We start from the raw sequence: 574,447 nt of genomic DNA, 5'->3' as shown, positions 1-574,447 counted from the left end.
AATCAGGTCTTCTTTTCAACTTTATTTCAAAGGCCTGTGGTGCATCATTCCCCAGTATCCCAGCCCTGGCTCATCCTCCTGTCCCCTCCCTGTGGCCTGGCTGGCCTCTTGCTTTTATCGTTTATAGAATGGCTGAGTACAAGCCTGTCCCCTGCAGTGAGCAGGCTGGAACATAAGATCATGAAGCACAGTTGCCAAGAAAACATCCACAGACTTCAGAGGTTCAGGCCAGGATTCAAATCCCTGCTCTGCCTCTGGCCTGCCATGTGGCCGTGAGGAGGCTCATCACTTCTCTGTTTCCATCTCTGTAAGATGGGCACAAAAATCCAAACCAGACTATCTCCAGAGAGTGGCTAATAGGATCAGATGAAGGAATGGGCTTGGGGCAGAGTACAGATGCTTCTATGTCCCACGCCTATGAGGTTTATGTTTTTTGGAGGAGGGAGACATTAGACAGCTTAAGTCCTGAGCTAGGCTCTGGGGATAGCCTCAGGAGACACAGACGTCTAAACCATGATGAATTAGGACAGAAGATGGAGTTGCAGGAAGCCATCATACAGAGCAGCCCCCGTCCCCGGCCTCACACAGAGGCAAAGACCAGGAGCAGCACCCCCTCCCCGACCTTCTGGGGCAAAGAACCCAGAAGGAACCCAGGCAGTGTGGTGAGGCCATGACATGAGATCTTGGAAATGAGCCATTATCGATGTTTTATTTTTATTTTTTTAAAGATTTTATTTATTTATTCATGAGAGACAGAGAGATACAGAGAGAGAGGCAGAGACACAGGCAGAGGGAGAAGCAGGCTCCATGCAGGAAGCCCAACGCGGGACTCGACCCCGGGTCTCTGGGATCAGGCCCTGGGCTGAAGATGGTGCTAAACATCTGAGCCACTCAGGCTGCCCCATTATCGATGTTTTAAAATTAGGTTTTGTTACTGTTCAGGTGTAGCAACAACAGACAGGAGATGGCTGCCCTTGAAAAGCTAGGTTGTGATTACTCATAGTTCCAAAGAGGAGGGGGTGCGCCATGCCATGCAGGGCCATCCAAGGGAGTCCAGGGCTTGTCATGCGGCAGAGAGGAACAAGGGAAAATGTGGGCAAGAGCCCTTCTGGGGGTTATGGGAGGAAGGAATGGGCAAAGCACAATAAGCAGGCTTGGGATTGCCTAGTTTGAATAAGTCCAGCAGGCCTTGGGGTGTAGGGGCCTGCCTTTGTGGCCTGGTACCTGGACCCAGGATATTAGGGCAGGGGTAGAGGCCCTGGGTGTGAGAGGTGGTGAAGCAGTGGGTGTGAGGTTGGTGAGCTTGGATATGGAAGGCATGCCAGAGGTGAGTGGTTTACTATCCTAGAAAATGCTAGTCCCTGCTGGGACAATCTCTTCATGCTCAAAATGGCAAGGCCCCAGGTATCAAAGCTTCAGAAACACCTTGTTAACACAACCAGCCTCTGGGTCCTGCTGCGTGGCCAGAAGGGACTTGCCTTGTCTTCGGCTCAGCTTCCTCTCATTTGTAATACAGGAGTGATCATACCTTTCCCCAGGGTTTTGTGAGTGACTGGAGGTGCCCACGTGCTAGTAGAGGTCTGGCACATGATCGGCTGCTTCTGCCCCCTTCTTCCCAGCGTGCCCACTGGAATGGTAAGCAGGGAGGCCAGCACCCCTTGGTGAAGGCTCTGCTGCTTGGGCCCTTAGTCCTCCACTTGTAGGCAGCATCCTTGACATCTTTCTTCTGACTGCAAGGTTTAATCCTTTCCCAGTGTCCTCCCACTTTGTGCATCGCAGAGCCCTGAGGGGTCTCAGAGAAAGCCAGCCCTAAATTCCTGAGCACCTGCCGTGGGGCTGGGCTCTGACAGCTTTTAACATCATCTCTGCAAGACTGTGTGGTCAGCTTGTTCTCCCCACCTTACAGATGAAGAAACCGTGGCTCAGGATGAAGTGGCTTGCTTATGCCCAGTCAGCAAGCAGGAGCTGTCAGGGCCACGATGTGGCCTGGACACGAGGGCGAATGGGACTGAGGTCCAGCACACACCCTTTGACCGAGCTGGGTGCTGTGGGCTGCCTGTCAGCCAGGAGGAGGGGTGCCTTTACAGCTGGTGGCCCAGAGGATGTTAGGCACAGGTCCACTGTCCCCTCTGCTTCTCCTCTACCAACAGGGGCATTCAGGTGAGTAAATCCCAGCCTCTTCAGGTGAGGCCTTTCCTAACTCACAGTGCTGGAATTGTCTGTCCTGGGTGGGTTGTAGACAGGGGTTGCCTTTGTTATTCTGGGCCTACAGGTTCACTGTGGCTTCCCCCGCCCCTGTCAGGTAAGGCCTAAAGGTGGCCTCCTATACATGCACATCTCAGCCACACACACATGGCCCAGACATACACACTCACTGGACACACACACATACACACACATCAGACATACACATGCATATACCCATCATGCATATGCACACACACACAAATGCATACCAGCCCTGTGGGCTGGGCTGGTCTCCTTGAACTTAATTTTCTAGGCATCCAGAACTGGACTTTCCCCAGCCTATTCCTATGCGGTGTCCTTGGCAGGAGGCCAGGCCTGGGTGTATGCCTGTGTGGGGGCGAAGGTAGATGATTCCCCAGGTGTGTGTGTGTCATGGATAGAGGTGTGTTTTGTGTGATGTTATTGAGAATGTAAGAGGTGTGTGTGTTGGGTGCAGGGTGTGTGATGTTTCACGTGTATGGGGTATGATATGTGCACTGTGGGGGTGGGGGTGTGTCATTTATGAGCAGGCAGGTGGGGGATGCATTGTGTGGGCAGTCTGCTCAGCCCCAGGAGCAGTTTCGTCCCCTGGAATCAAGCCTTTCAATCCAGGTTCTTTCCAATTACTAAGATCAGTCTGGTGCCGAAATTCAAGGCTGGTAGAATCCTTGGGTTCTGGAACTTTCTAGTAGCCAGCTGCTTCATGGGCAAAGTAAGAGGCAGAGAACAATAGGAACACCTACGTCTAAGCCACCAGGAGAGGCAGGTGTTGGGTGGGCAGGGCACTCTGGATACAGGGAATGGGACTGACCAACAGGGATCATTTTCTCATTCAATCCTCTTCATAACTGTGGGAGGAGAGTCACTGAATTGGTCAGGGACACAGCAGAGGGAGACTGAGGAGGAGTCACTGGGCTTGCTAGCTGTGGGGAGCTGTTACATTCACAGGCCTGGCAAGGCAAGGTGGGGAGGTGAACAGGAGCTGTGGCCTCCTTTAAATGAATGCAGCCACTATCACCCCCTGCAAGGATGGAGCTGGGGATAAATACTCCTGCGTTTCTCTCCTGCCACCCTCTGAGCTCTCCCAGAGCCTCCAGTTGGCCAACCCACCAGGAGTCAGAGGGTGCAGGGGCCTGGGCCATGCCTTGATGGAGGTCAAATTCTGGGGCTCAGAGCATGGTGCTGAGTGGGTTTGGAGGGGCAGGCAGAGATTTCCCAGAACAGTTGTCATCTGGTCTTTATGGAGGGGAACTTGAGGTTGATTCCCCATGTCTCTGGCCCAAGGTCACTTGCCCAGGAGGCTGCAGAACCAGGGCTGAGCCTGGCTCTGGCTGACCACACAGCATACCTTCTGGGTGTCCATGGGCTGGTCACTTAGCCTCTCTGAGCCTCCAATCAGACCCTAAACCAAGTTGGGTCTGTGTCTCAAGACTGCTGGGAGAGGTAAATAAGGTCATGAAATATAGCAAAGCATCTATGATAGACATGGCAAGGAAAAATGTTTTTAGTGCAGCTGCTAAGGGAATGCGGGTGATTGTGAGTAAGGAGAGGATGGATAGGAAGGCAGAGTGCCAGAGGACTTACTCCAAGCCTTGATTTTCACAGGTGGGATGAAGCAGGCCCAGAGAAGTTCTGTGACTTGCCCTAAGGTCACACAGCAGATTAGAGGCAGAGCCAGGGCTAGAACTCAGCAGGGAGCCCTCTCTACACCACTGAGAAGATATCAGCCAGGGGCTAGGAGGTCTTCTCCAAATACTTCCCCAGGGGCCAAGGCAGAACCAGCTTAGGATCCGTCCCCTGCCCTGGAGGTATTCATTGCCCCCTCAAGACAGGATATCATCCAAGTGTCATCAATAGGGGAGTAGTTAAATAAGATATATCTTGGGAGGCCTGGGTGGCTCAGTGATTGAGCATCTGCCTTCGGCTCAGGGTGTGATCCCGGGGTCCTGGGATTGAGTCCCTCATCGGCCTCCCCGCAGGGAGCCTGCTTCTCCCTCTGCCTATGATTTTGCCTCTCTCTGTGTGTCTCTTATGAATAAATAAATAAAATCTTTTAAAAAGATAAGATATGTCTTATAGGGAAATGCTGTATAGGTATTGCAAAGGTTGAAATGGGTCTGTGGCAGGGAAACACCTCCAGGATATATGAAGTGGAAAAAAAAAAAAGTCCATTGCTAATAAGAACCACAATGAGATACCACTTCATACCTAGGATGGCTGTAATCAAACAGATAACAAGTATTGATGAGGAATTCAGGAAATTAGAACCCTCATTCATTGCTTATGGAAATATAAAATGGTGCAGCTGCTGTGGAAGACAATCTGGCAGTTCTTGAAATAGTTATACAAAGAAACACCATATGACCCAGCAATTCTGCTCCAAAGTACATACCCAGAGGAAATGAAACTTGTATACGAATGCTCCTAGTGGTTTTATTCCTAATAGCCAAAGGTAGAAAAAAACCAAATGCCCACCAATTTAAGAATGGATAAATAAAATGTGGTATAGCCATATAATGGACTATTTATTCAATCACAAAAAGGAAAGAGGTATCGATCCATATTACAACATGGATGAACCTTGAAAACATTATGATAAGTCAAAGAAACCAGTCATGAAGAACCATAGACTAGTATTCCATCTACATGAAATATCTGGAATAGGCAAATCTATAGAGATGGAAAGGAGACCAGTGGTTGCACAGGGGTGGGGGCACAGAGGAACTGATGGCTAAGGGGTACAGAGTTTTTCAGAGTACTGATTAAGACAATGGTCACACAACTCTGAATATACAAAAAGCCATTGAATTATACATTTATTTTTAAAAATATTTATTTATTTATTTGAGAAAGAGAGAGAGAGCATAAGCAGACGAGGCAGAAGGAGAGGGAGAGAGAGAACTTCAAGTAGACTCTTTGCTGAGTGAGGAGCCTGGCATGGTGCTGGATCTCACAACCCTGAGATCATGACCTGAGCCAAAACCAAGAGTTGGACACTCAACTGCACCACCCAGGCACCCTGAATTATACATTTAAATGGGTAGATTTTATGATATGTGAATTCTAGTTCAATAAAACTGTTTTTAAAAAAGCAAGTTGTAGAAGTACTCTCTCTATATAAGGAAAAGGCATATATGTGTATGCCTGTCTGGGCTTTAAACTATTGTCGGAGGAAAGTCACCAACACACTGTCTGCTATGGATGCTCTGGGAGAAGCTTGCTTTTATTTCCTAGACACTGGCCTGACCCCTATGCCCCTCTCTAGTGTCTGCTTAGGATCCTTCTGAGACACCTTTGTCCCCTTAGGATCCAGTCCAAGCCTGTTGGCCAGGCATCATTATCCTTGGAACCCTACCTTCTGCCCACTGCTCCAGCCACTGTCTCCAGAAGGGAAGAATGAGTCCCTATGCTTAGATGGAAGCATCCTGCACCCTGAATGGAGCTGGCTTCCCAAACCACATGGATCCCTAAATAGAAACAGAAGTTACTAAGAGAGGGAGCCGGGAAATGGCTGCTGGGGGCCAGTGGTCAAACATCTATTCTGCATCCTCCCAAAGCTCCCTGTTTGTGTGCCCTCAGGCAAGCCTCTTCCCTTCTGAGCCTCCAATACTCCATCTGTGAGATGGGGGGTGGGGGTGGTTGAGAACTCACCTCCTGGGGCAGAATCTGCACTCACGGAACATTTTGTCCCAGAGCCACTGGCCTGCACCTCGACTTCCCTGCTTATCACCTTCGATCCTGTAGACTCACACATGTCTTTCACCCCTGCTGTCCCTCACTCATGCCCTGGCCCTCCTCAGCAGAACAGGCTGCCGCCAGCAATCAGCCTGGCCCACAGAGGCCTATTTCCTAGCCCGGGCCTCTCAAAGGGGTGGATGAGTCCTACAGGCTCCTTAGAGAAATTGGGCAAGGGGCAGCAGGCCCTCGGCATCCCTGGCCAGCAGGGTTCCCACGAGCACTTTGCCACTGTTCCTACAAATAACCACAGTGTGCATCTTGTCGGCCTGGCAATGCAGATGGGCAGGAGAAACCCTCATAAATCCAGGATAAACCCAGGGCCAGTTAGAGAAACACCGAAAACCAGAAGAAGGTGGTGATGGCCACAGACTCAGTTTCCCTCCCTGTCCCTCTTCCTGTCTCTCTCCAGGTTCTCCCTCTACCTCTGTTTCTCTCTCTCTCTGAATCTCTGTCACTCTCTGTGTTCTGTGTCTCCATTTCCCTCTGAGTGTCTCCTTATCTCACTGTCAGTCTGTCCTTCCCATTTCTTCCTGTCTCAGCTCTTTCCCCCAATTATTAAGCTGCTAGAGAGGTCCCAGCCTACCAAACGCCCACAGAGCACATATTTTAATGCGGCTTCCCAGTCTTCCAGAGAAACAGATGCAACAAATGCGACAGTCTTCCTGCTCCCTAGAACGGCAATTAAAGAGAGAGGCTTGGGTGAGGGGGGTGCAGCGGGGTGCGGGGAGGGGACGGGATGGGGGGGAGAGGCTGCGGGAGAGGAGAAGCAGAGGCTCCTCTCAGGCTAGGCGGCCGATGAGGCAGAGCCCTGCGTGATGGTCTTAGTGCTGGGATGTCCTCCTCCCCTGGACGTCAGCTTGGTGAGGGTGGCCAGGCTCACAGTGGCTCTGTGGGCAAAGCTTAGCTCTGCAGAGATAGGAGGACAGTGGGTGGTCCAGACCCTGGCCGAGTGATATTATAGGTGAGCACAGGATTCTGAGTCCTGCTTTCAAATTTGGGTTCTGCTTCTTGGGCCCATGTGAGTTCAGACAACTTGAATCTACTTGCTTGTGTATTGGTTCACCCTCCCACTCACTCATTCATGAATGTGTTCTGAGCCCCAGGTGTGTGCAGGTCAATGGGTACATGGCAGGACCACGGGTAATAATTACAGAACAACATGAGGGCACGTGAACATACCCTTCCGGAGGGGATGAGATGGTTCAAGTCTAAAGAATGGGAAAGATTTGGGTGAATGGGGTGGGGTGAGGATGGGCGTCCAAGGGGGATGAAGTTGCCACAGAGGGGACTGCAACTTACAAATGGGAAAACCAAGGGTCCCTAAGAGCATGAGGGCCCTCCAAGTTTGCACGAGATAGCAGAGGGCCTCCAGGGAGGCAAGAAAGGAGGCTTGGGTCTCAGAATCATAAATATCACCATCAGCCAGGGTTCAGCCTCAGTCACCCCCAGGGTCAGGCAGGATGAGGTAGAGCCGGCAGCAGGGAATCAGCATAACACTCCAGAATTTATGCCCATCGGAAGAGGGCACCAATGGTTGCCATGTGGGACTGGGGGCCCAGAGTTGCCCAAATGTGTAGTTTTTCATGAGAAGATATAAAATACATGATCTGCATTATGTGCATCCAAAAAGAAGAGGATGACACAGATGTTGGTGGGGGAGCCAGTGCAATCTCTCCTACTCCAGAAAATGGAGTCTGAATCCTCATGCCAGCAGCCAGTGAGGCAGCTCTCACACCACAAAGTCTCCCTCTGATCTAACACGTCTGTGGCCAAGCAGCACAGGAAATTGGCACATTGGTCACTGACCTTTAGTTTTACAGACATTTGAGAGAGCAGAGATATCTCGGGTCAGCTATTTCCTCTCCTATGGCTAAGGCAGAGAGCATATTTGAGTTCTTTGCCTTCTAACATTTCATCAACTCATCCACTCAGCTTAACTGTGGGGGGAGGGGAGTGTCAAAAAGTGCCTCGGAGACCATCCCTGCTCTTGAGGAACCCACCATCTCACTAAGGAGATGAAATAGCCACATGTGAGCAGAATCTTCTCATCCAAGATACCAGATCTCTTACTAGAAAGATAAAAGGCAACTTCGAGGACATGTAAGTTAGATCGAGCTACACACACAAATAGTAGAGCAAGAAACAAATGATAATAAATGGATCCATAAATACCACCCATTCACAAAAATCACATTTGAAATTTGCTGTGGTTGGTTCAAGACTGATGTTGAACTTCCTAGCAGCCAGTGTGAAAAGGGAAATTTGATCAGTGACATAAACCACAACAATCACGCCATTTGAACAAACCAGTTGCCCCAGAGACTTATAATAGTAGTTTGCATCAATTGGGTGTTTACTACTCCTCATACTCTTATACAAGAGAGGCACTATTATTATCTTCCCTAATGGGGAAGAAAAAGCTCACAACTTGCCCGTGGTTAAACAGAGGGTGGAAGAAGGATTGGAATACAGAACATCTAAATTCAGAGCCTTGGCTCTAATTCATCTTGTAACTGTTCTAAGATAAGAATCTCTCCCAGGGGTTCTCACAAGTATGGACGCTTTATCATAACCAACATTCTTGCAGTAGACACAGGAGAGGCTTCCCATTTTATCCCTCCTTTCTACACATTGACAGAAAAGTTTTTTGTCAATCCACATCTCAAGTCCACAACCCAAGTCCCAGTGATGAGCCTCCATTCCAACAGCTGCCATCCGGCTGCCTCCAGGGTAAATTGGAGAATATCTGGAAAGGAAGGTGGACAATCAGTTTTTTAAGGAATCCTAGCTCAATACTGCTCACTAAGTTTTGGCTAAATATTGCCTCACTCATTCCTCAAATTCATCTTGAGGATATATGCTGCTAGGCATGATTCTAAGCCCTGGCCTCACTGCCATGAACACAGCAAGTAGTGTCCTCACCCTCATGAAACTTAAAATCTTGCAGAAAAGACAAACATTAAATGAGTAAAAAACACAAACAAAACAAAATAAAACAAAACAAAAGAAAACACATCTTTACATGTTATGAAAAAACTATGAGGGAAGCATAATGAAGAAGGCATGATTTCAGTTGGGGTAAGGTAATGCAAGTCCCCTTGAAGGAAATAGCATTTAATCTGGAAATTTAACGATGAAAAGAAACAGGCTAGACAAAGAGAGATAAAAGCCCTCCATGTTGAGGTAATAGCACAGAAGGCCCTGAGTGGGAAAATAGCTTAGAGTAGGCATGAAAGTGAAATTGACTGTGTTGCTGGAACACAGTAGATAAGGGGAGAACGGTAACGTGATCAGAGATGGGCAGGGGTCAGATTGTGAAGGTCAGGGTAAGGATTTCTTGTTTTTTAAGTTTGCTTGGAATTAGAGTCCCTGGCAAGTACATGATTTCTGTGATTATTCATCATAGCTGAGAAGAGATGTAAGCAGTTTATTGAATGAATGGGATGGGTGGATGGATGGAAAAATGGATGGATGGATGGATGGATGGATGGATGGATGGATGGATGGTTGGATGGACTGGTGAAAGGCTGCGTCCTAAAAGACTCATGAGGCTATCTCAGGCAGGACAATTGGCTGGGGATGGGGGGTAGATATAGGAGGCAGGAGTCCCATTAAGACACTTTTGTCCTTACCCAAGCAAAATCAGAAAGGACCTACCTGTTGGAGGAAGCTCCTAGAGAAGACTTCCACTCCACTCTAAGAATGGTCTTGTTTGGTCAAGTGAAGGTGTTGAATCCAAAGAACCCAAAGAGGGTCCATCCCACTTCATGGAAGACTGGCTTTTGAGATGAACAGGTGAGGTCTATGGTGACCTTTTTGGTCCAGAACAGAATAGCTAGAGGAAACATGAAGGATCATAGTGTTATCACTTCACATTCATATAGAACCCCATGGTTTACAAAGCACTTTGACAATGTGATGATGAGGGTGAGGTAGAGAGGATGATTATTGTCATTTGTTGCATGCCTACTGTGTGCCAGCCCCTGTGCTAAACCCTCAAGATGCATTTGCTCCTTTCATTCTCAATGCAGGGGCACCTGGGTGGCTCAGCGATTGAGCATCTGCCTTCAGATCCTGGGGTCCGGGATCGAGTCCCACATCAGGCTCCCTGAGGGGAGCCTGATTCTCCCTCTGCTGGTATCTCTCTCTCTCTCTCTCTCTCTCTCTCTCTGAATTTCTCATGAATAAATAAATAAAATCTTTTTAAAAAGTCTCATTGTAATCTTGCATGGGCCATACTATTATGACCCCACCTCCACCCCGACTTTGCAGATAAGGGCACTGAGGCTCAGAAAGATGAAGTAACTTATCCTAGGCCACATAGCCACCTGCAGGACACCTCCCTTATGCTTTATCTGTAGAGTACTTTGGGTATTCCCTACTGCCTAACTCGACTCTTTCTAAACACAGGTCTTACCTAGCATCAATTTCCATAGCAGGGCTAAGTGAATGCTCTGGCATTTCCAGACATGTTTGCCTGAAAGGAAGGTAGGAGGGCGGTGGTGGCACAGAGAGTGGGTGATTGGGACAAGATGGGGTGGAGCAGCACAGCAAGGTGGCCTTTGGGAAAAGCTTTGATGCTGTTTGGTGAGTGAGCGTATCTCCTATTTGATCTTATCCATTAGCAAAGCAATGCACCAAAGCCATGATTCCCAAATTGTTTTCTGGATACCTCTAATCCACAGAAACTTAAGGAAATGTTCTTACAGTTGCCCAAATAAAATTTCAGTGCCCCTTAGAAAAAAATTTTTTTAAAGATTTTACTTATGAGAGACACACACACACGGAGGCAGAGACACAGGCAGAGGGAGAAGCAGGCTCCATGCAGGGAGCCCAACATGGGGCTCGATCCCAGACCCCGGGATCACGCCCTGAGCCAAAGGCAGACACTCAACTGCTGAGCCATCCAGGGATCCCAGAAATTTTTTTAAGTTATTCACCAAAAGCAATGCAAATGAGAATAGCAATGAGCTACTTGTACTCTATCTAGCAGATGGGCGAGATGAAAAGGCCTGATAAAAGCCACTGTTGGAGGGGTGGGGTGAGATAAACAGGCATCACCTAGGCCAAAGGAGACACCTAGGCCGTGTGTCTTTCTGGAGGGCAATTTGGTGTTCTCATTAAAAATGCTATGATTATGCATATGCTTTGGCAGCCATTTCATTTTGGAAAAAATTAGGGATGTGCACCATGGTACCATGGTCATCGGGTAAGGGGGTGGGGGTATGCTGGAGCCGGCTCGCACCAGCTTTCAGGGACTGTGCTCACTCAGTGATGTTCTATTTTAGCAGCTTGAAATCAACCGTGGTGGGAATATTTACACCACAGGAATGATAAATGCTGCAAATAGGAGCTATTTTCCCTCTCAGAGGACTGAACATTTATCCACGTAACAACACTGGATGGTCAAGACAATTTATAATTGGTAACAGCTGAAATGTCCAACAATTAGAAATTGGTCAGATAAATGAAGGTGGTCCATGCAACAGAACATTGTGGGGGTGGGGGGTAGTGCATTGACTGACAGGGGAACAGATCCCAGACGGTGCTAAGTGGAAAAGGTTTTTACAGAACAGTAGGTACATGCTGACCTCAAACACGCACACATGCACTCACACAAGCATGCACACACACACTTGTACAAGCATAGACTGGATGTCTCTACAAGAGGATGTGGCACTGGTTACCTCCAGGGAGTGCAAACAGGGTGACTGGGGCAGGGATGGGAGATACACTTTACTGTAGAGATTTGATTCTGAGCATGCTTTCCTGAAACCTTTGAAAACTACCTTCATTAAAATATAACTGCCCCTTCCCAACTCCTGCAGAGGGCAAAAAGACTGGATGTATACACACTGAAATGTGAGTAGGGACTGTCGAAGCCTAAGGAAGAGTTTTTAAAGTTTTCTTTCTTTCTCTATCTATCATCTATCTATCTATCATCTATCTATCATCTATCTATCTAATCTTTGTTTTTCTTTTCTTCGTGCCTTTCTGAGTTTTCTGCATATAACTATAATATTATAGTTAGAAAAATAGCAACCTGATTCACTTGCTAAGTCCTTTTTTGAGAGGAACAAGAGTGTCGCAAGAATTAGGATCATAGTTTTCATCAGTAGCGCCGATTGGAACAAAACAACATTTTATGGCGATGATGTAAAAAATGGCTTTCCGGCTCCCAGAGTCCCAAGGGGCAGCTTGTAGAACTGCTGAATTCAAACACGGGCTGGAGCCTCTTGACTCTGTGGGGCTTTCGGGACAGATCTAAAATCAGAGGCCTTACTGCCCAGCCTCCTGTGGATGGGGGTGGGGGTGAGGCTGGAAGGGGAGATACTGGGTGGGAGAAGCAGTCTTAGGGAAGCCTAGGTGCCCCCTTGGAGAAGAATTGAGATTGGCAAGCCTGGGGGAGGTGAACTGGCAGGACACAGCTTTATGATCAAATACATTTTTCATTTTTTCAACAGATAGGTCCTGGGCACCTCTTTTGGAGCAGACCCGGGTTAGACAGCTGACATAAACTGTTAGATCTAATCCTTGTAATTGTCCTGGGAATTATTCCCATTTAACATTTGAGGAAACTGATGTCCAGGGAGATGACGTCATTTGCCCAGGGGTGTCTATAGATGCAGATTCCCTAATGCCCAGAGGACATAACTTCCTTCTAGGCTTGAGGGGCTCCTACTGGGAGTCATAGCCAGGTGATGATCTTGGAAATTCACCCTTCTTCCTCTTCTCTGTTCTCTCTGCAGTGGCAAATACAGTAGCATCCGGGACGCCTGGGTAGCTCAGGGGTTGAGCATCTGCCTTTGGCTCAGGTCGTGATCTTGGGGTCCTGGGATCGAGCCCTGCATCAGGCTCCCTGCATGGAGCCTGTTTCTCCCTCTGCCTTTGTCTCTGCCTCTCTCTCTGTGTCTCTCATGAATAAATAAATAAAATCTTAAAAATATATATATGGTAGCATCTCAGGGGAAGAAGGGTAACAGCTCTGGCCTCACCCTCACCAAGACCACAGCACCTGAAATGGTCTTTTAGAAAGGTTCACTGATGCTTCAATGAGTCAGAAGAATGAGGTGGCCCAGGGCCCTTCTCCCTCATCCCACCCCCCAGTCATGCAGGGCCCAGAGGTGGGGGCCAGGGCCCCTCCCATTGCTCTTACCTCCACCTATTTCCTGCACAGGGCAGCCCCACTCCCATTGCTGAGGCCTGACAGGCCCCACTCCTGACCCTCCATATCACCAGGGTCCAGGGGATGGAGTAAGTAGGCAGGACAGCTCACTTGGGTTCCAGAACCCCCAAAGGCCTTGTGCTACCTCAGTGTGGCCTTCAGTCCCAGCCCTGCCCCACATTGGTGAGCAGGAGTCTTGGGACTTGAAGCATAAACCCTCTCCTTGCTCCCCTCTTCTCCATTACTGCTGGTTCTGGCCAGCGCCCTGCCCAAAGGCAGTAGTTTGAACAGAGAGAAGGGACTCTGGATCAGCTGAGCCCGGAACTAATCCTGGCTCCACCACCTACTAGCTATGCAACCTTAGGCAAGGCACTTTTTAGCTCTCTGTGTCTTGCCTTTCCAAAGACCTTGGGCCCTGAAAAAGGACCAGAGCATGAGGATTCATGACAGCCATTAACCATAGCTAATGCAAGGACTACTGCTTCAGGCCACAATGAAGTAATGGGATCTGGATTTACCCTCCTGCATGAAACAACCAAAAACCGGACACAACATACAAAATATCAGTTTTTAAGACACTGGACGTGAAGCAACAGACGAACGGTGATCTCCAAGTGTCAGGAAACAAATTTGGCCAAGATTTCTGTCTTGAAGGAGTCCCAGGCTATGGCACGGGGTGCCAGGAGTGAGGGAACCAGGCAAACCCCAATGGCTTCTCTGAGCTGAAGAGCCGGATAGAGAGTCCAGGGAGGTCAATGCGGCTAGAGTTTCCCCACCAGAGTATTGGCCTGGAGAGAGCTGCACACAGAGAGACCCCAGGAAAGTCAGAGGGACCCCTTGAGTACTCAGCCACATATACACCAGTACCCACATGTGAGCAAACTATCCAAGCCAGGGAAAGAACTCACTCAGAAGGATTAGATGCAGCAGTGCCTGATGCCCGTGCAGGGCCAGGAAAAGTGTCTCTTCTTACCAGCCAGACTGGAAAGCTCACGATTCGCAGAGCATCAGGTAGGCCACCCAGAAGGGTCCTACTACCTGAGTAGTGGAGAATAATGAGCCCTATTGAGTTAATTCCTAAGCTTTGCTCCCCAGTCCAGTCTAACAAACCTTAAAAGCCAGACTTAAAAGGATGCAACTATTTCTAAGTAACTTGATTTCCCCCTAGAACACAGGAATATGAAAATATCCAGTCCCCGACAAGGTAAAAGTTACAATCTCTGGCATCCAATAAAAAATTTTCAGGCATACCAAGGGGCAGGAAAATACAACCCATAATAAGGAGAAAAAGCAGTCAGTGAAAGCTGCCCTGGAACTGACACAAATGTTAGAATTAGTGACAAAGACATTAAAACCGTTATTTTAGCTGCACCCCATATGTTTAAAAAGTTAAATAGAGACTTGGATGATGAAAAACAAATTTCTAGAGATGACAACTAGGATGTAGAAGAAGCCACACGGGGAGGGATTAATGGCAGAAGATTAGTAAATGTGAAGACATAACAATAGAAACTATCTGAAGTGAAACACAAAGAGAAGAGGATTACAAAGAAAATAGAGCATCGGTGAGCTGTGGAAGAACTTCAAGCCGCTTAATATATGTGTAATTCTGTAGGACAGAAGAATATTTGAAGGAATAATGGCTCTAAATTTCCCAGCCCACAGATCTAATAATAGTGAACACTCACAGGTTGTTTGCTATGTGCCAGGTGCTACTCTGCGTGCTCACATATATTAACTCATCTACTTCTTACAACTCCTAGAAAAGCTCTAGAATTCTCGATTTATCCCCGCTTTAAAATGAAAACACAGAGACCCAGAGAGTTAACCAATTTCCCAAGGTCACCGAGCTGGTGAGTGGTTGAACTAGTACTGGAATTTGGGAGCTTCATAGACTGTTCAAATCTTGGCTCTGCCATTTGTGAACATTTTTTAAAAGATTTTATCTATTCATGAAACACACACAGAGAGAGAGAGAGGCAGAGACATAGGCAAAAGGAGAAGCAGGCTCTTTCTGGGGGAGCCCCATGTGAGGCTTGATCTCAGGACTCCAGGATCATGACCTGAGCTGAAGGCAGATGCTCAATCCCTGAGCCACCCAGGGGTCCCCATTTGTGAACATTTTAACACCTGTAAACAGCATCCAGCCATTATTTGTAACGGTTGCATAGTATTCTATTGCCAGAGTTTAACAAGTTCTGCCCCTAAAAAAAAACAAAAAAACAAAAAAACAGAACAAATCCCCACTGGTTGAACTATGGCTTCTAGTTTGTCACCATTATAGCAAATGACTTGCACATAGCTGAGCTGTTGAGACTCTTGACGATAATCCTGTTTCCAGAGTGGAGCAACTGGGTCAAACGTAGGCATATTTTGAAGCCTTTTGCTGCATCTTGTCAAATCGTCTGAAGGAGGTTTGTACAGCTCCTCCAGAGCTCCCCCCAACACTGACTTCCTGCGCTGCCTCGGGCAAGTAACTTAACCTCTCTGAGCCTCCCTGTCCTCCTCTGCGAGGAGGTACACTATTCCCTACCTCTCAGGGCTGCTGTGAGGATTAAATGAGACACTGAGTAGCCAAGTGTTTATCATGTCACATGGTGGGGCATGAAGTAGGTGCTCCCTTTCTCTGACATGAATGGTGTAGCAGGAGGGGGTCAGTGCTTCCTGCAGAACTGAATCGTGCTGGGGGCGTGGGAGGAGCACAGAGGGACACACAGCTTTGAGGCCAGGCCCCGGGAGTCTCCCTCAGACAACCAAGCGCTGCCTTGAGTGTCTCCAGCTGGAACCTTCCCCCCTCCTGATCCGCCCGCTGACTCACGGTCTCACCCAAGCTGTGGAAAAACAAACCCTCATTGTTTCCTTTGTGTGTGGGTCCCTCCCCTGCTTTTCTATCAGCTTCTTTCAGGTAGAGGAGGTTTACACTTCATACTCCAACACTCACCCCCCCAGACATGTCTCCTCCCCTCCCCTCCCTCATCCTCCGTGGGGTGCCATTATGACCAAAGAGCTATTTTTCCACAGAGACTGAGCACAGTTAATGCACAGGGGTGACGCTGACGGTGGGACGCTGGCTGTGTCCCTGTCCCCCGAGCTGCAGGAGCTGGCCGTGGTCCACTGGCCACTCCCATCATGCCTTCTTCACAGTCAGTGCTACGGGGCCCCAAACAAGGATTTGCTCCCTCACACATTGTTTCCCATGAAATCAAATTCACAAAGAAATGTCTTCCCTTCCCTTTCTTTTCTCTTCTCGCGTACACAGTTTTTCAAAATATGGTGTCAATTTGTTTTTTAAAGCCTGTTAGCCAATGTGAAGAGAGATACAAACCCTGTGAGAAGCATGTTCTCCTGATGGACTACATGTATATTTGCAACAGGAAGGAAATGAACATTTATTGAGCACAGACTGTGTGCCAGGTGCAGGGCCTGACATTCTGTCCCTAATCGCTCCCCTCAACCTCCAACAATGCAGAGGGCAGCTGTATGATACTTCCTAGATGAGGGATCTGAGGCCCAGAGAGGCTAGGGGACTTGCCCAGGTCACACAACCAAGTTGTGTGTGGGCCAAGCAAGTGGGTCCAGACGTCTCTGCCTCAGACATGGGGAAGAGTCCCCTCCTCTTGGGGTTATAGGAACCAATGTTGGCCTCTGCCCCCCCTCACTGCACCCTTCCAGATCTCCCTGCTCGACTCAGCTCTGTACACATAGTAGGTCCTTCTTTCCTAATGACTTCTGTGCTTTGCCCATCCTTTCCTTTGTCCACCCAGCCAGCCAGCACTGATTGAGCACCTACTATGTGCTAGCCCCATGCCAGGAGACAGGAACACAACAGTGAGCAGATGGCTGTGGCTGCTGCCTCTGTGAGTTCACAGACTAGGGGAAAAGGCAATAACTAAATCATCTCATGAGTAAATGCACGCTTGTATCCGTGAGAGGTACCACAAAGGAAAAACGAGAGGATCTGTGAACTCAGGGCAAGGTGCAATGGAGGAGGGGTAAAGGCCAAGCTTCCTTGAGGTCTGAGGGATGCACTTGGGGGAAAGGTCAGTGATGAAAGTCATTCCAAGCAAAGAAAACAGAACGGACAAAGAGCAGGTGCCTGGAGGGAGCAGGTCCCATGGATGGATCCAAGAGGAGAGATAAAGTCAGAGAACAGCAGAGGTCAGGCCACAAGAAGCTCCATGGACCACAGAGAGAAACCAAGGGTGGATCCCAAGAGAATAGGAAACCACTTACCTTAAAGCAGGAGTGTGACATGATCAGATTTGCATAGAAGAGAGTCTAGGTGCGATGGAAAGTGCGTATAGGGCTATCTCTGGCTGGCTGGGAAAATGGAAGACACTGGGGCAATGACCACATAGTACTGTCTTGAGGAAAATCAACCTCCTTCTCAAATGTCCCCCTGCTCCGTCTGCACCTCCTACTCATTGACAGACTTGATAGAAATGCTCCCCCCTTCTTTCTACCAGCATGCCCTCTGACATGGTCCCTATCCCTAATCCATACAGGACACTTACGTTCCAGGCATGGCCACATACCTCTTTCCTCCTTGGAAGCTTCCAATAAGACTGCGAGGCAGATTTTATTTTGATGCCCATTTTATAGAGGTAGGAATTGAAGTTTGAAGCACAGAATCAAATTGCCCAAGGTCATTGACCTCTAAGAGGGGGAGCAAGAGTGATGTTCCAGTGGGCGGATTCTTTCAGACTTGCCATCAGTTGTAAAATAAACTGGTTTTTCCTGGAAGAGCCAGAAAAACTGCATGTCTGCCCGTTCATAAGTGGCTGGGTTGTGGGCTCTTGAGGGCGAGGACCTCCTTATTCACCAGAAGGCACTCTACACATGCTGGATGAAATATTGCAACAGCCTCCTCACTGGGGCACATGTCTCCATCCCATCTGAACTCCAACCGATTTGCCATTTGTTCAAAATCCCTCCATGGCTTCCCATTAACCTCAGACTAGTGGCTTAACTTCCAGGCCTAGGGCTCTCATCAACCAGGCTCTCCACTCACGACTCTGGCCTTGTGTGCTGGCTAAGTGATACTGGAGAAGCTGTAAGAACATCCAGGAAAGCTAGGAAAGCTCAAGAGTAGGCCCAGGCCCTTTGTTTTTTCTATAAATTGTTGGTAGACCACCTCCTAAGTGGCAGCAAGTGACACAAGCCCCAGCACCTGCCACCAGTGGCCCCTGTAGTGCCTTGAGCTCTGCCACCAGAACCACTCCTCTGCACGAAAGTGTTACCTCCAGAAAGCCTTCATGAACGTGCAGTGGACACCTACGCCTACACTATCCACCTCTATGCTGATGCCCAGAGACAGCTGGGGCATCAGGGAGCCGGCTTTCAGCCAGCAACACGCAGGACTCTAAGGGATGAAGGAATAGGAGGGTTAAGTTTTAATTCAATTGGGAATAAACAGGTGGATCAGCCTGGTAGGGGCTACACAACATAGTACTAAACTTTGGGGGCGATAATAAATAATAGTACAACTGTATTATAAAATAAAACGAATAAATCATGATAAAACATTAGGTGTTTATGATAAAACATTAGGTGTTTATTGTATTGCTTTCCCATCGTATGAGCAGGAGAGCACAGATTACGCCTTTTGCAGGGCCGAGACTCCCTTGGGACCATCCTGCTGGTCAAGCTGACCTCAGATGAAAGCTTTGAGCAGTGGTTTGCAAAGTCTCCCACCACAGAATCATGGGGTGGAGCTGTAGAAACCCAGATTCTGGGGTCTTGCCCAGACCTATCTGATCAGGAATTCTAAGGGCGAGGCACAGGACTCTGCATTTCACACACACTGCCCTTTGTGATTCTTTTGCCCATTGAGGTCTGAGGGTCCCTGATGGTGATTCTATGCTGCTGCTGACAGACAGAAGGGAACAAGACTCAGTGACGGCCCACAAAGAACTGTTGACCCCCTTTCCAGGCCAAGCTGCCAACCAGAGACTGGTCCACGGAGTGCAGAGGCCAGGGAGGACCGAAGTGGGGCTCAGCGTCTGGGCTGGGCAGGGCCACAGTGGACAATGGCTCACCATGTTGAAGTGAGGCAGGTGACTGGGAAGGTCACTCCAGGCCGGAAGCCCCAGGAACGGTGGGAACGAGACAAGGCAGTTTGGAGGGCCACCATCACGGATCACCATTGCTCCTCTCTGAGCTCGAGTATCTTTGTAAGATGAAAATTCAGGTTTCATCAATTCTACAAGGCCTATCCATTCACGTTTTGGTGTGTCTGAAATCAGAATGCATTTTATGGTGGGTGGCCTCTTAGGTTTGACATAATATATAGCAATAGCCCCTGCCTCCCATGTCACTGGGGGGATTGGATGCAAGAGTGTAAGGAAAGCACCTAGTGTGCATTTGACACACCCTAGGAGCCTGGTAAGCATGAGTTCCCTTCTCTCTGAACTGGTGATCTGGGGAGTTGGCATCGAAGTTTCTAAAAAGGCTCCTCCCCTTTCACCTTCATCCCAAGGCCCTTTATGGTGACAGTAATGTTCTTTAATAACCCGACTTGATGACAAGGTCAGGACTGCTGCCTGTCAGAGCTGCTAGACTGAATGACACAATCATCTTATAGATGCAGGTCTTGTCCTGTCACCCATGGGCTGTGATCAAAGGCCTGTCCTCTGCATGACGGCCTGGCACCGGTTAATTCAAGCAAGCTTTGCCTAGCCTTTCACCACATGCCTCTGAGGAGTGAAGGAAAGCCTGGGCTCAGTGTTGGACTCCCAACCCTAGAGCCACTGGGAGGATTCTCCACATACAGGTTGTGAGACCTTGGACAAGTCACTTAACCTCTCTGGTCTCAGCTTCCTCACTTGGAAAATTGGAGAATAGCAGTAGCATTGCTGCGGGTTGATGTGAGAAATATCATTCATTCACTCATTTACCAGATGTTTACTGAGCACCTATTATGTGCACATAGACTCTGAAGATAGAGCCATGAACAAGGGAGATGAGATTCTTGCTCTCATGCCGCAGACCTTCCAGGGGGAAGGAAGACAATAAATGGGTAATCCTATCATGATAGTTTCAGAAACCCTTTGGAGAAAATAAAACAATGCTAAGCTAACCCACCCCTGAGGGAGGAGGAGCAGGAAAGTTAAGTTCAACTAGTCTAGAGGAACAGAATCTCGAGAGTCTCTTTAAAGAAATGACACTTGAGCTGAGACCTGAGTGATGACATGGAGCCACTTAGGAGACCTAAAGGAAAAAACATTCCAGGCAGGGTGAACAGAAGGTGCAAAGGCCCTGAGGCTAGATGAAGCTCAGTGCACCTAAAAAAACAGAAGAATTGGGCAGCCTGGGTGGCTCAGCGGTTTAGGGCCACCTTCGGTCCAGGGCCCGATCCTGGAGACCCGGGATCAAGTCCCACATCAGGCTCCCTGCATGGAGCCTGCTTCTCCCTCTGTCTGTGTCTCTTCCTCTCTCTCTCTCTCTCTCTCTGTCTCTCATGAATAAATAAATAAGATCTTTAAGAAAAAAAAAACAGAAGAATGTGGGACACCTGGGTGGCTCAGCGGTTGAGACTCTGCCTTTGGCTCAGGGTGTGATCCTTGGATCGAATCCCGCATCGGGCTCCTTTCGGGGAGCCTGCTTCTCCCTCTGCCTGTGTCTCTGTCTCTGTCTCTCTCTCTCTCTCTCTCTCTGGCTTTCATGAATAAATAAATAAAATGTTAAAAACAAAAACAAACAGAAGAAGGCTAGCGTGGCGGAGACCATAGTAAGCGCAGGTGACTGGTGGGAGGGTAGATGGGAATGGTCCATAAAAGCCACATCAGGGTGGCCTTGTAGGCATCAAAGAGTGGGCTTGGGGTTCCCAATTTTTTTTAAAGATTTTATTTATTCATTCATTCATAGAGATGCAGAGAGAGAGAGTAGCAGAGACACAGGCAGAGGGAGAAGCAGGCTCCATGCAGAGAGCCCGACGTGAGACTCAATCCAGGGCCTCCAGGATCATGCCCTGGGCTGCAGGCGGTGCTAAACCGCTGCACCACCGGGGCTGCCCGGGGTTCCCAATTTTGAAGGGAACACCAGGAGGGGCCATCGCTGCAGGGGTTCAACCAGGGTCGTGTCACAGAGTGAGGACCCTGGCTGCTGTGAGCAGAATGGATATGGGAAGCCAGCTCAGTGGCCGGTACACCTCACTATGATTGCTGGCTCCTGCCAGCAGGATCAGGAGAACCCAGTTCCCTCACACAGACCACCAGGATTGAGCACCAGGACCCCCCCCCCCGACTGAGCCTGCCAGTCTGTTCTTGTTATCGTGACACCCCAAACAGTGGCTCATGTAATAAGGCAGTCAACAGCTGATGCACTTGGGTTAAAATTATGCAGACTGCATGTGATATTAAAAATCCAAGGAGCATACATTTCGAGCTCAGGGGATGCCAAAATGTAGCTATTTTATTTAAGGAATTATTTGGCTAGTGTGAACGGATGTTTATCTGAGATTTTGTTCCTAGTGGGGGGGAAACAGGTACGTGCAGCTTGGTTGCTAAAAATAGGGGGATCTTCAGCCTGTTTTCATTTGATAGGTCCTAAAATATTGCCCCCCACCCCCACCCCCCGGCCCACTGCCTTTCCCACGTCAGACTGAGGATCAGAGCAGACTCTCAGAGACCTGGCCGTGGATGAGCTTTGCCTGGGAAAGGAGCCCTGTCACAGAGGCCCTGCCCCAGGGGACAAGTGCATGCCTCGGGTCTCTGGAGGCCAAATTCTGGACAGGACTCTGGTTCCAGGCCCCTGTGTAACCTTGCGCTGGGAGCCAGGTCCAAGTGGCTGCTTCTGCCTGCCCCTGGAAGCCAGAGACAGTGATACCCTCTCGGGGGCTGTTCAAAGGCTGATGAAGCAGGCCCGCGGGGCTAGGATCTATACTATAAGCAGGAACTGCTCATCTTGGGGGGCTCCCCTCTTGTGTGCAGGGGTTTGGGTGGGGGCAGCTCTCTGGGCCTGATTGCCTTTGGCCAGAAGCCAGAACTGAACCACGGGGAGGGAGGGAGACGCGTTCACTGACTGCAGAGTCCATAATGGATCCATTTTGCCGAGGACACATCAGCTGGAAGGGCAGGGGTAAGTCCAGCCCTTCACGGCATCCCCCTCTGACCTCCTTCTGGAGCCTGGTAGCCTGTGCTCTCCTGTCTGCTTGAGCATCCCTTTCATTCATTCATTCATTCATTCATTCATTCATTCATTTGCTCATTTGTACTCAGCAACTCCTCTTGGACTATTTCAGGCCCTGGTTAAGTCCTCAACTGTGGTGCCTGAGGCCAGAGAGTGGCCTGTGCTGGCAGGAGACCCAGGCCAGGGAGGGCTTCACACACACCCCCGCCCCCAGCTGTCTGAGTCCTAGGAAGGGCCAGGACCCCAGCTGGGCTGGGCAGGAACCCCACTCTCTGACGGAGTGGCCCAAGGTGGCTGGCATGTGTCAGAGGGATGCCTGGTCCTATAGCCCCTCTCGTGGGGTATAGCTCAGGGGCAGCTAGAGACTAGACAGACCAGAATCTGGAGGCAGGGAGGCTCCCTGGGTCCTACCAGGGCAGGCTGAGCAGAAAGTCCTCCTGCACCAATTTCCCCCATCCCATCCCCAGCCTTCCAGAGGGGAGAGGAGCACTTTGACCTTTTGTCACCGTGGGGAGTACCAGGCAGTGGTGTTCAGCTATGAAGACCTCAGGGTTAAGAACTTTGGGGTCAGAAAGGCAGGGGTCAAGGTCTCTCAGCTCAGCCATTTGCTTAACTAGGTAGCCTCGAATGAGTCTTTGCTTTTGTTCCTCCGGGCTCCTCTTTCTTCAGGTAAGGCCTTCGTCATGGGCAGGACACTGAACTGCCTCCCAGATCCTGCCTTGCGGTCCCTTTGCCTGGTGTGCCCTGCCCGTCCCCCTGTCCCCCTGGCCACCTTCCTGCCTCCCTTACAGACCCCTCCGCAGAGAGGCCTTCCCAGACGGCCTGGCTGGAGAGGCCACTCCCACCGCCTGCTCATTTGTTTTCCCTCACTCCACGCATCACCCTGACATTATACTAGACATCTGGTTTCCTGTCTGTCTCGCCCACCAGACTGGACTTTCCTTGGGGCAGGGACCTCAGCTCCCTCTGAGTGTGTATGTGGGTGTCAGCGGGCAATGAGGCAGGGGGACAGTACTGAGCGTGTCCCACTCTCCTCTCCAAGGTGGGGACCTACCCGCCACCTTCACTTTTGGTGGAGGAGGGACAGGGGAAGCAAATTTATTCTGTGGAGCATGCAGAGTCCTCTCATCAATCTCCTGAGTTTGGTACCATCCCTAGGCCTATTTAGCAGACAAAGAACTAAGGCTCAGAGAAGTAAAGAACTTGCCTGAGGTCGCACAGCAGTGACAGATCTAGGATGCACACACAAGCCAGCTGACTCTGAAGTCCTGGCTATATTCTCTTTTGGGGAGTATTTGACACGAGGTACCAAGATGACCAGAATATGTAGCAAGCTGCCTACAGTGGAGACTAACAGAGAGAGCGGTCTCACTCTAATCTTTCTGCCACTTTTGGCACTCTTTAAAACTTGTATCTTTATCATAGCTACCATCTTTTGTATTGACAACATTCCGAAGAGAGATGTGAAGGATAAGGTGGCCCCCAGCAGTCTCCATCCCAGGCAGAGGGCTAGGAGGCAGAGTGGCTTCCACCTCCCTCCCTGCCCCCCAGCTGGGAGGACGAGGCAACGCTGCCCCGAGACTCTGGCAATGGTGGGGGAGGGGAGCTGGTGGCAGATGGGAGGGCAAGAGACCTTTTCAAGGCAGCTGCCGGAGGAAGGGGTTCTGCCTTTCAGGAGCTGTGGCCACACACAATGGGGGGCCGGGGATGCCCCTTTTCTTTGCTTTCTTCTTTTACACCTGCTCTACCACCTGTTCCTCAGAAGGCTCCCAGCTCTTTGCCTTTTCTTCCTGCCAGACCCACTGGCCTCTATTTCCCCAGTCCCTGGGCCTCTTCCTGCTCCCTTTTCCGGCCCCTACCCCGGGGGAACTCTTCAGGGCTCCCTGGCAGGCAAGATACCCACTCTCCTCGCCACCCCTGCAACCCCCCCCACTCCACCACTCCCCCCCACCCACCCCCCACCCCGCCATCCTTCCCAGCGTAGATTGGCTTCTAGGCCTTGCCTGAGCTCTTTATCCTCCCGAGGGTCCTTCTTGCCTCTCTCTACCTGCCAGTCCACTCAGAACACCTATGAAACCAGGGGTCTTCAAATTTGGGGCTCATGTGGCTCTTTAAAAAAATTTTTTTTGAAGATTTTATTTATCTATTCATGAGAGACACAGCGAGAGGCAGAGACACAGGCAGAGGGGGAAGCGGGCTCCCTGCGGGGAGCCCGAAGCGGGACTCAATCCCAGGACTCTGGGACCATGACCTGAGCCAAAGGCAGAGACTCAACCACTGAGCCACCCAGGTGCCCCTCACGTGGCTTTTACAAGAATTCTGAAAACTACATACAAGGCACAAACATTTTTAATTGGCATCTAAATGTTTTTATTGCAAATGTAAACAGTTGCAAAGGATGTAATTTCTAGCTCGCTGTACACTGAACAAGAGCTTTAAATAAAATTTCATCAAAACCTCGGAGCTGTAGATTCTGCTGATTCATTTTCCCAAAAGCTTCATCATGCAAACCAAATGGTGAAGCCAAACTTCTTAGACAAACCGTGAGGCGGGTCAGCCTGACTTCTTGTCAGAAGATTATAGGAGTTATTTTTATTTTATTTTTCCGATTTGTAAATGTGCTAATGTACCTGTGCACCCTCTGTTTTAAATTCTATTTCTATTCTAAGATGGATAAGGCAGGTGACTCCTGGATGAATAGAGGCTTTGGTGGCTTCTGTGTTTCTGACTACCACTACCTTGCTTCCCTGCCCCAGGGCTACTCCCTTAGGAGCTAGGCTCTTTCAAATTGCCTTCAGTGCCCTGCAAGGCTTTTTTTTTTTTTTTTTCTTTCAACCCTTTTATTGTAAAATATAACACAGGGAGAGAAAGCCTTGTGTGTGGCTAAAGCTCACGTTAAAACTAAAATACGCGGTTCAATAGTATATCCAAAAGCAAACACCCACATCAAGAAATAGAACATTTCTAGCCCTTCTGAAGCCCTGGGCCCATCCTAATTGGTATCCCTCCCTGCTGTTCAAAGGTGACCACTCCCCTGAATTTTAGGATGGTCATTCCTTGCTTTTCTACACAGGTTTATCACCTACGTGTTCCTGTGTTGGAATGTCATATGAATGGAGTCATATAGTAGGTATTCTCTGGTGCCTGGCTTCTTTCACAGAACATTATGTTGGTGAGCCATCCAGGCTGGTCTGTGCAGCTCTGCTTTGTTCATTCTCATCATTCATATTCATTCCAAAAATGAGTGTATCCCAATTTTTAAAAATATTTTATCTATTTTATTTATTAGAGAGAAAAAAACATGAGCCAGGGGAGTGGCAGAGGGAGCAGTGGACTCCCTGCTGAGCAGATCCCAGGAGCCCAGGAGGATGACCTGAACCTAAGGCTTAACCAACTGAGCCACCCAGGAGCCCCAAGCATATCCCAATTTTCTGATCCATCCTACTGTTGGTAGACATTTGGGTTGTTCTCAGTTTCGGACTGTGTTGAAGAAAACTGCTCTGAACAATCGCAGTCTTGAAGTTCATGTAAATACGTATTTCTTTGGGTGTTTATCTAAGAGAGGTTTGGCTGGATCATGGGACTAGATCTATGTTTACCTGAAAAGATGCTGCCAAATACTCTTCCAATAGCACACAGTATTCCCATCAGCATTGCCTGCTCCACATCCTTGCTACTTTCCTGGTACTGTCAAAATTTTTAATGTTAGCCAATCTGGCTGTAGTGCCATGTTGTCTTATTGTGACTTTAATTTCTCATTTCTTTGATTATTGATGAGATTCAGTACCATTTTATATATGTATTAGTCATCAAAACATTCTCGTCGTGAAGTGCCTGGTCTCTCCCATTTTTATATTGAGCTATGTTAGTCTTTTTCATATCAATTTGTAGTTGTGTTTATTCTGGAAACAAGTAAGTCCTTTGCTGGTATATGTGTGTGGTATATCTTTTCCCCCTCCGTACCTTCCTTTTTTATTGTCTGCTTAGGTCTTTTAAAAAGCCTTTAATGTAATTATTTTATCAATTCTTTTTTATGGTCAGCACTTTGTGTGTCTTGTTGAAGAATCTTTCTACCACTTTGAGGTCATAAAGACGTTCTCTTATGTTACTTTCTAGAAGTTTAACATTTTGCCTTTAACATTTAGATCTACAATCTCCCCCCAAATTGATGCTGTGAATAGTGTGAAATAGGAATCAGGATTTATTTCTGTTCTTTTTTTTAACTTTTTTTTAAAGATTTTTAACTTATTTATTCATAGAGACACAGAGAGAGAGAGAGAGAGAGAGGCAGAGACACAGGCAGAGGCAGAAGCAGGCTCCATGCAGAGAGCCAGACGCAGGACTCGATCCAGGGTCTCCAGGATCACACCCTGGGCTGCAGGCAGCGCTAAACCGCTGCGCCACGGGGCTGCCCTTATTTCTGTTCTATATAAATTTCCATTTGACCCAGCATTAGCCATTGAAAGGATCATCCTTTCCCTAGTGCTTGGCAATGTCATATAAGTCTGGCATCTCTCTTCAAGTCCATTGGTCTATTCAACTATGCTTGCAAAAAAAAAAAAAAAAAATACCACATTGTCTTGCCTACCAAGCTTTATAATAGTTACTGGAAGCAAATCCTCCCACTTTGCTCTTCTTTTTCAAAAAAAAAAAAAAAATAGCTATCCTTCACCCTTTGTGTTTGCACATAGATTTTACGATCAGTTTTCCAAGTTATACTCACACACACACATGTGCATATACCTGTGAAGATTGAGATTTGGGCTGTATGCCTTGAATCTATAAATCAGTTGGCAGAGAATGGAATTCTGTAACATATTGAGTCCTGTCCATGAATATATGTCCCTTCATTTAGTTTAGCCTTCTTGGATTCCTCTCAATAATGTTTTATAGTTTTCTGAGTATTTTTAGGTGAACCCATTTTTTAAAAACTGGAAGGGAGTGGAAGTGCAGACAACATTTGGATACGGCAAACCCATGAAGACAGCAATGTTCCCAGAACATTTGCTTTGTACCCCCAGCTGGCGTGGTATCACAAGTACTCGGAGCTGTGCCTGTGTCTGGGCCCTGCCCCATACCCACACCTTGTGCACACTCCGAAGCAGACCCAATACCAAGGCCTAGTGAATATGGATGGAGTGAACGCTACCTGTCACACGCCCCTCCTGCAGCGTTCAACTCATTGCTAGAAAATTGATAATCTGATCCGTGCCAACATGCCAAGAACAGATCAAGCAGTGTTTCAGCTCCGAGATAAAACTCTATTCCTGAAACGTAATTTATTGAATCCTCTCCTGTTATAGAAGCCTTGTATGTGCTCGTTAGAGAACATTTAGAAGTTGCCAGCAGGGAGACAAAAGGAAACACCACCACCCGTATTCCTATTACCCAAAGATAATCGCTGGTCATATTTTGATGCATTTCCTTTCATATTGTTTCTATACACATTTTGTGTTTGCTTATTTTGTTTTTACAAGCTTGACATCATTCTGAGTTTACGGTTCTGTGTCCAACCTTTCTTACCTAACGTTAAAACACCAGCCTTCTCTCCTGTGACTCTATAAATTCCTTGGAAACATCACAGCCAGGAGCTCTGTAAGGTTCCATCAGTGACACCTAGTTACTAAACACTACACTACGGTGGGAGATTGTGACTTTATGCTGGTGTACATAGCGTGTAGTTAACATCTCTGGGCATTTATTGCTTAGTCCTTATCTAGCTGGAATTCTATCCTCAGGATAGATTCTCAGAAATAGATTCCAGACTTGAAGAGTGTGAAAAGAAGCTTTTGAGGAGTTTAAGGCCTAGGAGTCAGAAGCTGCGACTGTGGCTACCTGGGGCATGTATTTCTTGAGGGCTAATGATTGCCAGACCCTGGGGTAAATGCCTCAGGCCTGTGAGCTCATTTATCCTCACAACCCTCTTAGGGAGGGTTTGTATCATTTACCTGCTTTTACAGGTACAGAACCTGAGGCAGTTCTCTATGTCACGCAGCCAGGCCAAGGTCAGAGCCAGCGAGCTGGCACCCAAGCTGGGGGCTACTGTTGGCTCTTGGAGACACTCAGGCCTCCTCTCATCGGCTCCTTCCTTTTAACTGAAGGAGCCTCTTCTTTCTGCGAGTGAGGAGTCAATGAGATGGAGGGACACAGCCTTAAGGACGGGCCCTAGTCCACCACGTCCAGCTATGTGACCTCTGCAAGTCTTTTCCTCCTCTGAGCTTATGTTTCTTCATCCATGAAACAGGCCAAAAGGCCATGACAGGGAAATGGCTCTGTGAACTGGAAAGTGCTCCGGGTTTCCACAGAGGGTTCATCTGCGTGAGCTCTGGGGCTGGAGGAGAAGACTCCCTCCCAGTCACCACCCCCACTGGCGCAGGACCCCAGCTTTTTCCACCTCACCTTGACTGACCAATTCTCTGGAACTGGCTGGGGTGCAATAGGCAATCCTTACTGGTGGCTCAGCAGGAGTGGCTGCTCACCCTGGGGTCCCCGGCGTCTGACACTAGGCCTGGCACAGAACAGGTGCCCCAGCAATGCTGGTGGGATGGAGTTATAAAGAGCCAGATTTCCCCCAGTGGTGGCAGAGCAAGCAGAGACTAGAAACTGTCAGGGAGAAGGTGGGAAAGAAGGCCATTCTCTTTTAACACTTCTGTGAGCATTACTGGCCCTCATTCATACAGGGTCCTTGTTTCCTAAGGGTTTAGGCTGTCACTGAGTCCTCAGTGCTCTGAGACATAAAGGCAAGTAAGACATAAATCACAGGGCAAGTAAGAAGGAAAATCAGGATTTGAACCCAGGTCTATGAGACCAAAGTCTGGACTGCTAGCCTGGCCCGTGCATCCGACTGTGGGGTTGAGTCACCTGTAGCTTGAATGTCATGGTCCCACTAGAATCTCATCTGATCCCCACGGCAGCCCCACAACTCTTAAATTTTGTCATGGCCATTTCACAGACAAGGACACTGAGATGTACCTGAGGCCCCCACAGCCCTGAACTGACCCTTGGCTTTCCAAGTCCCAATCAGTGCCCCAGCTCCTCTAGCCACCCAGCATAGGCGTCTCCCCTCAAGCTGCACAGGCAGTGATGAAGGACAGGAATCTCGGAGCATAAGCCAGGCCACCATGAGACGGTTCCAGCACATGCAGGGGTGGTGTCTTGGATCCCTAAATAGAAGCATAGTCCCTCAGCACAGTAAGCAGACAGAGGCCCCAGCCTTTCTCCTCCTGGGACAGTCGTGGTGGTTCCTGAAGCGGAAGAGCTTGCTCGGTGCCAGGCTTCATGCCAGGCTCTGAGGCAACAGAAGGGCCACCTGGCCTCGTTTACTTTTCCTATTAACCAGGGAGATAGACCCTGCCACCCTTCTCATTTTTCAGGGGAAGAAAGAGGCTCAGGGAAGGAAGCCTCTTGCCAGAGGCCACATGGCCAAGGAAGGGCAGGGGGTGGGGGTTGAACCCTGGCCAGCTAGCCCCAGGGCCCAGACCATACCCTGCTGCACCTGCTGTGGCCCCCTAGCTTCCATCCTTCCACACATCTTGTCCCACTGAGGTCTGCCTCCATTCTCTGGCCTTGTAATGCGTCACCAAGCTCCTGGCAAGGCCCTGAGAAATGTAGCCAAATCTTGCTTAATGCTACACAAGTGTTTTGGAGGAAAGGTGTGACATTATGCTGGATCTTATTCTAAACGTGTGGCTATTCTAACCTCTTAGACGAGGAAGTCGGGAAGACAAGGAGCCTGAGGCTCTGAGTGGGCATGTGACATGCTCAGGGACCTCTAGCTGGGCAGTAGCAGGCTGGACCTGCACCCAAACCAGGGGCCCCAAGTGGGACTCTCCCATCTGCAGCATCACCTGCCAGAGCTAGAGGAAGCATCGTGTCTGCCCCCCCATCCTGGAGCCTACCTGAACCCATCAGCAGTACAAGCAGTCCTGCCCTATGAACAAGCAGGACCCGGCACATTAAGGTGTGGTCTAGGACGACACGCATGTCCCAGCTGCCCACGACCCCAGTCTGTGTCAAATCCTTACCAACCTGGGATGCTCAGCTCACTCAGCGCTGGTGCCTCCGTGACCCCCCTGATGCTTGGGGCCAGCGCAGAGCTGGCTGAGGGCAATTGAGATAGCCAGAAGGACCACAGGATAACAGGCATCCCAGCATCTGGTGTACCAGGTGTGACCCACTCCCTGTTATCAACCCCAGGCTGGCACAGATCGTCTGGTCTCCTGCTCAGTCTCCCCAAACCTGGATTCTCTCACCCGGCCTGGAGGAGATGCCCTAAGACATGGAGACACTTCAGTGTTTAGGGCCAAGGGAGGTGGCTTTCCTCACTGGGCCCACCTGAGTCCCCTACTCCATTCCCCTCCTCTAGGAAAATGTGCCTCTTTGCTGAGCTGAGCAACTGACCAGGAACAACAATAATCAATAATGAATAATAATGGTGGCTTAATTTTATCATTTACCATGTGCAAGGCATCTAAGCATTTGACACGTAAGGATTTAATCCTCAAAGCAATTTTATAAGTCCATTATTATTAGTCATTATTATAATAGTTATTATTAGTACATTTTATGCCGGAGGAAAGTGAGGCACAGAGCAGTTGAGTAAGATGCTCGAGGTCACACCCCTGGATAAGAGGGCAGCTGGACAATGAACCCAGTACCCCGATTGCAGGGCCTGAACCCTTGGCCAATACCTCATGGCCTGTGAGTGAGACCCAGTTCCTGCCCCTGGGATTCGTCCATCCATTCATCTGCTAAATATTTATTGAGCGCCTGTTTGGTGCTAAGCACGTTCCAAATCTCACTGAAAGTTTATATCATCTATTAAGTAGGTATTATTACCATCCCCACTTTAGAAATCAGGTAACTGAGGTTAGAGAGGTTCCATAACCACAAAGACACACAGCCCACAAGATGGGAGGGTCAGTGGAAGTGAAGGACGCAGATGCCCAGCGGAAGCAGGCAGCAGAGGCCAGGAGGCGGTGGGCCTGCTGTGCCTGGCCAGGGCCTGCCTGCTTACAGCTGATCTCTCCATCTTACAGAGAAGGAGGTAAAGCTTCGGAGGGGTGAGATGACCTGCCTAGAGTCACCCAGCCAGGAAGAGGCAGAGCTAGGACTTGAACCCAGCCTGCTGTGACTCCATCTGGACCCTCTCTGCAATGGAAAGGGCTTGGGCAGAAAAGGGCTGCAACCAGCTTGTGGGCCTGCAGGGGTGAGTCGAGGAACGGAGTGGGAGAGCAGGGAGAAAGACGAGCACTTCCCAAGCTCACCTATCCTGACCATTTACTATATGGCAGGCCACCTTGATGACACATCTACTCTTCCAAATAACTTACGAAATACGGACTCCTATCACCTCCATTTTATAGATGCAGAAACAGACACAGAGAGAACATGAAACCTGTCCAAGGCTGCCCAGGTAGTAGGAGCCAAGCTGGCATCCGAACCTGGACTCTTAAGCCCTTCACAATCCATTATTCCAGTTTTTGTTTGAAAGGCCATGTTGGGTTCTCCACAGCTTCAGGGAGTCAGCAGGAGCGATGGGCTGGGCACTGGACTCTGAAAATGGATCAGCACAGGCCTGCCAGCAGGTCACTCTAGGTAGAAGAGGCTGGGCTCTGCAAACTCTCAGCTACCTGAGGGGCCAAGAGGAGGGGTGCATAGACCCTTAGGTCAGAGTGGGCTGGGTCCCCATCCTGGGTGTGAGGCCTGGGCCAATCACTTCACCTCGCTGAGCTTCCCAGCAGACCCCATAGAATGGAGATGAAGATTTCAAAAAGCAGCCATGGGGCACCTGGGAAGCTCAGCGGTTGAGCGTCTGCCTTCTGCTTAGGGCATGATTCCGGGGTCCCGGGATCGAGTTTCACACCAGGCTCCCCGGAGGGAGCCTGCTTCTGCCTCTGCCTGTGTCTCTGCCTCTCTTTCTGTGTCTCTCATCAATAAATAAAGTTAAAAAAAAAAAAAAGGAAAAAAAAAGCAACCAGTACAAGGACTGGGATGCAACAGTCCCTTACCCCTTAGCTCCCTTCCCAGCTCGTAGGGTCATCGTGAGGATGACACAAGTCGGTCTCATATGTTCAATCAGACCACTCTGCCTGTATGCTGGTGGCTAAACTACCTACGCTCTATGAGCTTTGGCTTCCCCTCCATAAGATGGGCATACTAACAGTACTACTGCCTAGGGCTGTTGTGAGCTTAATACATCTAAAGGATGTGGAACAGCTTCTGGCACTCAATAAATGGTAGCTATCATGGTGTCATAATTATCGCTGTACCTGCACAGTGAGTGCAAGTTATCAGGATCATAAATTAATTTCCCTTCAGCTCCTGCCTCAGGCTCCTGGGACATACCCCAAATGATCACATGTTTCAGCGTGTCTAAGCTCTGTCCCTGTGCTATGAGAAAGCTGAGTTCCAGGCACCTACGACCCCAGCCTCGAACAGAGCTGCCTCTGTTGGATCCCAGGAAATGGTCAGCCTTGACCTTCCCTGGTGGCTAGCGTGGGATCCATCCAGCAGAATGCTGCCCGTGCGTTTTTGGGCAAACTCGGAAGGAAGGTCCTGCCCATCAGCCTTCCCGTGCGCCAAGGAAGAGCTCCCCTTGGCACCAAGCGTGGGTCTGCAAGGGAACAGGCAAGGAAAGCCCTGGGATGAGTCTCTCCTCCCTTTCTGCCGTGGCTGCTCTAACACTCAGCGGATTCTGTTCCACACAGACATGACTGGTCCGCCCAGTGGCTTCTCTGCTCTGAGCCTGTTTCCTTCTCTGTAAAAACACAGGAGGGAGAACCCTCTGAGCTCTGTGCCTCCCGGTTGTGTGGGGGGGGCAGCCCTGCCCCCTGCTTGGGCCAGTCCCTCGGTGGCAAGGTGGGAACTGTGTCAGTAACCACGCCGCCCGCCCGTTAGACTGTGAGGAGGACCGCTCCTAGGGCACAGGCTGGTGCCCACTCCCCAGTAGGCACTTTGTAAACGGGAACTTTAAAAATGTCACTTTTGTGGGTGAAGACCTGCTGGGGCCAGAAATGGAGGGTTTGATAGGCAGAGTCTACTGAGAAGTAGAGCCTTCCTGGAGCAATTAAAAAAACCCAGCTTTGTGGTTTGATTGCAAACTGGATTGTGTGTTCTTGAGTGAGTTGTGGGGAGGAGTGGAGGCAAACACCCTTCAGTTCCCTGAAAGAAGGGGTCTTTTCACCCATACGCCCCACCCCCGGCTCAGTGCGTGCCCTTTTTATGAGGTGCACCTGACTGTCGGCTATTGCAAGGGGAAGGGCCTGCCCTGGCAGGCCCTGTGGGAACACTGCCAGCAAGCCTGGCCAGGGCCTTCCCTCTACCCATTGCCCTGGGAGGCTGTGCCAACACTGCAAAGTCAAGAGAGTCAGCCCCACCCAGGGGCCCCTGCAACCCAAGCATGGGTCCTGATGCTAACTAAGGGAGGGTAGCATAGTCTGTGAGGTTCTGGGTATGGTTAAGGGAAAGGGTCAGAGTGTGTGAAATTCAAAGCTGGGAGAGGTTGTGACCAGAGGCTGCTGCACAGATCCAAGGATGCTCCCCTACCCCTGCTTCTGTTTGCACACCTCCTATGACAGGGATCTCTCTCTCTCTCTCCCAAAGCCACCTTCTCCATCTTTGTGGACCAGCTTTGCCTTGCTTCTCAAGTAGGGTGCCCAAAGCCAAAGCATCTTCTCCCCGAATGGCCTAATCAGCATGCACTGGAGCAGCAAGCCCCTCCTTTGTTCTAGAGACTATAGTTCTGTTAATGCATCCTGATTTGATTTGTTTCTCCCACACATCTCACTATTGATCACACCAGAGTCCGGGCCACAATCAACTGATTCTCATTCCTTCACAACTCTTTCCTACCCCTTCCTCCCTCCCTCCCGTCCTTCTCTTCATCTGCCCTTCCTTTTTCCAGTTCAGAGCAATGCATCTCTGCAGTCGGTTTATTCAGAGGTGTATTGTGCATCTGTGCATATGCCAGTCCTGTTCTGAGCACTGGAGATTTAGAAATGAATACTACCTGTGTCCTGCCTGCAGGAGGCTTCCCATCTGCCAGTGGAGTGGATGGAAGGGTAACAGCACCTGCCCTAAGGGTACAAGTGAGGGACAGGACAAAGTGCAGAGGTGCCTCAGAGGGGTGAGCAGCTTCCGTACATGCATAAACATAAGGCAACCCAGATAAAGGTTAAGGGCAATCTGTATTCTCCTAATGAGAAGATGCACAAGGAAGTTGAATAATATAAACTTTAAAAGATGGAGAAAAAATAGACATCGACCTGCAATATTTATTTCTTTATCAAGACATACATATTTTAAATGACTTTTACATAAAACATTAATTCAAAAAGACTGCTTTTGTCCACTCTCAAACTTCAAGAAACTATTTGGTTCAAATTCTTTATGTGTGGCTTTGATGCCATTGTCCCCATCATCTGGTGTGTGTGCGCGCACACGGGGGTGGGGTGGGGGGGTATTTGCTTTTTTAGTTTTCCGCAGATCTTATTCATGAGGACCAAGATGCTAAAACTCCCTTTTAGATCCACATGTCAATTGGCCACTGGACAGGATACTGTGTCCCCTCCACAGGTGCCATCTGCATAATAACACTGTGGCAAGAGGCTTCATTTGCTGCAGATGCGCATTTGTGCTGTGCACAACACAGCCACTTACTCGGATGCTCTGAAAGTGACCAGTTAGAAGGTCTGTTTATACCACCCTCCTTTGCAGTCACCTTTTGTGACCCTCTCGGTTACAAATTCCCATTTGCACCATATTGCCTTACGTGAGAAAAATTTCCTTGGCTCCTTTTGTAATAATGCTGACCTCTATATGCATCCCAAACTCCTATGCATCAAGGGTGTTTTGAGCCCAGGTATTTTTCCCAAACAGGACTTGAGTCTAAAAATTAAGTAACTGAGAGAGCACCTGTAATATAAGAAATTTGTAACTCAAATACAAGGCAACCTTATGTTCAGACACATATGAGTCAGGTTGGGTGGGGTATAGAGAAGGCTTCCCAGAGGCGGAGGCTTTGAGCTGATCTTGAAGAATGAGAACCCTCCGGGATGGGTCAGCAATCGTAGGCAGAAGGCACTGGAGAAACAGAGCCGGGGGTTCTGTCCTCGATACCTCTTTCATTCACATAGCTCCAGGCCAGCTTTGCCTCTTACCAGCTGGGTGATCTTGGGCACCTCTTTTCCATTTCCAGAACCTCTATCTCCCTATCTGTGAAGTGGGGGTAATAACATATATTTCATAAAGGATACAAGAGCATGGAAAGCAGAGTTGGAAAAAAAAAAACTGGTTTAAAACTGGGTCTTCTCCAGTAAGTCATTGCACCTCCTGAGCCTCAGTGTTCCAATCTGCAAAATGGAACCCAGTGAAGGCAGGAACTAGCAGGCTTCACTTCCCCCTTGAGTTTGGTCTGGGTTCCTGTGCAGGAGAGCTGCTCTGAAAATACCTGGGGTGAATGAATGGATGGATGGATGAAGATTGCTTGTTACTCCCTCTGCCAGGAAGGCTCTCCCAGCTCCTACCGTGGCTGATTCTTGCTGTGTCATCAGATGGAGCTGGTGGGCCCCCAGGTTCTCCCTGAGGCCCCCAGACAAAGCTACCACAACACAGTTATTTATTTTGCTGGCTTTGATCATTATACTGTGTGATCTAAATTGCTTGTTATTTGGGGGCACGTGGGTGGTTCAGTCAGCTGAGCTTCCCACTCTTGATTTCAGCTCAGATCATGATCTCGGGGTTCTGAGATGGAGCCCTCAATCCGAGCCCCATGCTCAGTGGGGAGTCTGCTTGAGATTCTCTCCCTCTCCCTTTGCTCCCCCCCGCCCCCCCGCGCTCCCTCTCTCTCAAAATAAATTAAAAAATAGGGGACGGGGGAATCCCTGGGTGGCTCAGCAGATTGGCGCCCGCCTTTGGCCCAGGGGGCGATCCTGGGGTCCCGGGATCGAGTCCCGCGTCGGGCTCCCGGCCTGGAGCCTGCTTCTCCCTCTGCCTGTGTCTCTGCCTCTCTCTCTATGTCTATCATAAACAAATCAATCAATCAATCAATCAATCAATCAATCTTAAAAAAAAAAATAGAGGACGCCAGGGTGGGTCAGCGGTTGAGCGTCAGCCCAGGGCGTGATCCCGGGGTCCGGGGATCGAGTCCAACATGGGGCTCCCCACAGGGATCCTGCTTTTCCCTCTGCCTATGTCTCTGCCTCTGTCTGTTTCTCATGAATAAATAAACAAACCTTAAAAAAACGAAAACACCCAGACTCTAAAAATAAATAAAAATAAAATACTCAAATAAATAAGTTGCTTGTTATTTCTGTTTTCACCCCTTGCCTGCCTCGTCTGTATCTACAGTGTCCAGTACGGTGCCTGGTATGTGCTTAATAAATACTCTAATATGCTCCCTCCTCCCTACCTTTGGATACTGCCTAGGTTTCTATTTGTAGTAGAAACCTACGTCCCTCACCGGGTAGGAGGCAGACCGCACCCCCACCGGTCGCCGACTGGATTGCCCTCAAGCCCTAGCCCTGCCGCAGGTGACCTGCCTGCGTGTACATCCCCCAGCCCACCCCTGCACCCTGCGTAGGTGCCCCGCCTGGGAGAGGGCCTGGCACCCCCTGGGCCTGGTCCCAGGGCTGGAGTAAATGAGTGCAAGGCCTGGCGGCCGAGGGCACCCCGCTGCCGGCGCGTCTTCCTGCCGCGGGCGCGGGCGCGGCGGGAGCGGCGGGCGCGGCGGGCGCGGCGAGAGCGGGAGGCTCGGCGGTCCTGCTCCCGCCGCCCGGTCCAAACTTTCAAAAGATGCGGCGGCCGCCGCCCCGCCTCTCCCTGCGCGGCCGGAGGCGGCGGGAGGCGGCGGCGGAGGCGGAGCCGGCGGGCTCGGGCCGGTTGGCTCCGCCTCGTCCTCCCGCCGCCACCGCCTCCCTGCAGGCGCCCGCCCCAGCTGCCGCCCGCCGGCTCGCCCGTGCAGCCGCGATGCCCCGGAGCCCGGCCCTGGCCCGGGTCCCCCGCCCGCCGCCCTACTAGCCTCCGTGCACCCGGAGCGCGCCGCCGCCAACGCCGCGCCCCGACGCAGGGATGGGCAACACGGTGCACAGGACCCTGCCAGGTACGCCGGGGAGCCCCGCCCGGGAGGCGGGCGCTGGGGTCCTCCGGTGCCCAGGGGACCCGCCGGGTGACTTCCGGAGGGCCGCCTCACCCCCCTGGAGCCCTCGGCGCGCAGCGGGCTGCAGCCTTCCGTCGCCTCCTGGACCCCGGCTCCGCGCGCGCCCTCGCCTGGGCTTTGCGCTCCGGGAGGACGGGTACCGCGTCCTGGTTACCTTGGGGACCCCAGTCCTCGTTCTCCCTGCTTGGCCAGATGCGCCGAGGGGCCGCTGGGGCGATGCCGCTCGCCCCCTCGCCTTTGTTTCAGCCCGAGGGTGCTGAGGAGGGAGCCCGGGGCGTCCTGGGGTGGGGGTGACTGGAGTCGGGCTCCCCAGAGCTTCCGACGGCCAGAACCACCCGTGGTGCCGAGACTGCAGCTGCTGAAGGGGGGGCGCTTGCAGGGGTACCCCAATTTCCAGCCACCAGCGCCCCCGCGGCACATGCTGCCTTGGTTTGGCCATGTTCCCACGCGCACCCTGGCTGCGCCCCCCTCTGGTGTCCGCCCAACTGGGGGCTCTCTAGTCCCTCGGAGTCATCGCTGCAGAGTGCATCGCCCCCTAGTTAACCTCACCCTAGGATTTCGGGGGCCAGAGTAAGGGGATGGGGGTGGGGTAGGAGGGTGGGAGTGGGGGGCAGAGGAGGACTTACTACAGAATTACCTGCTAATTTTGGTAACCCATCACTGCGCTGGGGCTGTGTCCGGCACTTTATATACCCAGGGCGGCGTACAAAGCAGCTTTTTATTATAAAGATGTTTATCCCGATTTTACAAATGAAGAAATTGAGGCTCAGAGGAGAGAAATGACTTGCCCAAGGTCATACTGCTAATAGGGGGTGCGTGGGGTTGGGCCCCGCGACTGCCTGACCAGCCATCCCCCACTCTCCAAGTCTTTAGAAAAAGTCTTTATTTTGGCTTCAAGCAAGGCATTGGTAGCGTCTTTTGGGCAGAAAGTGAGAGGTGTGTGTATTTTTAAAGTACAAAGGCCCAGCTCAGTGTGGAAGCAAGTCGGCTGCCCGGCTGCTGGACAAATTTAGTGTGAGGTTTCAGGAGAGAGACAGATCACTGGTCTATGCTGTAACACTCCCATATAACGCCCTGCCCCAGGCATTATATAAAAAAATAGTTGTTTCTTCCCCTGAAGGGGATTGCAATGGATGATGCCATGCCCGGGATTCCCAAGGCTGGCCTATGAAAGAGGAGCCAACTCCTACTTCATAAGCTTTGGGGCAGCTTTAGGGCCACTGCATTCAAAACCCCCATATTCTCAGACAGGTGGAGTCACGAGCACAGGGTCATCAGCTAGTCAGAGGCATAGGTGGGATTTGAACCCAGGTCCGCCTACAGGGTGGTGGCCTCCACCTCCTATGAGCAGGGATATTGGCTGGATGGGGATGGACCCACCCAGTCCAGAGGTATCCAGGGATGTTGGCAAATAGGGCAGCAAATATTCTCCCAGCCACAGACACCTGACTGCAGCATGGGCCCCTTTGAACAATTTCTTAATTAAAAATATTTATGCTGTTCTAATAAAAAAAAAAAAAGAGCCATTCTGCCACCTGTGGGTCAGCCTTAGGGTGGGTGAAGGGACAGACACAGCCAGGCAGGCTAAAAATAGCTGGAGATTTATATATTCTGCATCCCACAGGGCTCTTGCTCTGTGGACTGGGCCACCCTGGGCTAGGGGTTGGAGGTTAAGGTTGTCACCCACTGCAGTAGCTAAGTGTGAAAAATTAAAACTCTCCCCTGGGGCCGAAGCTTGCCCTGAGTTTGAGGAAGGGGACAGAGCTGGAATTCCTGAGACACATCAAGTTGCTGTGCTGAGACTATGAAGGGCCATTGATTGTTTTCCAACCTGTGTGTAATCAGTTTCTCACACACATTGTGCCTTTTTTTACAACTCTGTGATCAGTATATGATGCTCCTCACACTTGGAATATCCTTCCTTGTCTAGTCCATTTCTTAAAATTCTGCTTGTCACCTCCTCCAGGAAGCCTTCCTTGACCATCCACACCAATCCCACCCTTTGTTATGGTACCTAGAGACCTTCTTAAGTCTCTGCTTGTTCATCTGATCACATTGCATTGTCGTCATCCCTCTCCACAACCTGCCTTGGGGCTGCCTGAGGACAGAAACCATGTCTTGATTATCTTGTATCCCTGGTTGCCCAACCCAGAGCCTAGTGGCTGGCAGGGGCTCAAAAACCAGTGGTAGAGCTCACATGTTGCCCGCATCTTAGGCTGAAAGAACACTTGGCTCAGTCTTGCCCTGTAGAAATCCTTGTGCTTTCGTTCTCAGGAAAAGGACACATGCGTGGGGTTCCTTCTACGGGACTTGAAATAGAGAGCTGGCATTTGCTGAGCACCTGGATTCCATGCCAGGCTTCCTGCATATGTGGCTCCATTTACACGCCAAGCATGCTTCTCCTTAAGGCTCCTGCACTTGCTGATCCTTCTGCCTGGAGCATTCTTCCCCCAGACCTCCACATGGTTTCCCCGATTTCGCTCTCTGCTCCAACGCGGATCCTGCCATTGCCCCTGCCCCCGGCAAGGCTCTCTTGCTCTCTCCCACCAGGTGTCTCTCCTTAGCATGATCACCATGTGCCACACGGTAGGTGCGATTAGCTGTTTAATCACCTATCTCCCCAGGGAGGACTTTGTCTTTTTATTCACTGCTGTATATTCAGCACCTGGAGCACTGGCTAGTATGTAGATGTTCTGTACATATTTGTTGAATAAATGAATGAATTTAATTCCCGCAGCAGCCCTGCAAGGTAGGGATCATCTCCATTTACAGTTAAGGAAACCAAGGCTCAGAGAGATAAAATGACTCATCCCTGCTCACATGGCTCATCCAGTTGGTAGAACCAGGATTGGAGTCCAGGTTGATTTAGCTTCAGAGTTCTATATTCTTCCTCCTATATGCAGTATCCTTCCAACCCATGGTTCAGATAACATTTGTTGGGTGCCCCGAAGGAGAGATATCATGTTATTGTGTGCAGGGATAACATGTCAAAGAAAGGGAAGGTCCTTCATGATTGATACAGGAAGCCCCTCGGCAGTCTTCGCAAAGGGCATCAGCAAATTCAGATGGAAGCCCTATAAATAGAAGTGTCCAGGAGCCAGCACGGGGATGCAGATTTGCCAAGCTCCTACTGTGTGCGTTACCCATTCTCTGTCTAGTTGCAGTTCAATACTGCAATGTAAGCTGCTCTTCTCCATTGTATAGATGAGAAGAATAGGGTATAGAGAGGTTAAAACACTTGACCCAACTCACACAGGCAGTGTGGCAGGCAGTGGCAAAGCTGGGTTTAGGAGACCCTGGTCTGTCTTATCCCGAATACCACATGGTCCTTTTGTCTGGACTCCATTTCCCTTCATCTGGGGTTTGTAAGGGGAAAAGATAAAAGTATAAACAAGCAAGGCTGAGGGAGGCTAGAATTCCAGGGTGGTGGGGCTCTCCCCTCTTCTCTCACCTGCGCGTTGCAACCTTTCCCTCCATGCGCCTCCAGGGCTCACCCATAGTTCTGGTTGGAGGAGAGGCTGAGTTCAAACTGCCAGTTGGGTTTAATCATTAAGTGGGTCCGTGCTTGACCATGTCAATGGCCCTTTATAGTGTTAGTTCAATAGTCAGGCATCCTGGAGCTTGGAGTGGGGGAAATATGTTGACCTTGTTCTGTGCCAAGCTCTGAGTCAGGGGCTTTACCCACATTATCTATTTTAAATCCTTGCAACAACCCTTTACAGGAGCTATATTTGTCCCCATTTTACAGGCAGCCAGCATCTGTCCTTAGGTGCTGTGTGCCCAGGCTGGAGGGACTCCAGTGTCTGTGTGCTCCGCATTTTCCCGAGTGTGCGCCTTCATTCATTTAACAGACATCGTTTGGGCACCTGTCGTGTGCCAGGCCCTGGGGGTTCAGTTGGGAAGGGATGGAAGCCCTGGGAGGCCCCCATGGAGCTGGCCTTTAGTGGAAGAGGAATCGGATGCATGAATAGAACAGGACAAGTAGCTGGCTCTAACACTGGAGAGCACCAGGGGCCGCTGCCCTGTGCCTCAGAGAGGAGGAGTGGGTGCCCAGTGCCCTGAGCAAGGCCCAGCCACCAGACCAACTGGTCTACCTACTGTAGGTCATGCATGACCAGCTTTTTAAAAAATCTTCAATGACATAGAATTTTTAAAAAATCAAGTGCATTGATATAATAAGGAGTATTTTTGCTTCATAGACTCTGTCAGTTTTGTGTGTGTGTGTGTGTGTGTGTGTGTGTGTGTATGTGTGTGTGTGTGTATGCATTGGGCTCCATGGGCCCCAGTGATTAATAAGAGTTGTCATGAGACTATTCACTGGTCCACAGCAGTGGGAAGTCTGGTGTTTGGGGCTAGAACGCAGATCCTAGAGTCCAGTTACCGGGCTTCAAATCTCAGCTCAGTCATTGCTCAGTAGAGTGACTCTGGGCAAGGTACTTCCCTCTGAGTGCCTCAGTTTCCTCACGGTCAAGTGGGATTGACAAGGGGAGCTCCCTTATGGTTGGGGTAGCAAGAATTAAATGGAATAGGGCAGATAGTCTTAGCACAATGCCTGGAGCTTTCGCGATCATGGTTCTTGTTGCTGCTATGGAAAAGGGAGGATTTGAGTGTGCCCATGGGGTCCTTGGATGGGGATGGATGATAAGTGCCCTTCACTTCCTGGCTTGAAAGCCTGGTCCCAGGGGATCGTGAGTCTTGAACTCAGGGCTGGATTGGGAGGCATCCCTTTCGTGTGTACTGACAGCCGCAATGCGCAAGGCTTCTCCAGCTTTGTCTGACATCGGATTTCTCTTCTTGGCGGGTTCCATTTTGCCATTTCCGTTTGTTCACTAGACCTCCAGGCGGACTCTCTGCTGCACCTGGGGTCACAGCCTGGGTTAGGGATTCAAGGTCTAGTGGGAAAGGCCAACAAGGACAGGACAGTTACAGTAAGTGGGGGAGATGAGCCCTGGGGGCCGTGAGAGCCCAGAGCTGGGTGCAGGAAGGCTTCCCGGAGGAGGTGCTGTCTGGTCAGACCAGAAAGCAGATAAGTTAGCCAAGAGAAGGAAATGAGAAAAGCTGTTCAAGACAGAGGGGCTAGATGTGCAAAGGCCTGAGTGGAGGGAGAACAGGGCATATGTGGGGAGCTGTGCATTCTGGGGTCCCAGTGCAAGTAGGGGTGGTACATGGAGTTAGAGCGGTGGGCAGAGGCCATGTCAGAGGAGGGGATGGTTTCTTGCAGCCCAGCCCTCAGTCAGGAGGCTTAGATTTCTTAGCTGCTACGCTCCCTGCCGGGATGATGTGCCAAGCTTGCCAGCAGGGGCGTAGCATTTTCACTGGGCTTGGCCATAAGGACTGTTTAATCTTCCCTACGGACAAGAAGTGTCAGCTCTGCCCTCTTTTGGACCACAAGGCTTTCTGTACTTCATGGTGCTCTGTGAGGGCTTAAAATAGAAGCCCAGAAGCCAGGTGTGTGCTTCGAGCGGTGAGGGAGAAGGAAGGAGGCCTGGGTGCAGCCCTGTAGGTAGTGAGCGCTCACCTGGGCTGTAGTAGAGTGGTCAGAGCCTCAGTGTGCTGGCCCCCATCTAGTTCATCCTCTTTACACTGTCGGGATCAGCCTTCCCGAAGTAGTCTCCCATTCCGCAGATAAGGAAACAGCTCAGAGGGAAAAAGAGACACGCCCTGAGACAGGAGGTGTCACCAGGAGGTGACAGTGGGATTGGACCCCCGGCCTGCCCAGCTCCAAAGATCCTGCTCCTCCGTCACCAAGGGGCACTGTGCCCTGTGGCCTCCTGGGGCTGTTGCCCCCTGTCCTCATCCTGAGCCCTGCCCCTCTCAACCCATCTTTCCTGCAGGTGCTTCTTCCCACCCTCTGTCCTCGGAAGATGAATTACTTACATCTGCAGCAGCCAGAATGAAGCTGCCTGTGGGAAAGGTTCACCCCAGGCCTGCAGACTCTATAGCTCAAAAGGCACAGGTGGCCTTTGGGAGTCCTGCCCTGGAGGAGGGTGAGCTTGAGCTCTGTACTCCTTCCTTCTGTCCCTCTGAGGCTCAGGCTCCTGCTGTTTCGGCCTGATAAAAGCTGGCCTGCGGTTGGCCACCCCTACTGCCCGTTGGCGGGCGTCATGGTGCATCCACACCCTCTGCCCCCGAGCCCAGCTCTTCAGAGGCCCTCCCGCCCTGAGTGCCAGGCAGTCGGCAAGGGCACGGGACTAGGGTGAGAACCATCTGTGGTCCCGCACCCAGGCTTTCCTGCAGGTGAGGAGCACCCTGCCTCCCTGCTGTGCTGGCATTCTCGCCACAGTTGGTAACCTCACAGGCTGCAGCCCTGCATGCCTGGGTCTCCGTCCTGCCCCTTGGAGCTGGACAAGCAACTCGGTCTCTCTACACTTCAGCTCTCTCTTCTGCAAAAAGAGGATAATGATGTTACCTCGCAGGCATGTGGAGTGTCTGACAGTACGTGCTCATGCGGGGCGCCTGTTAGGATGATGGGGAAGCAAGCCCCTGCTCTGGGCTGAGCCCTGCACTCCTGAGAGACAGACACAGAAGAGGAACCACCAGTAACTCCTATCACGCAGCCGGTCAGTGCCAGCCACTACTCTAAGTGGGTTCCTGCATTTGACCCTCCGGACAAGCCTCAGGAGATGGCTACTGTTGTTGAGAGAACAGAGAGAGGCAGAGAGAGGCAAAATAACTTGCCCCGGGGCACACAGCCCCGAGAGTCCAGCATGGTTCCTGCTAGAAGGAGAGGCTGTTGGTCTGAGACGGATGACTGTGGGTCAGGGTGGGAAGTCAGGTGGGAGCACTGGAAGCCTTCGTGGTGTTACGCAGAAATCTCTAAGTATCCTGGTGGGTTAGTTTTTCATCGTTGACCTATTTCTTTAGTAGCCTGTCTCACATACTGCCTCTAGGTATGGCAGGGTGAGGACAGTCTCCAGGTGACCGGTGGGCTCACTGAGATGACCCCAGCTGATATCCCCTGAAGTCTGATGTGTAGATCTCCAGCCCCCTTGCAAAGCAGGTCAGGGGAGAGCTGATGTCCTGAGGGCTTTATAGATAGCAAAGCAAGGGCCCTATCATCCCCGGGGGCAGAGACTCCTTAGCAATATGGCCTGAGAGCTCTCTGCAGATCCCTGAGGTCAGAGAACAGACCTGATGGGGAAGGGCATTGTGGACCAAACACAGACATGACCAGTTGCAGGGACATCACGTGGAGGCAGATTTCAGCTCAAACGAAGAACTTTCTGTGGAAGCAGTCTACAGGTGGAACGAGGGCAGGGAGGAAGAAGTGCCCTTTGCTGGAGTGGCACTGGTGTTTTACCCACCTAGGACTTGACATGAACATTGTAGTGGCAACTGAGCATCAGATGGATCTGGGATGAATTGTTCATTAAGGTGCCTTTTGACCCTGGGGTCCTATGGGTTATGCTGTCCAGCATTCATCTGCTGAACACCCTTCACAATCTTTCACTTATAAAATCCTCCTGCCAGTTCTGCAGGTCAGGAGCTCTTCGGCCCATTTTATAGATCAGGAACTGAGGTGCAGAAAGTTGAAGCCACCTGCCCTTGTCTGGGTCCGGTTCCCCCTACCCCCACCCCTGCAGCCTCCCAGCCTCAGCATTTTTGCAGACTCAGTGTCGGATATTTCTGAGTGGGGTTTGAGATAGTTGTTCTTGGACATCAGTCCCAGCTCACCCTTGTCACTTTTTCTCTCTTCATTCTTTTTACTGAGACTCAGCTGGCCTCTTGCCTCACCTCTGGGCAGTGGGGAGAAAGTTCTTTTATGAGTAAGCCATTTGGGGAAATGGGTGGGATGGGGGTGTCTGGGGCGGTATTGGCACTCGGCAGGATGCCCGCAGCCATTAACAAGTGTATTCTGTTTATATCCTCAACATTACACACTGTTTGTATTGCAATTATATTCCTTGGGCATGTATTTTCTTTCCTTCCCCGCACCCCCTCCCACCCGCCCAAGGATGACAGATTTAAGAGATGGGTGGGCATGTGCATACCCTGTGTCTCCAAAGCCGGGTCTGCTTGGTGACTTTCCACTCCACAGAAGAGCTTCCCTTTCCCTCGAGATTCGGGGCAATTCAAGGTCAGGAGATGGGACAGTGGAATTTCCCTGACCCTGACAATGACCCAGACCTTCATCCCTGCAGTTTCCCAGGGGCTCTGTTCCTAGGACCAGAGAGTGCTTGGAACCTACCTATTTGGCAGATGGGGACATTGGGGACCAGAGCTTTGTGCAAGTTCATGGAGTAATTATAGATGGGGTCTTTGGCTGGAATCCCAAGAGAGGTGGTGGAAAGAGCACTGGTTTTGGAGGCCGTCTTGAGTTAAAATAGTTCTACTGTATCTAACCTGGGTCACCCTGGGCAAGTGGTGTCCCTCTCTGAGCCTCTACTACCTCATCCTGAAAATGAGGGTGATGGTGGTACCTCCCTTATAGGAGGCAATGAGATATAAATAGGGAACTCCATCTAGAAGTCTGAGCCCAACACAAGACAAGGACTCTGTAAGTCTCCTTGAAGGCTCCTGAAATGGATGGGCTGGGATGGGGGGTGGGGAGGAACAACAGGGCCAGTAGTCCTGTTCCTCTCCAGTCCCTGTGATAGATCACTAATGTAACCGCTGGTTGGCTAAAGAAGCAATTCCGCATACTGATCAAAAGCATGCACGGATTTTGGATTCACATCTGAGTCTAATCATGACCCAGCTGTTTACCTAAACCATGAGGGCTTCCTGCAGCATCCTCAATCCTCACTCACCTGCTCTCATGAACCCTCAGGCACTGTGTCGGGGTGATGGGGAGAGTAGAGGGAAACCAGAAAGCTAGGTCTTCAGAGAAGGAAGCAGAGTGGGAGAGGCACCCTTCAGAGTCGCTTCTTGGCAGGCGTCAGAGCCAAACGCAGCAGGGAGGGAAACATTAGGTGAGGACCTACTGTGTGCCAGGCACTGTGCTCTGATCCTCCTGTGCAGGGATGACATCAGGGATGACATGATGACATGCAGCCCCAGTCTCCCTCTCTAGCTTCTCCTCTCCCTTCTGCCCTGAAGCAGCCTCTCAAACCAGGCTGGTATGAGTTCAGAGGCTAACTCCACCATTTCCTGGCTGTGTGGCCTTCGGTGCCTCTCTCAGCCTCTCAGAGCCTCCCTGCCTCACTAGCAGCAGGTCTTGTGGCACTAGTCACCTCACCCAGGAGGAGCACAGGAGGCCTGGTGAGTGTCGGGCCAGCTGTAGTCTCTGCATTGCCCCCTGGAAGGTCTATCTCTCTGATGCAGCCCCACCCCCAACTCCTTGTCCAGGCCCAGGGACGTTAGGCATGGGGTTCCGTCCCTGCCCCACTGTAATCAGTCACCCACCCGCTTTCCTTTTTTAGATGCTACTTATTGTTCATCTCAAGTTCTGCCAAACTGTGGCCTTTGGATAGCTCAAAACAAGCTGATTGATGACATCCACACACACACACCCCCCCGCCCCCCGCCAAGACCAAGCCAGGGCATCAATCCACCTCTTCCCCAGAAGGTGGATTAGGCTTCTGGTACATAGTCTAGCTTTTCTCTTGCAGGTCAGGAGGTTAGCAAGAGTCCATGGGGTGGAGTGAGGCATGAAACAGGAAAATGCACAGCTTCTCTTTTCAGAGCTTTGACCCTGAAAAGCAGGATCAGTGGATCTAGTGTTCCCTAAGAGTCAGGATGGAGCCCCGCTGGTTAGTGGGCAGTCAGGCTTCTGTGCCCCACCCAGGCCAGGGGAGGGGCTGCCCCCAAGGCAAAGGGGGAGAAAGCTGGCAGACTGAGCCAGCTTATCACCAGACGGCTGCCAGGGGCTGCCTGGAGGAGAAGCAGGTGCCAAAGGGCAGGACCATCCCAGCAGCTGGAAGCCACATTCATAACCCAAACCAATTTTCTTACTCCCGCTATGCTGGATCATTTTGATAGGCTGAGAAGAGAGAGGGGGGCAGACAGTTTCTATGGGAAGAAACTGGGCTTAAATCTCATTCTTTGGAGAGATGGATCCTCAGGGGTTTTCTCTCTGCTCCAAACACTTAAGGGATTCCCAGAACTTGAGAACTTAACCCCCTCTGCACGGCCTTTAAGACCTTTTGTGATGCAGCCCCAGTCTCCCTCTCTAGCTTCTCCTCTCCCTTCTGCCCTACACTCCTTATAGTTCCTTGAGTGCATTCCACTCACTCTAACCTCGGGGCCTTTGTGCTGCTCCCTCTGCATCACACATACTTTTCCACCCCTATCATCCTTCCAGCCACTCCTGCCTCAGGCCTGTAATGTGGCTGCTCTGTGAAGTGTCCCCATGGCCCCAGCCCTACCCCCCCCACCCTGTGCAGTCGTGGTGTCTGCGTCCATCCCCCTGCTGGTCTCAGCTCACAGGGCAGGGACTGTGTGTGACTCCTCAGTACATGGGTTCCTGCAGCCAGTGCAGGCCCTGGCATGGAGTGCATGATCCATAAATGTCAGATGAAGGAGGAAGTGATATACTTGAGAAAGAATGAGGGCACATTTCCCCACCCCACCCCCACCCTGTCCCGCTATGGCAGTGGGGCCCTAACCATGGGAACTGGCAACCCCTCTGGGGTTGGAGTTTCTCGGGGCAGTTTATCAAGGAGAAGCCACAGTGAAGGGGCCCAGCAGAGGATCAGAACAGGCTAGGAAGTCTTGACTCCCCTGAGCACACTTCGGAAGCGTTGTTGGGATGACCTCACCCCCTGGGAACTTGGTGCATCTGAGCCCACTTGAGCCAAGAGGGCTGCCACTCAGGCCTGGTAGGAGTGGGCTCTGCTCCCAACAAGCAGTGTTGTGTGACCTCTGGCCTCCCTCCCCGGCCTCCTTGCAGCTGTTGACAGGAGTGTGGGGCCTTCCCAGCTGCACTGGGGTGACCGGGTTCTGTTTGCAAAGAAAAGGGGAGGGGAGGAGCAGGGTGGCGGTTTCCAGTGTGGGCTGGCCCCTTTCCATCATGGGTGCCAGCCTACTGGGCCTCTGAAACAGAGAACAAAGTCCCATTACGCAGGCGTCTGCCTCCTGAGTGCCTGTCACTGCCCCAGTTGGCAGAGGTGAGGGAAGGGAAGGTTGGTTAGTTTTTTTCTAGCCCACATTCAAACCCACCAATGGCAAAGGTACTTCCTGTTGCCAAAGAAGACCGATATTCTTGTCCTGCTTTGGGTGGAGGGAAGCCTTGCCAATACTAGCCTTGAGTTTTCCTCTCTAAAGCGCCCGCGCGCTCTCTCTATCTCTCTCTCTCTCTCACACACACACACACACACACACACACACAAAACCATGTTGCTTCCTACTGCCAACAGGATTGACTGAATTGTGGACCTGAGCAAATGTCACTCAAACCAGCGACTTCTCACTGGAGTTGTACCATCTGAGGTTAGAGGTTATGAGAGTCCAAGAAGCCCCTGAAAATGGGTGCCGAATTGTGTGCAGAGAGTGTGGTACTTTTCAGAGAGAGGCCTACACAGCTTTCATCGCCCTTAACGAGGGCCACGACCCCTGCTCCCAGCAGTTACGGGGGGGGGGGGGGGGGGGGGGGGGGGGCTGCCTTGGAAAAGAAGTGCGATGACGTGGGAGGAAGGGCCCAGCCCTGCAGTCTTGGTTTCCTCCCCTGGAAAACGAAGGTGGTAAAACCTACCCTGCAGGGTTGTCCCAAGAACTAAATGAAGTAATACACAGAGGCACACACTGGCACATACCAGGGGCTCAGTAAAAGGCTGCGGATGAAAGGAGGGTACAGAATAGACCGTTCTCTCGGCTGGCGATTCCCTTTCCCTGTGGAGTGGAACCTGCTGAAAATTTCAGCCAGAATGCCATCTGCTGAATGCCAGCACGCCGGAAGCTGTCATCTCGGCGGCCAAAGAAGCTGGAGTGTTGCTTCCTGCCATCCTCTTGGCTGTAAATGCCATTTGCTCAGGCTCTTTTTAGATCAATGGAGAGGCTGGGCTGGGGCAATGAGCGGGGAACGTTCTGGAGGTGGCACAGTGCACATTTGGGACACTGTTGGGATGGCTTAAAATCAGGCCTCTGTCCTTAGACACTAAGGGAAGGCGACTCCAGGGCTTTGAAGAGGCCTTTCCTGGCCAAGGTCACCAGCCCTCCATGGAGGAACATGGTAAGATAGATGTATTTCCCCAGACCTACAAGTGGACATCTCTGATGTCGAAGGACGTCAGAAACCTTTTCTTTTCAAAGGAATGAAGGTGGCTAAAGGGAGAGACCATGTGTTTAGTGAACACCTACGATGTGCCTGCCATGCATCATGTCTGATGGATTTATTTCCCAAGTTCAAGACTCCTCACAGCACTCTTGTGGGATGGTGAGGACTCCCACCAGTTTTGTAGGTCTGGGTGGGGAGACCCAAAGAAGTTAAACAGGGGCCCTAATATCACACAGCTACGAAATGACAAAACAGATTTTAAACCCAGATCTGTCTGATCCTAAGCCTGTGTTCTTTTTAACTGCTTCTCAAACCGAGATTTAGAAAATAAAACCCCAGGAGAGATGGAGGTGAAGGGCTCACCCAGGAGTTGGATCTGCTGCTCCCACGGGGAAGGAAATGAACGTTTAGTTGATCATCTACTATGTGCCAGGATTTCTGCCTGGATCTCTCTGTGCTCTCACGGCCTCTCAGCAGCCCAAGATAGGGGTCTAAGGTCACATACTATTCCATATGATAAACAGCAGCGCTGGGAAGTGACGGGACTGCCCAGGGATCCCAGGCAAATGAGTAGTAAAGCACAGGCTTGAACCCAGAGCCCATGAGGGATGTCCCAAGACACTGATGTGGGAAAGCCACATAACTACCACCTGAGCTGCTCTTATTCCACCTGTCTTACCAAAGGACTTGCCCAAGGCTGGCAGTGGAAACATTTAGACAGAATAGAGTCTTGTCCTCCCTAACTGTCCACAGCCACTCAGTACATATCCCCCGCCAAACCTCTGCTTCTACATTTAGAGTCCAAGCCTGGCTTCCTTGACAAAACGTTGGGAAGACCCTCCCCTCTGGTCTTGGCAGGGCTGAAACAGCCCTTGGTCAACTGTGAGGTTGGGCCAAGAATGTCTCTTGCTCCCTCCTATACATGGGATGGGCTACTGCAGAGGTTTCCTGGGCTCCCACCTCACAACACCCCCTCTGCCTTGCCTTGTCCTTAGAGTCCCCAGGTCCGATTCCTGGCCAGAAGGGGAAGGGGCTCACTGCCCGTGAAAGGCCTCACAAGGCCAGCGTGTGCTCCATGGAAGGAAGGGGTCATGGGGCCTCTTCCTGGCAGAAGGTTTTCTCACTGGTGACAGCATGCCCATTTGAATCTGGTGCTGGTGCCAGCAGCTAGGAACCTCTGTGGCCACAGACTTGGCCATTTGGGGGAACGATGGGGGATATTCTGGCCCTAGATGGAAGATTCTGCAACCATGAAACGTAAGCACTGTGAATGTTCTGGAGCCATGTGGGGAAAATGCTTTTTATGTAACATTGAATTAGAAAACGAAAAGGCAGGAAGGAAAACTGGATGTGGGTTCTGATGGCAATGAAGTTGTAAAAAGTACTGAGTACTTAGTACTCAGCACTTCTGCATTGCTTATGGAAGAAAGCTAGGGGATGCCTGGGTGGCTCAGTGGTTGAGTGTCTGCCTTTGGCTCAGGTCATGATCCCAGGGTCTTGGGATGGAGTCCCCCATCGGGCTCCCTGCATGGAGCCTGCTTCTCCCTCTGCCTGTGTCTCTGCCTCTCTCTATATATCTCTTATTAATAAGAAAGAAAAAAAAAAAAAGAAAGAAAGAAAGAAAGAAAGAAAGAAAGAAAGAAAGAAAGAAAGAAAAAGAAAGAAAGAAAAGAAAGAAAGAAAGAAGAGAAAAGAAAAGAAAGAAAAGAAAAAAGAAAAGAAAGAAAAGAAAAGAAAAAAGAAAAAAGAAAAAAAGAAAAGAAAAGAAAGAAAAGCAAGCTGGGACAGGAGGGAAGAACACTGTTTTGGGATGATCAGAGATTGCTGACTTTACATTTCAACACTGCTTCCTGCAGCTGAGGGGGAAGGGTCTCCGCTGCCTGGAGCTCTGGTTTTTGCCTAGAAAATCCTGCAGGTGAAAATTTTGAGAATTAGCTACAGTTCCATACAGAAGACATCTGGCCTGAGGCTCAGCACACAGTGAGGGCACAGCCAGTGGCTCTTCCGTGGCTAAGGGCTGGGCAGGGACAGTGCATAATGCCTAGGAGTTAGGCTGTGAAGGCAGGGAGGAAGGAGGGATTTTTCTATATGTGTCTGTGGTGTTTCAACTTCAGGTTTTCCGCTGACATCTCTGAACCAGGGTGTTCTACGGGCCCCCATGGCTCGCATTCACATTTTTCTTGCGGAAGCCACTTTCCCAGAGCCGAGCTACAAGCAAGTGGTGGTGTACCATTTGGAGATTATTGTTCTTTCATTTTAAGCATTTTCAGTTTGTAGAAAATAACATATCCTCTGAGGCACTTTCACTCTGGTCTTTCTACCTCCCGTCAGCCTCTGAGGCTGGTAGACACAGTGTTTATCCCTCATCCCTGAAGGAGGTTGGATCATATCATCAAGACTACACAAGTATGTAAACTTCGCAGGCCGCCTGGCTATATCGTGTCCTAACATATAGCTAGTTTTACAGGAAATTTCCCCTTGTGGTGACAAAGCAGTGTGTCTCCCCAGCCAGCGTTCTGTTCACTGCACCTGCCAGGTCACTCTGAAAGAACATCTCCCCAGGACTCCCAAGCTGTTTGGTAAAGAAATTCTCCAGTTGAGAGGGAAGGATGGGAGAACAGTGAGGTCAGGGGAGAGGAAAATAATCACGTGACCGTGATTATTGTGGGCTTTTCATCTGTGGTCATAGTGAATGTTTCCTGGAGAGTTTGCCAGCTGTGGGCACCTTGGGGAGAATTCGGCCTGTTGACACCAGAGAAGCCTGTGCGCACGCAGAACGCAGGCTCTGTGCTCCCTGGGCCACCTCTCCTGATGGTTTATATTCGGGTCATAGGCCTCCTACCTGTTTTTGTCTTCTGAAATCGCTCTCTCTGGTGAGCCTTGACTCTTATCCTTGTGGTTCTGGATGTGGCCTGCAGTCTGGCTCTGGGTCCACCCTCCTCACCGCCTTGGGGTCCCCCTCCCTAGCAGGTGCTGCTGGCCTGCTCTGCTGAAAGCCCTTTGGGGCCCCCGTCTCCCTCGTGTCCTGTGCAGGGTTACTGAGTGACTCCTATCAATCAAGGAAGTTTGGGTTGCAAATATCAGAAACCTAGCTCAACCGGCTTGGAAGCAGAAGAGTGTACTTATCCTCCTTGGGTGGAAATAACCTCTGCCATCCTGCCTCCTGCCTTAGGGTGGCCTGCCCAGACCCCTACAGACCTTGAGCTTGGCAGGCCCCCCTCCCTCTTTGGGCCCATTTACCCACCTATAAAATGGGCTCATCAGGGGAAAGGATTTCTGAGGTCTGCTCTAGCTCTAACATAATAGAGGCGGCAGCAGCTGGCGTTTATCAAGTACCCAGTGTGTGCCTGGGCTTTGCTCAGCATGTGGGAATCAAAGATGAAATGGAGGGATGCCTGAGTGGCTCAGCGGCTTACCGGTTGAGAACCTGCCTTTGGCTCAGGGTGTGGTCCCAGGTCTGGGGATCAAGTCCCACATCAGGCTTCCTGCATGGAGCCTGCTTCTTCTCCTCTGCCTGTGTCTCTGCCTCTCTCTCTCTCTCTCAGGAATAAACAAAGATGAAATGGAAAAGCCCCTGCCTTCCAGGATTGGACCCTCATACCTCTCTACCCCTCCTTACCACCTCTCTGCTTCCCCATCATTATTTTGTCATATTTAGTGACTATATTTTAAACATCCAAAACAAGTATACTGAATGTTTCTTATTAAAATCTCAAAGCCCTAGGGCAGCTGGGTGGCTTAGTGGTTGAGCGTCTGCCCTTCTCAGGTCACGATCCCAGGATCCCAGGATCCCGGGATCCCAGGATCCCTCTGCCTATGTCTCTGCCTCTCTCTGTGTGTCTCTCATGAATAAGTAAATAAAATCTGTGGGGGGAAAAAAACCTCAAAACCCCAAATCTCTACTACCTTCAAAACACACCCAGCATTTGACCCCTTCTCACCACCTTTACAGGTAGCTCCCCAGCTCCCAATCTCAGCCATCACCATCTCTGACTGGAATAATCCAGTAGCCTTGTCCTAGCTCTCAGCTTCCTTGCCCCCCCACCCCCTGGCCCCAGCCAGCAGTACCCCCACCTTCACACAAAAGCCTGAGCAGTCCTGCCACGTCTCTGCTCTAAACCTCCAATAATGTCCCTCCAGCTCAGGGTAAATTGGTTCAAGAAAAAACAAGCAGCAACCATGCCATCTCCTCCCCACCCACCGCCCCTCACTGCTCCAGCTCTGCTCTCATTCGCTTCCACCTCCCCCACTTGCTCACACCATCCCAGCTGGCTTCCTTGCTGTTTCTCAGCCACACTGGCTTATTCCCACCTCAGGGTCTTTGCGCTTGTTACCCCTGCTGGGAACGTTCCTCCCCCAGATACCCTCGTGGGTCACTCCCTTCACCTCTGCTCAGAAGGCACTGCTTAAAGAGGCTGCCTTGAGAATCCTAACACTTCTCTTCCCTACTTCCTGACTGCGGTTTTTTTTCTTTGGATTGCATCCCACCAGGTAGAGTACGTTGTACTTATTGTCTGACTTTGCCCCTCCCCCACAAATGTCCGTCCACTCCATCAGAGTGGGAACCTTATCCTTCTTGGTGATTACTGGATTTCTGGTGCCTAGCGTGGTGCCTGGCACATACTAGGTGTTTACTAAACATTTGTTGAATAGATGAATGATTCAAGTCCCTCAAGTTTTGTTTTTTTGTTTTTTTTTTTTTTTCTTATACAGGACTTTGGCTTAAGTCCTTGTATTTCCTTGGACTTCAGTCCTTGTATTCAGTCTTCTGTGGATCAGTGGCTTCTGCTTGGAGAGGGGCCTCCAGGTTCCCAGCATGGCTTTCTGCCTTCTCACTGGGGCATCCTTCCCCACAGGCTGGGGAGGGGAGCCATGGCTTGCCTGCCTCATCATCACACTTCTCTCTTCCTTTTTCTTTTTCTTTTTTTTTTTAATTTATTTTTTATTGGTGTTCAATTTACTAACATACAGAATAACCCCCAGTGCCCGTCACCCATTCACTCCCACCCCCCGCCCTCCTCCCCTTCTACCACCCCTAGTTCGTTTCCCAGAGTTAGCAGTCTTTACGTTCTGTCTCCCTTTCTGATATTTCCCACACATTTCTTCTCCCTTCCCTTATATTCCCTTTCACTATTATTTATATTCCCCAAATGAATGAGAACATATGTTTGTCCTTCTCCGACTGACTTACTTCACTCAGCATAATACCCTCCAGTTCCATCCACGTTGAAGCAAATGGTGGGTATTTGTCATTTCTAATAGCTGAGTAATATTCCATTGTATACATAAACCACATCTTCTTTATCCATTCATCTTTCGTTGGACACCGAGGCTCCTTCCACAGTTTGGCTATCGTGGCCATTGCTGCTATAAACATCGGGGTGCAGGTGTCCCGGCGTTTCATTGCATTTGTATCTTTGGGGTAAATCCCCAACAGTGCAATTGCTGGGTCGTAGGGCAGGTATATTTTTAACTGTTTGAGGAACCTCCACACAGTTTTCCAGAGTGGCTGCACCAGTTCACATTCCCACCAACAGTGTATGAGGGTTCCCTTTTCTCCGCATCCTCTCCAACATTTGTTGTTTCCTGCCTTGTTAATTTTCCCCATTCTCACTGGTGTGAGGTGGTATCTCATTGTGGTTTTGATTTGTATTTCCCTGATGGCAAGTGATGCAGAGCATTTTCTCATGTGCATGTTGGCCATGTCTATGTCTTCCTCTGTGAGATTTCTGTTCATGTCTTTTGCCCATTTCATGATTGGATTGTTTGTTTCTTTGGTGTTGAGTTTAATAAGTTCTTTATAGATCTTGGAAACTAGCCCTTTATCTGATATGTCATTTGCAAATATCTTCTCCCATTCTGTAGGTTGTCTTTTAGTTTTGTTGACTGTATCCTTTGCTGTGCAAAAGCTTCTTATCTTGATGAAGTCCCAATAGTTCATTTTTGCTTTTGTTTCTTTTGCCTTCGTGGATGTATCTTGCAAGAAGTTACTATGGCCGAGTTCAAAAAGGGTGTTGCCTGTGTTCTCCTCTAGGATTTTGATGGAATCTTGTCTCACATTTAGATCTTTCATCCACTTTGAGTTTATCTTTGTGTATGGTGAAAGAGAGTGGTCTAGTTTCATTCTTCTGCATGTGGATGTCCAATTTTCCCAGCACCATTTATTGAAGATCTCTTCCTTTTTCTGTCCTCACTCCCATTAGTCTCAGTATTCATGGAAGCCCAGCAATGTGTGCCCATGGCACAATGAACCCCACGGCTAGTGTGGGAGGAGTGGTCCCTGCAGCGGCCTCTCCTTCCCTGGGTGGCTATTCTCCTGCCACGACCACAGACCATTGTGTGCCAGAGGTTGCCTGCGATTTATAAGCACTTGCCATGAAAATTGTACTCAGCTGCTGTTGTGAATGAGCGGCAGAGACTCGTACAGTAATTATCCACCCTGCCATCTCCCAGGCTGCCAGAGCCTCCCAGGAACTGCCCTTGGAATGGAGGAGGACAAGTGGGAATGATGAAGCCCCCACCTCAATACTAAGCCCCCTGGGTTTGAGGCCAGCAGCCAGCAACTTTGAGACCATCCCAAGATTCTCCAGGTCCTTTGGGACAAAATTCCCTTAGAAGTGAATCCTGAAAGGTGCATGTTCTAGAAAAGCCAACCTTGCTTATAAAGAATGCCTTCATTTTCTATGGGTAAATGGGAGGGAAAATCACAATATGGTGACTGTGTTGTGATAGCCTTGGGCACTGGCGGTAGCTGGAACCTTCTCAAAGTTTATCGATGACGGGTCTAATTAAGATGGAATCTGAAATAGAAATGACTATTAAAAAACGAATCTGTTCGTGTTGTTCTGAGAGGCCCTAACCTTCCTGCCTGTGTCTTCCTGCAGACCCGAGCCCACCAGCTCGCCTCCTGGCCACCCGGCCGTGCTGCGGCCCCGGCCCCGAGCGGCGCCCAGTCCTGGGCGAAGCACCGCGCTTCCACGCACAGGCCAAAGGCAAGAACGTGCGGCTGGATGGCCACTCGCGCCGGGCCACTCGACGCAACAGCTTCTGCAATGGCGTCACCTTCACGCAGCGGCCCATCCGGCTGTACGAGCAGGTGCGGCTGCGGCTGGTGGCGGTGCGCCCGGGCTGGAGCGGCGCACTGCGCTTCGGCTTCACGGCACACGACCCGTCCCTCATGAGCGCCCAGGACATCCCCAAGTACGCCTGCCCCGACCTGGTCACGCGGCCTGGCTACTGGGCCAAGGCGCTGCCCGAGAACCTGGCGCTGCGCGACACTGTGCTGGCCTACTGGGCGGACCGCCACGGCCGCGTCTTCTACAGCGTCAACGACGGCGAGCCCGTGCTCTTCCACTGCGGCGTGGCCGTGGGCGGCCCGCTGTGGGCGCTCATCGACGTCTACGGCATCACGGATGAAGTGCAGCTCCTCGGTAGGTCGCGGTCCGGGCCAGGCCGTGGTTCTCTGTGCGCATGGATGTGTTATTTCTTTGAATGTCGCCAGCACGAAGGGCTTACTTTGCCAAGCCTTGCTCTAAGCAGTTTACACATTTTAACTCATTTTTATTTTTTTTTTTACCACAATCCACCATCCTCGTTTTACAAATGGGAAAACTGAGGCATGGAGAGGTTAAATAACATGGTGTTGCAAAGCCTGGACTGGAACCCACAAGGGGTGGGTTCAGAGTCCATGCCCTGGCCCAGGTTCATTCATACAGCACGTACTTGCTCATGCAACTCACTCATTCTCCTGTCCATGCCTTTGCTAAGTCCTTCACTCTCTTGTTCATTTGCTCACACATGCACTCATTTATGCATGTTTTTGCTCACACAGTCGTGTATTCAGTCATTCACACACGTGCTTATTCATCAGCTCATCCATTCAATCACACATCCACTTACTCAAGATGAAATTTATGCCCCAGTGGCCACCCGTTAAGGGGCTCAAGGTCCATTGCCCAGGCAGGCAACAAGCCTGGCTAGCTCTGGTTCTAACGGAGGAGGCAGCCACTAATGCTGAAATCCTGGTAGTGAGAATCCACAGGGGCAGAAGCCCTTATCTTGAGACCCTTTTTATTACTTTTTTAAATGATAACATCATCACCATTTTAAAGTGTACAATTCAGTGGCATTCAGTTGGCAACAATTACCTCTAGTTCCAAAATATTTTCATCACTCCCAAGGGAAACCCATACCCATTAAGCTGTCAGTCCTCATTCTCCCCTACCACCAGCCCCTGGCAACCACTGACCTGCTTTGTATTTGTGACCTTAGCTCTTGAACTCACAGGTTACATGTGAGCCAGCCCAGCCTCGATTTCTGGGGCAGGGGGAAGTAAAGGTAGATAAGGTTTCTCAGAGGATCTGAACCCAGCCCTACGTGTCATTTACCTGCAGTAAATACACAGATCTGAAGTTTGGGTTGTTTTTTGTTTTGACTGATTTCTATACCTGCCATACATAACCCAAGAGAGTTTCCCCCCCTTCTTGGAGGCAGCCTGTGTTCTGATTTTTTACCATCGATTAGTTGCACCTATTCTTGAACTTCATGTAAATGGAATCATACAGTATAAAGGCATTTCTGCCTGGCTGCTTTATCCCAGCACGGTATTTTTGAGACTCATCCATGTTGCTGCCCTGTGAATCAGTAGTTGTTCCTTTGTAATCACCAAGTAGTACCCTGTGATATAGATGTACCATAGTTGGTGTATCTGAATGTCTGGGCTGTTCCTGGTTTTTCTGTCTTGCACCTTGAAGGGAAACTCTGGCCCCGGCTCCTTACCCACCACTACCATCCACACCACCATTGGGCAAGGAGGGAAAATGCATACATCCCAGCTGTGCCCTCCTTTCCCAGAAGGCAGGCAGAACTTCTGAGTGGTTAAGAGTAGAGGGTTGGGAGTCACACAGACCTCTGTTCTATACCTGACTCCCGACTTGCCAGCTATGTGGTGTTGGCCAGGTGACTAAAAGCTCTATGTGCTTCAGTTCCTTCAACTGTAAAATGGGTCCATGGTAGCACCCCGCCCCCCTACATGGCATTGTTTGCAGGGTGACTGAGGGGGTATATGAAAGGGACACAGCACAGTGCCTCACACATAAAAGGTACTCAAGAAGTAAAAGCTTAGAAGTCAGAAATCTCATGCATATTTGCATGTGGGGGAAGCACATGTCTGAATTCCAGGCTTAGGCAGACTAGACTGTGAATAGCTACCCACCTTGCATGGTGGGCCTTACTTGGCCATTTTAACCATGTTCCCCCACACTCTTTTCCGTAGGTTTTGCATGCAGGTTTCCAAAGCCTCCTAGATCTCCTGTCACTCTTCTTTGGAGTTCTTTATTCCTACAGAGCAGGGAAACAATCACTACTCTTTCACCTGCTCCCTCATGTCCAAGAAATCATATCCATCCCATAATCTGCACAAGTGGGTTAGGGTTTTTTGAAAATACAAAGTGGAAGCAGCCTTTGATGACTTAATGAATCTGAATAAGCCTGTGAGGAGTCGTGGATTCTTCCCTCATTCATTTGTTCACTTAGCAAACTTTTACTGAGCCCCCCTGGAACACTGGTGTAATGTGGTAGATGTGATCCTCAGTTTCCTCATCTTTAGGTAGTGCCTGAGATGTGCTGGTTGACAGAAAGCACCTCTGCTACAGAACCAAGTTTATAAGTGAGATTCAAAGAATTCCATTTGAGTGATAGGATTCTAGGTGAATTTCATTTCATACCTCTAGGAGTTACTTTTAAGAAAATCTGTCTGAAGAGCTTATAGTGCTCTTATATTCAGAAAGGGCAATAAAGTTATTTTTCTTTCTGAAGGTTCTCGGAGATAATGGAGGAAGTTTCTGGCATGTGATCAAAGCATAATGTTTCCTTCCCAGGGGAAGAATAAATTGCCATTGGTGACATCTGGGTAAAGGGATTATGGGTAATTCCTACCACCACCACCACCACCAAAGTTGCCAACAACTCATGATCAGAAAAAAAAAAGTTATAATGAAAATAAGCTTCCATGATTTTTTATGGCTTGAGTTCAGGCAACAGGTACCCTAGTTGCTAGCATGAAGTGAGGCAACATGAGAACCACAGAAACCCCACCATAAATGGATCTCCCTCTTCCAATTCTTAGAATTGGGCTTTCCAATGGTGGTGTCTAAGGTGCCAAGTGGATAAATACAAGGCAACCAGTGTTTGTGTAATCCAGAGCCCTCTGATCTCCTTTTCCTCCAAGGAACAAGGAGGTGATGTAGTTCCTTTAGATTGTCAGCTGTGAAGCTCCAGAATAGAAAACTTCCTTCACCCCTCCCTCACCTCTCTCAGACCCTACTAAATAAAGACTGAAACCCAACAAGCTCAAGTGTCATCTAAGGTGGTCAAATTGAGCAAATAAAAATACAGGATACCTCATTACATGTGAATTTAAGAAAAATAACTTTTTAGTATAAGTATGTCCCGTGCAATATTTGGGACAGATGTATAAAAGCATTTGTTTTCCTGAAATTCGAATGTCATTGGGCATCCCAGATTTTATCTGGCACCCCTCATCTGGGAAGCATCCTTCCTGTCTTGTGGGACAGGGGGACCCTCTATTTGCCCTGGAACTTGAGCTAAATTTAAGTCTCAGAAATAAAAAGGTTCATACACTTCACCTATTTCTTTCACTTGATGGAATTATGTTCCTAGCCAAGCCTCCTCCTGCAAGGAGGTCAAGCTACAGATCTTGGTATCTGGTGTGCTTCTCTCGTGACCTTCTCATTTTCTCAAGATGGGGATTTAACCCCTTTTAGATAAAGAATTTTAAAACCACTATGCTTATGAGTGGCAGAGCCAGGATTTGAACCCAGGTACATCTGTCTATTGTTAGTTCAGTGGATCTCAGTTATGGCTGCACCCAGACCAATCCAATCAGAGCTTCAGGGAGTGGCCCCCAGGAATCTAGATCCCTTAAGGCTCCTTAGGTGATCCAGGGGTATAGCCAGGGTTGTGATCACAATAGTCCCCTTTGCACTGGTGCCTGACTCCTCCCTGTTGGTGCTGAGTTCTTCAGACATGTCAGTTCAAAGCATGGTGTCATCCCTAGACCATGAAAGCCCCTTCTCTTTTTTGACTTTTCTACTTCATCCCCAGCCCCTACTCTACCCAATCACACCTTCCCCTGCCCAGATAGGCACCACTCTGGTGTTGAAAAATATGTAGGTTTTACATGCATAGATAGATGGGACTGTGCTAAGACTCACTGTTTTGGGGTTTTTTTTCACTTGCCCCACTTTTAGATTTTTCTGTGCTGTTGTGTATCTCTCTGGTTCCTTGTTCCCTAGCAGCTCCCGGATGGACAGACTAGGGCACCACCAGTTCCCCCCATCCTTCCCAAGCAAACTACACTGCACTGTACCTTCTCCCACAGGGCTTTACTGTGGCTGCTGAAGTTTACCATTGATTCTTTGGGGCAAAGACCAGGATGGGCTTGCTGAATCCTGGAGAGGTCCATTTTGAGAACCTATAATTTTTCTCTAGATGCTCCTCTTGGCCAAAGAGAAGGGGCTAAACCCAGGCAAATGACTTTCTGTTCAATTTAGTAGTTCCTGGACCGAGGAAAGGAAGGTTTGGCCAGATTTCCCCCTCCTCTCCCTGGCTCCTCTAAGCTCTTTGCTAGAGCTCTGGAGTTCAGGCCCCATGTCCTCAGGCAGTTCTGTCCCTCTTATAGAGAACTCCGTAGTGGTCACTGTCATAGCCCCTTGGTCCTTCATCTGCCCAGTGGTGGAAGGCTGGTCAGACCAAATAAGCAACACCCAGTCCAAGGCCATGGCGTTACAGGCTATGTTGTCAGAAATCTTTGGTTTAAGTGGCAAAAACCGGTTCAATCGTAAGCAAGGAAAAAAAAAATCAATGTCTCATGTGACTGAAAATTCAGGGGAACACTTGCCTGTAAGCCTGGCTTGATGCAGGGGCTCATTGAACAGCACCTAAAATATTAGCCTGCCTTTATTTCTTGCCCTGACATCTTTATTAGCACCATCCTCAGCTGTACTCCCTTCTGGGGGCAGGGGGAGGCCACCAGCAGCTCCATTTCCAAGTCCCACATCCCACCAGATTAACAAATCCAGCAGGCCAGTTGCTTTCCTACAAGGTCTAGCTAAAGTTCAAGGTTTAACCTCATTGCTCTCTGTAGCCAGGAGGATGGGACAGAGTGGCCAAGTTAAGGCCTCCTCCTCAAGTAATCAGTGGAATTGGGAGGTGGGAGTGGAGCAGTTCTCTCAGAAGAAAAGCTGGGTGCTGGGACAAGAAGAGGGGTGGGATGCCATGCAACAAAAACAGCAGCTCTGTATAGGCCTTGTAGGGGAGTCATTTACCCTTCTTGAAAGCCTTGAGCCTCTTGATTAATTTAGTTACCTACTGTGTGCCAGGCACTAAATGCCAGGAGCTTTACCTGGGTGATGTTTCCCAGTCCTCACCAGAATACTATGAGGCAGGAAATAGCACCATCCCCACTTGCATACTGGGCATGGATGAATGATTTGGCCAAGGTTACCTAGCAGTTGGTGGTGCTAGAGTTGGTGTTTGTTATTTATTAGCATTATGAATAGCGTCTTGACAAAGACTTGAACTTATGGGTCCAAATGCAGGGCTCGGAGGTCAACTGCACCACTCCACGCTTCAAGTGAGGAAATTGAGGCCTAAAGAGACAGGGACTTGCCCAAGATCACTGAGCTGATAAGTGGTCATGATAGGGGAGGTTGGGCCCAGGACCCTGAGGGGTGCCTCAGCATGGGATCTGTGCGTACCCCACATCACACAGGGAGGAATGGCTGCAGGTGGCTTTATCTAGAATCTCAGTGGGAAGCAGCACAAGGCAATTGGCTTTTGCAGTTAATGTACTCTTTCCAAACAATACAGGCCAGCACCCAACTCCCTGTCCTAGTAGTAAGACATGTGCCTAGCAGGGTGGCCCAAAGGATTGTCCTTTTCCAGGCTCCTGAAAGCCTACTCTGTGTCAAACACAGTGCCAAGTACATTGTTAGTCCACAGATCTGCCATAACCTTCCCCCTGGCCTATGAGATAGGGCTGAGGAGCACCTCACATTGCAGAAGGAAACTGAGGTCACATCTGGGACCAGCCAGAGTCCAATGGAGGCCTGTCTCTCTGGGTCCAGGCTTCTTTAGTTGGAAAAGCATGGGCTCAGTGGTCCACAGACCTGGCATCCACACCTTTCCTTCTTAAACTCCAACACCCCTACCTTGCTGCTTGCCTTCCTGTGGCCAGGGCTGAAGGAGCTCTCTCCTGTACCTTCATGCCTGTTTGGGGACATTGCTCCAATCATTTGTTCCTTTCCCCAGCTTCACTTTCTCCTTCACAGAATCATTCCCATGAGCACACAAAAGAGGTCTGGTAGTTTCCATTAAAGAAAAAAATTGCCCTTCAGGCACCTGAGCCCTTGGCTCAGTTGGTTAAGCTTCCAACCCTTGATTTCAGCTCATGTCAGGATCTCAGGGTCATGCAATTGAGCCCCATGCCGGGCTCTGCATTCAGTGTAGTCTGCTTAAGATTCTCTTTCCCTCTATCCCTCTGCCTTTTACTCTTTCTCAAATAAATCTTTTAAACATGCCCTTGACAATCTTCTCCACCAGCTACTCTCTCATTTCTCTGCTCTTCTTCAGAGCAAAATTTTCTCAAAAATCTCTTTCCCACCCTCTCAACCTCCCTCTTCAGCTCATCCCAATCCTCTTTAGCTCATCCCAGTAATATATATACTTTTAAAAGTTTAACGTGAAATTTAAAATACAAATAGAAGTCCACTTTCTTTAATGTACAAAAATGAGTAGGAACAGTAGTAAACTATGTATTATGTATTTATGCCATATACTTATATATGACCATATATAATATGGTTCTCCAGGTTAACTCTACTATTCTTCAAGCAGAAAGTGGGTAGCACTTTAGGGAGTGGGAAAGAGATAAATCCCAGAAAGACTTTTCTACCATGTTTATTCTACACTGTGTATGGCTGTGTGCTCACTTCTCCATTGCACAGAATTCAGTTGTATATAAAATTGAACCTGAAGTTGGAGACAAGAAATGAAACAATGGTGTAACTAACTACCAGCTTGTTAATTTTTAGGGACTATAAACAAGGCTTTCTCTTGAAGTTGAACCAAAAACAACTCATGTTCCTTAGACTTTGTAATATGTACAGGAAAAAAATGGATACTGAGGTTCAGAATTTGGCCTCTCCCAGTTACCAATGCAATCAGCAATGACCCAGTCTGGCGGGACTTGATCTTGATGACGAGCATCTCGGTCAACATTTTATTCCTACAATTTCATCTTCTCCTGGGTTAAGTTCACCACCAGTTACTTTGAAGAAAGCTGTTCTCAGCTACAGCAGAGTGACATGCGGGGTACAGTGCTTATGTACCTCCTCACAATGATTTTTTCCTGCCTTATGCACTGAAACCCGGCTGCTACCAAGCTGTCCTGTTTCACCAGACTTCAGCCTGCAAGCTCTCCCTTCAGCCCCATGCTGCCAGATCAAGCTCAGCCTCGTGCAGATCAAGCTCAGCCTTGTCCTCTTACCTGGTCTCTCACTTTTGACACAGGTGACCTCTCCCTGCCTCTTTGCCCTGCTCATGCCTCCTGGCTTCACAAGGTTCTGGTTTTCCTCCTGCCTCCCTGCCTGCTCCTCCTTGGCTTCTTTTCTGGCTCGTTCCCTGCCTGTCTCCATACGCTGAGAGCCCCAGGGTTCTATTGTCAGCTTTCTCCTCTATCATGTAATACAACAGGCATGTAGAAAAGTATACAAAACATCTGTGGAGCTTAACAAACCATCATAAAGCAAGACCATTTCCCCATCCACTCTCTCCCCAGATGACTATCTGAGCCCGTCACTGGGCTTTGAATCCCATCTTTAGGTTGTTGGCTCCCGGATGTGAGGGCGATCTGGCTGCGACATCTGTCACCCCATTGATCGCCAGGGTTGATTCGGCTGATCTGGCTGGCTAGGCGGGTGTCCCCTTCCTCCCTCACCGCTCCATGTGCGTCCCTCCCGAAGCTGCGCGCTCGGTCGAAGAGGACGACCATCCCCGATAGAGGAGGACCGTTCTTCGGTCAAGGGTATACGAGTAGCTGCGCTCCCCTGCTAGAACCTCCAAACAAGCTCTCAAGGTTGTTGGCTCCCAAGTCCATACTCCTAGCCCTGATGCCTCCCCTGAAGTCCAGACTTCCCTCTGGCATTCCACACTGAACACATGTAGGCAGCCATCCCCACTGTCAGTGAAAGGCACCAGCCACTTGATTGGCCTAAAACCTCAGGAGTCATGCCCAATTCCTCTTGTCCTCACTCTACATCCATTCTGTCAGCATGCCCTGCCCCTTCTGCCACTAGTACATGCCTGAATCACCTTTGGAGACAATGAAGTGATAGATGGCCCTTTCTGTCTCTAATTCTTCTAAGCTTCCTGCATCTTCACACAAAGATGGTTTCTATTGAGACACAAATTCTGCTCTACTTCCAGCCCAGACATATTTGACCTGAGAAACCTAGGGAAAGGAAAGAAAGGAACGAATGCAGCTTTCTCCCAGTTCCAGAGCCAGGTCCTGGACATGGCCAAGGGAGAGTGGGAGGCTGTGGAGCCAATCCTAGCCATCCCAGTCTCCCTGTGCCTGGCCTGGGACTGCCATTCAGAAGATGCTTAGGGAGGGGACAGAACTGTTGGACTCTTCCTCTTGGGAGTCATATCAGACCTCTGGGGACTGCACCTCCAAGAGCCGCTTAGCTTGAGGCTGAGTCCACATCGCTGGCAGCTCTAAGGGTGGAACAAGGACAGCTGAACTCTTGCAGGCAATACTGCTAGTAGGGGTCTGGTTTTAGAGTCACAGCCTGAGATGGAATCCCATTTCTGTCATCCCTGGCTGTGCGACCTTAAATAACTCACTCTACCTCTCGGGGTCTGGATGTTCTCCCACTGTGAAAAGTGCCCACTTTACAGAGCTACATGAGATAGTGGTGCGGACTAATGGGGATAATGCATGAAGTTGCATCTGGGAGGTAGGGACTCAAAAAAATGGCTGTATATACTTTCCTTGGGTCTAGAGAGTCTGAAGGCAAATCACCGGTTAGAAGTTAGGAAGTCTTGGGGCAGCCTGGGTGGCTCAGCGGTTTAGTGGCTCCTTCAGCCTGGGGCCTGATCCTGGAAACCTGGGATCAAGTCCCAGGTCAGGCTCCCTGCATGGAGCCTGCTTCTCCCTCTGCCTATGTCTCTGCCTCTCTCTCTCTCTCTCTCTGTGTCTCTCATGAATAAATAAATCTTTAAAAAGTTAGGAAGTCTTGATAAGCTCTCTGGGTGGCCTCTTGGTATTGTGGGATTTCTGTTCACAGAGAATCTTTTGAGGGGTGAATTCTGAAGTGTCAGGCCTAGGCCAGAACTCTGCTATCTTGGGCCTGTCTCATTCAGGACAATGCCTGATGTGGACAAAGCTCCTTGCATAGAGATAAGTGAGGAGACCCAACCTTTTCTGAGTGGCTGCTATGTGCCAGGTACCAGGCTAAATGCTGTCACATAGGTTGTTACACCAGCCTCACAGGATAAGTCTCACTTCAGAAACACTGTTCTTTCACATAATCTATTCCTTCTGCTTGGAATGGTTACACCCCACTTCCCAGGCACACTGTATAGTCCCCTGGCCTTCAGTTCTTCACTCCATCTTCACTGACACAGAGGTCTGTTCTGGCCTCACTTCTGGCCAAGTCCCCCTTTCACATACTCTCAGAGAATTCCAGTTCTGTCACTCCTTGGTTGCCTGACATGGAGTAACTCACCCTGCCTTTCACAGCCTAAGTTCCTCCACTGAAACATGCTCATTTTACAGAACCATGCAGGACAGTGGCTCTTAGTAGCACTCATCACAGTTCGTACTTACATGGTTTTATGTCAGATGCTTCATTAAAGTCTGTCTCTCCCACTGGAATGGGAGCTCCATGGACACAGGAGCTGTGCCTGCTTGTTTACCTCTCTTCACTCAGTTCCAGCACAGCATTCGGCACATGGCAAGTGCTCTATACATTCTGTTCAGAAAATGTTGAAGGAATAATGATAATTAACATGTTTTGAGCACTTACTTTGTCCCATGTTCTGTGCTATTCATAAAAATACCTAATTTAATCTCTGTAATAACATGAGGAAGGGGGACCAGGGTTATTCCATTTTAAACTGAGGCAGCTGAGGCTCTGAGAGATTAAGTGATTTATCTAAAGCCACATGGCCAGGAAGGGCTGGAGCCAGGACCTGAACCATCTCCACAGGCCATGCTCTTAATTAGAATGCTGCGCTGAAGGATGGGCTCTTTTGTAGATCTGTTAGGGGCAAGAAGGAGGAGTGCTGGGGTGCAGGACAGAAGCAGACGCTGGCAAGGGCAGAGGCCCAGGGTGAGCCATGGCCAATGCCTTTAGGCTTGGCCTAGCAGGATGGGTGGGACAGAGAGCCATGGGAAAGTGCATCACACCAGGAGGCTCCACCAAAAACATCCACTTATCTAAAATGCCTTTTCAAAAAAAACCCCACTTGTTTTATCTTTCATGTGTGCCTTTTTTTTTTTCTGATTATAAAACCAATACATGTTCATTAGAGCAAAGTGAGAAAATCTAAAAACTGTAATAAAGCAAATTTCCAGCTGGTGATAACCACCCTCAGATTGTTATGTATATCCTTCCTGTATTTTTCCTATGCATTCTATACATACATTTCCCACACAGTTGGAATCAAATAATATATTTGGTTTTGCATCTTCTTTTGTCCACTTAATGTTATATCATCAGTGTTTTCCCACATTAACTAGTAATTGAAAAAGACATTTTAAAATATTGAGGTTTCTGATAAGACTTGTAATATAATCATTGTAGAAATGGATAATAGACCAGTAGGCCAAACAGGTCTGTGAGCCAGGGTCAAAACTTGGATGGCCAGTTTACAAAATCTGCCCTGTAGACCGCTACTGGTGGGGTAGGGAATACCATACCAGACTCTCACTAGGAGCTAGGGCATGCTTTTGGAAAAAGCATGTTCATTATTAGGACTTAGTTTTATATCTGGAAAACTAAAAAGGAGAAATACTTTTTTCCATGATATAAATTATAGGATGACAAATCTTAGCCAGAAGTGTCCAGTTAGAGAAGTTTGAAAAACACTTTTTCTTGCTTTATTTATTATGGTTAATGAGAATCTTTTTATCAATAAAAGAAACTCCACTCCTTTCCCTGACTTGTTACCCAGAGTGGCAGTCAGTGTTTTAGAAACCTCATTCATTCATTTATTCATCCGATAAAGAATGAAGGTTCTTTATTGGTGTCTTTTAGAAGCCTCATTCATCCATTTATTCATCCAATAAAGAATGAAGGTTCTTTGCCCAGCACTCTGCTGAGCCGGGAGAAGGTGGTGGTGAACAGACAAGCAAGGACTCACATTCTAGTTGGGGAGACAATTGGCAAGTAATCTACCAAAGTATGAAGATCTGTATTACCTAAATGAAATGGGTTTTTTTGAAAATTTAACTATAATATGTAGTATCAAGAACGTTTTTCCAAACCACTAAAAATTATCCAAAAATATTTTCATGATGGTGTCTTAAAACTCTTAGTTTTCTGTCTTATAAAATGAGGCCACCTCTTACAGAAAGCTAACCTATCCAATGTTTGGGCTCTGTGCTGCCTTCTTTCAGAGTCAGCGTGTGTGGAAGAGCCTGGGTTCTTCTCATGGCTTTGCCCGTTTCTGTGTGACCTTGGTCGCATTCCTTAACTCCTCTGTGCCTCACGCCTCCCTTCTTTGCTAAATGGCTGGCAATAACAGCACACACCTGAGTGAGAACTCGTCACACTTGAAGAGACCTTAAAATAATACCTGTCACATAAGGCCACAAATAATGAGCAAAAGGACTCACTTCTTGGAGCTTATCCTCTAGCTGGGGAGGCCAACAATAAAGGGTCTTCAAATGTTCCATAGCATGAAAACCTCTGGAGTGAGGGAAGGACGGAAGAAGGAAGGAGAACCAAAAAAAAAAAAGAGGGAAGAAGGGAGGGGGCAAAAAGGAAGGAGGAAGGGATGAAGGGGGTGGGGGTGGGAAACAGCCTTATCTGCCCATCCCAAAGAGGGGTCGCCAGGACTGTGCTTCCTGATTCGGTGCACCGGTGGTTCTGGAGGCGGTACACACCCCAACTAGAAAGAGAAGCGAGGGGCTGTGCGTGGGGGCTGTGCGTGGGGGCGCCGAGGCCTGCGGGTGCCCGGGCTCCCCGCCCGCGGCCCGCCCCTCACCACCACCCTTCTGCCCCGGTCCAGAGAGCGCGTTCGCCGACACGCTGACACCCGCGCGCCTCAGCCAGGCCCGCTTCAGCGCCTGCCTGCCGCCCAGCAGCCACGACGCCGCCAACTTCGACAACAACGAGCTGGAGAACAACCAGGTGGTGGCCAAGCTGGGCCACCTGGCGCTGGGCCGCGCCCCGGGCCCGCCGCCCGCCGACGCCTCGGCCGCCGCCATCCCGTGCGGGCCCCGCGAGCGCCCGCGGCCCGCGTCGTCGCCGGCGCTGCTCGAGGCGGACCTGCGCTTCCACGCGACGCGCGGACCCGACGTGAGCCTGTCCGCCGACCGCAAGGTGGCCTGCGCGCCGCGGCCCGACGGCGGCCGCACGCTCGTCTTCTCCGAGCGCCCGCTGCGCCCCGGCGAGAGTCTCTTCGTGGAGGTGGGCCGCCCGGGGCTGGCGGCGCCCGGCGCGCTGGCCTTCGGCATCACGTCGTGCGACCCCGGCGGGCTCCGGCCGGCCGAGCTCCCCGCCGACCCCGACGCCCTGCTCGACCGCAAGGAGTACTGGGTGGTGGCGCGCGCCGGGCCCGTGCCGAGCGGCGGAGACGCGCTCAGCTTCACGCTGCGGCCCGGCGGCGACGTGCTCCTGGGCGTCAACGGGCGCCCGCGCGGCCGCCTGCTGTGCGTCGACACCACGCAGGCGCTCTGGGCCTTCTTCGCCGTGCGCGGCGGCGCGGCGGGCCAGCTGCGCCTCCTGGGTGAGTTCCCGGCCGCGCGCGCGTGCGCGTGCGCGTGCGCGGCCGCCCGGGGGCGCGGGGCGCGGGGGCGCGGGGGCGCGGGGCGCGGCTGGGTAGGGCCTGCCCGCGCCTGCCAGGCTGGAGGGGTTTGAGCACCCGCCTGCCGCCGCCCAGAGTCTCTGATTCCGTAGGGGCGGCCCCGAAGTGCGGCTCTAACAAGTGTCCCAGGGATGTCCGTTTTGCTGTTCCCAAGTCCACACTTGGCCCGCACCGACCTAAGTTCCCCCTGTTTCTGTTGTTATGATTTATTATATCCCTATTAATTTTTAAATACGTGATGAATCGTAAGTGTAGGAGAAAAAGTAAATACAACTACACTTAAAAGAGGACACGAGAATAACAATGTCCACAGAAAATGGAACGGAGGCCTGAACCATCTTATTTGGACATGACTTTGCCTTCTTTCGTGCCACCAATAGACACGGAGCACCCGCCAGCTGTGGGCCAGGCCCTGGGCTCCAGGATGGGGCACAGCAGAGGACAGGACACAGGCCATGCACAGGAGGAGCTCATAGACACGCCTGAATGGAGAGCTGCGCCCTGTGATGTGTGCCACTGCAGAGAGGCTTCTCTCCCACTTGGTAGAATGGGGGTGGTGGTCAGGGAAGGTTCTCAGCACAGCCCCATTTTCATGATTCAAGAAGTAAGCCCCAATGGTAACAGAAACAATGACCGTTTCATGTTATATCATTCAATTTTATACTCCGGATGCCTCTATGAAACCAATATCATTATCCCATTGACAGATACGAAAATTGAAGCACAGAGAGATTAACTGCCTATCCCAGTCACCTAACTGGTCAGCCATGAAGATGCTGGGGGGATCACAGACCCTCTCTGAGCTCAGATTCCTTCTGTGTAGGGAGGGAGTAACTACCTGTATCCTGGCATTGTCAGGAGGATGAAATGACCAGGTGCATATAATGCTTTCAGCAGGCGCCTGCCACACACAACAAAGCAAGTTTAAATAGTAGTAACAGCAGTGACTGCTGTTTTCAGGCAGAGGAAGAACAAGGGAGTGGTGGTCATTGTTGGTTGGTTGTTTTTTTTTTTTAAAGGATGACCAGACATAATCATCATTTACCCTGAGATGAGTTGCCTAAGTTCCCACTGGGGCTTTGACAAGAACTAAGCCTAGAATCAGTCTTCCTTACCCTCCTCCTTCCCGCCCCCCTCCTTGGCACCTCCAGAGGGACCAGGATGAGTCCTTGAGTGGTCAGGAAAAGAAGGTAGAATGGAGGTGATTATTTTTGGAGACCAGTAGCTTGCCCTCTTGATTTCTACTTGACAGCAACCCCAGCACTGCATTATCTGTCCAACCTCCTCAAATAGAGTGAGGGAAGGAATGTCTCTCTCACCTAAGAAATAACCCATTATTATCTATACCAGCAGTGAACACAAGAAGAAAACTCATTCGTATTGAATACTACTAGTCAGGAATCTTGTAGTTGCAAGTGATAAAACCCCACTCGAAGTTACCTAAACTAAAAGGGAAATGTATGGATACACATACCTCAAAAGTGTGAGAGTATATTGGATGGATCCAGGTTTTGAAAGCATGTCATCAGGATCCAATCCCAAAGCTCACTTTCCCCTATGTTGGCTTCACTCTCAGGCGGGCTCTACAGGGCCAGACTTAACCTCCCAGTGGATGGGCCCCTTCTTGCCCAACAGTTGTAGTGTTCTCATGAAGGCCTCTTTGACCTGCGTTGGGTTTGTAGCCTTACCTGAACCTTCACTGAGACCAAGGGGTGGAAGTTCTTGGCCTGGCCTGGATCATGTGAGTGACAGTGAAGTAAGTGCCCCAAAACAAGATCTTTTACTGTTTCTGAAAAAAAGACAAGAATGGCAGAGAATAGATATCTACCACATGTGTACGATTCCATCAGTCCTTAGCAGAAACCTAGGAGGTAACTCTTATCCCCCCCCGCCCCGTCCCGTTAGACAGATGGGAAAGCTAAGGTGCAAAAGTGTGAAGAGCCAGGGACTAGCAGAACAGGGCCCACTTCCCATCACCCCTGATGGAGTCTCTTTGGTCTCAGGCACCCTGCAGTCCAGCCCTGCAACCGCGTCCCCATCAGGGTCCCTCAGCGGCTCACAGGATGATAGCGATTCTGATATGGCCTTCAGTGTCAACCAGTCGTCCTCAGCATCTGAGTCATCCCTGGGTAAGGAGGTATAAACCCTTGAGGGGGTAGGAGCTGGTGGCTGGCCTGGCTCCTTCAGCTTTGCCAGAGCCTTCCTGAGGCTAAGCAAGGGTGGCCACCTTTCTCCGCTGCATCTTCTCCTTCCTCGGCTATACAATCATCTGGAGGTAGGAGAAGTCTACATATGGTATCCTCAAGGGTGGTAATGGTACTTGATGCTTGGGGGAAGCAGGGTAGGGCAGGGGGCAAAGCCCAGTAGAAAAACATCAAACTGGTATCTATTGAAATTGTTTCCCACAAGTTCGGCCATGGAAGCTCTGCCTTCTTGGGGTTGCCCCAGCAGAACGCATCTGAAAACCACATTATTAAGGTCTGGCTTGTTTTCCCTTTCTGCAGTGACGGCACCCAGCTCCCCGCTGAGCCCCCCGGTGTCCCCCGCGTTCTCCCCACCGGAGCCGGCAGGCAGCAAGAATGGTGAATGCACGGTGTGCTTTGACGGTGAAGTGGACACAGTCATCTACACGTGTGGACATATGTGCCTGTGCCACAGCTGCGGCCTGCGGCTCAAGAGGCAAGCCCGGGCCTGCTGTCCCATCTGCCGGCGGCCCATCAAGGATGTCATTAAGATCTACAGGCCATAGCCTGGCCCACCAATGGGCCTGGGCCAGAGCCAGGTCACCTTTCTGAAGGCCCCCTGGGCCAGGCAACCACTATGGCCAGCAGGGAGTCCAAGGGCAGCAGCCATCCCATCTGCCACTCTTCAACAGTGGGCAAGGCGTCACAGTCATGGAGATGAGGCCCTGGGAGGTCTGAGCCCAGGCACGGGCTGCTTCTGGCTCAAAAGCGCTTTGCCCCCCAGAGGCCATCCGGACAGCAAGCTCAGGAACTGCCTAGCAGACCACCCTGTCCCTCGGTGACCTCTCAGCTGGGAAACAGCATTCTCTGTGCAATGCTTTTCTCTGGAGTTGGGTCAAGTGTGTGTGAGAGAGGGTGAGGGGAGGGAGTGGCCAGAGAAGAGAGAGGGAATGTGTGTGAGAGAATGAGTGAGAGAGAACACATAGGTATTTATCCAGGGATCCTGGCCCTAGGAGGTTATTTAACACTAACGAATGTGCAATCCCGAGCCCAGACGGTAGCGTGACTAGAAACCGTTCACTTTCTGGGGCTGTAACGTCAGATGGTTTTGAATGTATGAAGCCTGCACCTAAACAGAACTCCCTTGGATGGTATAGAACAGGGACACTCAGATTTTCTAAGGGAAGGAAAAAAATAGCTCATTGTTTACAGCTCCAAAGCAGCAATGCCTTGGGGGGAAGGTGGGTGGAGAACAGAAAAGAACAATTTGCTTTTTTAGTTTCTTCCCCGGTCCTGGAGAGGAGTTTTGATGGGTGCTGCGGCCCACTGAGAGCTCTGGGTGGTGTCATCCCCAGAAGCCTCTTCACCCCTTCACCCCAGACAGCCTAATAATAAGCATAGTGCACCTTGACTCCGTCCCACTAGATGCTTTTTGTCTGTACCATCCCTTGTTGTCCCCAAAGAGAAGACAAGCGGCAGGTTCTCTTTTCCTGGGGGAGGGAAAATCCTGGAGGCAGGTGACTCACCTGGAGTTGGAAGGGCCACTCCATCAGGCTGACAACTCTCCACATTTCCTGTTGTAACCCTGGGGCCTGGCATTCACCAGCAGCTGTGGGCATCACCAGGGCAGCCTACTGGTGAAGTAGGAGGAAAAGACTTTGCAACTGGTTCTGACACTCAGCTTCTCTTTCACTGCTGATTACTAAGATGTTAAATGATCATTAAGATGTTAACTAATAGCTGAGACATTAAAATGCTGACATGGGAACCCCCCCCCCTTCCCAGAGCCATTTGCAGGCACTTCCTGGGACCTGGCCCTGTCCCCCACTTCCTCACCCCTGCCGAAGCCCATCTCTGCAGACTCCCAGACCGCCCTTGGGCTGATAGGCTGGCCCAGGCCAGCTCCTGCCCCCAGTTCTGGGCCTAACCTCTGCCCTAGCTTGTGCTGTCCCTTTAAGGAAGCCCTTGGGCCTCTCTGATTCTCAGTTCCCAATCTGTCCAAGATGAGGCCCAGTATCTGCCCACTCCAGAACCCACGATAGGACCAGCATAACATTGAAAAAGCCTGAGACACCCTGCAAAGAGCAGATAACATTTTTATTACAATTCCTAATCTGTTCCTCTGCCGCACAGATGATGACAGGGAAAGAACATTCAGAGAGTTTATGCATTCATATAACAAATGTTTGCTGGGTTCCTGGAGGCCCAGAGCCCAGCCCAGTTGGGCCCTCATCAAATCAAATTCTTTAAGACCAATTGGTCTTTGTGATGCTCTAGGTCTTGGGCCACCTATTGCTTCTCTGTCTGGAAGTGGTCATAGTGTTCTGACCTGATCTCAACTTCAGAAACTCTACTCTTGCCCCTACAAGAACCCCTAACTGGTTATTTTCCCTAGTGAATCTGGGAAACATGCCTCCATTTAAATTTTGTGATGGAAGTTTTAGGGGAGCATCTGGAACCCCAGGTTAGGACCTGGAGAAGCTAGGTGGCACTCAGTGCTCAGCTGAATTTGGCCAGCAGGAGCCATTTCCCCTATGTGGGGTGGGGCACACAGACCGTGTGGGAGAGGACTCATGACCTTCCCCACCCACCAGGACTGGTTCTCCAGCAGTAGCCCTGGCTGGATTGAGCCGGTCACATGGTGGTCTCAGATGCCAGCAGGAGGCAGCTTGTCTCTCCTGCCCTTTGCCCTTCCTAATGGTCCCCACCTGGGTTCCAGCCACCACCAGGAAACCAGTGACAGGGCCTGGACCTGTGGTGGACCAGGCCATGCCCCTGGTGACCTGTTACCTGCAACAAAAGGAGCTGGTGGCCTGTCTAACTTGCTCCGCAGCTGCTATAAATAGCCTCCCTGTTTCTAAGAGAAATTAAGGGGGTGTTTATCTTCTAAAAACCAGAAATTTCCTGATGCTCTGATTTATTCAGTGCTATAGAGGAGCTGCTCACATGCCCTCACATGGCGGGAGAAAGAGGGAAGGGAACCCCTCTTTTTCATTTCACATCATTATGTGCCTCGGCACTGGGCTAGAGAGGCATCTTCACACATTAATCCTGTGAGGCAGGTCTTATTACCCCCACTGAGTCATATCTAAAATGCTACTGATAATAAAATGCACCATTTTATGTACTGCCAAGGGAAAAAAAAAACATGAATTTTAACTGTAAGATGCCACAGTTATACAATTCATTCTAATCAGAGACTTGAAATGTGAAAACAAACTCTGCTACTTAGAATTGGTAAAACACGGTATTATTCCCATTTGACGGGTAAGAGAGCTAAGATCCTGTGAGTAAAGTGACAGGATCACACGCAGTAGGTGGCAGGCCTGGGATCCAAACCCAGGCACGTCTGGCACTGAATCCCACTCTCTTCACTGCTTGGCCCCAAGCCCCAGGCAGCTTGAGGCTGCCTTGAGTTTTCTTTCTTGAAACTTCTATGGGCTGCCCCTGGAGAGAGCCTGGGCACCTGCACCTGCATAGAGGGTTCCAGCCCCAGGCTGTGGTCTCTCTGCCACCCATACCCTAGAAGGACAAGTGTCCTTTCTTCAGTCTCATCTTCCCACTGTCTCCCTTCTCCTGGCAGAGCTGAGCCATGTGAGATCCTGAGCCCAGCCTGGAGACTTCCTCCCATTGCACAGGGGTGCAAATATGGGGCAACATAGTGGAGGGGCTGAAGGCCTTGTCCCATTGCCTTCCTGAGCCTCAGCACCAACCCTCCTCCCACCCCCGCAGGCAGAGACTCCAGGGCTAAGAAGCAGGAGATCACAAGATACTCCCTTGCTGTGTGTGGTCCTGTGCCTGCTTCTTTCGAACCACCAGAAAAATTGGGCTGTTTGCAAGTCAAAACAAGCTCCTTTTCCTAGTCCATTCCCAGAACTAGGAGTCGTCTGGGATTTAGCTACCCAGGGCAGCTGCTCCCCTAACTGCAGGCACACTTTGCTCAACACCCACTCATCAGTGTGGCCTGTGTTCTGGACACAGTGTTAGGAATCGGGACTAAAGACAAAGTCCACAGGGAGTGGACAGTCCAGAGATGGGCAGATTTGTAAACTTGTATTTGCTGTCTTGGCATTGGGTCCCTGTGCCAGCACATAGTAGGTACTCATTCAAAGTTTATGGAAGAAATCAGAAATCAAGTTATGAGTACTCAGGGGCTTGGTAAAACACCACGTACATATGCATACAAAATCATTCAACAAACATCTGCTGCATGCCAACTAGGAGTGGGGTGCTGGAAATGAGGAGCTAGAGGACAGTGCTAGCTCTACCTTCAGAAGGAGACACATTAAGAGGATAATGAGACCCTGGGGCTTTCTTGGCCATTTGTTGCCTTTGAGGATCTATCCTGGTGAGTGCCCATGACCACTTTCCTGATCCAGAGCCTCCTGCATTCTCGAGAAGCCTCCTTTGCATTAGAAATGCCAGGCACCTTGCAGTTAGTGGGCTGCTGCCAAAATAGCCTTGGGCAGAACCCTCAAAGGCTCCACCACTTGATGATCACCCTCAAGTCCCGCCAGGGAGACATGTAGGGAGGTGGCTACCTGCTACTTTCAGGCTTCTGACTAGTTACTAGAATCAATCCCTAAGTTCCCAGAGAACCCCATCACATCCAGGTGAGAAGAATGGGCTTGTGCAAAGTCTTGGTGAATGAGAGGCAGTAACCTCCCCTGCTCAATCCCATCTCTGCCCTAGTTCTGGCAGAGGGACGCCTGCTCAGGAACACATGGCCTCCTGGCATTTCTTGGTATTTAGTTGTTTTTCCCAAGCCCCTAATGAAATGACTTGTACAACAATCTGTCTGTGCCTTATGAAAGTGTCTGTGCACTTTTTATCCTTTTTAAATGCAACTTTAAAAAGTGGGCAGGGGACTAGCATACATAGTAGTATTCTAGAAATATGTGCTAATCACTGAAACCCTTCTGCATTATGTTTTTGATGTAGGAGTGATGAAGTGTATGTCTCTTATCCCATCCCCCCACAACCTGTGTACAGACCTTTTTAAAAATGTCTCTTATTCTTATTTTTCTGATTCAATACTGTGACTTCTCCAATACAATCTAATCTTTGGGGATATGTAATACAGGTTTTAAAACTTGGGGGGAGTGGTGGGTTGGGAAGGGTTTGCACCCGTCCTGTGTGTTGTGCTTTTGTGTGTTGTGTGTTTTTGGTTATGTCTATTTTTATCTGTTTTATATTAACATGATTTTGCTGTTTAAAACAAAAATACAACTTTGGCTTGTTAAAAAAGAAACCTTCTTCAGAACTCAATTTTAAGACTCACAGTTGCACATACTGTTGGGGAGTGAAGGTGAGGGATACAAAGCATTGCCAACCTTGAGGAAACAATTAGCAAAATGTCCATGAAGTCCTAATAATGTTTGAACCTTTGGCCAAGCAATTTTGGTGAAAATATCACAAGGAAATAATTCTTATCAAGGATAAGCTCTGTATGTAAAGATGTTCATTACAGCATTATTTATGATGGTAAAAAATTGTATAAGCCACACTAACGTCCAACAATGAGGGTGGACTTGCAGAACTCTCAGTTGCAAGCGACAGAAACTGAACTCAAATTGGTTTAAGGGGATTAAAAAGCTCAGCTAACTGAAAAAGTCCTGTATCGTGAACCCAAGAGCCCTCACTTCAGGTGCAGTTGGATCCAGAATCTGAAATGCTCCAATAGGACTTGGTCTCTCCTGCTTGTTGCTCTGACCTCCTTTGCTCCGGCCCGTTCCCAGGCAGGTTCTCGACAGCTGGCCACAGCACAGCGCAGATGCAGCCTACAGCCTCCCTGTGTGGGCACACCTGGCCCACGGCCCCTCCCTGAGCCAATCACAGAGGCCAGGGAGATACGGGGCTCTGATTGGCCAGACCCCGCATTTGCACCCAACTCTGCGCTGTAGCTGCTCTCCTAGAACTGAGAGTAGGGGCTCGCAGTCTCCAGGGCAAACGGGCACGGTGAAGACCTAGTACCAGGCAGGGAAGAACAGCAGGCATCTATCTCTCTAAAGAAGGTTGAGCGAACCATGATACAGATATACCTAGGTAATAGTATGGCCCATGAAGCCAGACAGCCTGATCCTCACCATGACATCGGGCGAGACACTTAATCTCTTTGTGCCTTGGTTTGCTCATCTTCAAAGCAAGAATAGTAAGGACTCCTGATTTTAGGATGGTTGTGAACATTCTTGAGATCATGCCGGTGACGTGCTAGGCACCGCATCTGGCACTCAGCAAAGAGTTTGTAACACGGGAATATGTTTATGTCAAAACATGGTGGGAAAAATCAAGATATAAAAGATAAAGATATAAAAGATATAAGATATAAAAGATATAAAAATATAAGATATTAAAAAAGATATAAAAATCAAGATATTAAAAAAATCAAGATATAAAAGATATATCACATACACTTTGATCTCATGGATGTAAAAACAAGCAGGCAAACAAACAACAGTCCCCCAAATCAGACTGTTGGAATGACCAACAGGAAAGAAGCAAACTCTCCATGGGGGCTGTGTCAGGATACAGATATTATTGGACTTTTCCCCTTGTGTTTTCTAAAGTTTCTATAATGACAAATTAGCACTTTTAATTTAAACTTGTTACTTGGAAAAAGTATTCCCCTTGTCTGCAAAAAACGATGAAAACAGCTAGTACTTGCTGGAATTTGTCAGGAGTTCCGAGGCTGATTGTCTGATTTTGAGATCCAAATTTAGTCACAGTGTATGGTGATAAAGGCCTGCAAGCTTCCAGTGGAGACCAGACCAGGCTGACCAGTTTCCTTGGGCTTCCTCCAGGCCAGCTTTAGGGCCCAGATTTCTGGGGGTGGAGCCTTGCAGCAGCATCAGGAGTAACAAGGGAAGGGAGAAGGTGGAGCTGCTCAGGCCTGCTTTTCCCTGCATGCTAAGTCAGGGACACCTGATTTAGTGACACCAAGTTTTGGGAGCAATGGGGTAAGAGTAATGAAGTTGCATTTATGAAGCTGAAGAAGTCATGATTTTCCTACTTTTCTCAATGAATCTTCACAACAGTGCTTGTCTCCTCATTTTACAGATGAGGGAACCAGAGTCCCTTCAAGGCAGAAGTAGGATTGAGCCCTAGATATGCCTGTTCCAGAGCTAAGGCAAAATGTGCCTCGGAAATATATCATTCATTTCTACTAGGTCAGGGGATATTTTCATAGATTTTATTTGATAATCAAGACTTTTTTTTTAAATAAAGGAAGGAGAAAGACCATGCTAATCTAGACTCTTTGGGTTTTAAGAGATTGAAAGCCAACTTAAGAAACAACTCACACAACTAAAGTGGTCCACTCTTGCTTCAGGAAGGGCTGGATCCAGGGGTTCACATGATGTCATCAGGTGTCTGCTTCTGTCTCAGTTCTGCTTTCCTCTGGGTTGACATCACATCACTCTCAGGCAGGCTCTCCCTCTGTGGTAACCAAGATGTTCTCCAGTGACTCCTCATATCATACCAGCTTAGTGACCCTTTAAAAGCCTTTCAGGAGAAGTCCCAGGGTGTCTGTCTTTTGACCCCTTGGATCAAAAGCCCAATTCCTAAATCAGTTTCTGCACATACCCACACTTGACACAAAACCAAGTATGGCATGGCCCTTGCCCTCAAGGACCAACCAATCTAGAGGGGAAGGCAGACTCATAAACAGACATATTCAGAGCAGTGTGGTTCTGCAGCTGCTAGGACAGATTGAATTCAAGGCATAATGGCTATAGACCATTTAGTGATATAAAAACATCCTTCTTTTTCCTGACTGTTCAGGCTTTCACTAATGCCTGGGTCATGCTTCCTGGTATATATCATATTTCCCTTCTGAGGCTTCAATGTACAAAGCCTGTGCCCTGACCCTCACCATCCTGCTGCCCAAAGCACAGGTAGCCTCAGAGGAGTTCTATATGGAGACTTCTCTGTCCTTTATTCCCTAGGTTCCTGCAGGACAAACAAGAATAATAAAAATCATCTAATGAACACCTACTATGTGCTAAGGTTGTCCATGACATCTCTGACTCCTCACTCTAGCTCTCTGAAGTAGGTCCCATCATTACTTCCATTTTACATGAAGGAGGGGCACCTGGGTGCCTCAGTTGTTAAGCATCTGCCTTCAGTTTAGGTCATGATCCCGGGGTCCTAGGATTGAGCCCTGAGTCAGGCTCCCTGCTCAGAGGGAAGTCTACTTTTCTCTCTGTCTGCCACTTCCCCTGCTTGTGCTCTCCCTCTCTCCGTCGAATAAGTAAATAAAATCTTAAAAAAAAAAAAGTAACACCCATTTTATAAGACGGAAAACCAAGACTCAGATGAAGTAACTTTATACTTAATGTACATAAGCCCTCAAAGACAAAAGGATTTCTTGTCTTTTTTTTTTTGTATGTAATTCCCAGGATCTAGACTCAGTAGTTTTCAAGGGCAAATGGTCCCAGAACATATGCACTTGTGATTTCACTGACCCCACAAACAGCCCATCAGATAGATATTATAATCCCATTTTACAGACAAGGGAAGAGAGGCTCAGAGAGAGCAACAACCTGCCTCAAATCATACAGCTGTGAACTGTGGAGCGGTAATCTGAACCAGGTCTCTTTCCACAGCATCGCAGTTTTTCTGTGGGTAAACTGTCTGAAGGGGGCTGGGGGGGAGGAACAAGAGGAGGGGGAGGAGAAAAGAGAAGAAAGGTGGGGAGATGAGGGGAGGGAAGGAGGCTGTGCACCTAGAAGGACAAAGGGAGAAAGCCACACAGTCAGGGACATACACAACAGCCACCAGTCCAGTTCCAGGGCCAGAGAATCTTCCCCTCTCCCTCCAGGCTCAATTCTCCTGGCTCTTGGAAGCTGGTTCTGGATCCCACACAGGGATGTGGAAAACATGAATATTCCAGGCATCCACAATGGGAACAGAGCCCCGACCTTGGCTGTTAAGTACACCCAAGGGAAGCTTCTAGAAGCCCAGGGGCAGCGGCATCAACAGAGTGCCTGGGGCAGCCCGGTCTGCTTTCCTCAGCCCTCTCCCCTCCTGGCCTGGCCAGGGGTGACCTTCTTGCCCGACAGCCCTCTCCTCCTCCACCCAGCTGCCCAGGTGCAGAGGGCCTGTTTAGGAGTCTGCAGGTCACACCCATACTTTGCCCCAACAAGCAGGGGCCCCCAGGGTTGCCATTCATCCTGAAGCTGGCAGGGCTCTAGCCTCTAGAGTTGTGCAACGGGAAGCCCCCTTCTCTGTGCCTCACCCCCCTGCCTCTATCAGGTGGGGCCTGTAGGACCATCCCCTCAAGCCCGGAGCAGAAGGAAGGGAGGCTGATTGTGGCAGAAAGAAAATGTCACATGGGGACCTTTGCCCAGGGGAGGCTGCATCCTGGCAGCTCAACTTGGAGCAGCTGTTTCCCCGGTGTTGGTGCCTAGTGGGGAGGAGTAGGGGGGTAGGAGGTGAGGGGGTGATGAGAGCTCACAGGAGACCTAGAGCCTGGGGGCAGGCCTTCCTCTGCTGTGGGATTTTGGACAAGCTCAGTTTGAGGATCTTTGAGGTCTCAACCCCCTTGCAGATTGTGTCAAGATGAACCATCCGAGTCAGGAGGTGGCTGGCATGTAGGAGGTGCTCAGTCTTAATGGTTATTCTTTTTCCCAGTATCATAGGCTGTGCTCTATCACTTCGCTACTTGGTTCCACTCCTCCCCCACCCTGACCCTCTGTCCTCCAGAGCCCCCTGGGCCTCCTTCCTTCAGGCCCTATACTGCATCCGGAGTTGGCCCCTTCGTGACATCGTTAGCAGCATCTACAGGTGATCAGCACAGGATCTACCAAATAGTAGAACCTTGCTGTTTATGTCCCCCTCCTCCCGGGTTCAATTTCTGGCATCAGCACACCTCCTTCCTACAAAGAATGAAAGTAAGGGGCAATCAGATGGTGGGGGCTGGCCAGGCCTCTGAGTCTGCCCTGGCCCCTCGCCCCTTGCTTGTTTTGGCTTCCCATCAAGAATGCTGGACCAGGCCTGGGAGGCTGACTGACCTCAGACTCCAGAGGGAAAGTCACACTTCTGCTCAACTCCCAGGAGCAGCCCTTACATTCCAGGAGGGGCGTGGGAAGGGCCAGGCCTTCCTCCTGCTAAACTGAGCAGGGAGCCGCCTGCAGCCTGGCCATGCTCACAGCCTCACACGGGCCATGCCCACCTCCAGGTCCCCCGGGGAGATCTGTCCCACTATGGAGGCATGGAGGGAGGGACGTGGAGGTAGAAGATATGCATTGCCACCACAGGACAAAAATGGAAGAAATTTCCCAGTAAGATGTCTCTGGCCTTCCCCAGTCACCTTGGTCTCCCTTGCCAGCTAGTGCTTTCTCCCTTCTGGTACCACCCCCCACCTTCAAAAAAACCCAGAACCCTCTGCATTGTTCTGAGCAATTCTAGTCTCCCTTCAGCCTCTGCCCCCTCTGAGAGGTAGTTCCAGGCAGTCCTAAGGGCTGTCTAGATTTGACTTCAGGGCCATCCCTCCCAGCCCAGTCTTCCTGTCTTTCCACCCTTGAGCGGGGGTGGGGAGGTGAGGAGGGGAAGGGATAGGCAGGGTGATGGGCCAGGAAGGGGATTCAGCTGGAGTTGTTTCAGTTGGCCTTTGTTAACAGAGGCCAGAGTACTGGGTGAAGTTTCCCTGAGCAAGTCACACAAGAGCTGGGCCTTGGAGGGTGGATAGCAGACAGTGAGCAGAGACCGGCCCAAGCACACTCTGCAGAAGGGAGCTGCTCCAGTGCAGAGGATGCCAGGCAGCATGCTGGAAGAGCAGACCAGGGCCCGGAAAGAGGTCCCCAGGAGACACTTTCCTTCTGCTACAACCAGCCTCTCTTCCTCCAAGAGGATCCTGGGACTCTGCTGGCTAGTTGACTCCTAGGTGGGTTTCCTCCCACAGGCCAGGCTTCCCAAGCTCCAGATAGGGCACAGAGCAATGGAGTAGCTTGGGCAGGGGGTCAGGAAGCAGGTTGGCCCTGGCAGGGTCCCATCCCCTTGGAACAACGAGCTTTCCCCTATTCTCACCTTCCAGGCAATGAACCTACAAGTCCAGAGGTCAAGAGAAGAGGGCTTTCTGGGCTCCTCTGGAGGGTCTGGCAGTTTCTTCACAGAAGATGGAGCACTGTCGCCCTCTTGTGGTTCTGGGAGAGTGCACAAAGACGTGAGCAGAAACTGCTGGACAGGCAGTCAAGGTCTGTGTGCTGGATGAATCTACTGCCCCCACCCGACTCTTAGCAAATCCTCGAGATGTCACCAGATGACCTGGGAACCGCAGCGCCTGCGAATGGCCTTGCAGATCCAGGTAAGCTTGAGGAGGACAAGTTAGGGTGACACTGCGGGACCGAGGTTACCTCAGAGTCTGGGGTCAGGCTGAAGCTGTGGTGGGGAAGGACTGGGGCTGGAACCAGGACGGCTTCCTTCCCCTAGACCCTGCAATACCAGGAGGTTGCTACCTGGCCCCTAACTCTGGGCCCCACTCAGGCCACTGATCTGACTGGCTCGGTCTAACCACCCCCCCCAACACACACACACACACACACACACACACACAACCCTGTGTCAGGCATATTAAAATTAAACAAGTAGGGAAAAATGCAATAAAAAGAAAATGAAGACATAACACTGAGTGAGATGAGCCAGTCACAAAAAGTCAAACACTGCATGATTTTACTTACGTGCGGTCTCTAGAGTAGTCAAGTTCATAGAGATAGCAGAAGAGAGGCCACCAGGGACTGAGGGAGGGTGGTGGAAAGTTAATGGTTGATGGGCACAGTTTCTGTCTGGGAAGATGTTCTGGAGATAGAGGATAGTGACGGCTACACAATGAAGATGCACTTAATGCCACTGAAATGTATGCTTATAAATGGTTAAGATGTGGAGGGCACCAGGTAGCTCAGTCGTTAAGCAGCTGACTCTTTGCTTTCAGCTCAGGTCATGATTTTGAGATCATGGGATCGAGCCCTGCATCAGGCTCTGTGTTCAGTGTGGAATCGGCTTGAGATTCTCTCTCTCCCTCTCCCCTTCCCTCTGCTCACTCTTGCTCTCTCTCTCCAATAAACAAATAAAATATTTTTTAAATGGTTCAGATGGTAAATTTTGTTATATGTATTTTACCACAGCTTTTTATTTCTTAAAAAAACATAACATTTTATTTATTCATGAGAGACACACACACAGAGAGAGAGGGAGAGGCAGAGACACAGGCAGAGGGAGAAGCAGGCTCCATGCAGTGAGCCTGATGCGGGACTCGATCCCGGGTCCCCAGGATCACAACCTGGGCCGAAGGCAGGCACTAAACTGCTGAGCCACCCGGGCTGCCCTACCACAGCTCTTTAAATTGGAAAGAAAAAGAATCCTCAATTATAGATGAGGGTAGTGCTGCTAGAACTGCCTCTTTGGCCATTGGGAGGGGGTGCCTCCCCTATACTTGTGTCCCAATTTTCTGGGGCTGCCATAACAGAATACCACAGACTGGGCGGTTTAAACAACATAAATGTATTTTTTTCACAGTTCCAGAGGCTGGAAATCCAAGGTTAGGGTGCTGGCAGGGTGGTTGGTGTGTGGGTGACTTTCCTCCTGCCTTGTCATCACATCCTGGCATGCTTTTCCTCTGTGCACATGTAGAGCAAGAGATCTCTGGTGTCTCTTCCTCTCCCTATGAGTACACCAGTGCTACTGGACAAGCCCAGCCTTACCACCTCTTTTAACCCTTCTTACTTCCCCAAAAGTTCCATCTCCAAAAGCAGTCACACTGAGCGATCAGGGTTTCAACGTATGAGTCCTAGAAATGTCATTATCATGGTTTAATGCAAGAAGGGTCTGGACAGTGGGAAAAGAGATCTGGCAAGTCGAGGTGGCCTTCTAGAGAGAGAGTTGGCCGAGGGGAGCCCAGCCGGGGAGCAAGTTAATCTAACAGCACACATTCGGCCTCACCAAACTCGCCACTAGGGGGGCGGAACAGAACCGGATGCAGATGTTAGAGCAGAGTGGTCAGGGTAAGTCCAGGAGGATGTGGGAGCCCTGCTCTACCCTGAGAGGGTCAAGGGAGGCTTCTGGGAGGAGGCAAGTCCTGAGGAGCATCTTGAAGGGGGAACAGATGGTCTCCATGTGGAGAAGAGGAAGAAGGGTTTTCTAGTAGATGGAACAGCTTCATACCAGTGTGGGTGACTCATCAGGCCAATAACAGCAACCAAAAAAGTATAAGAAGGAGCTGGTTTGGAGAAGACGTATACTGCACCTTGAGGATAGCCTTTCAATATTTATTTTATTTTTTAAAAGATTGTATTTATTTATTCATGAGAGACAGAGAGAGAGAGAGAGAGACAGAGACAGAAGCAGGCTCCATGCAGGGAGCCCGGATCACGCCCTGGGCTGCAGGTGGCGCTAAACCACTGGGCCACTGGGGCTGCCCTCAATATTTATTTTTTAAAATAGTCCTTGTTTTTTCCCCTTCTTCCTTTGCATAAAATAGAAAACACTTAAGCCCCGATTCACCTGTTAAGCCTCTTCCCAGAGCTGTGGTTTTCCTAATAAATTGCAAAATTGCCCGGCTAATGCTAAGCAGTTAAATCAGATTAAATCAGGAGAATGAGTCTCTAAGGGCTATTTATCATTCCCCATTTGTTTGCAAGGGAAAAAGGCGTTGTGTCCTGGCTGGGGGCTGAGAAGTGGGCTCTGGTATCTCCGTGACCCCAGTAAAGTGATTGGCACTTAGCTGTTACCCTTGGTTTCTATGGTAACATAACAGGTACGCAATAGCCCCCAACTCCCTAGAAGACCTCTCACTGCAGGACCCGGGAAGAGTGAAATTGTGAGACCCCCAGATGGCCTTCAAGAGCCCACCCACTGCTGCTGGAAAGAACAGTGACTCTCTCAGGCTCAGGCTACCCCCTCTTTCATGGACGAAAGAGAAGATGTGTGGCCCACCCCAACTCTGCCCCTCTCTTGCTCCCCTACAGTTCCCACCCCTATCACCCTGACCTTGCACTTTGCCATGCCCTAGCCAGAGTAAGCCAACTTTATGAAAGTGGAAGGCTCTTACTTTTTAAATATTAACTGAGTCTCCTTGACCCCTGGCACTTCCCTCTCATACCTGGGATCTCCCCTCCCCTCGACAATCACAGGAAAGATGCCACAGGACGGAAAGCAAATCAATCGTGTGCAAGAGCTCAGCACGTAAGTGATGCTCTAGGATCCATCTGGATCACCATACGGATGGAACGGACGATTGGCTCTTGAGTTTTATGCCCACTCCCCATCAACATCCTGGCATGATACAGCCCCTGGAACTTGGCCATGGCCTTGGGGAAAAGGGAGGGAATCCCAGTGGAACGGGGTCTCAAGGTAGAAATGAAGTTGTGAGGAAAATAAGCCCATTGCATGCATGCCTGGGTTTATGGATTGAGATTCATACCCCTTGTGCACGTGCTTCCCTCTCTGCCCCCACTCCAAGTGCATGCACTCACACATTTTGCCTGGGTCACACCTACTCACTTGCTTTCCATTCAGACCTCATAGTTTCCACATGACCTCCTCCAGAAAGCCTTCCCTGGAAGACCCCACCCTTCACGCCCACACCACCAGGCTGGGTTAATCTGAACTAACTCGCTTACTTTTCTGTCTCCTTCGGTAGGTAAACCATTAGCTCTTCAGGGGCAGGGAGGAAATCTAGTTTACTCTTGTATCTCTGGTGCTCAGAGCAGTGCCCAGCTCTTAGCAGGCACCCCCAGATGTCTCTCCACTTGAACAAATGGAGAACCCGGTAGGTGAGGAAGACAGACCGTGGGAAGGTGTCCAAGAAGGAGTTCTTTCTGATAGCTGCTGAACTTGGCTTCTCTTAGCCTGGACCGTGTGGACCACAGTCTCCTAAGCTTGAACACTTTCGAGAAACCACCCTAGAACATCGCTAATTCTTCTTCCATCTTCTGAATCAGCAGCAGAGAAGAGAGATCTCCCCTTCTGGAGTGCACAGCCCTCCATATTTTACACCTGTTAGCTCTTCATTCAATAACTTTCATTGAGCCTCCACATGTCCCAGGTGTAGATGGCCCTTTCCTTCCTTGTACTCTTCACCTCCATGATATTCCCTTTGATACCTTCCACTCTGGTCCCTGACGTGGACACCCATTTTTTCCTGCCCAGGCTTCATTCCCCTCCTTTTGGAAACAGCACCTCTGTTTTCCTCAGGGGACACATCCCACCCCACCCCCGTCCCTGTGGATCCTGCCAGCTGGCGTCACTGCCCTGGCTGAGAGCTGTGCACACGGCCTGGCCGGTCAGGGCTTCCCACCTCCTCCTGACCTCACCCCACCTTGTCCATTGTCCACATAGAGGCTGCAGGGAGTTTCTCAAAACGTAAACCCAATTACGTAATTCCTCTGCTTAAAATCCTTCAAAGATTCTGCCATCAGGCCCAGAGCTCCTCACCGGGCCCGCCAAGGCCTCGTCACATCAAAGCCTCAGCTTAAATGTCACGTACTCAGAAATACCCTTCCTGACCGCACCATGCAGATATCTGTTCCAGCACCCCGTTTTCTTCCTAGCATCATCACATTTTGTTGGCTTACTTTCTCTCACCCTATCAGAAGCTGGGTGGAAGCAGAAACAAGTCTATCTTACTCATTTTACCCCCCGGCACCTGGCACACAGTAGGTGCTCAATCCAGCTCTGGGGAAGCTGTGGACAGTGACCTGTGGCTGGGGAGAGGCCAAGCACACAGACGTGCTGGGCCATCACAGTGGTCCAGGCCACAGATGGAGGTGGTCGGCACTCAGGGCGCTGGCAGGCCCGATTTGGCCCACGGGTCATAGTTTGTGGACTGTGCTGTAGGGAGATCAGCTAAAAAGGAAGGTATCAATGATTTTGAAGAAAGGGATAATCAAGTGAGCAAGGCTTCTTGAGAAAGCCAGAGGGGATCCAGAGCCCAAAAGGCTGGGTGGCTGTGGTGAGAGGACAACATCTGCTGTGTGGCAGGAGGGAGGAGGGGTCTACCACGTGGGAAGGTGGTAGGTTTGGTGGTGGGAATGTGAGCTTTGCCCCTGGAGAACCCCTATTACTCCATGAAGAATGAGCCGATTTCATCAGCTGCGAGTAAGGGAGAAGTAGGGGGCTTGAGAAAAGACAGCCGGGGGGAAGCTGTGTTCTCAGAATGGGACAGGAAACCTAGAGAACCACGGAGGATTGCAAGGCAGCAGTTTCTAATGATGACAGGGTCCCTGGAGGGCAGTGGGAGAGAAGGTCACTGGAGGTGGAAGGGGATGAAGCTCAGGACCTGGGTGGACCACTCCCGTGAGCATCCAAGTCCCCCCACATGAGCTCCAGTCTTCTGTGATTTAGGGGGTCTCCGGTGGGGTGGTGGATGGCAGCCACAAGGTGGAAGAGAGGGCAGTGTAGCCAGAAGACAGAATCTCAAGGAGAGGGAGCTGGGGGTCTGCAGATCCGTCCTCAGCCCCCAGCCCCCCAGCGTGAGTGTGGAAATGTCCTCCACCTCAAATACCTAAAGGGAGCCTGCCCTCAGGGGCAGCCCAGCTCCAGTCCATGTAGAAGAGGAGGGGACTGCTCAGAACAGCAGTATCTAATCTTGGAGAGAAGGGTACGGAGGTGCATGAGTGTGAGTGACTGTGTCAAGTGTGAGTGCAGGAACATGTGTGACAATGTGTTAGTGTGAGCATGCGCAAATATGTGGGTGAATGTGCGAATGTATGGGTGGGAGTGATGTGTGTGTATGTGTGTATGGGTGGTGTAAGGATGTGTTGAGTGTGGGTGTGAAAGTGAGTGTGCATATGAATATATGGTGGCTGAGTATATCTATGTATATGTGTGAGTGTGTTTGTGGGTGCATGGGTGTCAGTTTCTGGGAGTGATAAGTGTGTGAATGTGTCTGTGGGTACATGTCAGTGGGGATGTGTATGAGAGAGGGTGTGAGTGTGGTATCTGAGTGTGTTAGTGGATGCAGGAGTGCGTGTTGTGTAAGAAAGAGAACAGGAAGGGAAGGAGAGAGAAGGGGTATGGACAGGATTGGGCCAGCTGAGGGGTTGTACAGGTGTTACAAGCCTGAGTGAAAGTCTGGAAAAAGACAGAAGGCCCAGAGGGCTGGGAAGTGTGGCAGGATCACCCTGAGGGTCTCCCAGGGAGGAGGCCTCTCACCCTGCTTTACTCCTCTGGCCCTGAGGCTTCTTCAGCTGAGCAGTGGCTTCTAGGGCAACTGCCCCCCAGGGCTCCTACCATGTATTAGTAGTTTCTGAATTGCTACCATATATTTTTTATCATTAATTCTAAGAATTGGGGACACCTGGGTGGCTCAGAGGTTTAGCGCCTGCCTTCGGCCCAGGGCATGATCCCGGGTCCCAGGATTGAGTCCCACATCAGGCTCCCTGCATGGAGCCTGCTTCTCCCTCTGCCTGTGTCTCTGCCTCTCTCTCTGTCTCTGTCTCTCATGAATAAATAAAATCTTAAAATAATAATTCTAAGAATTGCACAGTATTCCATTGATTGGATGGTCCATAATGTATTCATCATTCCCTTATTAATAAACATTTTATTTGTATGCAAAATTTTCCAGTTATTAACAGCCCTATTATGCAGGTCCTTGAAGTTCTTTTTTGCTCATCTCACAATTTCTACAGAATTGCCATAGGAGAAATTCCTTGAAGAGGAAGTGTTAGGTCAAAAAACATGCAAAGACCTGAGACATTAGACCTCTGCTGCCAAATAGCTCTCCAAAAACACTGAAACAATTTACAGCTTCCCCAGCAACATGGGGCTATCTACTTTCCTATAACCTCACTAACTCTGGGTATCATTTATTTTTCATCCTCAACTAATTGGATACTTTACATATATGGCCTCTCCTTGATGTTGTAATCACCGTTTATTATTATTGGCAATTGCTACGTTTTATTGTTTGAGTATTGCCTATCTTATTGTGAATTGCCTTTCCTTGTTCTTGGCTGATTTTTTGGCAAAGTGTTATTGCCAAATCGTTAAGAATGCTAGTAAAAACAATAATCCTTTGTTGGCCAGATATATTGGAAATATTTCCTCCTAGTCTCTTATTTGACTTTCAATTTTGCTTAGGGGTTTTATTTGTAAAGAGAAAAATTATAATTCATGTAGCCAAAACTATTAATCTTTTCTTTTGTTTTTTTGCCTTGGGGGTGAATCTTTATTTATTTATTTTTAAGATTTTATCTATTTATTCATGAGAGACACAGAGAGAGAGAGAGGCAGAGACACAGGCAAAGGGAGAAGCAGGCTCCATACAAGGAGCCCTATGTGGGACTCAATCCCGGGTCCCCAGCATCACGCCCCGGGGCCGAAGGCAGCGCTAAACGCTAAACCACTGAGCCACTTGGGCTGCCTGGGAGTGAATCTTTAAAATAACTTTTCGGGCAGCCCGGGTGGCTCAGCGGTTTAGCACTGCCTTCAGCCCAGGGCCTGATCCTGGAGACCCAGGATCGAGTTCTGTGTTGGGCTCCCTGCATGGAGCCTGCTTCTCCCTCTGCCTGTGTCTCTGCCTCTCTCTCCATGTCTCTCACGAATAAATAAATAAAATCTTTAAAAAATAAAATAAAATAACTTTTCAACCCAAACATGATATAAATATTGACTTGCATTATCTTCTAGGACATTTATATGGTTTTAATAAACATTTAGGTAATAGAGTCCTCTAGAATTTATTTTGCTTAAACTCTTAAAGTGCAGCTCTAACTTGACCTTTCAAGGTGATTATTGGCACTCCCCCCTGCATGCTCCCTCTGCCACCTCCCACTTGCCCGGTACCCATTTCCTGAGCACCTACTGTGTGCCATCCTCATTCTTGCCTCTGCACCAGAGTTACCTAGGAACCTGTCTGGGGGCTCCAGGAGGACAGATTCTCCATTTCTGGACCTCATTCTATCTTAGTTTCTTCTCTAAAGGCTTTCTCTCCAAATACAGTCCCATGCCAAGGTACTTGGAGTTAGGACTTCAACATATGAATTTGTGAGGGAGGAACACGATTCAGCCCACAGTACATACATGAAATCTATTCTCAAAGGAGAGAATAATGAGAAAAGTGGAAGCAACATTCAAAGAGATAGTGGCTAAAATTTTATGAACGTTATGAAAGACCTCAAGCCGCCGTTATAAGAAATGCTAACATCCTCCCAGCAAAACAAATCCAAATAAAAACTCACCCGGGGAACATCATAGAAAACTAAAGACGAAGAGGAAGTCTTATAAGCAGATAATAGGATGCATAGAGAGGAGCTGAGGGTGTGGGGCATTTGGTGAGATCTTTACTATGTGGGCTGTTTGGGCCACACAGAGGAGGGGTATGGAAAGAGGAGGGAGGCAAAGGAGTAGAAAGTATTACTGAAATGACCTCCTGGTGGAGGAGAGGCAGGAAGGGAGGGGCGTCTAAAAGAAATCGGGAAATAAATAAATAAGTAAGTAAATGAAACAGGGAAGGGGCGCCTGGGCGGCTCAGTCAGTCAGCCTCAGTGTCCATCGAAAGATGAATGGATAAAGAAGCTGTGGTCTATGTATACAATGGAATATTCCTCAGCCATTAGAAATGACAAATACCCACCATTTGCTTCAACGTGGATGGAACTGGAGGGTATTATGCTGAGTGAAGTAAGTCAATCGGAGAAGGACAAACAGTGTATGTTCTCATTCATTTGGGGAATATAAATAATAGTGAAAGGGAATATAAGGGAAGGGAGAAGAAATGTGTGGGAAATATCAGAAAAGGAGACAGCACATAAAGACTCCTAACTCTGGGAAACGAACTAGGGGTGGTGGAAGGGGAGGAGGGCGGGGGGTGGGGTGACTGGGTGACGGACACTGAGGGGGGCACTTGACGGGATGAGCACTGGATGTTATTCTGTATGTTGCCAAATTGAACACCAACAAAAAATAAATTTATTATAAAAAAATAAAAGAAATAAAAGAAAAAATAAAAGAAATAGGGAAATAAATAAATAAATAAATAAACAGGGAAGGGGCGCCTGGGCGGCTCAGTCAGTTAAGTGTCTGATTCTTGATTTTGGCTCAGGTCAGGATCCTAGGGTCCTGGGATGGAGGCTGCGTTGGGTTCCCTGCTCAGCAGGGAGTCTGCTTCTCCCTCTGCCTCTGCTGCCCTCCCCCTGCTCATGCTCTCTCTCCCTTTCTCAAATAAATAAATAAAACCTTAAAAAAGAAAAAGCAAGCAAGTGGTGAATTGAGCTGAGCAGGCCCTTTGAGGAAGAAGGTTCGGGCCTGGCAGACAGAGATGCCATTTCCTAGGCTAGGTGCTGTTAGGTACAGAAACCCTAGCCCCAGGGGTCTTTTCCAGCTCACCCTTCCCTAAACAGCTGTTGCTGGTAGGCTTTCCTAGGTGCTCAGAACTAGGCCTTGCTTCCTTCCCATCTGCATCCTCTCCCTCAAGGTGGCCGCCCTTGACCCTGGCTTTAGTAACGGGCTCAATGAAGGTGATCCAGAATCCTCTCACCTGGAGCACTGTGCCTCGCAGCCATTCTCTCCCAGACACCTCTTCCAGGCCACCACCCCACAGCTACACACTAGCCCTGGACTCCCTGCATACCCCAGCACACCCCCCATCAAGCAGTTACTTAATGCCAGTCAATTGAATAACAACCCCCTGGTCCTCATCTCGTGTTCTGTCCAGTTGTGCAGTTCTGGGTCTTGGGAGTCATGTTGGACTCACGCTCTCCCTCACGCCCATGACCCCACCATATGCAATCCATCAACCAAGCCCCATTGATCTTACCTCCTCATTGCATGTGGGATGTGTCCTCTCCTCCCCATCAGCCCTTCAGTCCACAGGACTATCACTCCCCCTCAGGGGGGCTGCAGCAGCCCCTCCTTGCCCTCCCTGATTCCATGTCCCTTCAAGCCACCCTCCTCAGAGGCCAGACTCCTATCCCTGGGATTCTGACCCTGTCACCTGGCCCCAGAACACTCCAACAACCAGAACAACAGCAGTAACACCCACCAGCACTCACAGGGCACTTCCAAAGGCCCCCACTGTTGCAAGAGTGTTCCTTGTGCACACTCATTGCTCACAGGAGCCCCATGAGGGGAACTCTAGTTGGCTTAACATCCCAATTGCCCTAGTGAAGAAACAGAGACACAAAGAGCTTTAGCAACTCAGAGGTCACCCAGCTGGCATAAGACAGGGACAGAATTCAAACTCACATGGCCTGGGGCACGAAGGAGACAAGCAAACTTCCCAGTGAGGCTCAGAAGGCACAGTGAGGTTGGGCGTGACCCCCCTCCAGAGGCTTTCTTCCATCAGCGTCCCCGTCCCATCTGCCCCACCAGGCCCAGACCCCACCAGCTCACTCACAGGGTTTCTTCCCCACTCTGGGCCTTTACACCTGCTGAGCTCCCTGCCTAAAACCCTGATGGTGAAATTTCTGTTCCTGTCCTTTGCCCATTTCATAATTGGATTATTTGTTTCTTTGCTGTTGAGTTTAATAAGTTCTTTATAGATCTTGGAAACTAGCTCTTTATCTGATAGGTCATTTGCAAATATCTTCTCCCATTCTGTAGGTTGTCTTTTAGTTTTGTTGGCTGTTTCTTTTGCTGTGCAGAAGCTTTTTATCCTGATTAAGTCCCAATAGTTCATTTTTGCTTTTTTTCCCCTTGCCTTCATAGATGTATCTTGCAAGAAGACATACACATGGCCAACAAGCACAAGAGAAAATGCTCCGCAGGGCAGCCCCGGTGGCGCAGCGGTTTGGCGCCGCCTGCAGCCCAGGGATCGAGTCCCATGTTGGGCTCCCTGCATGGAGCCTGCTTCTCCCTCTGCCTGTGTCTCTGCCTCTCTCTCTCTCTCTCTGCATCTCTATGAATAAAAAAAAAAAAAAAAAAAAAATCTTAAAAAAAAAAAAAAAGAAAATGCTCCGCATCACTGGCCATCAGGGAAATACAAATCAAAACCACAATGAGATACCACCTCACACCAGTGAGAATGGGGAAAATTAACAAGGCAGGAAACAACAAATGCTGGAGAGGATGTGGAGAAAGGGGAAGCCCCTTGCCCTGTTGGTGGGAATGTGAACTGGTGCAGCCACTCTGGAAAACTGTGTGGAGGTTCCTCAAAGAGTTAAAAATAGACCTGCCCTACGACCCAGCAATTGCACTGCTGGGGATTCACCCCAAAGATACGGATGCAGTGAAACGGCAGGACACCTGCACCCCGATGTTTCTAGCAGCAATGTCCACAATAGCCAAACTGTGGAAGGAGCCTCCGTGTCCATCAAAGGATGAATGGATAAAGAAGATGTGGTCTATGTATACAATGGAATATTCCTCAGCCATTGGAAATGACAAATACCCACCATTTGCTTCGAAGTGGATGGAACTGGAAGGTATTGTGCTGAGTGAAGTAAGTCCGTCGGAGAAGAACAAACATTTTTTTTTAAGATTTATTTATTTATTCACTCAGAGAGAGCGAAGAGAGAGGCAGAGACACAGGCAGAGGGAGAAGCAGGCTCCATGCAGGGAGCCCGACGTGGGACTCGATCCTGAGTCTCCAGGGTCACACCCCGGGCTGCAGGCGGCGCTAAACCGCTGCGCCACCGGCGCTGCCTGGAGACGGACAAACATCATATGGTTTCACTCATACGGGGAATATAAGAAATAGCGAAAGAGATTATAGGGGAAAGGAGAGAAAATGAGTGGGAAATACCAGTGAGGATAACAGAACCTGAGAAACTCCTAACTCTGGGAAACGAACAAGGGATGGTGGAAGGAGAGGTGGGGGGAGGGGGGGACTGAGTGATGGGCACTGAGGGGGGCTCTTGGCGGGTTGAGCACTGGGTGTTATACTATACGTTGGCAAATCGAACTCCAATAAAAAATATACAAAAATATACAAAAAATATAAATAGATGAATAAAAATAAATAAAACCCTGAGGGACACCCACCTCCACCCCCACTCAGTTAACTCCTATTCCAGCCTCTCATCTCCAGGCGTTCCTCACTCACCACTAGAGGGCGCCGTAACCTGAAAAAATCGCCCTGCAGACCCGCGCAGGGGATGGGGCGGGACCCTGGGGTCTCCTCTTTGGGGTGAGCGCGGTGGTCTCCCCGAGAAGCACTGCGATCTGCTAGAGACTGAGACCCAGTTTGATTCCCTCCCCTGCCATCTTCCAGCTGTGTGCCCAGAGGATGCTCAGCCACCTCCAGTATCTGTCAAATAAATGGGGTGATGTTGAACCACCAGCACCTGCCCCACAGAACTAGTGCTTTAAGTTCCACAGAAATCAGAGAGATGGCAAAAATCCTCCCTGCCCCTGGGAACTGGAGCCCAAGAGCCTCAGGAAAGAAACAGATGCCTCTGTTCAGAAACACTGTGGAAGGAACCAGTTGAAAAGGACTTTTGAGTGGGAAGAAAAGGGAAAACTAGTCCCTTACTCTCATGTGCCGTTCAAACCTCAGCACGACTCTGAGACAGGGATTCTTGTTTTCCGTGTGGGTCGTTGAAGAAACTGAAGCACAGCTGTACGTGGTAGAAAATGGTGATCCCCACCCCCACCCCGCCCCACCCCACCCATCCCCTGCCTGCTGGCTGGCCTCCCGGGTATCTCACATCCTCTGCACCTGTGGTTGTCAAGGTGTGGCCCTGAAGTAGCTGCTGCATCACCGGAGACTTCCAAATCAGAGCTTCAGGGCGGCGCCAGCCATCCGTGTCTACAGCCCTCCAGGTCACCCTACAGCACAACCTAGCCCTCCTCGCGCCTGCGAAACACACCTACTCCTGGGGAAGGCTGAAGTAGTCCCTGCAGGACCCTGAGGGAGAAGGGGAGTGAGAAGTCAGACTGTTCCTGGGAGGTGGTCCCCAGCTAATAAGAGCCTTGGGTGGCTTGGCCCCCTAGCTAGAAAAACACCCCCAGATGAAGTCTTCACAGTTTCTGCGACAACTGGGAGTCCATCAGACAGCCTTGGTGGCCGCAGAGCATTGGGAAGCAGAGATGCTCAAACTCATGGGGAGAGATCACTGACAATGCAGATTCCCAGGTCCCTCCCTGCGTCTCCCAGGTTGGGCCCAGGAAGCTGCCATCTGAACAGGCCTCGTAACATTTGGGACCCTTGGACATGGAAGGCATTAGACCAGCTACACCTAAGTATGAATTCTGACTGTCCCCCATTGGTTCTATGGATTTGATACCAATCCCTGATGGCTGTCCCCTCTGACCATCAGATTCCTCCTCTGTAAAAGGTGGTCTTTATGAAAAAAATAATGGTTTCCAGGATCAGCAGTGGCTCAATACACTTAAAGCAGGAAGGCTGACTGGGGAGGTGAGGGTAACAGGAGATAGAGGACATAGAATGCCAAACTCAGGGCACAGGTTTTTGTCCCTGGGGCAAAAGGGAGCCGCAGAAGAGGGGTTAGCCCAGGAGAGACAGGCTCAGATTTGCATCCCCATCCCCCCTTCCCCGCAGCACTGCAGCGGCCGGGCCTCTGTGTGCCAGACACTCTGGGTCCAATCCCTGCCCTGCCCCTTCCCCACTGCTGTGGGATTTGGGGCAAGCAATAGAACTTGCCAGTAGCTCAGTTCCCTTATCTGGTGAAGGAAGAGAACGGGATTGTCTATGAGAACTAAAGGAGAGAACTCACAGGAGGCGCTCAGCCCTTGGTGGCCATTATCGTTAAACTGTGAGATCAATCGTAGTCAATGCAAGTGCAATCGCTAGAGGACACCCACAGGGAGGAAGTCACCGAGGGCCCTTTGTGAATGCCTTGGGAACAGTGTGTCCCCGGGGACACATTATACTGCCAGCCCCTGGCCCTCCCCAGGGGCCCCAGGCCAGGTAGGAAGTGGCTGGGCATGAAGGCTGGATGGGGCCCCACCCCCTCCTGCTGCTGCTCCACCCCAACCCACCCACATGACCCAGCTTCCTGTTTGTGATGCCCAGGCTGGAGGGAGGAAATCAGTGCCCCCGCCCTGGGACTGGAGGGCAGGAATGTGGATATGTTGACGTCAAAGCATGTCCTACTTCTGGGGAAGTCGGGATGGGAAGGGCTTCCTGCAGGTCTGCTTTTGATCCCAAGCTAGAGCTGGGGGCTTAAGCTAGCCCTGAGGGAGGCCAGCCACACGGAGCTTTCCCTGATGGATGCCTTTGGGAGGTGATTCAGGGTGCTGCTGTCAGGGTCCTACCCTAACAGAGCTGTATGACCATGGGCAAATCACCTTCCCCCTTCCAAGGCTCCCTTCCCTCATCTGTAGGGTGTGGATAAATATGTGCATTTCAGAGCATCATTCATTCATCAGATATACATTTTGAGATGAGCCTGCCCTGGCCCTGTGGGCTCTTTCAGTTAACCTAACTGGTGCGGTGGGGAGGGAGAGAAGACCCTGAAGCAGAGAGAGGCATGAAGCATTTCTGGAGGCAACTGCCAGGAGGTTCCCAGCATTAGCATTCAGGGTAGCTGGAAGATGTCCTGAGGAGGGCTCAGAGCAAGGCCTTGGGACACGGCTCAGCTCTGCTTTGGGACCAGAGAAACCTGGGTTAGAATCCAGATTTGGCCATTCACTAGCTCTGTGACTTTGATCATTCTTTCTGTTTACTCATCCCGCTGTGTAATGCGAGGATAACCCCAGCCGCATTTCAAGGTTGTTGGAGATTAAGACATCATGTCTTTAAAGCACCTGGTACAATGCCTGACGTAGAGTACTCGTGGCTGTTGCTCTTGCAGTTGTTGGCATTTATTTATAAATGACCAGATGTCCGGAGGGGTTCTTTGGGCATCTTTCCCCCAGATGCCCAGTAGGTGGCGATAGAGGCCCTTTGTTCAACAAAATCTACATTCACTGATGAGAAGCCAGATTTAGAAGTTTATGGGCTTTTTTTTTAATTTAATTTTATATTATTTAAATTCAATTAATTAACATACAGTGTATTATTAGTTTCAGAGGTAGAGTTCAGTGACTCATCAGTTGTATATAACACCCAGTGCTCATCGCCTCAGAGGATGCTTCCTGAGCACCCCAACAAAGCAACCAGGCCCAGGGGCAGTGGGAATGGCGGAAGCGGGGACTAGTGACCTCTGCCCAATAGACATCTGGAGAAGAAGAGTCCTGACCACTTCAAAAGAAAGCTTGATTTCAATTCATTTGGATACATATACCCAGAAGTGGGATTGCTAGATTATGTGATAGTGTGATTTTTAATGTCTTGAGAAACCTCCATACTTTTTCCACAGTGTTTGCACCAGTTTGCATTCCCACCAACAGTGTGCAAGGGTTCCAATTTCTTGACATCTTCACCAACACTGTCTTTTTAATTGTTTTTTAGTAATAGCCATCCTAACAGGTGTGAAGTTTTGATTTGCATTTTCCTGATGATTAGCCACATTGAGCATCTTCTCATATACCTGTTGGCCATTTTAGTGTTTTCTTTGGAGAGATGTCTATTCGAGTCATTAGTCCATTTTTTAGAGGGCTATTTATTTTTTTTGCTATTGAGTTGTAGAAGTTCCTTATATATTTTGGACATATATCCCTTATCTGACTTATGGTTCATAGATATTTTCTGCCATTCCACGGGGTGCCTTTTCACTGTTCACTGTTCCCTTTGCTGTGCAGAATTCCAGTTTGATGTTCAGTGCAGCATTAGTCACAATAACCAAGATGTGGAGACAACTGAATGTTCACGGATAGACGAATGGATCAAGAAAATGTGGTATAGGGCAGCCCAGGTGGCTCAGCAGTTTAGCGCCGCCTTCAGCCCAGGGCCTGATTCTGGAGACCCGGGATCAAGTCCCACGTCAGGCTTCCTGCATGGAGCCTGTTTCTCCCTCTGCCTAGGTCTCTGCCTCTCTCTCTCTCTCTCTCTCTCATGAATAAATAAATAAAATCTTTTTTTAAAAAAGAAAATGTGGTATAGACATACAGCAGAATATTATTTAGCCTTTAGAAGAGGAAATCCTGCCATATGGAACAACCCGGATGAACCTCAAGGACATCGTGCTGAGGGAAAATAAGTCAGTCACAGGACAGAGGGATACTGCATGATTCTAGTTACATGAGATGTGGGACTCGTAGGAGCAGACAGTAGAATGGTGGGTGCCAGGGGCAGGGGCTGGGGGAAGAGGAGTTATTCGCCAACAGGTATAAAGTTTCAGTCACACAAGACGAGTCCATTCTAGAGATCTGCTCTTCAACACTGCCTGTAGTTAACAACGCTATATTGTGTGCCTAAGAATCTGTTAAAGAGGATGGATCTCATCTCAAATACTCTTACCACAATAAAATAAAAATTAACAAGGAAGCAGGTTCAGGTGATAGGCACCATGGAAATCTGCAAAAGGATTCTGTGAGGAAACAGAGGAGGGGGTGTGGGGCTCCCCAACCTCTCCACCGCCAGCCACTCCTCCTCACCTCCAGCCACAGATCCTGCTACCCTCACCCTCCTCCTTCATCTCTTCTGCTTCCCTCCTCCTTCCCTTCCTGTCCTCCTTCCTTCTCTCAGCAAATATGCACTGTGCACCCAGGCTTGTACTATGAGCTGGGATCAGAGCAGGGAGCAAGATATATATGCCCTCTAGAACCTTCAACCTAAGGGGGACAGATCATAAACAGATAAATAAAAGAAATAAGAAAGATCCTTACAGATCCTGATGTGATAGAGTGCCCAAGGACCTGGAATAAGGAGAACAGCAGGGAGCTGGCTAGAGGGAATGGTGAGCTAGGCAGAGAGAGCTGCTTGAGCAAAGACCCTGAGGCATTAAAGTCCATGAGACCATGGGGAGGAGGCAAGAGGTGGCAGCGAGGTCAGGGACTGATGCAGTGGCCAGACTCAGAAGGGGGTCTGCAAGGTGCAGGCTAAGGGGTCATCTGGGTGCTGAGGCTATCACAGTGGCCACTAATATTGACCAAGCACCCATTCACCAGGCATTGTCATTATCCCATTTTACTGATGGGGAAACTGTAGCAGGAGCCACAGCCAAGCAGGGTCTTCAGGATTCCTGGACATCTTGATGGCCACTGGTGAGAAGAAGGAAGAGAGTATGGACTGTGAAAATTAACATTCATTTAGCATCTCCTGGGTGCCAGCACTCTGCTGAGTTATTTGATGTTATCTGATGTGAATTTATCATTTTCACTCAAGAGGACAGTACTATCATGATTCCCATTCTAGAGATAATAAAAAGAGAGTCCAAGAGGGAAGGTGATCTGTCCAAGGTCCAAGGTGTTGAACATGTCCAAGGTCTTGAGTGGCAGACCCAAGATTGGAACCCAGCTCTCCATGCTGGGGCAGAAGGTTCCCTATGCCCAGAAGTCTCAGAGCCGCCTGGAGGGCCAGCCAAGTTCTCTGGCTGCAGCTCACCAAGATTCTTGGGTCCCCCCCCCCATCAGCAAGTCCAGTCCACATGCCCCCTGGGGCTTTGCTCTTCTCCACTGCCAGCACCCCCAACAAACTCTGCCATCTTTCCTTGGAGGGCTCCATTTCCTGCCCTCCTGATACTGTGACAGCCTAAAATGATCTTGTTTACCTGGTACAGTTATCTTCCCACCTGCCTAAGCCCTGACCCTTACAGACCTCCCAGCTTCATGCTTCCCATCCCCAAATTCTGAACCCTGCACTCCCTCACCCAGATATGCTCATGTTCTCCTGAACAAACACACCGTGCATGAGAGCAGGTACAAATCCATCTCATTCATTCATCTCTCTCTCCTCAGAGCTTAGCTCTGTGACTGGCAGAGAAGGGACTCAGTGAAGGTGAATGGATGCGTGGAGGCTGAATGGAAGTGAATGGATGGATGGATGGATGGATGGATGGATGGATAGATGGATGAACTATGGACAAAAGACTATTGACCTGAGCTTCTGTTGTCCTTGTGACTCAGGAAGGAGATCAAAGTACAGATGGCAGCATGACTTATGTAAGAGGGTCCTCTAGTGTGGGGCTATCCAGGGTAGGGGCAGGTGTCAGAGCCGGGGATGGGCTGTCAGCAGGGGACTTGATGAGTGAACCCTGAGACATGACCTAGAGCATTTACTGGAAAGGACAAGAAGGGTGGAGAGCCTAGAGCTGGGAGCCAGCATGTTAAGGCCCTGACTCAGCCAGGCACTATGGGAGTTTGAGAAACTGGGAGCAAACACCCACCCCATACACAGACATGGCCCTATACAAGGCATGAAGGACTCTCACTTATAGTTCCATGACTAAGCCTCACTGTGGCCCTTGAAGCAGGTGGGATTCTGCCCATGGTGCCAATGAAGAAAGTGACTTCTGGAGGGGAAGAAACTTGTTTAAGACCACCCAGCCAGAGAATGGCAGAGCTGGGTTAGGGTACTGGATCAGGGTGACCCAGTCTTTGCTTTAACTTGCTGGATGGGGCCTCTCTCTTGAGAGCCAGGCTCACAAATGGCTCAGGAGGGAGTGGGTCCAAATTTCCCTGGAGGGGGAAGAGGCTTGGGGTATGGGGACTGTGGGGTCAGGCTTGAGAGACTCCCCAAGTGCAGACTCCAGGCCTGCCCCTCCAAGCTGACTGCCCAGCATCTGAATGACCCTCCCCAAATGCAGTGTGCCAAGTCATGCTGTACTTCGCTCTTGCAGGGGCTTCAGGGTAGTATAGGATCAAGCCCAGGATTCTGACTTGGCCTTCTGGTTCCTTCATCACTGACCCCTGCAAACTGCACCCCCCCACCCCCCACCCCCGCCTTGTGCCTTAACCTAAGCCCTGCTCCCCGCACCCCACAACCCCACAACCCCACAAGCCCGACGCACTTGCATTTTTCTGAGCAAACACACCCTGCTTGCTCTCTAAGGCCGCACAACCTTACATGGGTGGAGTTCTCCGTGGGAAACACCTTCCCAATCTTTACCCAAATAGTTCCTACTCAGTGTTCGAGATCTCGAGATCTCGTTGTGCCTCAGCAACCCTCTCTGACCCACCCGCACCTCTGCAGTGTGAGGCAATCCCACCCCTCTCTGCTCCAATTACATGCTATGCTGAGATCTACCATCAGGGCAATTACGGCACCGTCATAATTACCTCGTTACTCGTCTGCCTCTCCAACTAGACTGTGAATTCCAGGAGGACGCTTCAGGACTTATTCACCTCTGGAGCTGCAGGGCCAGGCAGAGCACCTAACTGGAGTCTTTATTTATTTACTTGTGGAAGGAGGGAGGGGGGGAGGAAGGAAGATAGAAGGGAGGGAGGAGGGAGAGGAGAGGGAAGAGAGCACTCTACGGCTTCCAGTGCTCTTTCATGCACCTTATTTTGTTGAAGGGTAGGGGCAGCAGGCCAGCTGCAGATCTGCCTGTCACCCCACAGTGCTTGGCTATTTGTGCTAAATCTGTGGACCACTGGTTTTTAAACCAAATCTTTATTTTTCATTGGCTCACGGAACTAAATATATCTTTTTAAAAAAAATTTAAAGATTTTATTTATTTATTCATGAGAGACAGAGAGAGAGAGTGAGAGGCAGAGACACAGGCAGAGGGAGAAGCAGGCTCCATGCAGGGAGCCCGACATGGTACTCGATCCCGGGTCTCCAGGATCATACTCTGGGCTGAAGGCAGGCGCTAAACCGCTGAGCCACCCAGGGATCCCTGAATATATCTTAAAAGGAAATGCTGCATCGTTGTCCCGAACAGAAAGGTAGAATCACTTCCCATCAACAGAAGGTTGTCATAAAAATGAATGTAGCTGATGCTTACCATGTACCAGGCACTCGGCTAGGCACATGACTAACATTAACCCGTCCATCCTATGGTGGGGTGCCACTGTATCTCAAGCATCTAGATGGGGAAACTGAGGTACAGAAACCTTAAGTAACTCACCCTAGGTCACAACCGGAAAGCAGCAAGGCTGCCCCTGAAACCAGGCAGTCTGGCTCTAAGAAACAAGGAGATAAATAAGCCAGGGTTGTCTTCTACCTAAATATCATTGCCTTCTGCAGGCTCTGCGTCTGAGGCCTCCATCCCTTGTGACGAAGAGAGATCAGCAAGTGCTAGAGAGGCAATAAAGCCATAGTAGCAGCACCCTGAGACTTTCCTCCAGAAGTTAGCAGAGAATGAAGGGGAATCCAAGAGAATGCATATCTCACCAGGTGATTTTTTGGTATTTAAATGTAGTCAATCGGGACACCTGGCTGGCTCAGCAGTTGAGCATCTGCCTATGGCTCAGGGCATGATCCTGCAGTCCCCAGGATGGGGATCGAGTCCACATCAGGCTCCCTGCATGGAGCCTACTCCTCCCTCTGCCTAAGTCTCTGCCTCTCTCTGTGTGTGTCTCTCATGAATGAATGAATAAATAAATCTTAAAAAAAAAAAGATAAAAATAAATGTAATCAATCTCTGCTCTTTAATGCCAAGTCTGTATAAAAGTCATCTCTGCCAGGGGCACCTGGGTGGCTCAGTCAGTTATGCATCTACCTTCAGCTCAAGTCATGATCTTCAGGGTCCTGGGATGCATCCCTGCATTAGGCTCTCTGATCAGTGGAGAGTCTGCTTCTCACTCTCCTTCTGCCCCTCCTCCTGCTTATGCATATTCTTTCTCTCTCAAATAAATAAAATATTTTTAAGAAAGAAATAAAAAATCATCTCTGCTAAAGATGTAGAGTGCAGCCCACACGTTGGTTAAACTCTGTAGCACAAGGAGCTCCCAGCAGCACCACCCGCACCACCAGCACCAGCTCAGGACATTGTCCAACATCGCAGGAAGTGGAGGCAGAGAGGAATTAAGCAAGGTGTTAAATTAAATCAGTAAGAATGGGCAAAACCTAAAATTAAATTCAAATCAAAGCAAAGTAATCTGACTATAACAAACTGAGATCATATCCCCATGATAGCATGGTACTACGGAGAGAGGACAAAGAACAAATCCAAGCAACCTCTTAACACAGCTGAGAGACTATGCTCCCCTCAGCCTAAAAGCAATCAAAATGGAAAGACAGCCTGAACTTTACTTAATAGGGTTTCCTGTTGCTCACTAGGTCTGAAGCAGTTTTGCAGTTATTGTCACACTGAGCAAATACGTTAATTACCATAGGGGTGCTAGGGTTGTCAGCAGGGGAGGTGCAAATATGGGAGGAAGATGATGAGAAAGAAGCCTGTGGTGTTGGACTGGAATTTGAAGTAAAAGTATGAGCTCACAATGTAAAAATATGAAAACACAAATGAATGTTGATTTCTAGTTCTTTCTGTTGAAGGGGTCCCAAATCAATGACAGCCCAATAACAAAGAGCCCACCCAGCACACAAACCTTGGCTTATAAATATCATTCTTCAACAAAAAGAAGCCAGGGCAATTTGGGGAAATGGATGGTTCCAAGGCTGAAACAGGAAAAATACAAGATGAGCCTGGAACATCAAGTTTTGGCAGAAGGTACAGAAATGACCAAAGAATGATGGAGATGCACCAGAAGGGTGCAGGAGCCAGACTGAAGAGGCCACTGCTGCCAACCATGGAACAATTTGAGTATTGACTTATAGGAGACAATTGAGCATTGAATAATGATGGCAAGGGATTATGACATATTGAATAAAAAAGAGTCCATGAATTCACCCTGATAAATACAAAGAAAAGAGAAAGGAAGGAAGGAGGGGGGGGGGAGGGAAAGCTCTTCCTTACAGAAGAATGCCAACTACTCAGTGAAGAGGGAATGATGGATTCATAAAATCATCAACTGACAACCACTGTGGTAAAAATGAATCCATTTATCATCAATGGATGCTGGCAAATCATTGGGTCAGAATCATCAAGGAACAATGGAGTGAGGAAATCATTTAGCTCCATAAGAGTAAAAATGGATTTAGGTAAGAATCATCACAGGGGGTAGTTTGCTGGGGGTGGGCAGGATATAGACACAGTCTCCAAACATCAGCCTCCCTAGTACTTAGTAATCCCAAAAGGTGAAAGCGAACCTTTGCAGGGGAGAAGTCTGGCAGACACCAGCTTAGCCAAGAGATCGGTTGGGACCATCAGACATCACATGCATCCCAGTGTGATTCACCGGAGGACTCAGCAACGCTGTCGGGAGTCCTTGCCAAAAATGCAGGACCTGGATCTGATTATGAGGAAACAACCTGACAGACCCACACTGAAGGACAAGGCTGTGCTACAAAACAGTGGGCGTGGATGCTGCAGAAATGTCAAGGTCATGCAAGCTGAGAACTAACTGTTCCAGATTGAAGGAGGGCAAAGGAACAGGACAACTGGATATAGACCCTACTCTGGGCTGGATTCCAGTGACAAAAAGAAATACAGTCAAGGATATTACTGGGACAGTTAGCAACGTCTGAGTATAAACCGTGTATGAGGTAATTGCCTTGCATCAAGTGTGTATTGTGGTTATGCAGGGGGCACTGAAGTATGTAGAGACAAAGAGTCCTGATGTCTACAACTTAACTCTGAAAGAGTTAAGCAAAAGGAGAGAAATGAGAAGGAGGAGGGCAAGAAGAAGAAAAAGTACAAGAAGGAGAAAGAGAAGAAAAAAATAGAGATTAAAGTAAATGAGTCAAATGTTTACCATTGGTTGATTTAGAGCAGGATTTCTCAATCTTGTCATTTTTGACATTTTGGACCATAAAATTCTTTTTCTTTCTTTCTTTCTTTTTTTATTTTAGAGTTGGACATGGCAATTCCAAATTCATCATTTTGTTGTAAGAAGTGAGCTGGCATTAATATGTCATCTCCAAGGGCTGTTAGGGGACAACTGCCCAAATACCATGAGATTTAGTACCACACTGTGTAAGAGGAAGTCCCCTAGCCTCTGCTGGGGTATACATATGTATATGTATTTATATAAAATGAAGATCCTATATTTTGATGCTAAGATAATCTAGATCCTCTCTCCTTTGATTGACAGAAATGGAGTAAAAATATCCCCAGTTAATTATGGATTTGTAAATTTCTCCTTTTACATATGTAGAAGCTTTGCTTTTAGGTGCCTACACATTTATGATTGTTGTGCCTTTTTAAAGAATTTTCTCTTTAATTCTATGTATTTTCCCTCCTGTCCTGGCCTTAGTTGTTTCATAGCAATTATCATCTCTCTTATGCACTTACTTATTCTCTGTCTCTTGCTAGACTATAAACTTTGGAAGGTATGGACTTCATGCTATTCACAGCTAAATGCCCTGCACTAGAACAAATGCCTGGTACATAGGAGGTGCTCACAAAGTATTTGAATGAATGAAATACTTTAACTGATTTTCCCTCTCTTCTTTGATAAGATTATTCCCACCTCCAAAGGAGACAGTGACTCTACCTCTCTGCCTCTTGAATCCTTGCTTAACCAGACCCTTTTTCCCTATATCAAGGTGGAAAAGGTGATAAACATTGTCTTTTTTTTTTTTTTTTTAAGATTTTACTTATTTATTCATGAGAGACACACAGAGAGAGACGCAGAGACACAGGCAAAGGGAGAAGCAGGCTCCATGCAAGGAGCTGACATGGGACTCGATCTCGGGTCTCCAGGATCATGCCCTGGGCTGAAGGCAGGCACTAAACTGCTGAGCCACCCAGGGATCCCTAAAACATTGTTTTTTGAAAGGTACAGGAGACCACAGTGAGCATAACATTGGGCATCACTTATTACAATTTTGCTGCTAAAAGTGGATTCCCCAAATGCAGATTCTGACCAGCCCTGGAAAACCCAACATCATCTTGAATATCAGTAGACTGGAAGTGGCCAGTCCTTCCCTCTTCCTCTCACTCTCTGCACGAAGACAGTCTGCTAACCCTGCAGATATTGGCTCAAATGGCATCTTCTCCGAGAGGCCTTCTCCTTAGCCTCCAAGCCACATTGATCTCTTCTGCAAAAGGCAAATTCCCTTCAGAGCAGGTCTCACATTTGCAACTCAGTATCATGGGTCTGCTCCTCATGGATTTCCTGCCTCCTGCGCTAGACTGTTAGCCCCTAAGGGGCAGGGGCCTGGTTTATACTTTGTCCTCTGCACGTCCAGTCCCCGACATGGTCCTGCCCTATAGTAGGTGCTCACTGAGCTCATATTGGAGGAACTGGTGAAGAAGCTCTCTGCCCAGAGGCCTCCAGCACATACAGCCACCTCACTGCCCCTCACTGGGAACCTGTCTGTGCCCCTCCTGCAGGTCAGGGAGCCACATAGTCCAGCCACTCTCCCTTTCTCCCTAGCATGCTGGGAATTTTGCTGGGAGACTGCCAGAGATGGGCTCCTTGCTTCCTCTCTAATGCTGGGCTAGCACAGGGCAGAGTCACTGGAGGAGCTCTCTTGCTCTGCGTAAAGGCCCCCTCACCATCGGGGCCAGAAAGGAGACTGTCCTTTTAGAGAGGGCTCAGGTGCTTGGTAGCCCCCCCTGCTGCTGCAACAGAGCTTCTGATTCAAGGTCATGACCTTCACCTTTAAGACCTCGAAGGGCACAGGTCTTGGTTTTCCGAGTCTTCACACCCTTTCCCCACCCAGCCCCACCCCCACTCAAAGCCTTCCTGACACAGCTCCGTTTCCTTGGCCTGGCATTCCAGGTGCTTCATGACACAGAGCTGCAGACAGCCTGGCCTCATTTGGGCTCCTCCGCCACCCCACACCTGCTCACCTGGCTGCTCAGTTTTTCCAGGGCACCCAGGGGCCCTTTCACAGTCCTGGAGTCAGCATGTGGTGTTGAGCCTTCTTCGGGACATCCTTCTGGCAGGGGTGGAACTGGCCTCTCCTTCCACTGCACTCTGAGCTCTCTGGAGCTGAGCTCTATCTGCAGCCCCAACAGCAGAAAACCCATATTGAGTGCTTCCCTCAAACTACTTTGCATTAAACACGTTTAATCCTCACAACAAACCCATGGTTTGCATTATTCTTTCTTTCGACAACATTAGTTAGATATTTACCGTGGGCCTCATGCCATTCTAGGTTCAGGAGATAAAGCTAAGAACAAAAGACACAAAATTCCCTGCCCTCTGCAGTTTACATTCTAGTAGAAGGAGTTACCAGCAATTAAAGTAAAATAGAAAATGCATTAGTGATTAGGGCCACGAGGAAAAATAAAGCAGGAGGGGTATACAGAGGATCAGGGGGAAGGGTGGGCTGCCCTTTAAATATTGGAGTCAGGTAAGACGACATTTAGGCAAAGACCCAAAGAAGGTGAGAAAGCAAGCCAGGCCTGTATCTGGAGAAGAGCATTCCAGACAGAGAGAAGGGCCAGGGCAAGTCATCAGGGCAGGAGTGTGCCCAGCATGTTCAAGGGATCCCAGTGTGGCCAGCAGAGTGAGCAAGGGGCAGGCAGGAGGCAGAGCAGACAGGGGAGATGAGGCCACTTGCTGTGGACCTGTGGGCCACTGGAAGGACCTCGGTTTTCCCTTTGGTTGCAGGGCAACCAGCGTGAGAAGCAGAAAGAACAGGGGGTTGTGAGATACCATGGCTCTGAGCAGTGAGGTAGAGCTGGAGAGGGAAACAGGTCTTTGGATTCTGGATATCTGGGTATATCTGCAGGTAGAGCCTACTGGACTTCCTGACAGATCAGATGTGGGCATGAGAGAGCAGAATCCAAGATGTTTCTGAGGCTTTGATCTAAGCACCTAAAAGGACAAGCCTCTAGAAGGTCAGTTCCTTTACAGATTAGGAAATGAAGGTGCCCAAGTCAAGTAACATGCCTGAGATCACACTGCTGGTCATCTGCCGAGCTGGGATTTGAACCCCGGCCTCTGGCTTTGGAACTTTGAGTTCCCCAACCTGCTGTGGTGCTTGGCAAATGTCAAACCTTGAGAGTTTTCAAGAGAAAGAAAAGAGATAGTGCCTGGATTGGAAATGCAACTACTTTCAAGGAAGGCTGGCCGGACAGCGAAGTGTTAGAGCATACAGACTTGGGCTTAATGAGCACCCATTTGCTGGATCCTGGGAAGGCGTGAGTGCTGAGGCCTTGCTGCTCCTGTAGGGTCGCTTAGATGGGATTGGCCCACGCCAGCCAGTGGGAGCCAGCCTGTTTCCTGCAGTGTCCCAGGGATGGGACAGCACCTGTGGGTGCCTGAGCACAGCCCACTTGGGGTGCCGTCACCATGGAGAGGCACCAACAGGCCTCCACAATATTTGGGCAACCCAGGCTGGAAGGGCTCCTCCTTGTTCAGGGCCCAGGCCCAGGCACGTTGTGGTGTGGGCTGGGGGTGGGGCCTGGGGAATTCTGGGACTCAGCCTGACACCCCAGAGGAGAGCAGAGCCAGCCCTGGTGCTGCAGTGCCAAGCACACTTCATGCCAGCCCTTCCTCCCTCAACCCTGCCAAAGAACAAGTACAAATGTCAATCTACAGTTGGGGAGACTGAGGCTCAGCAAGGCAAGATCACTTGGCTGAGATGAAACAACTAGGAAATTGTGGAACCAGTTTGAATCCTGAAGCCTATGTTCTTCCACTCTGTCATAGGCTTCTTATTGAAGCTGGCACAAGGGCAGTTCATCCTTGAAAACCAAAAGGCACCTGGATGGCTCAGTGGTTGGGCCTCTGCCTTTGGCTCAGGTTGTGATCCTGGGGTCCTGGGATTGAGTCCCACATCGAGCTCCCTGCATGGAGCCTGCTTCTCCCTCTGCCTGTGTCTCTGCCTCTCTCTCTCTGTGTCTCTCATGAATAAAGAAAGAATTAATTAAAAAAAAAAAAAAGAAAACCAAATTATTTTTGTAAATTTGACCCCGAAACTCATTTGGCAAGTCCCAATCCCCTTCCCCCACCCCTGCCACTTAGCTGAGGGGCCCCAGGCAAGGAATTTCATCTCCCTGAGCCTCAGTGTTCTGTAAAATGACCACACCTTCCTGACTGGCTGCCAGAAGGTCCAAATGACTGTCTATGGAGTTCAGCGCTGGGGTTACCAAGCCCTACGGGAGATTCTGATGAACACCCATGCTTGGGCACTGCTGTTTTAGGCCATCAACCTGACCGTATTGCTCCTGTGCTCTAAGCCTTTCGATGGCTCCCTTCTGGAAAAGTCCAAGAGCCTCATCATGACTTGAACTGATGAGAAGGTATTTATTGATAGTCTTTATCATCTGCAGTTACTTTGCATATTTATACATTTTGGTACAGAAACATCAGTGCTGTTGGTTTTTTAAATAGAAATACTACTACCACCACCAATTGGCTGTGTTGTGTTGTATATGGTACATTTCCCTTTCTAAAATCTGAAAAACTCAGAATTCTAAAACCTCTGGCCGAAATTTTGGGATAAAGGATTGCAAAGCCTTGATTCTCTAAGGCATCTGCCAGGCACCAGGCTGAGCACTTTGCACAGGCAATCATACTTAATCCTCACAGTAACCTAAGCAGACACTATTATTATGCCCATTTGGTAGATGAGGGCACTGAGGCTCCATCTGGGGAAGCAATGTGCCCGGTTCACCCAGCAATAGAGTAAAGGCCAGCATCTGAACCTCAGACCGCCAAAAGGAGCCACACATGCAGTCAGCACAGCCATCATTCTCTCCCGCCTTCTGTGAAGTCCGCCAGCCCAGCTGGGGGCCAGGCACACAGGACTGATGCATGAGTCACCGTCACTGCCCTCCAGCAGCCTGCCATCGGATTGGGGAAATAGGCCACGTCACATCAGTCAGGCCCATCAAGGCAAGGGCTTCAACCACTGGTTAGATTCATTGGACTTTATCCAGAAGGCCATGGGGAGCCATGGAAGGGTCTGGAGCAAGAACATGACACAGTCAGGTTGATGCCCTGAGAAAGTGATTCCCAGACACAGGCAGGCACCAGAATCCTCCAGAGGGCTTGTTAAACTAAACCAGGCCGCTGGGTCCCACCCCGGAGTTCCTAATTCAGTAGGTCTGGGGTGGGGCCGGGGAATTTTCATTTCCAACAGGTTCCCAGGTGACACTGCTGCTGGCAGTGTCGAGAACCCCGCTTTGAAAAAAAGCTGCTTTAGAACACACAGAGGGGGGCAGAAGCACCCACATATTTACTGGAACAGACGGTCATGTATGTGGTACTGGGAATCTGCCACATTGATCACTTCTCACAGCTCACAGATGATGAAGCACTGAGACAGAGCGGGGGAAATTGGTTGGGGGGAGGTGACTACCCACACAAGGCCACATGGCTAGTCGCTGCTGGGGCAAGGACTCTATCCTTGAGACTTGGGGCTCCAGAGGGGCCCCCTAGCACTGCCTCACCTTTGAGATGGAGGCCTAAGGTGAGGTCCTCGGAGGACCAGACTGGATCCTAATCCTTAATAAGTTGCACAGCCACTAAAGTCAGAGCCCATGAGTCAGGTACATAGGTGTGGGGGTTGTTGCATTCCTAGGTTCTGGATCTTCTCACTCACATCACCTGGGGACCCTCAGCTGCAGAGTCTGCTCTAAACACCCCACCACTGCAGCAAGGTCATGAGCAGATTCAACCAGGGCAGGGGTGCCTGGGTGGCTCAGTGATTGAGCGTCCACCTTCAGCTCAGGTTGTGATCCTGGGGTCCTGGAATTGAGTCCTGCAGGGAGCTTGCTTCTCTCTCTCCCTCTGCCTATATCTCTGCCTCTCTCTCTGTACCCCTCATGAATAAATAAAATCTTAAAAAAAAAATCAACCAGGACAGGTTGCAGGAGGGAAAGGGATCACCAGGCTGAGCCTGGAGACCCCCACCCCTGGAGGAGCCCCTGCCCCTGCCTCGAGTTTCCCAAATGATTGCATCAGGGAACTCAAGGCAACTTCCCTGCAGTCACTGTTCTCCAGTGGGTTCTTACCTTCAGCACCTTTTTGGAGGACTGTACCCTGGACACAGCCCTCTTCCCTGCACCCCCAGGAAGGGAGGGCCCTGGGGTCAGGGGAACCAGTGGCTGTCCTCTCTCTGCTCCCAATAAGGCTTATAGTGCTAGTCCCATTCCTAGATGAGTGACCCCAAGCCTGGTTCTTGGCATCTCTCTCCCCCTTTGCAAACTGCCTGCCTCACAGGCTGCATGAGAGGGGATGGGATGCAACAGTATCAGGGAAACCACTACTTCCTGAGCACCTACTATGTACCAGATCCATTGTCCAGAATCTGCTAGGAACCCTCTTGTCAGCAGGACAGACATGATGGGCTTCAATATGGCAGTATTCTCCCTTTCAGAGCCCTCTCTCCAGCTCTGTGGGTCTGCTGTCTCCCTAGCCAGGCCGGGAGATCCCCGCCACTGCCATCTACCATGGCTGGCCTCACAAGGGCGTCCTACATTTAATATCTTCTCTTTTTAGAGGGGAGGAGAAAGATGGAAGCAAATAAAGTGAGTCATTGAGTTAAACAGGAGTGAGGGGGCACCTGGGAGGTCAGGCGGCTAAGTGTCTGCCTTCAGCTCAGGTCATGATCCCAGGGCTAAGCCCTGCACCCTAACCCTGCTCAGTGGGGAGTCTGCTTCTCCTTCTGCCCCTCCCTCCACTTGTGCTCTCTCTCTCTCTGTCTCTCAAATAAAGAAATATAATCTTTAAAAAATAATTAGTTAATAAAAATAATAGGAATTTTGTCTGCAATATGATTTTATGACCTTTTCCATATGCCTGAGATATTTTATGATACAGTCCTGCCGGCCCCGTGAGTATGCAGCTGGCCCGTTGGAGGCAGGAGGAACTGAGAAACTGGGTTAGGAGCCGGCCAAGTTCCTTGCTGGACAGATGTGATGGTGAAGACGCGAGGCCGTGACTCACCGAGGAATGCTGGGATGATTGGATGTTTCTGAATCTCTGAAGTCCCCATGCTCTTGTCAGCTCCTGGCAAACGCATGGACCTGGGGAGCCCACCAACCAGCAGAGGGAACCAGGGGGCCCGATGTGGCCAAGGCTGGGGACAGCCAGCAGCATTCCCTTCTCAGGCTCCCCCAAGGGACTGTAAGCCATTTCTGGGAGTCCTTGTGGTTCCAGCACAAGGCCCAGCTCCACCACCCCGACAGTCAGTAGGGTGGACCTTGGGGCCCTATGAGCCAGCCAGGAGCAATAGAGCCGGCTCGGAGTTCCCAAGTGCTGGGCCTGGTGGAAAGCCCCTCGCTGCACAAGTGGGCTGGCTATAGCTTGTTGTGCTGTTGCTAAGTTCTGTGCTGATCAATCTGGGCCTCATGGGTTTTTTCCTCTGGTTTCATGTTCTGACGGGAACTGTGCAAATCTGGAGCAAGTTAATCGCAGCCACAGCATTCCAGAGGGTGTGACGCTGCGAGTTCCTCCTTGGCCTCAGATCCTGAGTCCACACCCTCCTGGCTCAGAGGATGGTCAGGAGAGCAGCTCAGGCCAAGGCTGGAATATGATCTATAGGATTTGACCCTCACTGTCCTCTCCAGAAGGTATAATTGCCTTCCAGCAAGAAGGAAGAGGCTTTAGAGCCAATACTGAATTCTGCTTCTGGGTTCCACAGCTCCCCTTTCTGGTATTTAAATCTCCAAGTATTTGTTCCAAGAGTCAACCCCAGCCTCATTCCACAGTATTTCCAGGTGGAAATAAGCACTCTGAAGGAAAACTAAGGCAGGAGAGGGGTGAGGATGGGATTAGGGTGTCCCTGTGAGAGTTTAGGGTATTGCAGATGGAAGTCCTGGGAAGCTCTAAGGAGGTGATATTTGGGCAGAGATCTGGAAGGGAAAGTACCCACCACTGGAGCATCTGGAGGAAGACATGTCGGGGGCGGGGGAGGGGGAGGGGGGGAGTGGCAGGTGCACAGGCTCTGAGGGGGACAGCAATGAGGCCTGTGTGGTTAAAGCAGGTGAGCAAACAGGCAAGGGGAGAGGAGGCTGAGGGGAGCTGGACTCTGAGGTCTGAGCTTGGTGAGCTACAAGGATTTGGGGTTTTCCTGCAAGTATGATGGAGGTTATCAGGTTGTTGAGTGCAGAGAGGTGGCATTATCAGAGTTGGGTTTTGAAAGGATCTTTCTAGCTGCCTGTGGCCCAACTAGAAGCAGGGACTCCAGATAGGAAGCTCCTGCTGCAGAGACTGGCCAGGCCTCGGGGGCAAGGGCAGTGGCTCCTGTGAAAGGTGGTTAGCTGAAGGATACATTTTAGAGGGGTAGCCACCTGGTTACAGGCTGTAGGGTAGGAGAGAGAGAAGGAGCCACAGACCGCTCTGGGTTTGGGGCTGAGCCGCTGTTGGGAGGGGGAGGTGGGTCATGAGGTCGTGGTGGGGAAGACGTGAGCAGGGCAAGTCTGTGGGGGTGAAACTAAGAGGTTAGTATGGGTCCAGACTGCGTGGAGCCTTGCGAGCCATGGAAACAACAAACAAACCTTGTCTGGGTTGGTTCTGTGGAAAGCAGAGAAGTCATTGGTGGGTTTGAGGCAGAAGCATTCCATAACAGTTCAGATGTTACCCCCTCTGAGAATCCTCCTGGTGCAAGTGGTCTCTTCCTCGTCAGAAAGTGACTTCACCTTGGAATCTTGACTCGGTTTCCCTAATATTTTGTTTTGCTCTGAAAGTTTTTTTTTTTTTTTTAAGATTTTATGTATTTATTCATGAGAGACACAGAAAGAGAGGCAGAGACAGAGGCAAAGGGAGAAGCAGGCTCCATGCAGGGAGCCTAATGCAGGACTCAGTCCCAGGACCCCGGGATCATCCCCTGAGCCAAAGGCAGACGCTCAACCACTGAGCCACCCAGGTGTCCCTGCTCTGAAAGCTTTTGCTACATTCTGGGCACTGTGCTGACTCCCGTACCAGTGCTGCATTCATCAGGAGGTACGGACTCCATACAGAGGAGACAGGCACAGGGAGGTATAGTAACTTGCTTCAGGTCACACAGCTGAGAAGCTGGGATTCAGTCCCAGGCGGCCTAGCTCCAGAGTCTGTGTATCAAGTCACTGCACTCCAGCATCTCTTCTACCACCACTGCCCCTCCCTGCCCCCCCCCCGCACCCCCCCCCCCGCCAGCTGCCCCCCACCCCCGCCACACACTCACAGTGCTGTGCAGCTGTGCAGCTGTGCACGCTAGAGATACCTGTGGTAGGGGACTTGGCTCCAGCCTGGCTTTCTCTGCAGGCCTCCTCCTCCCTGTGTTTATTAATTTGCTAGACAAATATTTATATGTGAAGGCCAGGGCTAGGGGCCCATGCTTCCTGCCTGGGAGGGGATGGAGGAAGGAGGTGCAGGGGAGGGGGAGGGTGGAGGGTGGAAGGGAATGAAATGCTTAGTGCCTGGAGAGAGGGAAGCCACATACAGGGCCCTGATGGCCCCAGGGCTGGGGCAGGAGAGCCTAGGGGTGGACAGTGCCCATCTTAGAGTCACCTCAACCCTGTGTGACCATGGACAAGTCACCCCACCTCTCCCAGACTCAGTATCTGCCTGGCTGGAAAGGGGGCAGTGACAGCCACCTCCTAGGCCTATCACGAAGGTTCTGCAAGACTACTCATAGCACCAAACCTCTCACAATTGTTCTTTCTTTTCTAGTTTGGTGAAAAACTGGCCACTGCCACTCAATAAGGAGAACCTGGACTTCTATTTCTCAGGCTGGGTTTCATGTTTCATATATTTCACACACTGTTCTCTCTCAGAGAGGTTAGAGGGTGGCAAAATGCTGTGTGATGGGTTTTGGCTTTCCAGTGCCCCCACCCCACACAAACCAGTCTTGGGCCAGGTGCAGAGGACACTGGGCCACATGGATTCTCAGCTGTCTCTTGACACAGCAGATTCCAGGGCCTTATTTAGGACCTTTGCTGGGGAAGGGGAAGTATGACCCTGTCCTCCCCTCCCCCCAAGTAATTCACCTGCTCTCTCCCAGCTCTCCCATCAGGTGAGCAAGGGCTCTGGTTCTGGAGCCATGTGGATTCCCCAACCTTGGACACAGCCTCAGAACCCTAGTCTAGGGCCTGCCTGGAAACCTTCACTGCCATGGGGTTGGAGGGTTATGCCCCCAGGCTCCTGAATTTAGTAGCCAGGATGGGGTGAGGTGGTGACCCAGAAAGGAAGGAAAAAATCGAGGCCTTCCTCTGGGAAGGCAGGTGTAGATGCTTCATCCTCAGACCCCTGTGCCTCTATAGCATCGTTAGGATTAAACACCATGTGAAACTAGCTACGTCTTCATGAGAAGAAACATGACATTACATACAGCCTAGAAAAACACTAGAAGACTGCAACAGGTAGACAAGTCCTGTCTTTGGGTGGTGTGGAAGTATGCACAATTTTTATTTATGCATTTCTTTTTTCTGTATTTTCCAATTTTTTCCCTTGAAGATGCACTGTCATTAAAATCATGAAAAAATCCTTTTTTATTTTTTATTTTTTAAAAGATTTTATTTATTTATTCATGAAAGACACAGAGAGAGAGGCAAAGACATAAGCAGAGAGAGAAGCAGGCTCCATGCAGGGAGCCCAATGTGGGACTCGATCCAGGGACTCCAGGATCACGCACTGGGCCAAAGGCAGATGCTCAACTTCTGAGCCACCCAGGCATCCCAATTAAAAGATAAAATATATTGCTAAAAACTCAAAGATACAGTAGAAAGCTATAAAATATTTTTATAAGAGAAGTAAAAATATAACAAATAAGACAAAAATAACATGCAAAATTATATATAACTCAATGAGAACAAAATCTATAGGTGACTAATATATATATACATGTGTTTATATACTCTAAATTAGACAATTATATGCAAGGTAAATGGCAACAATATTGTCTCCTGTGAGGTCCCCCACTACAGCACATACTCGGGGCTCTCTGGAATTTACTTGGCTTTGTCTCTTGCTAGACCAAGAGACACTCAGGGGCTAAGGGAAAAAGTCCTACCTGTACCTGTGAAGACCTGGCACACAGTAGGTACTCAATGAATATTTATGAATGAACAAGTGAATATCTTCTCTAAAAATAAAAATACACATGAAAACACTTAAGAACAAAAAGTATACCAGCAACGGATATAAGAATGTGTCTGACAAGCTAACCAAACAGAGGGTGTGCATTCTCTGACAGGAGCCCCAAGGGGGCTTGCACTACCAGGGTCTCCCTCTGGGCTCTCTTATCCCTCTGGGTTGCTTGTGGATCCTGTGCCTGGCCAGGCTGGAAGCCCAGGTTAGTGGAAACTGTCTTTGTTCATTTCTGAACCAAGCTCCCCACAACAGCTTACTGTTCTCAGGAGTACAGCAGGAACAGGTCAAAGTAAGAACAAGGCAATAGGCAACATGCTCTCTAGGCCATGAAAGAAGAAGATAGGTCCTCGATATCAGACAAAAGGACAGGACCATGGGCACCCCAGAGACGAGTCCTTCAAGGCAAACCAGGTCCTCCTGAAGACAGAGCCTTCTTGTCGCACTGCTGCTTCTGCCGTGGGAACAAGGAGCATCCCACGCCAGGAACTCGGGGTAGGGGAAGTGTCTTGGGCAGACAAGAGATCTGTTTGCCTTCCTATGTCGTGGTTCTGGGATTACTTGTCTGTTTTCCCTTCTAGACTGAGTGCCTCACACAGAGACTGGGGCTTCTTCATCTTTGTCCAAGAAACCAAAGAGCTGATGAAATTCAAATGGCATTTAATGGACTACTATGTGCTACTATATTTATTGAATAAATGAATGGATAAAGACCCACTTCTGTTACATTTCCACATCCAGGCCTTTTCACTGAGAATATCAGAATGAGTAATATTTTGGGCATTCTTTCAAAAATATTCATTGATCTTCTAGCATGTGCAAGGCCCCCATGTTCACTTGTTCCATCATAGCTGCAAGTGACATTTTATTTTTTTAAGAATTTTATTTATAAAAAAAAAAAAAAAAGAATTTTATTTATTCATGAGAGACAGAGAGAGAGAGAGAGAGAGAGGCAGAGACACAGGCAGAGGGAGAAGCAGGTTCCATGCAGGGAGCTTGATGTGGGATTTGATCCCAGGACTCCAGAATCACACCTTGGGCGGAAGGCAGGCGCTAAATCGCTGAGCCACCCAGGGATCCCATGCAAGTGACATTTTAAACCTACTCCATGCTATACATATTTTGACTTCAGGGAATTTTTTTTTTAATTTTAGAAGAAAATAGATTCCACTCCTGGATATATACCAAGGGAAATAAAAACATATGTCCACATGAAACTTGTTGATTGTTCATGGCAGCATTGTTTGTAATACTCCAAAAATGGAAACAACCCATGTGTCCATAAACAATGAATGAATACATATAATGAATATACCATGGCATATCCATACACTGGAACATTATTTGGCCATAAAAAGGAATGAAGTACCGATATATCCTACAGCATAGATGAACTCGGAAAATATACTACAGTGCTTGCTTCGGCAGCACATATACTAAAATTGGAAAATATACTACATGAAAGAAGCTCAGTCACAAAAGATGATTCAATGGGACACCTGGGTGGCTCAGTGGTTGAGCATCTGTCTTGGGCTCAGGTCATGATCCCGGGGTCCTGGGATCGAGTCTCGCATTGGGCTCCCCACAGGGAGCCTGCTTCTCCCTCTGCCTGTGTCTCTGCCTCTCTCTGTGTGTCTCTCATGAATAAATAAATACAATCTTTAAAAAAAATGATTCCATTTATGTTATGAAGAGAGAGATCTATAGAACCAGAAAGTATATTTGTGTATTTGTGGTTGGCTAGTGTTGGTGGGAAGGGAAGCATGGGGAATAACTGCTAATGGGGAGGAGGTTTATTTTTAGGGAGATGGAAATGTTCTCAAGCTGATTGTGATGGTGGCTACAAAGCTGTGGACGGACTGAAGACCACTGAACTGTACATTTTAAATGGGCAAAGTATATGGTATGTGAGTTATATTTCAAAAAAGCTGTTCTAAAACAAAAAAGGGGAAAATTTCTCCTTTCAAGCACGCAAAATGTCATGGAAATAGATTTCACAACCAAGTGGTCTGTTTCAGTTTATGAGCAGATTTTTTCTTTTTCAATAGCCTTGAACTCGTTTTTCAAGGCAACTTCTCCCAAGGTTTGTGCTCAGAGGCTCCCCTGGCCACTGCCTGTCCGCAGGCCAAGGCACCCTACTAGTGGCCCTCAGCCTACCTCGTTCCAAACACCCAGCTCCCACCACCATGCCCATACTGTTCAGCTGCTGCCAGCTCCCAAATGCCAGAGCTGCCACCTGGGGCCCTGGCGACGTAAGAGCCCACAATGTTGTGATGTGTTTGGATAGGGAATACATTTGGTGCCAGCGTTACCAGGCTCCAAGGGTGACTAATTCCATCTGCATTTTCGGTTTCAGCTGCCTGGACTGTTCCGCTGGAGAACCTCAAACCTCTCAGCTGTTTTTGGAGAAGCTCGCTTCCCAGTTGTGGATCCATGAGATTGATTAAACCCATTCCACTGCCCTTTCAGCCGCCACTCTACTTGCATGTGTCCAATAAATCCTTATTAAGCACCTATTATGTGCCAGCCACTATTCTGGGGACACAGCAGTGGCAAGACAGGATTTTTGCTCTAATGGAACAAAAATGACACAATTTTTTTTTTTTTAAAGGAAAGGAAAAAAATGTAGGTAGTAGTAGAGGTGCTGTTTATCAATGAACCAGTGTGAAGTGATTGCAAGCCCTTCTTTTAGTTGTAGAGGGTAGGGGAAAGTGGGCTTCTCTGGGGAGGTAGCTGAGAAAGAGACATCTATATGAAGATCTAAAAAAAGAACGGCCTAAGCAGCAGAAATAGCATGTGCAAAGACCCTGAGGCAGGATTAGCAATGACAGCCACATAATATCCACCTAACGGCCAGTGAATGAAGAGAGAAAATAGGTTGGAACAGGCTGGGTTATATAGGGCCATCTCAGCCCTGGAGAAGAGTTTTCTTTCCCTTAAATGCAATTGGAAGCCATTGGAGGGGTTCACAAGAGAGGAAAAGAATGTGGCTTACATTTTTCAAAGGGCACTCTGGCTGTTGGGGAGGATAAAGGGAATGGACAGGTGGTAGGTATGGAGAAAGCTGGGACCAGGACAGCCTTCAATGTCCTTAAGGTCTGGCTGCCTCTGTCCTCCACCTTTTCCGTTGTCTCCAGGAGACCACATGGTCATGGGCAAGAGATCTGCTCCCATTCTAGATCACTGGAGTGGCCTTTTCTTTTCCTTTTTTTTTTTTTAAATAAAGATTTTATTTGTTTATTCATGAGAGACACAGAGAGAGAGAGGCAGAGACATAGAGGGAGAAGCAGGCTCCCTACGAGGAGCCTGATGCGGGACTCGATCCCAGAACCCTGGGATCACAACCTGAGTCAAAGACAGACACTCAACCACTGAGCCACCCAGGTGCGCCTGGAGTGGACTTTTCAATACCTTTACTATTTTTATTTGAAATTTTCATTTAAATCAATTGCTATTTTTACTTAAAGAACATTTTTTAAAGGAAATAATATCGGATCCCTGGGTGGCGCAGCGGTTTAGCGCCTGCCTTTGGCCCGGGGCGTGATCCTGGAGACCCAGCATCGAATCCCACATCCGGCTCCCGGTGCATGGAGCCTGCTTCTCCCTCTGCCTATGTCTCTGCCTCTCTCTCTCTCTGTGTGTGTGACTATCATAAATAAATAAAAATTAAAAAAAAAAAGGAAATAATATCAAAGCCAAAGGTCATGAGTTTGATATATGATCTACTTTATTTTACTTCTACTTTAATAAGACACATTAACATAAACACACAACTATTAAAGGTTTCTAAATGAACAAGTGAATATAGTCTTAAGACTAAAGGTGAATAGTGAAATTATAAGAATAAAAGTTTACTGGAAACACATGAATTTGATACACTTTTTTTCCTAATACACACTCAGAAAAATAGTCATAAAAAAAAAAAAGCTAATATAAGTACCAGTTCAAATCATCTCATGCTGGTTTGAGGAACAGCAACATGTAAGTTAGGACTAGGGACTTTGGCATTAAACAGGACCTGGCTATGCTATTTCCCAGCTCTGTGGCCTTCAGCTGGTTACATTACCTCTCTGGGCCTCAGTTTCCTCTTCAGTGAAGTCAGGATAATAACCCATCGTCATGAAGCTGCTGCGAGAAGTATTCAGAACAGTGTCACACACAGTACAGGCCCAACAAACGCTACCTAGTTTCACAAATCAAACAGACCTCAATTAAATTCAGGCTTTCCTGAGCACCTCCTGTGTACTGGGGCCTGTAGTAAGGGCTGAGAGTCCAAAGAGAAATATGAAAGGTCTCTGCCTTTACCTATTAATCATTTAGACAGCCAAACCTACAGGTCAGCATAACCATCTGTAATGGGGGTACATGAGAAGGAGGTTATAGGGGGCACAGGTGGGCCAGAGGGAGGAGGGACTGGTTCTGTCTAGGGCAATCATGGACAGCCTCCAGGAGAAGGTGCTGGCTAACGTAGGTTTTGATGAATAAAAAGGACTTTGCCAGGCATACAAAGAGAAATCACAACATTCCAGGCAGTAGGAACAGCATAAGCAAAGGTACGAAGGCCTAAAATAGGCAATGCTAGAGCATCAAGCACAAGAGGTTGATTAGGAGGAAATACCCTAGGTACTACCTTTACCTCGAGCTTAGCAGTCACCTAAACCATGAAGGGCAGTGAATGCTGACCCCTGCCTCACTTTATCATGAGCCCGAAGTGGAGCTAAAGAAACCAGTGAAGAATAGGTGAAGAACAGAGAGAGCTCAGTCTCTGGCTGTGGGCTTGAAGCTTCTTTTATCTGTGCAAACTGGGGTCATGGTTTCCTTCATCTGTGAAATGGGAATAAGGCCCATTCCACAAGGGACTTTATTTGTGCATGGGACCTTGGTGAGAGTGAAGGAGATAGTATGAATGGATGTCTGGGCACAAGACTGGCTCACAGTAGGTACTCAATACCTGGCTTCCTTATTCTGGCTCCCACTGCCCTGGTCCCACCCTCACAGCAGTGTGTGGTGGGCTGAGCCACCCCATGGATGATGGGAAGGAGTCTCTCAGCTGTCCGAACACGCGGCCCATCCAGTTCCCAGACTGGCTCAACCAGCCCCGTCCTTCCCCTGCCCCACCGTGCCTCTATCCACACCCTAGGAGTTCCCAGGTTGACTGGCTGGCCCAGGCCGCAGGAGGGAGGGTCATGGCAAGTGAGGTACACATACATTGCTAAAGACAGCCAAGTGACCTGTGTGCTCAGGGCTCAGCACACACAATCCCAACCAAGGACCCCCACAGTGAACATTACAAGGACTCTTTCCCTCCCTCAACATGCAGACAAGAGGCCTAGAGTGGGGGAGGGCTTGCCCAAGGTCTTAGAGTGAAGACCAGGATTTAAACCCAAGTCCGGGGGATGCCTGGGAGTGTCTGCCTTCAGCTCACGATCCTGAGGTCCTGGGATCGAGTCTTGTATCAGGTTCCCCGCAGGGAGCCTGCTTCTCCCTCTGCCTGTGTCTTTGCCTCTCTCTGTGTCTCTCATGAATAAATGAATAAAATCTTAAAAACAAAAATAAAATAAATAAACCCAAGTCCAGGACTTCAGTGTTCCTTTCTTTGCCCATGTGTACATGTGTGTGTTTTCACCCCCTCCAAGGGCCCTCCACCTTCTCCCACTTTCTCCCATACTCCCTGCACCCAAGTCATAGGGAACCACTTGCAGTTCCAGATGGGCCTGCTTATTTCATGGCTTGTGCCTTCAGCTGGCCATTCTCTCTGCTTCTCCCCACTCACTTCCCCTTCAGCCCTCTTCCACCTGGCAAACTCCTGCTCATCCTTCAGGACCCAGGCAACTGCCTCCTGCTCTAAGAAGCTTTCCCAATCCTCAGCCCAGCAGGGTCAGTCCAGTCCTCCTCGTCAACCACAAAGCATCTCTAAATTATGGTAACTGAAAGCGCCTGGAGAGTAGAAAACAGCCTCTTTCTCAACTTTGATATGATTAGTATCTACTAATGATTTCTTAATGAACACAGAGAAAAACAATTCATGAATTAGGTGATTGGCTGTTGCGTGGTCTTAAAGGCGGCGATTGTGTTTAGTGATTTTGCTGCTGCTGAGAGCAGAGCATGGGCATCTCAGCACGTCGCCGTGTGCATGCACTGTGCAGTGCTGGGGACACCGAGCGCACAGACTACAATGTGAATGACACATTGCCCTCTGGAGGTGGGCAACAGGCCAGCCTGACCCTTGGCCATTCTAAAAACACTTGCAGCCCCATCAGACGGTAGAGCAGAAAAGGCACAAGCTCTGAATTCAGAATTACTGGGGGTCAAATTCCAGTTTTGCTACTCACCCACTATGTGCTCCCAGAGCAAGCGATTTAACCTCTCTGAGTTTCTGCAGTAAAATGGGAACCCTCCTCACAGGGCTTTGGTGAGAATTAAAGAAGCCAACATGGAAATGCCTAACATGTAGTAGGTCCAGAATAACTGTTCACTTTCTTCCTTGAATTTCTGGAATTCTTGTTCCCCTCCTTTAACTCACAGATGGCACAACCAAGTCAGGTTCCCAGACTGGGCTGCAAAATCTTTTTATCCTGGCCCCAGAAGCCTGGGCAGTAGGACCAGGTCTGACATCAATCAATAAGGTCCTGTTCCTCTAGGGGTTCATCTCACAGATGCCCTTGCCCATGTGTCTGAGAGTATACACAAAGCATCGTGGATAGAAGCAAAAGGCTGGCAATGACCTACATGCCCACCAGAGGAGGCAGATGAATGAATCACCTACATCTCCATGGTGGGGTACCCCACAGCCATAACAAAGAGGCAGCTCTCCATGTGGGAACAATATGCCATCTCCAAGATAAAGTAAGGGGAAAAGAAAAGTATGGAACAGTTTGTTTAATTGACCAGCTGGGGGTCAAGATCTGACCCCAAACATGGAAAATGACATGAGAAAATTCTCAGTTCACTAAAGGGCGGTTCATGACTGGAACCATATGGGATGCAGAGGAGAAAGGCTAACACACAATGATTCCATGGGGCTTTCAGACCTAGTTCTCTCATGAAACCCTAATGGGAAAGGCTAGCCAGACCATCTCTGGAAGGACACATGAGAAACTGCTATCAGTTTCTCAAAAGGAGAATTAGGAGACTAGGGTTAGGTATGGAAAGGAGTCACTTATCACAGATCAGATTCCTGGGTACTTTTGCATCTTTTTTTTTTAATTTTTAAAGATTTTATTTATTCATGAGAGACACACAGAGAGAGGCAGAGACATAGGCAGAGGGAGAAGCAGGTTCCCCATGGGGAGCCTGATGTGGGACTCGATCCCAGGACCCTGGGATCATGCCCTGAGCTGAAGACAGACACTCAACCACTGAGCCACCCAGGTGTCCCACTTTTGAATCTTTTGCCATGGACATGGCCTAACCCATTAAAATGAAAGCCAACCATTTTAAATAGGAATTTTTCAAAAGCCAATATGTATGAATTAATACACATGATAAAAATATTGTTTTATTCATTTATTATATAATATTTTCTATATGATAATATTGACTATATTAAAAATAAGTTATAAAAATAATAATAAAAAAGCCTTGCTGTTTGACTTTGGGCAAGGCTCCCGGCAACACCATTTCTCCAACTTTAAAATGGAAAGACCATCCAGAAAAGACAACACAAGGCTCACATCCCAGCCCCCACCACTAAGATCCTGGCTCGAGGGCTCCTGCTGGACTTCAGCTGGCTGTCCTTAAAGGGGTGGGGACATCAATCCCCATCCAGGGCCGCCCCGGATTTGGACACATGTGCTATGTCCCAGCAACTGGAGCTCGTTGTTTACACTGTTTCCCAGGGAGCAGGATCACAGCAGCCCCTGGCTCAAGGGGTCTAATTTTAAACACTGAATTCTGAGCAGACAAAAAGAACAGATCCTGGCTACCTACAAGATGCATGTGCTAAAAAAAGATGACCCTGAGTGGAGAGGACAGAATAGAGAAAGCCATCTCTCCCTCCTCCCACAAATGCCAGTGAATGCCTGTCTGCTGGAGTATGCAGGGGGAGGAGGCAGGCAGGTATCTATGCCCTGGGGCAGTTTCCATTTTACCCAAAGAAGTTAGGAGTTTTTGTTTTTTTTTTTTAAAGATTTTATTTATTTATTCATGAGAGACATGGAGAGAGAGAGAGAGAGAGAGAGGCAGAGGGAGAAGCAGGCTCCATGCAGGGAGCCTGATGTGGGACTTGATCCTGGGACTCTGGGATCATGACCTAATCTGAAGGCAGATGCTCAATCGCTGAGCCACCCAGGCATCCCAGAAGTTAGGAGTCTTAAAGCTGATCCCAAGAATTCCATCTAGGAGCATTGTTTAAAGTAGATCCCTAGGCCCCAGCCAGGCTATTCTTAGGGATCTATTCAAATTCTTATTTCATAAGTGGTTTTCATCTATTGGAGTTTCTTTGGTTGTTTGACAATCTGTTTAGATCAGAATTCTAAATAAGGTCTACAACTGGTGGTTGTTGGATGTGTCTCCAAATCTCCCCTTACTCTTTCGATTCCCCCTCTGTTTGTTTACTTAATTACTGTTTCTCTCTCATTTGCAATTTATCTGTAGAAGAAAGCAGCTGTCAATCTACATTTTTCAGCATCTGAAGGTGACTGCATCCCTGGGGTGCCATTTAACATGTTCCTCTGTCCCCTGTAGTTCCTATAATTTGTACAAATCTAGGGACTCAATGAGATTCGGGTTTAAGTTTGAGGCAAGACCACATCACGGGTGGTGCATGTTCTTCCATCAGGAGGCTCATCCTGTCTTTTTGTGCTGCCCAAATCATCCATTAGAGGTTCACGATGTTGTGTCTCTAATTCTATCATTCCTTCTACACTTTTAAGCAGGTTTAAATCTATAAATAGAAACTTCCCAGCATCCATTTGATTGTGGTGTGTGTGTGTAACCATTTGATTACCCTGAGGTACCAATTATATAGGAAAGGTAAGATTAATTGTAATTTTTTTCTTTTCTTTAGGAGCTTAAGTCCTTCTTGGGGGCAGCCTGGGGGGGCTCAACAGTTTAGCTCTGCCTTCAGCCCAGGGCATGATCCTGGAGACCCAGGATCAAGTCCCACGTTGGGCTCCCTGCATGGGGCCTGCTTCTCCCTCTGCCTGTGTCTCTGCTTCTCTCTCTCTTTCTCTCTCTCTCTCTCTCTCTGTGTGTCTCTCATGAATAAATAAATAAAACCTTTTTTAAAAAAAGTCCTTCTTGGTACACTAAATATGTATTTGCAGTATAAGTAGACACATTATTCTGAGCCTCTGTTGGCCACCTGTAAAATGCGGCTGCTGGTGAACTCACAGCCTTATTCCGGTATGTGCAGAGAGCTCAGTTCTCTTATCAGAGGCTGTGTCCATGCATGCTTTCTATGAACTGCAGAACCAGGGCACACAACAAGGGTTTTGAGCCTCTCCCCTGCCCCAATCTCAGTCCAAAAGCACTGCTGGAAGGTGGCGGAAGACAGCAGGGCCAAGCAGCACACACACCCACCTTGTAGCCACCTCTGCACCAGTTTCCTGTGCAGTGAGGGTGCTAGTGCCTCCCTCCCAGGGTGTCTCTGGATACAAGATGAGAAAATGTGGTCGTGACTGACTACCCTACTAAACCCAGTAAGGGGGTCTCTCTTTGTTCTTCCTCACACACACACACACACACACACACACACACACCCCACACACATACCACACCCACCCACACATACCCTCCCACAGCACATACTCACACCATACACACCCACATATATATATATATAACCACACCTCCTTGCTCCCCCCCCACCCCCTGCCACACACACACCACACTCCATGTACACACATCCCACCAAACAGACACATCCCACATGCCATCCCCCTGCACACCATACACACACCTCCCACATATACCCCACCCTCTCACACACACCCATCACACCCACACCACACACACATCCCACTACATACATACACCATACCCCTCCACACCCCCACCACATACACACACTATACACTACCCTCCCACACACACCTACCACACCCACACCTCACACACCACACACACGTCCCACCACACACCACCACACACACCTTACTTCCCCTGCTACATACACCTCCTCACACACATCCCACACAACACTCTCCCACATCCCTCTCCTCACCTCACATACACCACACACACACACCACACACACACCCCACCACATAGACACACCACACATACCATACACACACACACACACACACACACACACACACACACACACACAGGCATGGTCCCTCGGGTGGCTCTATTGTTCAGCCACTTCCCCAGCCAGGAGGGCGGCTGGGAACGCAAGGCTGCCTGGCCCTTCCTGCTGGGCGCTGACGTGGGGCCTGCGGAAGGAACAGCAAGTCTCAGCGGGGCCAGCACATTCCATTCATGCCAGGCTGTGCACGCACGTCCGCACCTCCCGTGCCCCCATCCATAGCCCCAGCCCTACCGCCCTCACAGGGTCACTCATGCTCTGGAACTGTCTGGAGAAGGGTGACCTTGGGGAGGGGGGGACAGCAGGTCCCACAGCAGGACCTCCCTGAACCCCACCCCACTCCATTATGGGCTTACTCCCCCATTCTACAGCTGAGGAAAGTGGAGGCCAGGGAACAGGGAGGCCAAGGCCAATAGGGTGGAAGCGGGGTGGGGGCTAGCCAGCCCTGGTTCTCTCTCACTGCAGTCTTGCTTCCCTCCCTCACTGCCTGGCATGGGAGCCCAAGAGGGCGGCAAGTCGGAGGCCTCTGGTGTCCAGGAGCCACTCTGTGCAGACTGTAAGGGGTTGGCCTCAGAACAATGTAGACCAGCAGATCCACACAGCCAGGTCTTACCATCGCAAAAGGGACAGCAGAGGAGAACAAAGCCAGTACTTCCCGAGCACCTACTAATGCCAGGCCTCGTGCGATGACACTTTCCCATTTAATCCTCATGACAACCTGGCCAAATAGGTATTATTTATTCCAAGTTAAGTGTCTAGCTAGAAAGTGAATGAACCCAGATTTTCCTGGATCTAAAAGCATGCTATTTCTGAGCAGCATAACTGAGGGGGCTCTGGCCCCAGAACAGCAGAATTGAAATCCTGGCCAACCACTCAGCTAGTTAGTTGTTCTGCAATAGGCAGGTTGCTTTGCCTCCCCGCGCCTCAGCTTCCTAGAGTGATAGTGCTAACTGTATAGGTTAATTATAAACTGGCTGGAAGATGATGCAGGTAATTCAATTCTTATTCTTATTAATTCACTTCTTGAACCAAAAGAGGTTGAAATGGCACTTAATTGACTGGGACCAACTGTCCCAGTTTACCTGGGTCTGAAAGATGTCCTGGATGCCCTTTTGGTACTAAAACTAGGACAGCCCAGGCGAACCAGGACAGATGGTTACCCACAATGACTCTGGTGTTTTTAAAAGTCCATGCCACTGTCCAGAGGGCAGTAATATAGCCATTTCATGCTCTAAGTGCTGGTGAATTTTCCCAGAAGGCCTCAGGCCTCAAGCCCTTTGTCCTGGTCTCCCAGCTCTGACCTTGCACAGCCAAAGGGAAACCAGACATTCTTAACATGAAAATTTTCCACATCCTTCAGGGCAGTCTTCTGCTGCCAGAAATAGTCAGCAGGATTTGGGAGTTAGCCCAGGCCACTAAAAATAGCTCCCAGGCCCCCCCGGAAGCCCTGCACCATCTTGGCCCCCAGTGGCCTGCCACCCAATGAGCTGCCTGCACCAACCACCACCTTAAATGACCATGAGCTCTGCTGGCCTGGGTGACCAAGTTCAGCCAACACAGAAGAGGCTGGCTCCCACTTAGGCAGGACCACCCTGGCCGTCCACTCAGAGATGTCCCCTCCTCCATCCCATAACATGGCCTTCCCCTCCATCCAGAAAAGATGGTACATCGCATGTGTTCACACCTGAGCAATCACACAAGGGCCTCAGCGGGGCTCATGCAGACAGAAACACACAGCTGCTCCCTCTGTGCCTACCTGCACCTGTGCACCCACTAAACAGCCACACACACACACACACACACACACACACACACTCATGACAGGCATCTCATTTTTACTATGCAAATGTGTCTCCATTCTTAAGGCAATGTTTCCAAATCTTTAATACCTTTGCTTCGATTTCTCCACAACCCCTACCCCACCCCCAAGAAGATTTTGGTCAAACTTGCTTTTTGCTGGTGGTACACAGGGTTTAAAAAAAAAAAAAAAGTTGAATATGCATTTTCAAACTATCTTCAAACTACCTTCAATTCCCAAGATTTGATATCTGCCCCCTACCTGCTTTCCATCGAGCCGGTGAGAACCCAAAGCCAACAGAGAAGGAGGATGCTTGGGAGCATCTGTGGGGGCTCCAGCTTCCTGCCCAGCCTCCTGGCCTGAGCCTCACAGCTCTGATCTAAGGGGGAGAAAGGCAGAAAGGTGTTGCACCCAGCAGGAGGGGCCAGGGCTGAGAGGCCGGTATGCCTGGGGCCACTGCCACATGCTGGAGCAGAAACATGGCCTGTGCTCCCTGTTCTGCTGCCTGAATCCCACCCTAGCCTGCCTGCCTATGTTCTGTGAGGGAAACAGAAGCGGAAGAAGGAGTATGTTCTGCAACCAGTCCCCCAAGGACCAGAGGCCACCTCCCTGTCGCTGTTGGAAAAGCAGAGAAAGGAGAACTGCCCACCAGGGTCTGACAAAACCTGAGCATCCAGGAAGGGCATCAATTCACAGCCAGACACCCTCATTCATTCATTATCCAAAATATTTCTTTAGCACCTACTATGTGCCAGGCCTGTACTAGGCCTGGGACTGCAACCGTAAAACAAGATGACATAGGACATAGCCCCTGCCCCACAGGCACTTACAGCGCAGACAGGGAGCAAAAATACATGCATGGAAGCCACTGGAACCTTTAACTTCATGTATAAGTTAAAATTCATTTCCAGTGCAAGACATGCCCAGCATAACAATGGTTTAAACAACATGGGAATACAGAAATATAATTTTCTCTCACACATAAAAGCTCACCAGATTCAAGAGAAAGAAGAGACAAGCCACAGCTTGGGAGAAAATACTTGCAAAAGACACATCTTATAAAGGACTGTTAACCAAAATTTACAAAAAAACTTGTTCAATAATAAAAAAAAACAAGCTACTGGATTTTTTTAAATTGCCAAAGATGTGAAAAGACACCTTACCAAAGAAGATATAAGGATGGCAAATATGTCATTAGAGAATCACAAGGTAAAGCCAGATACCACTACATGTCTATTAGAATGGCCAAAATCCAAAACACAGCACAAAATGCTGGTGAGGATGAAAGCGACAAGAACTCTCATTCATTGCGGGGGAATATGAGATGGCACCGCCACCTTGGAGGACAGTTCATCATTTCTCACAAAAACAAACATGCTCTTACAATACCACCCGGTAATCGGGCTTGCTGATACTTACCCAATGAAGCTAAAAACTTATGTCCACAAAAACCTACACACGGATGTTTATAGCAGCTTTATTCATAATTATTTTTAACAGTATTTATGAATTACATATGTAATTATTTATTCATAATTGCCAAAATGTGGGAGCAATGAAGATGTCCTTGTGTGGGTGAATGGATAGATTGACTATGGTACATCCAGGCAAGGGAGTATTATTCAACACTAAAAAGGATGGGCTACGAAGCCACAAAAAGACAGAGAGGAAACTAAAATGCAGGCTACTAAATGAAAGAAACCAGTCTGAAAAGGCTACATACTGTAGCCATCATGACACTATGATGATGGATACATGTCATCATACATTCATTCAAACCCATAGAATGCACCACACCAAGAATGACCCCTAGTGAAAACTATGGATTTAGGGTGATCAATTGTAACAAATGTCCCACATTGGTGTGATATGTTGATAGGGCAGGAGGTTGTTCCTGTGTGGGGACAGGCGGTGTTGGAAACTCGCTGTGCTTTCTGTTCAATTTTTCTGTGAACTTAAAACTGCTCTAAAAAATAAAGCCTATTAAATAATTTTTCTCAAACTGCTGATACATGTGGAGGGTGGATGGATGAAATAGATAAAGGGGATTAAGAGTACACTTAGCATGATAAGCACTGAATAATGTATAGGACTACTGAATCATTATATTGTTCACCTGAAATGAATATAGCACTGAGTGTTACTTCAAAAAGAAAAGAAAAAAAAAGCCACAATAATAAATACAGGCATCTGTGGGTTGGGAAAAGATATGGGTACCAAGGAAAGGAAGAAAAAAACCTACTGATGTATAAAGCAAGATAGACTGATAGACTAATCTTTTAAAATTATGCTAAATGGAAGAACCCAGACACAACAAGAGAAAGAATACTATATGATTCCATTTATGTGAAACTCTAGAAACCACAAATTTAATCTATGGTGACAAAAAGCATATGCCTGGCTGGCTGAGTTAGGGAGTAGGGATTGACTGGGAAGAGGTATGAGGGAATTTTTTGGATGGATATGCTCTATATCTTGGATGTGTTGGCAGGCATATATATGAAACTGCATGAATATGTCAAAGTTCATTAACTTTAAACTTAAAATAGATGCATTTTTTGAGGTAAATTTTATCACAATAAAGTTAGGAAAAGGCAGGGAAGAAAAGCTCACTAGAGCCAAAGATTGTGCCCTGTTCCTTGAAGTCCTTGTTAGAAACACAAAAGGTCCAAGATGTCCTTCCTACTTGCAAACTACCAAGTGAACCCACCATAGTCTCCAGATGCTTGCAGAAGACACAGGCCTCCTGGGTCAGAGAAAAGGATTTCATTAGAGTACAGCAGGCAGCATGAGGTTCATGTTTACACTGGTCCTCCCTGGTCCCTAAATTCCATGGGGCCAATACAGGAGACCCAGGCAGATGCTGTGCACACTGTGAATTTGTGTCAGAACTGAAACACACTGAATTTAGAAAACTCTTAATCTTCTAAAAAAAAACTACTAGGAAATCTCACCAACATTTGTTCTGGAGAATAATATTCTTTATTATCCTGGTTAGGAAACAAATCTATTCTCTTATCTCTGTTTTCCTTGACTATTTGCCATACAAACATTCTTGAAAAAAATGTCTTCGGACAAAAGTTATCACAAGAAGTATAAAAATTCCATGGAGACTTATCCCCCAACAGTCAGTCCTCAGGGACTCAGACTCCTTTATTTTCCTGTTCTGCCATCATGCCCAACATTGCCTCATGGTTTAAAATGGCTGTTTTAGCACCAGCCATCACATCTGTGTTTCAGGCAACAAGATGAAGGAAAGGGGGAAGAAAAACATTTCCCCTCTCTTTAAGAACACTCTCTGGAAATTACACACCTACGCCTATATTCAAATGTCCACACCTGGCTGCAAGGGAAACTGGGAAATGTAAGACATACACCTTGGCTAAAAATCTATTACTAAGGAAGAAGAACAGATACTGGGGGCAACCAGCCATCTATGCCTTACATAGTTTAATCATGGTCTATGAATTTATTGAGGGTGCCGAGGACACAGGATTACATAAACCCCCTTCCCAGGAGCCCTAGTGGAAAAGTCTCGTCCAGTTCTTCATCATTAGCACTTTCCACCTCCCCTAATCTTAAAGCAGGATGGTGGGCCTCAGAATGAGGGCAGGACTCATTCTTGTCTTGCCTGGTGCAGAGGAAAAACCCTGACAGATTTGGGCCTGGGACCAGACACTGTTTGCAGCCCAATGTGTGGCTCTAGGCAAGATGTCAACTGTTCCAATCCTTGGTAACTACTCTTTGTGACATAATAATAATAATTGGCCTTGCCAGAGAGGCCAGTGGGGAGCATTAAATAAATCACATATGTAAAGCAAATAGTCCTAGTAGGCACTCAATAAATTAAGAGACTTCCCTTACCTTCTCCCCCGCTGAGCTATCATGGCTAAGTTAGGCACTAGCTCTGGCCTGATATTAGAAACAAGTAGTCCCTAGTCTCTTATAGACTTTACAACATGGTGAGCAATGGTCCAAATGGGACCTCAGGTCTTGTGTCTCCAAGACTGCAGGGCCCTTTATACTAGGGAAACAGCGTTAGTAGAGTAGCCAAGGTTCAATGCTAGCTGTGCCCCATCACATCCAAAGTCAGTATGAGTGGGAGTCCAAATGCTCACTCTGTGCTGGAGGGAACAAGGCAGTCCCAATAAAGTTATCTTCCCTTCATGAGACACTGTACTCTATAGGTTTCAGGTCCATGGTAAGTTTGTCTTCTCCACATTTTATGAGTAGGAAACTAGAGAGGCTAGGTAACTTGCTGAGGGTCACACAGCAAAGAAACACTACACTTGGGGCTAGAACATAAAGTTCCCACCTGAAGCCACTGGCCCTGCTCAGAAAGTATTAGCTGTTGGTGGTGGTGATGACGATGTGATGGAGGGTGGCAAGCCAAGCCTGTGGCAACCCTTCCTTTGCCTGCAGTGAAAGGAAAACAGCCCAAACAATTCATCCAATGATCACATTGAGAGGAGCCTACGGCCAAGGTCCTAGCTAATGCTTTTCAGATTTTCTTCCTTGAAGGTCATTCCCTTGGCCTCACTCAGGGTACTGTGGTGCCCACACTTTGAAATGCCCACTGGGGTGCCTCAGTGGCTCAGACAGTTAAGCATCCAACTCTTGATCTCCGCTCAGGTCTTGATCTCAGATTCATGAGTCCGAGCCCCACATTGGACTTCACACTGGGCCTGAAGCCTGCTTAAAAAAAAAAAAAAAGGCACACCATAGGAGGCACAAGGCTCTGGTCCATTTTGTAAGAGAGGGGGACAAGTATAGGGGCTCTCATGAGGGCTCTTGGGAACTTACTTCTAGGGCAAGTGGGTCAGTCTTGGGACAAGTCTGGGGCCTTTCTTCCTTCCATAAAATTTACTGAGTAATAAACTGGCTTCAGATCATTCCTCACCATCCTGAGGACAGGAGGCCTTTCTCTGCCATGTCCCCTGGCTTCTAGGGCTCAAGGATCACCCCCTGCAGAAAGCCCTTCCTCCTTGTTCTCCCCTCGACCTGCTCCGAGCACCCTCCACCCCCACATCTCCCTGCCCCCTGCCCTGTCCCCACCTCACCACCTCCCTGTCAGACCACTGCACTAAAATCCTGGGTCAACCCATGAATCTCTGCTCCTTGCCCGGAGAGCCCAAGTTCAGGGACCATGGCTTCTCCATCCCTGTGGTCCAGTGTCTAACACAGGGCCTGGCCTGAGTTAGCTCAGTAGGGGCTGGTTTCATGACTGGACTGTGGGCTGGAGCACCTATATCAAACAGGACCATCTACCTTAGCCTCTCTAGTATCATTCATAGTGGACATGACAGCCCAATCTGGCTGCCACTGACAACCCCCTCCTGCCACTGCCTTCAGACTCTATCAGGGTGGAAATATCGTAGAATGAAGTCCCTCAAAACCCCCCAGATATTTCTTCATTTATATAACCATTCACTTCCCCAGCTATATGCCAAGCCTCGCATTGGAAGCTGGGGACATAGGAATGAAAAGGGCATGATCAAAAAAAAAAAAACAAAACAAAAAAAAAAAAAAAAACAAAAAAAAAAAAAAAAGAAAAGGGCATGATCCCATCTCAGTGGCTCACAGTCTGATGGGGGAGGCAGATGCCCTTCCCCCACCTCCCTCTCTCCTCCCCGTCTCTTTGCCTCCCTTCCTTTTTTCCTTCCATATGTATTTTTTTAAAGATTTTATTTATTTATTTATTCATGACAGACACAGAGAGAGAGAGGCAGACACAGGCAGAGGGAGAAGCAGGCTCCACGCAGGGAGCCGGACGTGGGACTGGATCCTGGGTCTCCAAGATCACACCCCGGGCTGAAGGCGGCGCCAAACCACTGGGCCACCAGGGCTGCCCACCTTCCATCTGTACTTATGGAGCAACAACCATTCATCTACACAGCGTGTTGAGTGCCAGGAAGGTGCTACTGAAAGCTCTGTGGGGAGAATCCCCAGCGGTCACTAGAGACCTTGCTAAAGGACATTTCCAGGAGATTCTGTATGGATATCTAATTCTTCTTCTATTAGATGAGAAGCTGTGAGTCATAAGCCCCAAGCAGCCCTACAGACTTCCCCATGAATCACCCACTGCCCCATTCTCCTCATTAGAGGCACACGCCACGGGGATTTCTCCTCTAGACAGGAGGGAGGAAATGTGGAGAGAAGTGGTGGGAAGATGGGGCTCAGAGTAGAGTCCCTGAACAGGTTTTCCCACCAGTATCCCTTCTAGAATCACAGCCCTGATCGCAAGAATGGAGCCCCAGGATAGCAGATCTCAGATAGCCGGGACCCTCATCTGACTTCCCACTTTCAAAGGGCTTTTATCCACTTTATTTCATTTGCACACCACTGTATGTTACTGGAAAGTCTCCAAGGGAAATTGCTTCATGTGGAAGGGAAAGAGGTTGGTTGAACAGAAAAGAATCACTTCCCTCTAGTGTGGGCTCAGGACCCACCCAGAAGGGAGAGGAATTGTCTAGAGCCTTCAGAGTTCTTTCATGTATTCAACAAATTTACTGCGTACCCACCACTGGCCAGGAACTGTTCTAAGAGCAGGAGATCTCACAGTGAACAAGATGGACAAAGTCCCTGCCCCCAAGCCTTTACATTCTAATGAGGAGCTAGACCAAACACAAGTAAATAAAGATTAGGGGGTGGTAAGTGTATGTGGAGAAATAAAGCAAAGAAAGGGGTATGGGAGGCCAGGGCTGGGGCAAGGTGGCCAGGGAGTGGCCCACGGATGAGATGACTTTTGAACGGAGAGTGATAGGATGTAAGGGAGCTGGCTCTGCTGAGATCTGAGCAAACAGTGGTCTGGGCAGAGCAAAGAGCACAGGGCTCCGAAGCAGGGGTGAGTTTTGCCCATGCTGAAAGAGCCACAGGCCAGCTCGGCTGGAGGAGATGAGTCGGGGGAAGAAGGGCAGAAGATATGGTCAGAGACCTGTTAGCAAGACAGGCCACGTCAGCTCCTTTAGCCCTTGTAAGGTCTTGGTCTTTGAGATGGGAACCACGAGAGAGCTCAGAGGACAGGAAGAAAATAACCTGATGAGTTGAAGTTTTGCTCTTGGTTTTTTTAAAAGTCTACCTCCCTTCCAGTCATGGCAGATCACATAATTCTGAATCACCCTACTGCTGAGGAGTAGGAAAGTGGGACAAAATATTTCTAAATATTTAAGACATCCAAACACAATAAGGCAGTGAGGAATTGCGGGATCAGGATCTGGAGAAAGAAAACCCAGAGGGATGAGTGCAGCAGTTGGAGCCTCATCTCCCCAAAGGATCGGCCAATTCTGCAATAGGAGACTCAAAGGCTACAGATTTAAGCAGAGCTTCCAAAAGACTCTAATGGGACACATAACGGAGTTAAAGGCACACGGAGGGGGAATCTGGTACCGCCCCAGGCTTATTTGTGCATTATCCAGAAGAAATAATCAAAGCTGGGGGGGGGGGTCAGGTAAATCCCCCAAACTTTTAGTAGAAACCCCTAAAGGATCCATCCTTGGAATAAGAATGAAGCAGTCATCACTGGGTCTAATACCCAGCGTCAGGTCTTCTCAAACCATCTCAATCTCTGGTTTCATTGAGGTGATCTGGTGCCCTGGCCACCTGCAACAAAGTAAACCCTTCTGGCACCTGGCTGGCTCAGTAAGTAGAGCACACAACTCTCTATCTCAGGGTTGTAAATTCAAGCCCCATGTTGGGTGTAGAGATTACTTAAAAATAAAATCTAAAAAAAAAAAAAAGGTAAACCCTCTTGAGAAGAGGATAACAACACGGAGCCTCAAATGCTCTCCTAGATTTTTCAAGTACAGTGCCTGAACTTTATTCAAAAATAACCAGGTATCTGAAGGAAGTAAAACATGATGATGATGATGATCATGGTAATGAGCATTAAAAAGGCTACTATTTATTGTTTGCTGTGTGTCAGGTACTACGTAAAACATTTTCTGTACATTATGTCATTTAATCTTTTTTTCTTCAAGATTTTATTTATTTATTCATGAGAGACACACAGAGAGAGGCAGAGACATAAGCAAAGGGAGAAACAGGTTCCCCGCGGGGAGCCTGATGCAGGACTCCATCTCAGGACCTAGAATCACTACCTGAGCCAAAGGCAGACGCTCAACCACTGAGCCACCCTAGTGCCTTTATGTTATTTAATCTTGACAACCCCACGTGCAGCAAATACTTCCACCGCTCCCTTTTTAGACATGTCAAAACAGGCTTTAAGAGAAGTGATCCACTGAGGGCCATACAGATAGGTTTGTTTTTACCCCAGGTGTTTGGAACAAAATCTTATAATTTGTATGATTTTTTACATCTACTGAGCACTTTCTAGGGGATAAATAACTGTCATTCACTTTTGTATTCAGAAGACATATCTGATAAGTACCTGTGGCTCACAAGCCCTGGGCTAAGACCCAGGAGCCCAGAGTCTCATAGGGAAGGACCCTTACCTTGGGACACTGACAAAGATGACTAGCAACACTCACACACTCATGGCCTATTGGCTGGAGCCAGACTGCAGATGTTTTGTTTGGTCCATACAAAGTTTCTGAAAAAAGGAGATTTTACATAAAAATATAAAGTCCTGTCTACTTTTTTAAAAAAGTAAGGTCTAATATTTCTGCCTTGATTGGCAGTTTCCGTGTAGTACGGAACATGAACTTTCTAGGTCACCAGAGTTCCCAGTAGCCCAATTCTCAACTATTTCCCTTGGTTATGGCAATGGGATGAAGTTGTATGTTCTCAGGACACTGATGAGAGATGAGGAAGTTTTAAAAGTCAAAGAAGACTTCATGGATTTGGTGATATTTTGAACAGGGAGACATTATTCAAGCAAAAGAATAGGATGTGCAGAGGTAAGAGTAGTAAGAAAGAACATATTGTAGTATGACAACTACAAGTCTCATCATGCATGGGGGATAAGAGCAGGGATAGGAAAATGATCTGGAAAGGCAGGCAGTGGTCACATCTTGGAGGACCTTGAATTATGTGCCAAAGTGGGTCTGATCAAGGGAATATAGACAAGTTTACAAATCCCAGAGAGTGAGTAGGGCTGTGGAGAGGTGAATATTGAGTGTTTTGCAAACCAAAGGTTAAGTAACACATATCTATCGAACGAATGAATAAGTGAACGTATACAAGAAGAATGAAGAAGGAGGCAGCCAACCTCCAGGGTCTGCTGGGGTCAACCTTGACGAAGGCTTTAAACCCAAACTTTGCAGTGTGGTTCATGGCAAAGGATTACCCAAAGTTGGAGAAGAGGGAGCTGGGAGTATGCGATACTTTGCAGGAGACTGTAATGGGACCATTCCCACAGGTACCAGTTACATCTCCATCATACCTCTGTCTTCCAGAGCCCAGGAGTCCTTGCTGCCCCTTCCCAGAAAATCTCTATTTTTTTTCTTCCTTCTGTCTCCCTGGGCCAGCCCAAATGAACCCCAGTGGTTCCAGAGCATTCCAGGCTTAGATGAGGAGGGGGCATAGAGCTGGCTGAGAATACATGAAAGTCACTTCAGGGGCTTCTTACAGATGAGGAAACCGAGAGCCAGGAAGGGCCTACCTTGCCACAGTCACTGGGTTAGGGTTGGTGGCCTCTAAGCAAAGACCGTCCCCAAACAAAGCCCTGGTGGCCCAGAGGGCAGCATGATAGGGGCACAGGCTCAGGGTATCTGTCAGGATGGGGCAGGACAGCCCATTGCTCCCTGCTCCCCTTCACCAGGACACTCTGGGGAGTGGCACTACTGCTTGAGTGACAGAATGGGGACCAGCTGAGTCACAAGAGGACAACGAACCCTTCTCAAGCCTTTCGGATGTGCCCAGAGGTGACCGCCTTTCAATTAATCCTTACAGAGCCTTTGAAGGTCAGTGGTTATTGGACCATATTACTCGATGAGCTTCCCAGCTCAAGTTTAAGAGGTCGGTAACTCACCCGCAGTTAGTCACACAGCTAATAACTGGCAGAATCAGTACCTGAACTCAGGTCTAGCTGACTCCGAGGTCCTGGTTCTAACTGCTGGTCCGCGAGGATCCCCCTCAAACCTCAAGTCTTTGCTGCCCTTCTGGCAGGGAACTGTCTTCCCAGCTTACATCTCAAATGCACAAATGGGTTGTATCTCTCACCTCTCGGCCACCCCTCCCTGACCACCAAAACCTAAGGGAGGCTCCCCTTTTATTACTCCACCTTCATAGCCTTCAGCTTCTTCTTATTTAATTATCCTATTTATATATTGCCCTCTTCCTCTCCCCTCTCTCCTCATTATTAGCTATGGAGAGTAGGAACCTTGCCTTGCTCCAAAGTGTCCCTGTGCCTAGGATGTTAGTAAATATTTGTTGAATGAATGAGTGAGCGAGTGGACTTGCTGCTTAGCTGAAAAAGTCACAGCCAAGGGGCACCTGGGTGGCTCAGTGGTTGAGCATCTGCCCTTGGCTCAGGTCATGATCCTGGGGTCCTGGGATAGAGTCCCACATGGAGCTCCCAGCTTCTCCCTCTGCCTGTGTCTCTGCCTCTCTCTCTCTCTCTCTCTCTGTCCTTCATGAATAAATAAATAAAATCTTAAAAAAAAAATTTAAAAAAAAGCCTCAGCCAAGAAAAAGATGCGTCTAAGGTATTTCCCTTAGCAGAGCGAGTTTTTCTGCTTGGTGCTGTCACCTTTGTTTTCCAGAGAAGGAGGCTGCCTTCAGAGCTGATACAGGGGAGGAGAGGCTGGCACTACAGAGCCCCAGGAAGTCCCCTAGAGGTTGGCAGCCCTCCCACCTGCTCCCCAGAAGGCGACCTGCGGAGGAAAACATCCCGGGGTGACCCGGCTCCACCTGGCTGGCCCCCGCGAGGTGCGGGAAACCCGAGCCGGGCCTGGCGCTGGGCGGGGCTACCCCGCGCGGCCCGGCTTTGTTTGCCTCTGTGTATGGCAACCAGAAACCACGCAGCCAGCAGTTCTCGGAGACCGGCTCCCGCACCCCGCCCCCCCTTTATTTTAATCTCCTAAACTGATTTGTCAGCAGCAGGAAGTGACATGACAGCTTTCCTCACAAAGGGGAAACTCCTCCGCGTTACCATGGGGATGGAGGCCACTGTATGATCACAGATTTATATAATCTTAAAGGTGTACACACCATGACGTCATCCCGGAGAGGCAGGGGAAGGGGGGCGGAAATGGACTCCAGAGGCTGCAAGTCTGAGGCAAATTAGCTATGATTTGCAAAATTCCAAGGAAAGGAGAGGATGCGGTGGAAGCGTTTGGGGTTGAAATGATCCTGATGGAAACCACAGAAAAGCATAAAGTATGCATTGATGCATCCTCTAAGGCTGGGAGGAATCATACCCATTAGATCCAGGGCATATTGGTCATTTGAGGGGTGGGAAAACTGACACCAGAACTACTAGACGTTATCAGTAATGAGGAATGGGGTCTAAATGTTCCTATACGGCCTGCTACCTGCCACGCACTTGACATCCACCAGCCTATTTCCTGCTGACACGTGAAGCAGGTTTTATTATACCAATTTACAAGTAAGGAAGCTAAGGCCCCAAAGGATAAATAAATAGCTTTTCCACCCCAGAATTATGTGGTAAAACCATGCTGATGTCTGGTTGGCTATAACATTCACCCTCTCCCCACTCCTTCAAGCTGTCTTTTGGACTGAACTAAGACTTCAGTTCCCAGTCTTCTTCTGGACCCAGGTTCCAGTCTCTGAAATGTTGGTTACTTGCTGTCTGAACCTGGACATGTCACTTCCTCTCTCTGAGCCTCAGTTTCCTCTTCTGTAAAATGGGTTTTGCTGGGCAGCCGCGGTGGCTCAGCGGTTTAGCTCTGATTTCAGCCCAGGGCGTGATCCTGGAGACCTGGGATCGAGTCCCACATCAGGCTCTCTGCATGGAGCCTGCTTCTCCCTCTGCCTGTCTCTGCCATTCTCTCTCTCTCTGTCTCTAATAATAAATAAAATCTTTAAAAAAAATGGGTATTGCTGCTAAAGTTTTAATTTGAAGGTGTATAAGACAATTAGCACAGTAGCTGGCACACAGTGCTAGCCCTAAAATTGAGAGCTATTATTACCACATTACACGTATTAAATGATGGAGTTGTCTCTATTTCAATCTATTGAGAAACAAACATTTGAATAGTTTGAACATCTTTCTCCTTATCATGAGGTTTTGTTTTTGTTTTTATTTTTTTCTTTTTCCCTAAGAAAAACAGCCAAAAGTGACATTCTCCAGAGGGCCCAAAGACCAGGAATCAGATAGATGGAGAAAGAAGGTTATCACCTCTGCTCTCCTGAGCTGGCGGGGGTGAAGCAGCTTGCACTGGGAGAAGAGAGTGCATTGTTTTCACTGGCGGCTCCCTCAGGCAGCCGCTGTATTTTTCCACTGCGTGGATCACGCTGGAGATTAATTTTGGTTCAGCCGGTGCCTGCCAAGCAGAAAGTGATGGCCTGAGCCCACGGGGAAGTCAGCCACGGCATCTGCCACGGACTTGAAGTTGCTGGTACGTTTCCACGAAAGGAGATATTTGTAATAGTAAATTTCTAGGGTTTGATAAAAACACTGGGTACAGTTTGTTTTGAAAGGCGTGAACACACTTGCCAAGGAAATGAGCTTGCCAGCTCAGGATAAGTTCTTAGAATTTAGAACACATGGATCTTTCAGGCTCTGAGACTCAAGTGGCAGATGGCGAACCAGTGGGGAAAGGTCAAGGACACTGATTGGGTGTCAAGGCCTTAAATGACCTGGCTGGACCAGGACCACTGTTCAGGGCACTACTGGAGAAGTCAAGTAAGATGTTTCCTTTTCTGCTTCCTACATCGCTTTGTCCAGAAACAACTAGAGGGGTAGAGGAGACAGGAGCTAAGGGACCAGTAATGCGAGAGCTATACTGTTATTTAATTCAACATTATAGAATGGATTATGGGTTGGTAGTCAATTACAAAAGATTTGTCCTGTACGTCAAGAGTAATAATCCAGAATCTTGCCCTAGAGCAAATCAAATTTGATTGCTTATCTTCATCAAAATTATGAAATCAGACCAGCAAGTGACCTGAAGGAAGCCAAAAATTCTAGGTGTATATACATAAAAATGCTAACATGGATGTACTCCAAAGTTTTAATGGTCAGGTTGGAGGTGGGAATTTCAGGTGATTTATGTTGTATTTGCTCACAGTGCTTTGTATTCTTTTCATAAAAATAAAGGTCTTTTCAAAGGCAAAAAAAAAAAAAAAGCACGTGAGAGAGAAGCAAGTGATAAAGTGCAAGCCACATAGAATTAGGGAACAAAACAGGATGTTGGGCCCAATTCCCCCCACTGTCACTTAGCTACGCTGGGTCTCAGCATGTCTGCTTTTGGGTCTTGCGGAGTTGTTTGGGACCAGGTAGCACATACTACCATACACATAGCAGGAACACATTTATGTCAGGTGTTTTGGAAATCCATCAGCCTCCTAATTCTAGTATAGTTCAGCAAAGAGAAGATGGCTTTTTATATTATCCTGGGTAAAGTGTTAAAGAAAAAAAGGCAACCCAAGCAAGTGGTCATTCCTTTTTGGCTCTGGAACACTTGGGCTCCCTGTGTAATATGGTAGGAAAACATGGGTGGACACCCCAGATCTGATATGAAGAGTTCAGCTGCAGTACCTGGTTTTCCATGACAGATCACTTTTCTTTTTTTTTTTTTTTTTTGACAGATCACTTTTCTACCTCTCTGCGCTACCCAGCCATCTTGGAAGGGCCACCAAGTCACAGACCAGATCCTGAGACACACATCTGTGAGACCCCTGTCCAGATGGTTTCACTCACGGGAGAGGGATTAGCTGGGGCTTCCCAAGAAATAAAGCATTGAGATTAATAGAAATGCCATAATTTATTCTGTTGTATAAAAAAGTCGTCCTTATGTAACAAAATGTCTTCTTAAAAGAAGAAATATATTATTTCAGTTCATAAATAAACATACAACTGCTGACAACTAAAAAAAAAAAAACAACACTGGTGCTTTCCATCAGTGCTGAACACAAACCTGCTTAGGATGTATTTACAGGATATTACAGTACTCAAACACAAAAAAATTGAGGTATTTGGTTCTTCTAGAAGTAGACATGGACATTTGTGAAGGCAGAGCACCTACACAAAAATAAATAAGGTATATTCTCATAGGTATGTGTCGTCAGGAATGATAATACTGGTAGGTATGTCAAGCATGAAGAGTTCCTACAAAAAACAGGAGCAAGCAAAAAGAAACTGGCTCATACAATGAGTCCTTTCTTTTCTGCCCCTTTTTGTCAGAGGGACTTGATGTACCCACTATATATTGGTCCCAAATGTGCTGAGTTCAGCAAACATCTTGATGCTACATCATCACTATGACTGCTTAGGAACCCAGTGGAACTCGGGATGAAATTAAATAAATAAGGACCAGCCCTCAGAAGCCCCTCCCCAGAGTTACTGCATTTCTCCTCAAGGAGCCTAGAGTCCCAGCGGGGTTGGAGATCACCTCCCGTGGCCTTTCAGCAGCTGGGAGAGGTCGTAATGGGGCTCTGCAGGTAGCTCAACGCACTGTTCGTGGAGTGGACGGGGATGGAGACAGGGAAGTTGAAGACGGTAGTGGTGGAGGTGCTGCGGTCCAGCACAGCCATGGCAGGGCTCCCGGCCTCTGCTGAGCAGTGTGGAGCCAGGACTTGGGACTCAAACTGCAGCAGTTGGCCCATGAAGCTGAAGTTGGGGGAAATGATGCTTCTTCTCTGCTTCACAAACTCAAAGGCCTCATCCAGCTTGACTCGGTTAGTCCTCATGAGGTAAGCGAGGCAGATGGTGGCTGATCGGGAAATGCCTGCCTGGCAGTGGACAAACACCCTTCCTCCAGCATTCTTGATGGAGTCTGGAAAACAAAGCGTGGCTGGTTACTCAAGAGCTTAGGGGTACAACCCCAACCCCAGGCATAGGGTGCCTAAGAATTATGTGTGTCCTGTCCAGAGAACCACAAGCCAGCACACAGTGCTCTGTGGAGGCAACGAGGGCATGTGCAAAAAATAGCATGGGATTTAAACCAAGACCAGGCATCTCCACAAAGCAGAAGTGATCCTGGACGGGAAGTCGGTTCAAACTTTCTGAGCCTCAAAAAAAAAAAAAAAAAAAAAAAAAAACCTTTCTGAGCCTGTTTGCTAATTTGTTAAATGGGACTTTGCAGGGACGGCTGCCTGCACCAACTTATTGAATGTATGGAGAAAGCTCAGGCGGAGGTCATTTTAGTCCTTGCCACAGAGTTGGGCTCAGTGACTAAAATGTGGAAGCAAGGCAGAAGTCCCAGGCATCTGTCCATTTACCTATGAAGTCAATAGCCTCGTTGAACCAGGAGCTGATGTCCGCCTTATGGTTGTCTTCCACGGGGATGCTCTTGTACTGGTAGTGACCCTCAAAATGATTGGGACAATTGGCTGAGACGTTGATCAAGGCAGTGATGCCCAAGGCGTCCAGCATGTCTTTGCGGGAAGCATGATAGGCACTGCCCAGGTACAGAAAGGGGAGGATCTCCACCGGGCCACCCTGAAATCCAGAAATATCCAACACTGGTCAGGTTTTGCTCAAAGTCAATGCCCACACCCACAAAAACTCCCTGCTGGAAAAGTCAGTTTCAGATACCGGGTGAATTCAGCCCTGTTGTTGGAGCATAAACAAGTAGGGGGCTAAATCCATTTGCCTCAAGTTCATTTCTGTAGTGCCAGCAGTTAGACTCCGCTCCATCAGACCGCTTAACCGCGGGATAAACTACTAGCCCCGCGTCCTGTCCCTTACAAACCAGCAAGTTACTTTGTATATTGTCCCTAGCACCGCTCTTCCAGCTGTTCTTTACCCCCTCTGGCACGGTCCCCTACTAACCTGGTCATAGAGTGGGGTGCTGCAAGAACTGCACCCGGATTCGGTGCTGTCAGGGACGCTAGTACTCAGAGGAAGGCTGAGCCCCATGGGGGTCGACTGTTTGCTGCACAGCTCCGGGCAGGAAGCTGAGAAAGCTTCATAGCCTCCTGGGAAGACAAAGAGACACAGTTGTTTCCATTAGCATCCTCGGGGACAGGGCACCTTCATCCAACACCCCCGCCCGCCCACCCGGGCTCAAGTTTTACCCCGCAGAGGCCCAGGCAAGTCTTTGTTCTTAAAGCGGAACAAAGCCCAGGACAAGTCCCCGGAACAGGGCTCGGGCGCCCGCGCGCTCCAGGCGGAGCGGCCCGCAGGGGCTGGGGGACGGCCGGCGCGGGGCGCGGGGCGCGGGGCGCGGGCGCCTCCGGGGGCCGTACCTTTGAGGAAGAAGACTCGCGCGGCGCGCGCCTCGCGGCAGAGCGCGCCCGCGGCCAGGGCCAGGGTGCCGTCGCGCTTGGCGCCGTCCAGGGCGGCGCTGCGCTCGTCCAGCAGCACCACGGCGTGGTAGGCGCCGGCCAGCAGGCGGCCGCGCAGCTCGGCGTTGGGCACGATGTGCTCCAGGCCCATGGCGCCCTTGGCCCGGCGCCGCACGATGGTGCTGAAGCGCACGTTGACGGAGCCGGCGATGTGGCCCGCGTTGAAAGCGAAGAAGGAGCGGCAGTCCAGCAGCAGGCACTGCGCCGCGCGCTCCCGGAGCAGCGTCCGCAGGCCTCCGGCGTCCAGGGCGCCCACGTCCATGACCATGGCCGGCCCTAGCGCCCCCAGCGTGCCGCACTGTCCGCGGGGCTCTGTCCTCGGAAGCCAAGGGCAGGGCAGAGGCTTTCGAGGAAAAGCCCGACCCTGCTTCTCTCTGTGCGGGACCCCAAACTGCCCTAAGACTGCGCGAGGGGGCGTCGTGCGGGGCCCTCGGCCGCCTCGGCGTCTCTGCTGCTCCCCCGACTGCCCCTCCGGCCCCGGCCACACTCCGCACAGCCCAGCGTCCTTCGCAGCGAGCTCGGCCCGGGGGGACGCGTTTATATGTGGCCTCTCTGGGGGCGGGGCGGGGCGGGGCGGGGCGGGGCGGGGCGGGCGCGCAGGGGGAGGGGAGTTGTTTGTTTGAATGGCGGTCACGTGGCCCGCGGTGACGTCACCCGCCCTGCCCGGCTTGGCGCCGGCGGAGCCAGAGGCGAAGACGTCATCGGCCTCGGAGCGGGATCCGCTGGCCGCCGGCTGGCTCGGGCCCCGGTCCGGCCGTCCGGCCTGCGCCTGCCGGGTCTCCGAGGATCCGGCCTGCGCCGCTCTCCGGGCCCAAGGGGAGCAGAGGTGGCGGGCGCGCTGCCAGCCAAGAGCTGGCCTCCGGGATCCGAGCGGCTGGCTGGGGGAGGGGGCGGCAGGCCGCGGCCTCCCCCCCCGCCCCCGCCCGCGCCGCCGCCGCCGCCGCCCCCCCGAGTGGGAAGGGGCTTCCTGCGCTTTTGCATACACGTGTGCCCCCTTTCGCTCATTTCCTCGTCACGCGTAGGCGCGGAAAATCAGGTTCCCCAGAAGCGATTTACTTCACCCGGTGTCACAATGCTGGGGGTGGGGGGACAGAGAGGAACCTGAGATGAGGGTGGGAGAAACTGTAATAAGTTTGCCCATGGAATGTGCCTATTAAGGACAACCGAGGTGAGCCGGGGTGAGGTTCAGGGGAGTGTTCTCTCCTTTCCCAGACTTGCTCTCCTGTTACTTAAGGGAAACATTTAACAAGTAAAGTGCCTTCCAGTCGAACCCCGCTGGGGTAAGTGATCCCTAATCATGTCGTTCCTATAGGACTTTGAGCCGAGAAAGGCGGGTCTGTAAGGGGAATGAAGTCGCAAATGTCGGGGCTGAAGGTGCCGTCGTGGATTGCGGGGTTCCGCGTTAGAGGAGGCGACACCCCTCCCCCGGCGTGGCTCGACAGCGCCCTCCAGGGGTCACCGGGCGTGTTTCTGGCCACGTTCGCTTAAAGACCGGTTGAGCTGCTCCATCTCTCTAGTCCATAAATACTGTGTGGATGTCTACTATGCGCTGGCCTCAGGGGCTTCGATCCCCACGCCCTGACTCTCGCCATCTATGTGGGTTGGATTCGAAATCCAGTCCTACGTGGCTTTAGGAGTCCATGGGTGACGTTTGGGAAGACCCCGAGCGGCCCCTCGCGCGCCGAGTCCGAGGGCGGGCCTCCGGGGCGGGGGAGGGCGGGGGAGGGCGGCGCCGACGTGCTAGGTACACAAACATAAATATTGCGCCATCCGGCCAGGGTGCAGAGTCAGGAACATTCTGCGGTTTCTTCCCCTCTCCGCGGGCAGGGGGGATGGGATGGGGATTTCAAGGACCCTGTGTCGTTGAGTTGGGGACTGTATCACCAGCGCAACTTCTGCATTTGCCTTGTTTAGCTTCTGTGTTCAGACACGCTCAAACTTTCTGCCTACATTCTAGAATAAAGTTCAGGACTGAGTGCTTTTTCTTAAGGGCGTTTTCTACCTTTAGGTGAACATTAAGGACTGCAAAAAGGTCCTCCAGATAATGGAAACACTCTCCCTGTATCTTTAAAAAGAAAAAAAGAAATCTTTGTTTATACTACTTACTCAGCTGAGGAACTCAACATATTTTTTGCATTGAATCATAAAATGTTAGTTACAGCTGCTGACTTTTCACAGCATACCAACTTGATCTGCCCCCCCCCTTTTTTTAAACCAAGTGCATTCATCATATCTTCCCTACCCACATTAAAAAAAAATTTTTTTTTTTTTTACACATCTAGTATAGTGGTGGTGGCACAGTCTGGTCCTGGAGTCAGGTGTCTGCTGAGCTCTGTGGGGTTTTCCTCTTTATTCTTTTCTGGAAAGGGCATTGTTTCTCCCCCCCCCCCCCCCCCCCCCCGCCCCCCATGCTGTTATTTTGTTTCTGGGTAATGGCAGGCTAATCTCTTTCCCTATTGAGCCTCTAAAATCAACATCTGTAGAAAGGGTTTGCAACTGCCTACTTTATGGAGGGTTTGAGGCCCAAGTGAGAGATGGTAAGTGGAAGGAACCCAGACCTTACCTTACCCTACCCCTTCCCATTGTGATTCACTAAATCTCTTGGTTTTCCCCTTCGCAGCAAGCAGTTCTTATATCCTCATGCCACTGGGTGTTTAAGGGTCTGGCATCAAGGCACTGGTAGGTGTGGTTGGGATGGGACAGAGGCACAGTTCAGGAAGAGGTCTCTCCTTGACACCAACTAACACAATGGCTTGGGTAAGGGGTTTGGTGGTCAGGGTGTAGCCACTGAAGACCCCAGTCTAGGTAGTGGAGATGCTGCTGCTGGCTAAAGTTTGAGTCACAGAGAGGCCTAACGTAATCTGGTCTATGGTGATGGGAATAGGACTGAAAATGTGGGCCTGGCGGGCAGAGGTATGAAGAGCATGAATCAATCAGCGGATACAAGTTGGGAGAGAACTGTGCCTTTCTGACCTGGGTTCTTTCCAATTTAAGATGTGCTTAAAATTAAACCCAGAGGCAATGGGAGGTAGTAGGGAGGGTTTGAACTCAGAAGGCCTGGCCTGGACTCCCCACCCTCAATGTGTGGCCTCGAGTAAAGTCACTTCCCCTTGCTGAGCCTCCACTCTTCTTCCTGTGATGGCAGGAATGACAAGTACCCTGGGACCGTGAGGGACTCCATGTAGCCAGGGATGGCATTACCCTACAAGCCCTGTCCAAATCCTTCCCTCAGACTGGATTTTTGGATCTGTCCTGGGGTCACAGGAGAAAGGGTGGCACTCTCACAGATTACAGTCAGAAAGTGGCCCCAGCTCACTGTCTACTCTGCGAGCTTAGGCAAGCAGCTTAACATATGTGAGCTTTGGTTTCCCCATTTGTTAATTTGGAATCCTGTCCATCTAGAACTAAGCAAGAATATGTGTGAGAGAGGGCCTGGGTGGGTCACACCCAGAATGGGTGCTCTCAGGAGGGGGAGCTGGCTCCTGCAGGTCATGTTGTCTTTCAGAATCCACAGGCCTTTAACAGTGCAGTATGGCAGCTCCTGCCTTCACTCAGTACCCTCCGTGACTCCTTTCCCACCAGACCCAAAGTATACCACCCCGGCCTCCCCCATCCCTCCGGCCCAGCCCCACAGTACCGTCATTGAACTCTCTTACTCTCTCAGCAAACTCCATGAGCCTGCGTGCTCACCCCCATACCTTTGCTCACACTGATCCCCCCGCCCCCACCAGGATGCTGTCCCCTCTGGGCTCAGCCATATCTTTCTGATCCTCCAAGACCCAGACAAAGTGGCATCTCCATGGAGCCTTCCCTGGTTTCTCCAACTTCTCCTGCCCTTCGGTCCTGGAGGACTTTGGCCAAACATTCCGATTATGTAAAAGTGTCTTTGATCCTTATCTCACCCTCCCTGAGTTACTGGAGGGCAGGGATTGTTTTTCTCATCTTTGGACCTCCACACCCTACTACCTGGGATGAAGCCATGGCATATGGTAGGTTTGTAATCTGTGGCATTGTGGCAGAACGCTTTAAAAGCATACCAGGGGCAGCCCGGGTGGCTCAGCGGTTTAGCGCCGCCTTCAGTCCAGGGCGTGATCCTGGAGACCTGGGATGGAGTCCGACGTGGGGCTCCCTGCATGGAACCTGCTTCTCCCTCTGCCTGTGTCTCTGCCAATCTCTCTCTCTCTCTGTCTCTCTGTCTCTCATGAATAAATAAAATTTTTAAAATCTTAAAAAAAAAAAAGCATACTGTCGAAAAGTATACAAAGAAAAAGGGTCAGGAATGGTCATTTATTAAGCATCTCCCCTGTGCCAGCTGCATTACAGTATCACCCAAAGAACTAATCACTGACCCTGTGAGGTGGTGGTTCTCCCCATTTTATAGGCAAGGAAACAGGCTCAGAGAGGGAATGCGCCCAAGCACATGATTATACAGCTAGTAATGCTAGTAATCATCAGACACAGATCCAAAGCCTGGCTCTGTCTCACTGAGAGACAGAGCAGGGCCCAGGCCTCCTGCCATAGGAACCACTCTATTAAGGCCTCTGCCTGTGCAGGTCCCATTCCAGGCAGTGCTGGCTGAAGTCTCTGACTCCCTGCTTGCCTGGAGCTCTGCTCACTGGGCAGAAGGGTCCCTGGCAACTGTCCCGGAGGGACCCTGAACCTCTTAGGACCCCTGAGTCAGGCCCTGGTGTCCCTACTGCCCAAAGTCACTCCCAAGTGGCCCCAAGTCAACTTGGGAGTTGGGTGAGTCACAGGTGGGGACCACTTAACCCATCTTGAGGGGCTGGCAAGGGGCGACTTCACCCTCCATGCCCAGAAAGTTAGGACAGAGCCAGCTCCTCTTGCACAATCCCGACAAACAAATACCAGGGTCAGGCCTGAGAGGGCCTGCAGAGCTGCATGCTCTGCATCAGCCCCCTCCTTTGAGAGACAAGGGCCCAGAAAGATTAGGCAATCTACCCAAAGTCACACAGTGTTCAGAACATTCTAACTTTAGTCAGCATTGTGAGAGCTGTGTGTTCAAAACCCATAAGCATTTATCTTTGGAGGGTGGGGTTACTTTCATTTTCTTCCTTATAACTCTGTGTGGTTTGCATTTTTCATCATAAATGTGGAACTGTTGTAATGAGAGCAAAAAGTTAAAAACATTAGAAGGCAACCATATTTAGGGTCAACCATATTCACCTTATTTAGGGTAACTTGTTAAAGACAAGTTACGGAGTTAGACTGCCTGGGTTAGAATCCCAGCTTGACCACTCATCAGCTGTGTATCCTTGGGCAAGTTACTTTACCTCTCAAAGACTGTTTCCTCATGTGTAAAATGAGGATAATAGCATCTTGTACCACCTCACACATTCAGAATGGCTAAAATGAACAAGTCAGGAAATGACAGATGCTGGCGAGGATGTGGAGAAAGGGGAACCCTCTTATACTGTTGGTGAGAATGCAAGCTGGTGCAGCCACTCTGGAAGACAGTATAGAGGTTCCTCAAAAAGGTGAAAATAGAGCTACCCTACAATCCAGCAATTACGTCACTGAGTATTTACCCCAAAGATACAAATGTAGTGATGCGACGGGGCACCTGCACCCCAATGTTTATAGCATTAATATCCACAATAGCCAAATTATGGAAAGAGCCCAGATGTCCATTGATAGATGGATGAATGGATAAAGAAGATGTGGTATATACACATAGAATGGAATATTACTTAGCCATCAGAAAATGAAATCTTGTTATTTGCAAGGACGTAGATGGAACTAGAGGACATTATGCTATGTCCATCAGAGAAAGACAATTATCTATAGGCTCTCACTCATGTGGAATGTAAGAAAACAGAGGATCATAGGTGAAGAGAGGAAAAATAAAACAAGACGAAATCAGAGACAAACCATATAAGACTCTTAATCATAGGAAACAAACTGAGGGTCGCTGGAGGGGAGGGGATGGGGAGATGGGGTTACTGGGGAATGGGCATTAAGGAGGGCACATGGTGTCGTGAGCACTGGCTGTTATATAAGACTGATGAATCACTGAACTCTATCTCTGAAATTAATAGTACATCCTATTTTAATTAATTGAATTTAAGTAAAAAAATTTTTTTAAATGTTCATCATTAAAAAAATAAAATTAAGCATCAGGTGTTAAAAAAAAAAAAAAAGCATCTTGTGGGGCCAATATGAAGAGCATATGGGACAGGGATCAGTAAACTACAGTCTCTGACCCAAATCAAGCCCATTCCCTCTTTTGGTACTACCCACAAGCTGGGAATGGTATTTACATGTTAAATGGTTGTGGGAAAAATCAAAAGAAGAATAATACCCTGTGTGACACTTGAAAGTTGCATGAGATTCAAATCCTCTTGTTCATCAATAAAGTTTTATTGGGACATACCCACACATATGGTTTACGTATCCCCTGTGTCTGCTTTCACACTGCGATGGGAGGTGAGTAGTTGTGACACTTTATGCTTCACAAAGCTTAAGGTGTTTACTTCTGTCCTTTTATAGGAAAAGTTTGCCAACCTCTGATATGAGATCATGAATGAAAAGCACTTTAGAATAATGCCTGACACAGAGTGTTTAGTAAACTTTATTATTAATATGTGGATATTTATAAACTCTTCTTACCCTAGGATGTGTTTAAAAGCAGTAATTGTTGAGGTGCATGGGTGGCTCAGTCAGTTAAGCATCCACATCTTGATTTCAGCTCAGGTCATGATCTCAAGGTCATGAGATTGGGCTCTACACTGGGCGTGGAGCCTGCTTAAGATTTTCCCGTGCTCTCTGCCCTCTGTCTTACCTCTTCTACTCTCTCTCTCTCTCCCCCTCTTTAAAAAAATAAATATAAGTAAAAGCAGTAATTGTTTATATGTTTCATTGAGTGTAAGGCACGTTTTTTTATATTTTAGCATTCCTCAAAGTGGAATGTGACTTACAATCAGAGGCATATCACAGTTAGTCGACATAGTTAATTGGTAGCATTTTTCTTTTTTAATGGTGCATAGATTAATGAAAGGGCCTTAAAACTGCTGACCTCTTATATCCAGTAGAATACAGTACAGTAACAGGTTTAAGATGGACAGGAATTACTGCATGCATTCAATTAACAAACATTCTGACAGGGACATACTTGTTAATAAACACGTACAACCCAGGTGCTAAGGGCTAGGGGTACAGATGGAGGAGGCCAAAAACAGGACTCCTACTCAGCTAGGAGAAGGTTATGAGGGAAAGATGCCCAAAGGAGGCATGTCTAACTGGAGACAGAAGGACTGATGTAGAATAGAAATGTCTGGATGAAATGCCTCTGAGAGGTGGGCTTTGATTATTGACCACTTCCCTCTGGGAGCCTCAGTTTCCTCCCCCTGAAAAATGGGACAGCAGTAACCTCAAGATACCAGCTCTCAGATTTGCTGTGAGACCAGATGAAGCCCCAGCAGCCTGTGTGAACAGTGTCCATGGCTGATCATTTTTGTCTTTCCCACTAGCTTGGGAGCAGGGACGTGGCTTCTTGCCTCTCTTGGCCCTCAGCATATACCTCAAAGCAGGTTTATTGAACAAACATATGAAGATGAGCCCAGGAGCTCAGGAGGGGGACCAGGAAGTAGCAGGGCCTCTATGACTCAGGCAGGCCTGTCCCTGAACCAAGGACACAGTCTGCCAACATAGCCCCAAGCCACGCCCGGGGCTGCCAGGGGAACTGACGCCATAGTGAGAAATGACACCTTTCTGTTGTTAGTTAATTTCTTTTAGACAGAGTATGAATTGAGACATAATTTCCTTTTCATAATTAGAAAACACTAATTAACGTTGGAGGGAGCAAATGAGATCATGGTTGGTCTACTCCAAACCTCCCTAAAAGAAGGAAGGGAAAGTTGTCTGGAGTATGTTCAGAGTCATAGGTGAAGACTCAAGATTGGTAGATCACACGTTTGTCTTTGTGGGTAAATTATTTAGGGGCAATTATTGATAATCATTGCCAATCTCTGTTGAGCACTTGAGCTGGGCCTGGTCCTTTGCCAAGTGCTTTATATTCATTTCCCTGTATGGCCATGACACTAACCTGTCAGACAGGTCCTACTACCACCCTCATGTGAAGAAATAGAGGAACACAGGCCCAGAGAAGTTAACTAACATATCCGAAGGCACACAGCAAGCAAGTGGCTCAGCTGGATGCCTCATACTCATTCTCTTTAGTCCTTTGTCCTTATCTTTCCCCAGCACACAGGGGGTGTGTCATGAGGGTGGTGTGTTACACTATTTCACTGTTTATTTCTTGGGTTGGTGACTTTTAGGGGGCCAGTTCTAGGTTCCAAAGGAAAGGGAAGAGAAAATATGCCCCAGACTTGGGCTTTCTGCCTAGCCCTCCCTGACTCACTGAGCCACATTGCACAAATGACTCATTCATTGGCTTTTACCTCAATGGGTTTGGCCACCCATTGAGAATGAAGTCACACCTCCAGCTTTCCAATGCATTCATTGGCTCAGTCATCCAACTTCAGGCAGGCAAGAAACAGGACTTGCTGGGCTTGCTTAGGGTCAGGGGTAGGAAAGCATACAAATTCTTCACCATGTCCTGAAGTTGTGACTAGACTGCTCACTTCTGGCCTAAGAGATCCTCCAAGGGGCCTGTAGTAGGCTGCTAGGACTGCTGTAACAAAACACAACTAGCCCACTGGATTTATTTTAAATTTTAGTTTTATTTTTTTAAAGACTTTATTTATTCATGAGAGACACACAGAGAGAGGCAGAGATATAGGCAGAAAGAGAAGCAGGCTCTTCACAGGGAGCTGGATGTGGGACTTGATCCTGGACCCTGGAATCATGACCTGAGCCAAAGGCAGAAGCTCAACCCTGAGCCACCCAGGCGTCCCATAGCCCACTGGATTTAAAAAAAAAAAAAAAAAATTGTTTCACAGTTTTGGAGGCCAGAAGTCTGAGACCAAGGTACAGGAAAGGTTGGTGCCTTTGAGGGCCAGGAAGGAGAATCTGTCCCATGCTTTTGTCCTAGTGGCTGGTGGCTTGTTCACAGTCTTTTGGTGTTCCTTGGCTTGCAGGAGCACCATCCTGACCTCTACCTTCATCTTTACGTGGTGTTCTCTCTGGGCTCATGTCTATGTCCAAAGTTCCCCTTCATATAGTGGCACCAATCATATTGGATTAGAGCCTAACCTAATGACCTCATTTTAACTTAATTACCTATGTAAAGACGTTCTTTCCAAATAAGGTCACATTCTGAGGTACTAGTGGTTAGGGTGTCAGTATATCTTTTGGGAGGGACACAACTCAATCTATTAACATGTGCCCCCCACAAAAGCCTCCTGATAACATGTTCTTGGATCAGATGTCTCAATAAAGATGTCCATTTGGCCCAGGTAAATATATCCATTTCACATGATCTTCATGAAAATATTGAGGATGTTTTTTTTTTTTTTTTTCCTGAGGATGGTTTTTACATTTTTTTTTCTTGGAGTTAAAAGAGGTGATCCTGGAGTTGATGTGAAATGATAAATAATGAAGAATAGCTAAGAAAACTAAAAAGGGCAGTGGGGTGGAGGTAAGCCCTACCAGATATTTTTAAATGCCATAAAGTCCTATAATTAAAATAGTATAGCTAGGAACATGAATAGCCAGATAGAGTGGAAACAGAATAGAAAATGAAACAGAATAGAAAATCCAGAAATTTGCCCAACTACATATGGAAGTTTGATGTATGACCAAAGTGGCATCCCAAATCACTGAGATGTGATGAACTATTAAATAAGTGATCCTAGGACAATTGCATAGCCATTTCGAAAAAAAGGTAAAAGTGGACCCATACCTCACCAAACACTAAATACCAAATGAACCAGAGATTTAGAATTTTTATTTTTATTTTTAAAATAGTTGTCATTTATTCAAAAGAGAGAGAGAGAGAGTACAGGAGCACAAGTAGGGGGGACGGTCAGAGGAAGAGAAAGAAGCAGACTTCCCATCTAACAAAGAACCTGAATCTGGGCCAATCCCAGGACCCTGGGATGACAGCTCTAGCCAAAGGCAGTTGGTTAACCACTTAACCTACTGAGCCACCCAGGTGCCCTGAGATTCAGATTTTTAAAATGAAACCTTACAACTTGTGGGTGAAAACATGAAGAGATTCCTTTACAACCCAGGAGTGAGGAAAGCCTTTCAATTTAGGAATCAAAATTCAGAAATAATAAAAGAAAAGTTTGATGGGGGGGGGGGCAAAAAAAAAAAGAAAAGTTTGATGAATTCAACTACATAAAATCAAAGTAAAATTTTTCAAAAAAGCTTTTCATAAAAAAAAAAAAAAAGGCTTTTCATGGTGAAAACAAACAAAAAACCACCATAAGCAAAGTTACCAAATGCAAATGGAAGACAAATCTGTAACTTAAAGACAAAGAGTAATTTCCCCAATATATAAGGAGTGATTAGAAGTAGCAATGAAAAAACCAAAAATATGATTTTAAAATGGACAAAAGCCATGAGCAGATAGATCACAGGAAAAGAATTGCAGAAGGCCCCTGAACATGTTAAAAAATGCTCACTCATCATCATAACAAGAGGCCAGAAAATTATAATTACACTGAGAGATTCTCATCTATCAGATTGGCAAAAATCCAAAATTTGATAGCACCCTCTGCTGAGACAAGGGAAATTTGACCATGGGCTGGTTGTTAGATGATATTATGGAATTATTAATTTTGGTGGTGGCTTAGGAACATATCTTATTCTTAAAAGATGCACGCTGAAGAATTTAGCAGTGAAAGATCATGATGTTAGTAACTTGCTCTAAATGTTCAGCAGAAAACACAAATCGGCAAGACAATGGCAAACCATTAACAGCTATTGAGTCTGTGCTGCAGGTAGAAGGGTGTTCATGAATGGTAGGCGTCCTACCTTTCTGTATGCCTGCAGTTTTTCATCATGAAAGTTGGGGTCCAGTTGCATGGCCTCTAGGTGAACTCCGGGTGAAGTGGAAGCTTCAGTGAAAGCAGCCAGCTCAGCTGAGGCGGTAATAATTGTTAACATGATCTAATGCTTACTGTGGGGGCCAGGCAGTATTTCAACAGCCAACTCATTAATCTTCATATTGTCCTCATGAGGAGGTTCCCATTTACAGATGAGGAAACCAAGCCCTCAGCGATCTGGTAACTGTCAAATCCATGGAGCTTTGTACTCCCCCAGCTCTCCTGATGGCTTTTCAACTGATACATATGCCAGACCCTGAGAATCATTAATAGGGCGTGGAGAAACAGCCTTAAATCGGACTAAGTTATTAAATTGGACCGAGTTATTTTACCTAATGAGTCATCCAAAGAGTTAACGAGGATCTTCCTGATGTATCTTACAAGCACTAGCTATTTTTCAGAGCTAATATTCTGTTCTCTAATTTAAACTCAGAAATTTCAGACACTACTTAAAGATAGAGAACAAGGAGGTTGTAGTAAAGCAATAGTGCATTCAGTCTAATAATTCACTTAGCAACCCATCGATGGAGAAATTTATGGGAGTCTCTAAATCAAGGTGTCCAAATAAAAGAGAACTCACAATTGAAGCGAAATTGAATCACATTCCATAGTGACTTTAATAGCGTAGAGGGCTTGCGTCAATGAAACAGTTAAAATTCAAATGGTTTATGATTTAGAGAAAAGCAGTGCAGCCCTGCCCAAGTGCTGGGGTTCAAATTCCACCTCTGCCACTAATGCGAAGAGGCAATGTTGGGAGCAACTCCCATAGCCTCCCTCTGCCTCAGTTTCTCATCTCCAAAATGGAGATGACAGTGGCACCCTCCTCCAAAGCTCTCAGGAAGGATAAGTGATTTGAATGAACGAGCTGGAAGGACAGTGTGTGGTTTGGAGCATGCATGCCCATCAGTGCTCGACCACAGCTGCCCAGAGAGCCTATACCAACAGCTTAGCCCATGGTGGCTGGCCCTGCCGTGTGACTCTGCAACTCACTCCTTTTTATAGAGCGCCCACTCTGTGCCAGGCCTGTGAGGGACATCATCCCAGTCTGGGAGAGAGAGGAATGCTGAAATCATCTCACCACTCAGGGAAGCAAGAACGAGGGCAGAGGGTGACACCCATCCAGCACAGGTGTGGAACACAAAAGGGGAGGGCAGGCAATAAACAGGACTTTTTATTTATTTATTTATTTATTTATTTATTTATTTATTTATTTATTTTAATTAAATTTATTTATTTATGAGAGACACAGTCTGAGACATAGGGAGAGGGAGAAGCAGGCTCCATGCAGGGAGCCCGACGTGGGACCTAAGCTGAAGGCAGGCGCCCAACCGCTGAGCCACTGAGGCGTCCCTGAACAGGACTTTTTAAAGGGTTATATCTTCTTGGGGGTGCAACAGCAAGGTCAATGTACTTAATGCCACTGAACTGTACACTTCAAAATGGTTAAGAGGTTAAAATTTATGTGTATTTTACTATAATAAAAATCTTTTTTTGACAGATAATATCTTCTTGGAACCTCCAGCTCGTGAGGAGTATTCTTACACTGAGTATATAGGTGAAGAAATAAAGATGGAGAGTGGGAGAGCATAGCCCCCTACCCCCAGGGCAGCTTCCTTAGACCCATTTGACAGGGGTGGAAACCTACTTTTTGAAGCCTTGACTTGCCCTGCTCAAGTTCACTCTGAGGCAAGAACAGAGCAGAACTGGGATCCAGGATTACCTGACACCCAGTTGGGGGACTTCTTCTACCACAGGCCCCACCTACCTAAGCCTAGTCTGGGAACACCCCAGGCCAACCCCAATCCTAGTTCTACAGCAAACTCCAGACAAGGGAGGGGATGCAAAGAGCAACTGTTTCTCAATTCCATGCAAATAGAGAAGGTAGTTTACTGATTACAAGGGATAAAGTGGAGTCTCCAAAAGCCTAATCACCTCTAGAAGGGTCGGGGGCTGGAGGAGTCCCTGGGAACCCTCCTCCATCCTCCCCACCTCCCTGCACCTGCATTTCCTATCCAGGAGAAATCAAGTACGAACAAGCTTCAGGTGGACCACTGAGGACCTTGTCTTGGTGTGCCTGGGGTGGCCAGGGCAGGTACCTGTATATATACACTTCAACTTAGTGTCATCAGTGGCTGCTCAGCCTATAGGTATCCCCACCTGATTCCTCCTGAAGGTCTTCCCATCTGCCTAGAGAGACCTTTCCCCTCCCAGTCAAGAAGGATGGGGCAGGGGACAGAGTGCCCCAGAAAAACTCCTTCTGGACCCGTCTTCATCCAACACTGGCCAAGCATCAGCTTGGTTCATTCTTGGAACTTTTGAGACCATCCCGAGAGGGGAGAGGTATAAAGTATGAAGTGGTCAGTGCTGTGGGAAAATGGAAACGGGAAAAGGGTGACGCTGTGTGGGGCAGGGGCAGGGGCTGGGAGTGGGCAGATGGAGTTCAGTGTAAACAGGGTGTTCCAGGAAGGCCTCAACAAGCAGTAAAGACCTAAAGAAGTGAGGAAGTGAGCTATGAAGTCTGGGGGATGGGGTGGGGATAATAATCCAGGCAGATATCCCAAAACAGTAATAAGTTTCATAGGAGCAAGAAACAAGAAAGAAGCATCCCCATTGAAAGAAGGAAGAAGTAAAACTATCTATATTCTCAGACAACATGATATTTACATATATAAAATCCCAAGGAATCTAAAAGAATATACTATGAGAACTAATAAATAACTACAAGGTGACAGGATACAAGATCTGTGTATGGAAATCAATTTTTTTTTACATGCAAACAATGAAAAAGCTGAAAATTAAGAATATAAATCCACTCCTAATATCAAAAGGAATAAAATGCTTCAGAATAAGTTTAACCAAGGAAGTGTAAGACTCCTACACTAAATATTATAAAACTTTACTGAAGCAAATCAAAGAAGATCTGAATAAATGTAAAGACATTACCATATTCTTGGATTTTAAGACTTCAGATGGCAATACTCCTCAAACTGATCTGTAGATTTGACATGATCCATATCAAAACTCTAGCAGCATTTTTTCCCCAGAAATTGGCAAGCTGACCCTGAAATTTATATGGAAATGAAAAACTCCCGAGAACAGCCAGAACATTCTTGAAAAAGAGCAAAGTTGTAGGGCCTCCCCTTTCTGAGTTCAAAGGTACGCTTGCTAGGACAGTGTGGGATGGTATAAGGACCGCATACTAGGTCAATGAAACAGAACTGAGAGCCCAGAAAGAAACCTTTATGTTACGGTCAATTGATTTTTGACAAAAGTGCCAAAGTAGTTCATTGGAGGAAAGGACAGTGTTTAACAACAGCACCAGGACAACTGGCTCCTCATCTACTGTGAAAGAAAGAACTTAGACCCCTATCTCACACGATGCACAAAAAAATTAACCCCAAATTGATCATTGACTAAAAATAAGAGCCAAAACAATAAACCTTCCAGAAGAATACACAGGGTAAAAAAATCTTCAAAGCCTTGAGTTAGGCAAACATTTCTTAGCATGATTTACATAATAAAATATTAGTAAATTCAACTTCATGATTCAAAACTTTTGTGCTGAAGAGCCACCATTAAGGAAGTGAAAAGATAATAATAAACTAGGACAAAACATTTGCAAAATCAAATCCCATAAAGGAAGGACTCGTATCTAGTATTTACAAAGAACACAACTAAGTTCTCAGTAAGAAGAAAACAACCCAATCCAAAAAATGAGCAAAAGGTATAGACCGATATTCATCCAAAGAAGAGAGACCAATAGCCGATATGCACACAAACAGATGTTCAACACTGTTAGTCACAAAATGAGACTGTGAAATGACATCTGTATCACACCAACTAGAATGACTATAATTAAAAAAAAAAAACAGGTAAAAACAAATATGACTAGGATTTTGGAGACAACCCTCATACATTGAAGGAAGGAATGTAAAATGGGACAGCATCTTTGGAAAATACTTTGGCAGTTCCTCAAAAACAAACTTATCATAGGACCTGGCAAGGTTGCTTCTGGGTGTCCACTATGAGAAATGAAAACGTATATGCACAGAAAGATCTATGAGTCAGTGTTCATAATGGCATTATTCATAATAGCCCCAGATTGGAAACAACCTAAATGCCCATCAACTGATTGATTAGTGGATAGGCAAAATGTGGTAAATCCATATACCAGAATACTATTCAATAAAAAAAACAAATGAATGAATGACAGGAGCCACCATATAGATAACCTCAAAGATGTTAAAATAAGTGAAAGAAGAGCAGCCTGGGTGGCTCAGCGGTTTAGCTCCGCCTTCAGCCCAGGGCGTGATCCTGGAGTCCTGGGATCCAGTCCCACGTCAGGCTCCCTGCATGAAGCCTGTTTCTCCCTCTGCCTGCGTCTCTGCCTCTCTCTCTCTCTCTCTCTGTCTCTCATGAATAAATAAATAAAATCTTTAAAAAATAATAAGTGAAAGAAGCCAGGCACAGGAGACCACATAGTATATGATTCCACTTACATGAGACATCCAGAAATGGCAAATTGATAGAGACGGTAAATAGATTTGTGTTTGCCTAGGGCTGGAGTGGGAACAGGGATTACCTGTGAGTGGGCATGAGGGAGGGACCATACTGGGGGAGAACGTTGACCATGAGAACGTTCTAAAATTGATTTATGGTGGTGGTTGTACCACTTGATAAAGTTACCAACAAAAGCATTGAATTGTATACTTAAGTAGGGTAAAATTACAATATTTAAAACATACCTCAATAAAGCTATTAAAGAAAAATTTATTTCAAAGTTCAGTTGAGATTCAATTTCCACATGGTCCAGGAGCCCTTTGTAGGTTGTGTCAGGCTGGGATAGATGCCACAGAGGACTGTGGGTCATAGCATAGCCCCTGTGCAGTATTGGGATTGAGTTAGGCTTTGGGCTCTCCACTTCAGTATAGGCTTCTTGATGACAATTATTTAGTGTTTATTCTCAGAATCCTAGAACAAAATCCACCTCATATGGGACTCAACAAAGACTTGCTGCGGGCAGAACAATGACAGGGAGGATGTGTGTCAACAGGATAAATGACACACATAGGACAGATGAATTCACAGTGCAAAATCTCAGCACAGTAACATAGCTGGCACCAAACCTAATAGTTAGTGTCATGATCACTGTTTCATACCCCATCACTGCAGGCCCAGAGAGGTGAAGCACATGCTCCCGGGATTATAGATGTCCATCATGGGGGCCCATGGGGAACCAGGCTAAGCCAGCATCTGCCCTTCAGGGGAAACCCCAGGGGCAGGTGGTCAGCTCCTTGGGTGCAGGAGTAACAGCCAGTGAAGGACAGGTGGAGTACAGGGTGACTGCACCACCCCCTGCATCAACTGCCTTGGCCTCTGAACCTCCATTCCTCACCTGGGGATGGGAGAGAGCAGTGACACCTCCCACGGGGCTCACTGAAGAATAAGGCAGAGCCAGGGAACCCTCAGCCCAGGGCCTGGAGGCAGTGTCTCACAGACTGGGTCGCCTATTCAGCCTCCTTTATTTGGCAGATATTTATTGACATTAGCCATAGACCACACCGCCTGGGACACTAGGGACACAAGGCAAACAAGAGACACTTTTCTGGACCACACACACATACACACATACCATTGATAAGCTACCTAATTGTCAAAACACCAAATTCCACACGTGGGTGTTTATAAAACTGTTTCTGTAGAAATGAACACAACAGGTGACACTGGACTTACTTGCTCTAGTTTAAGCTGGGAGGCTCTTTACAGAACACATCACCAGGTCCTCAGAAGTGGCATCTCCCAGGCTCTTTCTGACAGCTTTCTTTGACTAACAAGCAGGAAAACCTCCAGCACACCCAAGTCCTGGCCCTGACAAAGCCACCTTCCCAAGAAGAAAGACAGTAAGACATTATGATAAAATACAGTGATACACCTCTGACTTAAAAGAAAATCTTTTTCATTTTCCCAGACAGAAGACAGCACTCTCAGATTTACAAGCAGAGCCCCCTGGCCATGTTAACTCCTCTAATGCATGTATATCACAGGGCAGGCCCAACTCTACGCCAGCTGCGAGGACCAGCCCAGAACAGTGGTTCTCAGTCCTAGCTCCTCACTGGAAACACTTGGGATCTTCAAACTCCTGACACCTGGGTCCCATCCCCAGAACTTCTGAGTAACCAGCCTTAGCTGGGGACCTGGGCATTGGGATATTTATCTCTCTATCTATTTATGACACAGAGAGAGGCAGAGACACAGGCAGAGGGAGAAGCAGGCTCCCTGCAGGGAGCCCAATGCAGAACTCGATCCCAGGACCCTGGGATCATGACCTGAGCCAAAGACACTCAACCACTGAGCCCCCAGGTACCCTGCATGATGACTTTTAAAATCATCCCAAGAGTTCGAATGTTCAGCCAAGACCAAAAAGTACTGACCTAAGGGATTATCTTTAATATCCAGCATGTCATTGACAGAGAAAGCAAGTTGAGGAATCCACATGGCGCTTGGCACATAGTAGGTGTTCAATATACGTTCATGGAATAATTGAAGTATATAGGGTAGTTTCCCTGCGTTTTTTTAAAATAAAGACTACATATGTGTTTGTGGGCCTGTAATCAATCACACCAAGACACTTGGGAGGCCCCCAGCCATACACATAGGGGTACTTCTGGAAGATGGATGGAGTGGAGGAGGCACTTATACGTATCAGCGTATGTGCTTCTCTGGCAGAGCCATTTTCACTCTAAGCCCATGTCATATTTTAAGCTAATAATAAAGAAAATGATTTGCTGGTGGTTCAAGAAGCCCCACGCTGAGCTTCTCTCACTTCCCTTTTCTTTACCTATTCAAGGGACAGGAAATGCCCATAAATAGCCAGTGGGAAGGAAAGGTCAAGGGGGGGCTGAGTCAGTGAACCAAAGCTGGCAGGGACTGAACCGTCTGGCTCAGCCCTTCAAAATCCCTTCAAAAGTCCCAAGTGCTCTTTCCAGGCCAGCAGCTGGGACCCTGAAGGATGTCAGGGTAACTGAGAAGCAGAGTGTTACTAGTGTTGTGACTGCAGCAGCCTTGTGGCTGGGGGTCACTAGGGTTCTGGGTTCCCAAGCCAGCTGCCCCTCAGGAGTCCAGCCTCAAAGCTCCACTGGGCCATAATCCTGGGGTGGAGTCATCCTGGTGACCTCACTCTGACACAACCACCCAGCCCTGCCTCTGGGTGTTTTGGATAAAACTCCACACGGTGGGGCATGGAGAGGCCACAAAGGGTCATGTTATCTAACATGACTGCCACACAGTGCTCTGTGAGTGCCCTATCGGGGTCCTTCTCCTGCTGTTGCTCAGGACACTGAGGCCCGGCCTGGGATTCCTGGGTGCTGGTCCTAAGCCACACGGGTCCCTGGATGTCAGGGCCCCACAGCACCTTGTGGCTGGCTGTGGTCAGCCCCCTACTCATGTCCAAGGGACTCCACGTGGTGGCCTCCCCACTAGACACATGGCAAGAGCCCTGGTCATGTCTATGACCCCGAGAAACCTAAAGCACAGGAATACTGAGAAATCCTCACAGCCAGCCCTTAGAATGCCACAGTCCCAGCACCAGCCTCCCCACATACAAAAGCAGGAACAGGCACTACTGGGGCACCTGCTCCATGTGGGGTGCTTAGAGAGATTGGCTTCACCTGCCCCCAGGGTGGCAGTACTATTCCTTCTTCCATTTACAGACAAGAAAACTGGGGCTCAGAGCCATTAGGGCACATGACCAGCATCCCCACCAAAGGGGCAAAGCCAGAACTCATGACCCCTGACCTCGAAGCACAGGCCTATAGTGCCCTCAGAGGAATAGGGCAGTAGGCTTTCTCCCCAGCCCGGGGCCACCTCACTCCAGGTCTTGGCCTCAGACCTATCTGGGAAGGGCAAGAGCCAAGCCTGGAGAAGGATCTGGATGGAGGTGGATCACAGCAGGCTTTGAAGACCTCATGTATGGGCTGAGCTGAGTTGGTGTGAAGGCTGGGCTTCTTGAGAGCCAGCCTCTGGGCCAGGAGCCAAGCTGACCTCTAGCCCTCAAGCCTCCCTCTTTCTTAGAAGTCCTCTCAGCCCTGTACTTCCTGAAGTTTCTGCTACAGTGCAACAACTTGGTTAATCCATTGTCTCCTGGCTTCCTCTCCCACCCTGAATCAGGGCTTTGGTACCTGGGGAGCTGCCTCAGAACCCAGGGGGAAGGCTCACAGGCATACAGGTGCCATGGGGCTCGAAGGGGAGAGAACATGCATCTGGTGTCCTCAGGGGCTCCATGTCAGCTTCCCTATTACTCTGTGGTCTTAGAGACTTGGCCCCCTCAAGCACCTCAGTTTCTCCAGCTGTCAAACGGGGTTGACAATGACAACAGCTTCACAGAGCACACTTGCAGATAGAGTAATGACAGACTTTGTCAGGGTACCGAGCACCTTCTCTGGGCCAGGCACTGAAATAACAGTTGGATGCATGTTTCCTAATGAAGTCTTCACAACAACCCGATGAGGCAGAAATTCATTATTTTCCTGATTTTACAGAGGCTTAGAGAGCAATGGTAGAGTTGCCCGAGGTCACGCAGGTGGTAAGTGGGGGGAGCCAAGCCAAGGCAGAGACCTTCCATTCTGCCTCCACTGAGTAGTGTTGCTTCCACATGGGCTTCTCATGGACTGTGGCCCACCCAGGGGGCAGGCCAGGCCCGTTCACTGTGTGCCCCAGCACCTAGTGGGTGCCTGGCCTCTAGTAGGTGCTCTGGATGAAAGAAGGACCAGTACTGCAGATATGAGAGAGGAAATAACCTGGGCTCCAGAATGAGCCACAGGCCTGCTTGCCAGCTCTGTCACTTCTTAGCTCTGCAACCTTACGGAATTGCCTCTGCCTGTCACAACCTCAGCCTCCTGGATGTAAAATGTGATCCTAATTATGGTAACCCCATGAGAGGGTCCCTGTGAGGATGAGAGATGTGCAGGAAAGCCCCTTTGCCTGCAACGCTGGAAACGGTACCCTTATGATTGTTTTGAATTATTCAAAATTTTGCATTTTGTTCATCTGAAATGAGAAAATGTCTGCAAAGGGACTTTGAAAAACACAGCACACTGTCTTCTTCTGTATTTTGATGCTGTCGATCTGCCTGAAGACACAGATAAAAGGTGACCTTCCCAGGTCAGGATGGAGGCACAGGATGGTCAGCTTTAAGGAGGGACTTATGGGGGACTTTCGTTATCACCCTATGAACTGGAATGTGATGGGGCTGACCAAGGGGCTGACCAAGGATGGGCCAGACTGGGAACTGGCTACCCCCTGGGCCCTCGGATCAGAGCCCAAGACTGACACCAGCCAAGCTGAGGGTCTCAGCCAGGTCATAGCCCCACTGTCTCTGTCACCTGAATGGGCTACTCCACTCACCTTTGCCTCAATGTTCCAATGGGAAAAACAAAGGCCCAAGGAGAGGTAGGGGCTGGCCAAGGTGGCCAAGCACAGAACAGAGACCAGACTCCCTGACCCTTGACCCTGGCCACTCATGTCTCTTGCTTAGCTGAGCATTCCCACAGAAGCCACCATGCACAGCTCCAGTGCCCAGAAGGTCGCAGACTGTGAACTGGTAAAAATTCTGTCCAATCCAGGCCACATGCCCCATAATGGCCAGCATCTTACTCCCACCCGTTCCTACCTCTGGCTCAGGCCTCAGTGTGCATAGGGCTCAGAAATACTTGCTGAACAAATGAGACCCTACTCTGTTCTAGGCCCAGTCTACCACTCTGAGCCTCATAAGGCTGCACACAAGTTGACTGTGAGATCAGAGGTAAGAACCATGTGAGGCAGTGAGAAGGCTGACACAGGTGTGAGACATGGCCCATTGCGACAGCTGGCTGGTGGGGGGGTCACAAGTTCTAAGCCACACAACCTACGTCCAAGTTCCAGCTCCACCATGGACTAGCTGGGAGAGGGGTCGGGGGGCTCAAAACACTTCCTTAGCCTCTCTGTGCCTTCACGGCAACTCTGTGGGGTGAATGCTCTACTGCCCCAGCAAACTGCTGCCTGGCTGGAGGCAGGGCCTGTCACCTGCACCTCCAAATTTCTGCTCTGCTGCTGGGGCAGTAGAGCATTTACCCCACAGAGTTGCCATGAAGATCTGTGAGCTGCACACACTTGGCACAGGGCCTGGACCACAGTCAGCGCTCACCAAATAGTGGCCATTGTGATTGTCTAGAATAGCTGTCTCTGAGCCACACACTGACATACACACACACACACACACACACACACACACACACACACACGTACCTTCCCCAATAGCTGAGTGGCTTCCAAAAGCAGGGCTGTCACCTTAACACACCGGGGCAGAACTTTCTGAAAGGCATCAGTGTTTCTCTGTGCCTACCACTAATACCCTCCAGTTCTATCTGGATGACTCCAACCAGCCTGACGCCCCTTCATTCCTGCTCTGGGCAGTCACACAGCAATTCCTAAGGAGAAACTGAGGCCCATGAGTATCCTCACTCTAAATGGCCCCGGTCTTCTGAGTGAAGTCAGGTAGGTGAAGAAGAGCCCTAGACAGAGAAGAATGAGTTTAAGGTGACTTCAGGAGGGACATCTCTCCTCTGTGAACCTTCATGTCCCCTGTAGTAAAATAAAGGGGTGGTCTAAAATAAGATTGTCACCTTGGTCCACTGTCCCTTTTTTTTTTTTCCACTGTCCCTTTGATGGCTAATGCTCCATGATTCTATTTTTGTGTCCTCTGTTAATAGCATCATCATCCCACAATAGCTAACATTGATTGAACACCTGCTATATGCCAGAAACTAAACTCAGGGGTTGATATAATAGCAGCTGGCAGCTATTGAATACTATGATCCACGGGCCATAAAGGCTTCACCCATGATCTCATTCAGTCCTCACGGCCACCCTCTGCAAAGGTACCGCCAGCATCCTTACCGCCGGAAGGATGGCCAAGCGAGGTCCTGCACTATGAGATGGCCTCATTCTGCTGGGGAGTAAACTCAATAGCCAGGCTTGCAATCACTAGGTCATGCCCAAGTCCCTCCATTCCTGTGCGGCAAGAATTATTATCTCCATTTTACTGATTCAGAAAAACCACACACACACACACACACACACACACACACACACCCTGCAGCCCAGAAAGGGGGAAGTGACTCAGCCCATGTCACACTGTTTGAGATGATGGCCTCTGAGGATATCCTGCTTCAACCTCCTTTTATCCCGATCATCTCAAAGACATCAAAGACATGCACTTGGGCTCTGTGATGCTCAGTCCCTACTCAGTTCCTGTCCAGTCACTCCGGGCTTAAAGCTGAGCTGTGGATATCTGAGGGTCTAGCCTGTGGCAGGAGATTGGACTCTCAGATAAGCAGTGCCCTGAATCACAGAAGCTCTCACCCTATCCACTGCCTGGCCCTCATTGAAATCCCCAAGGGAGGGGATTTCTCCCGCAGGGTACTGGCTTGTGCTGCAGGCTCACAGTCATCTCTGCGGCCATGACAGAGTTGCTAGCTCCATATGACGATCCTCATTTTGCAGGAAATTGAGGTCACATATGCTTTATCTAGGTAGGGAATCAGTGACCCGGGCCCCAGGAGAATTCTATCATCAAGGACATCTTTTTAAATGCCAGCAAATTTGTGAGGATGGGCTGTTTTCCCACTTGTGAAGAAGAAATTTGGAGGTGCAGGTGACCTCCAGCCAGGCAGAGAAAGACAATGATAAGGGGCGCGCTGTGGCTTCAAATGATCCTTCCCTGAGAAGTCTCTTCCCTTTCAGTGGCCACCATGGAATGAATGGTAGCTTAGTTCCTCTTTCCAATCTTCCCTTTATATACTCACCTTTCCCCCCTTCTCCCCCATCCATCCCCCCCACTCTGGGAGCAAAGGAAAGAGGAAGCTGCTGTTTGATTGTGGAAGGCCCAGGCAGAATGAAAATGGGAGCACCCTGTAAGAATAGGCTGACTCATTCCCTGACTAAAGAATAAGGGCAGCCCAAGCAGAGGGGGCTTTGGGAAGACCTGGGCTTTTGTTCCCTTTGGGACTAAAATGAATCACCAATCTCAGCAGTCACACTGGCCAGTCCCAAACTTTCCCAGGTTAAACCAGCACAAGCACTGAAAATGAGTCAGGTGGGGCCCCTATCATTGGGCACTATGCAGGACAAAGCGGCTGAGCTCCTCCTTACTCTTCACCTTCAGCCTGGTGCTTGGAAGAGGCCAGATGGGCCTTCATTCTTCTTGGAGCAAAGTGGGAACTGAAACCAGAAAAGGAAGGTCAGGCACAACACCTTGAACCACATGGGTCAGCAAGGCGCTGACCACCTGCTGCATGCTGGCGCTGTGTAGGATGCCATAGGACCCAGGCAGGTGGTCAGGAGCATTGATTGGGTGTCTACCAGGTGCTGGGCATTTGGTATGCTATCCCTTCTCCAGACCCTGCACAGAAGGGACATGATCCTCATGCAAGGAAGAGGAAACCGAGGCACAGGCCAGGATTACCCAGCCAGGAATCCTTCTCAGAGCTGTCTGATTCTGCAGCCTTGCTTCTTTAAACCTTGTGTCTACAGAAACTTGGTCTTCATCAGCAGGCGAAGATGTCCATTTCACATGTCACCACCTGGATGGGTTCAAGAGAGTCTAGAAAGCCTGAGACTTTTCTCAGCAAAGCTGCTTAAGTTATTTCAGAGGAAGAGCTTGCTGCTGCAAGGAGAAGCAGAAGCTTGGCAGTCCTCTGAGGCCTCAGCATTCCAGAGGCCAGATGTGTGAGCCTGACGTCACCCACCAAGTTTCAGGCTGCACTCTGCTGGCTTGTGAGCCTTGTTCCTCCATGCCCTGCTCCTCCCTCTTCTCAGCATGAAAGAGACTGAGCACTGTTGGCAGCTGCTCCTCAGCATCTGGCGGAACATTCTGCCCCATAGCTGAGATCCTCTCACTCCCCAGCCATCCCTGAGGATGGCTAGTGACTCATATTTCCATTTTCAATGCACGGCCAGGCACCAGATCTTTCCATGAGTGGCAGGACCAGCCATATGGCATTGGGGTTAAGGACATGAGTTGTGACGTCAGACAGGTCTGAGTTCAAATCCTCCATCTGCTGCTTTTTAGCTGTGTAATTGCAGGCAACTAGCTTACCCTCTCTGGGCCTGTTTCCTCATTTGCAAATGGAGATTATGGCTATCAACTCTTCTTCATTGAAAAAGTTTCTTCCTATTTGCTTGCAGCTCTGAAAAATGAACTATTCCATCCTATCAGCTTTCTTTTTTATATACACACCATCCATAAGCCAAGAAAAGAGGAGGCTGATACTAGATTTCTTAAGATGGAACAGCAATGTTGTGTACCTGAAACTAAAGTAATATTGTGTGTCAATTATGTTGCAGTTTAAAAAATGAAACAGTGATATTTATATCCTTTTTACTAAATGCCAGTGATCTATCATAAGGTACTCTCACCAGCACCATTTCAGAGATGAGGAAACCGAGGCCCAGAGAGGTAAAGTAACTTAATGTCATACAGCCGGTAGGGAGCTGAGCTGAGATTCATACACAGGTTGTCACACCTTCAGAGTCCATGTTCTTAATCATTATGTTGAGAAAAGTCAACAAAATGAAACACATAAAGCATGTGGCATGATAATAGACACATAGTGGATTCTGAATAAATGTTCACTGGTAGTATTATCATTACTCTTATTATTGCTTTGCCATCAACCTGTCGGAGTCTTATCCTTGACCATTAGAAGTGGATTAGGGATCCATTTTAGCCAAATCTAAGAGTGAAGAAGCTTTTGGATTAAAGGTGGTCAATTGGCCCACCCAAATGTGTGGGTAGTTTGACATGCCAGTTAAATGTTCCTGCCATGTGGCCTTGAGCAACTGACTTCATATCTCTGGGCCTCAGTTTCCCCATCTGTCAGGGAGGAGGATGCTCTGCTCTATCTATTGTTGGGTTGGGAACAGGAGAGGAAATGATAAGTGTGCACTGAGTGTCCTGTTAAATATTGTCAGGGTATCAGCAGACCCTCCAGCCCGGGCAGCCTGGCATCAGATGCCTGTTTTAACCACTGGTCCCTAATGCTTCCCAGGTAGGATGCTTTTATCCAAAGATAAAGCTTGCAGAAGTGCTTGGGTGGCTCAGTCAGTTAAGTGTCTGACTCCTGATCTCAGTTCAGGTTTGATCTCAGCATAGTGAGCTCAAGTCCCACACTGGGCTCCATATGCCAAAAAAAAAAAAAAAAAAAAGACCAAGTTTGCAATTTGGGTCCCAAACCCCCAAACACAAAAGCCAGTGAGATGCTGGTAACAGAAGAGCCACTTGTGACAGTGTCCCAGGGAAGTTGTAAGTGGAAGATTAGGTACAGGATTATCAGAAAGCAAGACTAGCAGATTAACAGAAAGCAAGACTAGTAATACTGATAATGGACAAAACATGATTTGAGGTAAAAAGCACTCCACTAAATGACAAGGGGACTCCTTTTTTTTTTTTTTTTTTTTAAGGATTTTATTTATTTATTCATGAGAGACACAGAGAGAGGCAGAGGCAGGGACATAGGCAGAAGGGAGAAGCAGGCTCCCCACAGGGAGCCCGATGTGGGACCTGATCCCGGGTCTCCAGGATCACACCCTGGGCTGAAGGTGGCATTAAACTGCTGAGCCACCAGGGCTGCCCCGACAAGGGGACTCCTAACTCTCTTTGCCTCCATGTGTCATCTCCAATTGGCATCTTGTTTTTATTATCCTTCCCAGATCTTTTCTACTCCTCCAGTTCTTGCATTGTCACTTCATGGTCTAAAGGCTAGTCTTCACATTTATCCCTTGAGGATGAGCCAGCCTCCTCCAGGCTTCCACTCTGCTGCTTGCATTCACTTTTTGGAGGCTGCTGACCTCTTGAGATCTCTCCTGCCTGGTCCTCTTTGACCAGACAGGACTATAACCTCCCCTTCCCTATACCCAAGGCCCCACCCTTGCCTGGTCCCAGAGCAGTAGTGAGCTTGTCTCCCAGCAGGAATGGAGGGAGGGTGAGGGCACCCAAAGGACTTCTGCTTGGCCAATTGCTCACATAGCCATTTCCAGCACTAACCTGGAGCATAGGCCTGGCCCACAGTAGATACCCATTAAAGGCATGTTGAGTGAACTTAACCCTTAGTCTGTAAGATATTGTTAGTTCAACCCCCCCAAAAAAGGGTTGATATGAAGGTCTTGTCTGGCAGCAGCACTGGTCCTGAGCTATGGAGAGGTTTGTTTGTTTGTTTTTAATTTCCTAGCAAAGATTTTCAGCTGGAAAATATGTCCACTGGAATCTTCCAAGCTCATGCCCATGTCTTACTTCCTTCATCCAACGTGCATTGATTGTTTTGCTACCAAGCTTTTGGTGTTGTAAGAATGTGGAATTGTACAAAACTTCAAGCAATTAACACTATAGAAGGGACAGGAAGTCATCTGTTATTTATTGCAGATATTTAATACATTCAGTGCAATAGGGAACAAACACTTCACAGAGCTTACAGTTTGGGGAGTGTGGAGTACTAGACATCAAAACCATCGTCACACTAAGAGCCAGGTACCCCTTCCCACAAAGAGGGGTATCTTCCAATACACTCACTCTGGGGTCCGGCTGGGCTGATTTAGAATCTCAGCTGCTTACTTACTTCCTGTGACTCTTAAACAAGAGGCTTAAACCCCTTGAGGCTCAGTCTCATTACATGTAAAATGGAAATCATGATTACTTTCTTCCTAGGGTCATCATGAGAATTACAAAGAAGCAACTCAAATGGCTGGCATATCATTGTCATCGTTATGATAATGATGCTCACAATATAATAAATACCAGATGAATGGTACAAAGAGTGGGGAGGGGAATACTTCTTCCTGAAGAGGGAATGGTATAGATGAGAATTTTTGGGAGAAGGGGGTTGTTGGTGCTGAGTTTTAAAGGGAGGTTTGGATTTCTATACAAGGAAGTGGCCAAAAGTGAATCTGTTCAGAAGTAGAAAAATGAATGATTCAGAAGGTCATTAAAATAAAACAAATAAAGAATCTAAACCAAATGACTGGGCTCCTTAAAAATAGGACATTGCATTGCCAAGCTAAGAAAGCGTTAGTCAGGCAGAGGAGGTGGTTACTGGGAAATTTCACCCAGTTCAGCATTATTGAGAAGTTGCGGGTTTCTGGAGCCTTCAGTGGGTGTTGCACAATCTTGTGGGGTCATGGTTACCCAAACCCTGGTCTAGGACAGAGAGGGAAGTGTTCAGGATGGGACTGATATTAGAAAAAAGAAAGACACTACTTACAAGTGGAGCTTAAAAGTGATTAAATGTGTTGAAGAGTCTGGGGTGAGTCTGTAGGCCAGCAAACATCTGTATTGAGGAGATATGGCATGGCACATCTGGAAAGCAGGGGAAGTACCTGGGTCTGATCCACGGAGCAGCTATCCCATTGCTTCTCCCCCATGGTCCTGTATCCCTCCCCACTTGCCCCATACTCTCATAGCATAGGGATACCCTCTCCTTCTCCATCCAGCTGTTGCAACTGGCCAGCTAGGGCTCAGATCCCAGCTCTTCCACTTGCTTACTATGTGATCTTAGGCAAGTCACTTCACCTTTTTGTGCCTTTACCTTTTTGTCTATTAAAAGAGAATCATAGCATTCACTTCACTGGATTGTCATGGGGAGTTAGTGAAACAAACACACACCTGGCACACTCAAGTGTTAAAAAATATTAGTTCCAGCACCTTCTCTCATTTTCTTCCTTCTTCTGACTTTATCCTTCTCTGCCTGTTTTGATGATGTCTTGCCGGAGGTAACCATGGATTCTACAGGCAAATAATTCAGTGCCTCCTATCTGGTACCCTGCAGGTAAGATCATTGATTCGTTTGTGTCATTTGATTTATATTATAATTACCTATAACGTAACTAGCATTGTTCTTGGAATAAAGACAAAAATATTACATGAAGGCAAAGGGATGAGGAGCACACAAGAAATGGAAATAAAGTACCAAGGAATTGAGAAGGGGAAAACTGACATTTACATGCCCCTACCACATGCTGGGCATGGAGGTGGACAGCAGGATATGGAGGTGAAAATGGTACAGTCTGGGGCTTTGGAGGGGCCACAGTTCAAGGGGAGACAGACACATGGATCCAAATGATGGCTGAGGGGGCACACTGGAGGCTGTGTTACAAACTCAGGAAGACTTCCAAGAGGCGGTGACAGAGGAGCTGGGTGCTAAAAGGTGAGCATTCACCAGATGGAGAAAACCAGAAAAAGCATTTTAAGCTGAAGAATAGCCTATGTGAAGGCCTAGCCACATCACAAAAACAGAGTGTTTGGGGAACAGTTGAGTGTCTCTTTAGAGGAAGTGAAATAAAGTCTTTTCATTTAGCAAAGGACCTGGCACAGAGTAAGTGCTCACTAAAAGTTGGTCATTATTACCATCAGATAGTCCATGAACTTATGCCCTGGGGTTAGTCAGTATTGCTAAGACTCACTGCAAAGAACCCCAGCACCTCCCAGGATGAAGGCGGGCTCAGGGGGAGGAGAGGGAGGGAGTGAGCTTCAGAAAGAGGCTGTCATGTGGGACAGGCCAAGGTTCAATTTCTGCTGCAGGGGGCCAGTCCCTCCTCCCTGGGACTGCACATTACGTTCCCTTCCCCAAGCAGAACCTCAAGAACTGGCAGGCCTAATGACCAGCACTGGGCTAAAGGGAAGGTGGATCACACTGAGCCTCAAGTCATCTGCCTGTCCCAATGAGCCAGGCCCTGGAGATTCCGCTGGCCCCAGGGAGCATTTAGAGAAGTACTCTGCGAGTCATCTGCCCTGTGCAGTCACTGCCTGTCAGGGCTGCGCAGGGCCAACGGGGAAATGGACAGATTGCGGCACTGTGCATTGGGAACCCAGTGCTCAGGCCCTGGAGCCTGTCTTCTTGAATCTCTTACCAGAAGACAGTTACGTAATCGGCTTGCTCATTCCCCCAACAATTGTGTATTGAGTGTCAAGTGTGTGCCAGGCACTGTCTCATGGTCTGGGAGCACCGTGGGGACAGACACAGCATTCCTACTTCAGGGAGTTGACATTCTGGAAGGAAGATACACACCAACAATGTCCTACTCCATTTAGTGAGGGTTTACTCTGTGTTGAGCCCCGTACCACATACGACGCCAACAGGATTTCATTTAATCGCCTTACTTGATTCATGAGGCAAATTTAATATCTCATAATTGTTATCCCATTTTACAAATCACATTCTCCTTCTTTAGGAGCCACCTGTAGGGACCCCCTTCCCCAGATCTGTCTGTCGTTGCCTTTCAAAAGGCCGTGAGCTACAGTGGGGTGCAAATGATGACACCTGGCCTTGTTCGTGGCTCACAGTGACGTAACAGGGTAGGAATGAGGGGCCTGGCATCTGCTAATAACACTTGGGTCCACCCGCCCAAACCACTCTCCTGAACTCTGAGAGCTTTCAAATGCTTTCAGAGCCTTGTAATAATGTCCTTTCCCAACATTCCTTAATCATCATTACTCTGGACTCAGGCATTTAATTGCTCATCTGTTTCTCCATTCCTTTATGAATAGAGAATTTCTTTCATGATTGCATCAGGGCAAGAGCCACCTTCGACCATATCGTGCTGTAGGTGTGTGCCCCCTATCCTGCCTCACCCCCAGGGAATCTTCGTTCAGCCATTCACTCTATCACTCTGCACCCACATGTGAGCACTGCTGTGTGCCAGGTGCTCGGGTCAGGAGCCCCCAGGGAGGCAGAGGAAGAAGCAGGCCTCTTTGGTGAGGGGTGACAGAGGGAAGAGAGCCCAGGGGGGTTGGGGAACCCATAGGTCATGTCACCTGGCAAGGTGATGGAATAGCACCTGGGTCTGGAAGGCCAGAAGTCATCCAGAGTTAGGGCTGTCTGGACAGAAGCCCATGAGAAGAAGTGTAGCCTTCAAAGGAATCTGGATGTGACCAGGGTTGCAGCACAGGGTGTGCAGGGATCCAGGGGGCAGGCGGCAAAAAGGCTAGCAAAGAGACTAGAGTGGGCAAAAGACAAACTCATGGACGGCCTCCAGAGTTGGGTCAAAGTGCTTCTCCCTCTTCAACAAGCCAAGGTGAAACATAGCCACATTCATCAACTATTTATTTACTTATTTATTTATTCATTCATTCATTCATTCATTCATTCGAGACATAGAGAGAGAGAGAGGCAGAGACACAGGCAGAGGGAGAAGCAGGATCCATGCAGGGAGCCCGATATGGGACTCAATCCTGGGTCTCCAGGATTCCACCCTGGGCCGAAGGCAGCACTAAACTGCTGAGCCACTGGGGCTGCCCAGACATCAACTTCTATGTTTGATTCTGTTTGAGAAATACTTAGTGAACTTCCCCTATCTGCCAGCCTTGTTCTGGGAATAAATAGAAATGAAAAAGCAGCACACAAAAATGCCTGCCTTTGCGGAGCTGGCTTTGGGTAGCAGGAAGAGGGAGAGACAGCCAGCAAACCAATAAATAAGTAAAATGCATGAGGTGTCTGGTGGTGCTAGGTGTGGTAGGAACATAAAGCAGGGCAAGAGAATGGAGGGTGCTTGGGGTGGGGAGGGGTTGCAATTCTAAATAGGACAGCCAGGAGGAACCTCAATGAGTATATGATAAGAAGATGAGGGGCAACGCTACTGCTATGGGGGGTGGCTGGGTGTTCCAAGCATAGTGAACAGCAAGTGCATAGACTGTGAGATGGGAGCTTGTAGGCTTATCTAAAGAACAGCAAAGTGTCGATGTGGCTGGAGAAGCATGATTGAGAGAGAAGAGAGGGAAAGGGCGCTGGCAGGGGGCTGCCGGAGGGTTGTGAGCAGGGGAGAGACATAACCATGCTGGCTGCTGTGCTGAAAACACTCTAATTGGGGAACCAAGTGAGGGATTACTGCAAGAACCCAATAAATGCATTAAAAAAAAATTGAATGAATGGAGGGCAGGCCCTTCCAGCAGCAGAAGTCATCCATGGACATAAGATGTCTTTAATCTCCAGAAATATGCCTCTCCTAACACCTGCAGCCTTTGGATGAAATGAAATAGATGATCATGGGCTGACATAGCTCTTTCAGAGGTAGCATTGAATTTTAAGAGTAAGGTTGCAGGAAAAAATGAATAAATGATAGATGATAGATAGATAGATAGATGATAGATAGATAGATAGATAGATAGATAGATAGATAGATAAAAGGAAAGAAGGAAAGAAGGGAGCATAGGAGAGAGGGAAGGGGGACGAAGAAAGAAAGAAAACTGTATAGACATGTTACCCAGTGGAAACTAGCCCTCCAGTGGCCTTGCTCCTGAACTGAGGCTAGTCTTAGCATAGCCTGACCAACCCCCCCCAAACTACAAAGACAATCCTGAAGTATTGTCAAGTGTTTGGATTTTGTTTTTAATTTTCCTTATTATGAAATATATGCATAAAGAGTATACAATGGTCTGGTCCACCAAATTGCCAAGAAAGGAAGTCTCAAGAACAGGTTTTACTGCTGGCTTCCTATAGAGATGTAGGAGGGTGGTACACTGTACAGAGCTCTGGAGGCTTCTGAAGACCCCACTTAAATAGCCCTGCTCTCTTCCCAAAACCTTCTCGCCACCTCTTCCCAGCTCTCCACTGCCAGTTCTACCTGTAAATGCTCTTCTCTGCTCTTCAGACACCCAGGCTTCCTCTCCTTTCTCTGGGCTCTTCCTGCCATTTCTCACTTGGCAAGACCAAAGCTAAGGGAACTGAGCACGTGTTAACATAAGCAGCTGGGGCACTGTTGTCCTTCAGTGTTCTGGGTCTTGCCTGTACTCACAAGAAACTTCTTCCAGTCCTTATTTCTGGAGGGGGCCTCAAGGCTTTGACATGCCATGTTATACCTTTTGAACAATTAATTTCTTCTTGGCATGTACATTACATTAATTTTATATTTTAAAAAATAATGATATCCCCACCAGGCCTGTCTCTAACATTGCAGGGGCCCAGAGACAGAGCAAAAGGAGGCCTGTGACCACTGCCTACTCTCTTCCTCCTTCCCTTCCTGTCCTAGATCCAGTCTCTGGACAGCCATGTGGGGACATCCCAGCCTGCAATCACTCTGCCGGCTCCGTCATATCTAAAAGTAGATATTTGGTCTACCCTTGTTAGGTAGGGTCTGGAAAGAGGCCTATGTAGACTCTGGAAATGGACGAGGGAGTTTTTAAGCAAGAAATGCATGGGTCCTGGGTGCCCAGAAAATGTGAGGTTGTGTTGATACTGCGTTCACCTAACAGCAGGACCACCAGTGCCTTTCTCTTCAATTCTTCCTTCTTGTTGGAACACTTTACATCTAGCAGAACATTTATGATCTTTACATGGCCCCCAAACTACTCAGCCACATTTGGAGGAACAAAGATGACCACAGAATGGCACATGGGTAGAGCGCATTGTGGGCAGTGGGGGCGGGGGGGTGGGGAGTGGAGATGGCTGGGGTACCAGGCAGATCTGTAGCACATTTTGGATTTTATCATTTCTTAGCTGAGGGCCTTAAGCAAACTCAGTTAAGCTTTCTTTCAGCTTCAGTTTCCTTCTGTGTAAAAAGGGAATAGTCATAACCATTTTCAGGGTTATTGGAATGATTGAGTGGTCAGGTAAATGAGTGGCACAAAGATTTTTAAATGTAATTGTTACTATTTTTTAAGTATCAATCGATGCCAGGAATATTTCGATGATCCTCCTAGGGTGGTTTCAGCACACTTATTTCCTGGTCATAATCACTTCCTTTATCACCTCTTACGTCATTCTCAGCCTTTACCTCATCCACCCTCCCTACTCTGTTCCTCTCATTAACCACATCATTACTCCCTGCCCCATGCTTAGTTCACTCCCCACCCAGAACTCAGCCTGAGATGAAAAGGGCCAGTGGGCACACTTTCTCTTTTATCTCAAGCTACTCTTTTGACATTTACCCTCTCCCTGGCCCATTTCAGATCCTCTTAGTCACCTCTACAGAAGCAGTATGAATGACTTCAAACTAGTGTGTTCCCAGGGTCATTTCCATGTTAAACTGGATTAAGCTAAGATTTCATTTGTTGATCAGAGAGCCAAGGTAAGTGGACATAAAGCTGGCTGGAGAGCTAGTGGCTGGGATTAAAATCCTGTGTCTGTACTTTCTACATGTGAGTCTCTGAGGAGTGATTTCACTTAAATGAGCATCAGTGTCCTCACTTTTAGAATGGAAGAATGATTCTTACCCACTAATTTTGTATCATGGATCACCAACATGTGTAAGACACTGAATAGGAATTTGGTCAGTGATAGCAATTGGATGGAGGCCAGATCATGCAGGGCCTTGAAAAGCAGACTAATGAGTGTGGGCTTCATGCTGAGGGTGGTGGGGAGCCATAGAAGGCTCTAAATAGAGATGGCACTACCAGATGGTGGAACTGAGATGGAGAAGTCTTTATCATGTGGCAAGATTGAGAGAGGCAAGAGGCAAGAAGATCAGGGAATGGCCATGAGACCTGTACTCAGGCAGTGGCTGGGGAAATGGGGACAGATTCAAGAGCTGGCCTGGAGATGGCATCTTCAAAGCAGAAGATGTTCTCATTCACCACTCTGTTGTCATCTAGAGTCTAGGAGCCCTCATCCAACATCAATCATCTGAATTTAGCCAGGGGATGGAGGTAGGGGGTGGGAAGCAGAGTGGCAGGAGGAGGAATAATGTGAGAGAAAGAGAAGGTGAAACAGAAAACAGAAATCTTAATTTTTGTTGTCCAATTTTTCAAACCCTGATTTCAGCTAGAAAAATCGATACCCAGCAGATTAGAAGTGATGTAAAAAGTTTATGTCAAGAAATAATAATAGCTAATTTTCACTGTGCTCTTACTATGTGCCAGGCTCTGTGCTAGGCAATTGACTCTATTATCTCATGAAATCATTACAATCAGCCCGTGAAGGAGGTATCATCATCATTTTCATTTTAGAGATGAAGAAAATTGGAGCAGTGAGGTGAAGGATGTTGTCTAGGATGAGGGAGAGCAAGGATTGTGATTCAAGGTAGTCAGACTCCAAACTCCAAGTTCTTAGAAAAAATTAAGACTCTTATGAGTCTTGAGCAAAATGAAAACCAGAATTCTGAGGGATCCAGTAATAGCAAGATAGTTACTCCTCCCTACTGATATCCAGTAAGCCTATGAAAAAGTGATATAATGTGATATAAATGGCAAAAGCACATTATATATAGTGTGACTACAAGTATGTCTTAGAAGTACACGGACTCAAGATATTATTTCCAAAGCAACCACAAATTTAAGTTTCCTAAGATAAGTTGTCAAGATCCTTTCAGGAAACTTACAACATTTATTAAATGACATTGAAGAAAACCTAAATACATGAAGATGCATACCATGTTCATGGATAGGATGGCAATTCTCCTTAAAGGACCCTAATACTACTTCAATCAAAAGCCCAACTTAGTTTTTCTTATAACCTGGCAAGCTGAATCTTCAGTTTATATGGAAGAGCAAAGGGCCAAGAAAGGTTAGGACACTCCCAAAGCAGAATTCTGGGCAGGGAATTAGTGTACCATATATCAAAACTTATGATGAAGCAAACACATTCAACATACGAAATTGGTAGAGTGATTGACAAATATATTAATGAAATAGAATAAAAAGTCATGATAGAGGGATTCACATGTAATAGAAAATCTGATTTCTGATTGAGGATGACCTGAAAACCAATGCTAAGGAACCAATTATTCTGTAAATAAGGCTGGGAAAATTCGCTCTCCAAATGGAAAAAACATACCTCTTAGCACACAAAAAATCAATCCCAGGTGAGTCAGGGGCTTAAATATGAAAGTTTAAAACCTTGAAAATCTTATAAGAATTATGGCTGTAAAAAAGAAGGAAATCTTGCCATTTGTGACAATGTGGATGGACTTGGGGGAATTATACTAAGTAAAATAAGTCAGAGAAGGAACACTGTATGATCTCATTTGTACATGTAATCTAGAAAAAATTGAACTCCTAGAAACATAGTTTAGATTGTGGTTACCAATGGCTGAGGGTGGAGGAAACAGGGAGATGTTGCTCAAAAGGTACAAACTTTAGGGGCACCTGGGTGGTTCAGTTGGTCAAGGTCTGACTCTTGATTTCAGCTCAGGTCATGATCTCAGGGTAATGAGACTGATCCCCAAGTTGTGCTCCATGCTCAGTGGGGAGTCTGCTGGAGATTCTCTTTTGCCTTCTTCCCCTGCCCCTCCCTCCCACTCACATGTCTGCATGCTCTCTCTCTAAAAGAAATAAATAAATCTTTTTTTTAAGTACAAATTTCAGTTATGAGAACTAATTTTAGTTCTGAAGATCTAATGTGCATAATGGTGACTATCTATATTTACTTGCTGTATGGTACACTTGAAATTTGCTAACAGAGAGAGTAGATCTCAAATGTCCTTGCCACACACTCATACACACACATATAAATGGTAACTATGTGAGGTGATGGATGCATTAGCTAATCTTATTGTGATAATCATTTTGCAATATGTATGTGTGTCAAATCATTACATCATACACCTTAAATTTACCCAACATTATCAACTATATCTCAATAAATTTGGGAGAAAAAAAGCTCTTAGAATAAAATAAAGAATATCTTTATGATTTCAGGGAGAGACAGATTCTTAAGCAAAATACAGAAAGTGAAACCACAAAGAAAAAAATGAATACATTCGACTGCATTAAAGTAATTTCTGTTCATCAAAAGACACCAAAAGAGATAAACTGACAAATGATAAATTTGGAGAAGATATTTGTAATGTATAATCAATAAATGATTAATATTCAAAATAAAGTCCTACAGATTCATAAAACTGAGGGAATCTAATAGGAAAATGAGCAAAAGACTTAAATAGATACTCTACAGATAAAAGGAAACGAATATGACCAAGAAACCTATGACAAGATGTTTAATCCTGTTATTAGTCATAAAGATGCAAAATAAAACCTCATTGTTGTTTTACACCCACCAAACCAGTGCAGACTGTAGCTGTGACAATAGTGTTAGGCTATAGAGCAGCTTGAAGGATCATCTACTGTTGATGACAGGTATGTAAACTGTGCTGAAGTCATCTTGGACAAATCTGCCATAATGACTGCTCTGTGACCTGAAGCTTTCTTGAGCACAGCTCCCCCCCTCCCACATTCTTTCTTTTTGTCTAACGACACCCTTAAATACATCCTTGATTGGTTCTGGAGATATGACTGCCAGCACTGTACTCTCCAGCCTCTAGGCTATAAAAGCAGGTCTTACAAAGGTGGGGTCCTGTGGCTGCCCAAGAAATGCCCAAGGCATGCTTTTGTCTATAAGTCCCCTTAAGAAACCACTTCTCATCAAGCTGGACTTGTCAGGTTTTTTCTTGGGTCTTACAGCTCCTTTGGAGATCATTTTGCATATACCTCCCTTTCACAGAACAACAGTGGACATTGGGACTGCCATACTGAAAAATAACACACAAATCTTATGACCCAGAAATTCCATTCTTAATTATATATATATGTATTTTTATTTTTAATATTTTATTTATTTATTCATGAGAGACAGAGAGAGAGAGAGAGAGAGAGGCAGAGACACAGGCAGAGGGAGAAGCAGGCTCCATGCAGGGAGCCCTACATGGGACTTGATCCCAGGTCTCCAGGATCATGCCCTGGGCCAAAGGCGGCGCTAAACCGCTGAGCCACCCAGGCTGCCCATTTATATATGTATTTTAAAATATTTTTTTTTTAATATTTTGTTTATTTATTCATGAGAGACAGGGAGAGAGAGAGAGAGAGAGAGAGAGGCAGAGACACAGGCAGAGGGAGAAGCAGGCTCCATGCAGGGAGCCTGATGTGGGACTCAATCCCAGGTCTCCAGGATCACGCCCTGGGCTGAAGGCGGCACTAAACCGCTGAGCCACCCAGGCTGCCCGAAAGAAGCATTAAATTACATTAAGAAAAAAAGAAACGAAAAGAGATTTTCCCTCAGATTTCTTCAGAGAAAAAGGAAGTAAGGGGAAATGGGTGAAAGCTTTGGGCTTCCCTTAATTCTAGTAGCAACAGAAGATGACATTAAAATTTTGAGGCAAGAGGCAAATGCTAATTAAGAGATAATGAGTTTTTGCTGCAATCTCGAGGAGGGGAATGGTTCCTCTAAAAGCAAACTCCCCAGTCCTTCTTAGGAAAACCCTGCCAGTCTCAAGAGTGGGCAGAGGGTTTTAATGCCTTTTGAAACAAGGGATGTAACCATGGAGATGAAGCCACAAGGCTCAACAAGCTCTTGTCAGCATTGATTTCAGATGAAAACTTTGGCATGCATCCTCTTTCAGGAGCCTCAAAAACCAGATGAAAGAGAAGAAAAGAGGAACATTACAGAGCTAAGAGAAGAGTTGAGCTAGAAGATGGTTTGAGAAAATATGATCCAACACAGTCACCATGCATTTGGATAGCAAGACTGCCATTTGGGTAAATTTAATTCAAGAGAGCTTGAGTTTTTCTTTTTATACTATCATCCTATGAACCTCCTCTCTCTCATATCATCACTGAAAGCTCAACACAAGACAATAGACACCATTGTTCACTATTTTGAGGTATATCTGTACTCCACAAACATGTTGGCCATGCCCACCATGAGCACAGGACTTGTCTGGAGCCTGGAGGTATGGAGGAATGAGACAGAGACCCTCACTTCAAGGAGCTCACCTTCAAAAGTGGGAGGCAGATATATAATGGCAGTTAGAATAGGATGGAAAATGTTTTGACATCCATAAGTAAAAGACATTGTGGGCCATAACACAGAGGTGGGACAGCTAACCTAGCCTGGGGTGGGGGTGGGCGTGACTGGGAGGGTGACCAAGAGTGGATGGCCCTTTATCATGTCACAAAGGATACATAGAAATGTGTAAAGGATGAGTAAACTAGGCAAAGAAGGGTTAGGGTGAGGAGCTGGTCTATCAGGCAGGGAGGACTATATGGCCAAGGATTTGGAGAAGAAATAACTGTGTGGCATGAGGGGACTTGCTAGTTATTTTTTTTCTGGAGTATATTGTGGTATAAGAAATAGGTATTTGGTCTTCATCCTGTTTCTGACACAGAACTCCTAAAACCCTTAGGAGTCTGTGGCACCTGGGCGGCTCAGCAGGTTAAGCACCTGACTCTTGATTTCAGCTTGGGTCATAGGATTGAGACCTACATTGGTTCTGTGCTCAGCATGCAACCTGCTTAAGATTCTGTCTCTCTCTCTGCCTCTCCCCTTTACCCCGATCACATATACTCTGCTTCTAAAATAAATAGTCTTTTAAAAAAGTAATAAAATAAAACCCTTAGGATTTCCTAAACGATAAGCATGATAAAGTTGTCTTTTGTTATTCACAACGAGTCCCTTTCAATCACTCCTGAGTTTATGTTACTGAGATGACTTGGAAAGCCCCTAAGGATGGATGGGGCTGGTTCCAGGGCAACCAACACAAGATTGATGAGAGGGTTGTAATTTAGCCCCCTCCACCACCTTCAGGAAGGGGAGAGGAGCTGGAAATTCGGTTCAATCACTAATGGTAATGATTTGACCAATCATACTTATGTAATGAACCCTCCATAAAAAACCAAAAGGACAGCATTTGGACAGCTTCCATGTTGGTTAACATGTGGCGGTGCTCACAGGAGAATGGCAGCTCCTCACCCTTTCCTACATACCTCACCCTATGTATTTCATCTGGCTGTTCATCAGTATCCTTTATAATAAACTGGTAAAAATAAGTAAATGTCTGAGTTCTGGGAGCCAATCTAGCAAATTAATTCAACCCAAGAAGGAGGTCTCAGGAAACTCTCACTTACAGCCAGTCACTCAGAAGCACAGATGACAATCCCAGCCTTGGGAATGACATCTGCAGTGGGGCAGTCTTGCAGAATCGAGTCCTTAAGCTGTGAGATCTGATGCTATCTCTACGTGGATAGTGCCAGAATTAACTTAATTGCTTGGAGATGCTGGTGCATTCTGAATGGAGCATTGAGCAGGGGAGGCTGCAGAATTTTTTTTTTAAGATTTTATTTATTTATTCATGAGAGACTCACAGAGAGAGGCAGAGACACAGGAAGAGGGAGAAGCAGGCTCTATGCAGGGAGCCAGATGTGGGACTCAATCCCAGGTCTCCAGGATCACGCCCTGGGCTGAAGGCGGTGCTAAACCTCTGAGCCATCCAGGCTGCCCGAGGCTGGAGAATTTATAAGGAGCCCTATATAGAAGATCTTTTCTCACCAGGTCGGGGGACTTATACCCAGGCCCTGGGTACTGGGCAACCATGGAGGTATTTTAACAGGAAAGAGGTGGCCAATTTGTCCCATGCCTTATGATCAGTCTCCTTTAAATGGATGACATCATAAACCAAAGGAAACTTAGGGTATAAACCACAGGCAGATTAGGTAAAGGGCAGGTAGAGTCCAAATTTGGAAAGACCTGTCCACGTCTGAATCCTGCTGCACTACTCACCAGCTGTGGTGAGTCACTTACATCCTCTGAGCCACTATGTGATCATCTGTAGTAGGGCTAATGTGAAATACTCTGAGCTCTGTGTTGATCTGTATTCACCTGAAAAAAAAAATCTCTCAGATATATTATTGATCCAAAGATTAAATGGCAGAATAATACATATGATCCCATTATTCTTCAAAGGAAAAGAAAACGTATATGTATGAAAAATGCAGAGAAGAAAGTTGGAAGGATTCATACCAAATTGAAAGAGAGGTTACCCCTGGAGAGGCAGAAGGAAACCAAGACTGGAGCTAGAGAGCAAAGGGGGGGCTTCACTTCATCCATCAAGTTTTCATTTTTACACGGAAAAGGCAGTTCTACACTATTTGTGTATTTAAAACTTAATTTGAAAATAGCCTGACAAAAGCCCTTGTCAGAGAGTAGATTTGCAGCCAATGTTCTCTCCCTGTTGCCTGCTTCCATAGTAAGATTTGGGGTCTTTCCAGTTCTATTTCCTAATTCACCCTAATTCTAATCCTAGTTGGAGGCCTATCATAGTCACTCAACAAATATTTGTAGAAGACCTTCTCTGACAAGGTTAGTGGGTCTCTTGGAAGTGGGTTGAAGGTCTCTTTTAGCCAAACTCTGACCCCAAAATCCCCCCTGAGCCCACCCAGAGGACTGACCTTAGTTCCCAGCAGGCCCCCTGAGGACACTGCCGTCCCTCTGGCCTTTTGGTGGACTCTCAACTTCTCGGGAAGTTCCCACTCTTGTTCCTCCTTCCTGGCCTCAGAGCATTTGGCTGGGAAAGCAGAGAGATGTCTGCGTCCATTTTCTTTCCAGGGAAAGTCTGAGATCATCACCAGCCACCCAGTCCAGTAAAGAAAATTTTCAGCAGTGGTCACCTCTGCTGGGGAGTGGGGGGGACAAGAGGCTTTACTCTTCACTGTGGACTCTTTATCCTGTTTGAATGTCTTTTCATAGGTTAGTTTTTAAATTAAGTAATTACTATTCTTTTAATTTGTTTATGAAAACAAAAGAAATCACGAAAGCTAATTCTACTTTAATAACTCTGATTTAGGCCAGATTAGAGTTCTTGAGGACTATATGACTCGTGAGAGGGTGGGCAGGGCATAAGGAGGTCATTTGATGGGCTGACTCTTCTGGAGAGGAGGGCCCAGCTGACATCTATACTCCTAATACCCAGACACCTCCTGGGGCTCAGTCAGGATTTCTTGAATTTACCTCAGTAGGAAGCCACATCTAGGGTCTGCTAAGAATGTACTTGTTTTGGAAAGGAGAAGAAAATGAAAAAAAAAGAAAAAAAGAATAAACTCATACAGCAAGGAGACGCCCTGGTTGTTCCCACAGATCTCCTCACTTCACCGATATGGCCTTGAGACCAGAGAGGGGATGAGACTTGAGATCCAGCTAGAACCAGATTGAAAGTACTGGGGGCTCTGATACAACCACAAGATAAACACTTGACCTTGTCAACTATCCTGTGACCTGGGTGCCACGTTCATTTTGCAGAGGGGGAAATTAAGGCTACAGTAGGGACTGAGAGGACCCCATGGTGATGCAGAAAGGAACCAGCTGAGCTAGGCGTAGGATCCTGCTCTCTGAGCTCAGAGCTTTCTCTTCCACCTTTGACCTCATCTCTTGTCAGGCAACTCTGGGGGTCACGGTGAACCAGGTTTTCATTTGGACTTTCTCTCTTTGCAGGCTCCTTGGAAAATGTGTGGACCTGGCTGGGGACACCAAGAACATATTATTATTGGACTTTGGTATATTTATCACTATTTAGGGGGTGCTAAACACATGCATGCTTGTCTTGTTCACAGGTGCATCATTGACTTGCAAATGAATGAACAAATGACCTCTACTCCTCAAAGATCCCCAATTTACACAGAAAGAGGTTGAGGTTCAGGGAGCTGAAGGGACTTGCTTCAGTGACATGGAGCCACACCCAGACCTCCCTATTCTATTTCCTCCTCAAAGTTGGTTTGACACTCTGCCAATCCCCAGCTCACCTTGAGGAAGCATGGCACAGTCATCAGCTAGGAGAACAGACCTACCTGCTCCGGGTTAGACGTCAGCACTGCCAACACATGGAGATACCCATATGCTGTGACACAAATGCATGCTTTAGGCCATATGAAGGCCTTTCCAGGTCTAGCTGAGGAACGGGAATGGAGGGAGAAGCCCTCAGGGGTGGGGGCACAGCTGAGTGTCGGCTGTACAGGCCCCACCCCACCACCCCACCTCAAGCCACACCATAGACAATGAAGGAAAGGGTCCAGGTGAGCTCTGGGTCAGAAAGAGATAAAGAAAGTGAGCAGGTGGCATTGAGTCACGTGGCTTGTGGAGGTGACTCCTGGAGGCAGAAGCTAGCACTGTCTGGGGGAGACCTCAGACCTCAGATAGGTGACCTTCACAGCTCTTGAAAAGTGTGGATGAAAGGTTACACCCTCGGCTGACCAGAGGTCCACTCTATGTGTATAACACAAAGCCCTCCTTTCTGCTGGACCAAATGCCACTATCTTTGCATTCACCCTCCCTAGGGTTCTCAGAGTGGAGGGGTGTGGGCAAATTGCAATTTTACTGACCTATACTATGTGCTGACCCTCTATCAAGGCATTTAATATGATATGAGCACTACTAACCCAGTTTACCAATGAGCAAATTGAGGCACAGAGTGGTTCAGAAACTTTCCCAGGGTCACACAGACAGGAGAATGGAGGAGCCTGAAACACAGGCTAGCACACTACAAAGCACATCGGGTTTTGAGACTCATGGAGCAGGAGCTCAGTGAACAGTTAATGTGCCAAGGAGAAAGAGGTCAGGCAAATGGATCTCAAGGAAGACATAAGACTGAACTGCACCTCGCATGAGAAATCAGACCCGCCTAGATTTATCTGGATTCAGAGGTAGAGTGACGACTCATGAAAAAGGAAGAAGGTGAGGCTCAGAAAAAGAGAATCCAAAGAATTGAGATTTCCTCATGTGCATTGAAAATGCTATAATGGGGCAGCCCTGGGTGGCTCAGGGTTTAGTGCAGCCTTCAGCCCAGAGCGTGATCCTGGGGACCCCTGATCGAGTCCCACATTGGGCTCCCTGCATGGAGCCTGCTTCTCCCTCTGCCTGTGTCTCTGCCTCTCTCTCTCTCTCTCTGTGTCTCTATGAATAAATAAATAAATAAATCTTTAAAAAAATTAAAGAAAAAAAAGAAAGAAAATGCTATAACGTTATCTGCCAGGGGCTGGTGACCAAGTAGTTTCCTGCATAGCTGTGGGGGAACACCTCACTTAATACAAAATGGGAACACTGAACACACTGCACCCATGTATCCTCCCACCAAATGTGCACCTGTGTAGGATACAGAGGTTGGTGCTGAGGCAGGAGACACATCCCCCCTCTGCACACATGGTTACCTGTCCAGCTAACATTCCCTGATCCCTAGATAAGATACCTGGTGATTTTGCCTCCTAGCATCCTTCCCATCTATCCCAGAAACCTTCCCATCTAGGGTTTCTTTAGGAAGCCACCCTTCTCCCATCTGAATAGGTGTGTGAAGGATGAGTCTAATTCCACTCCAGGCACTAGAGGCTGGTGTTCAGCACACTCCATTCTCCAGGAGCCACAGGTCAGGGCTGAGACCTAAGCCAGGTGCTTGTGGATCAACCCAGGAGACTTTGCTGGAGGTATCAGGAAACTGGTCATCATCATCTGCTGAAGTTGCTGAGCAGGAAAATGTCAACCTGGGGCTTCAGGCAGACATTTTGCCACCACAAAGGGCAAGGCTACCTTGAAGTCAAAAGAAGAAAGATGAGACTAGGATGGAGACAGATTCCTGATGCAATGTGCCTAGATCCAACTGTGCCTAAAACCCAAATCTACCCCTGGATTTCTTCCCCCTGAGACAGTGTGCATTGATTTGAGATGATTTATTTCACCTTCAGCTGAAAGAGTTCAGACCATTTCATCCCTATGGGAGCAATCACGGACCCCTCCCTGGCCTCCCGGGACCTCTGGTACTGCCTATACCATGGTGCTTACCACATGAAGCTGTATCTGCACAAGGAGTTAGTACCCTGACCCTGGCTTTTTGTATTGATACCACACTGTTGTTCACCTCCTCCCTGACTTCTTGAAAGCAGGCATGTGCCATGTTCATCCAGAGGTCCTATCATCAAGAGGTGTTCAGTGAATAAGTCATAATGAATGAATGTCTTCTGGTTGGTGAGGAGATTTGAATAGAGCAAGAAAGAAGAGTTGTTTGTTCAGAGGACTAAGTTACCCTTAAGACCTCTCTGAGCTGCCAAAGGTTATTATTTCTTAATCTCTCTCCATCCAGACCACAGCAAACCAGCCCCACCCATGGAACACAAACCAGTCTCCCATTACAGAAAAGGAAATCTGAGCTGGCCATTCCCCTGCTTAAAACACCTTTTGGTAATGTGCTGGGCAGGAGGGGGGTGGAGGCAAATGAGCATTTGGATTCAGGGAACATTCTATGTTATCAAACATTCATTTGTTTATGGATTTAAAAAAAAAAAGATTTTGTTTATTTATTCATGAGAGACGTACAGAGGCAGAGACATAGGCAGAATGAAAAGCAGGCTCCCCACAGGGAGTCTGATATGGGACTCAGTGCCAGGATCCCAGGATCAAGACCTGAGCCAAAGGCAGATGCTCAATCACTGAGCCACCCAGGTGTCCTCATTTGTTTATTGATTGATTCATTTAGCAATCATTTAATTAGCACCTGCTGCATGCTAGACACATGTTACTTCATTTTCACAGTATACTTTTAGGACCACGTATTTGTTACGCTGTATAACAAATCACCTCAAACTTCATAGCTTAAAGCAACAAACACCTGTTAATCTCCCAGGATCCAAACACAGGTCAGACAGATGCCGCTGGGCCGATCCAGCTGCCCACCAGGGCCACAATAACCTCAAGGCTCAGCTGAGGCTGCAGGATCCATTTCCAAGCTCATTTACAGGCCGTTGTCAGGTCTCAGGAGATTCACACGGGCGTCTCACAAGCCGGCTAACTCCCACGGGCCTCTCTAAAGGCTGCCTCACAGCATGGCTGGCTTGCCCAGGGCAACCCATGCAAGCAACAGCAAGAGGGAGAAGACAGATGTCACCATCTCTTTCTAAACAGTCTTAGGAATAACATGCCATTTCTCCTGCTATATTCTGTTCCTTAGAAGTGAGTCAATAAGTCCAATTTATGTACTAAGGAAAGAGATTACACTAGGGTATGAATACCAGAAGGTGGATTGATTAGTGTGGAAATTTTAAAGGCTTCCTGCCTTTAAAGGTAGCATAAGGTATTATTATCCTTCATTTCATACTCAGACACCCAACTAGTTAAGCAATGTGTCCAGGTCACTCAGCTAGACTACTGTCTGACTGGCCAGCTGGGGGTGAGGTGGAGGAAGGCAAGGAGAAGGTATTGATAGAAAAACAGGTGGCACCTGGGTGGTTCAGTGATTGAGTGTCTGACTTTGGTTCAGGTCATGATCCTTGGGATCCAGGGATCGAATCCTGTATCGGGCTCTGGGGAGCGGGGAGCCTGCTTCTCCTTCTGTCTATGTCTCTGCCTCTCTCTGTGTGTCTCTCATGAATAAATAAAATAAAATCTTAAAAAAAAAAAGAAGGTACTTATAGAAAACCAAGTGGGGATAGAGCCTGTATTAATTTTACCACGGAGTAACCAATGACCCACAACTTCGTAGCTTAAAATGAGCATTTATTATCTCACATAGTTTCTAAGGGCCAGGAATTCAGAGGCAGCTTGGCTGGGTGGTTCTGGCTCAGGGTGTTTTGTGAAGCTGTAGTTAGGCTATAGGTCAGAAATGTAGCTTTGAAGATTTGACTGGGACTAAGGATTCCCTTCCAGCATGGCTCACTCACGTGGCCAATAATGGAAAGCCTCAGCTCCTGGCCACACGGACCCCTCTATGTGGGGCTTGAGTATCTTTGTGACAAAGAAGCTGGCTTCCTCCAGAATAAGTGATTCAAGAGAGCCTAAATGGAAGCCTTAATGCCCTTTGTGACTTTGGCTCAGGAGTTATACACTGTCATTTCTGCAATGTCCTGTTGGTTACCCAAGTCAGTCCTGTTTGTTGTGGGAGGATTGCACAAGGGCATGGGAACTTCAGAGGAAGAACATTGGTGGCTGACTACCATAGGGTCCTACAAGATTAGTAATCCTAAAACCCAATTTTAATTAAGTCACTCCTTAGGTCAAAGAGATCCAGAGCTTTCCCACATAATCTGATTTCCTTAGTCCCATCTTAGTCTTTTGGGGAGATGAATTACCTGGGACTGGCAGCCTGGTCTACTTAAAGACCCCCAACAGCCCCCAGAGATCCTTGTGGATGTGCTCCCTCCCCATCCTCTCTATTCAGTGGGAAGGCCTACTTCCCTGGGAAGCCTCTATCCAGCCTTTGACATATAGTCATTGTACCTCTGCCATGTGCAGGCTCTGGTTGGATGCTGGAATATAAGAGTGAGCAAACAGCCATCTATCCTCCCTGGAGAGCTTCCAGTCAGGATGGGAAGGTAGATATTAGCCAATTAACAATACTCACAAATTGTGACATACTCTCCCAAGGTGCCATGTGAACATATAACGGCGAGCCTGGCCAATTCTGCATATAATATTTGAGCTGTTGAGTACTTCATCAGTCTGAACAGGTGTATAAGCATTAGGTTCAGATGCAAATGCCTGAAAATCCAAAATAAAGGTAGCTTAAACAATAGGGATGCTTATTTCTCTCTCGCTTAGATGTCTGGGAAGATGTTTGAGGACATATACTGTGCCCCTCAATGACAGGGATCCAGGTTCCTTCTATCTTGTTGCTCTGCTCTGTATGACCTTCACCAGGTGGTCCAGGATGGTGGCATCCATATTCTGGGCAGCCATATGGAGAAAGGAGAGGGTAATATTTACCATCTATCCCTCTGGCTGCCACAAGATGCTTCCCCCATACATCTCAATGGCCAGAACTTAGTCACATGGCCACACCTAGTCAGTCGCAAGGGAGTTGAAAAATGCAACTTTTATTCTGAGCACCTATATGACCAGCCAAAAATTGGAGCTCCATCACCATGGAAAAATAATACTGACAGTCAACCCTATTTTGCATTACTCTATGCCAGGCACAGTCCTAAGTCCTTGACACATATCAACTCATTTCGTCTTCACAATAGACCTGTGAGGAAGGTACTACTATTGCCCCCATTTTACAAGCGGGGAAACTGAGATACACTTACAAATGGGGGAACGGGTCAGTAAGTGGAGAAGCTGGAACATGAACCCTGAACCCATGTGGTATGGCTCCAAAGTCTGGGTGCTGTTCACATGGTTTACAGTTATGAAGAAAGGGAGAATAGGTACTGGGGGACTGGCCATGTAGCAGGGTGAGAGAACAAAGAAGGAAGTGCTCCAGGCAAAAAGAATAGCCCAAGCAAACCCTACCCCTCTCGGCTTCCAGGAACAAGGTCCTTTGCAGCAGCACCTCTCTCAAACTTAGATGTGCCAACAAATCTCCCGGAGATCATGCTAAATGCATACCCAGAATTTGCTCCATGATGCCCAAGCAGCTGGCCTGTGGACTACCACCGGAGAGACTGTGGACCACATTTTGAGGAGGGGGGACATGTGATCAAAAGCTACCTCTGTGTGACTCCCTTCCTGTACAGGGCCAGCAAAGAGTGGTTTGAGCCTGGTGGCGGCCACACAAGGACCTCACACCTTCTTGCCATTCTAGACTTCCAGTTCAGGATAATTTCCTTCTCTCCAAACTGCCAGGCCACTTGTTGAATGAATGAATGAATGAATGAATGAATGAATGAATGAAAGAAATGCTGGAGGTCAGAGAGAGGGAGAGGCAGCTGGTCAGGCCATTGTGTATGCTCCAGGGGAAGATTTTGGTTCATTGCTCCCACCCCGCCAGACCCAGTGCTGGCACTGTGCATTCTGAATCCTCCCAGAGGAACAGGTGCCGTGATTTACCTCTATTTATAGATGAGGAAACTGCCCTCTGGTCCTGCTTTTAGATCCTGAGCGCTCACCTGCCTCCCCTGGGATTTTTCAAGCCCTGTGACAGAAACCTCGGAGGCGGGGCCAGACTACCCCAGGGGAAGTTCAGAAGTAGTTTCCTTTATACCAGTCCTGTGTTACCTCAACTACCATCTCCTCTAATCCACCCATCCTGGAGGGAGATGCTGATTATCTGTGAATTTTGCAGGTTGAAGCTGAGGCTCAGCGAGGTCTGTGTGGGGGGCCAAGTCACAGAGCAGCAGGTTGCAATCTGCGTGAGACAACCGCATGCCCTGTAGGGGCCTGGCTCACAGCCAGTTCTCAGTGAAAACCGTTCAGATGAGCCCTAAGTGGAAGAATGTTAGCAGAGGCAGCCAGGTGGTCCATCGCAATCACCTGGGCTGACGGAGCCCTTACCGGGTGCCAGGCACTGCACTAAGCCACTCTCCCAGCTTTCTCATCCGACCCCCAGAAAAAAGCCCTTCAAATGTCATCAGTCTCTTTGGGCAGACGTGGAAAGCTCAGAGTTGCCAAGTGTCTTTCCCAGAGAGGCACAGCAGGGAGATAAATGGTAGATCCACTTCATGAGTCTAGGACTGCCCGACCTCCTGCAGGTTTAGAGCTCGACGCTGTGCGCGACCCAAATCTGGATTATTCATTCATTCAATCCTCACAACTCAAGGTAACTGTTTCACGGATGCAAAAGAGCTCTGCAAGGCCGAGGCTTGGGGAGAAGAGGAGGAAAACACCGTGGGCGGCTTCCAAGGAGCCCCCGCGCGCCCGACCCCGCAGGCCGGCCCCTCCCGCTCCGGCCCGCGGGCCCCTTTAACCGGGCGGCGGAAGGGGCGGCCGGGGCGGGGCGGCGCCCAATGGGCTGCGCGGAGCGTCACTTCCCGGCGGCGGGAGGCGAGCGGCGGGAGTCGGGGCGGGGGCGGGGCGGGGGCGGCCGGCGGGGGCGGGGCGGCGGGCGGAGGCGTTGGCAGCGGGCTGGGACGCACGCGGCGCCGCGGCCCCCCGTCTGCAGCGCGCCCACCCCGGCGGCGGCGGCACGATGCCCTTTGACTTCAGGAGGTGAGTGTGGCGGGCGCGGCCGCAGGGGGCCCGGGCACCTCGCGGGAGCGGCCCCCGGCCCGGCGCACGCCTCGGCAGGCGCTCGGCGACCGGGGCGGGCCCCCCGCTGCACACAAAGCCGGCCGGAGCCTCGGGGGGCCCCCTCGTGCAGCGGGAGGCGAAGCCACCCGCCTCCCGGCCGCCGCGCCCCTTCCCTCCGCCGAGCCCCCTCCGCAGCCGGCCTGGACGCCGCGCAAACCCGCCGCGGCTGCCCCGATTCCGGGAAACTGATTAACTACCCCCGCAGCCCAGCGGGGAGCGAACGAGCCGCCCGCTCCTGCCCTTGCGGAGCCTCCTGTCGCGGACCCCCCCCACTGACAGGTGCGCCCCGGGCACCTCCGAGGAGCGCCCGGGATCCGCAGGGGTCCGCTGCCCCATACCGCCTGGCAGCAGCTGCAGGGTTTTAGGTTTCCACAGACTGAGGCCGCCCCAGCCTAGGCAGAACAGGAGGCCTCTGCCAGCTCCGGTCCTGTTCTGAGTATGGGGGCACCATGGGAGGGGGAGGAGGTCAGGAGCCACGGGCAGGGCTCCCCAGAGGGCCTGGCCTGGCCTGGCCTTGGCTTCCTGCAGTCTCTACAATGGGTCCTTTGTGGGGTCCAGCTGCCTCATGGTCCACGCACGTTGTGCTAGGCTAGGCCTTCTGAGATCCTGCCTGGGAAGGGTCCCCGCCAGACTTTCCTCTGAGGAATGGGGTCCCAGGGGATGCCCTTGCCTGAGGCAGTGACACTGTGGGGGTCTGGCCAGGAAAATAGCAGGGCTTCAGTGTGGGGAAGAGCTGGATTAGAATCCTGGCTCTGCTCCCTCCACTGAGCAGCTCCGTATATTCTAGAAGTTAGGGATGAAGCCTCTAGGTTCAGACTTCCCCGTAGCTGTGCTGCAGAGTGATTTGGGCAAGCGTCTGAACCCTCCCAGTATCTCTAAAATTCACTACCTGCAGGTTGGAGCTAAAATAAGGTCCTCACCCATGAGGATTGGTTGCATGAGAAGCATTTAATTCAGAGTCTTGTAGGGTTTAGAGTTCAGACGTAGGATGTCAGGAGATGAGGAGTTTCGTAAGGCCATTTCTTCACCCATAAATAGGGATTCTGATGCCTACCTCCCCGGGGGAACTCTTCCTCCTTACCTGCCCCTTCCCTCTCTACAGGTAAGAGTGAAGTCAGGGTAAAGTGACAGCCTTCCCAGGAAGAAAGCCTGGCAGTGACCTCCATGCGCTGGTTGATGTGGTACTCCAGCCTTTCCCGGGCACCTATGCCATGTGGCAGACAGACATCTACCGACTTCCTCCTGCCCCTTCCATGAAGCCCAGAGGCTGGCACCAGGATCTCAGACAAATGCTTGCAGATCCAGGGCGGTTTCAGAGAAGGAAAGTTCCTCCGATGGAACAAGGGACAGTCCTTATACTGACAATTAACAGCGGGCCACAAGAGCTATGGTTGGCACATGGTTTCCTGGTTCCACAATGCCTCCCCTTACCAGTCTGATAATTAAGATTCCTGGACTCCACCCCCCTCCTATGATTTAGTAGGTTTCAGTGATTTTTGACCTTGTTGGGGAAACTACCGCTTTTGGTCATTTCATCCTTTCACTCTGCACCTAACCCCTTAGGAGGAAGTTGAAGCTTCAGGCTGAGGGTCTTGCCTTGGACCTCATGGGAACTAGACTGAGGGGTGGGCCAGAGTCCCAGATCATGCACAGCTTCCAACCTGATGCCCGTTGAGTTGGAGGTTTGGGGTGCCCGGGTGCCTGGGGTCCCCTGCTTAATGAGGTATTGTTTTAATACATTTTCTTGAGGGCTTGGGCTTACCACAGAATAGAGGGAATAGATATCACACCTTTGTATTTGTGCTTTGGAGGACAAGCCATTTGTACTGAGAACCCAGACTTTTTAAGATGCTAACCCCGGGGCTCAGTTTCTAAGGAAGGTTCTACCATTCCACCTACCTTCTTCCTCTTCAGTGTTCATTCATCAGATGTTTACCCTGCTCGGCCCTCTGCCACGTGGCCCACAGTACAGAGCTGGGTACGTGTGGCCCTGCCCTCTCAGCACTGCAGAGAAGGGAAGGAGGGCATCGTAGGTCCCAGGAGTGGGGTGTCTACCCCTGTACAGGCTCTGAAGACTTGATGTCTGTTCCCTTGTCACCTGTGAGAGGGAGTTTTAATCTTCATTTTAAATCAAAGGAATGAAAGGCTGCCCAGTAGAAGCTTTTTGCCCAGAGCCATATATGGGTGAACTGATGGAGTTGAGATTTGAACTCAGCGGCTGTTAGCTAACTCTGGGAGAAAAGGGAACTCTTGGAGGGTCCTACCACCGGTCCGATCTCTTAAGAACTGTTGGGGAATGGAGAGGGGCCTACTGCGATTGGACACTCTCTCCAGTGTGAGGCCTGGAAGATAAACCAGGTTTCCTGCCTGTTTTGCTCGCCATACAAGTAGCCAGAATCAGGAGGAGGCGGGGAGAGGAGGAGGAGGGGATAGCAATCTCTTGCCCTCTTGCCCTTTCTTATCGATACTCCTTTTTTTCTCAGTGCATATGGGACCTTGTGCAGCTTACCTCCTGTGTGTTCCCCTGTCTGTGAAATGGGCACGAGAACAGTACCCATTGTTGAGAGGATTTAACGAGTCCATGTGTGTAAAGCATTTTAGACACAGTAAGCACCCAATATATTTTGGCCACTATTTTCATTATTTGTGTTATTTCATGTAAGCACCTGTATTTCCTAACACTGTGTAATTCACTTTAATTATCATGCTCATTCTCTTTCCCCCTCCCCTTAAAACATGAGCCCCCAGGCCAAAGATTGTTATCTCTTTTCTTCCCTATCCTAATTCCAGTGCCTGGAACAGCATCTGGGCCAGACACGCCCTTGGAAATGTCTCTCCAGGTCTGTTCAAAGGAAGTCAAAGGCATGGTGTGATTTTGGTACGCCAACTCTTCCTTTACTGGGCAGATTTTGAGCTATTGGTGGAGAATTTTCCCTTCCTTCCTTGAATTTGCTCTCTCTAAACTGTTTCTGGGGGTTGGAGGAGGCAGGATCCTGGGGCTGCAAAGATAACTTGTGTTTGCTTTGCTCCTGTTGAATTGTTTCATTAATCACTGGCCGGCTGCTGTTGTGGAACTGGCCATGTGACCCAGATCCGTGGGTGTTGGCTCTGACCATACCCAGTTCCGGCTGGCAGGGGTCAGTAGCACCTACCTCCCATTCAGCTCGAGGTGGGGGTGGGGGGTGGTTTCCACAGGAGCCTGGGTACTGCTTTCAGAGGGGGCAGAGATGACCAGCTTTCCCACAGTGGAGGCCCCGGAGCTGAAGCCCTAAGCCCTGGGTATGCTGCCGCCCTATTGCTGACCAGCCAAGCCATGGGACAATTAGTTTACCTTCTCAGAGCTTCAGCTTCTTTTTAAAGATAAGTGATAACCTTTACTGCTTCACCTGGTAGGGTAGATGTAGAGGCGAGAGGTATCTCTGTAAGGTAGGGCCCGCCATGTAATCTGTAGGGCTGAGTGCAAAATGAAATGCAGAACCCCTTGTTGGATTTCAGGACAGTGACACCAGAGCATTAAAATAAGCATGGATCCCTCAGAGCTTGGATCCTACATAACTGCATAGGTCACAAGCCCATGATGCCAGCCCTCCCCCCGCCCTCCAGCAGTGCCTTGGTTCGGCCTCCATTGCTTCTCAGCCTTCCTCCAGGAGACCCCAGGCCTTCTTGAGAGAACCCTGAGTGAGCTTTCCAAAGTTGACCTGTTTTTTTCTTTTTTCCGTAGTGAGCTTTCCACAGTTAACCTGATTTTCTCATGTCCTGGTTTCAACCTTCAAACAGGGTCCTTGCTCTGAGGATCAAGTATGAATTCCTCAGCTCCTCATGTGGCTTTGTCTGAGGGAGGCCCCCCTCACTCGCTGCACCAAGCTAAGCCCCAGCTCAGGGGGCTCTGAGCACAAAGTTAACACTCAGCAGTTAGTTAACATGAGTATCTGTAGTTCTACCCTGCCTTATTCCAGAAGGAACTTGGGGAAGCTGACAGAAACACATACTTTCCAACAATTTTTTAAAAGATTTATTTATTTATCTGAGAGAGAGGGAGAGAGCAAGCAAGAGTACATGGGCGGAGGGTTCTAGACAAAGAGAGAAACTTAAGCAGACTCCATCCTGAGCATGGAGCCTGATGTGAGGCCTCATCCCACGACCCTGAGATCACGAGCTGAGCCGAAATCAAGAGTTGGATGCTTAACTGACTGAGCCACCAAGGTGCCTCTATTTTACAATTTTTTAAAAACATAAATGGGCTTAAAAATGAGGGCAAAAGGGAAATGAAGATTAGACCAGAGGAAACATGATGTGAAAATGAAGTCTGTATTTTGTTTATTGAGGACTTACTAGCACCTGTTCCAATGATGTTCCAATGATGTCACATATACCAACTCATTTAACCCCACAGCACCCCTACAAGGCAGACAGTGGTGTCGTCCCCCTTTATAGGTGAGCCACTGAGGTGCAGCAGAGTTCAGGAGCAGTGTGGGTCCGCAGAAGGTGCTAGGGTTGAAGCTGGCTTCAGAGCCCCACTTGTCAGCTGTAGGCTTATCTCTAAAGCTTTTCCCCTTTCATTCACCAAGTTCAGAGAGAATGGAAATCTTCTCTAATTGGATTCAGTGGCTTTCTCATCTCTAATTCTTTCCTTACAGGGATCATTAAGAAGCTTAAAGTCATCAGCTTGCTCTTTCTTTCTTACTTTTTTTTTTTTTTTTTTTAACCAGCCTCATTTGGCCTGACATCTGATTCAGAAATTGTCTTTAAAGACACCCAGTAATAGAACGCCTGGGTGGCTCAGTGGTTGAGCATCTGCCTTTGGCTCAGGCGTGATCCCTGGGTCTTGAGATCGAGTCCTTCATCAGGCTCCCCAGGGGGAGCCTGCTTCTCCCTCTGCCCGTGTCTCTGCCTCTCTCTCTCTCTCTCTCTCTGTCTCTCATGAATAAATAAATAAAATCTTAAAAAGAAAAAGATGCCCACTAACAGTCTCACACTAACTTGGAGCATCGTACTCTGGAGGGTCCAGGTTTTCCCACATTGGCCCCTGAGGCTTTCAGGCATAGAGCATATGTTTACCTGCACCTCTGGACATGTGATGAGATGGAAATCTCTCCTCTCAAGGCAGTTTGGGTTCCTGACTGTGATACCTAATATCTTGAGACAGTGCTGTGGCCAGCTGTGGCCTTGTTAAGTGCCATTTCCCAACTGGTGATCCTTTCATGTTTTATTCTGGAGTTGTTGCTAGGTGGTTTTCTTCATGCTTTAGAGGGGCAGGCAGGGTCTGAGGAGGGCATTTGGGGGTGAGACTTACTCACCACCTCTACATCAGTGGCCCTTGACACTGGCTGTGAGTTGGGATCACTGGAGGAGTTTTTAAAAAGTCCCGCAAGTCAGGCTACACTCCAGACCCAATGATGGGGCTCTGAGGGCGGGGGATCAGGTATCAGTGTTCTTTTAAAGGCCCTCACACGACTCCAGTGCACAGTGGTAATAGGAGATGTTTCAAAATTGGGAGAAGCAATAGGAAGCAGAGCTGAGAGCTCTAGGGCAGCTTGGAGGGAAGGCTGGGAGTGGAATCTGGTCCCACCTGTCACTCCCATGTGACCTTCAGCAAGCCACCTCCCTACTCTGGGACTGTTCCTCCCTCACCAGTCAAGTGGTCGATAAGTGGTCTACCTTTACATCAATGCCCTTGCTCTTTGGAGTGTGGTCCCAGACCAGTAGCTTCAGCATCACCTGTGAACCTCTGGGGATTGCAGAATCTCAGTATCCACCCCAAATTAATAAGCTCCCCAGGTGGTTTGGATGTGGTGTACAGTTCCCAAAGCCCTGCCCTATTTGACTGACTTGACACAGGATCTCCCAGTCTGTGCTGCATACTGTGTCCCTTGCTTAGAGATTCATGACCTTTCTAAAGGCTCTGAGAAGTCCTGCATGAGAGGGAGTGGAGTCACTTGGTTCAGCCCAGCTTTTGCCAAACTATCGTCAAAGCCACCCTGTTGTTCACAGGGCGCTCTGTACCATTTCTCAGAATAAAGCATGGGAAACAGCCCTAATTGATCCTTTAAGGAAGTAGGAATTAGCTTGTCTGTTGTCAGCTTTAACATTATATGCAGGAAAAGTATAGGACAGGAAAAAAAACAACACCTCTATCACTAGTATGTGTTTTTAAGAGTCTTGGCCCCTGGGAGAGGCAGGAGAAACTCAGGGTTCCCTGTACTGCCGAGAGCGAGGGGATATGGAGGTGCTTTACAAATCTACTCACCCTGAGTGGGCTTTATTGTTCCTATTCTACATTCAGGGAAATGGACCTCAGAGATGATGAATCACACAGCTGGTGCATCAAGGGGCCCCTGGGGACTGGTACCCCTGCCAGTGTAATCCTTCCCCTGGAGCCCCTTGCTCCTGTAACCCACGGGACAGCACAGCTGGACAGGAAGCATGATCCCTCTGAAGTGGAATCAATGTTCTGTTTCTCCAAAAAGGTGGAAACCCTGCTGGAGATGAGAGGCCTGGCTGTTATGAAACCAAAGTACAGTCACAGGTCCCTGAAACACTGGGTCCTGGTGTTGGTGGCAGGAACCCCTTCATGGCATTAGATTTTCTGTCTTGCATTCCAGTCCAGGACTAGAATCTCTTTGGAGGAGGAAAGAAGGCAATGATAATCTTAGCTAGTAATGCCTGATGGTTCCTCAGCTTGTGGGTGGAGTGCTGTGCCGGTCATGTCATTGGATTTAAAAGTCACTCTGGGATCCCTGGGTGGCGCAGCGGTTTGGCGCCTGCCTTTGGCCCAGGGCACGATCCTGGAGACCCGGGATCGAATCCCACATCGGGCTCCCGGTGCATGGAGCCTGCTTCTCCCTCTGCCTGTGTCTCTGCCTCTCTCTCTCTCTCTCTCTCTGTGACTATCATAAATAAAAAAAATAAATAAATAAAAAAAATAAAAGTCACTCTGGCTCCACAAAATAGACACAGTTATTAGTAATTTATTTTCTTTTTTAAATTAACATACAAAAAATTGACTTTTGGTGTACTCTTCTATGAAATTCAAGGCATCCATCTCATTTAACCACCCCCTGTCCCTGTGTAGATACAGAACAGTTCTTTCACTGTGAGAAACTCGCACGCCATGACTCTGTGGTCACACTACTTCAGTTTTTTAAAAATTATGGTGGAACACTTAAGATGAGATCTGCCCTCTTAACAAATTTTTAAGCGTGCAGTATTGTTAACTATAGGTTGTACAGCAGATCTCTAGGACTTACTCATCTCGTATGACTGGAACTTTAGACTCCTGGAAGAGCAACTCCCCATTTCCCCCTCTCCCCAGCCCCGGCACCCACTATCTACTCCCTAATTTTACAGGTTTCATTTTTTGTGTCAGATACCGCATGTAAGGGCATATCAGGTCATATCTGTCCTCCTGTGACTGGCTTGTTTCACTTAGCAGAACACCCTCAAGGTTAATCCATATCATTGCACATGGCAGGGTTTTCTTTTTTTAAGGCTGAAAAATACACTGTGTGTCTGTACCACATTTTCTTGATCCGTTCATTTGTCCATGGGCATTTAGGTTGTCTCCCCATCTTGGCTATTGTGATGAATGCTGCCTTGAGCTTGGGGGTGCAGATCATCTCTTCAGGACCCTGATTTCAGCTCTTTTGGGTAAATACCCAGTTGTGAGATTGCTGGATCCTAGGAAGTTTCTATTTTTAACTTTCTGAGGAGCCTCCACACTTTTGTCCAGAGCAGCTGCATCACTTTGCATTCCCACCAACAGTATACAAGCGTTCCTCTTTCTCCACATCCTGGACAATACTTCTGTCTGATGGTGGCCATCCTAGCAGGTGTGAGGTGCTATCTCATTGTGGTTTTGATTTGCATTTCCCTGACCATCAGTGATGATGAACAGCTTTTCATGCACCTGTCGGCCATTCGTACGTCTTCTTGGGAGAAATGTTTATATATAGATCTATGGTGAGAGGAAATGATTGGTTGGTCACATACCCTGAAGCCATTTTGGTGGGTGATTTGGTGCAGGCTGTGCTGTAGCCCATGGGAAAGCAACACTCCACTGGGAAGGGGCAGCTCCAATGAGGCTCTGTGGTTGGTTGCTCCTCAGATTCCCCAGTTTTTCAGGAAATGATGAAAATCTTATAAATTGTGTGAAAACAGTTAGTAATCATTTCTAATTTTATTTTTGTTGAATATGATACTGGGTCAAACCAACGCCTTCCTAGAGCCGACAAGGGCCTGTGGCTGGCAGCATGCCATCTGTGTGTCACACATACCAGTGTGACCACATGCTGGCTGGATGGACAGGACTTGGGGCAGAGCCCCTGGACTCTTGGAGGTGGACTGGCAGACTTGGAGCCTGAGGCAGAGAAGTGAGGGATCCATGGGTGTGGGCAGAGGTAACCTTGGGGCCTGGGGCTTCCTTCCTCTGGGTGGTGATGGGACAACCCGGCCAGTTCTGCCACTGGACCTTGCCTTCCTCTCCAGCAGTCCCGGGGCTAAGTAATACTCCCTTGCTCCAGATCCTTTAATATCTTTAGCCTCCAGGGCATATCTTGCAGGTGACCTTCGCAGGACTGTGTTGTGATAACAAGAGTGCCCATGATAGTCCCCATTTAGGCTAATGGGCTTTCTTGGATTCCCTCAGTTGATCACCACGTTGGGTAGGAGCCATTTTTTATTCCCTTTTGTCTGGTGAGGCTGCTGGGCAGAAAGAAGGGACAGGACATGACTAAAGTCACACAAACTGTGGGTAACACAGCCGAGACTTGAGGGCTCATCTGTGATGCCAGGGCTGACTTTCTTTCTTTCTTTCTTTTTTTTAAGATTTTATTTATTTATTCATGATAGACATAGAGAGAGAGAGAGGCAGAGACACAGAGACACAGGCAGAGGGAGAAGGAGGCTCCATGCCAGGAGCCTGCACACAGGACTGGGAGCCCGACACAGGACTCGATCCCGGGACTCCAGGATCACGCCCTGGGCCGAAGGCAGGTGCTAAACCGCTGAGCCACCCAGGTGTCCCCCAGAGCTGACTTTCTTAACCACACTCTTGTGCCCTGGAGGTACGTGTCGTCACCTTGAATTTTGGCAGGCCACTCCACGGACATGCCTGATGTTATCTGCCATCTTTTCTTTTTTAAAAAATTAATTAACATATATATTATTAGTTTCAGAGGTAGAGTTCAGTGATTCATCAGTCTTCTATAACACCCAGTACTCATTACATCATGTGCTGTCCTCGATGCCCATCACCCAGTGACCTCATCCCCTACCCCCTTCCCCTCCAGCGACCCTCAGTTGGTTTTTTCTGATTGAGTCTCTTATGGTTTATCTCCCTCTCTGATTTTGTCTTGCTTTTTCCCCCCTTCCTTCCCCAGTGCTCTTCTGTTTTGTTTCTTAAATTCCACATGAGTGAAATCATATGATAATTGACTTTCTCTGATTGACTTATTTCACTTAGCATAATACCCTCCAGTTCCATCCACATTGTTGCAAATGGCAAGATTTCATTTTTTTTGATGGCTGAGTAGTATTCTGTTGTGTGTGTGTGTGTGTGTGTATGTAGATATATATACCACCTCTTCTTTATCCATTCATCTGTTGGTGGACACTTGGGCTCTTTCCATTGTTTGGCTATTGTGGACATTGCTGCTATAAACATTGGGGTGCAAATCTCCTTTTGGATCCCAACATTTGTATCTTTGGGGTAGATACCTAGTAGTGCAATTGCTGGGTGGTAGGTTAACTCTATTTTTAACTTTTTGAGGAACCTCCATACTATTTTCCAGAGTGGCTGTACCAGCTTGCATTTCTACCAACAGTGTAAGAGGGTTCCCCTTTCTCTGCATCCTCACCAACACCTGTTGTTTCCTGAGTTAATTTTAGCCATTCTGACTGCTATGAGGTGGTATCTCATTGTAGTTTTGATTTATATTTCTCTGATGCTGAGTGATGTTGAACATTTTTTCATGTGTTTGCTGGCCATTTGTATGTCTTCTTTGGAGAAATGTCTGTTCAGGTCTTCTGCCTGTTTCTTGATTGGATTATTTGTTCTTTGGGTGTTGAGTTTGATAAGCTCTTTCTAGATTTGGATACTAGCCCTTTATCTGATGTTTCATTTGCAGATATCTTCTCCCATTCTGTAGATTGTCTTTTTAGTTTTGTTGACTGTCTCCTTTGCTGTGCAAAAGCTTTTTATCTTGATGAGGTCTCATTTGTTCATTTTTTGCCTTTGTTTCCCTTGCCTTTGGAGACATGTCTAGCCAGGAGTTGCTACGGCCAATGTTACCTGCCATCTAGTTAGTTGTGTTTACAGTTTGTCTCTCTGAAAGCCTTGGAGGGATTCTGGGTCACTGTAGAGGAGGCCGGGCCTGGATGATAGTTTCCTGTCACCATACACATCTGTGGGGCAGGAGATTACGGCTAGTGAGCCCCTGCTGTGGAGCCAAGCAGAGGGGTGCAGCCATTCCACCAGGCAGCAGCTGGAGCTGGTCTTTGGAGCCCCTGGCAGCAGGCAGGAATGGGCTGTAGTGGTGGAGCCAGTTGGTCATTGAATATATCTATTGGGACCCTATAGTGTGCCAGGCTCAGTTCTAGAAGCTGGGGGATGTATGCACTGGGCCAAATATAAATCCTCCCCTCCCTAACCCCCAAACTCATGAGACTTGTTTTATTTCTGGCATTTGCTTCTCTTTCTCTCTCTCTCACTCTTTTTAATTAAATACACTTTTTGGGGGGAGGGAATAATTTAGATTTACAGAAAAGTGGTAAAGATAATATAGATACCCTCATCCGGCTTTCCCCACGGTTCACACCAAACATTACTGCCCCTGTCACAGCTAAAAAACTGATATTGGTACATTATTATTAACTGAATCTGGACTTTATGTGGATTTCACCTGTTTTCCACTCCGGTCCTTTTACTGCTCCAGGATTCAATCCAAGCTCCTGCATCACATCCAGTGCTCATACCTCCCCTGTCTCCTGTGGTTGAGGACAGTTCCACAGTCCTTGCTTTTCATGACCATGGCAGACCTGGGGAACACTGTCCAGTGTCTTCAGGAATGTCCTCCAGTTTGGATTTGTCTGATGTTTTCTCATGACTAGACGGGGCTGTAGGTGGAATGCTTTCTTTGTGCCTATTTTCGGGGGTACTGCATGACATCACTGGTGGCCTTCACCTTCTGCTGGCTCAGGCAGCATTGCCAGGCTGCCCCTGTAGTGCCCCCCCCCCCCCCCCCCCCCGATCAGCTGTCTTTCTCCCTACCTTCTTCATGGCGAAGTTGTCCTGTAGGGAGGGGCATTGCAGTAGGAACCACCTATCTCATGGGAGGGGGTAGGAGGTATCGTCATGGCTTGGGTGGTCTGACACCATCATCCCCACTCTTTCCCTTACTCCCTGGGCTCTTTGAAAGATGAGCTGAGAACAAGGCCTGTTGGAGAGTGAGGCCTGTAAGAGAAACCTTGAAAGGACTAGGAGTATTTCATCCAGTGCAGGGGGGTGGTTTAAAGATTTGTCCCACAGTATTTTAGGCCCCCGACAGGAGACAGGATGGTGGGCCTGTCCTGAGCCAATTCCTGTGGACCCAGGAGGTGGCTATTGGCTTGGGTGAGAACATCTCCCTGTTGGTCTCCACCAGCTGAAATCTCACCCGCCCTGCTCAGCCACGCATAGGCACCACCTCCTCCATGAAGTCTTTCCTGTTCTTCCTGAGTGGCAATGCCCTCCCTGACTGTGCCAGCTCCTCCTCTCTCCATCTGTCTCTGTGCTACATGCCTCCCTTGCTCCCTTGCTCCCTTGCTCCCTTCCTCCCTTCCTATTCAGCTCAAAGGACTCCAGGCTATGGCAGTGTCACACTTGTGCTCTCTTCTGCAGGACCCAGCCCAGGGACTGGCACAGAGGGCATGGCAATCCCTGGGTGATGTGCTTAGCAGAGGCACATGGCATTGTGGCAGAGGAAGGGCTTTGTCCATCTCCAACAGTCCAGTTCAAGATTCAGCTGCACTACTTCCTAAATATTTGACTTTGGGCAGGATGCTTCACACCTCTGAGCCTCATTTGCCTCATCGCAAGACAAGCCAAAGAATCAGTAGTGCCTGGCTCCCAAGATTGTCATGAGGGTTAATTGAGTTTGTCTCTATGAAGCCCTTAAGACTGCCTGGCATCTGTTAGGTACTCAGTAATTATTTGTTACAGAAAAAAAGCACCAGGAAATCCAGACTATCATAGAAGATTTCCAGGTTGGCAGAAAATTGGACTAGAGATGCCTCCTTTATATTAGCCTAAGTCAGCTAATTTCTATAAACAACCTGAAAACTGCAGTGATTTAATGCAATGGAAGTTCATTTCTCATTCACATAAAGTCCCAAAATGGCTGGGGATGCTCTGCCCTTCACAAGTACCCAGAAACCCAGGTTCCTTCCATCTTGTGGCTCTGTCCTCCCTGAGGCTGTGTTGGATCTTCTCTCAGGCCTGGCAGTGGGGAGACAAGGGGAGATGTGGAAGGCTAAGTGGAAGATGTGGATACAGCACCATCACTTCCGTCTTGACCAAGGGACATGCTCCCACCCAGCTGCAGGAGTGGCCAGGAGACCCAGGCAGGCCATGTGCCAGGAAGAAGAGAAAAGGATGGGGTAAGATGTGCCTGTCACTATCAGAGGTGGTAACTCCTCTCATTACTTCTCAGCCTTCCACCATTCTGGTATCAGCTCCATAAGTTGGGGGCATACTCCTAAACAACATACAATATTAATAATTTTTCTCTAAAGTATTCAATTTTTAAACCATATTTTTATTTAGAAAAGCTAGCTTGAGAACATCTTTGAAAATGGCGAAGCAGTGTCCCCTGCCATAAATAGCTACCAATAATTGCAGGGCTGTTCCATTCCAGCTAGCTGGTGCCTGCCAAAGTTGTTGAGTCTGTTTAAAAAAAAAAAAGACATTGGCCACAGCCAGAAAGATGAGAGGTTGACCACGGAATAGCACTGCCTGAGGGCAGCCCGGGTGGCTCAGCAGTTTAGCACCGCCTTCAGCCCAGGGCATGATCCTGGGGTCCCGGGATCGAGTCCCACGTCGGGCTCCCTGCATAGAGCCTGCTTCTCCCTCTGCCTGTGCCTCTCTCTCTATGTGTGTCTCTCATGAACAAATAAATAAATAATAAATAAAATCTTAAAAAAAAAAAAAAAAAGGAATAGCACTGCCTGAGACTTCTTTGATGTTCTCAGAATGTCCAAGTGAGAACTCAGCAGGAATGTGTGAAGCCTAATGCCATTTAGCTACCAGGTCCCCATCTTACCTGAAATCACCCCAGGTCATACCGGTGGCCCAGGTGCCACACTTTGGGAAATGCTGGCTTCAGAGACAACTAGCACACAATATGTACAAATCCAAAACTTGGTGCAGGGAGAGGTGGATGAGATTCACCATTTTACCTCATAGCATGTTTGCATCTTGACCTATGAGGGAGGGATTAATGTGTCACTTAGCCAATAGGGAAACTGAGGCCCAGGGCAGGACCTGACCCTCTCTACCCACCCACCCCAACCCCTTCACTCCCACTCTGGGGGCCATACGGCAGATTCCAGTGCCCCTTCCACCATCCCTGGCTGCTGTCTTTGGTTGGGGAAGGCTTCCTTCTGTAGATGCAGCTGGGCTGGACCAAGATAGTGTATTCATGCTGCCCTCCGTCCTGTCCCTGGCACCCATCACCTGCCCGGTGCATGTGGCTATATTTGCACAGGAATGCTGGCCTCCCTGGGCTGCTTTGAGGAGCCTGGAAATCAGAAGGCAGCCCTGGGCCTGTTTGGGAACTTGTCACCCACTCACTGGCCCAGTGGGTGAAAATAATTTGTTTGGGGACAGCATCAGTTGCTTCTGGAACCTGGGAAACTACTTTGCTGCATGCTGTTTTTTTTTTTTTTTTTTTATGGTAGTCACACAGAGAGAGAGAGAGAGAGGCAGAGACACAGGCAGAGGGAGAAGCAGGCTCCATGCACCGGAAGCCCGACGTGGGATTCGATCCCGGGTCTCCAGGATCAGGCCCTGGGCTGAAGGCAGCGCTAAACCTTGTCTTTACCTTCGTGATGCTTCCAGGCTAGTGGGGAACAAATATGGGCAATGGTGAACAAGCAGTGGCATAAAAGGTTATTTTTTATTGTGGTGAGTACTGCGAAGGCAGGAAAAGTAGATGGGGGTGGCAAAGAGTTTGTAGAGGAGGAACTAACTGGATTAGCATGGCCATCTGGAACCCTTCCTCCAAAAAGATCCTCTCAGACTGCCTCTTTAGTCTGATTTGGGTCGTTCCCTACCCCTTGCTTGGCCAAACCTTTATATCACCCCTGGACACGTCCTTCAGATCATTTAGTGTATTTTGTCATTTAACGTTCCTTGTCGATGGAGTCTAAACTCTTGAGAGCAGGGACCAAATCTATTTGCTCATTGCCTGGTCCTTGGTGCTGACGCCACAAGCCTGCACACAGGATGGTGCTCAGAGAATATTTATCAAATGAAGGAAGGAGAGGGGCAGGTTGGAAGGGGCCAACCCCAAAAAGGTGAGATTCCCCACCCGCCTGGCACCTGGCAGAGAGCTCCAACTTCACCGAGATTGGATGCTTTGTTACCAGATCTCTGTGTTTGGAAATGTGTCTAGTTTTCTCCTAAGGGTACATCTGAAAGGATTTATTTCTCTAGCAGTGAGAATGGAAAATGTTTCCTACTGACTTTGTCTTGAGGAATTGGGAAATCAGGCATTACTTGGGCCTGCCCAAAGTGGGACTGGGTGGCTGGCTGCCTGTCCAAACGGTGTGCCACCGGGTAACCCCCCCTCTCCTATCCTCACTGGCTTCCCTTGCTTGGAATGGCACGGTAGCTGCCACAGAGGTTGGGAAGTTGGGAAGGAGAGGACATTTGACATTCCACACTCAACCGCAGCCTAGGGGTTAGCCCTAATTGTTCCCATTTTGAACAGATAGGCTCAGAGCGATTGAGGGCTTGGCCCAAAGTCACATAGCTAGCAACATAACAGAACCAGCCCCTAAACTCAAGGCTTTATGACCCCAGAAAGTAATGTTTTCTGTTAGATACCTGACCCTGGAAGCTCAGCTTGCTCAATTTTCAGTTTCAGTTGAGCCTTTCTGTTCAATCTAGAATGGGTGGGTTTCCCTAATCACCAGGGCCCTGCATACCACCCCCCACTCCACAGCCCCAAGGCCTTGTCAGGTCCCAGATTCTACATTTTCAGAGTATCCTCAGTGATTCTTTTTTTTTTTTTTTTTTTTTCCTCAGTGATTCTTAGGATTAGGTAGGCTGGGAAAAGCCCTGAGGAAGGCTTCACGGTTGTAATTCAAATGTAATCCTGAAGTTGAGCATCACACATCTGAAATAACTTAATTGTCCATGATCAGGAGTGTCCTGAGGGATTCAAGAGTTTAGAAAGCCCTTAGGAGATGAAGTGTGATCTGGAGATGATTGTTTTCTCTGTAGATGAGGACGCTGAGGTTCAGAGGATTCACACAGTTGGAAAGGGACTTGGAGCACAGCTTTCCTGGACTTGACTCCCATCCCCGTCTAGTTTGCTGGGGGAGGCGTTTGCATCTTGGTGAGTGCTAGTTAGGTACTCAGATCCTTGCCAACAGTGCAGCTGGGGGTTTCAACCCCTCTGTGTCCCTGGTACAGAGAACTAGACCTGACTTGTTCTCTGCAGTCAGATATTTCTGGAAGGAGGGAAGTGAGATGTTTCAGATGTTAGACAGTTGGGGGTGGGGGTGATTATAGAAGTAAATGTGTCCTGAGTGTCTCCTGGGCATTGGGCCCAGTGCTACACACTGTAAATAAGTCATCCTATTCATTTCTCACAACAGACCCATGCAGTGGGGGGCTTTTACTTCCCCATTTTGCAGGTGGAGGCAACTGAAGGGAAGTGATTTGCCCCAATATTGGTGTGTGTTAAGGTTCTGGGCTGATTAAAAACCAATATGCCTCAAGAGGATGGAGCCAGCCCCTGTTTTTGGAGTTGGGGGCACCTGAGGTTCTGAAATCTGAGGGGCTCCGTCCAAGTTCACCCCGCAAGCCGGGTGACAGAGGGCTGGTTTCGCTCTCAGACCTGCCTGACTTTCCCCAACTCAGCTCTGGTTGCCCAAGTTGTAAAACTGGGTCACACTCAAAGCCAGGTGGTTCGTCAGAGCTGAGTTAAGCCTGAGTCAAAGGAGCTTTGAGAAGGTTCTCCCACCCACCTCCGCCCCGCCCTGGGTCAGGGCTCTTGCAGTGGGGCCACACAGGCACGTCACCCCACTTGGACCGCCACCTGCCCCGCACTCACTGAAGCACGACGAGCCAGCCACCCAGGATGCAGCCTGTTCTAGAGCTGCTGTTGCATGCTGCACCTGGGACTTCTGGGCTTTTGATCCTGGTGCATGCACCTGCACTGAGTGTGTCCTTGGGCAGCTTACTTCATCTCTCTGAGTCTGCTTTCTGGTCTACAGATGGGGACATGAATCCTGACCATCCCCCCACCCCATCCCCAGGGCTGCTGGGTAAAGTCAAGGAGGAAACCTCCCACAGCTCCTGGTGCATAGGTCCCCTTTCAGCATCATGGCCCCTTGTACTTTCCTTCCCTTATTTATGAAACTTCCTGACAGGCTTATCTGGCAGCACGGGGGGGTTGAATCCTGTCCCATCACAGATATTATTTCATCCTCACATTCTTTTAAATTGAGTTAAATGCCAGCACTTTCAAGTTAGGAGATTTCACATGAAAATCACTTACCATTGCCTTTAGAAAAATGGACTCCCTGGCCAGGTGGCAGACGTAGCTATCACTAAGGAGTGGCCACATGCTCTCCACTTCCTGTTGCCTGGTCCCCAGCTGCCTCCCCTTCATTGATGAGTCCTGCATCCTAGTTCTTAATAGGCCAGCTTCTGGGTGCAGGGCAATCTAAGGAAACAGACTGCAAGCAGAAGCTGGATTGGGCAGGGCCCTGGGACATAAATGCGTGGGGAGGTACACGGGCTGGGGTCAGAGCCCAGAGCCTGGGCAGGGAGGTGAGTCAGATAAGGGGCTTCAGGCATCCTGCCAACCTCTCTGAAATGGGAGGACACTCTTGCAAAGAAGCCAAATTGATTTGACCTAACAGAGGTTAGGAGTCCAGGTTCCTGAGAAGGACCACCCGGGCTCAAATGTTCCACTGTGACTTTGGGCAAGTTCCCAAACCTCTCTGTTTCCCCCTTTCCTCATTTGCAAAATGAGAATAATAGGTTGTTCATATGTGTGCCCTGAAACATGCTAAGCATTCTACATGTCAGTGACTAATGATCCCATCCCTAAATAGGAGATTTGTCTAAGATCTTCTTTAAGAGATGGTCTGGAAAGGTTCTTAGAGAGATCCACCTGTGTCTGGAAATCCCAAGGAGAGACTATTATAATTGAGTCTATTCCTGCTAAAAGAAAATTGCCAAAGAATCAGGTGCATTGTCCTCTTTGCTGGAGGGGGCCAGTTTTGCATTTCTCCTGCCTCCACTTTGAGCTCAATGCTGAAAGTTCCCATTAAGAACACTCCATGGGAAAGGAGTAGAGAGGAAGAGAGCGAGGCCCAGAGGTAGCTTTTAATGTTTCAAAACGCTGGTGCATCCTGCCCAGGTACCCTGTGTCGGCAGATTAGCTTGCAGGACCTGGTTTCTGCTGGCCAAAGTCATCCTACCACCTCACAAGGTCTTCCTGTGGGCTGCATGCCATCCGTGGACACCACAGATTCAGGCAGGGAGCTCTCCCTTGGAAGGAGCCAAGGAGACTTGGCTCTGAGTCTCCCACCAGACTGCCAGTGCCTTGTTCTGCCTTGGTAACTGCTGGGTCCCCCAGGCCTAGGACAGTACTGGGCACACTCACTAAAAAAATATGTCGAATAATAAATGATCAGAGTTTGAATCCCAGCTGCATTTGAATGACAGCTCTGCTACTTGCAGGCTCTCTGATTTCCTAGCACCTTACCCACATCATCAAGGGAGATAGTGGCAGTACCTTCTTCCTGGGGGACAGGAGCACTTCAATGACATAATTATGGTAGGTTGCCCACCATGACACCCTGCCATTGGAAGTGCCCAGTACATGTGGCTGGGATTATTTTTTAGTTTGCATAGGTATTTGAACATTGGTACAGGCTACCACATCCATCTGTGGCCCTGTGGGTGGCAACGTTACAACTGCAACCTTGGAATCTAGAGCATCTTGGCAGTAACAGCCCGGAGAAGAGAGAGTATGTGGATTTGGTCAAGGGAGAGGAGCTCTGGGGAGGGCCACCCCTGTTGGTCAGAAAAGTGCCTGTGTGTATGCAAGTGTAGCATGTGTGTGTGAAAATGTGCTTATGTCTTTGCTGCGGGCCTATGGGATAGCCATCAGTGTCCCAGCTGGTCTCACAGTCTGGGGCTCCCAAGTGTGGGGACATGGACTTGGCATCTACCCTCTCACTGGGCTTAATTGGTCTGCCATGTGCACTTGTTGCCTGGAAAGATATTGCACAGAAGCTGTGATATGTAGGAATGTCCAGTGAGTGAGCCGGACCCAGCAAGGTCAGTGACTTGTGAGTGGCTCCTGGGTCTGCTGCTTCCTCAGTGGAACTTCCTGCCAGGTAACTCTGTGCTGTCTTTTGAACACATTCCAAGCATTTCCCTCACTTGGTCCCTTATAGCAGCCCTGTGGGGAAGGAGTTGCCTATTTCACAGATGGGAAAATTGAGGCCCAGGGGGTCACAGTCTACCCAGCTGGCTAAGGGCAGTTTACTGTTCGAATGCAGATTTCCATGGCCCCACCTGGACTTTGTGATATGAGGCATTAGGGCCCTGGACTCTGTATTTTATGCACCCTCTCTGGGGCATTGGAGTGGTCAGAAGAGTGGAACCCCAAGCACTACGTCCAGGTTTGTGCCCTGGCCCTGCTTAGTACAGCCAATCACGGCACCTTTCTGGGATTGATTCAGTTTCCTCAGTTGTGAGGTGGGGAGAGCACTGGAGAACTTCTAGTAATGTGAAAGTTCTAGAAGCAGTCATGTAGCCCTTCAGAGAGTCCAGTGAATACACATTTGTGGTTGTTATTCCATATGTGATTTGTTACAAAAGCAATTTAAGAAACAAAAGGGTGCCTGGGTGGCTCAGTCACTTAAATGTCTGACTTTTGGTTTCTGCTCAGGTCCTGATCTCACGGGGTCATGAGGCCCCATGTCCAACTCCACGCTCAGCAGGAGTCTGCTTGAATATTCTCTCTTTCTCTAAAATAAATAAATGAATCTTTAAAAAAAAAAAAAGAAAAATGTTGTCTGTGTGTATAATACCTGGAAAGTTATAGGTCACCCTCTTCCCTCACCCCCTCCCCGAGTGGTATTTCTCAGAACACCCGGAAACACTGCTGGGCAGGGATGGGGATGCTGGTTTCCAGGAGGGCAGTGGGGACAGGAGAGGAAGCACAGTCACCTGCCTCCATACCTGGTCTGTATCCAGGGAACATGTCCTTTGGCATGCCCCCACACTTCTCTGCTGGCAGCTCAGCTGGGTCAAAAGATCCCCCCAGCACTTCTGCTGAGATGGTCTCCATCCCTGCTCACACCTTGTTTGCTCCTTTATTCAGTCATTCATGAACTGTTATCTGTGAGCACCTGCTGTGTGCCACACACTGTGCTGGAGCTGGGGAATCAAGCTAAACCCCACAGACTGTGGTACGTGCTGTCATGGAGCTTCTATTCTAACAGGGAAGATGGACAATTAAATGAGCAAGAGTTTTTTGAGTAAGAACATCCAGGGAACTCTGGGGATTCTGATCAAACTTTTCACAGGGCTGGAGGAGGGCCTCCCTACCGTGTCACCCTCGAGAGCTTAGTGATGAGCAGAGCTGGGTGGATCCCAGGTCAAGGGGGCCAGTCCTGCCCAGAGGCAGGGGCAGGAGTGATGTGTCAGCACACAGTGAACTGGAGAATGCATCTGGGGCATGATGAGAGCATGCCCTTGACCCCTCAGCACGGCAAGGATGGGTTTGAGGTGAGGAGCCAAGTTTGATTTGTGGTGTGGCAGCCTGCAAGGCTGGGCTGTAGAGGTGGGCCAGGGTGCAGCCCGGCAGGGGGCAGGCGAGCAGCTGCTGGCTCTTGTGTTTAGTCTCTCTGCCAAGAGGCTTCTTTGATTCATATTTTCCACTCGGACTTGGTGTTTGGAAAATGTTGACCTTCAGCTAATCAAATGTCACTTTTTAAATTGTAAGTCACATCCTATTCAATTAAGAAGGGGACAATGGATCCGTGACTTAGTTCGTGGCCTGTTGGCAGGAGGCAACTTGATGGCACTTGAGACCAGAGAAAAGACAGGTGCCTTATCATGTCCCTGGGGGTGAGCAGTGAGCCGTTTCTATGAAAGGGTGGCCAGACTGACAGTGAGGCTGGGTTAGCAGCCAGGCTAGAGAAGCTCAGACAAGACTGGAGTGCCAGCCCAGGCGGGTGGAATTGAGCCCTGCTCACAAGAAGCAGAGTCTTGTTGGGAAGGTGGGATCTGTTCACACAGGTGGGAGAGGAGTGGAGGCCACGTTGGTGATACTGCTTGATCAGAGAGGAAGGAGATGGTCACACATGCACAAGTGGGGAGTGAATTAGGGGACTTTCTGGAGGAGGGACACTTACTTGGGAGATGAGCCAGGGTTGATCAGTGGAGGGGAAGAGATGGCATTGTAGCTGAGGGGCTCTGCAGCCTGATGACAGATTGGGAGGCAGGGATAGTGGTGTCAGTAAAGAGGGTGGGTAATAACAGCAGGCAAGTGAGGTGGGCCGAGTTTGTGAGCCTGGCTTGGAGTCTGCACATTTTTATGTCATGTCAGGCAGTGGGGAGTCATAGCAGGTTCTTGAGCAAAGTCAGTGCTTAGGAAAAAGAAAGGGATCAAGTGAATATAAAAACTCTCTAGGGCATGGATAAAGGGGAACTGAAAGCCTGTTGGCCTGGGTTAATATGTTTCCCCGGGATGTCGAGTGAGTGTTCTCCCTGATGGGATAACTGCTTGTTATTCACACCTCTCATAGAGGCCAACCTGGGACTGAATTCACGCATATGAAACGCCTACAAGCCCACTGCAGACATTTGGGCAGCATTGGAATTGTGGCCAAGGATTGGAACCCTTGAAAACCCCACCACAGGAAATTCACAGTTGGGGAACTGAAAAGCATTTTGGAAAATAGTATTGGGACCCCAAAGCCACTAGTAGATTAGGAACATGTTGATGTATTTGAGATTCATTAACATAATACAGGAAAGAGAATACTCTTAGGCATTTTAAACTAGGAGTAACAGGAACTTCTTTCACCCTCATCTGCAAAATGGGCCCAATGATAGTGCCAGCTTCATGGGGCCATTCTGAGGATCACATGAGCTGATGCAGGTGAGATGCTTGGCATTGGACTTGGCTAGAGTAGGTTTTCCGTTGATATGCCTGGAACAATGCAATTCATTCTTACTTACCATGCTGACTTGCTACATTGTAAGCATTTCTGTTCCAGAAGTTTCAGGGAGATGCTAATAAATTTGTTTGACTTTGTTGCAGGGATGCCCTGCCTAAGAGACTTCCCCCTTAACTCTCTTCCCCCTTAACAAGAACTCGTGGCCTTGTGTGAACAGTCACTTCCCTGACCCTACCCCCACACAGCTGTGGGACCTCAGGCAGGTCCTTCATCCTCCCAGGACTCAGTTTCCTCATCTGTAATAATGGGCTAACAATAGTGCCTCAGGCCAGCATTGTGTGAGACAGAACGAGATCATGTACATGAATTGTCAGCAAATGTTCCTCCATGGTCACGGGTCACTGACCCCCTCCTGGGGTCCTGTGTACTCCCAGAACCCAAGGCAACCCAGCTCTCTTATATATGACTCAGCTTCCTCTCCATGTTCTTGTCTCCCACCTTCCATTAGAATTCCGGGAGTAGAAATAATCAAATCTAGGTGTTCCCATCTGTTTCCAGCTTTACTTCCCTATTCAGTTTTCATCCCCCAAGGCTGTTTGTTTGACCATTCATTTATTCACTCATTCACTCATTTATTTGCAAATGTTCATGCTGGTCATTGCATGAGGCCCTAGGGGTCCAGTGGTGAACAAGAGGGATATAGCCCCTGCCACCATGGAGTTTTTGGTTTCAACAATTAAACACCCAATTAAATTTGTAGTTCTCAGTTGATAGGAGTGATGCATAGGGAAACACAGAGGGCTCTAGGACCCTAGTCTTCTGGGGATCAAGGAAACCTCACTGCAGGGGCTGAGTGGTTGGTTCTCTGAAAGGTGCTTAGGGTTGGATGGATGGGAGGCCCAGGTGAAGGGAACAGCATGGACACAGGCTGTGGGTGGGGAGGACACTGCGGCAGATGGAAGTAGCTGTAGAACAGTAGGGCAGAGGAGTGCTGGGCTCCAGGTGTCCCCTGAGCCAGGCCATGCAGGCCTCATAGGACATGTTTAGGAATGTGTCCTTTATCCTAAGAAGCCTCCAGCCTGTGAAGGATCGTAAGATCTTGCAAAAAGCTCACCCTGGACCAAAGGGGAGGAGCAGAACAGTTAAGGTCCTTCTGCAGGGTTCAGGTGAGAGTGGTGGTGGTGTGTACTGTCACACACCCCAGGTCTTTCTTATATCACACACTAGAGGAGCAACTCAGCTGGTGGCCTCAAGGCCAGAATCCTTGTGTTGATACACAGGAAAGTCACAGACACTAGGGTTGTGTGTTCCAGAAGCCTGGGGTAGGATGGAGGAGCCTTTTTTTTTTTTTTTTAAAGATTTTATTTATTTATTTATGATCGTCACAGAGAGAGAGAGAGGCAGAGACACAGGCAGAGGGAGAAGCAGGCTCCATGCACCGGGAGCCCGACGTGGGATTCGATCCCGGGTCTCCAGGATCGCGTCCTGAGCCAAAGGCAGGCGCCAAACCGCTGCGCCACCCAGGGATCCCCTGGAGGAGCCTTTGATAAATCGCTGGCTACCACATGTCCATGAGGATCGTAACATAGGCCGCTCCCAATGAGCCCAGGAAAAGGCTATTTATTTAGAGCCTACTGGGTGGTCAGCAGATCCAAGTTAATAATCTCAACTCACCTTCATAGCACATGGATGGGGATGGGAGCGCCCTGTTGTCCAAAGAAAGAAAACAGGATTAGGCAACTGTGAGGGACTTGCCCCACATCCTGAGGCTCCTACCTGCCAGGTGTTTTGAGCCAAAGTCCAAGCTCCCCTGCCCTGGAGGTAACAGCAGGGAGAGCACGCCTGTGATCCTGAAACACTTTGGATGGGTGACGCCCAGTAGGAAGTTCTGAGGGCATGACTTCTGAGGTTCCTGTTGCCTTCATACACCACCTGGTCCAGCCTTACCTTCAGATTACCAGGATTCCCCCAGGCCTGGGTGCACAGTGGGTAGCCTTCCTCGGGGAGGGCTCTACTCTGCTGCATGTCCCCTGTGTCCCCTCCCCCAGTCCATCCTTTCAGACCTTGGGTGGAGGAGGCAAGGCCGTTCCCTGTAAATACCAGTCCCCTTACATGTGCATTTTTCCTCTATGATTTTTCCTGTTTTGATGAAACACTGCTCTTGGCTGTTCAGGTTCCCAAGAGGGGACCAAGGCCCCTGCCCGGCCAGCCGGTCATTCAGGAACTTTGCTCCCAGGCCCAGCCCCACACCCAGGCCGCATTCCGCAGGGGCCATGGCCCAGTGCTCTGTGTGAATGGGGCCTGTTCGTCCCCCACCCCCCAATTCCCATGGTTCCCACGGCCACCTCCTTATCACTTTTTCCAGCTGACTGCAAAAGGCTGCCTTCTGGCCCCAAATTACCACCCCCACCCCATGCCCTTTCTGTTTACTGTTTTCTCCTAGACCGAAGGGTGTGAGAGTTTACTACAGTTCACAGTCCCGCCTGCCTCCGAGCCCACTGTGTGGGGACCTGACTTACAGGCTGCCGTCGGGGAAGGCCATGGGTGGTGCCTGTTAACGCTGGTAGCTCATTAATTCATGCCACAGATACACTGAGCGCCTACTGTGTGTTACAGGCATTGCTGTAAGCACTGAGCATGAAAGGGGTGGAAGTTACCAAGTATCATTGAGGTAGTAGCACCACCCCCTCACCAGGTGAGAGAGGTGTCACTGCTGTCATTCACTCCACTTTGCAGGCTAGAATTAAGCCTCAGAGAGCTGACACAGGTGGCTCAGAGCTACGGCCCACCTCTGTGGGAATTCCTCAGAGAAGTTCCCTTCGGGTGCCTGGGTGACTCAGTCAAGTGTCTGCCTTCAGCTCAGGTCATGCATGATCCCAGGGTCCTGGGATCGAGTCCTGCATCAGGCTCCCTGCTCAGCAGGGAGTCTGCTTCTCCCTCTACCCCTCTCCTCGTGCTCTCTCTCTCAAATAAATAAAATCTTTAAAAACAAAACTCCCTTTTTGGGGGGTTCCTGGAGCCTTATGCAGTGCCCACACCTCCCTCAGCTGAACTAGTGGGTCCTAGTTTCCACTCTTGCTGTCTGCCCTGGTCAGGTGACCCTGTGCAGGGAACAGCCTGCCCATCTGTACATGGTGCCCTTGCCAAGGCCACAGCACAGCCAGTAGGTGGTAACTCCAGGATTTGGAAGCCAGGTTTCTCTACCACCAGATTCCAAAGTCTGTTCTTTGGGGTTCTTGATTTTATGTTGGCTGGTTTATCTCCCCCTGTGCTTTTTTTTCCTCCTGTGCCTTCAGGGCTTGCCTTAATCACACAACTCTACCAGAGGCACTTTTGTTAAGAATATTTGGCCTGAGTAATTATGAGTTTTTAATTTTACCTTTGACATATACTTACCCATCCCATACTCATACATGTTTGTTCATTATTTATTCATTCTTTCATCAAACAGCATTTATTCAGTGCCAGGCCCCATGCCAGGGAGAGGAGGGACAGATGAGCCTGTGAGCTCACAGGTATATAAAGCTCCTCCCATGGGGGGAGCAGAGGAGGGCGGGATTTGATGGGGGAGCTTGATAATGGTAATAGGTAACATTGAAGTAGCATTCGCAGGGCACCATATCACTCTGTCTTTTCATACCTATGAACTCATTTCATCTCCACGACCACCCTTGTGAGGTTATCAGGAGCTAACTTGCCCAGGGTCACCTGGCTAGTGGCAGAGCCAGGATTGGAACCCAGGCACCTGGGCTCCCAAGTCTGTGCCCTTAACCAGGGCACCATACCTTGTGAATGTGAGCTTGCTAGATAAATGGAAACAGTGCCTGCAGATCTCAGTACCGTGAAGGATTGCTCTGAGGTGTGTGTGTCGCAGAATCGAGGCCGTGGGCACCACAGTGGGAGCAGGCCTTGGGCTGGTGCCAAGCATGGGTCCTAGGCTCGGGTCTTTCTGGAGCAGGAGATGCAGAGTGATCTCGTGTAAGGAAGAAGTCCAGAGCATTAGCCACACCCGTGTTTCTTTGTGAGCATGAAAACATGTTCCAAAGCCAGACCCTGAGTTCCACGGTGTTTGGAGCTGTGCCCAAGGGCCTGGGCCAGGGCTGTGTGGAGGAGGAAGGGCCTGGCTGGCGCAGATGTAGACTGGGCCAGCCTTGGCTGGAGCCTGGCTCTGTTGTTGACCACTGGGGTCACTCTGGGTGAAACCTCATCCGCCTTCTTGGGCACTCAGTACTGTGCTTCAGATCCACCGTGGATAACAGTCCAGAGTCCTTTCCCCAGGCTGCAGGGCCCTGTGTGATCCATTCTCCCCCCTCCTCACTGACCTCACCCTAGGCCACCTTACCCTCCCTGTGCTTTTAGCCCTGGTGGCCATGGTAGCCCCTTAACCAGGTTGACTTCACCTTCCACCTCAGAGCCTTTGCTTGGAATGCCCTTCGCAGGCTGTCAGCATGGCCTCTCCTTCCTTCCCCTTCAGGTCTCTGCTCAGAGGGGCCTGCCCTAAACACCCAGCTGAAAGTGTTCCCTGTCACCTTCTGTTGGATCATTGCGTGTACTTCTTCATTGTTCTTGGCATGCTTCAGGAAAATCACATCTCCTTTTTGCTGATCAAAACATTTATCTGTCCCTTCCATGAGAATGGGAGTTCCTTAATTCACAGGTCTTGCCTATCTCGTTTACCCACCCCTCATTTCCCCAACACCAGTAGTAGTGGCTGGCACTGCAAACACTAAATATCTGTAGGCTAAATGAAGTAGCCTCAGCCTACTGATCTGTTAAATGGGAAGCATCTTGCTGACATACTAAAGTTAGTGTAAAGATGAGAAAGTATTTAGGTTACAGTGCCACATAGTACTTTCTTAGGGCTGGTAAACAGAGCATGTGTGAGCCCCAGATATGAATTACCAGCCTTGTTTGAACTCAGTGTACACTGCAGAGCTCTGTGGGCACTGCTGGGCTAGCCTGGTGCTCACCAACTCTTAAAACCAAGATGATGGGTAAGGCAGGAGGAGGCACGGAAGAAAGAAGAAAAGAGAAAGAAACAGGAAAGGTCTTAGGGTGCAGTGGACTGTTTATCCATAGAGATGTAGGAAGAGGGGATGCCTGGGTGGCTCAGCGGTTGAGCGTCTGCCTTCAGCTCAGGGCGTGATCCCAGAGTGCCGAGATTGAGTCCCACATCGGGCTCCCTGCATGGAGCCTACTTCTCCCTCAGTCTATGTCTGTGCCTCTCTTTGTGTGTGTGTTGTGTGAATAAATAAATAAAATCTTTTTTTTTTTTTAAAGGAAATGTAGGAAGAGATTGTTTATCTCAATGCCAGCTTGGCCACTAGCAAGTTTGTAAATTTCTACTGAGGACTTTTATTTTTAAAACCAAAAAAGGCCTGCCCAGGTGGCTCAGTGATTGGGTGCCTGCCTTTGACCCAAGGGCGTGATCCTGGAGTCCTGGGATTAAGTCCCACATTGGGCTTCCTGCATGGAGCCTGCTTCTCCCTCTGCCTGTGTCTCTGCTTCCCTTTCTCCCTCTCTCTCTCTCTCTCTCTCTCTCTCTCTGTATGTGTGTGTCTCTCTCATGAATAAATAAATAAAAATCTTAAAAAAAAAAACAACAACAACAAAAAAATAAAAGGACACCTGGGTGGCTCAGTGGTTGAGCATCCGCCTTCCGCTCAGGTCATGATCCCAGGGTCCTGGGATCGAGTCCTGCATTGGGTTCCCCATAGGGAACCTGTGTCTCCCTCTGCCTGTGTCTCTGCTTCTCTCTCTATGTCTCTCATGAATAAATAAAATCTTAAAAAAAAAAAAAGGCATAGGTATTAATGAATTAGTGAATGCAGAAAGAATGACAGAATTTGAAAATCATTAGAACACCATGGTGATATGGGGTGCCTGGGTGGCTCAGTTGGTTACGACCCTTGATTTCACCTCAGGTCATAATCTCACAGTTGTGGGATCGAGTTCTACATCCGGCTCCATATTCAGTGTAGAGTCTGCTTGAGATTCTCTTTTTCCCTCTCCCCCTCCTTCTGCTCATACTTTTTCTCTCTCAAAATAAAATCTTAAAAAAAAAAAAAAAAGAGCAACATGGTAATAATTGGTACAGTTAAAATCTGAGTGCTAATATTAGTGGGTAAAAGTTTAAGCAGAAACAAGATATTTGGATAGGCTCAGAGTATCTCCCCCAATTATTTAGTAATCACAAAGGGGAACGTAATTACTTACAGCAGCAAAGCCTAGCAGATCCAGCTTAGCCAAGTGCTCAAGACTGACATCGCTGGTAGTGAGACGTTGGACATCACGTGACCCCATATCCACTGACAAGGGCACATCCCGATAGGAGTCTTCCCAGAGATGCACTGTCTGGCTAAAAGGCACCAGAAAATATCAGACAGACCTAGTTTGAGAGACGTTCTACAAAATAACTGACAAACACTCTTCAGAAGTGTCCCAAGTCATGGCAGATGAGGGAGGACTTGCACTTGTCACAGATTGGAGGAGGCAAGAGAGGACCCAGCAGCTAAATGCAGCATGGGGCCCCTGGATTGGATCCAAGACCAGAAAAATGGATGAAATCCTAATTGTTTGTGATCTACTTGATAGTATTGTTCCAAAGTTCATTTCCTCTTCTGAGAATTCTTCTGCGGTTTTCTAGGGTTCCGTGAGGTGTTACCATTGGGGGAAGCTGGGTGAAGGGTGGAGGCAGGCACTTCCTGTACTCTATACTCCTGCAGGATGGCATGAGCTGAAGGTAGAGAAAAAGGTAGAGCTGTGGTAGAAAACTATGGTAGAGAAAAATGTAAGCAGAAGCTTCACTGTGACATCCAGACCACGCAGGGGAGTATGTATCTGGAGAAAGGTTCGTCGATGGTGACGGGAGTTCGAAAGCATCAAGATAGTAGACACCCTGCAATTGTAAAATCCTGTTTCCATGAAGAATTCTCCACAGCTGCTTGGCTGGTGGCCTTGACTCTGCCCTTCCTAAAATGGGTCTATTTCTCCCCTCCTGAGTGCTGTCCCCTCTTAGCAGGGAGCATGTCCTTTTATGACACTCATTGATGTCAGGCTGTGCAGAGCTGAGGTAAGGACTCCCTGGCCTCAGATTCGGGGAGTCGTTAGCAGTGTTTGCCAAATTTCAGCCACCCCTGGGCCACTTTTACGCTTCTTGCCTTATCTACCTTTGCCTTTACTCTTATAAACTTTATATTATATTTAAATGGACCCACTGTAAAAAAAAAAAAAAAAAAAAACTCGAATAGAGAGTTTAAAAAAAAAAAAAAACGTGTTACCTCATCCCTGTGAAATGGAAAACCAGTGTCACCCACCATGCATCCAAGGTATCCATAAAATTCAAAGCAGTGTCAAGAAAGTTTCTGCATTAGGGCTATTGCTGGTAGAAGGTTCCAAGGCCTGCTCTTTTCCTTATTAAAGAGTGAGATTATTAGGTGTTAAAAGACCTAGCTAAATGAGACTTCTAAACTCATCTGAGAGACTTGAAAGAGAAGTGGAACAGGAGGAAGAACCCTGTTGCCAGGGGGTTCGTGCTGTTTGCTGCCCAGTCTGGATTCCCCCTAGAACTGTCTGATTCAAGACCACCGTGAAGCTGCCCTAGAGCTGCTTCCTCTGGGCAGCTCTCCATGATCTCTCAACTTCCGGGCATTTGGAGCCTTAAAAAAAGAAGTGTGACTTCCTGGAGGCATTGGAGTTATTCTCATCATGCACTATTGTTCCTGCACAATCCTAAGAACTGGGCTTTGCCACATTGAGCTGGTACCTGCTATGTCACAGGGCTGCGTAGGGTTCAGTGGGAGTTTAAAAGCTTTTGATGTTTACCCTCTGTAAGAAATACATTTTGTATTGCAACCCAACATATAATGTGTAAAAACTCCATAGAACAATGCTTCCTTTTATTATAGGCAGTGCAAACAGGTATTTTCTGTTCTGTTGTAATCTAATTTTTTTAATGTTGGCTACAATCCACTAAATTGATTTTTCAACCCACTAATCAGTCATAACATAACAGTTGGTAAAACATTGCTCTAGAGGATTAAAGCATGAACCATACTAACATCCCATTTTTGATGGGTCACCTGATATGTGCCAGTGGTGAACACTTTTGTCTTTAATCTTGACCACATTTTATATATCAGGTCCCCAGATCTCAGAGAGGGCATCACCTAGCCTGGGTCACACGGCAAGTAAGGGCAGAACCAGGATTCCTTGGTCAGCCTGACATACGTGTACGTCCTGAGGACCATGGAACACTTCCTTTGTATCTGCCCTTATGCCTAGCTCAAGATTGTTCCCAGAGGGGATGTCAATAGATATACGATTGAGGGAATCACATGTCAAGTTGGTAGGGAAAGACATTCAAAAACAGTCTCTTTACTAGTATCCTGAGCCAGTGCAAAGGGTGTCCAAACCTGGCCAATGATTAGAGGTTTTTTTTTCTTTTTAAAATTTTAATTAATTTTTAAGTTGAGGTATTAGCATAGCTCACTGTAAAATGCTCTTATCTTAAGCATACAGCTTGATGGCTCTCTGCATACATACACCCACAGGGCCAGGCCTAGATCAGGACACCGAGTCTTCCCAGTACCTCAGAAGGCTGCCTGGTGCCCCTTCCCAGCCTGTACCCCCACCGAGAGGGAGCCTGTCTCCTGACTTCCCTCATCACTGGTTAGTTTTGCCTCTCTGTCATGGCATGTAGATGGAATTACATGTGATGTGCGGGAATCTTCTTTCAGTGTGACATCTGTGGGACTTACCTGTGTTGCATGTGTCCACAATTCATTCTTTTGTTTTGTAGTGTCTGATACTTTTTGGTACTTTTGTTAAAATTTTTCCGTAGAATACTTTAGACAAATAGCATAGAGATTAATCCACTGCTTCACCCACTCTAAGAAACTAACTTAGGCCCCATATTCCTTTTCTCCTGCTTTCACATTTCCATCTTTGATGCATCCCCAATATAAATGCTCTCCTGAGTGTGCTATTGATCCTTCCCGAGTATGTCAGGAGATATTTATGGCCTGTGTGATAAATTCTTAATGGATCCCTCATTTGTGTGTATGTGTGTTTGTGTGTGTGTGCTTTTTTTTTACATATACTGATCCCAAACTAAATTTTTTTTAACGTTCCTAGTCTTTTTGGAACTGAAAATCTCAGCTCTGTGCTACTGAGGTCCAGAAAGTTGGAGCAGAGTCCAGAAGGGAAGGCCAGCTGGGGAGAAGCAGGAAGAAAGCAGAGGCGTGAGAGGTCTGGGGAGTGGGAGGTGGATGTGCAGGGAAGACACTCCCACCTGTATGAAGCAGCTGTCACCCGGAGGTCCCTGAGGCACCCATGTCTGTCTCATCTTGGACCTATGAGAGGTTCGCGTGCCCCTGTTTCTGACCTGGTTTTCTGGGCCTACTGGTGCCACCCCTGCCAAGGCAGTTTCAGAGGGACTTGTTTTCTTGATTTTTAGGTCCAGGCAGGCAGGGACTGCCTTTGTTTAGGTCACTTTGTATCGTAGGGACCTAGCCTAGCATCTAGAACAGAATTGATGTTAGTGACACCCGTGGAATAGATGCTGAATGAATGAGTGGGCAACAAGGCATATGCAGAGTGATGGAAAACCATCTATAGGGAGGCCTTTGAGTGGAGTCTCTGTCAACTCCAGGCTTAGCGCCCAGCCTTGGAAAGTCAGAGGTTTGAGTCCCAGCTCCCAGGTTCCCTAGAAGTGCCACCTTAGGCGGCCTTAACCTTCCCCATCTGAAAGTGGGGATCCTGACCGTCCTTCCCTCCTGGGGTCACTGGCACCGCATGGCAGATTGTGACACATCACCATGCATTCTGGGTACAAGTGGGGCAGGGGGGCCCCCAGGTGGGCAGGTCCTGTTTGGGCGAAAGGCCCAGATGGTTTCGTGGGAGAATGCCAGAGTTCTTGTTTAGGTCCAGCCATTCTGTGGAACTTGCTGGTGGGCACATTTGAGCTGTTTGCTTGGTGCTGTCCCATCACTTTTCTCTGTGTCCCTGGTTCCACCCCTTAGAGGCCACAGGAACACTGCCAACTGACCTCAGCTCCTCCTCTGTGTTTCAGCCCTCTGCTGTCCTCTGACTCTCAGGACTGGCCAGCTGCAGAGGTGTTACTGCCCCGTTCCTGGCTGACATCCCCTGGGTTCTGGCGGGGCAAGATAGCGCTCATTTTTCCTCACACTCCCTCTGCTTTTTTTTTTTTTTTTTAATGTATTTATTCATGAGATACACACACACACACACACACACACACACACACACACACACACACCGGGGGGTGGGGGAGATTGGCAGACACACAGAGTCAGGCAGAGGGAGAAGCAAGCTCCATGTAAGGAGCCTGGTGTGGGACTTGATCCTGGATCCCGAGATCATGCCCTGAGCCGAAGGCAGACTCTCAAACACTGAGCCACCCAGGCGTCCCTCACTAGGCTTTGTAAACACCTTTTCTGGCCCTGCTACTAACCAGCAGGTCTTTATCCCCATCCTCAGATACACCCACTGTTTACCTTCCTTGCATTGTACACTCAGCTTGGCTGTTCGAAGGAAATGCTGAGAACCTCTCCATCACAGCTAGGAACTACCCTTTTGTGGGTGCCTCTGTGGTGCCAAAGGCTCTTTCTGCATTCCACTTATTGATCTCTTAGCATTGGGGGTGGGGTGGGGTGTAATCCCGACCCCACGCCCACTTTACAGATGAGTAAACTGAGGCTCAGAGAAGTCTAGCTAGTTGCCTAAGCACAGTTAGGATTTGAACCCCGACCTATGCGAGTCCAAAGCCTGGGTTGTGTCTACTTCCTTTCATGCTACTCTGCAGAGAAGGCAGGAGTAAGCCCATGAATGCTAGTGACAGCCATGGTGCCAGTGATGATGACAGTTGCAGCTAACATCTGTCACATGCTTTCTCTGTGCTGCGAACTGTAATCAATGGCCTGTATGTGCTTCCACATGCAATCCTCACTCTCATGAGGTAGTTAGTATTTTTAACCCCACTTAACAAATGACAAACACTGGAAGTTCAGAGAAGAGTTTGTCCAAAGGCATTCAGCTAATACATGAGACAGTAGTACGCCTGCCTCTGCTGATCCACACCTTGAGGATTGGAAAACTAGGGACACCGTGACATCCAGACACAGAGATTACTCAGTGCTGGAAAGAGATGAGCTACCAAACCATGAAAAGGTACAGAGGAACCTTAAATGCATATTATTAAGTGAAAGAAGCCAATCTGAAAAGGCTACATACTGTCTAATTCAAACTCTATAACATTCTGGAAAAGGTAAAAATATTCAGGAGAGAGTAAAAAGATCATTGTCAAGGAGAGGGGTAGAAAACAAGATTTTCAGGGCAGTGAAATCACTCTGTATGAAACTATAAAAATGTCATTATACATTTGACCAAATCCATGACATGAGCGACACCGGGAATGACTCCAGATGTAGACTGTGGACTCTGGACAGTAACGATGTGTCAGTGCAGGTTCATCCAGCGTAACAAATGTCCCGCTCTGGTGGGGGATGCAGGTAAAGGGGGAGCCTGCATGTGTGGGGAGCAGGGGTTGTATGGGAAATCTCTACCTTCTGCTCAGTTTTGCTGTGAAATCTAAAGCTGCTCTAAATAACAGTCTATTTTTAAAAAGCAGACAGATACACAAGGCACTCGTTACTGCTTGGGCTGCCACCAGCCTGTCTGCCCCTCTGACCTGTGTTCTTCCCACATCCCCCAGCAATGATATAAAGTGGGGAGGCGTATGGCTCTGCAGGATGTGGGGGCTTCCCTGGCTGGATTATCTGTGGGCTAGTCTTTTCCAGCTGTTCCTGCTGTCAGGCGCAGTTTGACATCTGATCCAGGAGAATGTGCTGCATGGGGAGCACTGTGTGGTTGGTGACCAGGGGAGGCCAGAGGGATGTCAGGCATGCCAGTGGTCTCTGCTAGTGGATGGACTGATGCTCCCATTTGGGGAGAAGGAAGGAGAAGGTAAGGGGAGGTGATAACCACATTCTTTGGTCCCATTCCCTGGGACAGCATGTGCTCAGAGGAGGCTGGCCTGCTGCTGCCAGGGCATTGCAAAATTCAGGCTTCGTTGAATCAATGGCCTTTGGAAAAGTACATTTTGCTCAGGAGCCAAATAAAACTGAAGACTGTGCCGCCAGCACACTGAGGTCGAGAGCCCTGACTCACACCGAGTGGGAGGGAGGAGAGCTGAAGGCAGGCTGTAGCCCTCCAGTGGGTGCCAGGCCCCTCGGCCATCTCGAAGCCCTAGACCAGCACAGTGTGTGTGCCCTGGGCAGCATCTCCCCAAATGGCTTTGTCAGGGCTCAGACCCCCTTGGTGGTTTAGAAAAGGTTCTGGGGATCCCTGGGTGGCGCAGCGGTTTGGTGCCTGCCTTTGGCCCAGGGCACGATCCTGGAGACCCGGGATCGAATCCCACATCAGGCTCCCAGTGCATGGAGCCTGCTTCTCCCTCTGCCTATGTCTCTGCCTCTCTCTCTCTCTCTGTGTGACTATCATAAATGAATAAAAAAAAAAAAAAAAAAAGAAAGAAAAAAAAAAGAAAAGGTTCTGTCCCTAAGAAACCATGGGTAAAATGAATCACTATGAAAATCTAATTTTCTGATTAACTTGCGTTGTCTGGTTAAAGATGATTTCTCTCTGTGATGAGTCTTTGGTAGGTAACAGTTCCAAAAGCCTAAAGATCTGGGGGCATCTGGGTGTTTTTTGAGAAAGATCTCTGCTGGGATTCATAGATGTTCCCACATGTGACATTAAGCAACTCATTGTAGCTTCCTGGACCTCAGTTTTCCTGCCTTTAAAATGGATCTGGACTAATTTAGCCCTGCCAGATACCCAGGAAGCATGTCACTAGCGTCCCCATTGCCTGCAGACATTGCTAATCCATCCCTGCCTTCACAGCTGGGCAGCCTGGAATTGATCCCAGAGACAAAGCTTCTTGGCCACATGGCCACTCTATGATCTTAGAATTGCCTTCTAGCTCTAGAACGTTTAGATCTCTTTGCCCTCTCCTGTCTTTATAGTTGTACTGCCTCTTTTTATACAAAAACTCAAAATTTAAGGCCATGCTTACAAATTTGATAGTCCCCAGGCCAGATCTGAGCCACAGAAGTATTTCCTTTGATTTGCATATTGTTTTACTTTTTTTTTTTTTTAAGATTTTAATTATTTATTCATGAGAGACACAGAGAGAGATAGAGAGGCAGAGACATAGGCAGAGAGAGAAGCAGGCTCCATGCAGGGAGCCTGATGTGGAACTCAATCCTGAGACTCCAGGACCACACCCGGGGCCGAAGGCAGGCACTAAACCACTGAGCCATCCAGGGATCCCGCATATTGTTTTACTTTAAAAAACAAAACAAACCAACCAGAAAGCTCGTTGCCATCATTTTTAAATTGATGATTTCACAAAGGACCCAAGATTTCTGTTTTTTTCCTGATTTTTGGCCACCCTAGGACTCCTTGTTCCAGCTAAGAGCCAAGTTGGGGGCTTTCTGCTGCATTTATTTATTTATTTATTTATTTATTTATTTACTTACTTACTTATTTTAGTTCCAAGTTTTTATTTAAGTTCCTTAACCTACAGTGTTTACTTAACCTACAGTGTAATATTAGTTTCAGGTGTCTGCTCCCTTTAGAGGGTCTGTGGACCCGTTGATGTGCCGCAGGCCCCAGCCAGCCCACTTGTCTCATTTTTAGTACCTACCTAGTCTGAGTGGGCATTTTTCTACTTGGGAGTGTACTTCCATCAGAGACGCATAATGTTGGTTGTCTCTCGTTTGGTGATGTGAGCTGTATGTAGGTGATCAGTGCCTGGGCCCACTAAGTCATTTGGGAAACCTGATGTTTCCTGGAATCTTTTTCATAGAGGGAAAAGTTATTTTCTATCTATGAATAGTCTCTCCCTACTGGTTTTATATTTTTATGTTCCCATGTGGGCTTTCCTTAAAGCAAAGGCTTACTAGATAAGCTGTGGACTGTTGAGGAAAGCAGGGGTGAGGCAGATGTTGACCACGTGGGGTGGGGAGAAGGTCTCCTTCCCTCGCTCCCTCTCTCACTCACTCCCTGCCTCCCATAGGCCTCCTCCATGAAGTGTCATTGCTGGTGGGTGGTTAGGAAGCCAATGACTTTCTAAGGGGACATCTCAGGTGAGCTCTTTGCCTGCAAAAGACCTAGTCTTCTGTGGCCCAGGAGATGGGCCTCTTATTACTTAAAGATGATGTAACCTCCCTACCTAACATTGCAGTTCTGGGGACTAGGGAGCCCAAGATGTGTAAGGCCAGTTCCTGCCCTGTGGGAGTTCACAATTTCTAGAGGAAAACACAAGTGGTATTAATGAGACAGAGTGAGTTGTGCTGTTCATTCACGATTATGGTCCACACATGTTTAGTAATAACATACCATGTGCCATATAATGACAGAGTGAATCTCAGGGGCTGTGGGCAACCCAGAAGGTGGTGCCTCAGCCAGCCTGGGGCTAATTAGAGATGGATTCTCAGCTCAGATGTGTAAGTAATTCAATTTTAAAGAATTACTGGGTCCTTTAACCTCTTCTTCCACTCCAACTGTATCAGCCGCCTTACTCTTGCAGAAATCTGCCAAATATGCTTCCTGCCTCAGGGCCTTTGCACTTGCTATTGTTTCTGCCTGGATTATTCTTCCCTGGATATCCATGTGGCTGCTATCTCACTTCATCCAAATCTCCATTTGCATGTCACCTTGTCAGATGGGGCTTCCCTAATAGCCACCCCCCATCTAAAATAGCACCTATATTATATTTTATCTCCTAGCTTGGTTTATTTTTCTTGATAATATTTATAGGCATTGCCATATTAGTTTTTTTTTATTGTTAGTCTCTCCTAGTAGGATATAAGCTAGGTAAGGGCTAGGTAAAGCCAGGGAGTTTTGGGTCTGACCACTGTTGCATTCCTAGCACCTAGAACAGTGTTTGGTACATAGTAGGTACTCAATCACGACAGAAAGAATGAACTGGTAGAGGAGGAGAGAGAAGGGGTGTTGCAAACAGAGGGCACAGTGCATGTACATGAATGGAACTGAGACAGAATGGGCCTTCCCGCAACGAAGAGTGCTGGTGGGGTCATGAGGTGGGTGGGAGGGAGGGAGGGCTGGTAAAACACAGACAGGGACTGGCCAGCTCAAGACAGCTCTCCTAAAGACCTCACCTGTCAATATTTTTTCATTTATAACCTGTTTAAATGGAACAGCTGAAGAGTACTGAGATGTGCCCAAATGACAATGATCACCAAGGAGCGCACTTTGATCCCTTTCCTTATGCATTTTTCCATGAGATAGTCTGAAAAATGTCACCTTTTAATTTGTGAGCCAGACCTCACTTTCTAAAGCACACCACTGCTCCCCAGCCTGACACAGTAATTTCGCCTTCAGACCCATGAGGGTGCAAGTCCCAGCCTTGTCACATGCTAATTGAGTGATGTTGGGCTTCTTGAGCCATGAACCTCCACAGGACCTGTTGCTCTACCAGAAACACCCTTCTACCCTTCCTCTCAGCCTCCTTTCTGCTTGTCTTTCTGGGCAGGGGGTCTCTCAGCCGGAGCTTCACTCACTACACAATCTTTTCTGAGCTTTAGTTTCTTTTTCTGTAAAAAAAAAAAAAAAAAAAGGCTGAATCTTGTTTTTGTATCTTGGGTGGTTTGGGGGATTCAGGGAGCTGTCATGAGTGAAGAGGCTGGCTTAATAAATACTCTTTCCCCTTCCCATGACATCAGATCCGCCTCCAGGTTTTTCTTTATTATACTTTTTTGACCTGAAAACCTCTTAAAATCTTGATCCCATCTAAGGGCTTTTATCCCCAGACCTCTCCAGAACTCAGCCCTCACTTCTTAAGGTAGCTGAGAATGTTGTCCAAAAGGTGGTCTCATAGCACAGAGTAAAATTGAATCAAACGGGCAGGTGCAGATGGAGGTCAGGTGACATTTAGGCTCTCCCCAAAGGGGGCACCTTCCACAAATCTCTTTCTCCCAAATACTCTGCCCCAAAACTTAAAAACACTGGCCCCAGTGGATTCTTCCTTTTAAATCTCTGTTGAGGGCCGTACCCTGGCTGGGAGCTGCAGGGATGAGAACCCAGTCCCCGGAATAGCTCCTGCCGCTCAGCATTTAAATGCCATCTGTATTTTTATCCGATGATGGGTCATTTCTGAAAAACCCCCACTCATGTTCTGCCCCTCTAAGAATACATTTCCATTTATAGCTTCCACGCTTGGGATGATGTTGTGTCCTGGTGTGGGGCTGGCAGCTTCATCCTGTTTCCAGTGATTTGGAAACACTTCGAGGAGCCCTTGTCCCCTGGCCTACGCTCCCTGTGGCCTTGACAGTGGGAAGCCTGACTCCTGGCCAAGCCCTGGCTGCCTGACGTCCTGAGGCTCGGACACCAGGCCTTTCCTCTTTCTGTGAGAGCATGAGCTCATCGGTTGCAGTGTCGGGAGGCAGATGGGGGAGATGGGATCCCTGTCCGGTTGTGCTCTGCCCGGGCCTCAGGGTGGCACCACAGTGCAGTTCCAAAGCTCCGAGGGACCCTTCCTCCTTTACTTGCTCACCAGGAGCCCACAGGCTGCAGTGAGCACCAGGCTCCACATAGGCACCGGATGGCAGGGCTGAGTGTGGACAGCCAAGGTCCCCAGGGCCTAGTGCAGGGCTTCAGGGAGGCCAGGGAGAGTCAGGGTAAGGGTCAGCGTGTGAGTGAGGCTGACCAGGGTTCTAGCCTAACTGCCTCTTACTGGTTGTGTGAACTGTGGCAAGTAGCTCAGCCTCTCTGGGCTTCGGTTTACACATTTGTCAATGGCATCTCATGGGTGGTAGGGAGGATTCAATGGGATAGAATAGGTCAAGTGTTTTAAATGGCGCTCAGCCCATAGGGTCTAGGAAATGCCAGTCCCTTTCCTATCCCTCTGTTGAGCCCCTGGTAACTCAGGTGGGTACATGCTGAAAGTCTTAGGAAATAAATTTGAGGTTAGAAATAAACACACACTGATACCTTAGCAATTGTAGCATGCGCAAGCATCTCCTGCAGTGCACTTTTTCCCACAATGTTGCCCCCCATCCCGCCCCTATCCTGGTTTCGCCCACTCCACAGTGGGGCCCTGGAATCTGCAAATTTAATCAGCTGCCTGGCAGATTCTGAGGCAGTGGTGCAAGGACCACACTCAGAGAAAAGCTGCCTCCTTCATCTATTCCAAAAGCATTTCTATGGACCTACTGTGTGGCAGTTTTCTAGACTCTAGGAATATAGTGGGACTCAAAGGCAGACATGGTTCCTGCTCTCCTGTAACTTCTATTCTAATGGCAGAATTGGGCAATGAACAAAGGCAGATAACACACCATAAAATCAGGCAATGATCTTAAGAGCTATGAAGGAAAAGACAGTGGAGCAAGAAGATGGAGAGAGGTATTCTAGTTGGTGGCCAGGACAGGCCTCTCTAAGGAGGTGACATTTGAATATAGACATAAATGAGATTAGGCATCAAGCATGCAGATACCCGAGGGAAGAACATTCCAGATTCAGAGAATGGCAAGGGCAAAGGGCCTGAGGTGGGAGCAAGCTTGCTTCACTTTTCAAAGGACAGATTGCATTAGGATCTAGACCTATTAGACTGATTCCCCCTCCCTGCCGGGTGTGAGCTTTGTTCTCCAACTAGACCAGATCCAGGCAATAGGCAAAGGGCATTGTCCAGCCCAGTGATACCTCTCCCTTTTTTCCTGATAGACCATCTAAAACATTCTTTAAGAATATCTTGGTCATCTTACTGATTAGCCAGTTTTACTATGCTGTTCATCAGTGTGGCCCCTGCAGCCAGCACGGCACAGCACACCTCACCACTTCTCAGACATTTAAAAACCCCAAGAGAACACAGACAGTGACTTGAAAAGAGTCGGGGGCCTTACCTCTTAACACAAATCCTGCAGTCCTTTCTGTTTCACTGTAACTATCTGAAGCTGCACAAGTTTGGATTCCACAATCCCCCAGGTTTCTTCTGGGACCTTAAGAACAGGTTTTGTGTGAGAAGCTGTTGAATTTTGTTCTGGACATATCAAGTGTGTGGGGCAAGCAGGATGCCCCTGGAAATGAGGAAGCTCTTTGGGCATTACCATGTGAGCTCTGTGAGGACAGGAGCCACATCTATCTTGTTGACTTTCTCCTGTCTCTCTGGAACTTGGCACAGTAAATTAAGGCATTGATGAGTTGGCTGTGGGAGCTAGAAGAGAAGAGGCCTGAACACAGACCCCTGAGGGCTCTCCCAGATGTCAGGGATAGTGGAAGGAAAAGGTGCAGATGGAGAGGATGCCAGAGAGTGGGAATGCCATGGAACTTTAGGCAGCCAAGACAGATCCAGGAAGGAAGGGACAGTTATCAGGTTCAGTGCAGAGGCCTGCTGAGGAGAGCCAATGGCATCTGGCCCTTAGTGACTCTCAAATGATCTTAGCTAGAGCAGGAAGAGAGACTGGAGGGGAGGCTGATATCAGAGGCCAGACTGCTGTGGGATGACGATTAAATGGAAGGTGAAATGTGAGGTTGATCTAGGCCAGTTATTAAGGAGTATGCTGTGTACTTCCAATTGCATTGCATTAAAAGGTACCAAATAACTGGTTGTCTTCTCTTCGATACTAAGGTTGATCATTGGGTTCAGGTGACTGTAGCTAGGTCCATTTATTAAGTTTCTGATCATTGCTAAATTCTAATGTTTTATCAAAAGATACACCATGATGTGTATTAGATGATTTTTCTAATTCTATTAGCCTTTCTACATTATTGTTTGAAATATTCTATAAAATAGAACATTGCCTTCATCAACTACTTGGTTACCTATAAATGCATTTGTACACAAAAAAGTGAGAGTAAGTGCTTTCCCTTTATTTGCTAGTTTTCAGAATAATAAATTGGTGGCCTAGTATATCCAAAGGTGTCCAAAGAGGCTGTTTTTGTTTGCTGAAATGTCATTATGAACTTACAGATTGCTTTATGTGTTTGATGTGTTTTAGCCATGGCCCTCATTAAATTTTTTTTAACAGTTTTACTTAGGTATTAATTGACATACACTAAACTTCGCGTAGCTAAAGCGTAGAGTTTGAGGAATTTAACATGTATACACCCATGAAACCATCATCACTATCAATAGAGTGAATGTCTCCATCAACCCTTAAGGCTTCCATGCATTCCTTTCTTCCTTTCTCCCCAGGCAGCTGACAATCTGCTATCACCCTAGACTAGTTTATACTTGTCTAAAGTTTTCTGTCTTCAAAAAGAAGCAATAGAAGGTATAACCAAAAGCTAGGGCAGCCCCGGTGGCACAGCGGTTTAGCGCCGCCTGCAGCCCGAGGCGTGGTCCTGGAGACCCAGGATCGAGTCCCACGTCGGGCTCCCTGCATGGAGCCTGCTTCTCCCTCTGCCTGTGTCTCTGCCTCTCTCTCTAGCTGTATCTCTATGAATAAATAAATAAAATCTTAAAAATAAATAAAATAAACCTTTAAAAAAAAGCTAACGCAAATGGTTACTTTTATTTTTAGGAGATGCATAAAAAATTTAAATATTTAGGGATAAATTTGACAAAAGAAGTTCAAGACCAATATATTGAAAATCATAAAGCACTGCTGAGAATTTTATATAGATGGACTCATACCATATGCACCCTAGTTTGTCTTTCATTCAGCATAATTATTTTGAGAATCATCCAGGTTGTTACTCATGTCAATACTTTGTTGCTTTTTATGCTGTAATTTGTCTATCTGTGTGCCCATTGATGGGTGACTGTGGCTGTTACAAAATCTTTGGCTATTACCTCACAGATTTGAAGATGTAAGCAAGGGTGTAAATTTGTTTTTAACACTACCCTCTCCACAAACATATTAATAAATTTAATAGAAGCCAGTGTCCTGCAGTTTGCTTTTTTCTGTTACTGTATAGAGACCTTCCTCATTCCCCTTTATAGCTATATCATCCTCTACTTCATGGATGGTCTGTAGTTTATTAACTGGTCCCCTTGGATGGACATTTAGATGGCACCCAGTTGTTTGCTATTATAGCCGGTGCTGTGACGAATAGCCCGCACATACGTCATTTTGTATTTTCATCTGGAATTTGCCAAATGCCATTAATGGGCCAAACCCTGCATGATCCACAGGAGGTTGAAGAACAGATCTGACTCATCTCAGTCTAGTAGGGATGGAGGACCCTGCAATCATCTTGGGGTGCTGGGCCAGGAGTGTATATGCCCACATTGCCTGGGGAGGTCGGGGAGGCTGCTTCAGGAGGGGCTTTCTGGAAGCTCTTCTTCTTCTTTGGCCAGACTTGGCTTCTGTGGGAAGGAGGAGAGGGGTAAAGACCAGGACTCTGTGGTCAGAAAAGGCATTCTGGGATGGGGAAGGTCACTGTGGAGGCAACTGAAGCTGAGAGAACACCCTATAGATAGAGATTTAGGGAGCGAGCCACAGGGATGGGATAGAGAGGGAAAATCATGCATGTGGTAGTGCTGCGTGCACGGAGAGTCATCACCCAGACCTCCACTCCTCCAGCTCCCCGTCTGTCTCCCTGTTTCAGGTAGGTATGTGGCACACTGGTTAGAACATATGTCCTGAAGCTAGACTGCAGGTGTTTGAGTCCTGGTCCTGCATCTTGGGGCAAGTGAAATAGGAGGAAGGTTGGGATCTACTGCACAGGTTGTAAACAAGATGTGCGCTATGTTCTGAGTGTATGGCTGGGTGCACAGGGGTCCCTCACAATGGGGACACCTGCAGTGTAGCTGTGCTGGTCATTATTCACCCTCTAAGCTCCTCTGTCTGGGCTGGAGAGGGAGACAGACTTTTTTTCCTTTCTTTTGGCAGAGGGAGGATTGGTGTTGGCTCATATTAGTGGTTCGAACATCAAGGACAGGATTCGGGGAGCTGTGAAAGTGATTCCAGGGCTCCATAGAACCGGTGCTTGTAGGATTCTCGCTCTGCCCATGCTTGGCTCTGATGTGTTCTGATTTACCTCTGTGTGCCCTCCGGCATCCATGCACACGTGCGCACGTGCACACACACACGCCCAAATAGTTTTCAGTAAGGTGGAAGAAATGAGTAGGTAAACAAGCACACTTTTCACCTAACTCCCTGGTACTTGGCACTGAAGGATCTGACAGGCTGGTGGGCAGGGGTGCACAGGCCAAAGCACCAACTAAAAGCCTCACTGGCTATTTTTGGGACGAATGACCCACCACTTCCAATGACTTGTTCCTAAATGGCGTCTAATTTCATTAAGCCTTGGAAACAGTGACATCACAAGCGCCTGCCTGGTAGCCGCCCACATATGGCGAACCACAGAGTGATCTGAGATTCATCTGCAAGAGCAGGGGAGAAGTGAGGTCCCGAGCAGCAAAAGTTAAAATAGCAAAGCTGAGGCATTCTGCTATGAAAAGAAATTACAGAAGAAATCCATTAGTCAGAGATTTCCAGAGGCAATTTCCTTGCTTGGGAGCAGGAGAAGACTTATGCATGTTTATTTTGGGTGAGGTTATGCAGCCATTTCTCACTCAGTAGGCTGGATGTGGCATGAAAAATGAATTTCTGTTAAGGAAATCCTGTATTCTCATCGACTTCTAGTACTAACGTCGATGTATGTTTTATCTTAAGGTAAAGTGAGCTAGGGGCATAGATTCAGCACATTTGATTAAAATAGTGATACTTGTACTTACCTGACCATCACAGTAAGCCACAAGTCCAAGTAGACTTCTCTTCTCTGTGGATCCCTTTGTCCAGATCTCTCCAAGTGAGCTCTTCCTTCTCAGGCATAGAGCAGAAGAGAGAGGGAAAGACTGCTTAATCCAGATTCCTGGTCTCTGTGGGGGCAATTGAGGCCATGACCATGACTTCACCCAGCGGGAGCAGAAGCAACTGGCCACCTTTCAGACAGAACACGGACTCAGTGGGAAAATGAGCTTCCCACATGTGAAGTTTTGCTCTGCATACAACACAGTTTCTCAACTTAAGTTCTCTGAACATTTGGGGCCAGTAATCCTTTGTTGTGGGGGACTGTCCCATGCATTGTAGGATTGTCAGACGCATTAGCTTCGCTGGCCTTAACCTGCTAGATACCAGTAACATCCTCACTCCCCCGGGTGACAACCAAATGTCTCTGGGGGCAGGGGGCAGGGGTGCAAAATTGCCCCTGGTTGAGAACCACTAGCATATGACTTTTCAAGAGCATGAGAAATAACAAGGATTTCATAAGTTTTTTATTGGCTTGTTTTTGTTTTAACTATTCTGAGTTTAATTATACCTTGAACTGGACAAGTCACTCTTCTTCTTGAGGCTTTGATTTTCCCATCCATAAAATGAATGGGTTGGATATAGTGATCTCAGAGTTTCTTCTAGACCTGACAGTGGACAGTGTTGAAGGCAAGGCCTGTGCGGTCTCTGTGTATGCATCCTGTCCTAGCAGGTAATAAACCTCTTGCCCACCTAGCTCCAGTCACTGGCTCCCGTTCTCCTGGCACTTGGCATCCAGATAGTCAGCCTTCCTTAACTCTAGCTGATGGTTCTCTTACTTTGTCCCCCTTTTCAAAGGAAAATTTCTCAATTTCCAGTACAAGGAACCCCTGAGGACCCAGCTTCTCCACTATCCATTTCATCTTAATCTTGTTAAGACCAGCCAGTAGATCTTATCTTTGCAGATTGATTCATCGAAGTCAGTTCCCCAAGGGCCTGGATGGGACAGGGCTGGTCAGCAAGAGGGTCCAGGTCCTGCCTTCGAGACAATCAGTCTAGTGGGAGGGCAGGAAAAGAGCAGTTTTTTGTTTGACAACAATAAAGAATCCACCTTTTAGCTTTTTCTGTTTGAGGCTAACCAATTCCAGTTCTTTAACCTTTTTGCCTAAGATGTATTTTCCACTGAAGTGGTCTTGGTTTGTCCCCACATTGTTGGGAAAAGCAGCAAGAATGTAAATCAGGCCTGGATTCAGATGCCTGCTGTGGCACTTCATAGGTGTGTGAACTTAGCCAAACCACCAGCCTTTCTAAGCATCATCTATAAAATGGAATAAAAGCCCCTAACTTGAAGGCTGGCCAAGAGAATTGAGTGAGAACATGCCAGCCACAGGCACAGCATGGGCTGAGCACACACTAGATACATAGTAAGCATCCCTTCCCCCTCCTCTACTCCCTTTACCCTTTCCTCCATTCTCTTGACAGTGGGTGGCCACAGCTAATCGCATCACCACATCACCGCAATGAGGGATTGACTAATGTAAGCCAGAGAGGACGGCTCACTTCCCAGCCTGTCACATGCCTGGGTTCTCACCAGCCTTCCTGTGGCCCATTTTCTTAGTGACATTAACTGCTGACTCACTTGGCTTATGGTCAGCTCTGAACCCAGGGTCTTTTTCAGTTTACCCCATCACCGCTCCCCAGCTTAGATTTATGGCACAGAATGGGATAATTATTAGAGAACATTTTGTTTAGGTGGCCCTTCTCAAGGAGTCAAAAGCATTACTAGACTGGCAACTTCATGAAGGCAAGGCCCATGTCTACCTTGACTACTTCCATTTTCCAACATCTAGAATATGGCCAGGAAGTACTTAGTAAATATCTGTTAAATGAATTAATGTATTTGGAGCTGCTCCCTATCTTCCAGGAGATTCCTATCTGCTCTAGGGCAGCATCTGTAGAAGTAGCAAAACCTTAAGATTTTAACTTACTAAGTGAGCTCTATACTGATTCCCACAAGTACAGAGCAGTAGAAGGACCATGACCTATGACTCAGACTTCGGTTTGAATCCCAGCTCTACTAGTCATGGGCTTGGTGACCTTGAGCAAGTTGCTTATAGCTTAGCCTTAGTCTTCTCCATGGAAAACTGAGGTATCAGTGTCTGCCAGGGTTATCGTAAGAATTCAAGGTGAATATGTAAATGTAAAAGTGCCCAGCACAAGCTGGCGGTGATCTTGGTTTCACATCAGTGACTCTTTCCAGAACACCTCTTTCCTTTGGTCACCATTGCCTCCTGTAGTTTGGTCCAAGTCTACCCTCCTCTCTTAGACCTTTGCTCACTCAGCCTTCACCCCCCCCCCCCACCCTTCCTGCTCCCAACAAAAACATACTCTTGACACCCAGCATAGTCAGCAAACATTTGTTAAGCCAGCACCTCAAAATCAGATGCCTACAGGGACCAGGTATGTGTGAAGAAAGCAGGCTGTGTGAGGTTTTTATGTGAAATCTCCCCCCTTAAACTGTTTTTCTTAAATTCCATTAAACTAAAAAACTTTTTTTAAAAAAGATTTTATTTATTTATTAATGACTGACACAGAGAGAGAGAGAAGTAGGCTCCATGCAGGGAGCCCAACGTGGGACTTAATCCGGGGGTCTCCAGGATCACACCCTGGTACGAAGGCGGCACCAAACCGCCGGGCCACCGGGGCTGCCCTAAAAAACTTTTTTACCTTTTTATCTTGCCATAATTTCTAGCTTACAAAAAAATTTACAAAATTAATGCAGAGTCTTCCCATATGCCCTTTACCAAAGCTTCCCCAAATGTTATTACCCCATCTTACGTAACCAAAATACCATTATCAAAACCAGGAAGAAAACAGTATACAGTAGTAGTAACTGATACCATGGATCCTATTTGAATCCTAGCCATTGTCCCACTGATGTCCTTTTTCTTGTCCAGGATTTAGTTGTCATGTCTCTTTAGTCTCCTCCAATTTTGGAAAGTTCTTTAGCCTTTACTTGCCTTCATGACCTTGATGCTTTTAACAAGTGCTGGCTAGTCATGAATCCTCATTTTGGGTTTGTGTGTTGCTTTCTCATGATTCATTTGAGGTTGCACATTCTTAGCAAGATCCCCACAGCGGTTTACAATGTGCCCTCCCCAGTCTGTCAGATCAGGAGGCACATGATATGTCTCCTTACCAGTGACACTCGCTTTGGTCACTTGGTTAAGATGATGTCAAGTTTCTCAACTGTAAAGCTACTCTTTTTCCCTTTGTAATTAATATGGATTTTGTGGGGAGGTACTTTGAAGACATATAAATATCCTTTTCCTTATCAAACTTTTGATTTATTCATTTCTTTATATAGATTTGTGGCTTCCTGTTTTATCCAATGGGTTATTATCTATTCCTGTGATTATTGACTGTAACGTTCACCTTGCCCTTTCTTTGGCTTGTGTCCCCATCATTCTTTGAACACTTTCTTGCTTTCTGACATAAGATACTTCAAGCTCATCTTGTGTTTTCTTTGCCTAGCCCTGGAATCAGCCATTTCTCTGAGGGAAGAATATTTAGAAGCCAACATTTAAGAACCAGATGCAGTCTGCTATCTGGCTGTCACTGTTCCTGGGCCTTCTCTATGGAATGAGCTAGGAAATACATGTGAATATGATGTGTATTTCTGTATTTGTGTACGTTGAAAATCATGAATTCACAGTGAAACCTCCATTTCCACTCTAGGACCACAGAGTTTATTCTATGTACCTCCAGTTCCCAACAGTGAGACACCTGGCTCCCATCCTCACTGTATTTACATATTCACATTAGTGCATCTCCCCCATCCCCACCCCGGGATCACTGCCAATTCTCCCCTCTTCACCCTTACTGGGTTCTGACACTGCCCCTAGCCATCCCCACCCCACCTCCTCACCTTGAGTGGCCTCTGAAACTCCCAGTTTGGGAATGATGGCTTATATAGTTTATAAACTGTGAGGCCCTTCTTAACCCGGAGGGGGAAGCTGGATTGAAAGCCCCTCCCACCTCTCCAGGTCCTCCAGGCTGGTCCCAACACTGCGTTTTCTCTCTCTCTCTCTCTGTCTCTCTCTCTCGGGTCATCTCTGCTCCAGCACGCCAAGTTCAGGTCCTCTTTCCTGACCTCTACTTTTGCTGTTCTCCCTTCCCGGACTACTCTCTGCCTCCACTCACTCTTCTTCTGTTCCTCTTGTTCTGTTCAGACATTACCTGCTGCCAGAAGCTTCGTGCATCACCCCAGGTGCCCTTCCATTTCCTTGTTTATTGATGAACTATAGGCAAATGGGGCCAAGTGCCGAATTTTATACCTGTATTCCTGGTGCCTAAAAGAGGACTTAGTAGGTGCTTGTAAATGTTAGATGAAAATTAATAATAGTAACTGCAAATATTCTTCTAATACTTCCTGGGAGCTGAACATAGTCCTAAGTGCTTTATATGTATGGAGCCACTTGGTCCTCACTGCTATGCTGTGAGGTAGTATCATTGCCCACACTTTACAGCCAGAGGAACTGAGGCACAGAGAGGTTATGTCAGTAATGTGCCCAAGGCTGCACAGTGTGGCATCACATTTGAGCCCACATTGGCTAATTCTACAGTTCACACACATTCTTACCTCTCCTGTGCCTAAAGGGGTCAGCATTCTCAGAATGGGGGAGGTGAGTAGGTCTGGATAATTGAGTCATATGGACCCCTCCCTCTCGACCACACTCCCGGCCCCAGTTTCTAGTGCCCCTTCAGGGCCCAAGAACAGATAACTGGTAGCTGAGCAGGCATGAGGGAAAGTGTTACCTTTTAACTTGGCAACCCCAGGAATTATCTTCTCCCCTGAGGTGTTAGGAAACCCAGCACGTTTCACATGCAATTAGGGTGAACGCATGGTAGTCAAATATCAGATCTTACGCAAGATTCCAAGTCATTGCGTTGAGGTTAGCAGGGTGCTGACAGCTTTTCCTAGTCACTGAAGGGGAACCACATGCCAACTACTGGTCACACCTAAGGGCTGAAGCAGCCGGCCTCTTCACCATTCCAAGTCCTGCCTGAGAGCTGAGGAACACCGTGTGGACTTAGAGCTCTGTTGATAGAACTCCGCTTTGTGAGAACTGTCTGCTCAAGTTCAAGTGACAGGAAGGAAGCCAAGTGTGTGAGGCGCCTCCTCTGTGAATGCTTTGTAAATCCACCACAGACATTTATTTCCATTACTCCTCTCAGTGGCCTGGCAGGAGCGGCGAAACCTAAAGTCACATAGCAAGGAAGACAAGCTCAAGATTTGAACCCAAGGTGGTCTGATTCCAAGGCCTTAACTCTTTTTTTTTTTTTTAAGATTTTATTTATTTATTCATGAGAGGCACAGACAAAGGCAGAAACATAGTCAGAGGGAGAAGCAGGCTCCCTGCGGGGAGCCCAAAGCAACACTCGATCCCAGAACCCTAGGATCACGACCTGAGCCAAAGGCAGACGCTCAACCACTGAGCCACCCAGTGCCCCTTAACTCTTAATTGAATAGCTGGCCAGCATTACACCATGTTTGTCTGCCTCCCAAACCCCAAATTCTTCTGCTGCCCCCAGGATCCTCGTTTGCTCTGATGGGACCCATATGAAAGAAAGGAATCTGCTCTGTATGTGGGGCGGAAAGTTGTGTTAGATGGGAGCCAGAGCTATAGTCATCACAAGCTAATTCTGAGACCAGGCAGGATTTTATGTTAATTTCATGCCTTGGAGTGAAGAAGAATCTTTGCCAGCAGGCTGCAGGAGCTGGGGCAGGGGGGAGTGGAAACAGAAGGGGGAGAGGGAGGCAGGAAAGGGAAGAGGGGGAGGAGAGGTGACGCTGGGCAGGAATGCAGTGCCGTCATGGAACTCAGGAAGGACTGTGCGTTTCCCTATTTCCTTCATCAGAGAAGCCCAAGACTTGGGTTCCGTTCATTCCACAAGTGCTTACTGAGTTCTGCTATGCGCCAGGACAAAACCTAACAAGGTCCCTGCCCTTGTGGAGGTTCCATTGTGATGGGAGGGGGGAGACCAACCTAGAAACATAACCAAATGAGGGTCATCTCAGGTAGTTCTAAGTGTTGTGAGGGAGTACTGCCAGGGGGTGGGGCAGAGTCCCATCAGGGGGGTGTCTGGCAGGCCTCTTGGAGGAGATGGCCTGAAAGAGTGGGAGAAGCTGGTTCTGGGAAGAACTGTGGCTCACTGACCAGGTGGCTGACACCATCTCCCCTGCTGCCTGAGACATGCCCCTTGCACCCACCTCACCCCTGTCCCCTTTTGCTCTCCGCAGGTTTGACATCTACAGGAAGGTGCCCAAGGACCTCACGCAGCCGACATATACCGGGGCCATTAGTGAGTAGCGTCCTTGCCATTGCTCCCCTCCTTCCCCCCCATTCCATACCTGGGCCTGCTCTCCCTATGCCCAGCTGCTGAGCCAGAGAGGAAAGGAGAGACGAAGAAGAGGAGAAAGGATGGGCATCTTGCCAGCCCTTCATAGTTCCTCATCTCATCTGTCCTCACCATAATGCTGTAAGGTATAGGCATCGTCTGTTTCTGGAAGGATACACCTGGAATCATCAGTAGTAACTGCCTCTGGGAGGAGATATGGGGGCTCAGGGATCATGGGGAGACTGACTTTTCCCTTTCATACCCTTTAGGCTACTGGAGTTTTTGACACAAGTGTGTTTTTACTCATTTAAAAAAAAAAAAAAAAAAAAGAGTAATTGTACCAGATTTTGGTTTCTAAATGCCCGTCTTCAGTAAAAGGATCTAAGTGTCCTTGAAGAAATAGCTCATTCCAGGGCTGCGGCAGGCAGAGTACAGAATAAGCGTGGATCAGCTTGAGGCCAAAGAAAGCAAAGAAGCACCAAAGGAAAGAAAAGGCTGGAGGTACATTGACACAAAAGCAATAGGAAAGAGGTCCGAGACCAGCATGGGCAGTCTGAGTAACTTTCCTGTGGAGCTATGCAGAGATAGCACCTCAACCAAGTGATGAAAGTCGACATCAACCAGTGAGAAGTCTTGTGGGTGTCATGTACCCCCCAGTGGGATGTGATGGGAAGGGCACCTCACCTCCAAGGGATCATCACCCCCCAAAAAAGGACAAGCCTATTTAATCACGAGAAAACACCAGACAGTCCCCAGTTGGGGGACGTTCTACAATACACCTACCAGTACTCTTCAAAAATGACAAGGTCTTGGAAACCAAGGAAAGAATGAGGGACTGTGTCGATGGATTCAAGACTAAGAACACAGGAAGACTAAAGGCAAAGTGGAGTCCCAGGTCAGGTCCAGGAACTGAAAAGAAGCATTAGCAGGGAAACTGGTGAGATTTGAGTAACATCTATAGCTTAGTTAATGGTGTGTTCAGGGTTAATTTCTTCATTTTGACAAGTGTGCCATGGTTGTAGAAGATGTGCACAGGAGGAGAAGCTGGTTGAAGGGTGGATAGGAACTCTCTGTACTATCTGTGCATCTATTATTACTCAACCATGAGAAGTTGAGTAAAAACAAGCTAAAAGTGCCATGCAAGCAGGAATACTTTATAGCCTCATATTCTAGATGAGAAAGTGGGTCCAGAGAGGTGAAGTGACTTGTCTGGGGGTTCATAGCGCTCAAAAGGTAAGCTTGCCTGACTCCTTCACCAGTGCTTGGTGTGGGAGAGAGACCCTCCCATGGACTGTCCCGTGAGCAGGGCCCTGGGGCTGGGCAGTCAGGTTGGAATCCATTGCTACTTCCCAGGGTGCACCAGGGTCATGGGGATGACCCCACCTGGTCCTGCCCAGCCCTCCCTTATTGATGTTGTGGGTACCTTCTCCACTCCTGGGTCTCCACATCCCTGGGGAAGGGAATAGAGCAGCCAGGTAACAGGATGCATGTCCTGCAGGCTTCAGGTCTGGCAGAGCCGGGTTCATTCTCCCATCTAGTAGCTAGGTGGCCTGATCCTCAGTTTCCTGATCTGGGGAATAAATGAGTTCATACCTGTCAAGTGTGAGATATGTTCTGAGACCTCAGTGCTTGGACTACACTCTTCTTGTCATTGACCACCAGGAGCCACCAGCCTGTGAAGGTCTGTGACAGCAAATGCTGTGACGCTTGGTGCCTGGGTCCCCAGAGAGGATATTCAAGGCACGTCAGAGGCAAGGGTCTTGTTCATTTATCTGTTCAACTAGTTTATGACCCTGGTGTCCTGTCCCCTTCCTCCCACCAACCAGGAGTTCAGACCTCTGCTTCACGGCCTCTAAAGTCTCACCCTTGGGGCAGCCCTGGTGGCGTAGCGGTTTAGCGCTGCCTGCAGCCCGGGGTGTGATCCTGGAAACCCGGGATCGAGTCCCACATCGGGCTTCCTGCATGGAGCCTGCTTCTCCCTCTGCCCATGTCTCTGCCTCTCTCTCGCTCTCTCTGAATGAATAAATAAATAAATCTTTAAAAAAAAAATAAAAATAAAAATAAAGTCTCACCCTTGTCAAGTGTGTGTAACAATCAGATCTGTATCCTCCTAGTATTTTTAAAGAATAAATGCAGGCTTTGGTATACCAATATCCTTGTTATAAGCAGAGATGGGAGCATACCGTCCATACCACTCTTCCCTGCCCTTTTTTCAGCTGACACATCCTGGACACCTTTCATACCGACACATAAATGGCCCACTACATTCTTCCCTCCCGATGTGTCTGGCAACCCACCGTTGCCATCATCTGTGCAACCCATGGTTTATGTAACCAGTCTCCTGAGGGGTGGACATTCTTTTTTTTTTTTTTTTTTTTTTTTAAATTTTTATTTATTTATGATAGTCACAGAGAGAGAGAGGCAGAGGCACAGGCAGAGGGAGAAGCAGGCTCCATGCACCGGGAGCCCGACGTGGGATTCGATCCCGGGTCTCCAGGATCGCGCCCTGGGCCAAAGGCAGGCGCCGAACCGCTGCGCCACCCAGGGATCCCAGGGGTGGACATTCTTGATTCCCATTTATTGCTATTGCAGACATCCTTGTCCATATATTTTTATATCCTTGTATGGTTATTTCTGTAAGGTAGCTTTCCTAGAAGAGGAATTACTGGGTCAAAGGGTATGTGCGTTGTAAAATTTAGAAGGTACTGCCAGATGGCCCTCCAGGGATGTGATCTGATTTGCAGCCCCAGCCACAATATGCAAGACAGCAAATTCCTTTACACAAGAGGGGAAAAGGCGTGAGGCCTGGGAAGCTAGCCCCTAGCTACTATTTAGTGAACAGATTATTAACTGGGTCCTGGGTCCAGATCCCGTGCCAAGTGCCAGAATCGTGTGGATGAAGGGGCTTTGGTCTTTGTCCTTGAGGAGCACACGGCCTCAAGGTTTGAATTCTGCCTCCTTCACTTACGTGGCCATTTGGCCTAGGACAGATTCCTTGACTTCCCAGAGTCTTGGGTCTTGGGTCCTAGGTCTTATGTTCCCCTTTGCTCACAGCACGGTTTCCACTCACACATGCTCTCTAGGGGACACATTCCTAACGTCTACTGCCTGAGTCAGTTTCAGAAGAAGTCTGGTGTCAGAGAGCCCAAACAGAAGTCTGGTGTTAGCTTCTTGCCCAAACATGGATGGAAAACCTTCATCAAGCCTTCAGTATCACAAAGGCCTTTCTGGTTGAAATACTTCCTACTTGCCTTCAAGTATGTTTTTCATTCATTCATCCATTCATTCAACAAATGCTTATTTCATGCCTCCTCTGAGCGAGGCACTGTGTAAGAACCTGAGGCCACAGTGATACTGAGTCAACGTCTCTGTCCTCCTGGTATGGGTAAGTGGTAGGGTGAGTAGTCACAGAGTATGTATGATCAGGGCTATTGGACACTTGGGTTTCAGCTGAGCAGACTCTGGACTTAACAAGTGTCTACCTGCTGGGTTGACTGGCCTTGAACAGAGCACAGATTCCCAAAAGGAGCCTTCCATCCCTGTCCCACCACTTCCAATCTGGATGGAGTTAGAACTTTGGGGCCTCTTTGCAGGGTTGGGTGGGGCAAGGAAAGCAGTTAGAAGAGCTGGATTGGCCTAAGTCAGCATTAACCTTCAGAAATACCTCCCTATTTTGTGACTATTCATTACATCATTCAGTGGGTTGCTGGGGCTTGAGAGTAGTTTGGGAGGGGTGAAAGTGATCCTGGAATGTGGGTCCTACATAATACTGGAAGATTACAGGGGAAGGGTGTTTTCCCTGGCAGTGGGACTCTTTATCAGGCATCATAGCTGCAGTTTGCAGGTGAGAAAGGAAAGGACATGAGCCAGGAAATCGGGATCAGTGGCTGCAGGAGTGCAGGGGATTTATCTAGCAGCTGGGAAGACATTTGAAATTAGTTTCTAAAAGCAAGGAAACATCCCCCCTCCGTATAAACTGATGTGGCATGTATTTAGAGATAGGTTGCTGAGGAGCAAAGCATGGTTGAAAAGGATGTATACATTATACTGTTGTTTTCGTAGAGAAAAAAGGGATTTGTACATCTATGCTTAAACGACTGTAGAAGGATGTGAGACCATAATGCTGATACCTCTGGGCAGGGGTCTGCAGATGAAGAGAGACTCACCACACTGCTTTTTTATGTAACTTGACTATTTTTCTTATCATGTGCATGTATTACTTCTTCTGAGAAGAAAAAAAAAAAGAACGAAACCATTTAATACTGCCCCATATAGCTTTTACAATGTTTGAAGAATTGAAGAGTCATTCTAGGATCCCATGGGTTGGTCTGGTTTTAGAGGTGTGGTGGGGACTCTGGGGATGTCCCTGTCTTGCTTTTCACTTGGAGTCCTAGATCTTGGGGTTTCTTTTCTTAGGGCATTGCCTCTAGAATTCACTCATCCCAGGCCTGTGCCCCCATCTGCCTTCCAGTGTGTTCCTGGACCCAGTGTCTTACTCTCTGAGCCTCCATTTCTACATAGTTCACAAGGACATGTGCCCCATCAGGCAGGAATGTGAGATGACAGGGTGGCTATTCATGCTACTACCGCAGGGCATGATGTAGTAGGGGCCCAGTAGAGGACATTTGTCCTCTTCCTTCTTCACTCAGAATTAATCTTTGTTCATTTTAAGGTAGGTAGGTAGGTAGGTAGGTGGATGGATGATAACTGGTTTCAGAGTTTACCACAGTGCTCAGCTAGTCCAGGAGCAGGCTGTCAAGAAGGTAGCAGAATCAGCAAGTGGGACCAGGAACTTTTTTTCTTCATAGGAAAGTAGAGGTCACCCCATTTGTCAGTTCCCAAGCCCTCCAAGGTCTCCCTGATGAAAGTTCTAATAATAAGTGAATGCTCAAGCCTTTATTACCTGCCAGGCACTATTTCAACCCTAGTGTCTGTGTTGTGGAAATTCAGAGCAGCCCCATAAGGCATGTGGCCATTTAACAGATGAGGAAACGGATGCTGGGATTGGTGAGCAGCTTACCCAGACGCACAGCAGCTGAGCTGTGGACCATACTTTGTAAGCCCTTGTCTGCTGCACGCCTCTGTGATAAGCCCAGAGGAGGTGTGTTCAGCTCTCATTCCATACTCTTGGTGGTGACTCCCTCCTGTGTGCCGAGCTCCGGGCTAGGCATTGGAGCTGTGGAGTTTCTGCCTTCAGGAATAGCAGGTTAATGAGAGAAGCAGCCACAAATAGCCAATAAAATGTGGAAAGTGTGAGAATAGATCCTGGAAACACAGAGGAAAGAGTGACCAGCTCCATCTCTCAGGGTGAGGGGAACTTCCCACCAGAAAAGATGTTTGAGCTGGGCCTTGGCCTGGGAGGACAGAGAGAGGTTCCCCCTCCCAGAGAGGAGGGGAACAGGGAGGAAAGGGGGAGGTAAGATGGGAGGGGCAGGAACCGCAGGAACAGCAATAAAACACATATTGCATGCGGCTCAGTGTGGCTGGGTGGTTAGATATGGAGAATGTATAAGGAGATGGGGCTGGAGTTGAGGCAGATCCTGGGGCACTTGTTGTCTTGCCCCCAGGAGTGGCTCCAGGGGTCACAGATTTCGCCCTTGTCAGGGGCCCAGCGGACAAGATAAATATGAGTGATGTGGGCCAACTCTGGAGCCCTTTTCCAAAACTCCCTGCATTTCAGACTTGTATAAAGAATTCATTCCATAAAGAACTGTCCCTTCTCTTGAAGCCCAAGTGCTCGGTTATCCTCATTTTCTGACCTCTGTTGAAGACATGGGCACAGGGTGATAGTACCACTGGGGGTGGCAGTAGATGGCGAGAGACACTCAGCCTCAGCCTGGGAATCAGGGAGGTAAGAGGGAGTGGTGGGGCCTTTGACAGACTGGCGAGCTCAGACCCTGTGTGGGAGCAAGGGCTTGAGTGTCGTGGAGCAGCCAGCAATCTGGCCTTTGATGTGAAATCAGATTGTTCAGTGTCAACTGCAGATTTTAAAATTCCTACCACTTTTGCCGAACAGGACACATTTGTGGGCTACCAGTTTCCAACCTGTTTTTGACTGACCTGTGCATTAATATACTTTTGTGGAAGGAAGCCAGGCTGGCCCCCCACTGAGGACCTGCCTGGGGCGGGGGGTGGGGGGTAGTCCCCATAGGAAGGTCAACTCAGTACCTAAGGTGGTCTTCAGTTTCTGGGAGCAGGGCTGCTTCTACTAAGAAGGGGCTTTGGGGTGATTGGTGTGGCCTCTCTCCCCCTCCCTCTAAGCAGCTTTCCTAGAGGCAGGGGAGGGGGAGGAGAAGGGAGGGGTGGAGAGGACCCAACCCCCTTCCACCAGTGCCCTCCACCCTTAACAGTGCATCTCTGTGTTGTTCCTTCCAGTTTCTATCTGCTGCTGCCTCTTCATCCTCTTCCTCTTCCTCTCGGAGCTCACCGGATTCATAACAACAGAAGTGTAAGTTTCATTCCCCCTCAGGGGGGCATTCTAGTGTTCTGAGACCCCAAGCGAGAGGAGGGAGGGGCTTTAAAAAGGTGAGAGACCTCTAAACCTTCCAACTCTCATTTCCAAGCCCGTGGCATCCGTCACTCCTCTACTTCTTAAAAGGGTATTGAAGTTAGAGTAAAAGCAAACACTCGTTGAAGCTGAAGAGAACATTTGGGTTCTGTTTTGGGAGGAGGCGGGGCTCCTGGGTCCTCAGATGAACAGAAATCATGAACCCGGCTCTGCCTTCCCTTTGTTTGGCCAGTGGGCTTTTTTCCTTCTGAATCAGCGCAGGGTCATTTGATGTGAAAGCTGGAGGAGTTCAGAGAAACGATGCAGCTTCCTACCAGAGAGGGGTGGGGTTGCTGACATCAGAGCCTGGTTCCCTCACCTAAGCCCCCTTCCCTGCTCGGAGGCCCATACTCAGTGAGGAATCAGCGTGGGCTTCCTGGCAGTGCCTGACGCATTGTGAATTGATCTCTGATTTCTAGAATAATCTGTTGCCCAGATAACCTAGTAAATGCTCTGGGGTATGTGTAACACAGAATGCCATTGGGATTATTCAGTCACGACCTCATTGGCCGCCCTGAGGTGGAATTAGACCCCAGAGCTTCCTGCCTTGGTCACTGGCTCAAGGCTTCCAAGCCTCTTCATTCCTGTGTTTACAACTCAGAAAGTCATCGCGGGGCTGGGCCCTGGCCACCCACTCCTCTGTCCAACACTGGAAGTTTCTTTCTCACTCATGGAATTTCTTGGTTTCCTTTGTTTCCCTCTCAGCCACAGACAATAGGGAACAAAAAACATAGCTGCTTAGTCCAAGACGGGCCTGGTAGCTGTGTAAGTGTTACCACCTTTAATCCTCCAGCAGCCCCAGGAGGTAGTTATCTCCACTTTACAGATGGGGAGAACTGAGGCTCAGAGAGGTGGAGGGATCTGGACAGATCTTATCTTCCCCCACCACCACATGCCTGCCAGCTCATTTCTGGATGTAGCCTCCTGCCTTCCACTACTATGAGACAGTTTGCCTTCCCTGTCACTCTGATCCTATTTTTAACCCTGATGACACCAAAGCCCAGGGGGTCTCATGGAGTGGTAAGAAAGAACTTTGGACAAAGCATTGGGAGACCTAGGGTTAGGTCTCTGCTCAGTGACCACTTTGCTGTGTGACCTGGACAGGTTGCCAAACTTCTCTGGCTCTTTGGATTGCTGGCCAAACAAGGGAGGGTATACCAGAGTCAAAGCTTCTAGGTCTGAGGAGGCTCGTGTGCTTTCCAAGATATGACTCCCTGACCATTCAGGGGTCAGAGAAGCTTCTTTGTCCCATTCGGCTCCTAATGGGGGGGTGGCTCTGTGTACATTTGGGCCACTGGATGTCTCAGAGGTCACGCCATCATGATTTGGAGTTGGAAACAGGGACAGCAGGAAGATATTGAGACCTACTGTGTACCATACACCTGCTGGTCTTTCTAGGCTGCACCCCATTCTCTGGGGAGGTGATATTCTGATATTCTGAGCAGGGTGAATGGGGCACATGTGTGACAACAAGCAGGAAGCCCCAGCTGGGGCACCAGGGAGGCTTTATGTATTCTAGACAGTGCCACTAGGAAGTGCAAAGGCCCTGTGGCAGGAATGAACTGGCATATGTGCAGAGCAGATAAAGAGCTGGTGTGGCTGGAGCAGAATGAGCAAGTAGAGAGAGTAGAGTATGGAGTAGGAAAGACCAAGTTGGGGTAGGTCCTGCACGCTGTTGTGTATTAACAGGTCTCATTCTTGGTCCTGTGCTCCCAGAAGTCAGAAACCAGGTCTGCCTCATTCATTTGCTGTCTGGTTCCTTGCTCAGAGAAGCTGAAAATGCCAACAGTGGACACAGGCCATGAACAAGTGAACAGAACTAGAATATATGAATCAGTAAAAAAAGGCTCTGATGAAAAAAAAGCAGGGCAGGATACAGAGAAGGTATGTGATATTTGGTGAGGTTTAAACAAGATTATTTGCCAGGAAAGTGCTTAATGTAGCACCCAATAATGCTTTAATATCCATGGATCCATAGCTCTTCATGCATTTATTTATCTCATATTTATTTTCCATCCAATGCGAAAAAGGTTGTAAGACTGCCCAGTGCCTGGTGTATAAGGAACATTCCATGATTGTTAATTTTCTTGTCCCCTCCCCTGAGCTGAGATCAGCCTCCCTCACCTCCTGCTGATATTGTGAGGGGCACCTGATTTAGCTCTTTGTCAGCTCAGCCCACAGTGAGATAGGGTGCTGAGACAGCGGGCCCCAGACAGGTAAGTTGTGACATCAGAGCTTGGGACTGGAGCAGGTGGGGTCCCGTGTGCTGTGTTAAGGGCCCCTCAAGCAAGCCTGGACAGCTTGTTCTGCTTAAAGGACAGGGCTCCCTCCTTTCCCAAGAGCACAGTGTATTCCTGTTGCTGTGCCCAATGCCCTGCTCCAGGATTTCCCCTTCCTGACTCCTGGGGGCATCCTGGACACTCTGGTCCCAGGACCTCCCTGTAGAGGAAGAAAGATGAGGCGTGAGTAGAGACCGTGGTGAGTATCAGACCATAGGGCCGTTCACCGTGTGTTTACCTTTTGTCTTCTGCTAAGCTCTTCATTTGCCATGTGAGTGGCTGGAGGATAGGGAGGGAGGCAGGAATGAGAAGAGAGACCTGTCGGGAGCCCAAGGGCAAGAAGCTCCATCCGTGACATGCAGTGACCCTAATGGCCCTTCTCTCCCTGTTGCCACGTGACCACGGTGCAGGAGTGCCCGGAGGAGTCTGTAGGGGTGAGGACTGAGGACTCCACAGAAAAATCCAGAGGAGAAAGGATTGTTCCTGGTCTTCCCTCTATGAGAAGCTTCTCTGACCTTGGGAAGGCCTGTCCGTTTAGAAAGAAATGAAGGTCACAATTCTTTAATGGAAGGCTGACCCTCCCTGGCAGTTTGTGACCACAGTGGTTCAGCTCCCCGCCCCTCACCCCCCACCATGAGATTGTATCCCAAGGAAATGAGGTCACTGCTGGTAGGATCAACATTGCTCCAACCCCGACCTGTGGTTATCACTGACATAAGACACTATTCTGGCCCAGCTCAGTGGGAAAGGAGGCCTGTTGGTTTGGGCAGTTGGACTCTAACCTGGGCTTTAGACAGGCCACTAATTACCCTTGGGAAAGTGGCCCCATAGGGTGCTCTGCAGCCTCAGGGTTCCAGGGGAGCAGGCCTCCCTCCTCAGAGAATGTGGCTACAAAACTTTCCACCTTTTGACTGCCCAGGCTTGGCCACTCTTAATGATTAACCCAGTGAGGATTTATAATAAGAAAATGTAGTGACTGGAACTCTCCATTGATAATTTATAGTACAATACAATGTATTATACTTTCTATTTACAATTTATAATGGGGACACACGTACCAGCCAGCCTTCTAGGTTAGCACTTTACAGTGATCATCTTGTTTAACCAATACAGAACCCCTTATGGTAGGTTCTCCTGTTAGCCTTAGCCTTACTTTACATCTGGAGAAACTGAGACACCAGGAGGCTCAGCCACAATGAGGTAAGTGGTGGAGCCAGGGTCAAACCCAGGTCCATCTGATGCCGGAGCCCAGCCTCGGCACCCCTGCCCTGTCATACCACCTTTTTCTTCTCAGAGCATGCCCAGGTGCATGGGAACAGATGCTTTTTGGTCAGAATGTTTGACTGGAAGACTCAATTACACCCTTACAGGGTGAGGTGGCCGAGCAGGCGGTCAGAACTCCAGGTAGCCATTGCCCACCTAGCAGGAGCCTGAACTGTGTCTTCACGTGCTCCAAAGCAGGCCCCAAAATGGGGAGGCCAGTAGCTTAACCCGGAGGAGGACCTGGCCATCTCCCTGAGAGCCCAAGTCACCCTCTCTGAGGCCCAGGTTGGGAGCTAGAGGCGGGTAGAGAGACCCAGGGTAGTTGTGTGAAGGAGTGCTGGCAAGCCTGAAGGCTTCTGAGCCTGGAGTGACTGGACCAGGTTCATGTTGCAGCAAGATCACCTCTTGTGAAGATGGATTGAGGGCCAGGTGACCCTGGAGACCAAGGCCCGGTGAGGAGACTGGGTGATGGTGGTAGAGAAGGGCGTGGGGCAGGACTCAGTGGCTGAGAAGGGACTTTTGGCCCTCCACCTGGGAGGGAATAGGTAAGAATACTTACTTATACCTGGAACGGTCAGAATTCAAAAGAAGGTCCTGGAGAGCTTGCTTACATAACGTGCATCCCTCCCCTTCCACCCCACGCCCTTCCGTGGGCCTCACTGCTGTGTAAGTTTCCATTAAATCAAATTATTAAGCATGGAGGTCAGCGACTTTGGGCAGGAATCTGAACTATTCAAGTGCTCTTCTAAAAGCAAATAAAATTGTTTTCCATGGATGTCATCGGACTCACGCCTCAGCCTAGAATTTCAGGGCCCTTGGTTACATTCCTCCTATGCTCCCCCCATCCATACCTCCCTAGTCCCTCTCTCTCTCTCTCCCTACATGGCCACTGCTTACTGACCCCCACGCAAGCCAGCCAACTTCCTGACGCTGTGTCGTGTGCCCCAACTGGAATGTGCCCCCCTCTCCTCCACCGGCACACACTGGTTACTTCCCCCATTTATTCAAGGGGTTGTGATCTCGTGCTCTGTGCTCCTGGCTCAGGGAGCCCTCGACCCAGTGTCCAGGTAGGTTGGGGGGGGTCAGAGGTGGCAGCCCTCCAGGGCTGATGGTACCAACTCAGCAGATGGAAGGCACAAAGGGAGTGGACCCTTTACGTCTCCATGCCCTGTGGGTACTTGGTTTACTTGGGCCGTGGGTGGGGATGGGGTGGGCATCTGAAGATTATCAGATGATGACACTTGCATCACAGGTCTACCTGGGGACACTTGCCTCTCAGTTTTCACTGATTCCTTGCCCCAGCCAGTTTAATGCAATGGAAAGAGCATGGCTCTGGGTTCCTAGGGCTCCAGGTTCAGATCCTACCTTTGCCTCTTCCTGGCCATGTGATCTTGGCCAGTCTTTTATCTGTCTTCCTCGGAGCCCGGTTTCATCCTTGTGGGAAGAGAACAGTAACCCTACTAAACATTGCCTTGCAGTATCTTAAATGAGATACTACATGTGAAAGCCCCAAGCATAGTGCTTGGCACTAGCTGGGTGCTCAGAACTGGAATGTCTTCTTTGATCAGTTATAAGCAAAGCCACCTTTTATAAACGAGCCTTAGAATATACCAGGGACTGTGAAGCACCTTATATCCATGAACCCATTAATCCCTGTGATGAGGAAAGCAACTTTTGAGAAGAACAAACTGTTTTTCTGGGTTGCCGCCTAAGCATCTTATGGTATGATAACCCTACCGACGCTCAGAGTCTGGACATTTAGATAAGGACTTTTGAGTTTAGGATGCCACGAGTTCCCGCTTTTATTTTGCCCCAGGCACTTTTTAAAATAACTACTTAGAGTTAAGTTGGAGGAGAGTTAGTGACCTCTGCCCCAGTCATCTCCTAAGTAATAAGTGCTTGCTACTCTGCTCTCTATCTCCCGCTGGCTCCTGCCCTTCCCCTGGCTCTTGGCATACACACCCCCACTCTTAGGAGCTGTAAGTAATCAATCTTGGGACTCTTTCTCCCTTTGTGTGGGTGTATTGAAACTGTGCCTTCAACCAAAACGACCCTGTGGGTTGCACTTCGCCATAGTGGGAGCTTGGATGCTGAGGGATCTACCTGGCAACACTGTGTGGGTGGCTTGTGCCCCCTCGTTCAGCAGGTCATAATTGGCATCTCGATATAATACACCAGCTGTGGGCCCCTCAGCACAGTCCTTCCCACAATGCCGTGGGGTGGATACCTGTTATTACCAACTCAGTAAACACTGATATTTATGATGACAATGAAAGTAGGAGACCCTTTCTTATCGAGCGCTTACTGTTGACTAAGATTGTGCCATGTCCATGAGTGTCCCTGCTTTATATCTGGGAAAACTGAGGTTGGTAGAGGCAAAGCCCCTTGCATAAGGTTAATCATCTAGGAGGTGGCAGAGATAGGATTTGAACCCTGAGAGTCTGGACTTCCGCCACAATGCCTTTTGCTCTTTACCAAGAAGGTCCCCCCTGCGAGGCCCTCAGGTAAGTGAGTAACATACACACCCCCATCCTGGGGCAGTCTGCAGCTTTATTGCTCACAGCCCTGGGAAGTAGCCCAAATCCTGACTGCTTTTTTGTTTTTTCTCTCTTCTTTTTTCCTCTTCTCCTCCTCTCCTTCCTGGTTTTCCCTCCTTCTCTTTGAGAGGCTTATATAACTTATAGACAGCAAAGTGCACAAATCTTAAAGTTGAGACTTAAATGTTTTCCTATGCTTATACCCATGTCACCATCACCCCATCAAGACAACATCTTTCCACCACCTGAAGATTCCTTTGTGCCCCCTCCCAGTCAGTATCTCCCACTCCCACCCCCACTATTGTGACTTATATTACCATACATTAATTTTGCCTATCTTCAAACTTCATAGAAGGCTTTTCCAATTTTACAGTTAAGGAACCAAGGCACAGAGGGGTGACACAACTTGTCCCAGGTGCCCCAGCTTCTTAGCAGCAGAGCCAGGAGGTTAGCCCACATCCGTCTGCCACTGCCCTGTGGGGCTTCTCATCATCCTTGCTAGTGACAGGAGGAATCAGGCCCATGGGTCCCCAGACAGCAGTAAATTCACAAAAAACTTTTATTGCCCCTCCAGGTGGGCTGGTTTCTGGCTGTCCTTTCACCTTTTAAAATCAGTTCAGCCCTGAGCTTAGTGGAGTCTCTCTCTCCCTCTGTCCTTCCCTCTCATATCAATCAATCAGTCAATCAATCAATCAATAGATCTTTTAAAAAAATTTTCAATTCAGCCCCAGCCATTAATGTTAGCTAGCCTTAGTGGGCATCTGCAGGTGGCAGGCTATGGGCAGGCTTGCAGCGCTGGCTGGAGGGAGGAGGAAGCCAACAGCCATGGAACATCTGCCTTGGATTCGGAAAGTAGCTGTCTTGGCCTCACTGGGTCAGCGGCACAGGTGATTGAACTGCGTTCATCTTGCAGCCCAGGGCCCTTCAGGAAGGCACCTGAGAGCAGCCAGTTCTAGCCTTACATAACCAAACTGGCCCAAGCTCTGCAGGCAGTAGGCTTCCCATCTCTCCTGAGGACCTCAGCCCCTTTATTGTAGGTGGCACTAGGGAGCCTGGGCTCTGCGGGCTGGGAGAGGCCCCTGGGGCCTCGAGGTGAGTTCACCTGGGTGCCGCACTCGGATTTCGCCTCTCTGCACTGAGGTCACCTCCCTAGGATTGCCAGGGGATGACATCATCCCAAAATCCCTCAGTGAAGTGCTGAGGCCCCGCCTCCCAGGTGGGAAAGGTGAGCAGCTTTAAGGAAAGAGTGGCTCGTTTGGGAAAGGAATCGGGTTCCTCCTCCTCTGTGATGTTTTGCTAATCATCCAGCAATCTCATCACTAAACAGCCCTTTGGAGTTGCAAATCAAGGCTGGAGTAGAAATTGGGCTCTGAAGGCTGAGGAGGAGGATTTGGCTATGAAGATACACATCCCTGGCATACCTCCTGTGCTCCTGCTTGCTCCTCTCCCGCTGGCTCATTTGTTCTCTTTGTTCCCTGATAGGGGCCAACACTATGAACCTGCCAAGCACAGGCCCCTAGACAAGCCAGGCCAGGCCGCCCTTCTCCATTTTCCTACTTGACCCCAGAAGTTGAGAGCAAGGAGGGGGGAGATAGCTTGAGTCCTGGAAATCCTGGGGCTCAGGCAGAAAGCAGACCTGGGTTGGAATTTTAGCTCTGCAATTTCCTGCTGTGTGACCCTGGAGATGGGACTCACCCTCTCTGGGCCTCAGCTTCCTTGTTCTAAAATGGGGATCAGGACATTTCACAGGAAGAGATGTGATAACATAAGCTCATTTGGAACTTTCCTGGTTTAATGGGCTGGAGGACCAACAATCTGTCACTCTTTTGTCTCCAGGAACATCCTTGTGACTTCCACAAGGAAACAAACCCCAGGCGACTTTTTCAGCCTGCTGTTAATTGAGCACCAGCTACATCACATTAGGTGCGAGGAGCATAAAGACAGGGTCTGAGTAAAAACAAAATGCCCTGGCCATGGTCTAACTCATTCTTCCCCCAAGATGTGGCTATTTAGAAGATTTTCTGAGAGTCTAATTGCTTAGATCTTCAAGCCTTTATTCTACATCCTGTGGACAAGACCCTGGCTAATGTTTACAATAGCCACAGCCCAGCCACTTCAAGCTGCCCCCATAGCTGTTCACTAGGGGATGTCTCTAAGACACTTTGAGTTCAGCACAGCTACATGGAACTTCTCTTCCAGGGGCTCCCAGTCCAGCAAATGGTTCCAGATAGAACTCATCAGTCTGCCTGCATGCATCCCTCCAGCCAGCCCCACGGCCTGTCCAGCAGGGAATCCTGCCTGCTGTAGCGTACCAAATCTTATGTCCCTCCCACCTGTTCCCCCTCCTCCATACCCAGTCCAGGCACCATGTCTCATCTGCTCTCACCTGCACTACTGCATCAACCTCCCGTGTGGGCTCCCCAGGGACGGTGGCCCCTCTGGTCAGTCTTCTTGCAGCAGCCCGAGGGAACCTGTGGAAGTATAAGCCTGACCATGCTATTGCACTCAGGTTGTGAAGGCCTCATCAGGGCTCCCAAGCCCATCTGACACATTCCCTGTCCATAAACCAGCTACATCACAAGGCCCCCTTCCCTTTGCTCTGTGCTGCAACCATGGTGACCTTCTCTCAGTTCCCTAAATCCACCACTTCCAAGCCTCTGCACACTTTGTCTCAGGGATTCCCTCTCCCTCTTTCCTGGGACAGCCTCCTCATCCTTTAGGCCTCAACCCCCACCTCCTCAGAGAAGTCCTTCTGGCCCACTCCCCCCAGAGGTCAGTTGCCCTGTTTGTCCCTCCCATGGCACCCCACAGCTTTGCGACAGAGCAAGAATCATAGTTGTAGAAGGTATTTATATAGAAGGGGAGCAATGTCTGTAAGGTTGATGAAGGCAGAGACCATGTCTGACTGGTTACCTGCTGTCTCTAATGCCTGACAGGTAGCAGGCACTCAGAAAGTATTTGTTGCATAAATTCGTATTGCTGATGGATCCTAATGTGGTGCCCTTGTTCTGGATAGCAAGGTGGCATGGCCGTCCATGGAGACCCCTGCCCCCAAACTGTGCTTCTCTTCACAAAGACCTCCACGTCAGTGTCCCTGAAACCTGTGAGTGTGTTACCTTATGTGGCTGAAGGAATTTTATAAATGTGCTGGCGTCCAGCATCTTGAGCCAGGGAGGTGACCCTGGGTTGTCCAGTGGGCAAGATGAAATGACAGAATTGCTCGAAGCGGGAGTTAAGAGGTCAGAGAGGAGTGAAGATACCCTGTGGCTCCACTGGGTTTGAAGGTGGAGGACGGGCTGTGAGCCTGGGCAGCCTCTAGAAGCTGAGAAAGGCAAGACCAAGGATTCTGTTCTGCAGCCTCCAGAAGCCCCACACCCTCATTTCAAAAACACTTCTGACCTCCAGAAGCGCAAGATAATAAACGTGTGTTATTTTAAGCCACCTGCTTTGTGATAATTTGGTGCGGTGGCCAAGGAACACTAACATATTAGTCTAATCATGTCTCGGACCTGGTGTTCACCCCAGGGCTTTGTGAGAGCTGGACATTGAGGAGGACCACCCAGTGGAATGGGAGGAGGTTCAAGAGAGTAGGGAGTAAGGTCCCATGTGCCTGGTGGTGCCAGGCCCTGATGCCTACCTAGTGAGATTCACATTTCTCAGGTGTTCAGACCACCCCATTAACAACAGGTGGTGGTATCCCATTTAACAGGTTCACAGAGGTGATGGTATCTGCTGAGTTCACGTAGAAAGTGGCAAAGCCGAGATTAGAACTTGAATGTGTCTGACTCTGAAAACCATGCCTCTACCACCATCCCGTCCCCCTCCCTGTAAGTGGTAAGGCCAGCGTTTGGAGAGGGCCCTCAAGATGGGAGCCTCCATCCCCTGTGCCTAGCAGCCACACGCTTCCCCGAGATGGGAGTCCTGCTTATCTGAGCAGTGGTCACCAAGGGAAATGGCCCCCGACTGGCCCCTGCAGCTGGGATAGGTGCCCCATCTCAACAGAGGCTTCTGTACTTGTCTCCCTTAGCGTGAATGAGCTCTACGTCGATGACCCGGACAAGGACAGTGGGGGCAAAATTGACGTCAGCCTGAACATCAGTTTACCCAATTTGCACTGCGAATGTGAGTATTCCCGACAGCCCTCTGCTGTAGCAGGACCCCCTCCCTGAGGCAGAGCTGGGTGTGCAGCTCTGATGACCAGGATAAGCCAGCAAACAGGACACGCTACAGATAACAGGTAGCATAAGATTCTCTTTAATCCTTTTGGGGGGAGAATGTCATCCCATGTGCACTCATTTGGAGGTTTTCTAGACTACAAAGCCCATGAAATTGCTAGCAGGGGTGACCTCTGGACAGTAGCCATGTTGGTGTGTCAGGGACTGTCTCCTAGGTCAGGTTCCCAAGAAGCAGAGTCTGAGATTTTCTGCAAGTGGGTTATTGAGAAAGGGCTCCTGGGAGGAACCAGAAGGGTATAGGGGATGCAAGAGAACAAGCAGAGATACGTGTTCAGCAGAGGTCTAATCACAGCCTGATTTCATGGGGAGCTGTGGCATGTGACTGGTGCCACAGTTGGTCCTACCTGGTAGCAAGGGGGCCTGGCTGTTATGATCCTTATCCCTGGCTAGAGGCTGTAGGGTGATGTGTGGGGATGGGGTGGGGGTGGGGGAGGTCACATCACCTCTCAAGGATCTCTAGGCAAGGAGACCTCCAACTAGCCATGAGCAGTCACCTGGAGGGGATGCAGCTCTGACCTGTTAGCAGCTATTGGGAAACTTGGTTTTTTACTTCATACCCTATTTTGTTTGTTTGTTTCATGTGTTTCAACCAAGAGAATGAATTTCTAGTATAAAACAAAACCCACTGGAAGTCTGGTTTGGAGTCACAATCTGGCTCTTTTGCTCACTAATACTGGGTGACCCTGGCTAACATGTGACCTCTCTGAGCCTGTTTCCTCATCTGTCAAAATGGGTTTAGTGCTATCTATCACCTGAGGTGTCTGGGAGGGTCTGATGAGCTGATTCCTACACTTCTTATCAAGTGGACAGGGTGTCCCCTCCTGGACTGGGGTTCTGGTGTCCCTTTGCCGCAGCCGGGCATGCAAGCCGATACCGCTCCTTCTCCTCCCACCCACTCTCTTCTTCCTGAAGGACAGAACTTCGGGTGTGTCTGCGGGCAGAGATAGGGAGCAATTCAATTCTGTTATTGCTTTTGGTGAGAATTACATCACAATTTTGAATCCATAGTGGGCCCCAGGCCAGGGAACCTGTTGAAATAGGTCAGTTTTATTTTTATTTTTTCTCTTTCTCTTAGAAAAATAATTCATCTGGCAGCTTCTCATTCAGGAGTTGGTTGTGTCTCTGGAACAAGGAAATTCTTAGTCAGGCCAGAGGGCTGGGATGAGTGGGACAGGGGAGGGAAGGGATGTGGTTCCAGGCTCTGTCCCAGCGATGGGCAGTGGCCCAGGAAGGACCAGGCCACCTCAAACTTCAGGCTGCATCAGCCTTCCAGGCCCTGCTGCTATGTGAGCCCCTAACTTGAACCCAGGTGCCTCTCACTGGAGCCCCACACCCTGGCTTTTCTTTAAAAGAACTTTACATTTTTATTATAGAAAAAAAAAAATGCATGCTCATCATTGTACCTTCAGAAAATCCATAATTCCACCCCCAACGACAGCATCAGTTGACATCTGACGCCATTCCATCCTGTTGGCCATTCTTTCTGTGCGTTTCTAACCACAGCTGAGATCACGCTGTGTGTGCAATCTCATATCCTGCTTTAAAAAGTAATATTTGATTGTTAACTAATACAAGAATATCTTTTTTTGCTTCAAAAAAAAAATCATGTTCAAAATACAAAAATATATAAAGGAAAAAGAAGCAGAAGGAAAAGTTTCCTGGGGTGTCATCCTCCCCAGAGGAAGCCTCTGCTGAGAGTTGGGACTCCCTGCCCACCCCTCTGTATGTATGCGCGTGTGTGTGTGTGTGTCCATCTGTCCGTCTGTCTACAAACATATAGCATGTTTAGGTGGGAGTATTTTTTGGTGTTTTGCTTTTATTTTAACATAATTGGGCACAACTACGTGGAACCTTTCTGGGATTTCTTGTTTTTTTTCTGCTAATATCTTGGAGCTATTCTTATATTACTCATGATATTAGTAAGATGATAACCACAGTGGCCATTTATTCCACTCCTACTCCCAGCCAGGTTCTGGCCTGAATTCTTTGGCTGTGTCAGTGCATTAAGATGAGAGGTGCTCTAGCAGAGTGGCCAAAGGGTGTGGCCTCTGGATTGAAACTCTGTGGGTTCCAATCCAAGCTCCACTGTTTCTTAGCTGTGAGATCTCAGGCAAGTTACTTAACCTCTCTGTGCCTTAGTGTCCCCCACTAGGGTCTGATAACATCTTCCCCACAGGGATGCTCAGATGGTGTATTCTTACATAAAAAGCACTTAGAAGAATATCTGGTAATTTTTTTAAGATCCTCACAAGCTTCGGATAGCTTCCTCCTCACAAGGAGGAAAGTGAGGCACAGGAAGGTTAGGTAAGTTGCTCGAGGTCCCAGAACTGGTAGGGGGCAGAGCCAAGCTCTGAGTCACTGGCCTGCTCTGAGCCGCCTCTCCCCACACGTAGATTTAGCTCTGCCTTTGTACCTGCTGCACAGCATTCCAGAGAGGGCTGTTCCATCGACCAGTCCCCATTGACAGGCAGCTGGGTTGCCTCCAGTTGTCACCATTTCAAATAAAGTTGCTCAGAGCAGCCTTGCACACACGTCTGGACATGTGTGTGTCTGGAGAACGGGTTCCTAGAGGTGGGGCTGCTGAATCAAACAGGGACCTGTTTGCATTTCTTTTAAATCAAACATCACGGCATCAGCATTTCCCACATACTACAGATCCGTGAGCGTCATTTTTAATGACTACATCACGTTTCCTTCTATGGATGGGCCCTCACTCACTTCCCTATCCCTACTGAGGAATACGATTGTTACCATTTTTCCCTTTTAGGGTTGGCGCACATGTAATTGCTTCCAGCTGTTCTTTCTCTGTGTTGCAATCTCCTTTCCAGTGCTTCTTTCAGAGAAATTTCTGCGTTTTCATGGTTTATAAACCCATGCCACTAGGCCATCTCAGGGAATGCAGCTGGCATAGGCCTGCCCATTTTACAGATTGGGAAGCTGAGTCACAAGTTGAGAGTCACATTGGAATCAAGGACCAGGACTCCAGTCCCATTCAGTATACTGAGAAGCCAGAAAAGTGCCCAAGCTCCAGGAGGACAGGGCTTGAAGGTTTAGACTTTGGGTAAAAGAAGATGTGAATGGATGAATGATGAGTGAAATGAATGAATGACTGCCTGGACCTGTTTGCCCAATGAATCCAGAGACTGAGACACATCATGTGCTGCCATTTGTTAGGCACTTGGCCTGTACTATGTACCAGACTCTGGTCTAAGAATTTTCTTTTCTTTTCTTTTCTTTTTTTTTTTAAGATTTTATTTATTTATTTATTCATGAGAGACACAGAGAGGCAGACACAGGCAGAGAGAGAAGCAGGCTCCATGCAGGGAGCCCGATGTAGGACTCAATCCCGGTCTCCAGGATCATGCCCTGGGCTGAAGGCGGCGCTAAACTGCTGAGCCACCTGGGCTGCCCTGTTCTAAGCATTTTCTACACATAGTCATTATTTGATCCACATAGTTCTCCAAGGAAGGTCTAATTATTATCACTCTCATTTTCCAGAGAAAGAAACAGGCATCGAAGGGTTATGTGCCTTGGCCGGGGTTTCACAGCTGGTGAAAGGCAGGGCCAGGATTCAGACAACATTTTAACCCTGACCCTCTGCTTCTCCCTATAGCCTTGCATTTAGCAGAGTCACCCCTGCACCCCGCAGTCTTCCATACCTCACCCCATTAGCTGCTACCTCCCCCAGCTCTTCCCCTTCTTCCTTTGCAGCCTCAGGCAGTGGCAGGGATGGGACATTGTGGGCTTGCTCCCCTTTGGCCCAGCCATCACCTTCTCCCCCTCTGTTGGCTGCTTTCCTCTCTGTGGCTCTGGGCCCCAGACTGTGAGCGCCTACATGGCCTGAGGCCCACCTGTCCATGGAGTGGATGGGGCATGGTGGCCCAGGAAGGAGAGGGCCCCCCCCCTCATTGTTTCAGGTGTTTGTGACTCTTTCCTCTCCTTGACCCCTGCAGTGGTCGGGCTCGACATACAGGATGAGATGGGCAGGCATGAGGTGGGGCACATCGACAATTCAATGAGGATCCCAGTGAACAATGGGGCCGGCTGCCGCTTTGAGGGGCATTTCAGCATCAACAAGGTATGGAGACCCTGCATGGGCCCCTGTTACCCAATCCTCATCCCGTTGGTCCCCTTCCTACCAGGAACTGGATGGTAGAGCTGTGTGCTCACTTGGCCTCCCCCCAGCGAGAGCCTAACTCGTATCAGGGTGCCCTGACGTTTCCTACTGAGAATCCGGTGGGGGGTTCCAGGTTTCCCGAGGCATGGAGCCCCCACTGGCTGGTTTAGGAAGGGGCTACTCTTCTTCCCAACAGGGAAGGCCAAGGGTGGTGAGAAAACCATGGGATTTCCAGCGCTGAGTGTTCATCCCAGCTCCTACCCCTCTTGGCCAAGCAGCCCCCTCCAAGTCACTGTACCCATCTTAGCCATTTTTAGGGGGAGGATGTGATAATGACACCACCCAGCTCACAAAGTTTATATGAGGACCAAACGAGCTATTACGAGCTCATTGTCCCATTGATTTGGGACACTTTTATGGGATGCCTCCTGTGTTCCAAGGCAGGGAGGTTCTTGGCTTGGAGCCGCCCAGAACAGGGGGAAAGGAATGGAAGAGTTGGAATAAGTGGGCAGATTTCCCTCATTGGCGGAGCTTCTGTGCAGTAGGGGGAGACTGACAATATACAAACTGAAAAGCATTTTGATGGCTAGGAGACAAGGAGGGAGAGTGGGGCAGTTTGAAAGTACCTGGTAGGCCCCAAAGGACAACTGAGGCATTGCTATTGTTTTGTTGCTAGAACCAGGAACTTCAGCTCCCAAGATGTGAGCACGTGCATCTGAGAGTGCCAGGGATCCCTGGCGGGAACCAGCAGGTTGCTCCACACGTGCTGCTGCACCCTTTCCAGCTCCTCTTACATATTACGTATTACTGCGGGGAGCCTCCCAGGAACACCATGAGGTGGCCCCATGTTGCAGATAAGGACACTAAGACCCAGAGAGGTGGAGTGTCTTGCCAAGATCACACTCCATGTTCCATACATAACTCCCTTCCCAATCCCAGCCAGACTGAGCCATTGGCCACCCCTGGCTTCGGCTTGCCCACTTATAGCCTCTGTCAGAACACCTTTCCTCTGATCCCTGACATCTGACTCAGACATTGCGAACTCATTGGCCACACCCAGCCCAAAGACAAGTTACATGCATCCTGTACAGCGTTCAAACACGTCAGAGCCAATATCTAAAGATTGGGAGTCCAGATTCTGGCTTTTCAAAGTCAGAGGCTCTAACCACACTGGGCCCACATCCCTTTGGCAACTGCCATCTGGATCCAAGGGGGGCAGTTGCCCCTTTAGATAGGGCATGTGCCCTCCACTCCCATGGTTCCTGTTGGGTGGCTGCAAGGCTAGGCTGGGCCAATGGTGTGACTGGACGTGTCTCTCCCCACGTAGTCTCAGGGCCTCTCCTCCCCACATGGCCTCTGTGTGTGTTCTTCCTGGCAGTGGACTTCTTCCATGAGAGCCCCAGGCTCCCTCAAGTGCTAAAGCAGAGAATGTCACATCTGCCACATTTTAGGGGTTAAAAATAAATCACAAGGTCAGTGCTGTGCTCTGTGATTCAGATTTTATGGTGGTTGTGATGGGAAGCCATTTGAGAGTTTTAAGCAGGGAAGCAACGCAGTAAGACTTACAGTTTAGAACTAGATTATCCAATATGGTAGCCATTAGCCATGGGGGGCTCTTTACATTTAGATTCCTTAAAATTAAATACAATGAAAAATTCAGTCTTTCCATCTCATTGGTCACATTTCAAGTACGTTATTCAGAGAGACTAGTGGCTACCATAGTAGTGCTATATAACATTTTCATCATCAGAGAAAGTTCTGTTGGACAGCCAAACTTTAGAAAGCTCACCATGACAACTGTGAGGGGAGCGCAGAGGAGAGGACCAAGAGCAGAGGTCATGATCCACGGTTGTACAGTGGAGTTGGAGACAAGCGGGCAGACTAGGGATGTGGAGTCAACAAGACTTACAGATCAGTTGGATGTGGGTGGTGAGGACAGGTGTGAAATCAAAGCAACTTCTTAGGTTTTTTTCCGGACAACCAGGAGGTCCCTTTCTAGATACAGAAGCTTGGGCAAGCATGGATTCTATGGGCGATGGTCCTGGGAAACAGTCGTTCAATTCTGTATGTGTTTCATTTGGGATTTCCCCAAAAGATGTTAAATTGGAGATGTTTCTGGGGTTCAGGATAGTGTTCTGAGGTGGAATGTGAATGTGGGAGTCATCAGTGAATAGATGATGTTGGAAAAGTGTCCATGGCATCAAAAGGTAAGAACCCAATACCTTTTTTTTTTTTTTTTTAAGATTTTATTGATTTATTTGTGAGAAAGAGAGGCAGAGAGAGACAGTATGAGCTAAGGGGAGGGTTGGGGGCAAAGGGAGAAGCAGGCTCCCCACTGAGCAGAGAGCCCAACACAAGGCTCTATCCCAGGACCCTGAGATCATGACCTGAGCTGAAGGCAGACACTTAACTGACTGAGCCACCCAGAGGTGCCCCAGAACCCAAGGTCTTGTTGCAAATGTGGTTTAAGGACTGATTTCTAATATATTCCAGTGTTCAGGAGCAGGAAGATGAGGGGATGACGACAGATAGAAGGGGCATCCAGGCAAGTAGGATGGGACCAGGCCTAGTTGGGCCCTAGAATATAGAAGAGACCATGGATCAAAGAGGAAGGCTGGTGTTGCATGGGCAGGGTGGACCACTGACCCAGGAGCTGCAGGGAAAGCCAATGACATGGGAGAGAACAGGGCTGCTGTACAACCAAGGCCTTGGAAAGTACAGAGGGCATGGGGTCCAGGCCACAGTGGAGGGGTGGTGGCCTTGGAGAGGAGGGAGGGTGGGCTCACAGGGTGATGGATGAATTGGTGGTAGGACCAGGCTCTTGCTCTGCCCCAACCTGTGTGCCTGGAGAACTGCTGCTTACGCACAGATTTTATTGATGGGGTCCCTCTGGAGTCCCTCCTTCCCCTTCCTCTGAACACGTTGTCCATTATGCCCTCTGTGTTGTTACCATCCATCTCACTGCTTGACTCCTTTGACCATTGTTCCCCATCCCTTGCTGATGAATTCATGCCTCTCGCTATTGAGTGTCTGCTGTGTGCCTGGCTCCACACTTGGCACTGGGATGCAGTCCTGAAAGAAACAGCTGTGGCCTCTGCCCTGGGTGGCACTGTGGTCAATTACGGAGTGATGGGCAGCCCACAGCTAAACCCTCAACCCAATGTGTAATCTCGATGAAGCAGCCATGAAGAGAATGGAGAGGGTGTGAGGGTGGAGCATAAGGGAGGAACCCCATTGAGATAGGGGCATAAGGGAAGGCCTGTCTGAGGGGTGATGGCTGAAGATGAGCAGACACACACACAAATCCCAACTGTGGGGGCCTCCCCTCGGGAGTGTGATTGCCCGGCTTAAACAAATATTTATGCCCTAGACAATGAGCAAAGAACCTGTCAGGACCCAGCCTGGGGTGGACACAAGAAAAGCAGGACCACTACCCTGGAGATAGCCCAGCACCACACTCTCCTCCCCTTGGCAAATATGCCCAAGGCTGCAGTCAGCTCCCCTCAGACAGGCTGTGGTGGGGTCCCCAGCTGGCTCGGGGTGAAGTGGGACTGGTTTTTGGAGCAGACAGACCCTGGCGAGAACCCTGGCTATGGTGCTCATTGATTGGATGACTCTGGGCAGTGGAGCCTCTCAGAGCCTCAGTTTCCTCATCTGTAAAATGGGGATACTAGTACTGCCCTCCCAGGTTATAAGATATGAGCAAATTAGGGATCCCTGGGTGGCGCAGCGGTTTGGCGCCTGCCTTTGGCCCAGGACGCCATCCTGGAGACCCGGGATCGAGTCCCACGTCGGGCTCCTGGTGCATGGAGCCTGCTTCTCCCTCTGCCTGTGTCTCTGCCTCACTCTCTCTCTCTCTGTGTGTGACTATCATAAATAAATTTTAAAAAATTAAAAAAAAAAGATATGAGCAAATTAAACTACAGAGCACTTAGCACCCTGGGAACAGGGATAAGCATCGATGCCCCTTCCCTGGCCTTCCTTATCTTCCACCCATGGGAACATCCAGGATTTCACCAGCTGGCACCCACTGTCACCTGGGTGCAAGTGTGCTCATAAAATGTACATGGAGGACGTTCAAGAGATGAGTCTTCTCTGCTTGGGGAGGGCTGGGGATTCTAGGAAAATGTCATGCCAGCCCTCACCTTATGGCTGCCACCTATTAGGTTCTTACCTGGCCCTTTTCCAGATATACCCATTTAGTCCTTGTAACAGCTCTGAGGAGACCAAGGCACAAGGAATTAAGTAGGATTTGAACCCAGGCAGCCTGGCACCAGGTCCCTGCTTTCCGTCTGTGTCTCCCGTCCCCTTGTTGCTTCTCCCTGCCAGCATCTTGGTCACATGAGCTATGACCACTTGTGTCTATTCCCTCCAGGTCAGGCCACCCCCTGCCCTTGTCCCTTTGCATGGTGTGGAGCCGCCACCCTCCCCTGTCCTTGGCTTATGCCTCCTGGGAGCTCTCAGTCATGGGGTGCTCAGCAAGAGAACCAGCAGTGACAGTGTGCCCTCGAGATGGGTGAGGTTAGTAGCTGGCCCCTGCCCCTTTATCTCCCAGTATCAGGCTCACACTTGCCCTACAGCTTCCTTATCTGTCCATCAGGAAGTCAGCCAGCAGTCAGACATTCAAGGTCGCATGTTCCAAGCTGCACTGGCTGCCCCCAGCAGCCCAAACTCCCCGCTGAATCACCCAGCCTCCAGGAGGAGGGCAGGATGGGCTCGAGTTTGGGGACTGGCTCCATCTATATGTTTCTAAAATCTACAGAGACACTGACGTAGGTTCCTAAGTCACAGGCTCTAAAAGCATCGTCTTTTTCTTTCTTCAGCCCAGCGTGTGCTGGCATGAGTCAGCCACCTGTGATGGATTCCTTGTGGAGAGGGAGTGGGTCACTGAGTCACAGCCTCGCAGGGAGGCAGCGGGTGGCAGATGTGCGGGAGCCAGCCTCCTTGACTCACTTGACTCTGGGAGTGAGGACCAGGCTCCAAACCCCATTCTGAACTCTGCCCAGTGGAGGCCCTATGTCACTGCATGGAAAAATTCCAAAGGACACATGCCTGACGCTATTGGTTTCTTACTTCCGGAGGTGATAGACAACGGGGCCTGTAGTCCTCACTTTATGATGTGATTTATTTTTTTAAGATTTTATTTATCTATTCATGAGAGACACAGAGAGAGGCAGAGGGAGAAGCAGACTCGTTCTGCGGAGAGCCTGAAGCGAGACTCGATCCCAGGACCCCAGGATCACAACCCAAGCCAAAGGCAGATGCTCAAATCACTGAGCCACTTAGGCATCCCCTTATTATGTGAATTTTTTATAATATAAATGTGTTTAGTTATTTAAGGAAAAATGAAGTTAAAAAATATTTTTAAGATACAGTGGGCTTGGGTGCCTGGGGGAACTCAGTGATTGAATGTCTACTTTTGGTTCAGGGTGTGATCCTGGAGTCCTGGGATCGAGTCCCACATCAGATTCCTCACGAGGAGCCTGCTTCTCCCTCTGCCTGTGTCTCTGCCTCTCTCTGTCTGTCATGAATAAATAAATAAAAATATTTTAAAAAAGAAAAAAAGATGCAGTGGGCTTTACCCCATGTCCTGTCCGTGTACATGCTGTTCTCTGTTCCAGGAGGGTCCTTGTTCTGATGACAAACATACTCATCCTAGGAACCCAACCTAATAACAGCTTCCATTGGCTTTGCACTCCTTGCCTCCTTTAATCCTCCCAGTAACCCTTTGTGGTTAGCATCTCCATTTTGCCAATGGGAAAATGGGTATAGAGAGGTTACTGACCTTGCCCAAGGCACCCCAGCTGGGAGGTGGGGCTGGGCTGAAGTATTAGGCCCCTGAAGCCAACATCCCAGACTCCATTCCAGCCTCACCTACGATCTGAGGTCAGGCCATGCCCTTTCAGCCTGATACCTTCCCAGGTCAGTCCACAAAGCTCAGGTCCTAGTGAAGACAGAAGGATTTCTATAAGAAGCCCACAACTTTGTATTTGAAACAGGCATGCTTACAAAATAAGCCAACTTTGATGGCCTGCTGCTAAGCCAGAAGCTATAAGCTGTATTCCTTCCTCTAATATAGTTTACTAAACCTTCATTGAACTGGAATAAAATAAACTCGGTGTTTTTCAGCATGGCATTCAGGGCCTTTGCTGAACATCCCCACTCTCTAATGTCTGTTTGTTTCCTGCTGCTATCACCCTCTGTGAGCTGTTCTTTTATTTGGGGTTTGATAATACAGACCCTTCTGGTTCTTTACACATGCCCACAAACTGGGCTGGGCAGTTTCTGACCTCTGTGCTTATTCATGCTCTTCCATCTGGCTAGATACCTTTCCCCCTGTTCCCCCCTGTTCTCTTATCTTCAGAGCCTTAGTACAAGAGGGTTCTTTCTGCTGAGAAGCCCCCTCTGGACACTCCCAACTGAGCTGGGGCCCTCCCTTTGGCCCCCACGGTCTATACATTCCTCTGGCCCAGTGGGGTCATGCAGTCTCATATTCTGTTGCAAGTCTGTGTCACAACAGGCTAGAGGCCCATCCAGGGCCAGGCTCTGGTTTGGGCCATCTTCCCAAACCCAGCACATCCCAAGGGATGGCTGCATGTGGCTGTCAACCCAGGGCTGCTGTGGTAAAGGGTGGGAGGGAGTATCACGTCCTGCTTCAGTATGCCGAGTCTGAAGTCCAAACAGCCATGAGTTCAAACCACAGCCCTTGAGTGTTCCTTAGCAAGTGTCTTCACTGCTCTGAGCTTCAGTTTTCTTTTCCATAAAGTGGAAATTACCAGATGTCAAAATCAAAATTGCTATTTTAAGAATTAGGGCCATTCATCGCGTGTTCATTCATCCAGGACATACTTTGTGGGCCTCTGCCAGGGTCTGGGGAGTGCAGATCAAATCAGACCCAACTCTCCACCAGCATGGAGCCAACGTTCTCCAGTGAGGAAACAGAAGAAAGCAAGATGAAGATCAGGTGGCAGGTGCTGCCAAGTGCTGTAGCAGACCAAGGGGCTTGGGGAAGGGAGGTTGGGAGGCTCCCTGAGCAGAGGCCTGTGGGAAACCAGGGAGAGAGAGCCGCATCAAGAAGGGTTCCAAGAAGGGGTCACAGGCACGCAGGACCGAGGTGGGAACTCTGTAGCGCCATTCCTGGTGCCACAGGGAGGCTGGTATGGCCAGAGGGAGTGAGCGGAGGAGTGACACTATCAGATGTAGGGTTCAGAAGGACCCCCGGCTGCTGTTGAGGGAAGGCCTGGGAGTGCCAAGGGCAGGAACTGGGAGCCCAGTGGGGAGGCTGCCCCCACTGTCCAGGTCAGGGCAGCAGTGGGGGCCTGCGAAGGCCGGGTGCAAGGCATTGTGAGGGTGGAGCTGACAGCCTTTCCTGGTAGGCAGGAGGTCAGGTGTGAGAGAAAGACAGGGCATCAAGATGATACCTAGGGTTTGGCCTGAGCAGCTGGTAGAGGAGGGGCCTTTTGGTACAACGGAGATGTCCCAGCAGAATTCAGGGAGGTCCTTGTCGCAGGGTATCAGTACCTCTCCTGGGCTGCACTCTGCCAGGGCCCCAAGGCCCAGGGAGGAAAGAAGGCCACCATAGTCCTGCCTTCAAGGGTCCCCTGGTCCGGGGCAGTGGGGCAAATTTGGGTGAGTAGCAGAGTTGATTCGGATTTAGAGAAGGTTCAGTTGGTCTGTGGGCCTAATGGTTCAACCCACCATGGGGCCAATAGCCAGGAAGTTGCTGGTGGGCAGCTGCCATTTCAAGCCCTGGCCTGTGCCAGGTGCCCAGCTGGCTGCTTTGCATGTATTCTCTCACCTCATCATCCCAATGGCCCCCTCAGATAGCTTCTGTTACTGCCCCCATTCTATAGACGAGGAACCTGAGGCTCAGAGAAGGGCAGTAGTTCCTCCAAAGTCCCATGGCTTGGACCACACTGGGAGCCAGATCAGATATGTTCGACTCCAGGGTGAAGACCTGCACCCCACCCTCTGGGGCAGCCAACGAGACTACTCCTGAAACTTACATCTCTCCCCCAGGTCCCAGGCAATTTCCACGTGTCTACACACAGTGCTACAGCCCAGCCACAGAACCCGGACATGACCCATGTCATCCACAAGCTCTCCTTTGGGGACACACTGCAGGTGAGCAGGGTACACACAGGTGGCATGGCTGGGGGTGGGTGTACAGGGACTGTGTCTCCTGGAGCCTTCTGTCCTCTCTGGGCACAAAGATGACGTCTCAAGGGGTGAGGAAAAAGAATAGAACTAGATAAAGGTCAGGTGGTCTTTATCTGGACCTGAATCTCTGAGTCTCTGCTGTGTCAACCAGCTCCTCCATATTATCCTTCCTGAGCGTGGGCCTACAGTTTTATTGACAGGACCAGTGCCCTAGGAACCTTGGGCTGAGACTTGAAGCCTGGGGAAAGGGATGCACTTCCCATGAACCAGCACTAAGTGCTAGTGTTTTCTCCATGCCGACGTGGCCTTATGAGGTCTGAGGGGGTGCTGTGTGTTTCCCGGTCATGGAGCTGGGCCCACAGGAGCCACTTGTCTCGGGTCCCCTAGCAGATCTATCTGATGCCAGTGTGCAGCCTGTGCCCTTCTACAGCCCTTTTGGCCTTCCAGCCTAGTGCCATGTCCACTCAGTAGAGGTCCCATGGTGATGGAAGCCTCTGACAATCCTTGGTTAGGATGAAGAGAGCCATCTCCAGCGGGTCCAGCCCAGCAGCTTCCTGTGTGGCAGCAGTGAAGGGAAACTGAACACAGACCACCTGATCTCCACCAGCTGCAGGCAGGTGGGGGGCTTGGATATTCCCTCTTCCCCACTGCTCGCTGACTCTGGTCCAGAAGGTAGATTCTGGAATTGAGGCTCAGAGTGGGGAGGTGTCTGCTCCAGCTACAGCACTGGGATCGGGACCCTAGGTCCTGCACCCAAGCCATCCTTGATGAGAATCCTGTTTCCTGGTTAAAGGTATTGAAGGGTGGATTCCCTCCAGGGATTGTCGTGTGCACCAGGAGCACACACACCATTACGCCACTTATGTGCACACACATCTACTCAGACTCACACACACACTCAAAAGTATGCCCTGACATACATGTGCTCATATGTATACCCTAAAATCCATCCCTAAACGCACACACCAAACATACACACGCACGGACTCTTGCACAGAGCACCGCCCAGAGACATGCACAGATTCACTCATGTTAGAACATCTCATATACACACGCATGCCCACACTGCCCCACGCAATGGACCTGCCAAGCACCGTCCTTTATACTCATCACCTCCTCTCACTCTCTTAGCACCCCAAGAGGCAGATACTTTCTTTATTGTCTCCATTTTACAGGAGAGGAAGTTGAGGCCCAGAGAGGGTATACAGTCTGTTGCAGAGCATGAGTTAGAACCCAGAGTCTGGCTTCGAGCCGCACTGCTGGTACTGCCTCCCCTGTGCACCCTCCTGAGGGTATGCTGCCTGTCAGGCACGTGTACACTCACACCCCCACTCTCCACTCCACATCGCTTGTGCTTCTTTCCCTGTTGGCACCTTGTGCCCAGCCTCAGGGGCCAGTCACCACCTTTCCAGTCCCTTTGGAGGCCACAGAGATTTTCCTCTCGGAGACAGCGCTTGGGAATAGAGAAGGCCCAGGCTCCCTGGGGGCCATGAGCCAGACTCCCTGCCTACACGCTCAGTGAAGCACAGCCCGCCCTGCTATAGACTCCCTTCACACAGGGTTCACATCCACATGGTGCCGTCTCTCCATTCAGGGGATTGTCTTGTGGAGGTTCCCCAGCCTGCCTTTCTGGATTCCAGTCCTGGCTCTACCACTTACTAGTTGTGTGACCTTGAAAAAATTATTTATTCCCTCTGAGCCTCAGTTATCTCATTTGTCAAATGGGGGGACAGTAATAGTATCTGCCCCACAGGATTGTGGTGAAGGTAAAATGAATTAATGCACATAAAGCCCTTACAACAGTGCCAGGCACAGAGTCAGTGGTCAATGAAATGAGCTAGTACCACTGTTGTTGCCATCTGCACCCTAACTCTGCACCAAGCTCTATAAGACAAAGCATGCTGCCAGCCTTTGACGGGCTTATGCACCCATGGAGAAGACAGAATGTGGGGTGGTGACCACCCCCAGTAGGACAGGAGTTAACAAACCACAGGGGGTTCGCCCACAGGTGGTGGGCGGCAAGCCCTCCGTATACTAAGCGTTGGGCAGTGCCCTAGCTGTCTGTAGACCCACCAACTCAGCAAATCCTCACCACAGCCCTGGGAAAAAAGTCACTGTGAACTCCAGTGTGCACACGGCAAAATTGACACATAGAGTCCTGAGTTCCGGGTTGCTCAGCTCTGCACAGCCAGAATTCAAACCCAGTCTTTGGCATGCCACACTCCTTCCTTGTGGGAACTCTGGATGCTGGAAGTCTGCTCCTTCTTACCTAGAGAGCTGTGTTACAGGTGACCTCTTGTGTAATCCTCACAAAGACTCCCATATGGTTGCTGGATGGCATTTGTTCTTCTTGCTAAGGAAACCGGGTCAGTGGGATTCAGTAACTTGCCCAAGGTCACACAGCTTATAAGAAACCAGGTATGTCTGGCCCCAGGTCTTCTATTACTGTGCCTTATACAGCCATGGATTCATCAGACCCTCTTGAAATTTCTGCTCCGTGCCACGTCCTGGGGCTAAATGATGGGTAAACAATAAAGAGTTCCTCCTTCCTTCCTTCCTTCCTTCCTTCCTTCCTTCCTTCCTTCCTTCTTTCCCTCCCTCCCTCCTTCCTTCCTTCCTTTCTTTCTTAAGATTTTATTTATTTATTCATGAGAGAAACAGAGAGAGAAAGAGAGAGAGAAAGCAGAGACACAAGCAGAGGGAGAAGCAGGCTTCATGCAGGGAGCCCGACGTGGGACTCGATCCCGGGACTCCAGGATCAGGCCCTGGCTAAAGGCGGCGCTAAACCACTGAGCCACCCAGGCTGCCCCAAGTTCTTGCTTTCAAAAGAAGAGATCGGATAACTACACATAATAATATAGGACAAGGAGGGTTAAGGACAAGAGAGGCATAGGGTTCTGGGCAGTGATATGGAAGCAGGGATAGGGTTCCTCCCAGCCTGGGAAGTCAGGGAGGGCTTCCCAGAGGAGGTTACCTCTCAGGTGACATGTAAGCCAGCTCCTGAAGGGTGAGAAGGATTTGACCATGCTCACAGGGAAGGCTCTTGGGCAATGGGCATCTCACACATCTTCTATTCTATGACACACCCAGCTGGTCATTTTCATGTAAAAGACCCTCAAGGTTACTTTTAGAAAAAATGGGTAGCAGATGTCCATGTCATCAGAACGATGTTCTATAACAAGGCATGGGAAGTGACTGCTCCTCAGAGTTGGAGAGGTTGCAGAAGTGTCCTGAAAGGGGAGTAGGGAGCTGAGTTTTATGTGGGGCTGGAGACCCGTGTTAGATTCAGGCAGGTGGGGCTGACTGGGGCAGGTTGGTGTGGAAGGTGGGCCATGAGGCCAGCATGGAGGTGAGAGGAGAGCTGCAGCCAGGGCCAGGGGAGGCAGAGCTCCGACTGAGGCAGGGTAGCAGGGAGAAGGGAAAGGGACAGACCACGGTAGCAAAGGGGACAGTCTTATGTTGCTATGTGCCGCTGGCAGAACAAGACAGAGACAGCCTTCACTTGGTCATGGTTATGGGGGAAATGAGATTTTCTTTAAATGAAAAAAAAAAAAAAAAACAGCTGATGTATCCATCATCCATGCAGCAAATATTTATTGAGCACCTGTTATGCACATTATGTGCCTTGTGCACATTGCTGAGGACAAGCGTGGTCCTTGCCCATGTGGAACATACAGTCTAGTCTAGAGGGGAAAACAGAAGTTAATCAGATGATGACACAAGTGAATGTGAGAGAAAACCATTACACATGACTATGGGAGGGAGCATTCTAGCTCTCGTCACCATAGCACCATCCTGTTGGGTTCAGATTGTCATTCCCTAAGGCAGCAATGGACAAACTTTCCTTTTCTTTGGGCTTGTTAAAAGAGTGTGCAGCTCTGTTAAGTGTGCAATAAACATCAGCCACCTGTGACCGGGATCAAGGATCAGGTCGCCCACTGCTTCCCACTACTCCTGAAGTGGCCCTTTCTCCAGAAGTCTGTCCCCCTCCTCCTACCTCCAGAAGTCTGTCCTACCTCCCCCACCTTCCTCTGGGGCCACATAGGCCTCTGGTTATTCCTCAGTCTCTGGGCTCATGCTTCACAGGTGCTGCTTGCCTGATTAACTTCCCACTTTCCTACAGAGCTCGGTGTGTCGCTTCTTCCAGGAAGCCCTCCAGGGTGACAGCTTGGTAGCCCCTGTTAACCATGCCCATGGTGGGCAGGCATGCCTTGCCCTGCTTTAGATTTCCTGTAACTGACATGGTTTCCCTGCATCCTCAGAGAAGCGGTAGGATGCGGCCTTCAGCCTATTCCACAGCAGGCCCTGCCAGGGGCACACAGTGGGGCCAGTTGCCATGAGGAGAGGGCTCTTCACAGCTCCTGTATGTTCTCTGCAGCAGATACAATGGGAGACCAGCAGCCCTGAGTCCTTCGAAGGCTGTAGGGGATCTCAGGAGGCGTATGCTGGGACCCACACCCACCCTTACTTGTATTTCCAAAGTGGCTTAATTGAAAGGAGCTCAGCCTTGAGATCAGATACCTGAATTTGGAGTTCAGCTGAGCCATTTATCAGCTGTGTGACTCTGGACAAGCTTCAGTGCTTCTCCAAGCCTTGGTCTACTCTTCTTTAAAATGGGCTCAACAGTACATCATCGGGGGCATTAAATGAGATGACTAGAAGTATGCAGGCTAGTGTGGCATATTACAGGGCCCCAAGATGGGAAACCTGCTAGTGCCAACCGTGTGCCAGGCCCCAGCTATGTGTGTATCTTGCTCCCTGCAACTTCTCTACGAGGTAGGCCATGCTGGGTCAGGTCCCTGCCCCAGGCTGCACTTGGCCATCCCCTAGCAGCCAGGGCCAGGACTGGAGGAGGCGGCAGCCTGGGATCAGTCCCCTCACTGTGCTTCTCCACAGGTCCAGAATGTCCATGGAGCTTTCAACGCTCTCGGAGGAGCAGATAGACTCACCTCCAACCGTATGTATCCCATATCCCAACTGGGAACAAGGAAAAGGGAAGACGGGAATGTCTATCGAACACTCACTATTATAAGCCCAGGTGTGAATACTCCATTCCCACAGCTGGCCTGTGAGGAAGGTGGAATCAGCCCTGTCTTACAGAGAGAAGTGGCTCGTGTTGCACCCCGCCCCCCCGCCCCAGGGAAAGTACGTGACTGCTCCAAGCACCTCGTAAGAGCTCAGGGAATATCAGCTACTATCATCATTATTGCTATCATTACTGCCTCATAATTGTTTTTAGTTGAGATAATCACCTAAGATACCACAGGGAGCCCAGGCGGGACCAGAATTCATCGTGGCTCCAGTGGCACTGTGAGAACTGGGCTGGGGGTGGCCCTGTCAGGTCTGCCCACCTGGGCCACCCACCCAACCCCACACTCTCCTGCTGGAGCCCCTTCCACCCGTGAACGCCTCCTCCCTGAGTCCTCTACCTGCTGGGCTCTGTGACACCTTGGCCCCACTAAAGTGTCACACACTGACACACCTTTGCACACACCTGGTACCTGATCTAATGAATTTTTGCACACACACACATGTGTGCACACACATGGGGCCTTGGACATGTGCACAGAACAGGTCCAGGAGGCCCATCTGCTTAAATGGATTCACCGCTGGATCCTGCAGGACAGGTGACCTTGACTTTCCTTTTTTTTTTTTTAACAAATTTTTTTTTTTTTAATTTTTACTTATTTATGATAGTCACAGAGAGAGAGAGAGAGGTAGAGACATAGGCAGAGGGAGAAGCAGGCTCCATGCACCGGGAGCCTGATGTGGGATTCGATCCCGGGTCTCCAGGATCGCGCCCTGGGCCAAAGGCAGGCGCCAAACCGCTGCGCCACCCAGAGATCCCGTCTTTCCTTATATCCTCACCTGAGCTCACCTTTTTAACCACAAGGCTTTTCTCGTTGTTTCTTAAAATGCATTCTGCTCTCCGCTGGTCAGAAATTCAAGCAAAAGAGAACGTCTCTCTCCATGACCGATCCCCGACCCTCAACAAGTCACATTTGTCATTTCTCCGCATCCCCATGAACCCTTGTCTATCAGCAGAAGTCATTGTCTCAAAGCCAGTAGACAGCAGTTTACCTCCTGATTTTTGTCCTGGACATCTTTACATGACCACAGTTTTTGTACCTTGTTTCCAGTGGTGCCAGAGGCACAGCCGCCCATCTAACAGCTCTGCCATGCTTTATTAAGGCATTGTCTTCTCATGGAAAATGTCTGTTTCTAGTTTTTTACTATCACAGCAATGCTTGTGATATTTATGGTATTTGCTTTACATTATCCCCTGGCTTTACCCCTGTGTGCATGCCCATTGGTGCCGCCTCCAGCAGTGGAGGAGCATGTAGCAGTGCCTCTTCATTTTCGTGCAAATGTCTGATTCTTTTTTCTTTTTTCTTTTTTTTTAAGATTTCATTTATTTATTTGAGAGAGGGAGAGAGCACAGAGGGATAGTGAGAGAGAGAAGCAGACTCCCTGCTGAGCAGAGAGCCCGACATGGGTCCTGATCAGTCTTGATCCCAGGACCCTGAGATCACAACCCGAGCCGAAGGCAGACACTTGACTGACTGAGCCACCCAGGCATCCCAGCAAGCGTCTGATTTAACAGAGGCAGATCCTTCCGATGTTGGTGTAGTTGGTGTGGTTCTGTGGAAGGGCAGCATGTCACCCCAAGGTGGCCATCCACCTGAGCCAGCAGGTAGCAGGGACTCTTCAGCTACCTGATACTGACATAGAACCGAGCTAGGAAGGACCCAGAGTGTGTCCACCAGTAGAGAGTATGGGCAGAAAATCCTGCCTACTCAGGCTGGCTTCTGCAGAAAGAAAAATGCATTAGATCAGACACAGGCAGCCAGGGGTAGGGCCGGCTAGCATTCCCTCAGCTCTCCAAGCTTGGTCTCCCCAATGGGCCTTTTCTGCTCCCAGACCTTCCCACTGAGGGCTGCTTCTTGTCATGTTGGTCTCAGCTCAAATGCCACCACCTTGGAGAGGCCCGAGCTGGCCCTTATTAAAGTAACGCCCACTTCTAGTCAACTATTTTTCCTTAGCCCAGACCAGTCTCTGAACATACTGAGGAGTGATAATGAATGTTTTAGCTGTGGTGATGATGGCATTGTACTTGTTGTGTTTTGTTCTTTAAGAGTCTTTATCTCTTATAGAGACATAACTAAAATATTTGTGGATGAATCAATGTGACGTCTGGGATTTGCTTGAAGATAAAATGGGTAGGGCGAATGATGGGGTATGGATGAAGCAAAAGAAGCAAAATTGACTGTGTGTTGTTAATTGTTGAAACTGGGGAATAGGATGCCAGAGGGGTTCTTTATATGATTCCTCATTTTTGTGTGTGTTTGAATTTTTCCACAATGAGATGCTAGCAGAGAAGGGGGCTGTGAGCACAAAAAAGTACATGGGCCTGCCTGGATCAGGTCAGGGCAGCAGCCCCTAGGAGGGGTCCACCGGCAAGGAATCCACGTGGGTGGAATTAGAATGTGCAGTGTCTCTAGAGGGCATTTGGCAAATTGTATCAAAGGCCTTAAAAGTGGTCATTGCCTTCGAGTCATCATTTCTACTCATAGGAGAGTAAGCTAAGGAAATAATTAAGAGAGTATGCAAAAATTGCGGAAAATAATGTTCATTAGGTCATTGTTTATGACAGTGAAAATGAGGAGCAGCGTCAGTGCCTAGCCATGGGGGTTGGTTGGGTGCATTTACGTGGCTGCGCTGTGAGATACCTGCAGATGTGTCAAACTTCACTGGCAGTCAGGCAGCAACATTAACTGAGCACCTACTGTGTGCCAGGCACAGTGCTAGGGTATATTGCAGCAAATAAAACAGAGTGGAGCTTATTATTTTCTGTGTCTTGTGCTGGTATCTGTGGTGTGTAGTTCTTAGAAAAGGGTAGCAGCCCGGGTGACTCAGCAGTTTAGCGCCGCCTTCAGCCGGGGCCTGATCCTGGAGACCCAGGGTCAGGTCCCCGCCGGGCTCCCGCATGGAACCTGCTTCTCCCTCTGCCTGTGTCTCTGCCTCTCTCCGTCTCTCATGAATGAATAAATAAAATCTTTTAAAAAAAGGTGGGGGGGGGGGGGTACAGCATGATTTAATTTTAGGAAAACATAAATATAAGCCTAGCAGTTTATACACAAGAATGTAAATCCATGGGTTTTTGTGGATGGTGGATTTGTGGGTGTTTTTTATTTATTTTTTCTCTTTATGATCATCCCTATTTTGTACAGATTTTAACAGAACTATTACAGGTCTGATTTTCATAAGGCTTTCACTCTTTCATTCCCTCAAGTTTTTAACCTGGGGCAATGGGCATTTGGAGCACTGTATCTCAAGTATGATCTTTGGGCCCCTGGTTTACAATGCAGATTGTGAGCCACTCCAGAGCCATTGAGCAGGACTGAGGCCCAAGTGTCTGCCTTTTAAATCCTGAGTGATTCTCCTGCTCCTGACACCTGAGGACCACTGTGGGCTTGAGCAGAGGGATGTTGGGGTCTTCATGGGCTTATCCCTGAGCCTTTTTGAGGTTTTCAGAGGGAGGCAGATCTCAAGACAGTTCAGGAAGCACCACCCTTTCCTTACCACTATGCAGCATTAGCAGGAATTCTGTATCCTCTAACCTCTTACAGCAAGTGAGTCCAAGGACTCAGAACTGATTGAGCCAGTAGACCAGGATTGGAACACAAAAGACTAAATTTCTGTGTGGTTTCAGCTCCATGACCCCTGACCTGACATTCTAGAAGACAATAGCTGAGGGGTCCTTGAGCTTCTCTTAGCATCCCAGAAGCATGATCCAAGGGAATTCAGACCTTTCCTGGGTGATATTTGGCAGCAGCTTTGGGCCAGCATCCTGTCAAACTAGTGTTTGATTCCACTTACCTCATGCTTATCAGAAGCTGATTCATCTGTTCTTCCATTCATGCCTCTGACCAGCCATCCCCCCATCCGTTCATTCATTCAGGAAGCACTTGCTACTGTCCACTCTGTGCCAGGCCTATCCAGGGTTCTGGGACAAGAGATGAGTAAGGCTCTGTCCCTGCCCTCCACAGCCTCCCGCCATCCAGCAGTGGTGGGTAAGAGTTACAGTGGAATAGGATAGGGCCAAGTGGAGGGAAAATGGATCTCCCGTTAATTGAAAATGGGGAAAGAAATCAATCAGTTCTTCATAAATGCAACTTTTCTGGTTTGTGGGCTCTTTTAATATATACAGTTTTTGTTTTTTTGTTTTTTTGTTTTTTTTTAAGTAATCTCTACACCCAACACAGGGCTTGAACTTAAAACCCTGAGATCAAGAATCACATGCTCCACCAACTGAACTAGTTAGGCACCCCATCATGGGCTCTTTCTTTTAGAGAAAACTTAAACCCAACTTGCTTCAAAAGCAACAATTTTCATACAGGACCTGGGGTATAAGTGAAATGTGATCTTTATGAAAACCTGCCCTCTTCCTTTCCCAGAGGCTAAAACGGCTAATGGTTTCTTGGGTATCTTTCCAGCAAATTCTATATATTCTTGCATATAGAGAGTGAGTCTTCCCTGCCTCCAGACATGGAAACATGGTATTCACTCCGTTCTGTAACTTGGTTCTTTTCACTTTACAATACCTCTTGGACAATGGCTTCTCCCAGGACCCCTTCTTCAATGTTTGCCCTGTTGATGGCCATTTGGGTAATTTCCAGAATTTTAATTATCCCATATGGTACAGGAATAAAGATCCTGATAAGATGGAGTCTCTCAATTCCTAATATCCAAGGGAGAAAATGAAGAGAGGTTGTTTGGTGATGAAAATTTGGAACAGCCCCCCCTACAACACCGAGTAGGTTTAGCGTTGAAGTGACATAGAAAGACTTGCCAGCTGGGCAGTGCTTCTCCCCCTGCTTCATCCTGCTGTGTCCTTCCTGCAGCTCTCGCCTCCCACGACTACATCTTGAAGATCGTGCCCACGGTGTACGAGGACAAGAGTGGCAAGCAGCGGTACTCCTACCAGTACACGGTGGCCAACAAGGTACGTAATCTGTTGGCACAGCTGTGTGCAATTGCGCCCCCTGCTGGCCATAAGCAGAAAGGACAGTATCTCAGCACGATTCCCCGCTGGGTACCTTGAGGGGGCCTTTCCTGTGGGGCTGCTCTGGCCAGGCTCTGTCCCTGGGTAAAGATGAGAGGACATTCTCCGAGTCAAGGGGAGGAAATCTAACCAGGAGATGGGGTTGAGAAAGAGCCTTGCGTCTGGCCCCAGTCCTGCAGACTCAGGACCCTGATTGGTCAACACACAACAGATGCTCTCACACTCGGGGTGCAAGCACTTTATCCAAAATCACCAGATGACCATTGGTTAACAGGAATGTCTTAGGACCCCAGTACTCAAAGTCACAGAGAAGTAGGTAGGCCTTGATGGGAAGCAGAGCACAGTCAGAGCCAGCAGAAAGGGATGAGTAACCATCATTTCAAGCTGGGACAGCCTCTAGCTTCCCCGGAGATGACCCTGCCAATGGACGTGAATGCTTGGAACACATTAGTTGAGGCTCCTCCAGTGGATCCCTTTATTTCCAGGGCTATCCTTTTTCTTCTAGGGCTGCCCAAACCCCTTACAGGTGATGATAATAATAGAATAGTAGCTCCCATTTATTGAGCACTATGGGTTGGATATTATGCTAAGCTCTCTACTTCTACCATTTTTTTCAGTCATGACAGCTCTGACTGGGGCTGTGATTGTTCCCATGTTACAGACTTGGGGACAATGACACAATCATTGGCACTGAGAGGTGGTCGTAGAGCTACAGAGCGGCCAAGTGGGGGGTTAGAACTGGGTTCTCCTCTGGCTCCAAAGCCTGGCCTCTTGCTCACATCACCCACTCAGCCTGAACAGGGGCTGGTGAGTCTGTCTCAAGTGACTTGAGGTCCCACTGCCTGGATCTACCTGTGCTGATTAATATTCTGGTGTCACTTTCCAAAGGGAGTTCTGTTTCTCTTCCTCACTGTCTGTTGAAGGGCATCTCATTGCAACTGTCAGGTGCTCACAGCATCTAATGGCTGGGATATGGAAGCAGTCTGAGCAGAAAAGATGAGGCTGGCACAGAATGCCTATTCAGACCTGGCTCAGTCACTTGCTAGCTGTGTGGCCTGGGACATGTCGCACAACAGTCCTGTGCCTCCATTTACACGTTTGTAAAATGGGGATGGTGCCCATCTCATAAGATGGCTATCAAATGAGGCAATGTTTTAAAAAAACACTTTTTCCATAAAGGAGGCTTTGGGATAAATGGTACCTAGTTCTGCTCCTCTATCCCTCAGCTTAGGCTGTGACCCAGACAGTCACCTTGCCCCATCAGCTCTCCCTGGAGAAAGCTGATCTTGTTTTGCCCAAGGCTTCTTCCCCTGAGGCTCTGGCAAAGACCCAGCAGCCAGAATAGCCGGCTCAGCTCTCTCTGTGGCCTTGGCCCCAGCCTGCCCCGGGAAAAAGTGGGTTGTGCCCATCAGAGCCAGCGGTGGGCCATCAGGCCAGGTAGGTCAGAGCTTGGGCCTTAGCATTTGAGATTGGGGGTGACCTGTGGCTTAGTCGGGTCTACAGTTGTTGTGGACAAATGAGAATAGCCCAGAGGTTTCCAGCAAATGCCCAAACCAGAGAGGACCCATATTAATTCAGCTCATTAGCTTTTAATCCCACCAGCCAAGTGCCATCTCAGGAAGTCTGTGGTAGGGTCCCTCTGTCTTTCCAGTTCTGTGTGCTCCTTCTTTTAAGATGCCCACTCCCCATATGGCCTTTATACTCATCTGTCTTGCACACACCCACACACACGCACATACATACACCTCAGGATGTAGCCTGGAATGACCCCCTCCCCACTAAGCCTTCCAGCCGGCCTAGGGGAAAGTCAGTCATTTGTTGCTGGTGCCCCCAGCACCCCAGGCCTCTATGGCACAGCATGGACAATGTGGCAGTGTTGCAAATACTCTTCTACATACATTCCCTTCTCCAGATTGTGACCCATCTCTGGGGATGGGGCAGAGCTTCCTGCCCTCAAGGTCCCCAGCAGCCAGCACTGGGCCAGCACCCAGGAGAGGGGTGTAAACAGTAAACAATCAATGAGTGAATGAATGGATTCATGGCAAGGAGTTAGAGGGGGAAATAGGCTTTTACTCTGGGGAAGCCCAAATCACACCAGTCCTTTTACACCTAATTCTGGTGTTGCTTTCAGGTCATACAATCAGTTTTCAAGCAGCCAAAGGGGTTGAAAATATCCTCAGCAATGCTTCCCTTTCTAGATGCTTGACAGCAGAGCCTCCAGGGGAAGGGGTGAGAGGAACCGGTGGAGTCTGGCTCCAGGCCAGAGAGAGAAGAAAGCCCCTTCTTGTGGGTCACCAGGGGACCCTCTGCAATCCAACTCCCGCCCCCCCATGAGCCATGGTTTGTATGTCTGGTTCTCACATCCCCCATCTCTCTTCCCCTACCCTAGGAGTACGTAGCCTACAGCCATACAGGACGCATCATCCCTGCCATCTGGTTCCGCTATGACCTTAGCCCCATCACGGTCAAGTACACAGAGAGACGGCAACCTCTGTACAGGTTCATCACCACGGTAAGTAGGTGAGGCACCTGCCATGAGCTCCTTCTCCTGGCACCCCTACTGGTTCTCAAAGGTACAGGAGGCAGCCTGCAGGGCTAGGATCTCAGGCTGTACACAGGAGGTTGTGATCCCTAGGATGTTTAGAAATATTATCAGAATTGTGTCAATATTGATGGCATTTCATCAAGAAAATATTTTCCAAAGGGAAATGTCACTGAATCAATTTAATTTGTTAGGCAGATTTTTATATGGCTCGATGAGATGTTCATGATTCTCTCCAGGTTTTATTCTTATGGGTTTAGCAGGGTTTATCCTTTTCTGTGGAAATTTTACAGTGAAGATTTAACTCATTTTTTTTTCTGTGTCTATTTTCTAGCTATAGCTGCTGCTGTCAGGTTTCTACTTTCTTTCCTGCCTGCTTGTTCTCTGATTTTTTTTCTTTGATTTTTAAATTTATTCTCTTTTTTTCCTCTCTTTGCCATTGTCTCCATCAAGTCTGATTTTTTTGTGGGGCAGCTTTGAGCTGTTGTCATTTTTCTTTGATGCTGAGTATTTCTATCAAGGATGCTATTTCCTGGCCTTTCGTTCAAAGTGTTCTTGGAGGCAGAACAGTAGGCTCACGGCACCCTGCTTCAGCCAGGAGGCCCAGAGATGTTTGGTAAGCCAGAGTCAGCTGAGATGCAGGAGATAGGATGATTATCCCTACCTCACAGATTTGGAAATTGAGGCCTACAGGCCCTTATGCTTTTGTACCTCTTCATATTTTTAATAGTGATTCAAGCTCAGGGGTCTAATCCTGGATCTTTCATTCCTAGCTCTCACTAGATTTGCATTAGTCAGGACTCTGTTACAGAAAAGATACAAGCTAACATCCAGCTGGCTTGAGGGGTATCTAAGCCTCAAGCATGGCTGGATCTAGGCACAAATGTTGTCAAGAATAGGACTTTTTTTTCTCCTGTTTTTCTCTATACTGGCTTCATTTTCAAATAGAATTTACTAGTAGAAAGTGCTTCTTTCTCGGTAATTTGACCTGAGTCGTGGATAAGATAGTACTGTCACTGGCCTCACTCAGCTCCCATTCCAATCTTGTGACCTAGAGAATGAAAGGAGCAACCCAGTTGGCCAGCCCCAGTCAGATCATGAGGACAAAGATTGTGAGCAGTGGGGTTCCCCAATAGAAAAAAGAGGGGTCAGTTACTAGAAAACAGAGGGGTGGATTTTAAGAGGCAAAAGGTCAGATGTCTGCAACAAAACGTCTCCATCTTATGATCCACTACATAGCAAGAACAGTCCCTACCCTCCCTGCCTCCCAGGCCTCATGGGACTCAAAGGACACCATCAAAGGGAAGCTCTCTGCCTGATAGAAAGCCATGTGGATACAAAGGGTGTCAGAACGCTCGTGCTTCTATGAGCCTCATGACAGACTTTTGCTGCTTTCTGACTCCATACAAATTTGAAACTTCTAGGCAACAGAGGGCACCTAACATAAAGCTAAGACACCCAACACAGATTAGAAAAAGGTATTTGTCACACACACAAGAAAGGAATAATCTTCAGAATTTACAGAGAGAGAATTCCTACAAACCAGTAGGAAAAAGTTAAGTGACCAGAAAGAAAAATGGGTGAGGACTTGACCATTCATGGAAGAGACCATACTGGCCATGAAAAGATACCTGAGGGGGATCCCTGGGTGGCGCAGCGGTTTAGCGCCTGCCTTTGGCCCAGGGCGCGATCCTGGAGACCCGGGATTGAATCCCACGTCAGGCTCCCGGTGCATGGAGCCTGCTTCTCCCTCTGCCTATGTCTCTGCCTCTCTCTCTCTCTCTCTCTCTCTCTGACTATCATAAATAAATTTTTTTAAAAATTAAAAAAAAAAAAGAAAGAAAAGATACCCGAGGGACGCCTGGGTGGCTCAGTGGTTGAGCGTCTGCCTTCAGCCCAGGGCATGACCCCGGGTCCTAGGATCAAGTCCCACACCAGGGAGCCTGCTTCTCCCTCTGCCTGTGTCTCTGCCTCTCTCTCTCTCCCTCTCTCTCTCTCTCTCTCTCTCTATTTCTCTATGTGTGTGTCTATCATGAATAATTAAATAAAATCTTTAAAAAAAAGAAAAGAAAAAAGATACCTGAGTTCCCTAGAAATTGGAAGAATTTGATTCAAAATATAAGACCCAATTCAGTCCTATCAGACTGGCAGAAATTAAAGATCCACCACAATAGAGATTGAGAGGATACACAGCAAAGGGGACCTGCATACGCTCTCTGGTACCAGGTGGATTGGGTCAGCCACTGTGGCGGGGCAGCTGGTGCACAAAAGCTGGTGTACAAACCCTTTAACCCAAAAGCCAGGGAACTTGTGAGCAAGTGATTTTACCCAAGGCCCTACAGGGTAGCACCCCAAGTCTGCTTGTTTGTTTTTTTACCCCAGTGCATACCCAGAGTAAGACAGAAACTAAGATATGAGTAGGTATGTTTGTGCAGGTGTGGCCTGCTGCTCAGAGGCCCTGGAGTCTGTGGCACTGGCAATGGCAGAGAAACCCCTTTGCCCCTGTCTCATTGTAGAGTTGAGAAGGATCTTCATGTCCCCTTCTTATTTGCTCCTATATGCCACATAGCTGAGGTTCTGAGTGTGAAAATCCTGTAGCAAGTGACTGAGAAATGACAGCAACTTCATTTATTCTCTAAACTTTTGCTAGAATTCACCACATGCCAGGCCCTGTGCTGGGCAACAAAGATAGCTGAATTTGACTTTATCCCCATCCTTATACTTCTCCCAGCTGGTAGGGAAGATGTGTGAACATGCAGAGAAATGAAGTCCCATCCAGCAAGGGTTCCATTGGAGCTGTGCACCAGGCACTGTGCACAGTGCAAAGACTCCCTTTTGTTTGGAAAATTTGGAGAAGAAAACCCAGAGATGGGTCTTGAAGGATGGGGAGACATTTTTCTAGATTGATGAGTGGAGGAGAGAGGGTCTTCGCACAGGGAATAGTATGTGCAGAGGTGCCCAACGATAACATGTTTTGTGAAGGCCATGCGGCCTCTTTTAATGGGGATGGGCTTCTAAGAGCTGGAGATCCCAAGAAGTCACAGGGAAGAGCTTATCCTTTATAACCCAGAGGACCAGATACCTCCCTGCCTCCATGTCCTTCTCCTCCTGTCTTTGGCCATCAGCCTCACCTCCATTTCTGCCCCCTCCACCTTCACTTGAGCATGGACCATGCTGAGTGAACCTCCTGACATCATTAGCCTGGTGGTTTTCCTGAAGGCCCCATGCCACCATCACGGTTGCCTTGGCAACCATGGGGTCAGCCCCAAGTGAGCCAACCGGCTGTCCCTGGCAGATGGCATCATTGTGGAGCCTCAAAGGCCCTTGTCACGAGGCGGCAGATGTAGGGATGACGCTCACATGCAGACACACACAGCACAAAGACCCCCCAGGAGCCCTAGCAGGCTGGGGTGGGGCCAGGATGGAAGTGGAGGCACCTGCTGTGACTTCTCTTTCTCCTTTTTAAAATCAAACACTTGTGTGCAAAACCCCCAAGCCCCAAATGGGGGCCTCTGCAAATAGCTCCTCACAGGGGCTGCTTAAGAAAGGGCTTAGGCCAGAGGCCAGGATGTCGTCATGTGGCGGCTGCAGGGCTGCAGAAGCAGCTGTGGGTGGGCTGGAATGAGATGGGGTATAGTTTGAGGGGGTGTGGAGGGGAGAGGCCAGTGGGGCCTCCCTGATGCATCTGTGCCTATCAAGTACCTGGCTTCTTCGAGGTTACCCCTCTAGGGCTCATGGTTGACCAAGGACCTGGCCATTCTGAGCCTGAACAGAGGAGGATCCCTCTTCCCGGAAGTCTCCACCAGGCTGTACAGAGCTTCTCCATCTGGGCACCCAGGGCGTGTTGCTCAGACTTCCACTTTGTGCTATTCCAGAAAATTCCACCACTAAAGGAATACACACATGGTATTTAACAACAGGCAAGTGATCCCCTTCAAGGTGCCTCCTCCCACACACGCACATGTGTCCCCTGCCCCTGCCACTTGCTGAAGCCCCTTTTCTGGGATTGCCTTCAAGTGGGTTGTGGTGACAGATTGGATGACTTCAGGAGTGTCACATCACTTTCCTTGTGTGTTTTATTCTATTAGGCAGGAACAGCCAGAAGTGAAAAAGTACCAAATTGGGACAGTTGGGCCATGACAGTTTTTGCCTACCAGAAAGTACCAGTTGGCAGTGGCGTGCCTCATTGGGCAGCAGGTGTAGCTGTATTAGACATAATCCCTGCCCTCAAGGTGCTCCTGGCCAGGAAAATAATCCCCCCAAACTTTAGCGTGCACTTTAGAATTGCCAGGCCTGATAATGATGAGCTCCAGGCCTGATGCCCCTGTGTGTCCGCAGCATCTAGCATGCACAGAGCCTAGCCTGGGTGTAGGTACTCAGAAATGTACAAGAGACAGCTGCTTGAAGAAGTGATCGTATAGCTACACTCATTAAGCATCTACTACATACTGGGTGACCTTATAATTATCTTCTTTAACCTTCCCAGGAACCCTCCAAGGTAGATGATATTATTCCTGTTTTATGTATGAATTCACTGAGGCCCAGAGAGGTAAAGAAACTTATCCAAGGTCACATAGTCAGTAAATGGCAAGGCTGGGGCTTGACCCCAGAGCTCATTCTGTTACGTCCCCTACCCCACCACCACCACCACCACTTAACTTGGGAGCCTCCATCCTCCAAAACAAAGGCCCTCAAAGATGTTCCAGCAACAGAGTCCCCGATACCAGGATGATTTGATATGGTGACTCCCTACTGGAAATGAAGAGGAAATGTTACAGCAGGAAAACAAAGTGATATTGTGAGCATGAGTGATAAAATCACTGTCACACACACACACCACAAAAACAACAACAACAGCAACAAAACCAACCTACATCAACTACAACTATCCATCTAAGACTGGTTGGCTGGTGGTTCACAAATGTTCCTGCCCAAATCTGATTACCTTTCACTCAGCTGTTTAGCCATCTGCAAGGATTTGCCATAGGCAAAAGGCATTAGGTACTCGGGTGGAAGATGGGATGCAAGGGAGACAGTAGAAACAATTGAGAACGAGTGCTTGGATGGCTCAGTCAGTTAAGGGTCTGCCTACAGCTCGGGTTGTGATCCCAGGGTCCTGGGATCGAGCCCCATGTCATGCTCCCCACTCAGTAGGGAGCCTGCTTCTCCTTCTTCCTCTGCCATCCCCCTGCTTGTGCTCTCTTTTTGTGTCAAATGGATAAATAAAATCTTTAAAATAAATAAATAGGGCAGCCCCAGTGGCGCAGCAGTTTGGTGCCGCCTGCAGCCCAGGGTGTGATTCTGGAGATCCGGGATCGAGTCCCACATCAAGCTCCCTGCATGGTGCCTGCTTCTCCCTCTGCCTGTGTCTCTGCCTCTCTCTCTCTAGCTGTGTCTCTATGAATAAATAAATAAAATCTTTAAAATAAATAAAAATAAATAAATAAATAAATAAATAAATAAATAAATAAATAAATAAATAAAACAATTGAAAAGACAGGCTTAAAACTAGGGAGGTTTTACCCACTAAGGCTATATTAGTAGGGGGGAGACCAGCTTTGTAGCTGGACCCAAATGTCGCCTACTCAGACTTCCCTTGGTGTGTCTCTTGTACCTGGACCAGGAGCTCCAGGAAGGCAGGGCAGGGTCTTCATCATCGCTGGTCTCCAGACCTGGGGCATTGCAGGCAGGTGATAAGCAGGCGTCAAACACTGAGCAGACCAATGGAGGGGTATACACTTTGGTCCACCCCCACACCACAACAGCTTCTATTATGGGGGTTGTAGCGCAGAGCCCACCTTAGCAGCTCAGTGATTCAGGGCTGGAAATGGGTAAAAAACTTTCATTCCAATCTTTCCAAACTTTTGAGCAGAGCTAGATCTCCCAGAGGATTGTGTACCAGGGACAGATTGCTCCAACTGGGTCTGCACAGATCTCTCAGCGTAATGGAAGCTCCTGGTGCTTGCTTTTTGAAGACAGACTCTGAGACACATAAGGAATATTGGAACAGAGCGAGCTCTCTTACAAACTACACTTATTTTTACAGCTACACAGCTTCTTACTTCATAAACTTTGTTGATGGGGTCCCCTTACTTCAGGACATTTGATATGTAAAACTTCACAGAACTGAGAAAGGAAATACAAAGAAGCCATCTGTTCATGAAGACAGGGACTACAGGGAGCCTTCCAGTTGGGGGTGAAACAGACTGGTCGAACAGAAAATAAGCAGTTCCTTTGCAGCCTTCCAGACCTGGATTCTCATCACCCTCCTCTGTTGGGTAGCTGTGTGAGACCTTGAACAAGACAGTCCCTCTCTGAGCCTCTGCTTCCCCATCCATGAAATGGGGGTCGGCCCACTTCTGTAGTACCTGGAAAGACTGAAGAAGAAGGCAAAGGACAGGGACGCCTGGGTGGCTCAGTGGTTTAGCACCTGCCTTCGGCCCAGGGTGTGATCCTTGAGTCGCAGGATTGAGTCCCAGGTCAGGCTCCCTGCATGGAGCCTGCTTCTCCCTCTGCTTCTCCCTCTGCTTGTGTCTCTGCCTCTGTGTGTGTGTGTGTGTGTGTGTGTGTGTGTGTGTGTCTCATGAATAAATTAATAAAATCTTAAAAAAAAAAAGGCAGAAGACAGTGCCATCTCAGGCCGGACACACAGTAGGTGCTCAGCCGAGGTGGGTTTTGGGGGAGGGAAACGGGTATTTGCCCCCATTGTAAGAATGGTGGGGAGAAGACTCGGTTCTCCCACCAGGCTCCTGTCCTAGAGGAGGGAGTGGGGGGTCTGGCAGGCGTGATGCCACTAGTTGGAGACCATGACACCCTGTCCTCCCCCACTTTTCCAGGGCTCAGTCATCAATTTCCTTCCACAACAGCCCCCACCCCTGCGAAGCCACAGCTTCGGTGTTCTCATCCGCGGCTCCAGTCTGTCTGCCGCCACCGGCATCTGATGCGACACCGATTCATTATTTATTTCCTCATACTGTGCCTTTTCCATAAGCTTTTCAAGCAATGCTGCCTGAATGGGGACAGTGAATGAACAGTTCCCCGGGCACTTGTGGTACAGCAGGCAGCCAGACAGAGGTCATCTGGGTCCTCATGGGGAGGGGGGAGCTCCATTTTACAGACGGGAGAAACTGAGGCCCAGAGGGGTGACCTGGCTTTCCTGGCCAGAGTGACAGAGCTGGGATCTGACCACAGGAAAGTTTACTCCAGAGCCCACAGTCTCCACCCCCGCCCCCATGTTGGTGTGTGTGTGTGTGTGTGTGTGTGTGTTGCTTCTCCACTGCCCACTGTGGAAAAGTAAATGGTGGGGGAGGGGCTATGGATTGGGAAAACATTAGTGTTGGTGGAACAACAGAGGGATTCAGCTCTCCTGCCAGTGCGACTGAACGCGTCTTTTCCATATTATAAGGAATTAAGAGCCATAATTAAAATGTAAGGGAAACACACACACACCCCTTCTTTTCATGGTAGACAAGCTGACTTCATTCTAGCCTAGTAGGAGGTTGGGAAGCTGGTAGAACCGCAGGAAGTCTCTGCTAAAGAACAAAGGGGCATTATTGATGACTTCTGATGAAAGCAAAAAAAATGCATTCCTCTCAGACTCACTGGGGCCTGGATATCGAATTGTCCTTGTTTCCATTTCTGGAGCCAGGGCTGTGGACCAGAGTAGGGTTGCATGTGCTGGCTGTGGTGGCCCCTTCTGATCAGTGGCCCTGCTTCACCACCCTCTCCTGAGGTTATCCTCCTGCTTTAGGGCCTGGTCAGGAGGCACAAGAACATGGCAGTGGTGAGGGGGCAAGGGACAGGCATTCATGGCAACATGTGTGTGCGTGCGTGTGTGTATGTGAGACACTAACACTCGTTCAGTCTGACAGCAGTCCTGAGGGTTGAGGATTAGCCTTCCCAGTTTTGTTTTGTTTTGTTTTTAAGATTTTATTTATTTATCTGTGAGAGACACAGAGAGAGACAGAGACATAGGCAGAGTGAGAATCAGGCTCCCTGAGAGGAACCTGATGCAGGACTTGATCCCAGGACCTGGAATCACGATCCGAGCCAAAGGCAGATGCTCAACCACTGAGCCCCTAGCCTTCCCAGTTTGTAAAGTAAGGAAACAGAGGTATGAGAAGTAAGGATGACACAAGGGCACATGACAAGAGGGGTCCCAACCAGAAGTCTCTTTGTATCAGGTATTTCTCATAACTTCTCAGTGTTTGGGGTTGAGGTAGAGTCTTGCGGAGATTGTAGAGCTCCCTGACTGGTCAAAGAGTAGAAACCACCTCTGGCCTAGGCACTCTTCCCCAGAGGGATATGCTTCATCACAACCACTTCTTGGCACTTGTCTGAGGAAATATCCTGTTGAGGTCTCACCTACCCCATCTGTCCAATGGGCTCTTGGAGTGCTTGGGACCTGGGCAGCTGCAAAGAATCCGCATGTGGTGCCTGGGACACCTTTGCTGTCCTGTTTTTCTATTAATTGGCTTGTTCTCAGCTAAAAGAGCCAGGTAGAAAAAAGAAAAATTGAGACCCAGAGGCTTGCTCTGGGAAATAAGTGGTATTTTACCCATTGTTCTTCTTAGAGTGGGTCTCAGAAAGGTTTGGAAAATCTCAGATTTTAGCAACAAGGTTGGAGCCCTCCGGTCAACCACAAGCTTAGAGGAGGTATCATTTACTGAGCACTTACTAAGTGCTGGGAGCTCCAGAGGAACTTCCTGAAGTATGACAGTTGGCAGGGTTTGGGGTGGTTTCCCGGAGCCGTGGATGAAAAAAAGCTGAGGCCCAGAAAGGCTGTCCATGACTAGAGTGAGTGAATGACAACCACGAATCAGCTTTCCAAGGCTGAGCCCTTACTGCTGCTGTGGCAGGGGGGTGTCCTAGCAGGCCCCCTGGCACTCACCTCATCCCCACTTTGCTCAGGAGCCCCCTGTACCACATCCAACAAGGTGGTATCTGATTGGCTTTATCTTCATTTGTATTCACTTGTATTCATTCACCTTGGCGCATCCCCGTGGATGAGAGAGATGCTGGGCCACCATCCCTCTCAGCAGCTCTTTCCTTAGTCTGTTTTTGAGATGTGCTCTACAAATGTGGTGAAGCCTGTGATCTTGTCACCACCAATGTACGGCCTACGTCCAAAGACAGATACACCATTGGGTGCAGCCTTGTGGCTTCATTGATTTCCCTGTGTTTGAGACGTAGGAGCTGTGGCCTTCTCAGGACACAGGGTGGCCATGACCAACCACCTCCTTAGAGAGGCTGCTAGATTTCTCCCAGCTTTTTAGGTGCCTTATCCCACTCTGAAATGTGCCAGAAATCCCCCCTCCTCATTTGCCCAGTGACCAGCACCTTCCACAGACATGGAGGATTATGGGAGATGTACTGCAGAGCTGGGTGGTATCAGAAGATGTACATGGGAGCTCACTGCAGGGCCTCCTTCACCTTAGGCTGACAGCCGCTCACTCTGATGGTGCTTAGTGGCTTGCGTGCCCCAGGGCCTCGGCTCCCCTGCAGTTGTGTATTTTCTCATGCATGTGTTGTCTTCTCCTGCTCCTGGCTGGCCCAGGAAAAGGAGGCTTCAGGCTGGGTTTCAGGTGTTTATGAATCACAGGCAGGCTCGGGTTCCAGAGAGCGTGTGTGTGTGTGTGTGTGTGTGTGTGTGTGGTGGTTTTTTTTTTTTTTTTTGCTCCATTGCACTTAAGTCACAATTTCCTCTTCTCTGATCCAAGCTCTAAAAGCATTTTGCGGTGTAAAATCTCCTATCATCTGATCCATTCTACCGAAATAAACCAGCTCCCCTGCCGTCATGTTCCTTGAAAAGTGCCCCTGCGTCATGCTCTGAGGCTGGCAGGGAGAGGCCTTGCCTGCTGAAAACACTTCACAATAATCCCCCCAGCGCCCCCCGCCCTCTTCACTCCCTGGGGGGCTGCTCCGGTTTCTTGGGCTGTTATTACTGGAATGCCAGCTGCTCCACTTACAGCCCATCTGTACAGACCTGTTCTGTCTTGGGCCTCACAGGCCTCTGCTTAGCTCATCTCATGGAAATATCATTTTAAAAATAAACACTGGTTCGATTCTCACTTCCCTCTCACCTCCACTGTGTCTCCTGGCCTCCTCTGCTTGGCACCAGAGGGTCCATTAAGGAAGGCTCCACTGTCTCTCAGAGCCTTCCCTTGGTTGAGTGTCAGCAGCTGGCCAGCCACCCAGTGGTACGTCCAGGGTGGTCTCAGGAGCCCTTGAGGACTTCTCAACTGGGCTTCTTCTGAGTCCTGTGGTCATCTAAGTGCTCCTTAAATGTGGCACAGGCAAAAAAGTGAGAGCTCTAGAGGCAGACAGACAGACTTCACTCTGCCACACACGCCTGCTGTGTGACCTCAGAAAAGTGATTTCCTTGTGTGGGCCCCATGGGTGCATGACTGAGGAGTGGCATACTGGTCATGGGTGGTATTGGTTCTTATGAATGGCAGGAAGTATGTGCTCAAGAGGAAAAATACATTTAAAGTTGCCTTGCAAGACTTCTTTGAACTTCCTTTAACTCCTGTCATCTATACTTTGATTCTTTTATGGAACCAGAAAGCAACCGATAAGCCAGAAAATTTTGAGTAAAACGTAGCATTGTTTTGATATCGTCACAAGTAGAATCCTGACAAATTCAAAGCAAAGTTAGTAATTCACTTAGGCAGAGAAGTCTCATGCCTGAGAAGCAACAGAGTGTCATGTCAAGAGTGCAGACTCCAAAGCTTTGAACCTTAGTTCAACCACTAATTACACAGTGGCATTGGACAAGTGATTCAATGTCTCTGTGCCTCAGTTTCCTTGGCTGGAATATAGGTAGAAGAGTAGGACTCCCTAGGGTTGGCCTGAGGATTCAGGAAGGAGGGAGGCACAAAGCACTCAAGCCCTGGCTGGTGCAGAGAAAGTGCTGTGTAAGCTCTGTTTTGTCATACTTCTATTTAATTATGTGGCAGGAAGGTAGGAAGTACAGACATACAGGTGACATTCATCATCGTCATACACCCAACTACTGCAGTTCCTGACTAGGGGCAGTTTCACCTCCAGGGGACATTTGACAATGTTTGGAGACATTCTGGTTGTCACAACAGGAGGGAAAGCGTACTATGGGCATCTCCTGGGTGGAGGCCCAAGAGGCTGCTAATCAACATGCTGCAGTGCACAGGACAGCCCTCCCAGAACAAAGAACTTTCTGGTCCCCAAAGTATATAGTGCTATAAGAAGCTCTGCACTAATGTAAGCCTTCTGGTAGCACTACGGGGTCCCCTGTCCTCTGTAGCACTTGGCTTGGTTATGATTTTGCATTGTTGGTGTGATTATTTGATTGCTAGTCATCCCCCCAATACAGTGCAAGGTTCTGAGAGTGAGAGATTGATTTCTCGCTCCAGTCCATCCACTGCTGCCTGTGTAGCCCCTCCCAGATCACAGTAACAGGCAGCACTAGGCCTGGACCTGTCAGATCCGAGTTCACTTCGGATTGCCACTTCCTGGCTGTGTGACATTGGGCCAATGGCACTGCCTTTCTGAACCTCCACTCCTCCACCTGTAAATGGGATCATAAAAATCTGATAAAGTTAGAGTGGAAGTTAAGACGACAGGCTCCAGGGTGAAGACATACCTGAGATCAAGTCACAGCTCTGCTACTTACTGTGTGAACTTACTTACCTAACTAAACCTCAGTTTCCTCACCTATGAAATGGGTCTAATAATCTCCTTCTGCATTCAGAAAGTTAATAAGAGATTTAAAGGAGCTGATAATGACTGCTTTTATTATTATTAAATTTGCCATCCAGTATGGAGAGGGCAGTTGTTGAGCTCTGGCGATGTTCCAGACCCTGCTGGTTATGGGGCAGAGTATCTGTACTTGCATAGCTCCATGGTATCATGATTTGGGAGGGGTCTGGCCTGGCGCTCCATCGAGCACTGACCTCTGACCTGCCCCTCCTCTCAGATCTGTGCCATCATCGGTGGGACCTTCACTGTCGCTGGCATCCTGGACTCCTGTATCTTCACAGCCTCGGAGGCTTGGAAGAAGATCCAGCTGGGCAAGATGCATTGATGACCCACTGGGCCCAATGGCCAAGGACCCAGGGAGACCGCCAGCCCTGCTTCCAGCGCCCTGTCTCCTCCTGCCCTCTTATCTGGCCCAGGATCTGGTTGGGGGAGGTCGGGGGTGGCTCACGGTTTTGCAGCTACCTCTTTTCCCCATCTTTAATTTTAGATGAATTCCACTGCCTGTGGTTGTGGTGCCCCTTTTCCTGGGGAGCCCCAAGACCAGAGTCAGGCATAGTGGGTTCGAGGATATCAGGGACCATTCCCTGGAGGGCTACAGTTCCTTCCTTCTTAGGGGAACAGCCCAGAATCCACGTCGACCAGGTCTCAGCCAGGCTTTGACAATCTTGAAGCTCCCACCATTTGGATGCACCAATCTACTGGGTTTCTTTCCTGGGCAACCAGCCTGCAGACCAGGCTCTCGGCTCTGGACCACTCTGCCCAAAGGTGCCTCCGCTCGGCGCCTTCAACAAAGAATGGAACGTCCCAGGCAAGCCCCTGAGATGTGGCGCCATAGATGGAACCCTCTCTTTTGCTCTGTCCCTTCTTGCCCATCCTGGAATCTGGCCTTGAGTCCCTCACCCCCACCCATTTCTTTTTCTCTGTGAGGCAGATGCCCAGTGTTTGGGTAGCAGTGGTGGTGACTTGGGTCTGCCCATTGGAAACGGTGGATGGCGAGTTCCCCTTCCTCTCTTCACCTTGTTTCTCTGACACCCCCCCCCCCCCCCCGCCCCGCCAATGTGCCTCAGCCCCTGTGCTGTGTGGCAACAGCATCTCTTGGTGGAAGGGCTGGTTTTAACCTGGGAGACATCCTTTGAACACCAGACATGGTTTGTGTCCTTCTGTCCCAGACAGAAAGCATCCTTCTCTGCATCCCTAAAATAATCATGTCTCACCATCTTCCAGAGTTGCTGTCAGGCCAAGGCCTTAGGTGGGGGAAGCAAAGCAGACCAGTCCTTCTCCTGTCTTTGAACATCTATCTTCCAGGCTCCCGAGGGGTGCACAGCACTCGGACTTCTCTGCAGCCCAGTTGTGGCCCACTTGCCACTGAGTTCCCCCATCACGGGCCACACATGTGTTTCTGGTCCCTAGGGCAGCTCCACTGTCTTCCCACTTCTCCTGAGGTAGATCCCTACCCTGCTACTCATGCTCATCCTTCCCCTTTAGTCCTGAAAGGGAGCGGCAATGGTCCAGGCATGAATTCCACCCAGGGAATTTTAGGTACGCCCTTGTATCCCAGGGAGAGAGCTGCCTGCCTGTTTTCCATTTATATCAAGATTGTTTGCATACTTTTGTAATTAAGGGGTGTGTCCAGTGGAAGTTTTTAAATGATCTATATGGATAGCTCAAGTCTTTGCCATTTGTAATTTTTGGCTTTGGATTCCAATTAGAAAAGTGTCCCCTTCTGCATATGAGTTGACTGATGTTGTGAGTGTAAACTGCATTTGGTTATCTCTGCTATCTGTGGCCACTTGGATGGATTTTTTTTTTTTTTTTTCCATTTTCTGTTCCACAGTTACTGAAAGGAGTCTCTTTGGTATGTGAATACCTGCACCTGGAGAGGGTGGGCAGGGTGGGGCGGGGAAATGTGTGGCATGCACATGAGTTGAAATTCCACTTTTATGCTTTTTAAAAAACAAACAAACTCTTGAGGACATGAGGGCTGTCGGTTTCCTATGGAAGAGACACCTCTGACCCGTTACTCTTAAAATCTCAAGGGGGAAAAATGGTTTAATTCTTTCCCCACTCATTGGGCTCAAATAGATTAAAATGCTGATTTTCAGAAGTATTGCTGTGTGTTTCTTTCTACTTGACTGTGGCTGGCTAGCCTGGGGGCTGGGATCACAGTCAGAATGGAATTTAATTCTAGAGGAGAAAAATTGAGAAATGGGGAGAGGATCCATCAGGATGATCAGAAAATCCGGACCCCATGAAGCCAGCCCTTCCTTTGTTGAATCCCTACAGAATATGCCTGGATCTGCCAGTTTCAAGCTGCGTAGCCTCAGACAAGGTCCTTACCACTCGGTGCCTCTTTTTTCCTCAGGTGAAAATGAGGAAAGTAAAATACAACAGTCTCATGGAACTGTCATCAAAATTAAATCTATAAAATGTGCAAGTCAGTCATCCTGGATCAGAGCGAATTCATGTATGCAGAAAAGGGGTACATGGTAAAATTTCAAAGATAGGAGTTGTTCCATATAGGTATTCCAAAATAGAATATAATCTCTTTGAGAACAGGCTAACATATTTTCCCACAGCTTTGAACCAAGGGCTGCTCTGCATAAATGAAAAGTTTCATAAACTCTTCTTGACTTCCAAGGATCTGGCATTCCTTGTTCAACCTTCAGCTCAGGAAAGGGGGGCACCATCATCAGCTGAGATTTACATGGCTGTTTACCATCCAGTCCTTCAGGGCTTTCACCTAGAACAGCACAAACATGGATCATTCACCACGGATGAAATGTGGGCGTGAACCAGCCTGCAAGGAACTCTTCCCTGATTCCCTCCATTCTCTCTTTAACTCCTGATACTAGAGTCACTGTGACCCTCAAAGCTCGAGGTCAATAGTAATATGCTTACCGGTAGTAGGTGTGTGTTTCCCAATCCTGTCTATGCCAGCTGTGCTGTGTGCTGTAATGATGTGAGAATAGATTGAAAAATGGAAGAATCTAGTACAACTAAGTTGTCTACTTCACAGATACCTGATAAAGGTGAGCCGCCACCCCTTCCTCAAAATGCTCCTGAGTTAGAGTGAGCAAGACTCCTTACCTAAAAGACTTGGGGCAGGGGTGCAGGGGGATGTCCTTGAGGATTCTATATCACGTGGAAATGGTCTAATAAGTTCCCCGCGTTAAAGTAACCCAAAACTGGAACTCTTGGGTTGGTTTATGTAAGTACACAGTTCATGCAAGGAAAATGAAGAACTCAGCAGTTTCTCAATGAAAAAGCTGTGCTTCAGGGTCAAAAGATTGGTGAATGTATTTTAAGTGGACATAAACCATTTAAGGTAGGTGTCATTTTTATGATTTCTCTCTTAAACCAATTCTTTCGATTATCTCAACCCAGAACGGATCACAACGTTTTTGTGTAAGAGGAATTCTCGTTCAGGGATTGTGGCACACACTCACAGAAGGGGTGGTCATAGGTCTGGGGCTGTGGCAGCTCAGACAGAAATGACTTCCCCTGGGTGCGGGGAGGGGTTGCAGGTGCACAAGAGGTGAAGTTACAGAGGTATATCAGGGAAGAGAGACGCTCAAGTCCTGCAGCCCATGCTGCCTGAGGGGGTCAGATATTGCAGAGTGGGTGTGAGGCTTGGGAAGAAGTGGGATGTAGCAGTGGAGCTTATAAGTGGCAGCTGTAGTTCGTTTTTATTACTCTATGTCACAGATTCTTTTTTGATTCTTGCTAGAAACAAAGATACACAATTTCTCAATGGGGCAGGCCACTGGTGGTCCTAATCCCTTCTTAAGAAATTGGCTCAGTAGCTGCTCCGGCAGATAGCTGCCGTGTTCAGGAATGTGAGAGGGAGACTGTGCGAAGAACATTCCCCCAAGACTTTTTTCCGTTCCCAGCTGTTGTCTTTGGTCAGTCATGTAGTGATTAGGTCATGCACTTTATTCTGACCAAAATAAAGTTATTACTTCTTCCCTCTTGTAGAAACAGCTACCCTAGTTGGGCATTCTCCACGTGCCAGGCAAGGAATGATTGTTTGGGCCTTGTCTTTCTCAGTCCTCACAGCAATCCTACCCAGTGGGTGTTAACCTCCTTTTTACAAAGGACAAAACAGTAACTTTTCTCCGTCACACAGCCAGCAGGTGGTAAAGTTAGAATTCAAACTCCTGTCCGCCTGACTCCAGGGTTATGAAGAATTGTATGGTTCGGCCTCAATCCCCAAGAGCATCTTATCCATGTCCAAAGGGGGAACTGGCCCCCACCCCCCAAAAAGGAGGAAATTGAAAGTAGTGAGGGTACTTTTGGTTTTCTTCCTTTTAAATAATCTGCAGGGGAAGCTAAATTGAACACTTGGGGATCCTCTTAAAAATTTAGGGCCCTTGGGATCCCTGGGTGGCGCAGCGGTTTGGCGCCTGCCTTTGGCCCAGGGCGCGATCCTGGAGACCCGGGATCAAATCCCACATCAGGCTCCCGGTGCATGGAGCCTGCTTCTCCCTCTGCCTGTGTCTCTGCCTCCCTCTCTCTCTCTGTGTGACTATCATAAATAAATAAAAATTTTAAAAAATGTTAAAAAAAAATTTAGGGCCCTTAAAACATTTTAATTACACAAATAATACATGCTCATGACCCCACTGGAGAAAAATCAGAAAAGAGCAAAAAAGGAAAAATTAAAGTGAGCCCTGATTCCACTAACCAGAGATAATCATTGTTAACATTTTAGTGATATTCTTCCGTAAACAGAATGGGATCGTGCTGTTAATACTATTTTGTAGTTTACTCTTTTCAGAGTAAATAGACCTCCAACAATAGACCTCCTCCTATGTTAAGGACTATGGATCTCATCATTATCTTTATTGGCTGCAAGGTAATAATATGCATATTGAGTATCTAATTGTGGTTCATGTTCATCCTCTGCTCCCATCTCATTCAGAACCTATTTGGGGTGCCTGACTTGCTCAGTCGGTAGATCATGTGACTCTTGATTTCAGGGTCATGAGCTCAAGCCCCATGTTGGGTGTGGAGCCTATTTTAAAAAATCATTCAGGACCTTTTATTTTTTTTAAAGAGCTCTCAAGAGTGCAGGTGTGAGTGGGGGTAGGGGCAGAGGGGGAGAGAGAGAGAGAATCAAGGAGCATACTCCCCACTGAGCAGGGAGCCAGACAGGGCTCAATCTCACAAACTCATGACCCTGAGATCACAACTTGAGCCAAAATCAAGAATTGCACACTTAACCAACTGAGCCACCCAGGTGCCCCAAAGAACCTGTTTTTTCACCTGTGAAAGGAACAGTTCAGAGGATTGTTTACCAGATTAAATAACAGTGTTTGTAAAACTTAGCACAATACCTGACATTAAATGCTCAGGCAAGTAAAATTAGCCATTACTATTCATTTAATAATAATTTCTACCGTTTATTAAGTGCTTACTCTGTGCCAGGTACTGTGCTAAGGGTTCATTTAACCCCAGCATGAAACCAATGAGGTAAGTACTGTTATTACTCCCATTTCTCAGATGAGGAAAGTGAGTAACCAAGAGGCTAAATATCTTCCCCAAAGTTGCACAGCCAAGAAGTGATGGAGATCCAAACCCAGGCAATCAGAATCAGGACTCACATATTTCCCCACCATACCACTCTCTGCCTCAGAGACATAAAAATATTCCCTGGGTATTTCCTCTGTGCTAGCACTGTCCTAGGTCCTGGGCTTCTATACTAGTTCCCGTGCATGTTTCCAAGGGTGGACATGAGGCAAGATAGTAGTCGATCCCACTAAGTCCTCATTAGAGTGACCGAGCCTCAGGCTCTCAAGATCTTATCTGGTGATGTCATTGCACCTGTCTTAATTTTACTGAGCTGTGGGGCAAGGGGTGTAAAGAAATGCCTCCCCACCCTGGTTGATCATGAATATACCTTGATTAACCTGGGTTGTAAATGATCTGTCTTCATGGTTGCCCTCCACCAGTGAGGATATGTGCTCCTGGTGATCAAGGACTAGATCTCTGTCTTCCCCAGATCTCCTTGATCTAAGCCTGTACTGTGGCTAAATTACTAGTACCTGTGAATAAATTGATGAGCAAATGGATAGATGTTGAAGTAAATGAGTAGGCAAATGAGTTAAGAATGAGCATGCTAGATAAGAGATGCATGCACAGAGGAGGAGCCAGTGAGTGAATGAATGAATGTATGAATGAATGAACTTGGGGGGGGTAGGGGACCTTAGGTCTGATGAACCCTGTAAGGACTGCTGGAGAAGAACCCTCTGACTTTCTATGAGCAGTCCTAAGAGCTTCTACTACTGCCTTGCCCATGGAAAGTGACTTCCTTCTTTTCCCCGTCCCAACTTTGAGATATAATGGAGCTTTAACACTGAGTTTAGGGCATACAGCAGGTTGAGTTGATACACTCAGGTATTGCAAAATGATTACCATAGTAGCTTAGTTTACACTTCCATCACCTCACATAATTGCCATTTCTTTTTTGTGGTGAAGACATTTAAGATCCTCCTTTCTCATGCTTCTCCTCCAAACTGCCTTTCTCTTGGAACCTGGTGGCCTTTGCTGTTGCCTCAACATGTTTCACACCACTTTCCCTGCTGCCATGGCTTGTACAAACAGCCCCGGTGTTGGCCATCCTCCCTGCGTCTGAGGGCCAGAAGTCTCCAACACCGGCTGAAACCTGAAATAGAACCCATCAGATTCAGGGATCAAGGCAGATGCCCTGGTTGAAAATGACTATGGGTAAATGCTGGTGTTTAACATTGCATCAGCATATGCCTGAGGACACTAATAAACGGAGAGCAGGGGGCCTGCCTGAGTCGAGCAAGACAACCCCCTCTCTGAATTCCGGGGTGTCCATCTGTTAACTGAGACTGAGCTCCACAAAGTCTGACTTCTCTCTGACATGTGGCACCAAGTAGGTGCTTAATACATATGAACTGAATGAATTTTTTTTTTTTTTTTTAATTCATGAGGGACACAGAGAGGCAGGGACACAGGCAGAGGGAGAAGCAGGCTCCACGAGGGGAGGCTGATGCAGGTCGATCCCAGGACCCCGGGATCATGACCTGAGCGGAAGGCAGACGCTCAACCACTGAGCCACCAGGCGGCCCAAATCACTTCTTTCAAAGAATGAGCCGATCAATCCCCGGGAGTCCCCGGCACAGCGAGGCCTTTCCTTTCCTCGGGTTGCGCGGGGTGTCTCTGCCGGACTCGCCGTCGGGGGGCGCTCGCGCCTGCGGGCGGTCTTCCCGGGAGGGGAGGCGGAGCTAGGACGCGACTGGGCGGGGTGCAGCGAGGTGGGGGCGCGGGGGGCGCGGGGGGCCCAGGGTGCGCGGGGCCGGGAGGAGCGGTGGCCGCGAGCTCGGGCTGCGGAGGCCCAGGGGGGGCCCCTCCCCCCAGGTGTGCTGAGCATGTTCACAGCAGAGAACGCTGTTTGCGTCGTTGGGAGTTACTGGCGAAAGTGTGAAAGTTGAGGGCTCGTGGATGTGAGGCCCGACTTTAGGGCTCTCCTGGAGCAAGTCCTTCTGCTTCATTAGGAATAGTGGCTTACTGTAATTGAGTTCTAAACACTCCCAACGGATCGGCTCATCTAATCCTCATAACAACTCTGAGTCACCTACTAAGCTCATCCCCCTTTCACAGATAAGAAAACTGAGGCTCAGAAACATGGAGGCGTCTCCCCAAGGTCAAGCACCATGAGGGGTCCAGGTCCGACTCTACAACCCTAGCTCTCCCCCGCAGGGCTAAAAGAAATAACATTTTTTTTTTTTTAAACTAGGGGGAAGCTTTGAAAGACCAGGCGAGGCAGTTGGTTCTCACAATCTCCAAACATTGCTGCACCTCAAAATCTTTGGCTGGGCAGGAGGTGGGGAGTACTTGCTTTAAAACCCAGACCTAGGGACAATCTAGAGGTGACTGGGTGGCTCAGTGGTTGAGTCTGCTTTTGGCTCAGGTGTGATTCCCTCAGTCCTGAGAACAAGTCCTGCATGGGGCTCCCCGCAGGGAGAGCCTGCTTCTCCCTCTGCCTACCTCTCCGCCTCTCTCTCATGAATAAATAAAATCTTTATTAAAAGTAATAAAATAGGGCAGCCCGGGTAGCTCAGCGGTTTAGAGCTGCCTTCACCCCGGGGCGTGATCCTGGAGACCCGGGATCGAGTCCCACGTCGGGCTCCCTGCATGGAGCCTGCTTCTCCCTCTGCCTGTGTCTCTGCCTCTCTCTTTCTCTGTGTCTGTTATGAATAAATAAAATCTTTAAAAAAATGATAAAATAAAGTAAAACCCCGACCTACCACTGCCTGGTTTCATAGGACTGTGATGGAGCACAAAGATTTGCATTTTCGACAGGCTTCTCAGTGATTTTGAAGGAGCAAGTCAGCGCATTGCATTTGGATCATAAATGCTTAAGCACCCGACAATATGTCTAGGTCACCCCTGCGAGGGGTAACAGTGGCAAAGAAAGAGTTTAGAATAAGAAAGGCTACTGGTGTACCTATTTTTTAAAAGATCTTATTTATTTATTCATGAGAGACAGAGAGAGACGGGGGGCGGGGGGGCAGAGGGAGAAGCAGGCTCCACGCAGGGAGCCCGACGTTGGGACTCGATCCCGGCTCTCCAGGATCAGGCCTGAGCTGAAGGCGGCGCTAAACGGCTGAGCCCCCCGAGCTCCCCCGGGTGTACCTATTTTTAAAACACCAGCGGGCCTTTGTTGCAGGCCGTACAGAAGTATGCCCTTTCTCCCCGGCGGTGCCGACTCTCGGTGGTTCCTGGCCGCACAGCCCTGGGATGCATCGCCCCGCTGGCTGGCGTGAGCCGCTGCGCTCCCACCCCAAGTCGCAGGGGGCGCCACCCAATCTCGTTCCGACGCGAATGGGGCTCGGCTTCCTTTGTACGCTCGCGCGGCAAGGAAGCCCTCACTTCCGGCCTTGCGCGCCTGGGGTCCGAAGCTAACGGGCGCCAGGTGAGTGAGCAGACGCTGGTGTTTTGTCCGAGTGCGAAGGACTCCGCCGCACTGGATCGTTCCCCCGTGTGCCCCGTGTGCCGCGGTGGCGCCCACCTCCCCAGAGATCTCTTAGCGTGACCCCCAACTGTGCATTCTTCTCCAGCGCGAACCTTCCTCCCGCAGGGAGCCTCGAGGCCGCAGGGCCGCCGCCTTCCCACGCCCCCTGTGGTCAGGCCGGTTCCCCCAGGCTGGCCTTACACTGTGTAACACCCAGGCCCCTCACTTCCCCCATTCTCCTCCCCGGGTCATCCTCGTAGGCACCCTTCTCCCCGGTCATCCCGACTGAGCACCCTTCTCTCCTTCCCACGCCTGTCACTGCAGATGTTCAGCATGAACTTCAACCCCTTCCTGACCTGGGGCTGCAGCACAAACCGCAAGCGCCACGTCAACGCCCCCTCGCACGTGCGCAGGAACATCATGTCTTCCCCCACTCCAAGGAGCTGCGGCAGAAGTGCAACGTCCGCTCCATGCCCATCCGCAAGGACGACGGGGTCCAGGTTGGTCTCCCTCGGGCTCTAGTTACCCAGCTGCGTGTCACTGTGCTGCCACCTCAGAATGTCACGTGTGCTTGGACGTGGGGGAGGGAGTCTTAGACTCCCAGGCCCTCAGGACCCTGGCAAATAATGTTACCCTGCAGATGTGTTGGATCAGAGATGGGGCCACAGCCACGAGAGTGTGCCTCCCCAGCTTAACTGAGAGCATTCAGATGCAATTCTTTAATAATACGATTGTTTAAGAAAAATAATATAGCATCCAAGCAAAACTTGGCTTTTCGATTTAGTGCGTCGGCTGTAAGTTTCCCCCAGCGCTGTTCAGGGTGGCTCTTTGACCCAGATTCTCCCAGAGAAAGCACTATGATAAGAGTAATGTTTCAGTATCACTGAGTATACTGGAGGCTGGGCATTTGGTGGTACTGGATTTGGCAGAGAGAATAGAGAGGCAGCAAGTCAGAAGCATGAAATTATGAGGGAGAATGAGCCTTCTTAGAAAGTATAAGCTGTCTGTTCTTCCTAGAGCTTGGGATGCGTGTTAAGAAAGGGAGAGTGGGGGATGATTGCAATAGACAAGGTGCTAGATTACCTCCTTGAAGGAGTATTTATGGAGCAGGCCCTGTTCTAGACATGAGCAGTAAGCAGGACTGACAAGGCACCTGTCAGCAGGGAGCTCATTTTAGAGCAGGGATTCCCAAGCTCAGCACTGTTGACATCTTGCACTGGATACTTTTTGCTGTGAGGAGCTCTCCTGTGCATGGTGGGATGTTTAGCAATATCCCTGGCCTCTCCCTACTAGGTGCAGTAGTACCTCCTCACGTTTGTGACAAGCAAAAATATTTCCAGATATTGTCAAATGATCCTGTGGAGGGAGAGGCAAAATCCATCCCCTCTTCCCCTAATTGAGAACCGCTGTTTTGGAGAATGAAATGGGATAATGGGATTTGGTGTGTCTTCTAAGGCATTGGGATACTTTGAAACTTTGAGGAACATTTTGAGGAGAAGCTTGAAACCAGGGGATTACTTAGCCTGAGGCAATGACAGGAATAGAGTGGAAAGAATAGTTCAGAGGTATGATCAACAGTTACAACTTCTCTTCTAGGTCCTCCTCATTAGACATGTTCTAGAATGGGGGAATTACAAATACATATAAGGACTAGGTAGGCAAATTTAAAAAGAGAAGTTGGCTGATGGCAAGAAAATAGCAACTGGAAAGCTCACACCTCATTTAAAGGAGATTGTGGTGTACCTTCAGCCCATCGCTACCATAGGGAAATGTAGGATCCTTGTCAGATTCTTGATTTTGCAAGAAAACTGGAAGGTTTAGATTTTCTTCCTGGCTCCCCTTTCCTTCCAGCTACTACTCTCTGTTCCACATGTATAGCCAGCATCCACCAAAGAGTTGTCTACGCTTCCTCACTTCCCCATATATATGTAGACCCTCTCTAGTCTGATCTGTATCTCACTACTTTATAGAAATTGCTTTTGGCTGAGATCACCGATAACCTGTTTGTGACTAAATCCAGTGGACACATCTTGGTCTCATCATGCTTGACTTTTTCAGCAGCATTTGGTGTAGGTAGCACTGCCTTCCTTCTTAAAATAGTCTGGTTTTTTGGCTTCTGTGACCCTTCCGGCTCACTTTACTTCTGACTTCTCAGACTCCTTTGCTGGCTGTTTCTCCTCTGATCTCTAAATGCTGGTTTGTCAGGGCTTGCACCTGATCTGACCTCTCATCTTGCCTACATTGCCTACTTGGGGGACAATATCTATTCTGAGAGCTTTCAGTGTCCGCCCAATGCTAACAACCCCCTCTTTTGTATCCCAGTCCAATCCACTTTCCAGAGCACAGACCTGTGGATCTATCTATATGCTGAACATCTTTACCTAAAAATCTTGTAGTCGTCTCAAGCTTCCAATCTGGGAGTACTCTTGATCGGAACACTGCTACTACCTATAATCTGCTTTTCCTCCCATCTTTCACACTTTGATAAGCAACACCTTTTCACCTGCCTGTGCCATAAACCTTTAAATTCTCCCTAACATCTCTCTTATCCCTACCCATTTCTAACATGTTACTTAATCTTATTGATCCTATCTCTAAAATAAGTCTTGAATCTGACCACACCTTTACATTTCCAGTTTGGTTCAAGACATCTCCAGCTTCCAGTCTTACCCTGGTCAGGCATTCTCCACAGAGGGGCATTTTTTTGCAAATCAGGTTCTGCTTAGAACCTATCTTTGGTGCTAAATTGTTTACTATGAATGTAAAATCATTGACAACAAAGCCCTGTGTGCCCCCGTCCTGGTTTCCTTGTCCAGCCTCCCCTCATCCTGTTATACCCCTATGTGCTCTGTACTTCAGACACACCGGCCTTTTCAGGTCCTTAAGTATGTCTTGATCTTTGCTCCCTCAGGTCTTTGCCCAGAAGCCTCCCTCTGCCTGGAGTTCTCTTCCTTCTCCTCTTTGCCTGACTGACTCCTCATTTCTCAAGTGTTTTCTTAAATGTCAGTTCCCTAGAAAAGCCTTCCTAGACAAATTAATCAGCATGGTATCATAGCACCCTCCATTTATACTTGTTTCATAGCGATGAACACAATTTGAATTTATTTCTTTTTAAACTGAGGCATACTGGGCCCACCTGCAGCTGCTGGAGCTTGTCTTCCTCCACACTGAGTATCCCGATATCCACCCCTGCCAGTGCCTGTCTGCACTCACCCTGCTCCCTGAGTCCAGGATCCAGGTGGTTCCAGAATAGGTGTGCCAAGTTACGGCATCACAGCTGGAAATCGTTTCAACCTTCAGCCAGGCCGGAGCTTTCACTCCACCACTCTGCTTATGGAACTGAAGTGAAGTGATTGAAGTCCCAGCTGCCTCTTGAGATAATGTGAACTGCCCGTCACATCCCAGCAGGGTTGGAGAGGGAATCTCTGGCCCTAACTCCCAAGGTCAGAATTTTAAAACCTGTTCTCTCTCTGAAGACACTGATTCAAAGTTGGACTCGTGGGAGGAACACTTCTTTTCTGCCTTTGGTAACTCTTAAGGATTCTAGGCGAGTTCAGGATAAGCTCAGAGGAACCATGACTGACATCCAGGGAGACACACATCAGAATACTGTGCTTTCTGGCCCGTGTTAAGGCCACATCAAGGTTCTCCTCAGTGAGAGTTTACCAGTTCTCTCCGGCCTATGAAGCTCCTTCACCTTTCTCATGTGAACCTTTACCCATGCCTAGTTCTTCTTTCTCTGTAGCACACTGCCCCCTGCCCCTGCACCCAAAATAGTCACATTCGTTTTGACCCCTGCATCTCCAGATCTGCACATGTTCAATTCAGTTTGCATGCCTACTTCTTCTTGCCTCTTATTTTTTGGACTGGCTTTTTAGAACTCATTATCTCCTTTGCAAGAACGCTTCGGCTTAGCCTGGTTTCCCCTTGTGCCTGGCAGCTGCTACATTCTTGTGCTTCCAAGGCTGGTATGCTTAAACTTCTTCTACTCTATCTCCTTCATCCTCCTCCTGTGCCCAGGATTTACTGCCTTTTTTTTTTTTTTTTCTTAAATGTGACCTATCATCTTTACATTCATTTGTAGCTCCAGTGATTCTGTATCAGGATTATTTCGAGTCCCCTGCCTCTAGCTTTTCTACTTTTTACATATTACTCTCTTTAGAAATCTGTAGTAGCCTCCAGTTGCTACCAAATGATGAAAACCTTTTGGTTACTCTCCCAGACAATTAACTAGTATTTCTACCCAACAGGGCGGTTTTGCAGATCTTATGGTCCCCAGTGTACAATGTATGTCTGTCTTGGAGCCACTCCTTCCCATTTGGGAACCATATGAATGAATACCTCTCTCTCTTGCAATCTCTGCCCCATCCCCCTCTGAAGTCTGAAACTTTCTGTAATCCTGATTTTGTACCTGTTACTTCTGTCACTCCAACATTCTGTTTAAACCTTGTTATTGTACTTCTGTATGCTATTAATGAATTGTTGTTTTTTTTTTTTTTAATGTTATTTACTTATTCATGAGAAACACAGAGAGAGGGAGGGGCAGAGACACCAGCAGAGTGAGAAGCAGGCTCCTCACGTGGAGCCTGATGTGGGACTTGATCCCCGAACTGGGATCACGCCTTGAGCCAAAGGCAGATGCTCAAACACTGAGCCATCCGGCCGTCCTTTAATGGATTGTTAAATGTTTCCACAAATGGAAGAGAAATAAGTAAAAGTAAGGCATAATTTATATGTAGTAAAATGCACAGGTGAGTTTTGGCAGATGAAAAGCCATGTAGCTATCACCAGAAATACAATCAGGTAAGTTCCTATGTGCCCTGTTCCAGTTAGTAATCACATATTTGCATGTTTATTCATTAACTCCTTATTACCCATTACATTAAGATGAGGCCAGAGAATTTTTCTTTTTTGTTGCCTGACCTCAGAGCAGAGCCTGGCACCCTCAGCGGCACAGCTGTTATTTGTTGGATGAATGAAAAAATTATAGAGTGGATAGAATTAAGTGACATAAACAAAAGGAAGACCAGGGAGAAGATGTGGCCATTTTTTCAGTGCCTAAGAGGCATGCATTCAGTGCCTCTGAGGTATGAATTGTTTCCTTTGTAGATAGGAAGAACCTGAAACTCAGGTTCAATAATAAAGAAAATGAGTATCTAGGCCAGGAATACAGGTCTGACTCCAAAGGCTATATTGGACAAACACTTCTCCACCAGGAGAGTAAAATAGTCCCAAGTGGGTTTGTTACAACTGCCTTTTCTCTTTTGGGATCTTCTGAAGCTCACCCACTACTGCGTCGGTCAGGACTCTCCATCCTGCGTGACAGAGGAAATTAAAACTGTCACCCACCTTTCTGAACTCCTGGCTCCAGACCCTCTGACTTACCTTCAGTTCTACCCCTGTTGTCTTTGTTCCCTCCTATTGTGATGAAAGAAATATTCCTGTTTCTGTCTAAAGTGAATCCATCTGCCATTGTATACAGTGGTCTTCCATTCTCTTCTCTTGAGATCCTTCCATCCATTACCCCTTTTTCTCTGTAGTTTCCTTTAACTTTTCCTTTATACTTGCTCATTCTCATAGCATTTAAACACATTCATATTTTCATTTCTTTAAAAATAAGAAATTATCACTTAACTTCACATCTCCCTCTAGTATATGTACTCTCTCATGCTCTTCACAGCCAGGCTCCTTGGGACTGTTGTTTTGTTTTGTTTTGTTTTTTACCTTCACCTTCTCATTTCTCATATACTCATTGTCTTACTATAAATGGCTTCCATCCCTCTGCTCCACTGAAAGCACACTTACCATGATCACCAGTGACGAGTTTGTTGTCACATTTGTTCCTTGATCCTTCCTGTAGTTGACCATTCCATGGTTTGACATTCTTTCCTTGGCTGCTGTAACCCCTCAGTCCCCTGATTTCCCATTCTCTATGGCCACTCCAGTCTCTCTTACAAGCTTTTCTAAAATGTTGACTTTTCTCGGATTTCTACATTCTGCCCTCATACCACCAGCTCCCTGAGCAAAATCAGGCTCCGAATTGTCATCCTTGGAGGACTCCCAGGTCCTTGTTGCCAACCCAGTTGATCTTCCAGCTGTGTATGAAATTCTCTACTAGAACGTCATGAGATGCCTCAAATTCAGCATGTTCCCAACTACAGTGTTTTTTCCTAACATCTTTCTTACCCCATGTTCCATGCTTCTGGGAAAGGCATATCCATCTAGTTGCCAACCAGACTCTGGATGCCATCTTTGCCTTTTCTCCCTCCCCTTTCCAGGCCAGCCAGGTTAGTTTTGTCCTGTCCATTTCCTCACTGGGGCTAGCATTTGTCCAATTTTCTTTAAGCAGGGTCCTTTGGACTCATTTTATTAATGTCTTTTGTCAGTCTTGAGGATGGTTAAGAGGGGCTTTTTCACAGACTTTTCCACATAAAAGTCTCTGGTCATACATAGTGTGGTGGATTTTCAGTGAAGACCACCTTGGTACATAAGCTGAACAATCTAAATAGACATTTTAGGAGTATTGAGATTCTCCAGTTTTTTATATGTGTGATATTTTCTTTAAGTTTATTATAATCAGCATCAGTTATATTGTAGCTCCTGTTTAGTAGGCTTGTGCTGGGCCACCTGGGTGGCCGTCTCAGGGTGTGATCCTGGGGTCCTGGAACCACATCAGGTTCCCTGCAGCAAGCCTGCTTCTCCCTCTGCCTGAGTCTCTGCCTGTCTCTCTCTGTGTGTCTCTCATGAATAAATAAAATCTTAAAAAAAAAAAAAAAAAAGGCTGTGCCTTCAGGGAAATCGTAATCTAGGTGGTTATGAATGGTATTGGCACGTAAGTAGATATTTAGTATGTGAGAACAGCCCAAGAGATTTTAATTTAACATTTTAATTTTTTTCTGACTATAAAATATTTGTTAATTATAGAAATCTTGAAATTTGGGGAGCACTGGGGTGGTTCAGTAGATTGAGTGTCTGATTCTTGGTCTCATGCAAGGTTGTGAGTTCAAGACTCCAGTTGAGTTCCATGCTGGGCATGGAGCTTTCTTTAAAAAAAAAAATATTGAAATTTGGAAGAATATACATTTTTTTAAAAAGTCATTTGTAATCCTGTTTCCTGGTAACCATTACTGACATTTAGATAGATTTCTATTGCATTGTGTTTTATATATATATATATATATATATAATGTATACACAAGATTCAGACTATATTTCATATAAAGCTTTGTTTTCTTTTTTTTCTTAAGGTTCTATCTTGAGCATTTTCCTAGGTCATGTGTTATTTTTTGAAAACGTATTTTAAATGGTTGCATGAGAGTCTCAGTATAAGATCTTTTTTTTTTTTTTTTTTTTTAAGATTTTTAAAATGTACTTATTCACAAGAGAGACAGTGAGAGAGAGGCAGAGACAGGAGAAGTAGGCTCCATGCAGGGAGGCTGATGTGGGACTCAGTCCCAGGGCTCTGGGATCACACCCTGAGCCCAAAGACTGTCACACACCACTGAGCCACCCAACCGTTCCTCAGTATATCTTTAACCATCTTCTCCATTTAATCAGTTGGGAGTGATTATATTTTTTCTTTCTTAAATTTTACATACTTTTATTTAACGGAGATAAAATTGATGATATGACTGTGTTAGTTTTGGGTGTGTAATGATTATACTTCTTTACTCTCAGGACTAGTTCTGTGACGGCCATCCTAGTTCAAGGAATTTTTTGTTTAAGATAAGAAAAAAATTCAGGTGAAGAATTTTACCTGACTTAGAACAACACAGCAGATTTATAGCCAAAAAATAGCTAACTTTTGACTGCTAGGGTTAATCTTCTGTGCAAAAAGTTGCATGTTAGTCTGTGTGTTCCTGATAATTAGTTTCCTCACTGTAATGTTCATGTATTAAAGTGGGGGGGGATTCTCTTCTGCATTTTCTCTTAGGTGGTTCGAGGACACTGCAAAGGTCAGCAAATTGGCAAGGTAGTCCAGGTGTACAGAAAAATATGTCATCTACACGGAGCGGGTACAGCTTGAGAAGGCTAATGGTACAACTGTCCATGTGGGCATTCACTTGAGCAAGGTATGGTCTGGGACTGAGTGGTGGTAGCAGCTGTGTAGTGTAGTGCTGTTGTTAGAGTTCGTGTGTTGGTACTGTCTACTCAGGTGCCCCAGGCAAAGACTTCTAGAGGGAGGTCAGGCAGGCTTGCTCGATTCACTGGCTTAGTGATAATATCAAGGGTCCAGAATTCTTTCTTGTCTGTTTTGTCATCCTTGGTGAAGGCTCTGACTTTGAGCAGATTGCAAGAGGATTCCAGGTATTGTGAGTATCACTTTCCTACTAGATGATGTCCAGGGAGAGAAGAGAGAACATCTCTTCCTGTGGCCTTCACACTCACTGTGCACTCTGATTTCTGGCTCTGTAGTATAGGGTCTTTCTCCTCCAGAGTTTCAGATAAGGGCAGAAATGGTGAGTTTTACTTATCCTTATGATCTGTGGTCATATTTGGCTGGTGAAAATACAGAAGATTTTTAAACAATGCATTTTGCCAGCCAGGGGATGAGAGACAAACCAGAAGCATGTTGGTAGTATAATTTTTCCCAGCCCAAATTGTATTTGATATCACTAAACTATCTAACTGGTCTCGTAGATCCTCAGGAGTTAAAGGGTAGGAGGTGGGTAGCAGAAGGAACCCAAACTGCTATTGTTGGGAAAAGCTCTTCTGTACAAAATAATTGTAATTATAAATCCTTCTCATTTATTTCATCTGTTTTCTCACTCTTAACAGGTAGTTCTCATCAGGCTAAAACTGGACAAAGATCGGAAAAAAATTCTTGAACGCAAAGCCAAATCTCGACAGGTCGGAAAAGAGAAAGGCAAATATAAGGAAGAACTTATTGAGAAAATGCAGGAGTGAATGTAACCTGTTGTGCAAGCCCGTTTTAACTTTAGACTTTTAGCCTGGTGTGTGTTCCTTGGAAACTTAAGATGTCTGCCAAACACTTCATTTCCTTCCTGTTTTGTTATTGATAATGTAGCTTTGTAAATCTGCCTTTGCTGTTTTGATTAATTATTTTATAAATAACAGTGGAAATGTTCCTAATTTGAAGGGGAATTTGCATTGTTTTATTGATAACATTCATTCTACTATCAATTCCTCGATGCCATTCTTTCCTGTGTTTAGTGTATCAAGCAGTGGAATAGCAGTGGTAGGCTACCTCTGTTCCTGCCTGGACCCTCATGCTGATGGGGTAGACAGGGTGCTGGTCCCTAACTCAAGGATTTGTCCCGCTCAGTGGTAGTCATGATATGAACTGGCACATCTAAGACCTCACTGAGTGGCTGGTGCTGTTTTGCACAACTGTATCTCAAGCTTGATGGCCCTCTTCCTCTCATGCTCCAACCAAACCAAATGGCATGCAGCTCCCTGAACAGGTTGCCCTTCCCAAGGTCTGACTTTGCAAATTCATTTCCAAATGAAAGAAATGTCCTTCCTTTCACCTGGAGCTAACTCAGGAAACTGATGACAGCCTGTAGGCAAGATTTGGCTCACAGATTACATTTGTCCTGCTATTGTTTTCATAATTTTAATAGGTCAATTTCCAACATTTAAAAGTTGAGGGATTTAACAGAAATCTAGATCTTGCTTCATTTGGTTGCATGGGGCCCTGGTCCTACATAGCATCAGTTGTGTGGTGCTCAGGGGCTGGCTGCTCCCTATTCAGTTTGCTCCACTCATGTACCCAACTTGCCCCCTTCCCCGCCCCCCCCCCAGCATCTTGAGTTTTAGACTCCAGGTCTAACTGCAATCAACCCTAACATAAGTTCACTCCTTAGTGAGTTTTAGATAGAGACGACACCAGGTGGTGGTATACAAAGGAAACCTTATTGCAGCAAATAAGATTATAGGGGTTAGCTTCCAAATCCATGACTCCCCAAGTAGGGGTGAATAGGCTTCTTTTATTTAGGATTACGATGAATATTCAGAGAAGTTTCTTCATTGTGGGTAGAGGTGGGCACAAACAAACATGCCTATTGAAGCATTGTATGTTATATTAATGAGATTTGTTCTCCTGGGGTGGGGATTTTAACACTATAATGAAGCAGAGGTAACTACTGGACAAGGGGAGGGGGTTATGGGCCCGCTCCAAGAGCCAATATAAATTGGATTGGGTCTTGGATTTATCTCAGGGAAGGAATACAGGGCCTTGCTTACTTTTGAAACAACCCCGGGGGAGGAGTTTTACCACTGATTTGATGGCCTAGTAAAATCTGTTAGTTTTTGCATTCTAACTGGGCTGCCTTTGTTCCTTAAAATCCTTAAAAATCCTTTTTTTTTTTTTTCAAACATCTTTAAACATTTCATTAACTTTGAAGAAGGAAGGAGAACAGCTACTTTAGAAACTAGAGACATGGGATCCCTGGGTGGCTCAGCGGTTTGGTCCCTGCCTTTGGCCCAGGGCGTGATCCTGGAGTCCGGGGATCGAGTCCCGTGTCGGGCTCCTGGCACGGAGCCTGCTTCTCCCTCTGCCTGTGTCTCTGCCTCTCTGTCTATCATGAATAAATAAATAAAATCTTAAAAAAAACAAACAAAAAAAACTAGAGACACTCGAGCACTGATGTATTCATAGAGTTTCTATACAGCTGAAGAAATTTACTGTATATAGTACCGAAGACCCATATACAGAAAGATTTAGAAAACCCATCTCTAGAAAGCAGGTCAGATGGACTCGAAGACCTCACCAAAGGTAGGAGGAATCAATGGGAAGCAATGTAAAGCCTTCTGCTGGGGCAAAAAGGTGGGCACTAGTCCATGGAGTCCAGACAAAGTTCTTTTTCCTCATCTAAATGCTTGCCTCTGGTCAGGGTTGAGAGAAAGGTCTTGATTCACTTGAACTAGTTGTCAGTCAAGGTCCTCTTGATTTTTGCTTTCTTGGCTTCCAGTTCAGCTACTTCTTGCGGCCGCCTTTTGCTCATGCCTTTGCGCTCCAGCTGTTTTTCAATCACCTTGGTATTCTGTGCATATGAGTCAGCAGCTTCTCTAGCCTCAGTTTCCTCTTCTTCCTCATCAGTGGTAGACACTATGACGGAGCTGAACTTGCCCATGTCTTTTCTTAAAATCCTTAAACTATTTCCTAAAATCCTTAACTATTGAGGTTTTTGTATTTCTTTGTAATTCTGATACCTCTTAGGACTTCTGCAAGAAGTGTGCTAGGGCAAGAAAAGCCAGTTAGGCGTAGATCATGGAAAATAGCTGGGATGTAAAATGACTTATCTTTGTTTTTCTGGAGACCCCTAACTGCTTATGTAACTTCCAGTTACCCTTCATGATTTAGCTCCAGATTCACATCCAGAATCCTCCCTTGGGGTGCCTGGGTGGCTCAGTTGGTTAAGCATCTGACTCGATCTCAACCCAGGTCTCATTGTTAAGGTTGTGAGTTCAAGCCCCATGTTGGGTTCCACACTGGAGCCTACTTTAAAAAGGAAAAAAGTAAAATCCTTGCTTTGATGATCAATTATTGATTACAACTTATGATAATGCATAAAATTATAAAATGCCTTTAATGGCTCTCTAGTGACCTGTGGCCTTACACATTGGAGTTTCTCGGTAAGTGTTGATTGCATCTGTTATTTCCCAACTTGATTGATGAAGAAAAATGAGCTTAGATTAATTGTCCAGATCTTAGAGAACACAAGAGATAGAGTCAGGATTTGAACCCAGGCCTGACTGCATCAAAGACCATCCACATCCCACTTTAGCCATCCATCTCTGGTGTTCTTTTTTTCATTCCATCAGTCCTGTACCAGAGTCTCACAAGAGTCTCACAAGAGACTGGACATCTGTGTACAGGGAGAAGAACCTAAATATTTGCAGTAGTAGTGCCAAGTGGGAAAAGCATTGTTGCCATTTCTGCCATAGGATAGTTGTAAACCTTTATGCAAGTTACTTACCTCTGAGCCTCCATTCTCTCAGTAGTAAAGCACTTGGTTAGTACCTGCACTGCCTTCCTGTCTCAATGAAAATGGCAGGATCAAATAGGCTTTTTCTGAGGACTCTGTGAGTGTACAAATGTTGATATTTCTATTGTTTACTTGTATTTCCAATTCTTACATGCATTTTGCACTGAAGAAGGTAATTTTTCACAAAGGAAATCAATGGGGGATCCCTGGGTGGCGCAGCGGTTTAGCACCTGCCTTTGACCCAGGACGCGATCCTGGAGACCAGGGATCTAGTCCCACGTTGGGCTCCCTGCATGGAGCCTGCTTCTCCCTCTGCCTGTGTCTCTGCCTCTCTCTCTCTCTATCATGAATAAATAAAATCTTAAAAAAAAAAAAAAAGGAAATCGATGGAATCACAAACTACAAAATTCAGCATGCATTCTCTGACTTTGGGGCATTGATGTGAAAGTAGGCAGAATGATACTGTCTTGGCTCTGAAGCCACAGGGATCTGGATTCAAATTCTGCTTTGGTCTTTGGGCATTTTTATGAGCTTGTTTCCCTGTCTTGGTAAGCTGAAAATGCTTATCAAATGTGAAAATTAAAGTAGTGGTCCACCAGACTCCTGACTTTAGGAGTCACTTGGATGCTTACTAATATTAGTCTCCGCCCCCTTACAGCAGATTCCTTGATGCAGTAAGTCTGGAGAGAGACCTTTTCAGGTGTTGAGTTCATACATATTTCTGGCGTGACTCTTCTGTGATGCTTACAACCAGTTAACTTTGGGAAATATGTATATATGATATATGTAAAAAGGGCAGCTGGGTGGCTCTTTTGGTTAAGATCTGACTCTTAATTTCCGCTCCGGTCATGATCTCAGGGTCTTGAGATGGAGCACTGTGTTGGGCTCCACACTGGGTATGGAGCCTGTTTGGAGTTCTGTATGTCCCTCTCCCTCTGCCCCTCCCTGCTCCTCACTTGCTTCTACTCTCTCTCTCTCTCTCTCTCTCTCTAAAAAAGAAAAAAAAAAAAGAGTATATATACATGCAGCACATAAAGTAGGTGCATGTTATCATTAGTAGTCTAGTGAGTAGATAAACAGTAAGGTCTGTAGTTTGTTTTTTCTAATTTGAGTTTTGTTTTTATTCTCCACACATAATTTAGCACCCCAAAGGTTACATAAAAGTTGGGTTTGATACTATGTTAAATTTATAGTAAGGATGATATATTCTGATACCTGGTCTGGGCCCTAGACTCCAGCCATTATGTTCATCAATAAGATTAAATTATGATGTTTCCTGGGAGTCAGATTTGACTCATTTTCAATAGCTTGTTCGATACAAATGATGAGAGCTTTAAGAACTGTAATCCCCACCACCAGCCCCTCACAGGCAACCAAATGGTACCAGACTGTTTAAACTGAGCCATATGAGCCATAGTGCATGGTCAAGAGCAGTTCAGCATCACATGTGAGTTCTAATCCCAGCTCTATCAGTTGCTAGCTGTGTGACCTTGGGTAAGGTAAATTGCTTAACCTCTGGCCCTCAGTTTGTCGTTTAGAAGATAGAAATCCTATGGTTGTCAGACTGAATACTCGAGATACAGCATGTGGAATACAGAGCTCAGCAAATTTTAGCTATTATCTTTTAGAGGAGATTGGCAGGGAGTTTGCAAGAACAGAGGGAAAAGTTTTTCTCAGAGTTCAAATAAACATGGGTTCTTGGAGTTTTTGGTGTTGTGTGTGTTTTAAGACTTTATTTTTAAGTAATCTCTACACACCCAATGTGGGGCTCAAACTCACAACCCCAAGATCAAGAGTCACAGGCTCTACCAACTGAGCCAGCCATCCTTGAATGAAGAGGGTGATTTAAAGGCAGTGGTATTCTGTTTGGGCAGCAAATGACTGGAGAATGCCAGATGGGTATGTCTGCCTGTCAACATTCAGGCCCAAGGATGTTAGCATGTTTCCTGGGATAACTTTGAATTAAGCAGTTTCCTACTAACCTTTTCATTGAATTTGCAGATGTCCACTCACTTGGGTGAGTCCCCTGTGCTATTTTGGGAAGCCTCCAGACTTAAACTTCAGATAACTGCTTCTGAATGTCTGCTTTCATTATACTCAGGCATGACATATTCAGCTACAGAGCTCTTAGTGTGAGTTGGGCAGGCAGGTAAATGAATCTACTGAGAACCAGGCTGAACTCTACTACCAAGAATCTACCATACTCTGCTGATACTATGGACTCTGAGCACTTCCCATCTGGTGGCTTGTATCTTTGTTCATTGTTCTGTTAAATTAGTTTTTTAAATTAATACCTACATAGGGTACAACATAAAAGGGTATAAAAGTTACGTAGTGAAGAGTAAGTTTCCTTGTCACTGTGATTCTTGGTTACTCGGTTATCCCCAGAAGCAGTCACTGTTTCCAGTTCCTTTTGTATTTTTTCCGGAAATAGTCTATGCATATATGACTTGGTGCTTACTAAAAGTCTGATCCATGAAGAAGTCTTCATGAGAAAGGCAGGTCATCCAAGTATAAACAGCTCTATAATATAAAGTTGATTTACTGCTTGAACACCATATTTATAAGCATGCACAAATATTAAATAAAATAATCTTTGGCCTTCAGAAATAACTTGTCAACCATATCCTAGCCTACCCCTAGCAGGAGAGCAGCAAGTTCAAGAATAGGCTTTCACAGGTCTCACCTTATGAATCAGATGTCTCTGTCTTGTTAAGCTGTGCATAACTTAGGGGTTTTTTTGGTTGTCTTACTGTCTGAAATAGGCAGGATGGGTTCGTGGGAAGAATGCGAGTTATGAAGACCTGCATTTAGGGATCCCTGGGTGGCGCAGTGGTTTAGCGCCTGCCTTTGGCCCAGGGCGCGATCCTGGAGACCCGGGATCGAATCCCACGTCAGGCTCCCGGTGCATGGAGCCTGCTTCTCCCTCTGCCTGTGTCTCTGCCTCTCTCTCTCTCTCTGTGACTATCATAAATAAATAAAAAAATTTAAAAAAAAAAAAAGACCTGCATTTAGATCCCAGTTCTGTTACTTAAAACAGACTTTGGGCAAGTTACAAATCTGAGCCTCTCCTAATAGGTAAGATGATCTTAACATGATAGGTGTTGTGAATATTGAATGAGAGGTAGTTCAAAGCACATGGTTCAATGGCATATAGCTGTCACTCAAGAAATGAATGGTGGTCACCTGCAGGCATGTTCCATACAGACGTGCTGAGCAAATGAGTTTTAAAGCATGCTGGAGTTTTCAGCTTCTCCACTAACTTCCAGGTTTCCAGATCAGCTTGGACTCTGCATGCCTGTTTTTATTTTTATTTATTTATTTTTTTTATTTATTTATGATAGTCACAGAGAGAGAGAGAGAGAGGCAGAGACACAGGCAGAGGGAGAAACAGGCTCCATGCACCGGGAGCCCGACGTGGGATTCGATCCAGGGTCTCCCGGATCGCGCCCTGGGCCAAAGGCAGGCGCCAAACCGCTGCACCACCCAGGGATCCCTGCATGCCTGTTTTTATTTATAGGCCTGAGCTTAGGAAAGGGGATTAGTGGGGTTACACTGTAGCATTTCAGTCAGTTCTTACTTGTTTTATCCTTTTGGGGTTGCCTTGGAGGTTTTTCCTCTAGGAGTTGATCTCAGACTTTTCCTGTTTACACATTTAAAAATTATTGTGAACCCAAAATCTAACTTTTTTTTAAAAAAAGATTTATTTATTTATGATAGAGAGAGAGTGAGAGAGAGAGGCAGAGACACAGGAGGAGGGAGAAGCAGGCTCCACGCCAGGAGCCCGATGCAGGACTCGATCCCTGGACTCCAGGATCGCGCCCTGGGCCAAAGGCAGGTGCTAAACCGCTGAGCCACCCAGGGATCCCCCAAAATCTAACTTTTATGTGGGTTCTATCAATAATATAATTTACCATATTATAAATTAGACCAAAAATTTAACATTCATTTTAGATTCATTTTAAAATAACAATGATCAACCTGTAATACATTAACAGAAATAACATTTATTGGGAAATAACTTTTTTCCAAATTGAAAAATATAGTGGGAAGAACAACATAGTATTACATTTCTGCAAAATTCCTTAATGTCTGGCTCAATATAGAAGACAAATGGATCCTAAATAATACTTATGCATTCAATCTGTTGCAACATATTTGGGTAAAGCAAATATGGACTATGGATAATTCAGCTTCACACAGATTGGTAGTTAGAACAGAGAGGCCCGGATCCCTGGGTGGTGCAGCGGTTTGGCGCCTGCCTTTGGCCCAGGGCGCGATCCTGGAGACCCGGGATCGAGTCCCATGTCGGGCTCCCTGCGTGGAGCCTGCTTCTCCCTCTGTCTATGTCTCTGCCTCTCTCTCTCTCTCTCTCTGTGACTATCATAAATAAATAAAATAAAATAAAATAAAAAACAGAGAGGCCCTTACAGACCTGCTGGGAGAGTCCCAGGGACTCCCCTGGGGTCCTTGAGCCATACTGACATATCCTGAAGTAGACTTTAAGTGCCTTGAAGGGGGAGAGTATTTCTTCATTCTACTGAATCTTTTAGTTCCCTGGCCTTGGACACCAGTTCTTACTTGGAATGTGTGATAAAATGTTTTTGACAGATTGACTGATAGAGGGAGCTATTGGTCAATACTAGCCCACAGCTATGATAGCAAAGGTGGGGATTTTCTCATTTCACAGAGGATGAAACAGATTTACACAAAACTGGTGTCTAAACGGCCACATCCCTGGGCTCCCCAACACCTGGTTTTTAAAGAAGTTGCCAGGAAGGCCAGGCGAAGGTTAATGGCATCAGCTTAAAATATTTGCCTTTATTTAAGAAATAGGGGAAACAAATCTGCAATAGCTAAAGTGGAAGCGACTCAAATGTCCATCTCCAGATGAATGAAGAAACTAAATGTGGCATATAACATACAGTAGAATGTTATTCAGCCTTAAAAAGGCTGCAACGGGAATCAAGCTTGAGAGTATTATGCTAAGTGAATCAAGGCGGTCACAAAAGGAAAAATATTGTATGATTCCACTTCTATCAGGTATCTAGAGTAGTCAAACTTAACAGAAGGTAGAACGGGGGTTGCCGGAGCTTGGGGAAGGGACAAGGAGGAGTTGTTTTATGGGCATGAAAAAGTTGTGGAGATTGGGGACTCAACAACATGCATATAGTCAATACTCTCTGACTTTACACTTCATGGCGAAGATGGTGAATTTTATGTATATTTTACCACAATCAAAAATAAATTAAGAAAAAAATAGAAAGGAGACTTTTTTCTCTTAGTTCTGGCCGACCTCACCCCTTGTCACTCAGTTCAGTTGTACATGTGTTTATCGAACACATTGTATGTATAAGTACTCCCGAGGAGCAAGGATCCGTTAAACAGGGCCTGTCCTCGGGGAGTTTGCTCTCCAGTAGAGGGTTGGCTACGATACACGGCCACAAGGGACGCACCAACAGAATGAAACCGGTTTTGGAGAAGGCAGCGCTTGGACTGGAACTTCAGGACGGCAGAATTTCTGCTTAGACGGACACGATGACCCTCTATATCCCGCATACCGGCCAGGTGAAAGTTTGGGATCATGTTTGGAGGCGGAGCAGATGTTACCGAGTATAGGTCCGACTTCCCATCTCATCCCGGAGTCCATTCTGCTTAATGAAGAAAGCTGGTGGTCACTCGAGTAAGTAAGCAAACAGGCTACCGCACGCGGCAACCACAGTCCAAGACCAGGGGGCCCGGGATGGGGGGGGGGGGGGGGGGGGCGGGGGCGGAGTCCGGCGCGGAGTCACGTGGGGCGTGGAGGCGGGTCTGCGCGCTGGTCACGCGGCCCGGTGTTGACACTTCCGGGTGGGACCGAAGCGAGGCGGCTGGGCAGGGGCTCGCGCCTCCGCGGCAGCCATGGCGTACAACGGCCTCACGGTGCCTCTCATCGTGATGAGCGTGTTCTGGGGCTTCGTCGGCTTCTGCGTGCCCTGGTTTATCCCTAAGGGTCCCAACCGGGGGTAAGTGCGCTAGGGGCCCGCCTTGGGAAGGACGCGCGGCGAGGACGGCCCGGGGCGGGGGAGGGGGCGGGGGAGGGGGCGACCTGCCCCGGTCGGAGACCTCGCGGGGTGGTCCCCGACCGCCTGCAGACCCCCGGCTTCCTACGGCGGCAGCTCTTTGTTCCCCGGGCCGAGGGGGAGGACGCTGACTCCCGACGGACCCTCCTTGGGAAGGGGTTTCAGGGGGATTTTTTTTTTCTCACCACGGGCCTGTCTGGGGAGGGTGCGTGGGAAACGGGTTTATACCGACTCAGGGAGAAGTGTGGTCTCTTCTAAATGGCTTTCACCCCCTTAGCCCTGCCCTCCGCTCAAATGACGCCTAAACTTTAAAGGAAAGGATCAAATAAGACAGAACTTGCCCTCTGTGCCCCACATGTCGCAGTTGCAGGGGACACAAGCTTGTGCAGCAGCGCGGAGCCCAGGCCTTGCATCTAGTGGGCGCCAGGTAGTTGGGGCCTGATCTAAAGCGAGATTAATTACCGAAGGGCGGGAGGTATTGTTTAGAAGCCCCTGCGTCATACCTTTTGAGGGTGGTTCTGCGCTTGTATGCGAGTGTACCAAGTTCTTAGAATGATTGACTAAAACCTAGACTTCTTGGCTAAATAGAGCTCTATCTATTTTGTTAAGTAAATCTTTTCTATTGTAGTATGAGATAGAGCCTTGTCTTCAAAGGAGCTTTGGAACAGCCTCCTTCTGGTTCCTCTTTTGCCTTTTAGTCATTTTTTCTCATCCCGAGATCATGTGGAGTGAAACTTAGGCTAAGTTGGAGCTTGGCCAAGCACCAACAAATTGGTGGCCTATGCAGCATGCATAGATGCATAGTAGGCATTCATTCAGTAAATACCCATTGAGTGGATAATTCTATTTTATTAGGGGAAATAAAATGCTATCACTTCCTTAATATTTTGTGACCTAAACTCCTTTTGCTGTCTGGAATACACTTGTATTAGACTTGGTACTTCTATCTAGCTTGAAAGTAAAACACACCTTGTTTAAAAAGGAAAAACGGTAGATGAATTTCTATCATTTGGTAGCATTCGATTTCCCCTCCTCTCCTCCCAGTAACATCAGTTATAGAGGGTCATCTCTCTAGACTATAACAGATGATGCAGAGTGTTACAATTCTAGGGTTATTAAATCAATTTGTATTAACCAAATTGAATTTCTTAGACATCTTTCTCCTACTGGAGTTAGAGACCAACAAAACACTTTGTTGTTTCTATCTTCAACTATTTCATTACCCTACTGTCTGCTTTTCCAGTCTAAATACTCAGGAAAGCATTTTTGATGTGCTTGTAACATTGACCACTCCTTTCTTAAAGACCCTGATTTGGGACCCACCATGCCTAGCCTTGGGACTTGATGCCACTGCTGTTTTCCAGTGTAATGAAATGTCTCCTGTAATACATGGACTACTCAGTTTCCAACTCTAGTGTCATGATTCAGGTTTGACGGGCCAATGATAAATTATCTGGGTCTAATTCACAGCCTCTATCCTAATCCTTTTATTTCCTGCTCTTGGCAGGATTGAGCAGTTCTTAAAACACAAAATGTCTCCTAGGAATTACTGTATTACACTTTGAGAAACACTGCTCCAAGCTGGATGATCCCTGTGACCTTGAACAATTAACTTTTCAGTGTTCCCTTTCCTCATTGTAAGATGGAAAGAAATACTAGTACTGCATTAATACTAGTTCCTCTTTATCTCCTGAAAGGCTTTGAAAGTGTTTTTTAATACATGAAGGAACTTAATTGCTTCAAGGACTAGGTGAATTTTTAATCAGAACAATTCTGATTTAAAGGATTAAAAACATTTTGATTAAAGAGATAAGTAGGGGCACCTGGGTGGCTCAGTGGTTGAGTGTCTGCCTTTGGCCAAGGTGGTGATCCCAGGGTCCTGGGATTGAGTCCTGCATTGCGCTCCTCACAGGGAGCCTGCTTCTCCCTCCTCTGCCTATGTCTCTGCCTCTCTTTGTGTTACTCATGAATAAATAAATAAACTCTTAAAAAAAGAGAGATACGTTAAGTAAAGGTACTGTGTGGCAAGGGAAGAAGAGATTTTGATGTTAAATCCTATACCCTGCAAGGTCCACACACACCAGAGTGCAGAAAAATCTCTCTGTAACCTAAAGAAAACACCTTACTCTTACTCTTTTTTTTTTTTTCTCTTACTCTTTTTTATAACTGAAAATGGGCCAGATAAAAAACAGTTTGTGTTTGGAATCAGCTTTCCTGACCATTTTTTTCATGATTTCCCTCTCTTTAGGAATCCACAGATGGTCTGAAAGCTTCAGATTTTTTTCACAGTGGCTCCTTTAGGGGTAGATGTGGGGCATGGGATGGAGCTAGATCACAGGGAATTGAGTCAGCTCCTGTTTTTTCAAGCATACAGAACATTTTCAAACATACAGCAAGGCAGAAAGAATAGTAAGAGTGTGTATTCCACCGCTTAGATATAATAATTGTCAACACATTTATATTTGCTTTTTTATGTGTGAATATGTGTTTGTGTACATGTGTATATATACACATATATAATCTTGCTAAACCGTTTGAAAGTAAATTGCATTCATCATGACACTTCACCCCAAATAGTAAGTGGCATATTTGGAGGGGATATTTTATTTTTTATTTCGGTTTAAGTTTATTTATTTATTTAGGTAATCTCTATTCCTAGTGTGGGGCTCAAACTCATGATCCCAGAGATCAAGCTCTTCCGACTTAGCCAGCCTGACTGGTGGTGATAGTTTAATGAGGGGGCTTTTTATATGAAACTGGGAAGCAGGTAACAAAAAATAGCCTCAGCAGTTTCAGCTGTCTGAGGTGGTCCTTGGGGGAGACAGAAGACAGGATTCCAGGTTGAGGCAGAGGAATGGAGGAAAATGTGCAAAAGCTCAGAATGGAGAAGAGTAAACCTGATGTGTTTTGGTTGACAGTGAGGCCAACTGCTTTCGGGAGTGGAAGTTTGCTGTTTGAAAGTGGACAGTGGTGAGGATGAGTGGAGGGAACTGATGACCAGGAAGGAGCTGGACTTGATTGTGTAGCTCTTCAAGCATTTTTTATTATGCAGCTGTCAAAGTTTTGTAGCACAAACTCACGTGCATACTTATTTGTGTATTATAAGCATAATGTATAAGTTAGATATTTTGAAGAATGTTGCTTCAGAATATATCCAGAGTCTGTCCAGTTCTCACTACCTACAATACTACCAGCCTGGTCCATGAAGTATTGCAGTCCACACCCCCAACTCCACCCCCAGACTGGTTTCACAGCTTCTCCCTCTGCCTCTCCTCCCCCAGTTTGTTTCTCCTCTACAGAGGTCCTCTTAGAATCTGAATCAGATTTTGTCAGTCCTGTGCTCATATCCCTCCAAATAGCTTCTCTTTTCCTTTCAGAGATTGCACTTCATCCTCATGAGCGTCAGAAATGGCAGAACTACAATTGAACTGTTTTAAAGGTGTTTCCAATTCTTGTCTGTATTCTCCCCTTCCCCAACCTCACTTACTACTAGGCTCCTCTCGCTCTGCTCAGCCACATTGGCCTCTGTCCTCTCTTAACTGCTGGTACCATAGAGCCTTTGCATTTGCTCTTTCCCCTGTCCAGAGGTCTGGACTCACTTGCCATGTCCTCAGCAAGTCCTTTCCTGACTGCTGTCTTTGAAGGTTGTTTTGGTTTGTTTTGTTTTTTGACAAAGTGAGAGTGGGAGAGATCACAGAGGGAGAGGCAGAGGGAGAAGCAGACTTGCCTCAGAGCAGAGGGCCTGACTTAGGGCTCCATCCCAGGATCCCAAGATGACCTGAGCCCAAGGCAGTCATATAAACAGACTGAGCCACCCAGGTGCCCCAATTGACTACCCTCTTTAAAATTGAAAGCATAGCCTCCAACCCCTGTATACCCTTATCCTCCTTTCTTGCTTTTTTCCCCTCTCCATTAGCACTTACTGACCACCTGCCAGACTAATGATACATAAGTAAATAGTTTTTGTTTAATGTTCATCTTGTTTGTTGTCGTTTGTTTTCCCTTATGATCCTGTGAACTTCACCAGGGCAGGGGTTTTCATCCGTTTTGTTTACTTTTTCCCCAGAGTCTGGTACATACTGGATACTCATTGAAAATCTACTGAGTGAACGGATGTGTCAGTATTAACCACAGAAAGTACATGAGCACACACATAACTTATAAAGGATGAATTGAAAATAAAGACAGGAATTCTGATATTTGCTACTTGCATTCTAGGAGATAGTCTTGCTTCCTCTGTAGGATGTGGAGACCCCCTCTTTGGAAATTATTCCTATGGAGGATGGAGAGCATTGAAAGGTGTTCAACTTCAGAGTATGATGTGATGAAAGTTTATTTTAGAAAGATGACTCTGAGGTGATTGTGATAGGATGAAAAGGAAGGAAGAACGTTTTGAATCTGCTAGCATTTGATGACTAAAGGTACATAGGAGGTGTGAACATAATGATGAGAGATTTGAGGAGTGGGTCAGATAGGTGAAAAATGACAGTTTCCTCTGGGGAATAGGAAATTGGGAAGAGGAGTCTTTGGAAAGAGAAATGGGGAGAGGATACCATGAATTCAATTTTTTAAATATTGAGATTCAGCTGCTCAGAGATCCACGTTTAACTTTTTTCAGACAGGAATAGAGATGGGGAGAGGTCAACATTGGAAAGTTATATATATACATATATTTTTTTGAAGGAATCATCTCGTTTTCATTGTAAGTCTATGCAGTTCTGCCTTTTTTTTAAAGCTTATTTTTAGTAATCTCTGTCCCCAATGTGGGACTTGAACTCACGATCCCAAGATCAAGAGTCGCATGCTTTACCAACTGAGTCATCCAGGTGCTCCTAGAAAGTTAAATTTTTACAAGTACAGTGTCAGAGAAAACTACCAAATTGGTAGTTTTCTTAGGTGTCAAAACTAATTGTCGGTGTGGCCTTTTGTGTTCATTTGTAGGGGGTTTGGACTAGTTATCTAAGCCGCGGCCTCAATACATATCCCCCCCCTTTTTTTACATATCCCTTTAAATACAAGTATTAATTACTTAAACTTCTGAGTGCAGTCTGTTGGTGTTTGAGCAGATTCAGTTCCCTTTTCTTGGTGCACAGACCTTACCAGTTTGATAATTTGGGAAGGAGGCTTAAGCCATCCGACAATGTCTGCTTAGTTTGCTGGTTATCTAATGATGCTTGTTTGTTTGTTTTTAGAGTTATCATCACCATGTTGGTAACCTGTTCAGTTTGCTGCTATCTCTTGTAAGTATGTCAAAAGTAGTTTTGTTTTTTTTTTTCCCAAGGTAATAGGAAATTACTCTTGGTATTTATAATGTGCGTGATTAAAGAATAAAATCGTGGAACATGATTATTGTGAAACTTTACAGTTTTGTATCATTTGAGCTTATTCCTTATGTAACATCTAGAAATAGTATCCTAAGATGGGAAAGAGCACACTTTTTTTGTGTTCAATACATTTACATAAAAACTCTACAGATGCTCTCTTTTTCTGGCAATATAAGTGTAAGTTATCTGGCACAAATTTAAATCTTATATAATTAGCTGGAAATTGCCTTTGTACTACTTTGTATTTTACTATTGGGAAGAATTTAGGTGTACTCATTTCATTTAAATATCACTGTAAAGCTAATAAAGCTAGTCTTTATTATGACTTTATTTATCTGATGAACAGAAGTTGAGCTAGAATTGTAATGAAAAAGGCAATTTCTCTAACAGTCATATGCCATATCGATGTATGATAATTAACACATTAGAATAGGTTATATAGTTTGCAAACTGTTGGTTGAAAACTATTTTAAGATATGTAAATTAACTCTTCAACATGTATTTTTGGAATACCGTTCTTAATCCTCATGAGTATCAGAAATGACAGAACTGTAGTTGAGCTATTGTAAAGGTTTCCAGTTCTTGTCTGCATTCTTCCCTTCCCCGAAGAATGGAACAAGTCAAGCCCCAGAAAAAAAACTGAGTGTCAATCAGTTTGTGGAAAGGATAGCCACTTCGAACTACAAAGGCCCCTTCCTTCCTTCCTTCCTTCCTTCCTTCCTCCCTCCCTCCCTCCCTCCCTCCCTCCCTCTTTCTTTCTTTCTTTCTTTCTTTCTTTCTTTCTTTCTTTCTTTCTTTCTTTCTTTTTCTTTCTCTTTCTTTCTTTCTTTCTTTCTTTCTTTCTTTCTTTCTTTCTTTCTTATTGAGATCTATTTTGCATACCATAAAATTCATCCTTTTATGGATTTCTTTTTAGAGTTTAGAACCAGTGGTTCTCCTTTCTTAAAGAGAGCTGTATAGCTTCCCGAGACCATTTTTTTTTTAAGATTTTATTTATGTATTCATGAGAGACACGGAGAGACAGAGGCAGAGGGAGAAGCAGGCTCCCTCTGGGGAGCCTGATGTAGAACTCGATCCCAGGACCCTGGGATCATGACCTGAGCCGAAGGCAGATGCTCAACCACTGAGCCAGCCAGGTGCTGGCTAAGGTTTTTCTAAGAGGTTTGTGGGGATGAGCCAATTCTAGTTGTTGGCATAGATCAAAATCTGCCCCTGACAAAAAGTTATTACTATGAATTTTAGGTAGGTGGCCAATCCTTCAGTCACTTGTTTGTGTGCAATTTGAAGCATTTAAAACTGAATCAGAATACAGTGTAGTGCTAAGTGATGATGGTGTTGTTTGACTGCCTCAACACAAGGGCTTAGATGTTCTACAATTGGCTCGTTTACTGTTTTTTTCTACTTAGAAAGGTAACTTTTTCAGGTGATAGAGTTCGGCTTCCAGAATGGAAGTCTGACATAGCATAGGAGAGAATTCTTAATACTAGCTGTGTTTGGCCTTAAAGAGTAAAGAAGTAGTACATACATCCTCAAAAATTTCTCATTTTAGTTTGTTTTAATTTTTATTTATTTATGATAGTCACAGAGAGAGAGAGAGAGGCAGAGACATAGGCAGAGGGAGAAGCAGGCTCCATGCACCGGGAGCCCGACGTGGGATTCGATCCTGGGTCTCCAGGATCGCGCCCTGGGCCAAAGGCAGGCGCCAAACCGTTGCACCACCCAGGGTTCCCAATTTCTCATTTTAGTAAGAGCGATTGAGCTTCAGTCTATTCCACTGAATCTCCTATAGGAATCCCAAGGGAGCTCTTTTTCAGTCCAAGAGCCAAGGAGTGATCTTGTGATTGAAAAGGCCTTTGTTTTTATTGCTTTGAAGATCTCTGCTGCCTGAGCAGCAAGGTTGGTGGTAGGGTCTTAAAAATGAGAAAATTACTACACCAAAGAATGACTTGAGATTAAGATGGAGCAGAAATGTTTTTTGACTTTCTGGTCTCCCACTGTCTTTGAAATTTGCTTGATTTTCATAATATTTTCTTGAAAACAAACAAGAAACCTTTCCAATCAGGTATAAAATGAATAACTGGACATGATGGGAAACTCTGTCTCTTTGAGTCTTAGTGATTCTAGTTGAGAAGCATCTGTGAGTCTTTACCTCTCACTGTCTAGATTTTTTCCTTTGTAGCAGACATGCCGGTGACTTCTCTGTTGACAGTGGATCAATACTGTCATCAGTGTATTAATAAAGGTAACACACAGTGTTCCAACATTAAGTGTTTCTGGAAGTCATCATATAGGGAGATGATCTGTGTAGTATAGACTTTATGAAGTTCTTTTTTTTTCTTTTGTTTCTTTGAAACCTGATCATATATCCTATTTAGTGAAATATCTGCTGGAATGTGGGTGAATGAATTGAATTCAAATTCCAAATACTTTATTCCACAAAGGGATGGGATTCTGTAATAAATTTGAAATTCAAAGACAACTTTGAAGTTCAAAAAAAACTTCACTGTTTAGCATTAGTAAGTATATTTTTTTGAAAATGCCTCTTGAAATAAATCACACCCAAACTGGATTTCCTAAGCAAAGTCACATTTTGAAATACGTTCATGGACTTTTAAATTGCCTTTGGTTTATAGCAGTTTTTTTCTCTTTCCAGTTTGTTCTGGTTTAAGGTTAGATTCATGGGGTGTAACTTGTTTGAACACTGAAAAATCAGGATCTCTGCCAGTACAACCAGTTTGTGTTAATAGTTCAGCAGAGGAATGTCTGAATGTTATACATCTGGTTCCCTCTTTGAAGCACAAGGTCACTTTTGTTCCTTAAGCATAGAGTCCTATTAGCTTTACTGTTCTCTTGGTCTTAGGTTAGTTTTTAATGTTGAATTATAATGTAGCTTACCCAGAGTTACAAAACTTATATTTTCAGGCTAAATTAGAAATTTAGTGTAGTATCGTGAAGATACAATTGCTTCTTGGAAAACATGCTTTATCTTTATTTAGCACTTGACTAATTGTAAATCTTACTAGCAGAGTGATACAGAAAAAGAAATATTGACCAAAAGTCAGGAGTCCTTTGTTCTTCTAGTCTAAATAGTATGTGGCCTGATTACATGGTAGTATGGTTTTGTGAGGTTTTAATTGAGATGCTGTGTGTGAGAACTTGTAACAGACAACAAAAAAATGTAAAGTAATACTGTCGTTGATCTGTTAAAATATTTTAATTGAGAGTAGTGTGAGTTGCTTACAAGCACAGTTTGCTTACAAGGCTATTGTAGCATGTATTTTATTGACTCTTATTAGAGTTCATTCACTCAACTTACTTATTTAATTAAAGATTTTATTTATTCATTCATGAGAGACACAGAATGAGAGAGAGGCAGAGACACAGGCAGAGGGAGAAGCAGGCTCCATGCAGGGACTTGATCCTGGGTCTCAAGGATCAGGCCCTGGGCTGAAGGCAGGTGCTAAACCACTGAGCCACCCGGGGCTGCCCTCAACATTTTTATTTAGAGCCTACTTTGTGCCAAACACTGGATAAATAGCAGTGAACAAGTAAGATGGACATATTCCCCTGCCCTCTTTAGTGAAGGGAGACAGAGAGTAAACACAGCCAGAGAAGCCTCAGTCACTTCCCAAAGTGGTTCCCTTATCTACTTGTTCCCATGGGCCCCTATTCTGTGACCCTAAACAAGTACCCATCACCCACCCCTCCAGCCTCCTAATACTGCCCATCGTATAAGGACCTACACAGCTTACAGGAACTTTGCCCGACTTGTCCAAGAAGGGTGTGCAGAGATCCACAGCTAAGCCCAGCCTTTGGTCCTGGCTCTAGAGCCAGTTTGGGTACATGATGTGATCACCTCCCAAGGTTTTCCACTTTGGTTTCCAGCCAAGTAGCCACAAGCTGGATGGCCTTTACTATAGCATATTTTCTGTTTGTTTGTTTTTTTTAACCTTCTGTTTTTTAACTTTTTAAAAGCTGCTATATGCTATTTATAAAATTGAGGGCATAGTACAACACATCTTCATTTGTCCACCTACCTTTCACTCACCTTCAAGAATTAACCAACTCATGGCCAATCCTGTTTCATCTCCACACACTCCAACTCTACCCCAGATTATTTTGAATTTATCTCTAAGTATTTCAGTGCATATATCTAAAAGATGATCTTTCTTTCTCAATGTCTAACTACAATACTGTTATCACACAGAAAGTTAATTCCTTTATATCATCAAATATATTTAAATTCCCCTAGTTGCCTCATTGTTTATTTTACAGTTAGAATGAAGATGCTTATCAAGACCACACATTGCAGCTGGTGGTTGTGCCTCTCTAGTCCCTCTTTATGAGTTTCATTTCCATTTTTCTTTTTTTCTTCTTGCACATTTTAATAGAAAAAAACTGGTTGTCCCATAGTTCTTCAGAGAGAGGTACTTGTTAATTGCATACCCATGGGATTAACACATTCTTCTTTGTTCTATGTTTCTTCTAAGTTGGTCATCATTTAGGGGTTAGATCACATTCAGGTTGAATTTTTTTGGTAAGTCTGTTTCATAAATGGTATTGATGCTTCATTAGGGGTACATAATATCTCAATTATGTTGTGGCATAATTGACAATGTTCTGTATTTGTAATTTATTAGCTAGAATACATAAATATTTATTTTGTCAACAGTTTCAGATAACTGAAAATTGTTCATAAAGGGAAGCTAGGTTCTATGTGTGGTTTTCTCTTTTCTTACCAGTTTTCAAAATAATGAATTGGGTTTCATAGCACCTTCTAAGGGTAAACAATGATTTTTTGTTTTGTGTTGATATCATTGTGATCTGATATATTTAGACATATTTTATGTATTTCAATCCAGTATAATTCATGTCCTTGTTTATTTATTTTTAAAAGATTTTATGAGAGACACAGAGAGAGAGAGAGAGAGAAGGCCAGAGACACAGGCAGAGGGAGAAGCAGGCTCCATGCAGGGAGCCCAATGCGGAACTCGATTCCGGAACTCTGGGATCACGCCCCAGGCCAAAGGGAGGCGCTACACCGCTGAGCCACCCAGAGATCCCCTGTCCTTGTTGATGTTCAGATTGTTCCATCTTTGGTCAGAGGAAGCATATGTTTTGTCTTGTTTTTTTAAAGATTTTATTTATTTGAGAGAGCACAAGTGGGAGGTGGGGGAAGTAGAGGGAGAAGCAGACTCCTTGCTGAGCAAGGAGCCTGATATGAGACTCGATCCCAGGGCCCGGAGATCCTGACCTGAGCTGAAGGCAGATGTTAAACGGACTGAACCACTCAGGTGCCTGGAAGCCTGTGTTTTATTTGGCTTTCTCTTAGTTAGCTGTTAGTGTCTGTCTTCACCTCTAGCTTTGAAGCTCCTTCAGAAAATGTATTTTTATAGATGGAGTGTCTGTCTCTGTCTCTCCACAGATTGGTGGGGTTTTTTTTGTGTCTCCTATCTCATTTGGTGATGTCTGCTAATAAAAGGAAGTGGTGGTGTCAATAATGGAAAACAGTGGGTAACTCAAATTACATTTGTTCCTGAAATATAAAGTCCTTCTGCTTTTAATCCTTTCAGCTTAGAACTCCCATATGATGGGGGCATTTGGGTGGTTCAGTCAGTTGAGCAGCTAACTCTAGTTTTCTTTTTTTTTTTTTTTTAAGATTGTATTTATTTATGTGAGACCCACACACACACACAGAGAGGCAGAGACACACAGGCAGAGGGAGAAGCAGGCTCCATGCAGGGAGCCTGATGTGGGACTTGATCCTGGGTGTCCAGGATCACACCCTGGGCTGAAGGCAGCACTAAACCGCTGAGCCACCCAGGCTGCCCCTAACTCTTGGTTTCAACTCAGGTCATGATCCTCAGGGTCAGGCTTCACTTTTAGCAGGGAGTCTGCTTGAGATTCTCTCCTCTGCCCCTTCCCCCTCAAATAAATAAATCTTAAAAAAATAAAAAAATGAAGGCAACTCCCACAAGGTGTATGAGGGGATAAGAAGGTGGTAAAATCTGCCGTCATGCACCCCAAAGGAGACGTCAGGTTTTCACAAGAGTGAGAGAGAATTGTCTAGAGGCAGCACAGGGGAGCAAAGAAGTTAACCCCATTGCCAAAGCCTGGGCTATCTGGAATTAGAGTAACTTCTGCTTGAGAGAGTCTCAGAGGGAAGCTGAAGGCAATGGGAAGTGTGTGAATAGAAGGAAGTATGTAAGTGAGTGGGGGAATCATTGAGCAAGTTACAGAGAACACCGTAAGAAGGTGAAGGAAAGGGAAGAGTAGAAGTTGGGTCAAGTAGTGAAATGAGCAGAGCAGTCTGGGGATGGAATTGGGTCATAAATAGATGGTCCTGGGAGGTTTTGGGGGGGGGCGGGGATGAGGCAAACAAAGATGACATCTGTTGAACTAAGTTCTTACAGTTTCTGCTGTTGGGTGAGGATTTGGACCTGAAGGTTTTCCACAGTTAGGTTGGCACTTAGAGATGTTTTAGCAGTTAGACATGACTGCTTCCAAAGATCACATGCACTAGAATGGTGGGTTCAAGCTTTGTTTTTTTATTGTTGTTGATTTGTTTTCATGCTATGAATATTCATTTGTTGCTGCGTCATTGGTTGGAAAGATTTTCTTTTCTCCATTAAATTGCTTTGGCATCTTTGTTCAAAATGACTTGACCGTATATGTATGAGTCGGTTTCTGGATAATCTCTTCTGTTTAATCTCTTTATCTAGTCTTATCACAATACCATACTCTCTCAAATATTTAGTTATATATTGAAGTCAAGAAGTCGAAGTCTTCCATGTTTGTCCTTTAAGATTATTTGGCTATTTAAAATAGCCATATACATTTTAGAATCATCTTGTCAGTTTCTACCCCCAAAAAGCCTGTTGATTTTAGTTGGCATTGTGATGAATCTATATCAATTTGGAGAGAACTGACATTTTAACAATACTGAGTCTTCTGATCCTGAACATAGTATATATTTCCATTCATTTAGATTTTTTTTTAATTTATTTCCTTCCTTCTCCTGAATTTGGGTTTCATTTGCTCTTTCTCTAACTTAAAGTGGAGACTTAAATGATTTTAAAACTTTGTTCTCTTTTAGATGTAAGCAGTTAATGCAATAAAATTCACTTTAAGCATTGCTTTAGCCACAGCCTACAAATTTTGATGACACTGTATTTTTCATTTTTAAATATTTGGTGCTTTTCTAGATATCTTATCAGAAGATATACTCTGTAAGATTTCAGTGTTTTGCAATTGGGGCCTGTCTTATGGCCCAGCATAATGGTTTATCATGATGATCGTTTTATGTACACTTCAAAAGATTGTATATATTTTGCAATTGTTTTAAATTGAGGTTGAATTTAAACCTCACACCTGAGTGTGGTGTGTTTTATAAATGTCAGGTCAGGGTAGTTCAAATCTTTTTTGTTGTTGTTTAAGATTTTATTTATTCATGAGAGACACACAGAGAGAGCCAGAGGGAGAAGCAGGCTTCTCCTCACTGGGAGCCCGATATGGGACTTGATCCTTAGACCAGGATCACACCCTGAGCCAAAGGCAAATGCTTAATCGCTGAGCCCAGGTGTCCCTAGTTCAAATCTTTTATATCTTTATTGAGTTTTTTGGTCACTTTTAGTAATTACTGAAAGAAGGTGTTAAAGTCATCAGCTATTGTGGATTTTTCTACTTTTTACGTCTTTTCATTTTTGTTTTATAAGTTTTGAAGCTCTGTTACTAGGAGCGTACATGTTGATGATTGTTTTATCTTTCCAATGAATTGACATTTTATCATTATAAAGTATCCCTATTCATCCTTGGTAATACTCCTTGATTTGATTTTTACTTTGTCTGATATTTAGAATCATACCACCTTTCTTATGTTTGTTATATCTGTCTTTATATTTAGAAAGTGCCTTTTTGCAGAAAGCATATAGTTCAATCTTACTTTTTTTGTCTATTCTGCTTTTGCCTTTTTTTTTTTTTTTTTTTTTTAAGATCTTATTTATTCATGAGAGAGGCAGAGATATAGGGAGAGAAGCAGCAGGCTCCTCACAGGGAGCCTGATGTGGGACTTGATCCCTGGACCCAGGATCACACCAAAGGCAAACACTCAACCACTGAACCACCCAGGCGTCCCTGCTTTTGCCTTTTACTTGGATATTTCATATATCATATAAAATTAATGTAAGTATTGACATAGCTAGATTTGGGTCCACTATTTTGTTAATTGCTTTCTATTTCTCTCATCTGTTTTATTTTTTTGTTGTTGTTGTTCCTCTGTTCTTTTATGCTTTATTTTTTTTAACTTAAATTCAGTTAATTAACAGGGATGCCTGGGTGGCTCAGTGGTTGAGCGTCTGCGTTTGGCTTGGGTTGTGACCCCAGGGTCCTGGGATTGAGTCCTGCATTGGGCTCCCTGAAGGAGCCTGCTTCTTCTTCTGCTTATGTTTCTGCCTCTCTCCATGTATCTCTCATGAATAAATAAATAAATAAAATCTTTAAAAAATGAATTCAATTAATTAAAATATAGTGTATTATTTTTCAGAGGTAGAGTTCAGTGATTCATCAGTCTTACATAACATTCAGGGCTCATTACGTCCTGTGCTCTCTTTATGCTTTATGTTAATGGAATATTTTTAATATTCTGTTTTAATTTTGCTAAGGGCATTTTTGCTCTACTTTCAATATTTTTCTTTTTAGTGTTGCTCTAGAAATTACAATATGCATTGTTAACTTTTCATAGAGTAACTAGTTAATACTGAACCACTTCAAATAAAATACAAGTTTGCAACAATAGAATTCCTTTTACTCTGCATCATTTGTGCTATAGTTATATTTTACATCTGTGTATGTTGCAAGACACCACAGAGTTACAATTTTTACTTTAGAGGATCCTATGTCTTATAAAGAAATTAAGAAAAAAAGTTTTTTATATTTGCCCACATATTTACCCTTTTTTTTTTTTAAGATTTTATTTATTTATTCATGAGAGACACAGAGAGAGAGAGAGAGAAAGGGGCAGAGACACAGGCAGAAGGAGAAGCAGGCTCCACGTAGGGAGCCCGATGTGGCACCTCGATCCTGGGTCTCCAGGATCACGCCCTGGACTGAAGGCCGCACTAAACCGTTGAGCCACCCGGGCTGCCCTACGTATTTACCCTTTCTAGAATTCCTTATTTTTGAAGATTTGAGTTTCTGAAATCCCCTTAGTCTGAGTTTCTATCTGGTACCCCTTTAGTCTGAAGAACTTCCTGTAGTATTTCTTGTGGGACAGGTATGCTGATAACAAATTCACTAATCTTTCATTTACCTGATAATGTCTTTATTTCATGCTCATTTTTTGAAGGATAGTTTTTCTGGATGTAGAATTCTGAGTTGACAGGATTTCTTTTTCTTTTAGCTGACTTTACAGACTTCCATTGTCTTCTGGCCTCCATTGTTTCTGCAGAGAACTCAGCTGTAATTTGAATAATTGTTCCTCCTGACGCATTCTTTTTCCCCTGGATGTTTTCTCCTTATCTTTGGTTTTCAGCAGTTTGACCATGTGTGTAGGTGTAATTTTCTTTGAGTTTATTCTGATTGGAGTTTGCTGAGCTATTTGAATCTGTAAGTTTATACTTTCTATCAAATTAGAGAAAATTTCAACCTATGTGTTTTCTGGGGTTTTTGTTTTTGTTTTTTTTTCCTGCTGTATTCTTTTTCTCCTGAGACTCCAGCTGCACCTATGTTTGACTGATTTTTTTTCCTCAATATTTTTCTCTTATTTCTTCAGATTGGATAGTTTCTGTTGGTCTGTCTTTAGGTTCATTGACTGTTTTTTCTGCTATCTCCAAACTGCTGGTAAGCCCATCCAAAGAGTTTTAGTTCATATATTATACTTTTAGTTCTAGAATTACCATTTGGTTCTTTTTTGTAGTTTTAATTTATGTTTTGACATTCCCGATCTGTTCATTCTTTACAGCCAGTTTTTCTTTTAGGCTTTAAATAGATTTATAATAGCTGCTATAAAGTCATTATCTTTTAATGACAACATCTGTATTATTTTGGATGGTTTGGAATTCTGTTGATTTCTTTGTTCTTGACTGTTGATTATATTTCTTAGTTTTTTGGGGGATGACTATTTTTTACTAAATACTGGATATTGTAGATGACAGACTCTGGATTCTACTTTGTTCCTCTAAGAAAGGGCCAAATTTTGTTGTAACAGTTAAATTATTAATTGATCACCTTAAACTTGGGGAGGGTTGGTTTTATACTTTGTTGGGGCAGATCTATGTCAGTTTTGTGTTTAGATTAGAATGAATTCTCCTTTAGTGTTCCCCTTCTGGTTCTGGTATTTCAATGGAAAATATGAGGTGTTTAGCAAGTCCTTCTAACTTCAGACTCTGAATACTCTTTCTTCTGGTAGTAGGCAGCAGCTGAAATTTCCCCTCTATCCTTTCAGACTTCCTGGTGTTTTCCAGTCCTTGGCATTTTCCTGGAGCATGCACTGTTTAGGGATCAGCCAAGGTGAAGGCAAATTTATACACAGACTTTGGGGCTCCCCTTTGTGGCACCTCCCTTTTTAGATCTCACCTTTTAATTTCCAGCTGCTCTGGCAGCTCTAAACTTCATGTTTTGATACCCAAGCCAATAATGCTGCAGCTTTTTGCTGGAGCTTCAATTATCTTGCCCTACACCTGGACTGAACAGTGTTTTCAGGAGAAATGCTGTATAAAGGTATTGTGGTGGCTTCTTTCCTTTTCTTTCTTCCAGAGACAGAGCATGCATGCGTGCACAAGTGGTGTGCAGGGGAGGGGGAGAAAATCTCAAGCAGACTCCACACCCAGTGCAGAGCCCAACACAGGACTTCATCCCAGGACCCTGAGATCATGACCTGAGTTGAAATCAAGAGTCAGAAGCTTAACAAATTGAGCCACCCAGGCATCCTGGTGTGACTTTTTTCTTTAAGGATTGAATCCTCTCCAGTTTCTACCATTTTTGAACATTCTTTAGTACTATCAAATAGTTATTTTTCACATTTTGTTCAGTTTATAATTACTGTCTATAGAATGAGTATAAGCCACTCTGCTTTACCAGAGCAGAACTTAACCACTTGACTTTATTTTCAGGTTTATAGTTTTCATTTCTGTAGGTCTTCTTTTTGCTGCTTTTACAGTTTTGATTTCCTTCCTTCCATCCCTTTCCCATTATTCCCTGTACGTGTTTCAAATTTATTTCTTGAAACATAGTAGATAGTTTATTTCTAGTCCATATCTGGTCATTCCAGTATCTGAAGTCCTTGCAGTTCTGTATCAACTCTTTGCTCTCCTTGGTCCCCTTACTCAATGGTGCCATATGCATTTAATAATGCATGATTGCCATCTATTCATTTTCTCATAATTTCATGTGTGTGACTTTTTTGAGGCCTACTATGAAAGTGGTCTTTTCTGGAAAAGATTTACATTGCTTCTGCCAAGTGCCAGGGGTCATCACCAGTGTGGAGTCAAATTAAGTAAAATTTTTTGTTATGTGGTTTTTTTTAAAACCATGTAGTATGCTTATAAACTTTCATATAGGCTAATTTTCAGTGGCAGTGTTTTTCTCCTTCCTTCTTGATGTTTATATTTTGAGAAACTATCTCAAATATAAATTGATAGGAAAATCAACTAGATTTTCATATCATTCTTCTCTCAGGAGTTCCGATTTATCCTTTTTTGAGTCATAGCCCTTTGGCACCTCAGCTTTCGGGAGATGGAGCATGAAATTTATATTAGATGCTCTACCTTAAGTTGGCCTTGGGCTTTGTCTACTGTTTCCCATTCCCTGGGAGTGTCTGAAAGTAAAAGTTCATCTGGTTTAGCCTGTACTCTCAAGGTGTAGAAAGCAAACCTATAATCACTTCATTTTCCTCTCTAGGTACTCCCCTTCACTTCAAAGTTTTTTGTCTGAGAACTGCTTACATGTCTATCTTGGATATGTTTAGAATAGTTGGCTATCTTGACTGTTTATATTGGGAGAGAAATGTAGGCCCAGGATATTCTCATTTGCTATATGAAAAAGTAAACTTTTCTTACTTTGACTTTATAATATTTTCCTTTATGATTTGGGAGATAGGGAGTTGTTACAGACTTTGAACTGGAAATCCTGGTATAGAAAGTATGGAGAAAAGAAACTTTATTTATTTATTTTTTTAAAAAAATTTAAATTTATTTATGATAGTCACACACAGAGAGAGAGAGAGAGAGAGGCAGAGACACAGGCAGAGGGAGAAGCAGCCTCCATGCACCAGGAGCCCGACGTGGGACTTGATCCCGGGTCTCCAGGATCATGCCCTGGGCCAAAGGCAGGCGCCAAACCGCTGTGCCACCCAGGGATCCCGAGAAAAGAAACTTTATTTCAGTTTATTTCAAGTGTAGAGCTGACAAAAATAGGGCATATTCCTATGGTAGTGAAAGGGCCCAACTAGAGAGAGGGTTGGGACAACATTAATGGAAATGAGTTTGTGCCTTCTCATCTGGAGCATGGTGCCCTTTTCTAAGCTCCTGTGACTGTGGCAGAATTCAGTTCCTTTGAATTGGTTGTCAGACTGAGGTCCCTTTTCCTTACTGGCTGTTAGTTGGTGACTGCTTTCAGCTCCTGGAGGTCACATTCTTTGCCATGTGGCCCTTGCATCTTCAAAGCCAACAAAAGAGAATATCCCCTCTTTGTGTCAAATCTTTCTCATCCTGTAATAATCTGGGTTCAGTTAGGAGATAGAAACCACACAGTAGGTTGAACAGGGGAAGTTTAACATAATTACTATTAACTACAACACAAGACTGACTATGAGATATAAGGAAACTATGGTACCCTAGGGCTGAGGGAGAGTACCCAAGGAAAGACAAAAGTTGGAAGGCAATCAGACTTTGTTGGAGAAAATGTGGTTCAGCGCATCAGATAGCAGAGAGAAATTCATTGGCTTGGCCAGGCTGGAGTTGGTCCGGAGTTGGTGGGCAAGCAATGGGCTACCCGCTAGAGTACAGGTGGGAGAGTGGGCAGTCTGTGGCAGGATTCCCTGTGCCAGTACAAGTGGGAGGCCTTCAGAGCATGTAGGCCTTGCAAGGGTTCTGGTTTCCTTGTCAGGAGGACTGCAGAAAGGTTTTTTCCAGGCTGAGGTTACCAGATCAAAGTGTGACTGTGTTCCAGGCCTGAGTATGTACAGGCTCCACAGAATATTCTCACACTAACTCCACCAACTTCCAGCCCATGCCCTCAATGTCCCTCCAGCTCCCTCTACTAAAAAAGCTGAACGTCATGTTCACTGTAAAGGAGAGAAAGCAATTCATTTGCTTATTACAGAGAGCACGTATTAAAGAGTGTCTTCAGAGCTGATTGGCAATAAATACATGTGATACATACACTCCAAACGTCTTTTATTAGGGAGAGTCCCATCCCTTTTAAGAGCTCACCTGATTAGGTCAGGTCACTCAGGATAATTTCCCTTAAAGCCAACAGTAGAGCCTAACACAATCTAATCTCGGGAGTGACTATCCCATCATACTCACCATCCTGGGTTTAGACAGGGTGTGTACACCAGGAGATGGGAATCTTGGGGGAACCTCTTAGAATTCTGCCTACCACAGAGTGCTGAGGGCGGAGAGGAGGTGGAAAGGCGAATGACCCAGTGTTACATGAGAAACTCCTTTGTAAAGTAAATAGGTTGTATTTCATTCTGTGGCTGTCTCACAGAGAAGAAATAACTAGTATTTATTGAGCATCTAGTTGTCAGCTACTACACAGAGCACTTTCATGTATTATCTGTTTAATTCGTAACATCTTAAGACCGAGGTTATTATCTTCATTTTACAAAAGGGGAAACTGCCCCTTAGTTTGTAAGGGGTCACTTTCCTGGAGTCACTCCACTAATACTTGGTGTAGCTGGATATGAAATCCAATCTTGCCTAATACTGAATCTGATATTTTTTTACTTCCTCTCTACAGTAATAAAAGCTTTCGTTTTTAAAATTCAGATTATTTAAACTAAAACAAAAACACACAATTTGTCCATCTCTTCCATCACCTACACCCTGCCTCTGGCAACCACCAGTCTGTTCTCTGTTGTCTATGAGCTTGTTTTTTTATGTATAAAACTTATAAGAGAGATCATATAGCATTTATCTTTCCCTGACTCATTTCACTTAGCATAATGAACTCGAGGTCCATTCACAACTGGCAAGCTCTCATTCTTTTTTATGGCTGAATAATATCCCAATATTATTGGAATTAATAATTATTATTAGTATTAAATATTAATAATTATTCCAATATTGTTGGAATATATATACATAAAAATATATATACATAAAATCTCTTTATTCATTCATTCATCCATTGGTGAAGGCCATATTTTGTAGTTCTAATAACATTGCTGCCTTTGAAAGAATTTGTGTCATTTGATTGAGATAAGGGAATATGACAGAGGTCATCTCAGTATAAATAAGCCAAGTTGCTCCCCTACATCTCTGCTTTCTTCAGGAACCCACTGATAGAGATCATTCCTATTGTGGCCCTCACTGGAGGGACAGTGGATAAAAAAAGAAGTCCTAGGTGTACTTACCCTTCCAACAGGAAGCCAAACAGCCACTTGATCTGTGCGTCACCAAGAAGTAACCATTCCTTTGTTCCCTGTTCTCATATAAAAAAAAAAAAAAGCAATATTTGAGAGATCTAGATACAGCCTTTTTTGTGGGGAGGGCGTATTTTGTGCTTGGAGGATTCAAATAACCAAGAGCTGAGCTCATGATAAGTGGGCAGGGAGTGTTTGTAGAATGAAAGCTCCCATGCGTATGTTATTTAAAGCACACTTTGCTGCTAACCTCGCTTGGTGTCTCACAAGCTCATAAGGCCCTCAAGGGTTGGCCCCTTCACCAGTTTCTCTTTGCATCCTCAGAACCTGACATGGAGCATGGCATTCGTAAATGGTTGTGGAATTAATTAGGAGCTCCAGGGCTGCTTGATTTGGTTTGCCCTTAAGGTGCTATGGAAGCAGCCTGATGTAATGGGACTCATCAGGCCCACTGGATGAGTCCAGTGGATTCCTCTTCCAACTTTATCACTGATTCTCTGTAGGGTATTAAGCTTCCTAGCACTTAGTTTCTTCTTCATTAAAGTGAGGAACATGGACTTGATCTCTTGTCCATTCCAACCTTGTAGTTCTCTGAAACATTACCACACCATAGCTGCCTCAGTAGTTTGAATAATTTCAGATGGTTATCAGGCTGGCCTTCAGGTTATGGAGACATGTGGAACAGTTTGGGCAAGTGTAAAGGGTACCCTTAGTTCTCTTCTTGGACACATGAAGTAATAGATTCATTGGAATATGATCTCTTCCTCCACCCACTTCCATCAATTCTGAGTGGATTTTTTTTCTCCTTCAGTTTTCCACTGTGTTTATCAGCTTTAAAGGGAAATTTTAAGTCAGGCAGTAGTCAGAAGGGCAGGCGCAGAGCTCATCTGGTTAGAGGGGGAAATTCCTCCATGAAATCTCAAGTGAACTGATGTGGGCTTTTTCCCAAGGAATTTCTTGAACTGTAGTCTGTTGGTTTCGTTTGGTTTTTTGGTTTGTTTTAAGTGAGATGTTTTACTTGATTTGAAACATTAAGAGTAGTATATAAAATTAAATTTTAGGGAGTTTCTGAATCCTGATCTGAACAAGCAAAGTGGACTTCGTTCTTGACTTAGGATATTTTTTCTTTACCTCAGGTAACAAAGGCTTGTGATGGACTTCATTAACAGTCACCAGACGGATTCTTTATTTCCTTAACTTCCAGAGAGATTAGATTTAGTTAGATGGATGTCTTCTGAAATGTTCATTAAAAAAATATTTCAGAAGATAACTTTTGTAAGGGGGACGTTAGTCTAACCTGATTTCTGGTTCAGGAAATACTACCACCTCATTAGTATTGGGACCCCAGGCAAACCATTTAGCCTCTCTGCCTCGGTCTCCTTAACTGTGTTGTGGGAGAATTAAAAGAACGATTGTATATGAAGTAGAGCATCCGTATTTTTTAAAGCTCCCTAGATGATGATAACGTGCAGCCAGGATTGAGAAGCACTGATACAACGTCATACAAAGTGCTGGGAGATTGTGCTTTTATTTTATGCTCCATACATTTTTAATGAAAAAAGAGCCAGACCAGTTTCGGTACTAGCATATTTTTTTTATCTATCCTTCTAAGCATTGGCCAGTGATTTCAGTCTTTTACGAAAGGATGAACGACTGTTTTTACAGTCAGCCTCTATTGCCTGCTGGGTTTGGGGAAGTCCTGGGTCTGAGTGGAATTTTCCATGACTCTTAGCTCTGCACCATTAATGTTCACTGCAGTCACAGAGCTTTTCAGTGTGGCTGCCTGTGCTATCCTTTCTTTGTTTTGCAGCGACAGATAGATGTGACCTCAACTACAAGTCTTGGTATTTTGTTTGTTGTTTAATACTCTCTCATTCTAAGGACAGATCAGAGCATCTCATCTGAATTAGCTTTTGTATAAAGTGAGTCAGCCTGGGGTATCTGTTTTGGCCTGATTTCCTCAGGTATCATGTTTCCTGTCACAAAACCACCTTCAGTGGGGTGGGGTGGCAGGGCGGGTACATTTGTTTCGGTAGGTAGGTGTGAGCTTCGGGTGCAGTGCTGGCAGATTCTCCAGCAGTCTGGTCTTGTCGTTGGTGATCAGAATTGGCTTTTTTTTTTTTTTAAGATTTTATTTATCAAAAAAAAAAAAAAAGATTTTATTTATCCATTCATAGAGACACAGAGAATGAGAGGCAGAGACACAGAGAGAGAATGAGAGGCAGAGACACAGGCAGAGGGAGAAGCAGGCTTTGTGCAGAGAGCCTGACGCGGGATTCGATCCAGGGTCTCCAGGATCACACCCTGGGCTGCAGGCAGCGCTAAACCGCTGCGCCACCGGGGCTGCCCAGAATTGGCTTTTTGATCCTTTGGAAGAGTTTTAAAAATGACAGCAACTGAAAGGAAAGGGGTAGACCCAAATAGCAGGCTGGTTGAGTTGGGCTAGTTCCCCTCTCACAGGGGAATTTAAAGTGCTAAAATTTTAGGAGGAGTCTCCTGTAGCAATCTCTCTCCTTTTCCTTGGAAAGCAGTAACCTCTATTCCATGCAGAGAGGCTAGCTGCATCAGATTATGTTACTAAAATCCATTCTCCCAGATTAGTCAGTGGAGGCTGGGCTTGTCTACCATATCCTATCCCTGCAAAATGAGAGAGAGATTCTCTAATCACTTTGTATGTATTATAGGAAAGTGAAAAGCAGTGTATATTCTACTTCATTCTGGTCTCTCTCAAATGTTACTTCCTTAGAGAGGCCGTCCCTGGCTACCTCCATCATTCTCTATTCCTTCATCCTACTTTATTTCTTGCCTGACATTATGTTATGTAAGCTTTGTGAAGGTAGTGACATTTCATTTTCTCCTCTGTATCCTTGGGGCTGGAACCTAGTAGGTGCTCATTAAATATTTGTTTAGTAAGTAAAACATGGAATAGTTTGAATACCTAGACATTTGTGTATTATCTTCTTTTTTGTTCTTTGCTTTGGTCTTAAGCTTAGTGATTCTCAGACTTTGCTGGATATATGTATCGCTGTATCAGAAACAAAGCCATTTATTCAGAACTTTGCAAGCTGTAGAAGAAAATTTTAAAAGACAATTTCGACCGTGTGCTTTTTAACTTCTAACCTTGAGGTAGTATGTAACACCACTGTACTTCCTCCACAATTAGCATGGGGATAGTACAGAGGAATGCACTGTTGCTTAGATTCTCAAGTAAGCTAGGGGAATTAAATACCTGTTTGGTTCAGCTCCACTGAGGCCAAAAGATATGTTACATATTTTAGCAGTGATGGTGATTAGAGAAGGGGAACTCACCTGTTACAGCCTAATTGGAAGATGATGGGCTGAAATTTAACCTTGGCTCTGCCATTAAAAATGGGTGTGTCCTGTCAGTTGTGGGCCTTAGCATTTGGAGAAGATAAAGTAACACCCATTCTTCCTGAGCTTGAAAGTTGTGATGATGCTAAATTGAGATTAGGTAAAGATATTCTGAGATAAAGATTCACATGAATGCAGGAAATCTTGGATACTTTGGAATTAAGATAATGAGAGTAAAGACAACTGATGAAGTGTCACTGCTTTGTCACTGTTTTGTCACTACGAATTGAAACGAAAGCAGGGTGTGCTTTGTGAAACATGGGTTATAAGATACGCTCCCATTAGCACCGTGTGTTTTATGAACTTAAGGGTATGGAAGGATTTAAATGTTACTAAAGCACCCATTTTCACCCTGATTGAAAATGGTCCTGTTCCAACATGAGTTCACACTTTGTATTGTTGCTTTTCCTCCCCCATTCATTCTCTTAGTTGGCTGATTGCAATTCTGGCCCAACTCAACCCTCTCTTTGGACCACAGTTGAAAAATGAAACCATCTGGTACCTCAAGTATCATTGGCCTTGAGGAGGAAGACCTGCTCTCCAGCGCTCAGTCATTGAGGTGATTATACCCTCAACCTTTCACATTGGTGTTGTCTGTCAGTCTGGCAGCTAGAGGTTGCCTTGACCTTTCCTTAGAAAACTACAGCCATTTTAACACTTGGCAAGGGCAGGCTGCTGAAAGTAAACATCTGAAGAGCAGAAATAAATTTGGAACTTAGGCCACTCACTTTACCAAAGGATTTATTCATAAGATTCCTTTAAGTTCTGCTGTTACCCAGTCATTTAAATAAAGTTTGCATGCGGTCTTTCAGATACAGGAGCGCCACTGTTTATACTGGATATTGCAGGATTCTTAAAGTTGCCGACAGATTTTAAATTAAGGGCATTTCTGAATGCTTTAGAGAGAGAAAGTCGGGTGCTCTTTGAACACTGGAGTTAAAATTTTAGGTTTTGTTTGGTTCAAGGGATCAGAGAGGTAAGGAGTGTTATAGTGGAAAGATTTATTCACTGGCTGAGAGTCAGAAAACCTGACTTCATTTCTCTTTCTCCGTTATTTTGAAAAATGAAAGTCTGTACTCGAAGCTTGCCTAGATTCTGGTTCTGCCTTTTTGGCAAGGGTATCTCTTAAGTGATACTGTGAACTCATATCAAGAGACACACAGTATATGACTCTTCTGTCTTTCGTGATGCCATGATGACCAGTGGGTTCAGATAACAGCAGCCTGGTCCCTCCAGTTGCAGAGTTCTCTGCCAGCCTTTTATCTGGGGATTTTATCCATTATGATCTTAGCCTGAAGTAAACATTTCAGTAGAAAGTACAAAACGGTGATTTTCCAGTTCCATCGTTACATCTACATTTGATGAGATGAAATGTTTTTATAAAGATGAACTTACCCTCTAGAGTTATTTAGTAACCTTGAAATATAGATCACATAGGAAAAGCACTGTACATATTTAATTTTTTTCTTTTAATCTTCAGGGCAAGATATTAGTGCCTGAGTTACTTCCAGGGTATCCAGAGAAGTTTTCTTTTCTTCTCTCTTGAATTTTAATCAATTACATGTTATTACCCTTTTTATGATCAGATGTTCTTTCTTTGGTTTATGGGAGCCTGTCTAGACTGGCTTCTATGTCCTTTTGATATTATTCTCTGGTAGTTTCCTCACTTACTGGCAACATCAAGATGTCCCAGACCTCTCTGTGTGTTTTTTCTGTCCCAGACTTGGAATCTGCTGTTCCTCAGATTGCTTTTGAAATTTCCCACTGAGAGGATCCCTGGTTCACCAGTCAGTCCTCAAGGCCAACTGGCCATGGTTCCTTTCAGTGGGAAATGGATTTAAAAACCAAGATCTGATTGCTGGGTGCATCCATTTCTGCTGGGGTGTTGTTGCTTCTAAGCCTTTACAGTGGACAGAGCCAGGAAGTATGTTCTTCTAAGAAGAAAAATCATGAGTCCATGTTAGTACTTTTTTTTTTTTTTTTTTAAGATTTTATTTATTCATTCATGAGAGACTCAGAGAGAGAGGCAGAGACACAGGCAGAGGGAGAAACAGGCTCCCGGTAAGGAGCCCAGTGCGGGACTCTATCCCCAGATCCGGGATCATGCCCTGAGCCGAAGGCAGACACTCAACCACTGAGCCACCCCAGTGTCCCCATGTTAGTACTTTTAATTCAAATTTAACATTACATGGTTTTTAACTTTTCATTTTATACCTGAATATCATTCACATATGCTGAAAATCTTGACTCCTATAGACAATAATTTAATTAACTTATTTTCATTATCCTGCAATACATAGAGTTTCAAAATAACACCAGTATAACTACTCAGTTTATTGCATGTAGTTTAGGATTTCTTTGCTGCTTTATTTGTCCTTAGAACAAAAGAAAAAAATCGTTTTCTGAGATCACTTGAAATAATTATTTTCTCTCATCATTATCAGTTTGATATATAATTAGATTATTTTATTATGTGTTCAAGTCATAGTGATTTTTATTTACCACTGTTTTTTGAATATGTAAAACATATTTCCAAAGTCAAAATGATAAACAAGATACATTCAGAGAAGTCTATTCTTCCTGTGTTTATTTTGCCAAGATAAGCAAATACATACAAATCTATATAAGTATGTATATATACATATGTGTATATATTCCCCACCTATAGCTATTACAGAAGAGATATCATATTATTTATACTATTCCATACCTTGATTTTTTTTTTCTCTGAACAGTATATCCTAGAGATTGCTTCTTCCTCCATTCTTTTTATAGCCATTGATGCACTTTTGGGTTGTTTCTAGTCTTTTGCTATTATTGATAAAGGCACAATATCATCCTATATATGAGACATTTTATATTTTTGCTGGTGACCTTTGGGTTAGATTCCATGAAAATTGGATTTGGTTTAAAGGTATATATGCTTTTTCTAGCTGTTACTATATTCCCTCTATAGGGATTATGTATACTATTTTTACATTTCCACCAACAATATATGAGAGTGCCTGTTTCCTCACAGCCTCGATTTTTTGCCAGTCTGATAGGTAAGTAGTCAGATTTTTTTTTTCCTTAGAATTCTGTCTTTGCCCAAAGTGGGATAAAATATATATGTGTGTATTATGTGATTTCTAAGACTTTTTTTTTTTTACCTTTTTTTTTTCATCAAGTTCTCCTGTTACCCTTCCATATAACTACAGTGGGTATTAGGTCAGGATGTTGACTGGGGTTTCAAGCAGAGACCTTCAGGCCTCAGTTGGATCTCCTTCCAGCATTGCCTTTCACTTAACTTCTCTGAGCCTCATCTCCTTCTCCTGTAATAAAAGAGAATTGGGCCCTTTGGGTCCAAAGAATAAAGAGTGTGTGGATCTGAAGGTTTCATTTGCCCATTTTCAATCTCATGTTAACCTAATTGACAAAAAGAAAAAAACAACACACACACACACACACACACACACACAAACCTAATTGACAAATTCCTTATGTTGGCCCTCTGGTCCACGGCACAAACCAGGGCTGCTTGAAACCCTTACAGTAAAGGTGGTTCCTTTACAAACAAATGCCAAGAAGCAGGAGGGCATAACCAAAAGACCCTAATTATAAATGTCTTGTCACATTTATCCTGTGTTTGAGGTAGTGATTATGGTAGTACCATAACTATAGGACTTCAGTTATCACATGAAGAGATCTAATCTCTGCCTAACATGGGAGCAAACAGAACCCCTGTGACAAGACTTTTCTTTGTGATAAATCAAAAGATGGAGCTAAATTCCCTTTTGACCTTTGTGCTTTTACACAACCATGCGATGATAAAGGAGTATAGAAACTAGATTTAGGCCTGTCTTCATCTGGTAAGGAAAAGCTTTTGATTTTATACATGATTAGAGGCCAGATTTGGAAAGTAGGAGGTGTAAGCCAGACATGGTATTCAGCAGAGGAAAATCAGGAGTAGTCATGAAAGCTTTAAAATAATTTTATATAGGTGGGATTGACTTGATTTCAACAGCACAGTTAAACACCTAGCTGATCTTTTGCTACTTTAATCATTTAATTGCCACAATGCTTTCATATGTTGATGATAGACTGGGTTACAGCACATTATGTTTATTGGCTGGAAATCTTGCTGGTACTTCTAAGAACAGAGCTCACTCCACGTCTGCTCCCTGCCAGCCTTTTCTGCCTCTCCTGGATTCCTAAGATGCTTCCGGAACTGTCTCATCAAGATTGCTGCTTTGGTCATGGCCCATTTTCCTCCAGCCTTGGGGGTGTGATGCTAATGTGGAATCTCCTTGGAGTAGATTTGGCTTCAGCCCCGGCATCCTATAAGTTAGTCGGTTTACCACACCCCTGTAATATTTTAGACAAATTTATATGTCTTACTGCAGTCCTAAAGGGCAGACATTGTTTTTTATTACAGAGTCTGGACAGGAAAGGAATAAAGTGTAATTAGGCCTCTGCCTCAGGGGAGCTGTTTTTCTACGCATTCCAAAAATATTTGAGTGCTCATGAGGTACATGGTACTGAGTGGGGATTTCAAGGAAGGCCATGGGCTCTGAAGAGGTTTGTGATTGTTGAGAGATTGAAATTAAGTCATAGTTGTGAAAAGTTAAACAATGCAAGGTGTTTTGTGGTTTAAAAGTGTATCTTTTACTCTGCTCTCTGACCGGATATGCTGCTGCCACTTGAAACTGTCAAGTCTCCGTTTCAATTCCTGATGTTAGAGATTTCGCTGTCACTTAGAGTCAGAACCTATTCTATCACCTTTCTCCTCTGCCTCAGATCCAGTTTATCCTGCTAATGGCTCTTATGTGTGCCCTTCCTCCCCCTTCCTCCTTTGGGCACCCTAATTTCTGACCCAGATCATTGCAGCTCTGAGTTTTTACAGTGGCTCTTCATCAGGTCCCCCTGCTTGACAGTCACTATATCTACAAAACACCACCCTGTTTGTCTCCCTGATGCAGCACTTCCTGAGAGTGCTGCTTGTCCCAGAAGCTTTTAGTAGTTCTCCATAGGGTTTTCTGTTTTGTTTTGTTTTGTTAAATTTTACTTACTTATTCATTAGAGAGAGAGAGAGGCAGAGACAAAGGCAGAGGGAGAAGTAGGCTCCATGCAGGGATCCCAACGTGGGACTCGATCCCGGGTCTCCAGGATCACACCCCGGGCTGCAAGTGGTGCTAAACTGCTGCACCACTGGGGCTGCCCTGTGTTTTTTTTTTTTTTTTTAAACTTGAAGGCCTTGAGTTCAGTGGGTACATGCCCCTTGGAATGCCGTGTAACTTGTGGCCACCAGAGTCCCATGAGCCACCAAAGATAATAATGACTAACCTGCCGGTGATGTCCAGCTCCCTAAGTTGGCAGTCAAGGCCTTCCCAGTTGCCTTCGGATCACTTTTTGCGGCCATTCTTCCACTGCTTTCCTCCACGACCTATTGGTTCCAGCTCTGCCATTTCCATGTTCTGGACAAAATGGACTTTGCTTAGCCCTTCCTGTCTCTCATTGCCCTATGACATTCATTAATTTAGGAGGCATGTTAGCAAACACACTATTCTGCAGAGTTCTCTCTACTCTCTTGCCTCCATTCTCCCATTCTTTCAACTCTCTTGGATATTTTCTCTTTGAGTGTCTGGCTTGCAAATCCTTGTACTTTCTTTCTGGCTACTTGGTATCAAAATGATTTCATCTGTCCCTTTATGTAGTTAGCTCTCCAGTTTTTGCCATTCATATTCTGCATTGTCTTGACTTACTAAATACACATACCTTCTGCTTGCTTAAATATCTCTTGTAGTTAATCTACAATAAACATGTATCTTACACATAATCGTAAAGGAGGAATTGTTTTGTGAATTTATGTAAAATGAAAAAATATAGATAAAAATGAAATGTATTCTTTGATTAAAAAAATATATTCACTTACCCTCCCCTGAACAGATTTGCTGGTTCTGCCCTTAATATTTTTATGTTGTCTTTATTCTCAGTTTTATATGAAAGTAGCCTTAGTGATTTCCTTATTTTACAAAAAATGAGAACATGGACCCTTTGGTTGAGTTCCTCTCCACCCACCCCCAATGGCTATTTCATGTCAGAGAGATGATTAGAATATGTGCTGCTTCAGTTCACTCCGGAATCAAACCACAAGTCCATGCCATTTAACATAATTCTCACTCACGTTTATCTCAAACTAGTATCATTGAGCTTACGTGAAAATTATTTCATTTCTGTGTGGTTTTCCAAAGGTGAAGACTTATTTTCCCTTTTGTTATTCACATGTCCAAAAAGGTCTAAACAACAAGGAGGTCTAGCCTGTGTGCTTTGTAAAAAATTAACACAGGGACGCCTAAGTGGCTCAGTGGTTGAGCGCCTGCCTGCCTTTGGCTCAGGGCGTGATCCTGGAGTCCTGGGATCGAGTCCCATATCGGGCTCCCTGCATGGAGCCTGCTTCTCCCTCTGCCTGTGTCTCTGCCTCTCTCTCTCTCTCTCTCTGTGTTTTTCATAAATAAATTTAAAAAAAATTAACACAAAAAACATCTGTATTAACTGCTTTAATATTCTCAAGTTAAATTTATCATCTGCCTGGAACTTGGGTCTGTATAGATGGGACTGTTCTGCTGGCATAAGGAGGAGAAGAGGAAATGATCATTAGATTAAAGGTTTTATGAGGCCGTGAGGCCACAAGAAACCAGTAGCTCTGGTAATTGCCCCTCCCTGGCCCGATGTGGTTATTTTCCTAGTACATTGTAAAAACAGTCCTCTGATTATATCTTGAATTGAATATATTTTGTTTGCAGCGTCCTGCTTTAGTGGGTCCAGCAGTCTAGTCCTTTCCATATTGAGGATGGTTGTACTGTCCCAGCTGTCCCCAGAAAGACCAGCAGCCTTGTATTTACTTCTGGGTGTCATGAACCCCAAGGCCTTGGGAAGCCTATCATTTTACCACATTTCTTCCTTTCCATTTTTTTCTTTTATTTTGAACTTCTGTGGATTCTCCTGGTTGTGCTCACTGATTTGGAAAACCTTAAGGGCCCATTCAATCTCCTACATGCTATATGACCTTCAGTCTTGTCAGACATGCCTGCCTGTAACCTTGTCTTTTCCTAGTTTAATTAGCCCCTTGCTCACCTGCACCTAACCGTCAACATTTTGGCAAAATGTGTGTTGTAACCAGCTTGCCTGCCTGCCTGCCTGCCTTCCTTCCTTCCTTCCTTCCTTCCTTCCTTCTTCCCTCCCTCCCTCCCTTGCCCCCCTCCTTCCCTCCTTCCTGTCTGTCTGTCTATGATTTTATTTATTCATTCATGAGAGACAGAGGGAGACATAGGGAGAAGCAGGCTCCCCATAACCAGCTTTTCTTTTCTGCCAACTCAGGCTTTGTGTGGAAATTGCCTTGGAAAGCCACTATTTATTTAATTTTTATATTCTCTTTATTGGTTTTTAATTTTGGAAGCTGCATATGTGGCTTTGTTTATAAAGTCCTTTAAAACAGGCTTTTATATAAAGGAGTTTATGTGACCACTGCTCTTAGTTTGATGTGTGAAAATTCCAATCTTCAGTGTTTGTTAGCTGGAAGAGGGGAGGGGCAAATACAGATTCTTAAAGTGTGAACGCATTAGGTTCCAATAGGATCAGCTTGAGTCAACTTCCTGCGTTCCATGACACAAACTGTTCCTTGTGACCCTCATTTCAGCAATGTCCTTGGTAATCAGACCTCTTGTCGCAGCCCTGTAAAGCCTGCCCACTTGAGCCCACTTTTCTTTCAAGTATTTATTGAGCACCTATATATTTTAAATTATTAGCCTGATTGACTTTTCTTGATGTTATGAACCTTTTGCCCTTTCTTAAGGATAGCGTAAGGATCAGTTACCCAAACGGCTTTGTTTTGCAGGTCACGAAGAGAATTCCTCTAGATGCAAAATCAACTCCAAACCCAGACCGCCTTCTTTGACTTGCCTATTTTGGCCATCAGCTGCCTTAAACATTCACACCATATTTGAATATCTTATTCTACAATGCAGTATTTTTTCCTGTTGCCTTTTTTTACATTTTGATGAATTATGTGCCTACTTAACTTAAACTGTGCTGACTCCATAAAATGTTTATGCACTCTTCTGAGATAGAGGGTGCTATTCTTCTGAGAAATACATTGCTCTCTCCTTGGAACCTGTGAATTTGAAGATGACTCCTGCCTGGTCACAACATGAGAATCAGCAAAGTGTTTAAAAACTGTCACAAGACAAGGCAGTCAGTAGGAGAGCATGTTCAGAGGGAATATCTGTCCCAACAGAATTACACCAAAGTATATTTTCAGGATGACTTTCTTATTTCTGCCATCTACTGGAATAAATTATTTTTCAGCTTTCTGTGGAAATCTGGTTTCTGTGTTTATTCATTTTTGTAAGTTTTTCTGTCTCTAGATAATGCGTTTTAAAAAAAATGATTTTGTAGTTCAAACTGAGGTTGGAAATACAAACCTGGTCATGTAGTTTGACATACCCCCCAAAGAGACTGGTGAGTACTTTTCTTAATCATTAGTAATCATTGGAGTACTTACTGTAGCCAAGGCCTGGAGGAATCAAAGGTAATTGAGGTCCCTGCAAATTCCAGAGCTGATAACACAATTTGGAGAGGTAAGGTCGATCTACATAGAACTGTAATACAAGGCTGTGTTTGGCCATTGCCCATAAAAAAGTGGTTATGATGGTGAGCCACTAGAGGTTCTGTACCCACCACAGGCACAAGGTACAATTGGCAATTCCTTGTACCAGCACACCCTCAGAAATAGGACTGGAGAAATTAGGATGGATTGAAAAGCTTAGGATGGGACAGTAATTCTGTTTTGGTAGCAGGCCTCTGAATAATTCACTAATTTGGGGACTTTATTAGTTTTAAGAAATTAAAATTTTAAATGGATCTAAATTTTCACCAGTGCATGGCTTTTTGACAGCCAGCCAAGCCAAGAATGGATTTCCTGTTTTGCAGTTTGTGCTTCTGTATTCCTCCCAAACTGTCTGAACTCGTTGCTTTGCTGTTCTTACAACAAAAGAGTTTCAAGTTGAAATGACTGTCCTGCTTTCATTTCTTCCATTTTTTTCTTTTATTTTGAACTTCAGATTTTTTTTGAGGGGCAACTCCATACTTTACATTTTTAGCAAACGGCTTCTTTTTTTTTTTTAATAGCTAATTTCATGGAATCGTTAAAACACTGAAGATCTGACGCTGGAGGGACCATAGTGGCAAACACTAGCTACCTCCATGGCTTTATAGATAAGGCATCTGAGCCCAGATGGGGACATTGCTTGCCTAGTTTAATTCAGCTGGTCAGAGACAGACCAGGGAGTAGGATCCACATTTTGTAATTTTCCCCCTAGAGCCCTTCTCACTTGCTACCCTGCCTTTCCCAGAGTTGGAGCCAGTTTTGGGTTTCAGGTAGAAAGGAAGAATTCCCCCAGCAGAGCAATTCACTTGACCTTAATATTTGTCCTCACAAAAAAAAAAAAAAAAAAATTTTGTCCTCACAGAATGCAATACTGGTGGCTCCTGTGGGTACATAAGAGGATGCTACAGTGTCTAAGGCCTAACTGTGGGGGAAGTTCTGACTATTGCAGCTGTCTACCCAGCTTCCTCAAGTCAGGTCCTGCATCCCATTATCACTGGGGGTCAGCTGAAAACCTTCCCAACTGCCACTCTGCACTGCTTTCTTGCAAAGCACCCAGAGCTTTGAAGCTGAGCCTTGTGATGTCCCTAAGTAGTGACATTTCCTTTGAGTGTTGCTTTCACCTGTCTGGAGTTCAGCATATGGCATTAGCTGATAGGGAGCCTACATAGTTTCAGCATCACTGCCCTTAGCTGTGCATACTTGCCCCAATGATGGAGGACAGCATTCATGATCATTGTTTGGCACAGTTCCAATTTAATGGCATAGTTGAAAGCAGAGGTCCTGACCCTGGTTGATCCAAGTCCCTGAGTTCTGCCTTACTGTCACTTCCTACTCATCCATTTTTGTATTTCCCAGTTGCTCTCAATTAGACATTTTGGGAAGTCCACTGGATTATATCGCTTTTTGCATTTGAACTTGCCATTTGGTGGGACACAGGAAGATTAGTGTGTTGGCTGCATTAATAATAGAAGCACAAGGATGCAATCATGGAAGGAGCTGATTTTGTACCAGGGAGGTTTTAGTCGTCCCCCTCAGAAGGGAACGTCCTGCTCAGTAAGCCTTCTAGGGAAGTATAAGGCCCTAATTGCAGCTTAGGCCTGAACCTAAAGGGTTCTCTTCAAACCTAGTGAGACCTACTGCTAATGAGGCCCTAATGGCCTCAGAGTAAAGCCTATGAAGAAGAAAGCTCATTTCCTAGCCAAGTTGGAGATCAAAGACTTCCCAGAAAGATTGATCACAACCCCCTAAAGGCCAGGTACCATGACTGTCACCACCTAACTTTATGGCTATTGTTGAAATGAGGGAATGAGGAAATCAACTCATTTTTTGTGAGGGGGACTTGCTAAGTTCCCTTTGTCCAGGAAGTCACTTAATCCTTGAACCTATTTCCTCATTTATGACATTTTTGAGAAAATTAAATACAACCAGTTTATACACTCAGATACGTGCTTTCTCCTCACCTCATTCCTAGTAATTGACCTGTTTTGTTACAACATGGCCCATCATCTGAGATGGATGGATGGCTGCAAATCACATTTTGTTTGATAGTTCTCTTGCTCCAGTGAGTGCCAGGACCCAAGCTTGGAAGGAGCCCCGTACAGCCCTTTAAAAGGATATTGGAAAGGTCCTTCTCCAAAGCCTGTCCAGATGAATGTGGTGTGGACTCCTGGCATGATCATTACACTAGGAGAGGCCCCAGGTTTGCAGTCTTACTCCATCATTTGCAAGCAGTATTAACTTTGAGCAAATCTTTAATTTCTGGGCCTCAGTTTTTTCATCTACAGAATGGGGATACTATTTCCTGCCTTTTCTGCTATACAAGCTTGTTACCAGGTGAGATGGTGGTGGTGAAGATGATTTGTAACCTTTTTTTTTTTTTTTTTTTTTGAGATTTTATTTATTCATGAGAGAGAGAGAGAGAGAGAGAGGCAGAGACACAGGCAGAGGGAGAAGCAGGCTCCATGCAGGGAGCCCGATGTGGGACTCGATCCCGGGTCTCCAGGATCACGCCCTGGGCCAAAGGCAGGCACTAAACCGCTAAGCCACCCAGGGATCCCTGATTTGTAACTTTTAATAGTACATGAAGAATATTTTCCAAAGAAATGACAAAACTGCTATGATCCCTTGATGACTTTTCTATAAAGACAGGCCCCAGAGGGGCAGTCAACTGATTTTTTTCTACATAGGTTTTCCCTTTTGATAAGTCCCTTGTACTTGGGTTACAGAAAAATCAAAGACACACACCAGGCTCCAGGCCTGAGCTCTGAGCAGGAAGATGGATCTCTTAGAAACAATCCTAGCATAAGTGTTTGGACCACATCTTCCCTGCCCTTCCATGTTCTGTGTGAGTCCTACAAACTCTTCTACCAGAATGGCAATATTGCTGGCATGATTTAAGATGTAGCCTGAGGGTCATTGTTTTCCTTGAACAATGTTTTTGTTTGTTTTCTTATCCCTGAGCTGACAATATTTTATCATATCTTACTTTGGCATTGCTTCAGAAGTAGCGTCTTTTTGCTCATTTCTGCTGGCCAATTTTTTAACAACGGTAAGTGTTAGAATTGAAAAATGACTTTTTTTAAAAGATTTATTTTCTTTATTTTAGAAATGTGTGCTGTGTGTGTTCACAAACAGGGGAGGTAGAGAGAGAATCTCAAGCAAACTCCCCACTGAGTGCGTGTGAAACCCCATGAGGGCTCAGTTTTAGGACCTTGAGAACATGATCTGGGATGAAACCAAGTCGGATGCTCAACCCACTGAGCCACCCAAGTACCCCAAGAAATGAATTTAAATCGTTGATTGGACTCATGGAAGATTTGGCCCTGGATTTCGTCTTCCAAAAATTTGAAGTCTGTTGCTCTTTTACGAACTATATTTAAGTTGCATCTTAAAATACATATCTAGGCATGTTAGAATGGTGTCACCACCCCATCCTTCTATGTAAATGCTCTTTTCTGTGTGAAGATCAAATATATATAAAATGAAGATGGGACCTTAGGCAGAGGTATGAATTACTTTTCCCCTGCCCCTTTATTTCAACTTTTTCTCAAGAGTTGAATGGATGGAATTAATTGTAGAAAATCTGCAATTTTCACAGAAAAAGCACAGTATAGAATACAATCGTAAAGGATATTTATCATAGCACAATTAATGGAAAACAACCATAATGCACAATATAAGGAGATGCTTAAATAAGTCATACTGCATCCAACTGAAGGAATATCATGGTACATTTAATAGTTTCTTTATTTCTGTGACATATGCCTGGAAATGAAGTTGAAAAGATAGATAAAAGTACTCATACTGCCTCTGGATGGGAACTGCAAATAACTCAAATTTTCTTTCTTCCGTTTTTAGTATTTTCTCCAACAAAAAGGTAATACTTGAGCCCAAAAAAAGAAACGATAAAAATTATTTTACTAACAAAAAAAGAATGTTAAGAAAAAAAGGATTTTAAACTTATGTACATAGCAAAAAGTCTGATGAGAAATAGACCAAAAGGTTGATAATGATTATTTCTTTTGCAACGCTGTATACTTTACGCAGAGAGCATGTATTCCATCATAATCGGCGAAAAAGGTGTTTTTGAGGGGACTATTGTCAGAATAGTGCCAGTATTTCCTTCAAACATTATATAACACACACACTTTTTTTTTTTTTAAAGAGTAATTCAGGGTCAGGGGAAATGAAGTCAGCTAGATCTATTAGAACACTAAAGCTATTCTGAATCAATGAAAATCAGCAAGTTCACACAGCAATTCTGATTAACTGTTTCCATTGTGCAGGACAGAGTACAGAGCATTCAGCTTATGAAACTCTGGCCTCCTTTTGTATAGGTGCTCACAGTGACGGCATGGTGGAATGAAAAGGGAGCATTGATTTTGATTCTGCCCACAGAGAAAAGTGGAAGCCTGGGGTATTAATGTTCTGGGGTCCCACATGGGTTAGAATAAGCCTCACTGTTCTTTCCCTCCCAACTGCTCCAAGCCAGTCTTTCATTCAGGCTGTGTCACTGCTTCAGTTAAAACCTCCTCCTTGTGAAATGCATTGGCCGTTTTCCCCAACTCTCACCCACCCACCCACCCACCCCGCCCCTTGCAGGCCAACTCCAAAACAGGAGTATCCTGGTGGCTAAGGATGCTCAACAACTAGCACTGCTACCCACGTGAATCCGGTCAGGATTCTACTTAAGTGGATGTCAGGATTTTGACATGGTTTCCATAGTTTCTTTACACTGTCCAAAGTGTGGTACTATGCTGTGGGTTGCCACTCCAAAACAGAACAAGCAGAGCAGATGTTTTGTAAAAGTAGGCGATGTATTTGAGGAAGCATGAGTTGAGAGGCTAAGTATGACTGACTTTGCAAGCCACAAAAGCTTTTCAACAACATTCAACAGGTATTTTCAGTTCCTGTTCTTTGTCATGATGCCAGCTGCTTGAGACAGTGGGAAGCAGAAGAGAGACCCAGTCCTGAACTCCTGGAGTTCAGGGTTTAGCAGGGAGACAACTGGGTCCCAGGTGCTCCTGGTGAGTGGAGTGCATGGAGCCAGGTGATGTGGCATTGCATGTACTGGTTGCTGGGTAAGGGCACTAGAAACACTAATGGAGGAAGGCTTCTTGGAGGAAATGATCTTTAAAGGTAAACCCAGAGAATGATTAAGAGCTAGGTCAACAATTGATGAAGCCATTGCAAAAGTCCCAGAGGGAGAAGCATCCTGGATTATGGTAATAGGAAAGAAACAGAGTTAGAGAAGTAGTGTATTGGGGGCTAGCACATACAGATGATTGATTGGATGTTGGGGGAGGGAGGTTGTTAAGGGACAGGAAGGAGTCAAGGACTGCAGCCAGGTTCCCCGCCAGGTGGACATTGGAGCCTTTCACTGAGATGAGGGCAGTGAGTTCAGTTGTGGACAATATGAATTTGCAGGTGCCAGAGGTCTGCATGTGCAAATACCCAGTGGGCCATTGTTATGTGGGTCTGGAAGTTGGGCAGGAAGACATGGCTGCAGAGTGGGGGTATGGGCAACCAGCGTGGAGATTACTGAGCCTGTGGGTGTGGATAAGGGGCCAGGAAGAATGTGTAGAGTGAGAAGAGACCTAGTCTAGGCGGGAGACCTTTGGAGCACCCACTTTTCAGTGGTGGGCAGAGAAGAGGAATCTAGAGATCCGTGGTAAGCGCCACGGCTTGAACAGCAGTTAGCACCACCCTTACCTGCAGCTTCTTAACATACATTATTGCATGAATAAGTGGGACATAGTCCTATATTATAGTTGGAGATGCTGAGATTATGTGACCTAGCCAATTTCACCCAGAAGATATCCCCTGAAATCATCTGGGAATTTAGGTGCATGTATACTTGTGTTTTCCTGGGAAGCAAGTATATGGCTTTCATCAGACCCCTAGAAAAGTTCAGAACCATTGTTGATATCAACAATAGGGGTGTCTAGCTGGCACAGTCAGTGGAGCATGTGACTCTTGATCTCGGAGTCGTGGGTTTGAGCCCTACACCTGGCATAGAGTTTACCTAAAAAATAGTATCAACAATGGCTGATCCTTAACCTGGTGCTTGCTGTGTGCCAGCCCTAAGAACTTTACCCTTCACCAGACTATAATTGGGGCAGGACAGGGCAAAGAGCAGTCTTGCACATCTCTCTCCTTTCTAATAGTCCCAGTTTCTCTATGTCCTTGAGCCCCCAGGGAGGGAGGAGAAAAGACCACCAACCTGGTCCTCTTCTTTCCTGTGTTTACAGGACCCTAAAACTGTTCTTAACTCCTTTGTTAGAAGGAGAGAAGAACTGCCCTTACTTAGTCCTAATTTCACCTCAGTTCCCACCCCTACTGCCAGTTTTCCCAAAGGCAACTTCCCCTTTTGCCAGGCTGGGAAGAGATACTTGGAGGAAGCCCTCTCATGTCGAGCTGACTGGTTGTAGGGGCACCCATGAAGAGCTGTGGCCAGCTCACTGGGACTCCTGCAGCCATAATCCTGGCTTTAGCCTGCATCATAGGTGTGCCGCGCAGGTCAACAAGGTGCCTTGGGGGTCTGTATGGAAAGGCAGGCCCAAGAATTCAGCTTCCTTCTGGGACTGCCCTTCCTAACAGAATAGTATCTGCAGTTGGCATCTGGGTTTGTTAATGTGCTTCATGTCTGTCTCACTGCAACTGGTGTGTGAAAATAGAGATGGGCAGAGGGAGAAGCAGGATCCCTTCAGGGAGCCCAATGCAGGACTTGATCCCAGGACTCCGGGATCACAACCTGAGCCAAAGATAGACACTCAACCACTGAGCCACCCAGGTGTCCCTTCTTTCTTTTAGCAGCCCCTCTGGACTGTTCACTTCCTGGATGTGGAAATCCAGTTTCATAGTTTTACACTGGATTTGCACTTTTTCAGAGCGCGCCTCCATCTGTAGTTCAACAGACTGTTATCATAGTTACAGGTCTTGGTTCCTGCTGCTTATCGATCTGTTCCTCCACTTTCTGTTTTTATCGGCCTACAATAAGAATGTCTTATTGTACCTGGCCTCTGGGGGTATTTCCTACAACAAATGCTAGATTGTTCTCACTCCCTGGCTTCCTGGCTTGCTATCAGTGAGAGTTGCTGATACTAACACTGTGTGTTCAGCTCAGTGCTGACAAAAAACAAAACAAAACCCCACAGGAATTACTAACTGTCCTAGAAGTTTTCAGTCTTAGCAAAACAGACAAAACAATTTTGAGAGGAATGCTGTCTTGGAAGATAATGGAATCTCAAAACAGTCTTGAGTTGCTGGCTGCTTTCTCTTGCTATTTCACTTTCCCTTTGCTGCTTGCGGCTTCTCTTCTAAGAAGCTTCTAGTCACATTCCTCCTTAGTAGGTGGGGGAAGGGAAAACCAACACTACTGAGCACCATTAGGCATCAGGTTCTGCATTTGATGTTCAAAATCAACCTGTGAGGCAGGTTATGACAGAAACCCAGAACAGTAAGCTTAGTATCTTGCCCAAATACATTAGAAAGAAAGTGGCCCTGAAACACGCAGGTATGGTGTTGTTAATCCCTGCAACAGGGCCTCCCCTCTTATAAACTCTGTTGTATTATAAGCTTTCCATGTCACCCTCCTCCAGGTTCTGAGTTCCTCCAGGGCGATGACTCTACCTCCATGTACACATTAGAAACTCAACAAATGTCAGTTTATTTCTCTCTCTTCTCGTCCCCTGCCCATCATTAAACATAAGCTTGATTATGCTAATGACATGCCTTGCGTTCTCCATAATTCAAGGATGTCTTAGTGTTAACGCCACTTGATTTGAGGACTCAATAACATACATGATATGAATAGTACAAACCAATAAGCACTTTAAGTACTCAGTTGGGTGGTAGAGGAAACAATAGTAATGAGGGCAGTAATAGACATGGTAGAAATAGGCTTCATAAAACGCGTGGGATCTTGAGTCATGGAAGATGAGTAGGATTTAGACCACAAGCAGTTATTAAGTTCCTATCCCATGGCAGGCCTAGTTCTGCATGTGGGAGTGAGGAATCAGGGTAAATAAGTAATGGAGAGACTAGAGAAGAGCCTTGGAACTGAACTTGGTGCTTTCTGGAAGAAGTAAGAAACCAAAGTTCAGAGCTGTCACATAAAGAATACTGTATCCTATTGAGAGGTTAAGGGAAGGGGAATAACTGAACTCTTCCCCAAAAGAGTTATTTTTCAGGAGAGGTGAATGAGGGATGGGTGCCAATTGCCAACCATCAATTAGTATCTTTTCTATTCACCTTCAGCAGTGCTCCAGTCTCCTCAGGAAGAAAATCACTTTTCAAAAGTGTGAGAGGGACACAGCTTTTCCTGGAGATCTTCCAGCTTTGAGTTAATGAATCTCACTTCTGAAGCTGTGAAATGTTAAAGTATCACAAGGTCCAGAGGGGCATGGAAAGAAAACACTTAGATCCAAAGGGCTACCACTCATTTGGATGTGTCCATAATCAGCAGGTAGGGCTCTCAGTCTGTGCTCTAATGAAGAACTGTAAACTCGAGGTCGTTAAGGAAAAATTAGGACCTGTGGCAACTCTTTTCATTATTTTCAGGAGAATTCAATGTTACAAATTAGAAGGTTGGTAGAGAACATCCGGTTCTAGTCCACATTCCTCAAGGTGAAGAAAGTAAAACCCAGAGAGGTCCCACTCCTCACCTGGATCTCACAGTAAGTACAGCTCAAACTGAACTTTGGGTCCAAGAACAGTGTTTCCAATACGTCAAGGTTTAAAGTGGGTCAGCATATACAGAAAATATCACTGGAAGGTGCACAGAGCATGGGTACTTGTGGTTGCTTCTAAGAGGGAAAATGAGTGGCCAGAGACCGGGGTGGGGGGAAATTTAATATTCACTGAATGTCTTTTTGTACCTTCTAAATTTTGTGCTGTGTATATGTTCTCTAATCAAAAAATAAATAATTCATTTTAAGAGTTCAATGGAGTCCTAACTCTTGCTTCGTTTCCCCCATTGTGTAATGTTTGTGTAAAATAATTTTTTGACTCAGTCTTTTGATTCTGCAGAAGCAAGATTAAGCACTTTGGAGGTGGTGATGGCAGTTGGTTACTACTTTGTGGCTAGAACAAGAAGAGTCTCCTGAACCTCAAGCCAGTGCTATTCCAGAGTCCCAGTTTCCTGCCAATGTTGATTGTGGCACAATCTGGCAGGATAAAACCCAGAGAAACACAGATCAATTAGCAGTCAGTGATTTCATTCACTTCAGTGCAGGATATGGTCATTAACAAACCAGGATGGAGAGCTCTCAGCCAAAACTGTCCTTTCCAAGACAAGGGAAGATGCAAAGGTGGGAATCCAGTGTAACTCACTAGTGAGCCCCTTCAATGGCAGAGCCGAATGCTGGAAGAATCAGGCTGCTCTTTGACCCCAGCAAAATGTTGCCCAGCTGAAATGTGAAAATGACTGTTGGAAGGGCAGCACAACAATGGAAGAGCTAACCATCTCCTGGAGTTTTTCCAAACATAGTATTATGAGAAAGGATAGTCTGTAACGTATTCCATGGCGATTTAATGCATGAATCTAATATGAATAAGTTAGAGGAAACTGGCTCAAATTTCCTGAGCCAGTTTTTCTATTGGTGTTTCAATTTCATTTCATTTTTTTTTAAGATTTTATTTATTTATTCATGAGAGACACAGAGAGAGAGACAGAGATATAGGCAGAGGCAGATGCGAGACTCTATCCCAGGACTCTGGCCAGGATCATGACCTGAACCAAGGGCAGACACTCAAGCCACCCAGGTGACCCTGATGTTTCAATTTTAAACCCCAGTTGATATGGAAAATTAGAATGTGGTATGTTAAACCTAAAAAAGGAAATAATGATAATCCTGCTACCTCCTGTGCAGTAGGGAAAATACTTATTCCTTCACTGGATATTGAGACCCTGAGGCATTTTGGAGGATACAAAGATGAGGTTTACTTTTACTTTCCACTTAGGTATCTGTGTATACCCACCTATTAATACTTGTTTAAACAAGTATTTTTTTTAGTGGCAGTTAAACTGTTAAAGTCTAGAATTATCCTTACTTTCTATTTAGCTTACAGTACATCTTCTAAATGAGGTCTTTGAAACAATCTAATAATACTACCATTCATTAAATGCTTACTATATGCGAAGTACTGTGGTAAGTGCTTTATATGAATTTTTCCACTCAATTCTTACATCAACCCCATAAGGCACTTACAGAGGAGCCTCACAGAAGTTAAATAATTTGTGCTGGTTAACACGTGGAAGAGCAAGGATTCAAATCCAGGCTCTTATTCCACCAGTATTTAATGACTGCCTACATGGCAGGCACGAAAGGTAGGGGAGAAACAGGAGAACTAACCTCTGCCCTCCTGAGTTTAGGAGCTTTAGAAGTCTTTCTGATTCCAAAGTCCATGGTTGAGATATTGACACTATACTACTTCCCTAAGTCTGTGCAAACAAGAACCACATTTTAAGATTTTATTTACTCACGAGAGACACGGAGAGAGGCAGAGACACAGGCAGAGAGAGAAGCAGGCTCCTTGCAGGGAGCCGGATGTGGGACTCGAACCCGGGACTCCAGGGTCATGCCCTGAGCAGAAAGGCAGAGGCTTAACCGCTGAGCCACCCAGGCGTCCCAAGAGCCACATTTTTCTAAGGTGATTCCTCGGAAGAGAAAACTGGCATCCTGAGGGAATCTGGCCAAGCATTTCTGTTCTCTAAGCCTCCTTTCTCCATGCATACTAAAGTCCTATTTCTGTTTTGTGCTCAGAAAATAAATTCTGTGTCCTTAAAAAGTATAAAGAACAGTCTGAGAGCATGGGCTGTGGCAGAAGACCTGGGTTCTGGGTCAGCCTGACCTTGAGCAAGTAATCCCTCTGAGCCTTAATTTTCCCGTCTGCAAAAATCGGTATATTACCCCTTGCGTGTGCCTGTAGGGTTAACTAAATGAGACGATGAGCCCAGCACATAGTAGTAGCAAAGGGTCGCTGTTGTCATTTAGTAGGATTAGGGAGCACAAGGAAACCTCGGGCACGTGTGTTATGTGCTCGAAGGTGTGTTTGTCTAGGCGTTTCTAGTAGCACCCTGTTTGTGCAGTTGTGTACAGGTATTCTTTCTCTTAAAGGTGCACACGCAACCTGATTGATCCCAGTATCTCGGGCTTACAAACGCGGTAAATGCTAGTTGAACGAACCAATGACGGAAGGCACGGTCAGTCTCAGCGAATTAAGAGGTTCGGATGTGGAGGACCTCGGTAAAGCAGCCGCAACAGTCCCGCTCCCAAATCAGTGCCCTCCGGTCCCGCAGCCCCCCTCGAGTTTCACTGGACCTAGAATGTTAATGCAAGTGGGCATAAACATAAATATAAATGGGTATTCGGCCACGGCGGGCCTCACCGTGTAGCCGCGAGATCAGATAAACGCCGGGTGGGAGCGCTTTCGTAAACGAACCTGGTCTGCAAACGTGCGCGTGGCTCCGTATCGAAGACGGCCCACGCCCACGCGGCCGCGGCAGGCGCCGAGCCCCCGCTCCGCCCCCTCTTCCTGGTTTTCCCGGCAAGCCGCCCCTCCGGCGTCACGTGACAGAGGTGGCCGGCCGGGCCGAGCTCCTGATTGGCCGCGCCGCAGGGCGCCTCGCGATTGGCCGGAGGCCGGCGGGCCTCCGCCTCCCTCCTCCTCCTCGCCGCGGCCCACGTGAGGGGGGCGAGTCACGCGATTTCCGGGAACCCGTCAGGAAGGACATAAACAAAACAAACCGAGGCAGCATGGAGAGGGGCCGCGGCCCCTGCAGCGGAAGCCGCCCCAGCCCCTGAGCCGCCCCCGCACCCACAGGTGAGCTCCGCTGCTCTCCGCCCGGAGCCCGCCGGATCCTGGGCTGGGGGACGAGCCGGGCGGGGGGCGGAGGAGGGCCGCTGGCCTACGAGGCGGCAGCGCCGGGGCTCTGAGCCGGGCCGGCGCGGGGCGGCTGGGACCAGGGCCGACTCTGGGGGCGCGCGGGCCTCAGGCTGCCGCCTGCCGGTCACGGGGTCTCCGGGTCCCCTCCCCCACCCCCGGCCCCGGCCCCGGCCCCGGCCCCGGCCCGGGGCAGTTATATAAAAGCGCGGGGCGGCGGTAGAGGGGACCCACGGGTGGGCGGCAAGCTAGGCCAGGGGTGGGCAGCGCCAGGCGTTTGCCCTGCCAGGCCGTCCGGCCCTTCACTGCTGCCTCGGAGCCCGGGGCCGTGGCTGCCGGCAACCGGCCTGTCAGAGAAGCGAGCGGGTGGGAGGGGCCGGAGAAGGGAGGGGAGGCGAGGCTGGCGGGGGAGGAGAGAGAGGGGCGTGTGAGGAAGGGCCGGGGCCACGAAGGTTGGAACCGCGCAGGGGAGAGGCGAGGAAGCGCCGGCGGGGGGCGGGAGGGGACCCAGGCAGGGGTGTCTCTGGGGTAGCCGCTCCCCCTTCCCGTCTCCGCCCCAGAGACGGGCTAGAGGGGCCTCCCTCCGGGATTTGTTTATATGTCTTCTCAAAGCAGCTTGAAGCGGCTCGTAGGCGGAGCCCTCAGCGCGGAGTGGCAGGCCGTGGCGCCCAATGGCGCAGGCGGGCCGAGGCTGCCGTGCCAATGGCCGCGGGGGAGGCGGTGCCGCGGGGCCCCCAATTGGTTAGGCTGTGCCGGGGGTGGGCCGGGCGAGGCGGCCATGTTAGATGGGAGGGGACCGGTGGTGGTGGGTCACTGGGAGGGGAGGAGACAGGGCAAAGGGCGAGGGAGCCGGGCCGGGGGCGTTTCGGGTGTCCGAAGGCGAGTCCCATCGGACCAGGAAGTAGCTCAGGGGAGCCAGACCCCGACCCACCGCTCTCCCCTCCAGAGCAGAGGAGGCAGGGAAGTACCGAGGGCAGTCTAGCCGCCCCTGGGGGTGGTTCCTGGGACTAGATGGAGCTCAATCTTTGGATTCTCCCTCTTTCTCGGCCCTACCCTTCCTGACAAACACGGCCGCCAAACCCTGTAATTGCTCTCCTCTAGCCCAAGAAAGCAAACCCTTTTGCTGTTTCTGAGCGGGCTTGAGCCTTAAGAAGGTACTTGGGTAACTAGCGGTCTGAATTTCGGCACAAGGCCTCACATAAAGACAGGCAGTGAGGAGGAAGTTCTGCTTCTCTGGATTTTGCACGGAAAACCAGGACTAGAAAAAGCCGAGAAAGTTGTTAACAGCTGGGTGGGGTTTCCATTTTTTCATCAGGGTACCTTCTAAAGATCGCCCCCGCACTTTCTAGTCCTGGTCCTAGTAGTAATTTGCCCTTCCTGCCTACGTAAATTTGTAGCTCATGTGAATCGACTTCGTAAGAAAACTGAGCCTTGAGAAAATTATTTAGACCTGAAGGTTCTTTTAGGACTTTGTCTTGTGACTACCCTGCAGGTGAGGAATAGGATCAAAATCTGACTGACTGCTTTTTTAACAGCAGAAAATAAGACTTTTATGTAAATCTGGTGATCCGTGGTAAACGGGTTGTCACTTGGTTGTACTTTTAAATTTTTTTTTTTTTTTACCATTTTCTTTTCATCCAAAATAGCTGGGAAAACACCAAAGATGAAGGGGGAAATGGTATGAATATTTAGAAAATCAGTTATTTTACTTTGTTTCCTGATTATTTTGACATCCTGTCAGCCTCATTAAATGCTTGATGTGGCTTTATGATAACATCACTTTGCAACCTGTGACTTGCACTGGTATTGTCAAGGGTACCAGGCTGTTTGTTGATGCACTTAGGGTATCGTGCAGAGGGCATTCAGGAGTTGACTGTATTTGAGAATTTGCACTTAATCCTGTTAGGTTAACTGGAGAAAAAAAAATCGGTAAATAAATGATTTGTCGATTTCTATATTGTTTTTGACATGCTTGACTCAGTGCTATTAAGAATGATATGTAAAAATATAACCCCTGTTTTTTAATAGACTTTAGTTCTTAAATATAACTTAAACTAAATCCACCATTTGCTTTTAAAGTGTAGTGTGTAGTCAGAATTGACAATTATATGACTTGGAATTAATCAGCAGAGGTTTGTTTCCCTGTGAGTTTTGACTTGGATATTTGGGGGAAGAATTCTCTTTGATTGAATTCAGTAGTTCAATCTTCCAGGCTAGATAAACTCTTAGGCTAGACATAATTTGTCAGGTCATTAGTCTGATGATTTTAAGATAGGAGTTGACAAATTTTTTTTCTGTTCATGGTCAAAAGTAAGTATTTAGGCTTTGTGGGCCATGTAGTCTGTCACAGCTACTCAGCTCTGCAAATTATAGCATGAAAACAACCATAGTATGTTTGGGGTTGTATTCTAATAAAATATGTTTACAGGAACAGGCTGTGGTTGAAGGTTGTAGTTTATCAACCCCTGTACTAAGACATCAGCCACTAGGTTTTAATTACTTAGATGTAAAGATATTGCAGAACATGTAAACGTGCACTTCAGGTAGTAATTTGAGCATTTGTAGAATGTATATTATCTCTTGCCTTGAAGAATTTTTAGAATAAGAGCACATGACAGCATTGTATTATATATATTTTTTTCATTTGTAAAAAGATGTTTTCCTACAAAAATGCTTACTTTTTTTACTTTTTAAAAGTAGGCTCCACACCCAGTCACATACATGACTCTGACATCAGGACCTGAGCTGAAATCAAAAGTCAGACGCTTAACCCACTGAGTTACCTGGGTGCCCCTGGAAAATCTTTTAAAGCAAATGTTGGAATATTAAGTCCTGTTTATTTTATTCAATGCATTCCAATTGAAAATCTTGCTTTTTAAGATATGATACCTAAGAACCTTAATATAGTCAAGGGTAGGGTCTTACTGATGTCTAAAACTACAATTAGTGTATCATTCCTAACAAAACTGTTTACAGCTGTTTGAAGAGATATTAGGCAAATGAATAGTTAATACTATTGGTTCTTATATATAGCATACAGTTGATTTAGAAGCCACACTGATGGTGCCATTGCCTGAGTTGTTTGTAGAATTACCTAAATAGGGTAGGATACCTTTTCAAACAAGATCCCAAAAGATACAGGTTGTTACCCGTCCACTTCCTTGGAAAAATGTGAAGTGGTGCTAATGCCAACTGAAGCAGAGATGCCAAAACATTAAAATATTACATAGGCAAATATTTAATTTTTTCATGGATAGCTTTGTGCATTGTTACCTAATCCTCCACTTTTGTTGACTTGAACTGGCTTTTAAGTCCAAGCCTGACAGTTGAGAAGGAATATATTGACCTCTTAAGATTGAAAAGCATTATATGGCCTGTTAACCTTGTTTCTAATTCTATTTCACCTACTATTTGTCTGAATTACTGTGGTAATTCAGTTTATTAATTTGTAATGGGAGAGATTAATGATGTTTTCTATCTTTTAGGGATGTTGGGAAATTGTCAGTTATTGTATTCTCAAGGTTTTGTACTTTGAATATGCTAATACTTCTAGCTGCTTGGAACCACTTGTCAAATCTCCATTCAGTTTTCTTTCTTTTGTTTTAATTGTCTCTCAGTTTATCTTTTTTTAAGATTTTATTTATTTCAGAGACAAAGAGCATGAGCTGGAGGGGCGGGCGTGGGGGGGGGGGAGCGGAGTAGAAAGCAGACTACCTGCTAGGCAGAGAGCCCAACATAGGGCTTGATCCCAGGACCATCATGACCTTAGCGAAGGCAGACACTTAACCTACTGAGCCACCCAGGCCACCCCTAAGTTTATCTTTATTAGCGCTTGTACCGCAGTATGATACTTATCCATTTATGTCATCTGCCTGGTGAGCCACTTGAAGTCAGATTCTGCCTCTTTATTTCTATATCCCCAGTGCCTCCCCATGTTCCTGACACCTTTTAGTGCTTCATTTACGTAAGAAATTCTTAAATGGATGTATTGTTAAAAACTGCTTATCTGGAAGGTAATAAGTCAGTCTACTATTAGTAGAGATGTTGGGCTTAGAAGGGAGGAATTAATCACCATCTGCTCAAACAAAAAGCCTTCATTTAAAAATTGACCCTTTTCTTTTGAGAAGGTTTATGGAAAAGCTATTTTGATGATGTCTGAAATTCCCTTGAATTATTTTGTCAATTTTTTTCAGATACATTCCATTAGACTTGTTGAATATTCCTTCTAAGCGTGTGCATACAGACACACACACACACACACACACACACACACACAAACCTGCGTTTTGTCCTTTGGATTCGTCATTAGCTCTTGGCACACTTGGATCTCTGAATGTTTGGCAAATGTGAGTGGAACCTCTTATTTCTTAGAGGTTTGGAACAATTCTTCATCTATATAGCAGTGTTTCTCATCTTGGGGGGAGGCACTGTAAAATCACTCTTGTTAATAAGTCTAATTTACCCCAGTGGGGAGGACATGGAAAGAGTTTGTTGCAGGGGACTCTAATGATACATGGTGACTGCAGTACCATCCCATTGCTTTGCTAGCCAAACCTTGTATGGTTTTTCACCAGTTCATGACTTTTCTTCCAAAATCTACATTGGAATGGAACTCTCCTCCCCAAACAACTTTTTAAATCACTCATCTCCCCACTAATTCCCAGCTACTCAGATCATGCTACTATTCTGTCCTTTTAACACCAAGCCCTTTTTTACATCTTTTGTTACAAAGTTGTGTTTTACGTATTGTTGATGTGGACGGTTTCCCATGAAAGCATTATGAACTTGCTGATTTTGTGTCCTCCAGTTTTCTTCAGATTCTTTTTGTACATTTATTTTCTTTAGTATGTAATATTCTGTCTTTGAGAGTTTAAGGTGCTTTTTTTTGTTTTTAGAGGGGAATTTTCTTCTTTGCTGTATGCTATTTTTGATGCAGTTTGCCTTCTCCATTACATTTTTGCCATTCAACAGAAATTTAAAGCATTACAAAAATAAAACTTTCAGGAAAAGTCTTTGGTATGGGGAGGAACTAGGGGTAGGGGCATGTGTAACTCATTCAGAAGATTCACTGTAGAATTCAGTAAGGCTTCTAGCTTACTTGTGTTGTATAAGATGTGTAAAATTTCCTACTTATAAAAGGACTTTACAGTTTTTTGAAATGCTTATTAGTAAGGGTTTTCGTCCTTACTATTGAATCCTCTACTAGAATTGCCTGCAGACTAATAGAGGAAACAAGACCTTGCAGTTCCAATAGTAGGATAATTTTTAGAACAGCACGTTCTGAAAATACGAAAGATGGACTACTAACTCCGCCTGGGAAGGTTGGAGAAGCTTCACAGAAAAGGTCCATTTGAACTGGGTTTTGAAGACCAGTTCTAGTCCAGTCAAGGAGGTGTAAAAGCTATATGTGGGGCACCTGTCTGGCTCAGTGAAGCATGCGACTCTTGATCTCAAAGTCATGAGTTTGAACCCCACATTGGTTATAGAGCCTACTTAAAAAAATAAAAAGGTACATATTGATGTTTAGGGTGGGCTTGGATTTGAGAAGGCTTACGTAAGTAAGTAAGGCGGGGCCATGGAGAGGGGGTAGGTGAAGGAGGAGGAGGAGACTCCTTGGTGAGATTTCCGAGGAAAGGGCTTTTTTTTGTTGTTTTCTTTTGTGTTCTTATCCTACTTCTCCTAGGCCTGCTCTACACTATCAGGTCTCTGGTCTCTTTGTAGCTCTGACTTTGATTAGATGGTCTCTTTTCCCATCATTTTTACTTTTTCTTTTAGTCCTTCATCAAGGCCTGACACACCTCTGTTTTCTCCTGTAATATATCAGTACGGAGGTACTTTTTATTCTGATCTAATGTGTCCCTTGCCTTTATCTCACCTTCTGGTTTCCATCCCTTTCTTTATTCCCTTTGGGTTTCTTTTCCCCTTTTTTTGACTCTGACTTTTCCTCTTCATTTTGCTTTATTTTTTTATTTAGATTGTATTTATTTATTCATGAGAGACAGAGCAAGGCAGAGACATAGGTAGAGGGAGAAGCAGGCTCCCTGCAGGGAGCCTGATATGGGACTGGATCCCAGGACCCCGGTATCACGCCCAGGGCCAAAGGCAGATGCTCAACCACTGAGCCACCCAGGCGTCCCATTTTGTTTTATTTAAAAACAAAAATGTGGGATCCCTGGGTGGCTCAGGGGTTTGGTGCCTGCCTTGGGCCCGGGGCATGATCCTGGAGCGGAGTCCCAGGATTGAGTCCTACATCAGGCTCCCCGCATGGAGCCTGCTTCTCCCTCTGTCTGTCTCTCTGTCTCTCTCTTTCTCATGAATAAATAAATAAAATCTTTTAAAAAAATAAAAAATAAAAACGTTGTTTCACACTGTCAGCTTCTTTACATTTGAATAGCAACGTATGTCTGAGTTGATTCCTTTTTGGGAAATCTTGTGAGATCAGCTTATCTTTGATACCTTTCCCCAGTACTCATTATCCATCTCTATGAATTTCCTTTTATGAAGCATTTTACTTTGTGTTCAGAGATGCCATTTCTCATAGGCTACAGTGCAGAATATAACCACTTGTATGCTGTGTTTTCTACTTCTTATGCATCTTAAAATTGTTACGTGAGAAGATCCAATTCAAATCTTTACCTGAAGTTTTCCCAAGCTTACCCAGGTAGAGATGGTAGTACTCTTCTCGGTAGTTTTAGTGTTTTCTAAACACCTCAGCTTTACTGAGTAGTTAATAATTTACATAAAATAAAGTTCACCTGATTTTTAGTTTTGACAAACCTGGGCAGTCATCTAAAGTATTTCTATAGTCATGATATGGAACACTTCCATCACCACAAAAGTTCCCTCGTGACCCTGCTTCACCCCTGCCCAAATCACTGATTTACTTCCTATTGCTATGGTTTTGTCTTTCCTGGAATTTCATTTAAATGCAGTCATAGAACATGTGTTGTCTTTTGAGTATGATTACTTTTAATGTTAATAATGCTTTTTCGATTTCATGCCATTTCAAGTATCAGTTGAGTACTTGTTATTGTATGGATGTACCACAATCTGTCCATCCATTTTGGGTTTCCTTCCAGGTTTTAGGCTGTTATGAATAAAGCTACTATAAACATTCACGTACAGGTCTTTTAAATACTTCTCTCCTTATTAACTCTCTTTTATTTGGAGGTCTAGTTGCAGAGTGCTTAAGAGTGAAAGTTCTGGGGTTAAACTAGTTCACTAGCAGGCTTTTTGCTGGTGCTGTGGTTTTAACAGTGTCAGTACAGGCACCTCAACTGTAAGATGGGACTGGTGGAGATGGGAGCAAGCTGGAGAGCACAGGCCAGTTTAAAGAGAGAGCTCATTTCAGCTCAAGGGATCTTGCTGGGAATATGTACCCAGTGATTTTCTTTTTTCCCCAAGAGAGTGGCATTTGTTAACAGGATTCAGAAATTTTATATGAAATTTCCAACTGAAATGCTGGAAGTTAAAATTTAAAATACCAGTGTGAGCGGAACAAACCCCTTCTGTAGGCATCAATTCGTGGCTTAGCATAATGTGTTGCTAGTGGTCCAGCCACTCAAGTTAAAAAACTAAAGAATTGCCATAAATGAATTTTATTCTTTCCTCTGATAGGCAGGATATAAGAATTCTGAGGGGAGGATGGGATCAGGTTCTTGTTACTTTTTGTACTTTTCCTCTAATAGCTGCTGATTCCTTTCATGGTTCTGTTTTCCCAACAATTGGGGTAGTAGTCCATCTCTTTTTTCTGGTTTATTGTGAATCCTGTTGAGACAAGTACAGTATAAACTTTGTGTTTGTATTTATTAGAAACTGTGGAACGTGTTACGGATATCAAAGATAAATTTTGTGTAAGTTCATTCCCTTAGGCTACCAGAATCTCTCGTGAAACCAGTATAACTATAAAAAAGCTATATGTAGTTGTTTGAAGAATTAGAGCCGTAATCTCTCTGAAGAAGCCCTTCCCCCTTGTAATTTATTTGCCAAGTCTTTTTTTTTTTTAAGAAAAAAAATTTTTTTTAATTTTTAAGTAATTTCTGCACCCAGTGTAGGGCTTGAACAGTCACAAACCCGAGATCAAGAGTCACATGCTCCACAGACTGAGCCAGCCAGGTACCTCTTCTTGCCAGTTCTTTATTGTGTACAGAGATGACTAGTTTGCAGCTTTATTAATTATTTTGTGAATCCAAAGATTCTTTTTGCTGATTAAACCAGCATAATTGGTATTGACCCTCGTGAAGCCAGGGCTGGGATGTTAAATCACCTGTGTTGCCTACAGATTCCTATCCACCCTAGTTCCAAGCAGTTGAATTTTTGTGATAATTGAGTGTGGAATTTAGACAATCTAGGATTCTGAGTCTTACACTTTGGTCGCTGCAACACTCCAGGAGTATGTTTATAACAAGGAAGGAACCTTAGAATAAAAAATAGCCCACAATTTATTGAGTATCTCTTTTGTTTCAGGGCACATATTATTGTGAATCACAAAATCCCTGCAAAGTAAGACAGAGAATTCTTGTATTTACAAGTAAAAGAAGGCAAGTAAGAATCCAGGATAAAATTCCAAATACTCATAATGCAGAACCTTTTATCTTTTATCTAGAGTTTGCTTCTCACAGAGCAATCCTTTAGGATTATCAGAGCCAAAGAGGCAGCCATCCTTTCTCAGTGTTGAAAGAAATGACTGCAAAACTGTTCACAACCACTTTGTAGCCTTATGCCCATAACCCATGTACTAGCTGTTCTGTAGTCCTATGCCAGTGGTATAGCCCATTTCACACAATGGGAAGGAATTTGAAGAAGATTTCAAAACTGTTGTGTATATTTTTGCTAGGTTTGAAAAGTCAAATCTGAGAAAGGAGAGAGGAGACAATAAAGTTAAAGGGAGAGCCTAGATCTCTGATAACAGCAGTGCTGAAGATGCCTGGGTGGCTCAGTGGTTAAACAGCAGTGCTGAAGTTGTTAGGGTATGTCCCAAGTGTCTTGGGAAAGCTATTCCCCTTGAATATTCCAGTATGGCTCAAGTGTGTTTGCTTGCACCACTGTCTGTTTCTATGCTGCTGTCTTTAACCCTGCTGTTCTTTTTTTACATTTTGTAGATTTCTGCTGAACAGCTCAGAAAACTAAATGATTCTTTAAATTTTAGTGTTTAATCTGCATAAAATATTTTGTTTTGATTAAAAATGGGGGTGGGAAGAGAGGGAACAGTGTGTAACATGTATCAGTCCCAATGCCTGGATTCAGTTGGTTTAAATAAATTTTAACCCTATTTCTACTACTCTCTCCTCACTAGACAAGAATTCTCTCTGAGAATTCTGAGTCTTCAGAATTGACTGAAATTCAAATAATGCTTTTCCTGGAAGTCTAAAAGACAATTCAGGAGCACAATTTTAAGTGTTTTTATCATGTGATACCACAGTGGTTCGAGACTCAAATTAACGTGCTAACTACTAGATAATTCCAGAGCACATAAAAGGTCCTTAATAAATACACAGTTGACCTTTGAACAATATGGGGGTTAGGGGCACTGACCCCCTCCACCTCCATGCAGTTGAAACTCATGGATAATTTTTGACTCTTCAAAAACTTGACTAATAGCCTGCTGTTGACCAGATATGGATAACCAGATGTTATCCATAAACATTTGGCTAACATATATTTTGTTTATATTATATACTGTATTCTTACAATAAAGTAAGCTGGAAAAAATATTAAGAATCATAAGGAAGAGAGCATACATGTACAGTATTATACTCTACTTACTGGAAAAAATCCACATACAGGTGGCCCACACTGTTCAAACCTGTTATTCAAGGGTCAGCTGTATACTAAATGACTGACTTCTTTGCAGTGTCCTCTTTGTATGTGAACAAAGTTGCACCTCTGACTCCTCCTTATCCAGAAGGACCTGTGGTCTTAGAGGATTTCCCACTCGTCAACTATTGTGTGGATTCCTGTGCTGGACAAGGCATTGCTTTTAGCACTGTAGTGAAATAGAGATGGGATGTAATGGTTGTTCTCAAAAAACTTTACAGTCTAGTTAGTAGTGGAGACGAGATTAGGGAGGAGGAAAAGAAAAACCATTGTGAGCAAAGGCATGAAAGGCTAGAGCCTCACTTTTGGAAATTCTGAGTGGAGTGAAGTGGGATAGTAAGTACCTCAAGGATTTTGGTGGGATTGTAAGATCAAGCTAATATTAGAGTTATAGGACAGTAGTGGAAAATAGACTGGAAAGATAGTTTCATTATATCTGAGTATTTTGAACATTATCCAAGAAATCTTTGGGAGTTGCTGAAAACTTATAAGCACAGTGCTAATACGAAGTGGTTGTTTAGGGAGAAAATGGAACATAAGAGCTGGAAAGAGAGGGGCTGGCGAAAGGAACATCTGTAGGGCAATTATTGGAATGGTAAATATAAAATGATGAGGTCAAAGTAAAGGTTGAGAAAGTGGGAAGGGCAAAGACAAATAGATGCACGTGTGCTGAGTACAAGGTAAGTTGCCAGCATATCTTTGTTAAAGAGAACTGGCATGATTTAACAAAGTGTTGGGGGAGGAGAAAGAAAAAGAGTCAGGTTTGAGATCAGTGTTCTAAGCCTGGATGTCTGAGACTTGATGTGATTACTGACAGAATGGAAATGTTTGAAGAGAGAGGTGGCATGCTGTGTCTGAGGTCATGCTATTTGAATAACCATGGAAATACCTGGTTCTCAGGTGGCAAGGCTCTGTGCATTCATGCATTTAGATTGAAGATGTAGATTTGGGAGTCTTCTGGAGAAGAGGCACTGCAAGTAGAGATGGTCTCTATGATAGGTTTGCACAGAGGCATTTACTGAATGGTCTCAGATAAATCTCTTATCCTTGCTGAACTTTTTTTGTTAATGTAAAAATGGTTGGGCAGAGGGTAGGAGATAGCAGTGATGCTAATATGTACCCTAACTACTACTCCCAAGTTTTTTTTTTATCAAATGACAGGGCATAGCAGTGTGCCTTGTAGTCTATAAACAGTGATACAAATATAGACTGTGAATATTTTGTTGCCAGTGGTAACCAAGTGTGGCTGGGGTTAGAAATGCATTCTTTGGTTCTGTCTTAAACTGTCCCATGCTCTTACTCTTTGCTCCAAACAACTTAATTGACAAGTATCAATGCTGCAGGAAGCCCCTACTGTTGTGTAATTGATAGTTTAAGAAATAAAAAGTATCTCTTCCTGTTCAACTCACATTGATCCGGACTCCTGTTTTAATGCTCTTTCTTTTTGGTTCCCAAAGAGTTTTAACTAAGCTCCCATATGTTGTCTTTGTAGGCAAGAGATTAAAGTTGGGCAGAAGCCTTTGGAAAGGAATCAAATAAAATTCTGAGAGGTCTTATGTCTTCCTCCAAGATTGCATTCTAAGGAGAGATATTTTTGAGATTCAGTATCTTTTCTTAGCTCTTCAGGAGTCTCAGTAAAATGTAATTATTTTGTTTAATTAAAGGTGGCAAACCTAACTCAACCCCCATATTTTTAAAACTTTCTTGAGTGTGAAGATAAAAGGGGACTATTGGATTGACCCAAGGATAGAGAGTCCACAAAGCAGTATGGTAAAAGGATCATTATCTGCTTATAGTGTGATGATGAGTACTGCTTGGCTAGGAAAATCATCTTTTCTCATCTAATCTGAGGGAAAAGATATGTCTTCTCTCTCTTTACCTTCCTCTGTCTTCAAGACCTGCAGTAGCAGGGTTTGGAAAATAAATAATGGGGGGTCTTTTGCTAATAATTCCAGACAGAAACCATAATCATCTAGTTTGAAGTGTATTTACCTATTTTCTATATTTTGGAGTCCAGAGAACTGCTGTTGAAGGGTAGCGAACAGGGATTCACTTGGAGTTGTGTTCATAGGATTTATATCACATAGTAAAGGGAGAATGTGGCACCCACCATTCACCCAGTGTGTACCTTGCATGAGCAGCATATACTTCCTCAGTGGTATAGGGATTTGTGGATCTCTGATTTCTGCTCTGCTATGAACCAGGTAGTGGCTTGATTCACTAAACATCTGAAAAACTATTGTTTAGTAGAACTATTTTGTTTACTGTTTTGCTGTGTCCTTTTCAAAAGGAAAGGAATTGTTGAGTGGGATATAAGAAGTATGGCAGGATGGGTTGAATGTGGCTAATGGGTCCTGGTCAGCTAAGGAACTTGGGCAAACTGATAAACTGTCTTTCTTGCCAAACAGGGGAGCTTCTTGGGGTATATATACATACCGTACAAACTTAAATTGCCAAGTCAGTGGTCTTTCCTCCCTTCCCTCCCCTCTCTTCTCTTTCATCTTTACTTGGGGATTAAGCCTCAGGAAAAATTATTTAAGTTTGAGGGTCAGGACAGTTAGCACATCTTACAACTGTGGATCTGGTACAGTTTAAAGACAACAGAGAGAGAACCCAGGGAGTCTGCACACATGAAAGAAATGATGAGCAACAAAGATTATGAAAGATCAAAATAAACCATAGTATGTGAACTATATAATGGTATAAATGTGTTGGTATTTCTTACCTCAAAAAAATTTTTTAATGTTTTTCATTGTAAAGTTTTTCCATTGAAACCATTTTTGAGGGTCCAGTTCAATGGCATAGGACACTGACAATCTTGTTTAACTATTTCTAGAACATTTTTCTCATCCTAGACAGAAACTCTGTGCCCATTAAACAGTAACTCTCCCAGCCTCTGGTAACCTCTGTTCTACTTTCTGTTCAGTGAATTTCCCTATTCTAGTACCTCATATAAAGGGAATCATGTAGTATTTGTCCTTTTGTGTCTGGTTTATTTCAGCATAATGTTTTTAAGGTTCATCCATGATCAGAATTTTATTCATTTTTATGGCTGAATAATGTTCCATTGTATGTATTACCATTTTTTGTTTAGCCATTGATCTGTTAATGGCCACTAGGGGTGTTTCCACCTTTCAGTTATTGCGAATAGCGTAGCTGTGAACATGGGTGTGCATGTATCTGTTTGAGTCCCTGCTCTCAGTTCTTCTTCTTTTTTTTTTTAAAGATTTCTTTATTTATTCATGATAGACATGGAGAGAGAGAGAGGCAGAAACACAGGAAGAGGGAGAAGCAGGCTCCATGCCGGGAGCCCGATATGGGACTCGATCCTGGGACTCCAGGATTGCGCCCTGGGCCAAAGACAGGTGCTAAACCGCTGAGCCACCCAGGGATCCCCCTGCTTTCAGTTCTTTTGGGTATATACCCAGATGTGGAATTGCTGGATCATATGATAATTCCATGTTTAGCTTTGTGTGAAACTGCTAAAGCGTCCCAGCTGCACCATTTTATTTTACATTCCTATCAACATTGCACAAAGGTTCCAGTTTTTCCATATCCTCCTCAATATCCTCGACGTGTTATTTTCCAGTTTTTGGATAATAACCATCCTAATGGGTGTGTCAATTTTTTTTTAACATCTATTCTGATGAACATTGGGTGACTCAAAAGTGCTGCTTACTATTGTGAGGAGCCAGTTCCCTTAAGCTAACTAAAAGGGAACAGTGCCCTAAGCCAGTGCCATATAAAAGTGGAGCTGTAGGGATTTTGGCCGTCGTATATATAGTATCTGCTTTTTCATAAGACATTTTCATTTATAAATTGGTTTACATTGTTCAACCTTTTAGAAACATGTGGACTCTCAGAAATCAGCCGAATCCCTCAGATTCAGAAGAGGCAAAATTTAGGGGCTCTTGGATGTGTTTAAGCTGTCTGGGGCACTCTAGTTAGTTCTTGGGTTTGGCTTTCAAAGTTTGGATTAGTAGTTTAAGCAGTCCAATGGATGAGGTTTTGTAAAAGTCCTTTGGCCTTATCTATCCTCTTACTTCACCTTTTACCTTGCCTAATGTACATAGTAAGCCTCAACAAATTTTTAAGTGGAGAACCAAAAAAACAAAAACAACAACAACAACAAACAAACAAACAAAAAAAACAGGAAAGGACCTAGTAAAAAAGGTTATGAAAGGTACTGAGCTGTGGCCATCTTCAAGTGACACCATTGCTGCTCATAAATCAGTCATTTGCTCCATTTCATTTGTAGGGGAGGAAAACTTCCTCTTTTCTCTTTTGGCTAGTCTAATATAGTTAAATTAACACAAGACAGATTAACAAGAGAAAAAAAAATTAATTTCGTATATATGGAAGCTCATCAAAATATGAGATTCAAAGAAATGACCAAAGCCAGCAGCTTTTATACCTTTTAGACAAAGAAGCAATAAGAGTTAAGAATTGACAAGACAAAAAAAAAAAAAAAGAATTGACAAGACAAAGATGTTTGGGCTTGGGGTAGCAAATTAATGAAGAAATAACAAGGTTTATTTATACAGTCTTCTTGGCCCTGAATTGCCTCTCTGGTGGTAAGGATGCCTTCGTCTCCCAGGTGTAGAGGAAGGCACATGGGGAAATTTATTTCTTGTTTTCAGGGGGACAGAGGAGGGTCGGTGTCTTTCTTGGACTAGCTCTTTCTTCAGTAACTTCAATTAAAAACAATATGCCAGGGTGGCATATTTTGGGGTGGCCTACGCCAAACTGCATCACATTGTTTCAGAGAGAGCTAGTTTTCTGTTAATATTTTCCTGTGCCTAGGAGAGCTGTTGTTGAATAGTTTTGAATGAGCCAACGTGCAGAAAATCTGTTGACAAATATTCTGATAGACAACAATCTTCTCTCCCTTGAATAACCTGTAAAACTCTATTGGGAACTGATGAGCCAGAGTTGTGAATAAAAGGAATTCATGGGGTACCTAGGTGGCTCAGTTGATTAAGTGTCTCCCTTTGGCTCAGGCTGTGATCCAGGGCGTGCTGTCAGCAGGGAATCTGCTCCTCCCTCTCCCTCTTTGCTCTCTCTTAAGTAAATAAATCTTTTTTTTTTTTTTTATAAAGGAATTCATAACTAGGGGAATTAATTTAGCCTTTCCTTTAAGGTGTTGTGATTTTGTTGTCATTGTTTTAAATAGCACTAGTCTTGAGGCCTGCTTTTGAGGGCAGGGTAGAGGATTTTAGAATCCAGTAAGTTTGGGAAATTCTATCTCCTCTAGCTACCTGCTGGTGATTTATAATGCACATTAGCATTCTAGCATCTTAAGGTTTGCAAGAAGTCCTGCATAAAGGCAGAATATCAGTTTTAATGTGTTTTCCAAACTTCATAACCCTTTTTGTTGAATAGCCATTTAACATTTCTTGAAACAAGTATTTCTTAGATTACAGATTGGGAAATGAGACCATTGCTTTTAAAGTATATAACTTTAGTATCAAAGCTTTGAGTAACATATGGGTATTCTTGAGCCCAAAGAAGTGTGAAGGCATCCTGATAAAAAGCAAGTGGTTACACTTGTTATTTGACCATCTAAACATTAATGTACTCTTTGTATATGTTTCCCTGGTATAGGAGATGGTTTGGGAGCAGTATATCATTATGGAAGATTCTGTAAAATGGTAATTGCTGTAGAAACCTTTATTTTTTCTTTCCCTTCCATTTCTGGGTGGGGAATTTTGTTCATGATTTTTTCACAATAAGCATATAGAATGATACCAAGCATTTTGGAAAATGGGTGCAAAACCTTGGAGATAAAGATAATTGGTTGTGATCTTGGCTCATTAGTTTTAGAAAATGAAAAGACCTTCTGTTGGGGGGAGAATTGGCCCTTCCCCCATCCTGTTTGCTGCTACCTGAAAGCCTGGAAGAAGCAACAAAGGACCCTTAACTATCCCAGGAGGAAAAAAAAACAAAAACAAAACAAAAAAAAAAACTATCCCAGAAGAATGTGCTCAACTCTTTACGTGGTGGATACCCTCTCTTTGGGAATTGGTGTCTTTAAAACACTTAACCCTGTTGCCAATAGCTGTCACAGATGTTGAGTTTCTGAGATGGACTAGCTGTGGATCAAAAGAAAGCATTGGCAAAATATACCTATTGATAATAACCTTTCAAATTTATTTTATTAGTACATCCTAATTTAATATCTCATTCAATTCTCATAACATCCCTGTAATATAGTTAGAGGAGAATAATTATGATTCTTCAATTGAGTGCTAAGGCATAAATTTAAATAACTTGCTCAAATTCATAAGGCTGCTTAGTTTTAATTATGGCATCAAAACTGGATTCCAGGTCTCCTGTCAAGTGCTACAAACAAGTGCTCTTTTTGCTGACTGCATTGACAAATTAGTTTTGATGTTAAGCGTTTAAATAAAAATTTAAAGGTTTCTCCTGTTATGCAAAAGCAGAGGGCTCCTATGAAACCTTTCATAAGTGGAAATGGCATAAAGCAGAGAAGCACTTACCATTAATTATGTGTAAAAGTTTTGAGCATTCCCAGGCCAGAGAATAACCTCTCATAGGATTTTATGATACCTTAGGATACATCTTGCTAACGTATGCACAAAACAAATCTAGATAAAGCCCAGATGTTCAGAGACACAGTTCAGAGCTGTTGCAGATTTGTACTGAGATGCTGAGTGGTTCCCAGGGAAGGAGTTGAATGGGGCACCTGCTGCTCTGCTTGGGGTCTTGTGCTGCCTCTGTAAGGGTCCAATGCACAATGTACGTGTAACACTATTTTCATAAAAACAAAAATCCTCTTTGGATTTCTTTCAGTTAGCAAAACCAGGTACCAATGTAGATCTTTGTTAAAGCAAAGTGGTGTAACATGAACTTCAAAAGTGGGGTTACCTGTTTTGCATTTTTATTTTATAGTTTTATGGCTTAAAATATTTGGTGCCTAGGGCAGCCCGGGTGGCTCAGCCTTTTGGCGCTGCCTTCAGCCCAGGGCATGATTCTGGGGACCGGGATCAAGTCCCGCGTTGGGCTCCCTGCATGGAGCCTGCTTCTCCCTCTGCCTGTGCCTCTGCCTCTCTCTCTGTCTCTCCCATGAATATATAAATAAAATCTTTTAAAAAAAATTTGGTGCCTAGAAAACTAGTAATAGTTGTGTTTTCTTTCGAGAAATGAGAAAATGAGACTTAAAAAGATTGACCTACCCACTGTGATATAGTTTGCAAGTGAGAGCTACAACTAGAACTTGGCCATTTTTTTGTAGTGTTTTGATGAACCAAGCTGTGGTAGATGGTGTCTTTAGTTGATGGCAGTAAGTATTTGTTGAATAGGATTTAATCTTTTCTTGAGGCTTCAGCCCTGTTTCTTAGTAAGGGTAAACCTCATGTTTTAGAGAATATCAAACTTTTTTCCCAGATCCAGGTTATAGGCCAGGATTATATTGACCCACTTCACTGATTGCATCACTTGAGTCATATACCTTTTTGGAGTCTAAGAAATAGGTCTAGAAAAGGCAACCCACTGGAGCACCTGGATTGTTCAGTCCATTAAGCATCAAACTCCTAATTTCGGCTCAGGTCATGATCTCAGGGTTGTGAGATCAAGCCCCACGTCACTTAAGATTCTCTCCTTCTTCCTTCCCCCACCCCTTAAAAATAAGAAAGAAGGAAAAGGCAACTGACTGTGTTACTCACAGGAATCAAGGGAAGAATCAGAACTGAGATTATATATCAGCAGTAGGACCAAGGCATGAGACTGCGTAAGACGGAACCAGACCAGAACTGGCCTTTGGCAGGAGCCTAGACTGTGGCATTGGATTGAGATGCATAGTTAAATCTGTTTCTAGGCCCAGGATAGGCACTTGATGGTGTTTCCTAGGCTAGAACAGCAAGGTAGGAATGACAGCCCACCAGAGGAGTGAGCCTAGCAAAGATCCAGAAAATAGAAATGGCTGTCAATTTATTAATCTAATTAAGTGGAACAATTATTGACTCTCTTGTTGACAACCTCTTGTTCTGCAGAGGCCTTTGAAATTGATGCAATGTACTGCTCTAACCCTCTCTAGTCCAGATGTGATACGTTTGGAGCAGTTTGGTTTAACTTGGCTTTTTGCATCAATCTAAGAAACAATACTGCAACTAGCCTGAATGAGAGCAAGGTGTTGAGTGTAAGACAGTGATTCTCAAATTTTAGAGAGAATCGGAATTGCCTAGAGGGCTTGTTAAAACATATAACTGGGAGAAACACTCCCAGAGTTTCTGCTTTAGTTGGTCTGGGCTGGAGCCTAAAATTTTGCAATTGTAACAAAAACCAAGTTGTTGCTGGTCCTGGGATCACACTTTGAGGACCACTAATCTAGGAATAGATGATGAAGTGGATATAAACTGTTTAGTTACTCTTAATTAAGGCCTTCACAGAGGAGGGAAAAGGGAATTAGCATTTAAATTTAAGTTTCTGCCACAATTAAGACTCTGTGCTAGGTGATTTGCCATCATTACTTAATCTAACCCTTAAAACCCTCTGCAGATGGAAATTTTCCTATTTTCCCCCACAGCATAAACATGTTAAAAACTTACTGGAATAATTCTTACTTCAAGGACAGCTTTCACTTCTAACTTAAAGCATAATGTTGCATATGCCATTATGAATGTGATTTAATGCAGAGGATGTGTTAAATTCCATTGTTGGCTTTTAGATGTTTATTACTCTTCTTATAGATTTATAAGAGATACAAAATGTAGATTAGTTTTGTAGTAATGATTATACAATAGATGGAATTAAGGGTTCAGACATACTTTCTCATATAGAACATAAAGTGAACAAGAGCTTTACTCTAACATTAGGTATAATACATCTTTCAGATCACAAGAAAAGATAAGCCTCGTTAATTTTGTCAGGGTGTTTTCATTCTTTTTTTAATGTTGCCAATTGATTATTGACCTGTCCATTTTAAGAAACAAATAAAGAGAGGAATGATGAATTTCAGAATAGTTGATACTAAGAAATGACCAAATTCTTGAGATTGCAAAGATAAGACTCCTTTAAAGTGTTCTTTGTTAATGTCATTTTTGAAAGGTCAACTTTTTAATGGTGTTCAGTGAAGTTACTTTGTGCTCTTGTTTGACAGATTCACACAGAAATTTTTAAAAAAGTAAAAAGCAAAAGCAGCGATCCAAGCATTTGAATTGAAGGCATTCCGGGAAAACCTGCCATTTATTGTGAAAATCGTCTTTGATCTTGAAATTAAAAGTAAACCTGGAAAGGAATTTACAAACGAGGAAAAAAAAAAGTTTGGGATCGGACTCACAGGATCTGGGCTTGGAAATGCCTCAGGTAAATCATACAGAGTAGGTGCAAAGTTTTATATTTTCCCTACTGCAGAAAGTCAATACCACTGGTTCTGTAAGTTCTCTGAATCTTAACACAACTTGACCAACTCCCTTTTTAAGACATTTTACTTCTGATCTCAGCTATTTCTGAATATGTGTCCTTCCTTCCTTTGCTCTCATTTCCTCTTTTGCTACAGCTTTGAAATTATTTTAATGAACTTGACGCTGGAAGCATGTTGAATGCGAAGTTGTTTAGAAAGGGGGCGGATCTGCTGGCTTTATGGAGGCTCACCCAACTCCCCTGAAAATTAATTTGCCACAGAAAGCCCACTTCCATCTCCTTGTCTACTTCTGATTCCCAGTCATACCTTTCCATTTATGCCTACTGAATTTAAAAGTAGTTAAGAGGAAATAGAGATTTCAACCTTTCTCTTTCATACACATACATATACTATATATATATATATACACACACACACACACATTCATACACACACACACCTACAAAAGATTACTAAGAATGATTATATCTATTTATATTATGGTAACTACTTTGAATCGATCAGTTCTGGTTTGAGGCAATCATTGAAATAATAAATGAAATCCTGTTTGTCCCCACTGCACATCAGATTTCTTCCTGTCTTCCTTCAGTGGTTAGCTCTTACCCTCTTCCCTCTTTGGGTTCAGTGCTGAGGAGAAACCTAGAAATAAGGAGAGGACAGGAACTCTTAGGTAGCTTCATGTAGAGCCAGGCAGAATTATGCCTTGAGCACAGAAAATAAGCAACTTGCCAGGATTTTCCAGTGGCTCAGAGGTAAAGAAAGGGGATTTGCTAGCTGATATTAAGAAGACCAGTGGCCTAGCCTCCACCCCAGTCCCTGGGCCAAGTAGACTACACATACTGATTTAGAGCTCTTTCCCATTCAGCGCTTAATTTCCTATTTATGGAATACTTGAAGCTAGAGCTATAACACTCTTATTTTGAGCTTGTGGCTTGATAGGGTTGGGGAAAATCAGAGAAAGAAAAGAATGGGTTGGGAAGTACCAGTGAGGAAAAACATTATAGGAGAGTGTGTAAGAAGGCCGGTCTGTGGTAAGTAGAAAGTATATGAATAGGGAAATGTAAGCAAATAGACGAATAGAATTTTTTAAAGTTTCAGCAAAAACTTGCAGAATAAGAACAAAAGGGCAAAGAGGTAATTTTTTATTGCTTTGCAACCTCTTCCTTCATCCAAGTTAGATTTCAGAGTGAGGCCTTTCACTTGTTTGGGTTGCTTTAGGAGTGTGGCCTGGCTTTCCCTCTGGAGTGATTTATATAGATGTTGAAATGGAAAAGGGGGATGGCGAGAAAAGGGGCATCAACTCTGTGTGCCAAGTCTTTTTTCCCTTATTTATTACAAAATGAATTATAACCTTTTTCTGGGATCAAGATTAAGGCTATTGAGCTCATGCCAAGTTTCTGGTCTTACCAGTAAGATTTTTGGATATTTGGCTGATCCTATCTCCATCACCACATTCCTGGAGACATTGTTTGCACTAGAGGTGCCCAAATTGTCTTCCAGCTTGTTTGGGGAAATAAGACCTTAGACTCACTTAGGAGTACAGAATAAGACCAGCTTGCTATCTCTGCAGACCCCAGGAAATAGGGAATTCTCCACATTGAAGAGTTAGAAGAAGGAGTGGTGTTAGAGATGGATTTGAAGAAATGTTCTATAGCTGAATAAAGTACTCATTCGGTATTGAACGCTGATTCTAGTGGCTAAATAAGTTTTAGTTTTTAGAAGTTAGGTGTTAGTAACAGTTGCCACTATTTCTTTTTCTGTTTTTAATGCATCTTCATTATTTTCCTAATTTAAGTTCACAACTTAATGCTAGTTAAATATCTCAAATGTGCTAAAGAGTAGAAAATATACAGAATTGTTGTGAAAATAATAAATTAGTAGGTGTGGGAGCAGGGCTTATGTGTAATAAATTGGCCTTGGAGTAGGCTTTAACTTTCTAAAGTTAAAATCATTCTGTTGCAGCCTAGTGTAAGCGGAATGGATCCGCCTTTTGGGGATGCCTTTCGAAGCCACACCTTTTCAGAACAGACACTAATGAGCACAGATCTCTTAGCAAACAGTTCAGATCCAGATTTCATGTATGAACTGGTAAGTAGCATTTTCTTGGATTCTGCTTTAATTGATTTGGGGTAAAAATGTTATCATATACTTGTTTTTAATTTATGAATGCCTAAAAAGAAAAAAGAATGTCAAGCTTGGTTCTTGTGACTGTCAGCCTAGTAATTTTAGATGGCTTTATGAATGCATTGAAAATAGTAAGAGGAGTGGAGGGGAGGTGGGTGAGGGGGTGGGTGAAACAGGTGAAAGAGATTAAGAGTATACTTAACTATGATGAGTACTGAGTAATGTATAGAATTGTTGAATCACTATATTGTACACCTAAAACTAATATAACAGTGTATGTTATTTATACTGCAATTTAAAAATGTGTATATGATTATACAAATAAATATGGTATTTTTATATACATGTATGTGCACATACACGTAAGAAAAAATGTGAGAGGAAAGTATATCTAAATATCTTCAAGTCCAGTTTTTGCTGATGAGGATGGGAAGCTGTCTTTTTTGATATACCTAACCCCTAGAGGACTCTTCAACGGAGATATTTAGAAATGATAACACTGAGCAAAGCATATAACACAGAGAATGTGAGGTAAAAATAGCAATTCCAAGTAGTATACTTATCACTTATTCTTTTTTTTTTTTTTTAAGATTTTATTTATTTATTCATAGAGACACAGCTAGAGAGAGAGGCAGAGACACAGGTAGAGGGAGAAGCAGGCACCACGCAGGGAGCCTGATGTGGGACTCAATCCCGGGTCTCCAGGATCACACCCTGGGCTGCAGGCGGCGCTAAACCGCTGCGCCACCGGGGCTGCCCCCTTATCACTTATTCTTAAGATAAATAGACACCTGCGATTCCTAAGAACATTTAAAAAATAACTTTAATTATGGCTTAAGCAACATGGAAGTATATGAAAACTGAATCATTGAATTGTACACTTAATACAATTTTGTGTATTGAATTTTGTGGTCTGCAAACTGTACTTCGTTAAAGCTGTTAGAACACACACACACACACACACATATGCAAAAACTAAACAAGAATAGCCCCAAATAAATGGAAAAATCAAAGCGGGACAAAACAAACTGGAAAAATGAAAATTTCCTCATTTCCTTCCTGAACCTCCACCTTCTAAACCTATTCCCCAAAGATAAGTACTCCTAACAGAGTTTTTCTGTTCATATATAAATATATGAGTATTTTAAATTGGATGACACATTCATAGATACAGTATTCTGTAACTTAATCCTTTTAATGTAAAGACATATGTGAGCAGCCTCTCATGCTAGTACATTAGACTGCATTCTTTACTGCATTCTTTTTAATGGCTGCACAGTCTCACTGACATTTTTTAAATCCTATCTCTATTCATGAGGCGTATCACACTCCTGAGGAGTATTGTAGTTCCCATGCCCAGGCGTTGTTAACAAGGGCTTACCAAAGATCTTATCCTTCTGTGATGGAGTTTCAACTCTTCTTTGGTTTGCACTTTGCCTCTATATTTCAGTTCTCACTTAAGAAGACAGATTCTTCTGTGATTAAGGTAAGGTCTTCATTATTTGCTTTGTAATTGAAACTTATTTCAAAGGAGATCCCCAAATCCTTCTAAGTCAAAGATCAGGAAATGTAAACCTTTTTCAGGAAGAGTGTTTATAGTAAAGTTCAAGAGCCCTTGATATTTAGACCATACCTAAGCCTCTCAAGGGACATATTTCTCTCCCCCCCCCCCTTTTTTTTCCTTGCCCAAGGAAATGATATTATATGGACTGGTAAAGTGACATGTAAATAGCCTTTATCTTAAAATAAAACAGAACAGAGGTCAAGTAATGATTTATCAATTTGGTACATGGGTGTGAGGATGGAGGTGAATATTTCTTTCCTAAAATATGGTGTGTAATTTTTTTAAACTTTTCTCAGGATAGAGAGATGAACTATCAACAGAATCCTAGAGACAACTTCCTTTCTTTGGAGGACTGCAAAGATATTGAAAATCTGGAGTCTTTCACAGATGTCCTGGATAATGAGGGTGCCTTGACCTCAAACTGGGAACAGTGGGATACATACTGTGAAGACTTAACAAAGTACACCAAACTAACTAGCTGTGACATCTGGGGAACAAAAGAAGTGGATTACTTGGGTCTTGATGACTTTTCTAGCCCTTACCAAGATGAAGAGGTCATAAGTAAAACTCCAACTCTGGCCCAGCTGAATAGTGAGGATTCTCAGTCTGTTTCCGATTCCCTTTATTACCCTGATTCACTTTTCAGTGTCAAACAGAATCCCTTGCCCTCTTCATTCCCTAGTAAAAAGATCTCAAACAGAGCAGCTGCCCCTGTGTGTTCTTCTAAGACTCTTCAGGCTGAGGTCCCTTTGTCAGACTGTGTCCAAAAAGCAAGTAAACCCACTTCAAGCACACAGATCATGGTGAAGACCAACATGTATCATAACGAAAAGGTGAACTTTCATGTTGAATGTAAAGACTATGTAAAAAAGGCAAAGGTAAAGATCAACCCAGTGCAGCAGAGCCGGCCCTTGTTGAGCCAGATTCACGCAGATGCAGCAAAGGAGAATACCTGCTACTGTGGTGCAGTAGCAAAGAGACCAGAGAAAAAAGGGATGGAGCCTCTTCAGGGTCATGCCACTCCAGCTTTGCCTTTTAAAGAAACCCAGGAACTATTACTCAGTCCCCTGTCCCAGGAGGGTCCTGGGTCAATTGCAGCGGGAGAGAGTAGCAGCCTTTCTGCCAGCACATTGGTCTCAGATTCATCCCAGAAAAAAGAAGAGCACAATTACTCCCTTTTTGTCTCCGACAACTTGGGTGAACAGCCAACCAAATGCAGTCCTGAAGAAGATGAGGAAGACGAGGAGGATGTTGATGATGAGGACCATGATGAAGGATTTGGTAGTGAGCATGAACTTTCTGAAAATGAGGAGGAAGAAGAAGAGGAAGAGGATTATGAAGATGACAAAGATGATGATATTAGTGACACTTTCTCTGAGCCAGGTATGGCAATGCTTGGAGGCTTACCAAACTGACCTTTCTCCTATTGAGATATCGATGGTTTCTTTATCTTAGTTTGGGGATTCAATTCAAGATATTCAATTAATATCTTGGCTCAGATATATAATTGCTTTTTTTCTATTCAGGCAGTTCTAAAATAATCACTTTTGCTCATATAGTGATTCATAGGCTGATTCTTCAAGGGCTTCTTAATTTATCTTATGTTAAGGGACTTAATTTGTTACTCTCTGAGAAGCTGTGCAAAGATGCCAAGAATTGATCGATTAAAAAAATGTTCTATTTATATACATGTCCCTCTATTATAATTGAGGCAGGTTAGGAGTGTCCACATGGTAAACCAAGTAATGATGGTTTATATTACTCATGCTTATAACCAACAAGGCCTACTTAATGAATAATGTAAAAAAAGAGCTTTTTCGTGTCTGCCATCTTTCCATTCACACAGTATTTTTCCATTTAAGAAAAATACATGCTGTAATTTAATGAGCATGAAGGATACTCTGCTTTATTTATATACAGTACATATAAATAAAAGGGAAAAAGAAAATGAAACTTGAGGGAACTGATTCACTTCATTTAGCATTTACATGCTTGGGCTGTTGCCACTGTTGGCTTGTGCAGTATTTATGAAAATGGTATTGCCAAGTGGCACACAGTTTAAAATGCAGAAAGAAGCGAAGATCTTCAAATTTTTAAAAAAGTTATTCAAAGTTTTCTTCAAAATTATTTTCTTCAAAAATAGTGTTGATGCTGTAACTTGTACGTAAAAATAAGTTATTTTTAAAACCTTAGAAATTGTCAGAGACCCCTTTTGTTATAATTACTGGAATTTTTGGCAGTGTAAAGATTGGTATTTAATTTTCAGAAAGGTTTTTAAGGCATAGTAGCTATATTGTAGCCAGTAAAGTACTACTACTGCTGAAAGACTTTCCTTTAGTGAAATCTATTACACAAATGCTTAGATTTGTGTCTTGGACACAATCAAGTTGTTTGACTTGGGTAGAGTTTCAAGTACAGAAAAGGTACTTTAATCTGGTGGAAAAGGGCTTATGCCTTTTTTTGGTTTACTTTAGAACTCTAGATAGAACAATTATTTTCTCTACTTAGAAAAATTTTCCTCTTAACAAATTAATAAAATCTGCTTCGAGGGGCACTTTGGGTGGCTTAGTTTGTTGACCATGTGACTCTTAATCTCAGAGTTGTGAGTTCAAGCCCCACGTTGGGTGTAGGGATTACTTAAAATAAAATCTGTAGGGACACCTGGTGGCTCAGTAATTGAGCATCTACCTGTAGCTCAATCCCGGGCTCATGATCCCGGGCCCCTGGGATTGAGTCCCACATCATGTTCTCCACAGGGAACCTGCCTCTCCCTCTGCCTACGTCTCTGCCTCTCTCTCTCTCTCTCTCTCTCTCTCTCTCTCGCTCTCATAAATACATTTTTAAAAAAATCTTTTAAAAATCTGCTTTGAGAAGTTTCAGGGAAGGTTGTCTTTATAGCTAGTGCTGAGTTATATAGCTCCCTCTCATGGGAAGACCAGAGTGCTATGAGTGGCCTTTAAGGTCTCACCAATCAGTGCTGTTGCTTTGAGTTCCATATTTAGGATCATGGTAGGAGGTAGGGGAAGGGTGAGACAAAGACGAGATGGGTAATAACTAAGGGAAATAGAAAGTGTGGAGAAAGAGGAGTTTTTCCCTGTGGGTGCTCAAAGGAACATGTAAATCAGAGGGAGTCAGTAAATTCCACTGTCTACAGGACTGTACTGTCTACCTCACTTCTGGTTGTAGTTTTGCTTTTCTTGGGCTTTCAACTCACCCTTTATCTTTTAATGTGTTTTTACCTGGATAAATTGTGTTGAGAGATGAGTAGGTCTGTGAAGAGAGATCACTTAGTAAGTTGACTCTCATTTCCGTTTTGTCAGCCTTTAGACTCTCATAGGGAAGGGGGACCAGTGTTATAGTTGGTGTTGTCCTGTCATGCCACATTCTCTTGCCTTGTCTCTGGTAGAAGAATCCCGATTTGTGAGCTTCTTGGTGTTAACCAACACTACTTTGAAACAGATGCATTGGCTGGTAAAACTCTCCTCTTGGCTCTGTTTAACAATGCTAAATGTTTGGATGGTATTTAATTCACTCACTTCCAGTTGACTTGAAGTAAAGCCTCTTTGGTTAGTATTACTTGGGCAGTTTTCACAAGTTTTTTTTTAAATATTTTATTTATTCATGAGAGAGAGAGAGAGAGAGGCAGAGACACAGGCAGAGGGAGAAGCAGGCTCCATGCAGGGAGCCCGATGCAGTACTCGATCCTGGGTCTCCAGGATCAAGCCCTGGGCTGAAGGCAGTGCTAAGCCGCTGAGCCACCCGGGCTGCCCAGTTTTCACAAATGTTAATGAATGTGACATGATTTAACCACAATGTCAACACAGTTCTCTGGTATTATTTGGGCTTTATTCACATTGGCTAATGAAAATTTTCCTTTTTCTTGGAAGAAAGAGCTAAACAAGTGACTTCAGGAATGCAAAAATGAATTATTCGTGAGAAGCAGGAAGAAATTCTTTGAAGCAGAAAAGTGGGGATAGTTATAGTTTCTTCAGAGTGCTAGTTTTAGAGTAGGTTGATTGGTTTAATTTGCAGCAGTTTACAAAAGCCCTTTTGTGTTGACTAGCTCCCTTGATGCTGTTTCTTGGCAGTTGGCTACAACAGTGCCTGAGCCTACAAAGCTCCAGGAAAGGTGTAAAAAAAAAGAGTTTCAGTCCCTACTCTGGCTTTGCTCCCAAATTTTAATAGAGCCTATTCTGTGGGCAGGCTGTGACTCTTTGGGGTCATTGGGATTACATGGTTGTATAATACTAGGAATTGGGCCCCCAGAATGAAAGTTTATTTTGTAGTCTGTATTAATATTTTTACAATTGACTTTATCAGTAGTCTGAACTAAACAGAGATGTGTGATTAGAATTTTACAGAATGAATATAGCCTTTTTGACTTCTATTTGATAATCATGTCAAGAAGGAATGAGTTAAATCAGTATGGTGTTCAAGCAAATGAAAAGAAAAGAGAAAAGGCTTCATGGGAAATTTTGCATTAAACAAGTAATTGGTTAAAAGAAAAAAATTTTGAGTGCCTACTTCTTTTTCAGGCACTGTATTAGGTATTGCCTATCCAGAGATGAGCAAAACAGACATGACCCTTGTCTTAATGGAACTTAGAGTTGAGTGGGTTTATTTACTATTATGATTTCTTAGTCTTTTAATCTGCTTGTGTGTAGTATGAGTTGGCAAGAGAGATATGCAGGATGAAGAGTTTTCTTAAACCTTATTTGACCGTGGAACTCACTTGGGGATGAAGGCATATCTTATGATAATAGTGTTCCTTAAAACATACTTTGAGAAATATTTAATTACCTTAAATGCTAGACCAATGATCTGGGAATATAATTGTTCTGCATTCTACTTGCTCATGGTGCTCTCTGTATTGAAAAGTGGCCATCTTTAAAAAAAAAAAAAAAAGAAAAGAAAAGTGGCCATCTTTAAGAAACCCATTGTGTGCGTTTGTGTTATGGTGAATTTATGGTGTATGTTATTAGAAAATATTAAAATGTTAAGTCAAAGGAAGCTGATGGCCCTTAAATGCTGTTTTGGAAAAGACTGACCATAGATAAAACTGATAACTAATTTTAGTGGGACAGAAGAAATGAAAATCTTCATTATTCTTTGAATTTAACATGGGATATATGTGAAGAAAAATCCACTTAAACCATTTAACTAGATGGGAACAGGAAGAGTGAGAAGCCTAATAGAAGCTAGACTCCTTGAGGCGTGGGACTGAGTCAGTTCAAGCTCTGCCAAATCACTTAAAGCCTCCATGAGCATGTTTCTTTTTGTAAATGGAGTTAATAACGTCTTTTTTTTACTGTACTCTTGGAAGTCTTAAATGAAATATGTGTAAGTACATTAAATGAGAAGAACAGAGTTTTGCCAAAAATCCAAGCCACCTGAGGGGAGTTGCTAAGTAGGGGAGAGCATCAAATAAATTGTCAGAGGGATGGGATGCCTGAGGAAGCTGTATATGAAAAAAGTTTCCCTTATTCTTTGGGCTAGGGTAGATTTAAATATGGAATACTAGTTTTTTTTTATTTTTTATTGAAGTATAATTGACATATAAAATCCTGTTAGTTTCAGGTATGCATCATAATGATGATATTTTTATACATTACAACATGATCCCCATGATAAGTCTAGTTACGGTCTGCCACCATACAAAGGGTTGGTTTTTTTTGTTTTCTTTGTTTTGTTTTGTTTACTTATTTTTAAAATTTTTGTCTTTTAATTAAAGTATAGGTGATATATGATGTTAATTTCAGTGTGTAGTATAGTGAGTCAACATTTTTATACATTACAAAATAATCCCTACATTAAGTCTAGTTGCCATCTGTCACCATACAAAATTATTACACTATTATTGACTGTTCCCTAAGTTGTAATTTATATCCCATGACTTACTTATTTTGTAACTGGAAATTTATACGTCTTAATCCCCTTTACCTATTTTGCCCAACCACCCCACCCCCCAGCCACTTCCCCTTCTGTAGCTTATCTGTGGTTTGTTTTTTGTATCTGTGAGTCTATTTTGGTTTGTTTGTTTTGGTTTTTTTTTTTGTGGAATGCCAGTTCTTGACACTGGTAGGAAGTTGGGAGTGGTTTTGTTGGTCTGTCTGCCTGTGTTAAGCCATTCTTGGTTAATCTGTGTGAGCCAGTAGTTTCTTCGAACCAGTAAGTTTTTCTTGGCCTGGGGGTGCCAGGCGTTTTGAAAAAGCCATTTCTGGTGGCACAATGTGGCCCTTGCACCTTTCCCAAAGCTAGGCTGATTGCTGGAACAAGATGAAATCCTTTTAAAGTATCACATTGGCACAAATAAATAGGCCAAAGTTGCTGCTTTATCTAACACGATTTTTTAAAAATCAGACTTCTAGAAACAATTGTGGCTCAACTTGTACATCATTTCTTTTTTTTTTTTAATTTTTAAAAATGTTTTATTTATTTGAGGAAGAGAGTGAGAGAGCATGAGCAGGGGGTAGGGATAGAGAGAGAAGCAGACTCCCCACTGAGCAGGGAGCCTGATGTGGGGCTCTATCCCGGGACCCTGGGATCATGACCTGAGCCAAAGGCAGAAACTTAACTGACTGAGCTGCCCAGGTGCCCTATGCATCATTTCAAACTAAAGTTGACTGTCACACTCCTTGCCATATCGTTTTAAACTACCACATGTGCGCTTTAATTCTGTTAATACCAGCAGTGCTACAGAAGCTTCTCTTGATTGTTGCCCTGAAATCATTCTGGTTTCCGAATTGAAAGGTTATGTTAATTGAAGTATAATAAGTATAAGTATGAAAATTCACCCTTCTTTAAGTGTACATTTCTGTGAGATTGACAAGTGCATGTAGTGGTGGTAACCACTACCAGCATCGAGAAACAGAAGAGTTTGATCACCCCTCAAATTTCCCTTGTGTTCCAGGGAACTCCGTAACTCCTTGGAGTTAAACTCCATGGCTCCCTCCACCCCCACCTCCTGGCAATCACTTTTTAGTTTTTCCTATAGTTTCGCCTTTTACAGAATGTCATATAAATGGAGCCATGTTTCTGATTCTTAATCTCTTGAAGAAAACCTGGTAAAATTCTGAAATTCCTTTTTCCAAAACGTGCAGATGTCATCACTTTCTTAGTGTCAGTTCCCGAGGAATCATGTTTTTAGGAGAAAAAAGTGGTCATTTTGCTTGGCTAATGCTGCCTAACTTTTCCTGTCACCTTAGGGTTATATACATCCTATATGGGGCTCATCTCCACTCCCCCATGTACCTAGCAGTAATGATGTGTGGAGTATACTAAGGTGGGCATTCTCTGGGGATATTTAGATTTGTAGGTCATCCTGCGTGAGGTCTGACCAGCAGTTCTAGCAGCTTAGAATTAAGTATTTTCTGAAACTCCCATTAATAAGGAAAATAACTTCTTAAAAAGTGAAGTAAATGCAGATTGCTTCCAGTAAAATATTAGACTAGACATATATGTTTTTATTTGAGAGCCTGTGCAAGAACTCTCATACTTTTACAAAAGGGGTAGGTTAGGAGGTAGGCAGCAAAGCCCTCTACTGCCTCACAAAATTCTATATGGTAGGATACCATCTTAGAAATGCACATACCTGTCTGGGAATGTTTTAGATGCATAAATTTTAGGAGGAAGGCATTTAAATCATAGTGTAGTATCTTAGTACCACGATCTAATGGTACATTTGACATTCCTAGAGCTATATATTTTACTTTTTTTTTTTTATATGATAGTCACAGAGAGAGGCAGAGACATAGGCAGAGGGAGAAGCAGGCTCCATGCACTGGGAGCCCGATGTGGGATTCGATCCTGGATCTCCAGGATCGCGCCCTGGGCCAAAGGCAGACGCCAAACTGCTGCGCCACCCAGGGATCCTGAGCTATATATTTCATTATTCTCTCATGAGAGCCTATCTAAAGATACAAAAAAAAGATGTCATATACTAACTTACAAAAACCAAAGAGAAATATTAGGATAAACAATATAGTTATCTCTGTTAGTAATCTCTGAATATTTTATGACTTCGAGATCTCCATATTTAAAATCACTATAGACCTGGTCTGTTATCTTTGACATGCCAATGATATTTTCAGATGAAAGGAAATATATCAGGTGACAAATAGAAGAGACCTTTTTATTTGCCCTGATTGCTTTATTGAAATTTGTGGAACTTAAAAAATTGGGGGCGGGGGGCTCTCCTCTTTTTTTTAAGGCTATGAAAATGATTCTGTGGAAGACTTGAAGGAGATGACTTCAATATCTTCTCGGAAGAGAGGTAAAAGAAGGTACTTCTGGGAGTATAGTGAACAGCTCACCCCATCACAGCAAGAGAGGATGCTGAGGCCATCTGAATGGAACCGAGACACCTTGCCAAGTAATATGTATCAGAAAAATGGCTTACATCATGGTAAGTGGGAATTGTCAATTTTAAAGTGTCACTTTAAATAGAAATCATAAACCATAATATTTACTCAGTGTAAATTCTTAGTTACGTATTCAGCCTTTACTACCAAAATGGAGAGAGGGGAACAGTAGAGCTGCTATATTTGCTATCATTGCAGACACTCACGAATAGCTTTTACCAGTGGTGAGAGCCATCACTTAAACAGGGAGGAAGGTCTGTGCAGAAGTGATTTCTATCACTTCCTATTCTACTTATCCTACCCAGGAAATGACCAGGAGCCTGCTGATTGATACCTGGACCTGCCACAGTTGCAATAAACCAGAAGGGTTGGGGAGAAAGGGAATGGACTCCAGCATCTTTCTCTTCCATTCTTGTCCTGTCTCCAGGCTGAAATGTAAACAGGGAGATTGGAATCAAATGGTGGATGGGAAGAGGAGAGAGAGGAAAGGGAATAATTGTAGAGAAAAGAAATGGAGAGAGAAGAGTTGAATGGTAGGAGTCAGGAGAAGCCTATAACATTAGGCCAAGTTTCCAATTATGAACCTAGGAAGATGTAATTAAATAGGATTTCTTCTTTTATTTTTTTATGATCCAAAATCTGTACTGAAAAGAGGGAGGGCGCTAGTAAGCTTGGCACTCAACAGTTTTAGTAATCTCTCATGCTACAGTTGTAAGTTGCTAAGCAATTTTGTTTTGACACAGGAATTATATCAGAAGTATGTTTATGCCTCATTTTCCCTTTCCACTGGCACTCTTTCTGTACTCTACTGTTTCTCAATGAATAGACCTAGTTTTTGCCTTCAGATCAGTTTTCTATGAGAAATGAAAAGACAGGTCCAACAAATAGCTTTAGGTAGCACATAACGAGTACTAGGAAAGTTGTTTGGTGAATTGTAGTTCAGAGGACAGGGCCATCTCTCTTGCCTGCAGTGATAGGGCAAGACCCCTGAGTCTTCTGTAATGTTATTTATCAAACTAATCAAAGAAGAGCTTTCAAAAAAAGCAATCCTTATCTGTTGGCCTTTTTGAGTCCAGCACCAGAGTATATGTTTGAGAAATTTTCGGTCATAGCCTCAAAACATCTTGGTTCCAGTAAGATCTCCTATTTCTTTTCTGGGTGTATATTCTACCCTAGCCCTGATTTTTGGGTGCAGCAAACTTACACTCCAGTCCTGAGGTTTGAGATGCTTGTTACTACCATGCATATAATTAAGATTCTGTCCTACGAGGGCTAGAAACTTTAAGGTGGAGAAGAACTTGGCAAAGACTAGAGCTGTGCCATATTTCCCCTATTTCTTACATTCACAAGGTGGGAAGGAGAGGAGGCTAGTCCTTTTAGCATAGACCGTTAATGTGCTGAGACTTCTGAAACATGTGAAAACTTCTAAAAAAGAAAAAAGAGGGGAGGAAGAAATGTTTTAAAATATGGCTGTAGAATATATCTTTCATGAAATAAAATGATCTAACTTACAGACTTCTTTAAACCATCTCTAGGAAAATATGCGGTAAAGAAGTCACGGAGAACTGACGTAGAAGACCTGACTCCAAATCCTAAAAAACTACTCCAGATAGGCAATGAACTACGGAAACTGAATAAGGTGATTAGCGATCTGACTCCAGTCAGTGAGCTTCCCTTAACAGCCCGGCCAAGGTCAAGGAAGGAAAAAAATAAACTGGCTTCCAGGTAAATGCTAATCACATTCACCTGTGTAAATAAAGTCTAGGCGGTGAGGTTAGACTTTCAGTGAGCTTTTTTTTTTTTTTTTTTTTTTTTTTTTTTTTTTTTTTTTTCAGTGAGCTTTTATAGATGATCGTCAACCATTTATTCAGAAATATGCTTTTATAAATATTACAATGAGAGGATTATAGTTTTTCCTTTGAAAATACAGTATTTATGCTTTGTTTATGCTTCATAATACCAAAAGATGGTATTATGCTTTTAAAGGAGAGAGGTAGGGGTGCCTGGGTGGCTCAGTGGTTGAGCATCTGCCTTTGGCGCAGGTCATGTTCCTTGGGGTCCTAGGATTAAGTCCTGTATCAGTCTCCCTGCAGGGAGCCTGCTTCTCCCTCTGCTTATGTCTCTGCCTCTCTCTGTGTCTTTCATGAATTAAAAAAAAAAAAAAAAAAAAAGTTGAGGGGGAGGTGAATGGACTCAAGTGCATTATAACAATGAAAAATCTTATCATAGTTTCATTTTTTCTGTTTTGTGGTAAGTCAGTTTATTTGAGTATAATTTATTTGAGATAAAGTATATCCCTTTTAATGTATACCTTTATGCATTTTTAAAAGATTTGTTTATTTATTAGAGAGAGAAAGAGAGCACATGTGGAAGCAAGGGGAGGGGCAAAGAGGGAGGGAGGGAGACAATCCCAAGCGGACTCTGGGTTGAGTATTGGAGCCTGATTCAGGGCCCGATCTCACAACCCTGAAATCATGACGTAAGCCAGAACCAAGAGTCCTTTGCTTAACCGACTAAGCCACTCAGGCTCTTCTACACTTTTATAGGTTTTGACAAATGTATCCAATCATACACCACCACAATCAGGATAATATTTTCCATCATCCATTAAAAAATTTCCTCATGCTTCCTTGTAAAGTGAACCTCTAATCCCTCACAACCACTGATTTAACAGTTTTGCTTTTTCTAGAATGTCATATAGATGTAGTCATATTATATGTAGCCCTTTGAGTTTGGCTTCTTTGATTTAACATGATGCATTTGAGATTCATGTTGATCCATATTGTTGAGTAGAGTAATAGTTTGTTCCTTTTTATTGCGAAATAGTATTCCTTTGTTAGGATATACTACAGTTTATCCATTCACCAACTGAAGGACATTGGAATTGCTTTCACTTTTGCCAATTATGAATAAAGCCACCATAAGCATTCACTTACAGGTGATTGTGTGAATATAAGTTTGCATTTCTCTTGGGTAAATACCCAGAAGCATATGTTTAACTTTATAAGAAATTGTCAAAGTAGTGGTTTCTGAAGTAATAAAGTAAATTTTTAAAAATTACTGTTTTTCAAAGTAGCAGTACATAGTATTTTATATCCCAGTTAGCAACATATGATGGTTCCACTTTACATTCTCTTGGTATTATCAGTTTTTGTTTATTTTAGTGTACTCATCATAACTTTATTTTTGGATGTGTGATAAAATTTTTAAGAATCAGTTTGGATTAATGATTATGTTGTGTGGGTTTTTTTTTTTTGGAAATTGAGTTCCTTGTTATAAACATCAATAGGCAGTGATTTTTGGTTACTGTAAGAAAATGTTTGACAGCAGCAAGAAGAAGTATATTCTGAATGTTCACTTAAAAAAAGAAGTGAACTAATTGCTCCTTCCTTTCACAGGGCTTGTCGATTAAAGAAAAAAGCCCAGTATGAAGCTAATAAAGTGAAATTATGGGGCCTCAACACAGAATATGGTAAACCTAAACTTTTAAGAATTTGATTAACTTCCTATTACTTTGCCAATCACTCTCTTTTTCTTTGGCTCTGTTATTTGCTTTCCCTGTATTCTGCCAAGTTTTAGGCCAGCCTCCTTTTTGTTCATTTATTCAATAAGCTACATACTCACTCTTACTCATTCATGTTCTCCTTTTAGTGAATGTCTGTATCTGTGGCTCCCCATGCCAAATCTCCTCTCTACCCTAAAGAGCTTGTCTACTTGTGACCACAGTCATCTCCTACTTCATTTTACAGTTGTGTTGCTGCATTAGCCAGTTTATTGACTAGTGTTTATTGTAATCTCTGCGTGGATAATTTAGATATGTTTTACAAATTTGATTGCTTGTTAGAATCATCTGTGTATATGCTAAAGTATGGATTTCTAGGCTTCTCCCCAGATCCAATGAGGGAATATGCAGTCTGTGCAAGTAGAACTCAAGAGTCCATATTTTTAACACTACCCCATATTACTCTCAGGCAACTATCTTAGCACTTATTTGGGAACTGTTGGTTTAGATCAGTACCTCCCAATCTTTCACAACATGGCACATGTAAAAAATTATCATCTCTAAGGCATCCCGGAACTTATCAGAGCAGGCTGCTCATGGGAGAGGAGGCCTGTGTCCTGAGAGAATTAATCTCTCAAATGCCTGGAACCCTTTAACAGCACACTAGAGGTTTGAAAAGCTCTAGTTTTGATCTTCTGTAAGAAGAGCCACCTTTCCTTTCCTTTCCTTTGCTCTGTTACCATTCCTTAAGCCTAGTATTGGAAGAGTTCATATGTTCTTTTGCCTCTAAAATTGTCTTCTTCACTGTATAGCTCTCGTGCTAAAGTCGGATCTGAAAGTGGGTCAGTGGCAAAATGATCAGTTATTATTTGTTTCCAGAGATTTTCTGAAGTCTAGCAGGACATCTGGCACGTAAGTGCTCAGTAAACTTTGTGCAGTTTTCTTAATTCTTTATCTTGATTATCTTGTTTCCATCTGTGAGGGCAGAAAGAGGATTTCCTACTGTGAAGTTTACAACTTGTGAAATGAGCTGATGGTTTTGTATATTAATGGCCACTCAGGAACTCTCATCAGGTAAATGAATTAGGTAAAACAATAGTTGGTTTGTTGGAAAGAAAATCTACCCATTTTCATATTATTCTTTCTTGCTGTTGAAGCATTCTGACCTTGAGCTCTGTGTGTGTATACACACACACACACACACACACGTAATGATTACAATATCATAGGCATTCATATTTCATTTTAGAACCAGATGACTTGAGCTGCAGGGAGATGTGGTGGGCCATTGGGAGCCTTTTGGGTCTGTGTTTCCTTGGACACTTGTAGGCATCTATCTATGTGTTGTTCAGTTAATCTATCCATGACTATGTATATCTGTGTGGCTAGGTATTTGTATATATGCTAATGCACACCCTCCACACGTGCTTTGGATCCATGATATAAATATATTCTGGGGTAGAGAACACCTGGGGATTTGGTAAAGGTTAGGAGTATGTGTTGTTCTATCTCAAATTGAGTTTTGATAGCTGTCTTAAATTTTTGTTTCTAAAGCTGACTTAAAGCCCCTTCATTTTCATGTAGGAAAAGGCCCATCTTTAAAAGGTACCATTTTCTTCTCAATTAGGATCTTCTCATTCATTTATTTCTCTTCCACTTTTGTCTTAACTAGCTTCTCTTCTCCAGTTTCTGGGGAGGAATAGCCAGCCTTAACTATTGGTTTAGAAGTCATTTTAGATGGGATCCCTGGGTGGCGCAGCGGTTTGGCGCCTGCCTTTGGCCCAGGGCGCGATCCTGGAGACCCGGGATCGAATCCCACATCAGGCTCCCGGTGCATGGAGCCTGCTTCTCCCTCTGCCTATGTCTCTGCCTCTCTCTCTTTCTCTCTCTGTGACTATCATAAATAAATAAAAATTAAAAAAAAATAAATAAAAAAAAATAAAAATTAAAAAAAAGAAGTCATTTTAGAACCCAGGAAATGCTCTCATGCAGTTTGCCACGTGTAGTTTGAAAATTCTTCCTGGGGTTTCTGGTACATCTCTCAAGAGAATGGTGCCCTTGATGCCTGAAATATCTGTCAGTCAATCTGTTATTGTTTTGTGGAACACTTATTATCCACTACCCATCTATTAACCCATTAGTTTCTGGAATTTATAATTCACAAGTCAGTGACATTTGAAAAAGAATTTGGGATTTGGAAAGTATAGGGTTACCAACTTTATGTTTTGCCAGGTGAAGACATTAAAAAGAACCATCATCTACAACTACAGTAATTTCATACAAGGAAGGATATTTTGGCATTAAAAAATTGAGACAGGAATAATCTCAGAATGAAATAAACTTTACAAAAAATTTACTTTGTTATTCTTATCCTTTGTGTTTATTTATTTATATTCTGAAGTTCTTAGTTATTCTGCATTATATGTTTTGTACTGTGTAGAATTAAGCACAGTACAATACCCTGCCTTTTTAACCCCTTTATTTTAGGATTAAACAATTTATACCACTTAAGATGTTTAAATGGAATTTACTTGGCAGAGGGAGAAGGATTAACAAAATGTAAACACAGGAGTTAATAAATTCATAATCAACTCTGCTAAAGATCAAGTGCCCAAATAAATATAAGTATAGACCACACCGAGAAGGGACATCCCTAAGACATCCCCAATTGGAAAATGAACCAAGTCATGGAAAAGTAGAGTAACTCCAAGAGCTACCAAAGAGCAAAAATTTTTAATTTTGATGAACTCCAATTTGCCAGTTTTTCCTTTTATATCTCATATTTTTAGTGTTCTGAAAAACTTTGCCACTTTCAAAATATTTTTCTGCATGCTTTCTCCTAGAATTTGTATAGTTTTAGGTTTTGCATGTAGGTTTATGATCCATTTTAGGTTAATTTTTATTTATGGTGTGGAGTGATAGTTGATGTTCATTTTTTTCCATAAGAATATCCAGTTGACCAAACACCATTCATTAAAAAGGCTTTTCTTTTCCTGTTCAGTTGTTTTCTCACCTTTGTCAAATCAGTTGACCCTATATGTAGGAGTCTGCTTCTGGACTCTGTATTCTGGCCCATTGATCATTTGTCTATTTTTATGTGAATACAAATTATTTTGATTACTGTAGTTTTATAGTAAATCTTAAGTCAGGTAAGTGTAAGTTCTTGCTAATCCTACAACTTTGTTTTTTCAAAGTTATGTTGGCTATTTTAGGTTATTTACATGACCATGTAAATTTTGGTATCACTTTTTACATTAAAAGCTTACTGAAATTTTGATTGCCAGTGCTTTTAGTCTGTAGATCAATTTGGAGAGAATTACCATCTTAATAAAATGGAGTCTTTTAATCCATGAACTTGGTATCTCTTTCCATTTGTAGGTCTCCTTTAATTTCTCTGTGCCTTGTTTTATAGTTTTCAGTATACAATACTTAATATCTTTTGTTAGATCTATTACTAGGTATTTTATATTTTTTGGTGCTCTATAAAAATGGAATCATTTTTGAAATTTTATTTTTAAACTCTTTGCTGCTAATATATAAAATAGAAGTAAAGTTCTCTTTTTTCCTAGTTTCATTTATTATAAATGGGTGTTGAATATTATCATGTGGTCTTTTTTTGCACCTTTTGGAGCAATCATGTTCTCCTTTATTCTGGTAATATATCACATATTTATCTCTTAATATGGTGAATTACATTAATTGACTTTTGTGGTTTTTTGTTTTTTTTTAATTGACTTTTGAATTTAAGCCAACCTTGCATTCTTGGAATAAACTCTACTTGGTTGTGATGTATTTTCTTTTTTATATTAGAGTCTATTACAAATATTCTGTAAGGTTGTGTTTTAAAACTTTAAGTTGGATTCTGTTGCTAATATTTTGTTAAGGTTTTGTGTGTCTATATTCAAAAGTGGTCTGTGATTTCTTTTTTTTTTTTTTTGTAATATCTTTGCCAGGTTTTGATATTCGGGCTATTTTGGCCTTATTGAGTGAATTGGGCCATGATCTATCTTCCTCTTTTTTGAAAAGTTTAATAAGATCAATTTTAATTTCTTCATTGTATATTTGATAAAATTTACATTGAAACCTTTTGGGTTTTCCTTTGGGAATATTTTTGATTAAATTAATTCCTTTACTCCAAATACGCTATTCAGATTTTTCATTTCTTCTAGTGTCAATTTTGTTAAGTTACATTTTCAAGAAATATGACCATTTTTACCAAGTGGTTGAATCTGTTGGCATAGCATTTTCTTATTATCCTTTCAATGGCTCTAGATTCTTAAGTGATAACCCCCTTTCTCATTCCAGATACAGGTGACTGATCTCTTTAGCTGAGGATGGGGATGGGAGTAGATTATCAATTTTGTTAGCCTTTTTAAGGAACCACTTTTGGCATTGTTAACTTTCTCTGTTGTATGTTTCTGGTGTTTTATTGTTTTCTGCTTTTTATTATTTACCTCCTATTTACTTTTGATTAACTCTCTTCTTAAGCTTAGGGATATTTGTTTTTAAAGTTTTGTCTCTGGAAGACTTGAAGGACTTCATTTGATTTATTTAATAAACATTTATTAAGATCCTATGATTCAATACAGGTATTATAGTTCTTAAAGCCATAAAGACAAATAAGTCAAGTTGCTTACAGGATAGTAGACATTGATACATGTCTACAATATGTTATCAAAAGTGGCACATCATTTGAAATTAGTTTCTTTGGATAAAAAAGCTTGTAACTGAGCTCTACATCTGAAACTAATGGTGTACTACTGTATGTTGACTAACTGAATTTAAATTAAAAAAAACATAACCATCACTACTTAATATTTTCTTACAAATTCACCATTTTTAACTGAATAACTGTAATTACACAATAAAAAGCAAATTCTTCCATGTTAGAGTGACATGTCCCAAGTGTCTTGTTCTGTCTTACAGATAATTTATTGTTTGTAATCAACTCCATCAAGCAAGAGATTGTAAACCGAGTACAGAATCCAAGAGAGGAGAGAGGACCCAACATGGGGCAGAAGCTTGAAATACTCATTAAAGATACTCTTGGTAAGAATAATATTAAATTCATAACAATAAGATGTAGCATAAGATACATGATTTAAGGAGATATTAAACATTCTTTTAAGGAAAAATTCAAATGTTCTTATTGTAGTTACTCTTCTTTACAAGTTGTTTTGTCTTTTCAGGTTTTGCATTTATAAATATGTACTGCTGGTTACCACAATTTGTTATTTAGACTTAATCATTGAACTATTTTAACACTTAGGAAAGGTGAACTTCCAGCAACTTTATCCTTTTATGGGAAAAATAAAGATCCCTGAGCTCTCAAGCCTGCAATTTATACTTTGGTAGAGGTTCCTACCTATATGTTTTACTCAGTAATACATTTTGTGGGATTTTAGCAAACTTAATTATCTGGTTTTTTTCCCTGAATGGATTATATACCATGAAGAGGAACAGAGAGGCAGACATCCAGAAGTCAGGCAGAGCAATACCTGGCAGAGAAAGGAGAGGTAGCTAATATAGACATGAGAACTCTAGAGGTGCAAGAGCTTAGCTGCCATAGAAGCAAATCACCTTACAGATGAGTAGCATCCCAAGGACATTGCAGCATAGTGCAATCCATGAAAACCCTGAAGCATCATAAAATTGGCTCAGCTGTTTTATGTATTCTTTGTTTAGCAATATTTATTCTAGGACTGTCTTTTAAAAACGGGTTCTTGGGATACCTGGGTGGCTCAGTGATTGAGCGCGCCTGCCTTCTGCCCAGAGTGTGACCCTGGAGTCCTGGGATCAAGTCCTGCCTCAGGCACCCTACATGGAGCCTGCTTCTCTCTCTGCCTTTGTCTCTGCCTCTCTCTCTCTCTGTCATGAATAAATAAAATATTTAAAACAAAACAAAACAAAACAATGGGTTCTTATGTAGTCATTGTGTAGAGTGGCAAACTTAGGTTACTTGAGAATTTTTTTTTTAATTTTTTATTTATTTATGATAGTCACACACAGAGAGAGAGGCAGAGACATAGGCAGAGGGAGAAGCAGGCTCCATGCACCGGGAGCCCGATGTGGGATTCGATCCCGGGTCTCCAGGATCGCGCCCTGGGCCAAAGGCAGGCTCTAAACTGCTGCGCCACCCAGGGATCCCGTTACTTGAGAATTTTATTCCAGTTCATTTTTCCCCAGAATACTGACTGTGTATTCAATCAGGTCACTTAAAAAAAATTAGAGCTTACTTTTTAATGATTATCTAGTTACTTACCTGAATTTTAGAGTAACAAACACTATAAATTGTTCCTATTTTTTAAAATTGTAAATATCTTGGATTTTTTTTGACATTTCTGTTAAAATATTTTTTCTAACTTCTAGTTTACTATAAGTTCAATCATCAAAGTTTCTTCAAAGCCTGCTATGTGCCAAGTGTTGGGGACACAGGGATGAATAATAGAGATTTGGTCACTACTCTTACTAATAAGCTTGTAGTCTAAAAATGGAAACAAAGAATTAACAGGAAAAAATATAACATTGTGGCAATTGCTGTGAAGAAATCAAGATGTTTAGATAGAAGTGAGCAATAGTTCATTTCTGTTTACACAGAAATACCTCTCACAGCTACCAAAATGATTGTGTTTTCTTTAATTAAAAATCAGTACATGGGGCAGCCCCGGTGGCGCAGTGGTTTAGTGCCGCCTGCAGCCTGGGGTGTGATCCTGGAGACCCGGGATCGAGTCCCACATCGGGCTTCCTGCATGGGGTCTGCTTTTCCCTCTGCCTGTGTCTCTGCCTCTCTCTCGCTCTCTCTGAATGAATAAATAAATAAATCTTAAAAAAAAAAAATCAGTACACATTGAATGCTTCCATGCGCTTAATTAAGTTTCTCACGGTCTTTGAAATTATTAGTTTCTCTTGTCAGCATTGTGCTCATACTAAGTGTGAAGTATTCTAGTGTTTTTGAAGGACAAGTTGGGATCATTAAATTAGCAATGCATGTAGAACCTGACAAAACAGTTTCATGAATTTGACAACATTCATGTTTGAAGGCTAATGGAGAAGATTCAAACGAGAGATCAAGGGCCCAGAAAGGATTCCTTGGGTGTTAGGGAAGGGAACAACAGCTAGTATTTACCAGGTACTTAACTACGATCCAGGACTTGTCTGTTAAGGTTGGTTAGTCATCTACTTTCACAGTTCTGTATGGGAGGTATGTATTATGCTGGCTTTACAAATGAGGAATTGAAAACGCGGCAAGGTACTAAAGTAACCTGCCATAAGTCATACAATCAATAAATGGCCAAACCAGATATTGAAGTAAGTTCTTTGAGTTCCAGTGCTCACACTACCCCCAAACACCATGACTTAGCCCTATCATCTGACACCCATCCCTGTAGTATTTGACCTGAATAGTTCACATGTGGTGTGCTACTTGCTTCATCCAGTAGGCTGACTTGAGAATTTCTTTTTCTTGACATTCTTTGTAACATTTGACAGTTTTGAGCATTTATCTTCCTCTTTGAAACATTTTCTTTATTTTAAGGGACCTTAGATCTGCATGTCTTGTTCCTATCTTTTTACCAAAAAAAAAAAAAAAAAGACTAGATTTCTCTGTGGCTTTAGCAATAGCAGTGGTCTAAAAATTAAAATCATGTTTTCGAAAAGCAAAAGCTTGTTTATTGTAGTGGTTAAAATCAGAGTATTTGAAATCAGTTCTAGATTTAATTCCTGGCCCTGCCACTTACTGCATGAGGACCCTAGGGAAATGACTTCATTTCCCTCAACCTACTTTTATTCATCTGTAAAATATGGACAATTGGGTGGATTAAATGAGAAGAGTGCATATAAAGCACTTAGTACCCTGCTGAGCACATAAATTCTCAGTACTCAGTATTAGTAGTCAGTGTTACCATATTATATCTTAACCATTTAAAAATTTTTAAAAAGAGTTTTAGGGGATCCCTGGGTGGCTCAGTGGTTTAGCGCCTGCCTTTGGCTCAGGGCGTGATCCTGGAGCCCCGGGATCGAGTCCCGTGTCAGGCTCCTGGTATGGAGCCTGCTTCTCCCTCTGCCTGTGTCTCTGCCTCTCTCTCTCTCTCTCTCTCTGTCTATCATGAACAAATAAATAAATAAATCTTTAAAAAAATAAAATAAAATAAAATAAAATAAAATAAAATAAAATAAAATAAATTTTTTTAAAAAGAGTTTTATTTCTACCTTGTTCCTGTAATCCATCATTCATATTTTAGAAAATTAAATATTTTGTTCAGGACAAAGCCAATTAAGTTTAGTCAGATGCTTAAGTTGCATGTTCACGACATAGTATTAACTGATAATTATTTGTGATATAATTGGCTAGCAAAATAAGTTTAATTTTTCCATTTCAGCATTCCAAATGATATGGTATTTCAGTGATTATTTCTAGTCTGTAATTATTTTTGCAAGCTTTGAAAAATGACAAACAGTGACTAGGTAAGCTTATAGAATGGTAAAATGAATGTGCAACTTTAATATTTACAGAATGACTTTTTCAAAAGTAGTTTTAAATACACATTAAAATAGAGTACATTACAAAATGAAACAGGATTAAGGACAGTATATTTATATAAAACATTAACACTATGAAAGGTCAAAAGTCTGTTTTGAACAAAATTATATCTATGTGAAGAACAATCTTAGCAGAGAGTAAATCCTAAATATTGATATTTTCCTAAGCAGTCAGTTAATTTATATCTTTATATAATTATAAATTATAAATTAATTATAAATTAATTCAGTACCCAAATAGGAAGTCCTGGTAAATTTGCTTGATGTTTTTTTCAAATGGATTTTTGCTGTTTTAATATTTTATGTATTATTTCAGCACATTTCTGTCTTTCATGTTCTTTGAAATCATTTTCAGTTCCTTTGTTAGGTAGAGGGAGGAACTTAACACTACAAGTAAAGATTCTTTTTACTTTTTCAGTTTTAAATTTAAAGACTTTGTATGTTGATAAATTTGTAAATATTCTCTTTATATCTAAAAAGTCAGTTTTACCAGACTCAAAATCCTTGACTCACATTTTCTTTATTTTAAATATGTTTCTTTATTTTTTTCTTTTGGCATAAAATGTTGCTATTTAAAAGTGAATAGTTGGGCAGCCGGGGTGTGGCTCAGCGGTTTAGCACCGCCTTCAGCCCAGGGCCTAATCCTGGAGACCTGGGATCGAGTCCAGTCCAACGTCGGGCTCCCTGCATGGAGCCTGCTTCTCTCTCTGCCTGTGTCTCTCTGCCTCTCTCTCTCTCTCTGTGTGTGTCTCTCATGAGTAAATAAATAAAATCTTAAAAAAAAAAATGAATAGTTGCAAAAAAAAAAAAAAAAAAAAAAGGCGCTAATAGTTGTGAAACTTTTTTTCCTGATAACTTATTTGGTCTTTTTCCAAGATGTCAATAGGATTTTTCTTTTTCTTTTAATTCTCAGTAATTTCACTAGACTTTGTTTTGGAATTGGTCATTTTAGGTTGATGTTTTCGTGTGTGTACTGTGCTCTTTAAATATGTAGTTAAAATCTTTTTAGTATTTTTTTTAATCCCCCCGCCCCCCTTTTTAGTATTTGAACTGTTTCTGTGCTTTGGTTTTTTGTTGTTGTTTTTTTTAAGCTGGTTGTGGTACCCAGTGCAGAGCCTGTCAAGTGAGCTGAAGTCAAGAATTGGACACTTAACTGATTGATTCACTCAGGGCCCCCTTGCTTTGTTTTTGTTTTTGTGTTTTGTGATTTGTGTTTTTGTTTTGTTTTTTGATGACTTAATATTTGTGGGTTGCATCTTCTTTTGCCTATCTTTAGTATTTTCTGAGGTATATTCACTTTTGATCAATTATTTTGTCTTTTTTTATTTTAAAAATCTTTCTCCTTTGCACTTCTGTTTCTCTTAAAAGCATTATTGTGTTTATTTGCTGCTCTTGTATTTTTAGTTTTGTCTTTTTTTAAATTATTTATTGGGTACTTGAGTGGTTCAGTGGGTTAAGCTCTGCCTTTGACTCAGGTCATGATCTCAGTGTCTTGGGATCAAGCACCACATCAGGCTCCCTGCTTGATGCTCCCTCTCTCTCTGCCCCCTTCCTGTTCATGCTCATGCTCTCTTTCTTTCTCTCAAATAAAATCTCTTAAAAAATAAATAAAATGCTTTATTTAAATTGTATTTAGTTAACATATACTGTATTATTAGTTTCAGGGATAGAATTTAGTGATGCAGCTGATGGATCAAGTGCCCCCCCCCTTTAATGCCTATCGTCCAATTATCCCTTCCCTTCACCTGCTTCCTCTCCAACAACCCTCAGTTTATTTCCTAGAGTTCGTCCCTAATGGTTTGCCTCCCTCTCTATTTTCATCTTTTTTCCTTCCTTTCCCCTATGTTCGTTTGTTTCTTAAATTCCACATATGAATGAAATCATATGGTATTTGTCTTACTGTGACTGACTGACTTCGCTTAGCATAATACCCTCTAGTTCCATCTGCATTGTTGCAAAATGTCAAGATTTCATTTCTTTTTGATGGCTGAGTAATATTTCGTTGTTTTTATATACCACATCTTCTTTATCCATTCATCTGTTGGTGGACACTTGGGCTTTTTCTATAGTTTGGCTATTGTGGACATTGATACTGTAAACATTAGGGTGTGTGTGCTCCTTTGAATCACTATGTGTATATCCTTTAGGTAAATACCTAGTAGCGCAATTGCTGGGTCATAGTGTAACTCTATTTTTAACTTTTTGAGGAACCTCCATCTTTTTTTTTTTTCAGAATGGCTGCACCATTTTGCATTTCCACCAGCAGGGTTCCTCTTTCTGCACATCCTCGTCAACATCTGTTGTTTCTTGAGTTGTTCATTTTAGCCATTCTGGCCAGTATCAGGTGGTATCTCATTGTGGTTTTGATTTGTATTTCCCTGATGCTGATTGATGTTGAGCATTTTTTCATGTGTCTGTTGGCCATTTGTATATCTTCTTGGAAAAATGTTTGTTCATGTCTTCTGCCTATTTCTTGACTGGATTATCTGGGGGGGGGGGGCATTGAGTTTGATAAGTTTTTTATAGATTTTGGAGACTAGCCCTTTATCTGATAAGACATTTGGAAATACCTTCTCCTGTTCTGTAGGCTACCTTGTTCTTTTAGTTTTGTCTTAACTTCAGGAATTAAATTTTTCTTCCCATTCTTTTCTGAGTTTTTCTATTTCTGATTTTTGTAGTTCTTTCATGTAACATTTTCTTTAATGTCTTTTAGTTCATTTTGAAAATCATTGAGTTCATTTTGAAATAATAGTGGATTGTGACTATTTGGGATAATAATCGTATGATATGGTCATTTTTGCATATATCTTTCAGGCACACTTTCATTGTTTGTAGGAATCTTCTTTTTTTTCCTTACAATAACTTTTTTTGGGATTTCTTTTACCTTGATACACATAAAACTCTTTCTTCTAAACTTTGAAAAGTTTACTTCAGGATAGCTTTTCTAACTTCAAACTTTACAGAGTCCTCTGTTTTTAGTTAATATAAAGCTATGCTTTGCTTTCATTTATGAGATGGTGATTCAGTCCATCCTAAGAAGGGGACACAGGAGAGGATCAGGAAGAAAGTTTACCCTAGAAAAACAAAGTCACCACATGCCACAGGGGAGCCACATGGAGGGAACAATAAGGGAGAGGGCTCAACAAAGCAGGTAGGGAGGAGACGGGGCAGGGGGGTTGGGGGAGGTGGGTAGAAAACCAAAAGAACCTGTGGGCAAGTGCCTTTATTGGAGGTAGCAGTGATGTTCAAAAGCAAAAGATGTTCAAAAGCAAAAGATGAGAGGGAATTTCTCTGGTACACTTGTATGTCACTAGCCCACAGTCCAGCGAGGGCAAGAAGAACAACTTGTGGCTGGGCAGGTGCACAGGGCAGCTTGTTTTCTGAAATTTCTTGTTTTGTGCTCCTCTTCCTTTTTATCTGGACCATTTCTTTCTTTCATATCTATTGTGCCTGTCTTGCCCAATTTTGATTCTTGCCAGTCCTGGTTCCTGTCTTACAAGAGAGTCCTATATAGTCAGTTTTTAGTTCACAGAGCTAGACTGCTCAAGCCCCTCAACATCTTTCTGTGGGCCTTTTTTTTTTTCCTGGGGGCTTCTCACACTCACCTTGTACTCAATTTTTGTACTCCCTATTCATTTGTACAAATCTCTCACAGCTTCATCTGTTCTCATATTGGTCTCCTGTGGCTTCCAGTGAGTAACTTGTTGGCTATTTTAGACTCTTTTGTTCTCAGGCCCATTAATCCCCTTGACTCATCCTGCACAAGTATTGGTAAAGTTAATACCATACAGGTCTTGTAGCTTTTGGTAGTTTGTTTCCACCCTTTTGAATTTTGGGGGTTTTGAAGATACATTGTCACTTGTTATGTTTTTCATGGGTTTATGGGTTTTCTAGTTAATCTCTGTCTTTATAATGGGAATTGAGATTAAAAATCTGTGCTGCCATACAACAGTCTTTCTAGAGTTCCTCCCTGGAGCAGTTTAAATAAATTGGGGTTTCTTTTTCTTAAAGATTTGGTAGAACAAGCTTTGAAACTATCTGGTCTAGTATGTTTTTGTGATTAACTCTTTGAAAACTTTCTCTGTATGTTAGATTACAAGCTATTCTGGAGTCAGTTTTGATAATTTACATATTCCTAGAAAATTATCCACTTCCTCCATGCCCTCAAATTTATAAAAATTGTCTTGTTTTTTAATAGCCTCTGTATTGGTGGCTAATGCTTCATTTTCATTTCTTTATGTGTACTGTGTTTGCCTTCATTTCTTGAATTGGTTAGTTATAGGTAGTTCGACTTCTCCCCTCAAAAAAGAACCAGCTCTTGAATTCATCAGTTCTTCTTATTTCTTCAGTTAGATGCTTAATTCACTTATTTTCTATTCTTTCTTGTTCATTAATATAATTAAAAACTTTTGAAATTTCTCCTGAGAGCTGCTTGAGCTATATGTCATAAATTTTGATATGTCATATTTGTTTTCTGAATACTTTGAAATTTGGGGTGTTTTTTAGTAAGATTTTATTTATTTGAGAGAGAACGAGAAAGCACAAGCAGGGGGGCAGAGGGAAAAGGAGAAGCAGACTACCCCACTGATCAGGGAGCCCAATAGAAGGCTCCATCCCAGGACCCTGGGATCATGACCTGAGACAAAGGCAGACACTTAACCAACTGAGCCACCCAGATGTCCCTGAATTTTTGGTTTGATTTACTCTGCAAAAACTGCTTGAGAAGGGGCAGCCCTGGTGGGCGCAGCGGTTTAGCGCTGCCTGCAGCCCAGGGCGTGATCCTGGAGACCCGGGATCAAGTCCCACATCAGGCTCTCTGTATGGTGCCTGCTTCTCCCTCTGCCTGTGTCCCTGCCTCTCTCTCTCTGTCTCTATGAATAAATAAATAAAATCTTAAAAAAAAAAACTGCTTGAGAAATATTTAAAATTTTCCAGAAGGTCGACATTATTATTTTTCTAGTTTTGTTATTAATTTCTCTTTTTTGTGATGTATTTAAGAGGTTTTTTTTAGCTATCTAACATGATTACATTTATTTACATTTGTTATGTTTATTACAACCTAATTAAATGTTCTCTGGGCATTTGAAAAGTAGACATATTTTCTGTTTGTGTTAAGACTGCATAATATGTTCCATCAGGTAATCTTAATTAGGTCTTGTTTTCTTTTTTTATTTTTGTAGGTGTACATTTACTCTAAGATTGAAAAAGGTCCTCGCTAATGTGTATCAGTTTTTTCTCATATTTTCTGTGGTTTTGCTTGAATAGGATTCCTTACTGCTAGATCTTCATTACAGATTATAATCTTTATCATAATGAAGCATAGCTTTTTCTCTGAATTCAATCCTGTCTCATATTACAATTATTAATGAAGCTTTATTATTATTATTTATATTTGCTTAGTATACCTTTGCCTACCCTTTAATTTTCAGTTTTTCTGAATACTTTATATTAGATACATCTTTTAAAAATATTTAAGTTAAAATTTATTTTGATAAGTATAGCATCAAATTCACTTTGAGATTTTTGTACATAGCATAGAGTTAGATTTTATTTATTAGACTGGAAATCTTTCTTTAATAGGTGAACTTAGGTCATTTTTATTTATTGATTCATATTTAATTTTAGTTTTGTCATCAAAAGATCTGTTAGGCTTTGTTCATATGGCTTTTTCCTTTTTATATCATTCACTGTATGATTCATTATAGTTTCAGTTTTATATGTTTTCTCTGATAATTCATAAGTTCTGTATTTTTATGAGATGAAATTTTAACTATAGCATAACATGTATATTTCATTTTTTCCTCTTAACTTTTCATTTAAGATTTCAGTCCTAGGGCCGCCTGGATGGCTCAGCAGTTTAGCGCCGCCTTCAGCCCAGGGCTTGATCCTGGAGACCTGGGGTTGAGTCCCACATCAGGCTCCCTGCATGGAGCCTGCTTCTCCCTCTACCTTCTCATATTTGGACAAATACAAGAAGAGTTGGTGTCTCTGCGTCTCTTTCTCTGTGTCTCTCATGAATAAATGAATGAATGAATGAATGAATGAATAATATTTTTTAAAAATTTCAGTCCTATAAGAAAAGTAGAAATGGCACATGAACATCTGTTTATGATTCAACTAAATTCCCAGTTGTTAATATTTTGCTACATTTGCTTTATTTTTGTCTCTGTCTAAATTTTTTATTCCTATTTGAAGGTAACTTCTACCAAATCCTTCATCCCCAACTACTTCAGCACGTATTTCTCAAGAACAAGGACATTTTCTTTCTTAGGCACAATACCAGTATCACACTCAAGTACTTCAATACTGTTATAATATCTATATTGAGTCCATATTTAAACTTCTCCAGTTGTCTCAGTAATGTCCTTTATAGCCTTTGTTTGTTAAGCATCATTGCATTATTTATATCTTTTTGTCTCCTTTAATCTAGATCAGTCTTCCAGCATATTTTTTTCCATGAAAAATTCAGGTAGTTGATCTTGTAAAATTTCCCAACATCTGGAGTTGTTTGTTTCCTCCTGACTAAATACAGTTAAATTTTCTTGCCAAGAATCATGGGTGATTATCCTCCTCATTCCATCAATCAAGAGGTACATATATCAGTTTGTCCCACTATTGGTCATGCTATGTTTATTTATTTATGTATGTATGTTCGATTTTCTAACATATAGTATAACACCCAGTGCTCATCCCATCAAGTACCCTCCTCTGTGCCCGTCACCCAGTTACCTCATCCCCCCCTTCTGCCTCCCCTTCCATTACCCTTTGTTAGTTTCCCAGAGTTAGGAGTCTCATGTTTTATCACCCTCTAGTTTTTCCCACTCATTTTTCCTCCTTTCCCCTATAATCCTTTTCACTATTTCTTATATTCCCCATGTGAGTGAAACTGTATGATGATTGTCCTTCTCTGACTGACTGACTTCACTCAGCATAATACCCTCCAGTTCCATCCATGTCGAAGCAAATGGTGGGTATTCGTCCTTTCTGATGGCTGAGTAATATTCCATTGAATATATAGACCACATCTTTATCCATTTATCTGTCGAAGGACATCGAGGCTCCTTCCACAGTTTGGCTGTTGTGGACATTGCTGCTATAAACATTGGGGTGCAGGTGCCCCAGCATTTCACTGCATCTGAATCTTGGGGTAAATACCCAATAGTGCAATTGCTGGGTCATAGGGTAGCTTTATTTTTAACTCTTTGAGGAACCTCCACACAGTTTTCCAGAGTGGCTGTACCAGTTCACATTCCCACCAACAGTGCACATCCTCTCCAACATTTGTTGTTTCCTGTCTTGTTCATTTTCGCCATTCTCACTGGTGTGAGGTGGTATCTTACTGTGGTTTTGATTTGTATTTCTCTGGTGACAAGTGTTGCGGAGCATTTTCTTATGTGCTTGTTGGCTGTGTCTATGTCTTCCTCTGTGAAATTTCTGTTCATGCCTTCTGCCCATTTCATGATTGGATTGTTTCTTGGGTGTTGAGTTTCATAAGTTCTTTATAGGTCATGCTACATTTAATGACATGGTTGAGGTAGTGTCAGTTCTCTGTTTTTTACACTATCTTGTGACTTCTTCCTATGAGCCATGCCTAAATCTTTTTCTATTTCTATCTCATTTTAATCATTTTTTTTGTCATTACTTTTAAAACATGCTTATACTAGCTCTGTTTGACATACTGATTTAAAATATCTTTTGACCTCAGCTGTAGAAGATGAAGATAAAAATGAAAAACTCAACATACTTAAAGTGTCTCCCACCTTTTTCCCCCTTCTCTTCCAACTTTATTCATTCATTTTTCTTTAAAATGAAGAAAAAGAAATACAAATTTATTCCAGTAGTTATAAAAATGACTGAAAAAAAATTTTTTTAATGACTGAATACATCCTTCAGGCCAGTGTTTTCAGTTGTGTGGGTAAAGCCCACTCATGAGACATACAGAGGCTGGAGCAGTTGGAAGAGACTGACACAACAGGGCAAACATGGTCAGTTGGGGAACAATGCTTGTTGTGACAGTGTGGAGTTTGGGTTTGGACTATTATTTGGACTTTACTACTTACCGTCTACCTCCTTTTAAAATATTGATTTACCATTCTTCATTCTTGGTTTGATCTTTCTAATCTAGTGGGGCTAGAATGAATTTCTGGGTTGCAGTAGCGAGCAGCTGAGCACTTGGCTGGGACCAGTATCAAGCTGGGGTCTGTCCGTCCATCCCCCGCACCCCCCCCTCCCAGATCTGCCTACTCCTCACCTTCTCTTTAAGCCCTCTCCATTTCTGTGCCTAAGTGTGCCTTATTTCTTTTTCTTCAGGTCTCCCAGTTGCTGGGCAAACCTCAGAATTTGTTAACCAAGTGTTAGAGAAGACCGCAGAAGGCAATCCCACTGGAGGCCTTGTAGGACTAAGGATACCAACATCAAAAGTGTAATCAGCCTCATTGGACCACTGGTCAGAAATGTCTGTGTTTGTCACGTTATTCATTGTAAATTTTCATTCTGTTTTGCATGTCAGTTTAGCATTATGTAAACATTTACAATTAGGTTACATTGTTTTAAGAACTAAGTAGCATAAGTGAAGCATGATCCAAAATACTTGATTATTGCATTTTCAGAGCATAAACCATAGTTAAAACTGCTACTGGCATCAGAATTGAAACTCACATTTAAGTAAATGTTTAGATACAGATTGCAAAAATCTGTTAAAGTAAAACATTTGGGAGGAGCGAAGATATTAATAAATGCCAAATTGTGGCAGGTTTATGCTCTGAACCACACAAAAAAATTGAGGAAGCATTTTTTTAAACAGTCAGTTTAGATTGTTTTTAGAGTTACTACTTTTGTTCTGATTTTCCACAACCATTAATCTCACTTGTACATGGCACAACCCAGCATTCACACCCATGTGCCATATTAGAAGTTCATTTTCCGAGCTCAATATGGTATATATAAGTATATATATAAATATATATATATATATAATGTCTGTGCAAGTAAGAAAAAAAGCATATTCTTTGTGCCTTGTATTTTGGGGAAACTATAAAACTGGTAATATTTTGTATGATGAAAACCCTAATGAGGAAACACAGGATATATAGATGGAAAAATTATGGGGTTTAAATGTTTTTTTGTTCCAACTCTTTTTCAAAATTTTTGAATGTATATAGGACTATGTTGAAATGTAGATATATGCCACAGAGTCTGTGTATTGTATAAAAAACAAAACAAAAAACAAACAAAAAAAAGATGGCTCTAGAAAACTCCTATTTCGGTACTTGACCGGAAGAAGACAAATACTTGCACATTATTGCGATTGTTTTATTTTTTGTACCAAAGACAAATGCAACTGATATGGCAAACTGCCAGTCTAAGTAAAGTTTTGCACAGCTTACATGATACTGTATGAATGTATGAAAAAAAAAAGGAGAAAAAAAAGAAAAATGAAAAGGTCAGGGTTAGGGATCTTACTGAACTGTGAATTTTATTTCTGTTTGGGTCCAATTATCTACAGAAGGAGCATCCACACACACAAATATTATTTTGCTGTTCCTCTAGTTCGCTTCCATAGTAGATAAGTTGGTGGCCATTTAGATGTCTGTAAGTCTTTTTATTTCTGCACTTATTGTAGGAAATTTTAATATATTTCATTTTAGTAAGCTATTGGTGAAATAGATTTTGACCTTGAAAATTAAAAAAGTTTATTTAGCTTATTGTAGTATACTTCCACCAAACAACCAAAATACAGATTATTTTTATTGTATTATGTATATATATATATGTAAAGAAAGAAAAAAGCTAAAAATATCTAATTCTTTAGTTGCCACTTTTCCAATTGATGTATTATTGTGCATGTAATATTTTCAAAGATGAACACAAGCTTAAAACAAAAACAATTTATAGATTTTTATATTTTTGTACAGGTATTTTCAAATTAGCTTCTTCAAACTTACATGTGACTTATTCTTCTTCTATAATTTCTAGAACTGAGAAATATTAACACATTTAGTTTTTAGGTGCTCTTTTTTGCTCACATAAAACAGCTTCATTAGTCAGTGTTTTAACTGTGTTACAGCTTTACCTCTTGATGAGAAATTTCTTGTGTCAAGGCAGCATTATAAACCTTCCCCACAGGTCTTTCCATTCTGTCTCTCTTACTGTTAGATTCTCAAATCTTGTGTTTTGAACTCTGAAAACTGGTGGCTTAAAAACTATACTTTAAAAAAGATCCTATCTAGCCAGAAAAAAATACCAAAAATTTCAGCTGCTGGGAAAGTATCTATTTCTCCAACTGTTTCTCCATTACCCCCTGGAGAATTTATTCCTTAATTATATTTTGTCTTTATAGTGTGTTTCCTTTTCTTCTACTTTATCCCCTCTCCCCCAACCCCCATTTGTAAGCCATAGCATATGAAGCTATTGCTTATAAAGTTTGATTCTAAAACACACAGTAACAACTGAACAATGTTTGCTTATATGCTTCTTTGACATCATGAAAAGGAAACTCCAAGGATTGTCTTAACACCTTAGCTAAACTGTGATGCACAAGATTTTCTTGTGCTTGATGGAAATGTACCTGGTTAGTGCATTTATGCTAAACAGATGATAAGCTCAGAGCTAGTGGTTTAAAAGAATGTAAGCTCATTGTTTAAAGTTTTTCTTTTTTAGATGGGAGGAGTCAAAGCACAGGCTTATAACTTGGAAGTATATGAAGTTTTGACAGAGTGTGTTTAGTAAAATGAAACATGTTCCAAAATGTGGCAGTTTTGCAATCAGGTGAAAATCACTTCATGATAGAGATTCAGCTGATGAGGTTTATAAAATTGCCCCTTTCTAGCTGCTGTGTTAGGAATTCTGGTTTTTGATACTTTTTTCCTGTCTGCAAACCAGAATTTGATTTTTTGGTCTTGCATTTCAAAAAAAAAAAAAAAAAAAGACTTTGAATCTGTTTAGTAGATTCCATATCCTTGCATTTCAGTGTTTTATATGTACTACTTAAGTTAAATAGTTAAAAGCTTTTAAATAGTTGAGCTTTTTAATGTTGACACTTTATTTTGTACCTATTTATATATGTATGTATATCTTAGAAAAGCACTTTGTTAAAAAAAAAAATTGCATTTTATATGATTCCTGCCATTTGCTGCTAAATCTGGGCTGGTCAGAATGCTGCAGCGATACTTGATCTAAATAAAAACCTGGCAGTAAAATGTAGAGTGAAAGTTAAATCCTCTTGCTGTTTTAACTTTATCATAAAGATGACATAGGCAAGCTGTGCAGCTTTACATTTTAACCAGGGGACTCTGTGGCATTTAAAACCGTCTAGAAATGGTTGTACTTTAATGCCAGTAATAATCTGCTTCCTCTATTGTCATTAAAATATACTCGTTTAGTGTATCACACAAACAGATCTTATAAGGGTAACATAAAAACCCCAACAATTGTACATGTTCTGTTTTTGAAAATTGTGGCATGTATTTTTGGGTGAAGATCATTAGAGAAGAGCTCTCTAAAGGTTTTCTGTGTTCATACATGGTATACAGATAGCTCATAATGAAGTCCAGAATCTTACTTTAAGTAAAGGCATTGTGAATTCACCTCAAATAAACCCATTGTTCCAAAAACAATTATAAACTTTGACTCTAGTACTACTATGATTTAAAAACAAAACAAAACAAAACAAAAAAACGTTCTTCCTCATTTCAGATACACTGGATTCTTTATAGAGTTTGTCTCCATATGAAAGCATGCTGTCCAGTTGTTCTTGTTAAGATCTTGTCTGAGTTTTGAATTGGGTGCCACACTTTTTCAGTCAATATGATTGCTTGTTCTACTGTACCATGTATGATTCTTGTCCTTTCCTATATCCTTCATGACAGATTATGATGTGGCTTTATATTGTGCCTTACTTGTACATTTAAACTTAACGTCTTCATTCCCTTCCACTTCCTAAATCTTTCACTTTGACCTTTTTGGTAAGAGAATCAGAGCAATTATAAAAACATCATGAAGGATTTCAGATGGGTATGGTTTCCAATTCCCTCTCTTTATAGTTATTTTATATTTGTATGAAAGACCAGTTTTGAATGGTCTTTAAATATGAGAGGGAAAGACTAGCAGTAATTTCACTACATCCCTTGTTTCTGACTTTCATGAATTTGTCCTACATCTTCTTTCTGATGCTTGACTTGATTTGCTCCTTAGCAATAGTCTGCATTTAAAGAAAGGTGTGTTCAGTTCATCAGCTTGAAATTGACTATTTCATCTTTCCAGAATTTTTTAGGAGAAGAATACCCGTTTTGTTTGTTTTATAAAACAGATGACAAGTCTCTTTAAAAGAAACAGAAGTACAGTACTTTTGAAATACAATGCTGTTAGTTTGGATTTCTTTTTTTATATATAATATTCATACAATTATCTGATGTTTGCCTTCATTAATAAAGCTGTTAGTTTATTCACCAAAATGTCAAGAATGGATGTGCTTTTCTTTATTCCATACATTTAAAAATATTTTAGCTGCTAAGATTTAGTTAACTTTCTAAGAAACAAATTCAAGTTGCCTTCAGCAGGAATTAACAAAAACTTATGTTCCCTTTCTTTATATAGTCTTCCTACAATTCTGTTCAAGTATTTTCTAATTAATTATGTAAGAGAATGTTAGCATCTCTCCAAATCTTGAAACTTGAATTTTGAGAATGCATTGAATTATGCTTTCAGTGTTAAAGTAAAAGGTTTCAATTATCCTTCTAGTGAAGTCTATTGTGGAATACCATTTCCCATGGAACTGAGGCCATTTCCACAACTTTGCAAAGAATTGCAGTCTTGTTCTTCCCTTGGATCATGATAAATAAGTCTCACACAGTGCCGTAATACTTGTGGATTCTTTTGTAATCTTTGTAATCTTAATAAGGGCATTATGAGAAGATGACTCCATGTTTTTTTAATATTTCAAACACATTGGGATGTAACAATGAATGTCAACTGTAGGAATGGTTGTTTCGTTTTAAGGAATAAGCATGTTGGGGAAAGATGATGAAAATGTACTACTGACAGTTTTACACTTCCATAGGCAAGCGGGATTATGTGTTGAAGCATAATCCTCATGCTTAGTAAACTGACCGAAAATTGTAGAAATTACACCTAGGAACTGAATTATGCCAAATTGCCATTTTCTTTAGAAAAGAGAGGTTAGAGTGTAGTAGGGAGTAGAACCTTAAAACTACTTCCAAATAGTACTTTGGAATTGAAGACTTGGTAACTAGTGAAGAACATCAGAGTTGGGTATTTCAGTGTGCCAAGTTTGGGTGAACTAGGTTTGCCTCTTTCATAACAATGTAAACACAATGGTGTAGTTAATTAAATTCTGGGTGGATGGGAGCGGGACTGATTACTGTGTCTTGCCCTTCACCCTTTGTTTTTTTCAGAACCAAATAACAGAAATGTGTATGTGTGTACTGTATCTGCCTTTCCACCACATTTTTATGACACTGTATTCCACTGCCTGCTTTTTTTTTTTTTACTTTCTTTCCCTAGGATTTGTCCAATAATTAGCATTTGTGATTAACAGTGATATTAGGGCTGACCGCACATAAGAAGTCACAAGAGAAGAGTGGAAGGGCAAGAATTCAGAGCATTTGTTCATACAATGTGGCAACCTCTTTTGCATAGTGGCGTAGGATCCTGTTTGTAATGCTATCATAAATATTCTGTAGTTTTGTTTCCCCATTCCCCCAACTGGAGCTATGAAACTTTTTATTGGATTCAGTCTTGTCTTTTGTCTAGAGAGAATTTTATCTTGTTGACGCATGAGCTGTTTAAAAATTATTCTATTAAATGTTGGTTAATAGTTGTGCAGTTTTTCTTTTCAGAAGAAAAGGCAATTCAAATGTTGCCTTTGTTTTCTGTCACCTTCCAACCCCTCAGCACTTCTAGTCAGATACAGATTCATCAGTGTATGCAACATCCTTTGTAATTTAAAATAAAAAAAAATATGAAAAGGTTTTGAATTGTTTGTCTCATGTTTTCGCCCTTCCTTTCTCTGTTGCTTTTCTATCACTTCCAAGGGTAACCATCTGCTCCTCTGCAAGATAACCCACTGCAAAGAAATTCCAGACTAAAAACAACAGTGAACTGTGGGTTGTGCTGCCTCTTTCTTGGTGTAGGGCACAAAGAGCTAAAATTTTGGACATTTGGGGCTGATTTTCAGTACTCTGGTGAAATGTAGCTGTTATGGAGAATTATTTGTGGTGAAAACATTTGCATTCTTCATAGTTTGGAGCACAGTTTCGTTTACAAGTATTTTTTCCTTTGATTCTTTGGGCAGGCAAGGGAAACTGTTTTGAGTCTCTCTTGACTTTAAACACTTGTATATATTTATTAATTCAAAGTAAGCTAGGAGATAGTCTGGGCATATACACAGAGATTTATTTTATTTTATTTTATTTTATTTTATTTTATTATTTATGTATTTATTTATTTATTATTTATATTTTTTAAAGATTTTATTTATTCAGGAGAGACGCAGAGAGGCAGAGATGTAGGCAGAGGGAGAAGCAGGCTCCTTGCAGGGAGCCTATGTGAGACTCAATCAAGGACCCCAGGATCACGCCCTGAGCCAAAGGCAGATGCCCAACTGCTGAGCTACCCAGGCGTGCCCAGAGTCTTTTTTTTTAAAGGCCTTATTTATTTGAGAGTGAGAGAGCAAGTATGAGCAGGGGGAGGGGCAAAGGGAGAGGGAGAAGCAGACTCCCCAACTGAGCAGGGAGCCTGATACTGTGGATGGCTGGATCCCAGGACCCCGGGATCATGACCTGAGCCGAAGGCAGACGCTTAACTGACTGACCCATCCAGGCATTCTGGGTAACTTATTGCTGAGATACTTCAAGGACACAGATACCACAGGGTATGCTAGAGAAGAATTGACAGGCTTGTGTTCATGACATCAGGACTCTTGAAGGAGTTCTTTTTGCTTTATTGGAGTGACATTGGGGCTGTCAGATAGCAAAGTGGAGATGGCCTCTCATGGACTTGAGCTCCATCCCAACCACTCCTCACAGGAGCCTCTGTCGTGGTCTGGGAACTTTTAAGGAGCTGAGTGAGCCGGGTCAGTATAGTCCTCAGGAAACAACATTTTGTGGGTAGCACCTAGTTAAATGGGTAAGTCAGTTGTCCCTCCTCATAGTGATTGCAGAACCAGAAGAGCTCTTTAGATAGAAAGACAAAGTTGGAAAATACTTTAATACCCCAGCTGAAAGGGTTAGAATAAGAAAAGGTTGTTAGAAGGCTAGGGTGGCTGGCATTTGTTAGATCCCTGCTAGGTGCTTTCCTGTCAGGTTAATTCTGCTCTCAATGGCACAGTGCAGTGGGGGGTCATGTTCATTTTACAAAAGAGAATAAACTCAGATAAGGGACTCACCTCAGACCCAACTTATAGCCCCAATTCAAACTCCAGTCTGCTCTTGCACTCAGACAATTTATACTTTTAAAGGACCAGGCCAGGTCACAGGCAATACTTGAATTTGATAGGAGGGAGGTAATGGGACTGGAATCTGAAAACCAGAACTAAAGCTGAAACCTACCAGATGTAGTTATGAAAAGCTAGTCTCAGGACCTGTGGGGTCAAGGTGATAGAAGCAAAATAACATTGGCAGGAGTCAGTGATTCAGAGTGTGGTTCACCACATTGTACATCTATCCTTCAAAGATGGCCTCTAGTTTAAGGGCTTAAAATTGGGTCTCTGTTAGAAGGAGCATGTTGGAGGATGGAGAAAAAAAAGGGAGCTATGTTTTCTTAATTGCCTCATGGAGACTGTCAGTTGCATAGGAATTTCCAGCAAGAAGCCAGATGTGAAAGGGGCCCGAGGTCATGTGTCCTAAATAGAGAGCTGCTGAGGATCCAAAACTTTTCAGTGACCTGAAAAATGTCAGTTTCCTTAAAAGATTTTAATCTTAAAACATCACCAGGAATGAACTTAAAAATGTACAGGGTCTAGATAAAGAAAACTTTAACATGAAGGACACAGAAGACTTGAACAACTGGAAAGAAAGATCCAAGTTCTTGAACTTGAGCAGTGAGCAACATGATGCTGTAAGCCCTCAAAATTAAAAATTTAATGCTATCTCAAAACATACCAATAAGGTTAAAAAACAAAATACTTAAGGTTTCTAGGGGAAAAATATAATAGCAGAGGAGAAAAAGATTGGGCATTTAATTGAAACACATTAAAACACATAAAAAAACTATAAAATTGTCATTTTGGTGTGTAAATAGGACAATAGAACAGAAGGTCTAGAAATAGATTCGAACATAAGAATTATGGTAAATGTAGCATCCGGAACCAGTGAGAAAAAGATGGATTCTTCAGAAAACAGTGTTGGAACAACTGGGAAACTCTCTGGAGAAAGGAACGTTGGCTCTGTATCTCATACCATAAGCCAATATATATATATCTCAAAATGTGTAAATGAACAAATGACAGAAATGGGAGCAATTCGTTTAAAACCTGTGGGGTGGGGGTAAGGAGGCCTTTCTAACTTGGATCCTAAATCCAGGAGTCATAATTGAAGACTGATAAATTCTATGTGAAACAAAAAATTCAAAAACTTATTTAAGGCCAAAATCATCATAAGCCAAGTCAAATTCTATAGACTACATAAAAAGCTCATCTCTAAAGGCTAATCCTCCTGAAATATAAAGAGCTCCTGGAAACTGGTATGAAAAAGAACAACCACCTGACAGAGAAATGAGCAAAGTAAATACAAATAGCACTCAATTTCATTCATGTAAGAGAAAAGTGAATTAAAGAATGGTATTTTTTACTCAAATTGGCAAAGGGGCACCTGAGTGGCTCAGTCAGTTAAGCATTGGCTCAGGTCATGATCTTAGGGTCCTGGGATTGTGCCCAGGATAGGGCTCCCTGCTCAGCGGGGAGTTGGCTTCTCCCTCTGCTCCTCCCCCTGCTCATGTGCACTCTCTCACACAAAAATAAAAGTTTTTTAAAAATTGGCAAAAATCCTAGTATTTAACACACCATGTTGGCAAGGCCGTGGGAAAGCAGGCATTTGTAGCACATTGTTGTGGGAGTGTAAATTGATATAAACTCTCTGAAGTGCAATTTGGTAATTCTAAATTTTAAATGCACAAATCAAAAAATAATAATAATAAAATGCACATATCCGGGAATCCCTGGGTGGCTCAGCGGTTTGGTGCCTGCCTTCGGCCCAGGGCATGATCCTGGAGTCCCGGGATCGAGTCCCACGTCGGGCTCCCTGCATGGAGCCTGCTTCTCCCTCTGCCTGTGTCTCTCATTAATAAATAAAATCTTTAAAAAAAAATAAAATGCACATATCCTTTGACTAGCACTTCCATTTTGCACTGTGCAAATCATCCTGTGCCTATTTCTTCATGTATAAAATGGATAATTCTACCTCATAGGGTTGTTATGAGAGTTAAATTAGATGACACACATTAAGAACTTAGTACAAAGTGCCTGGCACATAGGAAGTGCTCCAAAAAATGTCAGTAATGTCAAAGCAGCTAATGCACATTGAGTTCTTAAACACATGCCACATGACTACACTGTGCTTGGTGCTTTTCATGTACTACCTCATTTAATCCTCCAACTCTGTGACTCTACCAGTTAGCCTCAGAATTCTGAGGGGCAGAGCTGTGAAGTGGGTCCTCCAGCAGGATTCAAGCAGGGTTGACTCTAAGGCCTGCAATACATTGCCTATTAGGTGCAGTGGGGTGATGAACGCCGTAACGGATGGTGTGTGGAGCAGTGGAGAAACACAGATAGGCAAGCACATAGCCCCCTGTGTACGACACTATACCCAAGGGGCCATATTTGGTTTTTGAGGGAAGACGTGGCTTTTAGTGAAGGCTCTGCCACTTTCAAGTTATGTAACTTTGGGGCAGGGACGTTCAGTTTTGATTTATTTCGCTTTGATCTACTCTTGGTCCATCTACTGATCTGTAAAACTGGGGTATTACCTATTTCAAGTCTGGTTGAAGGATTAAGAGAAAAACACAGCTAGGCATTCAGGTCTTAACAATTTATGCTTGCTGATGTGAACAGAAGCACATGGGGTGGGAGCAAGAGGGGGAAAGCATTCTAAGAAAAGGGAACAGCACATTCCAAAGCTACAGATCCAAAAACAGCTTGAGGAATCCAGGAGAGCGATGGAGTGAGGTGGCTGATGGCCTTGGACTATTTGATAATAAAGGCAGGAGCCACTGTTCGTTGAGGGTCTGCTCTTAATTATTTCCATCAAAACTACTCCAGCAAGGTAGGTTTAATAAATCCAACTGTACACAAAAGGCACGTGCCAGGAGCTACAAAAGAGGTGGAGGTGGGGAAGTGACTTGATCAGTTGTGATTTTAGAACCCTTGGACCATGTGCTGGAAGAGGCCTGTCTTGAATTCCACACGTGAAAAGCAGTAATAACATTTACCATCTTTTCATTTGCTCCACAATTATATTCACTGTACAACATATGAAAAATATAAGGAAATTTAAAGAGATATAAAAAATTGTTAATTCCACCTTCCAGAGACATCCCAATTGATACTTTCCTTTTTTTTTTTTTTTCTCTCTCTCTCTCTCTGCAAAAAACATGTAGTCATTAGAATGCCTTTTAGGTAAAAGATGGGGAGAGGCCAATGTTAAAACGCTCTCGATACTCCCTCTCTTCTTCCTTCTTTTCTTTTCTTTTTTTTTAATTTATTTTTATTGGAATTCAATTTGCCAACATCTAGCGTACCACCCAGTGCTCATCCCATCCAGTGCCCCCCAGCAGTGTTGCCCAGTCCCCCCGCCCACCTCCCTTCCACCACCACACCAGAGGCGAGTCCTCCTCCGGCCTCCTCGCCTCGACCCTCGCTCGCCTCAGGCTGGTCCCTAGAGGGCGCTGCCGAAAGCCCCGACGCGGAACGAAGGTGACGCAAAAACGAGTTTAATTTGGGCCCCGCCGCGGCCCGTAGCCGGCGTCCTCAACATGGCGGCTCCCCAAGATGTCCACGTCCGTATCTGTAACCAAGAGATCGTCAAGTTCGACCTGGAGGTGAAGGCGCTTATCCAGGTACTAATTCCCGGGACGGCTGCCGGGCCCTGTAGCCCTGAACCCAGGCTCCACCGGCCTCCTGTGAGCTCGGCGGTCTCAAGTCTGGGAGGTCGCTGGTCCCGCCCCACGGCCCGCTACCCCCTGGCGGCCCCCTCTGGTCCCGTCTCCTGGGCCGTTGGCGTTGATCCTCTCTCCGCGCGCTGTTGTCTTGCCCTCCTCTGAACGCTCCCGCGTCCCCTCGTCCCTGGCCAGGCTTCCGGTCTGTGGCCACATGGGTCGCCCCCGCACACTTGTCGACTGGGACGACCTGTCGCCCCGACGGGCCCCGCCTTCTCACGCCTCCCTCCGCCGCGCTCGGTGGCGCCCCGAGGGCCGCGAGCCCCGCCCTCCCCTGGCCGCCGCCCCGGCGGAGGTGCCCCAGGGCACCGAGGGCCCCGTCGTGCAGGAGGCCCCCGGCCACCTAGATAGTAGCTGCGACTTTGTAAATGAGGAAAAAGGCTAAAATGCCAAGGCCTGAATCAGAAGGCAGGTGGTGGCAAGACTGCGACCGGACAGGGAAAGTCGGCCTAGACGAGGGACTTAGGGGGTCTCTGAAACTCGGTTTAACAGATGGGGTACCGGACACTCCTTGCCTTGAGCCACTTAAGGGTAGAAGGCAGCAGAGCAATAACTGCTTGGCCTAGGCAAGAGGAAAGTAGAAATGGTTCCTTGAATTTAGCAAAAAGAAACCAAGAGTTTTAAACTCTTTATTAGTAGTTTTATTTTTTTTAAGGTTTTATTTATTTATTCATGACAGAGAGAGAGAGAGGCAGAGACATAGGCAGAGGGAGAAGCAGGCTCCATGCAGGGAGCCCGACGCGGCACTCGAGCCTGGGTCTCCCTGGGCCCAAGGCAGGCGCTAAATCGCTGAGCCACCCAGGGATCCCCTAAACTTTGGCTTTAGGCAAGTTATTTCCTCCGTTTCCAAAAATGTTGCTAAGCATTAGATGTAGACTCAGATTTTGCAACTAGCTGTGGCAAAAAGCGAAGGAAAGTAGGACTCTCCATGGAGACCAGATGCAGAATAAACCAAAGTAGTGCTTTATCGTGGTACAAGGAAGTGTGATTTAATGAGTAAGCCAGAAAACAGATGAGAAAACTTGATGCAAACTGTTAAACTTCTTCAACTACACTTATTCATACACATTGCAAAACTTCTGGGCTGACTTTAAGAAAATAAATTTAGGATTCATATAAAAAGATTGCCTTTTCACATAATCTAAATTGCTTAAGCCCTTCTGTACTCTCTGATATTGGGGTTCTCATGATATACCTAGATATACTGTGCTCTTACTGTGTTCCAGCTCCTTTGCAACATACTTTGCATACGTACCTGGTCTATGTGGTAGGTAATGTGATGAGAAAAGTGAGGCACAGAGAACCAGAGTGACTTTTTGTTATCCAGCCAATAAATTGCTGCAGCTGGAGTTTGCACCTACATATTTTGGCTCTAGAGCCTGCTCTAAAATCTGACCCCAGTAATTTTGAATGTCCAGAAACAAATTCTAAATCTACCCTTGAACAGGTCTGTAAACACTGTGATTTGTAATAGATGATTGAAGTAAACCTTGCCATATGATGCCAGGAATTGAGCATCCTGATTTTCAAGTTGTATCACTTTTGGATGTCCATTCTTGTTGGACATATGATCTGCTTTAAGCCTTTTATACTGACTAGGTGGCATTTTGTTAAACTTTAGGAACTAATAGGACACTTGTGTTTCTTTTTATGCTATTATAGTACCTGCTCAAAATTAAAGAGGTTATGAGAGAAATGTAAACGATAATGTTTTTGCTCGTGTTGCAGAGGTAAACAGCAAAGATCAGGATGAATTACAGACAGTAGGCCAGCCTAGTGGTGGTTCAAGCCAACTCCCCCTGTACAGGTGGTTTCATTTCATGTCATTTGCCTCAAGAAAGGCCCCTTCACCTCTTCACTGTCTCCTAGGATATTCGAGATTGTTCAGGACCATTAAGTGCACTTACTGAACTAAATACTAAAGTGAAAGAGAAGTTTCAGCAGTTGCGGCACAGAATACAGGTGAGTAGCTGTAGAACTGAGATGGGGAGAATGGGTGACAATGAGGAGGCTCTATCCTGGGAGTAACCTCTGCTTGAGAGCTAGCTGTCCAGGTTCTTTAGTAAATGTTTTGACAGTGAGGGTAACTGTACTAACATGCTCTCAAGATAAAAGTGAGGAACTTTTGAATGTATCACCAGTGTCTCCTGAGTTTTTTTTTTCATGTTATACTTTGCCTAGTCTCTTCCTACCTGTTTCTGAGGTCTCTAGTCACTTCATATGCACATATAAACACTCCTGAATCCAACTATGGTATAGGTGCTATCTCAAAAACCACTGGAGTGAGAAGTACCCATTTGTATAGCCTGTTTCTGCTGCTGTGCCCTAGTGAGAATGAGATGGGTGCATGGATCTGCCCATCACTGGGTGGGTCCTGGGGCACCCCATCTCAACTGCTTATGATACTAGGATTTAAAGACCAGATGCCAACCAACAGCCCTTTTTGTTGCTTAACAGAAGATGGTCTGTTTCAAAGCTGGAAGAAAAACTGGCCATTTGGACCCCCTGAGAAGTAGTATGTCTGGGTCCCATGTGTTGCCTTTCTAAGGGATTTTCAAGGGCAATTGTGAAAATAAGCAGTTCTTGTCATAAAAGTTCACTTTAGAATTTTAGCAATATCACTGAACCTAGCTGATCTTTTTGCCTCCATCTCTAGCACTGATTTAATCATTTAATTTTTTTGAAAGGCTGCTACTTTTATATATTACGTATTTATCATATCTATGTGTGTAAATATGGGCGCACAGTGAAAAGTCTCATGTACCAGTCTTATTCTGTTTCCCTCCTCCACACAAGTAACCACCTTTGTTACTTGTTACTTACGTATCTTTCTGTGGTATATGTACTCAGATAATAGAAAAAATAAATATATTTTCCTATTTCCAATTTCTCATCTAAAAGGTAGCACACAAAACACCACTTTTTAAAACTTAATATCTGTTGGAAATGCTTCCATATCAGTATTTCTTTTTAAGATTTTATTTATTTATTCATGAGAGACACAGGGAGAAAGGTAGAGACACAGGCAGAGAGAGAAGCAGGCTCCATGCAGGGAGCCCGATGTGGGACTTGATCCCGGGACTCCAGGATCAGGCCCTGGGCTGAAGGTGGTGCTAAACTGCTGAGCCACCTGGGCTGCTCCCATTTCAGTATTAGAGAGTTTCCTCATTCTTTTTTTATAGCCATAATTTTTTTTTTAGCCAGTTCTGTGTCAAAGGGCATTTTATTTGGATTGCTTCTCTGCTTTTTGATTTGTTTTTTTTTTTTTTTTTTTTGCTTTGCTTTTTGAAGCTAATGTATTCCCTAAAAGGTCTTTCTTCAACTCACATGACTTCAACTCTCCAACCACACCCACCACCTTAAGTATTTCCATGTTCTTTTTGTTTAAGTATCTAGGTGCTGACTCGGTGTTTATTTCCTTCACTAATTGAAATTACTCCACTGATACATTTACATATTAGGTCCCTCTCTCCCATCATCACCTCCTTGAGCACCAGAATATCCCTGACACCAATTAAGGACCTAAAAACACATGATTAGTGAATGAATAACCCCATCCCAGTTTTAATCTGCATTTCCTTAACATTTATACCAGGAAATGTATACAAGATTTCTTTTTGATGTTTTTAGCTCTTTACGTGAATGACTTCTTTGTGTATTTGCAACGAGATTGTGTAGTACTCAGAGACTTGGCCTCATATCCTTAGTATATAATCTCTGCATTGTAAATGTTGGGCATTGACTATGTATAAATACCTGTGTAAATGTCTTTGCGTATGTGGTGCTCCAACTGGAATTTGAGAACTATTTTACCCCTTTCTTTTCTTCTGGAACTATCTGGGTCTCTATGACAGAATTTCTAGGCAACCTTTTATGAGGAAACTATATACCTTTCTTCTTTCTTTCCTTCCTCCCTCCCTTCTAACCATACATCCATTCTTCTGTTCAATGGTTTGGTGCCTAATAATGTTCTAGGCACAAAGAATATGTATAGTGAACATTAGGTGTAAAATCCTACTTTCCTGGAGTTCACAATCTGGCAAGGAATCTAGATTTTAAATGAATACTTAAGCAAGTAATAAACTGACTACATTTGCAAAATTTTTCCTTCATGTTTTTTTCTCTCTGCCTCAGAATATCTGGGGCCATTAATTGGAAGTCATCTCTGAGCTGCTGAAATGGTGGATACAGACACATGTTCCTGACCAGCATGTGCAAATTAATATATAAATGAGTATATAAATAAATTAGTATGTAAGTGAACTAATACATTGTTTTAGCATCAGCAGCTTGATTGAAACTGGAAATTGTTTTAATCTGCAAACAAAAAATACGACTTGATTCTTGAGGTATAATGACATCTTTAATTAGAGTCAATCTGATACTTGCATCATCTGAAGTTCTCAGGGGTCTCACACTGCTGAGCTTATGTCCATTGCCTGGTGTTTGGTTATTTGGGGCTGTGAGCACTCCTCTTTAGCAGACCTTATGTATGGGATTTTTGTGCAACCTGGACTGAAAGCAAGTCTCTTCAGAGGTTTTTGGATTTGCTTTTGCCATATCTCGTGGGATTATGAGTGAATTATAACTCCAGACCAGTTTGAGGGTAGCTCCATGGATATACATTACATTCTCAGGAAATATTTTGTTTTTTTTTTTTGTTTTTTTTTTTTTCAGGAAATATTTTGTATCCCACTAGCCAACAAAAAAGGACAAGCTTCCATTCTGTCTGTGCTGGCTGACAGGCATGTACATGACAGGCATGGACACTGAAGGTGTATCCCTTTGTGGCTTCCAGCCTCAGATAGCTCAACACTTTATATGCCACCCGTATATGGGCTTTCAAACCTTCCAACTGTTTGCTACCAGTCAATAATGAAATAGGTACAGAGATTGAGAGTGAGCATTGAGACATGTGTAGCAGTTTGATATTTCCATGATGTCTCAAAGTAGAACCAGGGGCTCCTATTTAGTAATTTTTATTCCCTTTTCATTCCAGGTGGACCCCCTAGATGACAGGAGTGAATCTCCCATTGCAGAGCAGTTGAGCATCAGTCACAGGCTGACTGCTCTGGCTCTCAGTTCACTTCTCACTTTGGGGCCCTGGAGATTATCCTTACTTTCTTACACATCAGCTATATACTTATGGATGTTTGTTATATTTACCTGACATTCCTGAGTGTTCTCTGTTAGGAGGGTTTTCAAGTGCTATTGTATAACCTGCCTAGAAAGAGGAGTAGTTTGGTTTTTATATTGGCTTTTTTTTTTTTTTTTTTTTTGCTTTTAAAATCATTTTAATATAGATCTCTTTTCCCCCAAAGGAGCTTGAGCAGTCAGCTAAAGAGCAAGACAAAGAGTCAGAGAAGCAAGTTTTGCTTCAGGAAGTGGAGAATCACAAAAAGCAGATGCTCAGGTAGGTGGGGCCTGCGCTGGGTCACCTGCTCCCTGGGCGGCTTATATAAAGGTTTGCCTAACAAACCTGGCTTAATGATTTAATTGTGTCATTTCTACACAAACTGAATGTCCTCTCTAGATCAGTAGTTCTCAAAGCAGGGACAAGCAGGGGTTGTTGGTAGGTCAAATTGTATATAGTTTACAAAAGCGTATTTACCATTATACTATATTTTATATTTTTAGGACAAAACCAAAAAATGATTGCTTTTGTAATACAACATCTTTTTCTGTAAGGAAATTGCTACCAGAAAAAGTTCCTACTTAAGATGGACCAAAATTTAGAAAGCTTTGAGTGGGACTTTATCTTAAAAAATGAAACAAAAAATGTAAATAAGATTATGCTATGTTAAACAAAGCGGTGGTTATCATTGTAGCAGTGGGCTAACCTTTGGTTATATAATTGAAGTATGCACTGTTTCTGGATATTGGGGGGGGCTTTTCCAACAAAATTATCTGATGGCATGAAACAGCACCTGTCCCTTCACATGTGACTTGTATCATAATCATAAAGAGTGTTGTTGTGACAAAAATATTTAAGGCTCAAAAAAAAAAAAAATTTAACGGCTCCATCAACTTTCCCCATCGTCTGGTAGCCAGGTCATTCTCTTTTGAAGCCCCTGTTAGTCATCATCCTCCTAGGTGTTGCTCTTTCTCCTTATTAATTTGCTCTAACTCTGTTGGATCTGTATGTCTCTCGTTTTGCCTTCAATGTGAGTAATTCTCCAGCATCATCCTTGGCAGGCAGCTACTGTGTTTATGACCCCCAGCCCTTAGGAGGAGACTGACAAACATGTGGGCATGGTAGAGGCTAGTATAAGTAGGGAGGGATGTGTGCATGGTCACCAGTGTTAAAGTGCTTGGCTCAGTCGGAGTACTTTGTGTCATGATGGCGTTTGCTTCCCTCAGCCACCAAGGATACTCACATTACAAACACTGAGTAAAGAGGACCCCTTGTATAAAGTAGAGTAAGTTACACCAGATAAAATGGGCTTAGTTAGCATGGCTAGGAGTTGAGAATGGCCATTCATGATGTAGGGTTACAGGGGAGAGAGAAAGCAGTAGAGGAATACTTTGGCAGTTGTGTGTGAAAACAGTAGTTGCGCCTGCCTGGATTCTCGTGCTTATCACACCATTCAGCAAATATTTGTTTGTCTTTCTCCCCAGTAAATGTGAGCCCCTTGAGGGCAGCCACTATGGCTCATTCATCTCTGTGTCACAGGGCCCAGCAGAACTTCCTTGCTAACAATTAAAATATGTAATTGATTCTTTTAAAATATCAGGTGTGAAATGGCATAGCAGATGCTGTTCTGGTGGCAGAGAGCTCGTTTTACATTTTAAGCACAGAGGTACTCTTAGAAAAATACCGTATCAGTTCACGTTTGACTTTGGTAAACATCTCAGGGGTTAGCACAATTGATGTGAACCAGCTGCCTAAGAGTTCTAGTGCTTGAGTTTGATTCTCCTAGGGGCCCAATTAACATTTTTATAGTTCATTGACAAAGGCTGCACTGCTAACCCCAGGGAGCTGTTCATCAAATTTGAGTTGTCTCTCATGAGGGAGATCAGGTAAAGAATGTAAATAAATCACATGAAACTGCTAATACAGTGTGTTTATCTCGCTCATGATTGGTCTGAGTATGTAAAGAACAGCAAATCTTAAAGAAATATGGAGCAAAACCAAAGTGTTAAGTTACTATATTGTACACCTGAAAGTAATATTACACTCACTGTATGTTAACTAACTGGAATTTGTTTTTTGTTTTTTTTTTTAGATTTTAATTTATTTATTCATGAGAGAGACAGAGAGAGAGAGAGAGGCAGAGACATAGGCAGAGGGAGAAGCAGGCTCCACGCAGGAGCCTGATGTGGGACTCGGTCCCAGCACTCCAGGATCACGCCCTGATCCAAAGGCAGATGCTTTAACCGCTGAGCCACTCAGGAGTCCCACTAACTGGAATTTAAATGAAAACTTAGGGGCACCTGGATGGCTCAGTAGGCTGAACATCCAACCCTTGATTTTGGCTCAGGTCATGCATGAGCTCAGGGTCCCGAGATCCAGCCCTGTGTTAGGCTCTGTGCTGAGCATGGAGCCTGCTTGAGATTTTTTCTCTCTCTCCCTGTGCCCCTCCCTGTGCTCTTGCTCTCTCTCTCCTAAATAAATAAATAAATAAATAAATAAATAAATAAATAAATAAATTTTTTTAAATAAAAACTTAAATATTGAGGAAAACTGCCTTCCTATGATTTTTCTACTTCTCATAATATCTATTGATTGGCTAATGGGCCAGAGACTGTTGTTCTAGGTATTAGTGATCCAAAAATGAGTGAGACATGGTCCTCAAGAAATGGAACCAACTAGTACGTACACAAGGTAGAACATGGTAAAATGGTAAAATGTTAGTGGTAACTGGACAGAACAGGGCCTCGAGTGCCCAAGGTGAGTTTGAAGTCTGAAGCCCTTGCCTGGCTGTAAGCACAGAAGTAAGTACTGTGGCCAGACTGCTCCCTCTGGCTGCCCTGGAGGGAAAGGGACAGCTACAGGCGGCTGGGCAGGGTGAGACCAGAGGTGTAGCCTAAGCTGGAGCAATTGCCAGGGCAACCAAGAGGAGGAAATGGTGGGAGGCAGAGATGGATGACTCTGTAGGCCACTCTGGGAAGCCTTTCCCATCACTCCCTTGCCAGAAGGAAGAACTTCTGTTCTTTGATCTGACAGAAACTCATGCAAGACCCTTCTGATTCCAGCAATCAGACCTCATGGAGGAAGGCTAATCTCACTTGCAAAATTGCTATCGACAATCTAGAGAAAGCAGAACTTCTCCAGGGAGGAGACCTCTTAAGGCAAAGGTATCTGTCTTTTTGTCTTTCTGGGCCCTAATGATAGAACAGATAGCAATTGGCAAGGTGCAAAACCTGTGTAGGGAAGCCCTTCTTGTTTTCAGTGTAAAACTGGTACTTAATTTTATTATATAGGTAATATTTTTTAAAGTATGAAAGAAATACTGGCTTATTTGTAATAAATTGGTAAAATAAAGGTGTCGATGACAAAATGAACTATACTGTGATTGTGTTGTACACATTTTGATATATATTGTGTCCTCCCACCATTTTTTTTTTTTACAGAGTCCTACCGTATATAAAACTTAGCGCCCTGCTCTTCTTCACATAGTATTATAGCACAAAGACTTGCTTGTTTTAGAAAACTCTTTAAACAAAGGTTCAAGAGTACTTAGTATTCCCTTGTATTGGCTGATCCCCCGTTTGTGTGTGTTTGCATTTCTAGTTTGTCAGTATTGTAAATAATACACAAGGGCACACCTTAGGACATAAGGCCTTGTCCACATTTTGGGTATTTCCTTTGTAGAGATTCCCAGGGATGACATTATTGGGCCAAAGGCATGAATGTTTCTAAGGCTCCTAATACTATTTCCAGATTGCCAGTTTGCATTTCTACTAGCAGTCTTTAGGAGTGTGGTGTCAGCATACCCTTGCTGGCATTGACTGTGATTGTTGATACTTAAATATATGCTATTTTGATAGATTAAAAAAATGGGATCGCATTTGAAGACGGGCGTTGTCTTATAGCCAGCTTTTGTTGACATGCCTATCCCACTCTGGACTTTTAGGAAAACCACCAAAGAGAGCCTGGCCCAGACATCCAGTGCCATCACGGAGAGCCTCATGGGGATCAGCAGAATGATGTCCCAGCAGGTCCAGCAGAGCGAGGAAGCCATGCAGACGCTAGGTAAAGCCAGATCAGGAGTTAGAAACTTCTCCCAGAGACTTCAGTTCCAGAGTCCTTGTCCTGGCACCTGCCACCATGCTCTCCCACCTTTGTCCCCATCCCCACCCTCATCCCCAAGCTTACTGACTTGTGTGGCTTCTCACTTCTTCAACACTGTGGTATTGCCCGGGGTGGGATATGTTGCTCTTACTTCTCTTTTTGGTTTTTATAGTTGTACTACAAGATCTGCACACCCCTGTCAAAATGTTTCCCCAGCAGAAGCATTCCCAAGGTCTCATGTGAAAAGCCGAGATCCCCAGGCCTTCTGGAGAGTAGGTGCTAGCAGGACTCGGGGAAGGGCCTGGGCATCTGTTTTTTTTCCTCTGGAGTTCTGTGGACCCATGTGGCCAGGCAGGTTGGGGAATCATTGCTTGGGAAGATGTTTTAGTGTATCGGCTGCTGGCTAGTCTGCAAGGGCCTCAGCTTATAATTAATACTCCCCAGTGTTATTTTTGCTGTAAGCTCCTTTTAAAAGATGCAATCAGAGGCCACAAAAGAAGGTGCTTGAGCATCTGGTTCTCTCCAGCAGCTTTCCCGTGGTGTCTCCCTTGTGATACAGAAGAGAATTGGCCCTTTTCAGGGTCCTCTGCATAAGAAAACAGAAGAGAGTGTTTACTCTCTGAAATAGTTTTGGAAAATTTATAAAGGGACAAAAGTGTCATGGTACGCAGATTGCACGAACCCACCACCCAACTTCAGCAGTTGTCAGTTCATGGCCAGTCTTGTTTCAGCTCCACCCATCCTGTGCCCCCATCTGGATTTCTTTGAAACAAATCACAGACATCATCTATAAATATTTCAATATGTCTCTTTAAAAGATAAGAGACTCTTGAAACAAAAACAAACATAGCCAAACCACGATACCATTATCACCCCTAAAAAGAATCTGTAATTTTGAGCCACTTTTTTTTTTCAGTGCACTATTCAAACAGGCGGAAGCAAAAGGAGAACAGGCAGCTTGTCCCTAAGGCCAGCCCCTGTGTGTGAAACTTAACTGGGCATTTAGGCTCAAAACCAGCCAGTCACCTCCTCTACATACGTGCTGGGGGCAGAACTCAAGCCTTGGGATAGGCCTTGGAGAATGTGCAAAATAGGAGGCCACCTAGCCTTTGAGTTGAGGACTTTTCTGCTTTGATGCTGGTGACAGGATACCTCCCCCCCCACATATACATATATATCAGAAATAGATGATACAATTAAGTGGTGAGAAGGGTGCACAGATGCTGATGGCTTCTGGGGTGTTGAGGGCTGTTCTTGAGGCCCATTTTGTAGGAGAGAAAGCTGTTAAAGAAGAATGCAGTTGTTAACCCTTTCCTTACAGCTCTCAAATTCAGCTTGATTTAAAAGCCTACTAGGACTACAGTTTTTTTTTTTTTTTAAAGCATATTAGGGATATGATATCTGGAATTTGCTGGAATTGGGTGGACTAGTATGGGGACAGGAGTGCCAGGGAATTGGTGGTTCTTGGGTGTGGGTGTTGGGCACAAGGCATTTCACAATACTATTCTGTCTACTTTGGTGATGCTTTAAAATTCGCTATAATAGGAAGTTTAAAAAGAAAGACCTATTATATCTTTTTGAACAGGTTCTTAGGTTTTTGGAATGGCAGTAGGCATGGAGAAAGGGCCGAGAAAGATTTTTGTTATCTGAGTGTTTATTTTTCCCCCTCATCTGTCTTTATATTATAGATGCTCTGTTTCCTCTGATAATTTCTTTTTACTTACTTACTGACTTTCAATTTTGTGAAAAGGTAATATATATTATATGGTTAAGGAAAAAACCTCCAGGCCTGCATTTTCCAGTAGAAATAAAATGCGAGCTACATACTTAACTTTAAATTTTCTAGTAGGCCCATTAAAAAAGGTAAAAAGAAACCTATGAATTTATTTAATCTATTACATACAATATATTACCTTTTCAGTATGCAATTAATATTAAAGACTATTGAGATATTTTGCCTTCGTTTTTTCATACTAAGTCTTTGAAATCATGTGTGTATTTTACACTTACAGACACCTCAGTTTGGTTTAGCCATATATTCTTGCTCAAGTGCCACGTGTGTTTAGGGGCTGTACAGCCCTGGACAGTACAAGAGAGAAATAAAAAGATAGCTCTCTCTTCAGACCTCCCCTTAACCCCTGGCCATCAGGTCTATTCCCCAGGGGCAATCACTATTATCAGTTTCTTTTATGTCCTTTTGGGATCCTCCACAGATGTATAGCACAAAGCAAATTAAATATCGTTTATCCCCCTCTTTCTTACATAAATGGAATTTTCAATATGGGTTTTCACACCTCACTTTTCCACTTTTCCACTTAACAGCACGTTTTATTCTGTGGATGTTCTGATATTAGGCTTTGTGGGAGAATCTCGCCAGGTAGACCTATTTATTACCCAAGTGTCAGGCTCAGATACTCATACTCAGAAGTAAATTTGACTCCTTAAAGCACATGTACCTCCCCTTAGATTTCATACAGTGGCCAGAGCATAGATGTGATATCTTTAAAACTGCAACAGTATCCCAGGACTGAAGCACTGATATGTGTGAGGGCTTGTGGCAGGGCCCAGCCCAACTTGTTATGATCCCACGTAGAGCAGATCTGGCTCTCAGGTGTCCTGGCAGTGTATACCTCAGGTGGAAAATCTTGGTAACTCCTAGCTTCTGCCTTCAAAAAAACCTCATAGTGCCTGACAATAATCACCCAGGTTCATTTTGGGGCTGGTGGTTCTTCTCACCTGCCTACTTTAGAAAACTGAGATTGATTGTCAGGAAAGGAACTCTGTTCTTTTTTCCCTAGTGATGTTCATGTTGGAGAATGTGTAGTAGTGGCCCTATGACATTGTATATAAACCATATCACTCTGAGCTGGATGGGATGTAGGGAGATGCTTTCCTTATAATATGCTTGTTCTTTGCTCCTCTGGATTATCTCTTTTTACATCTTTGCTTATGGCTGAGGGGAACTTGCTACAAATTGCAGTGTTTTTTGCTGGTAACCCAGGCAGCAGAGCAAAGTCTTTGGATTTGGTGCTCTACAGTCTCTGAGTCAGGCTCCCTCCCTCTTTTGTTCCAGCCAATTCTTCCCGGACTATCCTGGATGCAAATGAAGAGTTTAAGTCCATGTCAGGGACCATCCAGTTGGGACGGAAGCTTATCACAAAATATAATCGCCGAGAGCTGACGGACAAGCTTCTCATTTTCCTTGCCCTGGCCCTTTTCCTTGCTACGGTCCTCTATATTGTAAAAAAGCGGCTCTTTCCATTTTTGTAAGATCTGAATTTACCAGCTTTGGCCCTTTATACTCCAGAGTCAGGATCTGTCCATGCTCCTGAGCTCTCCCCCAGGCTGCCAAACTAGTGTACACCTCTGTGGCCTGCTCCAGTTGCTCGGCAGGTTGATTGCAGACGCAGCCCTCCAGCTTTCTCCAGGCAGCTGGTTGGCCTGTAAAGGGCGAATAGAACAAGAGGAGGGAGGCCTGTCATTGGGACACCTACAGGACACAGGGACTCCAGAAGCCATCATAGTGCATATGGCTGTCACAAGGGGCACACAGAGGCCAGCCTTCAGGATTTAATCCCTCTCTACTTCTGCTGTAGCCTTAATGCTAGATCTGGTGGAAGAAGAAAGTGGGGAGACGGTTAAGGAAAACTCATGTCCATTCCTTGAATAAACTTGACTATATTTAATAGAATGAAATGCATGTGGATTTATAAGGTATCCTCCTGGGAATTTGTGTCCTGTTTTTGATGTCCAGATATCTAGGACATGAACTCAGATCATTTATTTGTTCATTCAACAAAGGATTATTAAGCAACAGCCACATGCAATGTATTATAGACACTGCTGACTGTTACAAATACTTGGTAAAGCAGCTGTGGTTCCGCCCTCAGGGAACAAGAAGAACAAGATCTCATAGGCTCTAAAAAAGCAAATTACAAAAAACCCCCACTGGAGGTGGCTGACACCACATCTGAGAAAGCTCAGGAAGACATCCTTCTCATTCTATGTACAGTGATGGGCCTGGCCTGGGGATGTGCCATGTCTTGGGGACTGGCCCGTGTCTTTCTCTTTAGGTCCAGAGCTAAATATAACCATGAGAGTGAGGCTAGTGATAAGCTGAGGCCTGTCTGGGCCTGAGTTCTGTTGAGGCCTGCGGGATACTAGGGCTCAGGCTGGGAGATGTTAGTGTCTCCTTGTGCTATAGGCCTGGCTGGTCTCACACATGAAATCCCAGCCTCCCCACTATTTATAGCCCCAAAGGCCCTGGGAGGTATAATGTGGAGGCAGAGGGGAAAGCAGAAAGAACATGGAATTTGAACCTTGATTTTGAGTCTTGGCTCTACTACTAAGGGACCATGTGACCATGGGCAACTTCCTTTTGTCACTAAGCCTCAGTTTCCCCACTAGTAAAGTGGGGATGATAGTCCATATAGATATTTGTAGAGTCAACATGAGAATCAAACAAGAATGTAAAGGAAAAAGTACGGCTTCTGTGTGACTGAACAGTGGGCTTCCCAAATGGGGTCACCTCCAGGACTCTGGGCCCTGAGGTTCCCTGCAGCAAACAGGCTTCAGTGAAAGCTGGCCGGGCCATCAGTTCTGTTTAGATCTGTTTGAACAGAGGGTGTCCACAGTTAAGACTTTAGTTATGAAGTGCCAGATCGCCATGGGACCAAGTTTGTAAGATATTGGCTGCATACCTCAGACTGACTGGTTTCATGAGTAGAATATAAGTTAAAGTGTGTGTGTGTGTGTGTGTGTGTGCACGCGCGCACACATACACACTTCTATATATATGTATATATATCATCCTTAAACAATTTCTGGCCTCAGAAGGCAATGTAAAATGTGCATGCATGTGTCTTATTTATAGTCAAATTAAAGCTGAGAATAAAGCACAGATGGGAAATTCCCACTCAGATTCCAGCTGTAAGTGCAGCAGATGGATGTTATCAATTTAGGATTTTCTTGTCTTAACATTTTTCTTTACTACTTCCCACTAATTGTCAACATCCTCCTTACAATATGGGAATGTGTGGGCTTTGTACTCCTTAAAACATCTCCCTTGACTATTCTTTAACTTGCTTCCTTCTGCAAATAGGTTGAATTTGAAATGTCATCAATAGCGTTGTATCTTGCAACCCCAATCTGCCACCAGGATTCAGTCATCCCCTAGTGGGCTGACTGGGCAGAAAGCAGCCATCTCCATGTTCAACCGTGAGGGGTCAGTGTTCACACTTGCTCTATGGTCTTGCTATGTTTAGGACTCTGTTAGTCTGTATGGAATGCTCTTAAGGATTTTTTTTTTCCCAGTTACCAGACTTAAACAAACATAACAAATGTACAAAGCTTACCTATATAGTCTCTGTAAGATGTTTCATAAATGATTTTAATTTTCACTGTTAACAGTAAGGCAAACTTGTATTCTACATTTTGCTTAGATGACAGTCAAGGAGTTAAAAGTATAAAGCAGCTGTCAAGACATCATTCATTCAAGTATTCACTGAGCACCTACTTTGTACCAGGCACTGTATTGGGTACAGTCCGTGGAAAAAAAAAAAAAACAAAAACGATTCTCTGTCATCCTGGAACTTACAATATGTGGGGGGAGGTGGGCAGATGATAAACAATTAACGTACTAAATAAGCCATTCATTCTCTTAGAACATAAGTGTTTTAGGGAAAAGTGAAACTGGCTAATAGAGACCCAGAATGTTGGTGTGGGGATAGGTTTGCTATATTAAATAGGATAGTCAGAGTTGGCTTCATTGAGGAGGTAAGGTCTGAGCAAAGTCTTGTTGGGGAGAAAGATACTTTAGCCATGTGGACTTCTGAGGGAGGAGGGTTCCATGCAGGGGCCAGCTAGAGCTAGTACAAAGGCCTATAGTGGGAGCATCTGTGATACTGTGATTTAGAGTCAGAAATATATATTTCTTGTCCCCGGTCCTGGCACAGAGCTCCTAAGACCTTTGGACTTTCCTGCAATGAGAGTGATAAAGGTTTTTTTTTTTTGTTACATTCCTGAGGCAACTTTTGGAAAGCACCAAGATTGGGGCTGGTTGCCAGTGGATCTCAGAGGAGGGGAGAGGGGCTGGAGATTGAGTTCAGTCACCAATGGCTGGTGATTGAATCAGTCATGCCTGTGTAATGAAGCCTCCCAAAAACCTCCCAAAACCCTAAATCTTCCAGGTTGGAGAGCATGTGGAGATTGAGGGAGGGTGGCACACTTGGAGAGAGCAGGGAAGTTCTGCGTCCTTTCCTCATACCTTGCCCTGACATCTCTTCCATCTGGCTGTTCCTGAGTTATATCCTTTTTTTTTTTTTTCTGAGTTATATCCTTTTGTAATAAACTGATAATATAGTAAATACAGTGTTTCCTTCATTTCTGTGAACCTCTCTAGTGAATTAATTAAACCCAGGGAATAGGTGCTCATGGGACCTCCCCCATCTGTGGCCTGTTGGTCAGAAGCACCCGTGACAACCTAGACTTGTAAGGGTAGCTGAAGTGTGGGGGGGGCCACAGTTTTGTGGGACTGAGCTCTTAACCTGTGGGATCTGATGACCAGGTAGACGGTGTCAGAATTGCTAGAATTGCTTGTTGATGTCGGGAATAAACCCATACATCAGAAATGTATGCATGCACTTGAGCATGACAGATGGGGGAATAGCAAGGAAGCTAGTGTGCTAGAGCAGAGTGTGAGGAGTAGTAGAGAAGTAGCCTGGGAGATCAGACAAAATTACAAAAAGTCTTGTAGGTCATTGGAATGATTGAGCTTGTTCTTTGAGGGACATGGGAGCTATTGGAGCAGAGGAGTGACTTGATATGACCTGTGTTGATAACAAAGTGAATGAGACAAGTGCAGAGCAGGGTGGCCAGTTGGGAGGACAGTGGCAGAGGTTGCGGATGATAGTGGCTTATACCTGGCTGAGCTGTAGAGACGATGAGAAGTAGTCATATTCTAGATATATTTTGAAGCTAGAACCAATAGGGATAAGGTTTCTTGAAGGAATAAATATCATTCTTTTTTTAAAAATTTTTATTTATTTATGATAGTCACACAGAGCACACAGAGAGAGAGGCAGAGACACAGGCAGAGGGAGAAGCAGGCTCCATGCACCAGGAGCCCGACGTGGAATTCGATCCCAGGTCTCCAGGATCACGCCCTGGGCCAAAGGCAGGCGTCAAACCGCTGCGCCACCCAGGGTTCCCAATGAATATCATTCTTGAAGGAGTGAGAGTTAAAACTATGAAATTCCTTTTTAAAAAATTTATTTTTGAGTAATTTGTACACCCAGAATGGGGCTTGAACTCACAACCCTGAAATCGAGTCGCACGCTCTACCATCTAGTCAGAGCCATCTAGTCTCACTGGCTCTCCAGTGAGACAGTCTGGTGCTCCAAAACTATGAAATTTTTGGCCTAAGTAACTAAAGGAGGAAGAGATCAAGAGTTGGGTTTTGGACATGTTGAGATGTCTGTTAGACCCCCTGGTCAAGATGCCAGGTATGTATGTGGTTATGTGTGAGTCTGGGGTTTGGAGAGCAGTCAGGGCTAGAAGTGCAAATTTGGAAGAGGGCACATAGATGGGATTTAAAGCCATGAAGTTGGATGAGATCACCCAGAGATCTGAGTATAGATAAAGAAGAAATAATGACAAAAAAGAGGAACCTGCAAATGAGACTGAGGAGGAATGCCCAGAGACAAGAGGAGGCACTCTTACTGGTCAGACTTCTTAGGGAGTCTGTTCTTTTAATCCCCCAAACAGGAGACTTTTTGATCTACAAGAATCTGTGTTTTTCATTGTTGTCTTCATCGTCATCATCACTGTCATCATCACAAAAAACATCTACTATTTGTCAAGTTCCCACTGTGTGTTAGATAACTGAGGACTACACAGACATGTAGTCCCCTGCCTCCCTTGCCTTTAAGGACAGCACAGAATGAAAATTGTGCCTGTGCACTGACTGCCATAGGGGACCTGTGGAGGGAAGGAGCACCTGGGACAGGACATGGAAGAGTGTGCCTTCCCCCTTGAACCACAGCTCTGTCTTCTTTTTACTGCTCAACTTCTGTGACATGGTCTGTTTCCTCACCTCCCACTTCCCGGTACACTGCACCCTGATTTCTGCTACAGTCACTCTCCCATCAAAACAAGCACCACTGGGGGCCTCATTTACCTCCAGGCTGCTCATCTGAAGGCTGTTTGCCCCTCTACCCCTACCCCTACCCCATCCTTAGCAGTTGTTGACCATGGTGGGCATTGATTCCTTCCAGAAACCTGCTTCTGTAAAACCATACTCTTAGTTTTCCTCTTATTCTCTGGCAAGTCTTGCTCACTCTTCTTTTTTAATCTTCAGCCTTAAGTGCTGGCTTATTAGAGCTTCTTCCCTCTTTTCTTTGTATATATTCTCTCACAGACAAGGTCATCTATATCCCCCACAGTTTAACAATCATCTAGACAATCACTGGCAATAATTCCAAAATTCTGTCTCCATTAAAGACTCTCAGGTGAGCTCCAGATCTCTATCATCTCCACCTTTTATCATCTCCATTCAGGTGTTTCTGTCTCTGAGACTCTTCAGGAGGGACCTCTCCCTCCCAGGTCTGGCTGAACTCTTTCCAGCTTTCCTGTCTTCCCAGACACACCTCTCATTTCCCCTTCCCAGCTCCCTTTTCCCTTCATCAAGCCCATCTGCTTGGATACCTCTTGCCACTAGCTCAGGAGATGAGACTTCATTCAATATGGTTCTGAAGGAAGGCAGATACATTATGCTGGTGAATTTAGGAAGCCAGAAGGTTCTGTTGGAGGCAATTTGGCAGGGTGACCCAATTTGGATATTTTTCTAAGGAAAAACGATAGTTAAAAAAAAAAAAAAAAAAAAAGATAGTAAAATGTAAAGATGTAAAGTAAGCTTGCTTTTCTTCCTTGACTAATGGTGGTCTTCCCTGGGGCCCTGACTGAGGGCTTGCCCAAGCTGTGTTTCTTCCCTAAACAAGAACAGAATAAAAATAGCTGGGGGCTAATCTAAGAGATACCAGCGTGGAGTCTCAGCAGTTGTCAGGAATGAAAGGCTGCAGGCTGGAGTGAGGGAGAGGTGGGGTGTTACCAACCCCCACCACTCCCACCCACCCCAGTCCCCAAGAGTAGAGCCTGAGGGCCTGAAGTATTGGTCAACTTGCATTTTCAATGGGCTACAATACACAGGGCCCCAGATCCGCCCTTCAGTGGCAGAGAGGCCTGGGTTCTAGTTGCAGTGTTCCTGGCCATATATCCCTGAGTGGGGATCACCCCTCTTGTTTTCTCATCTGGAACACAGGGACATTCAACAGCATTGACCTCTTAGGTGTGCTGGGAATTAAAAAACTCACCCAAGAGCTCACAGGTCACCCTGATGACCACTGCCTTCATTCCCAGAAGAACATGGAGTGACCTCATTCCTCTTTCTCTTTGGGGCTTTATTTTGGAGGAAATGGTGGTTAAGTAAAGATGTTGCTGGGATTGGCACGGAATCAGGCCCAAGGATAGAGTAAAGTTTCTCAAATGGCAGAAAGCTGAGTGGGGCAGAACAGGTGGTGACAAATTGGTCATCTTTCCCAAACCATCCAGGGGGAAAAGAAAAAAAGTCAATGGGAAAAATTAGCTCAATATAAAATGTTTTTTGCTATTATTAAATCTTTGCTTCCTGCCCCCCCCCCCCCCCCCCGCTCCCCGCCCCAGGCAGTCTGGCTCACTGGCAAAAAATGCTCCTAGATAAAATGAATCAATAAAGTAGCAAATGGGGCAGCCCGGGTGGGTCTGCGGTTTAGCACCCCCTGATCCTGGAGACCTAGGATTGAGTCCTATGTCAGGCTTCCTGCATGGAGCCTGCTTCTCCCTGTGTCTCTGCCTCTCTCTGTGTGTGTCTCTCATGAATGAATAAAATCTTTAAAAAAAAAAAAATAGCAAATGAGTATGGACTGGAAAATGAGGAAATGGTGAATCAATTTTAATCTGACTGACTGGTATGAAAAACAGGAGGGCTCCTGATAGAAATGTCATAGTTTCTAAGAAAGGAGTTCTTAGTTTGCAAGAGATGGCTCTGCCATTGCATTCTCTGCCATTACCTGAACAGATTTGTGAACCAGTGGATTCAAGGACCAAGGGGCGGTGTGTTGTTAGACTCTGCAAGCTCCCAGCTGCCTTGATGAATGACCTCAATCCACTTCACCCCCAATCCATTCCAGAATTATGCTGCATAGGTGCTTCAGCTGCCCTCTGTGTTGGGCACTAAGGACAGAAGAGTAAGATTCATTCATGAATTCTACCAATAGTTTTATTACAGCTGAGGCAGTTATGACCCAGAAAGGTCCAGAAATACACACAAAGCCACACAGCTAGTAACTAGGGTTCAAACCCAGACCACTAGGCTCAAGAGTCTCTGGATTCTCCCAACAGTAGGAATAAGAGGCCAATAAAGTTCTGGGGGCAGAGGTTCCTCAATGCAGACCCCACCCAGCAACTGTAATGATCTAAAGGGGAGGGTGGAGATGGTGGAGTTGAGGGTGCAGGGTTAGCAGATCCCTGTGTGAGGATGCCTGCTGAGCTTGGTCAGCACTGGGGCTTCAGGAACTACACAGCCACAGGAGCAAAAAGAAGGAATTCACTGTCACCTAGTGGTAAGGTCTTTAGACACAGCTGGATCTAGGTGCTCTAACAGAAATGTCAGGAACTGGTCTCCTTTGATCTCTCCTGTTTCTCTCCACGTACCTTTCTTCTGAGGTGGACTCTGACCAGGTAGCAGGTTTCCCCCTTCCTCCATGGGCAACTTCAGATTTATATCCACTCAGCTTGGAGTCCCTGAAAAGCCTTTCCCCTAAGAGTTCCTGAAGATACCTCAGTGGGTCCCTGCACTAGTCCCTGTGGCCCAGGGAGCCAGGATGTCCTGATTGGTCAGGCCCTGATCACATGCCCAGCATGGGCATTGAGTCAGCCCTGCTTGAACCAACCACAGAGTCGAGGGTGGGAGGGGGTGAACATATAACCAAAGCTAGGCTATGAAGCATCAGTCCTAGGACATTTGCTGGAATTCTGCAGAAAGAAACATTCTCTTTTGCTGGGATTGCCAAACTCCTAGGAAGGATCCCAGAACTACTATCTTCAGAGGAGCCTGTCTAGAAGAGAGCCAAGAGACAGACAGCATCCTCCTGAGATAACTTAAGTCCCAGGATCGAGCTATGCCTAAAATCAACCGTATCTCTGATCTTCCTATTTAGATCATCCCAAAATTAACGTATTTACTTTGGGTTCTGTCACTTGCAACTCAAAAGGTCCTTACTCATAGAGCCCTTATGTATTGGAGGAGAGAGAAATTAAGAGGAAGGGACCTGGCAGGCAAATCCCTGTCCCCAGAAGGCTTCCAGACAGGGGCCCTCCACATCAGTATGGCCTAAAGCATAACAGTTTTTGTCTAGAGCTTTCCCTATAAAGGCCCCTGGCCCCATTGGCCTTGTGGTTTACTTTGACCACCAGTTGTTCAGTTGACTGTGAACTGGTCTTAACCCATTGCTGGGATTAACATTGCCCCCAATGGGATTAACATTGCCCCAAAGTCTGGAATTTGGCCCTTGACGTTAAGCCTGACCCTTGGCTTATCACAGGGAATGAATGTGGGATGCCTGCTTGAATCTGACCACTGACCAAGGATAAAGAAATTGGATGTCAAAAGCTTTCCAGCTCCACTGGTGTTCCCTATTTGGGTTGCAACCTCATTACCTTCTCACAGCTTCCCTACCCTGTCACTGGCCAAGCTGGAAACTCAACGTCCTTCCCATCTCCTTTGTCTTTATTACTTCTGACTTGTCGTGAGGCCCCTACTTCCACATAAATACTTGATAATGGAGAAATTGTGACCATATTCAAAAATCCCATGAGGTTCCTACATTATAATTGCCAAATGAAAGAAAAAGGAGGTTCTTTAAATTTAGTTTTGACCACTGTAAATTTTTTGAGATGACAAAACAAAATTTTCCAAACCATCTTTTTAAAACTACTTGTGTTATAAAAGCAAAACTTCTTGGCAGTGATGACTATTAAGAATTTGAAGCACTCAGGATGCCTGGGGGGCTCAGCGGTTGAGTGCTTACCTTTGGCTCAGGGCATGATCCTGGTGTTCTGGGATCAAGTCCCACTTTGGGCTCCCCGTGGGGAGCCTGCTTCTCCCTCTGCCTGTGTCTCTGTCTCTGTCTCTCTCTCTGTGTCTCTCATGAATAAATAAATAAAATATTTTTTAAAAATCTGAAGCACTCATCATTAAAGAAGAGATTGAAGGTGGACATCACCCTACAGGCTGACATGAAAGGTACATGCATGGAAGGAAATTCTCATTCAGATTTTTGACAATATTTCATTCAAATTTCCTATTAAGTAAGTTTCCTCTTTTTTGTAATTTATTTTAAAATCGGAATTATGTAATATGAAAGTGTGAATTTTTTCCCTAAGCCCATAGAGAAAGGTCTAAAACCCCCTTGTCTGCTGCAGCTTGCCATAGCAACATGGTAAAACTACTTTCTACCCTTTGGTTTTCTGATGTATCTTTAAAAAGTCTGACAACAAGGAATCCAGAAGCTTAGATCATCCTTACTGTCATCATCTTTCTAATCCAGACCCAACACCCACTTGTATCTTCTCCTCTGTACTCACCTCAGGACCCTACTGAAAGCCTGCAGCTAGTCCACTAGTAGAGTGAAAGACAAAACCAGTTTAATATCACTGTGTGCGGAATAGAGGTGTGATGCCTATCGTTTCTCTACTTTTCAAATTGGTTAGGAGAATAGCATGATTATCTCTTGAATAAAACTGACACGTAGATATTCTCTCATATGCAAATTCTATATGGAAGAAGACCCATCTCCAAAACATATGTGAGAACAAGATGATGTCTCTTTAGAAAAGTGAGTCCACAGTGTTTGTTAAAACACAAAATCTGAAGTCTTTGCAGATTGTAACTCCTTGGGAGATGTTTGCCAGTTAACAGAAAAGCATAAAACCACATGTTCAGTTGAGCATTTATCCCAGAGAAATGAAAGTTTACATCCTCACAGAAACCTGTAGACAAGTGTTCAGAGTGGCTTTAATAGCCCCAAACCAGAAACAACTCAAATGTCGTCCAGTGGGTGAACAACTAATCAAATTCTAGTACATCCTTACAATAGAATACTCCTCACAATAAGAAGGTTCAAACTGTCCGTATGTACAGCAACCTGGAAGGGTGTCATGGGAATGATGCTTCATGAAGAAAGCTGATCTCAAAGGTCTATGTGCCTATGAGTCCATTTATATAACATTCTCAAAATGACAAAACTAAGCAGATGGAGAACAGATTAGAGACTGCCACAGGATGGTGTGGGGGGCTGTGGCTGTGAAGGGGTAGTATAAGGGACTTCCTATGTGGGCATGGAATGGGTCTGTCTTGATTGCAGTGGTGGTTATACCAGTCTATTCATGGGATAAAATAACAAAGAAACACACACACACAAATGAACATGTGAAAACTGGTGCAGAGTTAAGGCCGGTGGTCTAGTTAACCATAGTATATCCACAGCAGTCTCCTTTGATTTTAGACTACTGCTCCAAAAGATGTTGCTTACCATTGGGGGAGGCTGGGTGAAGAGTCGATGGGATCCTGTGTACTATTTTTGCAACTTTCTGAGAGTCTAATGATTTCCAAATACAAAGTTTTTAAAAACCCTAAACATTAGGGATACTGCAGATGAATATAAATCAGAAAAGAAGGCTTCTTGCTAGACTCTGGGGTTCATTTTACTTGAGCTTGACTCACTAAGTACTGTTCAGGAGCTCAAGTCCAAGTGCAGAGTGTCATGTGTCCTATGTGCTTGTGAATTTGACTTGTCTCTTACCCCCTAGAAAAGATGAGGCTGCAGCTCATCAAGTGAAATGAGATGTGGCTTTAATTCCTAGACTCTTGGTCCCCTCCAGCCCCACAGTCCTCCATTTGGTTGGGGACCAAAGGTCACTGATGGGGGAAGTGCTTCCCTCTTGTCTCACTTTTCACCCCCCTGGCAGTGGCCATGGCTCTTTTTAACAGAGTGGCCCTTCCAGGGTGTGGCCTCCTGTGGCCCCTGTCTTCCCCTCCTCACTGGGTGTGGTGCTCACTCAGGAGGCCATCCAGTGCCCCCATCACTGGCTTCAAAGGCGGCCCTTTCAAGGAAGCAGACAGCTCAGCTGTCCATGCCCTGTGAATGGTTATGAATTGGGGCGAGAATTCTAGAGAATCACAAGCAGTTCTGGTTCCCATGCGTAGGGCCACTCAAACCACCTGGCTTTGAAGCCCCAGCTGGGGTGTCTGTGCAGCTTCCAGCAGAGCAGAGTTCAGGGAAGGAAAACAGATGGCTGAGTCATTAGTGGAGGACAGGGGACAATATCCTCAGGCCAGGAATCCAGAGTTCCGGATGGGTTTCAGCATCCTCTGGGAAGCTCTGAGCCTCTGGAGAAATAATCCAGTGATGTCGCCAGCCTCAACGGCACCTTTGGGGAGTTTGAAAAGTGTGCCCCTCTGAGGGGGTCACAGGTCCTCGGCCAGTTTAGGGAAAGCACAGATGGCCAGAGGAGAAGGCTGGAAGGCAGCCTGGGACAGGCTGTGAAGAACTTTAACTTTCATGCCAAGGGGTCTGAACCTCATTCCATGCTTGAGCAGAGAGCCAGGTTTTGTAAGTCAAGTGAGGTATACCCCAAAATCTAGACCTGAAGGAAATCTTGTTTTCTACCCAGTGGACGTAATTGACGGTGGTGGTTTTGAAACACAGCCATGGGTCCATTGACACTTCTCTTTTGGAGGCATTGTCTCCATCTACGTCCATAGGCTCCATGTCCTTCCTCTTGAAACTCTGAAGGCTTGGGACTGTTTTGATGAATGGAGTATGGTGGAGGTGATTCTATATGACTTCTAAGGTTAGGTGATGAAAGGCTGTACAGCTTCTACCTGGTTCTCCTGAACCCTTGCCCTTGGAAAACTGAGCTGCCATGTAAGTTCAACTATCCTGAGGCCACCATGCTATGAGGATCCCAATCCACATGGAGAAGCCAGTGTAGATGCTGGCTCTCAGTTTACTTTGGGGCCAGTCTTTGGGTCATCCCAGCCCAGGCAGCAGACAAGTGAATGAAGAAGGCTCCAGGTGATTCCACCCCCCTGGATGTTGCAGTCTCCCCTTAGGGCTCTAGATATAATAGAGACAAGTCACTCACACCATGCGTCATCTGGATTGTTGGCCCACAGAAGAGTTAAATGATTGTTGTTTATTTTATGACACTAAATTTGGTTTGTCACACAGCAATAGATAACTGGAACATTACCAATAATCTGAGTAAGCCCCAGATCTTAACCTTAGATGCTTTCACTTGGTCAAGGCATGAAGTAAGATTGTGGGAATGGGACCTAGTGAGTGAGTGGTGGGGCCAGCAAAAACACTGTACCTGGCAAGGAACACCCACCTGATGGCCCTGGGGTGAGGCCTTTGTGACATCTGGATTAAACCAGTAACACCTTGGTAAATGTGAACAAAGAATTGAGGCACACCCCAAACCAACTATTTGTGGTGATCTCAGAGGCCCAACTATTGGATAGGACTATAGTTTGTGATGCATAAGCCTCCTCTATTGTGTTGTGCCCATCTAGAGAAACAAGAATGTGATTGTTTCAGCCATGAGGATAGTAAAGAGCTGCCCCCGAGGCCTCACACTACCCGCCAGCTCTGTCCATCTTGGAGGAGTGGGTCCTCACCTCCCTTGCCTCTGGTTCCAGTCTCACCCACAAATGCCTCTTCATGATGGTAGTACCCTTGTCCTGTCACCTCTGACCCAGACTCTTCACCACCCTGCCTTACTACCACCACCTCTGGGCCTCCAGGCCTCCACATGTGTCCCCAGGACCTAGCACAGTATCTACACATAGTAGTTGCTCATTAAGTATTTGGCACATGAGTAGATGCCTTAAAACAACATAAAATTACTGTTGTACAATTCTAGAGACTAGAAGTTTGAAATCAAAGTATTGACAGGGCTGTTGCTCCCTCTGAGAGCTTGACAGGAGAATCCTTCCTTGCTTCCTCTAGCTTCTGGTAGTTGCCAGCAATCTCTGACATCCCTTGGCTTGTAGATGCATCGCTTCAATCTTGGCCTACACCACCACATGGCTGTCTGCTCCCTCTGTGTCTTCAGTCTTTCCTCTGTGCACATCTATCTCTGTGTCCAATTTGCCCTTTCAATAAAGAGAGCAGAGTCATACTGGATTTGGGCCTACTCAAATGACCCCATCTTTTTTTTTTTTTTTTTTGTAAAGATTTTATTTATTCATGAGAGCACAGAGAGAGGCAGAGACATAGGCAGAGGGAGAAGCAGGCTCCTTGTAGGGAGCCCGATGTGGGACTCGATTCTGGAACTCTGGGATCACACCCTGGGTGGAAGGCAGATGCTCAACCGCTGAGCCACCCAGGGGTTCCTTGAATGACCCCATCTTAATTAATTACATGAGCAATGGCCCTGTTTTCAAATAAGGTCACACTCTGAGGTATAAGGTGTCAGGACTTCATGTATCTTTGTGGAGGGCAAAATTTAACTTATAACAGCTTGGATAACATAAGTCCAGCCCTGAGATAAGGATCTGCTCCCAGGATGCTGATCAAAAGCCTTCTGAGGGGCACCTGAGTGGCTCAGTCATTTGAGGGTCTGCCTTTGGCTCAGGTCTTGATCCCAGTGTCCTGGTATCTAGCCCCATGTTGTGCTCCCTGCTCAGTGAGGATCTGCTTCTCCCTCTCCCTCTGCCTCTCCCCCTGCTTGTGCTCTCTCTCACTCACTCCCTCTCAAATAAATAAATATATAAATCTTAAAAAAAAAAAAAAAAAGCTTTCTGAGCCAGCAGGATGAGGATGAGAACCCAGTCTGAGGGGTTCACCCTGTGACCAATGGAGCATCCACACAGGGTGCTGAGATACCCTAGTGTATCAGCTATACCATGAGCTTTTCATGCCTTATAAAGGTACCCCCTTTTTTTGCCTTTTAGTACATCTCTTCATAGGGCAGCACTCATTATCACATATAATTATTTTATTCACTATAAGCTTGAAGAGGGGCAGGATCCTTATGTATCTTATTAACTCTTATATCCCTAGTTCCCAGCACAATGTCTCATTAAATATTGAGTACATACATGAATGAATAAATGAATAGTGACTTGTTGGAGGGGAGAAGGGTTTCAGAAGACTCCCTTTGAACCACTGTGGAGAGACAGAGACTGAACTGAGGGAACCAAGGAGGTGGGTGCAGCCATCGGCTGCAACATAGAAAGCATTTGAAAATTGATTTGTGGAGGTTTCAACCTGAAAGCAAAATTGCTGCCTGTCCTTCCAGGAGATGAAGCACCCATATCCAGTGGTCATGGCCTCTGGGAGCCAGGATGGTGCTAGGTAGTGGTCAGCACATGCCTAGTGCCATGGACAGACCAGTAGGTGGGAAATATAGATCAGCATAAAAGCAGGCAGTGGTCTGCCCCTGGCTCCCTCCTTCTCAATGGTGTGATGATCAAATATGACCCAGTGAGGCTTGTTAACCCACCCCTTCCCAGACCTATCTTGCCCATTATACCCTTCCTTTCTGGTCTGCAGCCAAGGTGACCAGGGACAGGGATAGCAGGGCAGATGAATGTACTTATTAGCAAACCCTCTTGCAAGAAACAGGCATACAAATCCAAACCACAATGAGATACCACTTTACACTGGTGACAATGGCTAAAATTAACAAGACAGGAAACAACAAATGTTGGCGAGGATGTGGAGAAAGGGGAACTTTCTTACACTGTTGGTGAGAACGCAAGCTGGTGCAGCCACTCTGGAAAACAGTATGGAGGTTCCTCAAGCAGTTAAAAATAGAGCTACTGTATGACCCAGCTATTGCACTACTGGGTATTTACTTCAAAGATACAGATGAGTGAAACAACGGGACACCTGCACCCCAATGTTCACAGCAGCAATGTACACAGTAGCCAAGCTGTGGAAGGAGCTGAGATGTCCTTCAATAGATGAATGGATAATGAAGATGTGGTCTATATATACAATGGAATATTACTCAGCCATCAGAAAGGATGAATACCCACCATTTACATTGACGTGGATGAAACTGGAGGGTATTATGCTGAGTAAAATAAGTCAATCGGAGAAAGAAAATTATCATATGGTTTCACTCATATCATATAAGGAATAATGAAAGGGACCATAATGGAAGGAGGGGAAACTGAATGAAAAAAAAAAAATCAGAGGGGATGCCTGGGTGGCTCAGCGGTTGAGCACCTGCCTTCAGCTCAGGTCGTGATCCCAGGGTCCTGGGATCAAGTCCCACGTCGGGCTCCCTGCATGGAGCCTGCTTCTCCCTCTGCCTGTGTCTCTGCCTCTCTCTCTCTCTCTCTCTCTCTCTGCCTCTCATGAATAAATAAATAAAATCTTAAAAAAAAAAAAGAAAAAAAAATCAGAGAGGGAGACAAACCATGAGAGATTCCTAACTCTGGGAAACAAACTGAGGGCTGCTGGAGGGAAGGTGAGAGAGGAGGGGGTAACTGGGTGACAGGCATTAAAGAGGGCATGTGATGTGATGAGCACTTGGTGTTATATGTAACTGATGAATTATTGAAAACCACATCTGAAACTAATGATGTGTTATATGTTGGCTAATTGAATTTAAACAAAAAAAAAAAAAAAGAAAAGAAAAGAAAGTCATACTAGCCAGCTGCTAGCCCATGAATAGACAGGAAACATTATAGTAGCTTTCTGTTCAGACTACAGTATCTTTCTGTTCATACAAACCCCACTCAGCAATTTCCAAACCCTTTAACTAGTCCCGTCCAATGAGTGCTTCCATGTCCCAGTGTCCACACACAGCAGCTCTGTGAGGCAGGACATCATTACCCCAACGACGGACAAGAACCTGAAGTGCAATAGAGTGAAGTGCCCTGACCAAGGTCACACAACTGGTAAGCGACACCCAGGCTGTCTGTTTCCAAAGCCTGTCCTCTACCCACACTGCAACCCAACCTCCAGTTCGATCCACTTGGGATCATCTATGAGAAATCTCAGCTTTGGGGCCTCAGACTGAAACTACCTCAGGCCCTCTTGCTTGAGGCAGCAACCCATGGAAAGTGGGGAAGGGAACTGACATTTGTTGAGAACCTGTAATCATTCCATTTTATACTCCTAACAATGTGGTGTGGGGGGCTTTAATAGCCCCATTGAACAAACAGGGAAATAAAATCTCAGGTGGTTTCATGATGCTAGAGCTAGGTCAGTGGGTGCTAAAACCACTGCTTTTGCTACTACCCCATGATCCTTTCCAGAAGAAGACCTCCTCACACATCCCTGTGTACTCCCCCGGACAACAGATCCTTGTCCATTCCACAAGCCCTGCTTGCCTGAGGCTGTAGGATACGGCCGGTCCTCCCTCAGGACTCGATTCTGTGGAGAGAAGAGGATAGGGACTGTAGTGCCGGGTTGGGCTGAGTGTCATTTAGGGATGGGAACAGCCCTTATGCTGGCCAAGGCCCAGCTGGAGCGAGACCCCAGGTGACCATAGCCCTCAGGAGCCTTTTTTTTTTTTTTTTTAAAGATTTTATTCATTTATCCGTGAAAGACACACACACACACACACAGAGAGAGAGAGAGAGAGAGAGGCAGAGACATAGGCAGAGGGAGAAGCAGGCTCCTTACAGGGAGCCCAATGTGGGACTTGATCTCAGACCCTGGGATCCCAGCCTGAGTCTAAGGCAGATGCTCAACCGCTGAGCCACCCAGGCATCCCTCTCAGGAGCCTTTCTTACACATTCAGAATAAGGATAGTTTGCAGATAACTGATGAAGGCTGACAAGGCCCTGGGATGAGATAGCCTAAGAGATAACCCTTGAGCTCCAATGGCCTACCTTGTTCGCCAGATGTTCACCCAAGCCTGGGCAGAGGGGAGGGGAAGGGAGGAAGGGAAGAAGGAGGAGAGGGCAGGTACAGAGGCTGAATGCTTGGATTCTGAAGTCAGACCACCTGGGCTCACATTCTGGCTCTCATTGTGATGCTGCCATCACAACATTTGCCATGTCCTCTCACACTGGCTACTTGCAATTCTTTCTGTATCAGTTGACTATGGCCACAATAATGCTGCATAACAACAACAACAAAACCACTGAGCCTTAGCAGCACTCAACAGTAAGTGTTAAATTAACTCTATGGCTCTTACGAGCCTGCTGCATCTGGCGAAGGGTAGACTGATATAGGCCAACTAGCCCCACTGTATGTTTCTCTCTCCTCTTTCAACAACCAGAAGGCCAGCCTGGGCTTGGTGTTCTCAGTGTGAAGGCAGAAGCACAGGAGGACAAGACCAACCATGCAAGTGCCCGTCCAGCCTCTGCCACTATTTCATTTGCTAACATCCTATTGGCGACGCAAGTCATATGACCAAGTGCAGCCTGAGGGGCCAGGGGTATCTGCTCTGCTCATGGGAGTAGGCGGATGAGAGCAAACATATGGAAATAATAAGCATATCCACCACATATCCCCTCCATACCATGAGTTCCAGTGGGATGCTTATTGCTTGCTGGATTTCTAGTCCCTGTCATAGGGGCTGGACACAGAATAAGTTCTCAACAGATGCTAATAACGAGAGCTAATATTTAAGAGACCTTAAAGGTAAGATAAGAAGACTTACTGTGTCAGGCACTGTACTAATAGCTTTGCTTCTATGTTCTGATTTAAATGTCCTATTGTGATGTAGTTCCTCATAGTCCCATTATACAGACGAGAGCACTGAAGTCCAAGGAAGCTAAGTGGCCCCAGGTCACATGGCTGTGTGAGAGTCAGAACACAGCCTAGGCAGCCTGGCATAGAGTCTGAGCTCCTATAAACCATTAAATGAGCCCAGGGGAGAGAATGCTGAGCTTAGCTGGGGCAAGTGGCAGTGGCATGATGGAGGAGGCATACTTTGCCCTAGATTTGAAGAATGAGGAAGACTTACCAGGGAGTCAGTCTGGGGAGGGCATTCCAGACACAGGGAAAGGATTATGCAAAGGTGCAGGACAGTGATAGTTTGTGGGAGAGCATATTTCTGATGCCTACAGGTGGGAGATGAGGCTGGAGAGATGAGCAGGGGTAATTAAATGGAAGAAATTGCTCATTCTCTCCTTTTTGTACTGTAACAGTTTTTCGGTGGGCATGAACATAGATACCAACTTACTTGCCTCCATGTGTTAGGCTTCTCTGCAGCTAGGTAGGAATGGCAAACTAACTGCTTTCAGATAGTGGGACAAGAGTTAAAGTTCTAAGTGAAACTTCTAGATTGTGTTCTTAAAGGAAGACAAGGGCCTCTCTCTACTATTCCCTCCTCCTCCTGACTAGAATGCAGATGGGATGGTGGAACCATCTCAGAATGGGAGGTGGTTGCTGCATATTGAGAACAAAGTGCAGACCGAGATAGAAAGAGCCCAGATTCCCAATACCATCAAATCATAAGTTGGAACAAACTTTGCACAAAAGAGAAATAAACTTCCCCTTTGTTAAGCCATTCTAGTATGGGGGTGCTTAGTTACAGCCACGTTTTAACCTAACTATCGTACCATGCAATTTCATGGTACCCTGCAGAGGAGTTTGTTCTATCCCCAGATCAGGGGTTACAAACTCAAAGGCTTATAGGCACCAGGCAAGCCATGCTCATGAGTAAGGCAGACTGGGTGCTTCTTTTCACCAAGAAATATCTTCTCTCCTGTTTGAGACACAGGATCCTCTTCACTCTTCACCTAGCTTTAATTTTTCCGAGTTTGCAAGACAAGGACATAAGAAATCCTTCTCCGGCCTTTCCAGCTAGGGCCCAGCAGAATGGCTCCCGCAAAGAAGGGTGGCGAGAAGAAGGGCCGTTCTGCCATCAGCGAGGTAGTACCAGAGAATACACCATCAACATTCACAAACGTATCCATGGAGTGGGTTTCAAGAAGCGTGCCCCTCGGGCACTCAAAGAGATCCGGAAATTTGCCATGAAGGAGATGGGAACTCCAGATGTGCGCATCGACACCAGGCTCAACAAAGCTGTCTGGGCCAAAGGAATAAGGAATGTTCCATACCGTATCCATGTGCGGTTGTCCAGAAAAACGTAACGAGGATGAAGATTCACCAAACAAGCTCTACACACTGGTTACCTACGTACCTGTCACCACTTTCAAAAATCTACAGACTGTTAATGTGGACGAGGACAATCGCTGATTGTCAAATAAAGGTATAAAACTGAAAAAAAAAAAAAAAGAAAGAAATCCTTCTCCGTTCTCAACTCTGCTCTAAGAGGAACAGCTGGTACCCCTCATTGTCGGGAGACAATAGGGAGTGGTGAGGACTGTGGTGAATTGGAGGACAGATGCCTCAGTCAGGGAGAAGCTGCTGCTCAGCCTCTCCTAGGGGCCACCACGTGGGAACATGAACCCCTGTGACCAGATAACTCCATTTTTCAAGTGTAATAATCTGGATTTTTAAACTTAGCACCATCTGTGTAGTGGAGGAGCACAGAGCCTCCTGAGAAAGCAGCCAAACTCAGAGGCTTCATTCTCGTGGTAAGAGCTCAGGTCCAATGGACATTCCTGCAGCTTCTCCAAACAGTAGCATGAGGCCAGTGCACAGTAGACCACCTGGGACCAAAATGGTGTGGGATAAAGAGAAGATAGTCTGAACCAGCACCATCCTGAGCTTCGCCATTATGATAAGGAAGAACTACAGGGCATTTATTTTCCGGGCTCTTGGCATAATCTTGACAGGTGTTACGTAAATATTCATGAAAATCACATACATGGCATTCATTTAAAAAGAGAGAACCCTGTGTGGGCTAAACATTCAGTTTACAAACCTCAACTCAAGTGACTGGAAAGCATGATAGAATTTTGAATGAGGCCCTTGTGGGGAGAGATTTATGTGGAGAACCGATAGGAGAGTGAGAGAGAGGGTCAGTGTCCCAGGCTGGTCGGAGGCAATGAGCCTGATAAGATGCCGACTGTGGGCTGAGGGAGGACAGGCCAGAGCCCAAGGCCGCTGGCAGGGAGGGGAGTGGACTGGCCTCTTCCCTGGCTTGCATCTGGCCGTGCTTTGGGAGGAGCTGGCTCCATGGTGCAGGCTCAGGAAGGTTTCGGGGGGATGCTGGCCCCACAGAATTACCTCTCAGGAGCCTCATCCCTGATGCGCTGCAGCCCACCTAGAGCATCAGCAACGCAGTTTGGAAGCTACACAGGAGCTCGGAGGCGAAAGGCAGCATTTCCCACGGTGTAGTTCCCACGGTGCGAGCCTTGGGTCCCTAGGAGCGTGAAAGACTATTTTACATGGTGTACAGAAAATGTTTTGTGTTTAGTATTTTGTACTTATTTCCACGTACCTTTAGGAAACGTGACTGCCATATCAAAGCTGCAGTTTCACAGGTATTATTGTTCAGGATAAGACAACTAAAAGTAATGAGTTACTGAAAGTGAACTCAGGGAAAATGTGAATAACCACCTGAACAACAGGGTGAGTGGACTTGGGAAAGATGGTAAAAACGAGGCTTGAAGGGTACAACGGTCTTTTGCCTTTGGTTGTTTTGCGTAGACCGGATACAGGCTCAGTGTGTGTGTGCAGATTGGGTCACTTACTGCTCACAAGCCTGCCTGCTCAGTCTTTTTTATCCTCATCTGAGATAAGAAAGACCAAATGTCAAGTACTGGCCCGGACACTGACTCTGAGATCAGTGTCTGGCTGTTGGGGACAGTGTGACAAGGGGGCCATTTCTCTGCAAAAGCTCTAAAAGGCTGGGCTAGAGAGGGGGCTCCTCTGGCTCAGAGGCTGACCTTGGTCCTCCAGGGAAGAACATTCACCAAATGCTGTGTTGAGCACATACTAGGGTTGTTCTGAGGACCCTTATGGGGACAGCCAGACTTTGTTTTGCTTTTCAACATAAAGTGTGGGGTTTTCCCAGTATTTCAAGGAAATATATGATCATTCCAAAAATTCAGAAAGAAGGAAGAAAACAGACACACATAATCCCACCAGCGATGATCACTGTTAATGATAGCTAGACATTTGGTCCAGGTTCATAATCTCAGAATCTAGGGGAAAGCATCTTTTCTCTATAAGAGAAATGTCTCCCCATATGCCCTATTTTTCTGGTTCTCCATCACAGTGGCTCCCAAACATCAACAAAATTTGACAGGCCCAAAGACTTTTCTTTTTCTTCATCTAATAGAATGTTCTGGTTTCTACTCGATTTCTGGTGTTCCCACACTGTCATGCCCTGTTGTCTCTCCTCTCTTCTGGCTGTCCTAACCCCATCTGTCCATGCTGCAGTCCACAAAGCTTGACTTGACAGCTTTGGCATTGAAAACACCCGATTTTCTGGTGCCCTTTGAGGACGGCGATGCTACTAGCACAGCCCAGAACAAAATACAGAGCATTCCTGGTAAAGAGATTAGGAACATAAAAAGGAGCAAGTGTCTGGGCACGGGAGCTAATTGCTCGGGAGGCCTTGCCTGCCGCAGGCCCTGCGGCTCACCTCACACTTGACTCTGGACCGCAGGTCCCAGAGGCTGCGGATGAAAGAGCAGAGAGGATGAATTCCAGCATCTTGATTTCAGCCCACAGCTTGGACAGCTGCGTGAAGCAGGCCCCTGGCTCTGCAAAGGGAAGGCAGCCCAGCCATCTGGTTGGTGGGAGTCAAGGGCACAATTAGCTTCTTCTAAATGCTGTGCTTAAACCAGGTTCTCTGGCTTTGAAGATGATTCCTGCAGGACCAAAAAATTCACTTCCTGGAAGGGAAACACTGTCAGATTTAAAAGCCATCATTCTTCAGTGAGGCCGGGTGGCTCTCTACTTCTCTGTAAACACCGTTAAGGAGGGGCTTGGTTTCTGATCTGACAGCTCCTTGACTTTTACATTTAATGGGAACAGGGTGGCACAGGGAACAGATGGGCAGTGGGCTGTCTATGGCCCCCAGACAATTTGGTCTCGTCATGTGTGCATTTTGTTTCAATCAATGCAGCTGTGCTCTCTGTGGCCTTACTACTGTTCTTACAATCAGGGCACGCCGTTCTCAGCCCTGGCACCTCACCTCCAGAGAACACCCATCCATTTGCCGTTCACTTATTCAGCAGCTACTGTGCGCCAGGCCGTGTGCACCAAACAGAGCAGTGGAGTCCAGAGGATAAAATAATGGGCTCTGGACCAAGCCAGCCTGGGTCCTGGGTTGAGTCCTGGCCCTGCCCCTTACTCTCTATGTCCTGTGCGCTAAGACTTTGGGCCTCATCTGTAGCAGGAAGATAATGATGGTGTCTATCTATGGAGTTGTTATAAGGATTAAGCGTGACATTGCAAATGCAGCCTGATGCTTGGTAATGGCTCAATGAGTCCAGATAGTGATTGCATAGTCCCCATTCTCCATGGCGCTTAGTGTAGAAGGGGCAACAATGACAAACCAATGTACTTGCATATGTGCAGAACAGGCGGTAAGAAGGGGCACTAAAATAGTGGACGTGGAAACACCCATCTTAGACGAAGGCTCAGTGAAGCTGCAATGGGGAACATGTGAGGCAGCCGGAGACGTGGCCAGGCCTTGGTGCCAGGCAAAGAGTTGAGGATCACCTGTAGGGTCTTGCACAGGGAAGTGACAGCATCCAACTTCTGGATCCCTGACACCATGTGGAGATGAGCCATAGGGAAGTGTGTGCGTTTTCTATTATGATAGATTCAGTGGCTTAAAACAATACAAATTTACTATCTTAGAGTTCTGGGAGTTGGAAGTTCTAAAATCAAGGCGTCATCAGGGCTGAATACCTTCTGGACGCTCCAGGGAGAAACTATTCCTTGCTCTTCCTAGTTTCTAGAGGCTGCCTGCCTTCATCTGCTGCCGGGTGCATTCACTGCAACCTCTGCCACCATTGTCACATTTCTTTCTCTGACTCTAAACCTCCTCCTGTCTCTTATAAGGACCCTGGTGGTGACACTGGGCCCATCCAGATATTATCCAGGAGAATCTGTTCATTTTAAGACCTTTAACCTAATCAGACCTGTAAAGGGTTTGTTTTTGTTTCTGCATCTGTTTTAATTTTTTTTGTTTTTGTGTTTTGTGCCATATGAAGTAACATTTTCATGGGTTCTGGAGTTTAGGACATAAACATTATGGCCATCATTGTGGGAGACTGTTATTTTGTCTAACACAGGGAGAAAGCATGGAAAAGAGAAGACTGGCTGGGAGGCCACTGTGATCGTCCAGGTGAGAGAGAACAGTAGCCTAGACCAGGTTGGGAGTAGTGGAAGCAGAGAGAAGCAAGTGGAATTAGATTTACTGGTTGCCCTGGCAGAGGAAAAATGAGTAGTGTTCTGGCTCTGAAAGCTTTCATCCGGAATTGGCATGTTAATATCACTTCTGCTCACAAGTGCCATGGCCATGCTTAACTTTAAGGTGGTGAGAAAATGCAGTTATGTTACGTGCCCCAAGGAAGACAAATAGAGTGTGTGTGAACCACCCTTAGGACTGCTACATCTGTCGTAGAGACACTGGAGCTAAGGACCATCTAAGGCAGCATTCATCCAGCTGGCTTCTCTTGCCCCTTGAAATAAAATCCCAACTTCCTACAGTGTCTTCATATTAGTTAACTATATCCAAAATAATGCTGTGAAACAATCCTGTTCCACCAATCCAGTGACTTAAAATCATCAGGTGTTTTCTTCTTTCATTCATCTTTGGTTTGGCTGGAGCTTGGCTGAGGTTGGGTGGGCTTGGCCCAGGCTCTAGGCTAGGTCCAGGTCCACTCCAGGAGTCTCTCATCCTCCTTGAGCCCGGGGGCTGGCAGAAGCCCAAGACGGCAGGCCCCACCAAGGAAGCGGATGGCAAACCTTGGCCTCTGTCCTATCTGCTAACATCTCCTTCGCCAAAACAAGTCCCCTGGGCAAGCCCAAAGTAAGAGTCAGGGAAGTTCATGTACAGATGTAATACCATCCGGGGAGTGAAGACTTATGAAAATAAATGGAGACCAAGATGTGAAAACAAATTCTGAAAGAAAAAAAAAAAAGACTAGTTTGGGACTTTGTCTTAAAGAAATGAAAAATTAGGAAAATAGATTCATCTAATAGTCAACAAAAATTGTTAGATTGGAGTTGTTTTAATTCTTACAAGAAACCAAAATGGAATCAAATGTTGATTTTGGGAAAGATGCGATTTTTCTGGCCAAGTTGGCCACATCCTTCATTTTGCGTTTGATTTCAGAGCCTGGGCCCCTGGGGGTGGTTTCCCAGGGCCTGTCTTTCCTCTCTGGTGTGTTGTATTGTTCCTGTTTGAAGCTTCCTGTCTCAGCATTTTCCCTCTCATGTTTCTCTTCGCGGATGGTTGTTCACTCGCCTTCCCTTTCAGACCCCAGTTGTCCAGGACTGAGCTGGGATCCATGAGGCTCTCTGATGCCACTGTCCTCAACTTCTTGACCTCCTGCATCTTTTGCAAGACTTGTCATCTTATTTCACTCTTGATTTGCACGACCTCCTCAGAATGCTTGTCAGCCAACTCAAAAGATTAGCAAGATTATCAGTGGCCTTTCTGGGGACCAGGGGATGGGTCTAGGCAGGTAGGGCACTTGCATCAGGGTGAATTTGATACCTGATCTGTTTCCCTGTGCCTCGATGTAGACCTACAGGGCAGACTGTCTGTGGTTGCTGTGTCTGGGGCTTAGGGCATGGATGAGAGGGCGCGGGCTGAGGCTGGGAATGGAGAGAGGTGAGCCCTGCTGGCTTTATGTGCCTGCTTTTCCCCGAGGGAAACAGGAGCCCTGAAGAGTATAAACAGGGTGAGACCAGGTCGGATTGGACTATAGAAACCTCCTCCTCTGAGACAACCAATTGGCTTGGAGGGTGCAGGGAGGGATGTGGAGCCCCAGCCAGACTGAGGCAGGAGCTGCCCTCCCCCATGGTGGCTGGTGGCCCAGGTGACCTCATGCAGCCTCAGGTCCCTCTTTTGTATGGCTGGATCTGAAGGACAGATAGATGCCCACCGTGCACTGAGAAGGGGCTCTTGTAGAATCAGGGACTGTCAGAGTAAGAGATACAGAGAAGTTGGAGTGGGGGTGGATTATTTTGGATAGGATGGCCAGAGAAGCCTCTCTGAGGAGCACTTCTTAAATAGGAGACCAGAAGGTTGAGAAGGGACCAGTCAGGCAATGGATATGTGGAAGGAGTTCCCGGCAGAGAGAATAGAATGGGCAAAGGTCCTGAGGCAAGAAGGGGCTCTGCTGGCTCAAGAGACAGACTGCAGATCTGTACACCTCATGCAAGAAAGGGATGGGCTAGGGTAAAGCTGGAGAAACAGACAGGGGCTAGAGTAGCAGGCACAAGAATTTGGCCCTAAGTTTAAAGAGAAGTCATTGAAGGCTTTGAATTAGGGGAGTGATGTGATTTGTGTCTTTGCAGGATTCCACTCACTAGAGGGAGGCAGAAGGGAACAGGGAGACTGGAGCCTGTGGCTAAAATCCCAGTGGCACCGGACAGTTACTTAGCCCATGGTAGTGTCAGTAGAAATGGAAAAAAGTGAGCAAGGGCGCCTGGTTGGCTCAGTTAAAAGTCTGCCTTCACCTCAGGTCATGATCCCTGGGTCCTGGGATCATGCTCCATGCTCAGCGGGGAGCCTGCTTTTCCCTCTGCCTCTGTTCTCCTCCTGCTTGTCTTCTATCTCTCTTTCTCTCAAATAAGGAAATAAAATCTTTTTTAAAAAAAGAAAAAAGTGGGGATGCCTGGGTGGCTCAGTGATTGAGCATCTGCCTTTGGCTTAGGTTGTGATCCTGGGGTCCTGGGATCAAGTCCCACATGGGGCTCCCCACAGGGAGCCTGCTTCTCCCTCTGCCTATGTCTCTGCTTCTCTCTGTGTGTCTCTCATGAATAAATAAATAAATAAAATCTTTAAAAATTAAAAAAAAGTGAACAGATGTGAGATACAGTTTAGAGGGTCACCCAACTGGACCTTCTTTTTTTGTTTTGTTTTTGTTTTTTTCCAACTGGACCTTCTGATGTGTGCCCCCAAATCTGTTCACGTCTCAGCTCCGCTCCTCCTCTCACCTCTGAAGCAACAGAGTGTGCCGGAAACAGCATGGGTTTCAGAGTGAGATAGGCCTAGGTTATACTTACTCCAGAATAGAGCCAGTCCTTCTACCTTTTTGAGACTTGGTTCTCTTACCTGTAAAATGGCAACAACATCCTCAACACAGAATTACCAGATGATCCAGCAATTACACTCCTAGGTATATACCCAAAAGTATTGAAAGCAGAGGTTCAAACAAACACCTGTATAGTCATGTTCATGGCTGTATTATTCACAATAGCCGAAAGGTGGAAACAACCCAAGTGTCCATTGACAGATGAGTGGGAAAACAAAATGTCATGTAGACACTCAGTGGGATCCTATTCAGTCACAGAAAGGCATAACATTCTGACACCTGCTACAACATGGATGAACTTTGCAAACCTTATGCTAAGTGAAATAAACCAGACACAAAAAGACAAATGCTGTCTGATTTCACTTATTTAAGGTGTGTAGAGGGGGCAAATTCATAGAGAAAAGTAGAATAGAGGCTACCAGGGGCCAGGGTAAGTGTGAATAGAGAGTCATTGCTCAGTGGGTACAGAGTTCCTGTTTTTGATGATGAAAGGCTCTTAAAATGCATTGTGGTGATGGTTGTATGACATTGCAGGTATGCTTAGCACCATTGAATCATACACCTAAAAATGGTATACATATTCTTATGTATATTTTATCACACACACACACACACACACACACACACACACACACACACACACACACAAACTAAACAAACCATGGAGTGCCTAGCTAGCTCAGTCAAAAGAGCATGCAACTCTCGATCTCGAGATCTTGAGGGTCTTGAGTTTGAGCCTCACGTTGGGTGTGGAGATTACTAAAACTAATTAATTAATTAATTAATTAATTAAGAAAAAGAAACAGCAACACCTACCTGGAGGGAGTTTGTGAAAAGTCAGAGAGGCCCCCAGCCCATCACCTGCTACAGCCCAGTGAGGGTGGGAAGAATCAGGAGAGGCCTCCCCGTCCAGCACATGGAGACCGTGGGCGCCCAGTGCAGGTGAGGATGCCCTGTTGGGAGCTTTCATCAGAGCAGAGAGGAAACAATGGAGGCAGAACTCATGATAAAGATCACATTAGTTATCAAAACAGATGACGGGGTAATCAAAATGGGAATGGTGGCAAGAGCACACCAGTAGGGTAGAGAGTGAGAGAGGATTATCTTTGGTATCTGTCTTCTGGAAGAAACTTAATGGGGCTCAGGTCTGGATCTAAAAGGCAGAGTAGGGTTAGGCTTTGACCAGCTTGCCTGTAGCAGAGGGAAGGTGCTCCCCAGCATCAGGTCAAGGGATGCCTCTACGGGCTGCAAAGGTGAGTTGAAAACACTGAGATGCCATTTGCTGCCTGGGAGGTGGATGAGATGAAACTGGATACACATGCAGTAACACCTGGTGGAGGCCAGGAGTCTCCCCCATTCCTGGGGAAGCATCATTGAACTGGTGCCACACTCTCCAGGGCAACTTGGCATCACACAGGCCCAAGTCTTAAAACTGTGTCTAGCGGTTCTCCCTCAATATATCTATAAAGATGTTCATCACAGGGTTAGTTATGAGAGAAACAAAAGGACCCTACATATCTTTAAATTAGGAGGCTAGTTAAATTATGCTGTATCTGAACACCAAAATTATTTACTGCAGCCAATAAAAGCAGTATCTTTCTGTTGTGCAAGAATATTGAATATTATGGAAAGATGGTGATATGAACACATATTACACACCAGATACGGTTCTATGTGCCTTACTTTTTAAAAGATTTTATTTATTTATTTATTCATTCATGAAAGACACAGAGACACAGGCAGAGGGAGAAGCAGGATCCTTGGGGGGAGCCTGATGCAGGACTCGATCCCAGGACCCCAGGATCACGACCTGAGCCCAAGGCAGATGCTCAACCACTGAGCCACCCAGGTGCCCCTCTATATGCTTTATGTAAACAACCAATTTGATGCTCCCCACAGCTGAAGACATAGGCACTATTATTATCCTGTTGCACTCTTGAGGAAAATAAGGCACAGAGAAGTTAAGTAAGCTGCCCAAGGTGATATGGCTGTAAGTGGCAGAAACTGGGATTTGAAATCAGGAATGCTGGATCCAGACTCGCAAAAACATTCCTGGTGTACTGTTAGGGGAAGGGACATGCCTGTTTTGCTTTGTTTTTTTCTTAAAAAACAAAACAAAACAAAACAAAAAACCCTAAAGTTAAGACAGAAACATGCGTAGGACAATCATTGGAAGGGAAAAATGATGTGGTTTTTTTTTTTTTTAAGATTTTATTTATTTATTCATAGAGACACAGAGAGAGGCAGAGACATAGGCAGAGGGAGAAGCAGGCTCCATGCAGGGAGTCCGATGTGGGACTCAATCCTGGGTCTCCAGGATCACACCCCAGGCTGCAGGCGGCGCCAAACCGCTGAGCCACTGGGGCTGCCCGGGGAAAAATGATGTTGCCTGGTTCTCTCTGGGTGGCATCATGGGTCATTTTTATCTCTCTAGCATCTTCTAAATTTACTGCGATAAAAATGTTTTAATTTTATAGTGAACATTTTTAAAAACAGCGATTTTGCTTTTTAGAGCAGTTTTAGTTTCACAGCAAAATTGAGTAGAAGGTACAGAAAGTTCCCAAATATCCCCTGTCCCTACACACATGTATAGCCTCTCCTACTATCAAGATATGGCACCAGAGTGGGACATTTGTTACAACTGATGAACTGACACTGACATATCACGATCACTCAAAGACCATAGTTTATATTAGGGTTCAATCTTGATGTACATTATATGGGATTGGACAAATGTATGATGACATGTCTCCAGCATTATAGTATCATACAGAAGAGTTTCACTGCCCTAAAAATCCTCTGTGCTCCACCAAATCATCCCTCCCTTTCCTAAACCCCTGGCAACCACTGATCTTTAATGTCTCCCTAGTTTTACCTTTTCCAGAATGTCATAGAGTTGGAATCATATAGTGTGTAGCCTTTTCTGATTGACTTCTTTTGCTTAGTAATATGCATTTAAGGTCCTCCATGTCTTTTTATGGCTTGTTGGCTTATTTCTTTTTAGGGATGAATCATATTCCATTGTCTGGGGAGATTACAGTTTATTTATCCATTCACCTACTGAAGGACATCTTGGTTGCTTTCAAGTTTTAGCAATTAGGAATAAAGCTGCTGGGATGCCTGGGTGGCTCAGCGGTTGGGCACCCGCTCGAGGCTCAGGTCGTGATCCCGGATCCTGATTGAGTCCCGCATCGGGTTCCCTGTGAGGAGCCTGCTTCTCCCTCTGTCTGTGTCTCTGCCTGTCTCTCTGTCTGTGTCTCTCATGAATAAATAAACAAAATCTAAAAAAAAAAAAAAAGAATAAAGCTGCTATAAATATCTGTGTGCCTGTTTTTATGTGGACATAAATGTTCCAGTTCTTTGGGTAAATACCAAAGCCACGGATAGTATAATGAGTATGCTTGGTTTTGTAAGAAACTGCCACACTATTCCAAAGTCGCTGCACCATTTTGCATTCCTGCCAGCAATGAATGAGTTCTTTTTGCTCCACATCCTCACCAACATTCGGTATTGTCAGTGTTTTGGATGTTGGCACTTTCATTTTATTAAGAAAGAATAACGTCCTTGCCAGGCACTCCTTGGCCACCCCAGTGGCCCTTTGAGGATTCCATGCTCCACTTGGTGATAGGCGCTGGTTGACGGGGCTGACTGGCTCGTGCTACCCCCTTCTCTGTGAACAGCTGTAGTACCCAGGGTGGTCCCTGAATTGCCCCTGGTCCAGTTATTGATCCAGGGAGAGAAATCAGACCTACCTAGGCCTGTCAGCTGCTCTCCCAGGTACTCACCAGAGCTCAGATGGAGCTTTTGCAGGCTGCGGTCACTGGGGCTAAGTGGCTTTTTAATAATGCCCTCTATAGAGCAGGGCTGTGCTATGGACTATTCCTCCAGGCAGGCTTTCAGTTTGCACTGGTTCTGCATCTCCTAGACCTTGCTGTTTGGATCCTCCTTCATAGATTTGATGAGCTGCTCTAAGATCTGTTCAGTGAAGTCCTCCCTTGGGTTTATTTAGCCAGAGCTGGTTTCTGTCATCTGCTACCATAGAACCTTAAGCCAATACCATTTCATTTCTTGTAACTGCAGCTAAATGATAAAAGATATTACAGAAATTAAAAACCCTTCAAATGCAGCTGTAATTATGAAACATGCCTTCTGTGGTTGTAACTTGAAAAACCATATTAAAACACACGATCAAGAAACATTTTGTGTTAATATAGCAGTTGCCAGAATAAAAAAGAAAAGATCTTGGGGCACCTGGATGGCTCAGTTGGTTAAGCATCTGACTCGTGATCTCAGGGTTGTGAGCTGGAGTCCAGTTTCCAGCTCTGTGTTTGGCGGGAGTCTGCCTGAGATTCTCTCCCTTTCCTTCTGCCCCTTGCCCCGCTCACGTGCACTCTCTCTCTCTCTTTTCAAATAAATCTTTTAAAGAAAAGAAAAGATCTTGAGGCATGGTGGCAAATGTCATCATTAAAAATCTCTGATAGATATAATCATACAAAATGGCATATTAATAAAGTTATTCACTGTAGCATCATTTGCAAGACCAAAAAGCTGGAAACAATCTAAGTATCCATCAATAAGTAACTAAATAAATGGTACATCCATGCAATGAGACAATATGTAGTTATAATACTAAGAATAAGGTCTTTATTGATTGGGGCAATCTCCAAAAATTATTCAGTAAAAAACGCAAGGTGCAGAACAGCGAGTCCAAAATCTGCCATGTATGTAAAGAGGGAAAAACAAAAAACAAAAAAAGAATCCCATGTATTTGCTTGTTTTTACATCAGGTCTCTCTGCAAAGATGTAGTTTGTTACCATCTATCCTTTCATGATTTGTGAAATTTTTCTAAATATTTAAAAAATGAGTCGCTATAACAGACATAATGAGGCATAAATAACTTATGTGCAGTTTTACTTGTCATAGTAAAGCACTACCCATGTAACTGCCACCCAGGTCAAGAAATATAACATTGTTGGAAAACTCTCCAATTGTCCAAAACTCCACCCTTTTTCTGGGGCTTCACACTCCTTAAATCCATTTCACTGCTCCTGATGGAAAAGTTACAGTTGTCTGGTATGTGATTCTATCCCCTCCTTTGTCATAACCCCACACCTTACATTCAGTGTTTGCTTGTATTTGCCCACATATTTACATCTTTCTTTGGTTTTCCTTGTCTTGTATCTCAAACTCCATATGAGCTTATTGCAATAATTAAATGAATTAAAAAGTATTTTTAAAAATTATCACTCTTAATTTCTAATATGATAAATATCAATAAATATAACCAACCCAAACTAAAGTTCTTTGGGGTCTTCAATAATTTTTAAGAAGTGTAAAGTGTTGGGACGCCTGGGTGGCTCAGAGGTTGGGCACATCTGCCTTCGGCTCAGGGCGTGATCCTGGGATCTGGGATCGAGTCCCACATCAGGCTCCCTGCATGGAGCCTGCTTCTCCCTCTGCCTATGTCCTGCCTTCCTCTTTCATATTTACTTATGAATAAATAAATAAAATCTTAAAAAAAAGAAGTGTAAAGTGTTCCTGGGACCAAAATGAGAACTGCTGGTATAGTGAATTTTTACTATTTCTCAAGTCATTCCTTGATTTTCTCTCTCTGTGATGAATTGGGCATACCCTGCCAGGCCTTCATCTACCTGTTTTCTTGGGTGGAAATGGAGGGCAGCTATGCTCACCACTATACCACCAACGCTCTTGGGTGGAAATGGAACAACACTGCAATACTTTCCTCAGCTTTCAGAAAGCTGGCAACTTTTCTTTTTTTTTTTAACTTTTGGGACTTTTTTTATTTAATTGAGAGAGAGAGAGCAAGAGCAAGGGGAACGGCAAAGGAAGAGGGAGAAGCAGACTCCCCACTGAGCAGGGAGCCTGACATGGGGCTTGATCCCATGACCCTGAGATCATGACCTGAGCTGAAGGCAGCAGACGCTTCTGATGGAGCTACCAGGTGCCCCATTTTAACTATTTTTAAATGTATAGTTTAGTGTCTTCAAGTATGTTCACATTGCTGTGCAACCATCACTATTATCCATCTCCAGAACTTTTCATATTCCCAAACTAAAACTCTGTTCCATTAAACACGAACTCCCCATTCCTCCCCCCCTGCCCCGCCCTTGGCCACCACCACTCTATTTTCTATCTCTATAAATCTGATGACTCTAGGTCCTCATATGCATGGAACCATACAATATCTGTCCTTTTGTGTCCAGCTTATTTCACTTAGCATAATGTTTTCAAGGTTCGTTCACATTGTAGCATGCACCAATACTCCCTTCCTTTTTAATGCTTAATAATATTTCATTGTATGTATAGATCATTTTGTTCATTCCTTTATCAATAGACACTGAGGTTGCTTCTCTTAGCTACTGTGAATAATGCTGCTATGAACACTGGTGTACAACTGTTTGAGTCTTTGCTTTTACTTCTTTTGGGTGTATATCCTGATGTAGAATTATACATCAAATGGATATTCCTGTTTCAGGTTTTGAAGAATTGTCCTACTGTTTTCCATACGTGCTGTGCCATTTTACATTGCCATATTTCTCCACACCCTTACCAACACTTGTTATTTTCTGTTCTTTTCATAGTAGGCATTTTAATGGGTGTGAAATTGTGTCTCATTGTGATTTTGATTTGCATTTCCCTAATGACTGATGAAATTGAGCATCTTTTCTTACGGTTTTTGGCCATTTGTATGCCTTCTTTGGAGGAATGTCTATTCAAGTCCTTTGAGCATTCTAAAATTGAAATCCTACATCTTTTGTGTTATTTATTGTTTCTTTTTATGATTGAATAGCCTTAAAAAGTTGCCCAGTGCTGACGGACTGCTTCTGAAAGCTGCTTGGGACAAAGACCTTGACAGGATGGCTGTGATTCTCCTGGTACACTACACATTTACAAGAGTTTCTCTAGAGTATGTACCTAGATGTGGAAATGCTGTTTAAATCAGGCCTACTTTTTTTTTTTAAGATTTTATTTTTAATTAGTTTCTACACCCAGTGTGGGGCTTGAACACAGAGCCCTGAGATCAAGAATCACATGTTCTACCAACAAAGGCAACCAGATGCCTCAAATGAGGCCTACTTTTTCAAGTGGTTTGTTCATTAGTCATTATTTTTATTTTCTGAGGACTTATGATTTCTTATGAAAGTGATTGGGATAATGAATACTTAATGAAGAGGGCCCTGGTACAGTGTCGTGGGATTTTTTTGATTGTTTGAACTAGTCTTCTGAAACACAGATACCTCTCACTTCCTCTTCCCAAGGCTGAGCATCTATCTCCTGACTCCAGGAGAATTAAGGCTGAAGTCCTTGGAAGTAGGACTCGCACCCCCAAATCTTCCTCAGGTTTCAGCACAGACCATGAGCAGTGCTGCTGGAATACTGGGATCAGCCTGATTTCCCGGGCCTCATCTTGGAAATGGGGCTGAATCCGAATCCCTATAAGGAGAGGGATCTGGGCAGCTCAGCATGATGGTCAAGTTGAGGAAACTGAGAATGAATGTAAAAGTACTTAGTGGTCAATATGTAGTCCAGTTATACCAGAAGCTGTTCCAGACACTGAGAATTCCAACTTCCCTACCCTCATGGAACTTCTGCTGTAACAATGGAGACAGTGAGCCAAAGCACCGTCATTTCTGGGAGGGATGGTGCTGTGGTTTTTCTGTCTGGTCTTGATCTTTCACAGTTTCCAGTCCTTTTGGTGAAAGGGCCTCCACATACTGGTGTCTATTTACATTTTTCAACTTTGATTTTGTTTCTGATGCTCACTGCAGTAGACTTGGAATATAGAAAAATCAGAGTCTATATCTTACATTGGATATAAATTTGAGTCACATGCTTTTGGAGTAGTACCAAAAATAATCATTTCCCTTAAGTGCAAGACTTGATACATGAATTGTACTTTCCATTTAATCCTATTGCAAACCGGATTTGAATTATTTGAGGTCCTCAGGAAGCCTTCCTGGTATAAAATTTAAGGTTACCCCTGGCCAGGCACATAGTGGTGTGTTCCCTTCCCTCCCCACTTCCCCCCACCGCACACCCCCATCTGTTGTAATGGAGTGGGGAGGGTTTCAGCCTATAAGCTGAGTGACTTGCTTGATTCACTTCATCTCTGTCTCCTCAGTTGAAATAGTACCTGGATCCATTTCACAGAATTGTCTGGAGGCATGAATGGGCATACAATTCTAAGGGGCTAAGTGAACAGCAGACTAAATAACATTCAACAACTGGAAAACAATGATCACTAGATAATATAAAATAATATATGTAACAGTATACCATGTAAAGTAATAAGTATATGTTGTTTTTTTTACAGACTCAAGATCCTCCTGGAAGCACAGTTTTCATCTTGCTTTCTTTCTCTTGGAAGTATATCTTGGGTGGAGCCTCCTTATTCTAAGGCTAAGTCCTGAAGTTCAAGAACACCATGATTGATTTTGGGGGTGCACTTTAAAATTGTCAAATATATTATGTTATTTACATACACACACAAAAGATATTATAATTTGCAAAATTTAGTTTACCATTTAAGATTTATGTTTTCCTGTAAGCCATATCTCAACTGAAAAGTTAAATAATAGTAAAATAAAAATAAAGAGCATATATATGTATAGATTAAAGAATAATAAAATCACCCAGACCAAGAATACTTCACAAGCCCCCACTGAAAGCTCCCACCATTTGCATTCCTCTTTCTCTCCCCCAGAGGCAACCACTATCTGAATTTTGAGTTAGTCATTCACTTGCTTTTCTTTCTTTTTTAGATTTATTTATTTATTTGAGAGAGAGAGAGAGAGAGAAAGAGAGAGCGCCCCATGTATGCATGCAAGCAGGCAGCAGAAGCGGAGGGAGAGAATCTTCAAGCAGACTCCCTGCTGAGGGCAGAACCTGATGCAGCAGGCTTGACCCTGCTGGAACAGGCTCTATCCCCCAATCCATGAGATCACAACTTGAGCTGGAACTAAGAGTCAGAGGCTCAGCCAACTGAGTTTTGTAGATGCCTCACACTTGCTTTCCTTTATAGTTTTGACATCTAGGTATATATCCTAACTAATACATCATTTGTTTCACCCATTTTCACCATTATGTAAATGGATCTCATTATCTCTATTCTTCAGTGACTTCCTTCTTTTGCTCACCTTTGAGCATTGATTCATCTTTGAGATTGATTCATGTTGATAAGTATGATATTTTCACACTTTCATTTTCACTGTTGTATAATATTCCCTTGTGCCAATCTCCTACATTTTATTTGTCTATCCAACTGTTGATAAGTATTTGGGTTGTTTCTAGTCCATATTATTACACACAAGGCTATTTTGAACTTCTTTGCATAATTATGTATGTCTCCAGGTGCACATATATAAGACTATCCCTGGGATATGTGCCTAGAAATAGAATTACTGGATCTAGGGTGGGCTCATAGTCAACTTTACTAAGTTGTGCCAAACTCTCTCCTAATGGCTTTCTAGAGGAAGTCACACCTCTTGCACAGGAATAATTCTCGTTGATGCTTACTCTCCCAATTTCTGGTACTTGTGGCTAATTTTTGCCAGTCTGGTGGGTGAATTATAGTTATTCATCACGACTTTTTGTTTTTCTAATTAATGAATAGATCAATCGTATTTATATATTTTGAGGCCATTTGTACTACCTCCTCCATGAAATTCTTGTTCATTTCTCTTGTCTACTCTTCCCTTTTGGATAATTTGTCTTCATTCATTCATTTATCACATTTTATTAATCATCTACAAGTGCCACTCTTCTACATGTTTGGGATACATCACTGAACAAAACAGTACATTAAAAGGTGATAAGGAGGGACGCCTGGGTGGCGGCTCAGTTGGTTAGGCATCTACCTTCAGGTCAGATTGTGATCCCAGGATCTTGTGATCAGGCCCCATGTCAGGCTCACTGCTCAGTGGGAAGCCTGCTTCTTCCTCTCCGTCTGCCTGTCACTCTCCCTGCTCGTGTGCGCACATGTGCACTCTCTCTCCGTCAAATAACTAAAATAAATAAATAAATAAATAAATAAATAAATAAATATTTTAAATAATATAATAAATATTATATATAATATATTTGTTATAAATAAATAGTGACAAGGGTTAAAAGGAAAAATAGGGACTGCCACAATTATGTGTATGGGGGTACAATTTTAGATAGAGTATACAGATATATATCATATACATGATACAGACATTTGAGTAAAGACTTAAAAGAGGTGAGGCATTAGCCAGGAAAATATCTGGGAGAATGTCATTCCACACAAAGAGAACAGCCAATGTAAGGACTCTGAGGCCAGAGCATGTGCCAGCTTTTTGTGTGTAACAAAAAGCAAGGAAGCCAGAGAGGCCTGGAGTACAGTATTGCGGAGGAATTTTAGGATTTCGTTATATATTCTGCATACTCATGTTTTGTTGGCTACATGCTTGCAAATATCTAATGTAGACAATCTTTTCCTTTGAGTTTATGGGGTTTTTTTGGTGTTATATTTAAGTAACCTTTTCCTACTATAAGGTATAAAATATTTTCCTACATTGTCTTCTAAATGTTATATAGGTTTGCTTTTCACATTAACCCTGATTTAATTTTTGTAAATGGTCTAAGGTAGGACTCTAATTTCATTTGTTTTTTTTTGTTTTTTTTTGTCTAATGAAACACTATCTTATAGAAAAGTCTACCCTTTTCTCGCTGATCTTCAAAAATAACTGTGTTATGGATCATCTATGTACAGATCTGATTCTAGGGGGTCTGTTCTGTCTCATTAGTTTATTTGTCTGCCCTCGTGCCAATACCACACTGGGTTAACTACCATAGCTTTAAAAGCCCTGTTGCAGGGAAAGAACCTCCCTATCTTGTTTTCCTTATTGAAGAGTATCTTGGCTTTTCTTTACAGTTCCATGTGAGTTTTCAAGTCAGTTTGTCAAGCTATACTGTACACATACACAGCACTAGCATTTTGATTGGGATTACATTGAATCTATATAATACTTAGGGACCTTTTAAACTGTCATTTCTCTATTTACATGTTTTAAGCTTCAAATCTTTCCAAATGGCTCTTGAGATACTTAGCTAGGTGGCTAAGAAATCTGGATCATGGAAATAAATCAACCACCAGTGAGGACACTGAGCATCACAGTTTGCCTGGTGTTGGAGAAAAGAGGGAACTATTCTTTTTTATTTGTAAGAAGAGAGCTAAACTAAGGTCATCAGCAAGATAGGCTTACCTATTTATGCACAAGGATTTATGAAGGGCCACAGAGGAACAATAATAAGTGATAACTGTCGCATTCATTGACTATCCTAATTCCTTTCCACATAGAAGTTTTTAAAAAAGACCTCCCCTAGGGGCAGCCCCAGTGGCTCAGTGGTTTAGCGCCGCCTTCAGTCCAGGGCCTGATCTTGGAGACCGGGGATCTAGCCTTATGTAGGGCTCCCTGTGTGGAGCCTGCTTCTCCCTCTGCCTGTGTCTCTGCCTCTCTCTCTCTCTCTCTCTCTCTCTCTCTGCTTCTCCCTCTGCCTGTGTCTCTGCCTCTCTCTCTCTCTCTCTGTGTGTGTGTGTCTCTCACGAATAAATAAAATCTTAAAAAAAAAAAAAGACCTCCCCTAAAAAGTTGAGGACAGAGGAAACCAGTTTGGGGTGGGGTAGAGCTATTGCCTGTCAATGCTGCAATTGAGATTTCTGTAAGCTGGAGTTTGGATGAGGTGGAAATAGTTGAGAGTATACTGAAAAGAAAAGGGTTTGGTGTTAGAACTCGGCTACTTCCTCACTATTGGAACAGGGCAACTCATAAAACCCTTTAAAGTTCTCACTTTCTTCATCTGTAAAATCGAGCCCATGATGCTCAATTAATTGTGGGGCTTCAGTGGCCTCATGCAGACTGAGAGTTGGCGGAAAGCCTGGCACACTCTAAACCCCTATGGAGGCTGGTTTCCCCTGATTCCCCTTCCTTTGGGACCTCAGTGTGGAACTTAGAATCTGGACAGAACAGACGGACTGTTTCTGAATAGTCCTCGCATGTTTCTCTTCTCTCCTGTTGCAGTACTGGCAGGCATTGGGTTGTGTACCCCACAGGGATGGCTTTGTGGTCTGTGCCAAGACCAAGTACCTCTCTCAACCTCTACTGCCTTGGTTTTACCCCTTTCTGCCCTCTTCCCTGCTCCCAGGGTCCCCAGAACTGCCTGGCTTGTGCGGTAGCCACTGTCTCACAGCAAACACACCGAGACCCTGAGATGGAAGAGTGGGGCCAAAGAGAGGAAACCTGACTCCAGTTTCTCCCAGACCCTCAAGAGCCAGAGTCTGAATGGTCTGGGGCCTCTGTGAGTTGTGGTTCTGCAACTTGCTGGATGATGAGAATCACCTGGTTATAAAATGCAGTTTTCTAGGCCCAGTCCCTGGGAGTCCAATTCAATGGAGGAGTTCAGGCAGGCAGGGATTTGGGTTTGGCCAGCCTTCAGCAATTTGTGCCTTTAGGCAAGTTGGAGAACTGCTGAGAATGGTTCAAGGCCAGGGCTCTACAGGCATCATCTGATTCAAGCACAGGCTCCCCTAGTCTGCGCTACCAGAGTGGCCTTAGATAGGCAATGTCCTTAACTTCTTTGGGTTTCAATTTCCTCCTTGGGAAACAACAGAATGAGATTTGCAGGTTTAGCACTTAGCCCTAGGCTTGGCACAAAGCAATCGCGAACAGATGTTAGGCAATAATCTAAGTTGTTATCCCGTGCAGCTGTGGGTTGGAGCAGGATAGGGAGCCTGTGGTGGTTCTGGGTGACCAGCCTGTGAGGGGTGCTCATTTTCCACCCTGTTCTGCCGTAAAGTCTCCTGAGATGCAGGAGAGTGCAGCAGGGTGTGTGTAGGGGGGCACATTGTCCCCCTGGAACCCCAGCTGCTATGCCTCCCCTCACTGTGAGATTTTGGGTGGGGTCATATCTCTCTGTGCCTGTTTCCTCTTCTACCCAAAGTGAAGAATAATTATGTGCCTGGCACAGAAAAGCCTTCAAAGAATTGTTAGCAAATATTATTACTGTACTCTTTAAACAATTGGCAAACATTTCTTGGTGCCTTCTCTTGGAACTGGGGATGAGATGGTGCTGAGCACTCAGGCTTTAGAGCCAGCCTGCCTAGGATTTTAACCAAGCTCTGGCATTGATCAGCTGTGTGATCTTGGGGGATTTACTCCTCTGTTGAACCTAAGACTGATTCTTCATCTATTTCCTCAGTAGAATTCAGAGGTGTGAAAGAGGATTAGATGGGTTCACTCTGTAAAGAGCTCAGAACAGTGCCTGGCACAGGGTAAACTCTAGTAGTGTTAAATAAATGAAATCCAAGCCATAGGCCCCCTTTCTAGGAGCCCAGTGTAAGGGGCAAGTAGGCAAGACCTGGGGACTAAGCCTCCTGCACAGCTGCGCAGGCCCGGGTCCCAGAGGAGGCAGGGGCACTGCCCAGGAAGGGTGCGCTTGCCAAGGAGCACAAGGTGTCAGTTGGCAGCGAGCCCTGAGTGCTCTGTGAGTTCTTTTAAACACAGGTATTGAGATACACAACATGGCGTTTATCTATACAAATAGATAAATAGATAAATAGGTAAATAGATTTACCGTGTATCTATACAAAATAAGAAGATGGGAGCTATTCTGATTTGGCAACAGCTTTATCTGCTGGCTGGGAATAATGCAAGGAGGCAAGAGCACATCCGGGCCAGAGTCGGGCCTGATCAGGAGGAATGAGGTGTCCTGGCCTCTGTTTGGGGGGGGACGATGGGGGGACACGCAGCCGGGTCTCTCCTCTGCCAGCCTGCGCAGGGCGGGCGCCTGGCTGCGGGAACCACTCCACCCCAGCCCGAGAAGCTGGCCTTTTTTTCTACTTAGTATCATGGTGTATCTTTCATTGTTTTTTAACCACGGGGTCGTTGTTTGATTTTTTTTTTTAATTAAATATAACTGCACTCCCCCTGGCGGTCCGGGAACGCGGAGCCAGCCTGCACCACCCCATCTCTGCACACTTTGACACCTCGGAGGAAGCCGCACTTGTTCTCACTGAGTGCGTGAGTTATGTAACAATTGGAAAACCACCACTACCGATTTAACCTGGGAATAGATCGCTGTGTAAATGAGGGTGTTGTTAGTTTAGGATACTTCTGACCCTGCAGTCCCCCCACCTACTGGCTCCCGGATCGACACCCTCGGCCAAGCCAAAGCAGTCCGTGCTGCTTCCCAGAGCTCTCGCACTGTAATTTGCCTCATCATGAAGCCTAAATATGAAGCCTTACACCTCATCCTACTGATGAGAGAGTGGGGTAGGCTCTGTGCCATGCCCAGAAGCAGGCCCCACTGCATCTTCCCGACAGAGAGAGCAACACAGTGTGGCACACCACCCGCTGTGCCATTTAGGAAAGCCTGAAGGGTTTCCCAGCTGCACGCTAGGGGAATGACCTTGACCATTACCATAACCTGGGGTCCTCAGTTTCATGGTTTGCAAATTAAGATGGATTAGAGAACTCCTATAAAGCATTTCGCCTGGACTCCCCACACTTGGTAAGCCCTGTGCCAGCCAGCCATTTTTACCCATTTGTGAAAGACATTGGGGTCACTCAGCTGGTCCCAGAAGGGACATGACAGAGAGAGAGTCATTATAGAAAAATCCTGGAGAGGGAGTGCCAGGCTGGCTCAGTCTGCACTGAGCGGCTCTTGATGTTGGGTTGTGAATTAAAGCCCCATGTTGGGGTAGAGTTTACTTAAAATAAATAATTTTTTAAAAGAAAAATCCTTGCGATATAATGTTAAGTGAAAGAAATATTTTTTTTTAATGTCACCACAGACGTGTGTAAGATGAAAAAGTCCAAAGGATGTGCAGGACCCCAGGGGGTCGTGGGCTAATCCACTGATCTGATTAACAGTGAGAACAGGGGTGAGCTCCAGGTAGAAGAATTTCCAAGGGTGTGTGAGTTAGGCCACCTGCAAGCCAGGGATGTGCCAAGAGTGCCGTCTGGTTGCCTGCTGGAGCTTCAGTGTGCCCCTCTGTGAGAATGGGACCAAGGCGTGCATCACCGAGAGGGATAGACAGCATCAAATGAGCTGGAGGTAAAGGCTAGATTCAGGGACCTAGGCCTGGAACAAGGAATGCTGGGACTGAACTCAACACATCTTCCTCCCTAGGGCGCTGGCCAGCTAGCTTGGACCTTGCAGCAGAGGAAATAAATCCTGCGGCCCAGACCCAAGCCCTGAGCTCAGCCTTCTCCCCTCCTTCACAGAGCCCAGTACGTAGCCCTGCCAGGGTCGACCCCATCCTCCTGGTGGCAACCAAATCAGCACCTTGCTCCGTTCTGGCAAGCAGTAGCTTTTGGAACCTCATGAGAACCTGTGGCGAGCCTGGGGGCAGCACTTACCCAGAAACAAGACAAGCCCTGGCTGAGCTGCCTGGGCCAGGGGTGGCAGCAGGAGGGCTCCTAGTTGCACCAGGCCTGGCTAGGTGACTCTTCCCATCTATTAGAGCACATTAAGTCGCCTTTGGTCTCTGAAAGCCACAAGCATTGTTTTGGCTACGATCAGGAGCTCTAGGCCAAATGGCTTAAGCCCCACGAGCCAGCCTAGCCCTTCCTGGGGAAAATCTCAGAAAAATCTATATTCCACACAAGCCTAAAGCTCTGACTCCCTCCCACTTTCACCCTTTTTAAAGAAGCACAATTAATTCCTCCTGGCCCTGGAGACTGGGGATAGTGGAGCTGGAGGTCAGGTCTGAGCCACCGTGTACTGGTGGGACCTGGGGTCAGACCAAGTTATTCTTGTTATCCTCATTTTACAGATGGGGGTGGGGTGTGTGTGCAGAGAGCAAGTCTCACAGCAAGCCGGTTTTTAGCTTAATTTCCCTAGCCTGTTTTCTCATCTGTAAAACCTGAACAGTAGCATTCATTGATCAAGACAACGGCAAAATTTGTTAAATGCGGAGAGGAGAGGACAGCCGTAGGGTTTGGGCGGGAGGTCCCCTGACCATGTGAATTCTTGTGGCCAAGCCACAGATGGAGGCACAGTTGGCAGGACACCTCTCGGCGGAGTCCACCAGCTGGTGAGGCTGCGGCCATGGGACCCCAGGCCCTCTAACCTAGCTGGGCTGGGGAGTTTAGGGAAGTTTGATAAGAGCTCTGGTTCTAGGTTTTTCCATCTGTAATATGGAGTAAGATGGTCTTTGAAGCAGGATGAATTATGATGCGTTCCAGTTGCAGAGGACTCAGGTCCCTTTGTTCTCCATTTAATGCCCAGCACCTCAACTGTGCCTGACAGGCCAGGCTGTAGTTTTCAAGGAAGTAAAGTTGGTGGCTCTGGGCAAGTGTCCTCTGTCTGTGAGGTAAGACCTGAAACGGAACCTTTTATCCACCACTATTGGCTGTTTGCTCAGAGACAAGTTGTCATTAAACCTCGCCAGGCCTCAGTCTGCTAAATTTTAAAACAGGACATCTTTTTTTGGGAGTGATTGAAGATTACCAGAGACAATGCCAGGAAGTATCTAATAAAGGACCCCGGACAAGTTTATTATTATCCATTTGTTCAGTGAATGCCTGAACCTTCAACACAAGATCAGCTGGCAGGCGGGCTCTACTTTCTAAAATTCAATTTGGAAGCGCCGGAAGCTGAAAGAAGCACACATGCGGGATCAGCGCACTCTCTTTAATGAGAAGGGAATTCCCATTTCTTACAGCAACAGGTAAAAACATAAATACGGGTGGGTGGGCTGGGTGGGCGGCGGCAAGGCGGCAAGGGCCCGGGCGCCGGGCCCAGGCTCGACGAAAGGTGCACCCGGGCTCCCAGTCCCAACTGGCCCAGGTTCAGCCGGTTGGGGGTGCCCGTGGGCGTTTGGAGGCCACTCTGGGGGCGATGGCTAAGGCACCAGGCTGCGGGATCATTCGCCGCAAGCTCTGTAAACGCGGCCACAAACTCTCCCGCGCTTGGGGACAAAGGCGCACGGGGCGAAAAGAGCTCTGAGGCCCCTGCGGGAGTGAATGTGAAATCCAAGGGACGTGGAGACACGTCGGGGTCCTCCCTCCCCCGAGACTCAGTGTCCCTCTCTAGAGCTGGGATCGGTCGGGGCGCCCCAGGTCCTAGGGCCCTTTCCTACCAGGCTCGGATACCGTGCAACGTGGACACTCCCGAGTTGCCCTGCGGAATCCCGGGGCTCTGCACCGCGTTCAAGTCCCCGACGCCAAAGTTCACGAAGTTGTTGTTGGTGGCGGCCGTAGCCGCCTGCGCCGGGGGCGGACCGGCTGGGTAAGCGGCGGCGCAGCTGTAGCCAGGGCTGCAGGCCGCGCTCCCGTAACCCGGATAGGCGGGGTAGGCGTTATAGCCGTAGGCGTTGAGGCCCACGCCGTAGGCGGGCGCGTAGGGCGCCGAGTCCCCCAGGCAGGGCTTGCCGTCGCGCACCAGCACCGGTACCGCGATCCTGCGGGCGGGCGGCGGCGGCGGGGGCAGTCCCACCAGCTCCAGAGTCTGGTCCTGCCGCTGCCGCTTGCACTTGTAGCGCCGGTTCTGGAACCAGATCTTGACCTGCGTGGACGTGAGCTTCAGCACGCTGGCCAGCTGGTCGCGCTCAGGGGCCGACAGATACCGCTGCTGCTTGAAGCGCCGCTCCAGCTCGTAGACCTGCGCCTGCGAGAAGAGCACGCGCGGCTTCCTCCGCCGTCGCGCCCTGGGTCGCTCCGCGCCGTCGGCCTCCGGCTTCTCCAGCTCCACCGCCTTCTGCAGTGAGCACAGCTCTGCGGGGAAACAGAGGGGCAGAGGGGCGCCGGGTCAGGCCAGAGCGGCCCGCTCCGCGGGGCGCCTGCCGGGGAATCCGCCCTGGTGGGTGCCACCGCGTGCTGCCTGGAGCGCCCAGCTTGGCTGCGGCTCGCGCCACCCAGGGCACTGGGCGCCGCGGACAGCTGGGACCGACCCGCGGCCCGTGAGCGTTTGCTGCAGCTTACTACGTGCCAGGCGGCCCAGGGCACTGGGGAGCGTCAGCCGGAGGGGTCCCTGCCCTCGCTCGGGAGTTCACCTTCTGGTGAGGGAGACGGACGGTGACTTAAGACTTCAGGCTGAAAAGAAGGTAAAGCCAGATGCTGCCCCGGGGGTGAATTAGATGAGGGCTGCAGTGGTTTGGGAATTAATTAATTAATTTTTAAGATTTTATTTATTTGAGAGAAAACGAACGAAAGACAGAGGGAGCACCAGACTCTCCGCTGAGCGGGGAGCCTGACGTGGGGCTCAGTGCGAGGACCCTGGGATTAGGACCTGAGCTCAAGGCACACGCTTACGCGACGGAGCCACCGAGGCGCCCGGGTTTGAGACCAAGGCCTCACCACAGGGGCAGTCACACTGTCTCAAAATTATGGAACCCAGAAGAAACAGAAGGGGAAGAGCTGTTGGTTTGCTGATGGAACACGCCCGCGCAGCCGCCATGGGGTCTGTCCAGCTCCCAGGAGGCCGCCTGGGATCCCGCCCTGCCCGCCTGCTCCAGCTGGATTCGAATCGGTAGCGGCCAGCGGAATTGACCCTCCGGCGGCCGTCCCGGGGCCTTCCGTCTTCTGGACAAACCTCTCTAGGCCAGAAAGAGCCCTCCTGGGTTCCCCGCGGCCCTTAGCTCGGCGCCCCCAGCCACCTCGGAATCGCGCAGATCCCGGCCACGCGCCCCTTCCTGCCGCCCCGCCCGCCTCTCCCCTCTCCCCAAACTCCCGCTGCTTTGCGCGGCGACCCCGCCACCTTCCACGGTCTCCTTCTTCATTGCCTCTCGCCTTGAGTCGCGCAGCATTTTCTAACTTTTTTTCCAGCAGGAGAGAGCCCCTCAGTCCCAGTAGCGTCGGGAAGCTGGGCCGGAAAAACAAAGCTGCTAACTAGATTCTTGAGAGTCCGCAGTATCTCACTTTTGAATCAAGGCCTTTGTGCCCAAAGATTCCACTGTCCTGGTACAAGGAGGAAAAGCCCCAGATACCCGGGCTACGGGTGGGCCATAGAAGGTCCTGGACCCTTCTCCCTTTGTAAGCAAAACCCTGTCCGCTGTGCGGCATTTTAACTTCTGTTTAGGCGCTTTCGGCAGATCCTGAAAAAGACCCTTAAATCAAAAACAAAAACAAAAACAAAACAACCCAAAACCCTGATATGGAGAATCTCTCTTTCTACCACAAGATCGCTAACTTCAGCAAGGCTGCTGCCTCCTGGGGCTTTGTTAGGCCAAATATCTATCTATCTATCTATCTATCTATCTATCTATCTATCTATCTATCTATATCTGTATTTCTTTTGTCTCTTGTTTCTGATCATCTCAGTCCAGCATTTCCTCTAAACCTCCGATTGGACGCGGGGCTCAGGAGCCCTGGCGACGACCTCGCTTCTCACACTCCCATCCCCCTGTGTTCTGCCCACCGCCCAGGCACTCGCGTCTCCTCCGCCCAGGCCACAATTTCTCGGCGGCGGTTGGGGACACAAAAGCGACCCCAGGAGGGAGAAAAGGCTTGTGCTTGCTCCTCACCTTTCTTATCAGCTCGAGGGTCCTTGGCGGTGTCGGGGTCGCCATAGGCCCGCGGATAGAAGGCAGGGGCGCCTGGAAATGCAGGCGCACACTTGGCAGGCGAGGGCGCGGGGCCCAGCTCGGCGCGTAGCTCGGGGAGGGCGGGCGCAGCGGCCTCAGGCCCCGCGTAGGCCTCGGGCTTGAAGGCGGCCAGCATGCAGGAGGCGGGCGCCAGCGTGGCCTCCAGGCGCGCCGAGAGCTCCCCGGCAGCCAGGCTGCGCTGCTGCTGCTCCAGGTTCAGGATGTCTTTGACCGAGAACGGCGTGGGCGTGAGCGCAGGGCTGGGGAACATGGTGGCAGTGCGCGTCTCACAGCGCCAGGTGGGCGGCAGAGAGCAGCGCTGCCCACGGCCTTTGGCAGCCTCCCCGCATGGTGCCCGCCGCCCGCCCGAGCACCCGCCTTCCAGCTCGGGTTGTGGCCCGGCGGCAGGTAGTGCGGAGCACCAGGGGCAGCAGAGGCGGGACCAGGCCAGAGGAGGGGGACTCAGCTTGCCATTGGGCCAGGGGCCCCGATGACAGGAGCGATGAGCAGTTTCGTGTCACCTAATATAGTCATACGGCTCAAAAAAAAAAAAAAAAAAATCCTGCTCAGCTTTTTAAAGGGGCCGCGAGGCATTTGGAAGGCTCTCCTGTTGCTCCCGCAGCCTGACATTTCTCCGTAGTACTAGCCTGAAAACCCCATCGAGGCACTTACCTGGGAAAGGACCTGATTCTTCAGATCTGGCTGGCCTCTGGGCTGGGCTGGGTGGATCTGGGATTTGAAGAAATGTTCCCCATCACCTAAAACAGAATGGAAGAGTGAAGACTTGGTGGGGGTGCGGGGGAGGGGAGTCATTTACAGAAATCTTGGAGGCTTTTTTTATGCAGAGTGTGTCTGCTTGGAAAGAGTTTGTAAAAGAAGAGCAGCCTGCAGGAGGTTTGCTCTGGGGTGATGATAGGATGGGGAGATTCTGGAAAATTTGAGGGTTCCGTTTGGCTTGACTTACAGGGGTAGTCATGCCCCAGTAGTTCCCCCTTCACCAGCAGCCCAGACCCTGGCCACAAGGTGGGTGGTTATGGGGTGGTGGGTGGCCACCTTCTATAGTAGTACAAGTTATATACACATACACACAACTCCAGGGGGCGTCAATGACGATCAATCTCCTCTCAGAGAAGTGACCCTCCCCTTAATAATGAAACAGATCCAGAATCCCACCCAATAAGCTCAGCTTCTTACAAGAGATCTGTTTTCTAGAGTATCCTAGCTTCCAGCCGCCTCGTTTCTCCTTTTCTGGAACCTACCATTCCTGCCTCTCACTTTCCCCTGCCCTTTTTGCCTAGTAGCAAGGCCTCCAAACGTCTGTGGCCCTAGAACTTCAGGCCCTGCCCAGGTTTAGCTCTCAGGCTGGTGGGGCTCCCCAGAGCTCATAGGGGCCAGGATTTCTCAGAGGTCTCTGGGCCAGCCGGGAGTAGGGAATCCCGCTGCACAGTGAGCGGTGGGTCCAGGTGCAAGGCGGAAGGGCAAGGCAGAGGGAATGTTAATTTTTAGCCCCATGATTAGTAAAGGAGGGACCTCCTATTAGACAAATCTGCCAATGTTTCAGGAGCACAAGCTATTGGGTCAGAGACTGTGCTGGTCCACCTCATCCCTCTGGATCCCTTGGGAGATCTGATGAAAGCTTGGGCCATGGCCTCCCCCAGGACACTGCGGAGGGGCGCTCTATTTTGTGTAGTTTCAGGATCCAGCAGGCAGAATGCCCCCCTGGGTAAAGTCCCTGCCTTACTCTACCCCTGGGGTCGGCAGGCTTGTGGGGGGAAGCGTCGATTTTCCCAGGCCGCGGCGCAGGCTTGTGTCGGCCAGGAGCCGGCGGGGCGCGGGGGCTTGCGAAGGACGGAGACTTGGAGGGCTCGGCTCTGAGGGCGAGTTGGGGAGTAGGGAAGAAGCGCTAGGGTAGAAGAAAGGCGCGCGGGGCAAAGGCAAGCCAAGGCCACCGCTCTGAGCGCCGAGGAAACACACAAAGGGACAAGGTGGCGTCTGTCCTGAACATGGACCTTTGGGTGCTCAAGCGGCACGGTGAGCCCTCGGGCAGTGCCGCGGGGAAGGGTGCGATCCGAGTAAGCACAGGCCTAACACTGGGACCTTTACGCCGCTCATCACGCCCACGCTCTCCGGACCGCGGGGAAGGCCAGTGGGCCACCGCGCGCCCTCGGCGAGGCCCGGAGCACTCGGGCCCGGACTGCCGGGAGCCCGGCCTGGGCCTTCGCGGCGGAACCCAGCATCGGTTCCCCCAGCCAGAGTCTACGCGCGGTTCTGGAATTGATAGCTGAGTCTGCGGAGAGAGGGCTTTTTCAGATGTGTGTGTAAGTGTGGCGGGATGTGGGGGGGTGGAGCTCGCCAGCCCCAGGAACCCTCCTCATCCCTCCGCCTCCAACCCCCCAACTCGGGTTCCCCCTTGACAGACCTGCAGATCGGCGGCCTCTCCCGCGCTTCCTCGCCACGCTTTTGGACAATGTTAGTTATTGCCCTCGGCTAACCTAGCTTGGGGGCCTAGCTCGCCTTTGAAGATTTTGGGGGGAGTGGGAAAGAATGCCTATCGCCTAGGCGGTGACGTCTGGAAACGAGCCACATCCGATTCAATTAAATGTCTCATTCATAAGAGCTCCGAGCGAGGGTCCTGGGAGCGCTGTTAAGTGAATGGGCTGGTCGGGCGGCTTGCGATGACAGTTTGAAAGATTAGTGTGAGCGGACGCCTGAAATATTACCGTTTAATGGGGGGACATCGAGGCTGCATCCGGAATCACTGTTTTTAGGGTTCTTTCTTTCTTTCTTTCTTTCTTTCTTTCTTGTGTTTAAGAGATACGGCTCTAGAGGAAGAAGGAAAAAAATTGACATTTCCTCTGCAAAACAAGGCAGTTAAGATTTATCACTTATTTTCGGCTATGGTTCCCAGGGCTGACAGACCTGTGGGTCAGGTGTCATGAAAAGGGGAGGAAAGAAAACCTCCCTATTCGGACGAAGTGACTTCTTCACTCCCTATACCTTCGGTGAATCCGGTAATATTTCCCCTTGACTCTAAGACAGGCCTAAGCATTGCGGGAGGGAGGAAATCCGGGCAAAATTGAAATTGGGGCTAGGGACGCCGGTCTCCACAGAGAAATGTCCAAGAGCAATTGCGAACTCTTATTTGCAGTCCTCACTTTCTGAGTGAGTAAAACTTTTTGTTTTCTTTAAATAGAAGTTGCAGTGCTTGGGGGTGGGGAGGTAGGAAACTTGATTCTCCAGCCTCACCAGGGACACATCTTCCTTCCCAAGGGCGGCTGACCCAACCTGGCCGCCTCTCTAAGCCGTACTTTGGCCAAACCAGCAGGACAAACAAACAGCCTTCAGCCTAGAGAAAAGCAGAGAGAGAGAGAGAGAGAGAGAGACGGAGGCAGAGAGCAGAGATCGAAAATCTGTCCATCTATTTCCTTGCCTTTTAAAGAATTGGGGGCATTAAGATGAGCCAAATTCCAGAAGACTTGAGCGCATTCTCCGCGCATAAAATATTATTAATTGAGAAAGCGATCGGCACGGCTCGAGCCGGCCCCTCTTTCCTGCAATCAGCACGGCCCGCCGCAAAAGGTATATATGATTAATTGAAAGATAAGCTGGAACTATCACCGGGAATGTCATTAATGCGCCGGGGAGACGTCCATCGGAGACAGGCGGCGTTATCCGCGGCTTTATCTTCAACAACGCCTCGCTCTCCGCCCGCGCCGGGGAAACAGATGGGGGTTTCTGTCTGGGACGCTCGCCCCGTGTTTATATTTTGGGAAGAATCGCAACTCGTGGGAGTCCCCGGCGGGCCCCCTGATAAATGAACATTAGCACTTTTTCGGACTACTGTATCAACAAAGGGGCTGCGGCGCGGCAATAATTGGCGAGAAAGCAAACAGAGGGCGGAGAGCGCGCCTCTGCTCTTCGTCCGGCTGATGGATGAGCCGCGGCGGCTGCGGGCCCGGCTCCCGGCCCTCGAGCCGCTCCGGGGTCTGGCCGCCCGGGCCTCCTTCCGGGCCCGCGGTGGGGGCGGCGGGGGGTGGGGGGGTGGGGGCGACCCTGAGGGCTGCCGCCCTGGTCCCGGGCTCCGGAAGACTCCAGGCGGCCTCCGCGGCCCCGGACTTTTCCTGCAGCGGGAAGCTCCTCGTTCGGGTGGCGCCGCGGGCATCACACCCTCCTCCCGCCGCGCTTCCTGGAGCTGTCGCCGGGCGAGCCACGCGCTCTCACCTGTGTCGTCGCTGATCGGCTCTCGAGCGCTGCGCGGAGGAGAAAGAGGTTCAGAGAGGCCAAATGACTTGCTCAAGGTCACAAAGATGGAAAGTGACAGTGCTAGGATTCAAACAAAGGACTCACTACGGAGTCGTGAATGTTTGCTTTATTGCACGCCGCTGCCTCCTAGAGCCACGCCGACCGGAGGGGAAGCAGGACCCACACTCCCCGCACCCGCTCACACAGACTCACTCCCGCAGCTAGAGAAGGGGCCGAGCGCCCGAAAACCTTCATCACCCAGGGCCGAGGCTTCCCGCATAAGATCCCCAGAGACAGAGAAAGAGAGGGAGAATTTTTTTTAAAGATTTATTTATCTTCGGGCGGCCCCGGTGGCTCAGCGGTTTAGCACCGCCTTAGGCCTGGGGTGTGATCCTGGAGTCCCAGGATCAAGTCCCACATCGGACTCCCTGCATGGAGCCTGTTTCTCCTCTGCCTTTCTCTCTGTCGTGAATAAATAAAATCTTTAAAAAAGAGATTTATTTACCTTATTTATTCATGATAGACACACACACACACACAGAGGCAGAGACACAGGCAGAGGGCTCCATGGAGGGAGCCCGATGCGACTCGATCCCGGGTCTCCAGGATAGCGCCCCGGGCCAAAGGCAGGCAGCAAACCGCTGAGCCACCCGGGGATCCCCTGAGAGGGAGAATTTTAAGATCCCTTCTCCTCCTCTTCTTTGGATAACAAATTCACTGAGATTTAATAGATGTAAATCACATACTATACAATTCATTCCTTTATAGTATACAATTCAGTGGTAAAACCACGGAGTTGTGAGACCATCACACAACTGATTTTAGGGCATATTCATCACTCCCAAAAGAGACCTGTAGGCTTTAGCTATCACTCCTGATCCTCTCCCCCAATATCCTACCTCCCCAGCTCTAGACAACCACAAATCAGTCTACTTCCTGTCTCCATAGATTTGCCTATTCTGGACATTCCATACAAATGGAATCATATAAAATGTGGCCTTTTGTGACTGGCTTCTGTCACATAGCATGTTTTCAGGGTTCAGCCATGTTGTAGCATGTACCAATACTTTGTTCCTTTTTATGATAGAATAATATTCTATTGTATGCATACACCACATTTTGTTTCTACATTCAGGAGTGGATGGACATTTGATTTGTTTCTCCTTTTTGCTATTACAAATATTGTGAATAGCAAAACCCCCAGCCCACTTTACCCTAAAATGGAAAGCTTTAGAAGGATCACAGACTCTTCTCTCTCCAACCTTGATAATTCCTGTGCTCTGCTGTTAACTGTCTTGAAATTCTTGATAAATTTTGAACAAGAAGCGCCATGTTTTCATTTTGCACAAGCCCCACAAATTATGTATCTGGTCCGTTGGGCAGTTTGAACAGAGCTCTGGAAATACTATCTTCATGTTCCCTTGTTATCTGTCTGGCTTTTGCCCTAAGATCAGCCCCTTCGAGTTAGCTAGGACAGGCAGGAAGTCCCCTGCAGTGTTTTAAGGGTTGTCTATCCAAAGTTGCTTGGCCATAGGAAGGGCCTGAAGCCTGAAGAAAGGGAAGCAGGGAACAGATTTACCTGGCTGGTGGATATTGTGTATGTATATGTATGAGTGTTTGTCTTTGAGAGGGAGGGGAGGGCAGTGAGGGGAAAAGCTAAAAGAGTGGGCCAGAATGTCCCTCAGCCTCAAGTGACTCCACAGTAGGCAGTCACTATCTGACCCTGGCATGTTTTCCTGTGTTTCTTCTCCCACACTGACCTGGTGTTCACTATGCACCAGAAGCAGGGATTGCATAGCCCAAGTCACACAGATCCTGAAGGAGGCAGACTTGTACCAGAAAGAGCACTGGACTTTGAGCCAGTACTGGGTTCTGGTCTTGCCTCTCTCACTAATTGGCTGACTCTGAGCACATCCTTTTCTCCTCTCTGAGCACATCCTTTCTCCCTCTAGTTCCCAGTTTAATGTTTTTCTTTTAGTGGTATTAGGTGTACCTAAGGTCCCTCCCCAAATATGCTATTCTGGGAAGCATCCCAGGTTGTTAAATGGACTCACCTGGGCAGTGGGTCCAGTGAAGAGGCATGTTCGTTGGTGACAAAGTGAAACTGGTCAAGATGGGAAATAAGGTCCCTGACAATTGTGATGTTACACTATTTTGGGAAGCGTAGTACACATTTAAAATAAAGTGAAAGTGGTGTTGGAAATGGATTGTTCTTACACCAAATACATTCAATTCCAGACAGGTTAAAAATTTAAACCTAAGAATTAAAGCACAAAAGTGCTATAGATGATTAATATGATAATTTTGGAGTTTGTATATTTGGGAGGGTGGTTAAGGGGAACTAAAGACCTAGAAACCATGAAAGACAAATTATATTAACCTAATGGCATAAAAAGAAACTTGTACACAGCAAAAACAAACAAACAAAACAAAAATAGAATCAAAGAAAAAAAACATAGGTTAACTGCTAGAAAAAATGACAATAAAAAACTAATTTCTACAATATGGAAAGAGTTCCAGTAAATCAATAAGAAAATGATTTAAGAGGGCAGCCCCGGTGGTGCAGCGGTTTAGCGCCACCTGCAGCCCGGGGCCTGATCCTGGAGACCTGGGATCGAGTCCCCTGTCAGGCTCCCTCCATGGAGCCTGCTTCTCCCTCTGCCTGTGTCTCTGCCTCTCTCTCTCTCTGTCTCTCATGAATAAATAAATAAAATCTTAAAAAAAAGAAAATGATTTAAGAAAACATTTGAAAAATTGGCCAAGAGTAGCAGAACCTTGGTGATAATATGAAAGAAAGAAAGAAAAGATGAAAGGAAGGTAAAATCAAAAAGTTTGATAATTACTCTGTTCAGTTACTCTTTTACATCATTGATTGGAAATGCAAACTGATAAATCTCTTTGAGGGAATTTGGTACTATCAAAATAAAAAATGCGTAAGCCCTTTGAACTAGCATTTCCACTTCTAGACTCTATTCTATAGGCAATACATGTAAAAACAGTATTTTTTAAGAAGATTTTATTTATTTATTCATGACAGACGCAGAGAGGCAGAGACATAGGCAGAAGGAGAAGCAGGCTCCATGCAGGGAGCCAGATGAGGAACTTGATCCCAAGACCCTGGGATCATGACCTGAGCTGAAGGCAGACGCTCAACTGCTGAGCCACCCAGACATCCAAGAACAATATATTTTTTAAGGGTTTATTTATTCATTTATTTTAGAGACAGAGAAAGAGACCATGAGTGGAGAGAGGGGGAGAGGGAGAGGAAGAGAGAATCCTCAAGCAGACTCCTCACTGAGTGCAGAGGAGGAGAATGTGGGGCTCAAACCCAGGACCCTTAGATCATGACCTAAGGTGAAATCAAGTGAGATGCTTAACTGATTGAACCATCCAGGAGCCCCAAGAAAAGTATTTTTGTTGCAGTTTTAATCTTTTAAATAATCAAACCTTTTTAAAAACTTCAATATATCTATCTTAGGAAAATAGTTAGAATCAAGTTATATTCACCAGTAGAATACAATACTAGCAGCCACAAGAAAGAATTAGTTACATTTATATGTATTCTTTTTTTAAAAGATGTTATTATTTATTTTAGAGAGAGAAAAAGACAGACAGCAGAGAGGAGAGGGAGGGGAAAAGAATCTCAAGCAGACTCTGCCCTGAGCACAGAGCTCCATCCCTCCTCCCATTCCCGTGGGGTCCGATCTCACAACCCTGATATCATGACATGAGTGGAAACCAGGAGGCCAGTGCTTAACTGACTGAGCCACCCAGGTGCCCCTAGTTACATTTATATGTATTCTTATGGATACATTTTGAGGTACGTTAAATATCAAACTGGGTTGCAGAATTTGTATTTTATACATGGGCATATGTACATATATATGATTATATGGATTTTTTGGGGAAGGATAAACAAAATAGTGATGAAAGCTTCTGGGGGAGTGGGGTAAGGAATAAATGACATTTTCCACAGTACATCTTTTTTTTTTTTTTAAAGATTTTATTTATTTATTCATGAGAGACACACAGAGAGAGGCAGAGACACAGGCAGGGGGAGAAGCAAGTTCCCTGTGGGGAGTCCGATGTAGGACTCAATCAGATCCCAGACCCCAGGATCACGATCTACCGAAGGCAGATGCTCAACTGCTGAGCTACCCAGGCATCCCACCACACTACATCTTTTAAGATAATTTCCTTCTTTTGCTTTTTGTTTTGTTGTTGTTTACCATTAGCTTGTATTGCCTTAAAGAGATTTAAAGGGCAGCCCTGGTGGCTCAGCGATTTGGTGCCGCCTTCAGCCCAGGGCCTGATCCTGGAGACCAGGGATTGAGTCTCATGTCAGGCTCCCTGCATGGAGCCTGCTTCTCCCTCTGCCTGTGTCTCTGCCTCTCTCTCTCTCTCATGAATAAATAAATAAAATCTTTTTAAAAAGAGAGATATAAAAAATCCCAATCAAGATAAGCCCCAAAAGTAATAGATAAAGTGATGCCTTTATAGAAGGGAAGAGTCTCTGGTTGTGGAAATGTCTAGGTCAGAATCTCCTGTGGCACATGTTAAAAGTGCACATTTCTGAGTCTCACTCCTCAACTTGGAGTTTACTAATCAAAGATGTGCACAGTTTGAGCAGCAGTCCTAATGGCAATCTGGTGAAATCCCCAGAAAGGGACTGCAGCTAAGCCATCAGTGGCAAGAAATCTGAATGTGGTGGTCTGCAGAGCCCTAGAGAGAGGCCAGTGGGTAGTGGGATGGTCTTAGCCCCACACTACCCAGGGACAGAACCTCAATGGTCCTGACAGCTGCTCAGCAAATTTGCCCTCATGACTTCCCCCTAACCAGTCCCAGAAGCAGACCCACATCTTGAGGTCACTGGGAATGCAGTTTCCTCCCATCACCCTGCACATTGACTTGCTGGTTGAAGGTCCTGTGGGTCTGTGGCTGAGTAGGGCCGCAGATGAGGTTGGTGGGTGGACTTGGTAACCCCACTCAGGCCCTGTCCCTGGGCCAGCAGAAAAGTCTGGCAGTTGCTAGTTTTACTGGCCCCTGTTTTTTTACCCACTGTTAGATTGTCTCTTGGGGCCAGCCTTCAAAAACCTTTCTGAAATTGCTTTGAATCTGAACCAGATCTGAAATCTGTCCTAACAAGGCCAAGTGACTCTAGGGCATTAAATGCAGGGGTGGGACCCTTGCAGCTACTGGTCCCAGACTGCCTACCCTACAGAGAGTTGGGCCAGATAGAGCCGTGAAACTGTGGACTTGGTGGCACATAAGTGGCCAGGCCCCAGACCTCTCAGGCCACCAGGGACCCTACCTGCTTTGCTTCCACTCTGGACAGGTCTCCAGTGCTGGGGGCTTGGCTTTCCCACCCGCCGCCTCCACCTCTTTGTTCTAAGCGGGATCGCCTGCTGCTGCCGCTGGAGGAGCCAGGGCACATCGTCCAGGAAACGCTCCCTCCTGCTCCTGTGTCTTTCTATAGCTTGTGTCTGTGCCCCTCCAGCCCTGAGAGTCCTCAAGGAGATGACAGCCACTCATACCACACAGAAGCACCGGAAAAGTTCTGGGTGTTCGTTTTTGTTGTTGTTGTTGTTGGTGGTGGTGTGTTAAACATATGATTAAAAACCAAAGAAAGCAAAGCTGAACATTAAAGATATCGCTCCTTCCAAAATATTTTCTGGGCTTGGACAGAACATGGTTTTTTCTTATCCCTACAACGGGTGTACAAGCACCTCTGTTTTTGCTTTTGTTGGCTTCTTTAACAATTGTTTTATATATACATCACCGAATATCCTAATTATATATTATCAATAAGCATTCCAGCATAAACACCACAACAAAACCCAAAACAAACAGGTAAAAAAGGCAGGATGTAAAGTGTCCCATGCCTCTCCCTCAGCCCCGCAGTTTCCTTCCCTAAAGAATGGCAAAGTTGTTAGAGGGTTTATTTATTTTTTAAATCAACTTTATTAAGGTAGCATGTACCTAGAACAAAATGAACACAGTTTAAGTGTACATACAGTTGGATGAGTCTTGACACACGGACAAGCCCCTGTTGAGGAGGGCCACATTCAAGATACAAAAACATTGGCATCACCCTAGAGGGTTTCCTTTTGCCTCTTCTCGGTGGATTCCTATCCCCACTCAGGTGGTCACCCGCTTTTAAAACATGTCCTAGAGACATTTCCTGCAGATTTCCGTATTATTATTTACGTTGCTGTTTGTTTGTTTCCTACAATTTTCTAAGAGCAACTCCCTTGCATTTTTACCATGCAAGGGAGGTAGGTTTTTTGTTGGAATCTCTGTGTAAGCCACTTTCTCCTGCTTTGGCGGGGGAGGGAGGAGGGTGTTTCCAAAACCGAATTTATCTTGCATCTGTAGATATGACCCGCTTTAAAACTCTTGTTAGGGTTTGCTCGATCTCGGGGAGTCGTTTTGGAACTTCCGTCGTCGTTTGTTAATTTGGTCGTTTCTCCTCCGTGTTCCTGCCGGTCCCCCCCGCCCCTCCCTCCCCCCACGCCCCACCGAGGCAAACCGCTTTAGCGGGAACAGCGCGCCGAGGCGGAGAGAGCCCGGAGGCTCGAATCAGTCCCTTAGGGTCCAGTCACTGAAGGTCACAGCTGGAAAAAGCAGGTGACATCAGATGGACGATGATTCGGAACACCACCACGAGGAGGGGGGATTTTCTAGGGACGGCCCACCCCAGCCTGGCGTGGGTGCAGCGCGGGGAGCGGCCTTGGAAGGAGCCTGGGCGTGGGCGCGCAAGGTTGGCAGAGGCCGAGCCGGGCGAACGCCCCCGGGTTTTGTCCAGAGCGCCCGGGGGCCGGGGAGGCCCGGGGCCCGGATCTGTGCGGGCGCCTCTGGCTCTGGCGCACACCCGGGCCCCGCCGCGCCCGCAGCCTCCGCCGCGGGAGCTGCGGCCCGGCCTGTGTTGAGTTTCAGCCGGAAATTAAGCGAGCGATCGAACCTTCCTACGGGCGCCACCCTCCTTCCCGGGCGTCCTGCTCTTCCGGATCGCTGCGAAGTCCTCGCCGCGGAGCGCCCTGCCAGAGCGCAGATGGCCCAGCCGTTCGGTCCCGCGCGTTCGGTCCAACCGGCCTTTACTGAGGGCCTCCCCGGGGCGCGGCTCAAAGGCTGCGGGATTCCGGAGCAAATTCAGGGTCATGAGGGATTTCGCCGCCGAGGACGCTGGAAGGCCCCAGCGAATTGGCGAAATGCGGGAATTCAGACACAAAATGCGCACACTGTAAAGGGTTGTGTTGACACAGCTCCGTATTTTAGGTGAACACAGGACGGTTATAGACGTTTAAGCCCTTCAAGGGAGCTCAGTGAAGCCTTTACGTAGACAGGTGTGTGGACATTCCCAGCACCCAGGAACCCGCTTTCAATGCGCTTACTGGTGCGCTTGGAAATACGCCGAAACGACGCGCTACACATTCGTGTACTTCAGATGCACAGTCACTTTCTTTGTGTGTGTTACGTGCACGCGCTCCAGAAGTCTCAGGGGGTCGGAGGAAGGTCGAGTGCGACGCCCCTGCTCCCCCGGGCTCCCGCTGCCCCGCCGAGCGGCTGTGGGCGCGCACGCGCTGGTGCGCCCGGGGGCCCGCGGGTCCTTGCCCTCCCTGCGCGGGGACCGGAGGCGCTGCCGCGGGCCCTCCGCCGTGTGGGCAGGGCTGCGTCCCGTATCTTTAGGGAGGGAGCATCTTTTGTCTCTCGGCAAGAGGCTTTCCTCTGGGAAAGATAAAGTAATCGATAGGGTCTTTTAAATAGCTCCGCGTTTCCTGTCGGGAGAGGAGTATCAGCGCGCGCACCAAATCTGCTCTGGTATGTCACCTTATCTCCCGTCCCCGCTGTTGTCCCCAAACGCCGCCTGTCAGGGGAGACGCCACCCGCATTAGGACCCAGACTGGGGCCCTTCCGCTCGGGGTCACGCGCCGCGCCCTTGGCCAGGCCCCGCGGCCCCTGGGGGGTGGGGGGGGTGGGGGGGAGGCAGGGGGGCAGCGTGAAGGTGTGGGGGCCCCAGACTCCCAACCCGGCCGGAGAGGAAACAACGAGCTGAACCTGACGTGTCTAGGGGAAGCCTTGGGGTGCAGATCTGCGCTGGTGGCGGCAGCACTCTGGGGACCTGGACCGTGCGGGGTGTGTGTGTGTAAATATCAGGTGTAGGTGGCCTCCAGGAGACTTGTGTCGGGTCGGGGAGCGAACTCCCGAGCCCTGAGGGTCAGCGAGACCACCCGATCTGGCCACCGTGGGAGCCTCCTCTGGAGGCTTCACCTCCTCGGGCTGCAGCAAGCGGGATGGGCGCGGACGCCAGCGGGGCCCCGGGGGCAGGGTGCAACCTCGGTTGCCGACCTCAGTGGACCGTCCCCTTGGAGGATCCGTCCTCGGGGATCTTCTGCAAGCCGGCTGTGCACAGAGGTGTTCCTAGGTGCGGATACACGCTGGGCCTCCTGCCTTATCTAAGCACTGTTAACCCCCATCTCCTCGTTTTTCTTTTTCAAAATTGAAGTCGGTTGCATCCAGCTTATAAAAGTATTTTTAAAGAAAAATAATCTAAAAAAAATAAAAATAATCTAAACAATACCAAAAAGCTTTCATCCTCCTCCTCCTCCTCCTCCTCACCGGATAACGATGCGCAAAACCACCAACCATCTGGATGAGGCGGATCCAGCCTCCCTTTATTTCCAGCCTCACCACTACCCGCAGGTTTCCTTTCTCCTGGGAAGCTGGAGGGGGGAACAAGATTTCTTGGCTTCAATACAGACTTGCTCCCTTCCAAGTCGCCCGGGATCATCTGGATTATTCCAACTGCTGAGAGAGGACCACCCACCAAAACACATCTAGGGGAAATACACTGCCTTGGGAAAATGTGGGTTCTCATTTATCAGGGTTTATTTACCCAAATAGGAACTCCTGTGGGGGAAAGTAAGTAGGGAAAAACATCACCCTTCTCCCTCAGAGCAAGAAGGCATTTCTGAATCTTCTCATCCATTAAGGCCTTGGTCTAGGCCTTCCTATTCTTTTTTTTTTTTTTTAAGATTTTGTTTATTTATTCATAGAGACACACAGAGAGAGAGAGAGAGGCAGAGACACAGGCAGAGGGAGAAGCAGGCCCCCTATACGAAGCCCAACGTGGGACTCGATCCTGGGTCTCCAGGATCACACCCCAGGCTGCAGGCGGTGCCAAACCGCTGTGCCACCGGGACTGCCCCAGGCCTTCCTATTCTCTGTGGGCCTTTCCATATGATCTCAGCCTTAATTAAAAAAATACTGAATTTGATTATTATTGATAAAAAAGATTGCTGGCTGTGAAGGGGAGACTCTAGCCATGTTTTCTTGCAGGGTGGTTCCCATGTACCATGTGCTGTGTTGAAACAAGCAGAATGTGACTGGATGTTGCCATGCCCTCTTTGAAACAATGGCTGGATGTCCTTCATCTCCTGGCCATTGAAGTTACCCTGCTAACCTGGTTATTCCATCCTGGGTAGACCAGGAGATAGCCCTCCATCATGGGGACGGCTGCCTCCTCCATTCTTCCAGGGCAGGGGACCTCATAGAGGACTTTTTCTGAATGTACAGTTTGGTGCTTTGTTTCTTTTCTTCTAACAAATATGTGGGATGAGAGATAGGAGGTTTGGGACATTTAGAATCGAGATGGGGCACCTGGGTGGCTCAGTGGTTGAGAGTCTGCCTTTGGCTCAGGTAGTGATCCAGGGGTCCTGGGATCGAGTCTCACATCAGGTTCTCCACAGGGAGCCTGCTTCTCCCTCTGCCCATGTCTCTCCCTCTCTCTCTGTGTCTCTCATGAATGAATAAGATCTTCAAAAAAGAAGAAGAAGAAGAAGAAGAAGAAGAAGAAGAAGAAGAAGAAGAAGAAGAAGAAGAAGAAGAAGAAGAAGAAGAAGAAGAATCCAGAGTGGTTAGAACATCTGGGGGAGGAATCAGGTCTGGACCCCAGTACATTACCCTTCAATACAGAAGGGTATTGACTTGCCAAGATGTGGCAAGTCAACTGCTGGAAGCTCTCCGCCCTTTTCCTAATGGAAAGCTGTACTTCTTGTTCATTACAAGTGGCACCAGGTGGTACTGGGAACAGTTCTTGGTCAGTGACAGGACCTGAGTGACAGGATCCTGAGTCTGGCAGTGATTCTAGGAGACCTTACTTGGAGTGAGAAAGTGAGCTCTGCTTGTTCCTGTGGGTCACTTAAGCTCCTGACCCAGGCCAGCTGTGCATTTACTCACCCTCACTGAGTAGGAGTGGCTTTGTAGCCTTCCTAGTTTTTGGAAATGTTTTATTCCAGCATAACACAGAAGTGCACAAAATAAAAATGAATGGCCTGGTGAATTTTCACAATCTGAACACAGCTGCGTCACTGGCACCCAGTTCAAGAAGTGGAACATTACTGATACCTAGAAGCCTCCTCCTTTTCCCCCTGTTAAACTGCTCTTCTGCCTCCTAACAACAGATTTTGAACTTCATACATATCGAATCATACAGAATGTAGATTCTTCATGTCTGGCAGTTTTTACTCTGTAAATGTTTGTGAGATTCTTCTACACTGTTTATAGTTGTGGTTAGCTCCTTTTAACTTTTGTGTAACGTTTCACTGTATGAATATACTACTACTGACCCATTCTCTCCTGATGTACATTTGAATGGTTTCCAGCTTTTGGTTGTAGTGAATAGTGTGAGTGGTACTGCAAACACTTATGTATCTTTTGGTGAACGTGCGCACATATTTTTATTGGGTGTATATCTAGGAGTGGCTCAGCCACAGGATATTCATAAATGCAAGTAGATTCTACTTAACAGTCTACCGATTTACAATTGTTGTACCAACTTTTACTGGCAGTGTATAAGGATTACAGTTGTTCTACACCTTTATTGACACTCAGTATTGTCAGCTTTTTATTTTAAGCCATTCTGGTGGGAGTGTAGGGCTATCTCAGTGTGTTTTTATTTTGCCTTTCCCTACCGACAAATGAAAATAAACACCTTTCCCAATATTCGTTGGCTTTTTAAATATCCTCTGGTGAAGTACCCATTTAAATTTTTTGCATTTTTCTTACTGATTTTTGGGAATTCTTTGTATATTGAGATATGAATCCCTTGTTGGATATATGCTTATTTTGAGTATCATCTCCTAGTCTGTGGTTTGCATTTTTCTCTCTTAATGCCAAAGCACCTGTTGTTGCCTCTGGTCTAATGACATGTTTCTGACCTCGAGGTAGTAGCAGAGCTAGTTTTTATATCTGGGGTATTTGTGGCTGAGGTACCTTTTTGGGCTCTGAGCAACGAGCCCTTCTGTCCATGGTAAATGCCTTGAAGACAGAAGCTGGGTCCGATTCTCCTTGCTTTCCTCACATATGTGAGAGAAACGTCTTTTCTGAGAATATTTCACTCATTAAATAGGGGAAATTCCAATAGGAAGGACTCTGGATCTGAAGGAGGAGCTGAATATGTAATCATATATCCCTTCTCATACATTGTGCTAGGTCAAATATCAACAGAACAGTTTAAGCAGAAGAATTTAAATGCCAGGAGTTTTTCAAACATAGTGTAAATGCAGCAGTGCAGCTGAGACCTCCTACCCCTTTTTACAATTTTATTTATTTTTATTTTTTTCCATTTTTTTTATTGGAGTTCAATTTGCAAACATCTAGCATAACACCCAGTGCTCATCCCAGCAAGTGCCCCCCTCAGTGCCCGTCACCCAGTCACCCCCACCCCCCACCCACCTCCCTTTCCACCACACCTTGTTCATTTCCCAGAGTTAGGAGTCTCTCATGTTCTGTCTCCCTTTCTGATATTTCCCACTCATTTTTTCTCCTTTCCCCTTTATTCCCTTTCACTGTTTTTTATATTCCCCAAATGAATGAGACCATATAATGTTTGTCCGTCTCCGATGGACTTATTTTACTCAGCATAATACCCCCCAGTTCCATCCATGTCGAAGCAAATGGTGGGTATTTGTCATTTCTAATGGCTGAGGAATATTCCATTGTATACATAAACCACATCTTCTTTATCCATTCATCTTTCGATGGACACCGAGGCTCCTTCCACAGTTTGGCTATTGTGGACATTGCTGCTATAAACATCGGGGTGCAGGTGTCCCCGCGTTTCACTGCATCTGTATCTTTGGCTCCTACCCCTTTTATAGTCCCAGCCCAGCCCTGCCTCCCCCAGGGGGTCTTTCCTGACTGCTGCAGCTCAGGAAGAGCAATTGTCCTCTTGGAAAGGCAGTGAAACAGGAACGAATATCATTTTGTACATTCCTTCTGGAAAGCAACCTAGGAATTCTCATTTTAAAACCTTTGCAAATTGAACACCAATAAAAAATAAATTTATTATTAAAAAAATAAAACATGCATGGAAAAAAAATAAAAAAAAGAAGAAAAAAAACCCTTTGCAAATATATGCGGTGAAATGGCATATTATAATTATTTTAAATTATTTTTATTATTTTCAAATGTCTAATCCACCTGTATTTTTAAAAAATATTTTATTTATTTATTCATGAGAGACACAGAGAGAGAGGCAGAGACACAGGCATAGGGGGAAGCAGGCTCCATGTAGGGAGCCCGATGTGGGACTTGATCCTGGGACCCTGGGATAATGCCCTGAGCCAAAGGCAGATGCTCAACCGCTGAGCCACCCACGCATCCCTCCACCTGTATTTTTTTAAACCTATCATCTGATTGCATCTGCTGTCTATCTACTGAGATCTTAGTTTTGTCTTGTTGATTTCTATGAGCTCTTTATATTAGTTAGTAATCCTTTGTTATTTTATTTTATGCCACAGATATTTTTACTATTTCCCCATTTGCCTTCCTAAAGCATTCATTTGTATTTTTAGGTACCTGAGAATAATGTATAGGGGGGATACTCAAACACTGGTGAAATTTTGGTTCCCAACTGGGACTGGCCATGGGTCAATGGCAGAGTGAAGGCTGGGCACCATAGCACCATAGCAACTGCCCTGGGGCAGTGGGGATTCCACAGGATAAAGGTCACTCCTACTCTGGCCTAGTAGAACGTGAAGAGCCCATAAGTAACTGACATTAGAAATTGGCAGAACTCAGAGTGCTGCCTTTCTTGAAATTTCCATCCCAGACCCTGAGGCTGGTGAAGAAGATGGGATGGAAGAGGGGACAGAAGGAGATTCAGAGCAGGTAAACCAACAGAAAGAGGTGAGGAAAGAAGTTCATAGGATTTGGACTGGGGGGAGTGGGGCAGGTCCAGAACAAGGAGGGCATTAGAAATGATAGGCAGTGAGTCATGTGGGCAATGATTTGGAGCTCAGGCTCTGGAGGAGGCTGCTTGAACCTCAACGTACTCATCTGTAAAATGGGGATGTAACTCCTACTTAAAAAGTTATCATGTGGGAATGAAACAAGATAGCGTTATAAATCATAGCCCCAGATTCTTAGATGCTCTTCCCATTGAGAGGTGGGGTCTATATCTTTGCCCTTTGTATATGGGCAGGTTTGCCACTGCTTTGACCAATAAAACAATAATATACATACAGTGACACCATGTGACTTCTGTAGCTAGGTCAGAAAAAGCTATTTAACTTCTTTTCTATTTGCTGGAGCACTTGCTCTTGGAGCCATGAGCTACCACCTAAGAAGTCTGCCTACCATCAGGCCTCTATGCTTTGAAGAAGCTTCAGCCATGTGAAGAAGCCACGTACCAGCACAGTGGTTGACAGTTCCAGTTCAACCAGCCTTCTAGTCATTCCAGCTCAGATGCCAGACCTGTGAGTGATGAAGCCTCCAGATGAATCCTGCACATAGCCGGTCCACTTTTCATAGCTAAGGCCACAGACTTCATAGAGCAAAGATAAACCATCCCTACTGTGTCCCATCCAAAATCTTGACCCACAGAATCAGTGAACATAATAAAATGGTATTTTTTTCATACCACTGTGTTTTGGGGTGGCTTGTTATGAAGCAGCAGATACCAGACCATTATTCAGGCAAAATGGCTTGCATACTGTTTGCTTGGTACCAAGTGCTTAATAAACAGTGGCACTTAGCAGTATTATTGGCCACAGAATTGTCCAAGAGTGGAGAACACATGGCTTAAGGGATAAAAAGCAGAGAGGCCTGCTAGAGGAAAGCTGATCCAAGATGATCTTAGGTCTTCCACTTGGACTGTGTCTTTATTTTGGCTCTAATCTTAGCTCTCCTTCCTCCTACCTGCAGAGTTGGAAACTGCAAATGGCCCCAAAAGGAGGTAGTCAGAGGGCCCTAGCATTTTCTCTTTTTGTATAACCATCCCTTTTAAGAACAATTTCTTGTTGGCTAGGGCTGTAGGTAGGCTGGAGTTGGAGCTTGAGGAATGTGCCAATGGGGTGCAGAGCAGGTGTGAGAAGCTATTTTGTTGCTTAAACTATACAACCATAGTAATATAGTAGTCATAATAATAATCATGAAGAATAATGGCAGCCCCTCACCTCTGTGTGCTGCTTTTTAGTTTAAGTGCCTGTCTTCCTGTGCATCACCTTGTCTTCATGCATTTGAGGACAGAGAATACCTTCTTAGGCCACTTCTGGGCTGGGTGGACAACAGATGCTTGTGGATCGATAATAGGAAATACAAGGCGCAGTGACTTTATAGCAAATCCATGCGCGGTGGGCAGTGCCTCCTGAGTAGGAAGGAGCTCTTTCTGTGGCTGTGATCCAGATTTTCCGTGGACCCTGTTCAAGTTCCCCTGCTTGCCTCTCCCTCCCCAGGGACTCAGGGTCACATCGAAGGGACATGGCATCTGGGGTCTAAACCTGCTGCAGAGGAAGCCCTGAACGTAGCAAACGGTAGAATTTTAAGTGGCAGCAGAACTGGCCTTTTACTCCTCTTGGGAGGTGTTGTCCTAGCCCCAGCAGCATCCTCTGGGGTTTCGGGCATTCGTGGAGAAGTGGGCCTGGGACTGTGTGCCAGATCTTAATTCCCTGGAGCACCACCCAGCACTCCGGGGATCCAAGAGGCTTTTCCGCCCTCTGAAGACCGGCAGGCAGAGCGGCAGAGGTTCCAGAACATCCGTACAGATCCGTTACTGCGGGCCATGCCCCGGCTCCTGCGCTTGATGCACACACTCTCCTCTCTGGCGTCTCACCCTGGCCTTCTGTCCTGGGGAGGCTGCCCCAGACCCTCTGGCCTGCCCTTCCTCATTCTGCTTGGCTGCCTTCTCTACTGGTTGCTTTTCCTAGAGAAACCAAGAGGGAGGGAGAGCGGTTGAAAAACTGGAAGAGAGGGCAGCCCGGGTGGCTCAGCGGTTTAGCGCTGCCTTCAGCCCAGGGCCTGATCCTGGAGACCCGGGATGGAGTCCAGCGTCAGGCCCCCTGCATGGAGCCCGCTTCTGTCTCTGCCTGTGTCTCTGCTTCTCTCTCTCTCTCTCTTGAATAAATAAATAAAATCTTAAAAAAAAAAAAAAGAAAGAAAAACTGGAAGAGAAAAGAGAGTTTGAGAGGAGATAGATGATAGATAAATAAGTAGATGATAGATAGATATGATAAACAGAGCTGGTGCCATCGAGGAAAAGGGAAGTTTCCAGGCCCAGGGAATGTGCCCAAGGGGCCTGGGAAGGCGGGGGTGGGGGTGGGGGGGGTGGGGGTGCGGGGTGGGGGGTGGGGGGGTGGGGGGGTGGGGAAAAGGAAACCAGTTAGCTCTCACAGCCACAAGGAGACTGACAGCCGCCAGGTATCAGGAGAGGAGAGCGGGCATCAGATTATTAGAGGACATTTAGCTTTGATGAAAATGTTCATCTGCTTGTTTATTGTGAGGCCTTTCTTTAACCAGCAAAATGTGGCTGAGCGTGCATGTGTGTGTGTGTGTGATGCAGGGACGGAGCATAGCGGAGGGATCCAGGGGATAACTGGACTCTCACCAGGTCTTCCAGCCTGCTGGCTCCTGCCTTCAGGTGTGACCTGGGAAGAACAGCAACACCACCTTCTCTGCGTGTTGTGAAGATTAACTGTGACCCCTGCTACATCCCTGGCTGGAGACCAAACACAGAGAAAGAGCTTGGTACCCCTTAGTTTCCTCCTCCAACTACCGGTCTCTTCACCCTCAAAACCTCTTGTCATTTTTGTAAAACGGGCATAATCATACCTGTCAACTTCACTGGTGGTTGAGATGGTTGGAAGGCTCAGTTGCATACAAAGGTGTTATATACACGTAAGCAATAATTTTTCACGATTGACAATATGTTTTTGAAGAAATTGTGCCCCCCTCCACTTTAAACATTGAATTTCTGTTGGATTATTTAAAAAGAAGTAGGAAAAAGCATGCAATAACCAAAACCAAAATCAAATAGACACGAGACCTCACCCTGAGGGAGAAACTTCTACCCCAGATGTCCCCATGTCATCTCTTGGATGGTGGAAACAGAAATGCCTTTTGTATTCCCAAACAGGGACAGGGGCTAAGGGAGGGCTCCCATCCAGGAGGCAGGGCTCTCTCTGATTTGGAGGGTAGACACAGGGCTAATTTCAGACAAGGCAGTGTTTACCAAGGGGTGGCCTGCTTCTTAGTTGTGGGGTCTGGAAGCATCATTCAGTAAGTATTGTGAAAGAAGAGTAGCCTTCCTCTGGGTTCTGGGGCGAGGCAGGGAAGGGCTGTTTGGATTTCCTGTCTTCCACCACTTTTTGTCAGCATGATTCTGGGTAGAGTCAGATTCTAGCCAGGAATCTGGCAGTGGAAAGTCGGCTAGAAGAGAAGACATCCCTTTGTATCTTGGTTGGGTTTAGAATTTCCTTGGAGTTTTTGTGTATTGCAGAGTTTTGTACCCTACCTCACTAATTCTTATTTTGTAGGGCTTAGGGAGTCTGCATTTTAAGACTAGTGCCCCTGGTTATTTTGAAACACTGGTTTTCCCATCTGTACTTTGTCAGAGCTTCTTTCTGAATATTCTAGAGCACTCACTGCCTTCTCATGAAAGCACCATGGCTTCTTGTTTCTAGATAGGGAAGCAAGCAAGGTGACCCTCAGGAAGCTTGCTGTTGGCTTCTGGCTGTGCTAGTGCAGTCCCAGGGTCAGGCAGCCAGGCCCTGGGGCTGATGGGGATCAAATTTTTAAAAATGCAAGCACTCTTTGCTGATGAATTGATTTGAATACTGTGTTTCCTCATAGCTCATTTATAGACTCTTGGTTTCATATCTCATGTTCTGGTTCCTTATTCTTAAAATTTCAGATTTTTATTGTTCTATAAAATTACATGTGTAAGTGAATATATTCTCACTACGACAGTTTCTTTCTTTTTTTTAAGATTTTTAAAAATCTATTTATTCATGAGAGACACAGACACGCACAGAGGCAGAGATATAGGCAGTGAGAGAAGCAGGCTTCATGCAGGGAGCCCAACATGGGACTCGATCCTGGGTCTCCAGGGTCATACCCTGGGCTGAAGGCAGGCGCTAAACCACTGAGCCACCCAGGGATCCCACTATGACAGTTTCTAATTCTACACAAGTCACTTCGTTTCCTTAATCCCAGTTCCCTCTCCAGAGATAAGTCTAGTTATCTGGTGTGCATCCTTCTAGCCTTGATTCACCTGTTCCTTAATACTGTAGCTATAAGCCATATGTGGCCACTGAGCCCTTGAAATGTGGCTAGTAAGAATTGAGATTGCTGCAAGCACAATTTTAAGTTAAACTAAAAACGTAGTTAGTACATTTAATTTTTATTTAATAAAATTAAATAATTAATTAATAATTATTAAATTATTAAATTATTAAATAATTAAATAAATTTTAATATATTAAATAATTAGCTTTTATTTAATAAAAATTTAGTTAGCACTAAAAAGTGTGAAATATCTCAATAATCTTTTATGATGATTTATATATTTTGGATACATCAGTTTACATAAAATAAATTTCACTTTGTAAAAATATGGATTTAAGAAAATAATAAACTACATATGTGACTCGTGCTATTTCTATTACACAGTGTAGTTCTAGACCTTTCTCTATGCATTTTTATACATGGATCTGCATGTCTGCCTGTAATTACAAAGAAAAGATCACTGGGATCACTCATGTTGCATTGTAACAGTTTACTTTTTCTCTTACCAATCTGCCTCGGAGATCTTTCCATGGCAGTCCATATAGATGCACTTTTTCTTTTGAATCGGTGCATAGTATTCCATACTGAGAAGCCTTGATTTATTAAACCATTTCCTGTGGATGGACATTTGGCTTGTTTCCAAGTTTTTTGTGTTACAACCCAAACCAATGAACATCATTGCTTATTGGCTTTTTTAAAAAATTGAAATATGTTTGATCTCTTTGCCTTTTTAATTGCTGCATGTCTTGGCTTGCAGGGTTACCAGCGGTTTCCCAGATTATTACCAAAAAGCATAGGCAGTGACTGGGCCAGAGATAGACTGACTATATAGTCTATTGTCCAAACAGGGACTTTTGAGAGGGAAAGGCAGTGATATCAGTATTCTGGGATAACAGGAGGTGCAAACTGGGACAGTCCTGTATAAAGCAGGACATACGGTCATCAGCACCATAGAAGGAGTCCCAATATATGTCTTAATCATGGATTACTTTACAAGAGGATCTGAAGCCAGTCTAAACCCTGGTCTCAAACAAATGCTAGACTCTAGTGTCCAGTTCCACCCCATCTTTCTATCTGATAATCTGTGGGTACTGGGGTCATCGTCTGAGGCTGGAGGTAGGAAATGGATCAAAATCTCTAAAGAGAAAACTCAGTGAATGGGGAGACCCATTTTATGTGAGGCTCTGCCTCACATAAACTCTTTGTACAGTAAGATGGTGGACAAGTTAGCAGAGGGTTTGAAGAGGTTGATTTCATTCTTGACCGCTCATCACTAACTCAGGGACAATCTGAGCTGCGGTGACCTCGAGGTGAAACACCCCAGATCTTGTTACTGGTTCCTTCAGGAAACCTCCATTGTCTTCCTGCCCTTCTTTCTGTGACTAATTTCTGAAATCTCTGTAACTGAGAAGGCATTGGATGAGGTTTCCCACTCTGGGAGGGCTGTGGGTGTCAGACTGGGCCGGGGGGTGGTGATGGTGGGTGAGGGGTAAGACCCCTATGTACATCACATGCCATCCCTCAAGAGCAGAAGCAGAGGCCTCCGGATTGGGTGGCAGCAGCTGGTGGGGTGTTGGGATAATCTTGCTGATGACTGGGTAGATATGAACCTCTTGTGTTAGTGGATTCCAGAAAGCAACATGCTCCTTGATGAAAAGGCCATGGTCATTGTCTTGTGGGATCTGCCTGGCCTGGCTCTGACAGTTCTCAGCTGCTCCATAAATCTCCCATCAGTTCCATCTGGCCAAAAAGATGTCATCACCATTCTCTCATAGCGATGAAGAGGAAAGGTCAGCAACGAAACAGCTCTGCCACCCCTGTTCAGACCAAGGAAGATGAGCTTAAATTTTTCAGTGGAATGGGAAGTTAGTGTTATGTTGGATTGTTTATGCTATAGTGATAGTTTATATTCACGCATTAGAGATGATGACAATGAGGGTGATTGTGGTTTAGGTATTACTGGATATTCTGGGCACCCAGATGCTTAGTTCACAAGAAACTTGGAATCTGAAAGTTTGAAGGAACATTAGCAGTCATCCTGCTACTTGTTTTCAAAGTTTTGCTTTAAAGCAATGGAACCCGTACTGCAAATGATTTTTTATGCAGAATCCAATTCATAAGACAGAAGGACTGAGTGTAGGGGAGTCCTTCTGTTCTCATGATGCTCCTATTTGGAAGCCATAGTGTTGAAATTCTCTACCCAGTCCCCAGTCCCAACTAGAGCACTCCCAACCATTGTTTTTTTTTTTTAAGTTTTTTAAAAGATTTTTATTTTTATTCATGAGAGACAGAGAGAGAGAGAGAGAGAGAGAGAGAGAGAGAGGCAAAGACACAGGCAGAGGGAGAAGCAGGCTCCATGCAGGGAGCCCAGGTCTCCAGGATCAGGCCCCGGGCCGAAGGCAGTGCTAAACTGCCGAGCCACCCCGGCTGCCCCCAACCGTTGGTTTTTAATGTCCTGGCTCTGGCTGGCATAACTCCAACGAGAGGAGCTGGGTGCCTGGGGAAGCTGCCTCTCCTATGCCAGGATCAGGCCAATGGGCAGACATTTAGTTTAATACCAATAAAGTCTTCTTACCTCTTTGTCTCCCAAATCTGCCTCCAGGAGGTCCAGTAGCTCATTTGGTGTCCACCCTGGAAATGATGAATCTCTCAGGCTGCTCAGCCATTTCTGTACTTGAACAATGACTGAATCTTTTTGTTGGACTATGTGGTTTGTCAGGGATCTAGTAATGTTCATCTTGTCTTAGATTGAATGGACATTGTAATGATCCAGTGGAGGTCACACATCCACGTCCTTAAAGAACCTGAGGACCGGCTTGGGGTAGAGGGTTGGGGGATGGAGGGGGAAGGTGGGAGAGGCTCTGAGCCCCGTTACTCTCCCCTTCTTGTAGTAACTTCTCTGGTTCCCAGGGACAGCCTTGGGCTTCAGTGTTTCCCGGTGGAGCACTCTCAGCTGGAGGTATTCAGGTCATTTCCAGAATAAACAAAAACAAAAAACAACAAACCAGACACATAGTCATTAAGAGTAGCTTGGGAACTTGACTGTCCTACCTCTGCTTTTGCCTTGCAGCTGCAGATGATATTGAAAAACAAGGATTTTATTGTGCTCTGTGTACTTATAGCTGGCAGTCACCAGTAGTGGTCTGGTTGGTCTGATTTTGATCAGATCAATGATATAAATTTAAGTTCTGGTCTGAGGATAAAAAATTCTAAATGGGCTCTGCTAGTATTTTATTTTTTTAGCCTTTAAAAAAACCTCATTATTTTAACATTAACATTTTTTCCCCTGCTAGTATTTTCAGTAGCAGAAACAAACAAACAAAAAAAGCCCCTTGGTCCCTCCCTTCCAGCTCCTGAGGAGGGAGGGCTGCTGCGTTCCTAACCAGTGTAGGCTTCCCCAAGCTTCCCCTCCCGCCCCTCCTCCCATCTCCCCTCGCGCCCTGTCTCCTGCCCTGCCTGCCTGCTATGTTGGTCAATAGCTGCCACTCAGGTTCCTGTCCACCTGTTGACCACTGCTGTGTTTCTGTTGGGAATGTAAGGATTGTTCCTATGAAACTCCATCAGACAGAGCTTTGTCGTCAGGTGAATGACCAGAAACCCAGGGAGAGGTGGACAGAGAGAGGGAGAGAGGTTTTGGCCTCCACCAACAATCAAGCTGATGTCCTGGGCAGGCGTAGGTATTTGATGAGATTGCTTACTTTTAGGCCCATGGTTCTTAAACCTGAATGAGTTCCTGAATCACCTGGAAGACTTGTTAATACACAGATTGCTGATTGCCACTTATCTATTTCTGACTCAGCTGGATTGGGCAGGACCTGAGAATTTGCATTTCTAACACGGTCTCAGGTGATGCTCGTGCTCCAGGTCCGGGGGCCACTCTCTGAGAACCACTGGCTTAGAGCTGTCTCTGAGTTATGGAGCTCCAGTGGAAGCATATTTAATCTTACTTCTTGTAGTAGATAATTTACTAGTCACAGATTCCTCCCATTCTAGTATCCACACCGCTTTGAATGTGACTTTGCCGCTCCTCCCCAGCAGAGGTGGAGTCTATTCCATACTGCCTACAGTATCTGGGCTAAACTTCTGACTTGCTTTGGCCAATAGAATGTGATGGAGGCCACCTCGGGTGAATTCCAGAGCCCAGATCTCAAGAGGCTTGCAGCTTCTACCTTCACTCCCTCGGGACTCTGTCCTGAGACCATGATGTAAGGAAGCTGGTCTGGCCTGCTGGATGGAGGACTAGAAGCCACATGGAGAACTGACACCCCTAGTCAATGGCCAGCACCAATGCCAGATGTGTGAGTGAGGGCATCTTGACTTTTCCAGCTCTGCTGACCCTCTAGCTTGGGTTTCTCAACCTTGGCACTATTGACATTTGGTTCCAGATAATTCTTTGTTGTGTGTGTGTGGGGGGGCTGTCCTATATACCATAGGATGTTTTTGCAGCATCCCTGTCCTCTACCCATTAAATGAAGAGTACCACCAGTGATGTCTCCAGACATTCCAAATGTTCTCTGGGGAAAGTTCACCCCTGGTTGAAAAACCTTGTTCTAATTGAACGCAGCCACCTAAGTGAGTTTAGGGGGAACCAACAGAGGAACCATCCAGCCAACCCACAACATCATGACAAATAATAAATTGTTGCTTTAAACTGGTAAGTTTTGGGTGGTCTATTTTGCAGGGATAACTGAGATCCTTGTTTTCTGGTCATTTCTTCCAGAGCTTGTGGCACCATATCCTAAAAATAATAATTCTTTTTGTTGAAGTGTTTGCTACTTTTTCACTCTGCTATTGTATTTATCATTTGACTTTATTGAAAGTAGTTTGTCAGACATTGAAAAATCTGTCCCTAGTAGAGGGATGAAATGAAAAGCAGGATCTTATGTAGTAAATACTGAAGGTCATAGAGCTCCTGGGAAAAGCCAGCCTTTCTGATTCTTGGTCTAGTATAAGCCAGCCCCCAAGGTCAGGCTGGTACAAACCTTACTTTGTTACTTGAGACAAACACAGTCTTGGGCAAGTCACTCAACTTATCTGATCCTTGTTTTTTTTTTTTTTTTTTTTTTCACCTATAAAACGAGGTAAGTAATATCACTTACCTCACAGGTTCTTAAAATTTTTTAATTGAAAACTTTCTATTTTCCCCTCTTGTGTTTTTTCTTTTTAAGATTTTATTCATGGGAGACACACACTGAGAGAGAGGCAGAGACACAGGCAGAGGGAGAAGGAAGCTCCCCGCAAGGAGCCCAATATGGGACTCGATCCCAGTACCCTAGATCACAACCTGAGCCAGAGGCAGATGCTCAACTACTGAGCCACCCAGGTGCCCCCACCATGTGGTTTTTATGAGGTCTTAATGAGATAGAACGTAGCAGGTTGGTACAGCTTTTCTGTAAAGTACCAGATAGTTAATATTTTCAACTTTGCAGACCATATGGTTTCTGCTACAACTCCTCAATTTCTGCTGTAGGTGAAAGTAGCTATAGATGGTACACATTTAAATGGGCATGGCTGTGCTCCATGAAGACTGCATTCCTACTGTCAGGGTGTGGGCCAGGTTGGGCCCATGGATCCTAGCTTATGGACCACTGAAAGAGAGCATGGAAAGATCTTAGCCTCTGTCCAGTATAAGTAAAGCATTCAATAAATGATGACTATTGGGGATCCCTGGGTGGCTCAGCGGTTTAGCGCCTGCCTTTGGCCCAGGACACGATCCTGGAGTCCTGGGCTGGGATTGGGTCCCACGTCGGGCTCCCGGCATGGAGCCTGCTTCTCCCTCCTCCTGTGTCTCTGCCTCTCTCTTTCTCTCTCTGTCTATCATAAATAAATAAATAAATCTTTTAATAAAAAAAATAAAAAAATAGATGATGACTATTATTACTATTATATTCTATGGGCTTCCCTTTTATTATTTATTTTTGTACTTTATTATCACTTTGTTCTTCAGCAGTCTTGTTCTTCTGCTTTCCATTTTTGTGCTTTCTCTTTCAGCATTGTTAATTGGTTCCATCTATCGGGATGTGAGGAGAAATTCAGTTCTATTCTGGCCAACTGTGGTAGCCAGCTCCCAAGCTGGCCCCCAGGCATCCTTGCTTCCTGGTATTCTGGAAGGATATGAGGCTGTGCAGAGAAGACTTGAGCCCCACCTCCCCTCCCACAATAGCTAGGGCTGATCTGGTGGCCAAGAGGATAATGTAGAAATGACTGTATATGACCTCTGATGATTGGACTTGAAAGACATTGTGACTCTCTCCTTGCCTTTTTTTTGAGAGCACTTGTTTTGGGGGAAACCAGCTACCCTGTTGTGAGGACACTCAGCCCCGTGGTCTATGTGGCAAGTAATTGAGACCTCTTGTTAACAGCTAGCTTGAACTTGGTGACCATGTGAGCAATCTTGAGAGTGAATCTTCCAGCCTCAGTTAAGCCTGCAGATAACTGCAACTGCCTTCAATCTCAGGAGATACCCTAAGCCAGAACAACCCAGCTAAGCTGCTCCTGTATTCCTGACCCAAAAACTGTATGAGATAGTAAATGTTCATTGGTTTTTAAGCTGACAAGATTTGGGGTAATTTGCAATGCCGCAATAGATAACTAATATATCAACTGTAACAAGTTGCCCTATTTTAGCTGATTGCTGTTTAGCTTGTGTAAGAATAGAAGCTGGCTCTCAGGTGAGAGTTTGCTGATCACCTAATGCTTTGAGTGACAGGCTAATTAGCAAAGCTGTGATCACTTGGCCACTACTGCTATAATTTTGAGGATCCTCTGACCTCACAATCTGACTCCAACCTGACCATCTAGTTACATCTTCCAGAAACTTCTCATGCAACCCATATTGTAGCCAAGCCAATTGATTAAAACTGTTGTTAATTATATATAAATATATATTTTATACATATGATTATATATAAATATATTTTTTAAAGTATTCTATAAATAGATTAGTTACATATATATTACACAACATATGTAATATATGTACATATTTAAATATATATTTATACTTAAATATATTTATATATCATATATAATAAACATAAAATACATTCATACAATATAAATATACAAATATATTTATACAATATGTAAATAAATAATACATATTTAGATATAATTATATATTTAAACATGTACTTATATAATTTTTATTATTAATAAAATATAAAAATTATAGATAATATAAAATATTCTAATACTATAAAATTTGTATATATAAAATTATATATATTATATATATTTATTTGAAGTAGGCTCTATGTCCAGCTTGGAGCCCAACATGGGGCTTGAACTCATGACCCTGAGATCAAGACCTGAGCTGAGATCAGGAGTCGGATACTTAACCAACTGAGTTACCCAGGCACCCCAATTATACGTGTATTAATATCAATAAAACTACCATTTGTTGCATACTTGCAGTGTGCTATGCCTGTTCTCATTCAACTCTCAGAGGACAGCCCTAAGAAGGATATACTAGTATTACTTCCGTTTACTCAGCTCAGGAAACTACTTTTCAAAAGATTACAGAGCTAGGGGCTAAGCTAGAGTTTGAACTGAGCATGCCTGCCTTTAGGGTCTGAGCTACTCAGACACCCTATACTTTTTGTCTTTGCTTCTCTGTCTTTGCTCATGTAGTTGGTTTCCTCTTCTGGGTGTTCCCTTCCTCCCTCTTTAGCAGATGAACACTTACTTATATTTCAAGACCCAGCTCAAATATCACCTCCCCTGTGACACGTTCCCTGACATTCATAGCTAGTGACACATATTTCTTGAAGGCCTGTTAAGTGATAGCCACTGGTCCACAGGCTGGGGATGCACCAGTAAAAATAAACAAACCCCCAAAAGAACAACAGAGTTCCTGCATTTAAAAAGATAACATTCTAGTGGAAGAAAATGAACAAACAGATTCAAATAGATAGATAAGATCATTTTTTTTGGCAGTAGAGCCTACTGATGTGCTGATAGATTGGTTTGGAGGGAGAAAGGAAGAAGACCTGAGGCTAACACGTCAGTACTAAGTACCTGGCTTAGGTGACTTGTATTAGTTCCTGAGGTGGGGAGCTTGTCCGTCTTATCTTTTATTTCCTAGAATGTGATATGCATAGTTTCTTGGAAGCATCTGATCACTTTAAAATCCAGAGCCTCTGTGGATCTGTTTCTATTTTTTGTTGATTTTTCTATTTTTCCTTTTTAAAAAATCCTTTGTACCTTATTATTTCTTCCTGTGTTTTGGGCATTGTATTTGAAAGTTGCACGCAGGATTAATTTGAAGCCTCTGGTGATATTTTCTTCCCAAGATTGGTGTTTGCCTCTACCAGGCTCTGGGAGCACTGAGGATCCAGGATTACTTACATCTAATTTTAGGGCTTTAGAATACTTGAAGCAGAGCTGCAGTCCCTGCAAGCGCCTGTCTTCTTCTGGTTCACACTTCCTTGTAGAGAGAGCATCCTTTCGGAGTTCCAATCCTTTCAAGTCCCAAACTCTTGGTAGGCCTTAGATACGATCTCTGCCCCTTTATCCCTGTGAAGCTGTCCAAAGTGCCACTCAGCCTCTCAGCCACCCTTGGTAGAAGTAGCAAATTCCCCCATGTCTTCAAGCAGCTCAAAGAATGGACTAACTTCTTCTGGGCCTCTTTCTTCCTTTGGATCCTGGTTGCTAATTCTCCATTATTTTGTTAGCTCTCTGTTGTCTTCAAGCAGGTTTTTGTTTTACTCTGAATAATCATTAGTTCTATTTTTTTCATTAGTTCTATTAAAAGCATAAAACAAATGTTGCTAAACAACAAAGTCAGATGACAGTATATTTCACTGGATTTATCACTTTTCTTCCTCAAAAGGTATTCTGGCAAACAAAATTCTCACGAAGAAGCCACTTCCCAAAAAAGCACATATAGATTTTCTTTCTGTTTATTTTACCTTTGCATGCCTTAGTGATAAATCTCCACCTCTAAGGCAAAATGATCACTATTTAGGACTACTACTACAACTACTACTACTACTACTAAATACTTACTATTGTATTTACTTAGAAGAGTGGCTTGGTAATGTCATTCCTGCCTGTGAGTCTCTTGATAATCTCCTGGTTTAAAATGTGCTGGGGAATGTAACAGGACTTAGCAACATCCCTCTTCTTTATATGTTCCAAGAAAACGTGTGAATTTCCATTTGTGCAGTTAAGGATTTGCTGTTTCTGCAACTTTTATATTTGTCCTCAGCAGAATGGGGTATGGTCCAAATTACCCAGCCTGTTCTATAACTATTACCTAGCCTGCTATACTACTGGTGACAGGAGTTCACTCTTCCAGGTTTTGGTTCTGGTCTCCGCTTGGTCGTGAATTATTTGCAGGACTGTGAGTCCTGTGTACTTCGGCTTCCTCATTAGTTAGAAGGGGACAATAACCCCGGGCTTACTTGCCTTGCAGATTACTGTGGGACCAAACAAGATAAGCTACACGGAGACCTGGGACCCAGTACAAATGCAAAGTGTTAACAACCATTTCCCCTTGATCCTCATCCCAGGATTTCCAGAGGCATCTGAACTCCTTGGGAAGGAGGGCCCTGCTGACCCCCAGCCCTGGGGGGTGGTGCCCAAGGCAGTTTGCATCAGGCAGTCCCTCTGTGGCTTTCTAAACCTCAGGCCGGTTAATGGTACACTGACTGTTCATTACAGCAGGGAAACCTTAAATCTGGATCATTGGGTAAATTTTTATACCTTTTCTCACTCTTTTTTCTAATTCCTTGCTTTTCAGGAAGCATCTTTCTCTTGTTTTGTTCCTCATAGGTTTCCCTGAGCAGACCCACAGTGTGCAGCAGCCAGGGACCTGGACCCAGCTAATGGAGAGCCCCAAACCTTGACCTCCCTTGGCCAGCCACCGCCTAGGGCCCCTCTGGGTCTCACTTTTTATTTTGGCCTTTGTGAACTGTGCAGAGCCAGGGCTGACCCTGCCGATCTGTGGATGTGTGGCCGAGACAGGTCCCAGTGTCCCTGCCGGGGCTGTGCGTGTGAGGGGAGTCTGCGATGCAACGTGATGGCATTTGTGACAGGGTGAGGGAAAGAGATTGCTGGCTGGGGCTTCAAGGGGTGCGATTAGATTACAGCTGGAGTTGCCTGTCTGGCAGACATGGAAGACCTGGTCCTGTTCATTCCGCATGCGGTGGAACCCGTATTTACACACTCGCCAGAGGGGTTCATTTCTGGAGCAGGAGGCACCAACCCAACAAGCACAGAGCCAAGAAGCTAATTCCACAGTGCTGCCCTGTACATTTGCTTTTTATCCTGCACTTCGTTTCCTTATCTGGCTTTGTTTATCTAAGCTGATGTGTTTCTCCCCACTGCTAAAATGTCTGGTGAGAAAGATTGTCAATTACCTGAAATCTTGTCAATCTCAGCTCATCTTCTTGTCCCCTCCTGGCTTTCTTTGCATACACAAGCGCCCTTTCAGAGGCAGGGAGCAGTGTGGTTTGATCCAAAGACTTTGGGCTTTGGCTTCAGATTCACCAGATTTGGATCTTCGCTCAGCTGCTTCTATCTGGGTGACCTTTTATGAGTTAGTTAACCTCTCTGGATCTCAGTTTTCCCATCTGTGAAGTGGAGAGTATGATGTTTCAGTTGTTGTGGGGGTGGCATTACATGAAATACATGTTCTTTCTTTCTTTCTTTCTTTCTTTCTTTCTTTCTTTCTTTCTTTCTTTCTTTCTTTCTTTCTTCTTTCTTTTCTTTCTTTCTTCTTTCTTCTTTCTTTCTTTCTTCTTTCTTTCTTTCTCCTTTCTTTCTTTCTTTCTTTCTTTCTTTCTTTCTTTCTTTCTTTCTTTCTTTCTCCTTTCTTTCTTTCTTTCTTTCTTTCTTTCTTTCTTTCTTTCTTTCTTTCTTTTCTTCCTTTCTTTCTTCTTTTTTTAAGATTTTACTTACTTATTCATGAGAGACCCACAGAGAGAGGCAGAGACACAGGCAGAGGGAGAAGCAGGCTCCCTGCAGGGAGCCCAGGATCATGATCTGAGGTAAAGGCAGATGCTCAACCACTGGGCCACCCAGGCATCCCCATCCTATTTCTAATATAATTTTTGGCACACAGTGTGTGTTCAATGAATGCTGTCTCCCTTCTTTTTTCATTCTTTCAGTTTTTGGGTTCATTTTTTTGTTAAATATATATAAGGAAAAACTTTTCGATGGGAGTAGATTTGGCTATAGTTAGGATGCATCATAATTACTGTGCCAACTGTTATCTTTGGTCTCAATTCGGGGAACCATTCCCAAGGATTGATAGGGCATGAGCAGTGTCTGGACCAGGGCTGAAGTTCACAGGATCAAGAGACTCCAGATGGAACCCATGGATTTACCTGGGGATGAATAGTGACCTCAGAGTTGCCCTCTGCAAGGGGCCTGCTGGGCTGCCATGTGCTTGTTGTGAGGTCTGTCCTTCTCTCTGATTCTTTGTGTGGATCCCCTGTGTGTTAGGAATCTTAAGAGTGGAAATGGGTTCTCCCCTACCAGATCAGACATGTGTACATATTTTTCACTTAAAAAAATTAATACACTGATTTAGAGTTTCCTAAGCTTCAGTGTTTGTCATATTTAGGCAAACTCAATATTTATTATTTTTTATTTAACATTTTAATTTAAATTGACTCACTTTTTTCTTTTTAACTTGAAAACTTATTTTCAGCCTTGACTTAAGCAATCTTATCTAAGAAGTCATGGGTTTCTCTAATGCACAGGTGACTGTCAGGTCCCATGCCCCTTCTTTAGAAGAGTAAGAAATTGGGGGAGAAACCCAATTTTCTTTCATAAGAAAGAAGAAAAATTATAATCTTACTAAGCAATGAAAAGCATAGACTGTGTTGAGGTGTGTGGCTTTCCATTATCTTTCTATATGTATACTTTACATGACTGAGATGACATCGTATGCAATTCCTGTCCAGATTTGTACTTAATATAGCATTAAAAGCATTTCCCCCTGTCATCGAATACTCTTGTCAGATTTGATCTTGGTGGCTGAAGCTCCTGTGGTGGCCCAGGGTGGCATTTCAACCTCACATGCTCCTCTTTTGACATGGTGGGTTGAGGGGACTCTGAGGTGGGCAAACCCTCCATTAACTCCATTTGCCACCTTCAGCTTGAGGCTCAGAGATTCATGCAGCTCATGGTTTGCTTTTCACTGAAATATTTGTGGCTGATCCCTATGACCTTGTTAGGGGTGGAGAACACTGTGACTTTCATCTGTGGTTGACTATATGGAGCTCTTGTGTGACAGAGTGACATGAAACTCCAAACAAAATAACATTCATAATGAGTTGGGTTCTCCAATCTAGAGAATCAGAGAACAGCCTCTCAGAAACCAGTCAGAGGAGTCTTGTTCACTGCCACTCCTAGAATGTGTGGAGATGACAAATGATTCCACCTCCCATTCTTTCTGGTTTGCTCTGGAATGTTCCTCTCCCCTTTTTCTCTGTATACAAAGAACAGTAATGGCAGCTCTGTAGGGAATCAGTTGTCTCAGGTGCTCACTGAGGACATATTTCTGAGCCCCCACCCTTGCTTCTGAGTCCCTCTGTGTCCTGGTCCCATCACTGTCCTTCCACAGGTGGCCCAGCCTGAGCTGACCTCATGGCTGCCAGCCTGTGTCTGAGTTGTGTGAGAGAGAGCATGCCTCGTGACCCGTCAGGAGGGATTGGAGTGTTCAGGACCCTTCAGAGGCTCAAATGAGGAGCCAGGACAAAGCAGAGTGTGAGGAAAGACACGAGTGAAGGCTGGAGATTGCTTGTCCGTCAACTGGCAGCTAGAGAATCAAGGAATCCACTAAGTAGGACAGAGGAGGCCTGAGCTCTTTGCACCATCTCAACAAGCTCTAATTAATGTCTCGTTTGAACAAAATGGCTGAAGACAGCAAACCCAGCAGATTCTCCTGGAAGACTGGTGGCTGCAGGCCATCTCATGGAAGCATGTCACAACTGAGGTCAGGAGCCTGGAGCCAGTGGCCACAGGTCCACCACCTTGGTGCTCGGAGCCAGAATGTGGAAGAAGCGTGGGAGAGGCCCCAGTCCTCCCAGGCTGTAGGATAGTAATAAGACCAACAATGATCACAATGCCTGGAAGTCAAACAAAACAAACCCTCAAACTAGATGATTCCATGTATATCATCATATCTCAGCTGAAATCAGGGAAACCAATTTCATATTGCTGCAAGCTCAGAATTTCCATGGTGCTTCTAGAAAACTCATTTCTTCCAAGGCAGGGCAGCGATTCGAGGTGTTTTTCATCAGGTCTCTCTCCTCCAGTTGCTCTGTGCTCCCCAGCTTTGTTCTGGCTTACACTCTGGGCCCAGGCCACCCAGGGGCAGTGGGTTGCTGATGGGGGCAGCCCAGCAGCTGCTGCCTCCAAATTCTCCGGGATTCCAGGCCGGGCGCTGGGTGATTACACCGCTGTTATCTGGGATTAGCTATTTTCGCTCCCTGTATTTATATCATGGAAGCTGCAGCGTGATGCTGCCAGATGCCAACACAGGCAAACTGTGCCTTCCTTCTGGACCCACCTGCTGTTCTGCTCACACCCGGCAAGGTGGCAGTTGGTGGGGACCAGACCTGCCAAGGCCTCCGCCTCCTCCCCAAATGTCCCCAGTGGAGAACTGAGACCTAGGGAGAGGCTAGGTTCGGCAGGCTGGACAGTGCAGGGAAGGCTGGACCCGGGCGAGGGGGAGGGGGCGGGGGCTGGCAGCGGTCTCTGCACAAGACGCCTGTCACTTCCCTAATCCCCTGAAGTCTTGGAGTCTAGGAGCCCTCTTGCCTGCCCCCACCCCTGCTCCACTCCCACCCCATGTGTGGCTTTCCAGCTTGCACGTGAGGAGTGCTGAAGGGCCCTCATTTTAGGCTGCCCAGAAAAGCACCAAGTGCCCAAGCCTCCCAAACTTAAGTGCAGGGGGATTAAAAGGCCCTGCTCTGTTTAACTTGGTCCATCTTTGTTTCAATCCCTTTTCCCTCTCTCTCTTTCTCCCCCTTGGAGGGGGTGGGGAGGTCCTAGCTTGTCAGGTCCTCTTTCAGGGAATGAAGAGGTTTCTGGAAGATATGTTATGTCTCCCTAGGATTGGGCCAGATGACCTCAGCAAGTGACTTAAAAGTGCAACCTGTTATTTAGTGATTGGGTTTGCTCCCGGCCCTACTGCATGGTGAGTGGGGCTTCTTTCACCATGCCTGAGAAGATTGTTGCGGACTCATTCCCTTTTCTGGGTAAGAGTGGACTATGCCAATCCTCAACCTTGGGAGCTCCCAACCAGGGTCAGAAAGATGTCTCGGTTAGAGGCAGGTGGAATTCTGCCCCCACAGAATTCACTGGGGAAAGCAGTACATTGAGTGTGGTCTTCTGGTTAGATGCCCGCTGGTCTTCCATAAGCCCGTGTGGTGTCTCACCTCTGTCTGTGTTTCTCTGCTCAGGCCTACCTGTCAGGATAGGACACTCAAGGGTGGCAATGAATATCTTTCCCAGATATGTACTAAAGCATCAAAAAAATTAATACCCCGATGTAGAGTTTCCTAAATGTCAGTTGTTTGCAATAGCTAGTAAGATACATAATGTGTAGACACATACAAATAATGATAAATGAACATATCAAGTACATAATATATTTATTGAAATAATATTTTTTGAAATAGATGTACTTGTTTCTTTTTAATTTTTATTTATTTATTATAGTCACAGAAAGAGAGAGAGAGAGAGGCAGAGACACAGGCAGAGGGAGAAGCAGGCTCCATGTACCTGGAGCCCGATGTGGGATTTGATCCCGGGTCTCCAGGATCGCGCCCTGGGCCAAAGGCAGGCGCCAAACCGCTGCGCCACCCAGGGATCCCGATGTACTTGGTTTTTATATGAACATTTATTTTAGCTGTGACCCAAGTAATAATATCCAATAAATCAGGGTTTGGAAACCCTAGTTGTATTTTATCTTGAGACACCAGAAAATCAATTTCGTATTTTATCTTAATATATTTTGTAAAAGTCAGTATTTAGTAATTTTTAAAAATCCAGGTACTACCATGCATTGGAAAATTCTCATCTGACTAAAAGAAAAATGGAAAAATGGGGGAGAATTCTGGGACATCTTGTGTGAGGTGGAAGGGGAGAGGGACAGATCTAGATGGGGCTTATTGGTGGGCATGGGCTGTGGGGGGAAGGAGAGGTGGAGGTGGCAAAGCAGACACTTCTTGATGAACCAGAGAAGGTAGAAGAGTATCTTGTTTGAGGAATACTGACCCATTCCTTAGGGTGGAAGGAAGGAGAAAATGAAAGCTCCAACCCAGTGATACAAAGGCTCTGATGCGGCTACCTAAACCTGAATGGTGATTTCCCAGCGCCAGCTATACTAGACTAAGATCATCAGGGGAGCAAGCTGAACAGAAGAAAAGAAACAGCAGCCTCAGGGCCTGGAGCTGAGGGCTTCCTATTTCCAAAGCACTGAGTGTCATATATAAATGATGAGTCATTGAACTACTTCTGAAACTGATACAAAACTGTATGTCAACTAACTAGACTTAAAAAAACAAACAAAACTAGCTCACTGTTGTCATTTCGAGAAGCAGAAAAGAAGAAAAAATAATTTTGTCAGTTGACAAAAAACACTACCAGTATTTAGTTGTGTTTTCCATTCACTTTCTATACCTGTTTTACTTTTTTTTTTTAAGATTTTATTTATTTATTCATGAGAGACAGAGAGAGAGGCAGAGACACAGGCAGGAGAAGCAGGCTCCATGCAGGGAGCCTGACGTGGGACTCCATCCCGGGTCTCCAGGATCACACCCTGGGCCAAAGGCGGCGCTAAACCGCTGAGCCACCCGGACTGCCCTATACATGTTTTACATGGCCAAAGACACACTACTGTATGCTATTTCTGATCTGATTCTTCTACTTAATATAAAATTATAAGCATTTTCCCATGCTGTTGAATGCTATCTACAAAGACAAATTCTATTTACAAATAGTCTTGATAGCTGTTTCCTGTTTTTTTGTGTGTCAAGGGTCCCCTCCTCCTTTTAAACTATTATAAATAATGCTGCAGTTGATATCTTTGGCCGTACAGCAAAATCTCTAGGTACTTTTGAAGAACAGATTCCCAGAAGTGGTACTAATATGGAGCACTGGATGTAAAATGTAGAAATCTATGTTTTGTGTAAATAAGATGCAAATTTAAGTGTCTATATTTTTGTGTGCATGAAGACATTGAGACATTATCAATAATAAATGAGTAACAATAGTAAGCTGGGGGCTGAGAGAGGGGTGGGATCTGGCCTGGTAAACTTAGAATCAAGGAAGACTTCTCAGGGTATACATTTTTGCATATCTTGAGTTTTGAAGCATGTATACACATTACCCATAAAAACTAATTAGGAACGAAGCCTAATAGCTACTTGATTGTGGAACTGAAGCCAGAGTCCCTCTATAACTTGCTCCCGTGTTTTCCTATCACATTCTGTGCCACGTGCTCACAGTCAACAGTTGGATTTTATGGGCTGGGGACTCTCGGTAGCTGGGCCATGGGACGGGAGGCTGCTGAGCTCTACTAGGTCATCTGGGGTCATGGGTTCCTTCTGTCTTGTTGGTCATCATGTCCGTGCCCCAGCTTGTGTGATGGGGGGAAGAGAAAGAAAGCGGGAGGCAGGCAGTTTTCTTTTGGGGTGGTGATGTGGAAATTGCACACATCATATCTTCTCACTGTCATTGGTAAGCACTTGGTCAGCAGCCACCCCGGGCTGCAAAGGAGGCTGGGAAATGTGGCCTCTGCTTGGGGAGCCAAGGTGAGGGCAGGGGTTCTGTGATTAAAGAAGGGGAAAATGAGATTGGTAGATAAATAGTGGCTTCAGCCCATGGGGGGTTTATTTAAAAAGAATGACTAGAAATTATTGGCTGTACAAGATGATTCTGCAGTCTTTTACTTTAACCAAACCCATAAAACTCTATTACTGTGGAAGCAATGAAAAGGATGTCACAGTAATGGTATTATTCAATGGTATTATCTCTATTTTCCTGTAATGATCCCTCAGTAAAATACCTTCTTTCACATGAGCAGCCATAATGGAAGTTGTAACCACCAATGATTCAGTTTGGTAGCTTTGTAAAATGATATCTTTTTCACATATTTTGCTGGATGCTGGGTGGGTTACAAAAGGAGCAAAGGACCCAGCCTCTGCCCCTCCCTGGCTTCCAAGATGACATTCATGCCAAATAGGGGGAATGAGAAGGGACCTCCCATTTATTTACTATCTACAAAGACATTATGTCCTTCTTATGTACTAGGTAGGGCTTATTAACACAGAAGAAACTGAGGCCAAAGAGGAGAAAGAATTCACCCAAGGTCACCCTTCAAGCTTGGAAATGGCAGAGCCAGGTAATGGCAAAGCCAGGTAAAACCAATGTCTTGATTTCAAAACCAATGCACTTAAAACAATTTTAAAAGTTTTGTCAAAATTATCTTGCCCTATCTCCCACAGCCTGCCCAACTGATGCTGACCCACTTTCTCCCAGAAATGACATTTTTTCAACCCACTTAACTTGTTTATTATTGCATTTGTTTCCAAATAATATGTATCTCTTGATTCATCAATTTGACTATTATTGCTTGACTGCCAGTTATGGAAGATTTTAGTCTACTTATATCTTCTTGTCCCTTACCCCCTATATAATTTATCTCAAACTTTTACAAAAGCTTTATTCAGTACTTACATTATTATGACATTGTAAACATTACTTACTGTTGAATCTGATAGTCTACTGTGATTAAATTTCCTTTCTTGTACAATTTTTTTGTCTTCTTAGTTTTCTTCCGGTATCTGACCAGCCATGCCCTGCTCTTGAATAGCTCTGTAAACTTCTCCATATAATTTTCTGTGTGGTCATATCTATCAGGTAGTTCATCAATTCAGTAGTTTTCTCAAAGCCCTCCCTCCTTCTGCACAGCTGTTGGCTGTCCTGGCATTTCCTTTCACTGCTACTTGGATATCCATTTGCCTCTCATGTTGGTTCCTTTTCCCCTTGATCCTCTGTCTTCCTTGTTTTCTTGGAGAAGGTCCTTCAGCAATATTCTTAGAAAAAATGTTTAAGAGGTGAATTCTTGAGATCTTGCAGGCCTAAAATGTTTGAAGTTTTAATCTTTTCATTGGATTTATAGTCTGGTTGGATTTAGAGGCTGAAATTTATTTTTCTTAAAAATTTGAAGTCATTTCTCCATTTCTCTCTAGCTGTTGAGAAATTGACTACCATTTTATTTCTTGATTTCTTTGTATGTGACTTGGTTTTTTTTCTCTGTGGATGCATGTAGTATCTTTTCTTTATGCTCGGCTGCTCTGAAATTCCAGAATGATGTTCCTTGGTACAGTTATTTTATCATTTATTGTTCTGGGAACTTTGGGGGCTTTTAAAACCTAGAGACTCATGTCTTACAGTTTTCTGAAGTTTTCTTGTAATTTTTTTGGTGATAATTTCCACCTCGCCATTGTATTTGCTCTCATCTTTCAGAACTCTTATTATTTGGATTTTCCTGAGTTGATTCTCTGATTTCTTTTTAGTTTTTTCTCACCTTTTTGCAATTCTTTGATTTTCTACTGGGGGAGGATACTTCAGAGGAGTACACCTAACTTGATTCTCCAATGCTTTTACTGAAGAGGTTTTTTCAGCAATAACTAAACAAAAAAAATTATTCTGAGAAATTTCTTGTTCTTTGGCTTTTCCTTTTGTATGGTATGCTGCTCTTGTTTCATCACTTTCATGGGAGCAGAGGATATTAATTATCAATCTTTTTTATTTTTTTTAAAGATTTTATTTATTTATTCATGAGAGACACAGAGAGAGAGAGAGAGAGGCAGAGACACAGGCAGAGGGAGAAGCAGGCTCCATGCAAGGAGCCTGATGTGGGACTCGATCCAGAGTCTCCAGGATCACACCCTGGGCTGCAGGTGGCACCAAACTGCTGAGCCACTGGGGCTGCCCTAATTATCAATCTTTGAAGTTTTCTTGGGCTTTGAATCATTTCTGTTTGCTCTGAGTTTCTTCACTGCCTTCATATGTCTTGGTCTGTGTCTTTCATGGTCAAGTTGTTCTTCAAGGTTCTGGTAATCCCTGCCTCTCAGTTCATGTTTGTTTGTTTATTATTTATTTATTTATTTATTTATTTATTTATTTATTTTTTAAGGTTTATTTATTTATTTATGATAGATAAAAAAGAGAGGCAGAGATACAGGAGGAGGGAGAAGCAGGCTCCATGTTGGGAGCCCGATGCGGGACTCGATCCCGGGACTCCAGGATCGTGCCCTGGGCCAAAGGCAGGTGCCAAACCGCTGACGCACCAGGGATCCCCTCAGTTCATGTTTAACTCAGAAGCTGAGTGTAAGCCCTGTGTACTTTTTTTTTTGAAAAAAAAAAGATATAATTCACATACACAAAATTTATCCCTTTACAGTACAATTCAGTTGCTTTTAGTATATTTATAAGGCTGCACAATCAGCACCACTAATTCCAGAATATTATCATCGCCCCAAGGAGAGAAACCTTGTCCCCACTTTCCCCTCCTCCAGCCTTTGGGCAACCACTAGTATGCTTTGTCTCTATAGATTTGCCTATTCTGGAATTTTGTACAAATAGAATCATTCAATATGTGATATCTTGTGTCTGGCTTCTTTCACTTAACATTATTTTCAAATTTTATACATATTGCAGCTTGAATATGGACTTCATTCTTTTTGATGGCTGCATAATATTCCACCACATGGCTATATCACTTTTGTTTATTCATCAGTTGATGAGCTCTGTGTGCTCTTTAAACATATTTTTCAAACAATTTCTATTTTTACTCTCTTTTCTACCTCTATGTTGTGTGAGAACTTGATGCTTCCTACTCCCAAGCCTTTTTGGCAGTTCCATAGAACAAGTTATGGGTTCCTCCACCAGACCCTGCAAGCCCTTGAGTCTGACATGTTTCTTCACTCTTAGGTCATTTACATTTCTCTAGGTAGCTGTGGTTTTATATACTGGGCTTAAGGGTTATAGATGTTTTCTGGTTTCATTGAAGATGCAGTTTGAGCACGTTTCTTCTTATCCTTGTGCATTTTTTATTCCTTATTTTTATTTTTTTATTTTTTAAAGATTTTATTTATTTATTCATAGAGACACAGAGCAAGAGAGGCAGAGACACAGGCAAAGGGAGAAGCAGGCTCCATGCAGGGAGCCCGATGTGGGACTCAATCCAGGGTCTCCAGGATCACGCCCTGGGCTGCAGGCGGCACTAAACAGCTGCACCACCGGGGCTGCCCCTTATGCATTTTTTAAAAAGATTTTTTATTTATTCATTTGAGAGAGAGAGAGAGAGAGAGGGAGATGAGATCGAGCTAGAGAAAGAGTGTGAACTACAGCATGAGCTGGGGGAGGGTCAGAGGGAGAGAGAGAAGCAGACTCCAGGCTAAGCAGGGAGCCTGACATGGCACTTGGTCCCAGGACCCCGGAATTAATGACCTGAGCCGAAGGCAGACGCTTAACCAACTGAGCCACCCAGGCGCCCCTCCTTGTGTTTCTAAAGGGGGAAATTTTTGTTTCAACATTTTGAAACTGGAAGTCCATTGATGCACCTTTCATTAGGCTGTGCAGCTTCATTTAAAGTATAGTGTGGATCAGATTGTAGTGCTAAAGAGTCATTCATTTAATCAATTCTTTCAACAAATATTTATTGATCACCTATTACATTTGGGCAGTGATCCAGGTCCTGGGAAACTGGGGACAATAAGAGAGATGTGTCCTTACCCTCCGGGAGAGCACGTGTTAATAAGAATACTAGACAAGGAAATAGACAATTGCCGCACAGTGCTAAGTACTCAGATGGTAAGGTCGGAGAACGACCTTACCACGCGGGGGAAGCACCCAGCCCCAGCTTGGAATAAAGCTCTAACTTTCCAGAACATTTTCACACATTCAGAAGAATCCCAGTTAAGTTCAGAGATGAGAAAGCAACCCTATGTCCTGCTGCCATCCAATAGCATCTTCCTGTGGTGTGGAGAGAGCTCCCTATGGTTCCAGCTCCCTGCAGCCTCTGGGGAGATAAAGATACTTAAAACGCCAACTCTGCTTCTGTGGGAAGTTGGCCCGGGGCCAGGTCCTCCCCTGGATGCCATGAGGACTCAGTGAGAGTGATGATTGTTGGCAGAGGGGTGTCGGAGCTCCTAGGCAGGCCTGGCTCACGTGGTACATGCTGGACACGCAGACAGAAATGTGTTTTGAACCCAGCCCTATTTGCCCCATTTATTTTCAGTGCCTGAGTGTGCCAGAACAAGATGGTGTAGAGGCTCTGGAACGGACACCAGGACAAAAGGCCCCACTGTGGAAAGGCTTTCGCGGTCAATGAGAATGAGTCGGGGGGTCAGAAGCTAAGAAATGAACAACAAGCATCTCAAACTGGGATTTGCCACTTTTCTAAGGACTCCAAACACAGCTGTCCTTCTTTTCTTCAATATGGTACCTTTCCTGTCTTTCCTCCTTATCCCCCATTTCGTCAGTGTTATAAAAGCAATCCTTTTGCATTAATACTGGCCCAGGTCAGGCAAGTGGCGGGGCCCGGCTGGCCACCGACTCTCTGTTCTGGGCTCCTAGGGACTGGATGCTGAGCATGGGGGGGCCTCTGGGGGGCAGGCAGAGGGCTCCAAGGGCGCAGGTGCTCAGCTTGGAGGCCCTGCCAGGGGAGAGAGGGACCGGCTTCATTCTGTCTCTCTTCCAGGGCAGAAATAGACGTGGGGGAGGATGTATGTTGTGCGAGCCAGATTTAGCCAAATATCTTAGGAAGACATTTCTGATCATTAATGTCTTCATGAAAGAACAAACGGTCTCATAGAGCAAAGATGGCTCCTTCAAAATTGAAGCAGAGATTGGGAGTCATTACAGGATGTCGGACCAGGTCACTCTGATCTTTCCAAGTCTGGGCTCTGTGGTCTCAACAGTGGAACTAGGATCTGAGTGCAGACCCTGTGTCGCTTTCCATACATCAACTTATTTAACTCTCACAACAACTTGACGTACGTTTCATTATTTTTAGCCCATTTTACAGATGAAGACTGTAAGGCTCACAGAGGCTCACAGAGATTGCTGTGTTTTTGTCTTTGTTCTCTTTACCATCTAAGTGGTGTGGCACAGTGTAAGACACTATGCTATACTAGTTGAGATCTTAGGCTCCATGGGCTTGGACTCCGGAGTCTGTCACACTTTCCTAGCTAAGTGGCCTTGGGAAAGTTCCTTCCTGTCTTTGAGCTTTGCTTTTCTCACCTGTGAAATAGGTATGAAAATAGGGCTTCCCTTGCCAGGACTCTATCTAACATATAGACCTTAGCTAAGACCAAGTCCACCCCAGCCCAAAGTATGTCCTATGAGAAATCCTTTCTTTTGGCATATTTTCAGATCAGCTGACACTGTCTTCATGGGCTCTGGTCAGGTGAGTTCTAGGGAAATGTGGTTTGAACTGAACTGTTTGACCTTGGAACTTTCACATACAGGCAGGACTCTGGCTTTAGGTGCCAGTGGGCTGTGTACTCTCAACTGTTGATGCTAAGAGGCAGGAAACCCAGACAGAAGGAGCAGCTGAAAAAGCCGAGTGGAAACCAGGATCCACGAGCATCTTCTGAAGACCCTCCCCTGCACAGCCGCCTGCCAACCAAATGCTTTGCTTTAATCCCAGCAGCAAAAGTACCCAGAAGCTGCTGGCAACCAGATGTCATTCATGTTGCCATTGGGATGAAGACAAGGGTCTCTGGTGGAACTTTTTGCCCCTTGCTTGGTGTTTAAGGCCAAACCCAGGTCCTGCCCCCCATAGAGCCCTGCTGGGTGTCCTCTGGCTATGTGTGTGTGGTAGAAGGAGCATGGGCTTTGGGAAGTGACACATCCAGGTTCAAATCCTGGATACCAATAGGCTATGTGAGTTGGTGCAAATGGTCTCTCTCAGCCTCTATTTTTCATCTATAATAGGAGGAAAGTAACACCTACTATCTCATGAAGTTGTTTAATGCACTAAGCGGAAGAACATACATGAAGTGCTGGTGTACTGCTTGGCACCTAGGAAGTGGGAATGCTTCATAAATGGCAAATTCTTATGATGATGACACAAGCAGGAGATAACCTGGCTCTGCTCAAATAAGGGGGTACTATTCCTGAACACTATCTCCTTCTGTTGTCTTCCATTCTCTTCCCCTTGTGTTGAAATTCTGCTTTTCCATAGTAAAAAGAGCTAACCTATGAAACACACAGTTCTTTTTTTCCGGCGTGCCTAATGAGCCATGGAACAGTGCTTGTCCCCTTCTCCTGGCTGAACATTTTCTTAGCTACTCTCTAGAGCCCATTTGTATCTTAACCCACAGGAGAACCTCCACGGTGGACGTCCAATGACGTCAGTGGCCAGATGCGCCAGGACTGTGGCATCACAGAATCTGCCTGTGTTCTGCCCCACTGTGCTGCGCCAACACCCACTAACAGTCCCGAGTATTCAAGAAGGGACTGAACAATATGAATGCCAAACCGAATATATGAAAAAGTAACTTCTAGTCCTGTTACCTCAGCAATTCCATTTCCTTTGCTTATTTCCTACAAGCATATATAATTTTCAGATGGCTACCATATATAGACCAAAATTTGCATCTTCTCTCTGTTTATGTAATTGCCCCAAGTTGCTGGATAATATTTATCATTAGGATTCAACGTGTCCATTTAAATGGGTGTGCTGTAATTGACTTAGTGACCGTAGTTATTTGCACTGCTTGCAATTTTCTTTATTATCCATTGCTAGGTATGTGAAGGTGCACATAGGTCCCCGGGATCTGGCCTTACTTTTTGTCTCCTTATCTTCTGACACTAGCTGGTACTACTTTTAGGGTTAGGACATTTCATAGTTTTATTCACAGGTAGCAAGTAGCATGTTTCTTTCTTTTCTTTCTCTTTCCCTTAAAAAAAAAATCTTATTTACTTATTAGAGGGAGAGAGAAACAGAGAGAAAGAGAGACTGCACAAGCAGGGGAGAGGGAGAGGCAGGCTCTGCACCAGGCAGGGAGCCTGATGCAAGGCTTGATCCTACGACCCCGGGGTCATGACCATGAGCTGAAGGAAGACGCTTAACTGACTGAGCCACTCAGGCACCCCAAGTAGTATGTTTCTACTTTGCCTCTAGAATCGCTCTCAGAGAGCAAAGAGTAGCTCGGGCTTGAGTCTGTGATTTGGCTGTGAGGCTGGAGAAGAGACTGGGGAGCGCGCCCCGGCAGGTTGAAATCCGAAGCTCAATGTTGCCTCCAAGCGAGCATATGCGGAACTGCAGGTTTGGGAGCCGGGGTCCGCGCCTTGAATGGGGGACGCTCTGGTTTCAGATACAGAGTTGAGAGGAACAGAGTGTCCTCTCCAATTTTGAGGAGACACTGATCTGGTTCAAAGATGGGCCTGGGGCAATTAGATGACAATTGCCAGACTAGAGACTTTTTGCATTCAGTTTTCATTCCATTCAGTTTTATGATTGATTTCCTTTCTAGAAGAAGATAATGATGGTAATGAGTATGGTCACAATTAAGTGCCTATTACATGCCAATCTTTTTGTTAGGTGGTTTGTGTACACCAATGCTAAGTTTCATAACAAAGCTCTTATAACTGCTATTTTGCAAATGAGAAGACTGAGGCTCAGAGAGTTCAAGTCTTTTACCTAGAGTCACTGAGCTGTCAGATGCAGAAGCCAGGTTCAAAGTCAAATCTGTTGGATTCTAAAACCCTGCCCATTTTATTAGAGCGGGCCATCTGCTGGTGAGCCTGTTAGGGCAACACTGACCCAAGCCCAGGTTGGACTGGCAGATCCCAAGGTCGTACCTGTTGCCTTCACAACTCCATGGTCTGGTTATTCTCCCACAGTTCTGTTTTACAGGCCCTGCTGGGAGGCTCCATTTTCTTCCCTTCCCTTCCCTTCCCTTCCCTTCCTTTTTTTCTTTTCTTTTTTTTTCTCTTCTTTCTTTCTTTCTTTTTTTTTTAAGATTTTATTTATTTATTCATGAGAGACAGAGAGAGAGAGAAGCAGAGACACAGGCAAAGGGAGAAGCAGGCGCCCCACAGGAAGCCTGATGTGGGACTCGATCCCTGGTCTGGGAATCACGCCCTGAGCAGAAGGAAGATGTTCACCGGCTGAGCCACCCAGGTGCCCTGGAAGCCCCATTTTCTTTGTCAGCAGGCCAGAGGTCCTTCCTAGTTAGGACTGTAACACCGAGCACCAAGCCCTCAGTACCCAGTGGCCCTGTCCTGGTTCATCAAAGGTGGCTATCAAAAATCAAATGGTGCCGGCTTCCCAGCAGCTCAGGGTGTCCTGGGTCCTGTGCTCCCGGGTGCAGCTTGCCATCCTGCTCTGGAGAGGAAGGGGCATCCTGGAGCTCACCTTTGCTGGCTGCTCACCCCTACCCTGGGGGCTAAGAAGGCAGGGCCAGCAGCAAGACCCGCACTGCGCTCTCCTCCTCCTTTATAAACAGTACCGATTAGGTAAAAAAATAAGAACAGGTGAAAAAGGAAAAGCAAGCAAATAAGTTTCCACAAATCCTAATTTCCAGACCACTCTTGTTAATTAAAAAAAAAAAATCAATACATTCCAATGGCCAAAAAATAATTCATACAGCACCGACAGGCAGAAAAAAAAAAAAGTAAAGCTTCTTCTTCCAGAGGTAGCCTTAAAACAGCTACTTGGACTTCCTTTAAGAATTTTCTTCTGTATGGTCTAGCTGATAAATAATACACATGCTTATTTATGTGTATTTAAAATTTACACAAGTGAGGTCACACTGTGCACGTGTTGAACACTTTGCCTTCTTTTGGGACTTTCTGCAAGCCCAGTATGGTTACCCCACCTCATCAGCCGGTGCTGGGATGACCTGCTGGGAGGAGCCAGGCGGGGTTGCGGGAGCACCTGGTGGAATCTGCTCCCCCAGCAGCAGCCGGTGCTGACCCGGCCCTGCCCGCCTGAGGTGGGTGGAGACCAGGAGATGCTGAACTGCTGCCCCCTTGTGGCCCGGCAAGGGGGAGCCTCTTGCTAACCGGATGCGTCCCGGTAAAACCGAATCCCACCTAAATCCTCTGCGTGGAACCTCATTCCATCAACCGGTTCTCGGTTCTCCGTGTGAGGGAGGGAGGAGGAGAATCTTTGGTCCTTACCTCTCATGACTCACCCATACGTGTGGCTGAATCTAGCACCCTGTCTTGGAACAAGGATGCTCAGCTGCTACTGTGCATGGGCAGGAATATTTGACAGTGATTGGGTGCCGGCAGTGTGCCTACTTTGGGTGCTAAAAAACAGGATCTCCTTTATGCTCAAATGGAAGGGTCTTCTTGGAATCAGGTAAACCTGGGTCTGCGACTGACTTGCTGTTTATTCCATGCATGCATGCATGCATCCATCCATCCTTTCAGTCATTCATTCTTTATGGAGGCCACTGTCTTGAGGGCTAAGCTCCAGGGCCTTAGACCAGTTACTTCACCTCTCTGAACTTTAGTTTCCACATCTATACATTGAACATACTGACACATTTTTTGGTTTATATTTCTTTTAAAAGTTGTATTTATTGATTGATTTTTAAAGATTTTATTTATTTATTCATGAGAGACACTGAGAGAGAGAGGCAGAGACACAGGCTCCCTCCCCTGCAGGGAGCCCAATGTGGGACTCGATCCCAGGACCTCAGGATCATTCCCTGAGCCAAAGGCAGATGCCTAACTGCTGAGCAACCCAGCCTTCCCTAAAGGTTTTATTTTTAAGCAATCTCTATCCTCAATGTGGGGCTCCAACTCATGACCCCGAGATCAGGAGTCTCATGCTTTTCTGACGGAGCCAGCCAGGCACGAACTTGAGCATACTGACATTTAAATCATGTTGGGAAGATTAAATGACATAATGTAGGTGACACACCTGGAGTATAGTATGGACTCAGTCACTGATATTTAGTGGATCTGAGGATTAGGAGATGCCTCACCTTCCAGAAGCTTACACTTGAGTCAGGGAGACCTGGTATCGGTACATAAAGCAGTCAGGGACTTGTAGCAAGTGCAAAATACTGTTAAGAGCATTGCATGGGTGTGTGTGTGTGTGTGTGTGTGTGTGTGTCCAAACTGTAGGTAGGCCTGTGGACTGAAGCACTGCAAAGCTGCGGGTGGACTGGGGTGGGCTTCCTGGACAACTCTTTGGTCAGGCTTTGAAGGCTGGAGGTTGCTAGAGAGTGTGTGCCAGGGAGAAGGGATCGCACCAACAAAACTACTTTCTTCCACGGAAGTGCCCTGCCATGGTTTTACTGCATCTCCAGTCCAGTAACCACAGCATCTGCCCCTAGAACGATGGTGGGCCTGTCAGGACAACATGTTTCCCTGGGGGGCAGTGAAGCAGCCACCCTATTCCAAGCTCAGGGTCAGTTACAGCCGTTTCTTATCACCCAGATCAGTCAGTTGGTCACTAAATGCAAACAGCAGCATTGTCTCAGTAGCCCCCCTCTCCCACCCTCTGGGAATCCAGACAGACTTTGTTAGAACTATTACACTCATTTTCAGAGGAAGAGACTGAGGGTCAGAGAGGATAAATGACTTGCCCAGAACCACACACCTACTAAATGTAGAGTCAAGATTCTAACAGAAGCCTCATTGGTTTCCCCCTCTATTTCCCCTCTCCTCCCAGACTCTCTTCTGGAATTTAGCTCTAGGTACAAATTGGGTCTTCTGTGTTGTTGGCCTGAGTCTCCCTCCCACCCCGGGGAGGACATAAATGGCCTCACCCTATCCAGAATGATTGGATGGGACTCAGGAAATACCCAGGGGCTTCCCTGTCTTGAAACGGTAACTCTAAGCATTAAGCTCTGAATTTCAATCCTAGAGTCTTTTAAATAACTGCACACACAGTATTGTGGTAAGTCATACCTTTGTGGGTCGCAGCGATGTTTTTATTAGTTTGTGATGTTTGCCTTAGGTTTCTTCACTTTTTTAGGTAAATACATTTTAAAAAATTAAAATAACATTAAAAAAAGCAAAGGAAACTAAAAGACTCATAATTTCACCAGTCCTTCCAACTCTAAGAACCAGCCATATAGAAACATCCCCTGACCCTGCCCTGCTCCCTGGTCAGTGACCAGAATTACAGGTACAGGGATACTCCTGGTGGCTCTGCTTGTGTTAGCAAAGCAAGTTGGAAGCCACATCTATCTACAAGGGACTGCTTTATTTATTTATTTATTTATTTATTTATTTATTTATTTATTTATTTTTAAAAAAGATTTTCCTTATTTATTCATGAGAGAGAGACAGAGAGGCACAGACACAGGCAGAGGGAGAAGCAGGCTCCACAAAGGGAGCCCAACATGGGACTTGATCCTGGGTCTCCAGGATCACACCCTGGGCTGAAGGCAGGCGCCAAACCGCTGAGCCACCCAGGGACTGCTTTAAATATAACAAAACTCAGGGCAGCCCTGGTGGCTCAGCGGTTTAGCGCCGCTTCAGCCCAGGGCCTGGTCCTGGAGACCTGGGATCGAGTCCCACGTCTGGCTCCCTGCATGGAGCCTGCTTCTCCCTCTGCCTGTGTCTCTGCCTCTCTCTCTGTGTGTGCCTCTCATGAATAAATAAATAAAATCTTAAAAAAAAATAAATATAACGAAACTCTGTGGCAACATTAATAAGAATGCAGTTGCATATGCTAACAAGGAAGGACCTCCAAGGTAAAGTAAAAAAGGTAGCTGTAAGATACATCTGATTCCAGTTTTATAAGCAATATGCTCTGCATAATTTCTGGTTTTATTTGTAGAAATAATTACTTGGTTGATATACACCAAATTATTTACGGGCATGTGGGGCATTGTGTTCCTCTTCTATATTTTAAATATTTCTCTGTGTCATGTGAGAAGCCAGCCTGCAGCATCTACTGGCCATCTACTCCCATCCATCCTGGGAGGTATGGAGACGCAGTCAGTGGGGCCTTGGGGTATACTGGTTCCAGGGCATGTGTTTGTCTTGGCATCCCTGGCTGTGTGCATGGAAAGGTGGAAGGTGGAGGGAGAAGCTGTGAGATGGGCTGCTGGCTGCATGGTGTTGGGGCCGCCTCTCTTCTACCTATCCTGGCTGACTGCAGGCTGGGAACACCTGCGCAAGGTGGCTTCCACGTCTGTGAGGTGCCTTATCGTCTACCAGGCTTGGTTCCTGCATCCTTTTCATCCAGGCACAACCCTGCAACACAGAAATTATTATCATCTCTAATAGATGAGAAAACAAGGGCCCAAGGTGTTTAAGTGACTTGTTGAAAGTCACACGGCTGCTGGTAGAGCCCAGACAGGAGTCCAGGTCCTTGGACCATGGGGTTGTCTCTCCAATCTCTCTCTCTCTATCTCAGTAAATTTTCTTTGAGTCAATAGTGTTTTCTACATTTAGGACTGAACAGTTCAGTGCAAGTGCCAGAAACCCAGCCCGATCTACTTTAGGAAAGAAAGAGGTGCAGAGTATAGTGAGTTATGGACACTGAAAACTACAGAGATTAGGGTTTCAGGTACAGCTGTCTTCGGGTGCTAAGATGGTTTTACTAGAGATCTGCCATCTTCATCTCTCACTTTCTCTTTTCCCTGCCCTGGCTCAGACCTCAGGTGGGCTCTTTCCACATGGTGGCAAGACTGTCTTCAGCGTGCCTCAATTTCTTTCTGTGGAAAGCTTCCTTAGAGAGAGAAGAGGCTGGACTTCGACTCAGACTGAACTGCAGTGAAGCCAGAGCTGGGACCAGTGAGTCAGTCTGCATCGAGACTCCAAAGTGGTGGCCCAGAGAGGGGTTGGCACAGTGTTTTTATTTACTTATTTATTTTAAAGTCTTAAAATTTGTTTTGCACAGTGTTTTTAAAAAGCTTTGAGTTAGTTGCCAACATTTGAAAATCAGATTTCATGTTACAGTCATATTTCCAGCTCCTTTTGAAAAAGATTGGAGCCTGCATCCCTGTTAGGCGGCACATTGGCTGGCGGCTGCCCCCTCTGGTCTGGATGGGCTGTCTCCAGTACATGGCGGTCCCCACCGCTCCTTTGTGTGTCCTATACCTGGTCTGCCTCATTCACTGACTGAAGTAAAAGCCATAGAAATAGTAGTTAATAGCATGGACTTGAGCCAGGGTGTCTGGGTTTGAATTTTGCTTACTGGCTGTGCAACTTAGATCGGTTAGCTAACTGTTTGCTGCCTTAGTTTATAAATTAAGGTACAGGGATACCCTGTGAACCTGTGAAATAGGGACAAGAATAGCACCTATCTCACAAAGCTGTTTGGAGAGGCCTAAATGAGTTAATATATAAAATGTGCCTGGTGCCTTGACATTTTATATGTGTTGACTTTCATTATAATTGTTTTCTGGTATTTGCATTTTTTGGACTGTGGCTTTCTTTTAAGATTTTGTTTATTTATTCATGAGAGGCAGAGACACAGGCAGAGGGAGAAGTGGGTCCCTGCGGGGAGCCCGATGCGGGACTTGATCCCAGGACCCCGGGACCACAACCTGAGCCAAAGACTGACACTCAACCACTGAGCCACCCAGGCGCCACTGGACTGTGGCTTTCCCCTTACACAAACATCTTTTCCTTCTTAAACTGTGAAACCATCTCGATCCGATCTGATAGGATGGTTTGCAGGGAGGCTTATGGCTTTGGCCGAGGTGTTGGCTGGACCAGGCAGCGGGAGAGAGCGTGCCAATGTGAAGGTCCCATCGTGGCTGTGCCTTCAGGGGGCCACCGCTCCGCTCGGGCCAGGAACCTGCTGTGACCCGGGAGCCGCTGAGCGGGCTGTCACTCAGCGTCCCCGACGCCCTGGCCTGTCAGGCGGAGCCCAGCCCCTTCTGCTCAGCACCAGACACCTTCAGACCCTGGAGTCGGGGAGTCAACTGCACCAAAGGCGTTTATCTGGCCCCGCTCTCCTGCTGCTCAGCTGGGCTGCTCGGCCCTGCTCTGGACAGGCTCAGATGACAGAGGCAGAATTTAGAGCCCTTTTTGGATGGCAGCTGGGATTCAAGCTGTCATCCGGAGGCGAGTCGACACAGTCGGGCTGCAGAGACGCGGCGGGCGCGGAAGGGCAGGTGATGCTGTGCAGGTCTCCTGCCCCTGTGCTTTCTTCTATTTATAATTCCCCTTGATAATAGGACACATTCATCCCCCTGCAGGCCACTAATTGCTCTGGAGCTAAGGGATGACAGCCTAATTATTCACTTCATAAAAATTAAAGTTGGGCCATGTCAACAAAGTCCATCCGCTGTCACCCAGATGCAATTCATTGCCCTTCATTGGGGCAAAGGGCAGTTAGAAAAAACCCTCCCAGCCCCTGGCCTGGTTCCAGCACCAGCAGACTTTTATTTTCTGGCCTCAAATTATCTCTGGGAGGTTCTGCTTCGAGGAGACAGGATGCCTCTTTCTCTCGGTCATAAGCTGTGGTCATCCGGTCACTGCTCCTCTGACAGGAGGTGACAATTTGGTCCCAGGAAATAAGGCATCAGAGAAGGAGCAAGATCAAAATTCAGAGAGAACCGGGCCCAGTTCAGCCCACGGATATGTTTTATTTGGCTGGCAGAGTGTTTAAAAAACTAAAAACAAAGAAACAAACAAAAACTTAAAAAATTGAGGTAACATTCACATTACATAAAATCAACCATTTTGAAGTGTACCATTCGGTGGCATTTAGTACATTCACAATGTTGTACAGCCTCTACCTGGTTCCCAACCATGTTCCTGACCCCAGAAGGAAACCCCAGCCACTCCCCATTCCCCCCTTCCTACCTGCCCGCTTTTTACCTGCTATTCTGGATATTTCACATAAATGTGACCAAATAATAGATGGTCTTTTGAGGCTGGCTTCTTGCACTTTGCATCATGTTTTTTTTTTTTTTTTCATCATGTTTTTGAGGTCAATCCGTGCTGTGGTGTGTATCAGTTCTTTATTCGTTTTGAGGCTGAATAATTTTAGAGAGATTTGCATTAGTTTATAACAGCCTTATTGAGAAGGTCACCTACCAAAGCACACAACTCCATGTATTTCATGACAGTGGGCACAATTCGCAGAGGTGTCAGCCATCACAATGAAATTAACTTTTTAAAAAAATAATTTATTTATAATTATTATTATTTTAAAGATTGCATTTATTTATTCACGAGAGACACACACACAGAGGCAGAGACATAGGCAGAGGGAGAAGCTGGCTCCCTGTGGGGAGCCTGATGTGGGACTCAATCTCTCTGAACCTGGGATCACGACCTGAGCCAAAGGCAGATATGCAACCGCCGAGCCACCCAGGCGTCCCAAAATTTTACTTATTAGAGGAATAGAGAGAGAGGGCTTGAGCAGGAGGAGAGGCAGAGGGAGAGGAAGAGGGAAAGGCCGACTGTTTGCTGAGCAGAGAGCCTGACGTGGGACTGGATCCCAGGACCCTGGGATCAGGACTTGAGCCAGAGGCAGACACTTAACCATCTGTGCCACTCAGGCACCCCTTAAGTTAATGTTTAACATGGAATCATCAGGAGTTTCACAGAGTGCCTAGGAAAATCAGAACATGTAGTGACTTTGGGCCCCCAGTCATGGCACAAGACTGGAGCCCAGCCCTCGAGATGTGACTTGTGCTCACTCCCTGTTGTGTGGAATCAGCCACTTCACTCATTTGCTCACAGCCTGGTCCTCGAGGCATGTGAGTGTGTGAGCCTGTCCAATGCCCTGCCTGGACAGGTGAAGAAGCCAAGACCCAGCCAGGCCGGGCTGCTTACTCAAGGTCATGTGAGATGAGCTGCGCGTAGAACACAGGCCTTCCAACTCCCAGCCCCCACACCTCTCCTGCTACTGCATGACTCTTTCCACAGGTGTTGAAGCTAATTGTCAGAATCTCTATCTTAAGGGGGGTGTGACCGTATGTTTGTGACAGCCTTTATGCCGCATTATTCGATGAATGTGTGTGCTGGGGATAACTGCCATTTCTACCTTCCTCTGGTAACTGTTCTGCAAGCTTGCTTTGGGGAAACACCCCCAAATAATCCCATGGTTCTGGTGGGGAAGGCCCTTAGCACCCCCGTGTTAGGGGAGTGCTTGTAACTCCTAAGCCTGACAGTCAGACTCTTGTCATCCTGTTTGGATCAGGGCTAAGGGACCTTTGTTGGATTACTGGAAAAGGGAAGTTCTTTCCCAAGTAAAGGTCCTGAGATGGTGAGATGTGGGTGGAGTTCTGCCGAGGGATATCTCAGCACCATATAGAAAAAGCCTGCCTGAGACTTGAGCCAGCATAGGGAAACAAGAACTGAGAGATGGAGAAAGCAGATCCTCAGTAACATTTGAACACCCTGATACAGCTGTGCCTGAAACCCTAATCGTTTCAGTTTTCAGGGTTACAACTTGATCTATTTTGCCTCTCCCTTTTTTTCCCCCTTAAATTAGATTGAGCTAGGTTTCTTGCACTCGCATTGAACTGCTCCATCCTAAGTGTATGAAACACTGTTCACTCAGAGAACATTTATCGAGCGCTCATTCCATATCATGAGATCGTGTATGTGGAAACTCTGTGAGGTAGGTAGCTGCAATTATTTCTCATCTACGGAGGACAGGATGGGAGGGTTAGGGGGGTGGCTTACCCAGAGATATTCAGACTGTGAGTGGGTGACCTGGGCTTTTAACCTCATGTTGGAAGCTCGTTCCTACACCACAGCTCCCCAGTGCATCACCGGAAACACTTGTCATTTTTCAAAGAGCTTAAACATATTTTCTGCCCCCACGATAAGTGGTAGAAAAGTTGGAGCATATAGAAAGTATATGAAAAATTCTACCACACACAAATAACCCTTACGAACATTTTAATGTATATAATGTGTCCAGGTTTTTAAAGCACACTTTTGTAAAATATGAAAGTTTATGGAGAAAGAATAAAAGATCAGCTGGTACGTGCAATCTCCTATTCTGCCTTTATCATTTAATAAAAGGCGAAAGATTTATGCGATCTGAAGAGAAACCAGAGTGTTCCTGGGTGGCGCAGCGGTTTGGGGCCTGCCTTTGGCCCAGGGCGCGATCCTGGAGACCCGGGATCGAATCCCACGTCGGGCTCCCGGTGCATGGAGCCTGCTTCTCCCTCTGCCTGTCTCTCTCTCTCTGTGACTATCATAAATAAATAAAAAGTAAAAAAAAAAAAAAAAAAAAAATGATGTCGTGTAAGACTGAAGACAGCTTTCCGTGCTTCCTCCTGGGTCAGAGGGAAGAGGCAGCGGGCTACGGCTTTGGGGTAGAGCCTGCGTAGAGCCCTGCGTGGCACCTCTGCGCCCGGGGGCGGCGGGGCCCTTCCCAGCCCGCGGTCTGGGCCCCCGGGAGGGGGTGTCGGGGGAGGGGGTGTCGGGTGCGGAGGGCGGGCACTGAGGGGCCGCGTCCGCTGCCAGCACCGCGGGGGACCCCAGGGCGGAGGAGGGGAAGGCTCCCGTTTGTGCTTCCTCCGCGGGCAGGGGGTGCTGCAGGGGGTGCTGCGGGGTCAGAGCCGACAGGCGTCCCTCGCGGGGGCGCGGCGGGCCGCGGGCTGGGTGTGACGCCCGGAGCCCTGCAGGCGCCCCTTTGCCCCCTCGATCGAACACGCGCTGTGCGCCCCCGCGGCCGCCAGGTGGCGCTATGGAATAGGGAACGACCTCGCGGCTCCCGCTACGGGAGAGGGAACCCGGCAGAGCCAGATGGGGTCTTCGGAGCCAGGAAGGGAGCAGGCTGACCGCGTCCAGCTACCAGCTACCGAGGGTGCACCAGGCAGGGTGAGGAGGGAAGGTGAGGTCCCAGACAGCAGTGGGGACACACCGGGGAAGGAAGGTACAGCGGGAGTGAGAACATGTCATTGGAATGACGGGGAGCTGATGTAGACAGGGCATTCCTGTGGGTTGTGGGGTCCCGCAGACTGGGTGCGGGCGGATCCACCTTCAGGCACTTACTGGTATCATCGTAGCAAGTCACTGTTTCTGAGCCTGAGTTTCTCCATCTGTAAAAGGTATGTGAGCCTACCTCTGGGCTACAGGGCAGGTGAGAAAAGGTGGAAGGGGGCTCTTGTCGGGATGGCTACCATTGCCTGTTGGGAAGGTGGGATTAGCTCAAGGCTCGCCATGGCATCTCAGTCTTCAGTGTGCCCACTGGAGCTAGGAGGCTGTCGTTCTTGCACAATGCCTGACCTGCTGCCTTGCACGTAGAAAGTGCCCAGCACCTTGTGTATTATATTGAATCAGTTCAGTGAATGTATGCTACAGAACATGACCGTGGGTTTCAAGTTGTGAGATGGATAGTGGATCCCGATCATCAGACAAAGGGGCCTAGAAAGGTTTCCTGGAGCATGTGAGGCTTAGAAACAGGGATGGATTGAATAGGGAGATGAGAATCCCAGCGTTTGCGGCTAGGGGGGCAGCATGAGCAAAGGTCCTGAGGTGGGAGTGGGGGAATGGATGCAATGCAGGAGGAAGCTGCCTTGCTGGTGCTGGGAGAAGAGTGAGGAGCTGGAGCAGCTAGGATGGAGGGATGCCATGTGGAAGCCCTAAGAGCCCACCTGTGAAGTGCTTGGATTTGGCTTGGCAGGTGCAGGCAGGCCATTGGACAGTCAGGTCCAGGTCTCTGGGCTAGTCACCAAATCAAGCCTGTGTTGGTTCCAGATACTCTTGCCTTGCCAAGAGGCTTAGGGCCTAGAGGGGCTGCTGTCTGTATAAGCACCTACCAGCTCTGAAGGGTGTCAGTGCTGACAGGTGGCATGGATGTCCAGTTGAGGTTCAAGGCTTCCTTCTCTCCCTCATCTGCAAGGAGCGGGGAGGAGAGGTCAGGGGGCTGTTCTGAGTAGGCCGACATACTCTCTTCCATTGGATGGCTTCCGGGGAAATGGCAATGACTATGACAGACAGTCCTCCTCCTTGTGGCGTGTGGGGCAAGGACCAGACAGACATCAGGCCCAGGGGCCCAGACCCGGTGAGTGGTAAATAGGCCTGTGTAAACTGCAGAGCTCTGGGACCAGGAATGAGCCAGAGGATAGATGTGTGCTTTGTGCTTGTTAACAGGCAGCTCCCAGACCCTGGCCGAGGATGTGTGAAATCCAGGGCTTTGTTTTAAGGACCTCAGTGCTTCTGATGCAAGTGGCCTGTGGACTTTACTTGGAAGAAAATGTGTGATTGACTTGGTAGGACCTCTTGAGAAGGGGAAGCAAATTTAGTGTGTACCTATTTTGTGCCAGGAATACATACATTATCTTGTTTAACTCATTTCAAACCTTGTGAATTAGGTATTATTCACCTCATTTTTTTGCTGATATGGGGCTCGGAGGATAAAATGACTTGCCTTAAATCACACAGCTAGTAAGTGGCAGTGACCCAGGCCTGCCTGTTCTGAAGACTTCTTCTATCATTACAATAATGATTTTGGTACACACACACACACACACACACACACACACAGTGATCTTCTAATACCGTTTTTTGAGATATAATTCATATACCATATAATTCAGCCATTTAATGTATACAGTTCTTCTATGACAATTTTTAAAAAAGATTTTATTTACTTATTCATGAGAGACACACACAGAGAGAGGCAGAGACACAGGCAGAGGGAGAAGCAGGCTCCTCACAGGGTGCCCTATGTGGGACTTGATCCCAGGACCCCAGGATCACGTCCTGGGCTGAAGGCAGGTGCTAAAACCTCTGAGCCACCCAGGAGTCCCTCTTCCATGACGATTTATATTTGCATAGTATTGTTCTTCCGAAAGTGCTTCCCCATCTAGATGTTATTTTAGTAACAGCTCTGACACTTACCTAGCACTTTAAAATGCACCAAATGCTTTTGCTCATTCTCTCTCTGGAATGATTAAAATTAATCATTTTAATCCTATGATATGCTGTGAGCAAATAAGGCACTTAAAAAAAATCATCACCCCCGTTTTACACATAAGGAAATAGAGGCACAGGGAAGTTGCGGCTGGCCTAGGAGGCGGCTGGCTAGTGAGAGGGAAGAGAATGAGCCCCAGTCCACGGACCCCAGGTTGGTTAATGGCCATCCTATGATGACCGGCAGGGGCAGGCCACGGTTCCTGCTCCCGCTGGAAGCCTGGCATGGTCTGGAGTTCTCAGGAAGGGTGTGTGCATGCTCTGGCTGGTAGGCAAGAGCACCACAAGCCTGGGCCCTGGAAGACACTGAGGGCAGGATTCTGGCCTGCGGTGAAGGGAAAGGAACTTGCCTACTGTTGTATCATTAAGGCTGCCTTTGGCGGTGACAGGAAACCCCACCAACAGTGGCTTGAGTTACAGAAAATTTAATTATCTCATGGATAAAGAGTCTGGAGAAGGCAGTTGCAAGTTGGCTCAGTAGCCCCACCATGGCCTTGAAGATCAAGGCCCTCTCTTTCTTTTCACTCCACCATCTTTGGCATGTGGGCCTTCCACATGTCCTCTAGGTCACTAGATGGTTGCTGCTGCTCCAGGCCACACATCCTCACACAGAATAGGATGCCAAAGAGGGCACTGCCCCCAGTGCTCATTTTTTTGGTCAGCAATCTCAGAAAATCTTGGTAGACTTTTTAAGTCTCACTGACTAGAGCTGGGTCACATGACCATTCCTGGACTCTCACTGGCAAAGAGGAGCAGGATGGCCAACATTGGCTTACACAAAGCAGAATTTATCTGCAGGGTCTGGGAGAGAGAGTGGCTTTACTTAGCAAGATGTCTGAACAATGTCTATTTTTGTTATCCAGGAGGAAGGGGCAGGCAGTTTGGGGGGTGATATAGAGGAATGTTTGCTGGGTAGGAGACCACAGTGTCTCCCTTGATTGTGTGGGACTTGGGGGTTCTGGTTGGGAAGGGGAGAGGGCTGCCTGGCAAGGACCTCAATACGGTGGGCCCACTCATGAGTGAAGGCCGGGCTGGCTCCTAACTCGGCTGCCAGCAGGATAGCACAGATGGGAGGGCCAGTGTATTGGCCTTTGTCTTGCAGTGGATTCAATAAAGTTATGTTTTTTTTTTTTTTGGATATGGGGCCACAGCCCCTTTAATGGGGGAGAGAGCAGGCTTGAACTTGGTGTTTCAGACTCTGCTCACCCTTCCTTGGGCTTTGCCACTTGCTCTTCTGATCACTCTATATCTTTGTCTCATTGTCAGGGGCAAAGATTGGGTGGAGGCTGCCAGGGTGAAAGAGACAGGTTGGAGGAGAGCACCCAGCAGGGATGGATGCATCCCAGGGGCGTGGTGTAAGGCTGCCTAGGCTGTTCACTGCACAATCTAAGGGGCTGCTACTTGCATAGATCATGGCATTTAGGGGCCCCCTAGAGCCTAATGGGCACATTCTGTAGGACCTGATAAAGCCATGCATGCTATCTGCAGCTGTGGACACGGGGCATGGATTTGGGATGGTTGGGGACACTAGGTGGATTGTATTCCCCATCTCTCCTCTTTGTTCCTTCCATCCTCTTCCCTCTCCCTGCCTCTCAGTCACCTTTTTTTTTTTTAATTTTTTTTTCTTTTATTTATTATTTATGATAGTCACAGAGAGAGAGAGAGAGAGGCAGAGACACAGGCAGAGGGAGAAGCAGGCTCCAAGCACCAGGAGCCCGATGTGGGATTCGATCCTGGGTTTCCAGGATCGCGCCCTGGGGCAAAGGCAGGCGCCAAACCGCTGCGCCACCCAGGGATCCCTCAGTCACCTTTCTTTGCGCCTCTCAGCAGTTTTCTTCCTGATGTTGTCTTGCATGCCCTGGAGCCACCTGTTCTGGTTACCTTCGCCCACAGGGATGGCTCTGCTGCTGCAACCGGAGTCCAAGCCTATTGGTGTGAAGACAGGGACCATTTGCAGTCCTCCCCACATTTTCTCCACCTGTCTGTGCTCTAATGTCTCTGTCCAGCCTCCCTCTTAGCCTCCGTGGTGGGGGCCCAGCTCCGATCTAACATCAGCTCAGTGCGGGGGCAGAAGCTCACAAGTTAGTGGATGAGTGATAGGCAGCGGGCTGAGTCCTTCCTCTTGCTGGCTACTACTGTCCATCTCAGGTCGAGGGCTGTCCTCTCGATTTCTCCAGCTGAGCTGCAAACAGGCCCCACTATTCTTGGGCAAATGGGGGGATACAGGTAGAGGAGCTTGGAGAAGGATCTGTGCAAATTCCTCTCTAGGGCTTCTGTGCTTGCCACCGCAGACCAGGAATGCCATCTTTATATAGGAGGAATGACACCCTGTTGCCACGTGGACCCTGGAAACTACCACCTTGGCCCCTTTGTTGTCTAGAAGCCCCCTCAGAAAATGTGGTGAGTGATGTGTGTCAGGTAACACCACCGGCAGCAGCACCACCAGTGCCGGCACCGCAGACCCGAGTGGAGCGTGGAGCGTGGAGCGTGGCGGGAGCTCCCTGGGCGTGCGCTCCTTTCATCTGATGCCTGCGCTTGTGTGTCAGTCCGGGTTTGAGCTGCTGTCTGATATTAGCTTTTTCCATTTCTCTGTCTGACTTTTAACATCCACTTTTGTATTGCTGGTCGATGGGCAGCCAATACTTGGGCAATCTTGCAAAGAACGTGCCCAGGAGACAAGGGAGTAGAAAGACAGGAATGATAAACGAATGATAAAGGAACGTCAAAGGAACGATAAGACTAACTTTTAAGTTGTGAGCTACCTCTCTTGAATCTGGATTTTGAAATATTTTGCTGGAGACGTCTTTTCGCCCATGAGCTTGATCACAACAACAATATAAGTAACAGCAGCACCCATCACCGAGTGATTGTTCTGTGCTGAGCTCATGTAATTGAACATAGCAGCACTATGACCACCATTTTACAGATGGCAAAACTGAGGCCCAGAAAGGGGAGATGACCCACCCAGAGTCACACAGCTAATGAGACTTGGACGCAGTATTTGAACCCAGCCAAAGTGGCTCTAAAAGGCAGGTCCTGAACTCGGCTGCATGGCCTCCTGCCAGCACAGCTGTACTGAGGAATTCCAACTCACAGAAGGCCAGAGATGCACGAGGTCTGCTGCCAGGGGCGGACCTGATGAGGAAGAGTGGAAGTCTTTTAAGAGTTGCCCCCAGGTGAGGTGATCTTGCTCTGGGTGGGCCCGGTGGTGGTTGGTGGGTGGAGCAGTGGGGGAGTCCCGAAGCTTCCATAGGCTCAGGGCTCTCACTGCCTTCCCTACCAGATCCTGCCCCCGCCCCCCGCCCCCAGTCTGGGATCCGGCACTGCTCTGAGGGGGACAGGTGGTTATTCCAACTTTCCAGACTGGGAGATGAGACTCGCCCAAAGTCCTGCAAGCCAGAAACACCAGGAGCCCGAGTTATCTGTCACACCAGCTTTCCTGCAGACCCTCTGGTGGAGCACACCTTCCCTGCCCTGCTGCTCTGACTGTCCGTGGGAAGGCCTGGAGGGGGGTTCCCAGGGCAAAGAATCTCTTGAAGAGGCAAGAAAAGGGAAGGAAGGACCCGTGAGGTTTTTGGGATGGCCTCCCGAAATTGGTGGCCTGCTCTTTCTTCCTTGTGACTGCTCCTCACTGGATTCCCACCCACATCTGGGCCATGATTGCTGTCATCGTGTGGCCCTTTCCAGGAACAGTGGGTGGAGTTATCCCGATGTTTTTCTGAATTCAAAGAATTTCTCCAATCTCCTAGAACTCAGGGACGGCCTTGACTTGGCCCATGAGCAACCTGGGCTGTGTTTCCTTGGCCTTTAGTAAGGCTCAGATTCCGAAGGTTGCTTCTCTGTCTCTTCCCTCTGCTTCCTTTTCCTGTTCCCACCCTCTTCACCTGGCAGTCCCAACCCATTCCTGTCTTGATGCTTCCAAACCAGAGATGCATGCTTGGAGGCTCTGCATTTGGCTCCCCCAGCAGTCCTTTTCCTGGCTCTGTATTTCTTGATAGCTCTCGATGGCTTGGATGGAAACTCCTGTAGGAGCCCCACCGCAGCCTCGGCCCCTTGGGGGGTACCTGGCATGCCCCATCCCTGCCTCCCAGCCTGCAGCTGCAAGATGAAACACATTGAAGTGAATGGAGGGATGAGCGTGATGAGGCCTGACAGCCCTGGCCCCTTCCTTTTCAATTTTTTTTTTTATTTTTAAAGATGTTATTTATTTATTCATGAGAGACAGAGAGAGAGAGGCAGAGACACAGGCAGAGGGAGAAGCAGGCTTCTTGCGGGGAGCCTGATGCAGACTCGATCCCAGGACCCTGCGATCACCACCTGAGCTGAAGGCAGGTGCTCAAGCACTGAGCCACCCAGGTGCCCCAGCGCTAGCCCCTTCCCATCTCTCTAGCCTAGCACTTCCTAGGACACTGTGTAGTGCTGAAGGGCAGCAAGCCTCTGGCAGCCTTAACGTAGAAACAGGAAAAAGAGAGACAAACGTAACATAGAAAAAAGAATTCTAGCACTGTTGTTGAGTGCTCCCTGTAGGTAAAGCTGGCAACCCTGGCTCTACATTTATCCCAATGAATCCCTTTTAAATCTCCAGTCTATGCCTTTCTCTTAAAGTTCCGGACCCTTATACCAGACACTCCCTACATGGTTCTGCTCTGAGCAATCAGTGTATTTCTTCTCCCTGGCCACAGTGCCTGTGGAAAAAAAAAAAAAAAAAAACCAAAACAAAACAGGCCAGTGAGAACCCTTGGGAAGGAGAAACTCTTTTTTCCTCTGTGATTGCCAGTAAGAAGGAGGCTGTAAGCCTGTAGCATCTAAGGGATGCCATATGGCATCCTAGAATGGAGCTGGCATGGAGAGAATCAGGCTTGAGAGATGGAGAGGAGATGGCTGAGTCCTCATGGCACCGCCTGAGCCTGGATCCAACTATGCCTGAAGCTGGAACCCTGAGCTTTTTAGCCAATAAATTCCCTTTGTTGGCTTAAACTGGTTTGAATTGGGCTGCTGCCACTGGCAACCAAAATCATCTAATACAGTTGCCAGAACTTGCCCTAATTCTCATTTAAGTGATTTTCTTAGGTCTGTCCTTTTGAAGCACCTTGTAGACAAAGGCCTTATAGTCAGTCTTGCTCCCAAGTGGGGTCTGTCCTTTATAATTAGTTATATGCTCCCAAGCCTTGTGCATAGAAGGTGCTTTCTATAGACTTTTTTTTTTCTTTTAATTTTCTCTCTTTCCTATTATTTTTTTAATAAATAACTTTTGAGTTCTAGACTAGGAGCCATGAACCACCTCCCTCTTGTCTGTTTTGACCTAGCCATATATTTAGTTCTTTTCAACCTTCTCCTTAAACTTTGTAGCCTTTCCATCTCCCTGTTTTTGCTGTCTTTATAAATACTTCCTATTCCCAGACACATTGTAGCAGCTTAGACCCTAGAGTCTTGGGACACTGGCTTGTCCTGCTTCTGCCTCTCTGCTAGCCTCTGGTCTCCTCTGAGAAATGCTTAGAGAGCCACAAGCCTACAGCCTGTGGCTGCGTCCTCCAGATTTCTGCTTTACCCAGTGCCCTGGGTAGACTGAGAACTGAAGATGCAAGCTGTGCTAGACTGTGGCTCTCTGTCCTAAGGTGGGGTTGAGAGTCTAGAAGGTTCTCAACAGAAATGGCTGGCTTGGTTTTGGGCTCCTGTTAGACCCAGCAGAACCTGGATGGAGAAGTGTAATGGAGCCTACCTAGCCCACTTCCTGGAAATGATATTTTTTCAGCCCCATTTTACCAATGGGAAAACTGAGGCAGAAACCAAAAAGTGACCTGCTCCACGTTCTGAGAGTCTGACCTTTGGACTCAGAATCCCATGCTGAGCTTTTCTGCACATGTAATTCCCCCCGCTGCTTTATTCGGTCGCTTCCCTTCTGAGGGGGAAACACAGCTGTTGGTGCTTTGGGGGAGGATGTAATGCTTATTAAGACCCCCGCTCCCCAGGCAGTTCAGCGGGTGAACTCCTGACCCTCGGGCTGCTGCAGGAAGTGTGACATACTGGCTCCGGCTGGATTCTGAGGTCTGTGGGGAGAGGCAGACAAGCCAGATTGAATTCTTTCGTCCAGGAGGTTAAAAATGTATAAGGGAACGGCAGAGCTAAATCTGCTGATGCACCTCTCTCGGCTCCTGGAGGACTTGCCTCTGCTGGAGGGACATGTGAGCATCCGTGCGCCTGCTGCTGGGAGGGTCCTGGTGGGGTCTGGTGGCCCGCAGAGCCTGCAGCTGTGGGCTCCGGGCCTCGGGGTCGCTGGTGGACACCTGCAGGCCTCGCTGCGAGGGAGACTCCACAGCTGGGAGTCCTGGCCAGAACAGGTGGTGGGCCGCCAGGCGTGGGAGGCCAGTGGGATAGACCTATCTCGGGTCTGGGAGCCCCAAGCTCTCTTCAGGAACCTCAGCTTTCACTTGGGAATCCCCTTAGGGGAGGCAGGGAGCTTGGTACCTTGTGTGACTGCCTTGGAGGAAGGAGAGTCATTAGACAGAGTGTTGGGCCCCAGATGCAGGAACCACTGGGGTAAAGTCGGCCCAGCCTTCCCCCGCTCCTCTACGTGTGCCTGTAGAGTTCTGCTGACTTTTGCTGTCTAGTATCCATTCCCCTGTCTCTTTGGCAGCAGCATCTTGACTTCCTCTAGGGAAGTCTCCCACCACCTGATTAGAGTGAGGCTGGCATTAGCTCCATGATTCCAGGGTTGATCTGGTGACTCAACCTGGCCAATCTGAGCACCACACCTCGCTGGCTGCAGGGGTGAATCTATGTCCCAAGGTAGATGAAGGGCACATGTATTAGTGAGGATAGGCCAGGTTGTGCTGCAGCAGTAGCAGCAAATCAACCCTCATAATTTCTTTGCAGCCACAGTGGTTTTTTAAAAAATCTCCTCTCAAATACCTGTCGTCTTCCTACGGGGGTGGCAAAACTGTACAATCTAAGTCTAGGAAGACACTTTTGAGGGAGCCTGCCTTGGAATGAAACCAACACAGAGGAGAGCAGATGGAGAGAAACAAATTCCTGATAATCTATCATTGAGCACTTGGATCTAGCCATGCCTATATCCCGTTGCCTGAGCAATACAGTGGCCCTACTCTTTTGTCTTTCCTTCCTTCCTTCCTTCCTTCCTTCCTTCCTTCCTTCCTTCCTTCCTTCCTTCCTTCCTTCCTTCCTTCCTTCCTCCTTTGCTTCTTTCCTTCCTTTTTCTTTCCTTAAGTAGCTTAAGCCACTTTGAATTAGATTGCTGTGGCTTGAACCCAAATAAAGTCCAACGCTTTTTCTCCTACAGGCTGGTTCAAAACTCACCTTCTCCAGGATTAGTGGTTCCTCATTCTTTTTTTTTTTTTAAGATTTTATTCATTTATTCATGAGAGACAGAGAGAGAGAGAGAGAGAGGCAGAGACATAGGCAGAGGGAGAAGCAGGCTCCACACAGGGAGCCCGACGTGGGACTCGATCCCGGGTCTCCAGGATCACATCCTGGGCCGAAGGCAGGTGCCAAACCGCTGAGCCACTCAGGGATCCCTCCTCATTTTGATTCACTTATATTTTCAATGCTTCTTCAGAATTTACGACTTTTATTTCCATGGCGTCACTTTGTGCTTATGTGTATAGTCGTTTTCTCATACAGTTCTTTTTAAATTTCCTTGATTAAATTATTGCCAAGTCAAGTCAAGAACAAAAATACTTAGTGGGCTCTTCTGAGTAGATGGCATTGTGCTGGGTGGTGGGGTGGAGTGAGGGTAAGTCATCTGAAAATAACAACAGAACATTTGAATTGGGTCAGAGATAAAACTCACACATTAGGAAGCCCCATTCAAGCTGGGGGATTCCAGGAAGGGGTGATGCACGAGCCATCGACCAATCAATCGGGACTTTGTCCTGGCTGTGGTCACAGTCTCAGGACTGGTTAGGAGGCCCCTTACTCAGCCTCTGATGACTTGGAGAAGAAGGACCTGTAAGCAGAGGGATAGGAGGAGGGACCCGAGCAGGTGTTGCTTCCTGCATTGCCTCCCAGGCTCCCTGTCTTGTAGCCTGTGAACTTTTGAAGCTGTCTCATCTGCAGAGGCAGGCACTGGTCCCATGACCTGCCAGGGAGTATGAAAATTCTCTAGGGTCTCTCTGGCTGAGTCAGCATTCTCTCACCTCCCTGTGACCTAGAGCTCAGCAGACCTGTTTGCTGATGACTGAGTCCTGCTGACTTCTACCTGGATCCCTGGCCTGAGAAAAGTTTGTTTCTGGGAGTGGGGTCCTGTCTTGACCTGGGTCTCTGCAGGTGCTGACATACTCTGCCTGTCTACTGGGTTCTCCCTGACCCACCTGCCACTTTCCTGTTGGGCCGTCTGGGCTCTGGGCTTTGGTTGGTCCCCAGGGACCTGTACGTAGCATGCAGATGGATCTGGCTAAGATGGGTTCTGGGGGCAGTAAGCTTCCTCTGCCCTTTGCCAAATTGCCTCCGTCTCCCCGAGAACCATCTGCTTCTCTCCTGAGACCTGGGCTTCAGGGAGCGGAAATGACTGTCCCAAAGTCACTGGCCGGGTCTGCAGTTTTACCTAGAAATGTTGGCGAAACATTTTGAGATCCTCGGATGGGAGGCAGCAGATAACTATCATTAAAGCAGCAGAGAATGACTTTCCCTTCTGGCTTTGGAGAAATTGGAAGGGAAAGGCTTGGAATTCTATATGCTCAGGCTCATAGCCCAGGCTTGACAAAAGCCCTTTCAGGATTGAAATAACTCTGCAGCTCGCAGCTTGGCCGCCCATTTCTGGTACCAGCAGCACTTTCTCTTTGTCTGCAAACTGCTGTGCTGGTATTTGCAGAAGGGGTTCCTGCCTGCTAACTGTGTACTCTCGCAGCCCTGCAGAAGGCAACTTCCTAGGAAACAGGGCCTCTCATCCCACCGGGCCTCCCTGTTGTTTATCTTGTCTTCAGATGAGTCACTGCTTCTTGTGACTTAGTGACAGGCCTGATGTGGCCCTGCAGAGAATCCAAAAGCTGCGGGTGGCCGCCAGGCCCCTTGGAGGAGCGCCTGTCTCATGGAGGAGAGAAACTGGGACTTGGTCTTGGGGATTCCTGAGGTCAAGTCTCAGCAACTGCTATTGTGACCTGGGGAAGTTGCTTAACTTCTGGGCATCTGATTCTTGATCTGTAATGGAGGAATAACAGTTTCTATCATTCAGGGGCATTGTGCGACTCTCTTTTCAAACCCCGGTCTAAATGTGGAAGTTGGGGAAAGATTTCAGAGCTTGGGCTACTTGCTTGGTCCAGTGGTAGGTTATTGCCCTGTGCACGCCAACCAATACCCTAATTTCATAACGTCAGCCTCTCAGTGATCCTTCTGTGGGCCTGCTTCTGGTTCCCTGGCTCTGGTGGGAGGCCTGAGGTTGCGTTACTGCTTTTGCTACCACCTGCCCAGGTGTATCCTCAGGCCCAATGAGCCCACAGTGCTGGTCCACCAACCAGAACTGTCTTCACTTGGCTGATGGCTGCTCGTGCTATTTCTTTCTTTTTTTTTCTTTTTAATTTTAACTTTTAGCTAAGTAGCACCTATATATAGTTAAAAATTTTAAACACAAATTCTATTGGCAGAAACTCCTTTTTCCATTGCTGGCGCATGGCTTTCCAGAATAGAGATAGTTTTTTTTCCTGCCTCCCTTGCAACAAGGAGTGACCATGGGACTCCATTCTGGCCAGTGAGATTTACACAGAAGGGCTGTGTGGTCACATCATGGAAACATCCTGAAAAGACAATGGGTATGAAGCCTTTTTCCATCCTACTGGCAGGAAGATGGATTTGATGCTGGAGCTGGAGCAGTCATACTGAACTATAGGGTGATCTTGAAACTGGAGGTCATGTGTGTTGTATAGCAACAGGAAAAAGGAGCCAGAGTCTTTGAGAACTTTGTGGAGAAGCCCTGAGTTACTTATCTTCAGACTCTTACCTGGCACAGAAATGCATTTCTGGTTTAATGAAGGGATTTCGTCTTGGGTTTCTGTTTCTTTCTGCCAAACCCAGTTCTAGCAGATCCAAATTACCTGCCCCACCCCTCCCCACCAACAACCACTTGCCATCCTTTAGCTCTTTCTTCCAGTATGTTCCTCCAGATGTCTGAACAATACACCTCACAGCTATTTCTTTGTTTATTTGATTTTAGACATTGTCTATGACTTCCTACTACAAAATATTTGAATTTAGCTCTCTTTGCTCATCCCCCAACCCTCTGCTACCCCCCACTCCCATACTGCCCTCCTGCCCATCTGGCCAATATGGGTTCTGGTTGAATCCATAGATAGTGTAATTACTGTTTACAGCTGAGCGAGGTCTATACTACAGGGAGTGTGCCATGAATACATTTTCTTTTTAAATATAACTTTTTACTTTTCATGGAATAATAATACATCTTTTTTTGGTTTGTTCAGTTTCAAGACTTTATTGAGGAATAAATTACATGTAATAAAACATAAATATCTTAAGTGTCCAGCTTATCCTTTTACATAGGATACACTTGTGACACCAGACATGCCATCCCTTGTGCCCCTGTCAGTTAGTACCTGCCTGACCCTGCCTCCTCCCTGCAAGAGATAACCACTGTTTTGAATTCCAAGTCCATAGACTAGTTTTTCCTGTTTTTAACCTTCTATAAATAGGCTCCTACTGCATGCGTTCTTTTTTGTCTGGTTTCTTACCCTCATCATGTTTTAAAGATTCATCCATATGATCATGTGTCATTCAATCCTTTTGAATGCTGAGTTGTATTTCTTGGATGTAAATATCACACTTTGCTTATCCATGGACATTTGGGCTCGTTCCGGTTTTTGGCTATTATGCATAAAGCTACTCTGAATATTCTTGTACTAGTATCTTTCTTGGATCTATGTATTCATTTCTGTGGACATATTCATATAGGAGTGGGGTTGCTGCCATAGGATGGATATATGTTTACCTTTATAAGAAAATGCTGAAGAGTTTTCCAGTGTAGTTGTAGGCGCCATTTGTACCCCCATGTGCAACATATGAAAGGGCCAATTGCTTCACTGCCTTTTCAGCACTTGGGGTATTCCATCATTCTTAATTCAATCAATTCTTCTGAGTGAAGTGGGATTACCATTGTGGCCTTAATTTGCATTTTTCTGATACGTGGAATGTAAGAAATAGTGAAAGGGATTATGAGGGAAAGGAGGAGAACTGAGTGGGGAAAAATTAGAGTGGGAAACAAACCATGAGAGACTCCTAACTCTGGGAGACAAAGGGTTGTGGAAGGGGAGGTGGGTGGGTGTGGGAGATGGGGTAACTAGGTGATGGGCACTCAGGAGGGCACTAAGGATGGGATGAGCACTGGGTGTTATACTATATGTTGGCAAATTGAATTTAAATAATTTTTTTAATTTGCATTTTCCAAATGAGTAATGTTATTGGGATCTTTTTCATATACTTATTAGCTATTTGGCCATCTTTTGTCAATGCCTGTTCAAGTCTTTTGCTCATTTTTGGTTTGCTTAGTTTCTTACAACTGATTTAACCATCACTAACTTTCTCCTAAGCCCTCTGACAGTACCATGAAGCGATTATCTGCAGTCCTCTCCCTCCTCTGCTCTGCTCCCCCTGGACTCTTCTTACCATCATCCTGGGAAGGCTCTTCCCTCTCTCCTGTGCTAGATCTCAGCTTCTTGGATCTGATTATGTCTTTGTTTTCACTTTACTCTCTCATTTTGGTGGAGCACAGCCTCTGGGAGCTTCCTGTAGAAGGATATTTGAGAGGAAATTTTCTGAGACTTTGCATATTTAAAAAAAAATCTGGATTTTACTCCCACTTAATTGATGATCTGATTGGGTGTAGAATGACTTCCCTCAGTATGCTGAAGCCTTGCTCCATTTTTCTGACTTCCAAAACTGCAAGGAGTTTTGAGAAGTCAGAGGCCATGCTGATTCTTGATTCTTTTTATGTAACTCTTCCTCCTGCTGCTTAGAAGCTTTTGGGATTTTCTCCTTTATTCCTAGGGGTTTAGAAATTTCACAGAAATGCACCTTGTTGGGCAGTTTCCCATTCACTGTCTTGGGAATCCTTAGGTCTTTTCAGTCTAACAGGTCATCATGTCCTTCAGTTCTATACCACTTCTTAGGTAATTTTCTCCTTACTATGTCCTCCATTCCCTTATTCTGAAATTCCTGCTGTTTGGATGTTAAATCTCTGAGACTGATCTTCTTTCTTATCTTTTCTCTTCCATAATTCTTTCTGAGGGATTTTCCCAAATTGATCTCCCAGTTGTTATATTGATTTTTTTTCATTTTTCTTGCTTATATTTTTAATTTCCTTGTTTTCTGTTTTAGGTTTTCTGAATATGTCTCTTTATAGCTGCATAAAAAATTGAATGACCATGAATGACTTGGATGCATCCATGAATGTAGGTGGGTGGTCTACAGGGGCCAGGCTTGTCAAGTATGTCAGTGTAACACGTAGGGTGTAAGACAATAGGGAGTGGTAGGAACTGTGGTGAACTGGAAAGTGGACTTGAGATCAGTGGATGTTATTATTCTTGAAGAGAACCTGGAAATCTGGATTTTTATGGCTGGCAACTAATTTGGCTTTTAAAAAAAAAATCAACTTGTGAGTCAAACCAGATTTGTGGCCAGGCAATGTTTGACCTGTGAGCCATGATTTTGTGAACCTCTAGTGTGGGTCTTCTAGTTTGAAAATTAGTCTTATGTTCATTCTCTTATTCATTTATCACAACAACCCTGCGAAGCCTCTTGCCCAAAGACTAGTCATGGGTAGAACCATTCTCAAGAACTGAGTATAGTGTTCTGCTCAAACATGTATTAAAAGTGTTGGCCATGAAGCAGCGACGGGAGTATGTTGCTCAGGTCTTCTGCTGTGCAGAGTATAGGTAGCTCAGCCTCCACCTGCCTCTCCTTTGGGGTCCCTCAGTTTCCAGGCTGAGCCTCACTCCCCCCAGGCCGTTCTCAGCAGTGACTCACCACACAGGGGTAGGGGAACCAGCGGGCCATTCCTGCTCAACACAACCTTCCTCTAATGGCACACCTTGCTCTGCTGTCCCCATACCCCGGCTGATACTTTCTCAGAGCAGAGCTTCACTGCAGTCCCAGCAGCTCTCCTTCCTCCTCTTCCCCCTTTGGGGGTGTCAGGCCTGCACTTCGGTCTGAGGCTCTACCTGATGCTTCCTAGCCTTTCCCTAACACACCTCTTGTACTTCTAATTCCACCTCTGCTTCCCTTAATGACATAGCTTCAGAGGCCCAGGCCCTGGAAACATGTATGGACATTACTTCCATTTCTGCCTGTAGATGTCTGTGTAGAAACCCAGAGGTTGCTAAAGGACTCCCAGGACATTCATGCCCAGCGGGGAAGGGCCTTGAAGGGCAGCAGATGGCTCCATTCTGCTGCAGCACTACAGCCACTAGGAGGCCACAGGCCTCTCCATCCCCAGTCCCCAACCCCCTTGCCGGTGCTGGCAGTTGTATGAATGGGTCAGAGGAATGGCTTCTCTTCTTGAAGATGCTGGCATGATGTAGGGTCTGGGGGGGGGGGGGGGGGAGGGGGGCAGGGGTTCTCTTCTGGTTTTCTCTTTTCTATCAGAATGTAGGGGATATAATCAGGGGGATTTTCCTCACAAGGGACAGAGGAGGCTTCTCCACCCCCCACTCCCTGAAGCAGCTTTGCTTCAGGAGAGTTGGGGCAGTGGGGTTTGATCAGCTGACCTCCACCTTGGGACTTCCTCTGTATCCATCACCGTGCCCCCTGCCAGACTGGCTTCCCTGCTCTGTATCACACATGCATGGTTTCCCCAGTGTCAGGAACCACTGGGTAAGAGGAAGCTGGAGAGCCTTAAAAAAGCTGGCCAGGTTGACATGCCTCTGTGAGGAGTTGCAGTTCTTAGGCCATACTGAGCTGAACTCTTCCTCCCAACCTCCCGTTTTCTGGAAGTGTGAGTTTCCAGGGAGTTCCATGCCTGGGAGGAGGCAGAACCGTATTGTGAACCCAGCACTTCCTGGATGACCCAAGGGAAGGAAGACACAGAGCTGTGGCTTCTCTTTGTTCCCCATCTCTTCTCATTATCACGCTTGTTCTCCACTGAATATTTCAAGATGAAGCTTTTGCAATCAGGGTCATCTGACCTTGGCTGTTGGAGGAGATGGAGTTGTGTCAGCCTCTGAGGAGAGTGGCTCCTTCTGCCTCCCTCCCTCGTTGTGCCCTTGATGGTTTTAGTGGACATAACAGAACAAGAGAGGAGTCACAGGGCACTTGGGCCCCCTGTGGGCTGCCTGAACCCGAGGTCACCTTTCTACTGTCCTCTGTCACAGAACTCACTACATTGTCAGAATCAAAAGTGTGGAGAAGCTTCTGCACGGCTGGGTGGCTTTCAGCATTTCCCCTGCAGAGGTGGGCACCAGCCCCTGGGGACCACAGACCTGGCAGGCGCCAGAGACTCTCTTCATTTTCGTGGTATTATTCTTGGTTTAGAAACCCTAGTGAGCTCCTGAGCTTTTTGCAGATTCGTCCCACTTACTCGGAGAAGGCATTTGGACCCCATCCTGGGCCTCCATTTTGTTCCTTTGTGCCTTTCATCGTTTTGCTTTTTAAAAATACATTTCTCTTCATTTCAGCTGAGTCATTTTCCTCCTCCTCCTTCTCTTCTTGACACTCTTGGGAGCCGGAAGGAGCCCTGTCCCAAATCCTTGGCTCCACCAGGCCAGATCTTTTCCAAATGTCAAACTCTCAGGAGCCTTGGCACGGAGCGGAGCGGAGTGGGCTCTGGCCCTGAATCTCTACTCTCCCTCATCTCTGTCAGCCTCTGCTTTCCTTTCTCATTAAGGAGGTTTGTGAACTGGCTTTTCTGTGGGTACCTTGCCTTGAGGTTTGCAGACAGAGCTTGGCAGGCAGGCCCTCTGCTCCCCAGCGTGGTCCGGCCGCTGTTTGGCTGAGCCGGCCACTCGGAGCTTGCCTCGGAACACACACACTCTGGCGAGAGCTGTGGCACCGGGGAGCTGCTCAGCAGCCACTCTCAGATCCAGAGGGGGGCTGGGCCTTGCTCAGGGGCCCCACCTGGTAGGTGTCCAGCCCTCCTGCCTGTTCAGGCTGGTTCCCACCATGCATGGCTGCCCGGGCCCCCCTCCCCAATCCTGGCCACAAAAGGCTTCATACCTGCCTCATAGAACCACCAGGACAGTGGAAAGGATGGGTAGCTCATCTCATCTGCACTCTTGGTTGTAGTGGGGGGATGGGGCTTTCAAAATGGCCAGGAGAAATAATACCCATGAAATGTTTACAGGACATTTCATGGTCTTCAAAGCATTTTCTACGTATTGTGACTCTTGTACAGCTCTAGTTATTTTATTATCCTCACTTCCTTATTTTGTAGTTGAGGAAAGTTAAACTGATTTACCAAAATCTTAGGGCCAGTCTTGATTCATTTTTTCAGTTGTTAAAAAAAGAAAAGGGAGAGAGAGTAATCACTCTCTCTTGTACCTAGTACAAGACAAGTAAGATCATGATTCCTGCCTAGGTCTCCTGATTCCAGAATTACAGGCTCCCCAGTGATTTTCAATTTTGATACCCACTCCCCAATTCCATGACATGTGGATGTCCTTTACAAGGACAGAAGGTTATATCTACTTTATTTTTATTTATTTATTTTTGAAGATTTTATTTATTCATGAGAGACACAGAGAGGCAGAGACACAGCAGAGGGAGAAGCAGGCTCCCTGCGGGGAGCCTGATGTGGGACAAGATTCCAGGACCCTGGGATCACGACCTGAGCCAAAGGCAGATGCTCAACCACTGAGCCACCCAGGCGTCCTTATATTTACTTTAGAAGTGGGTTTAAATTGATCTGATTTGACAACTTGGCACCCTTTTAGACATTCATTCATTCACTCTGTGGAATGGCTAGGGAGACATGAAACTGTGTGCAAGTGACATGGTCTCTTCCTCATGGCATTCAGATCCCGAGGTTGTGACAGTATCAAGAATGAAATCAAAATCCTAGTTTGGATTTGAAACATGTGCTGTACAATTCTCTAAGTTCTCTTAGGGCAGCCAGTCACTGTCTGCTACCCTGGGAGAGCCATGCTTTGAGAAACCTTGGGGGATGAGGTGGCACATGGAAAGACAAGAGAGAGGCCAAGAGCCACTGAGTCACCATTCTGAAGGGGCCATCAGGGAAGGGGATGTTCTAGCTCTGGTTGCCACAGCTGATGCCATGTGGATGCGAAACCAACCCCCTAACTGAGCCCTTTCTAAATTTCTGACCCACAAAACAGTGAACAAAATAAAGTGAGTGTTTTAATTTAGTTTTAGAGGTCGTTGGTCAACATAACAGTAAACAATTGGGGCAGAATTCTAGGACCTGATCATCTATCCTGTGCAAAGCTGTCTTTGGCACCCTTAGTCCTCTGCTGAGTATTATTCCTGACTCAGGCAGGCCAGCAGGCGGGCAGTTCCCATCCTCCTTAGCAGGCCACTTCTCTTCATGTACGTGGAAGAGCCATAAAAAATCCTGGTACCTATCTGATGAAAAATGGAACAGCTGCTTCTCCTCTGCACCTTGTGAACAATTGCCCTGCCTCTGAGCCTTCCTTGGGGGAGCTTTCCTTGTCCCTCCCAGTCTTAGATCGCCTGGGCAGACCTGATGTTACATGTTAGCTCACCTGGGCAGACCCAATGGCTAGGTGGATGCACCCCCTCAGGAGCCAGTTGTTGAGCAAGCATCAGGGTTCATCCTGGTGGGGCCCATTTCATGCATAAGCTTAGGTTGGCTTTGTGGGTTTCTTTTTTTTTTTTTTTTTCCATTCTCTTTGGGGAGTGACTTTTTGTGTGTGTGTTCTTTTTGGGGAGTGATAAAAGCTGAGCTGCTTATGCAAGCAGCAACGCATGACTCCTAGCCCAAGGCTTCTGTTGCTCTTTTCTTCTCTTCTCCGCCCACAAAAAATAATTTCACATGAAACCTGTTTTCTGGCCAAGGCTTGTCCCCTCCTCAGCAGGGGGCTTTCTTTTTTGTTGACTTTAGAACAAATTCAGATTTCTGTCTCCAGATTTTGGGGCGCGCACAGCTCTAACTTCCTTTGGAAACTTTGCTTAAATACCAGCATACTTGGAAGCCCTTCTGCCTTCTTCCTCCCACAGTCTAATAATTCTTGCACTGGCGGATTGGAGCAATCTTGAGGGGTGGGGGGAGCCAGCTGCTATGTTTGAACGTAGTGTTTCACCCACCTTTTCACACCAGGAGCGGGGGAGAAACTGTGAGCCCTGGGGTGGGTTGGCATGCCACCTCTGGAGCTCGGTGGCTTTGTGACAAGCTCCAGGCATATTAAAAATGCCTTTGAGCCTCAGTTTCTCCATGTGCAAAATGGGGTTCAGAAATAATGCCTGTAAAGTGCACGGGAAGCACATGATAGATCCACAAGAAACTGCAGGTGTTGCGAGGAGGGTGAGGACGGTGGTGTTGACTTCAGGGGAGCCTGGCTTTTCAGATAGAGCTGGTGACGGGGTGGATTTAGCAGAGAGAGCTTTGGCCACTTATTTCCCAAAGCCAGCTGTTCCCAAAGGCTTCTCTCAGCTACACCTGAGAACCTTTAAAATGATTACCTACATGCCCAGAAAAGTGGTGAGACTCCATGATTCTCCTGCTCTCCCTTATCTGAATCAAAATTTGAGCCTTTGCAGAGAGGAAAGGTGAGGGCAACAATTTTCCTTTCTGTTCTAAAGCAGAGCTCCTCGGAGGTGCTATAAATATAAGAGTATAATTATTCTTTCTCTTAGCCTGTGTAAAATAGGAATAATACTGATTGGTTTAAATTAAGAATAAATCAAATGTGGAGATTCTAAGCCCAAAGTGGGGGAAAGCAGGTGGGCTTAGTCACTGATCTGGGTTTGGGTGCAGACCCCCTGCTCATTAGCCACATTGTTTGCTTTGGGACAGCTGCTTTACCTTTCCCTAGCTCAGTTTCTTCACCTGTAAAATGGGGATGATATCCACTACTTGTAGGATGTAGTCAAGGTGAGATGATGTATATGAAATGCATAGCATGGTGCCCAGTGCATAGCAGGTACACCAATGGTGTGCACACTGTGGGAAATGAGGGACTCCAGTGCTGTTTTGCTGCTGTGAGGATGAATTGGGGAGGAGGCAGTGAGCTTCCCTGCCAGTGTCAAGCCACTGAGCTGTCATGCTGGTGGCATCTGCCACAAGCTCAGTCTGAAAGAAAGGGGAGGCCACAGGGAGCCACAGGGGAGACTCATGGGTGAGACCAGAGGGATGTCCCTAATGGCTGGAGGGCTGGCACCCCCAGGCAGGTTGCATGGAGTTCATTTTCTTCTTTGTCTTGGTGACTCAGGCAGTGTTTTGGACAGAGTCCCTCCAATGGAGGAGAAACCCAGGAGGGTCATCTTCACCTGGTTTCCCTCCCTGTAAACTGAGCATCCAGTAATTTTTTTAAAAGATTTTATTTATTTATTCATGAGAGACACACAGAGAGAGGCAGAGACATAGACAGAAGCAGGTTTCCTCAGGGAGCCTGATGCAGGACTCAATCCCTGGGATCACGACCTGAGCCAGAGGCAGATGCTCAACCATTGAGCCACCCAGGCATCCCAGCATCCAGCATTTTAAATGGACTCAAACACTCACTTGCTCACAGCCATTCATTCCCTCTATGCATTGACTGTCCAAAGCGCTCCCAGACAATAATGCTACTCCAGGGAAAGCTGTTTATTTAAAATCTTTATTAATGATGGGAGAAAAATAATGCCATGTGACAATGTTCAGGTCCTGCTGCCTAAATCCATAACAGAAACAGACATTATGACTGAGCAAGCTCACGTGGTGCCAATTCTGAGATCAGATGAGGTTGTTCTTCCTTAGGAAATGGGCTCTGGTAGCATTGTTTTTCCATGTTGTTCTAGCAAAGCCTTTTATTTGGTTCAAGTTTAAATTTCTGTGTGTGTATGTGTGTCTAAGTATGACTACAGCTCTGGGCTGGTGTTTTCCATTTATTTGGTTTCAGGTGTCAGCATTTTGCTGTACTAGGTCAGTCCTCTCCTTTCAGAATAACAGGGCTATTTATTGATACAAAGGAGAGGTGTTCAGTCATCTTGTTAAGATGCAAAGCTCAAAATAAACACCGTATCTTTATTTGGAAATCCACATCCTTCCTTAAAGGAAGGCTCATGAGTAAATTTGTATGAAGTATGAAGCCCAAGTTGAATGTCTATTTTTAATTACTACTTTGCTTACATTTTAGATTGTACAAATGCCTCTGTCGACTCTTACAGGAATTTGGACTGTACTCCGTTTTGAGCCAAAGAACCTTAGCAATAAATACTATTGTATACTTCAAAACATGAAGAACCAGAATGAAATGAGATCTACCTGACTTTTGTTAAGCAACACACTAGTGGTATGAAAAATATACAACAGAGATCAGCGAAGGGGTTCAAATGAACATTGTAAGCAATTTGATGCCTCAGGGGAAAACACTGAGATAATAAATACAAATGACAAATATTTACAATAGAAGCAACAAATGGCACATCAGTAGGCGAACACATAAAACATTTACACTGAGGAAAATATATAAAAGTGATGCCTTTCACACATCCAGCCCAGGAGCCGGTGAACAAATGAACAGCTGACCCAGCAACGCGGGAGAATGTTATTGCTTCAGCTTTTGAGTGATGTAAGTAAAACAGTCAACGTGCTGCAGTGGCCCATGGCATGAGACAGCCATGGTTTACGTTCGGTTCCCATGGCAGAGCCTGACACACCGGTCCTCCTCCCCCCGAGGGCAGAGCTGGATTAAGTGCACCATCTTTTCTGCTTTCTGCAGCTCCAGCTCTTTCTAGGTGCTTCTTCCAGCATTTGTCTTCTTTTCCCCTACACCCAAATGGTTTCTTTCTAATGTGGATCACAAAAGATTGGGGAGATGAGCTTCCAGCACCATGTCCTGGCACTGATGAGATTGGATGTGGGGTATATAAATACTAGCTGGGCTTTGGGTAAGGGCATTCCCTGGAACAAAGTATTTTAGAGTAGATAAATTCAGCTTCTTTATCTCTCGCCTCAGGTTGCTTTGAGGGAGAGCTATAAGCTGATATAAATGGAGGATGCTTACTTTTTTTTGCCAACTCACTAGAATGGGGGTCAGAAAACTCAGGCCCAAGAGCCAGATCCAGGTGGGCACCTATTAAATACAGTTTTACTGGAGCAAAGCCAAGCCTGTTTGTCACACGTTGTCTATGTATGCCTGCTTTCATGCTGCAGCGGCAGAGTTGACTACTTGTGTCTGAAACCACATGATCCGCCAAACGGAAGACAGTGTAGTTTACATCTGGACCTTTAGAGAAAAAGTTTGCTGACCTCTGCTCTAGGAGGAACTGGCCCAGAACACACCTGTCTACTCCTTGTAATACTGGCCTTCTATTTGAGTACTGGCTGCAAGAAAGGATAAGCTTTAATGTGATAACCTAGTAGGAAGGAAAGAAAGAAAGAAAAGGCCTCACTGTGGAACATTCTGAACAACCACAAAACCCTACCGCTGACCCTTTCTGACAATCCTGTTGCTCTGTGCCTTGGATTTTTAGTCTTGTCCCTCCTGCCTTTCCTTTGTCCACTCTGACTCCTTTCTTCGTTGCTACATTTCCAATCTGGATCTGGAAAAAAATCCTGTTCCTCAGTGCTTCCTGGCAGTCCCCTCCATTTATGTAAGAGGTCAGCTTTCCCTGCTGGAAATCACAGCCATCTTTGCTCCCTTCTCCCCCTTTCCATCAGGCACACTGAGAAGCCACATTTCCAACTTGGCTTTGCCACATCAGGTGCCTCACTTTATCGATCTTGGCTGAGCGTCAAAGTGAGGTAACAAAATGCCAAAGAAAATCTGTCAAATATACTCCTCATGTGTGCCTTTTCCTGCAGGGGTGTGGTTTGCCCTGAGTGGCTATGAGCCCATGCCAGGCAGGCAGGCAGGCAGATGTATGGCTCCATTGCTCTTTGATTCCTTTTAAAATAGCACTCAAAAGAAAAAAAAAATCAGCCCCAAAAGATGGGCTGTTATTTCTTTTTCCTTTGAGCTGGTTTTAATGACCCAGTTGCTTTGTTTGAAAGCCATTTATTTAGACGACAGGTATATATGTAGATGTAACTGGATAAATAAAAAAGTGAAGTAGAGATTCAAAGCAGTGGTTAATATACAGACACACAGGGGCCACTCCCTTGGACCGGTCCCACCCCCTCCCCCGATGGAACAATGGCTCAGAAATTATACTTAGAACCCTTGCCCTCCCCATCAAGCAGCTCCAAACCTCCAGGTCCCAGGCAAGAAACTGAACTTCCGTTTGGCACCAAGCACCCACACAGCCCCCGTCTCCGCTCCACCCTTCTGTCTCCCAGCGCGGTGTTCACGTTCACTCCTGCACCCGAGTCCCGCCACCCTCCCTCCGCCAGGGCGGCACCAGAAGCCTCGGCCCGGCCCGCCTGGGGCCCAGCACCACGGGCGCGTCCGGCCTGCCGACCCCTGCCCTTCGCGCCGGCCCACCTCCCCCCGCAGCAGAGCAGCAGGGCACGCTGCAGGCCGCGGTCGCTCTGCGGATGGAAAGAAGACAGAGTTGCAAGGCCAAGGCGGCCGCGTGGCGATCGCACTTGAGGATGTGCAAGAGTGGAGCCCCCCTGGGGAACAGCCGGGAACAGCTGAGACCTGCCGCTGCCTAGGCCGTCTCTGCCTCACCTGTTCATTCTGCTAGCACACACCTTCATCCAGTCCGCAATCCCCACCAAATCCTGCGTGTGACATCCCCCCTCTTTAATGGCAAATGTTTTGGAATGTCCATAGAGAAGAAAATGGACGGCGTGGAGGAAAGATTTCCCGGCCAGGCCTTTTTGTTTCACCTCCGGATATCGGAATACTCGGAGGGTTCCTCCTCCCACTCGCTGCTTCCAGAAGTTCCCTGGCCCCCTTGGCCGACCGCCCTGCCCCGGGCATGTGCGTTCAGGTGGCTTTTGCTACCTCCCTCGCCCTTGGTGCCTCGGCCTGTCTCCCAACTACTGGGCTCTGAGACGTGGTGACCTGCCTCCCCGTGGTGGGTCTTGGAGAGCTTGGCTCTGTCCACTTGGAGTTGGCGCTCAGGGGGTACCGTGGGGGGCCTCTGGATGGCTGAGGTGCAGAAGCTCAAGATGGAGCACAGGCTTCCCCAGTTCTGCTCACACTGAGCCTGAACACTGTGGGTGATGGCCTCCTTCACCTCCTCCCCACAGGTCAACAGCAGGTTCACCAGGTCCACGTAGGGTCTAGAGATTGGGAGCAGAGACAGAGGGAGAGAGAGATGGAGAATGGAACCAATCTTGACTGGGCCACAGACAGCAGTGATGATACCAGGCAAGAGATATACCAGGTTGATGCCTGGCTTCAGTTTTTTTTTTTTTTTTTCCTGGCTTCAGTTTTTAGTTGGGTGAAAGAGCTTTCTGGAATTACTTCCAGCCTTTATCCATAGCCTATGGAGTGCTGGCCTTAACCACTACTTACTACATGGCCATTACCTACCAGGCTCGGTGCCAGGCATTGGAGAGAGGCTGGTCCTAGAGCCTACCACCGGGAAAAGGGCCAGTGATTATTTACAGGTGCAGAGATAAAAGGAAGAACCTCTGGGGAAAGTGGGTGAGGATGCCGGGTTGGGCAGCTGTGCGAATGTTCAAAAGGAGTGCGGGAGAGCTCTGGGCATGCCTAGGATGTGCCACCTAGGAGGGTTTTAGTGGGAGGAGTAGTGAAGTGTCTTGGGGGCCAGTGGAATAATAGGCAAATGGCAAGGGTCTGAAATACCAAACGGAGGAGTCTTTTTGGGGGAGGAGTCTTTGCCAATGTTTCACGTGGCTAACCAGCATTCCCCAGCAGTCCTTGGCTAGCGAAGTTTCTGGATATATCTGACCATGAGCGTTGCAGCCCTGGGCCATCACCTTGAGCAGGGAAATCACTCTGGGACATGAGATCATTTATAAGAAGGAGCAAGACTTTTTTACTCTGTCAGCCTGGGCCACTTGGGTGGCTGCATGTTAGCCCACTTACTCTTCTCTTTGCGAGTTGGCAGTTGCTAGGCACGAAGCGCAGATTGTGTTTTAGGACTTGTGAAGTAGTTCACTGCCATTTTTATGAATTAGTCCTCAAGTTGTAGTTGAACTGTCCTCGTGTCATAGATGTAAAAATGGAGATGGCTGGGGGGGGTGGTGCAGGGAGAGGAGAAAGTCGTTTTTGGAAGCTTCTGGGCTGGGAAGGCCTAGAGCTGGGCTGAGAGCAGAGAAGAGGAATGTTCTGGCTGATAGAGATCAAGCTGCCTTTTAAGGCCTACTTGATGCCTTTGGAGTCAGAGAGTCTGTGCATGGCTGATGGACAGGGTGCTTAAACTCTCTAAGACAGGCCCCTAACAGTGACAAGGACAGTGATAATACTTCTCGGGCTGAGACTGGGGGCCATGGGGTGACACAGAAGAAATGCCGCGTGCATATTTGTTTCCTTCCACCGTTTGACAACTAGCAACTGCCTGCCTCAGGGAGCTCTAGGTCATGGAGTCTATCTGCTACAGCAGCATCAGGATTTTAGTGCCTGATTTGTACCTGCCACCCTCTGAGGCTAGATGAGCAAATTGCAGGGGCTGAGAATCTGTCTTTCTGGGACTAGCCTGATGGTCTTCTTTGAGTTTCTTTCCCCAGAGTAAGGTGAGGGGGCTTTCCTGGGAATGTATGGACTGCCTCCTGGCCTCCTTTGCCAGGGCAGTCTGCCTGCCAGATGAGCTCTCAGAACCCCAAGGCGGATCTGAGAAAGCTGGACTAGCCCACACTCTCTCCTGCCTTTGGCGCTGTCTCCCGAGGAGAAAGCTGCGAGCCATGGGGAGGGGTGTGTGTTAATCTAAGCCGTGTTTTGAGCTGGCATGGTGCCTTCTCAGGCTGCAAGCTCAGCCCGTGTCTAATGACAAAGCCCAGCTTTCTCAACTGGGTGTCAGCAAGGCTAAAAGATTTTTAAAAATACTTGGAGGGGGACGTGCCTGGAGGCTGCCAGCACCCAGTGACAGGGTGTGTGGTAGCCAAGGCAGTTGATATGGGGAAAGTGGGGCGGGAAGGAATGGAGGGAAGTGGAGAGTTTGAAGGGAGCCACTTTAACCAAACATGACTGTTTTGGGGTGGATAGGAATTGGGTTGAGGAATGGGGGGGATGTGGATTCTGGAGTGACTGTGATTTCTTCTTCTCTAAAGGGAAAAGCAAATTGGTTCTCATTTACTTATCTGTGACCAATGCCACACATTCTTAAATGGTCTTCTTGATATTTGGGGACTGATGGGATCCTTTGTGCCAAATCAGTGAAGATAAAGAACAACTCCGTTAATTTGGCTTGAAGTTTGAGTTGGTGCACTGCATACTCACAGCTTCAGAAGGAAGGTAGTGGAGTTCAGTGGGGAGTGAGGTTAGGTGAGACCCACTGCCTAGAGGTGCTGGCTCAGCGAGAGGAAAGAAGACAGTGAGTGCTCTTAAAAGAGACCCATGCAAATGTACGGGGTGAGCCACCTGCATTCCCAGAGTGGGTTGGGGTGGAGGGCTATGTATTAATTCTAAATGATGTGAGAAGGCCTTTGGAAGTAAAAATCACATGGCCCATGGTCCATGGAGGAGGCACCAGAAAAGCAACAGGGCTTTAATGCTGGGGAGGGGCATAAGAACCTCCAAAACATTTGGTTTTCTCAAAGAGGACTTTTCTCTAATCTTAGAAAAGACAAAGTCTTCTTATACTCCACGAATGTAGTACTGACTTATAAACTCATGCCCTTCATCCATTTTTGAGGCCAACAAACTATCTAGAGTGGGTGACAGTGGACTGGGGAGTCTCTCAGCCATGGGGCATCTGCCTCTTCCAGGGGTGGCTCGAAGGAAGGGAATTTTATATTGCTTTCCTTGTGTAATGAGGGTGTATTTGAGAAAAGGGAGGAACTCCTGCTATATCTGGGGGCCAGTGAACCTTTAGCAGGTCTAGTAGGGAGAGAGCCTGTCAGGAGCAAGGAGGTTTCTATTCCTGATAACCAGCACAGTCATATATATTGCCAGTTCCCAAGCTGGAAAGTAGGGATCACACCTCAGAGCCAGAACTTGAACTTCTTAGCTTCCCTTTCCTCCTCTCTTGGGTGGGGATAGTAGTCTCTACCTTGCTGCCCTGTTGGGAATGATAAATGAGATTGTCTGGGTAAAGTCCCTGGCCAAGGGCTTGGCCCACTCACAAAATGATAGCTAATATCATTATTATTGTTGTTGAAGCTGTTGCTCTGTTTCCAAACAGCTGTTTGGAAGAGTAATAACTATTTTATTGGGTATTAGTGTGACTAAGGAGAAGACAAGAGAGCTGCCTGCAGAGATTCATGGCAAATTTTAAAATTCACTGCACAGGGGGGTTTCAAGATACCTAGACTCTCATATCCTAGTGGAAAGTGGCGGGTGATGGTTGTAGTCCTCCGTGATCTAAGCACTGTGTGTATGTGTGGGGGGGTTGGGGGGGTAGGGAGGAGCCTGCTTAGTGGCATAGCTGGGGGAAGGCCATGGTACCAACTAAGGAGCAAGGTTTCCTAAGATTGTACTGATTTGGCCCAGTGAGTCACTGTGTGAAGACCAATGGTGCCATCAAGCTGGCAGGGACTCATATTGGTCTCTTAGCTAGTGGCCTGCTTCCTGCTCTCAAGTCTCTGAGGAAGGAGCCATCATGACCTACCGCCCATGCTTCATGTTAGGAGCAACTGAGTACCACACACTTTATCACTTTGCAAAGTTTAGGATCTTACAGATGGGATTTTTTTTGTTTTTTTGTTTTTTTTAAGGAATAAGATGTCCTAGGCTTATACTAAATTGCAAATCTTTGGATAAGTAAGTTCGAATTTCCCCACTTTGGCAAAAAGGTGTTTAGCTGATTAAAATTTTTGACATTAATCTTAAGTTTTCTCTGGGAGGGTATTAATGTGTTAGAGGAGGTAAACTGGACCTTCTGAGGGAAAGGAGGGCCATGGAGGCAGGAAAAAAAGGCTATTGCTCTCAGCTTTTGGCATTTAAGCCTCTAGAGCCGGACTGCTTGGCTCCAAGCCTGGCTTTGCCTCTCATTGTTTGTATGACTTGTACTTCAGCGAATCTCAGTTTTGTGATCTGTAAAATGGAGATGAGGATGGTACCTACCTGTACAGGGCTGCTATGAGGCTCTGGTAAAAGATTCATGTGGAGCACGGAGCATGATGCCTGGCACTGAGTAAATGCTCAACCAATGTTATTAGCTCTCAGCTGCCTGTTGGGGCACCAACACAGCCATTTGGAACACTCGGACCTGCTGGGATCTGGGCCCAGGGGAAGGTGAAGTGTATTTCTGAATCCTACACATTTCATGCTTTAGTAAAACATTTTCTGTTTCTGTTGCTTATGCTTTTGAAACCAATGGTGGAAATTTCTCTCACTTTTCCCGAAGGTCAGCAGGAAAGGGACTCCCAAGGGAGTCAGTGCAGCTTTCTGAGATAGACCGGAGACCAGCCTCCAAAAACAAGCCTCTCAAACTCCTCCAACACCAGCCTGTGCAGTGGGCCCCTCCTTCCCACGAGCCCCTGTGGGGCAGCACTCACTCGTGCAGCAGTAAGTCCTTGAAGTGGATCATCTCCACCATGACCCGGGTGTTCTCCTGGGCAGCAGAGCACAGATCGTGTTTGAGGTAGCATTCCCGTTGTAACTGGAACACCATTTCCTTAATGGCTGGGCACTTCCGGCTTATGCAGCCAAATCGATGCCGCAGAGCGTGGGCCTTACATTTCAAGGCATCTTTGATGAATGATTTGCCCTGAGAACGGAGAGGACAGAGGAGAGAAAGAAGGGGCAGAAAAGACAAGTCCTGGTTAGAGGCTCAGACATTTATCCCTCTTGGGCTTACACAGGATTTTTGTTTGACAACTGAGTCCCAAGGCCCTGCCTCAAACTGATGGTTGGTCCATGCAGGTGACAGGCTGATACTACATCAGGAGGTACATTGAGTGACATGATGCCTCTGGCATCTGGGCAAAAAGGATGTTACTTTAGGAGACTAACAAATCTGCCTCCTTCCTCCCCAGCTGCTGTACTGGTTTCCTTTGTCCTGGGGCTTCTGTGGCCATCTGTCCTTTAGGCAGCCCAGTGTTGGCTGCTTGGTGGCAACTTTTCTGGAACATGAGGGGAATCTGGCCAGATGTAAGTCCAGAACTCCCAGCAAGAGTTTTTCCCAACCAGAAGGTGCCTGCTTATCCAAGTCTCACATCATTGCTTTTTCCTCTGACTCCGCAAGTGACATCAAGACTGAGTGCTATCTGTGCCTCCTTCTTCTGCCTCACTGCCTCCCACCGCCCCCAACCCATACTCATGTCTCCTCCTATCCTTCAAGGAGGAGCATTCTTTTCCTTTTTGAAAACGATTCGACTCCTTTAAACTGTTAGGATTATTGCCTCTAAAAGGCCCGCCTGGCACACTGCCTGGCAGCATCTGGAGTCTGAACTGCCCAACTGACAGCCCTTCCCCCACACTCCCTGCCTCTGAGTGGCTAAGGCAGCCAGGCATACATCTGGCCCACAGTTCTCTTTCCTGGCAACCCCATTAGATTGTTCTTATCCTAGAAAGGAGACAGCTGTTGGTGGTGTGGAGGCAGGCTGGGGCTTTCGCTCCCTTATCAACCTCTCAGGACACAGAGGCATTGTGGGATACCTACTCAAGGATCCCTACATCCCCCATTACTATAGAAACAAGCTGTTGTTGGAGAGGTCACCCCTCTGTTTTTAG

The 574,447-nt window shown here is 46.3% G+C and overlaps 9 protein-coding genes and 11 long non-coding RNA genes across 39 annotated transcripts in view; 12 read left to right on the top strand and 8 right to left on the bottom strand.

Annotated features, from left to right (window-relative positions):
* Positions 1–6,760: 6,760 nt before the first annotated feature.
* LOC144312620 (uncharacterized) lies at positions 6,761–102,078 on the bottom strand. Of its 15 annotated transcripts, none has more exons than XR_013378127.1 (8): positions 101,868–102,074; positions 82,896–83,011; positions 79,169–80,592; positions 73,397–73,504; positions 71,376–71,476; positions 66,482–68,769; positions 58,784–58,908; positions 55,085–56,369 (listed from the first exon to the last, which is right to left on the bottom strand). It is a non-coding gene; the product is annotated as an uncharacterized LOC144312620 (long non-coding RNA). The 15 variants fall into 15 exon arrangements; XR_013378121.1 differs by lacking the exon at positions 55,085–56,369 and adding an exon at positions 64,963–65,101 and having other exon boundaries at positions 57,069–58,908; XR_013378122.1 differs by lacking the exon at positions 55,085–56,369 and having other exon boundaries at positions 57,069–58,908; positions 66,482–66,626; positions 68,495–68,769; positions 101,868–102,067.
* Positions 37,202–77,138, top strand: NEURL1B (neuralized E3 ubiquitin protein ligase 1B). The gene is made up of 5 exons (XM_077895523.1): positions 37,202–37,358; positions 56,454–56,999; positions 68,890–69,609; positions 71,691–71,816; positions 72,192–77,138. Exons 1-5 carry the CDS (start codon positions 37,328–37,330, stop codon positions 72,434–72,436), a joined length of 1,668 nt encoding a protein of 555 aa, XP_077751649.1. The 5' UTR covers positions 37,202–37,327; the 3' UTR covers positions 72,437–77,138.
* On the top strand, positions 61,794–67,597 carry LOC144312621 (uncharacterized). Its single transcript, XR_013378134.1, has 2 exons — positions 61,794–64,473; positions 64,727–67,597. It is a non-coding gene; the product is annotated as an uncharacterized LOC144312621 (long non-coding RNA).
* A 29,072-nt stretch (positions 102,079–131,150) lies between the features above and the next one.
* Positions 131,151–139,587, bottom strand: LOC144312616 (uncharacterized). The gene is made up of 3 exons (XR_013378116.1): positions 139,266–139,587; positions 132,933–133,033; positions 131,151–131,363 (listed from the first exon to the last, which is right to left on the bottom strand). It is a non-coding gene; the product is annotated as an uncharacterized LOC144312616 (long non-coding RNA).
* A 145-nt stretch (positions 139,588–139,732) lies between these two features.
* On the top strand, positions 139,733–142,584 carry LOC144312617 (uncharacterized). Its single transcript, XR_013378117.1, has 3 exons — positions 139,733–139,894; positions 140,801–141,383; positions 142,289–142,584. It is a non-coding gene; the product is annotated as an uncharacterized LOC144312617 (long non-coding RNA).
* DUSP1 (dual specificity phosphatase 1) lies at positions 142,446–145,518 on the bottom strand. Its single transcript, XM_077895521.1, has 4 exons — positions 144,890–145,518; positions 144,474–144,619; positions 143,921–144,140; positions 142,446–143,475 (listed from the first exon to the last, which is right to left on the bottom strand). The coding sequence occupies exons 1-4, from the start codon at positions 145,254–145,256 to the stop codon at positions 143,105–143,107; spliced, it is 1,104 nt and encodes a 367-aa protein (XP_077751647.1). The 5' UTR covers positions 145,257–145,518; the 3' UTR covers positions 142,446–143,104.
* A 425-nt stretch (positions 145,519–145,943) lies between these two features.
* Positions 145,944–146,533, top strand: LOC144312618 (uncharacterized). Its single transcript, XR_013378118.1, has 2 exons — positions 145,944–146,156; positions 146,301–146,533. It is a non-coding gene; the product is annotated as an uncharacterized LOC144312618 (long non-coding RNA).
* Positions 146,534–183,729: 37,196 nt separating this feature from the next.
* On the top strand, positions 183,730–190,100 carry LOC144312611 (uncharacterized). The gene is made up of 4 exons (XR_013378113.1): positions 183,730–184,471; positions 184,987–185,042; positions 185,289–185,429; positions 186,171–190,100. It is a non-coding gene; the product is annotated as an uncharacterized LOC144312611 (long non-coding RNA).
* A 6,127-nt stretch (positions 190,101–196,227) lies between these two features.
* Positions 196,228–298,800, top strand: ERGIC1 (endoplasmic reticulum-golgi intermediate compartment 1). Its single transcript, XM_077895519.1, has 11 exons — positions 196,228–196,267; positions 206,132–206,294; positions 243,117–243,178; positions 249,590–249,662; positions 259,868–259,962; positions 264,029–264,153; positions 272,212–272,316; positions 277,249–277,309; positions 282,258–282,358; positions 284,808–284,930; positions 296,914–298,800. The coding sequence occupies exons 1-11, from the start codon at positions 196,243–196,245 to the stop codon at positions 297,019–297,021; spliced, it is 1,041 nt and encodes a 346-aa protein (XP_077751645.1). The 5' UTR covers positions 196,228–196,242; the 3' UTR covers positions 297,022–298,800.
* LOC144312613 (uncharacterized) lies at positions 206,301–212,957 on the top strand. Its single transcript, XR_013378115.1, has 2 exons — positions 206,301–209,257; positions 212,837–212,957. It is a non-coding gene; the product is annotated as an uncharacterized LOC144312613 (long non-coding RNA).
* Positions 208,915–213,227, bottom strand: LOC144312612 (uncharacterized). Its single transcript, XR_013378114.1, has 3 exons — positions 213,130–213,227; positions 210,425–210,605; positions 208,915–209,372 (listed from the first exon to the last, which is right to left on the bottom strand). It is a non-coding gene; the product is annotated as an uncharacterized LOC144312612 (long non-coding RNA).
* On the bottom strand, positions 298,621–306,127 carry LOC144312610 (uncharacterized). Its single transcript, XR_013378112.1, has 3 exons — positions 305,361–306,127; positions 303,140–303,360; positions 298,621–299,436 (listed from the first exon to the last, which is right to left on the bottom strand). It is a non-coding gene; the product is annotated as an uncharacterized LOC144312610 (long non-coding RNA).
* On the top strand, positions 304,530–314,778 carry RPL26L1 (ribosomal protein L26 like 1). The gene is given in 6 exon segments (XM_077895520.1): positions 304,530–304,548; positions 306,004–306,109; positions 306,112–306,179; positions 313,613–313,668; positions 313,670–313,751; positions 314,458–314,778. Coding segments are annotated over 5 exon segments (441 nt in total). The 5' UTR covers positions 304,530–304,548; the 3' UTR covers positions 314,587–314,778.
* A 7,639-nt stretch (positions 314,779–322,417) lies between these two features.
* On the bottom strand, positions 322,418–324,159 carry LOC144312607 (uncharacterized). The gene is made up of 2 exons (XR_013378110.1): positions 324,034–324,159; positions 322,418–323,281 (listed from the first exon to the last, which is right to left on the bottom strand). It is a non-coding gene; the product is annotated as an uncharacterized LOC144312607 (long non-coding RNA).
* ATP6V0E1 (ATPase H+ transporting V0 subunit e1) lies at positions 323,451–355,328 on the top strand. The gene is made up of 4 exons (XM_077895518.1): positions 323,451–323,635; positions 328,885–328,932; positions 347,402–347,531; positions 354,846–355,328. Exons 1-3 carry the CDS (start codon positions 323,532–323,534, stop codon positions 347,493–347,495), a joined length of 246 nt encoding a protein of 81 aa, XP_077751644.1. The 5' UTR covers positions 323,451–323,531; the 3' UTR covers positions 347,496–347,531; positions 354,846–355,328.
* A 4,957-nt stretch (positions 355,329–360,285) lies between these two features.
* Positions 360,286–364,562, top strand: LOC144312605 (uncharacterized). Its single transcript, XR_013378109.1, has 2 exons — positions 360,286–364,083; positions 364,179–364,562. It is a non-coding gene; the product is annotated as an uncharacterized LOC144312605 (long non-coding RNA).
* Positions 364,563–367,289: 2,727 nt separating this feature from the next.
* On the top strand, positions 367,290–424,776 carry CREBRF (CREB3 regulatory factor). Of its 2 annotated transcripts, none has more exons than XM_077895516.1 (9): positions 367,290–367,442; positions 386,437–386,642; positions 388,663–388,788; positions 390,685–391,771; positions 398,598–398,792; positions 400,284–400,473; positions 402,147–402,220; positions 407,177–407,299; positions 419,099–424,776. In XM_077895516.1, exons 2-9 carry the CDS (start codon positions 386,634–386,636, stop codon positions 419,212–419,214), a joined length of 1,920 nt encoding a protein of 639 aa, XP_077751642.1. In that variant the 5' UTR covers positions 367,290–367,442; positions 386,437–386,633; the 3' UTR covers positions 419,215–424,776. The 2 variants fall into 2 exon arrangements, with proteins under 2 accessions (XP_077751642.1, XP_077751643.1); XM_077895517.1 differs by lacking the exon at positions 367,290–367,442 and adding an exon at positions 368,334–368,994.
* Positions 424,777–429,697: 4,921 nt separating this feature from the next.
* Positions 429,698–484,951, top strand: BNIP1 (BCL2 interacting protein 1). Of its 5 annotated transcripts, XR_013378097.1 has the most exons (8): positions 429,698–429,856; positions 431,825–431,917; positions 435,277–435,368; positions 438,152–438,253; positions 439,033–439,151; positions 476,736–480,742; positions 482,397–482,463; positions 483,575–484,951. XR_013378097.1 is itself a non-coding variant. In XM_077895514.1 (7 exons), the coding sequence occupies exons 1-6, from the start codon at positions 429,773–429,775 to the stop codon at positions 439,431–439,433; spliced, it is 561 nt and encodes a 186-aa protein (XP_077751640.1). In that variant the 5' UTR covers positions 429,698–429,772; the 3' UTR covers positions 439,434–439,462; positions 442,264–442,403. The 5 variants fall into 5 exon arrangements, 3 of the variants coding, with proteins under 3 accessions (XP_077751640.1, XP_077751639.1, XP_077751638.1); XR_013378096.1 differs by having other exon boundaries at positions 476,736–482,463; XM_077895514.1 differs by lacking the exons at positions 476,736–480,742; positions 482,397–482,463; positions 483,575–484,951 and adding exons at positions 439,363–439,462; positions 442,264–442,403.
* Positions 484,952–485,066: 115 nt separating this feature from the next.
* On the bottom strand, positions 485,067–490,778 carry NKX2-5 (NK2 homeobox 5). Its single transcript, XM_077895509.1, has 4 exons — positions 490,691–490,778; positions 488,643–488,728; positions 487,911–488,508; positions 485,067–486,162 (listed from the first exon to the last, which is right to left on the bottom strand). Exons 3-4 carry the CDS (start codon positions 488,239–488,241, stop codon positions 485,525–485,527), a joined length of 969 nt encoding a protein of 322 aa, XP_077751635.1. The 5' UTR covers positions 488,242–488,508; positions 488,643–488,728; positions 490,691–490,778; the 3' UTR covers positions 485,067–485,524.
* Positions 490,779–565,356: 74,578 nt separating this feature from the next.
* The window catches only part of STC2 (stanniocalcin 2), a 14,129-nt gene continuing 5,038 nt past the window's right edge, over positions 565,357–574,447 (bottom strand). Inside the window, exons 3-4 of the mRNA XM_077895510.1 lie at positions 573,271–573,482; positions 565,357–568,929 (exon numbers count right to left, since the gene is read on the bottom strand). Coding sequence (XP_077751636.1) covers positions 568,527–568,929; positions 573,271–573,482 — 615 coding nt within the window. The 3' untranslated portion in view covers positions 565,357–568,526. The remainder of the gene's footprint in view (positions 568,930–573,270; positions 573,483–574,447) is intronic.

Source organism: Canis aureus, chromosome 4 (genome assembly GCF_053574225.1).
Source record: "Canis aureus isolate CA01 chromosome 4, VMU_Caureus_v.1.0, whole genome shotgun sequence".
NCBI classification, from domain to species: Eukaryota; Metazoa; Chordata; class Mammalia; order Carnivora; family Canidae; genus Canis; species Canis aureus.
The sequence above is the reverse complement of the archived record's forward strand: the minus strand, read 5'-3'. Positions and strand labels throughout refer to the sequence as shown.

Coding starts and splice junctions, on each gene's coding strand:
- NEURL1B (XM_077895523.1), top strand. CDS start 37,328: ATGGGCAACACGGTGCACAGGACCCTGCCAG. Junction 37,359..56,453: donor GGTGCACAGGACCCTGCCAG/GTACGCCGGGGA, acceptor GTCTTCCTGCAG/ACCCGAGCCCACCAGCTCGC. Junction 71,817..72,191: donor AGCATCTGAGTCATCCCTGG/GTAAGGAGGTAT, acceptor CCCTTTCTGCAG/TGACGGCACCCAGCTCCCCG.
- DUSP1 (XM_077895521.1), bottom strand. CDS start 145,256: ATGGTCATGGACGTGGGCGCCCTGGACGCCGGAGGCCTGCGGACGCTG. Junction 144,620..144,889: donor GCGAGTCTTCTTCCTCAAAG/GTACGGCCCCCG, acceptor TTGTCTTCCCAG/GAGGCTATGAAGCTTTCTCA. Junction 143,476..143,920: donor CGAGGCTATTGACTTCATAG/GTAAATGGACAG, acceptor TTTGTTTTCCAG/ACTCCATCAAGAATGCTGGA.
- ERGIC1 (XM_077895519.1), top strand. CDS start 196,243: ATGTGTGTAAAGCATTTTAGACACA. Junction 243,179..249,589: donor GACATATACCGGGGCCATTA/GTGAGTAGCGTC, acceptor TGTTCCTTCCAG/TTTCTATCTGCTGCTGCCTC. Junction 284,931..296,913: donor TGTACAGGTTCATCACCACG/GTAAGTAGGTGA, acceptor CCCTCCTCTCAG/ATCTGTGCCATCATCGGTGG.
- ATP6V0E1 (XM_077895518.1), top strand. CDS start 323,532: ATGGCGTACAACGGCCTCACGGTGCCTCTCATCGTGATGAGCGTGTTC. Junction 323,636..328,884: donor CCTAAGGGTCCCAACCGGGG/GTAAGTGCGCTA, acceptor GTTTGTTTTTAG/AGTTATCATCACCATGTTGG. Junction 328,933..347,401: donor TCAGTTTGCTGCTATCTCTT/GTAAGTATGTCA, acceptor TCATTCTCTTAG/TTGGCTGATTGCAATTCTGG.
- CREBRF (XM_077895516.1), top strand. Junction 391,772..398,597: donor TGACACTTTCTCTGAGCCAG/GTATGGCAATGC, acceptor CTTTTTTTTAAG/GCTATGAAAATGATTCTGTG. Junction 400,474..402,146: donor AAAAATAAACTGGCTTCCAG/GTAAATGCTAAT, acceptor TTCCTTTCACAG/GGCTTGTCGATTAAAGAAAA.
- BNIP1 (XM_077895512.1), top strand. CDS start 429,773: ATGGCGGCTCCCCAAGATGTCCACGTCCGTATCTGTAACCAAGAGATC. Junction 429,857..431,824: donor AGGTGAAGGCGCTTATCCAG/GTACTAATTCCC, acceptor ACTGTCTCCTAG/GATATTCGAGATTGTTCAGG. Junction 431,918..435,276: donor AGTTGCGGCACAGAATACAG/GTGAGTAGCTGT, acceptor TTTCCCCCAAAG/GAGCTTGAGCAGTCAGCTAA.
- NKX2-5 (XM_077895509.1), bottom strand. CDS start 488,241: ATGTTCCCCAGCCCTGCGCTCACGCCCACGCCGTTCTCGGTCAAAGAC. Junction 486,163..487,910: donor CCCTCGAGCTGATAAGAAAG/GTGAGGAGCAAG, acceptor GTTTCCCCGCAG/AGCTGTGCTCACTGCAGAAG.